The 576,716-nt window shown below is 46.2% G+C and overlaps 1 protein-coding gene and 3 long non-coding RNA genes across 8 annotated transcripts; 2 read left to right on the top strand and 2 right to left on the bottom strand.

Annotated features, from left to right (window-relative positions):
* Positions 1 to 212,138: 212,138 nt before the first annotated feature.
* On the top strand, positions 212,139 to 263,332 carry LY86 (lymphocyte antigen 86). Of its 2 annotated transcripts, XM_004281056.4 has the most exons (5): positions 212,151 to 212,321; positions 238,493 to 238,579; positions 239,833 to 239,961; positions 259,293 to 259,345; positions 262,939 to 263,332. In XM_004281056.4, exons 1-5 carry the CDS (start codon positions 212,195 to 212,197, stop codon positions 263,020 to 263,022), a joined length of 480 nt encoding a protein of 159 aa, XP_004281104.1. In that variant the 5' UTR covers positions 212,151 to 212,194; the 3' UTR covers positions 263,023 to 263,332. The 2 variants fall into 2 exon arrangements, with proteins under 2 accessions (XP_033263921.1, XP_004281104.1); XM_033408030.2 differs by lacking the exons at positions 259,293 to 259,345; positions 262,939 to 263,332 and adding an exon at positions 242,775 to 243,044 and having other exon boundaries at positions 212,139 to 212,321.
* Positions 263,333 to 265,428: 2,096 nt separating this feature from the next.
* LOC117197077 (uncharacterized) lies at positions 265,429 to 442,860 on the bottom strand. Of its 3 annotated transcripts, XR_007479563.1 has the most exons (5): positions 442,168 to 442,860; positions 371,344 to 371,666; positions 364,255 to 364,331; positions 281,986 to 282,103; positions 265,429 to 265,790 (listed from the first exon to the last, which is right to left on the bottom strand). It is a non-coding gene; the product is annotated as an uncharacterized LOC117197077 (long non-coding RNA). The 3 variants fall into 3 exon arrangements; XR_004477561.2 differs by lacking the exon at positions 265,429 to 265,790 and having other exon boundaries at positions 279,987 to 282,103; XR_007479564.1 differs by lacking the exons at positions 265,429 to 265,790; positions 442,168 to 442,860 and adding an exon at positions 372,007 to 373,051 and having other exon boundaries at positions 279,987 to 282,103; positions 371,344 to 371,661.
* LOC117197076 (uncharacterized) lies at positions 296,366 to 301,702 on the top strand. Its single transcript, XR_004477560.2, has 3 exons — positions 296,366 to 297,266; positions 299,320 to 299,458; positions 300,161 to 301,702. It is a non-coding gene; the product is annotated as an uncharacterized LOC117197076 (long non-coding RNA).
* A 59,936-nt stretch (positions 442,861 to 502,796) lies between the features above and the next one.
* On the bottom strand, positions 502,797 to 508,541 carry LOC117197125 (uncharacterized). Of its 2 annotated transcripts, none has more exons than XR_004477640.2 (3): positions 506,592 to 508,541; positions 505,864 to 505,916; positions 502,797 to 505,464 (listed from the first exon to the last, which is right to left on the bottom strand). It is a non-coding gene; the product is annotated as an uncharacterized LOC117197125 (long non-coding RNA). The 2 variants fall into 2 exon arrangements; XR_007479672.1 differs by lacking the exon at positions 506,592 to 508,541 and adding an exon at positions 506,026 to 506,572.
* Between the last annotated feature and the right edge of the window lie 68,175 nt (positions 508,542 to 576,716).

Here is a 576,716-nt window from a genome sequence, read left to right as displayed (position 1 = left end):
AACCACGAAATTCTATGCCATGGCTTCAGACTGCACCTGTGCCTTTTCCAGCCATCTCACAAATACAGGGAGGACTGAGCATAAGATTCAGGAACTTTATAGCAAACCTTTCACCCCTAATGGGAGAAAAAAGTAAAGGTATGTCTTAATTTATGTGGGTCAGTAAAGGAAGATGGAAGATTTGAGTTTCATTTGGAGATGGCTAAAGGAAGAGAGCATATGACTTAAAACAAAATAAAGCTTGGGAGATACTAAATGTCAATTTGGAATTTAGCGAATTTAGCTCCTCCTGTTATGAGCCACTTTGGGGTTCTGCACAAGAAAAGTTTTTTTTTTTTTTACAAACTGAAAGAAATCTCTTTTAATTTTTCAGTGATGATGGAAACCATGTCATCTCTGTTCTTCCTTCAACCTTTAGTTTGCTTCTCCTTTGGAAACTAGGTCACTTGTGAAAGTACAGTAGTACAGACCCTCATCTTTACTTTGTGAACAAATAAGGAAATTAGCTTGTTCTACATTCAACCATACTTTTCAAGAGAGAAAGAGGACAATATATAACAAATCTTAACTGAATTAAAAAACACATATTATTTTTGTAGAGGTAAGTTTAGATATTTATCAGTTAAGGATTTTTATATTCATTTGTAAAGTCTTGTATCTTAAGAGAGACTTTTGCAAATAAGTACACGGGGTTAAACATCAATTGTTTAATAAATTAAGCACGAAACAGTTAAAACCATCTTCCTTCTTCACTGTGAGTCTTAGTTACCAAGAGCTTTACTAGGTCACTGAATGTCTCTCCATGGCCACCCCTGACATTTTCTGACATGCTTCCCAGAACTCAGGACCAAGGAACATCTGGTGCCACATTTATGATTTATCATTACATAAACCCAAGATGCTGAGAGTGCCCACATGAAAGAAGCACATTGCAAACACATTTAGTTTCAATAGTGATCACTATTTCATTTCTGCTGTTAACTTTTCAAAGAACTTCCACAAATGAATAACATGAAATCACATTTAACTAGCACTCTTTCATCTACAGAACCCCTTTTACATGCATTATTTCATTTTTCTTTGACAAGAATTCTGTAAGATAGATAGGACAGGTATTCATACCCACATTTTTTCAGATGAGAAAATCTAGGCTAAGAAAGGTAAAGGGTTCTGACTGGGTAACACAGAGAGTAAGGGGTGACACTAAAAGTTTTTTAGTTCTCTTTTCACCATACCTCAATGTAACTTCTATTTAATATCTCCTGTTGATCTTAGAACCATCTCTTCAGATAATTACATGAGATATGATGAATAACATTATTAGATCAATATTGTGATTAGAATGTAGTCTCCGGTTGGGTAGTAATTTCTTCAAGAAGCCACTTCTGCATTCTAAAACATGGAAATGGTGTCTGATTTGAGTTCTCTGGATACAGTACTTTTCCAGACCCCAAGGCCAAAGAAATAAAGGAAGCTTTTAAGAGTGGGGAATGTGGAGAGGAAGAACACTGAATGGTAGAGTCCAAGACCAGGTGGGAGTGGACCCACACCTAAATGGCTATGTGGCCCTTGTCAAATCACTAGGAATAGGTGCTAACTTTGTAGACTATTGGGCCAAATACTGTGGTAGTTGCCATAATTTCTCCTACAGTGCTCTTGAAAACCTGTTTTCTAAATAAGAGGAGATTAACCAACTTGCCCAAGGCTATGTAACTTGGAAGTAGAATTGGAGTATTTGGCTCCAAAACCCTCACTGGCGTCAACATCCTCATTGGCTTTTTGACTGCAATGACCTTTGGAAGTCCCTTTCTTCTCTTGAGTTCTGAATCTACTTTGGTATTATAGAACCAGACTGTCTCCATTGACCTCATTCCCTCATAGTGTGGTCTTCTGAGGACCATTTGAAATTTACGCTAGTAGGTTGTGATGTAGCCTTAAGAGCATTATGATTCAATAGTACTAGTTTCTTGTGATTGTTGTTACTGCTTCGGGTTTTAGGTTTTTCTAATTGTTTACTAACGTCTGGTTTAAATTTTATTTGTTGCTCCAAATCACATATTTTGAAAGCCTACTCATACCTTGCTTTTTTTTTTTCTGCTGCACAAATACAACACCATCTGGCAATAAGAATAACTCTCTCTTTTTCAAAGAGCCTAGCTTGACACACACAGTTCTCCTTGTTCTTTTCTTTTAAAATTATTGTAACTATTCTTGCCCATTTACTCTCCCAGATGATTTTCGAATCAGCTCACCACTTTCCATGAAATATCCTAGTATTATGTTAATTGAAATTGTATTGTTTATACATTGATTTTAAAACAATAGCTGTCTTTAAACACTGAGCCTTCCCTTAAATAAATAGGATCAATTTCTTTGATTTACTCAGATTTTCTTTTTATGTACCTCATTAAAATTTATACTTTTTTATCTGAATATTTATTATTAAGTTTATTGAGGGTTTTATAATTTTTATTCTCACCATAAATTATTCTTTCTCTTTATATGGTCAGTTGATTATTATTTATAAACAAAATACTGATTTTTGGACGTTGTTCTTGTAAGTGCTCACTTAGCTAATTCTTTCAGTAGTTCAAAACATTTTTCAGTTGATTTTCTTATATTTTGAAAACATACTGCCTTACCATCTGCAAAAAACCCTCAAAGTTCTCTTTTTTCCAAAATTTAAAACCCATATTACTTCTTGTTTTATTGCATTTTTCAGAACCTCCAGAATAATGTTGAATAGTAACCATAAATGTTGAAAATTTGTTAATTTTATTCTAGTCTTTTCTTATTAGACTAGAGTTCAAGTAGCAGAAACAGCATCAATAGATATGAAAATTATAGAGACTATTGTTTCATATTACTAACCTGTCATTTAAAGGCGTTTGTAGCAAATCTTACTTTGACCAGCAGCGTACGAGAGGATCTGTCTAGTTAATCTTTAGGCTGCATTTTGTATCCAGTAATTATAAGAAATGAATATAATAAGTTTTAAATGGTTCTGATGTTGAAAAGACTGTAAAGAGATGAACTACACAATGGGCAACTTAGCATATCTTTTCATATTTACTGATCAAAATCTATATTGATTTTGCAAGATTATTCCAGGGAAATACATTTTGGATGGTGATAGATAAATACATTCTCAAAATGGCTCAAAATTTACCTCATTCTAACACAAAGTGTACTTAAACAATCACTGCTCTTGTCTGGTTATTGCTGTACTTGGAATACACAATTCTATGTTTCTGACAATGTATTCCTTGCATTTGCATCAGTTAGGTTTATGAAATTTGTGAATTTCATATTTACTGAACTTTTAACTTCTCATCTTCAAATGACTGGCTTGGCTAAAAATTGCTGCAGACTATTAAACGTTCTGTGCAGTGCAATGCTGCGGAGGTCTGCTAAATAGACTTTCCAGATACATTTCATCATTTCACCTCCTGCTCTACCACAGTATTATAAATGGAGTAGTAATATTTCTCACTTGCTTCTATGTCTACCCTGACTTACAAGAAGACTGTAAAAACAAGAATACCTTCTGGGCATTGCTTTCTGTATGAGCTCTGCCAATCGTAATCACAACAGTTACCCATTTTTTAGGAATCTAGAGCTGGATTAATATGGGTTCTTTCACTCTCACAAGGTTTGCATCTTTAAAGGATCAGAGGTGACAGGGGCAGAATTTAAAAAGCATAATTTATTACTGGACATAGTATTAATCCTTAAGTGTCTCTACACCCACTTGTACTCCAGAAAAACTCCCATCTGGTACCTCCTTGATGGTTGAAAGATGGTTAAAAAGCTAAGGAAGTGAGTACAGTCCATATTAGCAATTTTGACCTTTTGAATTATTGGAGCATCTGTTCATAATTGTTTCTCTTCTATTTCTGCATATGTATGTGATACAGAATAGGACCATGTGAGGCTCCTAGGCACAAAAGCCTTTCTGTGTCCCCCATTTCTTGATTACAGGAAATGGGCTTCATTCAGCCTCCAGCACCTTCCCTGAGTTCCAAGGAGAAGGTTCAAACAGATACTAATTAGGGAAGGGAGGGGATGTGGAAACAAGGGAGGAGCAGTCAAAAGAAAAAGTAGTGCAGCCTTGGGGCAGGGTCCTGGTTCCGCCTCAAGGGATACACATCACAATATCTTTGAGCTGTTTTGCAGATACTGAAATCCCCACCAGGGGGGAGAAGTTAACTGTGTGCTGCCCACAAGCATGTAGACCCCAGACTGGTTGGAACCAGAAGGTTGATGATGCCGACTCCCACTTACCTCCCCACCAACCAATCAGAAGAATGTCCATGAGCTGATCACGCCCCCTTTGCACCATTACTATAAAACTCCTCACTACCTGCTCCAGGTTGGGACACACAGTTCTGAGGGCATTCGCCCGCTGTAGCACCCTTTGCCTGGCAAAGCAATAAAGCTATTCTTTTCTACTTCACCCAAAACTCTGTCTCTGAGAATTAACTTGGTGTTAGGGTACAGAGGCCAGATTCAACTTCAAATGCTGCATTCACTAAATATACAGTTAGCCGAGAGTAGTTTTTTGGGGGGTTTTTTGAATTTTTTTTTATTTTGAGAGTAGTTTTTGTAAAAGTAAAGAGCTGCTTAGTGAGGGGTCTCTTGGCCCTTTGCTTGTTTCATTACTGCCAGCACAGCATTAAAATGGACTATTTTATAAAGCAGTCAAGGACTTAAATGATTTAAGGATTTAAATAATTGCTCAACCAGCTAATTGAAATGATCTAACAGAGCCTCACAGAGCAAACTATCCTTGCATGATCCTTTCTTTATTACCTGTTGGTCCTCTAACAAGGAACAGCTGCACAGACAAGCCCCCAGTAGCAGCAGCTCTAAAATGATAAAAGTGGAGAAATAGTAACTTTCCAGTGGAGAATCTGGTGGGCACCCCCTTCATCAAGGGATCAAAGTAAGTGCAGTAATGGAACAAATCAACATCCTATGCCCCCTAATATGATGCACTGAGAACACATCACTTTTGAGGTCTTACTGCCAAAAATGCACAACCTGCATCTCATTGTGAGGCAATATCAAACAAACTCAAATTGAAGGACATTCTACAAAATATCTGGCCCTCTCTTCAAAACTGTCAAGGTCATGTTTCCCATACCTACTGGCCCCACATATGATTCCAAATGGCATTCCCAATCCCCAAGACCATATTCTATGGCAGATCCAGCTTTTACCTTCCACTGCCCTTTCACATCTCAGTTCACACCTGACTGGTCCCACTGTAACAGGGAAGAAAATAATCTGACTCTATGTTGGATCTGTTTCTTTCACTTTGACCTTTGCTTTCCATTGCTTTTGTTCTGTCTATAGCTATAGGCATACATAATGGTCTGCCTCTGGGAACCCTGCCCCTCTGCCTGAATATTAAACTAAAGTGCCTTTGTTCAGCTCACAGGGGAACACCCTGACCCTGCCCACATGTGAATGGCTGCAGAAAAGAAGCAATTAACACATTCCCTCCCCAAGGCTGGCCAAAACCAGGAGATATTTTGCAAGACTTATGACCTTTGACTTTACTTCCTCACCTCCTCCCCAGCTCTGTTCTATAAAAGAAACTAGCGTCCAGACCCGATAAGATGGTACTCTAGGACACCAGTCCACCATCTCCTCGGATGCCCAACTCTCCTAATAATGTCGCTATTCCTTGCCTCAACACTTGTCTCCCAATTTATTGTCCTGTTGTGTGGCAAGCAGAGTGAGCTTGGACTCGGTAACACCACTCACACTTTTGTGAAAGGACTTAAGTTGACCACGATATGCACAGCAGTGCTTGAGGACAGTTGTCCTATTCATATGTGGCTTGAGAGGGAAGAGGTGATCACCTGGTCTCCCGGACCCTCAAATAGGGTTACATCCTGAGATTCTCCTGGAATAATAAATATGATTAGCAAGGACCATCGTCTCTAATATAGTACTTCAGACAGGCTGCAAACTGGACAATACTTCAGAATACTTTTCACTTGGAAGAAAATGCCAAAATGGAGGAGTGGCCTGTTCATTTCCAGGAAGTTAAAAAACTGCTAGGATTCATCTTGGAAACAGCAAACCAAGTAGCCAAAGTGGAAGTGTGCAGTAAAGATGATGAAACAAAATTACTCCCTATAAAAAGCCATTACTGTCCTTTCTGCAAAGCCCTTTCCCCAAGAGCATATGTATAGAAGTGGGTGGGGCATAGGAGGGGCAACAGGCTGCTAGTCCAGGCAATTTCCAGGGAAATTAAAAGAGAACTGAAACCTGTGAGGTTCCCCCTCCCTAGCAAGCTTTCTGCCTTTCTTTGAATCTTTTTTCTAGACTCAGAAGGTCTTGGTAAATCTGGCAGCTGTCACAAAATACCATCTGTCCTAAGAAAATGGGGGCAGAGGTGGCTGTAACCCAGGGGATTTTTCCAAGTGCTGTCAGCATGCATTTCCACTGGTAAAGGAGCACGATCAAGTCCCTGACAGGAAAGTGAAAACCTTACACAGCAAATCTCTGAAGTTGCACTTACATGGGAACAGGTGAAGTTTCGGGTGTACGACTGGGGTGGTGGCTACCTGCCTGTGAGAGAAGGGAGGGTCTACAAAGTCCACACATGCAAGAGAGAGAAGGAGGGAGAGGGTTATATAAAGTGGGCCAAGAGTTGGCCATGTGAGAATCCACCTGTATCTGGTTACCTGTGAGGACTGGTCAGTATTGGTTAACTGGTCTACCAGCTGAGAGCAGCTCCCGACCTGGACCGTGTTGACATTTAAATGCTGTAAGCACTCAGTCTAGTTCAGTGACGGATTCAAAACTGTCCTTATAAGCCCCCTTTAAAGAAGTCAGTCAAGAATTTGAGAGGAAATCCTTTTAGCCTCGTTCTGCCATCATCAATAAGAGGTTTTTCTCCAAGTTGCAAAGAAAGCCATCTACCTAACATTTAGGATAAACTCGGGCTGCTGATTCTTCCGGGTGTGTAAGCAGGACTTGGTTTTGGAGCAAGAGTTTTTTGCAAGAGTTTTTATAGAGTTTTCTTGCAAAAGACTCGATTTTGCAAGAGTCAGAGCACTGATTGCTTATATTCCTCCTGCAAAACTGTGTCTATGAGGCATGTTTGCTTGAGATCACCCCTAGTGTTTCTTTAGCCAAGGCCCTGGCCGTTGTTCAGAGCCAGTATTAGGACGACAGCAGACTTGCTGATGAATAATTCAAAGCCTGATACCCATGCAGTTGAGGTGTCCCAAAGTGCAGCAAGAGCTCCCCTGCCCCCGATTCCAGCAGATGTTTCAGAGGAACTGGGGAGATGCCTCTGAAAACTAAAACCTCAGCTAGGCAAGGCCAACTGTCCACAGATGAGAAAAGCACAGAAATAAGTGCAAAGGAAACACAAACACACACACCACGCATCCACCACACACACACACCACACACCCCAGACCACAGCCACATACATCCCACACAACACTTCACATATATCCACACACACCACACACATATACACACCACACACATACACACACACTCCAGACACCCACACGGCACACACACTTTTCAATTCCGCAGGATACTCATGAGTACTTCTTTCTCACACGTAAGAGACGGCATGAATTACACGCCTGGAAAGGTGTCTGAGCCACGGCTGATGAAAGCTCTTGCAGGCCCATAGGTGTCAGAGTCACAGGGCTTCTCAGCACCGAAGGGGCTGCTGTGATCTCTGGGTTTGGGAGCAGATCCCTTTTCAGAAGCTGCAGAACCTGTTCATCTGTCTGGAAAGAGCTTCAGCCCGACGCTCACTTTGAGGTGCACGCTGAGACTTACCAGGCACGTGCCGAGCTGTGGGGGGGATGGCAGTGCCCTGCTTGTGGGAAATGCATACGTTCTACCAGAGTCTGAAGCATTTAGGCTACATGTCTAGGCAGGCGCTTTGCCCTTCTGGTTATTTTCTCTTAGCTCTGGCTATGTCTACCAGATGATCAACGAGCCAAAATGCCATGGGGATGCAGGAATCTCCCTTGTTACACTGGGCTTCATTTAGAAATAAAGTATATATATATATATATATATATATATATATATATATATATATATATAAAAAAGTGTATATATATGGGCTTCCCTGGTGGCGCAGTGGTTGAGAGTCCGCCTGCCGATGCAGGGGAAACGGGTTCCTGCCCTGGTCCAGGAAGATCCCACGGGCCGCCGAGCGGCTGGGCCCGTGAGCCATGGCCACTGAGCCTGCATATATATATATATATATAAAAATGTATATATAAAAGTGTATATATAAATATATATAAAAGTGTATATATATATATACATATATATAGACACACACATATGTACTGTATATATGTATATATATAAACTTATACATATAAATTTATATGTATATAAACATACTATACATACATATACACATACTATATATTATATATACATAAATCTATGTATACATACTATATACGCATACTATATATTATATACACATAATCTATGTATACATAATATATATACACACTGTATATTATATACACATACATCTATGTATACATAGTATATATACACACTATATATTATTTTGTTTTTGTTTTTTTGTTTGTTTTTTTTTTTTGCGGTACGCGGGCCTCTCACTGTTGTGGCCTCTCCCGTTGCGGAGCACAGGCTCCGGACGCACAGGCTCAGCGGCCATGGCTCACGGGCCTAGCCGCTCCGCGGCATGTGGGATCTTCCCGGACCGGGGCACGAACCCGCGTCCCCTGCATCGGCAGGCGGACTCTCAACCACTGCGCCACCAGGGAAGCCCCACACTATATATACATACATCTATGTATATATCTTTTATTTAATTAACAAACAATTAAATACCAGTTCCTATGTACACATACATACCAGCTACTATTTGTAAGACACTCTTTTAAGTCCATCACAAAAGATAATTTGTTTAATCTTCAAAACAACCCCAATGCTACAATTGCTTCTCTTCTCCGACTTTACAGATGGGGAAACTGAAGCTTGGGCAGGTGAGGCAACACACTCAAGGTTGCAGAAGCAGTATGTGATGAAACCTGGATCCAAACAGAGCCTCAGACTCCATAATCTTGGCATTTGTGGTATATTCCCACAACCTGCTTGCTTTTCTGCTGAGTAGGGACCTGGGAGGGAGAATTCAACCACATTTAGTTTGGTAGTATTAGGATAGTTACATGGGCATTTTTCCTACAAACTCTCTAAGATGGTTTGGGGGTACATGCATCTATACCTTCTGAACATTCACATTCAGCTTGGCAAAGCCTTAGGCTTTGTGTAAAGAGAGTTATAGAAGATGAATTTGTTAACACTGCAAACAAATGTTACTTGTGATGCAATTCATAGTAAAGAGTGTGAAAAGTCAGAGGGAATCTACTTTCACCAGATTTCATTTAAGCTATTCATTTATTTACCTCAGGTAAAAATAGAAATGTTCTAAATCATTTTTTTTTAATGCTACCAAATGGTGCCAAAGACAAAAAAATATAAGTGTAAATGTCTTCTTATTACCTATGGGAAAATTCTAGGCCTTCCTCTTGTTTACTGGCTATTACTGATGGTCACTGACATTTTCTGCTATTTTTATCTGCTTTTATTTTATTCTCATTCTTAGGGAATTTTACTCAGGTGTTAAGTTATACATTGAAACTACTTCTTATGTAACATTGTTTGAATGTAGTCATTGTGTGAGTGTAGGGTGTAACCAAAGATATTCAGGGGTTAAGGTCTTTTTTCACAGCAATAGCTGTTGCTGTGGACTGTGGAGTGTCTGAAGGACATTCTGAGATAAGAATAAGATTTGAAACTGGAGATGGGAGTTCAGACCCAGGGCCCTCATCACCTTCCTTCCCCGAGGAGGGAGTCTCAGGAAGCAAAAATGCCAATGTGGGAAGCAGGTGGCCCACAGAGCTGAGAAAGCTTTTAAAGATTGTAATTCCCCTCGTCCACACAGGGCCTGTGACAGACGCCAGGAGAGACCGTGTCCTCTGATGCTCCCCATTTCCCTGAGAGCTGTGATGAGAACAGACACATCCAAAGTAGCCTAGGGGCAGGCAGGGCCCAGACCCCCGCAGAAGAGAATCGCCCAGTTCAGGAAAGAAAAACATAGAAAGGCCAGTTAAATTCAAATTTCAGGTAAACAGCAATTGTTTAGCGTAAGTATATCATGGAACATGATATGCTTAGCACGGAGCATATTTATACTTTATCTATATTCCGTTTGGTAACCCTGCTGGGAGGCAGTGAAGGAACAGATGCATGGAAGCCACTCGACCCTGCTGACAGACAAGTCCAATAGTCTCTGCATCTGCTTTGCCCAGATGAGAACTGAAACCGAGTCCCCCTACAACTGAGTTCCCCCGCTGAGTTTATGATTAATCTCTCTATCCAAAACTTTATTCCCTTTCTTATCCTGCCCCTGTCCCCCTCAGGATCGAGAAGCATCAAAGAAAAGGGAGAAATTGAAACCAAGCAGGACCCTGCGGGACCTTTCTGGGTACAAGAGCCCCACAATGTCCCCCATGTCTTGTTTGTAGGAAAAAGTACTTTCCAAGGCCTCCCCTGAGGTCCACAGAGCAGGCTCAAGCAACTAATGCTTAGAAAAAGAGAGTCACTCCTAGTTCCTTCTGAAGGAATATACGTAACAGTGACACATATCTTTGAGCTGTTCTTTAGAAACTAAGAGTTCCTAAATCTTTATTAATCATGTACGGTTGGGCTTCCCTGGTGGCGCAGTGGTTGAGAGTCCGCTTGCCGATGCAGGGCACACGGGTTCGTGCCCCGGTCCGGGAGGATCCCACATGCCGCGGAGTAGCTGGACCCGTGAGCCATGGCCGCTGAGCCTGCGCGTCCGGAGCCTGTGCTCCGCAACGGGAGAGGCCACAGCAGTGAGAGGCCCGCGTACCGCAAAAACAAACAAACAAAAAAAACAAAAAACTTCAGCTTTCTAGAGAAGCACAGTCCTCCTGAGTAGCTTCATCTTTGCATCATGAGTCTTGTTTTAAAAGAAAATCAAAGTGGTACAATTTGTTTACACTAGGATACTTTCTAAATAAACTCTTTAAAAAAAAAACAAAAGTCTGGTCTTTCCTTAAATGTTACAGCAAAACAGGTATAAAATAGAGAATAAATTATAGTTTATATTTACAAAAGAGCTATAAGTGCAGTATAGATCATAAATGTATTATTTAATCAGTTTAGTACAAAATTGGTTTCCTAGTACATGATCGTGTAAAAGACATTTTAAAAATATTCTCGGGCTTCCCTGGTGGCGCAGTGGTTGAGAGTCCGCCTGCCGGTGCAGGGGACATGGGTTCGTGCCCCGGTCCGGGAGGATCCCACATGCCACAGAGCGGCTGGGCCCGTGAGCCATGGCCGCTGAGCCTGCGCGTCCAGAGCCTGTGCTCCGCAACAGGAGAGGCCACAGCAGTGAGAGGCCCGTGTACTGCAGAAAAAAAAAAAATTCTCAGATTTAATCTGAGTCTTACTTTCTAAAAGAGGAAACCGTGATGCTGACCACAAGCACCTAGACTCCAGACTGGTTGGAACCAGAAGGCTGACGATGTTAACTCCTGATTACCTCACCACCAGCCAATCAGAAGAAGGTCCACAAGCTGATCAGGCATCCTATGACTCTCTCCCCTAACACTGTCTTTAAAAGACTTTGCCTAAAAGCCATTGGGGAGTTTGTGTCTTCTGAGCATGAGTTGCCCATTCTCCTTGATTTGCGCCCTGCAATAAATGCTACACTTTCCTTCATCACAACCCAGTGTCAGTAGATTGGCTTTGCTGCATGTTGGGAGAGCTGACCCAAGTTCTGTTTGGTAATAGCATTATAAATGAATGTTTTTATGCTATCGGGGTATGAGTATATGTTGGGAAGTCTCTGCTCAGCTGTGAATGAGAAGAGAGTGTTAGTACAAAATGGTGAGACTGGAACTCAGAATCCAAGCCACTCCTGACACTGTGTGTGCTCTTGGACAGGTCAGGTAACATGTAAGGAAGGAAGAAGGGACTAAGATTTTTGTCACGTGCAAGCCATGGTTCAGCTTAATCCTTAAATTGGGATAATATCTACCTACTGATTATGGGATTTGTGAGGCTTAAATATCACCAACCATAAAAGCCCTTTTTGCACACAAAAACTACACAAAAATATCACACAAATACAAGATATCATGATCACATTCACCAACTAACTATACAATTTGGGGAGGGGAAAGGGAGGAGGGGGAGCAGGGGGCTCTTCCTCTGGTCTATGTCTCCTTGATATTCAGCATCTGAAGTGTCTTTCATATATTAAGGAAAGTAATATCACTATGACCATCTCAACTATTATTAATTAATTCAATTCAAGCTATGGGTAAGTGAATGACTCAGCAAAATTTGATGGTTTGCTAACAAACTTTTCAACTTAGAGCAGCTGGGCTACTTCACAACTAACCAAATATATGTCAAAGAAAGTTAAGCCTTTACATATAGGACAGGTTTCTTTACAAAATAAAGTTGTAGGGTCAATATTCACTGAAGCAAAAGGCTGAAATACATAAATGGCCTTCCAGTATGAAGCATGATTACCATGGTGAATGTTCTTGTCTTCAGAAGACCTGGATGTGAGGACAAGTTCTGCTACATACTGCGTGGTCTGGAGTCTATCTTTCAACCTCTCTGAGCCTCAATTTTGTTAGTTATACAATAAACTAATAAGCTTCTACCTGTTGTGAGGATTAAATGAGGTTTACAGACATATATAGCACTTTGGGGAATATAATATACAATGTAAATAAAGTTGCATTTGTGATATCCTAACTGAAATAAAAACACCCAAAGTGTCAAAATCATGGCATTTTTTTTTTGTCATCTAGTTCCTAAAGAGATTTTTTTGACTGTATAACCTCTCTGAAATAAAATTACCCCTGCTTTCTTTCAGCTAAAATTCAAAGTATTGGGGAGATTTTTATGCAATTTAGTTTAGCAGTTTGGAAGGATGTTGAATATTTAAAATGTGTCTTTTTTTTCTGAGGCTGTGAGAGCCTCCAGATGATTTTGGTGTGTGCAGATTCACCCTCTGACAATTCCACATCAGCTTTGGGAAGCTCTCCATCTTTCACATGCAGACAAATTTGTTAATAGTGCCGACAAATGAGAATTACAGTGCAGTTCAGACCAAGAGGTGTCATAAGTCAGAGAAAATCTGCTTTGGCAAGAATCATCTAGTGGATGCGATCAAGACAGCTCTGAGCTGCAAGTGTCACTCCCTACCCTGTGGAGGTCTCCGCTGAGCAGGTAGGGGTCCTCCTTACCTTGAACCGCTGAGCAATTGGGAGCCTGACTAATATTTATAATTCATGAGAAATGGAGCCAGTGCACCTCAGACATTTGCAGAGCATTGCAGTCATTAACGAAGTGGGGGAAGTGATCTGTTCCCTGGTGCCCCCCACCGTGTTCATTTGAATGTGTGATCATTAGACAACACCAGACTCTCTGGGGCTCCGTGCCCAGAGTGCATTATACCCTGGAGAACGTGAAAACACTTTAATTAACAACAGGAGTGGGCAGGCCTGCTGGGTGCCTTCTGTTACCATCTTCAGGGCCTGGAAAGTCAGCACTCAGTCATGACCCTCACCATTTTTATTACCAACATACAAGAAAATACTAGGAAACAATTTCATTTACAATTGATTTGGAAAGACCACTAAATGTAAGGTATTTCTTCCCATTTCTTCCTCTGGCACAACTCTATTAGTAATCAACATCACAGCAACACATACACAGATCCACTAGCGTGCTTACACACACACACACACACACACACACACACACACATGCATGAGAAATGAACTTGATATTCCTCTATATTCCACATGCTCTGCAAACAGTACAGTACTCTGGGGTGTATAGATGGATAACACGCCAAACTGGCTTGGAATATGCATTCATTTGAATGTGCAAATTTATATTAGTCAATTAGTCAGATAAAAGATTTGGTTCATTAATTCAAATAAAATGCTGGCAAATTCCTAGCATATACCATCCAGCTGAGAGATGACGCGCTTTCGCTACTTGTTTGCTGGTCTTTAAATGAATGAGTGATTTCTGCCTGAACTGGGTATATTTAAGATGATGTCATACTCAACCAAATTTTGCTGCCATATCCCCTGTTAAAAGACAAGCTTGTTGAATTGTTGAATCTTCCACTTCTGTATCCAGAACTGATCTGCTGCCTTGTGTGAACGTGAATGTGAGCAGGGCTGGCTGCGTGCACGTGTGCAGGCTGACCCTGGGTGTTGCCCCCATGACTTGGTCTCTAGGGCAGCTTCTTGGAAAACAGTTATTCTATAACAGGAACTCTGGTATGACCAGAATTCACTTAATGAAGACTAAATGATCATATCACTCCATCAATTAGTAAGCATTTATTGAGCATCTGCTGGTGTCCCACGGGCAGCCACATGGGCTCCAAAAACAGTGAGCAACCCAGACAGAGAGAGAAGACAAGTATCTGAGAGACAACTGGAGAAAATCAAATGTTGATGTGTGGGGCTGGGATTGTAACCTTCTTGAAAGCATACTGTTCTTCCAGGCATATTGGGGAAGTTTTATTTTTGCTTCTAAGGGTAGCTAGTAGGAGTGAAATGGATGGCAATCTAAGGAGCCTTTAAAAAAATAATAAACTTAATATTTTAGAACTTGAGATTTATAGAAAAAGTGTGAAAGTACAGAGAATTCCCATATACCTCATATCTAGTTTAGTCTATTATCAACATCTTACATTAGTATAGTACACGTGTTACAATGAATGAATCCATATTGATACATTATTGTTAATTAAAATCTATACTTTATGTGAATTTCCTTAGTTTTTGCCTCGGGTCCTTTTTCTGTGCCAGGATTCACATTACATTTAGTCCTTATGCCTCCTTAGGCTCCTCTGGGCTGTGACAATTTCTCAGACTTTGCTTCTTTTTGATGACCTTGACAGTTTGAGGAATACTGTCAGGTATTTGGTACAATTAAATTGGGGTTTGTCTGATGACTTTCTCGTGATTAGACAGGGGTTATGGGTTTTGGGGAGGAAGACTACAGAGGTCATGTCACTTTCACTATATGATGTCAACAGTGCATACCATCAACACGACTTGTCACATAGACACTGTTTTCCTCCCCAGTAGAATATTGCCTAAAAATACTTGAGACTCTGCCAGCAAAAGTAAATCTACAAGGGATCTATCCCTTCTACAGGCTCCCCTATCCACCTCCTGGACCATGACTGGCCTCTTCTTTCACTTCAGTGGTTTATGATACTAATATTTATCTTGAAGCATGGTCTTTCCCTAGTAAACATCATTTTCATTATAAATGTTAAATATTTAAGATGCACAGAGGTCATTAACTATCATATAGAGAATACAGTTTCAACCCCTTTCTAGAGAATCAAATAAATCTTCATATACTTGATACCTAGCAGGACTCTGCGGGGCTCCTGGGCACAAGAGGCTTTCTGTGTCCCCCATTTCTTGATGACAGGAAATGGGCTTCATTCAGCCTCCAGGACCTTCCCTGAGTTCCAAGGAGCAGGTTCAAACAGATACTAATTAGGGAAGGGAGGGGATGCAGAGACAAGGGAGGAGCAGTCAGGAGACAATAGTGCAGCCTTGGGGCAGAGTCCTGGTCTCCCTCAAGGGATACACACAACAACATCTTTGAGCTATTTTGCAGATACTGAAACCCCCACCAGGTGGGAGAGGTTAACTGCATGCTGCCCACAAGCAGGTAGACCCCAAACCAGGTGGAACCAGAAGGTTGACGATGCCGACTCCCACTTACCTCCCCACCAACCAATCAGAAGAATGTCCATGAGCTGATCACGCCCCCTTTGCGCCATTACTATAAAACTCCTCACTACCTGCTCCAGTTTGGGACACGCAGTTTTGAGGGCATTAGCTCGCTGTGAACCCCTTTGCCTGGCAAAGCAATAAAGCTATTCTTTTCTACTTCACCCAAAGCGCTGTCTCTGAGAATTAATTTGGTGTCGTGGTCCAAGAGGCCAGATTCGGCTTCATACTTGTGTGTGAGGAGTCTTGGCATTTGAGTGTTTTAAGAAAAAGCTGAACATTTACATTTGACTTGTTCATGATCTTACACTTCAAATGCTTCTGTCACAGCTTAGTAGTTACAGGTACATTTTTTTTTAAACAAAACTCCTGGGACTGGGTGGAAACACAAATATTACTGAGCATCTCCTCTGCACATTGTACTTAATTTAATAATCACAGTAGTCCTATAAGTCAGGTACCATTATGTGCATTTTACAGATGAGGGAGTGGTTCTGGGACACCAGGTGACAAGACTGATGAATGATGAGCCAGAATGTGTGAATGACCCACATTATTTCTGTGATATGACCCACTCCTGCTGGGGTTGAGAAGGGAGTGTAATTGGCGGAAATGCTCCCCTTAGAGGTGCAAGACTTTTGGCCTAAGAGAATTTCCAGGCTTCAAGAATCTTCTAGAAGAATGTAAGTTTTTATTCTCGCAGACATTGTCACAACCTTTGCATGCTTGATTAAAAAAAAAAAATTTACACTTCTTCACTTAATCTATATTTAGACAATGGTTCTTGCTCCCTTTTTGATAATAATGTTAAAATAAATGTCTTTATTATAATTTCTCACAAAAATTTACAGGACTTTCCCAGAAAGCCAAGTGAGGGCGCCTTTGATAATAAAGTGGAATAGAAATATACTTCACGGTAACCAATAATTGATCAATATGAAAATAGTTACAGCAATGTGACAAAGTAGAGTTTATAATACATAAAGAGCTCAAAAAGTTAATGAGAAAAAGAGCAATCCAATGGAATCATGAGCAAAGCTCACGAGTAGGCAGTTTTCAAATGGAGAAGTAAAAATATATTTTTACTAGTAAATATATGAAAAGATATTCAGCCTCTTTACTAATCAAATAAATGCAAATTTAAACAACAGTATGGTTTTGACACATCAAATTGGCAAAGATTTAATATGCAAATACCCAGAGTTGGCAAGAATGTGGAAAGGAATGACTTTTTAGCAATACCTATTATAGCTTTAATGTATGTTTCCTTTGAGCCAAAAATTCCACTTATAGGAATTTATCCTATAGAAATATTTGTCTACGTATGCAAAGATATATTTCCCAGGATGTTAAATGTCATTGTTTACAAGTTACAAAAAAGAGGAAACAACTAAAATGTCAATTAATAGGGGCTTGTTGAAATAAATTACAGCACACACATACAGTGGAGAGCTATGCAATCATTAAAAAATATGAAGTGGAGTTCTGTACGTCCACATTATGTTTGGAGTGAAAAACAATCAGGTTGCTGAAGAGTCTGTATTTTTTTTATCCGATTTACGTCAACATATATGGCTTAACCTAGATATTTTCACACCTCTTTTGAATGTAGCAGTGATGGGGCTTCGTAAGAAAGAGAATCCCAAACTCAGGATGCTGTCAACTGAAAAAAAGAAAAAAAACCCTCACAATCTAAAAGTTGAGAGTTATATTTTATTTGGCAGAAGTGTTTAGGACTTCAAGCCGAGGAGGCAGCATTCAAGCAACCCTGAGAATACTACCCTGAGGAGGGGAAGGGGGAGACAGGATATACAGGAGTTTTGTAACAAAGGGCAGGTAGTCTGAACGTCAAAAGATTATTGTTAATTAAAGAAAACTAGGAATCTCAAATTAAGGAATTTAGTGCTTTTCCAAGTATGGGAAAATGCAAGAATGTGGCTCACTGAAATCATTCCTTTGATATGCACCTCAGCTATCTCAGGCCAGGATCCTGTTTTCACATTCTGAGTTTCCTCTGGGCTCACCTTAGGGACTGGCTGCAGTCTGATGGCTGCTAGACAGCAGGTATTCTTTGTTCCCTTCCTGAGTTCCCTCAGGGCTCACCAGCTCACCTTTGGAGGTGGCTGCAATCACTGATGGCTGGGACATCCTTCGTTTACTGATACGGCAGGCAACATTCCATTTCTCAACGCTCTTAGTTCTTTGGATAGGATTGTGTATTCATCCGCAAACAGACCAGAGATTTAAGAAAATATTTGTAAGCAGAGTGAGGATGTTACAAGCAGAAAGTTCAGAAATTCATTGAAAACACATTGGATTGAAGTCATTTTGTATTAACTGTCTGTGGTGACTCCAGGAAAGCAGAGAAGTTACATAAAATGATTCTCTAAACACACAGATTGCATTCATTGAATGGTTTCTAATTTCTTTAATATTTTCTCTGATTTCTTTATCACATACTGAATATTATAGAATAGAAAAACACACAAATATTATATAAAAGGTTCCTATACTATTCAACTTTAAATAATTGCTCTTCAACTCTAATTAACCCATTTGAAAAAAATGTTAGTCTGAAATGTCTCCTGAAGCTTTGTCCCCGCTTAGTCAAGGCTCATTTAAAGAGGGGCTTATCACAGCCATCCTCAAATAATTTGATCCTCTAGAAATATTTTAGTTACATCACATCAATGAAGGTAAAGAGCTGAATGCAAAGAGCTGAATGCGGGCTTCCCTGGTGGCGCAGTGGTTGGGAGTCCGCCTGCTGATGCAGGGGACACGGGTTTGTGCCCCGGTCCGGGAGGATCCCACATGCCGCGGAGCGGCTGGGCCCGTGAGCCATGGCCGCTAGGCCTGTGTGTCCGGAGCCTGTGCTCCACAACGGGAGAGGCCACAACAGTGAGAGGCCTGCGTACCGCAAAAAAAAAAAAAAAAAGAGCTGAAGGAAAAAACTACACTCAGCCTAAGGGGTAAAACGTTATCTGGAAAAGCACTAGCTGACAAAAGGTGGGTTTTCACCTGCCATGTATGGAGCAGACCTGTTGTGGGTCCCAGGCTTTCAGCGGAAAAGGAAGCCTCTGGGGGCCAGGGTGGAGGCTACCCTCTCCACGTCTACGAAGCTTGGGCATCCTTGCCTCTGACTCATAGAGCAGTAATACCCCCTGTATTTTCTTGCATAAATCTAGGGTTTTACATATATCGCATATCTTACTGATGCTCAGTCTAATTTTGGTTTAGAAAATAGTGACTGTGTAACAGGGAAGAGCCAACTCGGACTCCATGTTGGATCTGTTTCTTTTACTTTAATCTTTGCTTTCTGCTGTTTTTGTTCACTAAAAGGATACTGTCTATACATAATGGCCTGCCTCGGGGAACACTGCTCCTCTGCCTGAATGTTAAACCAAAGTGCCTTTGTTCAGGGAAACATCTGGACCCTGTTCCACCTGGGGATGGCTGCAAGAAAGAAGAAATTAACACATCCCCTCCCGGAGGCTGGCCATTCCAGGGGCTATTTGCAAAACTATGGCCTTTTTACTTTACTTTCTCATCTCCTCCCCCTCTCTGTGCTATAAAAGAAACTGGCATCCAAACCCCCGATAAGATGGTTATTTTGAGACTTTAGTCTGCCATCATCTCGGTTTGCTTTCCGAACAAAGTCCTATTCCCTGCCTCAACACCTCGTCTCCGATTTATTGGCCTGTCGTGAGGCGGGCAGAGCGAGCTTGGACTGGTAACAACTCCAGTCACTTCTAACATGAAATGGTAAAAACTGGCTCACAATTACACAGATCTGGAAAGCTGTCAACAGGATACCTGATCGCCATCACGAGTATTGGAATTTTGAGTAGAAAATGTGGGCACAAAAAATACTTTAATGGGGATGCACAGAAATGCCACCTCAAACAACAGCCAGTAGGGAGAAAAGAACAAAACATGAAGCACCTGTAGGAAATAAATCAGGAAAGTATGGCAGCCTGGTTGCACCCAAGGAGCGCCTTGAAAACAACCAGCTCTGGAAATAGTAGCAGAATTTAGCCCAGTCATACATACAGTCTGGCCTGTGGGCTGCTGTTCATTCAGTGTGGTCTTTCTGGTAACCTCTACTCACAAAGATGGAGCTCGGCCACTTTTAGTACATCTTTCAATCTGGTGTTCACTTTCAACTTGTTGCATAATTACATGGAATAAGCCATACTAAGTTTTCTTTTTTTTATTTTTATTTTTGGCTTACCAAGTTTTCAATGGTAACGTGCAAACCTCAAAGTCACCAAGACTTGGATAGGCCTTCAAAAGTCCAGTTGAATGAATCATAATCTCTTTGATCTAACATCTAAATGGCAACCTCTTCAAGGGTCTTATTCCCTATATATGCATTTCTCTTTCTCACGTCACAAGATCTAGCCTTAGACACACAAGCCAAAACCAGGGGAAAATTTCTGAGCCTAAACTGACAATTTGTATTTTTTTTTCCAAGCACTGTGCATGACTCAGCATTTTGTTTTTATTTAGCAAAAGAAATTTTTTTAAACAAATTAGATCTCTTTTATCACTAGCATCCCAATGTATCACGTACTGCTTGGGACATTGTTGACAATAAATAGTTAAGAAATAAGGGAAAGAGGGGAAGGAGTTTATTTGAGAGATTTGGGACTTAGCTATTTGCTCATATCCTCCATTCTCAGATTTCCTGCAGCGTGAGTCAATTACTTGCCCAGGGAACACCAGAAATTTCGCAGTGTTTAAAGAAAGGTAGTGGGGCAGTCCTATTTCAACCGCCAGCAAAACCCAGGGATAGCCACAGCACAAAAAGGAATAGAACGCAATTTCAAGGCTAAGAGTAACCAGTGTAATGAGCTAGAGCCCCTAGCCTCTGAGTTGTGAAGACAAACCCAGGTCTGGAATTTTACAGCTCATGGGTCCACAAGGAGAGAGATTTTTTTTTTTACGAATTTATTTGTTTATTTTTGGCTGCATTGGGTCTTCGTTGTTGCACGCGGGCTTCTCATTGCGGTGGCTTCTCTTGTTGCGGAGCAGGGGCTCTAGGTGCTCAGGCTTCAGTAGTTGTGGCTTGCGGGCTCTAGAGCACAGGCTCAGTAGTTGTGGCGCATGGGCTTAGTTGCTTCACAGCATGTGGCATCTTCCTGGACTAGGGCTCGAACCCCTGTCTCCTGCATTGGCAGGCAGATTCTTAACCACTGTGCCACCAGGGAAGCCCAACAAGGCGAGAGATTTTAAATAGAAAGGACTTTTTATAATTATCTTCCTAGTGTCCCTGTATGTCCCTGAACAAATAAGATGTAAACAACCTTTTGTAATATTGTAAACAATATTCCTGGGTCTCCACCCCTCCATTCTCAAATAGACTTCTGGCTACACTCAAACTCTTCATGAAAAGCTATTGATTAATTCAACAAGTATCATTGAGACAATAATATGTACCAGTTGTGGTGTGGAGATAACAGCTGTGAGCAGGATAGTCATGAACCCTGCCCTAAGGAGCTGACAACCTAGTGCAAGAGTCTGGCTTCTCCTAGGGCTTGTCTCACTTGCCTGAGTGCTAGTGCTGTTGACTCCCAGGGACATCCACTGTTCTCCTCTCCCTGTGCCATTTGCTTGGAGATGAGTGCTACGATTAGCCATACCCAACCAGCTCTGCTGTCAGTGCCCAGAAGATGGTGCTCTGATGGTGCTCATAGAACTGCTCCAAGGCTGGTGGTACACCTGTCAAAGTTGTGAAGGACCACGTCCAGGCTTCCATCAGCTGAGGACGCTGAAGCTACCGGCGCCATTTCCCAACGTGGCAGAAGTTCCCTCCACCAATGTTGCCAACATCTTACAACTCCGTCAGGTGACTGCGACCATTGTTAAGAGGAAAAACAAAGGAAGGTAAACAGACAGAGAGTAATGGTAGGGATAGTCCTTTATATACAGTCGTCAGCAAGGACGACTATGACAAGGTGATCTTTGAATGGAGACAGAATAAAGTGAAGGAGGTGGCATATGAACATCTGGGGGAAAAGCATCCCAAACAGAGGGACCAACAAGTGCAAAGACCCTGGGTTGGACTGCACCTGACATCTTCAGGCAACCCCAAGGAAGCCAGTGTAGCTGGAGGAGAGTGAATGAGGAGGAAATGAGGTCAAAGATTAGGCAGTTCTCCTAGGCAGATCACATAGAGTCTTGCAGGCCTTGGGAGAGACTTTATATTTTCTTCTGAGTTAGATTAGGAGCCATTGTGGGAGGTTAAGCAGATGAGTGGCATGATTTGACTTAGGTCTTAGAATTGTCACACTCTGGCTGGAGCGCAGCAAACAGACTGAGAAGAACCAAGAGGGGAAGTATGGAGACCACTTGGGGGCTATTGAAATAATACAGGTGAAAGATGATGGTAACTTGGATCAGGGTAGCAGCAGTGGGGTTGGAGGACATGGTTGGACTCAGAATTTGCTGCCATATTGGATGTTAGGTGGAAGGGAAAAGAATTAAAGTTTTTAGCCTGAGTAACTTGAAAAATAGAATTAGATGTCTTTGGGATTGGAAGGTCTGACAGAGAAGCAGGCTGGTGGGATAAGATCAAAACTCTGATTACGGATGTGTTGATTTCAAGATGCCTATTAAGCATCCAGTAGAGATTTTGATTAGGCAGCTGAAAATACAAGATTAGAATATAGGAAGAGATGTGAACTGATGATTTAAAATTGGGCATCTTCATCATACAAATCAATGGGACTGAGTGAGATCAAATAGGTACTAAGCATTCATAAATAAGAGAAAGTGTCTGAGAACCTCTTCTGAAGGATTCTGGAGGCCCCCAAACTTCCAGAACTATGGAACGAATGAGGGTGCAGCAGAAGAGCCTGCGCAGGAGCAGCCAGTGAGAGCGGTACCCCGAAGACTCACTGAAGAAAGCAGATCAAAGGGTAGGGAGTGACCAACTGTATCAAATACTATTGACACATTGAGTAAAATGAGTCTGAGAACTGACTGAGAATTGAAGACTAAGATTGTCAACATGGAAGTCATTAGTAGGATGAACATTTATTTCCCAAACTGGGACACCTTTGAGAATGAAAGAGGATGTGTATTAGTAATCTATAGCTGTGTAACAAATTATCCCCAGAACTTAATGGCTTAAGATAATAACAAACGTTTATTATCTTGTACAGTGTATGTGGGTCTAGAATTCGGAAGTGGCTTTGCTGGACAGTTCTGTCTCAGGACCTCTCATGAGATGGGATTCAGATATCAGCCAGGGCTACAGTCATCTGAAGGCTTGGCTGGGGCTGTAAGATCTGCTTCCAAGGTGGCTCACTCACATGGTAAGTTAGTGCTCATCGTTGGCCGAAGCCTCTGTACTTCATCACATGGGCCTCCCCACAGGCAGCTTGAGTGTCCTGACAACAGGGAATCTGACTTCCTCCAGAGCAGGTGATCCAAGAGAGCAAGGCTGAAATGGTCACACAGGTCAGCACTACTCAGTCTGGGAGGGGACCACAGAAGAGTGTGAACAACTGGGATAATTGGGAGCCATCCTAGGGAATGGCTACAAGAGGACGTTATTAATATTTACGCCCAGACAACAAATATAAACAAGGGCCATCTCAGGCAAATAGAGGTGCACATTCATCCTAGTCTGGTGACTGAGCAGAACAGTTTCAAGAGAGTAGATTGATAGAGATGAGAACTATACCAGTGAAATTCAAAGCCAAAACTTTTGCTCAAATACTGGATGAAAAATGAGCTCTTTTCCCCTCTCTTTCCACTAGGCTTGAAGCTGATAGAATTGCAAATATGAGTGGTAAATACTTTGCCATTAACTTGGGGTCAAGAAATAAAACCAACAGAGAGCCCTCCATCAAGAGGTGGAAATTCCTGATGGTAACATTGTTGGAGCACTTGGATCCAGTCAAGCCCAAAGCTTACATTAACTGGAACCATGATCACATTCTCGTTTCACCCCCTTTAAAATACTTAAGTTAGATTTCTCAAATTTATAATCCCCAAATAATCCAGATCAATGCCTCCATTATTTAAGTAGATCCTTGTGGACCACAATCCACTAATCTCCTAGACACACCCAGACATGTCTTTGTGCAGGGTAAAGGTAGATTAAGCTCAGTCTGATCTCCCTGCCACACAGGAAGGCTGTTCAGGTCAACTTCTTTAAGAACACTTGCTTATACTAGCATTTTAGCTGGTGACTAGGATCATGTAGTGGATTTTATACGTAAGAGTATATATTGACAATGAGTTGGTATTGGTATTTGAGCAACCCATAAAGGTCGATTTTCAGGACAGGCAATGCCACAGGTACTTTTTTAGAAACAGCTTTACTCTATGAAACATGGTGGGGGTGGGGGTAATTCTTGAAATCACTCCTACAACAAAAGCCTTGCCTGCTGGACCATCCATCCTGGACCAAACTGAAGTCCATCTCTACAAAGGAAAAGAAAATGTTTTCAAATTCCACGCTAGTTGCTTTCTCTTCTCTTTTTTTCTAACCTCCCTTCAAGATCTTGTTTCCTTCAGTCATCAGGCAAGACTAGAACTGGATTTTCACAGCCTCTCAGGAGGCCTCTTATTACTCAAAATAAGTAAACTTATTTTGCATTTGAAAAAACAGAACTCTGTAGGTAGAAGGATTCAGAAGAGAGACTAGAGGTGAATAGAAAAAGATGGCAGTGGCTGAAACCAGCCTTTGGGCTCTTTCTTGCAGAAGGGCACCCCAAACTGAGATTCCCTATACTGCTACCTCTTTGGAATGCACATCCGGAGGCAGAAACAGAACTGAGCTGTGCATGCAGAAAATTGAATGTGTCCATTGATCCAGCAAGTCTGAATAAATTCTCATTCTTGTTAACATAGCAATTAGTCCTCATGGCCACTGGAACTTTGAAACAAGGCTGTTTTGGTGCCACTTGTCTTACTCTCCCATGTTACCCAAACATGAAACACATCCAAATTGAGACAGAACAAACTCCCTTAACTTTCAATGACCACCTGCTTCAATTCAGGAAACAGGCTGAGGAGAGGGAGAAGCGTGGAGGTGACATTTAATTTCAAGATCTCCCCACTGCTGCCACTCAGCGTCAGCATGCTCCCTCCAAAGAGCACAAACATTTCCTGAGCATCTACTTATACATGAGGTGATTTCTGATACATGATCTCATTGAAACCTCACAAGTAGGATTTGCAGAAGCTTATCTTGAAGAGGCACAGCTTATATGGAACGCGTACCTATGGTAGAAACCCTGGCAATGGACAACATGTGCTAATGGGTTACACCTGGAGCCAAGAAGCAGCGGAGCCAATTCATGATCCCAAGTCCGCCACTGCCCTTGAGATGTGGCCTCAGCAATACCATCTATACTTCAGTTTCCCTTAAAGTGCAATGTACAACGCTAAGCTAAGCAGAGGAGTGGTGTTACCTCACTAGATGTAGCACTCTGAGCTTCTTTAAAGAGAGGTGTTTTGAAATGCTCAGCCTGATAACTATTGAGTAAATAGGCATTTCACACTCAGACTTACCCAGTGGGTGTGCAGAGGAGAATGTAAATTGATCCCACTGCTCTCTCTTTGTAGTTCCATGTTTCCAGATGGTACATTCAATTAGAGTTTATCTCAGCATCTTCAATGAAATCTATTGAGAAAAAATAGTTCATTTTAATAGTGTACACTCTACATGGTGGGGGGGGAGCATCTCGGCATGCTATTCCTAACATGCTACGTTACTTCTCCGTAGAGCATGGCATGGGACCTGCCATAACTTCCCCCAGCCAGACTTGTACAGAGAAAAAGCTAGTGTCATTTCCTCTATTGAGTTTCTCCCCCTTGAGCAGGGTTTCTCCACCTTGGCCTGTTGACACTTGGAGTGGGGGCTGTCCTCCTCACTGAAGGCTTTTATTAGCATCCCTGACCTCTACCCACTAGATTCCATAGCAACCCTTTAACCGCCAAAAACATCTCCAGACCTTGCCAACTGTTCCCTGGGAGTAAAGTCACCCCTAGTTGAGAATCATTGCCTTAGAAGACAGATAGTAACTGAACTACAGAATGTTTGAGTTATAAGGTCTAGAGGGCTGAGTGATCATTCATGCAGTCATCCGTTTCATAGATGAAGAAACTGATGCTAGAGAAAGTTGGTGACTTGCTTCAGGTAACACAGAGGTAAGCGGCACAGCTAGTATTAAGGATCAGGTATTGTGACTACTCCCCGGTTACCTTATCTAGCTCTTGGGAGTGGTGAAAGAATTATATTCTTATCTACTTGGTCATATTAGGAAAGAGAAAATGAATTTCCTTTAAAGGGAGCCCATTAAACCTAGAAGGACACGTTCCAGATCTACAGGCATTAGTTTAGGCCATTACATTATTATAACTCTAATCCAAGTTCCTCTGAGGTCATGCTGATTTAGGCAAAACGACCCTTGGTCAATTTCGCTCCCCTCTCCCATCCTTCTGTTCCCTTCTGTGCCTGGAGAGATAGCATTATTCCCAGGACATATAGTCATAGAGCGTCCTACAAAGTTAGATACACTCCAGCTTTCTAACACCACCCCATTAGGCAACCCAAACACACGGTTGTAGGGTGATGAATGAAGTCAGTCAGTCTCCACCACTACGGCTTCCTTCCTCAGCTCACTGGAACTTTCTTTCTCCAGCCTTAGAATAGCCTATCCCCTCCCAGTCACCAAAGTCTCACCCACCTTCAACCAAAAAACCCTAAAGTGGCCCTAATGTGAGAAGATCCATGACTTCCAAATCTGAAGTGATCTTAAACACTTTAACTGAAAATTAGTTTCTTCTTTAACTACATCCACCAAGTTTTTGGCCTTGCCCAAGCATCAACAGGTAATGTTCTGACAGAGACAGAGAGCAAGAAGGATGTTTGCGGGACTTCCCTGATGGTCCAGTGGTTAAGGCTCTGTGCTTCCACTGCAAGAGGGTACGGGTTAGATCCCTGGTCGGGGAAGTTCTTCATGCCGCATGGTACAGCCAAAAAAAAAAAAAAGATGTTTGAAGTAATATGCAAATGTAATGCAATGGATTTTCACTTATGACTCATAGAACCAGCTCTCATTACTCTGCGGTAACTAAAGATTTCAAATACTGTCCCTTGGGCTTGAAATTCCCTTCCCACTTTTATTCATCAAGCTCTACCCCCTTCTCCTCTAAAATGCAGTGTAGGTTATCTCCAGGAATCTTCTCCAACCCTCTACCCGCCCAGTTGGAGTTAGATGGCCTCAATCTAGGGCCCTATGGCATCATGGGGACACATCTATTGCCCTTACCATAGTTTTTCTGAGTTGCACATAGACGAATATGCTCCAGGAGCAAATAAGAATTATGGACGTGTATAGGGTATCCTGCTTTTACAACAACATAAAACAAAATCTGCTGAGCTATATGATTATTGCAATACTGCATAGAATTTCAGAATGGTCAGTTCTCATAAATCTATGGCTTTAATTGTATTGTCAAATAAATAGCTAATTTTTTTCTTCTGATTTAGCTAATTCTATAGTCAGCGTTAGCGCTGATGACTTTCAGATACGGTCTACAAATGCTCACCAAATCTGGCGTGGCACACAGGTGCTCACACACAATTTGCATAATATATATCCAGTTTCCCTTGCCCCCTTCCACACCACCTGCTGAGGTTTCCTGGGCCGCCCCCTATGCACACATCCTACTGCTTCGTCCACAGCCACCCACCCACACTTCTATGCTGAGAGGTCTCGGCGGCTGCAGCAGAAGGGCTAGACTCCTGGGAAACAGGACTCCCAGTATAGTGAGGACCAAAGGCAGGTGAACAAGTGAATAAGACATGGTAATGAGTGTGCAGAACCCACAGGGCAGGCTGTTTAATCCTATCGTGGGAAATGGGCTCCAAGAAACCCCCCTAAAGAAAATGGCATCTAATTAAAATTTAACCACGCATGATGCAGGCAGAGAGATGATGGGAAAGGGTTGCGAGTAGAAGTCTGAGTAACGGAGGATGTTAGAAAGCTCGGGAAGGGAGACGATCCCTTTCTGACTTAGCACTTTCTGAATATCAGTGACAGGTTAAAACGAGTTTGCCCTCAGACAAAGCTTCATGACGACATAGTTTCAGGACAAGGAGAGAGTCCCCTGAAGTCCCCAAATATCTCCCCATGTGTTCTGTAGTACCTACAATTAACTGGGAGAATGAATGTTTCATTCCATAATTAGAAATAAAGCACCTCGGGAGAAGTAATGTGTTAATGTTTATAAATTTTGGGCCAAAGAATACAGTGATGTCAGATCTTTTCTAATTTCCTAACGGCAATGATTCCTAAAAATCCAAGAGCATAAGAATTACCTGGGCAGCCCATTTAAAAAGCAGGTTCAGATATTTATATGCACATATACGGCAGCATTATTCACCATAGCCAAAAGGTGGAAGCAACCCAGGTGTCCATTGACAGATGAACTGCTAAACCAAATGTGTTACATACACACAATGGAGACTTATTCAGCCTTAAAAAGGAAATTCTGACACATGCTACAACATGAATGAATCTTGAGGACGTTATGCTACGGAAATAAGCTAGTCACACACACACACACACACACACACACACACACACACAAAAGTATCATATGATTCCATTTATATGAGGTCCCTAGAGCAGTCAAATTCATAGAGACAGAAAGTAGAAGGGTGGTTGCCAGGGGCTACAGGAGGGAGGAAGGGGATTTCGTGTTGAATGGGGACAGAGTTTCATTTGGGGAAGATGAAAAAGTTCCAGAAATGGATGGTGGTAATGGCTGCACAACAATATGAAGATACTTAACGCCACCAAGCTATACACTTAAAAATGATTAAAGTGTTCGATTTTATGTTGGGTGTATTTTACCACAATTAAAAATAAAAAGGAAACAAAACAACAGATTCCTGCTGTCAGAAAGTCTGATTTCATAGGCATGTCTGCTACAGTTTCATCAGGAGACAGAATTCAACCCGGATGGCTCAGGTGAAGGGACTAAGATGAGGGACTGCTTACTTAGCTGTGGACAGAGGTGTTGAGGCACCCAGAGGCAAGTGACAGAAGGATATGACTGCTCCAAGGGCTGAAAAGGCAGAGGACGGAGACTGTGTTACCCTAGCCTGGTATGAGCTGGAGCCAGGATGAGGCCCAGTTGAAGACGAGGGCTGTCCGCCAGGAACAGCCCAGGAAGATGCTGGTACTGCAGAGATGCGAGGATGGGGCAGGAAGGGAATTGAGGGAGCAGATCCATCCCGCCCCCCTCCTGTCTCTCATCTCCCACTGGGACCTCCCATCTACTGAACCCAGCTAGGAGCCAGATAGCAGACTAGGAGCCAGGGACACAGTTAGCAAGGGTCAGCCTGGCAGGGCACAGAGCAAGCAGAGAAGGCGAGGGATAGGTCTGGGAGAGGCAAACAGAACAACCAGCACTATAAGTCTGGGTTGGGCTCTGGAATCTACTTTTTTAAAAAACACCTTCAAAACTCTTTCCGCAGCCCTTCCAACTCTCCCCCTGCACCACTCCGTCCCAAACACATCTTAAGGACATTGTCTTAGGGGAAGGGGCCAGGAAGCAAGAAAGCACTGAGCAGCAAGAATTGTTGAGAAAGGTGGAAGTGGGGTAGATTGAGTCGACAGAAGGGGTGCAAGACACGCGTCACAACTGTGATCCACAGACCGGTACAACTGTCCCCCTTCAGTTCCCAAACCGAATCTGTATATGGGGACACCTTCACGTACTACACCACCTCAGCAGGCTCTGGATCTGCAATGCATACAGCCGTGGTTTCTATGAACAAGTAGGCACCTGAACTAGATTTATCTCTCTGAGAAAGCAAACCAGTTCTCCTTTGCAGCCCCAAATATATAAAGCATATCGAAACTATCAGCATAATTTTTCTGAAGACTGCATCCACTTTCAAATAAACTCTCAGATGAAGTAACAAACCAATATATTTCTAAGAAAGCCAGATGAAACCTTGTAACACGTGTATAAATACAAATAATTTGCTACATGTGGGCAAGTAAGAAGTAGCTATTTCAAGAAATCCTAAATTCTGTAGAAGTTAAGTTTGAGGCTCCTAATATGCAATACACATCAATCGCGGGCTTCTTTCTCATTTATTTACTTATTTATTTAACATTTACTGAATCCCTATGGTGTGCCAGGAGCTGATCTAGATCCCAGGGCTATGTGCTAGATAAAACAGGTACGACCCGGACCCCTATGCAATTTAAGTAACTGAAGATGTGGCAAACTGGTTTTTACACTCTGGATTTCAGAGACGTAAGTGAAGGTGCTAATATTCTCCTAAGACCAGTGAAATTCTAGGCTGAGTCCCATAAATTCTGTCCCCAAAGCTTGGCAGACCAGTTTTTTTTCTTTTTTTCCTTGCTCTTTTTTTGGGGGGTGGGGTTTCCCAACCATACCTAAACTGTTAGATTCGTTGTGTTTTAAAAATGAGTACTTCAACGTGCAGTCCCATCCAAATGGTTCTGGAATACAACTTTAAAGAAAACCCCCAAACTCAAGGGTCTTTGAAATGGAAGTCGAAAACCACCTGGGATTGTTCCGTTAATAGCCTCTTTTGTGTTCCTACAGACAAATAGAAACAGTACTCCCCTAAGGCACTACTGTCACATGGCTGCTTGATCATACTTTATTTGTCACTGACATACCAGCCCCAGCCAGGCCAATCAACTCATCCCAGTTTTAGCACTGAGAGGTCTCAGGTCCCTGGAAATTCCTCAGTCCTTGGGAAACAGAAACAGTTGGTCACCTTTCCTCTAACACAATACTACCTACCAGCTTTTTTTCTTTTTAAGTATCACTGATTTACAATATTGTGTTAGTTTCAGGTGTATAGCATAGTGATTTTTTTTTGCAATTATATTCCATTATAGGTTATTATAAGATATTGGGTATAATTCCCTATGCTCTACAGTAAATCCTTGTTGCTTATCTACTTCATGTATAGTAGTTTGTATCTGTTAATCCCATACTCCAATTTGTCCCCCACTTCCCTCTGGTAACCATAAGTTTGTCTTCTATATCTGTGAGTCTGTTTCTATTTTGTATATTTTGTATATTCATTTGTATATGTTTTAGATTCCACATATAAGTGATATCCTGTAGTAGTTGTCTCTCTGTCTAACTTATTTCCCTAAGCATAATATTCTCTAGGTTTGTCCATGTTGCTGCAAATGACAATATTTCGTTCCTTTTTATGGCTGCGTAATAATCCAGTGTGTGTGTGTGCGCACGTGCGTGCGTGCATCACATCTTATTAAGCCAGTCCTCTGCTGACAGGCACTTGGGTTGTTTCCATGTCTTGACTATTGTAAATAGTGCTGCTCTTAATACACTTTTCTGTGTGAATGAATGAAGAAATGACTTAATTAAGAAATATGCAATATCACCCTCTCACTCTCCCAATTTAGTTCTAAGACATTTTCTCATGTAAAATCAGAAAAATGAGACTTTCACACACAAGGCTATTTCCATTTATAATCATTAAAAATGAGATATTTTGGGTTTGAATCTTAAAATATTGAAAATCCACATGTAAACTCAGTCAGTATGCAATATGTGTTTTAGGATTCTTAGAGAAAAATGTCACAGTATTTATTTTTGTTATACTCGGTTACTTTCATTCAGTCAAATATAAGTGGTGTGAAAAAATGGATTTTGGAAAACGGATTTTGAAAAATCTGACTCTTTTTTTTTTTTTGGTACACGGGCCTCTCACTGCTGTGGCCCCTCCTGTTGCGGAGCACAGGCTCTGGACGCGCAGGCTCAGCGGCCATGGCTCACGGGCCCAGCCGCTCCGCGGCATATGGGATCCTCCCGGACCGGGGCACGAACCCATGTCCCCTGCATCGGCAGGCGGACTCTCAACCACTGCGCCACCAGTGAAGCCCAAAAATCTGACTTTTAAGAAACAATCTGATGGCTTTGGGGCAGTCATAAATCTGAGATTATGGCTTTCTTCAAGGCAGAAGCAGGGAGGCATGTGTAAATGTTGTTGGTCTCACTTCCCCCTTCCCCAAATGGCCAAAAAGAGCCACATTATATATGTAACGTCCTCTTCACATGAGCCATAGGACCCAGACAAGTTCACTTGTGTTTCATCATTGAAGTTAACCCATGTCTCATGACCTCATGCTTAGTGAGCCGTCACAGGAACCGTGACATTCCATGGCACTCGGGTATTTCCCAGCCCAGTGCATCGGGAGAGGGCAGGCTGCTGATTTAGTCTCTCCCACTCCAGAGCCTTATTAGCCATTATCCTTCGTGGCTTCAAGGTGAGATCTTGGCATGCAGTAAAAACTGCTCATTTCCCACTGTTTCTCACATAACAGGCAAATTTATTTCCCTTAGAAAACAGGAATTGCAGGTGTAAACGCCATCCACACAGCTATTTCACTGCAGGGACCACCCCTTGAAAATGGAGTATGTTTTCTGTGGTTTAAACCAAGTTCAGAAAGGAACAGCCACAAATTTATTTTCCTCTTTCTTCCTTCCTTCATTCACTTTTTATTCCGGTTGTTAACTCTTTTTATATTTAAGTTGGCTGTTATGATGTGCAATGTCGATTCCTTTTTTCAGCTTTATTGAGTTATAATGCACAAATAAAATTGTAATATATTTAAAGTGTACAATTTGATGATGTGATATATGTATACACTATGTAAGGATTCTCACCATTGAGTTAATTGACACATAAATCACCTCACATATATAACTTTTTGTGTGTGTCTGAAAACACTTAAGTTCCACTCTCTTAGCACATTTCAATTATACAATACAGTATTATCAGCTATAGTCTCCATTTATACATTGGATCCTCAGAACTTATTCATCCTGTAAAGGAAAGTTGGTGTCCTTTCAGCAACCGCTCCTTATTGTCCCACCCCCTACCTCCTGGCACCACCATCCTGCTCTGTCACTTTCTATTAATATTAAACTTTGTATTAGATTCCCCATATAAGTGCTATCAGACAGTATTTGTCTTTCTCTGGCTTATTTCATTTAGCACAATACTTTCCGGGTTCACCCATGTTGCTGCCAATAACAGAATTCCCTTCCATTTCTTTTTTTTTTAATTTAAAGGCTTTTTTTTTTTTAATTTATTTTTGGCTGCGTTGGGTCTTTGTTGCTGCATGCGGGCTTTCTCTAGTTGCGGCGAGCAGGGGCTACTCTTCATTGCGGTGCGTGGGCTTGTCATTGCGGTGGCTTCCCTTGTGGAACATGGACTCTAGGCACGAGGGCTCAGCAGTTGTGTGGCATGGGCTTCGTTGCTCCGTGGCATGTGGGATCTTCCCAGACCAGGGCTCGAACCCGTGTCCCCTGCATTGGCAGGCAGATTCTTAACCACTGTGCTACCAGGGAAGCCCCCCAGAGTTATTATTTTTCAGCAAGCTAGCCCTCTGTTGACATTGTGTAGGGTGAATCGGCAGCAGGGAAACCCAAAGGTGAATGTTGCTTTAGTGAAGGCAAGAAGCGATGACGATCTGCATTAGGACAGTAGCAATAGCTATGCAAACAGGAGAAAATGGAGGAGGGGATAAACTCAGGAGACACTATGGGGGTAGAGTAACCAGGATTTGGTGACTGATGTGATGTAGGGGTGAGGATGAGGGAGGAGTTGAGGGCAATCCTGAGGTTTCTGAGGCCGGACGATGGAGTGGGTAGGGGGAGCATTTGCTGAGATGGGAATAGAGAAGGGGGAGCAGATGGGGTGATGTGGAGGCGAGTCAGTTCCACTACAGGACATTCAGTGATGTTGAAATGCGTGTGTGACATCAGAATGGAGTTGATAAAAGAGCAGCTGAGGGCTTCCCTGGTGGCGCAGTGGTTGAGAGTCCGCCTGCCGATGCAGGGGACACGGGTTCGTGCCCCGGTCCGGGAAGATCCCACATGCCGCGGAGCGGCTGGTCCCGTGAGCCGTGGCCGCTGAGCCTGCGTGTCTGGAGCCTGTGCTCTGCAGCGGGAGAGGCCACAGCAGTGAGAGGCCCGCGTACCGCCAAAAAAAAAAAAAAAAAAAGAGCAGCTGAAACATCAGTCCAGACCTTGGGCATCAGCAAAGGTCCTATTTAAACAGCAGGGCTGACGAAGGGCAAACTTTTGGACAGGAAAGTTTGTCCCTGGGGCCTTCCACCTCCTGCCAGGTCATTTCTCTAACCCCCAGGTCCTGGGCCCACATATTCCCAAACTGCCTCTCCTCTTCCTCCCAGACTCAGGCACCCATACACTCAGTTGGCTCTGTGGGTTCTGAGTCACGTTGAAGGAAGACATTGCTAGTCATCTCCCAAGGGAATGCTAGTCTGTCCTAAGATTTCACACCTGGTAGCGTTTCAGGCAGTATCAAGGTGAAGAGAGGAATTGCAGTGGGAAGGAATTTTTTTTTTTTTTTTTTTTTTGTGGTATGCGGGCCTCTCACTGTTGTGGCCTCTCCCGTTGCGGAGCACAGGCTCCGGACTCGCAGGCTCAGCGGCCATGGCTCACGGGCCCAGCCGCTCCGCGGCATGTGGGATCTTCCCGGACCGGGGCACGAACCCGCGTCCCCTGCATCGGCAGGCGGACTCTCAACCACTGCGCCACCAGGGAAGCCCTAGGAAGGATTTTGACTAAAGATGCAGGCTCAATGCTCCCAAAATCACACAATCCGTCTCGGGTGTCTCAAAGGGCTCTGAGCACAGAAATCATGCTTTGACCACCTACTTTTGGCTGCTTCTGACAAAATGCCTTAAGCCCTAAAATTTGTATTTGAAAATCGAGAGTCGCACATCTTGGATCTGCATCTGCGAAATGGGTTTGTACAATGCTTGGAAAGTTCACTTTCCTGAAGTTGTAGACGCCAAATGGGCCTTAGTCTTGGAGAAGATCATTGATGCTACCATCCCTCCAGCATCGTTTAACGTCTGAATTATCTTTCCGTTTGCCACTGAAGAATTCTCTAGGATTCTCGTTAGGATCAGCTGTGGGCCAATGTCTGTCAAATTTTCGGTTGCCCTAAACCACCATGAAGAAACATGCCCTTGCATTTCAGGCCTGCCAAGTCCTGTACTCTGCTGAAGAAATGGATACCTTCCACCCCAATGCTGATTCTCTCTCTCCCAGGCCCTTCTCTGGGCCTCTATGTCCTGTGAGTAGCAAGTGTCACACAGACCAGCCCCAGGGCTGCCCACCCAACTCCTGGATCTGCCATTGAAGCAGTGACAGCGCCCTTCAGCCTCCTCAGTTCTCTCTTTATCGGCGCCCTGCCTTGTGCAGCGGTTTTGACACACGGAAGACACAGTCAACTCTACTGCCCTGCTGGGTCCCCCAAGAAATGAGCTTGCCTGAGATCCGCCTTGTCCGGGACATGGCTCGGAGCCTGGCCAGAGAGAAGCACTTCTATTCCTTAGACAGAGAGAGCAAAGAGGAGACACGTGAGACCAGAGCTAGAGGAGACGGCCTCACAGGTAATTCTAAGTGGCCTCCCAGCCCCAGCCGCCTTCAGCCCCAGGAGGACAAGACAGTGTGTACGTACTTCCCAGGTGCACAGGGCAACCCAGACTCAACCACCAAGGATTATTAAGGAGGAGACGTCGTAGCATGAAGGCTCCCTCTGTTTTCCTCTTGCAAACTACATTTCTGACAGTCTTCACCCCAAAGCCAGTGGGAGTGACAGCTTCTTTTCTCATTCTACAGTCTGACCTGCTGGGGAAGATCTGAATTTGCAAGTTCACTTCTTTTCAAGCTGCGGATCCTTTGCGGTGAAATGATACCAACACCCGCTGAATTCCAGGCGGTTGTCTCCACTTGGCTCCCAGGACCCGCTCCCTAACAAGCCAGCTCAGGATATTAATTCCCCCCTTTTCAGATTTCAGATGATGTTTGAATAGCTTGCAATTGTTGCTTTACCCCTTTCCACTCAGGTCTGAGTTGAGCAGTCATGGACAGACAGCCCTACCTCTTCCAGCCAGAATGAGAAAATCCCAAGGCTATCAAGGCTCAGATCTGGTGCTCAATTAATTCACCACGTTTGTATTTGTTGTTGTTGTTAAATGGACAACATAATTCTGGAAAACGATAATTGCATCCTCAGTCTCTGCACAGCCCAATACAATAGCAATTAGCCTCATGTGATCATTTAAATTCAAATTAATTAAAATTGGTAAAATGAAAATTCAGTTCCTCAGTCACACAAGCCACATTTCAGCCACATGTGGTTAGTGGTTACCACGTTGAACAAGCACACACAGAACGTTTCCAACTTCATAGAAAATTCTACCAAATTAGTTCTTAAATAATCACTGTTTCAACTATTCCATCTCTGCCCTTTGATTGTGAAACGTAACTACTTCTTTTCCCGTGGCCCTCCTGCCACACACATAGGATTGGTCTAATAATGAAAAATCACTGGTTACAGGGTATGTTTCATTTGTATTAGTGTCTTAGTTGCTGTTAGCATGTTGATTCGCAGAATAATGTACCTGCTGGGCTTTTGACTGATTTCTTTATTATTTCACCAATATAATTTGCTTGTGTGGTTAATAGAACTTATTTCTAAGCTTTATTCTATTTCCAGCTGCTTCCCTGTTCTTGACATTCATCCATTTATTCTTCATTCATTCACCAGATACTTACAGAGGGTGTATTCTCCATGCTCAGAGAGTGTGATGTGTGAATTTCAGACAAAAGAACGTGATGATGAAGATCTGGGGCTCCAGTGTCCTCTGTCTGGCTCTGTCACTTTCCATCTCTATCTCTCATTTCCTCATTTGTAAAATAATAATAATAATATGGAACTCATGGGATTATGAAAATTAAATGAGCTAAACCATGTGCAGTTCTTAACACAGAGGTTATCGTACCCTAAGTAGTCATCAGTGTTATTTTAGTAATCAACCTATTTACTTTCATTATCGTTATTAAGGGGTGGTATTTAGGGCCCCCAAATAGGAAAGAATCCTGCATGCCTTTATTCTCAGTGTTGTCTTGTCTTTTCTGGCCAATGGTTCTACAAAGGAAATGGAGAGGCAAGACTAGGGTTGTGGGTTGTGTGAATATGCAGTTTCTTGCTTGGACAACCATTTTGACAGTTCTGCCAAGTGGTGAAATTTCCTGTTCTTTGTTTCACTGCTTTTCTTCCATGAGTAAGCTGAAGAGTGACAAAAGCAAGCAAATAAGAAATTAGATTCTGAAAATGCTTGCTGATCTTCTACAGAAGAACAGAGCCTGTTTTAGAGCACCCATCCGGGATAAAAGGAATTGAGTTTGCCTTGCTCCCTCTCTGTCTCATTCCCTTCTTTTTAAAATGGCTTTCCTTTAACAAGAATAAAATTGGTGATGAAAAATACACCACCTTTATTATCTAGAAGTGCTTTGGATTTAGTAGAAACTCTTTCAAAGAATTCCAAGCACTTGAAGCACTAGCTTCTTTCTAAAGCCTCTCCTCATGTGTGGACAGATTTAAGGAACTCTAGTGCATTCAGGTGACCTGCACTACTTCTCCACCTGTTCTGGGCTTTACCCCCTGCAGTGGGGCTTCTAGCTCCACCCATGTTGATGAAATTACTCTTTGAACCTTCCCAGGAATATTACAGTTTGACTTCTCTGCTTCCTTTGCCATTGCTAACCGACTTTAAAAATGTATCTTCGGGGCTTCCCTGGTGGCGCAGTGGTTGAGAGTCTGCCTGCCGATGCAGGGGACACAGGTTCGTGCCCCGGTCCGAGAAGATCCCACATGCCGCGGAGCGGCTGGGCCCGTGAGCCGTGGCCGCTGAGCCTGCGTGTCCAGAGCCTGTGCTCCGCAACGGGAGAGGCCACAACAGTGAGAGGCCCGCGTACCGCAAAAAAAAAAAAAAAAAAAAAAAAAAAATTTATCTTCGACATTCACAGCATTGTTTCTGCTCCTGGCCTTTAAAACTCTCTAGATTGGGTTACACAGGGATGCTCTTGTATTAAAATTTAATATTATCTCAGATATAGTATGTTGATAGTATGCTATTCACATTTTTGTATGCTGTAGAGCTAAGAAAGTTACCTAAAGTGATGGATTACACAATAAAGACAATGAGAAATCAACAGATGGGAACAATGAACCAGTTGCAAAATCTTCATCTTCCATGCCTCCAAAACAACGTTCAGATTGAGGACGGGAAGAAGAGAAGTGGGTAAAATGTAAGATGGTTGGAAGTTTAATAAGGAAAATTATGTAAGTGAATTTGGGGGCATGCTAAGAGAAGTTTGGGATACAGAACAAAAGAGTCTAATTTTTCTCGTTGATTGACATAATGATTGACTTAGCGGCTGTAAAGCACCCAGGGGAGTGCGTGCCTGACGCATACACTCGATGCCAGGCGCTCATTTCCCTTTCCTCTCTGGCCAGACCAGGGCCAGAGCTTTGTGAACCCTTCCTGGGCGTGTGCACTTTACGATGGACATTGACATGAGGAGCTCTCAGAGGGAAACAGCCAGAGAGTGAGGATATGGAAACCCATAGCCTGTAACTCAGGGGGCGAGCTGTCTGTCCTCATATCTCCAAGGCTTTCAAAGGACTTTCTGATTTAGTGCGTCCCCAGAATGAGAAGGACTGCTGGAGGGGTCAGGCTGGAGCTGTGCTACCCCTGAGCTGGCAGATCAAGGTTGAAATGAGCTGCCTTTGGACTGTCTTCTACCCCTGCCATTTCCTGATCTGTGATGTTTTCAATGAGTGTAGACCGTAAGTTCCATGAGAGCAGAGGCTGTAACTGTCTTTTATACCCCTGAACCCCACATCTAACAGCACCTGGCATATAGTAAGCACTCATTTAACGGTGTGTTGAGTTGAATTGAAGGTTATTTCTCCCCATAAATGTGTGTGTTCCTGTGGTTAAGCCCTGGTCCATTTAAGCTTCTCTCTCACTGTTCTCTCCTCCTGATACCTCATTCGCTCGTGTGGTTTCAGCCTTCAGTTCTCTACGGGGAAGGTCCCTCCAGGCCTGACGCTTCATGCCAGGTCCATATTCCCAATTCCACGCTGGGTATTTCTAACTGGAAATTTCAGTGTCTCTTCAATTGCAAAATTGCTAAGCCCAAGCCCCTCATCTTACCCCCCAGATCAGCCTTCCATCCAATGTCCCTGTTTCAGTGCTGCCACAACCATTCCTTCAGTTGCCCGTCTTCTCGATGACAATGCGTAAGCTGGCACCTGGCGTTCTGAACGTGAGATGTACAGTGTAGATTGTGATCAGCCCAAATGCAGGCAATCCCAGCTGGTCAGGGAGGCTTATAGGGACTCAAAACATGGCCTGGTGTGTGTGCCACCCAGGTGAGGGAGAAGCTAGTTCGGGTCAAATGCAGATTTCTATGTCCACGTAATGACTGAATTCATGACTATCACCGTCTCATCAATAACAAAGAAACGAGATGAAGGAATGCCAGCTGTCTCCATTCAATGTGGGTTTTTACTCCCTGCCCCCAACCATTTAAGACATCCTTCAATCCCAGCTTAGCCATTGTTGTTGAAGACCTTAGTCTGGCGCCTAAATGGAGTAGATGCTTAATAAATACACGTTGAATAAACGGAAATAAATTTATTTTCAGGGAGAGTGAAATAACATTAATTGTCATCTAGTCCCACTTTTCTTCTGGTATAGGGCTGTGGCTATTAAGTGCTTGAAATACGGCTAGTCTGAACTGAGATGTGCTCTAAGTATAAAAGACTCACTGGATTTTACAGTCATAGAACGCAACACATTTCATTAATGGTTTTTATATTGAATACAGATTACATGTTGAAATGATACTATTTTGGATGTATTGAATTAATCACATACATTGTTAAAAATATCACCTGTTTCTTTTATTTTTAATGTGGCTTCCAGAAATTTTTAAATTATATACATAGCTCACACTATGTTTCTCTTGGACAATGCTGCTGTGGACCTTCAGTATTAGGGTTCTCCAGAGAAACAGAACCAATTGGGGTACGTATAGATATAGACATAGACATAGACACAGACATAGACATAGACATAGACATAGACATAGATATAGGTATAGGTAGAGATTAAGGAATTGGCTTATGTTATTATGGAGGCTGGGAAGTCCCAGTATCTGTAACCAGTGAACTGGAAACCTAGAAAAGTCAATGGTTAGTTGCAGTCTGAGTCCAAATGCCTGAGGACCAAGAGAGCAGATGGCATGAGCTCCAGTTCCAGGGCAGGAAGAGACCAATGTCTCAGCTTGAAGGCAGTCAGGCAGGAGGAACTCGCTCTTACTCAGGGAAGGTCGATCTTTTTGTTATATTCAGGCCTTCAACAGATTGGATGAGGCCCACCCACATTGGGGAGGGCAATCTGCTCTACTCAGTCCACTGAATCAAATGTTAATCTCATCCAGAGACACCCTCACAGACACACCCAGGATAGTGTTTGACCAAATACCTGGGCACCATGGCCCAGTCAAGTTGACACATAAATGAACCGTCACGCCTTCTGTGGGTGGCATTTAGCCCCTGTCCACATTTCGGTGATGAAGAGGAATTCTTTGTCCCATGGGGTACACATTTCATTGGAGGGTAGCAGCCTACTGAAAAAGGATACTAAGCCTAAATTAGTTTGTCTATCATTTTCAACCATCACTCTTAGGCAAGGCCTCCACCCCAGTAACTTCATCGGTCCAGTGAGGCAGTTGGACGAGATGCTCCTTAGCCCCTCTCCTTATCTAAAAGTCTAGGAATCCTCAATTCCTTCCCTGTTCCCCCTTCTACACGACAGACCTCCAAATCCCTGCAGGCAGCCCTTGGATCTCCCCTTAGTTTCTCTACCAGCTTTTTTCAGCTCCTTGGCACTTCTGAGAGTTTTGTAAAACATTCCCTTCCCAGCAAAGTCATAAAATATCTAGTTGGAGCCAGTCTGAGGGGGAGGCAGCTCACGAGGCTCCAGGGGAGGCAGATGCTGTACCCTGCTTTGGGACACGTCTATACCACCTCCTGCACAAGGGAGTCCCCAGGAGGGGCTCCTGGGACGGCAACTCCCACTTCACTGCAGAGAGAATGCGCTGTTAGTCAAAGCAAAGAGATGCACCCATGGCTTCAAAGAGGGGAAATAAGCATGTTTTTACAACATTTTCCTTGGAGGGGGTCCCTGGCAGCATTACCTGAGCAGCCTCTTTGGCAGAATGACTTCAAAGGATAATGACTTCAAAGGATATTCCCCACCTAAAATGTCAAATACACAGCCTAGAATTACACGGCCATGGTTTCATTCTTCGGCTCCTAAAGATTTTATTTTCTTCAATTTTTTGAAGGATCTTTTAAAAAAATATCCCTTAAAGGGATCAGACTGTACACCAGTATCAGTCAGTGAACTCCTTCATTATTAGCGTGTCTTTTTTTTTTTTTTTTTTTTGCAGTACGCGGGCCTCTCACTGCTGTGGCCTCTCCCGTTGCGGAGCACAGGCTCCAGATGTGCAGGCTCAGCGGCCATGGCTCACGGGCCCAGCCGCTCCGCGGCATGTGGGATCCTCCCAGACCAGGGCACGAACCCGCGTCCCCTGCATCGGCAGGCGGACTCTCAACCACTGCGCCACCAGGGAAGCCCAGTGTGTCTCTTTCTTATGAGTTATAGCTGGTGCTCAGCTTGGCAGTACTGCATTTGTGTTGGGCTGCACATCGAGGACAGTTATCTACTCCTGCTGTGTTCTGTTTCCATCAAAGATCGTATTTCCTTATTTTCCAATCACTTAAGGAAAATTGCAACTCCCAACGACCAGTTGTTTGTAAACCTGTTCAACTGGTACAGATGATCTAATCCAGACGATCTAATCAGATGCTCTGTGAAGTCAGGGACCATGTGCCTACTTCTCTGCGTCCTCAACACCAAGGATCTGCTGATACATGTTTGCTAAATTAAGCAGAATCAATATATGAATCCAGGCTTCCCTGTTCCTATGTTAGCCAGGGGTAGAATTCAGCATGGCCTGTGTGTCTTTTAGTAATTAATTTAATATTTACTTGCCCACAACATGCCAACCGTTGGCATTGGAGAGCTTGAGGAGTGAAGACAAGTAACAGGCAATCATAAACCCGCGTGTTGCGTGTCATGTTGGGGTGGTGTGTGCAAAAGGCAGCCAGCACCTCGGCACCATCAAAGCTAGCCTGGTCCTTTAGAGCTGAGGTTCCTTCTGATTGGCCAGAAGAGACTCAGCCTAGCTGGTGGGGAGCGGGCAGTTGACCTGTGAGCCAACAGGAGCAATGAACCCACACTTTGAGCATTGGATTTAAAGCTACACAACCATGCCCTACCGCCTTTTGGTTGACCCTCCGACCTCTCAGACACTGGCTCCATCCCTGCCTTCCTTCTCCGGCCACTGCTGGCCTCCTCACCAGGCCCTCCTGGCTTGTCCTCCACCATCTGTCCCAGCTCCCTCCGCCCAGGAGGCACGCAATCCCGGTTTAGCATCTTTTTCCCTCTGGGTGCGTTTCAGAAGCCTGGAGCTTCTTGGCGAGCTCACACTCCAGTTGGAGGGAGGCCGCGTGGTACAGAGAAAGGGCCCTAGAGTCGGGGAATGAGAGTTGAATCATGGGCCCACCTATCAGAGCTGGGGGAACTCGGGCAACTCATACATCATCTTCACCTAGAAAATGAGGACAATAATGTCTGTCTCAAAAGGGACAAAATGAGATGATTGTGTGAAAACGTTCTGTAAGCAGGAATAATCTTACCCAGAGGTAAGGGTCCCACCGTGGCCCTTAGGAGGACCTGAGTGGACAGAAGCTCCAACCTGTGCAGTGGTCCTGTTTCAATTCTGTTCATCAAATGACTGAGAGATTTCAAAACTGGAAAATCCCTCTTGCCTATTAAACATCTCAAACGGGACGTCCCACAGATACCCCTTGAATCTTTCTGGCTTACTCCTGTTTGTTCCTTAAGACTCCACTGAAGCTCTAACCTATTGGAAGCACTGCCTGCTATTTCCCTCCCCCTTTTCCAAGATTCGAGGCTGAATTCCGTGCTCCTCATGGCACCCAAAGCACAGCCCCTGTTAAAGCCCCCATGTGACCCTGACTTTCCAGTCTCTTCCCCTCTACGAATCCCTTGATGGTGGAGGCCACATCTTTCAGTTCTAGATCTTCAGTACACAGTAGGTCCTCAGTAAATATTTCTTGAACAAAGGGAATTGTGGACTCACCTCTAACATGCACATTTTCTGCTTTCTCTGAACAACCTGTCAACACAATGTGACCATAATAGTTCTGTTCCCCCAATGGAATTGCGCACTTTGATGCTAGGTGTTGGCCTGATGATGGTGTGGTACGATAAGAGGCAGAGAAGGAATCCCAGGCATCAGTGGTTTCCCTCACGTCCTCCTTTACTGCAATATTCCTGCATTACAACACTGCTTATTACAATAATGCCTATTTCCCTTTGTCTTGAGATTCGGCAGCTGCATTACTAAAAAAGGAAATGCCTTTATTACACGCTTGGAGTCTGTGTTCAGAGATGCAGGAAAATGGACTGCGTAAACAAAAGTCACAAATAAATAGGTGTCACGTTACCCTAAAGAGCCCATTCTGGAATGGCTGGAGTGTCACGACCTCACCGGATGTAATATAATGTAATGATTAAATGCCTCGACTTTGGTGTCCAATAGACCTGGGCTAAAATCTCAGCCCTGTTTCTCATTAACGATGTGATTCTAAGTGATTTTCTGAAACTTCCTGGGCCTCATTTTCCTCACCTTTATAAGCTTTTGCTCCTCACATATTTGTTCTGAGGGTTAAAGGAGGTAATGCACATACAGCGATTAGCACAGTCCTGGGCACCTAGGCAACGCCCCCCGCCTGCCAGTCCTTGCGTTGCTGTTGTTGTTATACTTATCACTAGGAAGTCACCCCTTCTTCCTCTTGTTGGCATTCCCCGCCCATCTCTCCCAGTTCTAAAGATCTTTTTTTTTTTTCCCACATTCTTATTGGAGTATAAATGCTTTACAATGTTGTGTTAGTTTCTGCTGCACAACAAAGTGAATCAGCTATATGCATATGTATATCCCCATATCCCCTCCCTCTTGCGTCTCCCTCCCACCCTCCCTGTCCCACCCCTCTAGGTGGATACAAAGCACCGAGCTGATCTCCCTGTGCTATGCGGCTGCTTCCCACTAGCTATCTATTTTACATTTGGTAGTGTATATATGTCCATGCCACTCTCTCACTTCATCCCATCTTCCCCTTCCCCGCCCCCCATGCCCTCAAGTCTGTTCCCTATGTCTGCGTCTTTACTACTGCCCTGCTACTAGGTTCATCAGTACCACTTTTTAAAATTCTCTATATATGCGTTAGCATACAGTATTTGTTTTTCTCTTTCTGACTTACTTCACTCTGTCTAAAGATCTCAAAGACAGCGTGCTCCACAAGAATTTCAGTTCCTCTGACAGAGTTATGGATTTGTGTCTGTTTGTAGATGGAGAGAGTTGCAAAAAATATCAAAATTCTTCACCCCTCATCAAACCAAGTGTTTCTACAAATATTCAATCACATCTCAGTGTCTTAAGAACAAAACGATTCCAAACGTTTATTCTTTTCCTCTCCCTGGTGTCCAGCCACCTGACTGGTGCCCCTTGACCTCCACAGCAACATGTACCCTGCAGGAGAACCATATTCCACCATCTAGGTAGTTGCTATGCATATCTCTTGCTTTTCTGATCAGGTTGGTTTCCATGGAAACAGGAGAATTTACTCCCTTTTCCTGACTTCCTACTACTGCAGGATGTGTGGGTCAGGGAAAGAAATGCCTATTTCACTTTGTCTTGAGATTCGGCCGCTGCACTACCAAAGCTGTAGAGCCAACTCTATACCCTGGAGGTGCTCAGGAACGTACGGCTCGTTAATGAAAGAGTGCATGAATAAACAACTAAGAAAGCCAGCTGAGTGAATTGTATTAACCATGAGTTGCACTAGTGCTAGACGTCAGGGAAGAAACCCTCAGGCTTTTCTGGAAAAACACTCTTTTGTTCTCTATTATAACATGAAGAAGGAGGATGAGGAAGAGGAAAAAGAAGGACTTAGACACTTAACGGGCTTCCCTGGTGGCACAGTGGTTGAGAGTCCGCCTGCCCATGCAGGGGACACGGGTTCGTGCCCCGGTCCGGGAAGATCCCACGTGCCGTGGAGCGGCTGGGCCCGTGAGCCATGGCCACTGAGCCTGCGCGTCAGGAGCCTGTGCTCCATAACGGGAGAGGCCACAACAGTGAGAGGCCCATGTACCGCAAAAAAAAGAAACAAAAAAACAAAACAAAACAAAACAAAAAAAAAAAAGAAGGACTTAGACCCTTAAAAATTTTATGCAATTCCATTTATGTGTATATTGTTTTACAAATTGCAAGTTATCGTCTTGTTCATTTAATACTCAATATATTTTTATTAAACAACTACATGATGTGGCTACAGGTTGAATAGAAACAGTTCCTGCCCTCACTTCATAATAATCCTGAAAAGTATAAAGGGTATATAACTGGATTATCCCCCATGTAATGATGAGCAAACTGAAACTTGCTCAGAGTGGACAATTACTTGTCCAGGAGCACACAGCTGGTCAGTGTGGGATCTGGGACTTGAATCCAAGGTTGTGCTCTCTGCCTATACCAAGCTACCGCCTTTATGCTTTGATGAGGTCAAGCAGCGTTGAAGCTACTTGTGAGCCATAATAAATGTCCTAAAATATGTATACTAGGCCAAAAGACTTTATGCATATTCAGGAACTCAAAGTATGTGAACTTTGTTTTCCTAATACAGTTTATGCCCAGAATCTGAAAAGGGAAGATTAGATCACATTTATAATACACATCTAGACAGTCAAGAATTAACAACATTAATCTCCAGGATGCAATTATCGCTATACCAAGCTTTTTAGCTATCACATAAATAAGCAAACCAATTTCAATACCAATATGTAGATTTGAACTATGAACCCTGAATCAGATTAAAAAGCAACACTTTGCTGAGTCTTGAACTGATAGCAAATACTGTTTACTGCACCAGAATCAGAAGCTAAATTCCAAGGAACCACCAGTGAACCATTTCAAACATGAATTAAATTAGAAAATCCTGGACCTGAAAATCATAACGATGTCTAGAACTAAATGTCAACCATTCCAACATTCTTTTCATTTTAGCCCCTAGAATTAACTGACCAGGCATTCGATAGAAGAAGGACGGGGCTGCTGCTCTCACGCTAAGGACCGGCCAACATGGCAGCCAAGTTCACCCAAGCCAACACAATTGACCTTGTCATTTGGAAACCAATACGGATTGAAAACAACAAAAGTGTAGAAAGCAAAACCTCTCATTATTCACTGGGAGCCATTTTTGCAAAGAACAGCTGCAAAAGCAAACTTCACGTTTCACTCTGTTGCAGTCCCAAGTGACTGAGAGTGCGGCTCTTCCCCGTTTATTTTTGTAACATCACACGCCCACAGAGAGTTCACAGGCAAGCTAGCTGGAGGAAAGGCTGCTTCTCCCTTTTGTACCACTACCCTCAAGAGACAGGCACTCCAACTGCTGCTAAGGAAATCTAATAAACATGGTAACCAGGAAAAAGAACCAGAGGCAATCAATTGATTGATCGACCAGATTACTGAATTCATTTTCGATTATGTCAGAGTTTGAACAGTTTGTTGAGCTCACGGTGGGGAGAGTCAGGAATTGGAACAAGAAACAGGTGCAATTAGAGATGGAAGGCAATACTGGATGGGGTTAATGGAGTGACCTGCTGTAGTACGTGGCAAAACCCCTCTGGTCATTTCCTTTCTCCCACTTCAGACAGGCTTCTGGCGCCACCACCCCACTGAAATTGCTTTTGCCAAGATCCCAACTTGAAAAGTTAAATTGCCTGCTTACAAGAAGCCGTTGACCCTGCAGGGTGCATATAAATTTGATTCACCATCAGTCAGGCATCCAGGGTGGCCCTCCTAACTTAGGCAGGGACCAAGCCTCATAGAATTGAACCTGCTACAGAAGACCTTTCCTATCCCATGGAAAAGACATTATGAAGCTCTTTTCATTCATTCACTCATTCAACAAATATTTATTCCCTCCTCGGTGTCTGGCCTAGCTCTAAGCACTGGGAATGTGCTTAAGCATTTGAGTAAGACAGACCTGATTCTCGCTCTTGTGGGGCTTATAGTGAGCCAATAAATAACAAGCAAATAAATGAACGCAACCTAGGACAGCGTAATGTGAAGGGGAGCTACCTGACCCTGCATATCGGGGAAGGCCTCTTTAAGGAGGTGATGCTTGAATGACATGAAGAACTTCTGTGTGCCCTACCCAAAGCTGCCCCCGTCCCCAGTGACAACACTCTCACAGTTGTTCATTCTCGCTCATGTAGCATCATATTTTCCATCTATACTGAATCATTCCCGTCTGCAGACCACTGGCCTGCAATATACCTCCCAATAAAAAAAAAAACCCTTTCTCAGCCTTATCACTCCCTCCAGCTTCTACCCCATTTCATTGCTCTGCTATCCTTCCCTGTGGGAGTTACCTCCCCATCTCCTCCCCTTCTCTACTGGACCTGCTTCAAATCCACTGAAACTGCTCTTGTCAAGATCCCCGCTGACCATCAGACGGCCCAATCCTATGGTCACTTCCCCAGTCTCACTTCCCCATCGGTGCCCGGCACTGTCCATTCCCTTATACACAGAGCTCTCTCCTGTAACTACCTGGCCACCTGGAGGAAGCTAGAAGTCCTTGGGGTGTCAATGCTTCCAGGAGCAGCCATCAGCCAGTGACAGATGGGGCAAGTGTACAGATGCCTCCAATGGGGTGACTCTGACCAGGTCTGTACAGCTTCCCAGAAGCCTCCAGTGGGATCAAACTCCGTTTCCCAAAGTGAGAACCTTCTTGTGAGTATACCCTGCAGAGGCTTTTCTGCCTTCCCTGTCTCACTCCCCTAATCCTTTCCTGGTGCCCCTTAGAGTCACCTCTCAAATGAATTGCTTACAGTTCATTTCTTGTCCCAAGATCTGCTTCTGGGGATGGGGTGGGGGGATCCAACTCTGGTAGATTGGTGGCAAAAATAGCTTCAATTTACCCCTTAGCTTCAAGATACCCCTCATCCTATCTCCTTTACAATGTGACTCTGCAGCTTCTCCCATCAAAACATGAAGACTATTTCCTCACTCCCTGAAAGTGGGCTGACCTGGTGAGCTGTTTTACCCAATGGCATGCAACAGAAGTGACAGGGGGCCAGTTCCAAGCGTAGGCCTAATCGACCACTACGTGCTTCTGCTTGCTCTCTTGGGATCCCACTGCTGCTATGTTAAAAAGCCCAGGCTAGCCTGCAGAATAATGAGTTCACATGTGAGCCAGAGCAAGTCATTTAAGCTCCCATATGTGAGACAGCTTAGCCAAGATCAGCAAAGCAATCTGCAATTAACCACGGACGCATAAAGTAGCCCAGGCCTCAAGCATAAGAACCACCCAGCTATGCCCAGCCTAAACCGCCCTCCTACATAATCATACGCTAAAGAATTGTTAGCTTTTTAGGCCACTGAGTTTTGGGGTTACTTATAACGCAGCAGAAGCTAGCTGTTACACCTGCCTAAAACAGCTGGTATCAGAAGTGGTCTTAGGAGGAATCCCAGGGTGAGATTCTGGAATTGGCTCACTTGCTAACCAGAGGACTGCAAGTACCCCACCTCTGGTGGTAAATGTGGAGGTGATAACCCCTGGCATGCGGCTTCCCAAGTACTAAAACCCTCACCTTTGTTGCACTGGGATGGGGTAGAGGTGAAAAGAAATACACTCTAGCACTTGATATTTCTGTAGGCAATGGTAATGAGGATTGCAGAATCGCTTGCCTGTTGGTAATGATCACAGAAGCCCCGAAAGAAGAAAATGACAGCTATCAACTCCGAGGTCTGGTATGAAAGCCAGACGTCTATATGGCAATGTTTGAAGGGATGCTCATCTCCTGTAGCCTGAAGACAGACTGTGTTGAATAATCAGGCACAATATTTGATTGTAACTGTGGTGGAGATAGAAGCCACCTACACAAAAGTCAGGGTTCTGTTCCAGAACAAGTGGCACATTGGGATGGGGAACTTTGGGTAGATACACTTGAGAACCTTAAATCTCTCAGATTAACTTGAATAATCGCATGGGTCTACTTCCCCCTTGTTAGAAGAGAGCGGTCTCATTATCTGGAGACCATACAAATGCCTCACTTGAGGTGAAAGTCTTGCAAGATGACCTTTATCCTTCTCAAGATCTGGTCCCACCTCCCCTCATCGCCTCTAGACCAATAACCAGGGTCGTTTCTGTAAGGCACAAGTGGGAAGTATTGACCATTTTCTGGGAAGAAAGATATTATTCACCACAAGAACTGTAGGTTCTGGCAAATATGTAACAGCAGAAGCCAGAAGACTGTGAACCCGGGAGTACATATGGAGGGTGCTAGACCAGGGCCCACTGACTGAAGGGGGGTCTCCCTGAGGAAAGGCCTTGCAACGTAACAGCAAGAATCACAGTAACTGTTGTTCTAATCCTTCCCAAAGGCTGCTTAGCAGAACAAATAAAAGTTGGGGAAAGAGGAATGCCCAGATCTTCTGACAGCTGCTGGAGAGGGTCTGAGCTGACATAGGTGCCATGAAACCGCAGACACCACCAGGGCACCTTGTTAAAGTTGAGATTCGTGGGCGTCAAGAGATAAATGGGGTCCTGGCCAAAGTTCATCTTACAGTGAGTCCAGTTGATCTATGGACCCAGCTGAGGTCATTTCCTTGGCCCCTGATTGCATAATAAAGATGGATATACATAGCATCTGGCAGAACCTTCATATTGGTTTCCTAACCTGTAGAGTAAGAGCCATGAGTAGGCAAGGCAAAGTGGGAATCCCTGAAAATGTTCCCCTTTCATCAACTAAGATAATAAAGCAGAAGTGACACTGCATCCCAAGGAGAACGTCTGAGATTAGTGCCACCCTCAAAGATTCAAAGCATGCCAAGGTGGTGGGTCCCACTATATCCCTATTTAATTCAACTACATGACCCTTGCCAAAACCAGATGGCTCATGGTAGCGGATGGGTGATATCACAAACTTAATCAGGTGATATAGTCCCAATTACAGTTGCGCTGGATGTGATAGTTCTACTAGATGTAGAGCTAGATCAACACAGCCTCTTGCATTTTATATGTGGATACTGATTTGGCAAATGCATTCTTTTCTCTGTCTATCAAGAAAAGGATCAAAGCCAGTTCACGATAACCTGGGACAGATAACTCTACACATTTACTATCTTCACCTGTTCTGATCATTGTTCCATTTAGTCTAGAAGGGCTTTGATCATCTGGACACTGCATGAAAAATCGTGCTGGTCCACGACATTGATAAGATCATATTAATCGACTTGGGAAGCTGGAAATGGCAAATGTTCCTTATCCTCTGGTAAGACATGTGCACACCAAAAGGCAGGAAAAAAACCCTGCAGAGATTTAGTCAAGTTTCTAGGAGCTGTGATATCTGGAGCACGCCAGGACTCCCCCTCAAGATAAAGGATGACCTATTACACTTTGCCCTTCCTACCACCGAGAAAGAGACACCATGTTTGGTAGGCATCTTTGAAATTTGGAAATATCATATATTACCTTGGGAAATCCGGCTCTAACCCATTATTGGATAAGACAGCTGCAAGTGGGTCCAGAGCAAGAAATAGCTCTGCAGCAGGTTCAAGCTGCAGTATGAGCAACTCTGCTACTTGGGTCATAAGATCCAGCAGATCTAATGGTGCTAGAAATACCTATAGTAGAAAAGGACATTGTGTGGAATCTCAGGTAAACCTCGGTATTGGAGACACAGTGAAGAGCCCAAGGGTTCTGGAACGAGGGAATGCCATCCGCATCAGAGAACTATTCGCTATTCAAAAAGCAGCTCCTGGCCTGCTGCTGGGCCATCGTGGAGACTGAGTGTCTGACTGTGGAACATCGAGGGGTTATGTGACTAGAGCTGCCATCAGGAATAGGGATTCATCACAGCCAGTAAATTATAGGACTGGTCAGGCTCGGCAGCAATCCGTCATTCAGTGAAAACTGTACTTGTGGGATTGGGCCCAAGCAGGTCTGGAAAGCACAGGTAGGTTACACGAACAGGAAATCCAGACACCACTGCTACATACATCCACTGCACGAATGCCTTTCCCTCAGTTCACAGCTATGTGAGCTGAAGAGTAGATTACTTACCAACCACAGCCCTACTCAGGGAGAGGAGAACCCTGTGACGGCACCACGGTTCTCCTCTCCCTGATACAGAGTGAAGAGGAGAAATTCTCCCTGTGGACACAGCCGCATGCAGTACACCTGGCATCACATTTGTATGGAAAGAGAAGCGGTACCTAGGTAAGGCTATACCTGGCTCCTTGGACATCGGTTAATGGCTTGTCTAGGTCAGCGGTCTAGGTGCACGAGTTAGAAAGATCAGAGACAAGGAGGTCTGGAGGAGAACATATTCGAAGGACCTGTGGGAATGGGCACAATATGTATGAGTCTTTGGGTCAATGCCAGCAGCAAAGCAGGTGTGATGATGGGCACATCACTGTAGGATCCAATGTTTCTACCTTATGTCGCATCACCCAGAAACTACCAGGCTGATAGAGTGTTGGATGGCCTCTTAAAGGCACAGCAGAGGCAGGAGCTTGGCTCAGCAGAGACACTCCACAGAATCAGCATGGAGCATGTCATTTGGGATATAGCATATTCTTGGAACCATTATATGGCCATTATAGGATACATTATCTGTGAGAACTTGACTAATGAGTCCAGGAACCAAGGGTTACAGGAAGGAGGGGCTTCTTCCATAACCCCTTTCAGTGACTGACTTGGGGAAGTCTGTGTTTCCTAACCCTATAATTTTAGATTCTTCTTGGTTATAAGTTCTGATTTCCAGGGAAGGGAACCCAGACTTAACCGTAGGTGCTCCATTAAACCCTGTAAATACAAAGGAGCCCCTGGTCATCTGGGGCTCCTAGTGTCCATGCATATGCAAAAGCAAAGAAAGGGATCGTCACACTGGTGGACGAAACCAACCTCGATTATCCTCAGGATCTCTGACTGCTGCTATAGATAAAGGGGGTCGGAGGAGGGTATCAAGCACGCAGGCATGGCTTTTTGTGCTTCTGTGTCCAGTGCTAACCACGGATGGGGAAGTCACAGCAACCACAGTGCGGTAACCAGTGACTCAGAACTCTCAGGGGTGAATGTCTGGGTTATGGATTATTCTAGCAAACTAAGCTAGCAGACGTGTTGAGCAAGGTTAAAGGAGAATCCAGAGTGGGTCGTAGAGGACATATCTATTATGCCTTTAGGATAAACTGCAGCGGCAGAGACTGGGACTTGTCCCGTTAATCTTCCCCTAAGATGGGATAGAAGTTGATCACAGCAGTGCCAGTGTTGACGCTTCACCCAAGGAATCCTCTGGACATTCACTGTTCCCTTATACAGAGGCGGCCTTGTGCTGTGAGCTCCTGTGACCCTCTTCCTGGGGGCAATCCCTAACCACAGAAGCATGTTTGATTTATGTGCAGGACTGGCCTGGAGTGCCAGGAAGTTAATTTCCTCAAAAGGAGACCTTGACTAATGTCAGTTGAGAGTTAGTGGATAAATAACAAACCCCCCTCACCCTCAGGTAGGCCAACTCTGAAGCAGATTACACAGAATTTCCCAGAGACCCTCCAGCGGGGCCGAGCTCTTCATGCTGACTCATGTACCCCATACTGCGTCCCTTCCCTTCTTTGTCTCACTACTTCAGCCCCAGCGGTTCCTTCTGTTACTACAGAAATCCTAATATCTCCTCACTGAGCAAATCGAGGCAAAGCCATTTCCTTAGTAATAAAAGAAAAAAAAAAGCATGTTAATACATTTTTAAATAGCATCCCCCCAAAACGTTTATAAGTAAGGATATTGCATTAAGCTTTACGCTTTTAGAGTAAAATAATGACTTCTTTGTGGAAAATTCGTCGATGGGAGGCTGATTGTAAATTATTGCAGTAATCCAGGAATGATGGTGGCCTGGGTCAGGGATTTAGCAGGGGTGATGCATTTAGTTTGAGTTTATTATTGTTCTTCTTCTAGTTTCCTAGACTGATGCCCAACTCATTGTTTATGTCTTTCTTTTACCTTATATATTCATCTTGAGGATATAAGTTTTCCTCTAATCATGCCTTAACTGCAACCCATGAGTGTAAACATGTATTTTCATAATAATTTAGTTTAAAATATTTTCAAATCTCCATTATGATTTCTTCTTTAATTTGGTTAAAGAAAAGCTGGTTATGTAGAAAAGTATTTATTTCAAAACATTTAGAGATTTTCTAGCCGTCCTTTCTTTAAAACTGGTTTCTAGCCTGAGTGCTAGAATAGACTCCCTGGAGTTGTAAAGTGTGTCGGGACCTTGCTTTATGGTCCAATACATACGAACAAATTTTGTAAATGTTCCACGCATGGCTGTGTACACACGCATGGCTGAAAAGAGTCTGTATCCTTCAGTTCTCGGGTGCATTGTTTTAGAGTCTAAATTTATCACCCCAAAGTCTATAATTTCTAATTTTTCTATTGTTTGTATCAGCTATGCCATTTTTAAAAGTTTCCTTTGATGCTTATATATTTTAAGTTCCTCTTTTACTTCTTCAAACATATTAAGCATAGTCATTCTACGATCTGTCTGATAATTCTAATATCTAAAGCCACTGTGGACTCTTTACGTTTTCTGTTGTTTCTGCTTACAATTAACCATGATCCCTCGATGTCTGCAGACTAGACACCATGCATGCTCAAGTCCTATATATACATAGGTGTGGAACAATGAATAGAGGTGGCCCTCTGTATTGGCGGGTTTCCCATCGCGGATTCTACCAAACACAGATAGAAATTTCGTTGAATCCGTGGATGGGAAACCCGCAGAGAGAACGTTTATCCTTTCCTACAGCTGTTTGTGTGTGTGTGTGTGTGTGTGTGTGTGTGTGTGTGTGTGTGCGCGCGCGCGCGCAGCAGAGGGTGGCGAGTAGGGGTGCAAGCCCACCTCAGTTCAAGTTCAAGTCTTGAGGTTCTCCAGACTAGACAGAGGAAGAGAACATGGGCTGGGAGTCAGCATGAATGCCGGTTTACATCTGGTTCATTCTCACCCTGAGGCTGCAGGTCTTTGGGGTCCTACCTTTAAATACAGGTGGGGATGCCTCAGACTTTGGATGGGCTCCAGATTTTGCCTTTTGTTCACCTTGCCCTGGGATTCTGCTAAAACCTCAGTTTAGTTTTTTCACCTGCTTTCTCTGTAGCAGGGATGCTCTCACAGCAAATGTTTTAAAGATTTTTTCCCTCTATTTCATCTGTTTTACTTGTTTTCAGCAGGAGTGTTTGTTCAAGTTGTCTTACCATTACTGGAAGCAGGAGATCCCAAGTGAAAAATGTGTCAGGTCCCAAATTTCTGTATTTATCTCATCAGTAAAATGGTAACAACCACAACAATAATATCAACCTACTCTTTTCTTGAAATATTAAGCAGAATAAAGATTAACTACACATTTCTCTGTAAAAGATACGTTCTTGTCATTTCTTTCACCATAGTAGCATTTAAGCTGTTTTGCAGAAACAGACCCTCAGCTGAAAGCACTATGAAGCCTCCAACAAAACCCACAAATAACATGTGCAAGTTCTCCTTTTCTGTTTACTTAAGGATTTGCTGTTTCACACTTCTCAAATCATGAAAAATGCTTTCTTAACAAAAGAGCTCAATTTTACTACCATAATAAATGAAAGGCCCTCCAGGTGATAACGGAAATATACACTCGCTACATGAAAGGAGTAATTTTTCATTCTGTTATGAGGTGGCCTAAACTTCATTTAATTTGATTTTAACTTCCTTAAAAATAAAAACAAGTCCAGCAGAATTCCAGAGCAGCAGAGATATCCTAAAATCTTTAAATTACTCCAAAAGCCAGCAGGTCCGTGAAAATAAGCTCAGCTCTAAAAACTCTGAAAATCTTTCCGTTTATCCCTAAAGTCTGTCTAGGAAGGATCTGTTTAATTTCAACTAAAAAAAAATGCCCAGTTTTTTTGAGTTTATTACACACTAAGGCTGCAGATTGGGGGAGACAAAATAAACAAAAAGACAAATCATGCTTTGGGCCGACCCCAAAGTAGACGGAACTTCTCCAAATTTATCAGCTACCCCACAGGGGACGTTAACCTGAGACCGATGGGGACTTTCCCCATGCTAAAATATTATGGTGATTTTTTATCTAAGTGATTTCCAAGAAATATATAGCATGGTCCCTAACCTAGCATCTTTCACCTGTATCAAAACACCTGTTTTTATACATGTAGGTTGGTGGTTTTGGATTCATTCTGATTTCTCAGGATACTGTTTTCACTCTGTTGCTCAAATGTTCTTTCATCATTTGTTGTGAACAGTTAGAGACCAAGAGACCTCCAAGCAAAACTCTTTCCAAACCCAGAGGAGCTTCTAAGAGATCTTAACTCATCTGCAATGTCAAAAAAAAAAAAAAGAGAATGATGACAAAACCAAAGTTCTCCATCATTTTCAAGTGAATAATTATTTTAGAGTTCTTTTCATTGGCAGAGTAAAGTATTTCATTGTAGTCTCATTTCTGTTTAACATCTTCCAAATCTGTTCCCTGACTCTCATTCGGGTATTTTCCATCACTCTCCTTCATCAAATCCCAAGCCTTTGGCAGCAATATAGGACTGTGTCGGGCACACTTGCATTGCAAAATGGGAAGGTTTTACATGTAAAGTCACGTGAAAATATGTGCAAAGAGCTAGCAGTGGGCACTCAGGCAAGCTTGCTTAATGATACTAATCCTCTTATAATACTTTTTCTTTTGCAAAATAAGAGAAGACACTCATCATGTAGAGAGCAGAGAAGGAGAGAAACACATAGTCAATCAGGTAGTCTCCATGTAACCTTGGATGGTCACTTGACCAGCCTACGAGTAGTTAGCCTTGGTCATCCTCTGGTATTCCCTTGGGGGTTTTCTTCCTTCAGCCGCTGCCTGTCCCCACTTGCTACCTTCTCTAACCAGGTTCCTGGTACTGTTTCCAATGTTGCATTTTATTATTGGGAAGCTCAAATTCCAAATTTTTTCCCTCCTTCCCACCTAAATTGTCCTGTGTTTCATTTCCTCAGAGCCTTGCTCTGTTCTGCTCCACTCCCTCCAAAATGAAAGACTCTTTCTGATTCATGTGTAAATACAAGAAGTCCTCACTTTGCACAGTTCCACTGTATATGAATTTCAGTTACTGTGGTGTGTTCAGTGTAACTAATTGCATCAAGTACAAACTCTGCTACTTACTCTTCAGTCCAAAGATCACTACGTAAATAACAGATGTACATCCTGATAGAAACCAATCGTGTCACTTCTTCTAGAAGTTGTGTGTGACTGGTCATGCTGCATCTGTTATCAGTTCGTGCACAGACAGCAAAGTGTGTGGCCGTGGGGCCTCCTTGTCTCCCAGTGATAAATAATTTACATGACATTTTACAAAAGTGGAGAATCAAAACAAGCCACCAAACATGAAAGTGTAGCAAAGAAACAAAAAGTCTGACAGTGAAATTCACAATGAAAGTAAACGGAATTACTGAAGAAATAGCTGACTGTGGAAACGTGGACACTGCCTCCAGTGGAGAGACTCTAGCCATGCAGCCAGGGGAACTTAAGGAAGGTGAACTCACACACAAAAATTCGGAAAATGGTTATGATGCAAATGGTGAAGATGTCCCAGAGGAAATGACAGCAACAGCAAAAAAAAAAAAAATCGTATTAAAGGAACTCTCAGAGATTTTTCAAGACAAAGGATAAAATACTGGAAGCTGACCCAAACTTAGTAGGGAGTAGGACAATCTCACAAGGCCTAGGGAGGATGCTGCCTCCACGGAGTAAGTCATATGACAACAAGAAGAAGACAACCGCTGTTCACACCACTCATGATAAGGTTTTTATAAAATACAAAATTCTTTAGTTCTCGATGTTTCTAATGTTTTAAATTACAGTGTACTTAATAAACATTAGTTTCGCTATTTAAAAAAAAAATTTTCCTATATATTTATAACCAGTAGGGAGAGAGTTCTTGATATTTGGGTGGGCTAATGCCTAACCCCAACCATGGTGGAAGCGTTGTATGTTAACAGCCCTTTGTTGGTACCATTACCTAAGAATTAGTTTCGGTCGCCCTAAAGTAGTGACTACAAAAATTAGAAGTTCAGGATCGTGCCTTTCAAAGTATACTGTGACAACAGCCATCATACTGTTTTAATTAAGCTGAAAGACATATACTCTGATATCTTTTCTAACCCTCAGCTTCCTCTCTCTGCCACCCTCTCTCCTTTTCTCTTTTCTCACAGGTTCGCTGGTCTTTCTTTTTTAAAAACTAATATTAAATATTTTAGATGTACAATACATATATAGTGTTATAACGAACTCATGTACTCACTGCCCACCTTTAAACAAAAAGCAGTACTGTATTATAGTTGAAGCCCCCAGTGGCCTCCTCCTACATTGCATCTCCCTCCCTCATTCCTGGCACACCAGCCATAACCTCAATCCCAGATTTTACGTTTATGATTCCCATTATTTTGTTACTCCTATTCTTTCACAGCTAGCCTTTTCTTGGGTCCCTGAACATTTTATGGTCTCCCTCCACCACCAGGGACTTGGAATGTGCTGTTTGCTTTAGCACAAACTCTCTTCTCTGCCTAGCTGCCCCTCCTCCAGGTACCCCTGATTCCTTTCAGGTCTGAACGACATCATCACTTTCTTTAGGAAGCCTCCTTTGTCCGTTTTCACTTGGTCAGGTCCTACGTTATAAGTTCTCAGGGCTCCTAGCACTTTTCCTTTGCTCTGGGTACTTCAGGTGTGATTCTATACTTATTTGTGTGATTCTCCTATTAATAGGTGTCTCCACTACAATCCTGACGGCGGGAACCATGTTTGTTTTCACTCAGTACTCTATCCCTGGCAACAAGCTTTGTGCCTCATGTATAGAGGACCCTAAATCTCGATGAAATAAACAGGGACCAGTCTTCCGGAATGTCAGGCACTTTGGGAATGTCTTATAAGTATTGAAGAGATCAGAGTCCTCTGGCCACAAATTGAAGAATCCAAAACAATTAAAATCTCTGTAAAATCAAGTACCAGCCATGACCAATGAAAAACACGAATCCCCAGAGGTGATGGGGTTTGTCCCACAGTGCTAAAGACAGCTGGGGGAAATTGAAGCAGCTTCTAAAACGAATTCTCTTGCTTCTGAGGCCTAAGTTATAGATTGGGAAGTTTGTTTCTATTAAAAGGATGGCGCAGGTAGCCCCCATGGCCCAGGGTTGAGGATGATTTCAGCAGAACTGAAAAGACGTGGAAGGGGCGCTCAGTAGAGAAAAGGACAGTGACCTAATAGGCTCGTCAGAGGCCCCTGGGTTAGGAATCTTTCGGGAGGGAGCACAAAATGAGGCCATGGAACGGTTTCCTGCTCAACAACATGCATTTTTAATGAGACTACTTTATACTTTCTAGCCCTTCTCACCGAAGGACCTCATCTCCCAGCCCCACACAAATTTCTCTCCCTGTCTTTTCCCACTCCTGTCACTTCTGTGTACATCAGCTCATTAATCAGCAGAAACCCTTGTGGAAGAAGCAGCTCCAAAATACTGTTACCCCAGTTCATGTTAATTACTTGGACGTTTCCACAGAATCCCAAGGGAGGTCGGAGTCCTCTGAGCATGCAAGTGCCTCTTCAGAGTCTAATGTCAGGATTTTTTAGAAAAAAGAAAAACTCTTTGAGATCTGACATGCTTGGTCTGAATAAATCTTGTAAAGAATGTTTTCACGTCCAGGGCAACTGCATTTCTTATACAACATTCTCTTGGGATCCACCGGTTTAGATTTAGGACCTTTCAGGTATAGAGAAAAGAGTTACTGGAGAGTCACTTTAAAGTAGATGTTCTTGGGCTTCCCTGGTGGCGCAGTGGTTGAGGGTCCGCCTGCCTTTGCAGGGGATGCGGGTTCGTGCCCCGATCCGGGAGGATCCCAGATGCCGCAGAGCGGCTGGGCCCGTGAGCCATGGCCGCTGAGCCTGCGCGTCCAGAGCCTGTGCTCCGCAACGGGAGGGGCCACAGCAGTGAGAGGCCCGCAAAAGTACATGTTCTTAATTTAGGGTTTAAGAATGAACTAGAATGGGAGAGGAGAGGATGCGTGATCTCCAGGAAGCTGGGGGCATCCTTTTCAGAGCTGGTACATTTCTGTAGCAAGGACGACAGCATCCATTCGATCCTTAAAGCTGGTAATGGCTCTAAAAAGAACCTTATTATTGGGCTAATGACTTAACCACGGAGCTAATCTCTAAGCAGGATTGGCCAAAATGCTTTAGACGTTGCCACCTGCCGACAGTGAGACAGATTCCTCGTGGCAGAGGAGCAAGGTTGGAATTCTGAGGAGGAGACAGGCATTACTCCTGCCTTTATAGTCCCTGTCGGTACTGTAATACTTTTCTTCTGACGACCATAAATGTTTTATATTACAAGTAGAGCGTATTATTTACAGAAATTCCAAGGTAACCTGGGCTTTACCCTTTTCCCCAGAGATCCAGTTATGAAACATTTACCAACACACCGCGGATCATGAGGGTGGGTGGGGACTGGCTGTCCGGGGGCCACGCCCGTGGACTAGATGGAGACCTTTAGGGATCCTGCGTATGGAAAATATTACAAAGTTTCTTTTCATAAATAATTACAAAATTAAAACTGTGCTAAATTATAAAACAAAAATAAATACACATACACCAAATTGAAAGGCTTTAAAAAATACCTTTGAGTGCAAAATTCTGAATAGGTTTATGGAAATGGAACTCTTCGCAATTATTTGCTGCCCCTGCACTGACGGTTCCCTAAGCTTGTGCAGCGTCTGTGTACTGAATGTCCAGCACAGCTGTGGACACAGACGGAATTTTATTTTGCTTTCTCAAACAAGCAGCATATTCTTTCCTGGACCAATAACCACAGTCTTACATTTTTCAAGGTTTCCCAAACAAGGTGGGTTTTTCCGTTGTTGTTTTTCATTTTTTTGCTACTTTCAGAAGCTCCTGACCGCTTAGGTTACCGAACAGTAACCAACTGGCTTGGCTAATAAAACCTGGACAGGCACCTTCGCTGAACTCCTGAAGGGCTGAACTCCCAGTCTAGAAGCAGCTATGTGCTAATATCTCCTTCTGTGATTTCAGCTGCCCTTCATAGAACATAGAGGGGGGAAAACCCAGTGAGAAGAAACCAAATCTCACTCTGCTCGACTTCACCAGCTCACCCGGTGCTCTGAGCTTCCAGGGCAGCCCAGAGGCTAGCCGACGTGCAGGGGAATGAAACACACGAACCTCCAAACGCACACAGGTTATACCAGTAAATACAGCTTGGATCTGTAACCAAACATCTCCTTGGTTACTGGTTATGTTAATTTGTGTCCACTGAGAAGCAAATGCCAGGATAGGATTTGAGGTCCAAGAGATTTATTGAGCGAGGCCTCCAGAGGAGTCAGGCAGCATCTTCAGACCATGCTGCAGGTCTGGCAAACGTGGGAGGAGAGAAGGGAGGGAGGAGACTTGGGCAGGAGGAGTGCTGGACTGTGGTACAGCCCCAGGTCAGGGTCAGCCAGGCTGAGGGTGAGGCCTCTAGTCCATTCACCCTGGGAAGCTGTGTCTCACCAGAGAGGACCTGCATGGCAGCCTCACAGTGTTCAGTCTGGCAGACGGCAGCCCATGGGGAGCATGGCCTCAAGTGAGCGTGACAGATCCAGAGGGCCGCGGCTGGGCTGTGGGTCACATGCACTCCCGCCGCTGATCTGACTGGTGCATTTTTCTGGCCACCACACTGGTCACTGTCATTCTCACATGGATGGGTTGTCACTGAATTTGCTGCTCCTTTTTTTTTTAAAGCACATTCTCTGCATTCAAAGACATTATTCTTTTATTATTATTATTATTAATTTATTTATTTATTTTTGCTGTGTTGGGTCTTCATTTCTGTGCGAGGGCTTTCTCTAGTTGCGGCGAGCGGGGGCCACTCTTCATCGCGGTATGCGGGCCTCTCACTATCGCGGCCTCTCTTGCTGCAGAGTACAGGCTCCAGACGCGCAGGCTCAGTAGTTGTGGCTCACGGGCCTAGTTGCTCCACAGCATGTGGGATCCTCCCAGACAAGGGCTCGAACCCGTGTCCCCTGCATTAGCAGGCAGATTCTCAACGACTGCGCCACCAGGGAAGCCCGCTTCTTCTTTTTAATAGAAGGGGCTGTGAGGGAGATACGGTCGCTGCATGTAGAAGTGTGAGAAACATGAGATGATTCATTCGTTGTGAATATCATCACGGACCTGCCAGTCACCTGGGGAAGGGCCCACACCTCGGACCAGAAATAAGAACTAAGTATGGGGTCTTCTAAGGCTGTCTCTTTATTGACTTTGGCTTGGACTGAAAATGTACAAAGTGTCTGAGACATGACCTTCAGGAACGGGAAACTGAGGAAGCGTGAGGGGCTGGGAGGCCGGGAGCTTGGGCACAATGTTGATCCATCCTTGAGAGTAAGACTATATTCCTCTCTGCTCCCCCTGGAGGAGAATGGGTAGGAGCTGATGACAGCTTTGCCCGTCAGAAGCCTGTGCTCTCTATTTTACATTTTCCTTCTCTACTCGCTCTTTATCCTCTAAGACATTAAGCAAAGTCCTTTCAAAAATTCCAGTCCTGAAACTAACACAACATGGTAAAGCAATTATACTCCAATTAAAAAAAAACCATATATATATTATTAAAAGAATGCATGAACTTAAAAAAAGTGATTTTTGTTTACTCCTGGGACAGAGTTTTAGAAAAGAAGCCAACGCAATGGTGGCCACAGTAATTAAAGAGCGTAATTCTCTACACCCTATGGGGTAGATAAAATTTAAGAAAAATAGCGGTAGATGCACTTGGCCCAAATACCTTGTCTTACTTGGACAGGAGGACTAGAATTCTGCAGAGTGTACATTTTGTTTTAATAAGGGAGTTCAATTCCCTTAGATAGATTATAAAAGCATGTGCCTATGAGTGAACCAAAAGTTCATTATGCAACACTTTCTATACAGCACTCCATAACCACTCTCATAGATTCAGGAACTCAACAAACCATTAGCCCTTCCAACCAACCTTGAGAAGGGCTAACAAACCGTTAGCCCTTCCAAACATCACATTACCTGTGATGTCTCCAGCAGCCCAGCCCCCACAGTCCCTCAAAGGCAGCAACTAGGGTCTGAGATCAGAGTTTATGTAACCCAGACAGCTCCTAGGTACATGGTTTCTCCCACGTTGCTCTGCAATAGGAACTGAAGAGGAGGTTCTCTTGGTTTGAGTCTCAGAAGAATCAGAAGTTCAGGAGAATAGTCCCTCTCTCTCTCTGTCTCTCTGTCTCTCTCATCTACCAGGAAATTAAGGTTGAATGAATGAACAAGCAGAGATGAGAATATGGACCAATCTCAACCTTGCCTTCTAATATTCCATATACCCCATCAGACAAAAAACTAAATTTTTATCTCTGGCAGTGGACTGTCCAGCAGAGATGGCTCAAGGCCTCTCCCAAGCCTGTTCCAGGTAATAGGAGACGTAACAGGAGGACGTGATTTCTTCCACTCATTTGGGACTAATCTAACAGGTGACTGAGACTTCCTTATGTTTGTTTAGTGTTTCATAGTTTTCAAAGCAACTCTACAAATGTTATCTTAATAAGACTCATAACAGACTTGTAAAACAGGAGCTACACATATTATCTTCATTCTCCCAAAGGGGAAACTGAAGCACAGGGACGTTTACTAACTTGTTCAAAGTCAAGCAGGCAGAGAGTGGTCCAGCTAGAATAATGATAAAGCAACACAATTGCAACCACCTGTTGAGTGTTTGTTTTGCACTAAATTCTAAGCCCTTTACATAGATTACCCTTAATTATTGAAAGAATCCTCTAAGACATTAAAGTCCTTTCAAAAATTCCAGTCCTGAAACTAACAGAACACAATTAAGGAAGGTATTCGTGTGTTCATTTTGTATCCTCCAAAGGAAGTGGCGAGGTGCTTTTTGTGTATAGACCGTCAAGGAACATTACCGGATTGATTTATTGGAAAGAGATAATAGATAATCTGCTGGCTGAGTCCAAATCCATTAAAGTTTTAGGAAATGATTCTGAATTTTAAAGAATTGTACTTGAGCAGAAAACAGAAAACGGAGGGAATAGTAATCTAATTCAGCAACATCAGTGTTCCAGTTTCCTGAGCTATTATATTGAAGTATAAATGTTTACCTTAATTTTCACTTTTGATTAAATCTGTCTCCATCAAAGTTGGCCTAATCTTTAGGTGGAATCAGATATGCCATAGTTTGTATTCTGCAGGATCCCCAAAGGCTTAAAAATCCTTCCCAACCAATCATCCTATAATTGATAATTCCACGATTTAGCTACCATGTTCCTGAGTATTATCTAATTAAAAGAGAAAAGAATTTAAAAATGATTCTCATTTGACCTGCCACCTATTATTTACACCTTAGTGTGAATAAATATTTTGAGCACAGGTTTTTTTTTTAACATCTTTATTGGAGTATAATTGCTTTACAATGGTGTGTTAGTTTCTGCTTTATAACAAAGTGAATCAGGGAAAATAAGGGAAAAAAATATACTGACTGGAAAGATGTTTTATCACTAAAAAGGTTTACTAAGTCCCTGATGATGTTCCTCTTCTTGGAAGGCTTAACAGTCAACTAAATACTTGAGTGGTTTAGGGAGAGATATAAGCATTGGGAGAAGGCTCAAGGTCAAAGGCCACTTGAGATGCTCTTCTGTCCCCAAAGCCAAAATGGCTACAAGTATAAGCGAAAGTCAGCCAGGTGTGTGAGTGCACCTGTACCGTGAACTGAAGGTGTGGCTCTGTCCTTTAGAACGTGACCCCAGGAGCCCTTTCCCATTCTTCTTCAAATCTCACCCTTCAAAACAGAGTTCAGTGACTTGCTCTCCAGAAGCCTTCCTGGGTCTCGCAAACTAGATCCCTGCCTTCTCAGAAACCCCAGTGCTCGTTTGACTCGTAGCCTCAACAGAATGGTGGCAGCAAGACACAACTAGTGAGTGCACTGCTCCAGTGAGCACTTGGTGATGTTGTTCTGTTTCCTAGAGCCCAGGTGGCAAGACCAGGTAGGCTTAACTACATTTTGTTTTGTTTTGGTTGGGTTTTGAATTTTTATTTTATTGTATTTATTTTTTATTGAGGTTGAGTTGATTTCCAATATTACATTACTCAAAATGATTCAAAATGATTATAGATTATACTCAGTTTAAGCTGTACACCTGAAATTAACACATTGTAAATTAACTATAGTCCAATATAAAGTACAAAATTTAAACATAAATCAATAAAGTTATCATAAAATACGGCTACATTTTGGGAAACTCTTGGCCCCGTCGCTGGGGAGCTGATCCAGGTGCTGAAGGCAGCCTCCTCTGAAGCCTTACACCTAGCAGAGCTGAGTGCAGCCCATTGTCTCAGCACACGAAGACACGTAAGGAAACGCAGCCTCAATGATAAAGGGCCCAGGGAACTGGGACCTGTGGGTGTTGTCAGGGTCCCTGTTAATTTATCTGCCTCCTCCCACAACCAAAAGGGATTCAGCCATGAAACCAAACAGATGCTTTGGAAACTCCTGGACGCTGGGGAACACAGTTGATCAGACTCTTGACACATCTTATTTAGGAAATTGAGCCAGCTACCGAGGCTGGGGTGGGTGCAGCTTTGGGCCACCCACCTGAGTGGAGGTCAGTAAGCTACAGACAGAGTCACCAACCGTCTTGGTTTACCTGGGATTGAAGGGGTTCCTGGGATACGGGGTTTTCAGTCTTAAAACCAAGGTAGTCTCTGTCAAACCAGGTAAGTCGCCAGCCAAAGAAGACCAGGGCAGAGTAAAGCCCCATAGGAATGAGGACTGATCCTTGGTGGGTGGACAGAAGGCACCCAAGAAGACAAATGATACAGCGTGGTGTCAGGGCAAGGGTGAGAGGGCGGAGAGACACCTGAGTTGTGCAAGTGTCCTCCAAAAGAACGAGGTCCCTGGACTAGACGCTTCCTCCAGCTGCTTCAGAAGGATTCTGCAGCTTCAGCTCATGACCATGGAACACTTTCTGCAGACAATTCCCAATCAGGAAATGGACGAGAAAGTAACAGGAAGAGGGCCCAAGTCCCTGGATCAGAGGTACCTAAAAACCACCATTGGCGACTCAGCAGAGAACCTTGTTACTGTGTTACACCCCGGGCTCCCAGCCAGCTGACAATACCGCTGCTTCAGAAGGGAAATGCCTACACAGTAGGGCTCAGGGGGGTATGGACAGCCCCTGCTACGGACTGAATGCGTGACCTCCCAAAACTCAAACGCTGAAATCGTAATCTCCGGGGTGACGGGGGCCTTTGGGGATGATTAGGTCATAAGGGTGGGGCCCTTCTGAATGAGACCCCAGACACCTTCCTCGCCACTTCCGCCGCGTGAGGACACGGTGAGAAGACGGCCATCAGTGAGCCAGGAAGCAGCATCTCACTAGAACTCAGCCATGCTGGTACCTTGACGTTGGACAAGCCTCCAGAACTGTGAGAAGTGTGTCGTCGTTTACCAGCCACCTCATCTAAGTTATTTTTATAGCTGTCTGAATAGACTAAGACTGTCCCTAATGAGCACCTTTCACCCTGGGGGACCCTGCTGATCACATGATCACATGCTATGGCTGGACTTCTTTCTTTTTTTTGGCGGTACGCGGGCCTCTCACTGCTGTGGCCCCTCCCGTTGCAGAGCACAGGCTCCGGACGCGCAGGCTCAGCAGCCATGGCTCACGGGCCCAGCCGCTCCGCGGCATGTGGGATCTTCCCGGACCGGGGCACGAACCCGTGTCCCCTGCATCGGCAGGCGGACTCTCAACCACTGCGCCACCAGGGAAGCCCTGGATTTCTTTCTTAATAAGACTTCATTTTAGGCCATAGGATCATCATTTCTGCCAATGGGGACAGTGAGATATCCTAGGGAGAGATGTTCTAGGGCTTCATCCCCTTTCAAGTGTGACAGCTCCAATTGGCAACTAAAGGCCCTTGAGCTATGAGCAGCTATAGCGCATGCCTTTCACTCCCAAGTTAGAACCCCCAAAGGCCCAGGGCTATGAAATCAGCTCACAAAGACTCCCAGACCTAATATGTAGCAATGTGTCACCTTGCTCTTCCCCCAAAATGAAAAAAAGCCTGGTCACAGGATAATCAGACTGTAAACCTCCTACATTTAGGAATCTTTCGGAAAGCGAGGAGGGGACCAGTCTTACAACCTCCTTGCAGCGATGGCTCAGCTGAGACCCCAAACTGAATGTGAGAGGCACGGCTCTAAAATGTTCTTTCCCAATCTTCCCCGTGCTGGGAAGCTTGGCCACTTGCCAGAGGCAGGGCCCAACTGCCTCAAGCTTCAGTAGCCAACAGGACAGGATAATTATCAGAAGCTCTGCATGCTGGTGTCCAGCTGACGGATGCTGCAAGCAACGTGCTTCTTAAAAATTCTGGACTTTCTCACACACACCCTGAAGCAAAGAATCTTTTTGGATTTTCCCTTCAAGTCGGTGACATCTTTGATGGTGCTGGGTAATTGGAAAAGGGATTTAAATAGGTCTGGAGTCTTCCCAACACTGTGGAATTTGCAAACACTGTACAGAGTCCACAAGCAAATAGAATTCACAAAGAAAGTCTCCCCTCTGGAATTATTCAGGAATCCAATTTGAAGAGATTTTAGTTTATCTTAAGGTAATGCCAGGAGGCCGTGAAAATAAGAACAAAGCAGACTGGAGGGGGCGTGGAGGGAAAGTCGCTTTCTGGTAGAGAAAAAAACAAAACTAGTGTGATCACGCATCTGTGATGGTGAATGTGCGTGGGGTGCAGAGCCCTCTGGTGAGGCAGTTGAAAAGAAAAGCTCTAGAGACACAGGGATGTGTCTTGGTCCTTCTGGGCACCTCGTCCCAGGATTTCTGGACTCATCTTCAAGAAACTCTGACTCCAGGGCAGCGGGACATCTGTCCCAAGTCATTTCTGCTAGTGTGTGTTTGTGTGCCCGTGTGTGCACTGCATAGATTCTCCTTTACTTTGTGAGGCAGGAAAATACTCCGGCTTTAATTCAACTGCCCATTCCGCTGCGTAGCAGCCGTTACTAGCCACACAGAGCCCAGTGCACCTGTGTACACACGGGGAGAAGCACATGCCTCCCTCTGGAGGTTTACATCCTTAAAAGTGTTGAGTAAAGGCAACCTTTTTTTAAAAAAAAAAAAAAAGATTTATTTTTTCTTTCTTTATTTTTGGCTGCGTCGGGTCTTAGTTGTGGCACGCGGGCTCTTTGTTGAGGCATGCGGGCTCTTCGTTGCAGTGCACAGGCTTCTCTCTAGTTGCGGTGTGCAGGTTCTCCCTCTAGTTGTGAATCACAGGCTCCAGATCACGTGGGCTCTGTAGTTTGCGGCATGCAGGCTCTCTAGTTGAGGTGCACGAGCTCAGTATTTGCGGCGCACGGGCTTAGTTGCCCCGCGGCCTGTGGGATCTTAATTCCCCCACCAGGGATCGAACCGGCGTCCTCTGCATTGCAAGGCAGATTCTTTACCACTGGACCACCAGGGAAGTCCCAAGCAAAGGCAACCTTCATTCTCAGCCCCTTTCTTTTTTTTTTAGGTTTTTTTTTAAATTTTTATTTTATGTTGGAGTGTAGTTGATTAACAATATTGTCTTAGTTTCAGGTGTACAGCAAAGTGATTCAGTTATACACATACATGTATCTATTCTTTTTCAAGTTCTTTTCCCATTTACTTTATTACAGAATATTGAGCTGAGTTCCCTGTGCTGTACAGTAGCTCCTTGTTGGTTATCTATTTTAAATATAGCAGTGTGTATGTCAATCCCAAACTCCCAATCTATCCCTTTCTTTTACAACCACTTAACTGCCTGGAGATGCCCCAGGGAACTCCTGACACCACCTCTACCCACCCAGGATGCTACACTTCACTCAAAACTCTCAGTGAAGGCTCCAGGGGGATTTTTAAATAAAGCATTTTATTTTAGAATAGTTTTAGATTTACAAAAAATTGCAAAGATAGTACAGTGTTCCCCTACCCACCCCCTACATGCCCAGTTTCCCTCTATTACCAACATCTTCCATTAATATGATATACTTGTCACAATTAACAAACCAATGTTGATAGATTATTATTAACTAAAATCCATACTCTACTGTGGTTCCCTCAGTTTTCACCTAATGTCTTTTTTCTGTCCCAGGATTCCATCTAGGAGATCACATGACATTTAGTCATCATGTCTTTTTAGGCTTCTCTTGGTTGTGACTATTTCTCTGACATTCCTTGTTTTTGATGATCTTGGCATTTTCAAGGAGTACTCGTCAGGTATTTTGTGTAATGTCCTTCAGCTGAGGCTCACTGGTTGTTCATCTCATGATGAGACTGGGATTGCAGGGCTGGGGAGGAAGACCACAGAGACAAAGTGCTATTGTCATCACATCTTATCCAGGGCAAATTCTGTCAATATGACATCAGCATTGATGTTGGCCCTGGTCACCTGGCTGAAGTCACGTCTGTCAGGTTTCTCCACTGAAAAGTGACTCTCTTTCCCCAACCACACTGTGCCCCTTGGGAGGAAATTTCTCTCTGCATCCCACACTTCAAGAGTGGGAGGTTCTGCTCCACCTCCCGGAGGGCAGAATATCTGCTTAAATTACAATACTTGGAATTACTCTGCATGGAAGATGGATCTATTCTCCTCCATTTATTAATTTATTCAATCATTTATTTATACCAGTATGGATCCTTTGATATTTGTTTTACATTTTGGGTGTCAAAGGTTAGAGGAAAAAAGGCTTTGAGTAATTTTCTATATAAATACAAAAAGCGCTGCAGCTTCGACTAGCACAGGGGCCAGGGAGATACATAGGGCAAAATCCAACTGCGCTGCCCCCGCTTACGGCTGAGACAACGGCTACCTGCGGCCCTTAAAGCCTGAAGACAAGAGACCCGAGCTAGGCAGCTGGTTGAATGTGCTGAGGTCATTTCAAGGGGGAAGACGCACAAGGAGAATTCCAACTGTTAAAAGTTTCAAGCATGGAGAAACTAAAATTTCTCTTCAAGACTGAGAACAAATAAGCATTCCCTATTACCACCAGTGTTTCCATATAGTATTGCTTAATTTTATTGGGAAAGGAGAGGAAATAGTTTTAAAGATTGGAAAGAAAGAGAAAACTGCCCTTGTTTACAAATAATATTGCCGTCTATCTAGAAAAAGAAATCAAATCAACAAACTTCTAATAGAAAATGATTAAAATTAAAAAGAGAATTCTGCAAGTTATATGGATAGAAGATCAATCCAAAAAAATCAATAGTATTTCTCCATTCCAGTAGAGATGGACTCAGAATAAAATTAAAAATGATATTTTTCAAAATAACAAATATTATAAAAGATCTAGGAATTAACTAAATCAGGAATGCATGAGAATTCTGTGGGGAAAAATTTAAAACTTTAATAAAGAGCATAAAAAAGTTTATTTGAATAAATGAAGACACGCCATGCTGTTAAATGAGCTGGCTTGATATTATAAAAGTATTGATTGTCCCTATATTGATCTAAAATTCAATGAAACTCAATCAAAATAGTAGTCAGATATTTATAAGAAATTCATTAAATTTAATCTGGAATTTATAAAGCAGAACAAATGTGTGTAAAGAGACAAATCAACTTTATATATATAAAAAAAAGAACAAAGAGAGAGAACTTGGAGAACTTGCCCCATCAGATATTAAGACATACTGTTAAGTGCAACCATATGAAATTACCTTTTTTGTAAATCAAAATGATAAATATTAGCAATTTTATATCATTTAAAGTACAAAAATCATTATGATTAAAAAATACTGTGTCCTTGGTGAAGAAACAAACAGGTAAATAGAGCATTGAAATGGGATGGAAAGTGCAGAAACAGACCTGTGTATATCCAGGAACAAAATATTTGATGAGGAGGGCATTGCAAATTGATGGAGAAAAGACAACTTGATTCGAGATAGTGTAGGGAAATATATGTGAAGAAAATATATGGGAAAAAAAATCTCATTATATGGAGAAAAACCAAACAATCTCTTCCTAATAACACTACATAGAAAGGTAGATGAAAACTTAAATAGGAAAGGTAAAACAATGAAGTTCATAGAATAAAACGTAGAAGTATCTTTGTGAACTAAGGGCAGGGAAAGACTAATTAGAATAAAATAATGTAATGCATAGGTTAAATTGTTGAATTCGAGTATATAAAAATTAAGAATTTCTATTTAATGAAACATACTTTGGACAAATTAATAAATACATGACAGAGTAGAAGAATAAACAATGTCTAAAAACACAGTGACTAATTCCAGAATATCAAAGCTAATTTTCCAGTCAAAAAACAAAAAACAAAACAATAACAAACAAACAATAACAAATACAAAAACGTACAGCAACTCAAAATTTTAAATGAGTCAAAAGTATGAACAAGGAAGTTTTAATATAGAAAGCTCAAAAAATTAATAATCATAGGAAGAAATGCTCAAAATAATTAGAAGTTAGACAAATACAAATTAAGTTCAGGCATATAAGACTGAAACGATAGGAAGTTTGTATAATGCTAAGTTTGGGTAAAAGATTGTTGAGCTATAGAATCCTCATACATTGTTGGTAGGAATATAAACCAGTGTAGCCATTACAGAGAGCAGTCTGGTTTTACTTAGACTCCTTAGTCATATTAAGAATACACAAATCCTGGGCTTCCCTAGTGGCGCAGTGGTTGAGAGTCCGCCTGCCGGTACAGGGGACATGGGTTCGTGCCCCGGTCCCGGAAGATCCCACATGCCGCAGAGCGGCTGGGCCCTTGAGCCATGGCCGCTGAGCCTGCATGTCCGGAGCCTGTGCTCCGCAATGGGAGAGGCCACAACACTGAGAGGCCCGCGTACCACAAAAAAAAAAAAAAAAAAAAAAAAAAGAATACACAAATCTTAATACATTGAGATCCAGCAATTCCATTCCTGGGCATATATGCCCAAACTGGTTTTACACAGATTCACAAATGGACACGAGCAAATATGTTACTACAGCTTTATTGAGACAGTGAGGAGATGCACACAACCTGGGTGTCTACCCTGGGAGAGAATATTAAATGATGTGTAGCCACATTAGTGGAGTATAATGTGGCTGTTGGAAGAAAGATGTATGGCTCTGGAAAACGTCACACCTATTACAGTGGCTACTATTAAAAAAAAAAAAAAAGACCTGAAAATAGCAAGCATTAGTGAGGATGTGGAGAAACTGGAATTCCTTACAGTTGGCAGCAATGTAAAACGATACAGCTGCTGTGGAAAACAGTGTGGTGATTGCTCAAAAATTAAACAGAATTACCATATGATCTGGCAATTCTACTTCCCGGTATATACTCAAAAGAATTGAAAGCAGGGACTTTAAACAGATATTTTTACATCCCTGTTCATAGTAGCATTATTCACAACAGCCAAAAGCAACCCAAATGTCCATCAGTGGATGAATGGATAAACAATATGTGATCTATTCATACAATGAAATACTATTCAGCCTTCAAAGAGGGAAATTCTGACTCATGGATGTACCTGGAGGCTATTATGCTAAGTGAAATGAGTCAGTCACAACGGGATAAACAGTAGGTCCACTTAATGAGGTCCCTAGAGCAGTCAAATTCACAGAGACAAAAAAGTAGAATGGTTGTTTCCAGGGTCTGTGGGGGAGGGTGGATGGGGAGTTGTTACTTAGTGGGTACAGAGTTTCAGTTTTTTCAAGATGAAGAGAGTTCTGGGAATGGACGGTGATGATATTAGTTCGACAGGGTGAATATACTTAATGCCATTGAATTGTACGCTTAAAAATGATTAAGATGGTAAATTTCATGTTGTGTGTATTTCACTACAATTTAAGAAAATGACTGATGAAAAGTAAGAAATGAAAATTTAGATAGATAAATAGATAGACACCATTTACATGAATTTCAAAATACATTCATACAAGTGACATGAAGCAAAATGGTAGGAAGATCTAGGAGTTTCTCCCTCTAACAAAGCAGCCATTGAACTGGAAAAACCATTTGGAATCAACTATTTCAGAACTCTGGAACTGACTGGAACTTATAACAACTAGGGTAGTTCTGGATGAAGGCTGCCATTCCTAGGTAAGAGAGTGCAAGGCATGAACTGGCCACCAGTCCCCATCTGTCAGCCCCACCGTGGCTGTGGGGATAGCTGTCCTGTTCTTGAGGAAGTATTTACTACTGTATATTTAATATTTGGAGATCTATACAAATATCACCAAGCGGAGAGCTTTTTCTTAAATTCTCCATTAAAAGTCATTAACTCCTTGTCAAAGAAGCTGAGAACAGAGACATTTGAAGCTAGTATGTCAGTATCACTGCCAACTAAATATCAATCAGGGAGGAGAAGAACAAATCTCAAAAATATTATGTCAGTGAAAGAATATGTTTTAATTTACTAAAAGGATATTCAGCTATACAAGCACATATTTTTTCAGAAAAGGTACACCATCCTTCACCACAATCTCTCTCACTTTCAGGGGCTGGAGAAAGGAGGTGATGATGTAGTCAATGCTTAAGTCACAAAGTGGTGAAGCAGCTGAGTGCCTGCCAATATTCACCAGTGAGCAGCCCACAGCCTCAAGTCTGGCTGTGTGCGTCCATCTAACTCTGCTGCCACCACGTCTCTGGAGCTTCTGCACTTACCCCTTCCCTCCCTTGGAGAACCCTACCTCCTGGCACCGTCCTCAGGAATACAATCTCAGTTCTTCCCTCTGCCAGGATGATTTGGCCCGTCTACAGCACATTGATTGGAACTCAAGTGGAAACTTCTGAGTCATTTTTTTTAAAGAAAGAAAAACACCAGACACAACTGAAAAAAAACTCTTAAATGCTGTTCAGTTATCTGGGCTTGTGCCACACTGGAGGGAACAACTTGCAAATTCTTCTTCAAAAGCTGTCAGAATATTTGCCTTAAGTTTGCTCTGACTCAGCTCTCTGCAAGAAAGACATGTTGCTACAGCTGAGTCATCAATAACTGCTTCTTGCTCCAGAGCAGTCATGGGTCACCTCTGAGTCCACCTGACCCAGTTCAAGAAGGGGATGCTTGGGGTCAGAACGGAATAGCACTTAACTCCCACCACTTAACTGCCCAGAGTGTGGCACCTGGACTTATCTTCTTCACTCCTGGGTTCTTCCCAAAGGCTTTGTACAGAAACAAGTGTTTGGAGGAAAAGGCACAATTTAGAAAATGTCAAATCACCAGGTGCTCCTTTTGCCATAATGAATCAACGGAAGTTTTTTTAAAAAGATGTCATCAGTACCAATCCAAAACATCTACTATGAGAAGTGAAAACATAAAAGTACCCTCAATTATTAAAAAGAGCTTATAGTATTTTATAAATTGTTTTCCTGTACCCTACAGCATTGTCTAAAACATTAACAGTCACCTTTTATCCCTAGTGCTGGAAGAACTGGTAGTAACCTATATAAATTTAACCATGTCTGTATCAATACACTCAACTGTGTGTATCACACACACTGGATGGAGATAATGTTCAGTAGCAACCTACTCTCTGTCAAAAACTCCAGGCTTCTTCTTGCATTTGAATTCGAATCTCTCAGTTCACGTTTTATTTAATGCAGTATGGGAGGAAAAAATTTGATCCCAAGATCTGTGGTTTTCCTTATTCCCAGAAGAGCTTATATAAATTTTGTAGTGATTAACACAATACTGGTACATTCACTTACAAACTTAATGAACAAAGTCCGTATCTTACAACCAATATAATATATTGACAAAATAAAGACTAGAATGTTTTACATGCTTCTCAGTTGGAGGTTATGCATCAGGAAAATTAAATGAGAATTTTGTGCTTACTATTGATCCAAGAAGTAGATGAATTTTCTAGTCCTATTGAAGAGCTTGGGTAATTATCAGGACTGGTATAAATAAAACTAATATTTTCCCCCTTTTGTCTATATGTTCTTTCTTCTTTGAGCTACTCTCTGAGTTCTGTATTATAAACATTCTTATTTTACAGGAAGAATACTTTAAAATTCAAAATACTTGAGAACCAATCTGATTCTTTCTTAAAGCTTATTATATACCACTGTGACTTAGTCTATTTTAATTTTAACCAGAATTGAATCATTTGTTTCTCTGATTTTAGTTTCATAATTTCTATTTCTAATCAGTGAAGATATGCAAATATTAATAAATCAGTGAGATTTTTGTGGAGGGGGTAGCATTTATATCAGCATGAGACTGATGTGAGATTTTTGTGGAGGGGGTAGCATTTATATCAGCATGAGACTGATGTAAACCTGTGTCGCCATAAATGCAACAAAACAAGGGTGAAAATCATCAAAATCAGTTTTTCAAGAACTCAAAATTACTGAAAGTCTTGCAATGATTGAGGGGCATTTATTTAAGAAAAACAGTTGAACCTCAGCAAGAACCAGGGTTTTGTGACCTCTTAACTTGTCCTACTGCCACTGTCCTCTCCCAAGTTCCATAAGAGCCTTGAAAACCAGCAGCTTTGCAGCCACTAGAGGGGACAGACTTGATTTTGAACGTCCCCAAAACTCCCATCTCCAGATCAATGTCACTATCTGACCTGACTCGCAGCTTCCTGGAAAAGCCATGTTTACAGTCATTATTTGACCTGACTTGGAGATCGCTCTGCCAGAAAAGCCCTATTCCGAGGGCATTTGTTGAAAACAATCAATGGCAACTGTTTAGCATCATAGTAGCCTGAGGCTGCCATACCAACTGGGCGAAGTAAGAGCGTGCCAAAAACTTAAAAGGAAGATCTACAGAATGAGATGCTCACCAGGGGCTTTGAAAAGCTGGGACATATTCTTAGGGATAAAGAAGGCCATGCACAGGTGCAGGGCTGTGTGCATTCCCAAAAACATCTGAAAGGACCCCAGTCTCCCATCTCCGACTGACTTTTAGGTCCTGTACAAGAGTACGTGAAAGCTAACATAGAGTTGTAAGTTACCTGAGCATTGAAAGCACTTCCCAACACACACAGACCCCCTTCGGCAAAGTGCGGAAAAAATCATTGGCTGAAGACATGTAAGGAAACCTCTGACCAATCATTAGATGACCACTAAGCTAACTAAACAAAAACTTCGGTGACTTAACAATACAGGGAATGCAGACTTTACAGAATTAGTTAAGAAAAGTTGATAAACAAAAAAGCAGCAGGAACAACAAAAGAACAAGAGTAACAAACTGGGGAGTGGAGTGAAATCTGATATTCAGAGTTGCCACATTATATTATCTAAAATGCCCAATTTGGTATAAAAAAATAAAGAGATACGCAGAGAAACAGAAAGGTAAAAACCATACAAAGGAATAAAAGCGGTAGAAAGAAGTTCCTAAGGGGGCCCAAATGTTGAATTTCCTAAAGAACTATTTTAAATCAACTATTATAAATATATTCTAAGAACCAAAGAAAATTATGCCTAAAAGAATTAAAGTTGGTTTAACAACTGAAAGCTAATCAAAGTAATATACTATATTAATAGAATAAAGAATAAAAACTACATGGTTATCTCAACAGACACAGAAAAGACATTTGACAAAACATAACACGTCTTCTTGATAAAAAAAAAAAAATCAACAAACTAGGGATAAAAGAAAACTTCCTTAACATGATAAAAAGGATCCATTAAAAAAAAAATCTACAGCTGCTGTCATAGTTAATGGTGAAAGACAGAATGTTTTCCCCCTAAGATCAGAAACAACAATATCCGCTCTTGCTACATCTATTCAATATTGTACCAGACATTCTAACCATAGCAATTATGCAAGAAAAATAAATAAAAGGCCTACAGATTGGAAAAGAAGTAAAAAATTTCTAATTGCAGATGACATTATATTTAATATAGAAAATCCTAAGGAATCCACTAAAAAAATTTTAGAATCAGCAAATGAGTTCAGAAAGGTAACAGGATAAAAGATTAATAAAAAATCAGTTGTATCCGTATATACTTGCAAAGAACTATCCAAAAGTAAAATTAAGAAAAAAATTCCATTTACAATAGCATAAAAAGAATAAAATACTTAGGTGTAAATTTAACAAAAGAAATGTGACATTTGTATATTGAAAACTACAAAACACCTTTGAAGGAAATTAAAGAATATCTAAATACATGGAACAACATCCCAGGTTCATGGATCCAAAGACTTAATATTGTAAAAATGGCAACGTTCCCTACATCAATCTACAGATTCATCACAATCTCTATCAGATTCCAGCTGGCTTTTGGGAAGAAATTGACAAGATGGTCCTAAAATTTTATAAGAGTTCAAGGAACCTAGAATAGCCAATAAAATTTGAAAAAGAAAAAGTTGTAGGACTCACACTTCCCAGAGATATCCATGTCCTCGTCCCTGAAACCTGAAACTTTGCACCTGTGATTAAACTAAGTGTCTTGAGACGGGGAGACTGTCCTAGATGATCTGTGTATCCAATACAATCACAAGGGTCCTTAAAAGACAAAGGCAGGATGGTCAGAGTCAGAGAAAGCTATGTGACAATGAAAGCAGAGTGAGTTAGAGATGTGACAATGGAAGGAAGAGAAAAGGAGACAAGATGATGGAAACAGAAGTGGGAATGATGCCATGGCTGGAGGGAGCCACAGAATGCAGGTGACCTCTGGAAGCTGGAAAAGGCTCCCCAAGAGCCTTCAGAAGGATAACAGCCCTGCCAACACCTTCATTTTAGCCAGTGAAACTGATTTAGAATTAAGACTGCCAGACCTGTAAGATAATAAATGCATGTTGTTTTCAGGCACTTAGTGTGTGATAATTTGTTACAGTCGCTATAGGAAACTAATACAAATTAATACAAGAGAAATTAAAAAAAATAATTTGTATTCAGAAATTAATACAAGAGAAATAAAGACATATGTCCACACAAGCGCTCATGTAGAAATGTTCTCACAGCATTACTCACAATAACCAAAAAGTGAAAACCCAAATGTCCATCAATGGATGAGTTGGATAAACAAAATGTGGTGTTTCCAAACAATGGAATGATATTTGCAACAAAACAGAAGAAAGTACTGATACAAGCTACAATGTGAATAACCTTCCAAAACATTATGCTTAGGGGAAGAAGTCAGTTATTTATATAAAGTATACAGAATGAGCAAATCTATAGGACCACAAGTAAATTACTAGGAGGATGGGAAGTGACCACTAACATGTTTGGGGGTTCATTTGGGGATGATTAAATCGTTCTAAATTATATCGTGGTGATGGTTGCACAACTCTTGTGAATATACTAAAATCTGCTGAATTATATACTTTAAATGGAATAATTTTGTTAGTGGGCTACATATTAATAAAGGTATTAATAATCTGAAACAAACTACAGATGCTCACCTCACTCTACTTAACAGCAAAGTATTTCAAACATACAGCAAAAAATAAAGTGTTGATTTTTATCTCTGAATTAGGTTTTTAGTTTTATTCTACATATTAGCTAACCAGACAGCGAATACTAAGTTAATTACTTTGCTTATTTACTCAACAAATGAATGCCTACTTTGTGCCATATCTTGGTTGGGCTCTGGACCATAAGTACCAATGGAATAGACTAATGAGTTCACCGATTTTTTAAATCTTACCCATACAAGGGTAATGGGTTTGCCAACCAATCATATATCTTGAATATGCCAAATTTCATTACTTCTACATTCCTTGTGTAGTAAGGCAACTCTACACTGTTGATACAGATTAGTTCAAACTTGCTCACTTTATAAGATTACTGTCCAGCTCTAAAAGGTAGGTTTTAGGTTTTAGGTTTAACCTGTTTACACACACATGCCTCACTATTCATGCTGGGCTCTTCTGAATACTGTATAACAATATTAATCAAATGCTTATGTAAATATGTAACTGCATTAAAAATGCTGTGAATGAAATATTTAAGGAGTTAAGAGTAATTATTGCCTTGTTTCTTAGGTCAAAGAAGTTCTTTCCAAGGAAACAGGCAGGAAAGTATTTCAGAAAGGCAGCAACATGTGCAAAGATCCAGAGATAGGAGGACGCTTGCTCACTGAAGGGGGACACCCAGTGTGGGTGGAGTTTATGAGCAAGGAGACATGGCAGGGCAGAATCTTGCAGGACCTTCAAGAGTGTCATGGTAGAGACTGGTAGTGGCTCCCCAACACTTATTTCCAAAACCTTTATTGTGAATACTCAATTATTAATATCCACTTGTTAACTGCATATTGTCCACTTGGATAAAAAACTATATCCTACCTCCTTTACAGATAGATGTGGCTGTGTGATAAACCTGTGGACAACACAAGGTAAGCTGATGGGCTCTGACAGGAGAAAGTGAATTTTTCTTCATCGCGTCCTCCTTCCAGTTACCTGGAAGGTAGATATTATGACTGGAGATTAGGCGGCTAACTTGACCATGAGTGAAAGCTGAGTATTGCAAATGCCAGAACAAGACAGAAGGTGTGTCTTGGATGCTATGTTAAATCAAAACAGCCCTAATCTGCCTACCTTTTATTTTTCTTACATGATAGAGAAGAAATTTCTATCCTGTTAATCCACCGTTATTTTACGTTTTCTGTCCTTCATGGTCAAACACAATCTAAATTAGTATATTGTTAAGGATGTGTTAGTGTCTCCTACAAGCACAGGGAAGATCATAAAAGGTTATGACATAATTGCCTTGTGCTTTGAAAGTTCACTTTGGCTGTTGTATGAAGAATTTCAGTGGGAAAATTTGGGGATATAAGGAGACCGAGTGGGAAACCCTTACAATAATTTAGGTTAAAGATGTTGGTGAATTTAGACTAAGACAGTGTCAGACAAAAAGAAAAAAATGAATTTGAGATATATTTAGGATAGAGAATCAAGAGGACTTGGTGACTGATCGCTGTAGGGAGTGAAGGAAAGGGAGGTGTTAAAAATGACTCCAGTCTTTCTAAGATGAGCAATGGGTGGGTTGAGGCGTTATTTCCTGAAATGGGAAACACTGGAGGAAGAATACTCTTAAGGGAAAGATCAAGAGTTTAATTTTGGACTGAGAAAATCTGAAATGGCTGAGGCTATGATAAGTTTGCAATTGGAAATGAAGAAAGGGAGATCAGAAGAGAGGTTTAGGTTGGGCTCGAAATATTGTGTTACGGAATATGGTTGATGAAAACGTAAGTTGTAGGGATTTGGGCTATTGCTTTTCTTTCTCTAATCTAGTGTTATGCTTCGTTAACTGACGATTATGATCCCTTATTGGTTCACAAAATCAATTTTTTTTTACCTCATTGGCTTTACTTTTAAAATGAGATACAATTTTTAAATCTTGAGAGGATAATTCAAATAAAACTTGTGTTCCCATTTTTACGGATGCATATGTAAACATGTTTACATACATACGTATGTACATTTACATTAGTGTAGGTGGATACATAGACATGTGGGTGGATAGATAAACATGTAATCTTCTTGAGAAGACATTTTTGTCTGTGTTGCCCGCTGGTGTATATCCATTGCCTAGAATGGTATACGGTGGGCACTTAGTAAACATTAATTGAATGAATAAATATGTGGACATGTATGTAAGTGTACATTCACTGGGTTGTGATGTAAATTTTATTTTTATTATATTTATCTTGACGTAATTTCAGATTTAAAGAAAATTTGCAGGAAAATCCAAAGTTAACACTTTGCTGCATTAGTTTTCTCCCCTCACCCCACTTGCTCTCTCTTTCTGTATAATATTTTTTTCTGAACCATTCAAAAATTACAGCTATAATTCTCCTTTACCCTTAAATCAGTATCTGTAAAAAGAGGAATTATCAACATTGTTAATCAGCTATACTCGAATATAAAATAAAAATTTTTTAAAATAATTTTAAAAATCAGGGTAAATAACTGATTTTTTTTAATATAGAGGACTTACTTTTCAAAACACACATGAACCTTCATGAATGTATACTATATATAGCTTCTTTTATTTTATTATAGTTTTTTCAGCTTCATTGAGGTATGACTGACAAATAAAAAGTATATATATTTAGATTGAAAATAATAAAAAAATAAAAAGAGGAATTATCTTATATAACCACAGTGTAATGGTCAAACCCAGGCAATTAACACTGAAATGGTATTATTATATATATATATCTATATCTATATTATAATAATATAGTATATATCTATATTATTATAGACCATGTTGAGATTTTTCCTAATTGTCCCAATAATGCTATCAAGGGGAGGGTGGATCCTCACAGGAAAATTACTTAGATGTCCGCTGATCTGGAAGGTAGAGGTCTTAAACACCCAGCTCTAATTCAGGTTGTGAAATAGAAAGGTGAGTTTGAATTTGCACAGTGAATTTTTGGAACAAGTCCTGCCTGTTACAGATTATATTTCAGGTATAGGAAGTGGAAGAAATATTTTGGGGAGAGAGAAAAGAATGCAAGGAGAGCCCAGGGCCGAGCCTGCGGAATCCCATGGTTTTAAAGTCAGGCAGAGAAGTAGTCATTAAAGGACACAGAAAAGGAGCAGCTGCAGGACAGGAAGGAAAACCAGAGTGTGGGGGGCACAGAAGCCAAAGGAATAGGGGTTTTAAGAAGGCAGAAATGCTAACACATTGTTGAACTTTATCTGGGAGTGTACACTTCTATAAAGAAGAAACAAATATTACACACTTACTATTGTGCCCAGGATTTTCTGTATCCAGTGCTGTTGTTAAGCCGTGGAGGTACGTGGCAACACACAGCAGCGAAGGAGTCCCATCAGGACTCATGGCCATCAGTCATGGAAACCACCTGCTGCTATCTGAGGATACCGGGGAAAGAACAGGCCTGGAAAATGGGCAGAACCCCTGGGGCACTGCAGTGGGCTGGGCAGCTGTAACACAGTCAAGGTCCTGTAGCAGGAGCACTGAACATGCCCCTTACTGCAACCAACCTGTGCGCTCTATCATTCACTGACATTCAAGATGCCAGAAACGGGACACCTTCCTGGCCAAGCTTAACTTGTATGCCTACTCTTGGAGTGTGCACTTAGGTGGGTTGAACAGCATCGGGGCTTCTCAATCTCTTTTATTTATTTAAAATCTGAATCTCTTCTGTGATTTAAGGCTCCCACCCACCCCCCCCCAAGAACTGGTGGGGAGGAGAGCAGTACCCTAGAGCTAATTGGATATCACTATAGTCTTGTGTGTGTCCGTGTGGCCAGGTGCTGGGACTGCAGGTTGCCTCCCAGGTAAGGGGCTCACTCCTGAACACTGGGCTACATCTTTCGACTAACTCAGAAGCTTTGCCTCCCCCCGTCCCACCTCCCTACTTCCCTCCCACTTCCCCCCACGTAATAACAGTCCTGGCAAGATTGCAGCCCCTGTGCAATCTCTCTGGGGACGCCTCTTGGTCTGCAGGCACCATGCCTCCTGGCAACTGGAACATTTGCAGGAAAAGGGAAGGGCTGGCCACACCACCCGGCAATGCCACGCTGTGCCATCTCTCCTCAGTTCTGTTATTTTCCCCCATTCTAGTCACTAGAGGCAGAGCAGAAAGTTGGCTGGCTAAGTAGGTAGGCTTGGGAAGGGGGGAGGCTGCAGAGTTGAAGGGTGCTTTGGGGAACCTTTCCTTCCCTCCCAAGTGGATGGTGATTAGAAGAAATAACGCTCCCTCCCAAGCACTGCGCTTTCCAAACAGTGCTTTTCTCCTCTCCCCAGACTCCCCTTCCATCAGGGAGGATGCGGTGGGGGAAGAGGAGGGGGGAATGGGAATGTTTCTCCGAACTGGTTCCCCCCAATAAGCTCGGAAAGGTAGAGGCTGACCCCAAACACCAGAGGTCCAGAGTGGGGCAAGGGGCACAGTTTGCCCTGGTGCCAGTGATGGTTAGAATCTAGATTTGAGGGAGGCGCATGGGGATAATAAAAAGGAGACCAACTTTCAGGTGGTTTCATTATTATTTTTAGACTCTCTGCAGACAGTGCACTTCCTTATAGCCTGCAGCATGGACTGGACTGCTCCCACCTCCCCACCTTTGAGGCACTACTGGATGGTTATCTGACCTTAAAATGAGGACTACTGATTTTTAATAAGTTTCCAAGACATCAAGAAAAATCCACCTTGAAATCCTGTATTAAATATTCCCTGAGTGGAAGGGAGGGAATTATTGATAGATGATGAGCAATCAGGGTAAAAAAGAACACATTTCCACTACAATGAATTTATAATTATTAGAGAGAAGATATTTGTGTGTGTGTGTGTGTGTGTACAAATACTTTTCATATATACTTACAATCCCCACATATATGCACACTGGAGACCAAGGTTGCATACACAGACAGGTGAAGAAGACAAGCCCTTACTAGGGTGATTATTTGAAGGATGTCAGATTTCTCTCTACTGCCAGTTTTCCTAGGGCATGAATATCCAACTTTAGAGAGTCATTCCTTTGCCAGCATCAATTTCAGGCCATTTTTTCTTAGGTTTCCTCTTCAGAAAGCCCAGCTAAAATATCCTCTCCTTCTCTGAATTTCCAAATGCTTGGTCTAAATTATGACTTCCTACTTTCCATCTGCTTGAGGGCAGGAATCTCACTAAGTCATCCCACAGCACCAAATACAGTGCCTGGCGTATCCCTAAAGGGACAGCATCAAAATGGTAACATCAGAACATCTTACACCTGTTCCTGCTTCATTAGATACCTCAGGCTAGTCATTAGTTTCTCTGATCTCAGTTCCGTCCTCTATAAATTACCAAGGTTGGGTTAAGCATCCTCTATGTTCCTTTCTCCCATGATTCTCCTCCCTGCTATATGGGTCTGGGGAGGAGTTGAGGGGGACCTTTGTTATTTACGTGCCATCATGTCATATCTCTATACGCATCACTTTGATATTATCCCTCCACTCCTTAATACCCTATAATGATTCCCTATTGCCTATAGGATCAAGTGCAGCTCCTTCAGTTAATATCCGAGAACCACCCTAATCTATATACCTTGCCTAATTTTCAGCCTATTTCTCATCAGTTGCCTATTTTAAACTTCCCTTTGTAGCCAAAATTGGTCTATTTTTTTTATCCCCCAAATAGTCCTTTAAATTTTTTGACTTTGCACTTTTACTGAAATCATCTGTCCACATAGAATTCCCAAATCCTCCTGTTTCACCTTAAATCCTCCCATTCTTCAAAGCCAAGCTCAAATACAACTTCTCCCAACACGTTTTCTATAGCAGAAGTGATGGCTCTTCCTTTGAATTCTTATTGAACCTCTCATTTATATCAACCCTATAGCTCTTTCATAATGATTTTTATTTTAAATATTTGCGTACTTGCATTACTGATATCTCTGAAATTGCATGCTCTTTGAGGATGGGAATCATTACCCAGAAGTCTTTATATCTTATAGAACCCTGTCATAGTGACTTGCAGCAAAATGGTGGAAGAGAACCAGCACTTATTCATGTCACTATTGTACCAAGAACTTATCTCATTTACTGCTTAGAACAACCCTATGGTGGTACATATAGGTACTCTCATTTTACAGGTGTGAAAAGTAAAAGAGAGCTATGAACTCACTGATTATTAATACCTAAGCGGTTAGGATTCATGAACAATGCGCCTGACCCTAAAGTTTGTGATTTTCCCACTAAAAAGCATCTGATTTATATAGTACTTACTCAGTGAATACTGACGAACATATGGTAAATGACCATGGCAGAGACAGTCAGCGCTCACCAAATATCTATGCACTCTTCTGCATTTTTAGTCCCCCTCTTGCAGTGAGTTTGGGGCCACGTGACTGGGTTCTGGCCAAAGGGATCTTGCCTCACCCTCTTTCCCTCCCAAGGGGAAGAAGGACGTGTTTCAGATGGCTACATCAGAATCAAGGTAATGTGACAGGAAATAAACCTTCATTGGTTAAGTTACTGAGATGTTAAGATTTGTCTGTTGTCAGTTACTCTGCATAATACAGTGACGGAGCTGATGAGCACCATTAAGAGAATGATATGCAATTCCAAGAGGAATTATTTAGGTGTGCATTTTGCTTGTTCCTTGTAATGTTATTGCTATTCTTGGAAGGATCAGTCAAGGCCACCGCTGTTCTCAGAGTAGATCCGCATGAATCCTTAATCCTTGAGTTTGTGTACTGACAACTGTGACTTCAAGACACACGAACAAAGGCTTTCGTAGATGCATTTACCATTACCGTCCTGGTAAATAAATGAGCACGGCTCTTGAGCTGTACTCCATTTTTTTTTTTTTTTTTTTTTTTTTTTGCGGTACGCGGGCCTTTCACTGTTGCGGCCTCTCCCGTTGCGGAGCACAGGCTCCGGACGCGCAGGCTCAGCGGCCATGGCTCACGGGCCCAGCTGCTCCGCGGCATGTGGGATCTTCCTGGACCGGAGCACGAACCCGCGTCCCCTGCGTCGGCAGGCGGACTCTCAACCACTGCGCCACCAGGGAAGCCCTGTACTCCATTTTTGATGTTTATTTAGTGGGGTTAGTTTTTCTTCCTTTGACCCTGGATACAAACTTAGGCATGGCATGACCTTTCTGGTTACTTTTACAAAATAAAAATTCCTACAGTCATTTGCAGTCCCAGAAAAGAGTCTCGCCTTAGTAATAATGTACTATTCATCTAATAATCAACACTCCAAACTTGACTTAAGTGTGACATTTCTCCCTTTCCACCAGCTCAGGTCTGCTGCAGCTAGGGAGTCATCACCGGAAGGGAGTTTGTCCACCTCCTTCCTCCATTCCTTACTGCTAGACCCACCAAGGTTAGAGCCCAGGAGGGGGGGCAAAAGCAAGGGAGAGCTAGAAGATTCTCACTTGATGGCCACTGAAGTGAGCGGATGCAGTGTTCCCTCGTCCTTCACCTTCCCTGGAGAGATTCCATCTACGCTTCCACTAATCCCAGCAGACGTGTCTCTCTTCCTGCACAGAATCTGAGCTCTTCCCTCAGCCTCTAGAGTCTGGACGTACACCTCTGATCTCATTCTGCTGAGCTGGAACCTTTAACTGGACTGGAGTTGACCCCAAATTGGTTTCCTCTCTCACATGGCCTATACCCAGTCCATGGGAAACACTCACCTATCGTCGCCCCTGCAAAGCCGGAAAAATAGACCTTTCCCAGCCAGCAACCATCTCTCCTTCTCTTAGCGCTTCGGGCCAACCAATCGCCCACCTTCTAGATTTTTCTGGCTGGAATTAGATACTGGCCCAGCAAACCCCCATACTTCATGGGTACATAAAGCTCTAAGTAGTGTCCTTAAAACCCCCATATGTGTGTAAAGAAAGGGGAAAGCTCCTCTGCTTGGAGAGGGAACTTACAATATTCCAACAGCACTCTTAAAAATCTCCCCAGATCTCCTTATTTACCTCCCAAACAACCTAACCCTTTATATAATGTGAGTAAGATGTGCTATGAGTTGTATAACTGTTATCTGGCCATCGCCTTTGGACAGGCTCTCCCCTCCCTTTCGAATCTCCTATCTCTGCCTCAAATAACACTTCCATTTTAATGTTCAAGTAAATACACAGATTGTTGCTGAGGTGAAAGCCAGGAAGTGGCGTTTGAGGAATGGGGGTTAATTTTTACTTTTGTACCGTTAGATTTCTTAACAAGCTTCATGGTTTCTGGAATAATTATCATTTAATAAAAATTACCCTTAGGAAAAATATGTAATTGTTACATGTTCCAATTAGAATCCCTGTCAGGAATGTTTACTTTCATTAATTTATTGCCAAAATAATTAAATTTCAGTAGTTTTAAGGCTAACTTTCCTACAAGAAGCTGTCAAGAAATAAGAGGTATTGAAAACACACAACGAGCAACGGCTCCCATAAAATCAGGATTCACTGCAATTTTTCTGTCACCAGGATGCGGAGGAAGCAGCTGACCACTGACTCGGGGTCTCCAGCGTAATCAGACAGCCTACTTCACGTGTGCAGCGATTTAAATAAAATCTCTCGTTTTCATCAGAGGGAGATGTCTCATGTCACTATTATTTGCAATAAAATCTCTATATCAAAAATGTCAAAATCAATATATTTTTACAACGTAACATAATATTTTTGCAATATAATTCCTGAACGGCAAAAAAGTCATGCTAACTTAGCCCCTGTCCCTACATGACTGGCATACAGTAGGTGCTCAACACAAATTCACTACAGAGTTTTCCAAAGAGGAGACTGGCACCATCTCTGTCACATGTCCCCAAATTGGCCCTGGTGAGATCCGTCACAGAAACATCTGGATTTCTACTCTGTCTGCTCCCTGGGCCCATCAGCAGAGAGCTTTTCCCAGCCTGGATTCACAGGGAATGATCCTACTAAAGGCAAGTAGTCATCACCACTTTTAATTCTCTAACTTTGAAAAGGGGAGCTATTTCCTGTCCCGTTTTTATATAAATGGGAGAAGAAATGCGTAGACTCAGACACATTTTTCATCGTATTTGAGAACAAGAAAAAAAACCTCCCCAAATTAGAATCCTAAGAACTGATTCACTGAGTATGGTGAGCCTGGGTGACTTCATAGCAGTTATAGGATCCCAGGGACCAGGAAACACAGCCCTAGCTGCCTCCTACAAAATTCTAACAACCCAGGTGCTATGTTACTACACACCCCCTGCTCTAGTTCTAACACCCATCTTGGGTGGGCTGGTAAATGTCTATTAAAACCACAAGGCTGTGAGTGACGATGTATGCCTTCTGCTCCTTGTGGCTTCCGACCCACCCAAGCAACGGTGACACCGGCAGACGGCGGAAGGGATGGTTGTTAAAACTGAAGCGACTCCCAGACACACGCAGCAACAACTCCCAGCTCTGCAGAAAAAACGCCTGACAGGCTTCTAGATAGAGCTGAGTTCCAGGAACCACGGCAGAGTCTGGGAGGAGGAGGGAGGCTGTGAAAGAGGAGTCTCCAAGCATGGGGTGCATCTGTGTCAGGACAGATGGCCACATGTTTAAGAAGAAGCCAAGTGCTTGGAGAGATAAATGTGGGCAGGGGGAGACTGTACCTTAGGAGAATGTTCTCTTTAACTGTAAGTGTAGATGCCCATGGAGAGTACATCCTCCATATGCTGGGTCACCCCTGAGGATCAAACAGGGAAACATCTCTCCTCAGTGGTCTCTGGAATAATCTAGACTTTCAGGTAATTGGGTGCTGTCTTAGGTCAAGATCCCAGAAACAGACCCCAAGATGAAGTTTCATAAGGTTTATTAGGAAGTGTCTTTAGGACACTCAGTAGAGGCACAGGGAAGTGGAAAAATGGAAAGTGAGGAAGACATCCCACAGAGGATAAATTGGCTCAGTCCTGCAGGGGGAGCTGTAGAGACAATGCAACCACTGCAGACTGCAAGGGCAAGAGAGCTGGGGTATTGATACTGCTGCATCCTTCAGTCACCCATTCAGGCTGCCCTGGGGGTTGAGGGAGGGGTGTCGGTTCCCAGGCTCTTCCAGCTTTCAGAGTGTGCAGATGAAGCAAACTTAAAGGTGTCCTCACACCCAAGTTGGATGTCACAAGTGAAAGCATATGGGGGCCACTGTGCAAGAAAATGGCAAGGGAACCAAAGGGGTACATATGGTGCACCAGCAGCTTCTGCTACAGAGGAGCCATTGTCTGCAGAATCTGCCTAGTGGCTGCTGTGGAAGGAGGTCTGCCCTCTTCACAAAAACATAGGCCATCTGTGCTCCTATTTCTAACAAAGAGCCCCTGGGCTACTCATCAGAGCCAGCTTTGGTGTAACTGCCCTGCTCCTGCAGGCTTAGAGAAATTTCCCTAGACCAGCCTTTCTCTCCTGTCCTTCCCTCCTGTTAGTGTCCCTTCTTACCAACCCCTGACCTTCTCTCTCTTTCCTCCCTCCTTCCCTTTCCATTTTTCTCCTCCTCTCTTTCTTCCCCTCCTGCTCTCTCAAAAATTCCAATACCATTTCCTCACCTTGGGCTGCTGTTGAATCTATATAAAGACAATGGTTCAGATACCAAAACCTAGTTGATGCAAAAAAGACAATCAAAACAAGTTTGGAAAATTTTTTCAGCTAAATCAAACTTATTCAAGGTGGGGGGGAAACATCCCTGGGTAACTGATAGAGTAATATTTGATTCCAAAATGTCGCTTAAACTCCTTAAGCTTTAAAAGGTGGTTGTTTCACTATAGCTATAACATTCATTTGAAAAAAAAATGCTGGTTAAGTGCTTTGTGGTCTACTTCTATTTCTAGAGTAAGTGTTTATTTAGCGGTGGCTTTCTGCTTCAGTTAGAGGTATTGCCATGTGAAAACGTTTGATGAGCCTGTCTTCCTAATCAGCATAAAAACCTGACCGTGTCAAACATACTTTGAAAGGCTAATGGGCACTAGATGAAGATCAGAGATATTTCCCCCCCATCTGCACTCATATAAACTTGAGAAGAGATAGTCATAACTATAACTATTTTCTGTTCTCATTAATATCTGTCCCTACTTTAAATCTGTCCCTAATAAAAATGCAGTAGGAAGAGTGAGTGTATTTGGAAGCCCTTATCTTTTTTTGTCATTAATAGTCATCAATAGTAATACTTTTTATTTATTTATTTATTATACAATTTTTAAAGGTTACTTTCTATTTACAGTTACTACAAAATATTGGCTCTGTTCCCCACGTTGTACAGTACATCCTTGAGCCCATCCTACACCCAATAATTTGTACCTCTCACCCCTCACCCCTATATTGCCCCCCACACACACTGGTGACCACTAGTTTGTTCTCTGTATATGTAAGGCTGCTTCTTTTTTGCTATATTTACCGGTTTGTGGTGGTGTTTAGAGTCCGCACGTAAGTGACGTCACACAGCACTTGTCCTCCTCTGCCTGACTTATTTCACTTAGCGTCACGCCCTCCAAGTCCATCCATGTTGCTGCAAATGGCAACATTTCATTCTTTTTATGGCTGAGTAGTGTTCCATTGTATATATGTATCACATCTTCTTTATCCATTCCTCTGTCGATGGGCACTTAGCTAGCTTCCATATCTTGGCTATTGTAAATAGTGCTGCAATGAACATTGGGGTGCATGTATCTTTTCAAATTAGTGTTTTGGGGCTTTGGGGGAGTGGAATTGCTGGGGCATATAGTAGTTTTATTTTTAGTTTTTTGAGAAATCTCCATACTGTTTTCCACAGGGAGTGCACCGATTTACATTCCCACCAACAGTGTATGAGGGTTCCCTCTTCTCCACATCCTGGCCAACATTTGTTATTTGTGTTCTTTTTGATGATATGGCAGTCCTTATCTTAATCGTTACAGAGGAGACAATAGCAGCTCCTCCAAATTAGAACCCAAAGAACTGATTTATGAAACAATGAGACTCAGGTACAGAGACATTAACCAAAAAATCGGGACTTTGCTGTGTCTCTACAGATACTAAGAGGTATTGCCATGTGAAAACAAAATAACTAATACCTTATATTTATACTTTTAACAAAATTATTGGGTTGGCCAAAAAGTTGTAAGATCTTACAGAAAAATCCAAATGAACTTTGTGGCCAAACCAATAGCTTTGGGAATCAATGGGTAAAAAGAAACACAGTTCTCGGCTTACTTATTTTTTTCACCATGGTCTAAACTTTCAGTTTGGACATATCCAAAGAAGATCTTTTTATCCTAACTATAAAAAGGACCATTAAAAAGAAATAATCAGTATTACATATCTACTCTTGAGAGATGCAAAATACACAAGACATGAATCTTGGCCTCAGAATGCTTACACTAAGGAAATCAAACATACACTCAAGACATAATTTGAGAGTAATGAAAATCTACAAGTGAAAAATAATATTGGCAATAATCCAGAGTGGGAAAACAAGACAAATCCATCGCAAAGTATTAAGAAGCAGGAAACCTTGCCTGCTAACGAGGCACAGTCACAGGTTTAAATAGTGTTTCTTTTTTTTTTTTTTTTTTTGCGATATGCGGGCCTCTCACCGCGGTGGCCTCTCCCGTTGCAGAGCACAGGCTCCGGACGCGCAGGCTCAGCGGCCATGGCTCACGGTCCCAGCCGCTCTGCGGCATGCAGGATCCTCCCGGACCGGGGCACGAACCCGCCGCGTCCCCTGCATCGGCAGGCAGATTCCCAACCACTACGCCACCAGGGAAGCCCTAAATAGTGTTTCTTAAGTGCCAACCCTGCATTTATTTAAGCTGGAAAGTAGGACTGGAATAGTTTCACATTCTTTACCTGAATTTACCACTTTTCTATGATTGTCCGAAAACCATTTTCAACCCTATGGTAACAGGAGCCATAGAATTGAACACAGAACACTGGGGAATTTAAATGGCTTCTTACTGCGAGTTCACATAGATACTTTTTAAAATTCACTCTGACTTTCCCTGTTTTTATTTTTAACTTTTTTGATGTGAACCATTTTTTTAAAGTCTTTACTGAATTTGTTACAATACTGCTTCTGTTTTATGTTTTGATTTTTGGGCCCTAAGATATGTGGGATCTTAGCTCCCCAACCGGGGATTGAACTTGCACCCCCTGCATTGGAAGGTGAAGTCTTAACCACTGGACCACCAGGGAAGTCCCTCATTCTGACTTTCATTGTACAAATTCTATCTAGTGAGAAATGGTGCAGGGGTGAGTAAAGGCAAATACACCAGGATATGTGAACAAGCTTTACTGGGTAAGGTGGATGCCAAGATGAGTAAGAAGAGGCAGTAGCTCCCATTCTCTCTCCATCCCAGGAAGAGCTGAGCTAGGGTACAGCGATGCTGCCCACATCCCACAGCTGTGCTCTAGGGAAGGGCCACTGCTCTCCTACCTGCTTATAGGGAGGGAGAACCAAGAACGGCCTTGGGTGTGAGGAATAATCAGGCAGGACATTGGCACCAAGCCATCTGCCTAAAAGTTCCAGCTGGATATGCTGAGCACATCAGCTGATGCACTTGGAGAAGACCTTGTGAGATGCTGGATTCAGGCTGCCGCTTAAGTAGGGAGAGGGCACAGTCCTATGAGAATCTGAGTTTGGGCACAGGTCTGCCATTGGAGAATGGGGAGCCCTTGATCCTGGTAAGCCCGTTGACATGAAATTGAGCTTCCAGACATTCACTGGACAATCCTCCTTGCTTTGTACGTTTATTTAAAAGAAATAATTAGGAGATACTTCATAGCAGCAGAACCGAGGGCAGGAAAACACACTGTTCATTTTTTAACTCCCAACAGCCAGCCCATTGCTGAGCATGACACACACATTCTGACAAACCTTTCCTGAATGTTAAACAGACCCAGCATGAGGGGCACTGTGGAGTATTTTGCTTCCTCTGCCACATCAGATGGGCCAGTATCACAACAGAGACGCAGCTGTTTCTAAAGCAACCACATGTGACCCCACACCAGACGGGGTGTTCTCTGTTGGTCTCTGTATTAGACAATTCAGCAACTGAACTCGACATTATTGGCTTTTTGTCACATCTCTTTGCATTTTTCCCTTGGGGAAAGACTTCTGCTGCTGTGCTGCGCATTGTATATTGAAGTAATAATGATAAGAACAGCATTAGACACACACCGCGTATTCACTGTGCTGCGAGCACTATGCTGAATGCACCATCTACGTTATCTTACTCGACTTTTTCAAGAAGCCAATAGGTTGGTTATTATCATATCATATTTTACTCTAAAGAAAATGGAATGGAAAAGTAGGGATTCCGACCTATACTTGTTATAACTCTGCTATTTAGTGTTGACTTTATTGGATAGAGAAGGCATTGGATACCAAAGTTAGCCACAAGCATTTAAGCCATAAGGGTCGCTGACCCTTACCTTTTACATCTCCAGAACCAAAGCTCAATGAGGGTAGAGATTTCGCCTGCTTTGCTTCCCAATCCAACCTCAGAGATGAGATCATGGTTTGGCATGAAGTAGATGCTCAATAAAATCATGCGATAAATGAGCCCTGCAAAAGCTACCTCTTCCAGGATGACAGAGGTATGTATGTACCCAACCCATGGTGCAATGGTTGGCAGGAGACAAAAATGCTTTTAGGTCCACCCTAGCTCCAGGCCTCGTGAGCTCTGCTTCCCAACACCTGCTTTCTCTGTATCGTTCAGATGAACCCAAAAAGGCAAACATCAGCTCTGACAATATATTATGGTCAACCTATGATAGTATTGCATCTCTCATCCATTAATAACGATTTGACATCACCTGTGCACCTAACACGTCAGCCAGTCTTCACTTCTGTAGGTGCTTCATGTAGGTACCTGGAGTCAAGAGACACTGTGCAGTAGTGGGAAATTCAGCCCATTCAACAGAAATTACTTTTAACTTGTTCCCACCATCAGCCTGTCCTACACATAACACTCTGAAAAAGATGATGTCAAAGGAACAGAAGTTCCTCAAGCCCTGTAAATGATCTCGAAGTACCAAAAGACCCACTGGGAATTGAGGAGAAAGAAAGAATGGGTTTCCTTATTTTTCACTTCTCCTCTCATCAAACAGAAAAGCTGCTGCTTCTCTTGGGGGGACTGGAACAAATCTCACTGCACACCCAAGAGAGCTCCGGCGGATGAATATTTAACACACAGGTCAGCTGTAAATAGCTGTAACTCCCTGGGAAATCACTCACTTCAGACACCCAAGCAATCTCGTCATCGAGGTCCTGCCCATGGGTCTCGGGGCTTGTCTCCCTCGCCTTCGAACACTATGCTGCTTGCTCACAGCCTCCTTAATATTAAGACTCTTTTAGTGGGGAGACCTTCAAGATGGCGGAAGAGTAAGACGCGGAGATCACCTTCCTCCCCACAGATACACCAGAAACACATCTACACGTGGAACAACTCCTACAGAACACCTACTGAACGCTGGCAGAAGACCTCAGACCTCCCAAAAGGATAGGGACGGGACCGGCACCAGTGGGAGGGAGCTGTGAAGGAGGAAAGGTGTCCACACGCTAGGAGCCCCTTCGCAGGCGGAGACGGCGGGTGGTGGAGGGGGAAGCTTCGGAGCCGCGGAGGAGAGCGCAGCCACAGGGGTGCGGAGGGCAAAGCGGAGAGATTCCCGCACAGAATATCAGGGCCGACCGGCACTCACCAGCCCGACAGGCTTGTCTGCTCACCCGCCGGGGCGGGCGGGGCTGCGAGCTGAGGCTCGGGCTTCGGTCGGAGCGCAGGGAGAGGACTGGCGGCGTGAACACAGCCTGCAGGGGATTAGTGCACCACGGCTAGCCGGGAGGGAGTCGGGGGAAAGTCTGGACCTGCCGAAGAGGCAAGAGACTTTTTCTTACCTCTTTGTTTCCTTGTGCACGAGGAGAGGGGATTGAGAGCGCTGCTTAAAGGAGCTCCAGAGACGGGCGCGAGCCGCGGCTAACAGCGCGGACCCCAGAGACGGGCAGGAGACGCTAAGGCTGCTGCCGCCACCAAGACGCCTGTGTGCGAGCACAGGTCACTCTCCACCCTCCCTTCCGGGGAGCCTGTGCACCCCGCCACCGGCAGGGCCCCGGGATCCAGGGACAACTTCCCCGGGAGAACGCACGGCGCGCCTCAGGCTGGTGCAACGTCACGCCGGCGCGACGTCACACCGCCCTCTGCCGCCGCAGGCCCGCCCCGCCTCCGAGCCCCTCCCTCCCCTGGCCTGAGTGAGCCAGAGCCTCCGAATCAGCGGCTCCTTTAACCCCGTCCTGTCTGAGCGAAGAACAGACGCCCTCCGGCGACCTACACGCACAGGTGGGGCCAAATCCAAAGCTGAGCCCCTGGGAGCTGTGCGAACAAACAAGAGAAAGGGAAATCTCTCCCAGCAGCCTCAGGAGCAGCGGATTAAAGCTCCACAATCAACTTGATGTACCTGCATCTGTGGAATACATGAATAGACAACCAATCATCCCAAATTGAAGAGGTGGACTTTGAGACCAACTGTAGCCTTGGGGTTTGCTTTCTGCATCTAATTTGTTCCTGGCTTTATGTTTATCTTAGTTTACTATTTAGAGTTTATTATCATTGGTAGATTTGTTTATAGATTTCAGTGCTCTCTTCCTCCTTTTTTTTGATATATATATTTTTTTTCCTTTTTCTCTTTTTGTGAATGTGTAAGTGTATGCTTCTTTGTGTGATTTTGTCTGTATAGCTTTGCTTTTACCATTTGTCCTAGGGTTCTGTCCATTTGTTTTTTCTTTTTTTTCTTTTTTGTATAGTTTTTAGCACTTGTTATCATTGGTCATTGATGGATTTGTTTTTTGGTTTGGTTGGCCCTTTCTTTTTCTTTCTTTTTTCTTATTCCTTTAAAAAAAATTTATTTTTAATAATTTTTTAATTGTAATAACCTTATTTTATTTTATTCTTTCTCTCTTTCTTTCTTTCTCCCTTTTCTTCTGAGTTGTGTGGCTGACAGGGTCTTGGTGCTCTGGCCGGGTGTCAGGCCTGTGCCTCTGAGGTGGGAGAGCTGAGTTCAGGACATTGGGCCACCAGAGACCTCCTGCACCCACGTAGTATCAATCAGCGAGATTTCTCCCGGAGATCTCCATCTCAAAGCTAAGACCCAGCTCCACCGAACAACCAGCAAGATACAGTGCTGGACAACCTATGTCAAACAACTACCAAGAAAGGAGCACAAGCCCACCCATTAGCAGAGAGGCTGCCTAAAATCATAATAAGGTCACAGACACCCCAAAACACACCACCAGACGCAGTCCTGCCCACCAGAAAGACAAGATCCAGCCTCATCCACCAGAACACAGGCACTAGTCCCCTCCACCAGGAAGCCTACACAACCCACTGAACCAAACTTAGCCACTGGGGGCAGACACCAAAAACAACAGGAACTACAAACCTGCAGCCTGCGAAAAGGAGACCCCAAACACAGTAAGATAAGCAAAATGAGAAGACAGAGAAACACACAGCAGATGAAGTAAAAGGTAAAATCCCACCAGACCAAACAAATGAAGAGGAAATAGACAGTCTACCTGAAAAAGAATTCAGAGTAATGATAGTAAAGATGATCCAAAATCTTGGAAATAGAATGGAGAAACTACAAGAAACGTTTAACAAGGACTTAGAAGAACTAAATAGCAAACAAACAATGATGAACAAGACAGTAAATTAAATTAAAAATTCTCTAGAAAGAATCAATAGCAGAAAAATTGAGACAGACAAACGGATAAGTGACCTGGAAGATAAAATAGTGGAAATAACTATCACAGAGCAGAATAAAGAAAAAAGAATGAAAAGAATTGAGGACAGTCTCAGAGGCCTCTGGGACAACATTAAACACACCAACATTTGAATTATAGGGGTCCCAGAAAAAGAAGAGAAAAAGAAAGGAACTGAGAAAATATTTGAAGAGATTATAGTTGAAAACTTCCCTAATATGGGAAAGGAAATAGTTAATCAAGTCCAGGAAGCACAGAGAGTCCCATACAGGATAAATCCAAGGAGAAATACACCAAGACACATATTAATCAAACTGTCAAAAATTAAATACAAAGAAAGCATATTAAAAGCAGCAAGGGAAAAACAACAAAAAACACACAAGGGAATCCCCATAAGGTTAACAGCTGATCTCTCAGCAGAAACTCTGCAAGCCAGAAGGGAGTGGCAGGACATATTTAAAGTGATGAAAGGGAAAAACCTGCAACCAAGATTACCCAGCAAGGATCTTATTCAGATTTGACAGAGAAATTAAAACCTTTACAGACAAGCAAAAGCTAAGAGAATTCAGCACCACCAAACCAGCCTTACAACAAATGCTTAAGGAACTTCTCTAGGCAGGAAACACAAGAGAAGGAAAAGACCTACAATAACAAACCCAAAACAATTAAGAAAGTGGTAATAGGAACATACATATCGATAACAACCTTAAATGTAAATGGATTAAATGCTCCAACCAAAAGACATAGACTGGCTGAATGGATACAAAAATAAGACCTGTATATATTCTGTCTACAAGAGACCCACTTCAGACCTAGGGACACATACAGACTGAAAATGAGGGGATGGAAAAAGATATTCCATGGAAATGGAAATCAAAAGAAAGCTGGAGTTGCAATACACATATCAGACAAAATAGACTTTAAAATAAAGAGTATTATGGGCTTCCCTGGTGGCGCAGTGGTTGAGAGTCCACCTGCCGATGCAGGGTATGCGAGTTCGTGCCCTGGTCTGGGAGGATCCCATGTGCCGCGGAGCAGCTGGGCCCGTGAGCCATGGCCGTGGGCCTGCACGTCCGGAGCCTGTGCTCCACAGCGGGAGAAGCCACAACAGTGAGAGGCCTGCGTACTGCAAAAAATAAAAAATAAAAAAATAAAATAAAATAAAGATTATTACAGGAGACAAAGAAGGACACTACATAATGATCAAGGGATCAATCCAAGAAGAAGATATAACAATTGTAAATATTTATGCACCCAACATAGGAGCACCTCAGTACATAAAGCAAATGCTAACAGCCATAAAAGGGGAAATTGACAGTAACACAATCATAGTAGGGGACTTTAACACCCCACTTTCACCAATGGACAGATCATCCAAAATGAAAATAAATAAAGAAACACAAGCTTTAAATGATACATTAAACAAGATGGACTTAATTGATATTTATAGGACATTCCATCCAAAAATAAAAAATAGAATACACTTTCTTCTCAAGTGCTCATGGAACACTTGGTAAATTTAAGCCTTGGTAAATTTAAGAAAATTGAAATTGTATCAAATATCTTTTCTGAGCATAACGCTATGAGACTAGATATCAATTAAAGAAAAAAATCTGTAAAAAATACAAAAACATGGAGGCTAAACAATACACTACTAAATAACCAAGAGATCACTGAAGAAATCAAAGGGGAAATCAAAAAATACCTAGAAACAAATGACAATGAAAACATGACAAACCAAAACCTATGGGATGCAGCAACAGCAGTTCTAAGAGGGAAGTTTATAGCAATACAATCCTACCTCCAGAAACAAGAAGCATCTCAAATAAACAACCTAACATTACACCTAAAGCAATTAGAGAAAGAAAAATAAAAAAAACCCCGAAGTTAGCAGAAGGAAAGAAATCATAAAGATCAGATCAGGAATAAATGAAAAAGAAATGAAGGAAACAAGAGCAAAGATCAAGAAAACTAAAAGGTAGATCTTTGAGATGATAAACAAAATTGATAAACCATTAGCCAGACTCATCAAGAAAAAAAGGGAGAAGACTCAAATCAGTAGAATTAGAAATGAAAAAGGAGAAGTAACAACTGACACTACAGAAATAAAAAGGATCATGTGGAAAAAAAAAAAAAGGATCATGTGAGATTACTACAAGCAACTATATGCTAGTAAAATGGACTCTTGGAAGAAATGGACAAATTCCTAGAAAAGCACAAGTTTCCAAGACTGAACCAGGAAGAAATAGAAGATATAAACAGACCAATCACAAGCACTAAAATTGAGAGTGTGATTAAAAATCTTCCAACAAACAAAAGCCCAGGACCAGATGGCTTCACAGGCGAATTCTATCAAACATTTTGAGAAGAGCTAACACCTATCCTTCTCAAACTCTTCCAAAATATAGCAGAGGGAGGAACACTCCCAAACTCATTCTACAAGGCCACCATCACCCTGATACCAAAACCAGACAAAGATGTCACAAAGAAAGGAAACTACAGGCCGATATCACTGATGAACATAGATGCAAAAATCCTCAACAAAATACTAGCAGACAGAATCCAACAGCACATTAAAAGGATCATATACCATGATCAAGTGGGGTTTATCCCAGGAATGCAAGAATTTTTCTATATATGTAAATCACTCAATGTGATACACCATATTAAAAAATTGAAGGAGATGAACCATATGATCATATCAATAGATGCAGAAAAAGCTTTCGACAAAATTCAACACCCATTTATGATAAAAACCCTGCAGAAAGTAGGCATAGAGGGAACTTAGCTCAACATAATAAAGGCCATATAAGACAAACCCACAGCCAACATCGTTCTCAATGGTGAAAAACTGAAACCATTTCCTCTAAGATCAGGAACAAGAAAAGGTTGTCCACTCTCACAACTATTATTCAACATAGTTTTGGAAGTTTTAGCCACAGCAGTCAGAGAAGAAAAAGAAATAAAAGGAATCCAAATAAAAAAGGAAGAAGTGGGCTTCCCTGGTGGTGCAGTGGTTGAGAGTCTGCCTGCTGACGCAGGGGACACGGGTTCGTGCCCTGGTCCGGGAAGATCCCACATGCTGCAGAGTGGCTGGGCCAGTGAGCAATGGCCACTGAGCCTGCGCATCCGGAGCCTGTGCTCCATAACAGGAGAGGCCACAACAGTGAGAGGCCCGCGTACTGAAAAAAAAAAAAAAAGGAAGAAGTAAAGCTGTCACTGTTTGCAGATGACATTATACTATACATAGAGAATCCTAAAGATGCTACCAGAAAACTACTAGAGCTAATCAATGAATTTGTTAAAGTAGCAGGATACAAAAGTAATGCACAGAAATCTCTTGCATCCGTATACACTAACGATGAAAAATCTGAAGAGAAATTAGGAAACACTCCCGTTTACTATTGCCACAAAAAGGATAAAATACCTAGGAATAAACCTACCTAAGGAGACAAAAGACCTATACGAGGAAAACTATAAGACACTGATGAAAGAAATTAAAGATGATACCAACAGATGCAGAGATATACCATGTTCTTGGATTGGAAGAATCAACATTGTGAAAATGACCATACTACCCAAAGCAATCTACAGATTCAATGCAATCCCTATCAAACTACCACTGGCATTTTTCACAGAACTAGAACAAAATATTTCACAATTTGTATGCAAACACAAAAGACCCTGAATAGCCAAAGCAATCTTGAGAAAGAAAAATGGAGCTGGAGGACAGGCTCCTGGACTTCAGACTATACTACAAAGCTACAGTAACCAAGACAGTATGGTACTGGCACAAAAACAGAAGTATAAATCAATGGAACAGGATAGGAAGTCCAGAGATAAACCCGTGCACCTACAGTCACCTTATCTTTGATAAAGGAGGCAAGAATATACAATGGAGAAAAGACAGCCTCTTCAATAAGTGGTGCTGGGAAAACTGGACAGCTACATGTAAAAGAATAAAATTAGAACACTCCCTAACACCATACACAAAAATAAACTCAAAATGGATTAAAGACTTAAATGTAAGGCCTTAGAGGAAAACATAGGCAGAACACTCTATGATATAAATCACAGCAAGATCCTTTTTGACCCACCTCCTAGAGAAATGGAAATAAAAATAAACAAATGGGACCTAATGAAACTTAAAAGCTTTTGCACAGCAAAGGAAACCATAAACAAAATGAAAAGACAACCCTCAGAATGGGAGAAAATATTTGCAAATGAAGCAACTGACAAAGGATTAATCTCCAAAATTTACAAGCAGCTCATGCAGCTCAATATCAAAAAAAAAAAACCCAATCCCAAAATGGGCAGAAGATCTAAATAGACATTTCTCCAAAGAAGATATACAGATTGCCAACAAACACATGAAAGGATGCTCAACATCACTAATCATTAGAGAAATGCAAATCAGAACTACAATGAGGTATCACCTCATACCAGTCAGAATGGCCATCATCAAAAAATCTACAAACAATAAATGCTGGAGAGGGTGTGGAGAAAAGGAAACCCTCTTGCACTGTTGGTGGGAATGTAAATTGATACAGCCACTATGGAGAACAGTATGGAGGTTCCTTAAAAAACTAAAAATAGAACTACTATACGACCCAGCAATCCCACTACTGGGCATATACCCTGAGAAAACCATAATTCAAAAAGAGTCGTGTACCACAATGTTCACTGCAGCTCTATTTGCAATAGCCAGAACGTGGAAGCAACCTAAGTGTCCATTGACAGATGAATGGATAAAGAAGATGTGGCACATATATACAATGGAATATTACTCAGCCATAAAAAGAAACGAAATTGAGTTATTTGTAGTGAGGTGGATGGACCTAGAGTCTGTCATACAGAGTGAAGTAAGCCAGAAAGAGAAAAACAAATACTGTATGCTAACACATATATATGGAATCCAAAAAAAAAAAAAAAAAAAGGCAGGACAGAAATAAAGATGCAGACGTAGAGAATGGACTTGAGGACACTGGGAGGGGGAAGGGTAAGCTGGGACGAAGTGAGAGAGTGGCATGGACATAAATACACTACCAAATGTGAAATAGATAGCTAGTGGGAAGCAGCCGCACAGCACAGGGAGATCAGCTCGGTGCTTTGTGACCACCTAGAGGGGTGGGATAGGGAGGGTGGGAAGGAGATGCAGGAGGGAAGAGAGATGGGGATATATGTATATGTATAGCTGATTCGTTTTTTTGTAAGGCAGAAACTAACACACCATTGTAAAGCATTTATACTCCAATAAAGATGTAAAAAAAAAAAAGACTGTTTTACCCACACAACTCGGAGGGTGATAGATGGCATTTGATTGCATTTGCCTCTATTGATCTGATTCATCCCCAGCCTCATAGTCCTTCATTCAGCTGTAATCTCATGCTTGACACTTACTTGCTCCTCATTCACTGTGGAGATCATCACTGTTTTCTAGTTTTCTAGCTGGTCTGTGTGACCCTCCCCCAGCTCTATCAAGCATGGACCCCAGTTTGTCTCATAAATAAGAAAATTGTACTATATTTCCTGCTTGTGTCAGATTTTGCTTCCAGCCCTGGTAACTCGGGGCACCTTGGTCAGACCTCCCTCAAGTCTATGGCCTCACATAACATTGCTCCCCACAGGGCTGGCTAATGAATGACATTTTGGCAAAGTGGTGTGTGAGCAGCAAAATCACATAGAAGATGAGCTGCATCAGGACGGAGGCCACATGTAGTAGACAACTCCAGAGAAATGCACGTGCATTTTTTCAAGGCTATGGCTACATACCCACCTCGCCCCTGCCACCCCCCCCGCAAATAAAGAGCTTACAAAGACCATATATAATACCGTGATTGAAATAACTTGTTGCCTGGCATTCAAAAACTAGGGAAACCCTCAAGATTAAAACTAAGAATGATTACAGAAGACATGAAACACAATAGTCTAAAAATCTCGGGGATGCACAAAAACATGTTGGGATTCAGTTTAAAGGACTGGGAAAGAAACCCAGGAGGCCAGCTAATCCCATCTTGACCCTTTACTCCAGAGGTGTTATCTCATTTTAAAGACCCCCTCCTCCCCCGTGGAAGGAAGTTCACAGTTCCTTGCACAGTAGCTGCACAAGTAACTTTTGTGCTAAACAACCTAATATTGACAAGCTATACTGGTTCTCATAGTCTATCTATTCTCTCCTCCTAAGAACTAATCCAGTTTTACTTAAGAAAAATCACTCAGCTAGACTTCCTTTAGATCGAACCTTAATAGCATGTGTTGCAGCTTTACTCTCCTCTTATTTTCCCCAAAAGAGATGGGGCCCACTAATTTTGTCATCACTAATGTCACTTCTTATACCAGAAATCCTAACATTGGTCTCTCCCCAGTCCTTTCTTCTTTTAGTTTAGCTGCTCAAATCCTTGTCGTTTTCATCACAAGCCTTTGTCTCAAACCTCATTCCCACCTTCATTTCATGGATTCTGTACAATCTCTCTGACACTGTTATGCAACGACCAGAGGACAACAGAACATTCTGGTAAATTCTGGTTCATTTGGAAATAACGAGTCTCTCTTGGGTTGCTAAATTCTTTACTCCTATTAATCCTTCCTCGGACGCTCCTTGGTTTTTCTAAAAGTTGCACGACGCTGCTGATTCATACTCAGTTCAGTGTGTAAATATCAGAGCATATCACATTTCTACCGGCTGCACATAAGAAATGTGAGCTTCTTTGCAGAACATCGATGGGGCGAGGCTTTACTTCCAGTCTCTGCTGCTACACGCCAACTGCCCTCTTCTCCACTGACAAAACTGACTCTCAAGAAAAGACTCAAAACTCATTCACAAATTCATAGCTCACTCCTGGAGTAGGTCCCATTTCAATAGGGTTCAATGCTTTTAGCGAAATCAATATGCCCCCCACAATGGAAGTGTTTCCTCTAAGATCATGCCAACGTTGTCCCCACATTATGCCACTTCTATCCAGGTGTTCACTTGGTTCCAGTCCATTTAAGTGAACCAGGTCCAGGTCCACAAGACTGTGCTGGACCTTGTACGGGGCCACTGTGAGGGGCAATATTCTCTCTGTTCTATATCTGCTCTTCTCAGCTCTTCTGTTCTCAGGATTTCATACGGGTCTTTCTGAATGTCCTACTCCTAGGATCATCGTCTCTAACTGCCTAGAAATCACCCAAGCCAAAACCTAGGAGTAACCCAAGGCCCCTTCCCTCATTCCTTTAAGACCAAGCCCTTCTGTTCTATCCCCTTATCACCTCTTCCAGACAGCCATGTCCTCTCTCTCCTCACTCCCAGGAGGGCTCCAGCCACCAGCATTCAGTACCCACACGGCAAGCGCTCAATAAATATTTGCTGAGTGACTCTCAGGGATGACTTTCATCAACTTACAATCTCTCTCTGTAAGTAATCAAATCATCAAAACGAAACTTGTGAAATATAATTGTTTTATACCTCCCCTTGCATTCTCTCATATTAACAGCTTTGGTAAAATCATCTTTTATTGGCACTGGGCGTTTTTTTTTTTAAATAGTGGGTTGCATGAAGAAAAGTATGCAGGTTTCATTAATTTTTGCTACAAATAATGAGTTGAGTAGATTTCAGTTTGGTGTGAGTATTATACAGAAACCAAACGTAAGGCAAATGCACAATCTTTCTATCCATAACCCTGTCTAATGCTCTAGTTTCACAAACTTTTCATGTTTACCTTAAACACCTCAAAAGCATGTCATTAATGACATTTGGCTTCACATACATTACCTGCCCCAACCCCTGCCCTGGTCACAACCTCATACATACATGACAATGGTGGCAGAAGGTACACATTGGAGAGAAGAAATTGTAGGTGAGTGGACAGCACCCTGGATGTAAAACACTGCCTCTCCTGACCCTTCATACCCTCCCAAATGGATCTGTAACAAGCAGGGCAGCTGGAGGAGGTCGTCCAGATGTTGGAGGTTAAGTAGCATCCACTCCTCCCTCCCCTGCTCGGTGCTCGCTGACTGCTATAATCAGGCCTTTGCCTTGGAAGCAGATGACAGGAGTGCAGCCCTTGTTGGGAAACAAGCGCTGATTATCCCTAGCTGGCTCCGTGGGATGTGTTTAAATCCTGACGTGCATGATTTTGTTACACTAAACATCTGAGTAATCTTGGCACTCAGGAAGCAATGACTGGAGGGCAGTGTCTGAGCAAACGGGTAGCAAGATGAAGACGTGGCAATGGCTGAGGCTCGGGGAGGGGGGGCTCCAGGCCCTCGCCCTTGGGGCTTTCAAGACCTGCTGTCCTTCATCCACCCACACTCAGGGGTGAGGACTCTTCCTCCCAAACCTGACTATTTCACGGTGCTGCACAAATTACTCAATACTCTCACATATATTTTTTTTCAGTAATCCTCACGACAATATTGCAACTTGAATATAATTATTATTTTTCCCATTTTATGAATGAAGATAAGACTAAGATAAGGTAGTAGATTGTCCAATATTACGTGATAATAGTAAGAATGGTTACTATCAATTGGCCACTTTCTATCTCATATTCATTTTCTTTGGGCCTGATAAAAATCTTGCTAAGTAGGCTGCACTGATATCATTTTACGGATCAGGAAAGAGACCCAGGGCGGTCAAGGTCAAGTGACTTGTCCAAGGTCAAATAGCTAAGGAGTGTCAGAGCTGGGATCTGTACTCAAAGCCTGTGTTGGTTTGATTTTAGCTCACTTCCTCTAAGTTTATTCAGCCTAACCTCCTTTGTAGCCCTTGGGAACCTGAGAATTTAGAGAAGGGTCTGGAGTCAGAGTTTTGTTCCCTTGACCCATATACAGCCATTCTCTCGAGACCTGGCAGCTGATCTTGTCTGCAGTTGGCCATTACATTAGGTAAATCCTAATTTTCTGACAGCAGTGTGACATGTCAAGATATTCTCCATAGGGCTGCCCTGGTGGCGCAGTGGTTGAGAGTCCGCCTGCCGATGCAGAGGACACGGGTTCGTGCCCCGGTACGGGAAGATCCCACATGCCGCGGAGCGGCTGGGCCCGTGAGCCATGGCCGCTGAGCCTGCGCGTCCGGAGCCTGTGCTCCGCAACGGGAGAGGCCACAACAGTGAGAGGCCCACGTACAGCAAAAAAAAAAAAAAAAAAAAAGATATTCTCCATAGCAAGAGACTGACATCATCAAAATGCCATATCTGGACCTTTTCACCATCAACGTACTCGCACCGAGAACAACTTTCTTTTGGGTTTTCCATTGAATTTACCTACACGCTTGCAGACGGAAGGGTCTTACTATCTCCACCCCACACCCATAGCCACTTATTTGGAAAATAAAAATTCTTAGCCTTTCCCTAGAAGATTCTCAGCCATGGCCGCTGAGCCTGTGCGTCCCGAGCCTGTACTCCGCAACGGGAGAGGCCACAACAGTGAGAGGCCCGCGTACAGCAAAAAAACAAAAAACAAAAAACAAGGATATCTAAAAAAATTTTTTAATAAATAATTTAAAAACCAACAACAACAAGGATATCAAAAAATCTTTGGAGGACATCCATGTCTCTGAAAAAGGAACAGTTTAGCAGACCAACGAATAAGATCTAAGCGTCGCCCAGCTACAGAAAGTACAAGATGCTGATGATTCCTAAGCTCTATTTGTGATTTTTAAAGATGCAATAAAAAGCCCTCTATTGATTTGGGGGGGAAACTGTATATATAATATGATCTCAGTTTTGTCCAAGATAAAAAATTTATACATCTACATTAAAACATTGTAAATAAATAAAACATGCTAACCTGTTATCTCTTTGTGAAAGAATTATGGCTAATTTTTCTACTTTTTCTAATTTTCATCAATGAGCTTACAACATTATTATAAAATAGAAACAGTAACTGTATTATTTTCAAGGAAAACTATTCCTACTATTATTTCAAGCAGAGGTCAAGGCGGCCCCATACAAAAGGCTGCTGGGGACACTCCTCTTTTTGCTACTCCCCAACTCAGGGAGCAAGAGAGGCAGTGTTAGAGAAAATAAAGAGCTAGCTGTGTGACTTTGGACAAGTCACATTACCTCTTTGGGCCTCAGTAGGCTTTTCTGCAAGATGAGCAGGCCGGACCGGTGAGCTCTGCCCCAGGTCTGAGCCCACAGCCTCCCTCAGTGGCCTCCAGATAGAACTGTCTTTCAACGTGAAATGAGATCTGGCCTTCCCCCATGACTGGAGTGGAAAATATTTATGAATTACTCTCTAGTTTAGAAATGGATCTGTCTGGGAACAAAGAATCATAAACCCCACTGGCAAATTAGAGTCCATTATCAGACACTGTAGCAGCAAGCTCAGCCTGGTGGGAATTGTATCTGCAATAAGAAGGCTGTGAGGGCCACTTTAGGCCATTTGCTACGTGAATCAATCATCATTATGGTCTAACAGCAGAGTGGATGTGGAAATGAGCCCATGTTATCAATGGCTGATGAGAGCAAAAATCCTTCAAGAAGCTCATGGGGCTGGGGTGGGGGAGGACACCACGAGTGGCCTGGGCTTCTCTGTCAGCTCACTGATGTCATATGTCACCCAGGGAGATCAACCTGAGACTCTGCATCCTGTTCTGTTTAGGGTCCCTAGTAGGCTGAGTGGCCTTAAATAATGCCAGTTCTGCTTGGCTAGGGCATGCCAATTTCATGTAAATAACTGAGCACACTCCCTAACAGACGATAGGACATGTGAGTTCGCCCTGTGCATTAGTGTCCTAGGGCTGCCATAACAAATTTTAGGGCCTTGAATCAACAGAAATTTATTCTTTTACAGTTCTAGAGGACAGATGTCTGAAACCAAGGTATCAGCAGGGCCACTTCCCCTCTGAAGTCTCTAGAAAGAATCCTTCCTTGACTTTTTCTGCATCTGATGATCCCGGGGGTCCCGTGGGTTGCAGAAGCATAGCTCCAGTCTCTGCTTCCAACGGCAGAGCCTTCTCCTCTGTGTCTTTTCTTATAAGGACAGCTGTCATTGCATTAGGGGTCCACCCTAACCCAGTATGGCCGCACCTTAACTTGCTTACATCTGCAAAGACTCTGTGTTCAGAAAGGTTACATTCTGAGGTTCCCAGCGGACATGAAGTTTTGGGAGACACTATTAAAGCCACCACACTCTGATATCAGGCACCGTTTGATTTTCACTGTTTTCATTGTTTCACCTCAGTCTTACCTGTGATAGTAGATAGGTTAATACCTAAAATTAAAACAACACTTGCTCTGTGCTGGACATATTCTAATCTCTTTACATACATTAACTCATGTAATTATCACTATGAGTAAGTACTATTTTTAATCTACCTTCTCTAAATGTAGAATAGAGGCACAGAGAGGTTAAGTAACATGTCTAAGATCACACAGTAAGAGGCAGAGCCAGCATCTGAACCAAGGCAATGTGGTTCCAGAGCCTGTGTTCTTAACCATGCATCTTACTGCTTAAGAACTTACTGAATTCTTTTACGTATATACCCAGAAACTGGATTGCTGGATCATATGGTAATTCTGGTTTTAGTTTTTTTGAGGAACCTTCATACTCTTCTCCATAGTGGCTGCACCATTTTACATTCCCACCAACAGTGCACAAGGGTTCCAATATCTCCACAGTCTCACCAATACCTATTGTCTTCTTTTTTTTTTTTTACTAAAAGCCATCCTGACAGGTATAAGACAGTACCTAATTGTGGTTTTGATTTGCATTTCCCTGATGAGTAGTAATGTTGAACATCTTTTCATATAACACTTGTTGGCCATTTGTATGTCTTCTTTAGAAAAATAATGTCTACTCAAATTTTTAGCCCATTTTAAAAGTCAGATTATTAGTGTTTTTGCTATCAAGTTCTTTGAGTTCTTATACATTTTGGAAATCAACCCCTTATCTATTACATGGTTTGCAAATATTTCTCCCATTTCATAGGTTGCCTTTTCACTCTGTTGATTGTTTCCTTTGCTGTACAGAAGCTTTTTAGTTTGATGTAGTCCTGCTTGTCTATTTTTTTCTTTTTTTAAAATTTTTTAAAAATTTTATTTTATTTATTTTTATACAGCAGGTTCTTATTAGTTATCTACCTGTTTGTCTATTTTTGCTTTTGTTACCTGTGTTTTTGATCTCATACCCATGAAATAATTGCCAAAATGTTATGAAGCTTTTCCTCTGTTTTCTTCTAGTATTTTTATGTTTCATGTCCCACATTAAATTTTTAATCCATTTTGAGTTGATTTTTATATATGGTGTAAAATAATGGTCCAGTTCTTTTGTATTTGGACATCCAATTTCCCATACCATTTGTCCTTTTCCCATTGTGTACACTTGGCACCCTTGTTGAAAATCAATTGACCATATATGCATGAGTTTATTTCTGGAGTCTCTATTCTCTTCCATTGGTTTATACATCTATTTTTTTTTTTTTTTAATTTTGGCTGCATTGGGTCTTCGTTGCTGCACGCAGCTTTCTCTATTTGCAGTGAGCGGGGGGCCACTCCCCGTTGCAGTGAATGGGCTTCTCACTGCGGTGGCTTCTCCTGCTGTGGAGCACGAGCTCTAGGTGTACGAGCTTCAGTAGTTGTGGCACACGGGCTCAGCAGTTGTGGCTCATGGGCTCCAGAGCGCAGGCTCAGCAGTTGTGGCACATGGGCTTAGTTGCTCCGCAGCATGTGGGATCTTCCCGGACCAGGGCTCGAACCCATGTCCCCTGCACTGGAAGGTGGACTCCCAACCACTGCACCACCAGGGAAGCCCTATACATCTATTTTTATGCCAGTACCATACTGTTCTGATTAGTGTAGTTTTGTAATATATTTTTAAATTAGGAAGTATGATGCCTCCAACTTTGTTCTTCTTTCTCAAGATTATTTTGGCCATTTGAGGTTTGTTTGTTTGTTTGTTTCCATATAAACTTTAGAATTTTTTTTCCTCTTTCTGTAAAAAATGCCTTTAGGATTTTGATAGGGACTGCATTGAATCTGTAGATTGTCCTGGGCTGTATAGACATTTTCATGGTATTAATTCTTCCAATCAAACATGGGATATCTTTTGTTTACATCTTCTTTAATTTTTTTCATCAATGTTTTCTAGCTTTCAGTACACAAGTCTTTCACCTCCTTTGTTAAGCTTATTTCTAAGTATGTTTTTCTTTTCGATGCTATTGTAAATGGGAATGTTTTCTTAATTTCCTTTTCTAATAGTTCCTCTTTAGTGTATAGAAATGAAAGTGATTTTTTATGTTAATGTCATATCCTGCAACTTTACTAAATTAATTAATTAATTCCAAAAGTCTTTTGTGGAGTCTTTAGTGTTTCCTACATATAAGATCATGTCATTTGCAAACAGAGGCAATTTTACTTCTTTCCTTCTGATTTGGATGCTTTTTTTTTTTCTTGCGGTACACAGGCTTCTCACTGTTGTGGCCTCTCCCGTTGTGGAGCACAGGCTCCGGACGCGCAGGCTCAGCGGTCATGGCTCACGGGCCTAGCTGCTCCACGGCATGTGGGATCTTCCCGGACCGGGGCACGAACCCGTGTCCCCTGCATCAGCAGGCGGACTCTCAACCACTGCGCTACCAGGGAAGCCCTGGATGCATTTTTTTGCCTAAATGCTCTGCCTAGGACTTTCAGTGCTAGTTGAATAGAAGTGGTGAATGTGGGCATCCTTTCCTTATTCCTGGTCTTAGAGGAAAAGCATTCAGTGTTTCATCATTGAGTATGATGCTAGCTGTGGGTTTGCCATATGCAGTCTTCATTATTGAGGTATGTTCCTACCTGGTTTGTTGTGTGTTTTTATCATGAAACTGTATTGAACTATACAGAGCCCCCATTCACAATATGTTTAAGACAGCATTGTTCATAATAGCAAGGAAACTTTAGACCAAAAGGAGATTACTTGAATAAATAATATAACTGTGTAATAAAGTAGTATGTCTCCATTAAAATAATGTTAATAGTTTGTAATAACAAGAGGAAATGCTTGTGCTATTTTTTTAATTATTATCCCCATTTTTCATGGTTCTTTCTCTTTATTTTTTATTGAAGTATATTTGACTCAAAATACTATATTAGTTTCAGGTGTACAACATAGTGATTTGATATTTTTGTAGAATAGACTCCATATGAAGTTATTATAAAATATTGACTGTATTTCTTGTGCTGTACATTACATCCTTGTAACTTATTTATTTTATACATAGTAGTTTGTACCTCTATTAAGAGGATTGCCTGTTCACCTATTTTGTCCCTCATCCCACCCCCTCCCCTCTGATAAGTGAAAGTTAAAATATAAAGTGGCCTATATAACATACGCTTGACTAGATTTGGAAACAACAGAAAAGAGAAAAACTACATCAAATGTTCACAGCAACTCTTTTAGAAGAACTGAGTGTTTTTCCTTGCTCTTTTTTTCTACCTTTTTGGATATTGCAATTTCTATAATAAGCATAAGTTACTTTTGTAATTGGAACAAAGGTAATATGAAAATCTAAAATGCAAACTAGTATTAATAAAAATGCAAGCAGTATTCTTATGGAAGGACTGATGGGGAAAAAAGAAGGAAGATAAGTATCAGCCCTGGCGCTCACATCACAGATTTCCTAAAATCCAAAACAGGGCATGTGATGGGTTTATCTTGTCTTCTAATCTACTGAATTCATGTTTGACATTGGTATGCACTAGACAAATGTCTCTTAAATGAATGAACAGACATCTGAGCTAAATAAACACAGGGCATAAACAAATGGAGAAGTCAATGTATAGAGAAATTAAATAAATGGTTTGAACAGAAAATGTCTTTCTCAGGAAACAGTTTGAAGCCCCTTCTTTGTTTCCTAGAAATCCCACTGGGAACCTGGAGACTTAATATCATTGACTCCACTTTGCAAGGCTGTGGGTTACACTTTACCTTTCAGCTATAGATGATGGAATCTCAAATGAAAAAAGAAAAAAATCATTAGGCTGAAGCTCAAACCAACAGAAATTAGACTGACCTAAATCGATGTCCAAAGAAATAGCTTTCCCTCTGGACAAATGCTGAAATAAGAACCTAGTTGATTTAAAGGACAAACTATCCTTCAGTTCAGAGAATCAGGAAAGTTTTCATCTATCTCCAGAACTTTACAATATAACCCCCTTCCTCCCACTTCCTTAAGTAGAAATACTTCTTTTGTGTTTATGACTACACAGCATCAATGGCCAGCCAGGATGGTTTTGTGGCTCTGAGTTAGGGCACAGAGATCAAAATTTAGGACTCATTGAGCTAGTCAGGTTGCCTCAGCCATGGGTACCTTGAAATTCATTAGTATAAAACAAACATTCCCATCTTTTGACTTGCAGGACTGGCTACTGAAAGGTGTATATCCCTCAGTCATATACTTACTCGCCATCTTAGTGACCCAGAGAACAGAGGACTGCTTGGTCCCCACAGCAGGATAGGTGAAGATGCAACTCTGCCTATGGCCTGATAGTGCAAAGTCAGACACTGGTGACCAGGAGCAGACTGGTCGGCCCCTAGGATCCCCAGCTAAAGCTGTTTCTCAAGTGGACCCTCAGCTGATTCTGCTCAAGGTATTACATGAGTGCTCCAGGGTACCTTGGAGAACAGACCTGGGCCAGCCTTCATGAACAAGCATTGTGTGTGTCCCACTGCAAGGAAGGGGCTCATCCCATCAGGTGAAATGCTGATGAGAGCCTCACCTCCCTGACATGGCCATCTGATATGCTTACATTTGCTCATTCAACAAAACTTTGGCAGGGGCTTTATGTACGAGGCACTGAATCAGATGTTAAAGACACCAAGATCACAGTGTAAACAGAGAGACATAAACTGACAATTACAATATGCACACACTGGATGGGGGGAGGTACCTACACCAAATTGGAAAGAGGCTGGAAAAACATCTCAGAGGAGAAGATGGGTAACCTGTGTTCTGAAACTCAATGCTCTTCTGGAGGAGAAATCTGGGAGCCCCAGACATGGAGAGAAGTAAAGCAAGTTGCCAGTGTAAGTGTAGAGTAGAAACTACATATTTTCCCAGGACCCTTTGGGTCTCTAGAACCATAGGACACAGGGGCTGCAGACAATAAGGTTCACGGCACAGAATCAGATCATTGCCTTGGTGTCCACTAAAAGGTAGGACAAATACTTATAATGCCAGACCTCTTGACAGCGTGTGTAGGAACTGCAGCTCATTACTAGGGAAATAATATAATCAAGCCTTGTAAGCTGCGGAAGCTGCAGTTGAACCTGGCGATTTGGGCTAAATGTTTTATTGCTCACCCAGTTAGCAGTGCCACTGGTCCTATGCCTCAGTTTGTACTTTCCACTTACTGAATAAAAAGAATTTAGAGTCTTAATTGGCTTAAGGGGATCCTTTGGCTTGGCGGATCACTAGAGTTTTGGATGGAGGAGGGACCATCAAATTTTAGAGCTTGCATCAGAGTGTATGTTCAAGTCTAAGAAAAGCGCTTCATTTGTCTGGTTCAACAAGCTATACCAGTTGCATCTGTTATATAATTGCACTAAAACAGGCCCAAATTGGCAAGATGTGGGCATTCATTGAAGAAGAAACTAAATATTTTCACATTATAAAGGTGGGTAAAAGCAAAGATCTGAGTTGGGTTAGAGGGGTTATAAATTGAGGATTCTATGGGAGGTGGTGAAGAAATGAATTCTGCAGCCAAAGAAATTAATTCTTCAGCTAAAGGTCTTCCAAACACGCTCTCTTATAAAGCCAAGGATGACAGCATATCTTGAAGGATTATAAAGAGAGGGCATTCTAGAAGGAAATGTTCCATGGGGGACCACGGGGACCATCTGACTTTGAAAAATGATAGGTTTATGACTTAGGTCTAGAAAGGGGCCAGAGTCCTCTGAAAGGGCTGAACAGAAGAACCAAGAGGCTCTCTGGACATTTTTTTCCTTTATTTATTTTTCTTTCTTCTCGAGCTAGCTTAGCAGTACCCCATAGTTAATTTTAGAGTCCACTCCAAATTCACAGACTTGGAGCCCCAAACCGGACTGCACTGCCATCTGCCACTAATTTAAATATTTTTCTTAAAATTTTCTTTTTTAAAAGTGTTCTTGAACAATGATTCTTACAAAATATGATACTTAGAAAGTAGCACCGTTATGGCTTTGGTTCTGATGAAGCAGAAGCCCAAGGATTATGTTTCCCTTCAAAATAAAGAGGAGGCAAAAATTAACTGGGAGAAAGAAATGTGTGTTTTATTCAAATGCGACTCTAAGAATCCAGGATGCCTGGGTTAGCTTGTCCCCAACGTGGATCCTGCAGAGGAGACAGATGGAAAAGGCTCCTGGGTTTCAGGGACATCCAGTTTAAGGGGATTTTGCAAAATCCTACAGTCCAAATCTGCTGACATGCCAAACATCATCTCAGAAGGGAGATTCAGAACCAACAGCAGCCAACAAAACTGGGATATTTCCTGGGACCTGGTCATGACTCTCAGCGTCTGTGATAAAGTATACTGACGGGGAATCCCACTTTCACACAGTGGAAAACAAAATAAAGGATTCTATCTTTAAAACACTAGTTTCCGTATTTTTTTTTTTTTAAAGAAGATGTTGGGGGTAGGAGTTTATTAATTAATTTATTTATTTTTGCTATGTTGGGTCTTTGTTTCTGTGCGAGGGCTTTCTCTAGGTGTGGCAAGCGGGGGTCACTCTTCATCACGGTGCACGGGCCTTTCACTATCGCGGCCTCTCTTGTGGCAGAGCACAGGCTCCAGACGCGCGCAGGCTCAGTAGTTGTGGCTCACAGGCCTAGTTGCTCCGCGGCATGTGGGATCCTCCCAGACCAGGGCTCGAAACCGTGTTCCCTGCATTAGCAGGCAGATTCTCAACCACTGCGCCACCAGGGAAGCCCTAGTTTCCGTATTTTTTAATGTCAAAGGAAGAAAATATCAATTATCCAAGGAAATGAACTGGAAGCAGCAGCTTCATTGCTTCCAGGAGGCCAAGTCGTCTCCAAAAGACAAGTCCCTTTTTTTCTCTCCAGCAAAGCCATTACTGTCCTTCCCTTGGTGTCGGTGCTCTTGTCACACCTGACACACCACTTTGATTTCCCAGAGAACGAGCAGAACCGTGAACCCTGACCACAGGGGCTTCCTGAGGTCGCCGGCACCAGGGGCTCTGGGTAAGCACTCCAGGTGGGCATTAGGAAATTAGTCCTTTAAACAAAACTGCTTCATCACGGCCCCACTCCTACAAACGAGAAAGAAAAAAGGGAGAAGACTCTGAGGCCTATTTCCTCATAAATGTGCTGAAGAAAGATATTCAACTAAAAAGGATTTTTCTGCGGTTCCTGTTTACAGGTGACTTCCGGGGCCAGCGACCTGGAAGAACAGCTTTGGGAATGTGGATACGGGGATGTCAGGAACTGGTTTTGTTTGGTGCTTTTTGACACATCTTTTCTGCCCGGGCTGAGTGTAACCTGCCGCCACCTTGGAGACAGAATTATACATGAGCCCAGGAAGCCATCTGACAGGACAGTGGGGAGAAGTAAAAGACGACCGGAGGGAACCCATTTTAGGAAAGATTCAAAGGTCACTGCAATCACCTTTCTGGTCTGAAATATTTCCCTTAGAATATGGCCCGGAGTGGCAAACGCAAACATCTCCTCGTCTGGTTGGGAAGGGAAACACTTTCCGAGTCGCTTGGCAAGGAAGACCCAGAATCCCAAAGAATGAGGTGGAGCCCCTGTAAGGGACCCTCCTCAAAGAGTGCCGGCCACTGAAAGTCTGACAGCGCCCCCCTCCCCCGGCCGCTCGCTGTGATGGTAAGAAGGGAAAGTACCTTCCAGATTCAAGGGCAGCAGAACAGTGCTGGAGGTGGCGGGTGGCTTGGGGGCGTGTCTCTGTCAAAAGAAGCAGCAATGGTCACAGTAGAATTGAAACACCGCAAGGGAAGAGTGGACACCACTGGGCCCCCCCGGGAGAGAGGGTACCTGCTCCTGCAGTGGGTCTGGCTACAGGCAGCTTAGTCACGTGTTGAAAAGAAGGGGGTTGGGCTCCATATTTTAATCTTGTCATCTAGGTCTTGATGCTAGTTTAAAGGAAAGGGGAATTTAAACTGAAATACTATACGCTGTTCACCTTTATGAGAAGGAGAGAATTGCCCTTCCTTCCTCTTAAAACAGCCTAAAAAAAGGACGAAAGCAGCCCCAGGAACAGGGATGGGGCTGAAAAGGGGTCAGTGAGGCTGGGACTGCATGTGAGAAGGATTTAAATAAGTCAGACTCTGTCAAAGTAAAGAACTTCAGAAGACATCACTGTGAAGGACTGCAAAGGGAAGTCCGAGGCCGGGAGAAGATCTGTGCAATAGATAAATCCAACTAAGGACTTCAAAACAAGAGTATATTTCAAAACTCCTTCAAATCAGTGAGGAAAGATCATTAGGTTTTAAAAGATGAACAAGAGACTCGAAACAGCACTTTACACAACAAGGTCTCCAAATGACCAGGAAGCACATGAAGAGTTACTGAACATCGTTACTCATGACAGAAATACAAAGGAAACCACGACCGAGACACTAACAGATACCCACTCACACATGCGTGCACACACACACGCATGTGTGCGTACAGACACACCAATGACCAAGATGAAACAGCCCTGCTGGGACTGGAAAATGGTCCAACCACTTTGGAAAACTGTCGGCAGTTTTATCTAAAGACAAATATATGCGTCACTCTGATCCAGAAATTTCACTTGTAGGTGTAAACCCAGTAGACGTGAGTGTGTATGTTCACCAACACACATGCACAGGAGCGTCTGTAGCAGCTCTACCTGTATAGCTATGGAAACAGCCCAAATGACCATCCGCGGTAGAATGAACCAACTGTAGTATCATCATCGGAGTACTATGGGGTGTTGAAGAAAGAACTACTGCAAAACGGAAAAAAATGAACAAAATCTTACAGCATAACGCTGAATGAAGTCAGACAGAAGAAGTACATCACGTGTGTGATTCAATTTACAAAAAGCTAAAAGGATCCAAAACGAATCTATGATAACAGAGGTCAGGTTATCATAGAGGTCAGGTAACAGAAGTAATGGTTACATTTTGGCACTGAGGGGGCACTAAGGACCCTCTGAGACACTGAAAATGTTCTAGATCTTGATGTCTGCGATGGTTATGATGGGCGTATACATTGTGAAAATTCATTAGGCTGCACACTTAAGACATATACACTTCTCTTTAGGTACCCTGTTAGGTTGTACCCTGATAAGAAGGTAGATAAGTAATGCAAAACCGATTTAAAGTTCTTAAAAAATTATATTTTGTTTATTTTACTGGGGGATGGGGTGGGGCGGGAAGCTGTCCCGGCAGTAATTATTGCTATGCTTGTTGTCAATGCTTCTAGGTTCCGTGGATAGAGCAAAGAAATACGCATTTTTAAAAAATACATCGTGAATTCAAATTCAAGTTTAGGTTATGGAGTTTTTACATAACTTTGGGATTTTGCGTTTGTATCTCTTGTTACCTTGAAAAATCTTAGTGCCTAACAATTTGGCCAAGTTACTTATTTTGCTTCATCCACACAAAGACACAGGTAAAAATGTCCAGTTTTTTTTTGTTTTTTTTTTTTGCGGTACGGGGGCCTCTCACTGCTGCGGCCTCTCCCGTTGCGGAGCACAGGCTCCGGACGCGCAGGCTCAGCGGCCATGGCTCACGGGCCCAGCCGCTCCGCGGCATGTGGGATCTTCCCGGACCGGGGCACGAACCCGCATCCCCTGCATCGGCAGGCGGACTCTCAACCACTGCGCCACCAGGGAAGCCCAAAAAAGTCCAGTTTTGTTACTGACTATGTGATGTCTCATAATAGTTTAGAGGTTCCTTACAATTCTTTATGTTCTTGGAGATGTATGCATCCTAGGAATGTACAGTGAACTACTGGATTTTTTGGTTTTGTTTTTTACACTGCAGGACTTATTTACTTTATTCTTATTTATTTTATTTCTCTTACAACTGGAAGTTTGTACCTTTTCACTATCTTCACCCTTGCCTCTGGTAACCACCAATCTCTTCCCTGTGTCTAGGAGTTCAGTGGGTTTTCTTGGTTTTGTTTGTTTGTTTGGTTTCCACATTTAAATGAACCAGGAAGAAGCAATGCTGCTACTTGTTCTTCACATTCTCTTTGCAGGAGTCCAGCTTTGCGTTTACCACCTTATGCAGGAATTATTCGCCTCCCTGTGATCTGTAAGTTCCTTGCAGATGGGCCCCTGGTCTTATTCTGTATTTCTCTGCTGCCCAGCACAGCTCTTGCTATTAAAAAAAAAAAAAAAAAAAACTACTCAATAAATGTGTTAAACTAGCCCCAAATCACTCAAATCCATTGTCATTTAGACTTTCCACCATGCATACTCTTCACCTCCTACCTTGTACGTGGGACGTGAAGGTAAAGAATGGGGACAAACCTGGACGATCTTTTCCTCTTCTCAGGTTTCAGCTGATTAAATATGTCAAGTTCTCCACTTGTGGCAGCCAGTCTAAACCAGATGGTCCCAAGATTGAAGAGCACGGTACTCAAGTGCAAAGCTTCTTAAATATGCAGATTCCCCGGCCCTGGCCCCAAAGACTCCAGTTCACTCAGTGGGGAAGGAGCTCGGGTCTGAACTCTTGCGAAGAACTCCAGAAAGTTCTGATGGTCCACACGGCGAAAAACACAGGCTTAGACACACGCTTCTGGCCTTGGAGCGATTATAGGACACTGAATGCTGAATATTTACAGGCAAGCTGATGTGACACACCCTCACTAAGGGGAGACATCACAGTTTCAGATGGTACCCCCCGAAGTATGGGGTCTCTGGTGAGTCTTTCAAGAGAGGGCTATCCTGAAAACACCTGGATTAAGTGGTCCCCTAGGATCCATGAGATTCCACCTTTCTTTGGAAACCAAGAGGCATATAAGATCCTTAATTCATCTGAGAAAACAGCCATTATGGTAGAGAGTTCACTTCTGAGGTCATGTGCTACTGAGCACGGGGAAAATAAGGAAGCTCTGTGAGGTTCAAGAAAAGATTCTCTCCTTTTTTTCTTTTCTTTTCTTTTCTTTTTTTAAAGTTTTTGGGTTTTTTATAATTATTTTTTATTGACATATAGCTGATTTACAATGTGTTAATTTCTGCTGTACAGCAAAGTAACTCAGTTATACATATATATCCATTCTTTTTTTATATTCATTTCCATTATGGTTTATCTCAGGATGTTGAATATGCAAACTATTACATATAGAATGGATAAACAACGAGGTCCTACTGTATAGCACAGGGAACTATATCCAATATCCTGAGAGATTTTCTTTTAAAAAAAATGATATTCAGGGAAATGTTTGCCAATTTCTCTCTAGATAGAGGTCTTAAGGTCATGACACAGACTGACAAGAAGCTGGAAACTCCAAATCAAAACTGGCGCCTTCTCCCCAATTTACATCAGTAAGTTGAGAATGAGTTGTCAGATTCAACTTTCTCATTGTGTTCAATTATTTTATCAGGTAAATGGTGTTCTTTGGGGAAAATATATAAAAACAAGGGACATCGATCAGTTTACAACTTAAGTTTCTTTTAAGCAGTGACATAAATACATATGTAATATATATTATATATATTTATATATTTTATATATATATATAATATATATTTTATATATAGAGAGAGAGACTGAAACACAAGAGACAGAGAGCCAGGGACAGAGAGAGGAAGAGCATTATCAAGTGCTATGAACAGCGGGCTATGATTATACCATAAATACAACTCCCTGAAGAAACCATTCAGAGTCTAGGCACTCCTGTAATGTACCTGACCTGGGTTGCAGTGTAAAACCAACAAACCAAAAACAGATACATAAATAAATACATAATAAACAAACCACCTGCAAACACAGCAGATGTATGTCACATACAAATACGTGGCCGTCCAGGAAATTTTAGTTTAGCTCCTCTGACTGGAATGTAACACATGGCTTTTTAGTTTTGCTTTGTCATCTGTTTCTTCCGAATGCAGACAAGAAAAATATTCTTGAAAACAGCTGTTAATGGATAGTGACAAGTGGTTTCCTGTGGTCTAAGAGAAAGCCATTAGTTACTGACTTTTATGTTCTTTTAAATTCCAGAGGCAAAGGAAGTTCAATAATGCTGTATTGGCTTCATGGTTATTGAGTGAAGAAGAGGAATCATAAGGCAAAACTATTTTTTTCCTTTTTGAATGAAGTTATAAATAATTTTTACACGAACACTATGAAATTTCAGGGAATCTCTGAGCTTAAACTTGGCTCCCTCTATCCCTTTGGACAAAACAGAATGACAGAAATGACAGAACTAGGATCAAGTGAGGATTTTCCCAGGACAAGGTCAGTAATCTCGCTCCTCGGAGACCCTGGGCCAGGCGCTTGGCCTCCTTACCCACCCCAGCTCCATCCCTCCACTGGGGACCTTCTGAAAATGTTTTCTGGCTTCCAGACTCTGGTTTCCTGCAGATGGGACAGAACCCAGGAGCTACAATGAGCATCTTGGGGAGAAAGATCTGGAATTTTAGAAGGTGAAATTTAGAGGTGGATGTTTAGCTTTACAGCCTCAGCCTTTCAAATTCTTTCCTCTTCTCTCCTCCCATCACCACTCCATCCACCGTCATCCCCCAGGACCTCGGGCACAGCCTCCAACCTCCATCTGTACCTGCCTCTGGGTCATTTCATTCCCCAAAGGTATAAATAAATTGTAACAGCTTCAAACACGGCCCCTAGCAGAGAATTTTAATCGCGACAGGGGAAGGCAAAGGAATGTTCTATCTTTGGAATTTAAGGAAAGGTGAGAGGGCCAGGGGGAGAAGAGAGAAGGCTTGAGGGAGAAAGTGAAGAGCTGAAGGGAAGCCACAGAAGGCGGAGGAGCGTGAACGAGCGTCCACGTGCAGTTACAGCCGCTCTTGCTCTGGAACAAGCCATAGCTCTTCATCCAGGGATGTGCTCTCAGGCACCTCCTAGAGGAGTGCCTGCCCAGGTGGTCACAGCCTTCACTCTCTACCCTGAGAACTCCACTGTCTTATCCGTGGCATTTATCACTGCCTGAAATTATGTCTTATATTTATTTCCTTGTTTATTATCTGTCTCCCTCACTATCTATGAGGTAGCGTCTTTGTCTGGTTTACTGCTGACTCCCCAGTTGCTGAACCCGTTCCTGAGACACAGTAGGTGCTCAATAAATACTCATTGAGTTCAAGAGTAAATGATGGAGAAGATGGACGGGTGGAGTCTGGTTTCTGCAAGCCACCATGCCTCTGTACTGGCACCCAGGCAGTATCAACCCAGACTCAGAGCTGTACCCAGGCAGCACCTACAAGACTCAGAGCCTAGAGCTAGGATAAGCAATGGATCTGGTTTACCCAGGACTGTGGGTGTTCTTGGGATATGAGACTTTCAGTGCTGAAGCTGAGAAAGTCCTGAGCAAACTGGGATAAGTCGGCCACTCTACCTAGAGACTCCTAAAAGTCACAGCTTACATGAAAGGAGAGTGAAGTCAAGGTATTTTGTTATCCTTCCAAGGTCACCTCAGGCTGGCTTGCCCCTGACTGAAGGTCACTGCTCCTTTCAAGGTGGTCTCTGGTACCCGCCTCTTCCCTTGCAGTTTTCAGTCATCACATCTACTCTTCATTGGTGGGGGTCCTCGGGATGCTAGCAACTCTGATACTGCTAATCCTGGATATCTACCATCCCTTGTGGTTTTTCCCCACTCCCTCGCACTTTAATTGTGCTTTTATAATTTAACCCTCCTTGAATTATCTGAAGTTGAGGGAGCCACTATTTCCCACTGAGACTCTGACAAGAGGGGGAAAGGAAAGTGTAGACATACGCATTATGAGAAATCACTAATATGCAGAGGTAATTAACCTTTATAATCCTCAGTTCCCCGTCCATGAACCTATGGCCACCTCTCAAGGCTATTATAAGAAGAGATTAAGGAAATCTGCTTCATGTCGTTTGTTAGCATATCAAAAGCACTCAGAAAATTTTAGCCACTGTTCTTTTAGCCACTCTTCTTCATAACAAGACCAACCAGGAGGAGGGATCCGGCTTGTCATCCATCTGAGAAGGACTCCAGAGTTTCACCTTTCCAAGTGGCATGAGGTAATGGGTAGAAATACCCTAGATTTAAAAATTCAACCATGCACCAGTTACTGTTTTCTTACTATTGTACTTTAGGGCTTTGACTTATGCCCTAAATGATCTATATGTTTTGAGATTTAGTGGTTAAGTCTGATGTCTGTTTTGGGGGAGGTTAAGAATGCGGGCATTGGTAGTTACTTTGCAGATTTGCAGGAAACCCCCTACCTGAGGGATACACTCCGCCTCCTGTCCGGGCTACGCTGCTGAAATATACAAAAATCAATCGGCCACTAAATGGAAATAATTTTGAACTCCAGAAAAATGTTCTCCTTTTTCCCATTTAATGGTGTAGTGACCTCTCTGCAGACCCTGGATGGAAATGGGACATTGAGAATGTCTCCGGGGATTGCATAATCAAGGAGCCTGAACACTCAGAGCAAGAAAGACTTCTTTTCTTATTAAAAGGGAAAAAGGTACATTTGGATTTATAGTACCAAGTAAAGTGCTAGCAAGGAGGTGAAAAGTCCATGATGAAATAAGGCAATTTAGGAAGGACAGGGGGGTGCGCAGAGCACGCAGCTTACTACAAAGCACGTGAAAAACACACGTGCCCACATCAGAAAATGCTTTGCACGTAACTTTCTAAGAAAATTGGGAACAAAGAAGGAACATTTGGGGAAATAATGAACACTAAAGTGCCTAAGAGCAGGGCCAAAATTAAATCACGTTGTAGTGTATTAAATAGTATTCCCCCAAAATTCATGTCCACTCAGAACCCCAGAATGTGTCCTCATTTGGAAATAGGGTCTTTGCAGATGTAATCTGTTAAGGGTCTCAAGACGAAATCTTCCTGGTTTTAGGTATCCATGCAAGAGAAAGCAGAGGGAGATTTGGACACAGGGAGACGCATTGACACATGGCCATAGGAAGGTGGAGGCAAAGATTAGAGCGGCTTCCAGAAGACAAGGAATATCAAGAGGTTCAGGAAACTGGAGGAGAAGAAGAAACCTCGCCTAGAACCGCTGGAGGGAGTGTGGTCCTGCTGCCAAAGGCACATTGATCTCAGATTTCTAGCCTCCAAAATTGTGACAAAAAAATTCCATTGTTTTAAGCCACCCAGTTTGTAGTAATTAGTTATAGCAGCTCTAGGAAACTAAGACACACGTTAAAGTTCTTTACCTAGTTTATACAGCAGGAGCTCAACAAACCGTCTAGATGAATCTGCTGCACTCTAAAACTATGGCAGTACCACAGTACTCACACTGCGGTCTTGTCTCAAAGTGAAGAGCCAGCACTTCACGTTTCCTGTTTTAAATTTTGCAGCCGGTGCATTTCATGTAGAATGAGCCTGGAATTCAGAAGATGGAACAATGTGACTGAGATTGACATGTCTGCTAATCAAACCTGGCACTCTATTTCCAAACTGCTCCTTCTAGCAGAAGTCGCTGAGTAACTATACCCAACAGGAGACTGGTACCCAACACTGCAGGGATGTGTATATTACCCTCACCTGTCTCAAGCAGGGCCCTGTTAGGACATGCTATGACTCATCTTTGCCGTGTGGGTCATCCATCGATCTGGGGTAGAATTCCAGCTTAGGACCCCTTAGCTGTTACTGGTCACAGTGAGGGAGGGCTGCCTGCATAAGGGAGGTGGGGGTCTATTGAGAATGAGGCATCTCCGCTTCCTGAGGGGCTGGAGGAGGGCAAGGAAGAAGCAGAAATAGAGAAAGCATGTGTCTTCTAATACCCGGGGCAAACTATAACCTGGAAGTTATCCGTTACCCTTGCTCTGCTGTGCAGTACCCTGCCCAGGAATGACTGGGACTATTTAATCCCAGTGTATTGAGTGAGGGCACAGTGATGTTCTCTTCTCCGTTTCATGGCTGGCGAAGCCGTGGACTTGATGTCCAGTTTGCTCTTCCTTCTTACGTTCCTAAATCATGGTATTTGCTTCATTGCTCGACTGTGCTGATTTGATTCCAGGTTGGCCACACTCGTAGCTGGCTACTGTGCTATTATTCTCCACTTTCCCCTCCCCATTGCTCTCTGCCCTCTTCCTGGGCTCCAGGACATCCACCCCCACGGGCTGCATCAGCCATGCCCTCATTGCTCTGGTTGTGGTTAAGTAGGAGAGGTACAGCCAGGAGACAGGAGGGTGGGAGGAGGGAGAGGGCAGATCAAGGTATTTATCCCCCTCCCCGAGCCCTCCCTGCCAGGCCTCTGTTGGGCCGTGTCTCCGTATCTCTACAGCCACAGCTCTTGCTAGAGCACCTCTCACAAGGCTAGAGCTCTGCGGGTCCTTCAGGCCTGGGGCTGGAAACTGCTTTCCACTGGGGCGAGTTCCAGCTCACTAGCCAATACTTTGCGGCTTCCTCAGCTGTGCGCCCACACCTAGAAAAAGTGCTTCCCTTAAACCCCTTTTCATTTAAACCCCTGATCCAGTTACCAATATTAATCATGATTTACATATTTAGTACTTTGCCCAGCTACATGCATTAAACACACACACACACACACACACACACACACACAGCCCCTCTATGTTATATGAAGAGTACGGCTTCAGAATCAGAGACCCCCAAGTAAGCCGTCGTGCCATTGGATTGCTCTGTTCACTGGGGTTATTTAGTCTCTATGTGTCTCAGTTAATTCATCTGTGAAATGAGATCATAATATATACCTCATAGGGTTATGATGGAGCAGAAATGAACTAACACAGCACATCTCTGTGTGCCTTTCCCCATCCCTTCATTTGACGTCACACACATATTCCAGACCCTGCCTGGCCGTCACCTCTGCACGGTCTGACCTCTGTGCTGTCTGACCTCTGAGCTGACACCATCTGGTTGTCTGACCGGTATCCAGGAGCTGTGATGGCTGTGGTCTTCACGAACCAGTCTGTTTTTGAGGCCGGTATTGGAGGGTGCTGGGGCCCTCCTGCCCACGTGTCAAAGCTCTTTCCCATAAGAATTCACTCAAGCCTCACCACCTCCATATCAAGTGGGATGGACATGCAATCTCTGGCGGCGGGGGCAGGGGGGCGGTCTCTGAGGCAGAAGGATGGGGGAAGTGACCTGTCCACATTCACCCAAAATCCCAGTGGCAGGTGTCTCGTCTCCTGGGCGGGGGCTCTGTCTCCACCCTGCTGCCTCCATTCTCTCGGAGGAGAACCCACCCACCATGTGGCTTCTGGTTTGCTTGACCGGGTGTGAGATCTGCCTGAGAAGATGATGACAATGACAGCTCTTTTGTCACCAACACTGGCCAGGGTGAGGAGGTTGGAAAAGAAACTTTGGAGGAAGTCAGTGTGGGCCCAGCCCCAGCCCCCAATGCCCCACCCCACCCCCGCCTTGCCTGCAGAGACCTGGACGGAAACACATTTACTTCTCAAATTGATGAATTGGCAGCCGGACACCCAGCTGCTGGGTGTTTCCATCCTGATTGAAAACCCCGCGTGACATGTCCGTGAGCGATAAACTGCAGAAATCAGTGCTAAGACTTTGTTTGTCCCTCGGCCCTCAAGAATCGTGCCTCGGTGGACACAACCGTGCGCGAGAAGATATAATCAGAGTGAGGGAGGTCTAGAACAAGTGCTAAGCTCTTTCCGAAGCAAGGGGGAAAGTTGCACGCATCCCCAAAATTTCTGAGAAAGAGAGAAATTAATTCAGAAAATGCGAACCAAGGCAAAATAGAAGGGGAAAACTTCTTACTGAGACTTGCCACTGGAGACTTCACTTTTACGATTCATTTCAGCAAAACAGGAAGGAAGAGAAACATTAATATCTCCTTCATGAACTATATAAATGTAGACGCATAAAAGGAGGTGAAAGAAAGAATCCAAGCCACGTTCTTACCAAAGAATCTGTAAGAACAAGATATGTGGCTGTTCACAATCCCAAAATATTCAATAAAAGGTTTAGAAAGAGTTGCTACAATTACTTTGTTTAGAATTTAGTTTTCAGATTGAATCTATTTAATTTTTTTAAAAACCTGAATTTACAGAACCCCCTCAGATCATGACTGCTGTGCCCATTTCATGGCTAATCCTCACGGTGGGGGTCGTTTGTGTTTATGTCATCATCTAGACTGACAATTAAGATAGTGAAAATGAACAGATCCCCCGTGCCCACTCATCAGACAAATGTGAGGCTCTACCTCATCGATAAAATCTGCCCTTACTTTCTTCTCAATTTTAAAAGCAAACAAGCCCACTGCCAAAACCTGAGAAAACAAGGACAATCACAAAGAAAATTAAAATAGTCAATAATTTCACATTCCAGAGATACTCGTTGTTAAAACTGGGGAAATGCCTTTGCATGTTTTTCTAGTTCTTACATCAATAAAATAAAGAAATAAGATTTAGGTATTAATTATATGTGAATATAAATTTAAAAATATAAATAAGTATAAAACTCTACAATTTGAGTGCATTTTAGTTCATGATATGACAACCATAGTTTATCAGTCTTCTGTTATTAGTCTTGTTAATCTTTTCAAAATTTTCAGTTATAAATCAAAGTCCTCTTTTTCATGTTTAAAATATATTTAGTCTCCTGACCTTAACCGAAAAGAAAACCCAAAACGTTAAACAACTAAATCCCATGCCACGCTTTTACAAATTTCCAGGCTCCAGGACCTTTGCATGTGCCATGCTCTCCATCTGAAAGGCTCCCTCCTTGCTGTTCATCTGCCTACAAACCCCTGGCTTCTGGTGGAAGGTGCTTAATTGTTCAGTCCTGTCAGGAAGAGAGGACTTACACTTCATGCCCAGGAGGGAATAACGTGGGAAGCATAATTCCGAGACTCTCTCCCTCCTTGCTCTGTGCTCCCCAGAGGTGTCATGCGAGAGTACGGCACGAAAATTGCAAGAATATTAGGGAGCCCATCTTTCCCGAGTGGATGGAGTTAATGTTAAAGCCTCACGCTTTCCTGTGACTTCCCTCTTCTGGACTCTTGCTTCCCTTGTACGTGATATGGGGGGAGGGTGGCCATGGTCACTTCGGGCCAGGTGAATATTTACTATTCAAACTCAGCCTCCCTCTGGCTGTAGTTCACAGTCTTCATATGAAGAGAACTGGAAAGTCCAGGGGGTCAAATTTTCATTCTTCAAACTAGCTTAATTAGTTCTAAAGTCAGAAGTGGACATTGCGATACCTGTCTGATTTCTACATGTAGAAATCGAAGTATGCCTCAGTGTTCTGACCTAGTTCAGGACACAAAAGCTTTCCTTGGACCACATCTACATTACCACATCTACATTACTACATTACCACATTACAACAAAAGTAATCATTTATACACACATTTTATAGCACTCAACACACTGAATCACAATTATCTATTTCTCTGTGCATATCCCTTTGAGTCTAAGACATCCTTGGGGCAGAAATTATATCTTCTTTATCTTTTTTATTTCCAGCACCTAACACAGTATGTAGCACACAGGAGCCACTTAATAAAACTTTGTTAAATAAGTCAGCAGCAAATTCTTAGCAGTGTCACATATTCTTAATCAATCAGACCAATTTTTAGACAAATAGATTCCCTAAAAATATTAGATTATAATGATAAGAAGCCCTAGAACAGTAATTCTCACACTTTAGCATGTTTCACCATCATCAAGAGCATAAAACAATTACTGGACCACCTCCAGAGCGTCTGATTAGTAGGCTGGGACCCCAGCATTTATATTTCTAACAAGCTCCCAGGGGATAGGGATGCTGCCGTTCTGGGGAGAGCACTTTGAGAACTACTGTCCTAGAACAATGTCTTCCAAACTATCATCAATATCCCCTCTGGTGTTTGCTATATTTCCAAATACCACTACGATATTCTTACCAGAAAAGGTGGTCACAGAAATCAGATATTTCACACATGATTCTATTGTAGCAAATCCATCCACAGACAATTGGAATCATTGGACTTGAGCCACACTCACAAGCAAACTTTGGAATGAGATGTGAAAACTAATTTCCTGGCCATTTCTTCTGTGACCCAGCTGAATTATTGAGTAGCTAAAACAATTTTCTGGAAAAATCTATCCCGAGATACCTGAGTTGCTCCCTCTATAATTTTAGCTAAACTTCACTATTTAATTCCTGACTTTATCACACACTCTAGGACCCTCTTCTTCTGAACATTGTAATCTGGATACAGGAAGTCTCAGAATAGCAATCTCTCAATCAATAGATATTAATTAGGTACCCACTAAGTGAAAACCAACCTGGAGGTCCCAATAGAGAGAAAAAGAAATAAACTATTTAGTTGTCGTCTACAAGGATCTTATCAGCTGGCTGGGAAGACAAGAAGTAGATACAGTTTTTTTTAAACGATAGCCCAAAATTCCAAATAACAAATGATAATTGTCAAAGAATGTAGACAAGGGATGCTAAAGTAACTTGGAGGGAGAGGAGGATGGCTATCCAAAGCTAGAAGAAGTAAAGAGAAATCATATTTAAGAGAGGGCACTGCAAAGCAGCAACTGAAGATAGAACTTAGGGGGCAAGGTTATGCCCAGAATAAAGTTCCAACATTATTGAGATCTTGAGACCCAACCCAATTGTAAAAGGAAGTAGTAGAAGTAGGACACCTTGACTTCTATAAAAACAGCAAGGGTATCTTTGTCAATTAGCTATTGGCTCTCTTCTGTGGATGACATTGGTCTGGAATAGTACGAATGTGATTCCTCATTGCCATCTGGCATTTTCTGGCTCAGAACAGCTCTTGTGCTGAAGTGCAAGAATGGCAGCAGTTAAAATAGCACAGAGAAAATGGTGGCCTGTGTTTACTGATGTGTCTTAGCATATAGAAGTAGGAGGCAATAGCTACTAGACTTTATAGAAACTGCATTCGTTTTGGAGACCTGAGGCTTTGGAATGCCTTTCTCCACTAGGCGATAAAATTGTTTGGTAACTTACCGTTGGAAAAAGAAGTTACAGTAGAAATGAAACAAGCCCATGACAAATAAAAGCCCTTGATTTATTTTTGGATCAGGCATGTGGCCACCTACCCCTTCATTTGTTGGAGCAAACACCAGCAACAGTGATACCATCAAGGGGTTCCTTAGTTATTGAAAACCTTGTAGAACTCCCTAAAATAATTCTGAAAGATAATCTTCTGTTCATTGGTGAATATGCAACCACATATGGAATCAGAAATAGAAAATATTGAATATTTCTAAGTCAAAGGCAGGAGGCACTGAGGTAAGTTATAATTGCTTTAGTATCTACACTAACAACATCTGGATTCGCACAGAGCACTGAAGAGGCTAGTTACTGCCTTGTTGCTGTCATGCTCTTATAATTTCCCCACATCTCTGGCTTTGGATAAGGGACATGACCAGACTACTGTGTTTTTACCAACAATCTCATCCTCCAGGAAGCAGCTCTATGGGCAGTAGTGGACAAGACTCCACCTTGGTCAATCAGATTCTCTCTCGTAGGAAGTGGATTCTGCACGCTGAGAGACCGGGTCAGTGACTACCAGGAACCAAGACACCAAGACAAAGTCATGGAGGCTCGAGGCTGGTGGCCACATTGAGCCATAAGCAAGCAGAGGATCCAGTGTGTGAGGGAAGAAGGCTGAAGGATGCTGGCCGTGCAGCCCCACAGGAAAGCCAACAAGTGGCTTTCCAGGTCTTAGGGAACCCAGCCAACTGCTAACACTGTGTTTCTCATCAATACTTAAAGGGGGAGCTGAAGATCCTGAACCAGGGTATAGAAACCTTTATCCATACAGTTCAGCTTATGTAGCCCAACAGGTCCATGTGCTTGGTTTCAGAACCTGCTCGATGAAACGTTCATAATCCTCATCAATGATCTTTCCCTTGAGCAAAACGAATCTTTACAGTTTTTAAGTGAACAGACACCAATTGCTGGATACAAATGGGACCCCACTGGCCCCCTCTTAAAATGTAGAGCCCCTTGGGTTACTGAGAGAAATCAGCTGTCCTGCGGCAATGGCATCGATGCCCCAATTGTTTTGTAATCATGAACTTTTCAAGGAATGTTTGCCCTTCCCCTATAACGATTAGAGACATTTCCACATAACGTGACCATTCTACACGCTCGTAGCCTCCAGGAACATCAGTGGTGGGCTCAGGAATCCTCGTGAATGTCGTGTAACACAACTTTGACAAAGCCCTCTGTGAAAGGGGGCATGGTGAATGACCAGTCCCTTACAACTGGGGGCTATTTTCTTCTTGTACTCCAGTGATTCAAGAGGTCTGTCGTAGTTTCTGTGGAATGGCCTTCAGAAAAACCCCCCTGTTTGTCTCCCATCCCCGCCCTGCCCTAACCCTCCAAACCTATTCCGGGCTGGAAGCCATCTTGAATTCCCCCACATAACCCACTGGGTATACGTTTACGTTTGAACATACACACTATGGCATGATGGTATTTTTGAAACATTAACTGATTTTTTTCCTTCTGATATTTTCCCCCTCTACCCCCTGTATCTCCTGTTCCAGCCCACTCCCTTACCTCTCTGCAAGCAGACAGTCTTCTGGATTCATTGTCTCAAGAAAGGGCAGAGAGTGTTTTAGGGAGAGATGAAAGGTCTATAGATCTCTCAAGAAAGGGAGACCCCACACAACTCCAAGACACCAAAGAGATAACTACACCTCAGAGGGAAACGGTACCTAAAGTACTGAATTTCCCGTCTGGACAAAAACTCACGCAAAGATCTTTGAAAATGTCGGCATCCGTGTAATGGACAGACTGGCTCCTCCTCATATTCTGGGCTCCACGATTCTGTTGCAGCCTAGAAAGGAAGAAAGCCACAGTAGCGGGTGAGGTTCAATTTTCTGCATCATAGAGTTTTAGGGTCAGAATTAAGTTCGTGGAAAGGAAGTAAGTAAAGTAGAAGGTACACTTTTTAAAACTGAACCTTACACTTGCAATCTCAGTGTTCTCTAGTCCTGTCATCAAGTAGGGCCTTGATATAACCCTGAACAGCTTGGGTGGATTGGTTTATCTGTGTTCTCCTACAGACACTCTGGAGTATCTGTTTTCTGTGTACTAGAGGTCTTGTTGGCAAGAACACTTGTCCCATGTATGAAGGACTAAGTTTTTCTTGAAAGTTGCTTATTTAATAATATTTGTAGCACACTGTAAGGTGGTCAGTGAGACCAACGTCTTTCAATGAGATTAATAATGTAGGTTATTTTCAACTGCTTATCAAAAATGTTTAAGAGACCGTGTGTACTGCTGGGTTTTGTCTAAATTTCTTTCATTTCCTTGTTTCCTTTTAATTCTTTCTTTTTCCTTCCTTCCCTCCTTGCTTCCTTCCTTTCTTGCTTTCTTCCTTCCTTTTTCTTTCTAACCAAGATTCTATTCTTGTCTCCAGAAATATCATGTTAAGCAGAGGAATATAGATAAGAGATGAATAGACTTTGACCAATGACATTCATTTTCAAAAACACCATCCCAGGGTGAGGACGTGTCTGGTGCAAGACGATTGATTGAGCATATGAGAATGTTACCCTCCTTGCCAGAGATTCCACTAAAATGACAGTGTTGGAGCGAAGAAAGAAAGAAATCTGTAGCAGTGAAGAAACTGGGAAGGAAGGTCTTTTGTAGACGAAAGACTTCAACACATTTCTTGAATATGAAAGCAGATGGAAACATGTAAGTGGATGAAACAGAGCAGAGGAAGCCAAAACCCAAATGTGAGTGTGAGGACTTCATGGGAGCAGCTGCCAGTCACCCTCCCAGAATGCCCTGAGCATCTTGGGGTGGAGTGAGTTGTCCCCCTTCCATGTAGGCTTTTACCTTAAGAGGGAGGAAAAATAACCGGAAACTCTTCTCTAAAAGAAATGAATGAACCAGCTGAAGAGGGATCTGTTTTAGTGTGAGTGTTGGTCTCCTTGTCCTGCATTTTTGGCAGGAGATGAAGCAGAATGTCCAACCCCAGGCTAGTTCCCTCACGTACACCCTAAAACACAACCTGACGGTTAGTTAGTCCTGTGTATTTGCGTGGAGTTCCTTGTCTGCCTTCCCATGCAGGAGAAAAGCCTATCCCACAGGATATCAACTCAAATTCAGAAAAAACCCACACTGACAGTTATCATTATGAAATTAACCTTCACTCTTTTTTTAAAAAAATTATTTATTTTTGCTGTGTTGGGTCTTCGTTTCTGTGCGAGGGCTTTTCTCTAGTTGTGGCAAGCGAGGGCCACTCTTCATCGCGGTGCGTGGGCCTCTCACTATCGCGGCCTCTCTTTTTGCAGAGCACAGGCTCAAGACGCGCAGGCTCAGTAGTTGTGGCACACGGGCCCAGTTGCTCCAGGTCATGTGGGATCTTCCCAGACCAGGGCTCGAACCTGTGTCCACTGCATTGGCAGGCAGATTTTCAACCACTGCACCACCAGGGAAGCCTAATCTTCACTCTTAAACATGAATGTACCAACACGATCACCAGACATTTGAGGACAACCACTAGAAGGAAATTAAAAGGTCAAAACATATAAAGTCTCGGGGCTTCCCTGGTGGTGCAGCGGTTGGGAATCTGCCTGCTAATGCAGGGGACACGGGTTCGAGCCCTGGTCTGGGAAGATCCCACATGCCGCGGAGCAACTAGGCCCATGAGCCACAACTACTGAGCCTGCGCATCTGGAGCCTGTGCTCTGCAACAAGAGAGGCCGCGACAGTGAGAGGCCCGCACACCGCGATGAAGAGTGGCCCTCGCTTGCCACAACTAGAGAAAGCCCTTGCACAGAAACAAAGACCCAACACAGCCAATAATAAATAAATTAATTAAAGAGAAAAAAAAACATATAAAGTCTCATAGGAACAGAAATAATTCAAGAACTAGAAGACTTTTTAAATATTTAATGAATATCTTCAAAGATATTTGAGACAATATCGTATTCATAAAACAAGATTAGTATGATTGAAAAGGGACAAGTAGAGAACAGGAAAAATTCTTATAAATTAAAAATGTAATACGTAAAATATGAAATTCAAAAGAAGGGATGAAATAAAAAGCCAAAAAACTCCCTTAATGTTTAAAGCAAATGGCAAAGAAATAGCAAATTTGAGGGATAAGATTTATGGAAGATTAATGCAGGAGTTGCAGAAATCCACCAGTTGGCTAAGCGAAATTGCAGAAAACGGGAACAGAGAACATGGATGGGAGATTTTTTTTAAAAGAAATAATAGGACATTTCTTCAAACTGAAAGAGGCAAATCCTCATATTTCAAAGTCTATTGAGTACTGACCAGGATGAATGAAAATAGCTATACAGCTAGCAGCACATCTCTTGCAATTTCAGAATACCAGTGATAGAAAAAAATTATAAAACCTTCCAAAGGAAAATGCAAGGAACCACCCAACTTTTCCTTAGTCACATTAGATTCAGAAGATAATGAATCAATGTTTTCAAAATTCTAAGAGAAAAAAAATTCTGAACTCAATAATTCTATACCCAGGCAAACTAGCAATGCAGTGTGAGAGTAAAATAAAAATAATTTCAGACGTACAAAGACCCAATTTATATACTGTCTGAGGAAGTCTTCTGAATATATACTGCTGTAAAACCAGCAAGACCAAAACGATGACATGGAATCCAGGACTGGTCCTTAATCCAGGAGGTCACTGAACAGAGGTCCAAGGATGATGAATGTGCACAGGTCTGGCAAACAACAGGTCCAGATTAGAGCATTCTGGGAGGGACCTTACTGTGGAGGGTAGAGGGGGGATAAAGGGATTTTACACAGTAGTAATTACTGAAAGGCTGAGTATGTATGAAGTTATAGTAGAGACCTAAGATTCTTTTTAAGTAAGAAAAAAGAATTCCAATTAGAAGCACCTGGTAAATATAAGGAAAAAAAAGTCAAGGTCCAAAACTGAGGGCAGGAAAGATATGACTTGATTTTGAATGACTGATAAAGTGTAAGAACAGAAAAATCCATAAGACCTTGAAGCTAGGAACATTCTGTTTCAAGTACACTGGGAAGCATGACATTAGACCTATAGGGCAGGAAATGTAACCATTAGCTCTTCTCTCGTCTCTGAAGTCAACATTTATAGAGTCTTAATAATGTCAACGCTGCTTATTAGTTTTCTAGTTTTAGAATCCACCGAGAGATAAAGCACAGCAGATTTAATTATGATTATAGAATAGAATTTAAATGTTATCAACTTTGACAAAGTAAAAACACAGCTACAGCTGGCAGAAGATGGGAAGTGAAAGGGTGATAGCAGATGGAGGGAAGGGTAGGGGAGCAGCATCCTGTAAGTGCTGAATCAGGAGATAACGTTTGTGCGAGAGGAGGGTGGTGGTTACTAGTGGCTGGGGTGGGGGAGACGTTGATCAAAGGGTACAAACTTTCAGTTATAAGATGAGTAAGTTCTCGGGATCTAACGTACAGCATGGTTATTATAGTTAGTAATACTATATTATATATTTGAAAGTTGCTAAAAGAGCAGATCTTAAATGTTCTCACTACAAAAAAAATGGTAATTATGTGATGTGATGAAGGCGTTAGCTAGTGCAATACTGTCGTAGTTATTATTTTGCAACATGTAAGTGTATCAAATCAGTATGTTGTAGACCTCAAACTTACACAGTGTTATATGTCAATTATCTCTCAATAAATCAGGGCAGAAAAGATAAAGTTTATGGAATATTAATAAACTTATTACTCGTATTTAATGTTACAAAGGCAACCAGCAGAAGAATTAAAAATTAAAATATAATCACCAAAGATTGAAAGGAGAGGAGGTCAGGTGTGTATAACAATAAGATAGATCCTCATCCCCAATGGCAGTGGTCAATATCTTGATCAAAACGACCAGTAGTCCTTTTTTTGCAAACAGCAGAACACAGGATGACAAGTTTAAACAGGAAATCAATTCCTTAGAGGGTCCTGGGCAGCTCAGAGAATCTCCTAGAAGCTCACAGAACTGGCTGAAGTTTCACACAATTCTGAGCCCTGCTCCACTGCAGAAGTGGCACAGGAGTCCTGGCATTAAACTCATAGGGAAGGCAAAGCAAATGTGAGCTCCTTCAATGGCTCTGCAGTGACTGGTTACATACAGGCTGCTCTTAGGGAACCCCCCAATCCCACCCCCGTGGTTGGCACAGGCTCTGCAGCCCCTCCCAACGACCCTCAGTCCTGGATGGAAGAAGTTATGTCTCTGCTGCCCCCAGGAGCTGGAAGACTTCTGCCACACTCAGCAGAGAAAGTGGTTTCCCTATAATACTAACTCCTTCACTCCTCTCCCTTCTGGGTTGCAGCCCAGTACCCTGCAGGTGTATCTAGTTAGCAAGCCTGTGCCGCAAGCTTGCTCCTTTCTGCCAAGGGAGGCTGGAGAATGAGTTTGGGCTTCTGCCTGGATGAGGTGGGACCCATCACATGGAAAATCTCCAACTAGAAAAAGGTATTCAAAGGACATCGAACGTCAGAAACCTGCTCATCACACGCAGTGTGATCAATCAAGAAATCAAGTAATAAGTGTATTTAGAAACACAGCAACAATAAGGATCACGTTTGGAAATACGGCCTTTGTTGGCCAGAAAAACTAACAGGAGAGCCAGGTAAGAGTGTTTACCTCTGCAGAGTAGATTGCGGTGAGGACAGGAGTGGCAGGAGATGAGGGCTTTTCCTTATAAATCCTGCATTCAATTTTATTTTCCACGTGCATGTGTTACTTGGATGAAGTTCTTAATTTATAATGTTAAAACTCACCCTTGACGTAAATTCAAAAGTACCAAAAACCCTACCAGCGTTACTTGCCATACACAAATTCCTACTTTAAAAAGCATGTAGTTTCCTTATATTTAAACATTAGCCAAATGCAAGTTGTTTTGAACTCATTGGAAACCTTTTCTTTTCCCATAAATGCTGATTTTCTTTTTAGCCCGTTGTCCTGAAGGAAACACAGGGGACAGTACAGCATCCTGTCAAATGGTGGTGAAGCTGGGTTCTTTTGTGACCCAGCAGTTTATTAGAGTGAGACCCTGAACTGCCAAGAGCAGGGCCCCAAGCCCAGCAAGTTCTGCTCCACGGAAAACTGCCTCTCTGTTTCAAAAGCAGCGCGCACTCCACTTCCTGCTTCCTGGATCTTCCCTGAGATGTTTCCTAATAGTCCATCTAGAGAACAAGCTGATACTACTTGACTTTTCTTCCTGTTTTTCTGCCTTGTTGTGCATAAGAGCTGTAAAAAATAGCTAGTTTCATAGCTAGTTTTTTCTATGAGCCGTCATTACTCGGGTACCTTTTCATTGTTTCTTTAATTCATTTATTTACTAAGTTACTGAGCACCTGCTGTGTTCCAGACAGTACGCTAAGCCCTGGGAATAGAGCAAAGAGCAATACAGATTGACCCCCTATGAGCACTGCAGTTGTGTAAGACAGACCAGTGGTTAAGCCTAAGAGCTTAGGACGCAGACACATAAGGGTTCAAGTCCCATGTCACCATTAACTAGGTGACTGACTTTTAAAACACTTACCTCACTTCTTGTTCCTTGGTGTTCTTGTTCTGAAATGGAAATATTATTTATCTCAAGGGATTGTTGTGAGGATTAAACAACATAGATGTAAACAGCTGACGCATATTATTTCAGTGAGGGGCAGGAACAGGCAATTATGACAGAGTTATACAGCAATAAGCCCTAGAACAGGTTGTAAAAGGAATCCACAGAGGCCACCTGTTCTTGCCTGGGTGAGTCAAAGAAGGCTTCCCAGAGGAAGTAAGATCTAAGATACAGATAAATAAATGAGTAGGATTATTAGGTGAGAAATGAGAGAAGTGTTCCAGCTGTAGAGAACAAGGCCAAGAGATTTTTTAAAAGTATGAATCTTACAATTACATTCAGTGTGGTTGAACATGGGACATGAGTCAAAGACTAACCAGAAAGGGAAGCAGGGACCAAATCAGAGATCTGTAGACATTTTAAAGGTTTATCTTTCTTCTAAGAGCAATGGGGAACCATTAAAGGGCTTTCAACAGGGGAGTATTTTGATCAGATCTGCTTGTAGAGATGTCACTCAGGCTGCAATGTAAAGCATGGATAGGAAAGAGGAGAGGCTTGACACGAGGAGACCCACGAGAAGGCTTATACTGATCTAGAAAAGAAATAAATAATTGTGGCGGGTACAAAGAATAGTAGTGGGGACACAGGGAGGGAGAAACCACAGATCTGGGCAAAAGATTTAGTGTGAGGGCAAAGGAAGACAAGGGGGTCAGGGATGATTCAATTGGATGGACATGGAAACATTCACTGAGATAGACAACACAGTAAGAGGAGCCTGTTTGGGAGTGAAAGCAATGATTTTAATTTTGCACCTATGGTGTCTGGGATGCCAGTGAGATATCCAAGTAAAGTAGGCAGAAAAAGATGTGTCCAAAGCCCAAGAGAGAACTTGGCTGGAGGCAAGGTAGAGATACCCTAACAGCATCTCTTTCCAGAGGTTTTTCTTTTCCTTGTTGAGAAAAGTTGCCAGTAACTTCAATGTCCTGGAACAAAGAGAAAATCATCTTAATGCAGATCTTTCCTATTTGGTGAAGAATATTTTGGTTGGTTCCCCCTTTAGTTAGGTAAGTGTGGACCTCACTGTCTTATTAGAGGGGTATAATAAGGCCTTTGTGTTTTAAATGTCTTTTAAAAACTGCCTATACTATTCAAGAGAGTATGTGCCTGAGTGGGAAAGAGTATTAGTCAGGATAAGCTAGGTTCTGCTGTGGTAACAAATAATGGGAACAATGTTAGTGGCTCATGACAGCAAAGTTTCTATGTTTCACTCTTGCTATATGTTTATGATGGGTCAGCAGAGGGCTCTGCTCGTGGTATATTCTCAAGTACCTATAACGACAGAGCGAGCACATTACTAACCTTGTCGCTACCTACCATGGGGAAGAGAGAGTTCTGGAGGACCCAGGACCCTAGCTCCCACCCCTAGAAGTAACCCACGTGACTTCTTACAAGCCATTGGTCAAGACTAGTCACATGGCCCCACTCAACCCGAAGAGGGCCCGAAAGTGCAATAACGTCTTATGCCTTGGGGTGGAGAGATGGAAATGTCTGGTAAACGGCATTAATGACTACCACACAGGGGACTACGAAGCTGCAGTCTCTCCCAACCCAGGTATCACGTGACCAGGCTAGAAAGTGGCCACGTGGGTGAACCAATCCCTGACACCTTCAGCACGTAAGGATCGGGAGAGAAGGATCATATTCTCCCTTTTCAGAACATGAACACGTGGGGCTGGCTTCACTCCAAGGTCTGCTGGAAGAGGGCTCACATCAGCACTCATGGCAGCACCACTGACATCATGATCTGGACCCACCTGCCAGGTCAGCTTCCCCAGCACAGCCAACACTCCCCTCCATGTGGCCCCCTCTTCCATGGAAGGCTCTGTTGCCTCCACACTCCTGAATGGCCTCCTCTCCTCTCCAAGGAAGACTCCAATGCTTCTGTGTATGTGTGTGGCCTCATGTCATCAGAGATGCTTCCGTATCCAGCTGTTCTGGGCATGGGAAGTAATCTTATGGTATTACGTGACCAATGCCAGATCTTCTCCTGCTGCTCTGACCCTGGTGCCCTGAGGAAGTACCCTGGGGAGCAAATGGAGTGATTTTTAATCCTGCAGGCTTTGCTCAATTTGTATGGGAGTCCCCTTCCTTGATAGGAACCCTAGGAAGTGAGAAACCCACTCTCAAAATGTCACTACCGTCAGGACAAGACTTTACCCCATCGCTAGGGGTCACTGTGAAGATGGGGGTTTTGTCCACTGTCCACACTTTACATACAACTCACCAAATTCAGCCTCTGCTCAGCAGGCAGTATTCACCAAGCCAGCAGAACCCAAGATAGGGCCAGGCTGGACCAGACTCCTCCCCCGCCGGAGGCCTGCTGGCTCTCTGAGACACCCATACAGGAGAAGGGAGCTGAGGCTGGGCTAGGGAAGTGGGGGGTGGTGATGGATACGACCTCTGCATTTTCTGCACCAATATGTGGTACCCAAGCAATACCATCTGGAGACGGGCTGGGATATGTGTTTGAACCTAAATTGTGTAGTGATCATCCCAATATATAGATGATAATTGATGTCATGGATATGAATGGGACAGTATAGCAAGGGTGTATAGAAGGAGCAGAGGATGTATAGAAGAAGCAGAGGATCCAAGGCAGAAACTGAGTCCCATCAACTTTCAACTTGCAAATAGTGAGACTGAGAAGAAGTGTCCACAGAGGGAGAATGAAACTGTCAGTGTTCTTGGAAGCCACGTGAAAAAATGCTTCAAGATAGTGGAATTGGTCAGTGTTCCTGAGAAGCTACCTAGGACAGAGCCAGTGATCTCGTAACAGAGATGGCACTGTGACCTGGGCAGAGCAATTTCCATGGAGGGATAGGAGTGGGAACCACATAACAGGACATGGAAGGTAACAGAGAGATGAGAAAGGATAGGTGGAAAGGTAATCAGCATCTTATGTATAACCTCAGCCATCGTAGCAATACTGTAAGCCAGGTATTGTTTCCTACGCTTCAAAACATAAGAAACAGAGAGTAAACCAAGGTGCCCCAGCTGGGAGAGAGCAGAGCTGAAATTTAAACACATTACTGCCTTCCCAAGCATGCTTGCCATCTGTGTGTCCCTAATCACACCAGCACCTCCCATGGCAAATATTGGAAAGGGCTCTTCATACCTCTGATATAAACACATGCTAAGAAATGAGATGGAGATACCAGGCACACGTTTGTCTATTCAGCAAAAATAGAGTTAGCTGAAAACTGGAAAAGGCAGCAACAACTCCCATCGCGCCTTCGTGGCGAAGTGTGTGTTTGTTTTCACAGGCCCTGTTCACGAGCTTCTGCAGCACATCTCAGAATTCATTGGACTCAGATACCCTTTGCTGTGGTGCAAAGACGCTGAACTGCCAAAAGCATGTTCCAGGCTGTGTCTCTTTGTAGAACCGGCTTGAACTGATTGTTCTTCAGCTTTTCACATAAATTACAGAACATGAGGCCCGCAGCTTTGCCCAAAGTTGTCAACAGGTTTTAATTGTCTCTGCTTTTCCGTACACACAGATGGCTTCGTTAAGCTGCTCTGCAGACCTCTGCTGTCTCCACTAAGGAAAATCAGACACAACAAATGGAAATTCATTTAAAAAGAAAAGTTATGATAAAACAAAGTCCAAAGCAACCGTTGTTGTTTTTCTTCCCAGAAGGTAAATGCTACATAACGGAAAAGAGTAGAAGTGACAGGACAGAGACAGAGGCAGAGTAAGAAAGACTATAACGAAAATGTGGACATTTGAACACAGATACAGAAGCTACTAAGAAAAGTAAGGAGAAGTATTTGAAAAGAGCAGGAAGTCCTTTTTTTAATGGCATCTACAGCGGGACCTTGAGTTCAAGTTTCTTTCTCCAAGTTAATTCAGAGAAGCTACAAGTGATTCAGCAATTCCACTTATAAGAATCAGTCCTTCAGAAATAATAGGACAAGTGTGTATAGTTATGTTAAAATGTTACATTATAGGGCTTCCCTGGTGGCACAGTGGCTGAGAGTCTGTCTGCCAATGCTGGGGACATGGGTTCGTGCCCCAGTCCAGGAAGATCCCACATGCCACGGAGCGGCTGGGCCCGTGAGCCATGGCCGCTGAGCCTGCGTGTCCGGAGCCTGTGCTCCGCAACTGGAGAGGCCACAACAGTGAGAGGCCAGAGTACCACAAGGAAAAAAAGGTTACGTTATAGCATTGTTCACAGTAGCAAAACTTTGGGAGCAAGTTAATTAAACGTAGTTTACCTACATGACAAAACACCCTATATTTATTAAAGTTAATGATTTGATAACATAATTGACTGTGATTTATTAAGTGAGAAAAGTAAAATATCCAAAAATGCTTCAGTCTGTATACACAAGACCTACCTACATCTTCTCTACCCATAGCAGGAAGTCTGATAGTACACTGTCAAAATGTTAAAAGTATTCAGGTCTTAGCAGTGGGCTTTTGGATTATTTTCATTTTCTCCACTTTACCACTCTCTATTGCCTGACTTTCTTACTCTTTAAGAAAACATATTATCTTTAGAATTCAAAAAAAAAAAACCTAATGAAGTAATTTTCATTTTGAAAAAGCAAAAACAATTCATGAGGTGACCAGGAAGTATGGGATGCCACCTGCCCCACAGAAACACATGTGCAGCGTCAACCACGGTCCAGGCAGCAGTCCAGGGCAGAGAAGGGAGGCGACTGGACATGTGTCGGCAGCTGACAGCACCCATGTGTGTTTGTCCTCTGGTGACTAGAACAACTGGCATAACCCAGCTCTGTGCACAGAACCTGGCTCAAGAAGAGGTGCTCAATCGGTAGATACTGAACACAGTATTTCACCCGGGAGACAGGTACGCGGACATACCACCAGGTGCTCATTTGAAAAGAGTCATACGTGACAGCTGTAGAAAAGGAAAAAGGCACAACATTAAGCAAACTGGGGTTCAAATCCCTGCTCTAGATTCGTACTACATGAACTTGCACAATTTATTTAACTCTCAGGCTCTGGTTCTTAGGACGCAGATTATTAATGTAATAGGTAACATCTGAGGCTCAGATTCCTCATTTGAAAAATGAAAGATGATAAATATACAAAACAGATAAAGAAGATAAAACATAAAACAAATGATAAAACAGGTAGAATGATAAAGTAATAAGGGCAACACGGAAGATTTGTGTCCTAATGCTGGTCTCAGTGAGACTCTGGGCTCCCGGCACCCCGGGCTATGTCTGGATCGTATCTCATGTTATCTTAACACTGCACTGAGACCAAAACAGGATGTATGTGAGGATGTGCTTTGCATAAATGCAAGGACTCTTCCTGAAATACTTATGGCTGTCCTTTAAAACAGGAACCAAGACAAAAACAACTATGTACTCATTTCTAGTGGAGTCTTTCCTACTCTTTGGCAAAGGAGATCATGAGTTCTGGGGAAGCCATCTTGAGATCAGGTCATCTTAGAAGTTCTCCAAAATGATCATTGATCAGAGCCATTTAAAAAAAACCACACACATTAAAAAAAGGTAAGTAATACATTCTCATGACAACATTAGAAAGAGATCCAAAAGAACACCATCAAAGTCAGAGTACCTCCCTCTGGTCTCCTCCAGGCTCCCAGTTTACCTTCCATGAGGCAATCACTGTAACTAACTTCTTGTGTATCTTCCAGAGACACTTTATATGTTAACATGTAAATGCTTGCACACATATACTCTGTACATGTATATACACATGCACACACATGCATGTACACACACACGTGCACACATACATTTTGTTTACCCAAACTGTAACATGCTCTGCTCATTGTTCTGTACCTTTTTTAAAACTGACAACATATTTCCTGTATCAATACATTAAGAGCTGCCCCATTCTTTTCAATTACTGTGTAGTTTTCCCTAATATGGACGCAACATAACTTTCTTTACAGTCTTGACAGAATTGTAAGTTGTTTCCAACACACAGTGCTCTGGTAGATACACTTGTATAGAAGTCATTTCATACATGTGTGTATATTTGAGATAAATACAGAGAAAGTCAAAGGGTAGGAGCATTTTACATTTTGAAAGGCATTGCTAAACTGCACTCCATAGAGACTGCACTCAAATTACATTCCCATTGGCAATGTATTAGAGAGTCTGTTTCTCCACTTTCTACCCAATGCAGTATATATTATTAATGTAATAGGTAACAACAAAAAAATGATGTGTCATTATAGTTTTAATTACTATTTCCCTTATTATAAATAAAGTTGAATGCCATTTTGTTTGTTTGAGAACTGTTTCTATTTCCCTATGAATTCTCCTTTTTTTTTTTTTTTTTTTTTTTTGCGGTACACGGGCCTCTCACTGTCGTGGCTTCTCCCGCTGCGGAGCACAGGCTCCGGACGTGCAGGCTCAGCGGCCATGGCTCACGGGCCCAGCCGCTCCGCGGCATGCGGGATCCTCCCGGACCGGGGCACGAACCTGTGTCCCCTGCATCGGCAGGCAGACTCTCAACCACTGCGACACCGGGGAAGCCCTATGAATTCTCCTTTTACATCTTTTGTCCTTTTTCCTGTTGGGTTGTTAGTTTTCTTATTGATTCGAATTTATCAGTCCTTCCCTTATGGCATTATTCATTCTTAGGGAGGATTTCCCTATTTAAATTTTTAAATTTTATGTATATTTTCTAATACTGTTAATTCCCATTTTTAACTTCTAAATTTTAATCAATCTGTAGGTTGCTATGTTTATAATATGTAGGATGGAAATCCACTTTTTTCCCAGATAATTATCAAGGTAATCCAAAACCCATTTACCTGTACTCCATATTTTCTCCTCCTATGTCCTGTACAAATTTGTACTGTAAGTATGTATGTGTAATAGGACTTCCTATTCTGTTTTATTTATCTGTTTTTATAGCCATGTGCCAATATCACAGTGTTTTAATTTTTGTAGCTTTAGAATATGTTTTGATATCTGATAGAGATAGTCTCCCTTCTCTTTTTTAATTCCTGGCCACTCTTACTTTATTTTTTTTCACGTGACACTTACAATCAATTTATCTGGTTAAGAGATTGTTAGAATGGCATTACATTTATGGATTAACTTGAGGAGAACTTTATGAAATTGAGTTATTCTGCCCATGAAAAGACCATGGTCTTCTCTAGTAGAGTTTTTTATCAAATAAAGGTAAACAAAAATCAATCTCTATGACTTAATCCTAATACAAAGTTTTATTCAGGCCCATTTATTTGATTGACACAAAACCTTGCTTTGCCTTAGATGCTCTCTTTCCATTTTTGTAGAAAAAGATACTCAATAACTCAAAGAAAGTGTCTCCAAACATCACATTTGCACACCAAAGGCAGAACCAAGACTAAATGAGTCACCCACACGTGGAATGCATCTATTTAATAATGCAGCAGTCTCCAAATGCTCTAAAATGAGATATGACTGCCTGACCCAAAACACAGCTTAGTTCCATTCCCTCATCCCTAATACTGCATGATGCATCATTCAACAAGAAAACGTCTAAAATTACCTCATTTGGAGCCACTTAAGAAAATAAGCATTATCGATTAGCATTTGACAATTAACTTTGAAAGATAAAAAATTTCTTTGAAAACTGGTGGTCTCAGAAATTTTCATTTTTGAATATTCACATTATCTGACAATTTAATAGTGTCATTTATAACAACTGCCATTGACTACCTAGATGAAGAAGGAGATCTCCCACTGTTTATTAACTGATCTTTCTAAAGTCACACTGAGAGTCTACCAATGAGCTGAGAGTAAAAGAAGGAACATACTACATTATCACAAGAGTGAACGAACTCACCCAGTGCTGTTCCAATAAAATATTGTTCCTGAAACACCGTCTGTTCGTTCTGGGTTCATCTTTAAACAGCTGCTCGTTCATTAGCTGATTATCTCCCTGATACAGTTGGCCCTCCGTATCCATGGGTTCCGCATCTGCAGATTCAACCAACTGCAGATTGAGCAGTTTTGATCCGTGGAGCCTGGATTATCACATGCAGAACCCTCAGATACTGAGGGCCAACTGTAAGGGACTTGAGCACCATGGACATTGGTATAAGCCGGGGGGTTGGGGGGGATCCCTCAAACCAATCTCCCGTGGATACCAAGGGACAACTGTACATAGGTCTAAGGTGGGCCTGAAACTAATTAATTTAAGCCCAACAGTTGTTTTCCTATTCTCACTACCTATCCACAGTTTGATATGGCAGGTGGAAAAAGGATGGACATGGTTAGAGACAAGAGTCCGTTCAATCTGAAACCTGCCCCTGAACTCTTTAACCTTGAACAAGTTATTGAAATATGTGTTTCTGACAATGTGGCCCATGGACCACATGCAACAGAATCTCCTGGGTGTTTGTTTAAAATGTGCATTCCTGGACCTCATCCCTAAGCACTGAATTAGAAACTGTGGGCTGGTCAAATCATCTTCATAACTAGCAAGCTCCCCAGGAGATCCTTATGCATGCAAATTGCCTCAATCTTATTTGCTCATCTATAAAATGACAGACAGCCAACCTTCTTCACAGGGTAGTTTTGAGGGTTTCAGATAATTATATATGCAAATCACCTGGCACATAGAAGAAGCTCAATGACATTAGTTGCCTTCCTCTCCTCTTATACCAAATAATAAGGAAAAATGGAGACACGTATAGCATGCTACTTTAAAGTTTATCTTGTCTTTGCTAGGAAAGGATGGAGCTGCTCTTCTCTTCTTAGAGCTAATTAAATCTTAGTTACCGAAAACTCGAGCTCAAAATTTTTCATGAAAAGCATTTAATTGACGTTATAGATCTAAACTTATCAGATGGCCACCTAATTTTGAAATACTGATAGGCAGCAATCCTCCACAATATGTATGCCAATTATCAATTTATTGCCTCTTAACTCTAAATTCATACTTCATTACCTGCTTTGGGAAAATGGATATATGGGCCCCTTAAATATTTCTCTACCAGATAGCATGATGTTAAGCTTTGTCAGTAGAGGGCATTGGAGAGACATTACAAGAGGAGAAGATTTTGCTTCCTGGTTCTGGAGTGCTTGCTGGCCAGGCTCTGCAGTGGGAAGTTCCCCTAGCACCCAACTCTGGTAGCATGGGTGACTTCCCAAGTGCCCAGCTCCTGCAGTGCATTGAAGCCAGCAGCTTCCCCCAACACGCCCTTCAGGGCAGGATGCAAACTTCTGCTTCTGCACAGTGGATTAACAGGAACCTGATTTACCCTTCTACCTAAACAAATGAAAAACTGGGCAAATACATGAAACCTTGGAAGCAGCCAAGAGGCAGTCCCCTTCTGGGGGCAGCTGCACTACTAAGGTATGTGGATTAGGAGGACATCTTCTTGAGTGACTTGGGCAACTTGATCAGTGGCTGCAATTAGTTTCCATAGTGCATGGCCCCAAAGAGGGGTGTCTCTAATCTGACAGTCTTTTGTTTTCCAAGTAGCAGGCCAGATGCCCAGGCCACTGGCAATAGCCCATGAGTCAGTCAAATATAACAAAGTTCATCAAAGAATGCATTGGCCTGAGCTATGAGAATGGCCTGTGCAATGAGGAAGTGCAGGATTAACCTCCAGGGAGCTCACCTTGGACAAGCAGGATACTGGAGCAGGTAGACAATTTAATGCATGGTGACTAGTAGTATTAGAGAAAGTTATTATGTTGCAATTTTTGTGATAAGCTACTTTGGGGAGGAATGGCAATTTAAAAGCAAAAGCTAATTGAAAACATTCCAGTTTTCTCTTCGTTAACATTTGCATTGCTGAGCTGTAAGGCACTATCACCCACTTTTGTGGTCCACACCTCCTAATTGTACGCGAGGTAGGCAGGAGGAATTGAACTACCTCCCGAGTGCTGGGCTGGCAAATCTAAACCTATAAAGCAACGACAAGTGTCACATTTTGTAACAGCAGGACGATAACTGAATTTAAAACAAACAAAAGAAAACTGACTGAAAATCTTTTTTTTCACATTGAATCAAACCTATAATTCATTAGCACACCATTTCCCACTTTGCATCTGGGAACCAGAAGTATTGATGATATATATATATCACGTAGCGGCATCCAACAAAATCGTTTAGGAACCATAAATTTGAATGTGTGCAGAAAATTTGTATTTTGTGGTTTTTTCTACAAGAGGGGTTCTTTCCCCTTTTGGAGGAGTTACGACTTAGATCAATTTTGCTGGCACTGACTCTGAGCTCAACACCTTTTGGGTGTTTTAGAATTTATGTCCCACCTCACATTTTTCAGTTCCACTATTTTTTTAAAAAAACATCTTTTGGAGTATAATTGCTTTACAGTGGTGTGTTAGTTTCTGCTGTATAACAAAGCAGCCCCACAATTTCTTCGTAAGGTATCCAGTGGGAAGTAACCAAAAAAAAAAAAAAAAAAAAAAAAATTTCTATTTTTTTTCCTCCCCAAGAATCTTAACAGTCACATAAGAAAAATGCAAAGCCCAACAATGACTCCCAACTGTAATCTGAGAAACAGGGAAGATTCATGAGGGCTTCTTCATGCATGAGTTTTTCTCTTTATATTCACAACCCACTTCAGTGTCAGAACCCACAGTGTGGAGGGTACAGGAGCCTGAGCTCTGCTTATGCTTCTAAAGAGACAGCGAACGGGATCAGGCATCTGCCCACAGCTCAGTGGAACACACTATCCAATTCTTCCTGCTTCAAGCCGCACAAAAGATTTGCCACACCCCAGCCAATTGACTTAACAGCCCTGAAACAGGATCCACGTCAACACTGGTTGAATGTCAAGGACGGCAGAATATATTCCATCGCTGTTTCCCTGGGTGACGTTCTACACAAAAGACGCGTCCAGCAAGGTAAGTGATCAGCTCAAGCACGCCTTGCTGCTGAGCGCACTCTGTGGACTTCCTGGTCAATTAACATTCACTCTGCCTTGATTGAGCCGGCTGTTGTCTGAATGTTTGTTTCCCCTGCCCAAATTCTTATGTTGAAACCCTAACCTCCCATGCGATGTAATTAGGAGGTGGGCCCTCTGGGAGGTGATTAGGTCATGAAGAAGGCCTCATGAACGGGATTGGTACTCTTACAGAAAAGGCTCCAGAGAGATCCATGCCCTGCTTCCATGTGACGACACAAAGAGAAGCCTGTGACCCAGCAGAGAGCCCTCATCCAACCACACAGTTCCTCTGATCTCAGACTTTCAGCCTCCAGAACTGTAAGCGATAAATCTCTGTTGTTTACAAGCTACCCACTCTGTGGTATTTTCTTACAGCAGCCTGAGCAAACTAAGACAGAGCCTATAATAGGCAGGGCAGAAGAAAGAGAAACACTTGGATCATGGAGCATTTATAATCCAGGGCAGCAAACTGCAAAACAAATCATACTTGCACTCTTGTAACAATATCAGTTCTTTACTGAAGACCATGGGAGCAGAGAAAAAGAGAGAGGGAAGCCAAGAAGGAAGATGCTGCAGCTAGGGAGAGAGCTGTACAGGCAAGTGGGATGCTGCAAATTAATCACACTGGCCCAGGGGCCAAGGGCTGGGAAACAGGACTAAAAATTTACTTTTAAGAAGAAAAATAATTTCCATACAGTTCAACCTTTTGTTTAAGCAGGATATAGAAACAAACAAAAAAACACATCTAAGACATTGCCTCATCATGAAAAGCTGCTGATGGAACGGACTGGGAAAGGAGAACAATGTCAATGCATCTCCACGTTCAGGGCTTGGAATTAGATTATACACACAGGCGTGAGATTTTCGCATTTAGCTCAAGTTACCTCTTCTCTTTTCCCTTACTGGATCTTAATCTGAAAGTTCTACTGGCCTTTCATGAAAAGAAAAAGCAGCAACAAAAGCCATGTGATAGAGGGCTGGCTATTTTCAGTGCTATTGTTAGGACAACTCTGACTTCCTAAAGAATTATTAAGGAAAAAAAAAAAAAAGACCATCTCGGGCTTCCCTGGTGGCGCAGTGGTTGAGAGTCCGCCTGCCATGCAGGGGACACGGGATCGTGCCCCGGTCCGGGAAGATCCCACATGCCGTGGAGCGGCTGGGCCCGTGAGCCATGGCCGCTGAGCCTGCGTGTCCGGAGCCTGTGCTCCGCAACGGGAGAGGCCACAGCAGTGAGAGGCCTGCGTACCGCAAAAAAAAAAAAAAAGGCCATCTCTTTGAAATCTACATCAAGTTGTTAAGGCAACAAGATGGAGATTAAATCTAGAAATGTTCGATCTGCCGCCCCCTTCCTCCACCCTATTAACTATCCCACATGTTCTTGTTGGTCTTGCCAACTAACTGAAATCATCGCTCTGTCTCTGCCACCTCATCCTAGCAATCAGATGGAAGTGTGGATTTGAAGAATGAGATGTTGTATGCATTTATGTGCAGGTTATATTAGTATGTCTGTGGGTTCGTGTGCAATTCTGGAAAGAGTTCATCAAATTTCCCCTTAAATTCTGTTTGTCAGATTTAGCCAAAGAGGTAGCAATCCTTTCTCCAGGCCAAGAAAGGACACCAGGGAAACTCCGGTGGCACTTGTCGGATTTCAGGAAGCAAAGACTGGAGGAAGGGCAGTCCAGAAAAAGAGACAGCGCTTACAAAAGCCCAGAGGTAGGGAATTATGAGATGTAATTATGAGATATGTTATCGATACATAGATGAGTATGTACAGGGGCGGGGGGATACGGCTTGAGAAATAGTGTGGACATTTGAAATCTTTAAGGGCTAAGCTGTGAACAGGGAAATGAGGACCACGTGGGTTGGAGCTTTGCTGGGGAGGAGGCGGCATCCTTGAGAAGGGATGGGACCTGCTGGGGCAGTGACAGTCAGCGGTCGTGTTAGTAGTCGAGAGAAAAGCGTGACGGAGGAGAGAGCTAGGATTCTGACCGTGAGGATGGTGCTAACAGGGCAGAGGGGGCACGTTGCCACGGCAGGAGGATTTGCCCTGGTCTGTGAATGATATTCATGGAAGAGGCGCTGGAGAGGAAGGGGGCCGGGAAGGAAGCGCAGCGGGGAAAGGCAGTTGAGAGCAAAGAGCAGTCTGGGGTGGCAGGTGACGTGCTCTAATCTGAGACGTGGCCAGCAGGCAGTGAGAAATTCACATGGTGGGTGGTGCTCTCGGAAGAGATAAGGGCCAGGAGACTCAGCCTACATCACAACCCGGTAAGAGATGAGTCCCTGACCGCGTGATCAGGGGAGGAAAGACAGGGAGCCTTAGAAGACCATGGGAGCAGAGAAACTGTTTTAGCAGTTTAGCCATACATCCCCTCTCTAACCAGTGCCTTTGTTAGTCTGGGGGCAGCAGGACCTCACCCCAGCGAGCCAGCCAGAAGGGAGACAGCTTATCCAAGACAGAGTGTGGTCTCCTGAAGGCTAATGAGCTCCACAGAACCGCAGCAGCCAATGGGTGGGTTTTAGCTATTTCCCCTCCCTGCACGTCTGAGCCAAGAGGTGCTGGGAAGAGGCTCTAATTTCTCACATCTTGTGACCCAGTTTCTATCTGGCTGCCAGAATCCCTTCCCCCCTCAGATGACAGGTCTGGATGCAGCTTAGTAGAACGGATGGTGAGTTATACGAACACACTCTCACATTAACTGAATTCCCCTCTGTCGGGCTTCTGCAAAATGAACTTTTTTTTTTCTAAAGTGCTACATTTTATTTCACTAATAGGGACTCAGCTGGGTGGAGGAAGACGGCTGATTCTGGGAGGATTTTCTGCAGCATTTCCCTAGAGGGGTGGGGCTGGTCTTAGAGGAGGCATTTGGAAAGGATCCAAGGGGCTCCTGTGTGGGAAGTTAATGCTTTGCCAGATCTCTCTGCCTTACCGAGGCCACTGGCTCCCTAATCTGGGCAAATCCCCTTGAGAAACTCTTTTTTTTTTTTTTTTTTTTTTTTTTGCAGTACGCAGGCCTCTCACGGCTGTGGCCTCTCCCGTTGCAGAGCACAGGCTCCGGACGCACAGGCTCAGTGGCCATGGCTCACGGGCCCAGCCGCCCCGCGGCACATGGGATCTTCCCGGACCGGGGCACGAACCCGCGTCCCCTGCATCGGCAGGCGGACTCTCAACCACTGCGCCACCAGGGAAGCCCGAGGAACTCTTTACATAAACACATTCCTTAGTCCAGCCTGACCAACTCAATTAGAACGTCAGGAAAGGGCGCCCAGGAATCTGATTTTCAGCAATCTCACCAGGCATCTCTGGGACAGCCTATTCAAAGACTCTTTCTTCAGGAATCACTGCCTTAAGGCATTCCATCCATGCTCTGGAAGAAATATGCAGGGATTTTCAACAGTTACACAAGAAAGAAATTTGCTTGGCAAGGCCCAAGAGAATGGGTGTGAGGGCTTGCTGACTGAAAAAAAAAAAGTTCTAAAATCGTCCTTTGTTTTCACTGTGATATTTATTTGTAATAGCAAATCACATAAAAGCTTCGCCTAAGACTGGTGTCTTTAGCAGAAGAATTTTGGATCAAACGTGGCTGAGAAACTTCACAGCCTGAGATAGCGCTGCAGTTCAGCTTGTGAATCGATCTTATCAGTTTTAGCAGGGCTGCACCTCTCTGAACCTGAGTTATTTCCTGGTTAATCTCTGGATAAACCTAAACTCTGGTGCTATGTGCTCTCCCTGGAAGGACGGTGTGGTCCCCACATTAGTTAAGGAGAACATACAGCATCTCTACCAGAGCCATAGATTCCCCAGTGACGCTCCCCTTCACACCCTCTCCAAATCCCAGGGTGTGCATTTCCCAGGGAATAGAAGAGTGTCTACGTCTCGGGGAGACCAACACAGGAAACAATTCTCTTCTCTTCCCTCCAGTGGGGAAACAAGACATCAAAACCCACAAAGAGCCAACTTTCAGGTGCACTCCTAAATGGATTTCTCAGCTTTTCTAACTCACAGCCCTTTTTCTTTTTTCCTCACCATGCCACGTGGCTTGTGGGATCTCAGTTCCCCGACCAGGGATCCAGGGATTCAACCCGGGCCACAGAAGTGGAAGTGCAGAATCCTAACCACTGGACCACCAGGGAACTCCCAAGCTCACTCCTCTTTTAAAAACCTTAGGAGACACAGCGAACAATTTGGGCAGCGAGTGGGAAGATCTAGTCTCAGCCTTTCATCTCCTCTGAGTCTGTTCCCTCCTCTCTAAATGGGAACGGGGGGTCCTGCCCACTTCACAGAAGGGGTCTGGCAGATCAGAAGGCTTGAGCAAGTCAAAGCAAAAGGGGCAGGAGCCTGCGAGCATCTCTGCCTGTAGCGGGGCTTCACAGGGTCAGCCCACCACCCCTGCTCTGATTTTGCTCTTCCCCGTACCTTGTCGGATATCACTAGAGCTGTTTGCAGCCTTTGACCCCTGGAGACATGAGAAATTTCACCAGCCCAGCTCATCAGCAAAAGACAGTTGAGCCCACGCCTCCTTCCCCAGTCTAGCTTTTTGTTTTACAGATTTGGGTATGTGGCTGCGGCTTCCAACCTTCTGTCTCAGGGAATAAAGCACAGATTCAACCTTGGAGTGTTGTGGGCAAATGCTTCAGGATTCCAGGCAGGGGCACCTTCCCAGGGAGCCCCTAGCCCAGTGCCACCTCTGCTCAGGTCTGCACTATGTGACCCCCCCCCCAATGTCTCAGAGTCCCTGACCCTGCCTGCTGGTCTGGTCCCTGATGGCCATGGGCTACAACCACTGGTCCCTGCACTGCAGCCAGCTCTGCCTGCGCCCAACCAGAAATGTCTCTTTCTGCCACACGCGGGATGCAGTGGGGAAAGGTCCTTCAGGCAAGCATCCGCCCTTCCATTGACCTTTCTCTACTTCTTTTCCAAAAGACTCAGCTCTTGGCCTTCAAAACTGGCTTCTTTGGGGTCCACAGTGTTTTCTGCCTCGTGCCCAGTTTCCAGGAGCTGCCACGGCACTCTTCACCTGTCCAAGGTTGGGTCCCAAATGCCTCCTGGGTCCGGAGGCTCTCCCCTTGCCTCAGCATGCATTGCCATCTTCTGTGGAATTCCCGCAAGTAGAAGATCAGCCCGTTCCTTCATTTGCATCTCCCTTTTTAAAATTTAACAAACACTTACGGAACAGCCTCTGTGCTAGAGATTGATGATGATTTCTCTGCTGTGTTGCACACCTGGTGTTGACTGTGCTCATTCAACTGAGAACCTACAATGTGTCAGACACCAAGGATATAATGATGGACAAGACGGTTGGAGCTCCTGCTTCACCTTCTATTCAGGAAAGGAGGCAGTAAAAATAGAAACAAAAAGAATCCATAAAATGATTGCAAGATTTAAAAGGGCTGTGAAAGAGACAAAATGATAGAGGTAGAAAGTTATCAGGTGGGAGGAATACCTACTGTAGATATGGTAGTCAGGGAAACCGCTTTGAAAAGGTGACATGACAGCTGAGACCCAGTGATGAGAAGGAGCCAGCCAGACTGGGCTGGACGCATTCAAGGCAGAGGGAACAGCACATGCCAAGGGCCTGCAGTAGGAAAGACCTTGGCCGATTCATGGAACTGAAAAATGACCAACCTGGTTAAATGTTAACAAGAAGGTGAACTGCTGAAATACGGTGAAAGATGAAGATAAACATTGCATACGGAGATGTGTTATGCAGAATCTTGTAGGCACAGGAGAGCATTTGAGTTTATTCCACTAATAAAATGTGGTTAGTCCTGGGCCTTCTAGGATGCTTCTTCTTTTTTTTTTTTAATCTTCGTTAGATTTAATTGCTTTACCATGTTGTGTTAGTTTCTGCTGTACAACAAAGTGAATCAGCTATATGCATACTTATATCCCCTCCCTCGTGGGCCTCCCTCCCCCTCCCATCCCGCCCCTCTAGGTCATCACAAAACATTGAGCTGAGCTCCCTATGCTCTACAGCAGGTTCCCACTAGCTATCTATTTTACACATGGTAGTGTATATATGTCAATGCTACTCTCTCAATTCATCCCACCATCTCCTTCCCGCCCTGTGTCCACAAGTCTGTTCTCTATGTCTGTGTCTCTACTCCATCGACAGAAGAATGGATAAAGAAGATGTGGTACGTATATACGGTGGAATATTACTCAGCCATAAAAAGGAACGAAATTGAGTCATTTCTAGTATCATTCTTGAAAATGGACCTTTGGCGGTTTCTCCTGGCATTCCAGAGTTTCTGTTGTAGTAGGATGCATTCCTGCACTCATATTTTGAGAGCTACTGTATGCCAGACACTCAGGAATCACCTTAGGTTCCTACCCCGAGCACTACCAAACACACCAATCCACACACATATATGCTTTTTTTTCTTTGTTGTTCTGAAATAGAATCATATTTCATACAGTATAACTTACATTATCTCACTTAGCAATATATCGTGGACATCTCTACCAGAGAGTAGACAGGATTTGTTCTTAATGCAACCTTTTTTTTTCCTTTTTGTTCAGCCTTCAGTAGTGCACATGCCTCAGGCATACTTTGCCATCAGCCTCAGCCTCTCCCTCCCCCAAATAGACATGGGGAGAAACCTGGACGTGAGGTGATAAGTGTACCTTTAGAAAGGTATAGTGTAGACCTGTTCACTAAACTTTTTTTTCCTCGGGGTAACAAGCACACACCTTAGTAGATCAGTGGTCTCTGTGAGGTCATTTCACTCCTGGGTTTATTTTCACACACCTTCCTCAAAGCAATTTCCTTCATGCCATAAAATGTGATGGTGTGATGGGAGGAGAGGGAGGGGGAGGGAGGAGAAGATTTAAGATGGGAAGGATTCCCAGCCACACACTCAGTGAATCTTCTGAGGAGGCTGTACACATGGTAGAAAGAGCACAGGTTTGGGGATCCAGCCTTACCTGGATTCAAATTCTGGTTACTTTGCTGGCTGACCTCAGGGAGGTATCTGAAACTCACTGTCTGTTTCCTCATTTATAAAAAGAGGATAGTAACACACAGTGCAATATGATTCAGCCTTAAAAAGACAGGGTCCTCATCCACCAGAGGGCAGACAGCAGAAGCAAGAAGAACTAAAATCCTGCAGCCTGTGGAACAAAAAACACATTCACAGAAAGATAGACAAGATGAAAGGGCAGAGGGCTATGTACCAGATGAAGGAACAAGATAAAACCCCAGAAAAACAAGTAAATGAAGTGGAGATAGGCAACCTTCCAGAAAAAGAAATCAGAATAATGATAGTGAAGATGATCCAGGGCCTCAGAATGGAGGCAAAGAATGGAGGCAAAGATTGAGAAGATGCAAGAAATGTTTAACAAAGACCTAGAAGAATTAAAGAACAAACAAACAGATGAACAATACAATCACTGAAATGAAAAATACACTAGAAGGAATCAATAGCAGAATAACTGAGGCAGAAGAATGGATAAGTGACCTGGAAGACAGAATGATGGAATTCACTGTCACGGAACAGAATAAAGAAAAAAGAATGAAAAGAAATGAAGACAGCCTAAGAGACATCTGGGACAACATTAAATGCAACAACATTCGCATCATAGGGGTCCCAGAAGGAGAAGAGAGAGAGAAAGGACCAGAGAAAATATTTGAAGAGATTATAGTCAAAAACTTCCCTAACATGGGAAAGGAAATAGCCACCCAAGTCCAGGAAGCACAGAGAGTCCCATACAGGATAAACCCAAGGAGAAATGTGCCGAGACACATAGTAATGAAATTGGCAAAAATTAAAGACAAAGAAAAATTATTGAAAGAAACAAGGGAAAAATGACAAATAACATACCAGGGAACTCCCATAAGGTTAACAGCTGATTTCTCAGCAGAAACTCTACAAGCCAGAAGGGAGTGGCATGATATACTTAAAGTGATGAAAGGGAAGAAGGTACAACCAAGATTACTCTACCCGGCAAGGATCTCATTCAGATTTGATGGAGAAATCAAAAGCTTTACAGACAAGCAAAAGTTAAGAGAATTCAGCACAACCAAACCAGCTTTACAACAAATGCTAAAGGAAATTCTCTAAGTGGGAAACACAAGAGAAGAAAAGGACCTACAAAAACAAACCCAAAACAATTAAGAAAATGGTCATAGGAACATACATATCGATAATTACCTTAAACGTGAATGGATTAAATGCTCCAACCAAAAGACACAGGCTTGCTGAATGGATACAAAAACAAGACCCAAGAGACCCACTTCAGACCTAGGGACACATACAGACTGAAAGTGAGGGGATGGAAAAAGATATTCCATGCAAATGGAAATCAAAAGAAAGCTGGAGTAGCTATAGTTATGTCAGATAAAATAGACTTTAAAATAAAGAATGTTACAAGAGACAAGGAAGGACACTACATAATGATCAAGGGATCAAGCCAAGAAGAATATATAACAGTTATAAATATATATGCACCCAACACAGGAGCACATCAATACATAAAGCAACTGCTAACAGCTATAAAAGAGGAAATCGACAGTAACACAATAATAGTGGGGGACTTTAACACCTCACTTACACCAATGGACAGATCATCCAAAATGAAAATAAGTAAGGAAACAGAAGCTTTAAGTGACACAATAGACCAGATAGATTTAGTTGATATTTATAGGACATTCCATCCAAAGACAGCAGATTACACTTTCTTCTCAAGTGCGCATGGAACATTCTCCAGGATAGATCACATCTTGGGTCACAAATCAAGCCACAATAAATTTAAGAAAATTGGCTTCATATCAAGCATCTTTTCTGACCACATGTTATGAGATTAGAAATGAATTACAGGGAAAAAAACGTAAAAAACACAAACACATGGAGGCTAAACAATACGTTACTAAATAACCAAGAGATCACTGAAGAAATCAAAGAGGAAATCAAAAAATACCTAGAGACAAATGACAATGAAAACACGATGATCCAAAACCTATGGGATGCAGCAAAAGCAGTTCTAAGAGGGAAGTTTATAGCTATACAAGCCTACCTCAAGAAACAAGAAAAATCTCAAATAAACAATCTAACCTGACACCTAAAGGAACTAGAGAAAGAAGAACAAACAAAACACAAAGTTAACAGACTGGGAGAAATCATAAAGATCAGAGTAGATATAAATGAAATATAAACAAAGAAAACAATAGCAAAGATCAATAAAACTAAAAGCTAGTTCTTTAAGAAGATAAACAAAATTGATAAACCATTAGCCAGACTCATCAAGAAAAAGAGGGAGAGGACTCAAATCAATAAAATTAGAAATGAAAAAGGAGAAGTTACAACAGACACCGCAGAAATACAAAGCATCCTAAGAGACTACTACAAGCAACTCTATGCCAATAAAATGGACAACCTGGAAGAAATGGATAAATTCTTAGAAAGGTATAACCTTCCAAGACTGAACCAGGAAGAAATAGAAAATATGAACAGACCAAACACAAGTAATGAAATTGAAACTGTGATTAAAAATCTTCCAACAAACAAAAGTCCAGGACCAGATGGCTTCACAGGTGAATTCTATCAAACATTTAGAGAAGAGCTAACACCCATCGTTCTCAAACTCTTCCAAAAAATTGTGGAGGAAGGAACACTCCCAACCTCATTCTATGAGGCCACCATCACCCTGATACCAAAACCAGACAAAGATAGTACAGAAAAAGAAAATTACAGACCAATATCACTGATGAATATAGATGCAAAAATCCTCAACAACATACTAGCAAACAGAATCCAACAACACATTAAAAGGATCATACACCATGATCAAGTGGGATTTATCCCAGGGATGCAAGGATTCTTCAATATACGCAAATCAAGCAATGTGATACACCATATTAACAAACTGAAGAATAAAAACCATATGATGATCTCAATAGATGCAGAAAAATCTTTTGACAAAACTCAAAACCCATTTATGATTAAAAAAAAACTCTCCAGAAAGTGGGCATAGAGGGAACCTACCTCAACATAATAAAGGCCACATATGACAAACCCACAGCAAACATCATTCTCAATGGTGAAAAACTGAAAGCATTTCCTCTAATATCAGGAACAAGACAAGGATGTTCACTCTCACCACTATTATTCAACATAGTTTTGGAAGTCCTAGCCTCGGCAATCAGAGAAGAAAAAGAAATAAAAGGAATATAAATTGGAAAAGAAGAAGTAAGACTGTCACTGTTTGCAGATGACATGATACTATACATAGAGAATCCTAAAGATGCCACCAGAAAACTACTAGAGCTAATCAATGCATTTGGTAAAGTTGCAGGATACAAAATTAATGCACAGAAATCTCTTGCATTCCTACACACTAATGATGAAAAATCTGATAGAGAAATTATGGAAACCCTCCCATTTACCACTGCAACAAAAAGAATAAAATACCTAGGAATAAACCTACCTAGGGATACAAAAGACCTGTATGCAGAAAACTGTAAGACACTGATGAAAGAAATTAAAGATGATACCAACAGATGGAGAGATATACCATGTTCTTGGATTGGAAGAATCAATATTGTGAAAATGACTATACTACCCAAAGCAGTCTACAGATTCAATGCAATTCCTATCAAATTACCAATGGCATTTTTTACAGAACTAGAAAAAACATCTTATAATCAGTATGGAGACACAAAAGACCCCAGAGAGACAAAGCAGTCTTGAGAGAAAAAAACGGAGCTAGAGAAATCAGACTCCCTGACTTCAGACTGCACTACAAAGCTACAGTAATTCAAGACAATACTGTACTGGCACAAAAACAGAAACATAGATCAATGGAACAAGATAGAAAGTCCAGAGATAAACCCACATACCTATGGTCAACTAATCTATGACAAAGGAGGCAAGGACATACAATGGAGAAAAGACAGTCTCTTCAATAAGTGGTGCTGGGAAAACTGGAGAGCTACATGTAAAAGAATGAAATTAGAACACTCCCTAACACCATACACAAAAATAAACTCAAAATGGATTAGAGACCTACATGTAAGACCGGACACTATAAAACTCTTAGAGGAAAACATAGGAAGAACACTCTTTGACATAAATCACAGCAAGATCTTTTTTGATCCACCTCTTAGAGTAATGGAAATAAAAACAATAATAAACAAATGGGACCTAATGAATCTTAAAAGCTTTTGCACAGCAAAGAAAACCATAAACAAGCCAAAAAGACGACCCTCAGAATGGGAGAAAATATTTGCAAATGAATCAACAGACAAAGGATTGATCTCCAAAATATAAAAACAGCTCATGTAGCTCAATATTAAAAAAACAAACAACCCAATCCAAAAATGGGCAGAAGACCTAAATAGACATTTCTCCAGAGAAGACATACAGATGGCCAAGAAGCACATGAAAAGCTGCTAAACATCACTACTTATTAGAGAAATGCAAATCAAAACTACAGTGAGGTATCACCTCACACCAGTCAGAATGGCCATCATCAAAAGACGTACAAACAGTAAATTCTGGAGAGGGTGTGGAGAAAAGGGAACCGTCTCACACTGTTGGTGCGAATGTAAATTGATACAGCCACTATGGAGAACAGTATGGAGGTTCCTTAAAAAACTAAAAATAGAATTACCATATGATCCAGCAATCCCACTACTGGGCACATACCCAGAGAAAACCATAATTTAAAAAGACACATGCGCTCCAATGTTCATTGCAGCACTATTTACAATAGCCAGGTCATGGAAGCAACCTAAATGCCCGTCCACAAACGAATGGATAAAGAAGGTGTGGTACATATATACAATGGAATATTACTCAGCCATAAAAAGGAACAAAATTCGGTCATTTGTAGAGACGTGGATGGATCTAGAGACTGTCATACAGAGTGATGTAAGTCAGAAAGAGAAAAACAAATATCGTACATTAACGCATATATGTGGAACCTAGAAAAATGGTACAGATGAACCGTTTGCAGGGCAGAAATTGAGATACAGATATAGAGAAACGTATGGACACCAAGCAGGGAAAGTAGCGGGGGTTGGGGTGGTGGTGTGATAAATTGGGAGATTGGGATTGACACGTATACACTGATGTGTATAAAATGGATGACTAATAAGAAACTGCTGTATAAAAAAATAAATAAAATTAAAAAAAGAGAGAGAGAGAGGAAAATTCTGTCACATCTACAACATGGATGAACCCTGATGACATTACATTCAGTGAAATAAGCCACACACACAAGGACAGATACTGTATGATTCTAGTCACATGAGGTCCCTAGAGGGTCAGACTCAGAGACAGAAGTAGAATGGTGGTTTTCAGGGGCTGTGGCGAGGAGGGGGGTGGGAAGTGAGTGTTCAAGGGGTACGTATAGAATTTCAGCTTGGGAAGATGAAAAGAGTTCTGGAGATGAATGGTGGTGATGGTTGTAGAACAGTGTGAATACATTGAATGCCACTGAGATGTACACTTAAAATGATTAACATGGTAAGTGTTATGTCATGTGTTTTTATCACAATTTTAAAAATAATGAAGAAAGGGGATAGCACTATCTACCTCATAGGGTTGGTAGGAAGAGAAGAATAAAAGCACATAAAACACTTAGCGCAGTGTGATTCCTCCCCCACACACGCTCACTCACACTCACACACTCCTGCCCATGCTCATCTGTGCCCTCAGCCTCTTTTGCCAGGTTTCCTTGTAGCAAAGGCACCAACAGTAAGAACAAGTCACATTCAACGACTTCTGTCCCAAGGAGTCCCTTCAGTCTACATTCTGGACGATTCTCCCATCTCCTATATTTCCTCCCATGAACTCTCATTCCAAAGCATTTTAAGACACTCTTAGAATAATGGTTCTTAACTTGGGAACATCTGCTCTTCAGTTTCTGGAAACAGTTTATTCCTCTAGCCAGACCCAGGGTTTTGAGAGTCCAAACGGACAAAACATTCATGTATGCAACCAATATCTACAGGAGCCTCTCTGCAGGTGAGATCAGGGGATCCCTTGCCTTTTCCCTACCCTACGCAAGCGGGGGGTTCCTAAATTGTTCACGGAGTATGAAAAAGCATTGCCTCATACCCAGGTCAATTGCTGAATGCCCTTTGGAACCACCCTGATTCCTTCGCAGCCCTACCCCACTCTTCTCTTCCTGCGTGAATGTAGCCTTTCATGTAGTGATTTGACTTGCTTTCCTCTTCTTTCCTCATTTGCCAAACTTCTGCAATCTAAATCAATAATTAACACACCTCTCCTTCGATGACAAAGTACACTTAAATGGCTGTACTGGCATATGCTCGTACGTAAGTTTAGACTTAGGAGGAAAATCAGTAGTTTTCCAAGTAAGAGATAGATAAAAGTGAGTTCTTTTTAAAGGTGCAATTTGATCCATTACTTGCATAATCCTAAAAGTTAGACATGGTTGGGGGCTGTTGAGTCTGAGCTCTGCATAATAACACATAAGAATGCCTTCTATTTCTACCATACATACCTTAGATTTTGTAGAGTGTTTGCAGATACATTAACACATTTAATTGTTAAAATAAATGAAAGAAGTATGAGTCTCCCCTCTTTCATGAGGAAAAGCAGCCTCAAAGAGTTTGAGGTGTGTTCAAAGCCACTCAGCTAGTACAGGTCAGAGGTGAGTCTCCGAAACAACCGTCTTTTGGCTTCAAGTCTTTTCTGCTATTTTCACCTCGTCCTTGGGAAAGGGAAAGCTGGATCAGGCAAGAGCTATCTAAGGACTCAGAAAACTCAGGGTATGCCTCCTGGGCCAGGCATAGAATTAGACTTGAACTATAGCAAAAAGAACCCAATCTTCCCCAAAGGCATGAACAGGAGGAACACAGGTAACAGGACACGTGAACCTTCCAGAGCCTCGCAAAGGCAACCAAGACTTCTTGAGACCAACAACCAGACAGTGTGCAGCTGCGGTGGGCTCAGTCCTGATGGAAGGCTGTCGGAGCTAACGGGAAGGCTGTGTCCCCAAGTTCAGCAGCAGAGGACCGTCCCAAAGTCCTCCGGGAAAGCACCAAAGGTAGGGCTGCCTTGTTTCATCAACCTGGAGTTTTACCTTCCTCAGCATCTTCGAAGTAAAAAAGTCAAAGAAATCAGAGATCCTACACAACAGTAGAGAGCAATGGAAAGGTTACAGAGAGATGAGAAGCCCTAATCTGTTCGAACTCCGAAACATAAAATTTCACTACAGTCTCTCAGCTTCCACAGAAGGGAGTGTGGTCCTCCTCTCTGGGGCTGCTGTTGTGGCTGCCACGGGGGGTCAGTCTTGAAAGAGAGTATCTGTTCTTGCATCATCTCACCTCACTGCTAGGATCTGTGGTCACCAGTATCTGGTCATATACTGTCACCAGAACCAGGGCAGGACCTGACCCTGGCCATCGAGAAAACGCTGCTAGCACCGCGGCTCCCCAATTTGGGGGGAAGAGAACGAACTCTTTCTCTTTCTCTCTCTTTCTCTCTCCCCCTCTCTCTCCTCTCCATGCCTTGCTGACTTAGGCTCACAGTGTCAGAGTTCCGTTACTACACACAGACACAAACACACACACTTTCCCCAAGACCTGCTTCCCTGTCCCCCCATCTCCAAGTCCCCAGGCTTTCAGGAGCTGAGAACTTCTCTCTTAATATTTAGTTCTAACCACTTATTGCCAGGATAAGTCACATTTCTCTTAGGAACAACTTCACATTCTAATAGCTTTCATCCTGCTTTCCTTTCCTGAACAATTCAGTTGAGAACCATATGGTACCTGGCCTTTTCCTGGAATGATGGAGTGGGAGGTTAGACGAAACCCTCCAGTGTCTCCAGGTAAGCGGAAAGGCATCTAAAGATGATGATTCAGTTTTCTTTCTTTTTTCAAGTTCTAAAACTCACACCTTCTGTAATTTGGCTTGAATATATCAACCTAAATCTCATTTTAAGTTGAAGTCTCCTGGAACTTCAGGAGAAGTTCCAGGAGAAGTCTGTCCCATGAAACAGGAGAGTCCTAGGAGACAGGAGAGAGGAGAGTCCTAGGAGAGAGGAGAATCCTAGTTGGGCTCCCCAGAAACAGACCCTGAGATGAGGATTCGCTACAGATGACTTTTTGAGAAAGGGCTTCTAGGGGAGGCCAGTACGGGAATGGGGAGCAGGAAGTGAAGGGAAGAGGCCAAGCCAGAAGGCAGATGCGAGCAGAGTCCTGCGGGGGCTCAGGAGTAAGGCTCCTTCGGCAAGACGAGGGAGCTGAGGCTTTCATACCTCTGTACCCACTGGCCCCTGAATAAGGGGTGTAAATTCCCCCAGCACTTCCTGCTTTCAGACTGTGCAGGCCAGGAAGCACTCCGGAACCAATAGGCACACCAAAGAAAGTAGAGGTGCTCTGAGCAAAGGCTTAACATCATCTGCTACAAGGAGCAAAGGCTCTAGTTAGACAGACTCAGTACCCTATACACAAAAGGGCCCTGCACCCCTGATTCCTTGTCTGTAAAATGGGGAATGTAATCATACCTGTTTTACTGGGCTATCGTAAGGATGAAATAGACAATTCAGGAAGAGCACATATGGAGCATTGAGAAGTAACAGCTATTACAATTATTTATGAGCAAGTATAACAGTAATTTCACCTGAGCACGTGGCTCTGGTTATGTTTTGCCCAAAAAAAAAAAACATGACCACACGTGTAACCAAAACCTAAAACTCTCAGCAATGTCTGCCATCTCTCAGCAGTTTGGTAATGCATTCTGAGTTACCTGGAAATTATAGGTCTCCATAAGGCAAGAGGAATGTGGACAATGTCTATGAGGAATTTTAAAAGCACCTTAAAAAGCAGAAACTCACTTGTTTGGATTGTCCACAAAGCATCTCTTTAGCTAAAACTCAACCTCGGGTCTGTACAGTGTTTTCTGCCCTATTCATCTCTCAAACACAATTACGAGGACACACGTACAAACACAGTTTTAATGCAGTTGGTGTGGAGCATCCACCTACTACTAGGCTAACCCACAGTGAGCTAGGTTAGGAGCCACGTGGGAGCTAATTTTGTGACATCCGAGTCGCACAAAATGGGATTTTTCTCTGGAGAAGAATTTTCAGAATTAGAGAGAATTAGTCATATTTCCAATGGGGATTTTAACAGTTGTGAAATTATGAAGAAGACCTGACTCAACAATTCCAATATTGCAATATGTCACCTAGCTGTCTTGTTACTTAAAATTACATGATTAAAAGACAGTGACTTTAAAAAGAACCCAACTGAGGTTGGAAAGATAAGGGAGATATATGGAAAAGCAAGGGAAAAGTATAAAATCACTGTACATTTATAGAGCTAAGTTTAACAATTCTGGGCTCATTTAAAACATTTCTTTCTTAAATAGCACATTGAATAAGAATATTTATCCTCTCAGTGAGTTATATGTTAGAAATGCACTCATTAAATAATTTTTTTTTTAAAGCTACAGTACTGAATCTGAACTGGATTTAGTATGTTGCTAAATATTCAAATGGTTCACTCTTTTGACTCCCTTTAGAGGGTTACAGAAAATGAATAGACTTTTACTGGACAAAGACGAGTAAACCAATTTACGACCACCGTTGTGCTGTATTTTTCTAGCCTCTTCATTTTTTTACCTCTCATTAACTACCCTAAATGAGCTTCAGATAATGATTAGGTCCTGTCCTTAATATAGGAAAATTAGGCCATTAGTGAGCTTGTGACTCTTGAGATGTTTTCCAGGAGTGGTGAAGCGTCTGAACTCTTTCAAGCACACTCTCTAGGTTTCCCTGGTCCTCAGAACACACATTTGCAAGATGGCTGGCCAAGGTTAGGGGGAAGTGAAAAGACTCTGAACGAGATGGTTCTAATGAGCTTGGTCTCATCAACATGGCATGGTAATTAGGTAACCTAGCCAAGCACGTGCAACACTGGGCAAGTTTGAAGAGATATAAATAGCTCCACGAAATGTTAACTACAAAGCTAGACGTGGTATTATCCCTTGAAGAACTAAACAAATCACTGAATAGCATAGGCACTAGAGCTTATACTCAGAGATGGTAAAGAGAGTGAGAGTTCTGGCGAAGGAATTATTGCCACCTACAACCAATGAACAATTCCAAAATACATACATGGCTTCTTGTGTGCTTTGCTCCTATCGTGATAATTGAAGTCAAGTCTGTTGAGAGATCCCAGGCTTATTCCAGACAGTTAGGAAGGAGTATCTAATTCAACCCAAGAAGTTTGTTCCAACATGTTGATTTCCGAAACTACTCACTCTTCATACATTTTCAACAGAGTTTTTTCTTTGCCGCTTCTTTCAAAGAGTTCGTTTCAATAAAACAGTTCTCCCCAAATTGATCTATAAATTAAGTGCAGTTCCAATCAAAATTCCAGTAGGATTTTGGATGACCTTGACAAATTCATTTGAAAAGTTATCTGAAATAACAAAGCAAGAAAACTTTCCCAACCAAATATTATTATTATACCTCAAAGATGAAGTAGTTAGAAAGAAAAAGGTGATATTGGCATCAGAAAAGACAAAGAGGGAGGGTGGGAGGGAGGGAGACGCAAGAGGGAAGAGATATGGGAACATATGTATATGTATAACTGATTCACGTTGTTATAAAGCAGAAACTAACACACCATTGTAAAGCAATTATACCCCACTGAAGATGTTAAAAAAAAAAAAAAGAAAAAGAAAAGACAAAGAGATCAATGAAATAGAATAGGAAGCTCAAACAAACCCAAATAAGTGTGGGAATTCATTCTACGTTAGAGATAGCATTATAAATCTGTAGGGAAGGATGGAATTTTTAGTAGCTGATGTTAAGAAAACTCACTCGCAGCATGAAGAAATATGTCTACCTAATGAAATACAAAAATACAAATCTAAATTGATTGAAAACCTAGATATGAAAATTAAAACAGTAAAGCAATATTTTAAAAAATATTGTGACATTGGGACACGTGGGAGGAGTTCTAACACACCAAAGACATAAGGTGAAAAAGATGGTGAAGACAAGAAAACTGAAGATTTCTAATCAATGTAGAATACCACAAAGTATATTTGTAGTTGGAAGAATGGGAAAAGAGATATGCAACATCTAAAATGAATTGGGGGTAATAGAAGGAACTCCTACAAATTAACAAGAAAAATATAGGAAACATATAGGAAACAATTCTAAACTGTCCAATGGATATAAATAGGTAACTCAGAGGAGGAAACTTAAACAACTAATAAGAATATTAAGAAATACTCAACTTCATTCACCAAAAACCAGAGATATATACATCAAAACAAATTTATGCCCATTCTGTTGGCAAAAATGTGGACATTGGTAAATACCAAGTGTTAGTGATGATGTTGGCATATAAGAAACTCGTGCATTACTGGTGTGAGAGAATGTTGATTATAGTATGTTAGATTATTGTTCAGATATATTCACTACCTCTCCACCACTTCCATAGGAGAGATATATTTCTTCTCCCCATTGGACTTGGTCGTGTGACTCAGTGTGGTCTCACAGTGGGCTTCCTGTGCACTTCCCTGCTCCTGGACTTTAATCTTGGCCGTAGGACTTGGTTTGGCCAATAGTATGGTAACAAAAGTGACTTGGGCAGAGGCTTGAAATGTGCTTGCTTGGCTAGACCTGATCCCTGTGCTTCTGGCATTGCCATGAGAACATGCCCTAGCTATTCCCACCAGTTAGGAGAATGAGAGACAGATGAAACAGACCTAAGCCCAGCCTGAGACCTATAGCCATCCTAGCTGAACTCCCAGCTGACCCACAGATGTATGACTGATAATAAATTAGTGTTATTTTAAGCCACTGAGTTTTGGGACTGTTTGTTTCACAGCATTATTTGGCAACACCTGACTGATATACCGATGAAGCATTTTGTCAGTATTTAGTGAATGTAAGTAGCATACAATAGGGCCTCTGTATCCATGGGTTCTGCAGCCATGGATTCAACAAACTGCAGAAGGAAAATATTTGAAAAAAAATTCCAGAAAATTTCAAAAATCAAAACTTGAATTTGTTACACACCGGCAATTATGTACATTCTAGTCAATTATTTACAAAGCATTTATATTGTATTAGGTATTATAAGTAATCTAGAGATGATTTAAAGTATATGAAAAGATGTGCGTAGGTTATGTGCAAATACTATGCCATTTTATTATATGAGGGACTGGAGCATAGCAGATTGTGGTGTTTGCAGGGGATCCTGGACCCAATCTCCGCTGGATTCAGAAGGACATCTACATACTCTGTGAAGGAGAAACTGCCACAGCCTCCTCCACTCTTTCCTTGTTGGTAGAGGCTCCCTCTTGTATTAGTCAGGGTACCCCCGAGAAACAGAATCCATAGGATATATACAGAGAAAGAGAGAGAAAGAGATTATAATGCCTCGTGTGACTGTGGAAGCTGAGAAATCCCATGATCTGCTGTCTTCAAGCTGGATACCCAGGGGACGCAGTGGTGCAGTTCCAGTCTGAGTCCGAAGGCCTGAGAATGGGATTGCTGACTGTGTTTTTTCCGGCCTGGATGCAGGAGAAACCATTGTCCCCACTCAAAAACAGGCAGAGAGAGCAACTGCTCCCTTATCCAGCCTTTTGTTCTAGTTAGGACTCCAAAGGGTGGGATGAGGCCCACACACATTGGAGAAGCTTTACTCAGTCTACCGATCAAATGTTAACCTTGTCCAGAAACACGCTCACAGACATACCCAACATAATGTTTAACCCAATATCTGAGCACCCCTGTGGCCAAGGCAAGTTAACACATAAAATTAACCATCGCGCCTCCCACTTTGGGGGCCAGAAAGTCCAGACACTGGCTTTCCAGTCTCTATTGCAACATATATAAATGCTAGTCCATGGAACCCATGGGATCATCTACTAGAAGACCTGTGATAGGGCTTCCCTGGTGGCACAGTGGTTGAGGGTCCGCCTGCCGATGCAGGGGACACAGGTTCGTGTCCCAGTCCGGGAGGATCCCACATGGGGCAGAGCGGCTGGGCCCGTGAGCCATGGCCGCTGAGCCTGCGCGTCCGGAGCCTGTGCTCCGCAACGGGAGAGGCCACAACAGTGAGAGGCCCGCGTACCGCAAAAAAAAAAAAAAAAAAGACCTGTGATAGAAGTCTTCCTCTATAATAAAAGATGCATGGGATGGTACAGACCTTTTCTTTTCCACAGCTGTGATCATGTCTGCAGGTGATGCCCAGAGCTGCTGTAACCACCTGTGACATTGGGGAAAATAACACTGATGAATGGAGGATGGTAGAGCAGAGAAACGGACCATGCCTGGGTCCTTGATTACATTACTGGGCTGCCAGTGCATCCTCTGGAACTCCTGTTATATGACACAATTTAGGTTCTTACTTGTTAAGCCATTTTAAAGTAGGAATGCTAAAAGCATCCCTGATTATCCATGAATTGACCCACTAACCTCAACTCCTATTGAATAGGCATGTGCATAACAGGACAGGTGTGGTGATGCTCACGACAATATTGTTTTGTGGTAACAAGTTCTTGGAGGCCTCCTAGGTGTCCACCACTAGGAAATATGTGAGTAAAATGCCTACAATAAAATATTTTGGAATAATCAGAATTTGTCAACTGTATTCACATAATAAATTTGAATAGATCTCAAAAACGTAGAGTGAAGAAATAAAAGTAGAAACTGGAATGAGATATATAACAATGCCGTTCATGTAGACATGCAGACACATCAAAGAATTATCAATATTCTAATAGCTCACATATAATCAAGGGAAAATGCTGACAGCATCACTGCACACGCTTACATGGGGGTGATCTACTTTCGAGCTTATTCACGTCGTTACCAGCAGGATCGATTCCCTGTGGGATGTTGGACTGAGGGTCTCAGTTCTTCATTGGCTGTTGGCCACCAGCCCCGCTCAGCTCCTTGCCACCTGGGGCTCTCTTTGGGCAGCTCACAGCACGGCAGCTTGATCCCCTCGGAGTGAGTGGGAGAGAGGGTTTCCACCGTCCCACTTTTGCCACATACTCTTTGCTAGGGACTAGTCACTAGGTCCAGCCCACATTCCAGGCAAGGGTGTTACACAAGGGCATGAGGACCAGAAGGTGAGTGGGGACCACTGGGGCCATCTTAGTGGTCGTCGTCAATACCATGACCAGGGATGCTCACTCACCACCAGGTGAAGGGTATGATGAATTCAACCTTGTGTAGCTGAGATCCAAAACACGAAAGTAAAACCAAGTGGCAAAAAGTACCCATGTGGCTTTGACTTTTATATATTTGTAGGTCAAGTGGTGGCTAACTGACAGTAAATAATGCTGACAGAATGAGTAGTTATTTAGGCCAAACTTTTCTCTTTAATTATGTCAATATTAAGAAACAGAAAAAAATCATGGCTTTTTCACGTAGGATCAGTGTAAAGAGGCAGAAAGAAAAAAGGTGAATCTTAATACAGCTTCTATTGAAAATAGCAGTTTCAGTCCAGATTTAAAGTAAAAAATACTATCCTATATGCTAAACTTCTTTAATGTAGATTTGAGTCATTTTATAATAGGAGAAAACTTTGAACATTTCGTCATTTAACAGGTGGATAATCAGAGGTCCAGATGGCCAGTGACTTAGCTCGGGCCGTGGCAGGCACCTCTGTCTGGTCAAGCAACTCTATCCAGCAGACTCTCCTGCCAGAGCAGTAATGTGACCGTTACAGTCTCCAAGTAGCTTCTGGTCTGACTCTAACCGGTCTAGACTTGGTACAACTTTCCTTCCTTTCCCAGGAAATTCTCACCAAAGAGTTAATCGCATTAAAATGTCGCGTATTTAACTTCCGTCTCTACTAACAAGCAAACTTTCAACAACAGTCTCCGTGTTCTTTCTTGGACCAGAGCAAGGCTTCTTTTATTTTGTTTCAACACTGTTTTCCTAAAGCTCTCTCATCCTTTTCAAGCTCCTCTTCACAGTGTCAGTCCATGAAAAATTAACACCCCTGTTCAGCAGGGAAGCTATCTCCTTTTAAAAGAATGTTCTGGCAAACCCAATGCCAAGACATGCATCTCCAAGCAGATCTGCCTTCGAAAGGTACAATGCGTTACGGAAGTTTCTCCCTGGAGAGTGTGGGTCTCCAGGGCTGTGGCAACGATGTTAGATTTCCTCTACTGTCCTTTATTTAGTTCTTTCATATGATAGCACATTTTGTATCTATGAACTTGCAAAATGAAGGTAAATCACTGTAACAGTGGAGAAGCCATTATACCTTTTTGAACTCCATAGCCAGTGAGGGAGAGCTGAGGTCTCAAAGTCCAAATTCTACCAACAAAAATGGCATTTGCAGTTGCTAAATAAAACAATTGAGTTTTATGGATAAGACGTTTTGTTCATACCAAAAAGTTTAAAATATTAGCATCAGCTAGAAAACATTCAGTGGAACAAGCAGGTCCAAGAGCTCATCAATGTCATGACAGTTCTCGCCAAAGAACATGGTTACTGTAGCATTTAATGAAAATTAAAATTGTATTTCGTAAAAGCTAAAATTATTTTTTTAAAGTTTAGTTCAAAGTACCAGTGTGTTTTTATTCACAGTCACAAATAACCATTGGGATTAAGAATTTTTGCTGAGGAACTCTTTGGAGCTTTCGATGCATAAAGTCATAATTATATCATATTATGAAATCATTCCTATGTATGTAATATGTAAGAGTAACCCCACCAGACTTCACTTTGTGATTTTGGTCTTATGGCTAAATTTGATCACAATTCTCCATTACTATGCCCATCCCCCTCCCCTCCCCCATCCTAGACTTTCTGACTTAGCTCATTCCAGATTTGTACCTGTTAGATAGCAATCATCTCATAAAAATCACAAAACCATCAGGCGGCTCACCAGCTTTAAGATAGAAGAGGTGTGGTCCTGGGAGACTGACACTAGTTGACCACCAACAGAAAACCTCATCCAAGTGAATTTGTTTTTCAGTACCTCATGTGTCTCTCATCCTTCAATCCTAGAGCCCACTGAGCCCAGCAAGCTTTCTGTCTCCTCCATTTGTCCTCCTTCTCTGAGACTCAACAGTCCAGATAGCTCTTAAAAATCTAAGTTTTCAGAATCAAGTTAGATACCCAATTTAGTAAACAGCCTTTAACTCTGCTTACAACCCCTATCTTCCCACCACCACCACCCATGGCTGAGAGTCCGTATGTCTCATCACCCAGCTCCAAAAACAGCACCTGAATTTACCAGTCAGTTCTTGGTTCTGACAGATGAGCTCATTCCCTAAAGTGTCCTGAAAGGTCATAATAGCCTCCAGACCTTACAGTGAATGGAATAAAACATGGAATTTGTAAACCACCTTCACACATAAACGTGCAATGTTACCTTCTCTCAAAATATTTCGCTGGTCCACCACCTTCCTCCTTAATCAAGTGAATGAGCATAGGACATTAATTTCCACAGGATGTATGCGTTTTGAAAGGCCTCTTTGATAAACCAGAAGAAACTCCAGAACGTCCTCTCTCCCCGTTTCCAGGGTTGTTCGTTGGCTGAACCAAATCTCTCAGAATCAGATCCAGCTACCTCCATCTGTCTTATGTGTGCCTCGATCCTTCTACATAGAAAGAATCCATTAACTGTTAGCGCTACAGATGACGCAAAACGTAAGAAGAATGCTAAAATAGCCAACACGACCCAGGGCTACCCTAACGGAGGTATCGAATCCAGAGCCTTAAAGGGAACAGTTACACCATGTGGTCTTAGAGCAGCATAAAATAGGAGAGAAAAAAGTCATTTAAAACACAATTTAAAAAAATAAGCCTTTAGTCTAAAACTACAGTTGTCTAAATTCACTCTGAGTCGCCTCAAGATTCAATAGAAACTCAGAGGGAACGGCACAGTAATGGATTCTCAAAAGAAAAACACATTATAATTGAACCGTCTTATTCCTTGGCACACGTCACAGCTGGTCTGACCACGCATGGAGGACTATGCTTCATTCTGGCGTCATCTTTTAAGAGAGACAATGACAAACTGGAATACACTCAGAATAGGGCCACCTATGCTGGGAACTATTTCATATAATAAATGGTTGAAAGAACTGGTGGTCTATATCCACCGGGGAGGGAAAAGGTAGCTGCCTGAAATAATAGGGGTGGCTAGCAGGTGGGACTAGAATTAGGGAAGAGTGGGTTAGGACATTAATCAAGCGAAGAGCCCTAATCAAATAAATGCTAATATAAACAACAGTGAAATACTATTTCCGCATTCCCGCACCTCAGCAAATTGGGATATACACACACAGATATTTATTTTTCAGTGGAAATGACCAGTGTGTCATGGTAGGAGGGGTGGGAAAAGCTTTGCTCGTAGTCAGTTTGGAAATAAGGATCAAAAGCCTTATTAAAATTGCACATACCTTTTTACCAAATGTTTTCACATCTGAGAAGTTACCTGGAAGAAATAACCAGGAATGTTTTCAAAGCCTTTTGTAAATGAATGTTCATCAGAACGTTAATTATGCTTACAGAAAAATGAGGGCAATACCTAAATCCCCAATAAAAATTTGGGGGTTGTCTACACTAATAATTATGGTATTTACAATGTACCAGTCACTGCTAGGTATTTTTCTTGTAACATCTGTAATCCCCTCAACAGCCCTAGGAAGGGGATATTATTATCCACATTTTGTAAATGAGGAAATTGAAGTTGAACACCTTAAAGTAAAGATGTTGCATTACTTAGGATCTGACAGACAACACATGGTAGAGCTGGAATTCCAAAATAATCATCCCGGCCCCGGCTCTGCACTCATAACCACCACATTATGTTGGTAAAATCACTATGGACAACAGTATGGAGGTTGCTTAAAAAACTAAAAAATAGAACTACCATATGATCCTGCAATCACTCCTGGGCATACATCCAGAGAAAACCATAATCCGAAAAGACACATGCACCCCAATCTTCATAGCAGCACTATTTACAATAGCCTAGACATGGAAACAACCTAAATGTCCATTGACAGAGGAATGGGTAAAGAAGATGTGGTGGGCTTCCCTGGTGGCGCAGTGGTTGAGAGTCCGCCTGCCGATGCAGGGGACACGGGTTCGTGCCCTGGTCCGGGAAGATACCACATGCCGCAGAGCGGCTGGGCCCGTGAGCCATGGCCGCTGAGCCTGTGCGTCCGGAGCCTGTGCTCTGCAATGGGAGAGGCCACAACAGTGAGAGGCCCGCGTACCGCAAAACAAAAAAAAAAGATGTGGTAATCAGCCATAAAAAGAATGAAGTAATGCCATTTACAGCAACATGGATGGACTTAGAGATTATCATACAAAGTGAAGTAAGTCAGACAGAGAAAGACAAATATATGATATTGCTTATATGTGGAATCTAAAAGAATATGGTACAAATGAACTTATTCACAAATAGAGTCACAGATGTAGAAAACAAACTTATGGTTACGGGGGGGAGGGATAACTTGGGAGACTGGGATTGACATATACATACTACTATATATAAAAGAGATAACTAATAAGGACCTACTGTATAGCACAGGAAACTCTACTCAGTACTCTGTAATGGCCTATATGGGAAAAGAATCTAAAAAAGAGTGGATATATGTATAACTGATTCACTTTGCTGTACACCTAAAACTAACACAACATTGTACATCAACTCGACTCCAATAAAATTTTTTTTAAAGTCATGGCGTGTCAAAATATGGAATAACACGTTTCAAAATGAAATGAAAAGGGAATGTGATGAGCTCACTGGTAAGGGTTAGAAATCTATCTCAACCCCCTTTTGGAGAACTTTGAAGACCACCTTTGCCCATCTTCAGTCTTTTGACCCCTCCTTACCCCGAGGCCCTTCCAGCTCCTGGCGATGGAATTCTCTCAGCCCAGAGGTTCGGCCACCAAAGCAGCTAAGAGCTTGCTCTCAGCTGGTCACTTTTCACTCTCCTCTTTCAACCCCTATTGCTCCTCAGAATCAGTGGAGAGAAGTCACTAGCGGAAGCATTTTTGTTTTTACATTCCTCACCAAAAGAAATTTTCAGACAAATTCAAAAGTAAAAAGTTAATAATGAGTTATTTTGTTTCCTTTTCACTTTAGAGTAATTAGGGAAAAATTGGATGGCGGGTGTAATTACTAAGAGGACATTTTAAAACAACTTAGGTCACCCTCAAGCACCTTTCAAAGGAGGTCAAAGTTTTTGCATCTTTCCCCCTTGATGTTGGATAGTTCTTTGTTTGCTGGACAGAAAAACAAGAAACGCCTTGGGTAACGAACACCACAAACACAATTGTTGCTTCTTCTGTATTGGAAAATACCTTGTTTTAACGTTTGACTCACTTGTAAATACAAGCACATGTTTTAAACTCAGGCTATTTTTCTCCACAAATTCCCGTTAAGAGCTAGATAAAAACACAAATGACCACGTGAAGGGTTTTATAAACCTCTTTATTAACACCCATCAGAAGTAGAGAAAAATATATACGTAGAATTGCTTCGAATAATGCAAAGAAGTTCTTTCATAGCAAAATAAATATTATATAAAGAACTCTTCTACTTACTGAGTAGTCCTCCAAAATCTACAAGTTCAATGAATAGAGAGGCTGTGAGAGCTAGCAAGAGCTGGGGGTCACCCTGATCTTTTAATTCCTTTGGCTTGAACAGTATCACGATTTGTGGACAGTGATGTCCTGCCAAAGAAGGGGAGCCTTATATTCCCATGGTTACTCTTGGCCGTGAGCCTCTCATTCCTACTGAATTAGCTGTAAATGTGAATCACATCACAGTGCCTCACATGCTGCTTCTGTTCTGTCCCAAATTAATCCAGATATGGAAACGGTGCTTTCCTTCATTTTCACAAAAACGAAACTCACCAAGCAAGCAATAAAGTAAAACCCATGCTCACACCAATACTCAACATGGCAGGCTCTACCCAACGTTGGGGAAGATCAAAGAAATTTATATGGCAGCAATGCAAACAACAGCAACTGAACTGAGCGTAACCCTGCTCCCAGACCACTTGTGGCCACCTGGTTGTGGATTGCTCACTAGTTACACCAACACAAATAAAGCTCTACCCCTCAGCATCCTGCCAACTTCCCTCCCTCTTCCTTCTCTCCTCCCAGCCCCTCTCTCACAGCAACATCAGTACCAAAACCGGTTTATTTCTAGCACAGAACATTTAGTCCTCTCTCTCCTTTTCTCCTGCTAACCCCATGTGACTTACGATGTTATTCTTTAAAGCAAAGGCATTTGCTGTTGCTGTTAAAAAATGCAACTTTCTATGCAACTTCCATTGTAATCATAGAAACTTAGGAATCAGTTGGGCCAAGACCCTTGTCTTAAAAGGTGAGAAGTCCCTAAAAATAAAGACTAAATGACTTTACCCCAAGGTCTTATATCTTGATAGTGGCAGGGCTGGCAGGAGAACCCTGCTTTTCTGATTCTGTCTGATGTTTTCTGTTACTAAATACAAACACTAAAACATCTCAGTACTTGCTGATATCAACCAGTAGGGAAAGCCTAAAATTCTCTTTCATACATTATAAGAAAGCAGAATGTCTGTTTAATACGAAAGCAGCCCCGGAAACTTTTCATCATCAAATGTTTTCGAGCTCACATTTGTGCTAAACGTCAGTGTAGATATGAAGGATTCGAAGCTGAGTAAAATGCCTTTGCCTGGCATCTAGATCCTCTGTGTTGTGACCCCAAAACTACCTTTCCTAACCTATGGCTATAAATGCCATCTATATGCTGATGACTCTCCGACTTTAGGTCTCTCCACTGCTGACCTCAGCAGCGAAAAGCTCCGTGTTCGTGTGCCTAAATGCCTTCGTTACCGAGCTGTCTGGTTGACTAACAGGCAAAATGGAGCTCTTGAATCTTTTCTCAGCCACTCCTTAAATAGTTCTTTCCTGGGGCTCTCCCTTTCAGTAAATAGCGTCACAGCTGCCCAGTTGCTCAGGCCCCCAATCCTCAGAATTATCTTTTATTTGGCTCGTTCAATTACGCCTACTCTCAGCTCCTCTCCCCCAGTACTTTCTGAATCCTTTATCTCCACCATAACCACTCCATCCAAGATCTCCTGACAAGACTGCTCTAATAATCTCCTTACTAGCTTCCCCCCTACACTCCTACCCCCTAGGGTCTATTATCCACAAAGCAGGCAAAGGGATTTTTTTTTACTATAAGTCATAGAGTAATAATCTCCCACTCAAAACCCTTCAACGTCTTTCCATGAGTCTCAGTAGAACCACCAACATTCCTTCTAGAGCCTACGATGGTCTGCTTGATCTGGGCCCCTCTAGTATCTTTGTGGTTAAATATATCAGCCTGTTCTTTTACGGTTTTTATTTTATTTTAGGTATTCCCTTACAGCCTTGATTAAGAAATTCTTCCTGTTGCAAGTACATTAGGACATTCTCTTGAATTTTTTCAAATCCACCTGGAATCTAATACTAGAGAGGTAGTTTGAAATCTACTACCACAGAGGAATTGTTTATTTCCTCTTCTTGAACTTGCGTGAATTTTTGCTTTCTATATCCACTTTGTTAGTGCATTTAAATTTAGAATTGTTATGCAATACTGGTGAGTTGAATCTTTTAACACTTCATAGTTAATCTCTAAAGCCTGAATAATTTATTTTGTCTTTTGTTTGACATGAATACACGAGTGTTTTGTGTTGTTGTTTATGGGGTTTGGGGGGTTTTTGTTTTGTTTTTTGGCCTAGTTTAACTGCTTATTATTTTTTTTTTTTTTTGCGGTACGCGGGCCTCTCACTGCTGTGGCCTCTCCCGTTGCAGAGCACAGGCTCCAGACACGCAGGCTCAGCGGCCATGGCTCACGGGCCCAGCCGCCCCGCGGCATGTGGGATCTTCCCGGACCGGAGCACGAACCCGCGTCCCCTGCGTCGGCAGGCGGACTCCCAACCACTGCGCCACCAGGGAAGCCCTATCTGCTTGCTTTTAACCTTCCTATGTCCTTGTGAGCCCATGTGCTGGGTGTCCTGTGAGGGTTGCCCTCTTGCTGTCTGCCCTGATTCCTGTGGCTTCATCTTTGGGGTCTCAACTGACAACACGAGTTGTGTACAAGGCCCCTCCTCCTCGACAGCCTGGACTGAGAGCTGTGTCTACACAGGACAGTGAGGCATGAGCGTCTCATGAGCATCCCCTGTGCTGGGGGCACGGCCACCTGGTAAGTATCCCAGCAGCACGAGCGTACCAGCATCCTTGCTCAGTTTTCAAGTCTCTGAGCAGGTGCTTTTGTTTAGTCTCTTGGCCTTTCAGCCTTTACCTGCACAGCTTAGAAATCAGGAAATGTCTTGAAGAGAAATTGCATGCAGACTCAATTCCTTTGGTTCTGTTTTCTCTATGTTAATGGCCAATCAAATCCTAGCAACTTTGTATCCTGAACTCCAATTCTTTTGACTGTAGCAAGCTTTGAGCTGCCACTTGCTCTCTGGTTTCCACACCCCATGACAGGGCCTGAATCAGCAAATGCTCCACGGAGAGAACAGCAGCTGGAAAGAAAGGACTCACTTCAGTGCCTTTCTCCCCTGTCTAACATCTTGGCCCTTCGAATCCTGGCCACCCTGATTGCTCTCTGATGCTCTCAGACTACTTTGCATTTTATTTTATTCAGCTTCACAGTTCTTCTGCACGAGGTTATTCTGATATAAACTACTTCTTCACAGCCAGAAATGGAAACCTTCTTCAAGGTATTTTTCCCCCCGCAAGAAACGTACCAGGTGGCATATTTTCTGACTTGATGGAAGTGTCCTTCTGTTGGCTTTAAATGTGAAAAATATTCAGACGCAGAACACAATACTTGGTTCACAAACACTTTCTCCTAAAAATTCTGTAGATGTTGCTCCCTATTCTTTTTGTGTTTAATGTGTCAGAGGAAAACTCTTATGTGAGCCTGATTTTCGTTCCTTTGTAACAGGTGTTAAAATTAATTAAATTAACGTTTGGGGCAAGACACCAAAAAAGAATGATATCAGCTACAAAGCAGTGTCTGCATAGATTTTCTGAATAGGTGGTTAATAAGGAATTTCAAAACTGGAGCCCTCTCACAGGCAACACAAGGGATGGGAAGCTGGGATGATTTGTAAGGAGGAGTTTGGGTGGGCGCCTTTGCAGTGCGGTGAGCCCTGGCTGGCTCTCTCACCTCAAGCGTTTGGGGGCGTGGATTGGGGTAGCTCAATGGAGCCCCCAGAACCCCTGAGATGCTATCCACCTTGAGATTAGGCAACCCTTTTCCCATCACCTTCTATTAATGTTTGTATATTGACCATGTCTAAAAGTTCATATCATATGGTCTCGACTAAATTAAACACGCACAGAAAAAATATTTTAAGGAAACACACCAGAAGGATTATAATGAGCTTGGAATCCGGGGGATTTTATTTTTGTCTTCATTTACTCCCTTGTTTGCCAAACAGGTAGGTACAAAGAGGTTTACAACTATTTATAATTAGAAATCGTGTTTGTAAATATCTAAATGTAAAAACTTTACTATACACTATGTATGTTATGTATGTATGTATTTCTAACATACACTTATGGAAAAAAATTTTACTTGGCCAAAAAAAAACACAAAACCCATAGACGCCCATCCCCCCCACCCCCACCCCCACCCCCACCCCCACCCCCCAAACCGTGTTTTTCTCTGGATACTGATTTCCCCCCATATATCTGTATTTTTATTTAACAGGGGGCGGGGGAGGGCCTAAGAAAATACTGGTTCCAGACCTACGGTGGGTGGGTCTACCTGCGCGTTGGCTGATCCGAGGAGCACCTGCCAGGTCCCCCCGCGCCCGCTCCAGGTGAGTCCCGCCTCATCCGGCCTCCTTCCCTCCCTTCACGCCCTCCTCCCGCGCACCCCACCTCCCCTCCCCTGGACCCCTCGGCCGCTCACAGCCCTCCTAGCTGGCCCTTGGTACGTATCCTCGCGCATCTTCGCGTTCGACTGCTGGGCCCCGGCCTTGCGATGCGGTCCCCTCAGCAGCCGGCAGCTCCTCCAGGGCGGGGATGTGACCCCAGGCCGGGCTCAGAGGCGGCTTTGCGCAAACGCGATTCCGCGGACAGGCGCCCCGCTTGCCCCACGCCCGGCCCCCAGCTTCCGAGGAAGCGCCGGCCCCCAGCTTTGCTCCCGAAATCAAAACAGGGAAAGGGACGAGGAAACGCGCTGATGTGAGAAACAGCCCCTCTCCCGGGTCAGCCAGGGCGCGGTCGGTCGGGGGAGGGGCTGCCCCTGGCGCAGTCGGGTCCCTGAGGGCCCTGCCCCGGAGGCCGCCTTCTGAGCCGCAGCAAGTGAGCTGTGATGAAAAATTCATCGGCCTCCGCTCGTCCACGGCCCAGATCCACGCGGAGCACAGGCCGCGGCAGGAGCAAACCAGGGCTTTAACGCGGCCGCGCCGCCCGGGATGCGCGGGAGGGTTTGGGGGGAGTAGGGGTGGGCTTCGGCCCGCCCGAGAGCCGGGCTTATTCTCCAAAATACCAGTGGGAAGCACGCCCTGGGCCCCAGGACCCTCGAGTGGGTAAATATGGCCCCCGGCCAGGGCCTATTCCCCGGCCACCGGTCCCCGCAGCCACTGCTCAGCCAGAGCGCACGGCCCGCCGGCTGCGGGGTGGCCAGAGCCCCCAGGTGCTGCAGCCCCCGAGCCGGGGTGGCGAGGGAGGGCGGGGGCCAGAGTCGGAGAAATGCACCAGAGCCGCAGGTTTCCGGAGGCCTCTGCAGCCCCTGCCATCTGGGTACTGCGCAGACAGACGCTGCGTGGGCCCCCGGAGCTCGCCACCTCCGCGCGCGCCGCCAGCCCCGCCGCGGCGGCTGCGGGAAGGCTCCACGTCGGGGCTGCGGGGAGGGGCACCGGCCGGGCTCGCCTGCTCCCCAGACGCTTCATTTCCAAGTCATTTTCATTTTCCTAAAATCCAACTTGAAAGAGCCACTGATGATTTGCTATGGGCCACGCAGTACCGTAAGATGCTACACTCTGACCTCGCTGGGATGCGCAGCGTTCTTCTGCTGTTTTGCCGTTGAATCAAATGCGGTGAAGGGGGAAGTTTTAGATTCAGGTCAGGCTTTCCCAGGACCTCCAGGCCCCGAAGGCGTCGGCTCTTAGGCCAACAGCGCCATCTGGTGGTCGTGGTCAGCACGTGCGGGCCTGCGCGGGGAGACCAGGCAGAGTGATGTAATGGTCCACGTTTGCTTCCAGGAGTGGGCTCCGCTGCAAGGCCCGCGTTGCCTGGAGTTGTGTACCCGTTTTTCTTGTCAATGAGTCATCGTGCAAGGGGTTTCTCCATGGGACCCAGGTTACATATTACAACTGAAATTTCCCTCTTTGATTGCAATCTATTCTAGGGCTACTGGATTTGAAGCTGAAAGGGACGAAGAGATAAAAAACTAACCTCCTTGATTCACAGCTTTGAAGAGGGCTGGTTACGTGACCTTTCTCAGGTCCAGCCATGCCCGGAAGGGAATCGTGACTCCTGATTCCCAACTGAGGAATCGTTTTACATCCCTGTGATCTCTTGACCCCAACCAGCTCTTTCATTCCGCCAAGGACTGCAGAGCAGACGCCTCACTGCCTGAAAAGCTGGGGGCAGGGTCTCCCTGGGCACGTTCCGACGCCTCCGCTGCCCCTCTCCTCTTTGCCCCTTAACCCAACCCCGATTAACATCCTCAGCTGCTTCCTTGTCTGGCATCTCATCGGGCCAAGACTCACTGAGAAAGGTTACCGCGCTGGGGACTAACTGAGTCAGAGGCAGATTTAGGTGATTGGACTTCGGATGCGCCCTCCCTGAAACTCTGCTTTCAACATCTGTTGATTCCTGCATTGCAGATACTCCAAATGTTTCCCTCCGATCTTCAGCTCTTGCCCTTACAATACCTCACCGTCTGAAAAACAAATCCTCCCGCTTTCCAGAGATGAAGTTCTCCTCATGGGAGCTCCCTCCATGTTGCCTCTTTTGCCCTTAAAATATTTGTATCATCTCCTATCTTCTCTTTCTCTCTTACCTCAAGGGGGAAAAAAATCCTTTGTCTTTTCCAAACCAAATGCATGTACGTTTACCTCTAACATAAAATATTGAGCCCAAACAAAACAGGAAGGAAAAAAACTCAAAAGAGAAAAATTGAAGAAGCTGAAGGAAACTTTAAGAAACTGTCAATAATGTTCTCAGGTGCATAAAAAAGAAGGTATCGCATACCTGAGAAAAGAATGCCACAAGAAAAGGAATATTCAGAGGACAGAAAAACAAACCTTGGAAATTAAAAAGTATAATCACAACAATGAAAGATTCAAAGGAAGAGTTCAAATAAAAATTTAGGGAAGCCCCAGAAAGTCGAACAAAAAGGCAAAATGATAGACAATTAAAAATTTAGAAATAAAACAACAGGTTTAGTCAAAGAGGCAGAATCAGCGACATGATTTGAAAGGCTCTGTGCAAAATGATAATGTGAAGTCCCTTGTTTAAGAATCATGAAGATTTTCAAAAGCATTAAATCAGGCGTAGGGCTGGTGCAGTGCATACAGCTCTCTGGCCCCTCCCTCATTCCGTGCAGTTCAGGGATCTCAGCAACACAGGACATGAGGAGTCCTCCTGACCAGAGTTTTGAACCACAAGATCACTGCCTTTTAGACTATTTGGGGGTTGGTGGAAGGCGAGAGGACCACATCAGCCCTAGGGGCTTAAAGCTGAGCTGTCCAATACAGTAGCCTTAAAGACTATGAGACCCCGACCCAGAAACATGGATAATGAGACTCAGATGTGACCATCTGATGGAGATGTGTGGTGAGTATAAAACATACAGCAGGCTTTAAAGATTTAGTATGAAAACAAGAACGTCAAATATCTCATTAACAATTGTGTCATAATGACTACGTGTCGAAGTGATCATGTTCTGGATATGTTGAGTTAAACGTATTATCAAAATCAATTACACCTGTTTCTTTTTACGTTTGTAAAATGTGGCTGCTAGAAGAAAATGTAAATGTGGTTCATATTGTATTTTTATTGGACGACACTGATCTAAAGAGCTTTGTTACTGAGCCACAGTCACTAACCTAGACACTTCTGTGTTTCGTTTCTTACTTTCTTATCACAAGGTTTCGGGGCAGCAGGCTTGGCCCAGGCTGTATCCATCAGTTTCCAAAGTAGGAAACAGAAATTACTCTAAGTATTTCCAAAAGATGGAGATTTGACATGGGGAATTTGGTTACCAGATTGTTATAAAGACTGAAAGAGCCAAACAGGAAGGTGGTGTTTCCTGAAATGCAGAATTGCAGAAAGCTACTCCCACCCTCCTCAGGAGCAAGTGCTCACGTGAGCCCACTGCACTCACCCTGCACTGTTGCTCAGCAATGTGTTCTGAGAGCTCACGGTCAATTGCAGGCTACACAGCGCAGAGCCTGCTCACCTGCAGATGCTGGTGATGTTGGTTGGAGCTGTTGGCACTACAGCAGCCGACGGTCACCCTCTGCTATCACTGAGCTGAAGTGTGTGGCGTTGTTGCTGAGACACGGCCTGCCAGAAACATAATGGCTTCTATCTTCTTACTCTTTCTAGTTTCTGTGAATGCCCCCAGTCGGCAGACTTTAAAACCATTTTTTTTAATTTTTATTTTATATTAGACTTATAGTTGATTTACAGTGTTGTGTTACTTTCAGGTGTACAGCAAAGTGATTCAGTTATATATATATATAAACTTATATATATATATAAACATATATATATATACATATAACTTTTAAATATATATATTCTTTTTCAGATTTTTTTTTTTCCCATTTAGGTTATTACAGAATATTGAGTAGAGTTCCCTGTGCTATACGGTATGTCCTTGATGATAATCTATTCCAATTAGCGGACTTAAGTAGAATTCAGCTGGTAATGGAGTCTGAAAAATGTAGTTTGCAAGCTTCCTTCCAGTCCTGGAAATGAGAAGGAAAGGAAGGTAGAATAAGGCACAGAGATTTTCTATAGAATCTCTTCTAGAAGATGAAACTGGCAAATGTAATTGAATGAACTGGGAAGAAAGTCTTTGGCTGAATGGGAATGAATTATTGATAGTGACACAGAAAACTAAGAGAGCAATAAAAATTTAAAAATAAGTCAACTATAAACTCCAGGAAAAGCAAAAAGTTGTACAATAAAAGAAATATAATTACAGTGCACTACTGGCTGTAATTATTCGGCTGTGAATAATGTTTCTGTGGTCATAATAATATAAATTCTTAATAGTAATTTAGCAAAAGTAACATAATTTTATTGGGATGATAGGGCATGTGAAATAGGTAGGTGAATTTGAACTCTAAATCTTCAACCCCTTGGTAATAATTCAACACGTAAATTCAAATCTGGGAGAGAAAACCAAGAAACAGCAGTATAAGATGGTCATTTCTATGTTTGAAGGTGTATCCTCAAAGAAACAACTGAATAGTTAAAACAAGGAGTGGAAATCTGGAATGAGGAGTGGGGCAATGACACTGCTGTTTGGGGTGATAAGCTCTTGGGAATTACATAATTTGTTTCGAGGATATACATGTATTCTTTTGAAAGATATAAAATTTAATGTTTTTAGTTTTATACATAAGGAAACCTTCCCCCCCCAAACCCTTCACCTCTCATAGAGCATTCATTGTACACACATATCTATGATAATGGTGAAAAGAAAATGCAATTACTGTCAGAGTAAAGCAATGCTTGGCAGCACTGAGTGGCGTGATTTACTTACGGAAGGAAGGTTGACTGGGCAGTAACTAATTATTATCTTTAGCCAGTGTTCTTTACCTTAAATCCATATAAATCTAGTTACACTTTGGATGAGCAATTGAGGTTATAAATACTGCTTTGGAAGTCTGTATGCAGCATGCTGTTTCAGACTACCAGCCGTAACAAGACTGTCCGTTAGGTAACTTTGAAATCTATGTTAATTCTTTGGAGCTAAATTGTATCTGGACGAAGAGATTCACTTCTTACCAAATACCCACCTCTTATAGTTAGGTAGGACCACGTGACATTCTAGCCAACAGGCTCTGTGGAAGTGATTCAAGTCCCTTAGGAACCAAAGCATTTAGGAGCCAGGGGTCAGCCTGTCCGCCCTCTCTCCCCAACCTTGGTGACTGTTGAGAAGAGCCTTCCAAGATGGCCACAGCATCCTGGGTTGCGGAGTCACCACGTGGAAGATGGCTACCCTGAGAGTCGCCCCTCATTCACTGGACCCTAAGCGGCTGAGAAAGAAACTTTTATTGTTTTAACCTCTTGAGATTTGGGCAGGTATGTGTTACTGAAACATAACCCAACCTATCTGACACAATGTTATTTTGTATCATTTCACTTACTGTATGATTTTAATATATGCTCTTTATAGAAGTCCCTTCCTAACCCACCATCATAAATCCACCACCAAGTGTACTTAAGCCATGATTCTCACGGGAGCAATCGGTTTAGGCTGAGTCCCCCACACTCCCTTGCCCGAGGCTCCTAGGATGACTTTCCTTAAGGTGGTTATCAGGGCGGAGGGGGACAGCAGGTGGCCACATGATGGGTCTTTTCTCTGTGTGATGTGAACCCACCACTGAGGCAACTGGACGAGCGGCCATCACGTTCTAGCGGACCACCCACCAAGGAAGCAGAGTGAAAGGGGTTAGACTGTTTAGACGGAGTCAAACATTTCAGGAAATCAATCAATAACATTAATGCAAAGCCCGCTGAGTTCAGTGTGTTGAGCTGAGCCCAACACGAGACTGAAAACGAATGGGAGATAGTTTCCCCGAATACGGGGAAGAAGAACCACCGTGGGAAAGGAAGCCTCAACATTTCTGTAAAACCGCGTCCCAGCAAATATTCAACAGTCTACTTCCAATTTCATGCTGTCTTGAAGGAGGAATAAAGGAGACTGAAGAAGTCGCTCAGTGGAGGATTCGTGGGGATGGTGTCCCAGCTGGGCTTTGTAGGGGGCAAAGACAAGGAGCAGTCGAAAGGCGAAAAGGATATGGACCAGATGAAAATATTGGCGCAGGAGAGAGCAGGCAATGTACGGAAGACAAGAAGATCTGCATGGGTGGAGTGAGGGTGCCTACAGGGGAATAAAAAGATGACATGGGGTAGAGGGAAATTAGTGAGGGACCTTGAAGGTCAGTGATACAAACCATTTAAGGAGAATTGCTTGGAGAGTTTTATATAAAATGATATGGAAAGGAGAGAGACCACGCAGGCGGGGAAAGAAGACCAAATAGGACGTAGTGCGATGACTTAACTGTGAAATTATGAATGGGGGTAGTGGTTTGGGGTGTGGAAGGGAAGGGGGAATCCAAAAGAATAACTCAGAAGGATGTGAAGATGTATTTCACGTGAGGGTAAAAATAAAGAGAGGCAGTGTGAGTGATCCCACATTTTCAAGCTTGAGGAAATGGAAGGTGTCTATCTGGGGGTAAATGAGGAGCTTCCAAATCCAGCACTAGTATTTTTCTTTAATTCCAGGAAAAAGAACAAATTAGACTGAAGGAAGAAACCAGGCAGAGCAGGTGGGAAGGGTAATGATTCTAATCAGTTAGCTTTTGAGGCCAATAATCACATGTTCGGTTATTTTAGCATCCTCTTCATGCATCTAACACAAGGAATAGCAGCTCAAACCAACCAAGGAATAGTCATTAAGTGAGAGAATAGATGGATTCAAACTGGTGTAGCTTTCCTGTAGACCAGACATGTCAGTGTGATCAGGAACTTTCCACTACACAGTGCAGGGGCTGAGGTCTCCATTCAGGAATCCCCAAAGGATTTCTCAGAAGAAACTCACTCTAAATGGGGAAGGAGCCCGGTTTACCAAGATTGAGCACATAGTAAAACCTTAGGCAGCAGAGGGAGGTTGTGATTCGGGATAAATGGCTAAATCATCTCCTGTACAATTAACTGGACACAGGTCTGAGTCCTGAGCGTGGGGCCCTAAGACTAGAAGGGCTGCTTCCCTTCCACCACAGTAGAGCCTAAGTGCTGTAGCACCCATGTGACTTCAGTGACTTGAGTCTTGGGTTGGCCATCGTGGGAGCATGAAAGGCTACCTAAAAGAGCGAAGATGGTGAAGAAATGCTGGCCACTTGGAAGAACAGCATGAACGCTACAGCCGTGTCGTGGAGCTGTAGAGACCACTGGAGTATATTTATTCATAAGTTGATTTGAAAATTCTCCCACCACCTCCCAGAAGTACCCGAAGAGGTGGGAGATATTGCAGGGAGCTAAGGTCTGAATATCAATAAACCGAGGTCACATCAGACTCGGGGTCTAATCAGAGCTTTGCCCAAAGTCCATGATACTGTGAAGCCCAACGCCAGAGATGGTGTCCACTGCAAACATTTGAAGGCACATTCCAGACCAGAGGGGCCACTGCTGACCTGGGAAAGTGGAAGGCTGTGTCAGTAGCCGTCCAAAGATGCTGATCCGTAAGAGGATCCCCAGCCGCCGTGGACAAATTTCTTGCCATAATATAAAGAAATGTGCAAGGAATTGGTAAGCAGTTAACGGTACCACACAGAAACTATTACACAGACTTCAAATCTTAGCCTCCCAGCATGCCTTGCACTTTCCTACCTGTGCTGACCTGCCATCGGTCTCTGCATCTTCCTTGACAAGAGTGCCTCTGCTTTGTTCTGTGTGGTAATGTGCACAGCTAGTGCTTCCAGACCGGCGCAGGGTCGGGGGTGGGGGAGGCACGTACCCCATCTCTAGGAGGATACGGAAGTCTCTGGGTGATGCTTTTTGGGGGGCTTCCTAAAGGGGGTGGACTCCAGTGACAAGAGTCTCTGTCGTTCCCTTTCTTGCATGGAATGTAGGCCCCCAGCCGAGCTGGAGTGACCAGCTACCTGATGAACACAAGGCGGAAACCGTGGAGACTAGAGCCACGTGCCCAGGAGGGCTGAGCAGAAGGAGAAGGAGATCAGGACCCAACAGCACCGGGGAGCCACCAAACCAACCCTGCCTTGTCTACCTCGACGGCCCTGCTTCTTTCCATCTCTCTGCAAACCCACCACCCTCCCCAGCCTTCCTATAGGAAGGACCCCTCCCTCAACTCACTCAGCAGTGTTAACAGATGTGCCATGTGGGAGCCTTTCCTCGCCCGTGTATTTCTAGCTAACTTTTCTTCATGCTTCTTCTCAAGTACATGGTAACGGTCTGATAGTAGAGCCCACGGCTATCAGATAAACCTGCTATTGGACAAACTTGCTGCCAAATAAACCTGTTGTTTATTGGATTTTTTTTAACTTCTACTGGATCCGTGGCAGAACCTGGTTCTACCGAGTGCTTGCTTCCCTTGTGGAATGCTGGGTTACAAAGGCAATTTCATCCGTGTGTAAGCGCGTGGAGCGTGAGGGCAGGAGTGGGAAGCTTGTGACAAAGCGAGAGAGAGGCATGGACATATATACACTACCAAACGTAAACTAGATAGCTAGTGGGAAGCAGCCGCATAGCACAGGGAGATCAGCTCGGTGCTTTGTGACCACCTAGAGGGGTGGGATAGGGAGGGTGGGAGGGAGACGCAAGAGGGAAGAGATATGGGGATATATGTATATGTATAACTGATTCACTTTGTTATAAAGCAGAAACTAACACACCATTGTAAAGCAATTATACTCCGATAAAGATGTAAAAAAAAAATTTTTTTTAAATGTAGCTCCAGGAGACGGGGTGTGGGTGAAATGGGTGAAGGGAGTCCCAAGGTACAAATTTCCAGTGATAAAATAAATGTCATGGGGATGTAATGTACTGCATGGTGAGTAAGAAAAAATAAAGTCATTCCAGAGTTTTGCATTAAAGTTCACGGACTATTTGGTCTCAACTTCAAATTTACAGTACACTAATTATGATTCATTCAGCATCATAACAGCAGACTCTGGTCCACACACACAGCACCAGACAGAGCCAGCTACACCCCAAGCTGTTAGAAAAACACCAGCTCGGCGGGGTGGGGGTGGGGGTGTTCCTTTATGCGAACACTCCTGACTATTCCTGAGGAAATGCTGAGTGACTCATCAGCTCCCCTCCAACACCTCCCTCTCTCCATCCTGTGCTGGGTCCATCTGGCTTCCCAGGGCCAAAATAGCATCCTGGGATGACTGTCCCAGAATGTCCCAGAATGGATAGACAGAATGAAGTCTCCCCAGAGGCACTCGGGTGATTTTCTAGAACAGAAAACACCAGCAGTTCTTTTCTGCACCGGAATCCTTTGTTTGACCCTGGGTACCAAAGATCATCCGCTCACCCCATCTCCCCCTGCCAGGCCCTTCCCAACGCATCATTTTCCAGTAACAGTAAACTCTGCCATATGTCCAACAGATGTAGTATCGCTCAGGAACTTCAGCCTGTCTTCTCGGGCGCCCCTCTCCAAGGCGGAATGGATTGCCACAGCGCAGCGTGGTGATGAGATACCTCCACGCGACCCCGTAACGGCATAATTGCATTTGTTCTAATTTCCACGCTAGTCCCCCGACGGAGGAAGATTATACCCCGCGGCCCCAGGGTCTGTAAGTGCCCAGCCAGCCCAGACAGGTGTGCAGCAGCCCACACAGACCAGGTGCAGAGCAGAGCAGGCTCCAGCCTCACGATGCCTGCCGTGCGCAAACGGAGTCCCCGAAACCTGCCTCTTCATTTAGGGTTGGTCGAATTCCAGGAGCCCTGTGAGAAGCTGCAGAGCAGCCAGGGAGCCACTAGGGGGCTCCCTACTAGCGTCTGCCATTGCCAGAGGGCTCAGTCCCTGAAGATTTCTGGTCCATTCCGCAGGATTCATCAAACTGTTTATTTTCTCCTTCCGTAAAGATTTAGATGCCAAGTGAGGAGGAATATGCGTTGTTTTACTTTCATTTGCTTTTGGAAAGAAACTGAATTAAACATGGGCCAGCAGTATGGAACTGAGGTGGAGGTGGGTGGCAGCAAGTCACCCCATGGCAAACCTTCTCGAGAAAGGCAGCAGGATGGCCCTCTAATCCCAGAACTGTAGGGCCCAGGGCACTCCCTGTCCTAGAAGAAGCAGGAACCGTGTTAGCGCTACCCAAACACAGTATTTCTGCCAGGAAGACTAGGTCTTCTCCTCCTTCACCTCCCCTTCCCCCTCCCCTTCCTCCTGCTTCTTTTTCTTCTTCTGAAATTGTTACTGAGATAACTGCAGATTCACATGCAGCTGTGAGAAATAATGCTGAGATTTCATATTTGCTTTACTCAGTTTCCCCAATGGAAACATTTTTCTAAACTGTAGTATAACAACCAGGATACGGACATTGATACAGCCTACTGATTCTATTTAGATTTCCCCAATTTTACTGCTACTCGTGTGTGTGTGTGTGTGTGTGTGTGTGTGTGTGTCTGTGTCTGTGTCTGTGTCTGTGTGTGTCTGTGTGTGTGTGTGTGTCTGTGTGTGTGTTTCTCTGTGTGTGTCTCTGTGTGTGTGTGTGGTGTGTGTCTGTGTGTGTCTGTGTGTGTGTTTGTGTGTGTGTGTGTCTGTGTGTGTGTGTCTGTGTGTGTGTAGCTCTATGCAATATTATCACCTGTAGATTCAGACACCCACCACCACAGTCAAGACACTGAACGTCTCCACCACCACAAGGATCCCTCATGTTGCCCTTTTATAACCACACCCAACCCTCTCCCAAGCCTCTGGCAGCCACTCATCTGTCTTCCATTTCTAAAATTTTGTCTTTTCAAAAATATTATATGAATGGAATAATACAGTATGTGTCTTTTCAGGACTGGGTTTTTTTACTTAGCATAATTCCCTGGAGATTCATCCACATCACAGTTTGCATGCACTAGTTTGCTTAACCATTCACCTGCTGAGGAACACCTGGGCTGATTCAAGATTTGGCTATTAAATGAACTTGCTGTGAATATTCATAGTGTTGTTAGTATTGCTGGCTAATGACGTTGAACATTTTCGTGTGCTTACTGTCTAACTGTAAATCCTCTTCGGGAAGTAACTCTTCATGTCTTATGCCCATTTTCTAATTGGTTTGTTCGTTTCTTGACTGTTGGGTTTTGAGTGTTCTTTATATATTCTGGATCCTAATCATTTGTCAGATATTTGGTTTGCAAATATTTTCTCTCCATCTTAGCTTATCTTTTCATCTTCTTCACGTGGACTTCCACAGAGAAAAAGGTTTTAATTGTGATGAGGTCCAGCGTATAAATTTTTCCTTTCAGCAAGTGTGCTTTTGACGTCAAGCCAAAAGTTATTTGCCTAACCCTAGGTCCTGAAAATTTTATCCAACTTTTTCTAAAGGTTTTATAGTTTTATACTTACTTTTAAGTCCATGATCAATTTTGGTTAATGCTTATGTTATGGGGTTTAGGGCAAAGTCTTCTTTCTTTTTTTTTTTAATTTTTTTTATTTTTGCCCATTGAAGTCCAATTGTTCTAACACCACTCGTTGAAAAGTTATCAGTCCTCCATCAAATTGCTCCTGTATCTTTTTCAAAAACCACTTGGGCATATTCATGTGGGTCTATTTCCAGGTTCCTTTTTCTATTCCACTGATCTATACGTCTGTCTTTCCACATCATCTTGATTACCGTAGCTATATAGCAAGACTTCCTATCAGAAAGTCTGATTCCCCTCTGTACTCTTCTTTGTCAAGAATGTTTTACCCAGTTTTCTAGGACCTGTGCCTTTCCATATACATTTTTGAATAAGCTTGTTTCTCTCTATAACAAATTACCTTGCTGATTTTGATAGGGATTTCCTTAAAACTATAGATCAGTTTAGGTGAATTAACGTCTTTATTATTCTGAGTATTCCAATCCATGAACTTCTTTGCTTTCTTCCATCAGCATTTTCTAATTTCAGCCTAAAGGTCCTGTACATAATAACACTTATCCCTAAGCATTAGAAATGATTATAAATGATATTGTTCTTTTTTTTTTTTTTTTTGCGGTATGCGGGCCTCTCACTGTTGTGGCCTCTCCCGTTGTGGAGCACAGGCTCCAGACGCTCAGGCTCAGCGGCCATGGCTCACGGGCCCAGCTGCTCCACATCATGTGGGATCTTCCCAGACTGGGGCACGAACCCATGTCCCCTGCATTGACAGGTGGACTCTCAACCACTGTGCCACCAGGGAAGCCCAGTGATATTGTTCTTTAACTTCATTTTACATATGTTCATTGTTAGTATATGGAAACGTCGTTGATTTTTGTGTGTTAATCTTATATTCAATGACCTTACAGAGCTCATTTGTTTTAGGAGTTTATTCTTTGTAGATTCTCTGGAATTTTCTACATAGACAATTATGTCATCTGCATATAGACAGTTTCTTCTTTTCAATATTTACTCCTTTCTCTTCTTTTTCTTGTCTTATTCCAGTGGCTAGAACTCCCAGTAGTATGTTGAATGACAGTGGTGAGAGATATCTTTGCCTTATTTCTGATCTTACAGGGAAAGTGTTCAGTGTTTTACCATGAAGTATGATGTGGGTCATAGATTTTTTATAGATGATCTTTATCAAGTTGTGACAATTCACCTCCATTCTTAACTTGCTAAGAATTTTTGTCATGAAAAGAGGTTGGATTTTGTCAAATGCTTTTTCTACAGCAATTGATATGATCTTATGATTTTTTATTATGATATGATAGATTACACTGATAGATTTTCAAACATTGAAACAGCCTTGCATAACTGGAATAAATACTACTTGGTCACAGTATATAGTTCTTGTTATACATTGCTGGATTCAGTTTGCTAATCTTTTATTGAGGATTTTTGCATCTAATTCATGAAAGATATTGATCTGTGGTTTTCTTTCCTTTGTACTGTCTCTCTGGTTTTGTTATGAGGATAATACTGGCCTCAAAAAAAAATGAGTTAGGAAGTGTTCTCTTCTCTCATGATTTTCTAGAAGAGATTGTGTGAAATTGGTTTTCACTCATATTTAGTTGTTTTAGAAAATTCTCTGGTGTGCAGGAAAGAGTTAACATTGCAGACCTGATATTGTGATCCTTACAAAGACCTGCTTGCAAGGTTGGCCCTTGGCTGGTGTCTGGAAACTTGGGTTGTAAATAGTTCCCGATGGTGATATACAACTTTCCCTAAATACTAAGAGTGGCTCTCTGTACCTACACTGTTAGTGGAATGTGATAGTGCTGAACTGATGCTTTCCTTCTGGGAATCTGGAATTTCAATGACTGTCATCAGTCATGTGCCTATATGAGCAACTCTGATAAAAAAGAAAAAATTTTTTAATTTTAAAAATTAAGAAAGACCTGTACTCCTAGGGTCAGGCGAGCTTCCTGGGTAGATACCACATCACATGTGTTGTCACAACTCTTTGCTGGAGGAATTAAGAACTGTTTCACTCCACAGGGAAATTACTCTTGTAAGCTTGCATCTGATTTCTTCAGGACTTTGCCTCATGCGCCTGTCCCTTTGCTGATTTTACCCTGTAGTTTTCTCTATTTGGCTTATTTTGTCGTAATAAATCTTGACCACGTGAACAATACGCTGCACTGAAACCATCTGGGCCTAAAGATTTCTTTTTCAGAATAGTTTTTAGGGCAAATTCAATTTCTTTAATGGTTTTAAATATATTAAGATTATTTTTTTTCTTGCTTGAGTTTTGGTGGTATGTTGTTTACAAGGAAATTGTGCCTTTCTTCCCAGTTTTCAAATTTATGAGCACAAAACTGCTCATAGCATTCCCTTGCTATCATTTCAATGGCTGATGGATATGTAGCAATATCCTCTATTTTATTCCTGATGTTGGTGCTGGGTGTCTTCACTCTTTTTATTTTTGTCAATCTTGCTAGAGGTTTTTCAACTCCATTGCTTTTTTTTTCAAAGAACCAGCTTTTTGTTTCATAGATTTCCTCTATTATTGTCCTATTTTCCATCTCATTGATTTCTGTTCTTTATTATTTCCTTCATTATGTTTGGGTTTATCTTTCTATTCTTTTTCTAGTTTCTTGAGGTAGGTATGTAGATTATTGATTTGAGGCCTTTCCTCATTTCTAATGTGAACATTTCATGCTACAATTTCCCTCTCAGCACTGCTTTAGCTGCACCTTGCATTTTTTGGTTTCTTGCATTTCATTTTCATTGTGGTTTTCTTTAATTTCCTTTGAGACATCCTCTTTGAAAATGGATTATTTAAAAGTGTGTTGTTTCATCTCCACGCGTTTAGAGATCTCCCTGTGGTCACTCTGTTATTGATTTCTAGTTTGATTCCATTATGGTCAGAGAACACACTCTACATAATTTCAATTCTTTTAAATTTGCTGAGGTTTGTTTCATGGCCCAAGGTATGACATATCTTGGTGAATATTCTATGAGAGTTTAAAAATCTGTATGTAATCTCCAGGCATTGGATAGAGTATATTCCATATATGTCATTTAGGGCCTGTTGATTGATAATGTTGTCCAGATGTTCTATTTCCCTGCTGATTTTCTGTCTACTAATTCTATCAGTTGCTGAGAAGGTGAAGCTGAAGTCTTTAACTGTAATTGTGGATTTGTCTGTTTCTCCTTTCAGCTCTGTCAGTTTTGATTCATGTATTCTGCAGTTCTATTTTTGGTGAAAACCCATTTGGGATCATTATGTGTCTCTGGCAGATTGATCATTTTATCATTTTGCAATGCACTCTTTTTCTCTAGCAATCTTTTTTTCTCTGAAGTCTATTTTATCAGAAAGTAATGTAGCTATTCAAGATTTCTTTACTAATGTTTTCATGATATATGTTTTCCTATCAGCTTACCTTCACCCTATGTCATCAAATTTGAAGTGAGTTTTTTGGAAGCAACATATAGATTGGAGATACATATGTATATAACTTAATCTGCTCTACCAACCTCTGACTTACAGATTCGTATATTTAGACCATTTACAGTTAAGGTAATTACTAATACGTTAGTGTTTAAGTTTGCCACTTAATTATTTATTTTCTGTCTGTTTCCGGTTCTCGTTTCTGGGCTAATTTTTTCTTCCTGTGGGTTATATGGATACCTTTAGGGTTCCATCTGGATTTATTTCTGGTGCTTTTGAGTGTGTCTCTTTATCTAGTTTCCACAGTGGTTGCTCTGAGTATTACAATGCACATATGTCGTTTATTACAGTCTACTTTTATCAGCATAAACACTTCAAGTAAGACGTGGAAACTTCACTGCCGTTTAGGTCCCTTTGCCGTCCTCATTTTTAGATACTATTGTCTTGAGTCTAAGATGGCATCATTTTTGTGTCAATCCTCGAATATGATTTATGCAGCGATGAGGAGTCCCCAACTTCTGACACCAACTGCAGGTTTGGGGGTCTCCAAGGCCACACTCATGTATTACACCAGCTGCAAGTTCAGGGGTCTCCAAGGCCACAGGGGTCTTGGTAATCCATGAGAAGAGCTCACAGGTCTCACTGAAGAGTATTATACTCACTGTTATTGAAGCAAAAGGATACAGATCAAAAGCAGCCACAGGAATAGGTTCAAGGGGGGGCGGAGTCCAGGAGAGGTTGATGTGTAGAGTGTCCGGTTGTCCTTTCCCAGTAGAGCTGTGGACAGAGCTACCATCTCCTAGCAACGATGTGTGACAACGGTCACAGAGTATGGCCAAGCAGGGAGGCTCACCTGAGTCTTAGCGTCCAGAGTTTTTACTGGGACCTGGTTTTGTAGGCTGATGGCTGACCTTAGTCTCCAGCCCTCTAGAAGCTGAGCTGATAGCAGGTGGCCCAGAGCCCCCACCATAAACCACTGTTAGCATAGACTATCTGATGTGACCCAAGGGCCCCAGGCAAACAAAGCTACTCTTGTCAGAGAAGACATTCCAAGCTCTTAGAGTTTGCCTCCCAGGAGCCAAGGGCGAAGGCCAGACCTCTCTTTAGGGAAGCTTAATTCTTTACTACTCAATTTGAAAACTTCATGAGGAAAAGGATAGTCTATGGATATGTACCTATATTCTACTCTTTCCATTATTCCCTCTTCCTTCCTGTTGATCTTTGATTCTTCTTTTGATCATTTTTGCTTAAAGAGTTTCCTTTAGCCAGTCTTTAAGGGTGGGTCAGTAGCAACACACTCCTTCGTCTCAGAATGTCTTTATTTCCTCTTCAGTCCTGACGGATACTTTCACCAGATACAGAATTTTACTGACAGTTCTTTTCATTCAGCACTTGAAAAATACTATGCCGTTTCCTCCTGGTGTCTGAGGTTTCCGAGAAGAAATCCACTCTCATTTGAATCGGTGTTCCCCTGTAGACAATGTGTTGCTCATCTCTGGCTGTTTCCGAGATTTTTTCTTTCGCTTTAGTTTTCAGAGTTTAATTATGATATGTCTTGGTATGGATTTCTTTAGGCTTATCCTATTTGTGATTTTCTTACCTTCATGCATCTGTTATTTGTGTGTCTTTTGCCAAATTTGGGAAGTTTTCCGGCATTATTTCTTCAAATCCTCTTTCAGCCCAGTCTCTCTCTCTTCTTCTCAGACTCTGATGATACAGACGTTGAATCTTTTCTATTGCCCCATAGTCCCTGAAGCTCTGTTCATTTACTTTCTGTCTGTTTTTCTCTCTGTTGTTTCTACTGGGTGAATTATAACTGTCCTGTCCTCAAGCTCACTGATCCTATCCTCTGTCAGGGAAGAGTGTTTCCCTTTCTGCTTATTGGTGGGACTCCCACTGGCCAGTGGTGTTGGGCACAGTGACTGTAGCCACAGGGACTCCCATTCAATGTGGGGGAGGAGTTGGCCTCCCCGGGCTGCCATCATTGCTGGGTTTGTTATAACTGGCAGGTAGCTAGGTACCAGCAGAGAAAGGGGGGGCAAGGTCCAGGTGGCAGGAAATTGCACATCTTGTAAACAGCGGGGGTCTACGGGCAAACAAAGAAAAGCAGGAACCCCCAGACTGACAGGAAACCACACATTTTGGGGTAATAAGTGGAGACAGACAAAGAAAGGTGAGGAAAGGAGGGAATCTCCTGCCTCTGAATGCAACCTGTTGCTCATTATGCTTCATTACAATAAAATTAGCCTTGCAGATAAGAAGTTCCCATCATGCACGGATGCCATGACACTTCTGATCTAAACTAAATAAGGACAAAAATCCCTCCCCGCATCGGGAAGGTGGAGCTGGGATGAAAATCAGAGAATACGACCCCCAAACTCCTCCTTCCCAGTGAATATTCCGCCCCTTCATTTGCATATCCCTCATCACCAGCTGGCCAATGAAACCCAGGGCAGCAGCTCCTCCCCTCTCCACCCGCTCTCCCTCTGAGCGCATATTCTTGCCTAAATGAATTCTCACTTCACTTTCTTAACCTCCCTGCTTCATCTCTGAATTCTTTCTGAGGTGAAGCAAGAACCTTAAATTCACCGGGAACAGGTAGGGGGTGGGAAAAGCCAGGTCTGGGTGGCCTTCTTGTGTTGGATGAGTTGAGATGCTCTGCCTCTGGTACTCCTCCAGTCCCAGGACCCCTAACAAATGTGTCTTCGTCTTCCTTTCAGAGTTTTCCTTTAGTTTTCTGTTGCATTATTTCCAGGGTTTGTGCTTCAGTTGTGCTTCAGTGAGCAGTGTCGAACTAGTCCGACACTCCCCGCACCGGGCAGTTCTGGAAGCCTACAGAGGGCTAAGCAGGTATGCCCAGGGGCCAGGTCAGGGGTCTCCACTATCCTTGTGCAGATGCAGGGGGCTGTGCCCACGCTTGGAAGAAATATGGTTGGATAGAGAGAGGAACTAGAAGTGACCCAATGGCCAAATAGCACAACGTGGCCTACGGACTATTGTGATGAATGTGTGGATCTTGAGAGCATCAGGGAAATACAGTTGAATGGAAGAGAAGGGACCTCACACTTACAGAGTTACGAACTGCAGTGGCCATTATTATACTACTTCACCATTTACAAATAGGGAAACTGATGCTCAGGGAGGTCAGAGCTGGACTTTGGAGACAGGTTTGCCTGTCCCTGGAACGCAGGTCTCTTCCACTGCCCGCCCCCCTCCCCCTCCTACGAGTGGGTCCAGACCTCTGCCTTTTTGGTCAGGAGGACACACTTCCTAGCAATGGAGTTAAATTGGCCTTGGTTCTCAATTTCAGGATTCTCTCCCTCGTTCAGACTTGGCAACATTGAAGTGTCTGGGCTAAAACCAGGGAAGGTGTTGACCAAAAACTCTAAGCCTGAGAAAACTCTAAACATTCTTTGAAAGAGCAGCCTACCTGAGCAGAATTGGCCAGGGCCCCTCTTCTCAGCCTGCCCATGGCGGACTTGTCTCCTTAGAGACACACACGGGGCTCAGCCTGGGCAGAGCATGGGATCCTCCTGACTGCCCACCTGCCGGCCTTCCCCTCCATCATGGAGGGTTTCTCACCTTGGTGCAAACAAATACAGGTAAGTAAATGTGGTTGGAGTTGGAAGAAAACTGGATGGTTTGGGGTGAAGAACGCACTAGACAGACGTGCTGCAGCCTGGACGGGAAGAAGGAGGAGGATGACCCCAAAAGATCCTTTGTTTCATTCCTTATTGTTAAACACTGAAAAATGCTGAAATGCAAGGAGACAAATCCTCCTCCATTCTCTTCTCCACTAAGCCCATATTGAGACATTTATTAGAACTGAATTTAAAATTTTTAAAAATCTTTTTCATCCTAGAGGGAAAAAACCCTGTGTAGCTGATGTGCCCTATAATAATCACTGTAATTAATCTGCTGAAGGTCTGTGCAATTCAAAATGCAGTAGATGGAGCGATGGCTGCCCCTTGACTTAGCAGCCTGTGGCTTCGGAACAAAGACTGCAGGATAGAGAGGTGATGATACAGCAGGAAGCCCAAGGGCCACCTTCTGTCAGCTCCTCTGTGACACCTCATCTACAATAGCCCGTGGATGTCAACTTTGGGGGGAAATGTTACAGTTTCAAAATCAGCGTTCCCAAGTTTGGCTATAAATCTCATATGAAAATTAAAGATGAAAAACTCATTTCTTCTTCATTGGTCTCATTTGTCTAATAAATGCCTCAGGGACTCACAGCTCAATCAATGCTTTCAGTCTCCTGAAATTAAATTATCTTCTTTTCATGAGCTAGATAAAAATGATTTAATTAGGTGGAATAATTTGCCTCTTATCTTAGTATTATTGACTGAATGTCATTACCATCGGCGTTTTTCCCCTCCTATGTTATTTATTTCAAGAATAACCTGAGGAGTGGGATAGGGAGGGTGGGAGGGAGGGAGACATAAGAGGGAAGAGATATGGGAACATATGTATATGTATAATTGATTCACTATGTTATAAAGCAGAAACTAACAAAAAATAATAATAATAATATCATGATAACCAATCAAATAGAAAAAAATAAGCAAAATTCTTAGGGAGTCATTTTTGTGAACAGAAAGTCTGAATAGCCAACAATCTTCTGGTGTAATACTAAGAACGTCAGCAATGTGGAACATGGAAATTAAAAATCGATAAATTGCATGGTACAGTAGAGCAAAATATTTAAGTTCTGATAACTTCAGAGATTGAAGCAATTGTAGATTGAAGAGCTAACTTCAAGGACTGAAGCAGTGGGAATCTCATATATTGCTAGAGAATATGTAAATTTTATAAACCCATTGGAAAATAATTTATCATTTTATATTGAAAAAATGATTAAAATATTTTGTAAATCTAAAAAAAACAATAACCTGAGATTGCTGAATATATATATATACACATATACATGTATATTATTTCACTAAAGAGTAAGTTTCCAAAGTAGTCATCATACTCAGTAGATAGAAGGTGACCCCGTTTACCCCTTGAAGTAAAAGTGTAAACTTGAGGCCAGTGGCCTTCCTTAAATGAAAGTGGATTTGATCTCCCCCGGTTCAGATCATTCATAATAACTATAGAGCATTCTTACACAAGACAAGATAAACACACTAATTAGAATTACAGAAGAAACATAGAAAAACACCTCCCTCCTTCGATAAGAAGAGTTTATCTTGGTATATTTTAATTCTTTGTTTATTATACAAACATTTATTTAACAATCACTATGTTCTAGACTCAAGCCCAGGTTCTGTGATTAGAAAGATGAATATCACAGAGACCTGAAATCCCACACTTTATAGATGGAGAAGTACACCTAGAAATAAATACTGTTGCTAGCATGTGTAAATGCTCTAGTTGGGCTACATAACTGGGCCCTAAGTGGGAGGGATGGGGGAAAACTTGAAGGCTATATATTCTAAGGCAGCACTATTCAACAGGAGTTTCTGTGATGATGAAAATGTCCAGTTTCTGTTTTGTCTAATGTGATAGCCACCAGCCCCATGTGGTTATTAAGCACCAGAAAATTTTAGTTTTATTTAGTTTTCATTAATTTTAATAACTACATGCAGCTAGTGTCTACCATATTGGATAGCATAATCCTACAGCAATCATTCTCAAGCCTTTAGTCTGCCTCAGAACCACCTAAAGGTCCTCTCAGGTCTAATTCAGTAGGTCTGAGGTAGGGCCCCAGAATGTGCACCCTTACAAGCCCAGGTGACTCTGATGCAGCTGGTCCATGGATCTCACTCTGAGAAGCTCTGTTCTAAAGGGCTCAAGTCCTTGGAGGTCAGCATACAGCTAACATCTGCCCTTTGCCTGGTAGACTTACTGTGAAGCAAATGAAACCAGCTCCATGGCCCTCATTAGAAGGGCTTCAGCAATGTCTCCATGCGGGGTCATAATTTGTAAAACTTGTAAAACCCAAGTTGGTTAAGACCATCATCTTCCACTCTGACAAACGCTCCATTACATTTCCCTTTCTGTCGGGTGATGTGGAGGAACCAATGGCATTTTGGGGATGGTATGAAGGGGAGATTGAATTGGGCATCCATTTGGTTGGCTAAGTGGGGTATATTTTTGTGGTTTCCAGCCACTTGCATGAACAGAGTTACTGCAGGTGGTTCTAGCGTAGGAATTTGCACCCCTTCTGCTGCCCTTCCAGTACTAAGTAGATCAGAGCCTTACAGACATTCCATAGCACCAAGCACAGAAGTATGTAGGTCATGGGGGAGAAAGGAGGATTGAAATGGAATCTGTGAGAAATATTTCCAGTCATCAGATATTTATAAGTGTAAGTGGAGGGTTCCCTTATTAAAGGTACCTGGTCAAAATGGAAGCTGTTGCCTGTAGAGATCTATATGGTGATTCAGCTAATACAATTATAAACAAACCATCCTCTTTTCTTTTTCTTTTTGTAAAGAGAAAGATGTTTTGATAAAGCTTGAAGACATTGTTTTACCTGAATTTGGCAAGAGGTTTTGAAATATATCAATTAAACAAGTGAAGAGTTACAGGGTCCAAATTTGGATATAGAAAAGAGGTATTTCTTTTGGTCATCATTAAATTTATTTATTAAAAAGCTAAAAGAAAAATCCAGCTAAAAATTAATGGAATATAAAACAAAAGCCATTAGTTGAACAATGTAGTGATCAGTAGGAATTATGCTGACATTTAGAAGTAAGTTGTAGCAATTGTGTTTCTTTTTATTAAACCAAAAGTAGTAATTCATTAAAAGAAAGTAATACATTTTGAGTGGAAATAAAGAATAGACTCTCTGAGTTGTTCAATTATCTGATTAATGAAGAGGAGTCCATTCTACGAACAAAATGGAAAATATTTAACTCCCACTGATTTGGTACAAACCACAGATAGTGGAATCAACAACAACAACGCAAAACTCATAAGAAATCTTGGTGACAAAATGAGTGTTACCAACACGAAGATTTTTTAGAGATTAATTCATGTACAAAAAAAGTTGAAAAGTCCTTGAAAACCTACTGTAGAGCACAGGTAACTATATTCAATATCTTATAATAACCTATAAGGGAAAAGAATCTGAAAAAGAATATATATATATATATATATATATATGTATAACTGAAACACTTTGCTGTACACCTTAAACATAGTAAATCAACTATACTTCAATTTAAAAAAGTCTCACCTCTGAAACCTTTCTTCAAAAAAAAAAAGTCCCTGAAAGTCCTTTATTGCATGAACAAAACTCAATAGATATTTTCCCAAATTTGACAATAATCCTAGAACTTAACCAATAACAAATTGAGCAACTACATAAAAATTTTTTTAAACTAGCAATAGTTTAAAAAATTTGGTCAATATCAATCAACAATGCTGGAAGAAAGACTGAATTATCTTTCTAGTCTCTTTATAGAGAAATATGACAAAATTGCCATCTGAAGAGAGTGAAAGCCACAAAAATCTAGGAGAAACAAGCACTTATAGAGGACAATCAGATAGTTAATTAAAATGTTATTTTTACAAATTTTGCAGTGTTTGTGCTATTTGTTGGCATTTTAAATATAATGATTCTAAATTTAATGATATATTATTTCTTCTATCATTTGAAATATTCGATTTAAATATTCATTTGTATTTGCAATTTTTTTTCTTTAAGAAGACCTATAAATTGCTAGTTTTAGGCTCCACAAAACCGGAATTTACCCCCATCCTTCTCCCAGTACTTATAAAGTGAAATGAGAGAAACTTCTGTAAGCAAATGGACCTAGGAAATGCTTTCTTTACTCTTGCACCCCCAGCGCCTAGCACCTAGTAGGTGCTTAATAAAAACTTGTTAAAGAGTCAATGAAGAGTGAAGCCATGAGCAAATAATGACGAGCAATTATCCAAGACAGAGCTAGCTATAGCATCAGGAGGGGTGACAGAACCCACATAGGGCAGAGCACACCCTTTGATGAGTGCCACTGCGGTGAGGAGGTCGTACGATGGACGTCAGAGGAGAGAGACCACCCAGGGTCGGGGTAGTTGGGACAAAGTCATGGAATAGTCGCTCCAAAGCAGAAGAAAGGAGAGGAAGTTGGGATTGGGTGGAGCCAGGGATGGAGGTGGGAACCCATGTGGTCTCCTTGAGAAGGGACAGAAGGCAAACCACTCGGGATGAGTAGGAAGGTTAGACAGGAAAGTCTGAAGGGAGAGGTTGGAGCTGCTTTGGGATAATCAATCATGAAAGCCAAGAATACTCGACCAAGGAGCTTGGCCCCATCCTAAGGGGAGAAAAGACCATGCAAAGGGTCTGTGTATGGGGAGACGTATTTGTGTAGGGTTCAGAATGCCTTGTCCGCAGGGCACGGAGGAGGGCTTGGAAAGAGAGACCCCAGGCAGGGAGACCAGACCAGAGGCGATTCCACCAGCTCAGGAGCAGGTACACACAGGCCAGGGCTGGGGAGGCGGGGTGAAAACAGAGAAGGGGGTATGGGGCTGAGACACAGTGGAAGAAAGAAGGGCTTGGAGGTTTGTGTGTTTGTTTTTAACGTTTATTGAACACCTAGTGTACAGCAGATGCTTTTTCATGGACCACTTCATTTAATCCTCAAACTCCCCTGAGATAACGGAGGCCATCATCCCCATGACACATGTAAGGAAAGGGGGGCTCAGGAAGTGATGCCCCTCACTACCAGGCAGGCGGGATTCAGGCCTGGCAGTCTGAGGGCATTTCCTTTTCAGGTTCATGCTCATTGCAGACCCCACGCCACCGCAGGGCAAAGGGAGAGGTCGAGTCAAGAACAGCTTCTGGGGCTTCCCTGGTGGCGCAGTGGTTGAGAATCCACCTGCTAATGCAGGGGACACGGGTTCGAGCCCTGGTCTGGGAGGATCCCACATGCCGCGGAGCAACTGGGCCCGTGAGCCACAGCTACTGAGCCTGCGCGTCTGGAGCCTGTGCTCCGCAACAAGAGAGGCCGCGATAGTGAGAGGCCCGCGCACTGCGATGAAGAGGGGCCCCCGCTTGCCACAACTAGAGAAAGCCCTCGCACAGAAACGAAGACCCAACACAGCAAAAATAAATAAATAAACTCCTACCCCCAACAACTTAAAAAAAAAAAAAAAAAAGAACAGCTTCTGACTTTGCCCCTTGGAGACCGTAGGCCGTCTGCCAACGAGCCGGGGGGAGGGAAGGAGAGGATCCCCAGTTTAAGGAGAATCTTCTAGAAGCGTATTTCTATTTGAACAGCTGGAGGACAGCTTCTTTGTCCTTGTTCTCCCAGCCTGACAAGTATTTTGAGCCCTGGGACTTTGAGAGAACCACTCCGCCGCTGTCCCTGACATTTTAAAATCTGTTCCCAGTTTGAAGTAAGTGGAGTCTTCAGTCTTGGATGTGAGAGTTATTGCAAAAATAAAGGTTGTAGAAAGCAGTTTATTCCAGCTTTTCTTCCTTGTGGCAACTGACCTTCTAAATAAAAATATGCGATACAGACACGCTTCCCTGTCTCCAGCGAGGGAAATTCTAGGCGATCAGATCCAACAGCATCCACGGCTGGGTGGTCCCGGATCTGCCTCCCAGAAAGGGGTTTGCTCTGCCTTGTTCCCCATTGCTGGGCCACAGTCACCCTGGAGGGTAAGCTAATAAAATGCGAGTACTTCTTCCACGTGTGTGTTTTCCACTTTCTCTAACTGTCTGAAGCTCCATCCTTGGGGAAAATTCAAACACTGAGGTATTCTCCGGAGAGATGTACTTCTCCTGTTCAGCACAGGAGGAACTATTTAAGTATTTACATACATAGACATGTAACAAAGCATGTTGATTTATTTAAATATTTCCTGACAGGCCCCTTTTAACATCTTATATTAATCCGCCAAAGACAACTCATTACAGCTGAAAAAAAAAAAAATCCCCCCTTACAAAAATCAAAAAAGCTGATCACTTTAAAAGTTCCTCTTGCTGTGGAAAGTGTGAAAATTAAAGAAACACAAAAATGGTGATACTATAACAGGAAGCTGACTAAAGGCCCTGCAGACATTCTTGATGCTTTAAGGAAATGCTATCAAAAATGAAAGTAACAATCTCTACTGGCACCAACTAGTTGAATATTATCTCTAAACTTTCTTTTTCAGTTGTACAAGTGTTATGTGGTCATTGTTAAAGACCCAGATGTTCTAGAAATACACTTCTAGAACATCCCTTCCTTCACCGGAAGGAAATCCACAGATTATTGGACTGTTGTGATAATTACATATAAACTTTTCAGCATAAAATTTATAGTATATATTCCAGGGATACAATGGTCACTGCTTGCTCAGAAAGTGCAAGGCTCTTGACCACGCTTCCTTAGCTACATCACAGACCTCCTGCATGTGGAGCATCCGTCTGGGCCCATCACATTGCCCACGTGGGACTTGGGGGCAAGAGGAATCAATGCAGATATGCTGATGCTTATCTGCTCATCATACTATGAGTAATAATATCCTTTGTTTCATGTCTTGTACCAGCATCCATGAACCAATAACAGGTTAGCTTCCTAGCTTTTGCAAATAAGGTAAATTCTCTGAATCGTCACAGTTCTTAACAATTGTTTAAGAAAAAATAACATCAAGGTATTATGAAATTTATAACATAAATAGAAGTTAAATGTGTGTGATAGAACAAAGAATGTAAGAGATTAAACGGAAAGGTGTTACTGCAAGTTTCTCACGGTCGCATACTATAACCTCTAGAGCAGCGTGGTCTAATGGTAACATAGCATAAACCAGAAATGCAAGCTGCATATGTAATTTTAAATTCCCTACCAGCCAGTTCAGAAATATAAAAAAGAGGACGTTAATTTTAGTATTTTTTTAACTCAGTATCTTGAAAACACTATCATTTCAACATGTAATCAACATAAGAAATTATTTGTGAGATGTTTTACATTCTTTTCTTATACTAATTCTTCAAAAATGAGTGTATATTTAAACTATCAGCATATCTCAGTTCATTTTAGCCCCGTTCCAAGTGCTAGTGTAGCTAAAGCCGAGCCTATTGGACCCCCCAGCTCTAAAGCCACCACTAACAACATAAAACAAGGAGGGACAGTTAAAAGGCAGGCAGGGGAGATAAAATGGAACACTAAAGAAACACTATATTAATCCAGAAGAAATCAGGAAAGAAAAAACAAGCACAAGAATCGATGGAACAAATAACACATCTAGGCATGGAGGATTAATCCATTCCTTCCAGCTGCAGGGAAGGTGAGGAGATGGCTCAAGTAATGCAAATGAAGAGTTTTAGTCCCAAATCTACCGTTAATAATTTTTGGGAATTTAGACAGGAGACCTCATCCTTCTCATTCTGTACTTATTCCTTTATCATATAGTACATCTGTTTATCGAGGCAATAGAGTGTCATAGTTCAGAAAATGGATTTGGTTTTTAGCCCCAGAGTTGTCTCGACTCTGCCCCTATGTGACCTTGGACAAATTGCTTAATTGCTCTAAAGTTCAGTTTCTTCATCTTTACAATGGGTATTATTTAAAGTCCACCTTAAATCCACATAAAACACAGTGCCTGTCATCTCAGAAGCCCTCAAGAATATTCGTTGTTTTTTATTATCATTATTATTATCCTTAAGCCAACTAGCTCTAAGGACCATGAACTATGGGTTAGACACCATTCAAGGCAGCAATGATTCACGTGTGAATGGCAAAGCCCCTTTCTTCCATAGAGGAGGCAGACACGTATCTGACTGCCCACTTAAATAGCTGTTATGAGGCTAAAGTAAGAAAACAGAGAGAGGTATTAGGGTAAAAATATGCTGCTATGTCAGCGTTCATATTGTGATGTGCAATCTTTTTCCTTGACAAAGCACAGTAACCAGGGAGCCTGGAAAAATCATGAATAAAGTTCTGTTCTAGTCATTCTTTCCAAAAATTAGGAGGTTTTATTCTACAAGTGAATGGGAAGTAAATTATTCTCCTTTACCTTAAAAGAGCAGTTTCTACTTGTTCGCCAGGAAGCTCGAATCTTCTGAATCTCACTGTTGGGGGCTAGTATTCTACTGATATTTTTTGTCACCAGTATCCTTTTACAAAAGTCTTGTGGTCATTCCCATCTATGACCTAGCCCCTAATTTACAGAGTAAGAGTCATTCCACAACGAGGATTACCAGGTTTTTAGCGCCAAATACATAACAAGCACTTTCCATATATACTCCACCTAGTTTTGTTTTCAAACCTGAAACATGGGTTTAGCAAGCTTCCCTTCAGAGATGAGAGTCTGGGACTTGCCAAGGTCACACAGTGGTCAGTCGTGGGGCCGAATGAGGATGAAGGTCAGCCTGGCTCCACCCACCCCTTACAAAGCTTCCTCTCCTGGTGCTGCTTAGGAGAGGTTGAGCAGCAATCCTGTCAATAGTAAAAGTCATGCCGTGGAAAAACGGTAAGTGACCAGTGTAGAGAGTGCAGTATGTTACAGTATGGGCAATGTGTACAGTGTGATTGTGTGTGTGCGCGTGTGTGCGTGTGCGTGTGTGTACCAAAAGGATATTTCACAGAATGTCAGTAGTGCTTATCTCTGGGTATTGAGATTATGGGTGATTAGTTTTCCTCTCTCTCCAACTTCCCTGCCCCATCTCCCTGCGGGGGAGGGTTAGCCTGTGTATCTCCAAAGTCCTTCATTAGAATATATTACTTTAAGAATGAGAAGCAAAAAGAGAGAAAGAGAAACTGCGATGTACTTTTGGAAAAAGATGACATCACACTTTGTGAACTTCCTGGGGATCCCAGACCCTCAGGCGAGGGAGAGCTCTTGCTTTGCCTTACCCGTGAGATGACTCACTAGGTCGAGAAGTCCCGTTGCCAAGGCCACAAAGACAAGCTTGTTGGGCTATACCCTTCCTCTATACTTCATCTATTCAGTCTAAAGTATTTTACCAAGTACCTGCTCTGTGCTAGGCATCGGGCATACAATAGGCAGGAGGAAAAGAGAGAAAGAGAAAGGAGGAAGGATGAGAAGGAGGGAGGGAAGAAGAAAGATTTCTTATATATCATGAGGGACTCTGATGTTAACCAGAGCAGTGCTGTGAAGAGGTGACATCCCCCCAGGTGCACAAGCCTGTTTTAGGGGGAGTTGCCAGTGGTGGCAGTCGTGGCTCTGAAGGAAGTTCAGGCATTAAAGCAAGGAAGAGGTGTGAGCATTCCAGGGCGAGGTAACAGCATGTGCTGGAGATGCTGGGTCAGGAGGGAGCAGGGTTGCTATAGAAACAGAGAGAGGGCTGGGGGCAGCAGGGGCTTGGAACGGGAGAGATGAAATCAGGGGCAAGGCCTTATGGACGCATTCAGGGCCCCCCGAAGGGCTTTGGATCTGAGAGCGGGTAGGGAGGATCCTGGGAGACCCTGAGGCTTCCCGTCCCGGGTGGCAGCGGACGGACATGGGTGGGATGAGCGATCCTCACACAGTCACGTGGAAAGCGCTTGGTAATGGACAGACTATTTTTAAGGGACTTCATCTCTGACTCCCTGCTGGGGAGTCTACAATCTTAAGTTTCAAAAGCTCAAAAAAAGGAAAGACCAGCTTTCTGAGCAGGAAGTGATAACGCAGGGCTGTGGCTTTTTAACACAATTAAATTCTACGTGAGTAGAGGCCACGGCCGTGGAAAGCACTGTTTTGCCTGAAAAGTACAAAGTGATTTTTCCCGCTTTATTCAACAATAACCTTACAATTGGAGCTGACACATTCAAGCTTCAAAGCAAAAGCAAAGAGCTAAGTTTGTGAGTATTAAGTGACTTGCTGCGAAACGGTCTGACCTTTGTTTCAGTGGCATCCGGTGGACACAGGAAAGGGGATGCTCGTTAGACCCCTTCAGGGGCTGGTCATCTCACAGGCCACCTTCTGTGGCCTCTCTCTTCTGAGCTTTCAAGGTCCTGTTTTCCATCGTGACTTCACATTTCTAGTGGGAAGATATTTCTTCTAATGAGAAGGTGTTTACGTCCCAGGAAGGTCCAGCCCTTTAGTCACTTGCCAGGGGGTGTAGGGCCTGAATTTGGCTGAAGTGAAAAGTCTGCAAACTAGATTACTGAGAAACTCTTGAGCCTGGCACTCAGGGCATCTCCCCGTATATGGTTTCTTCTAAAAATGAAAGTATTAATTTAAAAAAGTTTACCATTTATTAATTATTATTGACTTTTTCAAAGGTAAAGAAACTTACATTCAGAGAGGTTATGTGACTTGCCAATGCCACACAGCAGAGGCAAGATTTCAGTCCAGGCCTATCTGACTACAAAACCTGCTCCCCCTGCACGACTCCAACTTGCCCTCCTCCCCCATAGCTGCAATTCTTCTCTGAGGGAAGCCAAGGTCCAGCCCACTCCTGGAAGCTTCGCAGGTCATGTCTCATCAACTTCCAAGCAGTGGGGATAAGTTGCTTCAATATCACTTATAGGGGAAGATTAGCAAGCATAAAGGCACAGGGGAGAAAAGATAATTTTCTCAGGGGTCAAGAACTTGGGTTCTGGGATCCAACCATCTGACTTTCAACTTGACACTAATACATGTGTGATCTTGGACTCGTTACTAACTATGCCTCTTTTTTCTCATCCAGAGAACAAGGATTAACATAACACAAGCCCAGAATCCCTTAACTAAAATCTTTGGGAACAGATGTATTTTAAAGTTTAGAATTTCTTGATTTTAGAAAGGCAAGAGGATTTATACTTCATAACACCCCCAGTGGGGTCGGGTGCAGGACCCATCACCCACTAAACAGTCACTTCAATATTTCTGCAGTGAAACAAATTAATATTCATATAGTGAGATAAATTAAGACTGTAAATTAAACCTATTAAACTGATGACATTGTATAGTCTCATCAATTTAGATCAGATTTTCTACCAAAAGGGTTCCAAAAACATATATATTCTTCCCTTTTTCAAGACCTGGGCATTTCAGAGTTGTGGATGGGAGAACCACGAGGCTGCACCTACCTTGAAAGGCTGTTGTGAGGATTAAAGCAGTGAGGAAATATGCATATTAAAGTGTTTAGAAGAGTGCCCTGCATATAACGGGTCCAACACACTTGGTTGCTCTTACGTATTCCGGAGGAGAAAACACACAGGCCACTTCAAAGATTATTATTTGTATGTCAAAATTACTGCTGGATAATAGGGAATAAAAAGGGAACAGAAAGCTCTCCGTTGTACCTCTTTGGAAGAATCGTAGGTGGATCCAGCAGCCACCGCAGGAGAGAGAAATGAAGAAAATCTCCAGGGGTCTGATGCAGAGAACAGGTAAGTTCATCTATTCCAGCTACCACCTGCCAATCCAGCAAAATGTGCTCTCGGATAATGTGGCTTTTCTGTGACAAGTACCAATGCCCCCATGACTGGAAGTTTTGGAACCAACCGGAATTGGTGGCGATATTGAAGCCCAGGCCTAGGGCGCCAGCTGCCACAATGAATCAGGAATCTTCTTTATACCACGGAAGAGAGATCCGTCCATTTGTTACCACACTCCTGGTTTCCTCCCGAATGCTTTTCCTTCAGCTTATTAAAATCACTTCGATCTTATCCGAATGAAATCTTGAGAGCACTCTCAACTTGAGCAGAGGTTTAGCTACAAGTTGCTGGTTTGTCCCATGCTGTAGAGGATTTTTAGGCAACGGGTATCAGTCCTTTCAGACTAGACCTTCCCTCCTCAAATCTCGGAGCAGTTTCTTCTGCCCTAATCAGATACTGCAGTTTGCTCTTTTCATCATTGGGAAATTGATCAGATGGACCTACAGAGCCCACCTCCTCCTTGGTCCAGCACAGGTGTTCCTCAAACAGCAAAATTCATTTCTGTTTGTAGTTTGTCATAGGACTTATAGATCCATTTAGAAACCAAGTACTTTGTATGTAGTGTCTCCAGGATAATTAAACATGAATAAATGTTACTTAAACATTAGTAATGATAATAAACGGGGCAATAATAAGGAACTTGGGGAGCGATATTTCAGATAGGCCTGCTACAGTTTGTCTGTTGGAGCAATTATCAGAGAGCCCTGGTGAGCTTCCAAGCTGGGGTATTTTTTTTTTAATTTAGTGCATATATGCAATAAGTTGAAAATGTTTTGGAAAGCTCGGTCCAATTTTCTATGGAAAACCCAAGCAATCTTTCAAGAAGCAAAGTCTCTTTAATAAACAATGATACTAAATAAATCTGTTGACTGTTGTCTCCCCCCACTAGGAAGCGCCCTCTATGATAACCAAGACTTTGTTTTCTGTTTTCCTGGCACTCGCGATCGTAGCTGCCATGCTGCAGTGCTTCATAAATATTTGCTGAACAAACGAGCGATGAATCTGAAGCAAGTAGATGAATAGATGCATTTTCCCCTGTTTTCTGTAGAAAGCAGACTATTTCTATGCTTTTCTATCAGATACAGACATATACTCCATGATATCAAGACTCCAAGGGGTTTTAGCAGAATCTCACACTTTCCTTGGGATGAATGTCCCGGAAGCCTGGGAGACCGTGGAAAGACTCTACTGAAAAGCCTAGCTGGCCGGTACCAACCCTACAAGATGCTCGTGTAGTTCACATAACAAACAGTAGGTGTGAAAATAAAAAGCAAAACCTCAGCTGTTAGCCCTGGAGGGGGTTGGGGGGTGGCGCTAAATGGTGTTACACAGGATGTAGCACAGCTTCCTGACTTCTACACACGAGGGGAACGGTTTTTCGGTGGCACTCAATCTGGAAGACAAAAGTGAGAAGAGATCACACCTGTCTCTTCTCTCTGCAACGTGGCAGAAACCCAGGGATAGGCCACAGAGAAAGGGAGCAAAGCGGCAGGGCTATATGAAGGGAAAATGTCACCTAATATCATAAATATTGGAAGGGCATTAAAGGAGAGCCACCGTTGAACGCAAAAGACGGTGAAGACACATTTGCCTCTATTAGCGAGAGTCCTCTATCAGCAGGGTTGTATAGTCAGGGCTGTCGGCCAGCCGCTGGCACGCGAAAGGTGGATAGAATTGGCCTGAAGCCCCTGTCGTGCACTGCGAAAGTGCGGGGCCCACCCCGGGACTGAACCACTTTCCAAAGGGAGCTGTACATCCTGGGGAAACACAAGCTGAGGCCAACGTGAAACCCTGTCCTTTTCTCAGTACACACACATGCACACACGCACACGCATGCACATGCACGCACATGCACACAGGTGTGTACACGCGCATTCCTGGAGTGTGTAAGTCTCCACTGAACCTGTGAGAGTCACAGGATGGAGAGGGCATCACACAGCATCCCCACAGCAAGCAATTTAGAATCTGTCTGTCCTTAGATGACCTTGGGCTCTCCCAGCTGCTTCCTCCTACCCGGCAGCGGACTTTCAGCGGCTCACGTCTCCCTCCTTCCCTCCACTCCTTTGTCTCTCCTTTCCCTCGCTCTCTGCAGGATAATCCAGTAACCTGGTGTAATATATATTTTTTTTGCATAGTTCTTTTTTTTAACATCTTTATTGGAGTATAATTGCTTTACAATGGTGTGTTAGTTTCTGCTTTATAACAAAGTGAATCAGTTATACATATACATATGTTCCCATATCTCTTCCCTCCTGCATCTCCCTCCCTCCCACCCTCCCTATCCCACCCCTCTAGGTGGTCACAAAGCACGGAGCTGATCTCCCTGTGCTGTGCAGCTGCTTCCCACTAGCTATCTATTTTACGTTTGGTAGTGTATATATGTCCATGTCACTCTCTCACTTTGTCACAGCTTACCCTTCCCCCTCCCCATATCCTCAAGTCCATGCTCTAGTAGGTCTGTGTCTTTATTCCCGTCTTACCCCTAGGTTCTTCATGACCTTTTTTTTTTTCTTTCTTAGATTCCATATATACGTGTAATCTTATCTTCTCCTGTGGAGGAGCTTCACCCTCACTTCCTCATGTCGCTGGACTCTTACCCTCAGCCTCCCTTTTATTCTTAAAGCCTCTCCTTAAACATCAGAGTTTTCTTAAGAACACTGTCAGTGACAGCCAGCCTGACAAGAACGTTTCCACCTGGCAAGAAAAGAAAGGCGGCATCCCCAAGCGAACCTCTGTGGAAAGAAAGCAGCTTGAGACACAGAGGAAGAGGATTATTTAAAAGAGTAGAAGAGAAATCTGAACGAGACAGAACAGCACAGCTTCTTCAGCAGGACATGCTCAGGGGCTGGAAGTCAACACCAGAGAGCCTGATGGTATATTCAGTTCCATTTACACAGATGTAACCATATTTTAAATAACCATCATAAACTGATCCTAGTTTTATTTTAGAGTTAGGGAACAAGACCTCAGCTAACTCTTTTACTGTCTTCATGAAGCTCCTAATTAAAGAACTCCTCGAGACACTATGTGCTGATTGAGCTAGGCGAGCCATAGCTGATGATTTCAGGTCAATCGCGGTTCTCAGTAGCAGAACTCCTTAGAGAAAGTGGCTTATTCCTATTCCTATACAGATGTGCTACACGTTCTACAAAATGTTGCCTGTCGTTTAGCAGAAGAACATTTTATTAAGAACTTAGATGAGGGGCCTATTCCGGGGCTTCCCTGGTGGCGCAGTGGTTGAGAGTCCGCCTGCCGATGCAGGGGACATGGGTTCGTGCTCCGGTCCGGGAAGATTCCACATGCCGCGGAGCGGCTGGGCCCATGAGCCATGGCCGCTGAGCCTGCGCGTCCGGAGCCTGTGCTCCGCAGCGGGAGAGGCCCGCGAACCGCAAAAAAAAAAAAAAAAAAAAGAACTTAGATGATTTTTTAAAAATTGTACACTCTGCAGCAGACCAAATCCCATCATCTAGAGCAGAGGTTCTCGAACCTGGGCCCCCAGCCCAGCAGCAGTGGCCTCACCTGGGAACTTGTTAGAAATCAGGTTCTCAGGCCAGACCCCAGACTCCTTAGACTGTGTAATCTGTGTGAATGAGCCTTCCAGGCGATGGTGATGCCCTTTCAAGTCTGAGAACCACTCCTCCAGAGCCACCGCGTCACCAGAGTCCGTATTTCTAGACGTCAGTGCAACCCCTGAATTATGATTCTTCTCATGGCTAGGTCCTTTGATTTACAAAAATCTGTCGCCCGGCCCTAAAAGGAGCATCTTGTTTCCCTCTTGGGGCCGCTCGTGGTCTCTGCCTGGGTTTCTGCTCCCTGCCCCGCGCTCCGGGGTCCTTCAACTGGTGGGCGGAGCTGCTCTGCGGGGTCGAGGGGCGTGGCCTCAACTGCCCCCCTGGCTGACTGTTCACAGCTGTCTCAACAAGGCTCTCTCAGAAGTCCCTAGGGAAAGCCAGGCTCCACCTGGCTGTCCTGGAATCAGCGGCGCTCTCAGGCTTCCTCTGGAGCCCACGGCCCTCCCCATAAGTTCTCACCCCCTGAGCTCCTGTTCTCAGCCCATCCGCCCTCCCACCCACACAGACTAGATGGGGCTACCTTGTCTCTTCTTACAGCAACTTACCCACCTCTCGGGCGGGGCTCTAATTTCCCCTTGAGTCTCACAAAAGCCAGGGGTCCTTCAGCTGGAGCATGTGTCAGACCCACGTGATGGGCTCATTAAAGCACATCTGCAGCTCCACCCCAGAGTTCGTGCTCCAGTGGGTCTTGAGTGGAGCCCAAGAACTTGCATTTCTAACAAACTCTTGGTGGAATTGATACTTGTGGTCCAGGAACCGCACTTTGAGAATCGCTATTAAAAGCCAATGTCACTGAACTTAAAAAAATCAATCCCCAGGTGACTATGCCCTGCTCTCTCCCTAGAAATCCAAAGTGTCCATCAAGCAAGTCAACTTATTTGTTTGTCTTCATGGATAATTAAATTCCGCTTATTACAAAAACAAGTTTGGAAAGGCCTTTAATTCTTATTTAAGCCATGGGCAGAAATCGTGAACTTACCCAGGGCGCTCAGAGAAACGCTTTTCCTCCCAAGGGAAATAGTGTTTTCTGTTGCTTCTAAAATCTGCCGGCCCTGGTCCTGACTCTGGTTCTCTTAAACTACGGTGGAGCTGGGGCTGGGGGTGGGGAATCAGGGTTGAGAAACTTTGCCGTCACGATGCAGGACCGCAGAGGAAGGGGGATAGAGAGACAGATTCTTGGCTTTGAAAAGGAAGTGGGACATGACATTAATAATCCTGCCACTGACCAAAACAGGTCTTCAAAGGGAGGCCCTCACTTCCCCGTCCTTCCCCACCCTTCCCACCAAGCTGAGCCCAGAAATAGAACCCAGCTCGCTTCTCAGGGCTCTTCTCTCCACCTCGTCTCCAGAGAGCACAGCTACTGCCCCCAGAGCACTGCCCTGTCCTCCCGGCTGCACAGTCGCTTCTGAAATCTTAATCCTGGAGCTGAAGCCAGAGAAAAGCACCAACAAGGCAAAAGCCTAATTCCAGATCCCACATGTCCTTCTGCAGCCCCCCAAATGCCAAACGCTGTTGGCCGGCCCCAGCCAGGCCCCTGGGCCACAGCCCACATCAGAGGCCCCTGGGAACAGGGGACCCAGTGATGGAAAGCCTGTGGAGGCCTGTGGTTTCGCTTTCCTGAGTTCTCTGCCCCACCCGGGTGGGGCAGGAAAGAGGGCTCTTTGGGGGCCCAGTTGTAAGGTCCTGCATCACTTGCTAGCCCCTCTCTTTGAAAGCAGAAAGTCAAACATTAGCCACCCCGGACCCAGACGAGCCTGACCTGTTGATTCAAGCGCCAAAGGTTCTGGGGAACAGCATTCAGAGGCCTCAGCTAACTGCCTTTTGCTTCTCAGAGTGGTTCCCCAAGGAGCATAAAATTTGAGAAGTGAAACTGAACATGTCACCCCTTTATGAGAGGAGGGGGAGCACCCTGAGGGCTCTTTCTCTTGGGCCAGTTATTCTTCTGTTGGTCACACACAGGACCTCGCCATGCAGGTGCTCATGGCCGCCTTTCTTGTCTGCACTCTGCTGTCTCCCCAGGGCCGTGGCGGGGAAGCCTGGCCCACACACACGGCCTGCAGGGATGAGAGCTTGCAAGTCCTCTACCAGAGCTGCGGTAAGCGCTTTCTGAATGTCCATTTCTGTTCATGGGGAAATTAAGGCCCACAGATGTGAGCTGCTGGAGTGTTTTGTTGGGGTGGGGGAAGGGTGAGGGGGACAGTGGCCAAACAGGTCTGCGAGGACCCCTGGGAGCCCTGGGCAGAAGCAGCGATCGGCCGGGAGAGAGCCTAAGAGTATGGCAAGAGGAACAGAAAAAGACAGTGAGAGTCTAGATACAGCGATTCACTAACATCACAGAGCCCGAAAAAGGACGGACTGACCGGGGAGTCCACCAAATCGTGAAACGTCGCCAGTTCAAGATCAGGAAGAGATGCTTCTGTCGCCTCCCTCGATTGTACACCCGAGACACCTTGCCAAGTTATTTCATTTGCAAGTTGAGTGAAAAGGTCATTTACGCCAAAGGAGAACACTCCTGTCCTTCTGATGACACTCCCAGAGCCTCTATCAGAGCAGCAACATCATTCATTCATTCAACAAACACTTATCTGGCAGCTGCCGATGCCAGGATTTTCTCTAGGGCTGGACATAACAAAAGGGAATGAGCTACGTTACCCTATGGGGCAAACGTAGATACCAACCAAAATTGCAATCTAATGAATAGAATGCTGGGAACTGCCGTAATCAGTGTCGGAACCGAGGCTTTGGAGTGTATATTCATCTACTGGAGCTGTTAGAACACCACAGACTGGGAGGCTTAAACAGCAGAAGTGTGTTGTCTCACAGTTCTGGAAGCTGCAAGTCCAAGATCAAGTGTCGGAAGGGTTGGTTTCTCCTTAGGCCTCTCTCCTTGGCTTGCAGACGGCCGTCTTCTTCTCCTGTCTTTGCTTGGTCTTTGCTCTGTGCCCACATGTTCCTAGTATGTCTGTGTCTCTTCTTATAAGGACATCAGTCATATTGGATCAGGGCCCACAAGTATGACCTCGTTTAACCTTAATCACCCTTTGAAGACCCTTACTCCATATACTGCCATATTTTAAGGTAGCGGGGGGTAGGACTTCCACAGATGGATGGGGTTGGGGAATTCAGTCCATAAAGGGGGCCTGAGTGGCCAGAAAGCAGCCCAGTCTCAGGATCACAGCTTGAATGAAGATTAGGGGGACTGGCTCATGACATTGTGAAATAGGCCACTTTGGAGGTAGACAGGAGTCAGAATGCTGTTGCACTGTAGGAGGTGGAACGGAGATGCTCTTTAAGCACCCAAGTCGGCTGCATGATAAGCTGAGGAGTAGGGTAGATGTTACACTGAGCAGAAGCTGATCCCTACGGCTGCCACCCAGGGAGCTGCCTCACAGAGGTCCACACTTTACTCTTTTAAAAAGAAGGAACATCGAACATTGAAATGCACACACACATTTTTTTAGCGTGAAAGAGAAGGAATGGCTGGATGCTGGAAGTGTGGATCCCCGGACTCCTGCTCTGCCTGCGAGGATGGGATGCTTTCTGTCTGTTCATTTCAGATGCAGGACCCGAAGCAAGACTCGAGATGAATGCCCTGCTCAGGATTTGTTTTTCCAATTCGCCCTCCCGTGAAGGGTTGCCATGGCTGGTCGATCCCTCAGACCAGCCTGACGCCTGCAGCATTCGTCCAAGCCTGGCAAGCCCCTGCCATGAGAGACGAGAGGAGCAGATGTATAAGGGAAAGAGTGAGAGCTTCTCACCCACCTGCCCAGGGAAGACTCCTCCCTCTGAAGGGGTGGTGGCGCCGTGGGGTCAATGAATGCTGAGCACAAACGCTGCTCCGGGCACTCAGCAAAAGGAATGGCGGAGACGCAGTCCTAGTCCAAGAGTGGTGGGAGGATGAGACAGGCACCAGGGTACAGGCTGTGTGTGAAGGGCTGCAACAGAGGCACAGGTCCGGCACCAGGGGACATGATGGTCGGAGAGGGTGAGATTGGGACCTAAATCCATTGGGGAAAGGTCATCAAGCTTGAGTTCAACCTTAAAGGATGATACAAACAGTAATTATAGCATCTCATGTTCATAGAACGCTTACAGGTGCCGGGCACCGCGCTAAGGGCTTTCTAAGAGTTATTCTCATTTACAGATGTGTAAACTGAGGATTAGAGACGTCAGGTAACTTTTCCGAGGCCACAAAGGTAATAGTAGCAGAATCGCATCCCCAGTGGCATAGAAGAGGCGTTAGGTAAATATTTGTGGAATTAAAATAAATGGATCCCAGGCCTGTCTGACTCCAGAGCCTACTCTGAATCACCTGCCGTCTAGAATTTTGTCAGAAGGCAAATGGAGTGGAGGTGGGCAGCGGGAAGGAGCATTGCGGGAGAGAACAGCGTGTGTGACGTTCGGGAAACGTGCCCAGGATTAGAGTTCACGGAGCTGCAGTAGGGCTGGGACGTGGGGGAGGGGGAGAGATGAGGTGGGAGATGTGGGCAGAGCCCGGGTGTGATGGGTAATTTTAGTGTCCGTGTGACTGGGCCACGGGATGCCCAGATAGCTGCTTAAACTTCATGTCTGCGTGTGTCTGTGAGGGTGTTTCCTGACGAGGTTAACACTGGAATCAGGGGACTGAGTAAAGCACATGGTCCGGCGATGTGAGGGGGCCTCAGCCAACCTGCGAGGGCCTGAGTAGAACACAAAGGCAGAGGAAGGTTGAGTTCACTCTCTGCCCAGCTGCAGACCTGGGGCCCTGATCTCCCACTTGCAGCCCTCCTGGTTGTCAGGCTTCAAACGACACCACCAGCCTTCCTGCCCCATCTGCGGGGGGCAGATCGTGAGACTTCTCAGCCTCCATCCTCATGTGAGCCGGCACCTTGTAATAACTCTCTTTCTAGAATAGAGGCCTATATGTAATTCCATTGGTTCTGTTTCTCTGGAGAGCCCTGACTAATACACCAAGAGACCCAGACAAGGTTGGGCTGTGTCCTTTTGGCAATGAGGAAAGGATTGCATTTTGGCAAGATTCCTCGGGTAAGGGTAGGAGCGTGGATATGAGACTGAAAACTGTTTGAGGCTTCAGGCAGGATTTGTAGCCTAGAGAATCAATCATCCAGGAAAGAAATCATGGGAGATAAATAGCAGAATTTCAACAGGCTTCATGTCAGAAGGAATCTTTGGTGTACATTGAGATCAGCAGAGAGGAAAGCAGTGTCCTGGGAGCTCCTCTAGGGATGGGCCTCCCTCCTCTCTTGAGAGCCTTTGAGCTAGCGGGGACTGAATGGCTGCATACCCCTCCGCAGATGGAGGTGCCGCCTCCGCAGCTGGATTCACAGCGGGGCAGCCCCTCGAGGCCTTCGCACTGATGACACAGACATAGCATGTCCTTCAGTTATGATGCTTCATCCAGGCCTGGGGTTTAGACATCCCTGGGCACATCAGGGGTCCCGACGTGTGCACAGATGTGGGAGGATCAGCTGACAAAGATAAAGGATCTACTGTCTTCTGGGTTTAGCGCAGAAAATCCTTCATTTTTCCTTTCTCTTTTTGTTTTATCATTTTAGTGGGAGGGGGGATTTTCAGCTAGAAACTGTTCTGAATAAGACAACAATCCTCGAGGTGAATGAAAGAATTTCATAAACAGTTATGGGGCTCTGAACACAGACCCAGGAAGTGAGCAAAAGTGTCTGAAAAAGCAGAAGTTCTGCTCTGTCCAACCGTTAGTGCTGCAGCAAAGAAGAGAGGGACAGTCTTCATAAAAGCCAAAGGCGGAACAAACGCAGTCAGGGGCCTTTCTTTTGTTAAATCATAAGACAATTTCCAGGGCTAGAAAGAGCCCAGGGGCCCCACCCCACATACATGCCCCAAATGTCCACCAATGTGTTTACTGAGGTGCTGCTTCTATCACACAAAGATGTGACGTGGATCACAGCAGTGCACGTGGTCGGAAGATGAACTAGACGGTAGGGGAAGCGGTGGGGTGGGGAGGGGGAGGGGAATAATAAAGCCGGGGGGGGGGTTGGGGAGGTCAGGACAGTTACAACAGAGGGGGCAGCGGCCTGAGGGATAGGAGCTTGGGGTCTGGAATCATTCCAACCCCTAGGCAATACTCTCTGTTTCCTGTCTTTGATTGTAAAGTGGGTTTCCTTGGTGTTTGGTGGCTTTAAAGGAAGTGCATTGATTCTTTTAGAGTTTTGGAGGCCAGGAGTCCAAAGTCAGTTTCACTTGGTCAAAGGGCACCCTCACTTGGACTCTCCAGGGGAGGATCCTCTCCTTGCTTTGTCCAGCTTCTGCAGCTGCTTCCCTGCATCCTTTGGCCCACAGCCCCCTCCTGCATCTTCAAAGCCGGTAGCATTGCACCTGGCCTCAGCCATCACATTCCTTCCTTCTTCTGTGTCAAGTCTCCTTCAGCCTCCCTCCTGTGAGGACACTTGTGATTAGGATAATCTCACGACCTCAGGATCCTTATAGCTTAATCACTTCTGCAAAGTCCCTTTTGCCACTTAAGGTAACATTCACAGGTTCTGGGGATCGGGGCATGGATATCTTTGGGAACAATTATCCAGCACACTACAATAGGGCTAATCATTTTATCGGCATCTCAGGGCTGTGTGAGGATTGAGTGAAAAGGACTGTGTGAACAGTGCTGAGCACATACTATATGCTCAGTAAATCTTTGCTGCTGCTGACTTGTAAGATATTTCACCGTCACAAGAGGTATATTTGACTCTGAGCTTCCCTGAAGCCAGATCAACCAAGGAAATTACACAGTTTACAAAGTCAAACCAGTTTTCAAGGAGATGTCCAGCTTTTCCTGACCCTGGAATAAGCTGTGAGAAGCATTTCTCCCTGGAGCAAGTGGCATCTGGAGAACATCTCTACAAGAGATGCCACAGTGACTCACATCCACGGCTTTTTGTGGTGCCCCTCAGTGGAGACCACGGGCTCATTACCTAAACAAAACTCAGGATCGATTTTGCAAAAGGCCACAGTAGAACCGTCCTTGAATGTAGCACTTGCAGGTCTGGGTTGCTCAAGGGGAATTTGGACACCCATAGGAATGGGTGAGCCGCAGGTGCTCCAGGACCCATCCGTAAATACCATTCTTGTGGCCATTGCTGCTGTTATGGGGTTTTTGATAAGGGTTGGAGAGCAGAGATCTAAGTTGTGTTTTCTGGCAAGAGCCTTGAGTGTACACCTCAGTGTTGTCAGTTAACCTGCCTTGACGTCAACCAGGCAGAGAGGAGAGTCATAAAAAGTAAAGGACCTGGGCTTCCCTGGTGGCGCAGTGGTTGAGAGTCCGCCTGCCGATGCAGGGGACACGGGTTCGTGCCCCGGTCCGGGAAGATCCCACGTGCCGTGGAGCGGCTGGGCCCGTGAGCCATGGCCGCTGGGCCTGCGTGTCCGGAGCCTGTGCTCCGCAAGGGGAGGGGCCACAACAGTGAGAGACCCGCGTACCACAAAAAAAAAAAAAAAAAAAAAATAGTACAGGACCTGTGACACATGCCCAAATCACTTCATGTCCCCCTTTTGGCTTCTCTGATGCTCACAGTCAACCTGGCCGTTCACTTGGCTCCTGGGGGTCGTCTGGGGCAAAGGTCAGCAAAGGAAGCCCACAGGCCAAATCCCACCTGCTGCCTGTTTTTGAACAGCCCACGAGCTAAGAATGGTTTTTACATTTTTAAATGGCTAAAAAAAAAAAAAATCAAAAGAATAATATTTGTGACATGTGAAAATTATATGAAATTCACATTTCTGTGTCCACAAATAAAGTGTTTTGGAACTGTGCCACAATGGCACAGTGAGGAGTGTGACAGTGACTGTGGGCCCACACAGCCGAAAATATTAAGTATTTGGCCCTTCATCGAAAAAGTTTGCTGCTCCCTAGTCAAGGTCAGAAAGAACCTCTCAAGCTCTTCACCAGATCAGAGCCTCAAGTCCTGGGTCTTCTGGATGATTCTAGCCATAAAGAAACTCCATGGCCAAGTGAACTTGGCAGCAAAACCACCACGACTGCAAAGGACTTGTAGGATCCCGTTGAGAGAATCGTCGTTGCCATAACAACCTCCTGCTTCTGAATAACGTTTTACAATTTATAAAGTTCTTCCACTTGTAAGGTCTCATTCAGTCCTCATGAATAGCCCTAGGCGGTATGAAGGGTGCGTATTTCCATTTTCCAGATATAAAAACAGAAGCACATATATATTAAATATCTTAACAAAGTAACATACCTGAGCCCTTGATACAAACCAACCTAAGTGACTCCATGCCCGGTGACCTAAAGCTGTTATCGCGGAACTCTAATATGGAGTAAAAGCCATGCCAGCTGACCCCAGAAACATAGCGTGGGGACAGGGAGAAGGCACAGCTGAAAAATGAAGTCTTTGGGTGAAGAGGTGAAAACCCTAAGTACTAGCAAAAGGAGGAGGAAAAAGAGGAGGGGGGAGAGGGAGAGGGAAGGAAGACACAGGGAGAAAGGGGGCTGGGCAGGAGAGAGAGTTGTCTTCTGAGTCAAGGGTTGTTTCCCCCTCCCACCCCTCCCCACCAGTCTCCCCTCTCCGCACAAGTTCCGAGCTGGGCCAGTATGGCTCTTCCCAAGTGTCCACCAGGACCTGTAGCAGCCACAGAAGACGAGGAAACACACCCAGGAAGGACCCACCAAGGAAACCCAATCTATGTTTATCAGCCTTGGGTACCAAGTCCTCTTTTGCGGCAAGGTGTCTGGAAATGACACCCCCCAAATTAAAAGAAGCAAATGAAAGGCCATTCTCCTATGGGTGAGAACAACGTATTTTACGGCAGAGCCCTCCTGCGCAGATGTCATGCTCACCTCATAGGGAAACCCTATTTCCCTCACACCCGAGAGCAGCTTCCTCTGTGAAGAAGCTGGGGGAAGCCCCATCTCCGGCAGTCAGTTGAGGGCTGTGGGTGGTACCTGTGGGACAGACCAGCCACCTGGGATGTCCTAGGGTCAGGGGACCATGGCATCTGATCGCTGTGATTCAAACTTGCAGCCAACACCGGCTCTCGCCCCTTGAAGGGATCAGCTTGGTCCACTTCTGCCCAAATCAGTTTCACTTTATCTGACCTCCCAAAAGTCCTTAATGACAAAGTCAAAATCAGGTCACATGCGCCTGAATAAGCCATAAGGAGAGTCACACAGGACAATGCATCAGACCCTAAGAATGCGAAGCGACGCTGGCCACATTTCCTTCCGAGCAGAGGGTGAACCGCAATGGCCTGGCTGCAGAGCGGAAGGACTTTGATAAAATATCCTAGGAAAAAAATTGTTTTAAACAGCCTGGAAGGAAAGGGAGGGGGAAAACCTCCTTTCCTCAAAACCTAATAATTCTTCAGTAAACGGAGCATAAAACAAACAAAAGAAGCAATGACATCAAAAAATAATAATATGAATGGAAAACATCACACGCCACGTAGTCATTTAAAAATACTTTAAAAAATTACACGCAGAAAGCAATTTCTCTGTTTATTTTCCTAGATTAATAGGGATATAAATACTGGGCAATTAAAGAAAAGTAAACAGCCAGAGAAACAAAGATGCAACTTCAAAGGGAAAACTTAGGGCCTGCAGGATTCAACAGCTAGTGGCCTTGAGCAGAGTGGGGCCTTTTTGCCAAACTTAAAGACAGGAAGTTGATTAAAAAAAAAAAAGAATGTCAACATTGAGATGCAGATTTAAAAAAATGGGAACAGGAAAAAGTCAAAACTGGACAGGAGCTGGAGGGGAAACAGCCCAGCCCACAGATGCGCTTCTGCCAGAGACCCTGTGTTCCTCCCTGTTTCCCTCTGGTTGTTACCATTTATGGCCAAGTCTCCAAGGTGGTGTTACTTCTCCTAAGAGCTTTTTAAGAGATGCTGAGTAACTTACTGAATAGGGACCTATGGAGACAAAAGACCCAAGAGTCTGTGAGTGTAAGAGGCTCTTTCCATCCTCAGGCAAAATCGGAGGGGCAGCTTAGCTCGAGTTTGGGGAGGAGCCTCTTTGGAGAGTTAGCGATGCGGGGGGGGACCATCCTCCAGCTCTGCAGCTATTTTGGTAAAGACTACAACGCAGAGGACACACTGCAAAAGCAGCCGCCAGTGTGAGGTCCTGGGCCGGGCTGCAGACTCAGGCCGGCAGAAGGGGCAGCGCGGGTCCAAAGCAGCTTTTTTCTTAGAGGCCGAGGAAAGCGAAGGAGAGAGCCCCCTTCCCAGCTCCAGCTTTTCTCGCTGGAGCACCTGGCAGAGCCCGGCAGGTACCAGGCTCCCGTCACCCAGGAGCCCCAGGCTGGCAGCGCCCTCAGCATCACTAGTGAGAGCAGTCGGAAGGCACAAAGCAGGGGCGTGCTGGTCAAGCATACAGGTGGGGAGTGGCGGCGGGGGCACCCTCCAAACCTCAACCCTATACAACAGTTCAGGGAAAAGGATAATTGAAAGAAAAGGGCCACCCACCCAGGAACTCTGTGCCATCTGGCTTAGCGTGCGTTCCTTCTCTGGGATGCCTTGTGAAGTGACAGCCCAGGCTCCTGATCTAGTATTTCATTCTGGGGTCCTAGAGTAGCCAGGTGGGCATCCCTGGAAGTACTCTGGGGTCTCCCGGGAAACAAGCGCTATAGAATTCGCGCATGCGTCTGGGTGCGGCCGGGGTGATTCCTGCGCAGTGGGCAATGGGCAAGCCTGTGTCTGCTGGCCTCCTTGTGAGGGATCCAAGAAGGCCGAGTTGTGCCTCCGTGCCTTTTTGAAATCCTGCGCCCGTTTCCCCTGCGGTGCCTCTCCGCTTCCGGAACAGAAGGAAGTAGTAACCAGGCCAGGAGGTAATGGCCAGGAGGAAAATGAAAAAGACCCTTAGCCCAGAAAGCGCTGCTTCCAAGCACAACTTAACAGTGGGAGATTCACACAGGCTGTCTGGGGACCTAGAGTGAGGTCCGTGGGCTCCCTTATTTGAAGCCTGGCATCTCCCCTCTGGCCAGGTGGGAACTGCGCCAGCCCCGGGGACAAATCCAGACGAGAATGATCAGGGTTCCCTCTGCCTGTTCACCGTTAGAATCCTTTCCCGTAGCTGGGAACTTTCTTATTCCGAGGGCTTCTCTGTACGTTTCAGTGCTCAATTTCATGCTTCCCGTACTGAATTAAAAATAGCCCTTTAAACAATTAAACTCTACTTGCATAATTAATAAATCAAAACTTTGTAAATTTAACAAATTACTTTTCTTGCAGGCATATATCCATGGGTCAGAAATTTTTTAATAGAATTCTCTTAAACATGGAAACAAATACAGCGGATTTCCTTAAATGCTTTAAAATCTTTAAAGGCAGAGGCAAGGCAAGCAGAAATTATCGTGGTGATTGTTCCATTTACTATGACCCTTTCCTTAAACTAGTCTCAAAATATCGGTACTATGCGCTTAACTTTATTTCTTTATCATCTTTACATTGATGTTTATTCTTCCCTGTATTCTTATTTTTCTTGGAGTTATAAAAATACTTAGTGCAGTATTTTCCTAGCTGTCTAGTATGTTCCAGACCAAAGATGAATACTATCACTCAGACCAGCCAGGACGCAGGTTCTGAGTTACCAATCAGTTGATCCTAGGCCTGGCGGCACCGGGTCAGCAAGTTGAGGTCTCTGTACTTAAACTTGACCTATTACATCCTGAAGACCTTTTCAGCCCCTTGCCTTCACAGGGTTCCCTGTATCCTGCTGCTCTTTCATCAGTTGATGAGTGTTTTGCTGGGTCATTGTGATGCCATCCTGGCATTATTATGCATTAACCCAGCCTGTCAGCATTGCTGGAAACGTACACCTACCACCCTAATGTCAGAAATACAGTGAGAGGGGTCATTTAGAGGAGATGAAGAAAATTGCCAATGGCTCTCGGTTTGCTTGAAGCAGTGGTTGAACAGCAAGTATCAAGTGTCCAATTGTGTCTGAGGTTTTAGAGCTGGGAGCCAAAATAATGAGCTAGGAGTGTGTAAACACTGCCTGCTCTCGGAGTCTCAGCGGTGCTGGCTTCCTGGGGGAGCGGACCTTCAGAATTCTGGAAAGCAGTGACAGAGAGATGACCATGGTTCCCTTCCTGCAAAACTCATCATTTCCTTACATCTCACCCATTCCAGAAGCTATAGAGCTCGGCTCAAATACACTCATGGAAAAGGCAAATTATGAAGGAAGTGGGTCAGTTGTAATTTACAATAGGAAGTTACAGGGACTATAGCTCTCCTCTCATCTCGAGGAGGAAACTACTATTCAGCTCCATCCGATTGCTGTGTGGGATTGTGGGACCTGGGACATCCAACCTTCTGTTATACTTTTTCAGAAGAAAAGTTCCTAATCTAGAAGGACAACCTCCTAATTTATGAATACGGCAATTAGCCTAAGTGGTTTTTTTTTTTAACATCTTTATTGGAGTATAATTGCTTTACAATGGTGTGTTAGTTTCTGCTATATAACAAAATGAATCAGCTATACATATACATACATCCCTATATCTCCTCCCTCTTGTATCTCCCTCCCACCCTCCCTATCCCACCCCTCTAGGTGGACACAAAGCACCGAGTTGATCTCCCTGTGCTATGCGGCTGCTTCCCACTAGCTATCTATTTTACATTTGGTAGTGTATATATGTCCACGCTACTCTCTCACTTCGTCCCAGCTTACCCTGCCCCCTCCCCGTGTCCTCAGGTCCACTCTCTATGTCTGCGTCTATATTCCTGTCCTGTCCCTAGGTTCTTCAGAACCGTTTTTTTTCTGGTTTTGTTTTAGATTCCATATATATGTGTTAGCATACAGTATTTGTTTTTCTCTTTCTGACTTACTTCACTCTGTATGACAGACTCTAGGTCCATCCACCTCACTACAAATAACTCAATTTCGTTTCTTTTTATGGCTGAGTAATATTCCATTGTATATATGTGCCACATCTTCTTTATCCATTCATCTGTCGATGGACACTTATAGCCTAAGTGTTTTTAAACATTGTGCAGGCCAAAAAACACATCTGAAAGCTAGGAGCAAATCAAGCTCTAGCCATTTATGGCCTCTGCTGTAGAGAGGGGAGACTTTAGTCTGGTTATGCCTTTTTTTTTTTGCTACCTAGACCTCAATGGCTTCCCTTCCTGGACTCAGAGTATCTCTAGAAAACCATCTTACAGTTCAGTTTTAACAGCACTATCCTCTGTATCAAAGTGACGTCACCATATGCATCCCCAAGAATGCCAAATATGTAAAAGTTAGGTAACCAGTTACTCAATTTGGAATATTCTTGCTGGCCTAAGAATCAAGTATTCAAGTATGTCCAGTCCGTGCTATTTCCATCATCATCCAAACACCTGGAACTGCTAGTTAGATTTTGACACAGATCTGTTGAAATGCTTCTTGCCACCTACAAACTTCACTAAAATGTGTATTTCTAAAAAAACGCTAGAAAGCAGGAGGCCTAGAATATAAACTACTCTAAAGATGAAACTATTTCTTTGCATTTGTCTTTGAAACCACAACAATTAGTACCATATACATAGTCAATATTCATTATAAAGTAGAGGAATAAGTTTAAGTGTTAAGTTTAGAGTTTCCTGAGAAATGACCAGTGACACAGGAATTGAGTGCAAATTTATTTAAGAAATGATTCTGGGAAGAACCAGAAGAGAGTGAAAAAGTGAGGCAGGGAAGAAAAGGAAGCCAATCCAGGTAACCACTGTGGGCAACTGAAGCCTGGTCCTTCTGGGGACCCCTGGGAGACCCGTGAAACATGCCTTATGGTGGTCAGGTCTGAAGGGAGAAGAAATTGGGGCATTGGTCTAGCAACTTCTATCTGTCATGGTTGTTCCTGGGTACATTGACTCCCCAGCACTACTGGCTTGACAGTGTATAGAACAAGCTCACTCCCACATCCAGAGAAAGCCCTCAGGCAGTCATAGGTATCTGCAGGAAGGCTTTGGAGAGAATAAATCCCCTTTGTACATTGGAACTTCTCATATACACAAAAGCATTCATGAAGAGGACGCTGACAAAAGAGAGACAAAGACAACCCACAAAAAGTGGCCATTGCAGATGGAATGGGCAAGCTTCTGGTCTCCACATCATGAAAAACTGTCTTGCTATAAAACATCTGGGTACAATGTGACACAAATCTTTTTAAATGCATAGGTAAGCTCGCATGAAAGAACGGGAGGTTTCCAAGAGCCAGAGCTAAAAGAAAGCACAAAAGCAGAGTGGAAAGCCAGCACCGAAGCTATGTCTGTCCTCAGAACAGGTGTTTGACTCCGTGGGCCAGAATGTGGCTTCAATGGCTCTGTGAGAGCCTGGCAACCATGCCCTGTGCTGTGCAAGATGGAAATCAATCCCATCATGAAACAAGGACTGTCAAAGAGTTATAGCCACAATTAAAAGTGGACAAAAAAAAAAAAAAACACACATTCTTCAGCAAAATGGAAGACAAAGAAACTTATCTGACTCTGCTTGGCCTCTGGAGAAAGTAACTCTTCCCTGAGAAGCAGTAACTCCAGACCTGATATCACCACTGGTTTGGGGCTCAAACCTCTATATACAAAAATGTATATTCCCTTCATGATCCAAGCCTAGAAATGAAATTAAAGTGGGTCTTGATTGGGAATACCTGGGACATACTGACAGAAGAAAATGCAAACTTTCTCTGGAGGAATACATACTCTCAATTCAGGTTTCACATGATTTCTGAAGATTGAGCTCAAGATCCAAAATTTAAAAGCACAAGGAAATAAGCCACCATGAGGGAAAGTCAGCAGAAAAACAAAAAGCAAAATTATAGCCCTATATGTATTAGATTTGGAAAATATAAGATACAGAATATAAAACTGAGAACATGTCATTTGTTTAAAGAAATAAAAGAGGGAATCTAAAACATGAGCCAGGAAAAATACAATGTAAAAAAACACATCTGAAAGATTTGAAAAAGAATCAGAGAAGCCCTTAAAATAAAATATTTAATTGTTGAAATAAAAAAGTCATGGCTAGGTTAAAACACAGATTTTAAAATAGCTTAGAGAGAACTAATGAACTGGATGAAAGGTCTGGAGGTATTACTCAAAATGCGTCATGGAGAAATCGAGAGATATGAGCTACAGCTATAAAACAAAACAGAGATAATAGGGAAAAGGCAATTTCTGAAGAAAAGTACTGGGATTTCCTGGAATTAATGAAAGACATGAATCTTCAAATTCAGTAAACACAACAATTCCCATGTGGGATTCATAAAAAGAATTCCACAACTAGACCCATCGGAGTAAAACCACAAATTAACAAAGGAAAAAAAATAACTGGTATAAATATATAGCAAGAGAAATCATGTAGCAAAAAATTATATTTAGACTGATAGCAGATTTTATTATAGCAACAGCAATATACTCAGAGAAAAGAGAAAACAGCAATTGACTTCAACTTCTCTATTTAACTAATTACCACTCAAAAATAAGAGGGAATTAAAGACTTTTTCTGACAAACAAAATCTAGAGTTTGCCACCAAAATACTCACAGTAATGGAACTTTCTAAGGCAGGGGTCCCCAAGCCCCCAGGCCGTGGACCACTACTGGTCCATAGCCTTTTAGGAACCAGCCCACAAAGCAGGAGGTGAGTGGCGGGTGAGCAAGCGAAGCTTCATCTGCTGCTCCCCATCACGAGCATTACCGCCTGAACCATCACCCCCCCACCCCCACTCCCCCCACCCCCGCACCCCGTCTGTGGAAAAATTGTCTTCCACAAAACCGGTCCCTGGTGCCAAAAAGGTTGGGGGCCACTGTTCTAAGGGATACTTCAGAAAGAAATAAAATGTTCCCAGAAATAAGTTCTGAAATGCAAGATGGAATGGGAGAAAAGAATTAATACATTAAAAGAAACAATGAATGATAATAATATCTAATTTGAAACAGGAATGTATTTGTTTCCTATTGTTGCATAATGAATTACCCTAAAACTTAGCAGTTTAAAACAACAATCATTACTATCCCACAGTTTTTAATGGCTGAATAACTTACATATATATAACTATAATAAAATGTTTATCCATTCATCCATCAATGGACATTTAGGTTGTTTCCGTGTCTTGACTATTGTAAATAATACTGCTGTGAACATGGGGGGTGCAGATATCTTTCCGAGTTAATGTTTGTGTTTCCTTTGGATCTATTCCCAGAAGTGGAATTGCTAAATCATATGGTAGTTCTATTTTTAATTTTTTGAGGATCTACCAGATTGAATTTTAAAAATAAGCTCTCTGCTCTTTAAAGAAATGTACCTAAAATACAAATCTACAGTGAACATCACACTTAATGGTGAAACATTGGAAACATTCCCTTTAAAACCAAGAACCAGAAAAGAGCACCCACCATGACCAGTTATATTGAGCATGACACTGAAGGCCCTCACCAGCACAGTAAATAAAATGTTTAAGGATTTGAAAAGAGGATACAAAATATTATTATATGCATACAATATGACTGTCAACATAGAAAAACCTAATTAAAATTTATTGGAATTAATGGGAGTTGAACTAACAATTTATTTTGAAATCAGTGTATTATATTATTCCAAAAGATAGCTAGCATACGTAGCTTTGGTTAATTCACTTTCACAGATGTAGAATATATCATTATTTGCATAGACTAAAATTATATACATTCTCCTTTTTTTAAATCTTTTTTTTAAACTTATTTATTTTAGTTATTTATTTTTGGATCTGTTGGGTCTTCGTTGCTGAGCATGGGCTTTCTCTAGCTGAGGTGAGCAGGGGCTACTCTTTGTTGTGGTGCACGGGCTCCTCATTGCGGTGGCTTCTCTTGTTGTGGAGCATGGGCTCTAGGTGCATGGGCTTCAGTAGCTGCAGCACGCAGGCTCAGCAGTTGTGGCTCGTGGGCTCTAGAGCCAGGCTCGGTAGTTGTGGCGCACAGGCTTAATTGCTCTGCGGCATTTCGGATCTTCCCGGAGCAGGGATTGAACCCGTGCCCCCTGCATTAGCAGGCAGATTCTTAACCACTGCACCACCAGGGAAGCCCCTATACATTCTCCTTTTAATAAATATTTAGGTTGCCTCCAATTTTTCACAATTACAAACGGTTGTGAGCATCTATTATTTATGTCTCCTTATGTCAGAAAATGCTTCCCAACCCAGGACTTTTCTTTCCATTTCTCTGAGGCTTAATTAAGCCTAGGCAAAGGTATGTAGAAGAATTTCTCTAGTTTAACCAGTTTTGTCTAGTAATGTTTCCATACAATAACAGTTTTTAAATGCTATGTTCTGAAAACACATGAAAAGATGGCCAAAAAAAAAAAAAAAGGCTGAACGATATCCAAATGGTTCCAATGATGGTGTGAAGGAGATGGGTGAGGTGTCAAGTCAGGTCTGCTTGAAACTTTGCAGTGATCAGCTCACATGCTGCACTGAACTTGTGTGCAGGTCATTGGGGCAGGTAGTCTGTGGTTATTCAGTAAGTGCGTGACTCATTTATTAATCTGAAGTCAGGTTTCCATCTTATTTTTCATGTCAGTTTGCAATCTTCCAACAGAATTATTTTTATATTTTTAGCAAAAGTATTTTTAATCCTCTAAACAGGAGGAAACTAATAGGATTGTGTTGATTCAGGAAGCAGAGAAATGAGTCCTTTTCTTAATTAGTAATTTATTTTGCTGGCAGAGGATCCAAACTAAAGGCAGCTGGTTCTTTTCTCCTCCAGTATCGACCAGTGAGTGCTTGTAGACCTATGTCATTCCTGTCACGGGATTCTGTTCCTGGGTGGTCCATGCCACACAATGAGAAACATCCTTCTCCTTCCCATCAGGGAGAGCTCTACTGCAAAGCTGGGACATCCAGCAGATTCATTCTGGTTCCATCTCCTAATGTGAGACATGCAAGAATAAGTGGTGAACCAGTTCTGGGAATTCGGAATCCTGCTTCCTGGATTTCAGTACAAGACATCCTGGTGGAAACTCTCATTGGGTACCGACTCCACCTTCTCAGTAAATCTCCAGGGTGTTTTTAGGAAGAGTCGATTAAATGCTCTGGAGATACTGTGCCTCTTATTCTCTCATGAAGGATGCATCTGTGATCCCCCTTGAACACTTCCTCTCCCTTTCAGTGCCTTCTGTTGGGCACTCATGCTCATTCCATATCAGGGTGGTCAATTCAGAAACAGTATCACTCTCTGGACCCTTTCCTGACTGCTAACAGTGAAGAAGACGGTCTTTACATGTGTTATGGACTGTATTGTCTCCCCAAAAGTCATGTGCTGAAGCTCTAAACCTCAATGTGATGGTATTTGGAGGAGGGGTGTTTGGGAGGTAATTAGGGTTAGATGAGGTCATGAGGGTGGGGCCCTGTGATGGAATTAGTGACCTTCTAAGAGGAAGAGACCAGAGAGGTCTCTCTGTCTCTGCCATATGAGGACACATGGAGAAGTCAGCAAACCAGGAAGAGGGCTCCTACCAGGAGCCAAATCAGCCAGAATCCTGATCTTGGACTCCCCAGTTTCCAGAACTGTGAGAAATTAAGCCACCCAGTCTGTGGTGTTTTGTTGTGACAGCCTGACAAACTAAGACAAACCATCAGCTCCGTCAGTAGTCTTGCCTCCTAGGAAAAGTGTACATTGATGTTTCCTCCTGTGACTCTGATGGAGGGTTGGAGGCAGCAGTGGACACTTTGTTACCCAGTGTGGGGAAAGCAGGACTCAAGGAGGAAGAAGTATATAGTAAGTTGCTCTCACTCTAGAAAGCACTGGGGAAACAAGTCATAAGAATTAGCACTTGTTCTGCAGGCCTCCATGTGACGGCATGACAAGAACTTCCTCAGGGGTCCTGAACACAGCGCTGGGAAGGATGGGGGGCTATGGAAGGAAACCCCCATCACGGCTGGTCATCCAAGCCGCCCTCCCCCAGATGGACATTAACAACAATTAGCCACTGCTGCGTGTGCATCTCACAGCTTCTAGGATTTGATCGTTCCTGAGAACTTCCACCTCATGTCATGGAGGGAGTTTTGCCTGAACCTTGAAGGCTGAGTGGGCAAAGAAGTTGTCAACCCCCTGTAGTTGTTGACTACAGCCCCTTTCCCGATTCCTCCCAGGGAACAAGCTTCTTGGGCAAGTGTTTCTCTTAAGAGGGCATGCCTACCAGGCTGGAGGGAATGTAACATGCACGGCCACTCTGGAAAATTGGCTGTTTCTTATAAAACCAAACATACGCTTACCATATAACCCAGCAACCTCAGTCCTGGGTATTTATCCCAGAGAAATGAAGACCATGTTCATACAAAAACTTGTATGTGAAAGCTCTATTTCTAATAGTCCCAAACTGGCCAGATGTCCTTCAACAGGTGAGTAGTTAAACAAGCTGTGAAACGTCCACACTACGGGAAAACAACTCAGCCACAAAAACGAATGAGACACACATCCACCTGGATGGGTCTCCAGGACACCATGGAGAATGAAAAAAAATCCAATCTCAAAAGGTTGCATATGAGGTGATCATTTTGTAATGTATAAAAATATTGAATCACTATGCTGTATACCTGAAACTAATATAATATTGTAAGTCCACTATACTTCAATTTTAAATATATATATATATATGACAAGTTAAGAAGCAAGTGTACATATTGTATGGTTCCATTTGGATAACATTCTCAAGATGACAAAATTATACTGCTGGAGCAGTGATTCATGGTTTCTGGGGTGTAGGGAAGGGGAGGTGGTGAAGGGAGTGCCTGTCAAAGGACAGCATGAGGAGCGTTCTCTGTGTCTGTATCTTGACTGCGGTGGTAGTAGCTGAAGGAGTGAATAACAACACCGTTACTAAGATTGTGTTTAACCTGCAAAGGGGCCAGGCCAGGTAGTGTGGAGTGAGAGCATGGGAGATACGCCTTGCATGCAGAAGACAGTTTGACTCTATGTTGACTATAAAATGAGAGATTTAGAGTGTACATGTATCTTTTATTGAGTTTGTGTTTGGGCCACGTAGTATCGTAATTAGGTGATGGAAGTGTTATGCTCCAGGTGAAAGCAGCAGCCTCTTCTGGTTTGTCTTTGTATCCCCAAGGCCTAGTGTTCTTCCTGCCATGTGTCGGGTGCTCAGTAAAATGAATGAGAGGCTAAGTTGCAGTTCCCATTCTCCAGCCACTAAGATGCACTGTCATCTGTAAGACAGGTTCAAGTTTGCTCGTACGCTCATGTTAAGATGTTTTGTGGCACCGTGACACCCCCTTGGTAACACACAATAAAACTGTGCATTTAGTGTTTATTGTCAATCTACACTTGAGATGCAAAAGATGAATCTTAATAGCTTCAAATGGGTCGTTATTTTCCTTGAGACATTTGGCGAGGTGTTTTGGATGAACCCTCATCCTCATTGCCATGTCTCTCTTTTTGGTCTCTAATGCGTATAATATCGCACAAAAACCATCTCCCCCTAAGCTCGTGGAAGCCAAACACAGGTTACTCCTGGGGAGTGGAATTCAGAGGCCAGAAGAGGATGCAGGTTCACACCCCTTCTCCATCAATACTGAGTTCCAACGAATCCGATTTCCTTTGCAGTTAAAAGCAGACAAGGTGAGGGATCCAGAATTTTGAACTTGGCCGCCCAAACCTACCTTCACACGCAAAAATGCATTCACCAGGCTTACCAGGCAGCCTGCGGGCTGTAGGAATTCTTGCCCTCTGTACAGCTACAAACAGGAGCTGTTCCACTGTGATGGTGTTCATGCATTTTGGTCGTGTTTGGTATCAGGGACCATGTTCAAGCATTTTCAAACACCCACTCTACACGTTCAAGCTGAAGAAACAGAAAGCCAGATTGTATACCCAACTTTGGCCAGGTGAGTCAGTTCCCAATGAAATGCCGACCAAAGAGACTGGAATGGGGGCAGAGCTACTATTATTTGAAATATAATAGCCCATCGGGGAGCTTTGCGGTGCTATTCTATAGTAATAAGATTTGACAGGTGGAGAAAAAAGGAGAGATCAGGAAATAACAGAACAACTAGCTAGAATACATTTACCACCTTGTTAGTCATTTCTTTCTCTTCAGTGGCAGGGAAGGAGGATGAGGGAATGGGGGAAGAAACACACCACAACACATCAAGGACAAAAAAGAGGATATTAATTTTCTGTTGCCATGGTAATGGATTTCCAGCAATGGCTTCTCACCGAAGACTTCCCCCCCATCCATATTTTTTAGGGATCCATAATGACCCTTGAATGTTATCCTAGGAATCACACAAGAAAATTAAAACCCCCCCATGAAAATACTGCCATGTAAGAAAGGAAACTTTCAGATCCATGCACAACCAGGCCTGTACTGTAAACAGTACAAGCTTGCAGAGCTGGTAATCACCCAACCTAAAAGAAGAAGTCAAAAGCAAGACTGTTTGTTTTGTTTTATTTGCAAAAGAATTCTGAAAGATAGTAGAGGTACATCTGCTAATATTTGGCCTGGGACTAGATTTTCAACCACACTCAGAAACTCCATCCTAAGTGCCAAGGCAAATACCCTGGTTATTATGATGATGAATTAATATGTACTAACACCTTTCCAAAGAGCCTTCCAAGTGTGGGGAAAATCAATCACTGGCTTCAAAACTCAGGCTTCCCAAGTGATCCCTGGCACCCATCACAGATGGACGTGAGAGCCCAGCTTCCCTCCTGGTGTCATCAAACTGCCCAACCTTCTCTCCTTTTCATCTATTTGTCCAACCAGTTGAGATTCATGGGCGTGTCCAGTACTAGATGCTGGTTATCTAAGGATGGATAAATAAGACCGAATTCCTAACCTCCACAGCTCATACCCTAGTGTCATCGACCTATGCGAGATACAAACCAGCAAGAGTTCCCGCACTTCACGATGATAAAGGTATGATGAAGACGTACAGAGCGAGCCATGCACGAGAGACCTCAGGAAGGACAGGTCAGGAAACTCCAGGGCATCCTGGGGAGGAGAGTGGTTGAGCCGGATTGTGAAGATACAAAAGGCAGGAGAGAGACGAACAAGGTTTTCCTCTAGGAGATCCAGCCCTCTCTCGTTTACTGGAAATTGTCCAAATTTTCATGCTGCAGATAGAGGTAAAGAGTTTCAAAAGGTAGAGAATAAAGCGAGAGCCATTTATGCTGCAGCTCTGAGTTAGCACCTGCGCTGGAGAGACATGAGGTCAGGCGCAGTGAGAAGGGGAGAGTATCAAAAATAGAAGAGGATATGACAGAATGATATATAAGGGAAAAGTCCCACCCTCTTGGGCCTGACCTTGGTTGAGGAGGCAGGACAGTATCATATAAGATAGCATGTATGTAGTATGAATACTAGGTAGTCTACGCTAAGTAACTGGCATAGATCTAAGTGCGTAGGGACAGAGAGAAAGAAGCTGGGGGAACAAGGCAACATTTCCCAGAGAGGCCAGGATTTGGACAGAAAGGAGAGAACTGATCGCAGGCAACGAAAGCACAGGTCAGATCCTGTCACGCCCTTCCTCTAGAACCATCGATGGCTCCCCAGGCACCGTTTCTGGCTCACTCTCTATGCTTCCCTGGGACGAGGACAGCCCTATCTATAATACTTCTAAAAACTAAGTTGGCTTTTTCTCACCCTCAGCCCCTCTTATATGAGCCAGTTTCTTAAGATAAATCTCTCGATAGACAGATATTATATATATTATATTTCTATTATTACATGATAACTATCCTCTATGTGTTATATCTGTGTCCATGTCTAGCTAGCTAGCTAGATATCATCTCTATATATCCTACTGCTTCTGCTTCTCTGAAAAACTGTAATATATCGGGTTTTATTAAAGAGCAAGAAGCTATCCAGTGCTATTTTATTAACCAACCAGAAGCAGACCAGCTTTCCTCACATTCAGTTTGCCCAAGATTTTCTTCTCTCCATAAACCATTAGAGTCGATTTCACCAGTGCATCCGAGCGATGTGCTGACAGTAAGCCCCTCCCCTGTCTCTGTTGTCCTTCTCTACCCTCCCCAAGCCATGCCTCTATTGGAAACGTGCCATAAAACATGCCGTGGAATATCGAACTCCCCTGGAGCAGCCTGTTTTCTGCCAACAGCACACGGAGGAAGCGATATCAGCTCCTAAAGTCATGGGTTAAGGGATGGGTGGGTTAAGGGATGTTAGAAGAAAATCAGTGCTCTGGATCTCAGGATGTAGCCCACCTAAGTGCTGGAGGGGAGCACAGAGAAAGAGGGAAGGAGTGGGAGGGAGAAAGAGAGAAAGAAGGAGAAAGAGAGAGAGGCTACCTTCACGCAGCAGGAAGGTCGTGGACAGCCTTGGATGGACTTGGACGTGAACGTGGGGAAGGCTAGTGGAGGGGAGGCCGGAGGGGTGTCAGCTCTTTTTCAGGGTGACACTGCTGTCGGAATTCCACCCTCCCCACCATGGGAGCAGGAAAGCCAATTCTTCACCCACTTTGCAACAATATTTAAAACCTAAACAATAGAACTCCAAGCACACGTGCGCACACGTGAACAAGTGTGAGTAAAACTAGTCAAATCTGAAAGAGCCCTGTGGGTTGTACCAACATTGGTCTCTTTGTTTTGATACTGTACTATGCGTAAGATGTCACCGTGGCGGGGAAGCTGGGTGAAGGGTACCTGAAACTTCTATCTTTTTGCAACTTCCTGTGAGAATACAATGATTTCAAAATACAAAAATTTTGTAAAAGCCTCAAGCCGAGCTATGAAATTGGAAAATGAGACTCGCAGCATGAGAGACAGCCCCCCGTCCTCTGTCCTTCAAACCATGAAACCAGCAGCACAGAGGATGGACACAGGGCACAGAGCAACAACCACGGACTCGAGGACCTAGGGATGCGTGGCCCGCCCGAGACACACCGGCTCCTGGCCCCACCAGGCCCTCGGCCCCGCCATCCTCGGGGAGGAACTGCACTTCCAGAGGCTGAGTTTTGTCTTCTTCTCCCTGATTCCAGTTGAGAGCCCAACGCTGGCCAGAAACACCCCAGGCCAGCTCATCCTCTCCTGGACAACTGCCCAGGGCCAGCCCTGCCAGGGAGAGCACAGGCAACGAACAGAACTCAAGGCCCAAGAATGGCTCTGAAGCTGAGATGTGTAAAGAACCTGCACATGCTAAACCTTACCCGTTTATCCAAGTCTATGCTACTCCATGAAGGCGCATGAAACAGTTCCAGGACGCATTTGACTGCCCTTAGCAGGAATGCAGATGCCGCTGGCTGCTTCCCCAGCCTCTCTCCCCACCCACCGAGGGATTTCCTGTCAGCCGTTTGGAGGAGTCTGCCTTCCAGGCACACCTGTCCCCGGTGTGTGTGGACAGCAGGGCAGGTCGCGGCGCGTCGGCCTCGCCCACTGTAACTGCGGGCCTCTCTTAGGCAGAAGTCACACATGAGGACAGAACAGACAGAAAGGGGGTATAGCTTAGAGGCAAAGGAAAACATATTTTCCATGAACAGGTCATATATTTTCCTATGAAGCTTTGCCTCTTTCCTCAGTCCATTCACTGCTATACGTTGAAGTGTCTGGAAGAAACATGTATCTCTGCCCCCGAAGCCCAGGAACGCCAGCTCTCATTAACTTTCCCATTTTATTCATTCAGAGGATCCACATTCGGATAATCCAATGTATATGTGGTCAAAATTACCTGAGGCAAGTGTCCAAGGAAAAGTCCCCCCACCCTTGCCCCCAATCAATTCTTACACTGTATAAGGAGAACTCCTTTAAAAATGCAACCCACTGTCTTGAATTTTGGTAGGTGATTCTGAGGCATTTGTCTGGCAATTGAGAAAGCAATTCTTTAAAGCAATGGTTCTCCACCAGGCGAGTTTGTCCCCCAGGGGATATTTGGCAATGTCTGCAACCTATTTGGGCTCGAATTGGGGCTGGGATGTTACTGGTTTCTACTGGGTAGAGGTGTTGCTGCACGGGACAGCCACCCCCCAAAAAAGATTTCTGACCCAAAATGTCAATAGTGACAAGGTTGAGAAATCTGGCTTTAAAGTTCTGCACAAGTTGATTACAGATAACCTCTATTATTCATTCAACAAACCACTACTTGGAACCTAGTATAACCTTAAGATATTATGCTGGGCCCTGAAGCAGGGGAGCCTGCCTTGAAGCATCTAGTAGAGGTTTACAGGAAAATATAATGTCGTGTAAAGCAGCGGTCCCCAGTGTTTTTGGCACCAGGGACTGGTTTCGTGGAAGACGGTTTTTCCACAGACAGGGGGTGGGGGGTTTGGGGGTGTAGGGGTGGTGCACGCGGTAATGGGAGCCATGGGGAGCACCAGATGAAGCTTCGCTTACTTGCCCGCCGCTCACCTCATGCCGCGTGGCCCCGGTTCTTAACAGACCTTGGACGCTATCGGTCCAGAGCCCATGGGTTGGGGACCCCTGGTATAGAGCATGCCAAGCGCCAGAGTGAAAATACAAGTCAAAAGAGGAAAGGCTATAAGTGTGCGAGGCTGGGATTGGGGGGATGGGAGGAATGGATGTCATTTTCCCCAAGACAACTGCAAAGTGCATACTCACTCCCAAATATAAAATTCACTCTTAAATATAAAATTTGCTCTCAAATATAAAATTGAAATAACTGCTAGAAAAGAGCACCAAAGCCCTAAGCACTTTTTAAGCAATCTATCCTTCTGTTTTTATACTCACATCCTCAGAGAGGAGCAATCTGCTGCTTCCTTTTTAACTTTGTTTCTTATTAAGATTATTTTCCTAACAAGAATATTTTTCCAGTGCCAGGGAGATGTTTTATTTCCTTCTCCTGCCCTTAGTTTATTCTCTCCATCTATACATTTAAAATATTGATAAGCACAGTGTAATTTTGCACCTGCTAATTAGCTAAGCGACACACGGTTAGCCTCTTTTACCTTTCCGCAGATCGCAACTTCAATTCGCTCACAATTTTGAGGATGCACATTCCCAAACGTCTGTTAGTTGGTCTCTTTTTCGATCCCGAGGGCCAAATGTGTAGCAGAAACAATTGTCTCCTTACCCCCTGGTCCCATTTTCCAAGACGAAAGAAACGTCGTCTTGGATGACACGAAGATGCCAGTGAAGAAGTAAACTCAGCATAAGAGAAAATGGCTTTTATCCCCCCAGAAAATTAGTGACCAGATCATAGGGGGGTTCATCAAACGAAAGTGCACCTAGATTGATTCGCAAGGCTGAATAGCCTAGTGCTCATTTCCACGGCAGATATCACAGACAGTTATATGCCCTCCAGGTCAGCGATGTGGGTGATTAAACGGTCTGGAACGCTCCCATCGACAATGTGAGCTCATAGCTAAGCCGAAATTGAAGCCAGTTATGAAACAGAACTGCCAGATGCCATATGTCTGCATGCAAATGCCATATGTCTGCATGCAAATGTTCCAGGCGATCTTACTAATCAGAAACTTAGCATACGTCTTCAAGGCTCTACTTGTGAGTGCCTCTGTGCAGTACTGGGTGGCAACTTCTTATTTATTTGTTTTTAAGTCTGGGTTTGAACCTTGACTCTGCCACTTTCTAGTTCTTGAACCTAGGTAAGTCAGCACCACCTCTCTGAGTCTTTATTTTCCCACCTGTGAAATAAGGACAGTCACGCCTATCTCTCAAGATTGTCATTCATTCTATCAGTCTAGGTCCGGTCAGGAATTCAGAGACCCTGTCAGTCATCTCCACGGAGAAAATTTAATACAGAGTGTTGGTTAAGCAGTTGTTAGAGAACCAGAAAAGCAGAAGGAAGCAGTGAGGAAGCAGCTGCTCCCAGAGGGCTATGAGCAGAGGACAGAGGTTAGGGTTGTTAGAACCTGGAAGCTTGAAAGAAGGGCCTGAGGTGCTGAGACGCTGCCAGCTGGGGAAGGGGTGATGGCCTCCGAGGTACCGTCATCACAGAAGCTTGGAGCCAGTAGAGCTGAGCCTCAGCTGATGCCAAGAAGGTGCAAAACTCCAATAATAAAAAAATAAGGCAAAATAAATAAAGTGTAGTATAAAGTAAAAAAAAAAAAAAAAGAGAGAGAGAGGGAGGGAGAGCTGGACACTGGAACCAACAGCCACTGCCAGGGTGACAGGCCATCGCCGGGCGACACGCTCAAGCATCAGCAAGCAGGTAAGAAGAAGCAAGTCCTTCGCCCGCTCAGCCCCAGTCTGACCTCCGGCACATCTCTGGCAGGTGGCAAAGGAGAAACGTGGTTGAAGAGCGCCCCCAGCTTCACACAGCAGAGCCCTGGAGGGTGGATTTGAAGCTGAGGTAGCTTCATACGTAGCCCATTCGTCCACTCACGTGTGCATTTATGGAGTGCTCACTACGTGTCCGACTGCAGGGCTCTGTGCTAGGCACGGGGGAGTCTGAAGAATTAAGTCGAAAGCTCGTAAAGTGCACAGTTCAGTGACTCACATAACACAGACTCTCAGTTAAAATCAGTCGTCCTCTCTGGGGCCCAGTGGGAAACATGAAGGAAAAGGACATGGAAAGCAAAACAATACAAACAAAACAAACACTGGCTCTTGCCTCTAGGAGCTCTGTGTTTAGGTTAATTATTGTGGGACAAGTCAAAGAGCAAAGTACAAAGTCATACGTGCTTGTATACTTTAAAAAGTATTTCGAAAAAAAAAAAAAAATTGGGGCTTCCCTGGTGGCGCAGTGGTTGAGAGTCCGCCTGCCGATGCAGGGGACACGGGTTCGTGCCCCGGTCCAGGAAGATCCCACATGCCGCAGAGCAGCTGGGCCCGTGAGCCATGGCCGCTGAGCCTGCGCGTCCGGAGCCTGTGCTCCGCAACGGGAGAGGCCACAGCAGTGAGAGGCCCGCGTACAGCAAAAAAAAAAAAAAAAAAAAAAGTATTTCGGATACAGGAAGGAAGGAAGGGAGGAAGGAAGGAATAAAACAGGTATTGAGGACATGGGGAGGGGGAAGGGGAAGCTGGGACGAAGTGAGAGAGTGGCATGGACGTATCTATACTACCAAACGTAAAATAGATAGCTAGTGGGAAGCAGCCGCATAGCACAGGGAGATCAGCTCGGTGCTCTGTGACCACCTAGAGGGGTGGGATAGGGAGGGTGGGAGGGAGACGCAAGAGGGAGGGGATATGGGGATGTATGTATACGTATAGCTGATTCTCTTTGTTATAAAGCAGAAACTAACACACCATTGTAAAGCAATTATACTCCAATAAAGATGTTAAAATAAATAATAATAATTAAAAAAAGAAAAAAGAATTGCTGTACACTTTGAATACGAGCTTGCAGCATGTGCAGTGTCCTCACACCTAATCCGCTGTCTTCTTCTTGGCAGACGCATTACAAGATTTTGGCTTGTCTGTTGACCAGTGTCTCAAACAAGTAAAACCAAATATCAACATCAGATTTGGAATCATTCTGAGTAAGTAAAAATTATTGACATGATATAAAACATTACACAACCTCTTCGCGGCCCAGACGCCCAGTTGCCCGTGTTTACTGTGGCGGCTGTGGCGACACCACTGCTCCCATCTCTCTCTGGAATTAACTCTAGTACCATTTTCGTTTTCGTTTCTCTCTCTGGGTAATATCCAGATAGAGCCGAACTCTCACTTAATGCTGTGCTTTTGTACCAAAAAGACCCCAGGCACTCATTTGGGTATTACAAGCACCTGGAATCAGTATATGCAGCAAAATAAAGAAAATATTTTGAGCCTAAATATTGGTGTCTGCTTGAGACCTTTTTTGCTTAGTTATCTCAGCCCCAAACAAGCCACAACCAGCAGCATGGTTTATCTTTGCATTATTTCATTCCCCAAATAGCTCTTATAAGTTCTTAAACCTTGACACAGGCAAAGACATGGAATATCTTCTCCCTGCACCCCAATCCATGAGCCAGAATGCTTTCTGATTGTTTATTTTTACGTGGTCGTGTCATTACCGTTGCTCATTACATTGCTATAGCTGCTAGTGTATCTCCTCTCTAACACAGATTCATCAAAATCAGGGCAGAAGGAGTTAATAAACTGAGCATGTGGGATCACTCCAGAGAAACGGAGGGAACATTCCGGAGGCCAAGAACTCTCATGCATCTTCATATTTCCAGACCCTGCACAGCCTCTGGGCTCTATACCAGCAGCTCCATGGATGCTTTAGGGAGAGACAGAGAGGAAAGAGGAATAGAAGGAGGAGCGAGTGAAACATAAAAGGGAGGGATGGAGAAAAAGGCAGAAAGTCGGGAGCCAGCTCTGCAGAGCAGCTGGAAGCTTCCCGTGTGACAACGGGACAATGTCTGCCTGCCATCAGCGGTGAGGGTAGGCAGGCTGGACCACAGCCCACCGCTCTCAGGGGAGGCACCTGGGACTACGTAGCTGAGAAGCTGTGGAAGCCAGGCCCCCGGCCGCCACATTCAGGGGCCATGGCATCAGGCCAGGGGAGCAGGTCAGCTACCTGCTCCAAGCAGATGAAGTTCGTGAAAGGGCCGCATTTCATCCCCAGGGCTGTCCCAGTAGCGTTGCCCCAATGCTGTTTTACCAAAAAAGAAAACTGTTCCCCATACAGTGCAGATTTCTGGAAAAGAAAGGTCCTTTGGCTCATGCTTTTATGAGTTTTGAACACTGTGATGGACAGCAAACCCCACACTAACAGGAAAGCTGGTCTTCCCTTTCCCTTCAGGGGAGGACATCAAGGAGCTGTTTCTGGACATTGCTCTCTTCAGTAAAGGCCTGTCCATTCTGAACTTCTCCTACCCCATCTGTGAAGTGGATCAACCCAAGTTTTCTTTCTGCGGAAGAAGGAAAGGAGGTAGGTGTCTGGCTGGCTGATGGCTGGCTGAGGCCCAGAGGGAGGTGGACAGGAGCTCACGGTGGAGGTCAGGACACCCAGGCCGGCGTCTGGGTCTCCCCCCTCACCTGTGGACGAGCTTAACCTCACGTATCATCACGTGTTGTGTAAAAACGACCACACGGCCCATCCCACAGGGCCTGCCTTACGGGGGAGTGTGAACAGCAAATGAAACGTGCCTATCGGGTGTTTACAAAGAGAAACTTGTTACTGTCAGTGGTGGCACCTTGTGAAAAATGACTAGCGACAGAAAGAACCAGTAGCTTCCCCAAATCCACTGAGATTCAGTGTTTCCAGGCTTCTCGTCAGCGATCCCTTTAGTGGCAGGGTCTCCTCGATATACGCTGGCGGGATAAAATGAAGCTTTCCAAATGTCACTGTTGAACTGTGGTCATTCCCTTTGAGCCAATGTCCAATAGGGACATTAGGTATCTTGATTCAAAATATACTGAATAGAAGTGTGAAACCCGCTGTATTATCTCCTCTTTCTCCAATTCACCAACCCCCAACCCTCTGCTAGTCTTACCCTACTCTGGCCTGTCCCCCGCCACATCCTCCTTTGTCCTCACCACCGTCTTCACTGAGGCCCTGAGATGCCTCTGTGTATTTAACTAAAACTTGGGTCTGACCTGTGACTGACCTTCCCCGGAAGCTGCTCTCGTCCCCCTTCCCAGGGCCTCCTTCCCGTCCCCGTCGGCCAAGGGGGAGCAGCCCCTTAATCCCACAGCCCACAAACACCTGCTTCTCTATTTCCACATTCACGCAAACTAGAGAGAAATCAGCCAGTTATGCTTTCTGAACAAACAATCGAGAAGAATTGGGGTCCCCTTCCCATCCTAAGGGATGCAGACAAGGGAGGTTTGTGCAGGAAAATGGGGGAATTTAGGGCGTGCAGGCTGGAAGGAGCAGGCTGGACTTGGCTGTGACGTGCAGGCGACAAGCCTCAGCTCAGTCCTCCCTCGCGACCCTCCTCTCTGCTCCCCGAAGTGTGGGACTCATAACTCAGTTCTAGCACCTGCCATGTTGGCCTCCAATCGCTCACTCTCATTTGTCATCGCCCATAGACTTCCTGTGGATGGGGTGCTACCATCTCCACCTTCTTATTCCCAGGATATTGAATGCACTGATACATAGGGAGTGCTAAGAACAGCACATAGACAGTGAAATAGCTAATGCAATAGTAAGCACTGGTAGCACACACTGTTCTAAGAGCTTTTCATCCAGTGAGTCATTTGCTTCCTACCCCACCCTCAAGAGTTAGTATTATTAATACTCTACAGATGCAGAAAACAAGGCACAGAGTTTTAGGACCTTGTGCCGTCACAGAGCTGGTGAGGGACCCATGGCTTCAACCTGGACAGGCTGGCTCCAGAGCCGTAATCTTGGCTTCTAAGGAATGAATGAGCAAAAGAACAAACAATGAAATGTATGAATGTGCTTTTGACCAGGAGTTTATTTAAAATTTATTATTTAAGAACTCTTTCTGGCCAGTGATCTGACTTTGTTTCGAATCAGGACATTTTAAAATTCTTAACTAACCTACCAAAGAATGATTAGTCAGTTTTCCTTTTTCAACTTACTGGAAATATTTCTGATTAATCGGGTGCATTGATGTATTTCCCCAGCACGGTGAACTCTTCATGAGTTGGCCCCTATTTAACTTTTTCTACCTGCCCTCGGCCATGCCTGTACCAAACTCCTCACCCTACAGTCAGTCTCCTTCCCATTTCCTTCCTTCCTTCCTTCCTCCCTCCCTCCCTCCCTCCCTTCCTTCCTTCCTTCCTTCCACACTAAGTCCCTACTCCATGCCAAGCACTTTGGGGAGCCTGAAGATGAACCAAAAATAGTTTCTGCCTTCAAAGCCATTCATGACGGTCTGAAGGGATTGGAGAGTCACAAGACAACTCTTCCAAGTTGCATTAAAGAGGTATAAAATGCCAAGGAAACTGGATGGGTAGAGGTCGTTCCCAATGGATTCAACCTGTTGGAGCAGGGCAATCTGGGAAATGTAATACAGAATTACTTTCCTGATTGCCTTAGGTTCTTTGAAAGCCAGTTAGAGGCTATATTAATATAGCATAAAATGCTGATGTTCTGCAAGCATTCCTGATTTTACAGAATGTTTTGGAGGATCTCAAAGCATCTTGAACTGATAACTAAATAATAAGACCCCTGAGAAAGACTGACGTCTTCATAAGCTGATACCTCTAGCCAGCGTCTACTGTCCTATCTCCCGTCTTTGGCTTATCTTTCCAGTGTTCTTCCCAAATAAGTATTCTTGAACCCAAATGTATGGTATGCATTCTTCCAAGCATACTGGCATAGTGGTATGCTTGGAAGTACCGCCAGCTTAGTAAGAAAGGACACACACTGGGCTGTCCTTCACTCCTCCTTCCTTCTACTCCCTGGATAAAGTCTCCCCATCTCCCTCTGGATGACAGAAATGGCTTCTAATTGGTTTCCCCCCCTCCCTACTGCCACCAGCATGGTTTTCTCAAATACTGATCTGATCACGTCTCCCCTCTTCCCAAAAGACTCCAAGAGTCCCCATCTCTACAGAACAAAGTCTAAGTTCTTTAGTGACCAAAGTTCATCACACATTTGGCTCTAGCCTGTTTCTAGACACATGCTGCCCCACGAGGATGCACCCTTAGCGCCAGCTTTATCATAAGTCATTTGCCACTGTCCGACCACACCCTGTGTTTTCACTCACATGACGTCGCTCCGATGGTCCCCTTGGCCTCGAATATCCGTTCCCCCTGTCTTCTGCCCAGACCTAACTCAAGGATCACCTCCTCTGGGAAACCTTCCTCCAGCCCCCAGCCTGGTGAAATGCTCCCTCTGGATCCTCCTGGAGTATCACATTCTTACTTATCTCAGTTGAAGTTATACTATATAGTGTGTGTGCGTGTGAGTCCTCCTTGAAGGAAGACACTTCAAACTGTGATCTCCCTGAAGGAAGGGGGAATCTTTCTTGCTCCTTTCTATCTCTGCAGACCTGACAAAGAGAGCCTGGCACCAAATAATAAATAATTGAATTTGCATATGATGGACTAAATGCAAGTTTACCAGCCCACTTCAGAAGTGACCATCTGATGATGTTTATGCATGCCACAGGCAAAAAGCACGTCAAACCCTAGTAAATATCTTGGTCCTCCAAGTTTAAAAACACTGAACTAGTTTTTCCTCCGTGAATGGTTTTAATAAGTTTAATAAAACGGAAGAGATATTATTCCCCCAAACTGAGGTCGTCCAATTCAGTTCAGCAGCTTGAAAGGCTGGTGTTTATCTTATCTGAACACTGGGCAGCCCTGCAGCCATTTATTGGCTTTCTTGCTGTGGGGTTAATAATTGCACCGGGGGGCTGAGAAGCCAAACTTGCGGAATCGCCAGGAAATTTGATCAGAAAAGCGATACACAAATGCGGCATAAACAAATGCTTATGTAAATTACATAAGCCAAGAAAGAGTAAAATCTTACATTCAGAGGCTTCTTGGGTTATTAAATTTTTTTAACCCACCCACAAGCCTACTGCAGGAACGATTCTATTGAAAAGAAGTGATTAGAAAAGGGGACAAAACGGCACCAATGAGCAGTGAGGTCAATTCCAGCTCAAACACCAGTGGTGGCTGCTGATGTATTAAGGAGAAAGCTGAGTGCCTCCGGGGTTGCAGGTCCTTCTCAGCAGAGCGGTGACAAGACTTGTCCCCACCACAGGCCACCCAGTACGTACGGTATCAGCCGCAGCTGAGTGATGTTTCCACGGCATTACGATGCATTCCTCTGCACCCAGCCGGCTGCTCCCCAAGCCAGATAACACTGCAGAATGGGTCAGGCTTAACAAGACTGTGTGAATAAAATGTTGCCTTTTCTTCTGCATCCTCCTCAGCTAGCTCTAAGGCAAAAGCACATGGGATTCGAAGAGCCAATGATGCTCTTTTGACCTTCCCATTTAGGATGTGATGGATAATTTGGGGGACACAGCCTATAGGTCCAATTATAGGGAATTGGCGGAATTCAGCCAATTTTTCAGCCAAACAAAGGTACAATCTGCTGTGCTTTTAAATGATGCTGTAGGAGATGATGAAGGTACATAAAAAGATTCTCATAAAAATATTGTTAAGTGACAGAGAAGCTGCCATAAAAGAGTCCCCACTATTGGATTTTGTTTTTATTAAAATGTATGTAAGTGTATACACCAAAACACTCTGGAACAGTATACACTTAGGTGTTAATCATGATTACCTCTAAACGGTGGCACCGCAGAACCTTATTTTCATCTTTTTGGAAATCTCTTTCGTTAGTATAATAAATTTACAAGGTTGCTCTTTTAAATATTAGTTGATCTTTGTAGGAAAGACTAGACAGGATGAATTCTCTCCCCTCCGGATAGTAAATAAGAGTTTTCAAAAAAGAATCATAATCTACTTAACACTCAATGATATTTGGAGTTACACAGAATCTGAATCAAAGTGTTGGATCATCTCGTGTCCATTCTGTACTCTTTCCCTGTGTTCCCACAGCCCCCTTTACTGGCTGTGGGTTCATTTAGCAGGAACCAAACTCGGCCCGTTTTACTTCCTACTCTACTTCCTGCTCCTTTCTCTCCTCCTGGCATCAGGTCATATAGATCCATTTGCTTTGCTTGGTCTTGATGCTTTCAAACTGGCTCCATTAACGTTTATGACTGAATTGGGATTAAATTGAATGTCCCTAGAGACCCCACCTAATTACTAACCCTGAGGAGGGAAGCTGCAGTAAACTTCTTTTTTTTTTTTAACATCTTTATTGGACTATAATTGCCTTACAATGGTGTGTTAGTTTCTGCTTTATAACAAAGTGAATCAGCTATACATATACATATGTTCCCATATCTCTTCCTTCTTGCATCTCCCTCCCTCCCACCCTCCCTATCCCACCCCTCTAGGTGGTCACAAAGCACGGAGCTGATCTCCCTGTGCTATGCGGCTGCTTCCCACTACATTTGGTAGTGTATATATGTCCACGCCACTCTCTCACTTCGTCCCAGCTTACCCTTCCCCCTCCCCGTATCCTCAAGTCTGTTCTCTAGTAGGTCTGTGTCTCAAGTTATAAGACTAACGCCGGTAGAATCTCCACGTGGTTAGATAGCGTGTGCCTGCGTGTGTGCACATGTGCATGTGTGTGCACACGTACGCACAGGATATATAAGATCATAAACTAGGAGCCCTTCAGGGTAAGGGCTCTTCTTTGACACTTGACGGCTGTGATTGACATGGAGGAAACATGATGAGAGGACTTGACGTCATACATGTGTCAGAATCGCAGAGAAGACAGCAGTCCCGTGAGAACTGCTGACGCAGGTGCACCCATCCCTGACCATGTGCAACAACCGCTTTCCAGAAGGAGCAAAAATCTATTATGAGATACACACAGCAGATATCGACGTACCTCACTTCGTGCAATATATAGGCTACAGGCAAACATCAGCTGCGGACTTAATTTTAAATGCATCGGGAAAGCTTGGAATTAAAGTAAGTATGATAGTGACACGTTTTGCACGCTGATGAGTAAGAAATAATTGCTCCCTAGTTTATCTTTTGTGTAAATCCAAGCTTACCTACGTTCAGTGTTTGTCCAAAGTGGGGAATACATCATAATTAGATGAATTTCAATATACGGCAGAGAAGATCCCGAGAACAGTTTTTCAGGTCTGACATGACATTGCCCGCAAGGCAGATACTATTCCTGACGGCAGCTAAGGGAGGCTCCTGCACATCTCACTGATTTCACGCCTATGAATAGATGAAGGTGAAATCTTAGTGGGCGCTCATGCCAGCCACCTGTCTTCTCTCCCTCTTGAAAAACCTGGGCATTTCTTGTCTGTCCTGGTTCACACTGAGTACGTGAGCCCGGACATCGCCCGAGACCATCAATTGCAGAGGCTTCTCATTCTGACAGTAACTATAGAGTTCAGTCCTAACAGCTCTGTCTAGATCAGCAATTCGCGTTTCATCAGCTAGAGTTCCATTGCCCTTGCTGTCTCTGTTTCTAAGTGCTCTTTTTCTCGGGTCTAAGAAATGGAAGAAACTTGGAAATTGCCTCGATTTGGAAAAATTCCCACAAATGCCTTCTGCAGAATGCCTCATACCTTGCACCTATAGGAGAAAACAGGACAAAACTCCTTCCAGGCAAGTGCTACCTTGAAGAAGCTCCACCGTTTATCCATGCCAGTGGCCCCAAAGCCTCTATCAAGCACACCGCAGCCTTACCCCGGGTCTCAATTTTCAAATGTTCTGCATTCCCGGCACACGTTATTAATAAATGCAGGCCCCAGGAACTCAGTCACTGATTTCTGCTCTAAAAGAAGGGGAACAAGTGGCTTCACCTGAGGCCTCAGTTTAAGAATACATCTTCTCTGGGGTAGCATCGCCTGCCTGTTTGCTCGTCTTCGACTTCTGAGCTGTTGTAGACCTCTTGCTTCTCCAAGTTGCTTTGCTTCAGGCTTTCTGCTCTGCTGGTCCTTGGGATTTTTCCTCAGTCTCTCCCCATCCCAGCTTCTGGGCCTGTCCTTCACCCACCACTGGTCAGAGCCCAGATGACAGTGTGGCCTACGTGGGAACTCGTGTGTCTTGGTTCCGTTTCCTCTGGATGAGTCAACAGACCCCCGGAGGGGGTGACGCTTCTCTGCCACCTGGGAATCACACAGGTTCTCAGCCGTCATCATCCTCACTGTCATGTTAGAGCTGCAGGCAGCATGCCGCCAAAGCCAGTATTACTTTGTAAGCATTTTCTGCTGCCTGCCTCACCCCTGGAGAGCGGGCAGCTTAGCCCGGTCCAGTGGTTCTCAAACTCGAACCTGCCTCAGCATCACTTGGAGGATTTCTTCAACCCCAACTTGCTGGACCCACCCCCAGTGTCCCCTTCAGCACCTCCAGGGAGGAGCCTGAGAATTTTCCAAGTCCCCAGATGAGGTTGATGATGCTGGTCTAGGGACCACACCTTGGGAACCACTAGCCTGGTTACGAATAAGCACAGGGTTGGAAGCCACACTTACATAGTGACGAACCGTTACTGTCCCTTATGGTTACATGACTTCAGGCAAAATTACCCTGAGCCTTGGTTTCTGCATCTGACAACAAGGAGGTACAAGTGGCTTCACGGGATTGTTGTAAGGATAAAATCGGACAATATAGACAAAGCCCTTAGAACAGAGTCTGGCGTACAGGACGCCCTCAGCGAGTGATGAATGGCAGCAACGTGCTGCAGCTGATGCGGGATTTCTCAAGCAAGGGCTCTGAGCCCCTGAAGTCGTCATTCTCAGAGTGGAAGTCTGCATTTGAACAAGGCCTGGAGAGGCAGCAGAGCCTTGGAGGCTTAGAAGTTTAGGACCTTCTTCCTCAGAGGTAGCAGGAGCCTGACTTTGGTCCAAGCTGTGTATTCTCTGGTGGCTGACGAAGCAGAGCCTACGCAGCCCCCTTTCGACTGAGGAGAGAGTCCTGTCTGCATTTCTCATGGAATTGGAAATTTGAAGCACCAGCAGTTTAGCCTTCAGCCTTTCTTCTCTTCATGTTTTATTCTTTGTCTGCATACTTCAGGTAGCTGTGGATTTCCTGCTTGTGATAACCAGGCAGCAGCTGCTGCTGCACGTTCATGGAGAATCAGCAAAAACGGTGGTTTATTATTGCATTGGCAGAAAATGCCCACCTTGAACTGCCCAAAACAAAACAAACAATAGAAACAATGGTCACCCTAGAGAGGGTGCCCGCAATGACCAAGCAAAAAAAAAAAAAAAATGACTTTTTTTACTGAGAGAAGAAAGAAAGAAAGAAGGAAGGAAGAGAGAGAGAAAGAAAGAAAGAAAGAAAGAAAGAAAGAAAGAAAGGAAGAAAGAAAGAAAGAAAGAGAAAGAAAGAAAGAGAAAGAAAAAGAAAGAAAGAAAGAAAGAGAGAGAGAGAGAGAAAGAAAGAAAACATATTGCCTGTTAAGCATATGGCCTGTTAAGGAATCCTGTAGCCCTGGGAGCTTTCCCTCCATCTTCAAATTCATGCCTTTTTGTAAATGAGCCAAGAACGTGTCGAACTTGTCCTTTGAAATCCATCAATTCTTTATTTTTGTTGAGCCCAGAATATTGAGGCTAACGATGACCTAGGACCAAAGAATTTTTAATTCTCCAAGACAACATGGGATTCTTTACAAATTCTCGGCCTGTTGTGGAATTTCATAAATCTGATTCAGTGACTTACACTTCCGTGTAATAATCATTTAAGAAGCTAGTTGAGAAGGCCAACTCCCAGCTCCCCTGTATCACTCCAAAACTTGGACCCCATGGGTTGCTGGTAACAAAGAGCCTGGGAGCTCTGAGACCCCCAGTCTGAGGAAGGCCACACTCCGTGATGCCTATTTCATCATTTCCAGTCACACTGCTGTTTCCTGTGGCCGCCACAGGTGCCTGAAGATCAACTCAACTTCTTCTCTTCTCTTTCCTCCCACCACCATCTTCTTCATTTCCATCTCTGGGCATCTAATCAGCCCACCGACGCACAATTTGTACTTTGAGAGTCACAGTAAATGCTTATCCACAGAGATCCAAAACTAGCTTGGTAGAGAAAAAAGTTTAAATCCTCCTTCCCTTCTTACTGCCAGATGTTATGGGTCTCACAGAGGAAACCTGGGCAGCAAAGACAAAAAATCCTCGTAGGAGAAATGAAGTGGGGGAAAATCATTTCACCTCCTGGGCCACCGTGACGTAATCATTAGCCCTGTCCAGTACAGTAGCCATTAGTCTCATGTGGCTTTTTTTTTTTTTTTTTTTTTGTGGTACGCGGGCCTCTCGCTGTTGTGGCCTCTCCCATTACGGAGCACAGGCTCCGGACGCGCAGGCTCAGCGGCCATGGCTCACGGGCCCAGCCGCTCTGCGGCATGTGGGATCTTCCCGGACCAGGGCACGAACCCGCGTCCCCTGCATCGAAAGGCAGACTCTCAACCACTACGCCACCAGGGAAGCCCTGAGTGGCTACTGAGCATCAGAAATGTGGCCCGTCCAAAGTGAGATGTGCTCTAAGTGTAGAGTATACACCACATTTTGAAGACTTTGTACAAAAAAGTAGTATGAAAAAAGGATTTAAAATATCTCATCAATACTTTTATATTGGTTGTATATTGAATTATAATATTTTTAATATTCAGGTCAATATACATGCATTATTAAATTAATTTCACTTGTTTCTGTTTCCTGTGTTCAAATACGAATTACAAATGCGGCTCACATTATATTTCTATTAGACAGTGCTGACCTAAAACTGCACTGTCCAATATGGTAGCCACTAGTCACAGATGGCTATTTAAATCATCTACATTTAAATGAAGTTAAAAATTTAGCCATGCTAGCCACATTTCAAGCTCTTAATGGCCATATGTGGGTAGCGGCTGCCACATTTAATGCTGCAGATATAGAACAGTCGCATCTTTGCAGAATGCTATATTGAACATCACTGACCTGGTAGTTTCTATATGGCTCTAAATTTTTTTAACCATCTGTCCTGAGTTCAGCTGTATGAATTTATGCTAGAAATTTCACTCTCTGGTCCAGCCATAGGCCCGGGTACCTTCTCTTTTGCTGAAATCCTAGATTATGCTGGTGTCCTGGTTCCAAAGGGCCCTTTGCTGGGACCCCAAATCCAAACAAGCCACCACCCTTGGCCCCTCTCTGAGTCCAAGATCAGTGTGTTAGTTTCCTACTGCTGCTGTGACAAATCATTGCGACCTCAGTAACTTGCAACACAAACGTATTCTTTTACGGTTCTGGACATCAGAAGTCTGAAGTCAGGGTCAGCAGAACTGTGTTCCTTCTGACGGCTTCGGGGGCAAATCCATTTCCTCGACGTTTTTAGTTTCTAGTGGCAGCTGGCATTCCTTGGCTTGTAGCCTCATCACTCCTCTCTGCTTCATCCTCACATCACCTTCTCCCTCTGAGCTCCTCCCTCTTATGAGGCCCCTTATGGTTGCACTGGACTCACTCAGATCATCCAGGATAATCTCCCAACTCAAAATCCTTGACATAATTGCATCTGCAAAGTCCCTTTTGCCTTGTAAGGTAGTATTTACAGGTGCTGGGAATTAGCATGTGGACATCTTTGGTGGGGCGGGGGGAGGGCATCAGTAGCCTGTACAATCTCCAAATGGAAAACCAGTACAGCTGGTCCGACCTCTGCATACCATGACCATGTGAAGAGGCCAAATCATTGTCCATAATCCAAGGAAAACTCATACTCTGTATGTTTTCAATGAAAAATGCCCTCCTAGAAGTCACAGTTCTGAGAACTTCACAGATCATATAGCTGCTCGTGTAGCTGGGGCAAGATACGGGTTTCTTGGTTAGGGGATCCTATCATTGCTCAGAAAAGGTTTGCCTTATTGGGCTGTTCTTGTCGCCCTTTCCCAGACCCCATAAAGCTCCCACCTGCCATGTCACCTGCCCAGAGAAAAAACTATTTGGCTAGAAGTCAGTGACAAGACTCATGTGTGAGAACATTTCTCTAAAGGGAGTAAGATGGACAACAAGCCCTGATAGGAGTTTGTCATTGAGAAGAGGTAGCGTGATATTAGGGTAAAAAGGGCGGGGTGACAAGCTGGAGAGGTGGAATGGCAGGACCATGAATGAGTAAGCCCTGGAAGGATGCTCATTTTATAGTTTTATACATGATCCATTGCAAGTACACAGTGAATGTCTCCAAGTATAAATAACAGTAGGTTTCTCTAGTAGTAAAAGGTCATACAGGGCTTCCCTGGTGGCGCAGTGGTTGAGAGTCCGCCTGCCGACGCAGGGGACACGGGTTCGTGCCCCGGGCCGGGAGGATCCCACATGCCGCGGAGCGGCTGGGCCCGTGAGCCATGGCCGCTGAGCCTGCGTGTCCGGAGCCTGTGCTCCGCAATGGGAGAGGCCACAGCAGTGAGAGGCCCGTGTACCGCAAAAAAAAAAAAAAAAAAAAAAAAAAAAAAAAGGTCATACAGAAGATCTCACAAGCCTGTTTGAATGGACAGGGAAAGAAATCAAAGTAGTCAGCATGGGCAAAACTAAGGTAGCTTGTGTAGGAGCCCAAACTCTGATTAGATAGTCACGAGCTCCAAAGTACCACTGTGATTCTGACAAGGACAAGCTACGATTCCTGGAACAGGCTGACCCTCCATGCAGCCAAAGGGGCCAACAACTGGCTGGACATCTCGTGATACGCTGGGGATGAAACTGGTCATGTTCTAACCGCTGAGCAGAAATGATCCTCCCAACGAAAGGGTCATCTGACATGCCAAGGAATCCCAAAGCTCTCAACTCCAGGTTTTTCAAGTTTACTTTATATATTACAGGCTACACCACTGGGCGGACTACTCAGTGACAGTGCAACTCCATCCAGCTGAATGAAGGGGAAAAAGCCCGCGAGGCTGGCCACGCGCCTCTCCCCTCCTTTCTCTGCTCCCTCTTCCCTCAGACTTGCCGGCGCCCTCCCAGCCGCACCCACATCCAGCTCACCCTCTTCCGGGCACAGCTGCGGTCCTCACCTCTCTCTTCGCCGTATCCTCTCTGGAAGGGTGATGCTGGAGCCGTCACGGGGACCACCCAGGGCATCCACCCTCCTTCCTGTTCTTTGGGGCTAAAGTCAGAGAACAGGTTCCAGGGGCTTCAGATTTACATTCTAGGCTGCGTGGCTCCATCACCAGAAACAGGTCCAAATATACTGGCAGCCAGCTTTCCAGGACCACCTCTAGCTCCTACATGGCCTTCATACAAACTGGGAAAAGTGTACCTTCTGCCAGGAAGCGTCTCAGTTTGGGGTCCCTCCCCGCCCACAGCAAAGCCAGAGACAAGGACTCGGGGGGTAGTTTATTGGATAGTGATGTCAGGAAGCAGGGTGAGAGAGGAGTGAGACGGACTCGGGGCAGGAGGAAAAGCCAGGAAGCGATGTGTCAGGGACCTGATTGCCAGCGTGGAGTAGGGTCGGCCCACTGGACCCTTGGGGAACCGAGATGTGTGTCTCAGAATCATCCCTCTGAAGGTCAGAAGGCTGCGGGCATTTATCCCTGGATTCCAATCCTCCCTGGTTGAGGGCGTCCTCCGGGGGACACGGTCCTGCACCACCCGGTCGCCCTCCGTGGGCTGCTGAGCAGCAGGAAAGTGGGAAGCCCTTGACCTGGGAGGATGTCGGAGAGCGTGGTGGCTGCCAGCTGGGCTGCCGTGATTCCACGGCGGGCTAAGGGACGTGGCCCGGGACACTGGGAGTCTCCGCTCCCACTCACATCCCCTGTGGCCCCGTCTGCCCTACTGCACCGGTGTAGCTGCAGGATCGCTCTTGAGATGATGCAGGCATGCTCACAGCACGGAAGTCCTCCTCTGACCTCCCCTCAGGCGGGACCTGCCGAGGCTCTAGAGGGTAACAGGCTGCATGGCCCAGGAGACAGAGAAGCTGACCAATCAGGACACACCAAAAATATATAATTAAAAAAATCAGATCTGGGCCTGGCTTAGCCTGGGGCTACCTGCCCACCCCTGCCCGGAATCCACTGAAACCTTGATAGAACCTCAAGGCTTTGGGGCCGCACAGGGGTTCAATCTATAGCCACATCCACCCCAGAGGCAGTGAACACTCCTCTGTGTCCCCACCCCAGGCAGGTTCTTTATTAATTTAAATGAGGGCCCTACCCAGCAACTAGCTCAGCACTGCCCTGTGGGACCAGAGATGCTGACACACCCTCTGGGGTCGGAGACTGAAGGAAGCAGGGCCGGTCAGGGCTCGGGAGCTGAGGACGTGGTTCACAAGTGGCTGCATCTGGTGCCTTTAAGGAAATGCCCGAAGGCAGAGAGGAGCGACAAGTGTAGAGTTTACTCCGAGTAAAGCGCTCACTCCCTCTCACTCCAGAGACGAGGCTCTTGGTCTGCCTGGAACCTCCCTCTTCACCCTGGGACCACTGCCCACAGCAGCCCTTGTTCACGCTTCCTGGACCCCATGACGCCGCCCACTCACGGGACGGCAGGACGTGGGCTGTGTCCTCCTAGTTCAACGCTGCCCCCCAGTCCCTGGGGGTCAAACGGGAGTAAATGAATAAAGGATCCACGTAAAAAAGTCTTTGCTCTGAATGTACAATCAGCCTATTTTTGATAAATTGTAACTCGAAGTATTTTTACACCGTCAAGAACCTTAATGATGCTTAAATATTGATGACATTTTGTCATAAGTTTGAAAGACCGCAGGGAATTCCCGTAAGATACTAGCAAGGGCTGGGAAATGGTGAGACTCCATCTAACGAAATCCACACAATCAACAAGCACTTCCCTCCGGGCCAGGATCCACCCCGGTTGCTGAGCAGCTCCCGGCCTCATATCAGTCTGATCCACACTCTTTGGGACCTTTAATTTCCACATTTTAAAATCCATTTCCTCTCTAAAAAGACACTGTGTGCCAATCACACAAAGACCTGGGTCCCCGGAAAAGCTGACCGGCAGAAATGACTTCAAGTATTCAGAGGCAGAAGGGTGAAGTTCTTTAACTCACTGCAATTAAAAACTGATCAAGGGCTTCCCTGGTGGCGCAGTGGTTGAGAGTCCGCCTGCCGATGCAGGGGACACGGGTTCATGCCCCGGTCCGGGAAGATCCCACATGCCGCTGAGCGGCTGGGCCCGTGAGCCATGGCCGCTGAGCCTGCACGCCCGGAGCCTGTGCTCCGCAACGGGAGAGGCCACAGCAGTGAGAGGCCCGTGTATCACAAAAAAAAGAAAAAAAAAAAACTGATCAAGAATCCAAAAGAAGGAAAGGAAGAAGTGGATACAGACATACTGAGGCTCTTTTTATCGTATTGGAGTGTGAGGATGTTAATTAAAGGAATCTCCGAATCAGAGATGATCTGAAAAAGGAAGGTGTTGTTTCATCCGGTTAAAAAAAAAAGATAGTTTCATGAGTTACTTGCAGCAACTCTTAGGAACTTCGTGGGTCCCCAGAAAAGCTCCAGTTGAAACTGTAAAGTGAAGAGGATCTAGTTCATGACACTCTTTCATCCCAGTAAAGGACCTTAATAGTGAAGCACAAATGAGCAAATCTTAGAGCATTAAATGAGCAAAACAAAATGCTAGATATCACTCGCCTGGTGTTCTTCCAAGAACAGCACTCATACATTTTTTAAAACAGAAGTTAAAAGAAAAACAAAAAAGATACCAGTGGAACTTAGCAGTTCTGCACATAGGCTCAGGAAGAAGGTTCCCAAACCCAGCCTTGGTGCGTTTCTCAGCATCCCCTACGCAAGCCGTCACACCTCACTCTCCTTCACATCCAGTGAATAACTGTACAACGAACAACTGCTGTCTCCACCCTTCCTGGGGACCCCAATCTTCTCCGTGAGCTGACACACAAGTTCCGAGTCCTCTCAATGCCTTGCAGGTGAGGTGTTCCTATTTCTATTTTGCAAGCGCAGAAGCTGAGTCGCAGGATAGTTGAAAGCAAATCACCCATCGACACTTAGTGAGTAGGAAAGCTGGGCCCTGAGCCCGTCTCTCAGCCTCCAGGGTCAAGCAGTTTGCACTGTGTCACCTCAGAACACTAGATAGAAGTATGAAGTGGGTACGAGACGTGTCCGAGGGAATCCAACCAGACCTGACATGGATGGACACACTCACTCCCGTCCTCACACCCTGCTCCTGAGTCGGCTGTGTCCCATTCTCCAAGGGCCAGCATGAGGGATTTTAACTGGTTCCTGCCCCTAGCGACCATGGTCCCTGAGCTGCGGGCAGCAAAAACCTAGTCCAGCCAACAAAAGCAAAGGGATTTTCTTGGAAGGCTACCTAGGAGTCCCAGAATCAGCGACAAGGCTGCAAGTGGACAGCTCTAGGCTGAAATGAAGCAAAGCATCTCTTGCCAGAGTAGATGGGTCCCCAGTCTCTTCGACCCTCTGCTCAGATCGTCCTGACTCGGGTCAGAGTGTACACTAGGGAAGAGATAATAGATCACGTCCTAAAAAGAAACCACGTACTGGCAGCCGGGCCCCTGTGCCGCACAACCCCAGGGGCAGCATGGATCCTAACGGGAACGGTATGCCCTGGGGCCGTAGACCCTCCAGCCCTACGGATGAAACCCGGCAGCCCCGCTGAGCTCTCTGCTCTCTTAGGTCCACCGCCCACACCCTCTGCTCACCCCTCACACAGTTAACTCTGTAGCTAGTCATTGACTCTTCCCCAGTCACACTGGAAGATTCCTGAGGATATGATTCAGGACCTCAACATTTCTATTTCTAATACCACATCGTACAGAGCAGCAGTTTCCAATAAGCCTCTTGCTTATATCCACAAACAAATATGTTTCCTTTTAACAACGAATGGAGCAGTACATTTCGAGCAATGAAATAGGGATGTCCTCCCCCCCACCAGGTTTGCGTGTCATCCCTGCAAGGTACCAGGAAGTGACCGTGGGAAGGAAGGGTAGGACATGGGCATTGAACAGAAGCCAAAGGCTATGCTAGGCACAGGTCTTGTGGTAGAAGTTCAGGTCTCAGGTTACCCTCATGCCCCTGACATGGTTCCATGTGGGCAGCTGCTCTGGCACCAGCCACGCCGCCACTGCCCCTGCCCCTTAATTGGGGAGAGCTTGGTCTGTCTCCAAATACTAACTGAGCAGCTGTTAAGCAGCAGGTGCTGGGCGAGGTAGGAAATCACCGTGCCATTAAGGAGCCCGGCACCCAACGCCATCAATAAACCGATAAGCGTTTGTTCTCCTGCCTCCTCCCCCACCATCCCTCCACCGTCATCACCGCATTGGCTGCTCTGAGTGGCTCCTTCCCTAATCCTGTCTTCTCTGTCAGCACGTGCCAGGCCTGGACCCTTCCAGCAGAAGGAGGATTACAATAGCGTGAGCAAGAATGAAGTTGGTTGGCAAACCGCACCCTGGCTCTGGGTCTGCTCATTTGATGGCCTCATTCATTAACCATATATTGCACCCCAGCCGTGTGTTGAGCTCTGCGCAGTGTACAGGGAGCTGTGTAAACCAGGAGACACAGAGGTCCTGACCGGAGAAGGAGACAGCCCTGTAAACAATTGGGTAGAGTTCTGGGTGCTCAGTGATTCAGCTGGTTCACATAACATTCTTGTCTACTGTGGCATCAGCACCTAGCATAGCGCCTGGCCTCTTTTAAATGGACGCCAGTAGTGTGGGTTGGCGGACGAACTAGGCAAGTCCTAGTTGAGTGTTTACCATGCGCCCGTCCCTCTTCGAACTCTGTTACAAGAGTCTTACGTGTACTCAACGTGCACAACACATGGGGTGGATGTTATTATCACCCCATTTCCTGATAAGGAAACTGAGGCACAGAGATGTTACATAATCCGTTTACTTGGCAAGAAAAAGAGTCAAGATTCAAGCCCAGCCCGGATAGTCTGGCCCCAGAGTCTGTGCCACCCTGCTCGTCGTATGCTAAGTGCACGGTGCTGGGGGATCACAGAGGAGACGGCCACCGTCTGAGGTTTCAGTATTCAACACTGACACGAACCCACCCAGCACCACGATGTCTCAGCCCCTGGACCCCCTCACCTCCAACACCCAAGCCCCCCTTTCCGCCTCAGCACTGTCTCCCACGTGAGCCCTGCACGTGGTCACTGCAGCAAGGGCGCCATTTCTGAAATCTCGCCGTCAAGCCGTCCTCCCTGTGGCTTCACCACATCCTTCAGCTCAGGTACTCTAGGTCGTGGATCGCAGTGACGGAAACTCCATTCAGCCGACTCCACCGCAGATTTTACTATCGATCAACCCCTCCCGCCTTCATCGTCTCCCGTACCCTCCTCAGATTCCGTGGTCTGTTATCATCAACTTCCCTGCATCTCTTCCCGTCGTCATCTCCCGTACCCTCTTCAGATTCCATGGTCTGTTATCATCAACTTCCCTGCATCTCCTCCCAACAGCCTTGCCTTCCTCTCCTTACATTTGTCCAGCAAGACCCCAACTCAGCCATCTACCCCCTCTACCCTTGATCAGAGCTACTGAATGTTGCTGAGAAAATACGCATCTGGGCTGACTGCAGTCTCTTGAAATTTATGCCACAAATCTCAAAACAAAACCCGAAAAACAACAAACAAACAAACAAATGCAACACTGCCTAGCAATCCTGTCGTTTTTCAAGTAACTTTCTTCCGCACCGTCCACATTCCTCCACCTCTTTGCCCATGACCTTCACTAAGAAACAGAAGTAATCAGACAGGAGCCTGCCATTGGTCCACTGGCCAATCTACAGATCTGCCTACGTCTGAACCTGTTCTGCTCCGTTTTCTCTCCTATAAACATGGGAACAACCCTTGTGCTCCTCTCAGGGGCAAATCCCTCCCCTCCCGCCTTCTGAAACACTCATCCTTTCCATTATTTCCTCTCTTTTGCGTCTTCAATCTCTCTCAAGATCATTAACTTCAAATGACAAATATGGTACAGTGTCTCCATCTTAGAGAAACAACCTTCTTAACCCACACCCTCCTCCAGTTTTCATTCATTTTTTCTGCTTCTCTCACCTCCGTATTGGTCTTCAACTCACCCCATTTGGGCCTTTGTTCTCACTTCTCCAGTGTTTCTGTCAAGGTCACCAAATGACCTCCATGTTGCCAAGTCCACCGCACATTTCTGTCCTTATCTTACATAAACTCTCAGCTGCATTCAACATGGTTGACTGTTCCCTCCTTTTTGAAAACCATCCACCTCCTGGCTTCTCTGCCCCCTCCACTCCCTGGTTACCCTCCACTCCATGGCCATTCCTTCTTAGTCGCCTTGGCTGTCCTCCCCTCTTCTCCCTAACTCCTGAATGTTGGAGGGACCCAGGAGTGGTCCTGGCCCTTCCCCCTTCTCTGCCTGTTAAGTCTGTCTTCTTAGGGGAGGTCTCATCCTCATCCTGACTCCAGTAGGTCCTGGCTCTATCCCTGACCTCTTCCCCCATATTCCAAAGTCATGTGACCAACTGCTTTCAAGGACCCTTAATAACCACCTCCCAGAAATAGGGCTCTTTAGTTAACACACACACACACACACACACACACACACACACACACTCCTTCTTCTCGAGCCTCCCCCATCTCAGTGAATGGTACCCCATCTACCCAGATGCTCAGTCCCAAACCCTCCCGATACCATCCTGATTCCATTAGTTTTTCTCCGTCTCCCCCCTACCACCATGCTTCACCAACCCATCGCTCTCCTTGGCCACTAAACAGCCTCCACTCTAGGCCTCTCCACACAGCGGAACGATCTCTTCAAAGCATAGATTAGGTATCTTCACTTGACTTTTTGCCACCTGCCTCCTCACTGCGCCCTCAAGGTCCTGGAACATCTGCCTCCCCTCAGTCTTTCCAATCTCTTCCCAGCATGGACCCCTGCGTTCACTCTGCTTTGGTAACTCCATCTGCCTTCCATCCTTCCACATTCTCAAATTCTTTTCCACATCAGGGCCTTTGTCCCTATTCCGCGGCGCTGCAGTGCTCTTCATCCAGCTCTTTAAATAACTGCTGTATTTAAAACAGATAGCCACCAACAAGGAGCTACTGTACAGAACAGGGAACTCAGCTCGATATTCTGTAATAACCTAAACGGAAAAGAATTTGAAAAAGAAGAGACACGTGTATATGTGTAACTGAATCCCTTTGCTGTACACCTGAAGCTGACACACAACGTTGTTACTCAACTGTACTCCAATATCAAATAAAAGTTTTCAATAATAATAATAATAATTGCCTCACTCTCCTCCCTCAGGGAGATCGTATCATGCAACGTCATCTCCTTAGCGATGCCTTCCCGGACCAGCCCGCCTTCTCAAAACATGGCATCTCCCAGTTTGTAACTTTAGTAAATATTTATTGAGGGCTTTCCAGACATTGTTATCAGGACTTTATGTTGATTAACTCTCCTCATTCCTCTCAGCTCTGTTATTGTCATTATTATACCCATCTTAAAAACGAGGAAACTGAGCCCAAAGAGATCAGAACTGTCTAAGGTCAATCAGTTGTCAGAAGTTGTCTTAGGATGTAACCTTGAGCATCCCAGGGCCAGCCTGGCCTCCTAACCGTCCCTCCACCTGCCTCCCTCCCATGACCTGCGTGTCTCCTTCTCGCGCTTTTTACAGTCTGGATGCTATCTCATTTAGGGATTTAGGTTCCGTCAGTCTCCTCATTAGCATATAAACAACGTTTGCACAGAGACATTTGTCTTCATCAATGGATCCCCAGAGCACAGCAATCACAGATAATAGAGCAAATCGTTCTTGTTTTCAATGATTGAATGACCTTATGTGTGTTTTGTCTGTTTCTCCAGAGCAGATTTCTTATGCCGGCCCTGTCTACAATCCTGGATTTGAAATTCCTGAGGTAAGGTTTTGGTTTTCTGTTTTGTTTTGTTCCTTCATGACTGTATCTAGCAGTTTCTTAAAGAAGGAGACGCAGAGGAGGTGGAGGAGCGAATTAAACTAAAAACGTAAAGCTTTTGTTGGCCAGTCACGAGGAAAGCCCTTTCTCAGTGAAGCGGCTACCTCTTCGTGGGCACTTACTTACTAACGCTTGACGCACAGGTTTCGGCATTTTGGTATTTAACACTTTTGTCCTGTGGGGCAGCCCCTGTGTAGGCAGCTCCCGTGGGGAGGGATCCTGGGGCCCTGTCCTGCAGGTTGGCCTTGTCTGGGGAACCTCCACACTGCTAGAGCTGTTGAGGTAAGGGCGGCAGCCACAGATGGGCAGTTCGTTCAGAGAAAGTAAGAAACACACAGCCCGGAAAGCGTAAAGCTCCCCGGTTACTGTTCTCGCACAGGATTCACGAGCTACCCAGCAAATAAAATGACCACGTCCTGCACATTCACTACTGAGGTTCACAGCTACGAGTAGATTTTTCCTCTAATTCCTTTTCATTCAATATACTGTGACTTTATGAAACAGCTGCACTCCAGCAGCTCTGACATGGCGATCCATTCGCCACACACCACTCCTGAGAGCATCCTTCAGAAATACATCCAAAGAGTCACAAAAATGTAATCATTTTCATTTTCTGGTCTTCAACTTCATCCTTTGCATCTTCCGAAACCTGATACGACTCTAGAAAAGAATCTCCTTCTCCATAAAGAATCTCTTGAACTCGTTTCATTTCCCTGTATGTCTCCTTTCTGTCCCAGCCTCTGGGTTCCTCAGTCTCAAGCCATCAAGTCTCCAGACTATGTTGGACTTTCACTAGTACTCCTCTGGCAGTTGGGAAGTGTCCAGCCTTCCAGAGTTTTCTCCTCAGGCCTTTCAGCATAATATGAGAGTTGTGCAAACTCTCTTCCCGTCTAGGAGGTGAGACAATTTCTCTCACGTAGTTTTTTGCCTTAAATCTTTGCATTTGAATTCTTTTTCTTCCTCCATTTTCCTTTGGACCCTCCCCACACCTCCACTGGAGATTGACTTAAAATTTGCAAACAATTAACTTTAGTCTTGCATTATTAACTTTTAAAAAAAACAGTTACTCTTAGCAATTGCTATGAAATAGAGGCGAGAGAACTTAAAGTCACAGGATCACTTTGAAAGAAAAGGTAGCAGAGATGTAAAAAGCTTTATTGCAACCACCTGGGATGCGTGAGTGAGCGCATTACCTGCGTCCCTCAACAACAAACGTACTCCTCGGGGGCATTGACTGACGTGAGACTGAGACAAGGCCAGGTCACCTGGCCCCTGGCCTCCTTGTTCAAGCATCTGCAGATGCCCTCTGCCCAGCCCTCCTACCTCTTCCCCTTCTGGGGCCTGGGCCTGGGGAGCAGAAACCCGGCCAGCCCTGACCCCGCCCCAGCCAGGCCTGACAGGGGACAGAAGCAGAGTGGACACATGTGATCTGTCACGTATGCAGCAGAGGCAGCTGGAGGCCTTAATCCCCAACTTGAGCTCCCACGCTGGCCCAAGACCAGCCCGGTGCCCCTGGCTGACAGCCAGCCTGCAAGGCTCAGAGACTTTGCTTCCTAATATGGGACAGAAATGGTGTGAAGACGTTTGGTTTTAAAAGACCTGCCCCAGATCCCGCCTCTTCCCGCCAAATCCCCCCGAGATGGGCTTTGTGCTAATTCTACTCCTGCTTGGCCGAAAAATTTTCCACTCAGCAGTCAGTCTTCAGTGTCTTGGTGTTATTTTCTTTTTAACACAACCAGCCCCTCGGCCCCGACTGAAGTGCTGCCTGCAGCGGGCATCTGGCTGCCGCTTTCTGACTTAGAATTTAGAGGCCCTTTGGGCTTCCAACTTGGACGCCAACTGGCAGGTACGGCCTGAACTGTGTAAGTGCAAAGGGTGCAACTACAGACTCCTACCTGACAAATCCAGCGCTCTTCAAACGGCAGAAAGACCCCTGCTCTCAGGGCATCATCCTGTCCTCCTGCCCACAGGTGGGCCCTGTTGCCTAAATACTCTCGCCCCTTAAAGCAGAGTATGTGTGTCTTGTAATCCGTAATCTGGAACGCCTTCATTCACATTCTACTTCTTTCACTAGGCTTAGAAAGCGATGGGGGAAATTCAGTTGGTTTTCAACAACTTTGTGTGGCGTGTACTTAAGGGCACAGGGACAGTTAAACGTAGCTGATGGTGATACAATGACGGCGATGATGAAACACCATCAGACGCAAACGTGAGCTGGTCTCTACTCAGAACTAATTCTCTGTTACACTCTGATGTAAACTCCTAACACTGCTTCTGAAATCACAGCTGCTGATATCTGAGCAGACTCAGGGAGCCCAGGCCGTCAGAGAATCTTCAAGGTGAAGGGTGCCGGAAGACACCCTCGGCAGCCCTCATGCCCGAGACACCATCAGTGCTGGGGAACTCACTCACTCCTGGGCCTCTGCTAATTGCTAGAAAGCGCCTCTCTCGTAGCCCGAGACCTTTCATGCAACATCTATCCAGTGGTCTGATCTGTTCCTTCCCTCCGGCTTATATAGATTAAATGTCTTCCCTTCCTCGGGTGACAGAGAGTCTGCAGGTTGGCCCTACCACGTGGCTTGTGGGGCCGGGTGGTTCAGCCACGAGCACGGCACACGTGGCTCAGGCCTGGGTTCCTTCTGCAGCTCCACACTGCCTGGCTGGCATTCCCTGACCACAGAGGAGGTCCTCTGCGGTGCGCTGTCGCCAGAAAGGAACCCTAAAGGGCAGAAATACTTTCTCTAGCGGAGCGTTTGGGTTTCATGCCGTTGGATTTGGCCCCCCAGCTGCCTCCCCCTTCTCAGGAAACAACACTTTATCCCTCCTGTTGCTCAGGCCAGAGTCCTCGGGGTCACCCCTGACCCCTCTCTTTCCCACCCACGTGGGTTTCCTCAGCCAATCCTATCGGCTCTTCTTTCCGAATCCATCCAGAATCCCGCCCCTCTCCCCATCTCCACCACCTGCTCCAAACCTTCGCCACCTGCTACCCGGTCTTACTGCTTCCTACCCGCATCCCCGGCTTTTCTCCCCACGGCAGCCGGAGGGATCCCGGGGACAGGCACACCAGGACAGGCCACGCCTCAGGTGGAAGCCATCGCCAGCCTCTTCCCCTCTCCTCCTGTGGGCCTCTCCCCCCGAGCCCATCGGGCCCTCACTTTCCGCAGCCGGCATGGCGTGCTTCAGTACCACCTTCAGGTCCTCACCCCAACATCACCTCCTCAGGGGACCTGCCTCGACCACCACCCTCCCTAAAGCTGCACACCGGCACACGCCAGCCCAGCACCCCCTGGTCAGCCCAGCACCCCCGGGGGAGCTCCGTCGGGAACACGAGAGCCCTCCGTCTTAGCCGTTCATCATGGCACCACCTGCCTCTCCCAGCCAGCCCGGGAGCCACAGCGGGTGGGGATGGTCTGTGCGGTTCGACTTTATCCCCGGTGCGTAGCGCAGAGGCTGCACGTAGAAGGGCTCCGCAACCGCTTGCTGAAAGTTGATGGCTCTGGGCTCACACGCCTCCTGCTTTCCCCGTATCCCTTCAGGGAGAGTACCAAGTTCTGCTGCAGCTGTACACCCAGGACCGCTCCACCGTGGCCTGCGCCAACGCCACCATCCTTTGTTCCTGAGCGCGGCGAGCTGTCCCGCAGGGACCGCAGCTTCCCACACTCGCCCTGCCGTGAGGAAGGACCAGTGACGACAGAGCAAGCCTCTGGGGACGCGCAGGTGCTGGTTTCAGCCCCAGGACCACAGGTCCCCAGGCTCCGCGGATGTAATGAGGCCCCCCGAAACATCTGCTTCTCAGGAGCTCCTGGGGGTCATCCAGCAGTCTTGAGGGGCCGTCCCTCTTCCCTAAGTGCTCACCTGACATCACTCCCCTTTTTTCAGCTCCTGGGGGCCCTTCCTTGGTCGCCCAAAATAAAGGAACCGGCACCACAATTGTGCCTCCTGGTCTGTTACAGAATCTTGGTACAGTCCTGTAGCTCTAACGTAAGTTCCTCTGCACACAGAGCCAGGGGCCGCCACGGCATCGGTGATGCTGAGAGACTCAGGACAGTGGCGGCCCAGTGGCAATGACAGCACTGGGGAGTGAGCCGTTCCTTCTCCTGAGGAAGCCCAGAAGCCGACGAAACTGCACAAGCAGTACATCACAGTCTCCCCTGAACACACCTCATTATCCTGAATCGTGGCTGTCCTGGCCCCGGCGCACCGTGGCCCTCGTGAATGTGTTCGTTAATTCACTCAGCAAGTCATGGCCGGTCACTCACATGCTGGGCCCTGTGCTCAGCACTTAGGCTACTCCAGGGAGTAAGACAGACACTGTCCCTGCCCTCATGGAGCCTGCAATCCCCTGGAATATTAAAAAGCCACGTGTCCACCAGGGGCCACATCACGCATGTACAGAGCCACCTCCTCTGATGCCCCCTGTAAATGACGAGGTGGCCTGTATGTTGCCAGAGCCGTTTGGTGTCCCTGGTGTCTCCTGTCCCCGGATGTGCAGCATCCCTGGGGGGCTCCACCTCCCCTTCCACACCCTGTGCTCCCCCCACCTCTCTCCTTCCAGCATCCCTGGGGGGCTCCACCTCCCCTTCGACACCCTATGCTCCCCCCACCTCTCTCCTTCCAGCATCCCTGGGGAGCTCCACCTCCCCTTCGACACCCTGTGCTCCCCCCACCTCTCTCCTTCCAGTATCCCTGGGCTCTACATCTGGCCCCCTTGCTCCTGTAGAGGGGCCGAAGTCGGGAGACTGGGTTGACCTTCTCAGTTGATAAAAGTGCCACTGTGTTAGAGATTAAAAGAGAAAAGAAATGCATAGTTTAAAAATGTTCGTTGCTATTAATTACTGTCTGTACACAGTTGAACTACCCGGAATAGCAGGCCATAAATGCCTGGTGAATCAAAACCTTAAAAGCAGCATCTGAGGTTTTCTGGGTTGTGGAGAGAGAAAATTACAGCAGTGTCCTCACCTACGCCCAAAATGCTCCAGAGAAGAGCCCTGCTGTGGCCATGCCAGTCTTGGGGGCAAGGCTCTGAGCACACACAGCGGACACTGTTGTGTACCCAGACGGCAAACTGGATTGCCGGTCCTTCCCCATCCCCTCTGGTGAGACATTTCCTGCTCCCTTTCCAGAAACATCCCTACATCCAGTTAAGGGCCCTGGGTGGCTCCCGAGTGCTCGCATGTTCCGACGGCTCAGGACGGCTGTCACAGCCTTGCATAGACGGGGGCAGGGAACGGGGAACAAGCAGACCGAGCTGTGCCCTTTCCTGTCCTTCACTCTCTTCTTAAAATTCATTGAGAGTGTGTGTGTGTGTGTGTGTGTGTGTGTGTGTGTGAGAGAGAGAGAGAGACAGACAGACAGACAGACAGACAGAGTGAGACAGAGAGAGTGAGAGAGAAAGAGAGGAGAGAGGGAGAGACGAAGGGAGAAAGAGGTTTAGTTCAACAGAGATTTCCGCACGTGCACAGGCTGACCCTAGCCTCGACTGAGCACACGGGAGCACACGGCCGCTGCACTAAGGGTGTAACTTGAGGGGGGAAAAGAGTGTTTCTCTGCCTCCAAAATCTGTCTGTCCTTAGCGTGGGCCTTACATTTCACTGAGTTTCACTCCTGCAAGTTGAGAACGCTTTTCACTGTTTATAACTCTCCTATTAAAAAATACAAACAGTCCTGGTAGGAGAAACGCCAGAATCATTATCAAAACTCCAGTAGAACAGAATAACGAAGATGAAGTTTGGAAGTGTCATCCCAGGAAGAGGGAGGTGCTGAGGGGCAGTGGGCAGCCCAGGGCAAAAGCCCTCTTAGCTGGTCACCCACGTGTGCCTGGGTCGGGGTAGGGGGGAGGGCGACCTGCCAAAGAACTTCATTACTTCTCATCTTCTCATAAATGATTTGCCACTGTTTCAACATCAACATCAAGTATTCTAAAAACTTCTCCTGAATAAACTTCCCTGAAAAACAAAATCGCTTTTATTCAAGATTATGCTATGCCTCCAAACCGAAGAACTCTCGTGGAAATCAGCCAGCTCCAGTCATTTTGGTGTCCGTAGGCCCTTCCTTATATTTTAAGGGAATGTGTGTGTGTGTGTGTGTGTTTTAAGGGAATGCCAATGCCCAAGGAAAGCTTTGCCAAGCAAGGTCCAGGCAGACAGCTGAAGATCCGTTTGGCCACTGTGATCGCCCCACTCGGAACGTTCGGCTGTAAAGAACGGAGACCAGCTCTGTCTGGTTACACACGCAGCTCAGCTCTGACTGCTAAGTCCCAGGTGGTTCAAGAATCAGCCGTGGTTTGCTACACAGTTGCACACTGTCATCAGCACTTTGCCTCTACTTCTCCGAAGTTCCTTCACCTCTGGCCTCCATGAATATTGGCTTCACCCTCAGACAGTCTTTCCTGCAATGGCAAATAGTTTCACACTTGTCCAAAGTACCAAGGAGAGAGACCTTTCTCCCGGAGCCCTGCATTCGCCCTGATTTCACTGGCTTGGGTCACATGACCACTCCTGGCCAATCACTTTGGCCTCGTGCTGATTGGCTTGCCTAGATCACATGACTCACCCCCAGAGCTGGATTGGCATTAGTGCCACTGGAACCACACCATTCCTTAAGTGGACACTAGGGAGGTTGGAAAGGGTAAAGGGAGGAAAGGGGGAGACGTTAGTAGTGGAGGGTGCGTCTAGAATTAGACAGGCCGGCTTTTCAGCTGTTAACTGGGCGAGTGCCTCAGATTCTCTAAGCCTCTGTTTCCTCATCCGTACGTGTCAACAATAATAACACCTGCCTTACAGAAATACCCTGAGAATTAAATGAGAGAACAGTGCCAGGCACGTAACTCCATGAATGTGAGTTACTACTCTGTTCGGAATGCTATAATAAAAATACATAAGCTGGGTGGCTTACAAGCAACCGACATTTATTTCTCACATTTTTCTCAGTTATTTCTGGATGCTGGAAAGACCAAGTTGCCAGCAAGTTCAGTGTCTGGTGAGGGGCTGCTTCCTGGATCACAGACAGCTGTCTTCCTGCTGTGTCTTCACGCGGTGGGAGGGGTGAGGAAAAGCTCTCCGCGGTCCCTTTTATAAAGACACTAATCACCTAATCACCTCCCAAAGACCCACCACCAATACCATCACACTGGGAGTAAGAATTTCAACATATGAATTGGGTCGGGGGGGACACAAACATTCAGTCTATAGCAGGTGGGTATTCACCTTGGAGCTGAAGCCCTGTTTCCTAATTTCCCTCTCCAATCCCTCCGACATCATCCCGGCCAAACTGTCTTTGAGCCTTGACCTCACCCATAAGCCCACATTCCTTTTTAAGTCCTGAAATGGTTCCTTGGCAGCTTGATTTCTTCAAAGCGTAGCTGGTCTAAGTAGACCTGGGATGTTCACTGAGCTACATGAACTCTGAAAAGAATTCAAGGGAAACATTAAGGTACAAGTTTCCCCTGAAACAGAAACTTTATAACCAGGCCAAAAAAAAAAAAAGCCCTAGGAAAGAAAATGTGTGTAATTTTAATTAAACTTGTTTCCTGTTTAAAAAAAAAAAAAAAGATACACATTCAGGATGTGAAAAACTAAATGTAACAACTGCAAATTACATCTGCCTTCTGAAAAAAATCACCCAAAATAGCCAGGAAGAGAACGGAAAAGGCCACATCCTGATTTTGACCCGGACTTGTTAGGGAGGGAAAGTTGATCACGCCAGCAGTTCAATTTCAGATTGGAATCAGCTACAATTTTCTCAGTCAACTTTCTCAGACACGTTCTTCTGTCTAGTTTCTGGATCATTTTATCTGGCAAGCAGGGGTTCCAGAGGAATTGGGAAAGAGCTACTTTACATCTAGTGTGTAAATAACTTCAGTCGTTCCATTGGAGCTGAAGCCTTCAGCTGCCTTCAAATGCACGAGCCTGAATTTTCTTTCTCCTCTAACCCAGCTTGCCTTTAAAATGCGTGACAAAACCAAATTCCTTCCTGCAGTATCTTGGTCTCCTCACTCCTGAGGAAAAGCGTATAAGCATCGATGTTATTTCTTCCTCCAGCTGATATTTTTATGGACTCCCTGAAACCCAAGCCAGGATGGAAAGAAAGAAAACATCCAGGCCATGCAAGCCTGTATCATTTTATTTGGTTTTCCCTCCTTTTCTTCTACTCAGAAATAGTGGAAGAAAACTGGAGAAGGGGCCAGAGAATGTTATGGAAATGGTCAAAGGGATACAGTGAGGTTTCCACACAGAGGTAGACTAAAAAGGTTAAAATGTGTGAGTATAGAAAAATAACATCTGAGAAGGCAGAGTAATAATAACAACTGTTTAAAAGCGAACAGTTAGTTGAGCATTTACTATGTCCCAGCATTGAGCTGGGTATTTTACCGTATCTCAGTTCTTAATCTCAATAACAGCCCTTGGGGAAAATCCAAGGACCCACCTAATAGAAGAGGAAGCCGTGGTTAGGTTAGTAAAGTGAGGAGACAGACAGACCCCTGCTTCTTCAGGCTCGTGAGCCCAGGGAGCTGGGATTCAAATCTGTCCGACCCCATCCTAGCTCTCACCAGCTGACGCTACCTTAGCTGTTTGGCTGGAGGCTATATAAGAAGCAGCACTGTGTGTTATAGCCTTGCAGTTTCTTTCAAGTCAAGCAGCAGACAGGCTGAGAACAAAAGGTAGAGACTAAAAAAGTGTTAGATTAATTCACTGATGGGAGCACAGAAAAGAAAGAGCAGGCTCGGCCTAGCTGTCAACCCTGGTGGTTCACTCCCGGGGACTGGGACACATTATATCTCTGCTATAATTGGGCAAGGAACTCGGTGTCAGACAAAATAAAGTATATAAGGAAAGATGCGTTCGCCCAAGCCCTGGCTTTTCTCTCAATACTTAGTTGTGATCCCTGAAACTCAACCACTCAGCAGGTATTTACTGGGGCCAACTGTGCACCCAGATCTCACCCTAGCCCGTGCCCCTGCTGGAGTCCCCCGTCACCCTCCTGAGCAGCTGGTCAGCATCCCTCGCTGGAGAGAGGTTATTCTCTTCACCAAGCGTGGCCTCTCCACCCCTTTTCACATGTGACTCATGTTGCCTGAGTCCCCTTCAGTGGCAGCAGGTGTGGGGCTGACCTGGTGGATGAGGGCTCTGTGCAGGGTTCCATGGGGATGGGATGGATGAAGGAAGGAGGGGGAGGGGAGGGGAGGGGAGGGGATGCCAGCTTGAGAAGGGCATCCGGACAAGGAGGCAGCATTGAAACCACAGGCTGGCGGCGGGAGCAGAGGCTGGAGGGGCAGGGAGCAGCCGTTCTGAGGGTGGAAGGAGATCGGGGCACACACGGGGCCACAGCAGCCTCTATATGGACCAGAAGCCGGAGTTCGCGACGGGGCAGCCGAGAGCCGCCGGGCACTCAGTGGCCATCGGCTTCTTCCCAGGTTTACTTCTCCCAGCCAGACACACTAACACTCGAGTCATGACTTTCCCCATGGCAGGATCACGTGTTTGTGATCTCTCGTCCTGTCTTAGTCCGTTCTGCTGCTGTGACAAAGACATCACGGAGCAGGGAGTTGAGGAACCACAGAAACTCACCTCTCACAGTTCCGGAGGCTGCAAGTCCTAGGTGTGGGCAGATTCCGAGTCTGGTGAGGGTCCCTTCCTGGTCCCTGGTTCATAGACAGATGGCCAGACAGACGGTCTTCCCACTGTGCCCTCAGTGGCCGAAGGGGTGGGAGCTCTCTGGGGCCTCTTCGGTAAGCACCATAACCCCACCCGTGGGGAATCCACCCTCATGACCTAACCACCTCCCAAAGCCCCCAGGAGGCAACACCATCACCGCAGAGGGTCAGTTTCAACATCAGAATTTTGGAGGGACGCAAACATTCAGACCTCACAGCTCCCTTACGTTTTTCCTTTCCCCACTTCATTTTTGGTAATGAAACAGAAGAAATTGAAAGCTTAACATAGAAACTCCTCTATGAAAATGATCCCAACCACCAAAGAGAAAGAATAGTTATGTGATGTGATAGAAGTGCTACATATCACTTGGAAAGCGATCGGATTACAATATATAAACGTATCCATGTAATGCCTCGTACATCTTAAACATACACGATGTTATATGTCGATATATTTGACTTTTTTAAAAAAAGAACGGAAGGAATAAACTCCTGTATTGGTTACCTGTCCACGTCTGCCGCTGTTAGTAATGACCCCCCTTGCCAACCTGGGAGACAAACGTCATGTCTGGAGTCATTTAGAAGAGAAAGGTGCTTTTCACCCCTGTCTCGCTCCCTGGCCACCATTTTTCCTAATCGTATCGGATTTTCCCTTTGTTGCCTCCCAAGGTACCAGACTATTCGTTTGTCTGAGTTGAGTTTTTTCCCTTCACTTTCACACCCTGAGGCCTATCTGTCTACAGTTGTTCGGTTTTTGTTCAATATTTTAATCGGATCTCATTGTTCACTATTTTATGTGTTCTGACTTCAATATTTCACGGCCACATTCAGGCTTCCAGAACCTTGGGCTCAGGAACAAGCCACTGAGGTCCATCCCTGAGAGCCGAGTGGCGCTTGTTCCACTCAGAGAGTTCGTTCCCAGACCCTGGAGAAACATCCCTGAAAGTTAGAAATTTAAATTGAGCACAACTGTGGTAGGAAACCAATCCTCCCTGTAGCAGAAGACACGGTTTCATCTCTTCTGGATGTTTCGGGCTGGAAGTGGTGATGTTGGCTCTGCCTTGTGGGCGAGCTTCTGGGGGCAGAGGCGGACAGGAAGGGGGGCCTGGTGTCCCAGCCCCGCAGACGTGCGTCGGAGCTTCAAGGAGAGAGAATCGACAGCAGGAATCTGGGCCAGTAGCTGACTCACCAGGGGTTCAGAGCCACCAGGGTACCCGTGGTACTTTGTGCCACCCCCATGGCACTGGGGTACAGGGGCAGGAAGGGAGAACACAGCACGGCTTGTTCCACGAACCTGGGAGAGCCAGCCCAAAGCAGGGAGGGGAGAGCCAGGCCTGAGCGCAGGTGCCACGCTGCCCCCGGAACACACAATGGCTCTGCCTTCCTGCAGCTTTGAGAGCTTGGATGAGAACCCGGGGGAGACAAGAATGAGAGAGGAAAGAACTGCTATTCTGCTGACAGAGGCCCCAGAAATAACCAGCGTGGTATGTGACGAGAGTCTGCAGAGATTCCCTGATACACAAGTGGGGGGACCAGTCAGTGACATTTCATTCCTTTCTCCTCGTTAGCATGTCTTCACAAGAACCCACAGACTGACACCTAAGACGTTCCAGCGTTTCTGGTGGGCAGGATTTCCCTCCTCCAGAGCCACGCCAGGATGGGAATCCACTTCCTTACCACGTGCTTCCACCCCAGCCCCTTCTGTTCCTCACTGGCATCTGGGGGTCGACTTGGACCTCCTCGTAACCTCTGCGCCATCCCCGTGTTACTGCTTTTCTGTCCACCTGAGGACAGGCGGGACGCGCTGCTCCTGCTGGGAAAAGGGCCCCTTCCTCCCCACCCTCCTGATGACAAGTGTTAGAATCTCTGTCTGTCTGTGTCCTGGATGAGCACACCCCAAATCCCCACAGCCTATCCTTTACCGTATGCCCAAAGCAAATGTGTGGCAGGGTTTATAACAGAGGAAACTCCAAACTCAGGGTAATTTACAAAGAATGAGACCTTCACGTATATGACCGGAATGCAGTGCGCAGGGAACATCGTCCTAGCTACGCAGGCAATATTTCTAAGTAACAGTTAATGGCCAACTGCTTGGAGCTCTATCATGTCCCTTCTTCTTTAGGCTCCACAAAAACCAGATATAATCTCATCCTCAGGGTCCTGAGCCAAACGCCATACAGCAAAGGTTCAGACTAGCAAACGAACCAGGAGGAGGTAAATTAACCAATGAGAGGAGTATACAGTTAGAGTTTCAGCTCAATCCGCTGTCTAACTGTATGACCAGGACTCCTGGGGCAGCTTTCCAACATGCAGAATAGACTTTATTTCAAAGAAACAAATGCCTTGTCATGCAGCCAGACCAAATGCCATGATGGAAACTACCACTAGGATAGACGGCACCTTTGGGTACCCCCTCCCAGGGGAACCAGAATCAGTTGCGTATGACTTGACAAGAAGATGACACCCTTGTGCAAAGCAAAGGGGTGCCCATCCTCTGGGCAGACAGGGGCCCATGCTCAGACACATGGCTTGGTAAGTGGACACATGCCAGATTTCAGTCCCCAGTCTCCCCTTGTGCAGTCCACAACCTATACAACCTTACCCAGAGACCCAGGCCAAGCTTTGGAATCTTCTCCCACCACATGGCACAGGTTGAGGAAAGAGAGCTAAACAAAGGGAATCTTCTGCCTCAAGAAGCCACCAGTCTCTGCCTGTTGATTGATGGTCCCTGATCTCACCTCCAACCCACCCTATCCAGTCCCCACTCACCTCTACCAACCAACCAAAGTTAATAAGGTGACACCCTAGCTAAGATTTATTCTGGAGGCAAAACTGCTAAGTGGAACAAACACACTGACTTCTCTCTAATCTTGCTTGTTCACGCCATTCCGCATATTGACTCGGAACTCACTTTGTTCCATTATAACAACAGTCATTCACAACCTTGCTCCATGACCTGAAAGTTTTGGAACGTCGCTCCCTCCAAGAAGCCGTCTGTCTCTGGTGCCCAGGCTGGGTGAAAGGTCCCTCCTGGGGCTCCCCAGCATCTCCCCTTGACCATGGTGTGACTATAATCGCTTATTTGCTTTTTGTCTCTTCTACTAGGACATAAGCAACCTGAGAGATAAGCCGGGTCTTGTTCACCTCTGCACAAATTCCAGCACTGGGCTTAAAATATTTGTTGCATAAATGGTCTAAGATAGAAAAATCATGCTGGTGGTGTACTGCACTAGTTTGCTAGGGCTGCTGTAGCAAAGACCACAGACTGAGTGCCTTAAAACAACACAAGTTTCTGTTTAATCCATTTTCCCCGGCACCGGAACCCCACAGGGTCATCAGAGAGATCTTTCTGAAGCACAAATCTGGTTATGTCACTCGTCTGCATAAAGTTCTTAAAAGCCCCCTGCCTCGTGCCCGCAACACCCTCCGTCTGTGGTACCGTGCCCTCTGTAACCTGGGTCCTCCGCCCCTCGCCAGCATTCCCACCGTTCACTTTACAGTGAAGCAACACGGGGCCGCTCGCATCTCCTGGAGCACAAAGTTCCCCTAAGCTTCCAGCTTTGCACAGGCTGCTCCCGTACCTAGAGCATGCTTCTCCCTTACCTGGCTGCTCTCCCAAGGTCTCTGTTGAGATTCTGCTCTCTCTGGGGAGCTGTTCCTTATTCACCGTGGATTAGCTTCCCCTCCAACAAGCTCCGTTGCATCCTATCACAGGGCTACTCACTGGGCTACCATCACCTGTTTATCTCTCTGTCTTCCCCACTCGACTGGGAGCACCTTGCAGGCAGGTACTGCGTTTTCTCCAGTTTCTAATAGAGGGCCTGGCACTTAGTAAACTCTGATCGATTCCTGTGGAGTTGAATTGTGTCAGAACCAACAGGGCCCCCAGAAGTGGATTTCCTACCGCTCCTCTGCCACCCCTTTTGTCGACGTCCCTGATTACTACCCACTGTTTGGTCTCTTGTCAACAATATGCTCCACCCCGGGTCCTAGACTCCACCCTGGATCCCGGTGTGCCCTCTCCAGACCTCCTTGTCTGAGCTCCCAGATTTGCAGCCTGTCTTTAGACTCACGTGGCTGAGTGCTGAGTGAGGACCACCCTTTGACCCCAGTCATCCTCTGTGGAATTGAACCGTATCAGAATCCACAGTGCCCTGGGAAGTAGATTCCCTTCTCTGAACCTCTGTCTCCTTTGTCTGAGCCCCTACTGAACACCAATACTGACCAAGTGGACCACAGTTTCCTGGTTCACTTTTCCACCCTGCCACACCCGTCTGCCTACACCCAAGCCATCCAGGAGAAATCTGATGTGCAGGCCATCCATGTCATTTAAAATTTTCTAGAAGCCACATTTTAAAAAAGGAAAAAGAAACAGGCAAAATTAATTTTTAAAGCAATAATTCCACCAACAGCAGCTTTATTGCTTATGGATTTTTTTTTTTTCTCCGTACGGCTTGGTATAAGTGATCTGAGTTCCACCACCAGCGATCGAACCTGCACCCCCTGCAGTGGAAGCATGGAGTCTTAACCACTGGGCCACCAGGGAAGTCCCAGGTGAAATTAATTTTAATAATATATTTTATTTAACACAATATGTCCAAACTGTTATCATTTCAATATGTAATCAATAGTTTAAAAATTATCAGAAAAATATTTGACATTCTTGTGTTCATACCAAGACTTCACAATCTAGTCTGTATTTTTTACTTGCAGCACACCTCGATTTGGACTACTCTCATCTCAGTGCCTAATGGCTACAGGTGACCAGCGACTGCCATACTGGACAGGAGATGGCGTGTTAGTACTAATGGTAATAGCTAGTGGATACTGTGTCCTTACCACTTGCCCAGGGCTCTACTGAGCCTCTAAGACTTTTCATGCATTATCAAACTTACCTCTCACAGCAATCCCATAATCTAGGGACTTATGGTGCCAATGAGGAAACAGTCTCAGAGATTAAGAGACTTACTTACCACTGGTCTACACTGTCTCCTGACCAATGGAACACTTAGTAAACACGGGATTTGCTAACACTGAGAAGTCACATATCGAAAGTGCATGTGAAGGCTAAAAAATGCTCTGGATAACATAGCTAAAAAGTTTTGATGAGCAAATTCACATTTTGAAAGTCATCAGAGAGAACAGCCATATCCTTCCAGAAAATACCCCTCTGTGCCATGGCCAAAAAGTGGATGAAAAGTCCGACAAAGGGTAACATTTATTATGTTCTCAGGCTTTGAAAACTTCGAAAAGAATTAGTTTAGAGAAAGTTCATTTTCAACAGGTTAGACAGACAAAATCAAGCCGGTTTCCTTCTTTGGTCCCTTCATCCAGCAAACTCTGTCAGCCTCTGAGGCCAGTGCTCTTAGCCTGACATTCAGTGGCAGGGACGTTAGCTGCTTTCTCAAGTGCTGTTTTCCAAGACTTCTCTGTGATGGGGATCAGTGGCTTCCTACTCTTGTCCTTGTGAACTGAGAGGGATGCCCTCCTAGCAACTGGAGGGGGAGACCTGTCACCATCCTCAACATATGGAATAAAGATCATCTTCCAGCAATAGTCTTAGGTAATTAAACTTTTCTTTGTGCCATGATTTATCCTCTGGGAAATATTTACCCCTTTAACCTTTAGACTTTACATATAAAATGTAGCTTCTTTGCAATTAGGATTAAGTTCTGTTTCAAGGGACAGGAAATCAAGCAGTGACTTACACAAGTTAGAAGATGAGCTCTCTCTCCCATGAACCTAGGCAGCCCATGATCAGTGGGGCTTGAGTTTGTCTTATTTTGTGGCTTTAATCACCCTCCACAAATGGCTTCTGCCTCACGGTCCAAAATGGCTGTCCAGATCCAGTCATCTCATCATATTCCAGCCAGCAAGAGAGGCAAAAGGGCAGGGAGGGAATAACCCCTCTTTTAAGGACTCTTCCTGAAAGCCGTATATACCATATTGACCAGAACGTAACACAAGGCCATCTAAGCTTCAAGGGAGGATGAGAAATGTAATCTTCTCCCTGGGTGTCTTCAGCAGCATGTGAACGTGCCTCTCAGACATCCGACCGCAGGGAGTGCAGTCGTGCGAGGGCCCAGCTGCTGTGCTCTGAAACCCATCACTGCATTTGCAGTGAGATCAAGCTTGCAAAAGGCTGCTCCCAGCCTGAGGGCATCAGTAATTCTAAGGCAGCTCTTTGCTAGGCGTCGTATGACTTCTGTGATGGGCAACATCGGCTAGAGGACTGTATGAATTATCTGCGGCTGCGTAACAAATGACACCACATTTTAGTGGCTAAAAACAACACACATTTATTATCTCTCAGTTTCTGTGGGTCAGGAATTCAGTGCTGTTTCGCTGGATCCTCTGCCTCAGCATCTCCCTCAGAGCTGAAGTCAAAGTGTGAGCCAGAGCTGAGGTCTCATCTGAGGTCTGACTGGGGAAGGACCTGCTTCCAAGCACCCCGGTGGTGGTTGTCAGGATGTGTCTCCTCACAGGTTGCTGCACTGGGAGCCTCAGCTCTTTCCTAGGTCATGGCTGGAGGCCACTTTCAGTCCCAACCTGGCAGCTTGCTCCATCAGAATCAGCACAAGAGAGAGAGAGAGAGTCCAGGAAGATGGGGGTCACAGGCTTTTGTAACAGCATCGGGGAATGGACATCCCATCACTTTGCCATCTTCTATTCATTAGGCGCTAGTCACTAGGTCCAGTTCATTCTCAAAGTGAAGGGATTATACAAAGTCACGGGTACCTGGAGGTAGGGGTCATTGGGGCTCATCTCTGAAATCTGCCTGTCACAAAGGTCCAAAACTTGCCAAACTTTCTTTAGAACTGCACTGTAGTGTAAGATGTTCCCATCCAGCTCCTTCCTTCCTCCCTACTTCCCTCCTTTCCAACTTCCCTCCCTCTCTTCCTTCCCTCCCTCCCTCCCTTCCTTCTTTCCTTCCTTTCCTCCCTCCCTCCCTCCCTTCCTTCCTTCCCTCCTTTTCTCCTGCACTTGAGGTCAGACCTGCTCTGTGTTCTGGTGGCCCCTCCAGCCTTCCTCTAGCTGCCTTTCCATCTTTCCTAGCAGACATTGTCCCTAACAAACTCCTTGCACGTTTAATCCCTTCTTAGCACCTACTTCTCAGAACACCAGGACTAACACAGTGGCCATGGGCAGCTAAAATTGTGCAGTTTCTGTTGCTGAGGAATAAGAGAAGAAAGGATTCTGAGAAGTCTTGCCAATATCCCTAATATAATTCTGAAATCACCCACCTGTGGGTCTCAGCACATTCGACATTAAAGGTAAAATACAACTTTTCCCCCAAGAAATTTAAATAGCTGGAAAGACATATTTCTACCTTGGTCCATATATGTGTATTGTATGTGTTACAGTAATCCTTAACCTGACTTAGAATTTAAATTTCTAGAGAGTAAGAGTCTAAGAATAAAATCAATATGAAAAAATGATGATTCCAAATCTTATTTTTTATTGCATAATTTTAAAGACAGACCTTAGGCCCCCAAATATTTTTAAGTTGCAATTTTCACCTAAGTCCTTAATTCTGTACTGATTTTCCAAAAGTGGTTAGTAGATTCATCTAAATTTGCTAAGAACTCAGCTTTAGAGAGTGGGCAGGTCTTAGAAACTCAGATAAGGGCTGAACACTTAATTTGGAAAAGGTAACACTGAGTCAAAAGGTATAATAAATTGCTCTGACACATTCTTTGCCTCACATGAGAACAGTCCACTATGTTTTTATTCATCGTCGCTGTGTCTGCTTTATCATTGTTGCTAACATGAAATATGCAAAGAAATACTCTATCTACAGAAAATTCCTCTCATTTCCCTTTTGCACCACTCAGAGCTGATAAAAATCTGGAGAAGGGGGTTAGTAATCTTTCTTAATACTGTTTCCCTAGGAAGTCCAGATTGTGTAGTTCACAAGCTCAGCCAGGAGGTGGCAGTCATAACCAATGAGAAAATCCTGACCCTCTGCCTCTAGCAGTTTTGCATCGCCCAGCGGATGCTTCCTGGACCTAATCTCATTCTTATGAACGCGATTTCCTTCTTACAAAAACACCAGGCCCAAACAGAAACTAACCTCATCCTGCAGATAAAGAATGTTTGTGCCTTACATGTTGTCAGACTCTCTTAGCTATAGCCAGACCTTCAGTATTTTCCCAGCAGCAAGACAAGAGGCAGCTGCACATCACGGGAAGCAGAGTGGGCACACGCCCCGTGCTGAAGCCCCACATCTTATCACATGGGCCTTCGTGGTGGGCGGAAGGTGTATGAAGGGGGAGGACTCAGCTGGGCTGCTAGACCGAGTCCAGCTCCGGGAAGGCGGAACAGCTGGAGGATTCTGCAGGAAATAACAAAGAAGCGGGGTCGCTGTTCTGTTGAGGTCACAGTGCTGTCCCCAAGCCCTGAGTCACTCAGACCAAGTGCTTTCCCACCAGCAATGCCCACGTGTCTTCCTCATGCCAACACGGGTCTGGCGAGCTTTCCTGAGAGGCGGTTCGTTGAGATGGAATTATTGCCACCTCTTAAGCTACAGAACTAGGATGGCTGCTCAGAGAGTAAAGGCTTCTGGAGGGTTGGGGAAGCCACTTAAAGAGTCCAGACCTGACCCCAAGGGCAGTGGGTGCCAGTCAAAGATTTTAAGCAGGGCAGTGAGAGGGTGGACGGAACAGAACGCAGAGGGGGCAAAGGAAAGGAGACAGAGGACGTTCTCTTCCTGTCCCTGAGTCTCAGCATCCAGCCACTTTCATCGTACTTCTCATAACATGTTGTGAAGAGTGACAACGTTCCTTAGGCTCCTTCCTCTACTGCCTCTTCGCCAGGGCAATAGCCCCCCCATTTCCATCGAGTCCCGGGTGAGACAAATGATGGCAGAGCAGCTCGTGGGCTGTGGCGTCGGAGGGAACCAGCTTCAGGATTTCGAGCAGTAACATAAGCTCTCAAACCTTATTTCCTTGTGCGTTAAGTAGGGGTGAAAGTACAGCAGCTCAGGGGCTGCGGTGAGGGTGGAGTGAGGCCAGACAGGGAAGTCCTTAGGACAGCGCTTGAACTAGAGAAAACGCTCAATAAACTGGTTACCATAGACGGAAACTATACCTGGGAAGTGCTCATGAAGCCGGGCAAATCCACCAGCAGATGCTGAGCGAGCCCTGGGGCTCATCACACTCACGATTCTATAAAGACCCTGCACACACACACACATACACACACACACACACACACACACACACACACACACACACGGGCATAAAGGGCTTCTCCCCCGTCCTACACACACCCGCTGGGTATGCTTAGAGCCACCCACTTCTTTGCTTCTGCCAAGGTGCCCTGGAGGTGTTCCCTTTTCCATCTGCATGAAAATGCACCCAGAGGGCCCACCTGGGGTTCAGCCCTCTGGGATTCTGTACCCCTGGGATGGCCCTGACTCTGGCCCACCATCCAGGGCTTACCGGAGCCAGAGAAAGGTCACCTGCTGCTTTTGATAAGTAACTAGAAATGTCGGCCTCTACAGCATCAGACACCTTGAGACGACACCAAGGCTCTGCACGTGTTTGAACCGCAGGGAAGGGCAGGTGTCCTGTGAGGTTAGAAAGATGGTGGGAAATCACAGGAGTCACGTGAGGAAAAGCCACGCCTAGAAACACCATGTTCACACCTGTCGGCCCCTGAGCCGGAGCCTGCGCCTGGGGAGCGAACCCAGCGCGCTGCCTACCCTGCCGCAGGGCCTGGCGGCTCCTCTCGCCCAGCATCCAGTGAGAACCTGCACTGCTTACCAGCTCAGCCTTCACCCAGATCGACTCCAAATGCCTTCCCATGCCAAACGGGCGGGCAGCGAATGGGTCAGCCTTCCATGTCCAAGCTTCCAAAGCTCTGAAAAGGGGTCCCCCAGGAGGCAGGGGCAGCTGCTAGGACCAGACTCTTCTAATGTAACTGAAGTTGTGTAGCAAAACCTGTGAGGCCCAGCTTACAGCTTCCTATGCCCCAAATGTGGTTTTGAAAGTTGGTTTGGTATGTTTTCCCATCCAAACAAGGAGGCTTGGATAGTGCATTTGTAGAACTCCCTAAAGGCAGTCAAACCCACTCCAGGCCTCATGCAGAGACTGGGAAGTCAGGGAAAGCCTGACAAGTTTTGGGGGACTGGATCAAGGTCAGAGTTGGAGGAGAATTGACAAGAAGCGACCCGGGGGAAGGTACACAGACACCCAGGGAGATGATGAAGGATTTTGGAAGCCACTTAGGACTTTGGATTTACCTTGAGGCCAATGGGGCACCATCTAAAGGTTTTATACAGGGGAGACGCCGGACCACAAAGTGTGGAACCCTTCTCCCCTCAGGGGTTGGGACGGTGGGTGTGAACTCAGCAGGGAAGAGCATGCGCTTGTGAGGAAGGACCTGGCCTCTCCCCCTACGGTGGGCAGGGAAGGGGACCCTGAGGATCTCGGCTTTAGTATTGGGAGACAGAGCGGGGACGAGGGGGTGTTTGTTCAAAAGGCCAACAGGCCACCAAATCGGAGATCAGAGGGCTAGTTTTAGGCGGGGTGCAGGTGTGCATAAACGTGGGGGTGTCTACACTCTGCTTTCTTGGAAATGCCACCTCCTCCCAGCCTGGAGGCTTCCATCAATCCAGACACAACCACTGCGTGGCAGTGCCAGGACTGAAAGAGTGGTGCAAAACGGAAAGAAGTTTCTATTGTTTGTGAGGCATTTGTTCTCTCTAAATGTGGGACAAAACCAAAGTCCACTGCCCTTCACGATGGAACAGACTGATTTCTCTTCGTGCACAGGGACTGCACGGAACTTGAGGCTTGTGGGAAGTCCTTTAAAGTTGGACTATTTTTATGATATCATAGTGTTTTTCTAAAAGGAAAGATAGTATAAATAAATACACAACCCGCAGCACCAATGATAAGGTTACATTTTTTCTTTAAATTAATTAATTAATTTATTTTTCACTGCGTTGGGTCTTCGTTGCTGTGCACGGGCTTTCTCTAGTTGAGGAGAGCGGGGGCTACTCTTCATTATGGTGCGTGGGCTTTTCATTGCGGTGGCTTCTTTTATGGCAGAGCACAAGCTCTAGGCGCGCAGACTTCAGTAGTTGTGGCGCACGGGCTTAGTCGCTCTGCGGCATGAGGGATCTTCCTGGACCAGGGCTTGAACCCGTGTCCCCGGTATTGGCAGGCGGATTCTTAACCACTGCGCCACCGGGGAAGTCCCAAGGTTACATTTTTTTCTATTTAAATATATTAATAAATAAATCCAAGGGCACTCAAGGACACACATCCCTAACCACGGGTCAGTTAGTGCAGGAGCAGACTGGCCAGGCTTTTGAACTGAAACATCTTTATCAAAGCCACACCGACGTTGCACAAACGACCACTCGTTCTCCAAATTGCACGTTTTGTAATGCAAGCATTTTAATTTTGCTTGATATGTATTTCCTTTACTTATAAATTTCACCTATTTATATATTTTTCATTTGTTTGTTTGTTTGTTTTAGACAAAAGCCAGGGTTAACAAAAGCTAACCAAAAATACACCCAGAAACATAGGCTTATAGTGCCGGAAACTCCCCTCTCGAAAGCAAGCAAGTTTCTTAGCTAATTTGTGAAACCTTGGTAGGCTTCCATGAGATTTCGAAAATAGTTTCATGGCAAGATGGCTCACATATTTCTCCATGAATAGATTAGAAACAGACTGATGATTATTGAAACAGAAAACAAATACTACTGTATTTCATGTAATCTGAGGCTCCTTCGGTGTTATTTAATGAAACACCAAGCAAGGGAAATTGTTGCCATCTCACTGTATGTGTCACAGTGCTTTCTTAGCACTTAGAATTTTTATTTTAAACGTGTTAAAAGAACTCTTTTAGACCTGTTCGTATTGTATTATATCATGTATCACTCTTCTGCATACACAGAAAGGAAATAGAGGCTAAATAAATTGGTTAAGTATGCCTAAAACTTTTCCCCATGCAGAATCTACCTCTTTGGAATCACATTTGAGGCAGGACCTCTGGAATCCATGTTTTCCATCCACCACTGTCCTATGAGCCATCGAGGGCTTTCAGGAGAATTTTGGTAAGGCCGTATTTCTTCTAAAAGTGCTCCACAGTTGTCTTCAGGATTTTCCTCCAAACCTCTGACACCCGTTCTCTAAGCTTTGATGCCCATACAGTACCAGCAACACTATGACACACAGCTGCCTACTTCACAGCTAGAATAAGAGATCTCAGAATGGCTAGAGCACGAGAAAGTGTTCCTCCTAAAATCAGTGAAATGGGTGCAATGGACTGAATGTCCCCCTAAAATTCATATGTAGAAATGCTAATCTCCAATGTGACGGTATTCAGAGGTGGAGCCTTTGGGGGGGTGATTGGGTCATGAGGGTGGAGCCCTCAGGATGGGATTAGTGCCCTCGTAAAAGGGACCCCAGGGAGCTGCCTCCTCTTTCTGCCCTGTAAGGACAAAATGAGAAGTTGTGACCTGGAAGAGGGCCCTCACCCAACCCTGCTGGCACCTTGACTGCCATGTTTCAGTCTCCAGAATTGTGAGCAATAAATGTCTGATGTTTATAAGTCACGAAGCCTGTGGCACACTGTTATAGCAACGGGAACTAAGACACACGATCACTTGAATTTAACATGCGCTTTTGCTGTCTCCCATCTCCACATCCCCCCACTCAGATACAGGGGTGTGTGTGTGTGTGCGTGAGTGTGCACACATGTGCATATATAAAGATAACTTTGGGAGAAGGAGGAAAATCTGGCATCCGTGATAAAAAGTAGGAAAGACCACATTTGAAAAATGCACGACAAAACCATGGTTTCGGACGATCACAGCTGTCAACCATCCAGTATACCCGAGGCTAGTCCACAGCGTGACTCAGACCTATGGGAAGCTAGACCTCGCGCATTAGGAAGCCGGGGGGATACTCACCAGACAGAACAGCACAGGCTTGGGGGGCAGCCCCTGCAGGGAGCGGATGGTAGTTTTCTCCTTTAACTTGCCCAGTGACGCTCCCATGACCATGCTCCCTGAGTTCCAGGTTACTCAGCTGCAAAAAAGGACAATTATGGTGCATGTCTCACAGGGGGTGGTAAAGAATAAATAAAGCCACCTATGGAAATGCCATGAATAAAGGCCAAATCCTTTTTGGTTGCCCCCGCCCCATTTATCCCGCCCTCAATACAGAGCCCCAAGCTTTACCCCAGAGACTGAAAATAAATCAGAACTGAAAACAGAAAAACCAGAAAAAAACCAGAGAAACAAAATTAAAGCGTGTTTTTGTCTGTATTTTATGAATTCCTGAGAGGAGACAATTTCTCCTGAAAACATACTTTTGTGCAACAACATATAAACATAACAGCTAAAGACTGGGGGCATTTTTCTGGCATTCTACTACAGGGTTTTTTTAATACAATATTTAAAGCTTACACTCAATTTCCAGTTACTACAAAATATTGGCTCTATTCCCCATGTTGTACAGTACATCTTTGCGGCCTGTCTTACACCCAATTGTTTGTACCTCCCAGCCCCCACCCCTATATTTCCCCTCCCCCCGCCACTGCTAACCTCTAGTTTGTTCTTGTATCTGTGAGGCTGCTTCTTTTTTGTTCTATTCACTATCTTTTTAAGAATAGTATGTTTGCGTGACTCAGGTCTGTAGAGAGATGAGTTCTGCTCTGTCCTTGGTATCCATGAATGGAGTCAAGACTCTTCCCAGGCAGTGGCAAGTTCAGCCATGGGCAGACGGTCAGCGATGACGCAGCAGATCCCAAGCCTGGCTGCTCAGAATGGCTCACCCCTCCCTTTCCTAGGTATACCTCCTGCAGCATCCTCCCGGGCCATACCAGGTGAAAGGCCCCAGCACAGGACAAGCAAATATAAACCTCTGCCTTCCAGGAAGCCCACAAACCTCCTTCCCTGGGGTTGGTTCCAGTCAAAGGTTGGGCTTGGTTCCAGTCAAAGGTTGGGCTTGGCTGCAGTGGGCAGGAAGCCCAAAACGGAACCCAAAACTCAACAACGACTTTCTTTTATGGCTCTGGGAGATCAATGAATCACTTTGCCTGGTTTCCCATCTCTATAATGAGAAGAATAGCCTCGTCTCCTCTGTAAGTGTGTTCGGAGGACTAAGAATTTGTGAAACGTGACTGCTTTGTACCCTCTAACGAGTGGAACACAGAGGTATTGCTAAATACGACTAAGGCATGATTATGGCTGGACTTCCAGCCTGACCATTCAGTAAACCATATTCCATATTCCCCTATGTATACATACTGAGAGAGAAAGAAAGAGAGAGAGAATAACCCTCTCTCTCATTCACTCCTTCCTGTTCTTGGTGTGTGCCGTTTATTTCCCCTCTGCTTCTAGAAACAGCACTCCTTTTCATTGGGCATCTGCACTCTCCCCACCATAACCACAGCACCCCATCCCGTCTCATTCCCATTTGAGAGCCCCAGGCAAAGACCCAGGCCTCAGGTCTGGCTAGTTCATTAGCCCTGGTTTCCCTGAAAGCAGAGTGCCTCACGTAGCAGTTTATTTGGGAAGAAGGTCCAGGGAGCAGGAGTGAGGCAAGGAGGAAAAGTCACCGCAAAGATGTGCTACTGGCCACCAAGGCAGCTGCCTGGAGAGAGATCTTGCGAGGCTCTTGGAGAAACCCATACGGGGCATCTCAAAACCATCCGCCTGATGGACGAAGGACAGGACCGTTTCTCCGGTGGTCCCTGCCCCAGCCTCACTGGCCCTTATTTACAGGTTGATCCTGTGAGAGTGCTGGGAGGGGCCCTGCAGGCGTCCCTCACCAGGGCTTAGGGGAACCACGGTGGGAGCTGGAAGCATCCCAAGCTGAGATGGGACACGTGAGCCCCGAAGAATCCTGACGGACGGAGTGTGGACGCAGCGCCTAAACAGCCCTGCAGAGCAGGGAACATCGTGACAGGAGGGATCACCTTGCTGGACAGGACCACCTTGCAACTCACAACAGTCAAGCAGGAGCCCCTTGAACTTGTCGTGTACTTGGAGACCAAGCGCTTAAGCCTCTGATGACTGTGGTGAATTTTCTATGAACATAGTTAGACAACCAGGAAATCGCAACAAAATCTTATTTTAGTAGATACAGAACTTATAACAGATATCATCTATCTATCTATCTACCTATATTGATCTATATCTATCATCTATATTTACCTCTATCTATCTCTATCTCTATCTCTATTTTATCTGTATATCTATCTCTCTATGATCTATATTTACCTCTATCTATCTCTATCTCTATGTATCTATTTTATCTCTCTATCTATCATCTATCCTACAGAGGGAACTGTCAGGAGGGAGCTTAGTGATCTAAATTTTCTAATGAATCACAATCCTCAGGGTCTCATCTCCTTTCACAGTCTCAACTGTCACCTCTAAGCATGCGATGCTCGCTCCACATCTTTGGGGCAAACCCCTGTCCTGAAGGTCCCTCCTGCACTTGCGGTGGCATTCTGGTTGCTCCTGCGGGTACTTTCAGCTCTCCACGTCTAAAACAAATCTCCACGACCACACGAAACCTCTTCTTCCTCCCCACCTCCCTGCCACCTTCCAGAACCCCCCGCCTGGCCTCCAGAGCAGCTGTCCCCCGCTTCCCTGTCTCCTGATCCAATCAGCAGCAGAAGTGACCTCTGTCTGTCTGCTCTGTTGCCTTCCTGCTGCCTGCACCACCGTCCAGGCCTCGCTTCCTTTGCGGGAGAGGCTCCAACAGCCGCCCCTGCACCCTCCACCCCTGGGCTCCCCTGCCCTAGTCCCGCCGGCACACAGCACCCCTGGCCACTCGGCTCCCGTGGCTCTCCCTGTCCGCTAAACGCAGATTTCCCGTCCTGCGACGTAGAGTTCTCTCTAATTCATGTAGCCAAGCAGCCACCCCTGCCGTTTCCACCAAAGCACCGCTTTAAGAAATCCTTCCCAGGTGGCTTCATCAGTAACACTGACAGAAATGGCTGGCCCAGCAGGAATGGAGCTGTGTTTCTTCCCTGGCATTTGCTTTCCTCTCCTCTCCTTCCTTCCTTTCCCCTCCCAACACACACAGAAAACAATTACACCTTTAAATACAAAAGGACACTTCTCTGAAATAGTCAGCAAACATCAAGGATGTGCATATGTCACACCAAGAGCAAGGGGGGGGAAGAAGCATAAGGAAAATATAGAAATCCCAAATTTTAACCAATAGTCACCATGACCTCTTACAGCCTTCACTAAGAGACGCATTTGTGACCCAGATCCTTCCAGAAGGATGAATCAAGGCTAGAACCAGAGACTTCCCGGAGGCTGTCCAAAGGCAAAAGAGCCTCTTTCAAGGCCTGGAGACAGAAGTCTATATGCCTGAAAATCATGAGAATCCTTTTTCCTTGACACCAAGGAGTTAAATAGGAAACTGTACATGCAAACAGCTATGAGGGGAAGGAGGAAGGGAAGAGAATGTGGCCCATTTCCTCACTCGGGCAAAAAGAAAATATGTTTAAATAGAACAATGAGAAGATGGTGTCATGAGGAGATACTGCGTAGTGTGTCAGCTGGTGAGCTGTTCATACACAGCCTGGCCTGGAGCTTGGCCGACCACGGAGACACTTCCTGCCTCCTTGCAATGACCCCTGTAGGAAACTGCTGAAAACACTGTGTGTATGTGTGCGTGTTTGTGTGAGTGTGTATGTGTGCATGTGTGTACGCAAGTGTGTGCGTGCCTGTGTGTGAGCATGTGAGTGCTTGAGCGTACATGTTTGTGTACTTTGCACGTCTGCATGTGTAATTGTGAGTTTGTGTACATGTGAGTCATGTGTGTGTTTTTGCACATGTGCGCGTGTGTGTTTGCACATGTGTGCATGTGTGTGCATGTGTTTTGCACACGTGTGCATGTGTGGTGTGTCTGCATGTGTGTGTGAGTGCATAGTGTGCCCATGAGTGTCTCAGCAGAGGCCAGCACAGGCTGCTTTGAGGAACATCCATTCCCATTCCACCCAGAGCTGCCCAAGGCCAGTCTGATTAGCGGGGAGAGCGAAAGAGAAAAGAGCAGACAGATGAAAAATTGTTCCTCTCCCCTCATGTTCACTGTACTCCTAAATGCAGGAGCCTTTGGGGTGGAAGACAATAACCCGGTACGTCTTAACCTGTATTCGGTGGACATGGACCTGTGACCCTCCCTGTGGGACCCTCAGAGAAGCACACACCTTCCCCCTCCCCCTCCCCCAGCAGAGAAATAGACCCTTCCGGGCCCCCCCCCCCCCCCCGACTTCTGCGTGCACCCAAGCTCCTCCCTCCTCTCTTCACCACGGTAGCCCCCGCCCCCAACTTCCTTAAATCAAAAATTGACAAATAACCCAAGGAAATGAGTACCCTCCCAATGAACTGAAGTTTTGCTCTGTGCTGTTTGGATAATACCATCCTAACAGAATACCTGGAAGTTACAGAACAGACTCATTAAACACAGCTACCAGTTCATAAGCCCTTGAAATGCCTTGGGAGTCCCAACGAAGACTCTTCCAGGGACAGAGGGCCGGGTGGTGCCTAGGTCCGGCTTAGGAATTAGATTTCATTTCAGAGACCGCTCGCTACACTGTACTGAGACTGTTTCAGCGGCTGAATCAGGCCGCCCTGGGGAAAAAAATAATTTTTGTGTGAATTTGTGCCACTTGCCTTGGGCGTGGGAAAGGGAGTGGCACCGGCTTGCTATCCTCAATGGGCTACGTGCTCGGGCTTTGTCTTATCTGATCCACACAGCTCCTTGTACAATGAGTACCACCCTCATTCCATAAACAAGGCATCGGAGGGTTTCGCACTCAGAAGGGAGGGATCCTTGTGTCCGGGAGACGCGGTTTGGCCTTAGGACTCCCCATAGGCCTGGCTGAAACTTTCTTAGACCTGCACCAGTGCCCTTCTCCTTCCACAGGGCTACACCTGCATCTCAACCCAGGGTTCTCCCAGCCTCTGTCACAGGAACCTGGGGCCCCTCGGGAGCACCCCACCCCTTCTCTCTGCTCCTAGGTGATACAGGCTGTCGGGTCCAGCATAACCTGTTGGGGATGTGCTGTGCTGATGAAGAAGGAAAGAAACGACACACCAAAGCTGCTGCGAGAATTAGCCGAGTTTATTGGCAGGAGCTAGGTGAGCCCTTCTGGGACTGGATTTTTACGGGACTCGATCAAGGAGGCCAGAATGTCAGACTGCAGAAATCAGGAATTCATAGATTCAAGGGCAATTTCTCTAGAGTCAGGATTTAACATCCTTGCAGGGACCCCAGGGGATGGACGAATTCTCTGTTGGGGAAACTGATGGGCAGTGCTGGGTGAAGCAAAAAAGCCCAAGCCTTCCTGGCAGGTGGCCAAGGAAGGGTGGAGAAGCATGAGGCATGGTGGGATGGGAATGAATATTAGGGAGGCAGAAGACCCACCGGAGGATGGTGCCCCGCAGGAAGCCCAGAAGACGCAGCTTCCCCCAGAAGGGGGACGTGCTGGGGAGCGGGACCCAGCGTCTCGAGATGTTCAGGAGGGCTCTGCTCTACAGATCGCAGGAGGGCTGGGCTCATGAACAACCATGGTTAGGATGAGGGAGAGCCCAGAAGCTCTAGCAGGAGCCTGCATTTAACCACCAGAAGCTACAGGGCTGCTACCACCCTCCTGACTGGCGAGGCCACAGAGGCAGCCAGAGAGGCGTGACCACCAAGGAATCACAGACACGGTTAACAGAGCATGGTGTTCCCAAGGGAAAAAATAAACAGGCAGCCAAGAAGGGTGCTACTCAATATCTGCAAAAACAGAGGCAAGAATAGAGGACCAGGAGACGGCGGGGCTGCGCCCCCAGTAAAATATTATGGCTTCTTACGCAGTTTCTAGATTCAAGCCAGCTTTCAGATTTGGAGCCCACTGACCAGAGAGGGAGAACCCTGCAACACCGCTGCAAGCTGTACTGTGACGATAGCTGCATCAGTTTCCTAAAGTACCCCAAGTAGGCGGCTGACAAGAGAAATGTATTCTCTTACAGTTCTGGAGATCAGAAGTCTGAAATCAAGGTGTCAGGAGGGTCACACTCCCTCTGAAACGTGGAGGTGATCCCTCCTCGCTGCTAGCTAGCTGCTAGTGGTTTTCCAACAATCTCTGGCATCCCGTGGCTGACAGACGCATCCCCCCAGTCCTCCCTCTTCACATGGATTTCTCCTTTTGTCTTCACACCGTCTTTCCTCTGTGCATGTCTGTCCCTGTGTTCCAATTGTCCCTTTTTATAATGACTCCAGTTACACTGGATTAGGGTCCACCCTAATGAACTGAACTCATCCTCATGTGGTTAAATCTGCAAAAATCCTATTTCCAAATAAGGTCACATTCACAGGTATGGGGGTTAGGACTTTAACATATCTTCTTTTGGGGAGAAGAAAACTCAACTCTAACAATAGTATCACTGAAAAGGTCATTTCCTAGGTGAGTAATCACTGGGAAAAGGTGAAAACTCAGACAATGTAAGAACTATTGGGTCTGAATTGACATTGACCCCTGGAGACCCAAAGCGTCATCATGACCCCCTGTTAGAGTGGGGACCTACGAGGCCGGGCAATACATGGAGTCCAAGTTACTGTCCAGCTCACAGTGGTGCTGCGGTTCCACTGACATGCCTATGGCCATTTCCTTACTAAGTGCACAACTGTATTAGCTCTACTTGGTGGTTGGATTAGCTTCAACTTTGGAACTCTGGTCCTTAGGTTAAGTCCTATCATAGGGGAGAACAACAAATAGAAACTTCTGAAAATAGCCCTACCTGTCAGGGTAGCAAATCAAAAACAATATTGCATTCTGAGGGGGGGTGGCAGAAATTTGTACCACCGTTAAAGACCTCTGGGGTGCACAGTGGTTGTAACCATCCTATCTGCATTTAATTTACCAATTTGGTCCCTGCAGAAACTGAATAGATCTGAGGGAATGATTAAAACCTACAACAAATTAAACAAATAGTAGCCCTGCTCACGGGTGCTGTGTTGGATTTAGTCCGTGGCAAACAATCATTAAAGAGAATTAGAAACTGTTTGCGTTTACGTGGGATGGAAAACAATATTCAATTAGCTCTTTGCCTCGTGGCTGTATGAACTCTCCTGCCTTCTTCATAAAATGGTCTGAAGATATGTGGACCACCCGAACATCCTACAGAACATAATGACATCATGGAGATTGGACAGAAGAAATAATATGAGGTCTGTATTTCTTCCCTGGTATTTGCTTTCCTCTCCTCTCCTTCCTTCCTTTCCCCTCCCAACACACACAGAAAACAATTACACCTTTAAATACAAAAGGACACTTCTCTGAAATAGTCAGCAAACATCAAGGATGTGCAGATGTCACACCAAGAGCAATAATATAAGGTCTCACTGGAGACCTTAGTAAAGTACATGCACCAGAGAGGATGGCAGATAAACCCTGTGAAGATTCAGGGGCTCACATTTCAATGAAGTCTTTAGGAGTCCAGCGGCTAGAGAATTCCTGAATGCCCCCTCCAAGGTAAAATACAAATTTCTGCATCTTGCCTCCCCCACCACAAGGAAAGCAGCACCATGCCTGTTGTGCCTCATTTGATTCTGAAGGCAGAACATTCTACACCTGGAAGTACTGTTCCAGCCCATACACTGTGTGGCACAGAAGAATATTAATTCTGAGTGGCACCTGCAGGGGGTCCAAACTGCAGTGCAAGCACGCCCACCACTGGAGCCATATGATCTGGTGGCCCATGAGGTTGGAGGTGTCAGTGGTGGGATAAGATTACAAGTTAATCACCAAAGGGGATGCTGCCTATAAGCTTAAACTATGCATCATGGCCCATCTCTGGGAGCCCTGCCTCCCAGGTCATGAGCATTAAGCTAAAATACCTTTGTTTAGCTCACAGGAAACATCCTGACTAGGCCCACCTGTGAAGAACTGCAGGGAGGAAGAAATTAGCACATCCCCTCTGGAGGATGACCAGAGCCAAGAAATGTTTGACTTTACTCCATCCCCTTTTAGTATAAAAAAGCCTGAGCTCTAACTCGGGCAAGATTGCTCTTTGGGACATGAGTCCACCATCTTCTTGGTCTTCTGGCTTCTGAACAAAGTCACTATTCCTGGCCCCAACAACTCGTCTCTCAATTTATTGGCCTGTCATGCAGGAAGCAGTATGGGCTTGGACTCGGTAACAATCATAGTTGAAACTAAAAGTAGAACTACCATAGGACCCAGCAATCCCACTACTGGGCATATACCCTGAGAAAACCATAATTCAAAAGGACACACATACCCCAATGTTCATTGCAGCACAATTTACAGTAGCCAGGTCATGGAAGCAATCTAAATGTCCAACAACAGACGAATGGATAAAGAAGATGCAGTACATGTATACAATGGAATATTACTCGGCCATAAAAAGAAACAAAATTGGGTCATTTGTAGAGATGTGCATGGACCTGGAGACTGTCATACAGAGTGAAGTAAGCCAGATAGAGGAAAATGAATATCGTATGTCAATGCATATATGTGGAATCTAGAAAAATGGTACAGATGAAACTATGTGCGGGGCAGAAAAAGAGACATAGACGTAGAGAACAGACATGTGGACACGGGGCGGGGGGAAGAGGAGGGTGGGATGAATTGGGAGATTAGGATTGACATATATGCACCACCATTCGTAAAATAGCTAGCTAGCGGGAACCTGCTACAAAGCACAGAAGCCCGGCTCGGTGCTGGGATGACCCAGATGGGGGGCATGGCAGTGGTGGGGTGGGGGGAGGGAGGTCCAAGAGGGAGGGGATATAGGTATACATATAGTTGGTTCACTTCATTGTACAGCAGAAACTAACACAACATGGTAAAGCAACTATACTCCAATAAAATTTTTTTTAAAAAAGTACTGCCTAGACATGGAGATCTTTCAGGAGGAGACAGAAAGGCACTGGGTTCTCCCAGGCTTTTCTTTGGTTGCTGATCAGAGTCAGCTGCCAGTCTCCAGTGACATGGGATTTCCAGCCCATGTGTCACCCTTGGTCTTGCAAGTCCCACAGGATCTTCATCATCAGGCAAAATGTGTGGCGTCCTGAGCTGCAGGGCTGTGTGAGGAAACGGAGGACCGATGAGAGCCTATTTTTACTTTAAGAATTGCCTCTCATTCCATTCACATGAGACACTTAGAGCAGAAAAACCATAGAGACATATAGGGCAGGGGCTGCCAGGGGCAGGGGGTGGGGGGGTGGGACTGTTCGATGGGGACAGAGGTTCAGCTGAGGAAGATGAAAAGGGTTCTGGACACGATGGTGGTGATGGTGGTACAACCGTGAATGTATTTAATACCACTGAACTGTTCCCATAAAAATAGTTCCGATGGTAAATTTTATGTTATGTGTGTTTGACCACAATGGAAAATTTTGAAAGAAAAAAAAAGGGATGAAGCATGTACTGATACATACTCTGCCGTGGATGAACCTTGAAAACATGATGCTAAAGGGAAAAAAAAAAGCAGTAGCAAAGGTCACATACTGTCTGATTCCATTTATAGGAAACTTCCAGAACAGATAAATCCACAGGGACAGAAAGCAGATTGGTGGTTGCCAGGGCTGGGGAGGGGGATGGGGGGAAACTGCTTCTGGGGTGATGAAAACATTTTGGAACTAGATAGGGGTGGTGTTTGCACGACATTGTGAATGCGCTACATGCCACTGAATTGTTACTTTAAAATGGTTAAGTTTACGTTATATGAGTTTCACCTCAATAATTCATTTTTTAAGTCCAACAAAAATCACCGATCCGGCTGGTGGGTGTGAGTGGGAGTGAAAATGCTCAGGGCTGCGTACCGCCCTTCTGCAGGCGGCACTGGGCCCAGATGCTCACTGGCTCCCGAGGGTCTTCTCCGGGGGTCTCCTCCAGGGACCACCACCACAGTCTGTGCACAGAAGCCCCCCCTCAGGCCTCAGGAGCCTTCCATCCTCAGAAGCATGTGGCAGTGATTTTTCCCCTTTTTTGTGGGTTCTCTGTGGTTATCCATACGAGACAGGCCCTGTGTGTTTGCAGGGAGTCACCAGGGGCAGAGGCTCGGATCAGAGCAGCTGGGCAGGGAAACGGAACCCTGGGCGCTGCTGGGTCCACAGGGGGCAGGCGGCCTCCACTCTCTCAGCACGACCTCCCCTGCCTGGCTCAACCAGGGGCTTGCAAAGCCCTTGCCAAGCACCAGGCAGGCGCCCCGTGGGACCAGACAGGGACAGGGGAGAGGGCCGGGGTGGGGGAAGATGAGACCCTGCATGACAGAGCGAGGCTGGGTCTGCACTGGGGGCTGGAGGGAGAAGCCGAGTTACTGAAGGATGCAGGGAGCAGAAGAAGAACAGCCCAACTCAACAAACAAAACAAAACGATGCTTTGGTGACGGAAACGCTGAAGGTGCAGGAAAGGGTGTGATGAAGGGCCACGTGCCAGAGCAGGTGGGCAGTGAGGGCACCCTGATGGGGGAGAGAAGGTAAGGGGGGGCGTGTGGAGGTCGTTCGAGGGTGGAGGGTGGGAACTTCAGGGAGCGCAGAGCAGATGGCCTCGATATTCTAACTGGGAAAGGCGGCCATGCAGAATCTGGCCAAGGAGACGGTGGGGCAGGACTGGGCAGTAGGCAGACAATTCCCCAGCGGCCAAGGGGTCCAGGACAGGGCGTGCTGTGTGAACAAAGGTGCTTCCCAAGATGCTTCCTGAGGAGAATCCCCAGGAGGGATGTCAAAATGCAGATTCCCAAACTGCTCCCCAGAACTGGGATGGGACCAAAAACCTGCATTGTCAGGACAGCCGGAGTACACGCTTCACACCAGGCAAGCTCGAAGAAAGAGTGGTTAAAAAGTGCTGAGCGTGGAGAGCCCGGGACGGGCTGGATAATGTGAAACTGCGGGGAAGCCTTTAGCATCCTTTGGCCTCGTATAAAACACCGCTGCCCAAAAGCCCGTGAGGAGAAAACTGACGATTGGGGAAGGCCCGGTGAGGGGCGTCTACCCAGGAGGGTGGGGTCCACCCAGGAGGGTGGGGTCCACCCAGGAGCCTGGGGTCTACTCAGGAGCCTGGGGTTTACTCAGGAGGGTGGGGTCTACCCAGGAGGGTGGGGCCTACCCAGGAGGCTGAGGTCTACCCAGGAGGCTGGGGTCTACCCAGGAGGGTGGGGTCTACCCAGGAGGGTGGGGTCTACTCAGGAGGGTGGGGTCTACTCTGGAGGGTGGGGTTTACCCAGGAGGGTGTGGTGGGAAGGCTTGGGGGGGTGACTGTGAGCACAGTTGCAACGCTTGACCTTGGACCCACACTTAGCAGAGACTGAGAGTGAAGGCAGGAGAGAGCTGAAAGACGGTGAGAGAGGAAAAGTGGAGGGGAAAGGTCAAGATTGGAAGTGAGTGAGGGTGAGGAAAACAGGAGCGTCTGAGCAGGAGGTGGGGTTTCAGGGTCGGACAGGGGAGCTGGAGTCCAGGCAGCACTGCTTGGGGCCAAGAGCCATGTTCCCAGGTCACCCATCAGTCCCAGGACATCTTCCTGAGGCAGCCACTTTACACAGATACTTGGGGAGGAAGTTATTTTTCTATTGTAACAAACACTTTCCATTAACTCACATGAAATAGTAAGATTTTTTAAAAAAGACTTCCAAGGCCTTTCTCCTGGCTGCTTCCGGCTCCGCACCCGGGGTCCGCGCCCCTCTGTGGTTTGGTGACGTGCAAGCGCTGCTGAGGAATCTACACAATAACGACAGACATTGGAGCATTAAAAATGCCAGTGAAGATCAACTGCATCCTAATTTCCAGGCACTGATTTTTAAAAATTTCCTGGGTTTGAGAATGACTGCAGCAGATAAACAATTTCAGATGCTGCAATGCCAGGGCTGGGACAAAAGAAGACGTGGGGCCGGCAGCTCGGAATTCAGATGGGTGACCTGCAGCGGGAAGGTGGACGGGGTGGGTGGCGGGTGAGCCAGGGGATCTAGACCTCAAGGAGAGTTGGGGTCATCTTGCAGGTGAGGAGATAAGACTGACAAAAATAAATGACTTTTCACAATTGCCGACCGTAGCCAAATGACACATGCAAGAGTTAGGAAGAAAGGCAGGAAGGAATGGATATATATATGTGTGTGTAACTGAATCCCTTTGCTGTACACCTGAAACTAACACAACATTGTAAATCAACTCTACTCTAATACAAAATAAAATAAAAATTAAATTATAAAAAAGGACGAAAGGCAGGAAAGAATGGATGCATGTAGATGTATAACTGAATCCCTTTGTTGTACACCTAAAACTAACACAGCATTGTAAATCAACTAGACTCTAGTATAAAATAAGATAAAAATTAAATTTTAAAAAAAGGAAGGAAAGGAGTGAAGGAAAGAGGGAGAGAAGGGTGGGCGGAGGAGGGAGGGCAGAAAAAGAAACCTGTCCATTTGTAAAGCTTGTCCTCGACTCCGGCTGATGGCTTCAAGGAAATGGAGGGAGAAAAATGAAGACGACATAACCAATAAAAGTGCCTCGTAACCTTTTACTCCTCAGTCCACAGACACACGGAAATTCAGAACTGGAGAGACTCTGACCATCTCACCACCCCGATTTTATGGGTGCGGAAACCGAGGCACAGAGAGGTCACGTGATGGGTCGTGGCGTTGCTGGGATTGGAACTCACAGCTTTGCACGGGGCCCAGAGCTCCAGCGGCAGGCTTCCCACACACCACCCATCTCTCCCCGTGGGGTGGGTTCCGTGCCTTCTCCTGCCCAGCGGCGTGAGGATGAGACTTACGGGAAAATCGGTGGGGGGAAATACCACGCACTCTCTTATCGTGGTCCTGGGAGAGCATCGTCCACGTAAATATTTCGATAAGGGTCAGCCCACAGTAGGTTGGTGGCGCACAGCCAGTACTGCGGCTGCTAATTTACTGTTTGATGGAGCCAACGGGTCGATTATAGCCTGGGCGTCTAACAAGCTCCCCACTGAACTGCACCTGCTTCTTGGAGCCTGTGATGGACTCACGCAGGGCTTCATCCACAGCAGGAAGGCGGCTCCACCCTCTAGGCGAGCCCACCTTCCCCTCTCCACCCTGCACCTCCCCTGCCTGACCGCATCTTATCCGCTGTTCTCAATCCCAGGGACCTGGTCGCTCTGTCCCGTTGCTATGGCCACCAGCCTCACCCCAGGCACCCCAGCGCTGCGGTGCTCACGGGCTCTGGCTGCCACCCAGGCAGATGCTGAGCCGTTGGGGAAGATATCGTTCTTCTCCGAAAGTTGTTCCAAGGCTGTTCCACGGGACCCTCTAGGCTGTTGGCTGAGTGTTTCAAAGCTGTCCATTTGGCGGCCGTCCACAACCGAGCAGGGATAGTTCATTTCTCTCCTGCACGAGCTTCCAGGCGCCTCTAATCCCAACCTTAAAGAGCTAAAGAAAGCTGTGCCCAGAGCTCAGGACCCTGACTGGTTACTAAACCCTGAAAACTTCACTGGTTGCCACCGATTCTCCAAGCCCCTAAGAGGGTGGTGAGGAATATTGTCCCAAGAGGTCCAGCCTGACCCCTTCCCCAGCTCCTGAGTGTCCTGTGACCCCGGAGAGAAGGAAATCAGTGAGGGGTGGGGGGAGGCAAAGAAGCACATAGTTGAGACTAGAGACGTCCCCTCTTCAAAAACAAAGGCAAACCTCCCGTGTGTGACACAGACTCAGGGCGCGGTCCTGGTGGTTTGCTGACCCAGTGCTTGTGTTCACCGCCATCACAAGCAGCGAGGGGCTCCGAGGGGCTCCCTGAAAACCCGCGCTACCAAGTAACACCTGTCCCTTGGGGTGGACAGCGTGCCTCTCCTCATCAGGACTCCATCCCGAATCCCACACTGGGCACAGGCAGGCAGGGCGCCCTCCAGGTCAGAAAGCAGCGTGGCAGCAGAGAGCGTTGTTTTCACTATGCTGCTCCCACAACTCCACGCAGCTCCCAAAGCCCGGAAGACGGGAGCCCCGCGCCCCAGGGATGTACCCCGTTGTTGCAGAGCCCAGCCCGGGGGTGGGGGCAGCAGGGATGCACTGCCAGGTGTTCACCCACGTGAGAAGGGCTCAGGGTGGGGCAGGCAGCGGCCACTTCTGCTGACCCAACCGCAGCCATTCCAGCCACCGAGGGGCCAGGGCCACCAAGGCCCTCCCCAGGCCTCATCCTTGGCATCGATCTGCCCAGAGATACTTTGCTGAGAATTGCCCTGTCCTTTGCTTAGTTTGCAAATAACTAAATGGAATATTCAAATTGAGCTGCCTCAGAGATGCGGGTTCTTTAGGAGTAATGTCAAAAAGTATCTCTTTCCAGTGAGAGAGAATATGATCGTAAGTTAATAACTAGTTAAAAATTAATGAGAAAGATGCCAAAGGAGGCTGTGGCTTGAATTTCTTCATACATTTTTGTGCTCACTTGGAATAATTCATTCAGTTTACCATTTCAGTTTGAATGTCTTCATAAAGATTTATGGTTTAATTTTTAAATTGAGGGACAGCGTGTTTTCCTCTAGAGCTGGCAAAGCAAACCTCGAGTTCAAGCCTTGATATTCAGACCCCACCGCCAGGCCCATCACTACCACCGACTTTTAACCACATCCCCTAAAAGCGGGGAACAAAGACGACGAGTATGAGCGCTGAAAAGGCCAGTGTTCAGAGGGCTGACAGCGTCACACGTCCCAGGAGGGTTAGCACAGACCCCCGTGCTTTCCTTCCCATTCTTCTCCCCATCACCTCTCCCCTCCCGGCACGCACATCAGTCCCACTTATTCAAAATGACCCCCAGTCTCTGCAGAGAACATTTAGATGATCAAGAGGCTGGACAGGGTCCAGCAGGAAGAAGCCTCAAACTGGGCAAACGAACTGGGCTGAAATGTCTCCCAGAGCTGCTGGCAGGCTGTTGAGACCCACCATTTACTGAAAGACACTTGGAAACTTCTTGCACCACGGAGGTCTGGCGCCTCATGCACACTTCGTGACCTGCACGGCACACGACTGTGATCGCCCCGTCACTCGTTCACAGGCCCCGCGGGTCCCCGAGGCGGCGGCTGCTCCCAGACCCGCCCAAAGCTTAGGCGGGATGAGCAATGTTTTCCAGCCGGGCTGGGCTGCATGTGGTGACTCACGGAAGACTCTGGATAGGGAGGCAGCTCAGGACTCCACTTTATGATGGCGGTGTCCCCGCGAGAACGGGCATGGAGGGAGGCCTGCCACTCTCTAGATGGGTAAGGGGAAATTCAAGTTATTCTATTCTATTCTATTCTATTTTATTCTCTTCTATTCTGTTCTATTCTGTCCTATTTTATTCTATTCTATTCTATTTTATTCTATTCTATTCTGTTCTATTTTATTCTATTCTATTCTATTCCATTTTTTATTCTATTTTACTTTATTTTATTCTATTTTATTTTATTCTATTCTATTCTATTTTACTTTATTTTATTCTATTCTTTTTATTCTATTCTATTCTATTATGTTACTGAGTTTCAAGTCGTTGGAAGGCTCATGTGCTACTGGCAGCTGCTGGCTTCCTGAGGCTTTAAACAAAATAAGAATTGTCTTGGGATATGGTATAGCCCAGCACAGCACGCTGGGGACCAGGAGATGGCTTGGACCTGGCCCTGCCCCTTACCAGCTGCATTGCCCTGAGTCACCTACCTTCTCAGGGCCTGCACCTCGGAGACAGGCTGCAGCTTCTCCTGCTGCTGCCCTGAGGCTCAGAGAAAAGGCAGGCAGGGCAGTGTCTGTCCCAAGGGGCTGCCACAGGAGAGGTGCTGGGGGCATCTGCTCAGAGCCAGGGCATGGATAGGTTTTCAGTGTCTGTCACCCAGTAGTCATCGGTCCGTGTTGATTTTGTGCCCCTCCTTTCCCAGATAAGCAGCCACCACAGAGCTGGTTCCAGCAGCTGCACCTTCAGCCAAGCCACACACACGGCTTAGAGGCGCTGAGTCCTCTCCACGAGGTGACTCCTGAGGGCAAGTCTTCAGACCAGCTGTCCAGCCCTGCTCTGTCACTAGTGGGTGGTGCACCTGTGCATGGAGAGATCACAGTTCCTCTACCCTCCTGCCAAGCCTCCACTTCCCCATATTTAGTTAGAAACTGAGCTCTCTCTCCCATGAACCTAGGCAGCCCATGACCAGTGGGGCTTGAGTTTGTCTTATTTTGTGGCTTCATCACCCTCCACAGATGGCTTCTGTCTCATGATCCAAAACGGCTGTCCAGATCCAGTCATCTCATCTTATTCCAGATGGACCGGATCCATTGTGATAAGCCATTTTGTAGCACCGAAACCTTTCTTCTTGAGAAATCTTCCCCAGTTGAATAAAATGACTCAGGGGAGGGGAAGAAGGTCTGCTCAGCTCCGCACCCCACCTGCTCACAGAAGGCACCCCTTAAGGAACCCCCTGGGGTTCCCTGGAGCATAGTTAGAGAACTGCAAGACTACATTCTAAATTCAACATTCTGCTATTCGAAGTATTCACAGAGTCACTTGGGCACATTTCTGAGCCTGACAAAATTAGCTCAAGGATGATGTGAAACACATAGCAGAAAGAATACAGACAAGATTCCCCTCGGACCCAGCTCTGCAGATCTGCCACCTGGGCAGAACCCACTTGGCAGGAAGTTCCTGGTTAACTGATCTCAGCTGTACACTCAGCAGCTTTGGGGGAGGAGGGAGAAGAGGGGGAAGTCATAGGGAAAAAAGTGTAATCTTATACTGAAGAGAATGTAGGCTGTAGAGACAGGACCTGTAATAAATTAGCATGAGCGGTAAGGGAGTGGAGGGGGCGGGGAGGAGATCAAAACACCTCATCCCAGGTAGGCATCAACTGCTGACCTTGAGCAGATCACACCTGTGTCTCAGTTACCTCCACGGGGGGGCTGGATCATCAGGTAGGGCTTAAACTCTGTGGGACTTTTCCAACCATAAACTTCCGTGATTGTAAGGATTGCAGGCACTTGAGAATGCTGATAACAAGATTGCCCAACTGTCCCTGTTAGCGGTCTCCAGCGACTTGTGTTCATTACAAGGGAGATGGCTTTGAGTCTGTGAGACCAGAGTCTGTACAATTACCAGAGGCAATTTTGGGCACTTCTCAAGTCCAGGAAGGATGTGGAAACATTTGCAGGCCGGTAGAATTGTCTACGTATCGACAAGGATTTTCTATAGCTCTGCTGCTTAGCTAATGTTTTCTGGGGTCACTTCCTGGGGGTCTCAGGTTTACTAATTTTTTACTATTATTTTTTTTTAAACTCCTAAATTGAATGGCCCTGAAGTTGGAAGCCTGAGGAACGAACACAGAGAGGCAGCGAGACTCCCTGAGTTGATTTAACCCTGGGTGTGACTGGACCAGGCTTGTTCAGGTCACAGGTGACTCTTACAAGGTCATCCATTGGCCTGAAGAGGGCAGTGCAGGTAAATACAGCATCTTCAGGATGGCAGGTGTCTTGGCTGGGGACGGTGTGGGACGGCATTCCATCCAAAATCTGACAGCAGGGCCTGGTTGCCAGCTGGGTCGCTTCAGTCTTCTAAGTTCCAAAGTCTTATCTGGATGGACTAGGTGGCCCCTAGTTTTATGTGTCCACCTTTGTCAGCAGCAGGGAGCAGAGACACACAGCCAGGGAGGAAAAAGGAAGCAAAACAGGATGGCGCTTACCCACTAAGGACAGAATGTCCCACTACATACGTTAGAACGCTTTTGACTGCAAGAAACAGAACACTCAGCTCCAACCAGCTTTAAAAACAAGGCTGTTTTTATCTCAGGTGATAAGAAGTCCAGTAAGTTCCCAGGGGATTAAAACCAGTGGTTCAATGATGTCATCAGGAACCCAAGTTCCTTCCAGCTCTTGGCTCTCCCATCCTCAGGGCACTGGGGTTGGCCCTAGGCATCTTGTCTCTTGGTCTCCAGAGCCCTTAGAAGTCCTGGTTTCACATCTAGACCAGCAGGGCGACTTCACAGGTCGTCCATCTGTGCAGGTTCACAGGGCCCTGTGCTCACAAGGGTCCCAAGCTTCGTTTAATGCTTTGCCGTTGCCAGCTTGAAATTTCTAATAATTTTATCTTTGAACTTGTGTTTTTCATTGCTCCTTAGGAGCAATGAAACATGCACGTGAGCAGAGGAGGTGTATGCAACGTGGTGCCCACCCTTCCCTGCTGCCCCATTCATACGATCCTGATGCCAGGAGCACAGAACCCCAGGGTACCCACACGCCCGGGAATCCAGTGAGATTCAAGCGTGATACACCGGCACTGAGTAACTGGGGGCACCAATGGCCCCTAAAGGCCACGCTAAACACAGAAAGAAGACAACAGAGTTCTAAGAAAACACAGAAGATGAAGAAACCCTATCCTATTCTTTCTAACTTGTGTTACTTCCCTGTATTAGCCAAGCACTTACTCTGAAAATGATGACATAGAAGGAAAAACAGAAGTGGTTGGCTAATACACTAGTGCGGACTGTTCTGGAAGAAAACCAGTAGAACTCCAGCCTGTAACTCCGAAAGCCTCAGTTTCTTGCTTTGTTCCTATCCCTTGACTTTTTCTCCTTTTCCTCTATCAACAGAGCAGCAGGGCAACCACCTAAGCTGTGTGCAGTGGTCTATCTCGCTGTGGATGTCTGTCCAGAACTGAGTGTCATCTTCCTGGACTCTGGCCCCTCCGGCCTCCTTTCCTAAGATGTCACAAGAAAGAGCCCCCTCAGTTTGATGTTCTCTCCTCTAAAGCAGCAATTCTCCAACTTCTTCAGTTCCCCCGGGACCATTTTGAGACGAAAACAAGGAACATCTACCCCGGAGCTGGGAAGAAGACTTATTTTTCACTGTATACCCTTTTTCATATTTAAATGTCTTACCATGTGTATAGATGACCTATAAAATGTGTCCACTAGGTATATTTTTAGAATCACCTATTCTCAGTTGTTTCAACAAACAAAACAAACAAGTCAAACCTCTTGCATGAATAGCAAAGAAAAAAAATCAGCTTCTGGAGTTGAGACTAATAAGAACTACGGAAAGTGAGCGATAATTCGTCCCAGAATAGAGTATAATGTCTTCTCAAAGAGTGGCATCAAAATGTCAGGGCCAGTCATCATTTCTTTCTTGAGAATAACTGGCATGTCACAGCTCCCTGGACCCCAGTGTGGAAGCAAGTCTCACAGAGGTCCCTCTGCCCCGAGTTGGGACAGTGCCCTGGCCAGCCTTTGGGGACCTCCCCCTGGCCAGCCTTCCTGCCTCTCCACCCCCTCCTTTCTCAACAGCTGCTTCTCAAGCCCGTGTAGGGACAGGAAGCCGGGCACGCGGGGAGCACAGTTGGGTGTGGAAGGGCAGAGCACCACGGGCTTCTTCTTCCTTCTTCCTGTTGTGCTTTAGCAACTCTCCACACTGACTCATGCATGGACTGGTTAGAGAATAAAAACTGTTGGAGCCAGAAAAGAGCTGAAGACACTTATTTCCACCCCGAGGAGAGCAGAACTCCCAAAGACACATGGCAGTGCTACAGAGCAAGGACCCCGGGCACCGTGCTCCTGGCCAAGTTCTCTCCCAACAGCATGTATTTGTCCAAGACCAACTTTTGTCCAGAAACAAGAAGACTGTTCTGTTGTTTCTATTTCCATACTACAGCTCGTAATATTTAAAGACAGAACACTTCTATAAGCATCAGCTTCCATCACTAAAGCAGACTGGGTGATTTCTTTTTATTTCTTGAATCAGATTGGAGAGTATCATAGAAGCAGTGCTGTCTGCATCAGGGCCTCCCAGCCTGGGCAGTGCCGACACTTCCCGCAGGATAACCCTTTGCCGTGGGGCTGTCCTATCTTGGTAGGTGTGTAGCAGTGTCCCTGGCCTCTGCCTGCTAGGCGCCGGTGGCACCTCTGCCCCTCAGGTTGCGACAACCAAAAGTACCTCCAGAACTGCCAGATGTCCCCTGAGGGGCAGAGTTGCCCCCAGTTAAGAGCCACTGATCAAGAGGAAACTAGATTATTTGGTTGTCCCTAGAGAACACTTACCAACAACAAAAAAAAAATTGCTCACAATTATCTTGGCTTTGTAGCCAAATTATACGGGACACTGGGAGAGTCCGAGGCATTCCTCCACATGCTTTGTGTTTCCACATAAGCGTGCGAGGAGCACCCCTGCCCCTTCTGCCTGGCGTCCTGCTCCTGGAGTTGATGGGCAGGCAACCGCGGTCCTTCATGGCGGAGCCCCACGCCTAGCGGCTCTTAGCTTCCAGCTTTGGAGTCGGAACTGGGATCAGACTCATGGGAACTGGGACATGAGTTTTTCTGCGTGTGTTTCTTTTTTCACCTTTTTTAAAAAACCAGTATACAAACAATACATGCATACTGATTATAAAAGCCAAACGATACAGAAGGAACATATACTAACTGTAAGAGGAAAGTCCCCCTCCATCTCACTCCTTTCCCCTTGGGTGACATCCGGTTATCACTTCGCTGCATTTTTTTTCTGGATCCTTCACCATGCATTTACATAGATGGGGATGTAGTTAAAATTGTATTATTTTTAATGTAATTCTAGGCTTATTTTTCTGTGACCTATTTTTAAGGTATTCCATGTCAGTACATGTGACTCTTTCTTTTTCGTTTCTAAATTTTTATGACCTGTATAATTTGCATGCAATAAAATATTCCTATGTGACAAATGTACACCTGTGTAGCTACCATCACGGTCAAGGTAAAAGCATTTCAATCACTCAGAAGCGCTCCCGTGAGGCCCCTTCCCAGACCATCCTCTTCGTGCTCAGCCCCAGGCAACGACGGACCTGCTTTCTGTCACTTGTCTTTTCAAGAGTTTGATATAAACAAAATCACGTCATACGCTGTTTGTACTCGTTTTGTGTGTGGCTACGTTCTCTCAGCATAATGCGTTATTCAATCCAGCCGTGGTGAGCGCACATCTTAGTAGTTGGGGTCTTTTAATTGCAAAGTAGTGACTCATTGTACGGATACCCCAACGTGTTTATCCATTCACCTATGGATGGATAGCTGGGCTGTGCCCATTTGGGGGCTGCTGTGAGTAATACTGCTGTGAAGACTAGTGGTTAAGTCTCTACGTGGACATGTTTTCATTTCTTTTGAAGAGAATGAATGACTCAGAGAGCAAATGCTAGGTCTTATGGTAAGTGTATGTTTAACTTGGTAAAAAATGCCAAACTGTTTTCAGAGACGGTGGTGCCCATCCGTATTCCCACCAGCCACGCATGAATGAGCATTCCAGTTGCTCTGTATCCTGCAAGTTCCTTTCTGAGCTTCAGTTTCCTCATCGGTAATACAGAGGTGGTTATGATACCCGCCTCACGGGGTTTGGGGAAGGACCAGATAAGGTTATGCTTAGCCCAGTATTTCTAGGCATTAGGGAAGCCACAGTTACATGCATTTTCAGGCACTTGCTTGACCCTGCCTGCTGGCCCCTCAATTATTTTCATATTTTTCTCTATTCCTTTACTATCACACTTCCTGAAAAAGTAGTCTATGCCTTTTTGCCTTTTCTCACTAACGCATCAATCCTCCTGCTGCTCTGAAAGGCTCTCTCAACATCCCTCATTGCTTCCATGCACATGGTTCCTAAGTCTGCATCTTGGTCCCAAAAAGCTCTCCTGAGTCCAGAGCCCAATTCTAATCGAAGGACACAGAGCCTGTTCTTAACCTGTAACATCCTTCCTCATCTCTACTCAACAAAGCCTTTTCCAGCCTCCAGTACACCCCTCTAATGCCACCTTCTCATAAGCTTTCCCCAACCTCTTAATTCCTGGCCTTCCAGAGCACTTTCCATCTCTATTATTAGTATAGCAAGAACGAATGTATTAATGGTTAACGTGGGAGACTTCATAGCCATAGCACAGAATATAGAGAAAGAACCCTGCCTGTGAAATCCCAAATCTGCCGTGTCCTCTCATGGGACGTGAGAAGTTACTCTGCTTTTCCTCTTCAAAAAAATAGGGGGAAACATGCACAGCTCCTAGGATTACTGTGAGGATTAAATGAAATACTATATGTATAGTCCTTAGAATGGTGCCTTACCCATAGCAAATGCTCAATTAATAACAGTTTCTACTGTGAAAAAATGAAAAACAAAGAGGTAAAGGCATTGACTGCACTCAGGCTATTGCAGTCGGGAGAGAATCCCAGCTCTGAAGACCAGGGTGTCTCCGCTATGGGTGTGTCTAGACTTTCAGAGGGAGGAGAGGACAAGTCACAGCTGGGTGATTTCACAGTTGGGATGTTTTTTATAATCAAGGGAGTCTGTCAGCTGAACAAGAGATGTCTCTCCCTGTGTCTAGCTAGTTTTGAGGGGCAAATAGTTCAGCTAATCACTTATGAAACAAAGATGGGAATTTGGAGGGTCTGTGTCAGGCCTTGTCACAGGTGAACACGGGGTCTCATGGGGTCACAAGAATGAGTGGGTGTATCAGTCAGCAGAGGTTGCTGTAACAAATAGCATGGACTAGGGAGCTTAAACCACAGAAATTTATATTCTCACAGTTCTACAGGCTAGAAGTACTGGCAGGGCTGGTTTCTTCCGAGGCCTCTCTCCTTGCCTTGTGGATGCCACTTCCTCCCTGTGTCTTCAGGTGGTCTCCCTTTTGTGTGTGTCTGTGTCCTGACATCTTCTCCTTACAAGGTCACCAATCATTGGCTTAGGCCCCACCCCCCATGACCACATTTTAACTTAATCACCTCTTTAAAGGCCCATCTCCGAATACAGTCACATTCTGAGGTGCTGGGCATTAGGACTTAACACATGAATTTGTGGGGGACGCATTCAACCCATAGCAGTGGGTCTTATCTAAGTCTGGAGGGAGAGAGTGGTCTCCGCAGTAAGTCATTCCCCAGAACACACAAGGTGGGAGAGCTCAGTCACAGAGCTTGGGAGGATTAAGCTTTGCTGTTATCCAGGAGCTTGGAGCCCAGGTAGAACTCAGCACTGTCACCAAGGACCCTCCCCCTTGCTTGCTGTGCCCCCCTGAAGCCTCCCCTGGCTGATGGGGGACGTGGTAGGAAAGAACCTGTGAAGAGGCTGAGAGGGGCCAACAGAGCCACTGAAAAGAGCCCATTGAAGGGAGCGACGCAGTGAAGCAGGGAAAGTAAGTGAGGAAGGGGATTATGGGGGAGGGGACGGAGGGGGGAGGGGGGATGTGGTGTGAGGTGGCCAAGGGGAGAGAGGAATGAGACAGCCAAGCAGCAGGACACAGGACAATAAGAGAGGAGAGATTTCATCCATCTCAGGAGGCCAGGAGCCAGAGAGGCAGATGGGTCAGGGGGTGCCTTTTTCCAGAAGTTTCCACCGTGTTGGTCTGTGTAATGCCCAATCCCTCACCTCTTCACAGCCCCCTGAATTGTTTAGCAAACATATTCATTACTCTCCAAGACCAATGGCGTCTAATCTGTGGTCCTTTGTGTCCATCTGGGCTGAGAAAGGCCTGGAAGCAGGGAGAGCAGGAAGGCTTGTCTCATGGGGGCGGGAGGAGGTCTCTCACCTGCCAGCCACCTGGTTGCACATCTCGTTTCCCTCCCAGACTGGAAGCTCTTTGAACGCAAGGAGCCCGTCTGCTTCACGTGTCCCCTGCCCCAGAGCAGAGGCTTACATACGAGTACTTCCTGGGTCCCTTGGAAAAGCCCATAAACCGGTCACTTATGAATCCACTCTAAACCTTGCTGTGAACCCCATTATTTCTTCACCTTGTACCGCCTCTCGCGGACACCGAAGTCCTAGTTCTTCCATACGCCCCGCGCGTCCTGACCTGGCAGGAGCTGCGTGACCGTCTGGGCTCTCCAGGATTGTGAGCAACGTGGTCAGAGTGTCGAAGCAGAAGGACGGCCAGGCATTCTGCTTTCCCAGGGCTCGCAGATCAGGGGGCGGGAGAGGCACAGAGCCAGGCAAGGGGCCACCCTGAGGGCCCAGCAGAGTCAGGCGCGGGTCTGGGGCCCCAGCCTGATTAGCATGTGCCCTGAATGCTCTTTGATGATCTGAATTTAGTTCTATTTTGGAAATCTGTTGGGAAATGAGCTAAGTGCCAAGAAGAGAGATCTGGGGGTGAGGGCAGCAGGGATGACAGAGGAAAGGCCGGCCAGTTCTTCCCACCCCAGCCTCCTTGGGGAGCACACGGGTGAGGGGTGGCCCGCTCCTCTAACCCGGCTGCTCTACTCAGCAGTAGGGGCGGGTGGGGCAGGAGGACGGCAAAGCAGAGGCCTGGAAACGACTCGGTGATGTCTGAGGGTGTTTTCTTTCTGGGAGGCGTGCAAAGTGAATGGTAATGACTTGCCAGGGTTGGACCAGCACCCTTCCAAGGGGGCTGCAGCATCTCGGAGTTATCACCCCGCACAGAGGAGCTTTTATAGCTCGGTTTGGCCTCCAACCCAGACTAGCCCGGGGGGCGGATGGTTTTAGGACCCATTTGTGTACCATGAAAGCAAACTGCCGACCTTCCTAAGGAGATCCGAATTTCCAACTGTTTGAGCCACAGCAGAGAAAAGCCTAGACAAACAAATGCCGTTAGAACATAAGGTTTTCCTTGTGCCAATATCCCCACTTCCTCCCCCCGAAAATGACTCTCTCAGGCACTCACCCTCCAGCAAAACACTGTGCTGTCTCTTCAAGTAAAAATAAAGCCAGCAGGGCTTCCCTGGTGGCGCAGCGGTAGAGAGTCCGCCTGCCGATGCAAGGGACACGGGTTCGTACCCCGGTCCGGGAAGATCCCACATGCCGCGGAGCGGCTGGGCCCGTGAGCCATGGCCGCTGGGCCTGAGCGTCCGGAGCCTGTGCTCCGCAACGGGAGAGGCCACAACAGTGAGAGGCCCGCGTACTGCAATAAATAAATAAAGCCATCGGAGGGAGGAGATGCAGCAGGAAGAGTGAGACGTGACCTTCCTTGACGTTAACTCCCTCGAGGCCACTTTGAGGAGTAAGTGGCCATTCTGCACCCCCAGAGGAAGCCCTGTGCCCCATCGAGGACCAGGGTCAATGATATGCTGAAATCAGTTTAATAAAAGCACCCGTGACACGCATCCCCATCCAAAAATGTTTTCATTAAGATGCAGCTAACGGGGCTTCCCTGTTGGCACAGTGGTTAAGAATCCGCCTGCTAATGCAGGGGACATGGGTTCGAGCCCTGGTCTGGGAAGATCCCACATGCCGCGTAGCAGCAAAGCCCGTGCGCCGCAACTACTGAAGCCCGTGTGCCTAGAGTCTGTCCTCTGCAACAAGAGAAGCCACCACAATGAGAAGTCTGGGCACCGCAAAGAAGAGTAGCCCGCTCGCCGCAACTAGAGAAAACCCACGCACAGCAACAAAGACGCAACTCAGCCAAAAATTAATTAATTAATTAATTAATTTTAAAAAAAAAGATGCAGCTAACGTGATATGCTGGGTCAGCAAGCACGACTGCAAAACCACGACCCGGGTGCAAAGGGAATGCTTTCTCCCATTACTTTTAGTGTTTGCATTAGGGAGTATGCACCAGTCCTGGCATCTGTCTGCAGTACAGGCAATGCTGCAGAATTGCATGCAACCGGGTCCAGCTGCAGGAGCCACTGGCCTGGGGAGGCGGTTTGCAAACAGCTGCACGGCAGCAGGGAAGCCTCGGTCTACCCCTACCCAGCTGCCCCAGACTTGCCGAGGCAAAGAGCAGCTACCCCTCACAGGCAGGCCTTGTGTTCATCTCAGGAGAGCCGAAGGCTGTCAAGATGATGCTAAGCTCTCGGGAGTGATCTCGGAAAAGCCACTGTGCTGAGAATAGATCCCTAGATTCTAGGTTTCATCTTCTTTAAGAAAGACGTTGTGCATATTGTTTAAAGTAAATAACATAATGAGGAGATGAGGAAGAAGAAAGGAAAATCGTTTGCAAAAGACATCCTTTAATTCCCTGAGGAGAGCAGCTCTTGGTGTCTAGAAAGGGCTTCACCTACACTTGGTCAGTGGACGGAGCAATCCCCTCGCTGGGACAATGCCCCTCTCCATGGACGAGCTCACCACGTGAGCAGAGTGGGCAGCTGCATGGAGCCCAGAGCTGGTGCCCTGGCAATGCCCATGGAGCTGCTTTGTGGGACCAGGAGTTTGTCCCCACCACTGGCAGTCACCAAGGAGGTTGACCCATCTCCAAGTAGTTTGCTCTTCCTCTTTTCCGAGACAAGCCTCCAGTTCTCAGCTTAAGGCATCATATTTTCCATGTCCCAGGGCTGGGACTGTTGTCCTGGAGCCTCTATGACCCGACACCCAGCACACCCAGTGGAGTTAGGGATTCTCAGTCTCCTGCTGACGCCTGAGAAAAATAGGGACCATGGAGGAGAAAGGCCAGGACGAAGCCAGGGGTCAGACCTCTGGGAATTCCCAAGGATCCCTCAGCCTCTTGACAGCTCTGCATCTTTGGGGCCAGCCCCTCATTAAACAGACAGGGCTGGGGAAGGAGCCACGTGTGAGAGCCACACGGCTTCTCCAGTCTCACTTTTAAACAGCTCTGAGCGTCTCTCTAACTCTGCCCTTAACACGAGCTAACGACACCGTGGCCAGAGCTGGTTTGAGCCCCGCTCACACATCATCTACTGAGCTGACGGGCTGCAAAACGCACAACGTGGCAGAGAAACAAGCAGCAGTCTCAAAGCACCAGCTGAGTGGACGAAAGGCTGTCTAGAGTTTGTCAACCAGCAAGTGTATGGCAGGTAGAAAGCGCGCCTCCCTGCAGGGCTCCTGGTCGGCAGGACCACACAGAAAGGGCGCCGTCTCTGTGGAGGCTGGATGGGCACAAGAAGTGCTCAGAAGTCACTGATGCAGGAAGCGAGGTCTGACCATCTCCAGGAATGTGGGACCCGGGAAAGGACATTTTTTATAAGACCCCCGGGGCCTGGCCCGTGGCTGGAGGAGGGCGCCCAGGGAGCTCTCACAGCTTCAGCCCCTGCAGGGGAATCAGGTCACCCACACAAACGCAGGAACGCAGTCGGCGCTGGACGCCCAGGTAGGGAGGCCAGAGCAGCAACGCCAGCAAAGGAGGCCGAGGGTCCAGAAAGAATAGAAAAGAACCAGTTTACTTAACATTGAAACAAACAGGGAGGGAGGCTAGTTTCTATCTGAAGCTCTTCCACGCAGTTCATTCACTCTTTCGCTCACTCATTCTCCTATCAGCTTCTACAGACATTTCTAAAAGTTCCGTATCTGCAAACTTCTGCGGGGGAAGGACCCCCGAGGAGACCCGGGGAGGGGAAGCACACTCGGTCACTGGAATTTGAAGCTGTAGCTTCCAGCTTTTCACTGACTGATGAGAACAAACATTTAAATGGATGTTCAGAAAATGGTTCCTGGTCGCCTCTAATTGGAAGATGCTTTCCCGACACCCTGTGCTCTGCAACCCCCGTCCAGAACTGGCCCAGCTTCAGCGACAGGCTCCTTGCTGACCTCAGCATTTCCTTTGTCTCTCGGGCTGGTCCTCAAGTGTATGAATTTTCCCTAAATTTTCATGAAGCACAAAAGTTTCTTTTGTGATGTGGAACTCTGGAGGGGTTTGGTTTCTTACCCGTGGCCTGTGTGCTGTCACTTATACTCATCTACTGAGCTGTGCTGGAAAAAGGGCTGGAAACACCTACTACCATCACCGCCTGAAGGAGGCCACGGGAGACTTAGGGAAATGCCCTGGGGCCAAACTCAGGAGACCTGTGTGTCAGCACCTGTCCTGCCACCAACTGGCTCATTCTCACTGCTGCTGCGGGGGGGTGGGAAAAAAGGGGAGAGGGAATTGGTCTAAACTAGAATTCCTCAACCTCGGCATTACTGACATCCTGGGACAGATGATTCTTTGTTGGGGGGCGGTGGCGGATGGGAGACTGTCCTGTGCATTGTGGGATATTTAGTGGCATCCCTGGTCTCTACCCACTAGATGCCAGTAGCATCCCCTCCAGTTGTGACAACCCCAAATATCTGCAAACATTGATAAACGCCCCCTGATGAGAGGGACGACTTCCCCCAGGAAAATCACTGGTACAAACCAGCACCGTCTAATACAGAAGCCAGATGGGGCCACTGAGCACGTGACGTGTGGCCAGTCCAAACTGAGATGTGCTGTGAGTATAAACTCTACCCTGGATTTCAAACATTTAAATGCAAAACAAAAAATGTAAAATATTTCATGAATATTTTTATATTATTATATTTTTTCTTGATTACACTGATAGCATTTTTAAATACATTGGATTACCTAAAACAAATTGTAAGAATTAATTTCACCTCTCTTTTTTTTTAACTTTTAATAATGTGGTTACTTAAGAAATTGAAATAACATATGCGGCTCAGCTGGTGGGGCATTAGGTCTCCACTGGTCAGCACAGGTTCAGACGCTGCCCCCTAAGGTCCTCCCCACTCAGGTCCAGATTCCCTGGGAGGGACTCGCTACCACACAGGCTAAGCAAGCGCTTGTCAGCACTACCTGCCGTCGGGATGGACCCGACAGCTGAGGCATCACGGACTGGACACAGGATCTATCAGAAAATCTCCGACGCCTGCTCCCAGGTATTTGAGAGTCTCTCTCTCCTCAGTGACACAGTCAGCAAAAAGTCAGCGTTTAGAGGCGACGCCCGGCTCCATCCCACAAAGGAAGCAGCCCCAGCTGTCAACAGCCTGCTCCTGTCTGAGGGATGCAACAAACCCTGGACACGCCATGCAGGAGCCCGGGAAAGTCTACCTCCCCGAGGTGACTTTCCACTCCCACCGGCCTGTAAGAGAGCCTGGGGCCGAAGCTTCCTCTGTAGCCAGGAGAGCCAGGGTCTAATAAGAGCTGGTGAGGTGCTTCATGATTTGCTAAGTGCTTCCCACCTCCATCAACTCCCTTAATTCCCAAAATAGTCGTGTTATAGAGAACAGACTTGCGGTTGCCAAGGGGGAGGGAGGGGGAGGGAGGGCTGGACTGGGAGTTTGGGGTAAGCAGATGTGAGCTTTCATATATAGAATGGATAAACTACAAGGTCTTACTGTAGAGCACAGGGAACTATATCCAATATCCTGGGATAAACCATAATGGAAAAGAATGTAAAAAGGAATATATATATATGTATGTATAACTGAATCGTTTTAGTGTACTTTTTTTAAAAATTAAAAAAAGAATAGTCATGTTAGCTGGACACTAGGATGTCTCCGTTTTATTTATGTGGCCAATAGGCACTTTGCTCTATAAACTCAGGTCATAAGAAATGTTGATTTCTTCATTTTTATTAAATCAAAGTAATTCAGTCTTAGCCCTTTTTTTCCACTATCACTTCTCACCCCAGTTCCTTCAGTTGTTCGAAAGGTAAAGGTCCCAGAGTTGTAAGCAAAGAACATTCAAGGTAGCCCCTCTGGTTTTCTGTACCCCTGGTTATCCCTGACGGGCCATTGCTTTGGCCCACTTGGTACCTGGAAGGGGTCTGTATGCTGCTTATAGGAAGGACCAACCAAGGTTTGGCCACTTTCCCGAGAACTGGGACGGTGACAGCACAGGACTCAAATTCTTGGGCTCCCCACCGACTGCAATCCCCAACCCACCGACTCTCTCCTGGATGCAGGAAAGCTCTCTCTCTGCTCTGCAGCTTTCCCTCTGACTGAAAAAAACAAACCCAAACCAAACCAAAACAAAAAGCACCGGCCTCAATCCCCCCACCGCTTCCCCCATGCACACACCCCATTCTCCCAGCAGCGCTAGCATTATCTCCTGAATGACTTCAAGCTTTCAAAATAAAATCCAGGACACTGGGTTTCGATTCAGGCAAACCCTTCTCTCCGTCCTGCACCACGAAGCTCCAGTGAGATAACACGCTCCAAAGCCTGAACTTCTGGCAGCAGAGACGCCAAAAAAAGACAACAGGCAATTTAAGATCTCTATAAATTATGCTCTTTCCACAAGTGGACAAAGCAAGAGTCCGTGCGGGTGAAGACAATCGCTCAGAATCACGTTTCTGGTAAATGTCAGATGAAGAACTCAAACCCAGGACCCCTGACTCCACCTAACGAGATCACGCCGCCACCACACCCCGTCCCCAGATTCCCAGAGAGCCTGGAAGGAGTGCTGATGACCTAGGGAGGGGACCTCAGCTCTATTCCTGGAGTGCCTTCCTCTTGGGAAACTCTTACTGTTATACGGCTGCCAGCCTCCAAACAACCAAGTTAGGACATGCTTCCGTATTCCCTTAGCATCCCTGGAACCCGCTGGAACATTTAAACAGGACCTTGTTCGAAGCTGAGGTTCACACCTCTGATTTACGAGATACTTTTCACACTCAGCTCTCTACAGAAATGGTTAACGAAAGGAAAGTCTTCCATGAAATCCATAGGTGCTTCGGGAGTTCTATAAATACGGGATTCCAACAGCAGTTTTTTTATTGGGTGGATGTGGATGGAAGGGTTCATGAAGAAATCTGGTTGAGAAGCGGCGTGGAAGCCTGAACTATTGTATCACATGTAGCCAGTTATCACCAGGGGAATTGAGCAGCCGATCAAAGTTCTCCATCGTAAAATTATAGAATCGACATTCACATTGCACATTTGACATCAGAGTAGGCCTGGCTCATGGACTGGGCAGGAGTCTTCACTTGGATGTCTGCCTCTCCAGGCTGTGAACTCTGTGAGAGCGGCACAAGCAGAGAAGCAGCTAATGTCCCCACGGGGGACCTGAATCATAGAACCTACCATAACTCCTCCACCTGTGTCCAGCAGAGGCTTCTGTAGAGAGTGAAAGAGGAAGTGTACCACTCCACCCAAACCCCTTACAAAATGCTACACAGTTAATCGTAGAACTGGAAGGATCTACCTAAGAAAACATAGCTTAAGAAGATATGGGATAGAGCACAGGGAACTATAGTCAACATTCTGTGCTTAAACCATAATGGAAAAGAATATTAAAAAAAAGAACATTTGGGCTTCCCTGGTGGTGCAAGTGGTTGAGAGTCCGCCTGCCGATGCAGGGGACACGGGTTCGTGCCCCGGTCCGGGAAGATCCCACATGCCGCGGAGCGGCTGGGCCCGTGAGCCATGGCCGCTGAGCCTGCGCGTCCGGAGCCTGTGCTCCGCAACAGGAAAGGCCACAACAGTGAGAGGCCCGCGTACCGCAAAAAAAAAAAAAAAGAATGTATGTCTGGGTATGTACGTATAACTGAATCACGTCGCTGTACAGCAGAAATTAACACAGCGTTGTAAATCAACTATATTTCAATTAAAAAGATATGGGAAGATATGAAACACAAATAAAAATCAAGTACATTATAACTTCTTTCAAAACCTGGATGCCTGTTAAACATGTACCAACAAAGACTGAGTTACACAAAGTTGAGGGAAAAAAGCCAGACAAAACAGTGTGTACTGAACAGTTCCTGCATAGAAAGTTCAAAACGGGCAAAACTAGCTGTGGAAAAGTGTGGAGGTTCCTCAAAAACTCGCAAGTAGAATTACCACATGACCTAGCAACCGCACTTCTGGGTATTTAGCCAAAAGAATTGAAAGCAGGGTCTCTAAGAGATATTTGCACACCCACGTTCATAGCTGCATTATTCACAATTGCCAAGAGGTGGAAGCCACCAAGTGTCCCTCAATGGATGACTCTGGATAAACAAAAGTGATATTAACAGGGTGGAACAGTAGTCAGCCTGCAAAAGGGAGGAAATTGACACAGGCTGCAGTGTGGATGAACCTTGAGGACATTACTCTCAGTGAAATAAACCAGTCACAAAAGGACCAACACTGTTTGATACTTACTTATATGAGGTCCTTAGAGCAGGCAAGTTCATAGACACAGAATGGCGAGGGCCAGAGGCTGGGGAGTTTTAGTGATTAACGGGGACAGTTTCCATTTTGCAAGAAGAAAAGAGGTCTGTGGATTGAGGGTGGCGATGCTGGCCCAAAATGAATTTATTTCATGAAACTGAGCTGGACACTTAGAAATGGTTAAGATGATAAATTTTATGTTTTGCATCTTTCACCACAGTTAAAAAGTCATTTTTTAATAAAGGGGAAAAAGAAACAGGCAGCACTAAACTGTGGTGCGAGGTGAGCGCTGGTTCTGGAGAGGGGACCTCCTGGCTGTTGGTCAAGTCCTGTTCCTTAGTCTAAGTGCTGGTTGTATGAGTGTGTTTTCAAGTTGTGAACTGTTAGCAAATTACACATTTAGGCTTTTGGCACTTTTCTGAATGCATTTTTTAAATTTTTTAAATATTGTAAAGTAACTGGCTTCATCCGATTCTTCCTCCCCACTCCCCATATTACACTTAAAGGTTAAAGGAAATTATATGAACAAAAATAAAAATCCAATTCTACAGGAAAGGCCACAAGGATGAAAGATAATCTAAAGTCTGTGATCACATCCGACTGACTTCCCTTTTGCCCATGTTTTGCTCCCTAAGAACATCTGGGGCTCTCGAGTTTATGAAGCAACTCCTCTTTCTGTTTTCTTTGCCACTTCTGTTAATGGGCAAGAGCAAACACCCCCAAAATGCCAGGTTTTTTTAAAACTTTGTCCCAGGGGTCCCTTCCCCCAAGGGCTGCTCAGCACAACGCGGGCTTAGTCAAGCAGGCCGAGTGGAAAAGGCCTGGGCGTGTGGAGAGCAGCCCAGGGGCGAGCTCGGTGGGGATTAGGGGAACACCAGGTGCACCCTGACCTGGACAGCCCGCAGCTTACTCATTAATCAGGCACTTAACAGGCTGGCGCTCCAAGGCCCCTCTCAGCCTGGCAGACGGGTAACTTTGGCTTGGTTCCCAGTTTGCACCCCACCCCAGGGCCCCTTATCTATTCCCAGGCAAAACCTCTCTCCGCAGGTATCCAGACCCTAAGCCCGGGGCTCTGTCAGGTTCTCTCCGCGGCTGGATCGCCTCGCAGAGCTGAACCCTGCTCCATCATCCACTTTCCCCAGTGTCTGCTCCCCACACCTCCATGGGCTCAGGTTGCGATGGAACTAGCCTCTCCAGGAGGAGGGGTCTTAGTTCTCCCCTCTCTGTTTCTTCATCTTCCTCCCAAAGCTTTTGTTTCTACTTTTACCCCAGTTCCTTCCCTCACCTGACCACAAGCCGGATGAGGCACAAGGCTGGCTGAGGCACAAGGCTCGAAGAAGCCAATTCTACATCTCGTTTCCTTTGGGTACTTTTAATCCAGACTTTAAAAAAATCATCATATTGCTATCTTATAAATGCTAAGCACTGGACTTCTAAAATAATGCTCACAACATCTCCACCCCCCAAGGGGGACCCTGAGGCTGGGAGAAGTAAAGTGCGTCTGATGCCACCAAGAAGCAAAGCCCAGAAGATGCACGTCCCGCCTGGACGGTGCGGCCCTAGGACCTCAGGTGCGCTGGAGCCTCAGTTACACTCTGACAGTCGTGGTCCTGCTGTTGGGCATTTCAGGCCCTTCCCCAGGCCAGCTTCCCCTAACCACAGTGAGAACACTCACAGGGAAACATGGAATGCCGGGAATTTCAAGAACTCTTAGAGGTATTCTTTTTTTTTTTTTTGCGGTACGCGGGCCTCTCACTGTTGTGGCCTCTCCAGTTGCGGAGCACAGGCTCCGGACGCGCAGGCTCAGCGGCCATCGGCTCACAGGCGCAGCCGCTCCGCGGCATGTGGGATCCTCCCGGACCAGGGCACGAACCCGCGTCCCCCAAATCGGCAGGCGGACTCTCAACCACTGCGCCACCACGGAAGCCCCAGAGGTATCCTTTAAATAATCACACTCTTTTGTTTTAAACATCACGTATAAGGCCAGGGCCCTCTGTTTACCTCTGATTTTACCCACATAAAACCAGGGAGCAGTGTGTGCAGCTCAGCAGGAGCCCAGCTTTGGGGAAACACTTCTCTCTTCAGAGCTGGAACTGGCCTTGCATGAAGTATTATGGAGGAAGAAGGGCTTCCTGCTGAACGGGACAGAACATCTCCCAAAGCCTCGGTGCCATCCTTACGCTGGAGGGGCGGGGGGAGGCGTGGCTATCAAACAAACCAAATCTTGGAGTGGACAATACACGAGTTATTTCAGAGCCGGCTCTGTTCCCCGGAAGAGCCAGCACTCAGAGCTTCACCCTCTGCCTGCCGGGCCCTTAGAATCCGCAGCGGGAACCGCTGTTTCTGCCCGGCCTGGATGGGAGGCACACAGCACCTTTAGGAAGATGCTGCACACCTCTGAGGCTGCATCAGCACCACCAGGCGTCCAAAGGCAAGCAAGGCCCAGGTTCCAAGTGAGGGCTGTCAAAAGACAGGCACCTTTTTTTTAATTTTAAGTTTTTTCAGAATCTGCTCAAGATTTTCAGAAAGGAGAGAAAAAGCCCGCTTTTTAAAGTTGAGTGGGGAAAGATGTGTTTCTGAATGATGACTTTCTGCAGCTGGAGACCCAAATAAAATAAAAAATAAATTTTAAAAAATGCCTCTTTTCCATTGCTACAAAGAGCGACCATATCAGAAGTGATGAGTCGCTTAAACCCCACATGAAAACCAGGCTTATAATTCAAATTTCAGTGCAATCTGCCCCACTTTCTGGTCTCTGTGCCCGTTCCCCTGGGCTGAAGAGAGCCGTGTTTGCTCCCACCAAACAGTGGTTTCAATTCCCTGCGAATTAGCGCAGCAACCTCTGTGACCACCATCCCCGATTTAAGCAAAGCTGAAGGCGGCCAGCTCCAAGCTCCGTTTCACAGTGAGTCGTTTTTCCCCAAGGAGCTTCACTCTATAAAACACTCTAAACTCGTGAAAACGCACTTTCACGTCATTTCCGGCCGAGCGGCAGAGCTCCCCCACGATGCTTTACTTTTGCCAGATTTGGGCTTAATTGGAGGAAAACACGAGTCCTTTCCTCTTTTAGCTTCTTTCCATCACTTCTGGAGATAAGCTTTCCAGCTACCAGAACAAAATGTTTCCCAGTTTCTCCTCCCACACCCGTGAACTTTGTTCCTTAACTAGGTCCCAGATTCCCCTCAAAACAGAACTGGACTATGTCCAACCAATTTCTCCAGGTTCTTCAAACATTAACTCAAGGGATGTTGTTTCAAGAGGTTTGTGTGTCCTCCCTCCCTCGCCTTTTAGCATTTGCGCTGGTTTTCGAGGCTGAACAGGGAAGGCTGAGGGGTGCGTCACACCCATCCCTCACCTTGCCCCGCGGCCCTCTGACCAGAAGGGTGGGAGAAGGAAGCCACTTTGGGTGCACGGAGGACAGGCCCTGAACTTCCCTCTCTAGGCCCGGCAAGGAACTGCGAACGAGCAGGTGGACATCACAGCCATGGGATAGACTGGTCCAAGCCCCTGAGCTCAAAGAATCCAGTTATTTCATGTCTGGCAGGGAAACGCTGGACCATTTTCCTCACAGCAAGACACACCAAAGCTGCCTGACTTTTGACATTCCCCCCGACCCCCTCCCACGAGCAAGGGCTGGTTCTTTGCACTGAGCGAAGGGAGAGAGCCAGCTTACTTGGAAGGAGTCTTGCTTTGGACCTCCAAGAAGGCCCAGGGCAGCTGTTGCCAGTGGCGCTGGGAAACTAGAAGACGCGGCCGTTAGAGGGCAGCGTGTGTTAACCTATAACTCAGCGCTGGCTCCTTTTCCAACTACAGGCAGGGCGTCTCAAAGAGCAAAGGCACTAGGGTTCCACTGTCAGCAGAAAAACAAGTTGGAAAGACACGAGGGAGGGCTGGCTTGGAAGACAGAGAAACATCCCTCCAAGCCAGAGCTGTGCCCGTGAGACACTGCTCTTGGAAGAGCCAGGCTACATGTCCCAGCACATGCCAGGAATACAAACCCGGGAAGACACAGGCCCCAGAGAGAAGCCGACACCTCCTGCCCCGTGAGCCTGCATCTGATGGTCTGGGCCAATCAGCCAGCTTGGTGCCCAGACCTCGAACAGAGAGAGGTGTGGGGAGACTCGAGGTACCATGTGTCCCTTCGCTCTTCAGCCTTCTGGAAAGAGAGGACAAAGGAGTGCCCTGAGGCTGGCAGACGGGGGTGTCGGGGGGCAGGGGGGGCAAGGCCTGGGTTTGACGAGGAAGGACGAAATCCGACCCCACCAGTCGGGATCTGTCATCTTTGCTGGTCTATCAGGTGGGCCAGTTCTGAGGGCAGAGCCTGGCTCTGAGCAGTGGGCATCACCCTCCCAGCTCGCAGCCCCGGGCCTTGCCAGAGAGGTATCCTTCCACGGTACAGACGCGAGCTGGCGCTGGGGCATGCCCTGCAAGAGCAGCTCTGCGTCGCAAAGGGCTCCCGGCAACGAGGATCGGCCTCTGTCCCTCTCCCTGCAGCACCTCTCATTGTGATTCCCGGGCTGCCCTGCGGAGGGGAGAGCTCGGCACACTGACAAGCAGAATCTGGAGCGTGGCCGGGCCTCACCTCCGTCCAGCTCACCAGGGGAAGGAGTAAGGGCGTTTGTGCAACCCAGGTATTCATTTCTTCCCACAAGCCCTTGGGGGCAGCGCCAACCACGATGCCACGGGCCTGTGAGACTCGAATGACAGGCTCTGCCCTAACAGGCTTGGGAGTGTCAAATTGAAGGTGACAGGTGACCAAAGTCCCAGCACTGAGGTCTCAGCAGGCGCGCAGGCCCAGGCTCTCACTCCCTTCTCCACCCCTGCTTTCATTTCATCTCCTCCCCAAGATCCAGCCTGGCCTCGAACCAGCAGGCGAGTCCTCAGCTAGTGCCCCCGCTGATGGCGCTGTGGTTCAGCCTGTCGCTAGGCCTGCGTGTCTTTATGGAGCGATTACTTTTTCTCGAGCACCATTCACATGTTTTGTTTTCAAATCCTGCCCACTGAAAGCCAAGCGCAGGTCCTGGGCAGGCAGCGCAGCAAGACGGACCGTGCCAGGACCCCCGAGCATCCCCAGTTCTGCCCACATGGCCATCGGGTCGGCCTCTGGGCCCTCCCCCTCCCTCCTTCTTCAATCCAATGGTCCAAGGGAAAGAGACTGCTGGGCCTCTAAACTGGGGACGTGCTAATTATAGAAGTAACACTCACCATCTAGAATAGGACGCGCTTGGAACTGAATGGGAATCTCACGCTGTCGGGAGGGTTTCCAACTTCCAACAGCTCCAGGCACGGTATTCAGACTGTTTTCCACTGACAGCAATTTAAAAGCTGGACAATGCGTAAAAGAACTCCAGGTCTTTCTGTTTTAATTTTTAAACACAGAGAAGTAAAGAATATTGGCTCTTGATGCAGGGACTAAGGAAGGACTGGAATTCATTCCTCTCCGATCCTCTCCGATCACTTAGGCATCAGAAACAAAGTTATATAGTAAGTGTTCAGCCTTAAGGAAGGAGACGCCACCATTTGTGACCACACGGATGGTGCTGGAGGACTCTGTGCTCTGTGAAGTAAGCTGGACAGAGAAATACTATATGATTCCACTTGTAGCTGGAATCTACAATAGTCAAATGCACAGAAGCAGAGAGTAGAACGGTGGCTGCTGGGGAAGAAGGGGAAGAGAAGTGGAACGGTGTTGGTCAAAGGGTTTCAGTTATGCAAGATGAGTAAGTTCTAGAGAGAAATCTAGAGAGTTGTTGTACAGCATGGTGACTGTAGTGAGTACTTGGAAGTTGCAAAGAGGATAGAGCTAAAAGGAAATCATCTCACCACAAACACACACACACACACACACACACACACACACTCGGTGGTAACTACAGAAAGGTGAGGGACGTGTTAATTAGCTTGGTTGTGGGGATCTTTTCACACTGTTTGCGTGTATCAAAACATCAGATTGTACACTTTAAATAGATATAATTTTCCTGTGTCAAAGATATTTCTAGGGCTTCCCTGGTGGCGCAGTGGTTGAGAGTCCGCCTGCCGATGCAGGGGACACGGGTTCGTGCCCCGGTCCGGGAAGATCCCACATGCCGCGGAGCGGCTGGGCCCGTGAGCCATGGCCGCTGAGCCTGTGCGTCTGGAGCCTGTGCTCCGCAACGGCAGAGGCCACAACAGTGAGAGGCCCACATACAGCAAAAAAAAAAAAAGATATTTCTAAAAAAAAGAACTTGAAAACTGGGAAGCAGAAAACATAGTGTAAGAATGATAAGGGGACACAGGAAGGGCAGCAGTAGAGGTGGACCACCACCTTGACGGGGCCAGACTGCGGAGGCCTCCAGGCCAGGCCCACAGCCCTGGGACGGGAACCAGGTACCAGGTTTTCATGCTGATGGTGACCTTGCCCGGACAGAAGGATGTTTTCACTTCCTAAAAATCTTTAGGCATAGGAAATACACCCATCAGTCTTTGCTGAATACAACTGCCCAGAAAGGGCAAGACTGAGTGAAAATCGGCCTTGAAAGCAAACCATGATCCTAGTACGTTATGTAACTCAGCAGAAGCCTAGCATCTCTTCTGGTCGGAGGCTCTCCAAACATTTGGGGAATGCGGCCTTTTGACAGATGTTTGCTGAGGTTACCCTGGACACTCAGCGCCTGCTGTGACCCAGCCCTGACCACAGGGGTGTGTGTGGGGGGGGGGGGTGAGGGGAGCAGAACTTAGCCAAGCTCCACGTTCAGTGTCCAGAATCATGCGTCTCAGGCCCACCAGCCTGCTGCCTGGCTTGCTTGGGCATTAAGCGTATTTCCGGAGCGCTGTTTCTTCCTTGGGAACACAGAAATGAATAACACGATAACAGTAACACATTCACTTCGTGGGGTTTTGAGTTGCTCTGTGGGAGTGAACAGTTCTTATACGTATACCACGCAGTAGCTCATGCCCATCGGAGTTGGGTGGGCTTGCTATGTCCTCTTAGCGTCACCTACCTGTAAAACCAACCCGAAAAAGACAGTATTGCTCAGAAGAGACGTCTTTCAAGTAATGCTTCCCAGATAATTTTGGGTGCAGCTTCTAACGAGAAACACGTTTTACATCTCTAGCCAGGACACACAACCTAGGCCTACTCAACTGAAACAATATTTAATCTTACTCTGTGCGATACATACAATCTGGTATTTTCTACTCTGTTTCATCTGTTAAAATACTGGACACAGCTCACTCACAGGCTACAGCTCACAGTACGAGGAACACTGGCTGCAGGCTTCCAAACAAGGAGAGAGACTGAACACACATTTTTCACCCCTCCCTTCAGGGATCCGGAACAAAATGAACAAAAGGAACAAAACGGCACAAACCCACAAGGGCAAAGGACACAGGAGGGGACAACAGCACATAGGAGACACATAGAAGAGAGATCACCAGGTCTCCATCACAGTAAATGACAGAAGAACCCACAGCCGCTGCAGCAGACAATCTGGTTGCCCACCAATAACGCTTGCCTTATTTTTCCTTGTAATAAGATTCAGATTCTATTTAAAGCCCTCACGTTCCACTGCAAAGTCATGGTGTCAGGAAAGACCAACCCCACCTTCAGCTCCAGGGATTAAATCTTGATTAGTCGAAGACAATCAAATTAGTTTGATTTCCTTTGTCTAGTGATTCATTTAAGGAGGGACATAACACCTAATTTTGGACATGTGGTCTCCATAGAAAGTCTGCCAGTGACGGGATTCATTCTGGGAAGTACTCTACAGTTTTAAAGAGTCAGAGAAAGAGGTAGATCCAATTTCTGCCTCTGGAATAGAAGCCACTGTCATATTTTGTCCATGAAAGGGAGCTACGCAAAGCATTCTGGCAGAGCAAATAGATTTTTTAAAACCTGGGTTCCCGAGGATGTAATTCAGCCACTAAGTCAATCAACCTCAGAGCCACCTTATCCCAGGACTTTTTCATTTTGTGCAAGAAAAAAAACCCACTTGTCCTGTGAGCCATTTTAGTTGGGCTTTCTTCACTTCCAGCATCCTAATGGAAACAACAAGGTGCACCATCATGAAACTCCACCACACCAGGGACAAATTGAAGGCCCTCGAACTTCCAAGGAGGGAAAAGCAAGGGAAGACACAGAGGAACAAGAACGAAAATGGTACAAGTACAGCATTGGATGCTAGAAGGACAATAAATGACTTCAAAATTCTAAGAGAAAACGACACTCTACCTCGAATTCAGTAATCAACCCAGCTATTGATCAAGAAAGAAAGCAGGTAAAAACATTTTTAGACATACAAGGATTAAAAAATTATCTCCCATACACTTTTTTCCTAAGAGCTAGTTGTTGATGGGTTTCAGGGAAAGAAAAGAATAAAAAGGAAGAAAGGAAGCCTAATCACCTCACAACAGTCAGAATAGCCATCATTTAAAAGTCGACAAATAATACATGCTGGAGAGGGTGTGGAGAAAAAGGAGCCCTCCTATATGTTAGTGAGAATGTAAACTGGTGCAGTCACTATGGAGAACGGTATGGAGGTTCCTCAAAAAACTAAAAACAGAGTTACCATATGATCCTGCAATCCCACTCCTGGGCATATATCCGGAGAAAACTCTAATTCAAAAAGATACACGCACCCCAATGTTCAGAGCAGCACTACTTACGACAGCCAAGACATGGAAACAACCTAAGTGTCCATCGACAGATGAATGGATAAGATAAAGAAGATGTGGTATATACACACAATGGAATATTACTCCGCCATAAAAAGGAATGCAATAATGCCATTTGCAGCAACATGGATGGACCTAGAGATTATCACATTAAGCGAAGTAAGTCAGACAGAGAAAGATAAATATCATATGATATCGCTTATATGTGGAATCTAAAAAAATGATACAAATGAACTTACTTACAAAACAAAAGGAGACTCACAGACACAGAAAACAAACTTACAGTTATCAAAGGGTATAGCAGGGGGTGGGGGGTGGAGAGAAAAATTAGGAGTTTAGGATTAACCTATACACACTACCATATATAAAATAGGTGAACAATGAGGTGTACTATATAGCACAGGGAACTCTACTCCATATCTTATAATAATCTATAAGGGAAATGAATCTGAAAAAGAATATATATATATATACACAACTGAATCACTTTGCTGTACACTTGAAACTAATACAGCATTGTAAATGAACTAGACTTCAATAAAAGAATAAAAAATTTAAAAATAAATTTGAAATAATTTTTTTAAAAAAAGGAAAAGGAAGCCTAAGAAAGGCTAAGAGATCCCGGAACCAGTGCACCCAGTCAGCAGGGTGGGGAAGGTGACCACTGTGCTGCAGGTCTCGAGAATAGCCAGTCCAGTGGCAGTGGGAAGGTGGAGAGACCCAGGAAAACGGCATTAGACTTGACAGAGTAGATTATGTGGCAAGTCTGGCGACAAAGTGATGATGAGAGTGCAATCAAAGGTATTATATTCATTACCTATTGCTGCGTAACCAATCATCCCAAGACTCACAGACTTAAAACAATAAACACCTATTATCTCACAGTGTCTGAGGGTCAGGCATCTGGGAGCAGCCTGGCTGGGGGATCCTGGCTCAGAGCCTCTCGTGAGGCTGCAGTCAAGATGTCAGATGAACCCCATCAGCTGAAAGCTCCGCGGCGTCTATCGGCTCGGCTCCCAGCCTGCCTCACTCGTGGAGCTGTTGGCTGGAGGCCTCAGCTTCTTTCCACAGGCGTCCGGCAATAGGGCTGATTCAGTGGCCTCACAACATGGCAACTCTTTTCCCCAGAGCAAGATCCCCATGAGAAAGATCAAAGAGGAAGCTGTGTTGCCTTTTATGACCTGGTCTCGGAAGCCACACAGCCTCCTCCTGCCATTTCCTACCTGTTAGAAACAACTCACTAAGTGCAGCCCACTTACAAGGCAAGTGAAATAGGGCTTTACATTTTGAAGGGAAGGGTATCAAAGAAATGGTGGACAAATTTTTAAACTGCCACAATTACGTATATGAAAATAGCATATAAGTAATAAATTAGGCAAACGTAATTTAAGGGAAAACAAAGGGCTGCAAAAATATAATCATAATATACTAAGATGTGCTACAGACAATATCAACATGGTTTTGGTATCATAAACAGAATGTTGATTTAATTTAAAACAGAGATATGAGGAGAATGGGGAGAGATGAATTCAAGAGTATAAGAGAGATAACTTCTCATTAATCCTAATAGGGAGTCAATAGCTATGACTTATAATTGATAAATCAAAAATAGCACTATAATCAAGACAGCGTGGCACTGGCAAAAGAATAAACAACTAGATCAATGGAACAGAATAGAGACCCCAAAAATACACTCACAGAAATAAAGTCAACTAATTTTTGACACGAGAAAGAAATGGTGCAGGGAAAACTGGACATCCACATGCAGAGAAATTAATCAAGACCCAGCTCTTACATCCTTCACAAAAAATTAATTCAAAATAGATCATAGATCTAAATGTAAAATATAAAACTACAAAAGTCTTAGAAGGTAACATAGAAAAGAATCTAGATGGCCTTGGGTTTGGGAATGACCTTTTAGATACAACACCAAAGGCACACCCATTCAAAGAAAGCTTTAGTAAGCTGGACTTCATTAAAAGTAAAAACTTCTGCTCTGCAAAAGACACTATCAAGAGAATGTGAAAACAAGGCTGGGAGAAAATATTTGCAAAAGACACGTCTGATAAAGGACTCTTCTCAAAGATATACAAAAGAGTTTCGAAATCCAACAAGAGGAAAACAACCCAATTTTAAAATGGGCCAAAGATCTGCATAAGCATCTCACCAAAAAAGATATACAAATGTCAACTGAGCTTATAAAAGATACTCGACGTCCTGTGTCATCAGGGAAATGCAAATTAAAACAACAAAGAGACACCACTACGCACCTATTAGAATGCCTAAAATCCAAAACACAGACAACACCAAATGCTGGTGAGGGTGTGGAGCAACAGGAACGCCCATCCACTGTTGGTGGGAACATAGAATGGTTACAGCCACCTTGGAAGACAGCCTGGCAATTTCTTACAAGACTAAATATACTCCTTCCATATTATCCAGCAATTGCACTCCTTAGTATTTACTCAAATGAGTTAAAAACTTATGTCTACACAAAACCCTGCACACAGATATTTACAGCAGCTTTATTCATAATTGCCAAAACTTAGATGCAGCCCAGATGTCCCTCCATAGGCGAATGGATAAACTATGGTACATGCAGACAATAGTATATTATTCAGCACTAAAAAGAAATGAGCAATCAAGCCACAAAAGGACATGGAGGAACCTTAAATGTCTATTATTAAGTAAAAGAAGCCAATCTGAAAAGACTACTTATTATATGATTCCAACTATATAAAATACCGGAAAAGGCAAACTAAGGAGACAGTAAAAAGATCAGTGGTTGACAGGGGCTGGGGGAGGGAGGGATGAATAGACAGAACACAGGGTTTTTAGGAGAGGGCAAACGCTCTGTATGATACTGTAATGGCGGGTACATTTGTCCATATGCATAGAACGTACAACAACAACAGTGAACCTTAATGTAAACTATGGACCTCGGGTAATTATTATGTGTTAATGTAGGCTCATTCATTATAACAAATATACCACAGGGAAGGGGATGTCGATGGTAAGGGAAGTGTGTGGGGCTGGGGGGGCTGGGATCTGGGAAATCTCTGTATTTTCTACTCAATTATGCCATGAACATAAAACTGCCCTTAAAAATAAAGCCAGCTAAGAAAATTAGCCCCGTTGTGCTCTCTGGTCTATGAGCAAGCTCTGCTGTGCCCACTCCCAGCCCCCAAGCAGCCTGCCCCCCTCCCTTCCCGGCCCTTCCTCACGGTAGCGTCTTGATCCCATGTGCCCCCTGACCCCATACTCACAGCCTCCCCGCCATCAACATCCTGCACCAGATGGTGCATTTTTACCACTGATGAAACTACACTGACATGTCACCACTGCCCCAGGTCCACCGTTCCAGTGCATGGGTGACCCCGAAGGCCTCCCTCTGGATAAAACACAGGGAGTGAAATGAACCTGGTTTTCAATGAAGAGGCTCGAGGCAGGTGGGAAAGGAGGACAAGAATCGCGGGGCTCGGGCCAGAGCCCTTTGCTCCCTTGGCCCCTGGCCCTGTGTCTCGTCTGCCCTCCGGTCTTGAGCTCCTCCTCCGATCCCCACACACCCCCTTCCTTCCCACACCCTCACAGCACTGATGGAGGAAACTCCAGACCATCGGTGCCAGAGTCACCTTGAATACACCATCGACCTCAGCTAGGCAAGCAGCAACGTGGAGACCACCTCCTGGTCCCTGCCCGCCCCCTCTCAGCCCCCACAACTGCCGAACCTCAGATTTTCTCATCACGCCCCATCACATCCTTGTCTTCCCCTCCACGGTTGATCTTGCCGCCTGCCTGTTGAGCAGGGAAAGTTGGGCATGGGTCCCCTGAACTTCCTGCCCAGGCGCACACCTGTCCCTGCCTCCTAGGCCCTCCAGCTCCCCCACCCTGGCCTTTCACCTGCCTGCCGACCCCATCCGGTCTTCCCTCCTCCAGAATCCCCTCCCTGACTCTCATCCTCTCCCTCTCCCTCTCCCCTTGTCCCCTTTGTCTCAGCACCAAGATTCTCTCCAGTTAAAACCAAAACAATAACAAAGAACAAAAATGTCTCCCAGCAATAGTAGGAATCGCACAAAACAGTTTCACCAATGAGGTGGAGCTGACCTTCACTGGAAGAGGTGAGCCTGCAGGTGTGGAGGTGAAGGCAGGGGTGGGCCAATCTCGAAAAGCGGGGTGGTGGGGACTGGATTTGGAAAGTGGGCACTCTCTGGGTCCATTACTACCTGGGCCTTTCCCCGGCACTGCTAACCTTCCTCCAGACACATGGAGCGACAGCAAGACTCTGACAGGACAAACCGGCAGGTCTCCATCACACTGAGTCCCAAAACAAACAAACAAACAAACAAACAAACACCGCAATAGCAGACAGGCTGGGCTGTCAGCCGATAGCACCTGTTTTCTTCTTCTTTGTAACTGGAGATGAAAGTACAGTGACGCCCTCCCCAAGCTCCGCACGAAGCCAGGCAAACAGAGCCCCTCCCTCCACCCAGTGTGCTCTTCTGCTTCTGCCCTCTCTTCTTCTCCAAATTCCCTACAAGTAGCTTCACTTGCTGCCTCTGTTGCCTCACTTTCCAGCCTCCTGTAGGCTGGTTTCCGGCCCCACCCCTTTCCTCTAACCAGCTCTGCGGAAGGCACCAGTTAGCGCTGAATTTCTAAATCTAATGGACACTGTAGCGATGTCTTAATAACCGCCTGCAGTGTGTTGACTCATCAACAAGTGTCCCTTCTTGAAATCTGCTTCTTCCAGACTTCCACGACTCCCCACCGCAGTTCTCACCATCCGCGCACCCACCCCCAGCCGCCTTGCCTCCCCGGCTGCCCTACGAGCTCCCTTCCTGCTGTCTGGTCCATCCCAGAGCTCCGAGCTCCATGCTGGTTCCCTCTGCGTCTCCCTGTACACACCTCCCGTGAGCAATCTGGCCTTCACCCACCCCTCATGTTGTCGACGCCGCAGTTTGCACTTTATCCCAGTTATCTGCAGCAAGGATCCCCAAAGGGGAGGAAATCCGCAGCTCCAGTCCTAGGAGTAATCCAGGTACCAGCAAAAACCAAGCAACGCAGGAGAGTAAGAAGGGCTGCAGGAGAGAGAGGGAGAGAGAGACCCAGACTGGTGCTAGTGTTCCAGCCTCCCCTGGATGGTGAATCAGCTCTCCCTGGCCCTTCCTCGCCTGGCCCATGGGCTCCACACTAGACCACAAGAAAGCCCCTCAGCAGTTCCTGCACATATGTCCCAGCTTCAGTCACTCAAGTGCAGTTTCTAACTCTATGGTACAAGCGGCATCTGTTTCCAGCCTTACTTGAGGGCAGGGGAAGGCAGGAGGTTGTTAGAGTCGTTTTATTTTTATTCTTTAAATTTTATTTATTGTATTTATGTATTTTGGTTGCACCAGGTCTTAGTTGTGGCTGGCGGGCTCCTTAGTTGCAGCTCACCGGCTCCTTTAGTTGTGGCACATGTGCTCCTTAGTTGCGGCCGGTGGGCTCCTTATTTGAGGGTCATGGGTTCCTTCGTTGCGGCATGCATGTGGGATCTAGTTCCCTGACCAGGGATCGAACCTGCATCCCCTGCATTGGGAGGTGGATTCTTAACCACTGCGCCACCAGGGAAGTCCCTATGGTCATTTTATATGAAGAATCCATTGAACTGAACACTGTTCCTATTGGATTAGAACAAATAAAAGCCATAGATAGCTGCCATGCAAAGTAGAAATCGCACAGGACGCAATAAGCGTGAACGGCAGGGTCGACTGCCACCTGCATCCCTGTAAGTGGGCATCTCTGTCCAAGTCTAAGCAGCTGATGGCCTCCTGACCATCAGCTGCTTAGACACAGACCTAGAAGTGTTGTTTCAAGTAGGCTATCAGAACCTGGTCACTTAGAATGTGCTAGAAACTAATGTAACACTTTTAGCAACATGGATCAAATGAAAAATTAAATCCTTCCTGTTTAGTGACTAATAATGAAATAATAAGGTTATACCCACTGTAAAAGTGTCAACAAGCTGGGAAAGTGTTAAGAGAGTAGAAGATTTGCGCTAGGCGATGCAAAAAGACAGAAATGGAGAACTCGGGGAGACTGCTGCTGGTCGGGGGTCAGGATGGCAAGATTTCCTGCCGCGTGGGAACCGCCATCAAGAGCGGGCAGCTACCTGGGAGCCCCGCGGGGAAACCGCGGCGCCGCTTGTGGGCTCAGCTGGAAAGATGAAGGACAAACGTCCGCCACAGGCAGGAGGAAGAACGTGACCTGCGTATTTGCAGCCATGACCCAGGGCGCCCTGGCACTGGCCAGTGTCTACGCAGAGATCAGAAGGTGACCACACAGAAACCTCCTGCAGTCCTATACACTAACAACAAAAGATCAGACAGAGAAATTAAGAAGGTGACCACAACCGTAGTGGCAAGAGTAGAGGGCAACTGGGGCCTGACCATACCTATCTTTTTAATTATCACCCATGACTCCCAAATTTAGATCCCAGCCCTGACCTCTCTTCACATCTCCAGACCCACATCTCCAACTGTCTCTTTATTTTATTTTTGCGGTACCCGGGCCTCTCACTGCTGTGGCCTCTCCCGTTGCGGAACACAGGCTCCGTACGTGCTCACGGGCCCAGCCGCGTGGGATCTTCCCGGACCGGGGCACGAACCCGTGTCCCCTGCATTGGCAGGCGGACTCTCAACCACTGCGCCACCAGGGAAGCCCAAGAAACACTTTTTTAGGGTTTTTTTTTTGTTGGTTTTCTTTTCTTTCTTTTAGTCTATTTTTTTTTTTTTTTTTTTGCAGTACGCGGGCCTCTCACTGCTGTGGCCTCTCCCGTTGCAGAGCACAGGCTCCGGACGCGCAGGCTCAGCGGCCATGGCTCACGGGCCCAGCCGCTCCGCGGCATGTGGGATCTTCCCGGACCGGGGCACGAACCCGCGTCCCCTGCATCGGCAGGCGGACTCTCCACCACTGCGCCACCAGGGAAGCCCTCCAACTGTCTCTTTAAAACATCCACGTAGGTGTCTATGAGCATTTCTAACCCAACGGGTCCAAAACCGAAGTCTGAATTCCCTCCGGAGACTTGATCCTCCTCCAGGCCCCGTCGCAGTGGCTTCATCATTTTCCACTCGGCTGCTCACACCAGAAGCTGGGACGCCTCCTCGATTCTTCCCCGAGTCTGGCCAGCAGACCTTGAGCCCATTTGCCGTTCTCCGCGTCCATGGCTTCCACCTGGTGCACGGCAGCGTCATCACCCGACGCCTGTGAGAGTCTCCTGGGCTGCCTCCTTGCTTCCTTCTTGCACCACCCCCATAGTTCAGCCTCCACACAGCAGACAGAACCACTACTTTCAAGCCCAAGTCCGATGGCGCCCCACGCACTGAGGGTCCATCCCAGCTTCTGGAGGATGGCCCCCTCGGGCAGTGGCATCTCGCCCCTGCCCGCCTCTCCTTTCTCCTGCAGACACTTCCACCTGCCGTGAAAACTCTGCCTCTGTGATTTCCATTCCCACCGAGTTCTCTTGCATCTGCTAGTACTTTCCAAAGAGAAAGCAAGTTTTCTTTCAGGCTAAAATGCAAGATAGAGTTTGGCTTATTTCCCGAGAAGGCCAAAATCCAAGCCAATCTTGTAACATCTTTTCAAATTCTTGAAAAGCAACCGCTGGTCCCCAGTCAAGCTCCCCGCCCCCGTGCTCCCCACCCATGTCCCTTCTGCACTGTCCGCAGCCTCCGGTCACTGCTGCAGCTGGGCTCTGCCCCTTCAGAAGCCAATGCTCCAGCGAGGGCAGTGGATTTATGGTGCAAGGTTACACAGAGCGTAAATCTGGGCCTCAGGAATCAAGGGCTGTGACATTTTTACAGCCTCCTCCTCCAAGCCCCTGCATGGATATGAAGCAACGGGAGGGAAGAACATCTGGTTTCACTTTTTTTATTCACTACCACAGCTCCCATCTGACAAAACCCTCGATCCTGCCAGGGTTCTGGTGGCTGGCGGGATGAATGAGCAGTGGGGCAGCTCTCGGCTAGAGATCTTGCTTTTCCTGTCTCATCGTGGGGCAAAGAAACCGCCAGGAATGAAGGGATCACCACTGCCGCATTGAAACAAAGCATGTGGCTGAGTCAAGGCCGGGGTGGCAGCCTGCCAGCTTGCCAAAGATACGGAGGGGCATTTCTGAGGGACGGAGCGAGGGCCCTGGCCTCGCCGTTAACAGGGGGCGTGGCCGGGACTCTTGTGATGGATGCTGGGACTTGTAGTCTCTGCGGGCAAGATGGCCGTCGGTGAGAGGCTCTGGGACAGGACTTACCAAAGGAAGGCTTCCCGTGGTGGCTAAAGGTAGCACTGGAGGAAGGCACACCGAAGATAAGAAGCCGTTCAGATGACTTATCTCGTGTTCAGCGTGGCTCGCCCAGAGCCCCACCTCATGACAGAGGCTTACTTCTCATCTGATGGAGACAGCCCTGCTGGAGCCAGGTAGAAAAACGTGTCCCTCCTCACCCGTGCAATCAGTAGCCAGTCCTGGTAATAGGCCAGCAGGCATGATCAGAACAATCAGAACAGGTTCCCCTGAAGGATACCCCCTGCAGTGAACGGACCCGACCCAGACCACTGGCTCTCCCTGTGCCATGTACAGCTATGTACAGCTCGGTCAAACCCGGTGATCGGGGTCGTAATCCTTCATCACTTGCTCCCCACACTGTGCACTGGCCAGAATATGCCAGGAAAGATAGAAAGCAAAAAACGTCCAAGCAGAGCACTGCACTGGGGCCCTGGGAGGACAGCCCAAGTGGCCAGATCTGCCCTCGGATCTCCAGTCCACTATCTCCAGGATTCCAAAAGCACACACCCCAGACTGAAATACCACGGCGGTCCTCACAGCCTATTAAACAAGCTCCTCTCATGTGGAGGAAAGGGAACCCTCATACACTGCGGGTGGGAATGTGAATGGGTTCAGCCACTATGGAGAACAGTGTGGCAGATTCTCAAAAAACTAAAAATAGAACCACCATAGGACCCAGCAATTCCACACCTGGGTGTGTATCAGAAAAAAAACAAAAACACTAATTTGAAAAGATACATATGCCCAAGTGTTCATAGCAGCATTATTTATAATGGCCACGATATGGAAGCAATGTAAGTGTCCAGCAACAGATGAATGGATAAAGAAGAGGTGATATATAATGGAATATTACTCAGCCATAAAAAAGAATGAAATGTTGCCATTTGCAGCAACATGGATGGACTTGGAGGGCGTGACGCTAAGTGAAATAAGTCAGGCAGAGGAGGACAAGTGCTGTGTGACGTCACTTACGTGCGGACTCTAAAAGATACAACAAGCTAGTATAACAAAAAGGAAACAGACTCACAGATATAGAGAACAAACCAGTGGTCACCAGCGGGAAGAGGGAAGGGGAGAGGGGCAAGATAAGGGGAGGGGAGTAAGAGGTACAAACTATTATGTGTAAAATAAGCTACAAGGATATATTGTACCACACAAGGAACATAACCAATATTTTATAGTCACTATAAAAGGACTATAACCTTTAAAATTGTGAACCACTATGTTGTACACCTGTTACTTATATAATATTGTACATCAACTATATCTCAATTAAAAAAAGGGCAAAAAAAAGCTCCTCTCTACAAACATGATTCTATAGCTCTATCTCACTACCCTTCCACTCACATCCTAAATTCTAGCCAAGAAGGTTATTTGCTAATGTGAATGGTGACCTTTTATGCTGTACCATGAGCTGTGCTAGGCATTAATGCCCTTTATCTCCTTCAATCCTACATCAATTCTAGAAGGTAGGTACCATTGTGTCCATTGTTCAGATGATGAAATGGAGGCACAGAAGTTAAGGTCTCTACCACCTACTGTCATCAAAGCTGAAACTGAGCAGGTCCTTCTGCTGGAGGTACCCAAGTAGCCAAGCAGACAGTCACCAGGGGAAAGGGACCGTCAGCTACCTCAGTAGAGCCTCACGTTGCCTGCAGCCCTGGTGAGTGGCCTCTGCTCCCACGGTTTAATCCCACGACCACTCACCACCACCCCATCTCCTCCTCGGTCACCTCCAGCAGTGACCCTCCTCCCCCCAGGCTGCACTCTGGTCTCCTGGGGGGAACTTTAAAAAGTCCTGATGGCTGGATTCCAACCCAGAGATTGTAATGTAATGAGTCTGAGAGGTGAGCCCAGCGTAAGGGAGGTTGAAATGCTCCCCCAGGGGATTCTAATATGTGACCAAAGTTGAGCGTCACTAACATAGACTTGAACTTCATCAGAAAACAGAAGGCACCCGGGGGAAACCCCCAACCTACAGATGCCCATCACAGGCACCCAAGCCTGCATCTTCCTTTCTGTTAGAAAGAAGGACGCACCCGGCAAAGAGCAAAGGCAGGCGACTTCTCCAGGACTTCACTCCTAACCAAGCGTTCTTACTCTTGTCTCTCCTCTCCCCACCCCTCCCTCTCCACTGCAGCCCTCCCTCAAGCATTAAAACATTTTTAACTTCCTTTACTGCCCTCTTTTATTATAGCCAACCTTCCTGAAAGAGCTGTCAGCCCAGTTTCTATCCACTTTCTCTCCTTCCAAATATTCACTCCTCGACCCAATCCAATCTGACTTCCCCTCAGTCCACTGATACTCAAGGTCACAGACGGCCTCCACATCACCAAATCCAGCCATGTTCCCAGCCCCGTGCAGCACAGGAACCCACTCTCTCCTCCTGGCTCCCTGAAGGCCACAGTTTCTGGATTTTCTGTCCCCTCTCTGGTTGCCCCATTCTTGGTCTTCTTTGCTAGACTGTCTTCCTCTACACAAACCCCAAACAAAGGAGTTCCTCTGAGCTCTACCTGGGCCCTTTGCTCCCCTTAGTTTATGCCCTTTGCTGGGTGATCTCACCTGCACCCACAGTTTTTATGCTTACAACCCCCAGATTAACACCACGTCTGTGGTGCACACCTGCCAATTTGAAATATCCATTTCACGTCCCAAAGGCCTCTCACATCTGACATGTCCTGACTCTACTCTTCCTCCACCACATCACATCCTTTCTGGTTGTCTCAGCTCAGTCTAATTGCAGTTTCCAAATCACACTGACTCTATGAGCTTCAGTCTCCAGATCTGTGCCCCATTTATTCTATCTGCAGTAGGGCCAGATTACGACCCCTTTCCTTTCTCACCTGGGTCACAGAATAACCTTATTTTAAGAACATCACAAAGGGATATCGAGATTATGTTCACAAGTTCTTTGATGTGCCTTCCTTCCAAATGTGGGGGTCTAATTCCTTTGCCCTTGAAAGTAGCCTGGACTTAGCGACTTTCTAGCAAACAATGTGGCTGCAGGGATGGTACAAGGTCATGTCACGGAAGGCATTAGCACTGTCCCCATCAGCTCAGGCTGCCATAACCGGATACCACGGACCGGGTGGCTAAACAGCAGACATTTCTCTCACGGTTCTGGAGGCTGGCACGTCCAAGATCAAGGTGCCCGCAGATTCGGTGTTTAGTGAGAGCTTGCTTCCTGGCTTGTAGAAGCAGCCTTCACCCTGTGTCCTCACATGGCAGAGAGAGCAAGGGCTCTGGTGGCTTCCTCATCTCAGAAAGGCACCAACCCTTTCAGGTTAGGGCCCCACCTCATGACCTCATTTACCCTTAATTACCTTCCAGAGTACGAATACAGCATGCAAATCTGGGAGGAGGGGACAAAAATATGCATTCGTAACAGACACTTTGGCCTCACTCTCCTGGATCACCCATTCTGGGGTAACCCGGCAGCTACGTCACGTGGCCTGTGGCGAGGTTGACAGGGAGAGGAACTGACCGTCTGTCTGCCGCTGACAAGCACCAACTTGGCAGCCGTGAAACTTAGCCACCTCGGCCTTCCGATACTGTAGCCTCAGCCAGCATCTTCACAGCAACCTCATGGGAGACCCCAAGCCGGAACCCCTCAGCTGAGCAGCTCCAGAAATCCTGACCCAAAGAAAGACGCGCTCTTATTCTGAGCCACTGTGTTTTGAAGTGATTCATGGTGCAGCAAAGATAACTAAACCCTTCTTCCCTATCCCCTGATTACAGCCAGAGCCCTATTTTCAGAATGTAAGTAGGTTATGTCATTCCCTTACTTAAAATTATTTTATGGCTTTCAAAACCTCCCAACGAACAGTGAAACTGATGAAAACAGCATTCCAAGCTCCTCCAGGACCCGGCCTCTTGGCCTCATCACTCGGGAGCTCCAGCAGGCCAGAGCGATTGCATATCTGATGCCCCTCCGCCAGAAATCCTCCGCCAAGTGGTAGACAACAGTCCTAAGAGTTGCACATACCTTTATCAACATGCTGATGAACACCTGCCAGTCCGTCGCCCATTCGGGCCCAGGGAAGATTGTCTTTTACATCTACCTCCACAGCACGAGGCAGTACTGAGCCCACGGGAGACACCCACCAAGTAATTTTGATGGAATAGAATAAAATGTGCAGGAAAAAAATGATCTTAACTACCTGATTTCAAGAGCAACCAGCAACTGAATCAAAGAGCGCAATTCCATTAGACCTTCCTCTGTCAACTCCTCTGGGTAAACCAATGTTTGCTGGGGTCTCCAGGTCCATTCCTGGAGGCTGGAAGCTTTGGTAACAAATTCTGACCGTTTGCGTTTCCCTTCGGCCAGCAGGGAGAAGAGCCCCTGTCATGCTTCTTGCTCCCCCTGTCCCCAGCCATGGCCCTGATACCCTAGGTTTCCCTTCAGGTGGCCCTGACACCTGACTGCCATTTGAAACTGTCCGGGAACCTGGAACACGGAGATTTCAGGTCGAACGTGGGTTTCAGGGGCATGTCTGTGAGAGGCAAGGACGGGCGGGTCTGAAGGAAGCATTTACTGGGACCACCGTGATTTGCTGGGATGTTACGAGGTGCACAGACCCAGAGATCATTTAGATGTGTAAGCAATTAGAGGGGGAGGGAAAGTGAGTGGTGTTTGGTACTGTTCATCTGAGTGATCCATTCTTCATGTATGTTAGGAAATACCTGTTTTAGTCACTCTTATGGAAAAAATATCTGTGAGCCAGCATGACTGGAGGTCTCCCGGGAGGTCATTTAGATTGGTGATTGCTTCACCAAGGTGGAGGGCCCGAGGGTTTTACACTTAGAAAAAAATCTGAATTCCTCACCCTGGCTGACGCGGGTCCACAGAGCTGCCTGGAGCCCAGACCAACGGCTCTGGCGTCCTCTTACTCAGCCCGGGGCCCCATCCCACCACCTGTGGCTGTCACCTGGGCCTTCCTTCCATTCCTCCTAGGTGCTGGGCATCCTTAGGTCTCCTCCTCCTCTGAAGTTTTGCACGGCCGGTTCCTCCCAGCTGTTCAGTCCTCTGTCAGCATCACCTCCTCAGAAGCTTACCCCTAGCACCGTCTTTCCCAGGGAGCCCTTCCCTCTGAGTAAGTAAGTCAGGTGGCAGCCAGGAATTTGAATTAGGTAAAGGAATGCTGACAATAACAGCTAAGAAAGCGTAAGGAACTCCCACTTCTTCATACCAAAACTTGGCGTCCACTGGGCAGTGGCAGTGGAGGTGGGAGGGGTGAAGAGTTCTTCTTGCTTTCAGCTCTTTGTCTGCAATGAGTGCCTGCAGGGTTTGCTCCACCAAGGAAACTGAAGGGGAAACGATCCAAAATGTCTGGTTTCACTATAATGTTAATGGTTTATTTTATCCTCAAGTATGGGCCTGGTTGCCTTGAATTAGAAAAAACCTGAAAGAAGCTAATGGCTTAAACACCAGCAGCTATACTCTTCCACAGCGGCCTCACCTTGAGGCCAGGGGGTGGCTTTGTGCCCTGGTGAGAAAGGGAAGAGGGTGACCAGAAGGGCAAACCTCTGGGGACGGTTGAGGGAGTGAGTTCTTAGCTGCCCACTCACGGCATCAGGGGACGGAGGCACCTTCTGGAAAGAGACTTGCAGCCAAGTCAGGTGCACCCCGGTCACCTCCTACAGCTCCTGGATGTGGATCTCCTATCGCCAAGAGCCTTCACCTTCCTGCGGACTGTTTCATACTCTAATTGTACCCTCTCTGTGCGCCCCATTACGAATACCTGTTCTTGATAAAATTCACAACTAAATAAGAAAGTGAAACATCAGCCATGACACCTCCCAGGCTGCCCCATCCAGAGGTGGCGTCAGTGGTGCGCTGGGTGACCGGCTCTACAAGGCCAGGGAATGAGGTTGCGTTTGCCTATCTCTCCGATGAAAAGACTCCTTCCGTGGCCGAGCAGCTAGCAAATGTCTGAATATCTAAAAATCTCTCCTAGGAATCCACATGGCATACCACTGCCACACGCCTCCCCTTGCGCCCATCTTAGGCACGGGCTCCCACCACCGCCCCTAAGAAAATAAAGATCAGAGCTGTTTTCTGGAAGAAATCTGAAACAGTACATCAAAATCCAGATTAGAGTGAAGTCATGAAAAAATCACCCACAGTCACCGTGAACAAACCAGTCCATGATATGAAAAGTGCTTTGCATGGCGAGTCCTGCTTCTCAGCACGTTGCTGAGTGGGAGGGAAGTTTTCAGAGGGCAGGGACCTTGCCTCCTAAGGTTCTTTGCCCTGCAGGTAGTAAGAAAGTGCTCAATTCACAGGGAAGCTCCATTATCCTAACAGATGGAGAGAAGCCCTTAGCGAGGGAATTAACCAGGCTAAAAGCCACGCTTTTGCAGGAGAGTTAGATCAAAGCCAGAGGCGAACCGGACCCAGATAAAGCACCAGGACTGAATCCCATGCATTTGGTAGATGCAAACAGCCTCATCTAGCCTGAGCCGGAAGGCAAAGGCCTGTGGAGACTTACCTGGCCCCAGCTCGAGCCTCAGCCACAAACTTGGACCTGCCCCCAGGGGAACTGGAAATTTCAAGGCTAAGCCAGGTATGAGGCTGTGCAGAAAGAGCGGTCAGATGCGGATGCCCCACCTCGCCCGGCGCCAGCAAAGCTAACCACCTCCCATCCCAGCCAGAGGGGCAGAAGAAGACAAAACCATCTCATCTAAATGAAAAGGTCAGCAAACCGCTCAGGACCAGATGCCTCAGCCCTGCTAAGGAGCGGCTCTGTGCTCTAACTCCTCCTTGTCATGGGAAAAAGGAAAAAATACGCAAAAATAGATGTTCTGAGCCTATATGTCACATAGATGAAAATGATGAATCTGTTGGATCATGGATTTATTGCATGAGCATTTCGTGAGCCCTTATTATGTGCAAGTAACTGTGCAAAGTGCTGAGGATACAAAATTCAAGAGCAGAGTCTGAGTTCTCCTTCAGAACTCCTCTCCCCGGCTAGCAGGCCGGCCTGGTCCCTGCTCCACTGGGTACCCATGGGCATAAGGGTCCCCAGACTGCAGAGCACACAGCCAGGACACAGCAGAAGATGGAGCCTGGAAGCAAAGGCAGGATTCAGCTGTACAGACAGCCCCATGGAGTGGAAGGGAAACCCAGGCAGGACACGGACACCATGGGGGATGCTGGGGGACAAAAGAACTGAAGCCACAGCTGCCAAGACAGAGTCAGGTGGGTTTGGTGTCAAGTAAAAGAGCACCTGGAAGATTCCAGAAGTAATAGGAGAGGAGCCTTTTTTATAGGATTCCTGGGTCCTCTCGGTTGCTGGGAAGGGAGCTGTTAAGACCACTGTCACGGGTTCAGGATCGCTCAAGGCCCACATGCAATATTCCAGCAAGTCTAAAATACAGTCATTAGTATCATTAGTTGGGGGGCCACTAAGAAAGAAAGAAACCTTAGCCAATTGTGACTCACCACCAATTTTAAATGTATTCCAATATCAGACGTGTGAAAATAAGAAACAATGTGTATCACAGAAGCAGTGAAATATGGTAACTGGACCCAGATACTTGGATGAAACAGACAAGGGGGAAATGGACACCAAGAGTGAATTCCCAGGATAGACTGGATAAGGGCTCCCTGTTTGGGATGCACTCTCATAACACTGGGAATCCTGGTAACCATGGAGACAGGAGGGCACAGCAAAAAGAAGGGAACGGTGTGGTGGCACCAGCTTAGCAGTCTCTAAAGACAAGACAGTAAGTCCATCAGGCGTCCCAATCAGCGAGTCTGTATTGCTCCATTGTTCCAGGAGCGTCTTTTCTCTCAAATCATACCCATCCTCATGGGAACACTTCACTATGAGCTCCTGGATGTAGCTGAGCCAGGCATTAGCTATATTAGCTGTTCGGAGAGCAGACAATCAACAAACGTTTGTTGAATAATGATTTAATTCACTTAATGAGGGATTAAATGACTGGATGGCTTGGGCAGTGAAATAGATGCATCTGCCTTTGAGTACAGGGTCTAAGATTTGACCGTGGTGCAGCAGAAGCTTCACTACAAGCGTTTAAGAGTGTAAAATTCTTGGGATGCAGATGGAAAACTCCCTTCAAGGAAGGAAGTAGAATGCTCAGCAACAATGCCTCAGCCCTCTTCAGCTGTGAATGATTGATTACAGATGGGAATTAAAGGTTAGGTAATTTAGGAAATAAAAAGGAAAACACCCTGTGCATTTTTATTAGATATCCTTGTTTACCTGAAGATACATGTGTGTGTGTATATATATAAATATACGTGTGTATATATATATATATATATACACAATATACTATATAGCATATACTACATATATACCATGAACTATATATATACCATAAACTATATATAGATCATATACTGTAATATACATACATACATACAGTTGACCCTTGAACAACACAGGGTTAGGGACACCAACCCTCTGCGCTGATGAAAATCCTTGTATAACTTACATGCGGCCCTCTGCATATGCAATCCCTCCAATTCCATGGTTCTGCCTCTGAGGATTCAAATAACCTCAGATCATATAATATTGTCATATTTACTATTGAAAAAAATCTATGTATAAGTGGACCCACGCCATTCAAACCCATGTTGTTCAAGGGTCAGCTGTATACCATATATGACATATAATATATATATACACACTATGTACTCTATATACCATATGCTGTGTATATACCATATACTATGTACTATATACAAACTTTATATGTTTATATAGTAATACATATATAATGGCAGTGCATGCACTGGCTATTTCCAGATGACAAGTATACTGATTAAAAGTGATTTTAAATCCTGCAAATCAGTATCCTGACATAACCACTTGGATTCTGGAAGAACTTCCCAGAAATATGATGAAAAACACTGAAATTCCCAGTGTCTGATAGGCCCCTCATGTCAGCTTACCCCTAAATGCCTACAGTGAGTCCATTTAGCAGCAAACCAGACTTCCCTTCATTTCATCTGATGGAGTGAGCCAGGGCGGGAGCCTCTCTCTGCCAGCGGGAGCCGGGCCGGGAGGGAGAGAAGGGCGAGCCCGGGGGGGTGGGCGGGGAGCAGGGACCAAAGTGTGGGACCCGGAGACCCCCACTCACCCTCACTGCTCTGCTTCCTCCCCACCCCGCCCCGCAGTTTCCCAGTATTCCTCTCACTGAATCGATGTCTTCATTTAAGAATAAACTGTCTTGCATAGAGTGTGCAGGTTTTTGTTGTTTTGGGGTTTTTTTCTATATAATTATTTTGTTATTTTATTTATTTATTGTTTCTGGCTGCGTTGGGTCTTTGTTGCTGCGCGCAGGCTTTCTCTAGTTGCGGCGAGCGGGGGCTACTCTTCATTGCGGTGCGCGGGCTTCTCATTGCGGTGGCTTCTCTTGTTGCGGAGCATGGGCTCTGGGCACGCGGGCTTCAGTAGTTGTGGCTCGCAGGCTCAGTAGTTGTGGCTCGCGGGCTCTAGAGCGCAGGCTCAGTAGTTGTGGCTTAGTTGCTCCACAGCCTGTGGGATCTTCCCGGACCAGGGATCGAACCCATGTCCCCTGCATTGACAGGCGGATTCTCAACCACTGCGAGTGTGCAGTTTTTATAACTGATCTTTAAAAGAATCAAAACTATCAGGTACCGTCCTAGAAAAAATTAGTTGAAATCTACTTTTAAAGCAGAGTCTCTTTTATCTCTCTCTTACCTCTCTCTGTCTGTGTGTCTGTCTCTCTCCTTCTGTAACACACACACACACACACACACACACACACACCTTCTCCCCCAAGAATGTTCTTTGCTGACCCAGGCCTCCAGGAACACTGCACCCCGCATGGAGCCTGACAGGACAGTCCTTCCGGCCCCCAGTGTCCCGCAGCCCCTGACTGGGGGGCCAGGATGCGGGACGGCAGGCACCAACGCACACTCGGGGACACAGGGCTGCGGCAGCCACGGGCACACATGCGCCACCAGGGCGCGGACGCCAGCAGTGCTGGCTCCACGTGGAGTGCGCCCTGCCAAGCCTCCTCTCTCCTCTCAAGGTCAAAATAATAGATTATGAAAGAGTGGAAAAGCAATGCCCAGAAAATGGGCCGCGGGGACTTTCCTCTGGGTGAGGAAGGAGGAAACTAGGCAGCGAGGTCCCGCTGAGTGGGACGGAGACTTGGAGCGTGCCTCCCACCAAATGAAAAAAACATGACGCGGAGACAACAGGAGAGATGGGATGGTCGGGAGAGTTATTTCTAAGGCGTTTCTATGTGGAAGAGATTCTATCACAAACATTCACGTGTTTCTCAAGAAGCAAATACTTTTCTATCATATTTCATGGCGGCTATGGTTTTTTTATCCCTTGCAAATTAAGGTGGGACAAATGTTCTCATAAAATAAACATCTCCCTGTCTTTCAAAACCACTGATAAATAGTTCAGGTAAATGAATCCTTGTCTCTCCTCAAAAATGTGGGAGGGCTGTTATTCTGGAGCAGCAAATAGAATCAGCTCCTCAAGTGCCCTGACGGAACACAGGACCCAACTGTTCAAAGTCCTTACACCTAAATGATGACCTTGGTCTCCCAGGATCTGAAACAGCCGTACTCAAAGGAAACACTTTGTGTACGAGGCAGTAGTAACCGTACTTCAAGTCTTGACTTAAAAAATAAATAACCACAAAAATAAAAGCACTCTATAAAAGGAACACTTTTTTTAAAAATCCAAGCCACACTCACCAGCTTGAAAAATATTTGAGGGTCTTAACTTTTTCCAAGACTATAGCAAGTGGTTTAGAGTAACATCAGATCCATCGGAATTCTCGGAGGGGATCCTGAGCGCTTGGATTTTATTTCCAACACAATTCCCAGACGGGTCAGTGGAAAGGTCACCACATAACAGGAGCAACTCCAGGATGTAAAATGTCCAGGGGAGACAGACAGCCAGAAAGAGTCAGAGATTCCAGAAGCTTCCCTAGACGCCTATAGATTGGTAGCCTTCCGTCCACCCGGAATGCTTCTCCTGACCTAACTGTCCTCCTGGCATCTCCTGGTGGTTCCAGCCTTGGAAACCAGTCCTACCAGTTCCTGAGCGTCCAGCCACCTTCTCTGAATGTCTGAACTATGGGCTGCTTTCCTCGGAGCTGGCCCGCGGGAAACTGGCCAGGGTGTGTGAAGTGGTCAGAGGTAGACCCCATGGCCCTGAGAAACCACTGACCGGTCCCGGCTGCACTGAGGCCCCTGCGGTCACACAGGCCCGTGTCTGCGAGAATCCAGCCCTTCCCGGAATTGCTCACAGCTCACCAGCCAGCTGAAGGCCTTAAATCTCAGCTGGAGCTTTTCAGCTCTGGTTTTTCCTCCCGGTTATTTATCTTCCCTCCGGCTTCAGGCAGGTCACACCCTGCGGTGCTGCTGTCCCCCCCTCGCTGTGAAACGGGGCGATTACTACTGACTTCCCGAGGAGGATGGATGACTCATCCTGGATGTTTCCAGCCGAGGGACAGCGGCGGGAAACCGAGGCCGCGTGGGCCCTCCCTCCCCCGCACACCTTGGGACCAGCGGAGCCGTGAGGATGGGGGGCCAGGATTTCCTGCTGCGCCAACCCCGGACGGTGTGCGGCTGCCCTGCCCCGAGGTGCGCCCGCCCCCGCCCCCAGCACGGCAGTCAGTGACTGCAGCCCTCCTGGCCCCGCCTGGAATCTGAACAAAGGAGGCGCCGAGGGAGCGTCCACGACATCCCCAAACAGCTTCCACCGGATGAAATAAAGCGTATCCAGTGCCTTCTGTTTAAATACACTTTACTGAATTATGAAATAATTAAAAGATGTAGAAAAGTACAGAAACAAGGTACCCGCCAATTACTTTAACATTTTACCGTATTTGCTTCAGATCTGTTCCTTTAAAAAAGAAAAAAAAAAAAAAGAAGGTGATCACTCAACTGACCACAGGGCAGCTCCCTGGAGGGGCTTAAGGGCCACCAGCGCTAGAGGAAATTAATGCAGCCTCAGCAGCAGGCGAGCTGGGCTGGCCCCAGAGGATGCGGCTCGGTGAACGGGGCTGTGGGGTTTCCTACGCCCTGTGCTGAGCGGCTCGGGATCTCCTTCAGGCTCAGCTGTCGTGGCAGGAGTCCCCGGCTAGCTCTCACGTCCCGCTGACCGTGGCCGCCGACTCGCCCCTTCGCGAATCCTGGAGCCAGCGGCCCCACCCGCGAGCCCACTTCCCCCTCGCCTTCCCTCTCCTCTTGAGCCCCACCCATCCCTCCACGTCCCCTGTCCCTGGCTGTCCACAGGCACCCTTTGGCTCCAATTCCACATCCTAAGCGTTTCTATGAATATAGGCTTTGTGGACTGTTTATTCATGTGACATTAATCCCAAAGGGGAATCAAAGCAGCGTCAAGGCCGTTATCCTTGTTTGCCTTGGATGGTCTGCCTTAAACAATCACAGGCAGCCTGGGTGTTGAGAAGGGGGGCGGGGCGGGGGGGGGGCTGTTTGTTTCCCTGGGATCCACGGGGATCCAAGGAAGGGGGAGGCCTGGCAGCGATGTCACTGATTCCACATCTCAGCCGAGCACCCGGACGTCACCCAAAACCAGGTCCCCAGAGCGAGGGCCTTGCTCTGCACGGAGCAGAGCCCCGTGTTTCTCAGGCCACTTTCCTGATGCACCAGGTCACTGATTAGCCCTAGCTTTGGTGTCAAAACACCCCAGGGTTGTCAGTGGAGCCCTTGCTGCCCAGCAAACCTATGCTTCTGAAAATAAAAATGACACCAGTCAGCACTCCTCCTTCTGCACGGCTGAGAGCTGGAGCCCACGGCCTCTTGGGCAGGACGCCGCCTGCGATTCCCAGGAGGTCGGGCAGAAGCCGCGGTAGAGGAGGGGCAGGCCCAGGGGCAGGCAGCCACGCCCCCTCCCCTCCTAGCAACTGCTCCGTCTCAGGCCTGAGAAGTACCAGCCCTGCCTCAGGCTCACCAGCACCACTCCGAGGCCACAGGGCCGTGCCTGACGGTGACAGCTGTTCCCTTGACTTTCCTGAGGAGGAAATTGACTCTGAGATCATAAAACAGTGGTAGGACCTGAAACTGCACCGCCTCTCCCTCTGGCTCACACCCTGTTCTTGACAAGCATGCGCACACACACGCTCCGGGGCCGGACACAGGCCTGCCCATCCCCTGCTAAGGTCATCTGTGTTGCATACGTGTTGCTCATCCAGCGTTTGTCTGGCTGGTGAGCGGGGTTGTGTTTGAGGAAAGGTGCTTTTTCATCAAATCCAGCGCTTTGCCATCCTGAGCTGACAGCCACACGTAACAGGAGCCTCCGCAACCCCTAACCCCCCACGGGCAGCACTTCATGTTGTCTCCTCTGGGCGGCTGGCCAGATGGAGTCCCTGGCAGGTGAGAACCGTTTCTGGAAGCCCAGGAATTCGCAGGGTGGCGCGGACCCTCCACACCCGCAGCAGAGCGCCTGAAGGTCAGGGAGGAGGCCTAGCATTCCCAGTAAGCACTCTTCCAGAAACCTGCCAGCTTCCCACAGCGACGGGAGATTGCGGGGCGAACGGCTGCAGCCTCTGCTTCCCTGGGCCTGGAGGACTGGCCACCAGGTCCCTGCCCACCCAGCCCCCAGAGCAGAGAGAAGGTGCTGGGGGACTGGAGGGGGACCGCTCTTATAAGACCTCAAGAGGGACCGTGACGTTACAGAGGGGCCCAGGAGAAGTACACTTAAAGAGGGAGGGAGGGAAGATGGAAAGAAGGAAGGGAGGGAGGGAGGGAAGGAAAGTAGGAAACGGACTCATTAATAAGCTATCCAAGAAGGATTACGGTAAGGCTTTTATTTTTTAGCAGTGATGAGGATGCCACATTGCCTGAGACTTTTCCCTTCAAGCCCTATCACTGCCAGATCAATTTCTTGTCTTCTGTATTGCCAGTTCTTAAGGACTTCATTTGTTTGCTTAGACATCAGTAAACCTTCCTTAAGAACCTTACCTTAATTCCTAAACCATACCTGAGGGCGACTGCTCAGGGGCCAGCTCTGTTCAGGCTGGACACCTGACTGTCACCAATGCCTGGTTAAGACCTCTGTTTCTCTTACCCTGTGGAGGGTAAAGACGCCCAGTGTGTGACAGTCATCAAGGTCCCAGCCTAGGGCTTAAGGGGCCCTGGGGGGCCCAGGAGCAATTGCAAGGGGTCCTTGAAGCCACATTCCCACCAAATATTGTCTAAAGCAATATATCTAATATGGTAGCCACTAGCCACATGTGGCTCTCGAGCCCTGAACACGTGGCCATTGTGGTAGGCTGAAATAGTAAGATACACAACAGAGTTTGAAGGTTTAGTATGAAAAAGGAATGTAAACTGTCTCATTAATAGTTTTTTAGTATTGATTACCTGTTGAACTGACAATATTCTAATTCTGTTGGGTTAAATGTGATACGTTATTAAAATTATTCTTGCCTGTTCTTTTATTTATTGTGGTAAAACACACACAACATAAAATGTACCATCTTAACCATGTTTAAGTGTACAGTTCAGTAGTGTTAAGTACTTTCACATTGTTGTGAAACCATCACCAACATCCATCTCCAGCACTTCTTTATCAACCCAAACCGAAACTCTCTACCCGCTGAACAGTATCTCCCCATCCTCCGTCCCCCAGCCCCTGGTGACCCCCATTCTACTTTCTGTCTCTACGAATCTGCCTATTCTCGGGACTTCAGATGAGTGAGCACATCCAGGCTTTATCCTTTGTGTCCGGCTTGCTTCACTCAGCACAGTGTCCATAAAGTCCATCCACGTTGTACCATTTTTCAGAATTTTCTTCGTTTTTAAGCCCAAATCATTCTCCCTTGTACGTAGCTACCAGCTTTTGTTTGTCCATTCATCTGTCGTTGGACACTTGGATTGCTTCTACCTCTTGGTAACTGTGAATAACACTGCTATGAACGTGGATGTGCAAATAGTCTTCAAGACCCTGCTTTCAATTCCCAGAAGTGGAATTGCTGGGCCATATGGTAACTATTTTTAATTTTTCAAAAACCACCACACTCTTTTCCACAGCAGCTGCACCATTTTACATCCCCACCAGCAACGCATAAGGGTTCCAATTTCTCCACATCCTCACTGACACTTGTTATTTTCTTTGTTTTTAATTGCTGTCATCCTAAGAGTTGGGAGGTGGTACCTCATTGTGGTTTTGATTTGCATTGCCCTAGTGATTACTGATGCTGAGCATCTTTTCATGTGCTTTTTGGCCATTTCTATATCTCCTATGGAGAATCATCCGTTTAGTTTTACTTTTTTAATGTGGCTACTATGAAATTTACAGTTACACATGTGGCTCACATTTTATTTCTACTGGATAGTTCTAGTCTAGAAGGAATAAAGGCACAACCACTATCACACAGGAATTTTTTGACAATGAAAGGAACCCTGATATTTAAAATGTGGGAAATCTAGTTCCAATGAATGATTTCTAAGTGTCCTTCCAGCAATGACATTTTATGCTCTCTTTCTCTCTCTGCTCAAAGAACTTAAACTAGAGCTTTCATTTCAAAGATGTCAGGAGTCATTCCCCCTATAAGGAGGAGGCCCCCTACATACAACCTGGAAGATTCAAAGATCCGGGGGCCCTCTCCCCTCTGTAGAGTGGGCAGGCTCTGTGATGGGGGGGTGGGGGTGGGTCTTGGTTCCAGAGCTTGCTGATGTCCCAAACTGAGGGGAGAAGTCATCTGTGTCTGAAAATTTGATTGGTAAAATCCTGCACCATCTGAGGGAAGGATGCCTAGGGCTGGGGATTGAAAAGTTGGTCTCCAGGGAAACCTCAACACTTCCGCCAACTTCTTTTTTTTTTTTTTGCTTTATGATCCTTTTATTTATTTATTTTTACATCTTTATTGGAGTATAATTGCTTTACAATGGTGTGTTAGTTTCTGCTTTATAACAAAGTGAATCAGTTATCCATACACATATGTTCCCATATCTCTTCCCTCTTGCATCTCCCTCCCTCCCACCCCGAATAGCCAAAGCAATCTTGAGAACGAAAAACGGAACTGGAGGAATCAGGCTCCCTGACTTCAGACTATACTACAAAGCTACAGTAATCAAGACAGTATGGTACTGGCACAAACACAGAAAGATAGATCAATGGAACAGGATAGAAAGCCCAGAGATAAACCCACGCACATATGGTCACCTTATCTTTGATAAAGGAAGCAGGAATGTACAGTGGAGAAAGGACAGCCTCTTCAATAAGCCATAACTTCTGATGACAGAGACTAATCCTACCCTAAGGGAGAGACTGGATGCCATCAGAATCTAGCCCCTTGGTCTTAGGGGTGGAGACTGCAAGTTTGTAGCACTGAAATGAATGCATTGCTTGATTGCACAAGCCATCCTACTCACAGAGGCTGCTACCAACCCATCCCTGGGTGTCATAAATTGTATCTAGAAGAAGACAGCCCTCTCTTCCCACCATTGAACATTAATAAGAAAAGAATCGGTTCCAAAATACTGCTACTTTTCATAAATGTCCCTATTTTCCCTGAGGAAATAGCATTGCTAGTCCAGATTTCCTTCCCTTTATCTTACTAAAAATCTCACAAAGCCATGGCCCACCGACCAGGAAGGGGTTGAGCCCACAAATGCCATGGCCTGTGACTTAATTTAAAGGGAAGAAAAAAAAAAAAAGAAGAAGAAATTTTGTGGAAAAAGCAAGAACTGTGGTGAGGTCTCTTATTTGTTCTTTCTAACTAAGGGGAATAAGCTTCAAGCATGTCTGTCTTGGACCATAGTTGTTAATATGGTTTTAAAGGAAAATGAAAGCAGTCTTTTGATGCCAGATAACAAAATGGAGAGCTGGCAGGAATTAAGAATCAGATTAAAACAACAGAACCTGACCACCTACTGTGAAAAGATAATGTAAAGAATACTACTAAATAGAAGATATTTGAACATATGGGAGGAAAATGCTGTGTAAATATAAGGCTTTATATTGTAGCTTATATAAAATGTAGCTAATATAAATTTTCTTTACTACCTAGAGTCGTGTAAATACTGGGAAGTTTGGTATCTTGGTAATAATGGCAACTCAGATCTTTTATAATTTCTTTTAGATCCAAAGTTTTAAACCCTAATATCCCTGCGATACAGTCATCTAATCTCTCTTATGTCAGTTTCCTCAACTGAAGAATGCATTAGAGGTACAGTTTTCCCTATACGATTTTGGGGGTTGTTGTAGGATCTAATGAAATAATATATGTGTGAGGATAACATAGAATGATTAGTATAAAAGTAAATGCAGTTCATTATACTAGACTTCCTCTTAGGGGGGCTGAGAAATACTGATTTTCATAGAAAGAAATGAACACCTACACTGGCTGTGTAAAAGGCATAAAAACATGGGATTTCCCACCCAATCCACCAATGTGGATTATCTTTTTAGGAGGCCTGTAGGGAACCTGTGGTGTAATATGCATCATACAGTTCGTATTTAATGTACAAAACCTTTAGAGTAAACTGGATGAGGGTGGGAGAGAGTTAACCAAGGAAAACTGAAATTAATACTGTAACCTCTGCTATTATGGGCAGAAAATTTCCTGCCAGTAGTAGCCAAGTTCCTGGAGGGAAAAAAAAGTGTGTGTGTGTATGTGTGTATATATGTGTGTATATGTATATGTGTATGTTATGTATGTGTGTATAATGTTTGTGTGTATATGTGCGCATGTATGTGTATATGTGTATGTGTGCGTGTGTATGTGTGCATGTGCGTATGTGTGTACATGTGTGTATGTGTATGTTGTGTGTATGTGCGTGTGTGTGTTTAGCTTCATAATCATAGTGCTCTTAGGTACCACATACCTTCACCATCCTTCTTTCCAAAAAGGAAAAAGCATCAACGCAGGCAGCGCAGAAACTTTCAGGCTTCTGTCTCAGGTTCCGCCTGAGTCATTACACCAAAGCACGGCTGAGGGCATAAAACCCCTTTGCCCAGCACCCATGGCAGCTCAGGCCTGAAGCAGGTGTGGCAGCGACACAGGTGGTTTGTTTTTCAGGGTCAGATTGGCACATTTCTTGCCTAGGGCTCTGGGTGAATGTTTAGATTCCATCTTCCGGTCACATGGTGTTCAGCCCCTCGGCGTCCAAGGCAGGCCCCTGCACGCTGCCCGCCTACAGCCTGTCTCCTCTCCTGGCCCGCTGGGAAGGCAGGAGGTGAGGGCAGAGGGGAGGAGGGGAGGGGAGGAGGGAGCAAGGGCCGGAGCTTTTGCAGCATTTCCAACTCTCCCCAAGAGCCACTTTTCAGGCACATCAAATCCCTCCCCATCCCTCTCCTGGGCTGCCCTGCCCCAGCGCTGGGAATCAGCCTTGTTTACACTGCTCATTAGGCTCTCTTAGCAGTTGCTATAGCAACCACCAGGGGTCAGTTTATAGAAGGAGAGGAAGTTCACTTTTGGGGAGTTAGCTTTCCAGCTCCTGTGCAGAGCACAGCTGAAAACAAAAGACCCAGACACCCAAGGAGGAAACACACTGAAAAATTTCCTATGAGTAGAAGCATCACTTAGAGCCTAAAACTTCACTCAGCGATGGATGCCATGTTCCTTCTTTGCTGAAAGAGCTGTTCTAGAACTGCTGATAGGAGCGTAGAGGTCTTATCGTTGCATCTTCCCGATTTTCCTCTCCCCCTCCGTTCACCCCTCTGCCTTGTCCTCACGGCCTTAGTTAAGAGAACAAGGGCAGGTGCCAGGGTTCATTTAAAGTGATAACTTCATTAATATAATGTATTCACTGAGGATCAGAAAGATCTTCACAAACTGTTATTATTCCATCTTTCTCATGGGGAGGGAGGCAGCAGCCCCTGGAACTGTGTGCCCATCTGGAGGTCCAAGCCGAACAAAATGGAGCCCCTCCGCCTACAGGGAGTATGCCGGGAATCTCCCAGGGTGCCAGGATGCCGTCCAGTGAAGACTTTCCAGCTCTAACCTGACTAGCTAACCTGATTTAGCAAATTTAAAAGTAGAGGATGGGCTTCCCTGGTGGCGCAGTGGTTGGGAGTCCGCCTGCCGATGCAGGGGACACGGGTTCGTGCCCCTGTCCGGGAGGATCCCACATGCCGCGGAGCGGCTGGGCCCGTGAGCCATGGCCGCTGAGCCTGCGCGTCCGGAGCGTGTGCTCCGCAGCGGGAGGGGCCACAGCAGTGAGAGGCCCGCGTACCGCAAAAAAAAAAAAAAAAAAAAAAGTACAGGATGCCCAATTAAGTTTGATTTTCAGATAAACAACGAATGGATTTTTATAAGCCTATCCCACTCAATCTTTGGGACATCCACAGAGTAAGTCAAGCTTAACCCAACCTATTCTAACCCACCTCTTCTCTATTGCCAGCTCCAAAAAAAAAGCACAACAGAGTTCTCTCTCTACAACAAATCACGTGCCAGATCAGTTGAGGAGGATCTGACCCTTGGACTATCTTGCTGATCGTGAAAAAATGAAAGGGGATGATTTACATGTGTGCAAGCAAGTCAGCTCACCAACAGGAAGGTGAGGCCCCTGCTGGTCCCTCAGATCCGAACACCTGCAGAAGGGGCTGGACGGCTAAAGAATCCGGCGCTGGGCTTTATGGGATATCACTTGGACTTTTTCATGAAGAGTAAAAGTCAGCTTTCTAAAGAATAATGATTTTTATTTCTGTGACAGGAAAAATATACATATATATATATATTTTTTTTTTTTTTTTTTTTTTTTTTTTTTTTTTTTTTGCGGTACACGCCACTGTTGTGGCCTCTCCCGTTGCGGAGCACAGGCTCCGGACGCACAGGCTCAGCGGCCATGGCTCACGGGCCCAGCCGCTCCGCGGCATGTGGGATCTTCCCGGACCGGGGCACGCACCCACGTCCCCTGCATCGGCAGGCGGACTCTCAACCACTGCGCCACCAGGGAAGCCCAGGAAAAATATTTTTAATGCACCTTTTTTCAGGAATAAATGACATTGGTTTCCAAGTGTTATGCTGCGAAAGTTTGAGTGGGAAGATGCCCAGGGAGCCGGTATGCTGTCTCTGTCCGTTTGCTCCTCTGTGGTTTTGGTGCCTGGGTACCCGTGTCCACGGGGAGAAAATGACATTGACTTTATGAAAGTCACCCTCTGCCCAGCATGCCCTCTGCTAAGATTTTGCCACTTTGTCACCAAGGGAAGGCTGGCCCGATGAAAGTTGTGCTGCCTTCTGTAGAACTTGTGGAAAACCTAGACCACTAGTTGTAATTCTGTACCTGTGGAAGTTTTGCATCTGTTTTGACCCTAAATCCTACGAACCTGAAACTTAAGGCAAATAAGTCAAGAAGCATAAACGGACATGAAAACAAAGCAAATAGTCGCAATGATACCTTCCGTGAGGTCCCTGCCACGTCAGACAGCAAGGTTCCCACAGCGCAAATCCAAAATGAGTAATTAGAGGGAAACTGTCAAGATAAACATCACGGACAATAAAAGTATCCTCACCTGTTACGGACCCTAAAGAATCTCAATACGATTTTCACCAAGACTAAAACAGCTGATGCTTCAAGTGAGTTCCAATTCTGTCTCTTCTTCTGAAATGTGGCCCCACGAACGTCTGTGGACAGCCTATGACTGAGCTTCCCCACGGGCAAAATGCAGATCCTGGGTCAGTACTAAGTGGTCCTTGTCTAACTGAAGGGGTATCGTGAGACCATCTGCAAATCATTCTGAGCTCCTCAGACAAAAGGCAGGAAGTATGAAATGTGATTATTTGTGCTATTTACTTTTTTAAAAAACATTCACAAATATTTTAATAATTTTGAATATGTATTTCTTATATTGAAATATCTGGAAAAGTGAAAGAAGAATTATGGGTTTGCATATATATTCCAGAAAATTACCTCAGTTCTTTTCTCATTTTGTATTTAGGAGAACCATCTTAGAATTACCATGTAAATGGGCTATATAGGGTATGATTAAATTTAGTGATAGTAATAGTGATATAAACTAAAGTTACATTTTTATTTTTGTTGTTTGGGCTGTTCACTTTTTAAACAAGCCACTTGATTTAGGAGTTGATGGATTTAGTTTTGTTTAAAGCACATTGAAAGGTCCTAACTTTTGAAAGCCTATTTTCATTTATATTTTTTAAAACCCAATAGTTTACTTTTTTTTCTGAACGACTTGTTATTTAACCCAATATTTGAAGCTGAAGCTGTCAGACAGTGTCTCTTTAACGCTGTTCAACAGCTGTTAAATGGGATAATCACCTGTTTATCCTCATGTCACTAATTCAAATGCTAATTGCACTCTAGACACTGGCTTATTCTCCCCATCAAGCCAGACCAGGTGCACAGCCCTCTGAAAGATGCTGCAGTGATCACAGGCCTCCATCTATGCACTCGTGGAGGCACAGAGGAAACAGGGCAACATACACACACACACGAATGAACGTGCTGCTTATAACTGTGAAAAATCAGGAATTACTTAAATGTCAAATGACAGTGAAATAAGCCAAAGTAAACAACCACAGAATATAGTATTATACAGTCGTTAAAGGGATGCTTACGAATACGGTTAAATAACGTGTTAAAAAAAATCTACCTATTGATGTTGAGTGAAAATAGTATGCAGAACTATTGTACGATAACAAATATGAGGGGGAAATTTGCACAGAAAAAGGGAAAGGATACGTGATAGTCTTGGAACTATAATCAACCACTATCTACAGAACTACCCAAGGATAATTCTAGGGTCTGGGAATACATGAATTCCTGTTTTCACAGAGCTTACATTTCACGGAGCTTACATTTGGAGCTTACATTTTGGAGAAGAAAGATAGACAAAATCCAGGTAAAGAAACCAATAAACAAGATACATGCAAAGAGTGATGTCCTAAGAAAATGTACAGAGTTGTGGGGTAGAGGGACCAGAAGGTCTGCTCTCACGTGGGTCGTGAAGGCGGAGACCTCAGAGGAAACCCAAACAATGAGGAGCCCCAGTGTTAAGTCCCAAGAGTGACCCTGCTTGGCAGGGTCACGGCCCAGGAATGCACAGCAGGTCGGAGCAAGGGAGAGGGAGGTAGAAGGTGAGTTTGGAGAGTTGGCAGGAGCCCGGTCATGCTGAAAGGACAAGGGTTCCCACCAGCGAACCTGTTCCACCTGTTCCAACCAGGTGGAAGTTCCTGCAGGGGCCCAGGTGCGAGAGGCAGGCATGGGCTGGAGTGGCAACCGTGGAGATGGGAGGGATGGATGGACTCAGGAAATACGCTGAAGGGGGAGCGGCATCAACTGAACTGAACCTGATTCAGGGTGAGGGAGGGTGCGGACAGAGATACTGAGTCAAAAGAGAAGAATCTCACACGATTCCGAGATTTTTGGCCTCAACAACTTCGGGACCACTTACTGAGCTGAGAAAGTGGGCGGAACAGGCTTGTGCTGGAAAATCGAGAGTTGTGTTTCTGTCATCTTACAGTTGAAATGCCTATTTGATATCCCCAAGAAGACATCAGTGACACAGTCAAGTTGCTCAGGGGGCGTCACGGGGAAGATAGTCATTTGGGAGTTACTTGAACGTGATGGTGTAGAAAGCAACGGGCCTGGATGGGGTGATGTACAAAGAGCACATGGAGAGGAAAGACAGCCCAGGACTGAGAGCTGGATACTGGACTCAGGGGGAGGAGCAAGGAGAGAGGTAAGTGAGGAGGAAGTCTAGGCAGGCATCGTGTGCCGGCACCAAGGGAAGAATCTTGTTGGAAGGAAGAAGGGATTCTCGACTATAGCTAATGCTGCTGAAAGTGAGAATTAGTAAAGAGATGTCACCTCTGCTTTGGCAACATGGTGGCCCTTACAAGCTCAGGTTCAGGGGAGGGGTGAGAACAGGAAGGACGGAAAGGGAGGTGGTGGTCACAGTGGGACCCCTGACACACCTGAGGTTCCCTGGGGAGGGGCGTAGAGCAAAGAGGCAGAGGAGGATCAGGGGCAGGCTGTTCTAGGGAACGATTTTAGAGCTTGTTTGAGTGCTGATAAGCATGACCTAGTCAAAAGAGATAAAAGAGATGGTGGAGGAAAGAGAAAGATAACAGAGAGAGGTTACTGAAAAACAGGACGGGTGGCTTCTAGAGGAGGCAGGGTTTGACCTTTGATGGGAGCAAGGAAACGTCATCCCTAGTAGCGGACAGAAGGCAGGAAGCACCAGCAGAAATGCCCATAGAACAGGAGACTTGGAGGGGAGGGTGGAAGGGGTTCCTTTCTGTGTTTCCACTTTCCTGATGCATCCCAGAACCAGATCATCAGAGGAGGGCGCTCAGCTCTGCCGCTGCAGAGTGAAAGCAGCCAGAGACGATACATACAAGGACAAGGGCGGCTGTGTTCCGGCAACACCTTATGATGGACACGGACTTCGAATTTGACCTAGGTTTTATGTTTATGAAATATTCTTCTTCCTTTGGCTTTTCCAACCATTTAAAAATGGAAAAACCATTTTTGCTTCATCGGCCATTCAAAAGCAGGGGTGAGCCAGATTTGGCCAACGGGCAATGACCCTCGTGTTAGAGCAAAGCGTGCTGTTGACTGAAGTGACACACAGGGAAACCTCTTCGGGGCACTGCTCTTGGTTTGAGGCAGTGGGGCCGCTGGGGGCACGCGTGAGGGACCCTCTGAGCCTCCTTTAGTCTCCTGTTAGCTGACATGGATTTCTTCCTCTTTCAACTTGTATTTTCCAACTTTTCTTTTCAAAGCACGTGCTAATTCTAGCATTAAAAAGTCCCATGTGTCGTGAAGGGGAGAGAAATAATTACCCCCCCCTTGTTGTACTGTGGTCCCTTCTCATCTTCCTACTGACCCAGGTGCTTAGTACAACTGCAGCCCCACGGAACTTCTGAGCACCTGCTCTGCGACCTTAGATCTCTTAGGGTTCTGAAGCCATTCCAGTCCTATGCTGAAATTTCAAGATGGTTACTTTATAGTTATTTTGGATTAAGCAAAATTAATTGAATTGATCGAATTCTTTGGAATATTTTAATTTACCCTTCGATGTTTTTTTAAAAAACTACTTAAATTATTTTCTAAATTTTGTGTCTCTTCGTATGTGAGAAAAAATATGGAAACAGATTTAAATAATTGGATGGAACCTAGAACTAGAGATTTATTCTAGAGATTTCTAGAAGTAGAAATTTCTCCATGAGAAAATCATGGAGAACGTCATTTCCTTCCAGAATAAAGGAGTTGATAATGACAGTATATTTAATTATAGGACCAAAATGAATTTAACATAATGTCCATCTACAAGCCATTGGAAGAATTTTAAAAGAATGTTTTAAAGATTTAAAAGAATGTTTTAAAGATTTAAAATGTTTAAACATTTTAAAAGAATGTTTAAAATAGTGATTTGATTTTCTTAACCACTGTAAACTCTCGTTTTTTCTCAAGATAGAATATTGTTTGTATTTTTTCAGACTCATTTCCATGTTTAGTTTCTTTCTAGCCGCTAACCGTTTAAAAAATTCAATATTTCAAGGCTGTCTTAATCATCAGAATGGCACAGTAATTTTTTTTAATTTACTTTAAAATTGATGCATCTGGATTATATTTCTGGCAGGAAGTTAGACATCTGCCTACAGGATACATATTTCCATTAAGTATCCCCTGCATGCCTACCTGTTTTCATGGCTTTGCCAAGGGCTTAAGGTCCTTACTGGGATAGGAATTAAGAGAAGGAAGAGTTTATGCTTCTGTGTGAGGCAATTAGAAGTAGTTATCCCACATTAGGAGTTGGTATTAACAGATACACGCTACTGTATATAAAATAAATAAACAACAAGGACCTACTTCATAGTACAGGGAACTATATTCAATATCTACTAATAATGTATAATGGAAAAGAATCTGAAAAAATATATATATATATATGTATAACTGAATCACTTTGCTGTACACCTGAAACTAACACAACTTTGTAAGCCACGTATACTTCAATTTAAAAATATAGCGTTAAACGCACAAGCTTTGCGAAAGACCATCTCAGGTGTAATTCCTGGTCACTACATTTACTAGCTATGTGACGTGGGCAAGCTACTTACCTTTCTGAGCCTTGGCTTAATCCCTACAACAGGGAAATTATAATACCTAACACCTGGGGAATTGAATGAGATGATATATGAAAAGCTCCTAGACAGTGCCTGGGAGATTGGAAAATTCTCACCAGATGTTGGGACGCTTGTCTTATCTCTCAGCCACACGTGGTCCAGGCTCTAATACCCTCTGTCCATTGATGGGAGAGACAAAGCAGAGTGCTTGGCACGTAGACAGCACTCAATAAACATCTGGAGGCTGATGAGTTAATTAACTGGGTACTTAATTAATATAACCGAGGACTTTCCATTAAAGAAGAGCAAAATCACAATGCTTCATTTCTGCAGAGGTCTTACAGCCTCTCCCGTGAATGAGGCATGTCTAGAAGACCACGTATTGTACAAAGAAGAATGGAGGCTAAACGCGTCCGGGGTCACGAGCTGTGGGAAAGGATGTTTCCCTCTTCATTTCGACCAGTTTGTTCTTTCATCCAACCTGCTTCCAACCAGCGCTCTCGATTGTCTTATGGGCTGCCCACTGCAATCTCTTAAAAAGGGCAGCCCCGTAAACCACAGGATTCCCGCCGCCAGCCTCCCACTTTCCTACTTCACTCTCCACCCACCACCCAGGGTACTGGATGCCTTGCACTGGGCAACGCGTTCAAAAGCTTGCCAATCAGAGCCTCCCTCAAAATTGTGAACTGAGAGATGCAGACACAACTGACAGATGAGGATGAAGCCGGTGGCTGATAGAAATAAGCAATGCTGGAAAGTCAAGGTTGGCGGCATTACTGAGCCACGTTCACGATGCCTACACAAGGGAAGCAGGGTGTAAGAAAAATGAGAGCAGATGTGTTAGGAAGAGCAGAGATGAGAGGCCCTGCGGCTCCTGAGAGAGAGGTGAAAGGCCAGCCCACCCGTGGTCGGTCAGTCCATGTGGAGGTAGGGGTTCCCAGTGCCCTAAGCACTCCCAGCTGCTGGGTGTCCTCTCCTTCCAGTGACATTCATCTGTGACACCGCTGCTTGGGTCAACAGGGCCCTCTCTACTGTGCAGTGGAACGTTCTCTTGACATCACCTGGCACAGGTGAAACCCTGACGTGAACCATCTGAGATGCATGACGATGCAACAGGATGGGAGCGCACAGCTAGAGTGAACCCTTCAGATGCTTACTGTCAACTCATTCATACTGTGTCATCATGTGTTAAAAGTCTGAGCCTCGAGTAACTCAAGAAAATGCAGCTGGAATTCCAGGCTTTCCTGGCTTCGAAACAGTCCCTCACTTGGGTGTGTTTTCTCACACTCACAGCTGAATAGGAGCTTATCCTTACTGGATTTCTTGGTGTCCATCTGAACAGCTCCAACCTGAATCGGGATGGCCAGGCCACCCTTTTCTTCCTGACTTATTCTCTTAACATGCATTCATTTCTCACATCCATTCAAGCCTTAAAAATAAGTTATTTATTCATAGCAGCATTATTCACAATAGCCTGATGGTGGAAGTAACCCAAGTGTCCATTGATGGATGAGTGGATAAACATATGTGCTATACACATGCGGTGGAATATTATCCTGCCTTTAAAAGGAAGGGAATTCTAACATAAAAGGACAAACGCTTTACAAGTCCACTTCTATGAGGTCCCTAGACTGGTGGGGTTCACAGAGACAGAAAGTAGAAGGGTGGCTGCCAGGGGCTGGGGGCTAGGGGATGGGGAGTTAAGGTTTAATGGGGACAGAGTTTCAGTTTGAGATGATCAAAAAAGTTCTAGAGATGGAGGGTAGTGATGGTTCTACAATAATGTGAAAGTACTTAATGCCACTGCACTATAACTTAAAAGATGGTTAAAACAGTAAATTTTATGTTGTGTATATTTTAATAGACACACAAAAACACTAGAAGGTAAAAGCGTTAGGGGAGGGTGTCCTATACATGTCTTTATGTAAGAGATTTTTTTTAAGTTTACTTTTCGCGAATGGGACTCAGAGAAGAAGAGACCATTTGGGGAAGGTACAGGACCTCCTGTTTTCTTCTCTGGGCATAGAATACCAGCCAAGGAAAGCCATGGTCGAGTCAGAATCCAAACAGGGTCAGTTCATTTTGTTCCTTAAACTCAATATCCCTCTTCCTCAAAGTCCTCTCGGTTCCCAGGTCTGCACGGGGTCTCCAGATCTCCACCCCAGGGCTTTGGCAGGACTCAGGAGGGAGCTTCCTCCTCCAATGGAGGGCATTGCCCAACGCCCACGTGCAATAAAAGGAGTTTTGTGTGAGACGTTTAGAGTAAAATCTGACTTACATGCACTAGAACTTTCATTAATGAAGAGCTTTCATGTCTGTCTAGTGGGTCAATGGTTTATTTTCATTTAGCAAATGTGGGGAAAGGATTATAAACGTGCGGGTTTGCTCTGCTATCTTAACCCTGAATTTCCAGTCATGTATTTCTAAAGCCCAGAAACAGTTACAAGGTGCACAGGGTGAGCATTGCAAAGGCCGAACAAGGGCAGAAGAGCTGAATCACTCACATGAGGTGATTACACACTCTCACAACAAAGAATGAAAAAGAAAAAGAGCCAGACACCCACGTCTCATGACATAACGCATTGGACTGGTGGGCTTTCCCCTTACTCTGCGTGCTCTCTCTGCACAGATGACTGGTCCCCTTGGCCTGTTTCACAAGATTCCTCAGGCTTTGCCCAGCTGCCTGAAGGTCAGCTTGCCTGGGGTGGGTGGGCAATCAGGTTGGCAGGGTTCTGTCTCCGATACCCTGGAGTTGCCAGTTTTGTGTTTGTTACTTCATTCTTGGAACCAAACGATACTTCTGCAATCCTGAAAGACCTACAGTGGGCTCCTGGGTCAACTAGGTTACCTGGACCCCGGGGTCCACACATACTCGGTCCTAAGCTCAAATCACAGTCCTGCTAGGATAGTCTTGGGCATCCAGGCCTGTAGACAAGGACAAGATGGTTCACGGACCCTAATTACAGGATGGAGCAGTCAGCACTAAACACTGAAACCAGAAAGTCCTTCCCTCAACAAACATTTACTTTGAATACGAAGACCCTTTGATATAAAGCAGCACATGGGTGGTAAATGGATCCCCTCAACCACTGTCACCATCATCACCAAACGTACACACCCACAATTGTCGATGACGCTCTCAGTGCCTCTTGTCCTGTAGACAGAAAATCCCCTCAGGTAGGTTTCATAAAAACTCAAATGCCTCTGAAAGCACTTTCAGAATGAGGAGGAAGAGGTGACAGGGAAGAAGGAGAATGATGGGTGAAGGACTGTGGCTCCCACAAGTCGGGTGAAGAAAATGGTTTGGACTAAGCCAGAAACGAAAAGGATCTTGGGAGCATGTGAAGGTAAAAGCTAAGAGGTACGGAGTTCACCCAGCTGGGAAGAGAAGAGAAGCAAGGAGGAGGCTAGTCAGATGCCCCATGGCTAGTTCAGGAAGGCCACTCTGAGGGAAGAAAACAGAATGGAAACTGCCCTAAACAACAGACAGAAAAAGGACCATTAACTGAGGAAGCAGAAAGCAGCCAATTAGGGAAGCCCCTTCCCCCCTCCCCCACTCCAGGTTCTAAGAGTAATGAACCCAATTCTTTTTTCAGAGCTGCCTTTCATTGACACAGGTTAAAAAAAAAAAAAAAAAAACTCCTCCCCCAGACTCACCAAGGAGCCCACCGTTTCACTTTTACTTCCCCTTTAAAAAACTTTAAACAACTATACAAGTTAGAAGGATGGCTCAGTGAACACTCAACAAGCCACCTGGACTCAAGGACTATCAGTATTCTGCTACATCACAGGCTCCCCTGGAACAATTTGGATGGAGGGTTCAGGCACCGTGACCTTGCGTCCCTAAATGCTTCAACGAGCATCGCCCAGGAATACAGACGTTCTAAAAAGCCCCAAGGTAAACATCTCGGCTAGGAAAATTAACACTAATTCCCTACTCTCATCTAATACCCAGTCCACATTCAGATTCCCCCAAATGGCTCTTAGTGTTTTTTTCTGTTCTTCATCATCAAATTCTTCTTTGTTTTTGTTGTCACTTTGAACCAGGATCTGATAAGGTAAGCACACCACATTTGATCGTTATGTCTCTCTAGACTCTTTCAAATCCTCTAGTCTAGAACAGCAACCACCCCCTTTTTTTATTCATGATATTGATTTTTTCAAGAGTCCTGGACAGTTTTGTAAAATTTCCCATATTCTGGTTTGGCTGATCGTTTTGTCCTACTGTTGTCTACCTTGTCTCTAGTCTCTGCCCTGTATTGCCTACCTTGTCTCTAGTCTCTGCCCTGTATTTCCTGTCAACTGAAGGCTAGGTCTAGAGACTGGATTAGATTCAGGTTAAACGTTTCTGGCAAGAACACTCCACAGGTGATGCTGTGTGGTTCATGGCGCATCCTGTCAGGAGACTGCCTCGCTACAAGTGTTCCACCAAATCCGATCCCTCGAGTAAAGCGGTGACCCTCAGGTCTCTCCGTCGGGAAGGTTCCTTGCCTCCGCACAGCTAGTCGGTAACCCTGGAGCGATTTTTGGCATGTGTCCTGTCCCCGACAAACTTCCATCCGATGGTTTAGCATCTATTGATGATCCTTGCTGATAACAGTTATTTCACAAACAGCCCATCAATTTTGAAATGTCTAAAGGGTGATTGGGAAGAAGAGAAAGGAGTGTTGAGGGAAGAAACAGAGAACAAGGTAAACAGGCACTAGAAAGCTGGAAAAGTAGCAGATAATTCCAAAAGCTTTGCCAAGACCTTCCCAATTTACATTCAGCTGTTTCCAGAGTCATAAGCCCTTTAAGGAAATGCTGGCACAGAGAGCCCTGAGCAAAGTGCTGTCACGCGGTAAGAAGTGAACACATTTCAGTGCATCGAGGCATCTGCAATGTTTTTGAACTTCATCCCCAACCTTAGCCGAGAGAGAGCTATTAAATCAAGAGGAAGTATGCAGCTGTGTCCCAGATCAGGCGTTTGGGCCGTGGATTTCCATTTGACCAGGAAGAGGTAGTGCCAGCTGAGGGCATCCTGGGCCTCTTCATCCAGGGCTGGTTTACAAGACACACTCAAGAGCCATTTACCCAGAACTCTCAGTTCCAAGTCTTTACTTCTGTCCAAACAGTACTTGCTGCACGGTCCAAAAACGGGTTTCTTTGAAAGAAACAAGTGGTCCCTTTGCCGACCTGTTGAAAAACTGCATTGTCTTAGGTAAATGACTCTTTCAGACTTTCAGAAATTACGTTTTTCTCTATGAAGAGTTCTGGTGAATGCTTGCATCAAGAATATTCCACATCTACTCAGATATTTAAATCACTGAAGGGTATCTCCCAACACCCATCTTTTTTAAGACATCCAGTATTGAAAACTTTGTTCTGATTCTGGGGCATTCTGACTCTGGTTATGACAAGCAAGGACCCTAACCCCCCAAAACAGGAATTAAAGTTTACTTCAGTAAACACAAGGTGCAAGCATAGACCCTTTGGCAAAGAGTCTGACATCTAATAGGAGAGGTAAGTCATACAGACATTCGGTCATCGACGGTAGAGCTGGAGATGCAGTTGGAAATATAAAAGGGCTGCCAGGGAGGTAGCACAGAGCACTTCTCTGACTTGAGGAATCAGAGAAGGTGTCTCCCAAGGGACTCCCCCAGGAACAGAAAATTATTCCCCATGGTGGGAACCAACTCCTGGGAAATCAACCCGTGCTGATTCACCAAGTAATTATGAAAGTCTAAACGTACACTTCTCTAGACAAGGTATGGTTTCCCGGCTCCCTGGAGAGGACTGTAATTATTTCAAGGGGAAAAGTTGTTTAAACCTTATAGTTTTAAAATACGTATTTTAAATTCACTTTAGCTTTATTTTAACATATGCATGATTTTTTAAGACGAGGGAGAGAAAGGAATTATATTATCAAGCAAACAGCGACAGGTGTCCCAGCACGTAATGGGTTGGGGATTTGGAATCCTTGTGACGGCAGATGCTAGGTAAATGATGAATAGACAAATTCTTCAGATGCTTTTTTTCAAGAAGGAATATAGTGTCTCTTGTCAGTACTTTCACCCCACCTGGCCATCTAGCCTCCCGGGTCCCTACCATCTCTTGGGTCATGTCTCATATACCACCCATTACCAACAAATTAACTTCATACAAGCTCTACATTTCCCTCCCTCAGAAGTTACTGCACATTTGCCAGAGACTAACTTTACAATGGCTCAGAAAACCCAACTAAACCAAGCATTGTAACTATTCAGAAGAGAGCTGGCAAGAAACTCATCACGTAGAACGTTATTGCCAATTACACAATCTCACTACCTGCATCAACAGTGGAGCACTGTGGGTGCTGGAAGCAAATTCTGACTTTAAAACTTCAGAGGAAAAACGTCAGCCCGATGATTCTGATACATTTTATAATTGTGTAATTTTTTCTAACAGGCACAACTCATAATACTATTTCTGATAATAAAATAAAATGGCGTTCTTCTCCCTTTAAAAAAGTTTAGGTCTAGAAAAACTTCCCTTATGTGAGGGATGGAAAATTGTATTCCTGTCCCTTCAACCACCTTCATCTTTGCTCTTCCTTTTCATCATTAAACAAAAAACCAACCCGAGTCATCTCTTGTTATATATCACGTGTAAAACTAATGAGCAATGGGACATGGATGTCCTATCCTGGCTGCTGAAACAGAACTGCTTAAATAAATGTGCCCCTTCATCCTGGTGAAGTTCCTCGTCCATGACACCAAGCGCAATGGGACAAATGGATCTCCTTCCAGCTCGCCTTGAAACACTCTTGCCAGAAAGAAGGTCATTTCCGTTCCTCTTTGCCTCTGAACGCAACAGGGGATGGCCATCTGAAGAGCAGTCACACTAGTACCTTGGACCACCAAACACAAGAGCATCTAATGGAGATCTGCCCATTAAAGTTATAGTAAAAACAGGAAGAGACCAGTGCGAAGAGGGGCCAAGGCAGCGAGGCTGGCCGGCGGTCGGTGGCTGTCAGTTAGTTGCATCCTTCCCCGCTAGGAGAAGCGTGGACGCATGAGGGTATGCAGGTCAGCCCAGCGAGATATTCTGACACAAGAAAGAGGGCAAATGTGCCCACCATGTAACCACTACAAGAATTATAAATGTTAATAAATGCTGGAGAGGGTGTGGAGAAAAGGGAATGCTCCTACACTGTGGGTGGGAATACAAATTGATACAGCCACTATGGAGAACAGTATGGAGGTTCCTTAAAAAACTACAAATAGAGCTACCATACGACCCAGCAATCCCACTACTGGGCATATACCCTGAGAAAACCATAATTCAAAAAGAGTCATGTACCACAAGGTTCACTGCAGTTCTATTTACAATAGCCAGGACATGGAAGCAACCTAAGTGTCCATCGACATATGAATGGATATAGAAGATGTGGCATATATATGCAATGGAATATTACTCAGCCATAAAAAGAAATGAAATTGAGTTATTTGTAGTGAGGTGGATGGACCTAGAGTCTGTCATACAGAGTGAAGTCAGTCAGAAAGAGAAAAACAAATACCGTACGCTAATGCATATATACGGAATTTTTAAAAAAATGGTTCTGAAGAACCTAGGGGCAGGCAGGAATAGGGACGCAGACGTAGAGAATGGACTTGAGGACACGGGGAGGGGGAAGGGTAAGCTGGGACAAAGTGAGAGAGTGATATGGACACATATACACTACCAAATGTAAAATAGCTAGTGGGAAGCAGCCGCATAGCACAGGGAGATCAGGTCGGTGCTTTGTGACCACCTAGAGGGGTGGGATAGGGAGGGTGGGAGGGAGACGCAAGAGGGAGGGGATATGGGGATACATGTATGCATATAGCTGATTCACTTTGTTATAAAGCAGAAACTAACACACCATTGTGGGGCAACTGTACTCCAATAAAGATGTTAAAAAAAAAAGAATTAGAAATGTTAGCATAAAAAGGAGAGAAATTGCAAGCCATTTAGAGCAAGATTTAAAGAAATACAAAATTTCACGGACTATGTAGTACCCTTCTAAACTTGAGCTATTGAACAATTACTGCTTCATCTAAATCTTTTTCTTTTCCCCCTCTTGTTTCTGCTTCTACTTTTTCTGCTTACTTTGAAGGTTTAAAAAAAAAAAGACTATCTGCATCTTCCTTTGTTTATACCTTTGGCATAAAGGGGCCTGAGTACCAGTTTACAACTGATTGGTAAGAACTTCCAGGAGGGGGCAATATTGCAGAGTTGGTCACAGCCAAGACCCCAGGTTGGGCTGCCCAGGTTCCGTGCTGGTGCTGACCTAGATGTGTGGTTTAACCTCACTCCATCTCAGTTTCTGTAAAATGGGGACAATTAAAACACCTGTCTCACCTGTTTTTGTGTGGATCAAATTAAACATTCCAGGTAAAGGGTTTGACACTGTGCCTGAGACCAAATGATAACTGTTTGCTATCATTATTGCTATATGACCATCACCACACACCCAAGAGATCCCAGCTAACCTCTTAGCCGTTAGATCTTCCACGCTTCTCCTGGATAGCTCCGGAGAAAAGGAATCGCCTCTTTCAGGAAGCTTTGGCTGCAAAACAAATACTGAATAATAAATAATTAAATAACAGTTTTAAAAGAATATAGACATTTACACAAAGGGTAACCAAATGCAAAACCTCGTTCTTCTAATTCATAAAAGATTCCCCCGCCACTTAGCTGTTTAGAGGCATTTATTTTCCAACCATTTTAACCAAACAGAATTCAAAAATAGTGTTATTCTGTGGTTTCCCTAGAATCCAAATTTAATTCAGTTGAAGGAAAGGAAAGAAGGAAAGGCCTGAGGCACTTGATGGCTAGTTACAAAGCAGAGAGCATTCTTATATTAAAAATAAGTCCACTGGGGCTTCCCTGGTGGCGCAGTGGTTGAGAGTCCGCCTGCCGATGCAAGGGACATGGGTTCGTGCCCCGGTCCGGGAAGATCCCACATGCCGCGGAGCGGCTGGGCCCGTGGGCCATGGCCGCTGGGCCTGCGCGTCCAGAGCCTGTGCTCCGCAACGGGAGAGGCCACAACAGTGAGAGGCCTGCGTCCCGCAAAAAAAAAAATAATAATAATAAGTCCACTGGTCCAATCTTTATTTAAATTTGTCTGTTCCATGTACTGGAATTTGTTTGTTCAGGTTTTTTTTTCTTTTTAAAGTAAAGTATTTTAGGTTATAGTTGCAGGCTTTATATGCTTTTCTGCCACAGATGAAGCAAGTGGGCTTCATCTGATATTTTATCTACATAAACTCACCAAATGACTAGTTGGCTTAGCCAAAAGGACAAGGTTAAAACAAATCCCAGGAAAATAAACTCTCTTATTCATTAGCGAAATCAACCACTTTCAACTGTTGGTAGAGAACCAAGCTCACTGTGTATCCTCATTTCCTCACCCATCATAAAGCCCTGTCTCAGGGGTCCCAAAAGGTCCCCTGGGGTTGATAAGGTTCCAGCTAAGGCCCACCTGAGCTCAGGTTTACCCCCTCCCAGTGCCCCAAAGTAGTCAAAGCTTGGCTTCTCCCCCTACACAAAACAAAACTGTGAAGGCTCTGGGGCGTGGACCAGTTTAAATCACAGCCACCAAAAGCCCTGAAGACATGCCAACCACAGAGCCTCCAAGGGCCTTTTGAATTCTTCTTCTTCTTCTCTAGAATCACCTACAGAATCAGTTTTCCATATACTGTGCTTTCCAGGCATTAAATCTTGCCACTAATTTTACGGCACAATTCCTTCCTCCCACCGGGAGGTAATAAAAAGGTGAATCACGTTCTCCTTCCTTTGGGTCCCAAGAGCTAATGACTTGACACGTAAATTATTCACAAAGGCTTAGTTTTACCCCAAACAGAAATGTGTGGGTGGGTTTCAGTTGCTGCTTTTGATCTGTTTAATTCCTGATACACCCTTACCTACTCATCAAATTCTGAAACAAAGTTCTTATGTATCCTGGCTTCCTTAAGCAAGACAAAATCAAGGAAATGCTTTAAGCAAAAGAGAATGCTGAGGGGAGGGGGATAAATTGGGAGATTGGGATTGACATACACACACTACTATATATAAAATAGATAACCAACAAGGACCTACTGTATAGCACAGGGAACTCTAGTCAATACTGTGTAATGGAAAAAGAATCTAAAAAAGAGTGGATACATGTATATGTATAACTGATTCACTTTGCTGTAGAGCAGAAACTAACACAACGTTATAAATCAACTACACGCCAATAAAATCTTTTAAAAATAAAATAAATAAAATTGGGAGATGGTATATAGGAAAAAAAAAAGAGAGAATGCTGAAAAGGTTATGGTATAATACAAACTGAGAAATCAATGTCTTAGGACTCAGTGGCTGAGAACTTACCTAACCAAATCCATCTTCTCTAAAATAGATACGGCGGTGTCAGTCTGACTAGTAGAGCATTCTTAGGAAAACAAATCAAAGGATCCAAATCTACTTCCTAGACCAGTGGTTTTCAGATTTTACCGGTTTCCATGGCAAGAAATATATTTACACCTTGACCCGGTACCCAGACACATAAACGGAAACAAAGGTTTCATGAGTCAACACTTGCCCCACCTACAGGCAAGGCACAATGGTGTTTTCTAACCTACTTGAGTTCATGTTTTAAATGTTGGCTGTGACTAAGCAAATGGTTGCAGCTCACAGTCTGAAAAAACATGACCTAGAAAAGCACCTTCTGTACTACGCAGGTCACACAAAGCATTCTTGAGGCAAAGGCCAGCTTTCTCAAACCAGCTTCAGCCACTGGTTGAACACTGGTTCCCAATGGCCAGTGTCAAAAAAAAAACTTATTCTGGCACTTGTTAAAATGGTAAAGAAGACTTTATTCAAGACTATTGTAATAGGAGTAACACAATAGAGGAGAAAAATGGAGCTCAACTCCAAATACAACAAGGACGAGTGGGGATTTATAGCCAACGAGCAGAGTGAGGGAGTCAGTGGATGGAAAATCACTAAGAGGAGCATGAGGGGTGAGGGGATTCTTGCTAATCTGACCTAACAGGATTCTTGCCGAAGGCCAAGGACCTATACATCAAGGGTGGGGGATGAGCGATTTGATCAGACATCAAAGTGGTGGGGGTGGGGGTGGGGCGGGGAGTGGATTCTCACTAAAGGGATTTAGCAGAATTCTTGCTAAGACTGGGCTGGGCAGGCCACGGACAGGACAGAGGCCAAGGTCAAGGCCTCATTAAGAAGAGGAGCCTGACTACAGTTTGGTCACCAGCTGTGGTCCACAGAAGGATGGAGATCATTTTGTTATTACAAGTGCAGGAGAAACCCTCAAAGCAGATACTGATGTTACCTCCCGGGAGGCAGGACCACCTTATGGTTCAAGGTGTGGCTTGTGGGACTCCTAACTAAACCCCTGACCTCCAGAGACCCCACTAAAATGACAAGGAAGGAACTAAAAGAGAGCAGGAGACTTCAGCAAAGGAAAGACTTTAATGGTGTCTTGGAAGACGAAATGCAGATAGAAAAATGGTAAAGATTTAGCAGTAAGCTGCATGCAAGGGGGTAAAAGGGTAAAAAGATTAAAAACTGGGGCCAGTCCTCATCCAGAGCCCACAGAGCTTTCAGCTTTTAAGGCATCAGACACCCAGAAAGACAGCTGTGAGTCTCGGGCCTGAAACAGGAGAGCCAACTAAAGTCTGCATGTGGGCTGGTTGGACCTCCATGTGCCCTTTCCTACCCGTTTCTGCCAGCAAGTCTCCCCAGCCCCACACACACTACTGCACTCTCACCCCCACCCCATCAGGGATGGGAGACTGTGTTCTGGAGAAAATTAACCTGGGATTCTCCAGACCTGGGGACACCAGACACGGTGTAAGGTAGGGAGAAATGAAAATGAGGGGTTGGGGTAAGTCACACAAGGAAGACTGAGCCATGCCAGGCATCCCCACTCAGCCAGCCCACCACTGCATGCACGTCTCCTGCAGGTAAAGATATGGACATTTATTTTCTGGATAAACCAAAACAAAGAACCTTTAGATATTGAAATATGGGAGTCCCCAAGAAAAATGTCCAGCTCACCACTCACTGGACTTTGAATGCCCACCAGTTAAAAAGCCCAACGTGAAAAACATAGAGGCTCCAGTCAGCTAAGGGTTCAAGGCATTTGAAGTCAGTCTCCAAGGTACAAGAAACTGAAACAGACACACCAAAAATAGGAACCCTGAAAAAACAGACAATACAGGAAACAGAAGAAAAATTTTTAAATAATTAAAAAAAAATTTTTTTAACTGATCATCTCCTTAGAAAAAGAGAGAGGATGTTAAGTATGTAAAACCAAAACAAAGTGCTTTTAAGATGAAACAACCAGAAAACAAGAAATATGATCATTAAAATTGTATTAAACAATTAGAAGATAAAGTCAAAGAAATCTCCGAGAAAACAGAAGGAGAGACAGAGGAAAGAGATAAAAGACGTAAGGAGAATCCACAAGTTTCAAATAAAACAGTAGGAATTCCTGAGGCAAAATGTAAATTGGAAGGAAAGTAACGTACATATATATGTATGTATATACAAGGCTCTACAAGACTTTAACTATGAAAGAAAAGTTCCCATATCTGAAAGCTAAGATTCTCCAAACTGAAGAAGACCACTGAATGCCCAGCACAATAAATTTAAAATGACCCAAAACAAAGTCATATGTCATAAAATTTCAGAATACCAAGTTAAAAAGAAAATTCTGAAGGGGAACACATCACAAACCAAACAATGGGGATCAAATGGCTTCAGACTTCTCTCCAGCAACACTGGATGCTAGAAGCGTGTGAGCAATGCTTTCACATTTTTGAGGGAAAATAATTTGTGACACAAGATTTTATACTTGTCCAACTACCAATAAAGTAAAAAGTAGGATAAATACATTTTTAGACATGTAAGAACACAAGAAAATTTACCTTCTATGTATTCTTTCTTACGAAGCTGCTAAAGGATATGCTCCAGCAAAACAAGGGAGTAAATCAAGAAACAGCTAGGAAACAGGAAATCCAACACAGATGGGGAAAAGGGAAGTACCAGATGATGCTGAAAGAAAGTCCCAGCACGTAGCTAGAGGGCTCCAGGGAAGGGTCTCTAGGAAAAAGTTGTCAAGGATAAAACCACAGTTTCAGAATTTCAAAATAGAGATCTTAGGTTTCTAAGAACTACATTGCAAGAAGAATGGGTTAATCAGTCAGAGATTGGGGCCTGTTACACACCAATTCTTGAACACACAAAATCTCCTGACTTTCTTTTACAGAAAAGTACATCTAAAAATTGCCTTGTGGGTTAGCTAGACCTTGAGATGATTGGGAAATGAAGATGAAAACCTTGGTCCTCAGCGAGAAAGGAGAAAGCAGACCCTACTGCTAAAAGTCAGTAAACTTAAAATATGCTGTTTGAAAGGGGTGAGCATAAGACACATCTGAAAGAGATCATGGTATTTAGTAACACCCTTAGGATCTGTACGTGGCCACCATATTTGCCAAGGAGAGTAAAATCTTCACCACCAGTGAAGTCATTAAGGGTCATTAAGCCCCTGTTTTCCTCGCTTTGTTAGTTTGTTAGTTATGGTTCTAATTTCAGAGTGCATGGCACCAAGTTCTGTTCATTACGGAGACTGATTTATTATGCAGACTGATATCTTGGAGATCCCACCCTCCAAGGAAAAGATACAGAGAACTGAAACTGTCTGAGCCTTTGGAAGACAACATCTAAAGGCATTTAACAGATCTGATGAAGCATGTGAAAAGAATTAAAGGCAGATATACAGAAAACAAAGGCATTTTTTTAAAGTAGACAGTTAAACATAGTGAAAAACAAAAATCTGTTCAGGAAAGAAAACGTAATCATAATTCACTACTTAGCTATACAGTCAGCAATATTTAAATAGTTTAAAAATGCAAGCATTGTGCTCACTCACAACAAAAGCAATATATTATATGGGGGTGGGGTAGGGGTAAATGGTATTAAAATACAACACAGGAACAAAAGTGTGAACAGGGTTTAGGAAAACAGACAGTGAAGTAGCAGAGCTAACAATAGCAGGGAGTCATTGCCACCTCCAGACCTGATAGTTCAAGGGCAAGGGGAGAAGCAATTATCAGACCTCAGAGAGCAGCTGATAGGGAAGCATGCCAGAAGAGGAGGAGGGGTCTCATTCCGGAGAATAAATACCCCATCCCCCCATCCCCTCTCCAATCCAGTCTCCTGCTGATGCCTCCACTAACCAGACCCAACACGAAGCCAGAGGATAAGGGAGCCTGTCCACTTCATCCACGAAGGTCGGCCTCCCCAGGAACACCCAGGGTTAAGAAGAATACATCTGGAAGAGGCAGACAGACAGCGTCCAACAGAGAGAGCTAAAACATCATGACTGGAAGACATAAATAATGTCTAAAATTAGCACATCAAAAAATAGCACCACTAGTCTATTTTTTAGAACTGAGGTAGCCAACATTTGAAAGCCATTGGCTCTGGAAAGCAGGAAGAGATGGCAGAAGGTATACCAGACAACACTGTTTTCATGACCCAGCTTAGAAGCGTTACCTTTCTCTTAATTAATTTTTATTGGACTATAGTTGCTTTACAATGTTGTGTTAGTTTCTGCTGTATAGCAAAGTGAATCAGCTATACGTGTACATATACCCCTCTCTTTTGGATTTTCTTCCCAGTTAGGTCACCACAGAGCATAGAGTTCCCTGTGCTATACAGTAGGTTCTCGTGAGTTATCTATTCTATACATAGTAGCGTATATATGTCAATCCCAATCTCCCAATTCATCCCAACGTCCCTTCCCACCTTGGTATCCATACGTTTGTTCTCTAGGAAGCATTAGACTTTTAAAATACTTGTTTATATTACTTGATTAGAAACAAAAATGAATACAATGTTTAAAACATCAAAAAAAAAAAAATAAGTAGGCATAAGGGAGAAGAAAAATGCACCAGCTTTGTCATTTGAATCTAGCTATGGGACCCGATTTAAGTCCTGTCACCTCTTTGGGTTTCAGTTGTCCCAGCTGTAAAACAAGATAATCGTCCCACTTCGGAGGGAGGTTGGAGAGAGTTGAACGAGACGACGGACATGAAGCACTGGGCACAGGATGAGCCCCTCGGCTCAGGAGAAAGGGACACACAGAGATGTAAAGAGACGGGGAGAATCTTAAAGTGCCTAAAAGGCAATGAGTATCTTTATAAAGGTCTGTATTTTGTAGCTTCTCCTGAACCCTCAGCATCTAACAGAGTCTGGCTAATGGCAAAAGCTCCGTAAGAGTTCGTTGGACGAGAGTGGTGTGCCTTCTGCCTCTCTCCTCGTTTGATGGAAGAGGACAAATTCAAGGGCCCGTGATTCGCTTCTCAAGGTTTCATCTTGACCTCGACCTTGCAGTCAGACTCACTGCTCAGATCTTTCCAGCTCCCTCCGTGCAGCCCTCACCTCTCCATCCCTGCAGCCACTCCTACGCCATCATAATCCTGTCTTGCATGTGGAGCTTCTGGGACCCATCTTCCATCCCTGAAGCCTCACCCCAGCCTAAATACCAAGTTCTCTGTGCTCACCGCTTTGAGCCTCTTTTGTGATGGTCGTGAACCAAGCAGGACTAGACCTTCAGGAAGGAAGGTCCATTGGAAAGGCTCTTTTGAGGATGCTCTACCAACAGCTTCACAGCAGGAAACGAGGCCCAGCGGTGCTTTTCTGATGGCCTTGGCAGGACTGAAGGCCCGGGTGACGTGGAGAAGCATCTCGTGTGGCCCTGGCACAGATTCAGGTAGCCGTGACTCAGCCTGCTCCCACCTCCAGAAAGGCTCCAAGGGAAGGTTCTGGTTTCGCCCTCAGGCTGCTCTCTGGCTACACAGGCTCCTCCAGTGGATGTCGTGCTGCACTGGAGAAAACAAAGCCCTCTGAAATGGGTATTCGTTAATGCTCGTTCCCCACGTGGGACCCATTCTGCAATGCCCATCCATGCCAGCCCCCACGGTGGCCACCAGGGCCCTGGTGTATGGTGGTGGTGCTCCTTGTCTGTGGGTGTCTCCCCTGTGCAGTCGGGGTCCAGGGCTCTACCTGTGACCAGGGCCCGCCTCCAAGAAAGGTCTCTTTCCCTGATGAGGAGGTGCAGGAGGAGGAGGCCCTTTGCCAAGGCTCCCCTCGCCCGCTGCTTGGGACCCCGTGGTATGAGAGGCTCCTCCAGCACCTCAAACTCAGCTCACGGAAACACGACTCACCTCTCACCAGCAACTCCCCTGCGTGTTCCTGTTCTCTGTTTCTGACACGCCTCCTCTCCCCAGATCAAGACCCCGGAGTGATCCGTGATGTCCCTCTCACGCCCACGTTCGATCCCTCACCAGATTTTACTCACTGCTCCTTTTCTGCTTCTCTCTACCTGTGTCCCTTTCATTTACATCAATGATCACTGTTTTTGTCTTGACTTCAGTACTAGCCAAGGCTCTTTGGTTGCCAGAAAGAAATGAGCAGTCAACCTGAGGAGGTTCTTCAGAGGCACGAGGGCGTGTCACTGACACAGACACGGAAACGCAGCCGGGCCTCGTGGGAAACGAGGTTAGACCTGAAAAGGCTTTGGGGATACGGTTCCAGCTCACTTTTCCTCCTCTGGGGCCACCTGGCCTTTTCCCTTTGTCCTGTTCTCCTGCGTTTCTCTACCTCGATTGTTTATGTTTCAAAGTGATTATCCCACCCCCTAATGTGCTCTGCAATCTAAACACAGCCTCTCATTCTGTTCAAGTTCTGGAGAGAGAGGCTTGATGGCCCACTGGCCAGCTGGTAGGTTGGCCCAGCCCCGCCAGCAGGCCAGCTCTGATGCCAGCATCTGGACTAGTCCAGGTGGAGTCGTGGGTGTTAACGGCGATCCCTGGGTGTGCTCCTTCATTCCCAGACCGCAGGGCTGCTAGGGAGGCACCTCACAATATTCTGTGACAGCCGCTCCTAGAAGTCGGCGGGAAGCACTAGTGACACCTCCAAAACCGAGTTTTTACATTTCTGTTATGAAACGAGGAAAATAACAGGTAGGTGTGTGTGTGCGTGTATGTGTGTGTGTGTGTGCGCGCGCGTGTGTGTGTGTGTGTGTGTGTGTGTTGGGAGGAGGGATCATATGTTGATAGGAGGTTCCTGATGTCGTTTTGGGGAAAGACTGTCATGTATACAGAGATAATGTCTTCTCTGTTTATGGAGGATGACATGTCTTTTCACTTATGAAACAATAGTGGCTGAGATGGTTGTTGTTGTTTGTGCCATTACCTAGCAAAATAAAATGTTGGGACACCGACGTCAGTCCCTTAGATCTGGGGGGAAACTTGGCTGGTTCATAAAATCCAAATGTCTTGGAAACATTATACCATGTCTTGGCTATTTTAATAGCTTCCTAAATGGTCTACCTACTCTCAAGATCTCTTCCCCATCTATCTTGGACATCGCTGTCAAGTTAATCTCTCTAGAACGTATTTTAATATATTATTTCCTTGTTGAAATCTTCAAGGGCTTTGCAATGAATATGAAATACAATAGACAGTCTTTGACCTCTAAACACCAGCTTCAACTGCATTCCCAGCCCTTTCCCACTAACCCTGCCCAACCTGCCATGTGTCCCACACGAGGCCCCTCGCCCTTCTTAACCCGCCCCTTCCCATGCTGCGCCCACACTTTCCATCCCACCTCCGTGAAGCCCTCTGATGCTCTCAGCTAAAACGAATCTCTCCTGACTCTGAATTCTTTTATTAAAACATTTATACCTTCCCAGGACACTCATTACATTCTGTTATCATCATGTGGTATTTTGTGCATTTCCTATATGCCCCACTAATTACAAACCCTTGGGGGTGACCACCTTGCCTATGGAGCAAGTAGGTAAAGATGGAGTCACACAACACAGGATTCAAGCATGGCTCTGTTCTGTGTGATTTTAGGGAACCTCCATTCCCTCGTCTCTAAACTGGAGAGCATAGTACCAGCTGCTCGGGCCGTGGTGAGGTGAGCGAGACCACCATGCAAAGTCCCTGGGCTGTGGTCATTGAATAACAAAAGCGGTCATTTCCTTCCTCGTTGGCACACCGTAGACACTCACAAAACGCCTGTCCAACCCAGAACCTCATTGAATAAGTCAAAAGTCACGCCTATTGAGGCCCAATATGGGACCTCGCTTTAAAATTAACATTTGTATGTGACTCGTAATGTTACCAATCGGTAGAAATTGATAAGAGGCCAGCCGAGAAATTCAGGCAAGGCTTTATTGGGACTCCACGCTGCAGCAGAAGGGAACAAAAACAAGTAACAGGTTCCGTTGCTCGCACCCGAGGGGCGCTGGTCGCTTAAATGGGGTGTGGCTGGGGGCGGCAGTGGGTGGGGCTGGGGGCGTGGCTTAGGTGGCCTACCCGCCCCCTTGGTGGTGACGTGTGCGGGATTATGCGCAGGCCCCTGCTTTTCCCCCTGGCACCTGAGAAGCGGCAGTTGGGTCTTGGCCTTTCTGTATTTTGTTGTTCATAACTTGGCCCAACTGTTCATGCATGCAGTTGTTTTTAGTCCTTCATAGTTTCTTTGTATTCTGCTGCTGGAGGAGACGTGTGTCCAGATGCAAGCACTACAGCAAATGGTCCCAGGTCCCAGGTCCCAGCCTGTCTCAATAACTTACCTCTGAGGAAGATTCCAGTAGAAGAGTTTGAAAACATTTGAGCAACACAGCACATTGGAAGGAGAACCCTGCTTCCCAAGGTGACCACCTCAAAGGACAACGCTCACGTGGAAACCTATGCCCTGAACTGTTTCGTTTTTAAAATGTGGTTCCTCTCTCTTGTGGCCACACCTCATAAATGTACCTATTTGGTTTTGACCATCTCTCTGTTCTCTGCTCAACCTTGGCCAACTGGCTCACCTTCGTGGCTCAAGATCAAGCAGAAAGTCTGGGAGATACAGAAACATCTGGATGGACATCTACCACTGAACTTACTGTTAAACAAAAATAGACATTCTTATGAGAGAAGCCACTTTTTATTATTTGCAGCTGAAAACAGCCTAACAGACACAAACACAAGAAGCGACCTTACCCGGTTGTTTTATAACCGGAAATTGGGCTGAGACCACACAGCGTGTTTCAGGGTATCCATGGGGAAGGTGAGATGGACGAGTCACAGGACGTCAGTGGTGCTCACTAGCGTGTGTGCAGCAGGCACTATTCTAGACTCTGGATGAGCTCAACCTCTCATGGTCCTCACAGCATCTTATGGGACAGGAGGTCTTACTGAGCCTTTTACAGGAGAGGAAACTAAAGTGCTGAGAAGTGAGATCAATTCCCAAGGTCACACAGCCGGCAGGAGGAATGGCAGGATTTGCTCCCAGGAGGGCAGACCCTAGGACCCACCCTAGGATCACTACTCCATCAGGCCTCCCTAGCAACAGAAGGTCCTCCCAGAGGCCATCATTTGGGGGCTGATCTGGCCTGAAAGTGTCCACAAGTCTTCCCTTTTGGTCTCATTTCTACACGGGAAAAAAATGAAGACTAAGTGTGAAACGCGCAGGGTGCCTCTTCGGTGCCTCACGCGCACGTTTGCTCTAGTTAATTTCACCCCTTCCTCTCCATCTCCCGGCTGCCCCTCCCTGCTCAGCTCAGCCCTGCCAGGCTCACTGCCTCCCCATCTCTGCCCCCTTTTTGCCCCCAGCTTCTCTGCTTTCCTCACCATATGCAGGCCCGGATCCCCACACTGCTCTTCTAGATGTTTCCTTCGAGTCCAGGTATTCCACCCTAGACAGCCTACAGAGATGACACGGGAGGTTGGGAGGAAAAATCAAAGCAACTGAGAATAGTTACAAAAACTAGTATGCAAATTCCCTTATCCCTACTCAATAAACAGCCACTAAAATCACGGTGACTATACCTAATTTTTAAAAATGTGCTCAGGGCTTCCCTGGTGGCTCAGTGGTTAAGAATCCTCCTGCCAATGCAGGGAACATGGGTTCAAGCCCTGGTCCGGGAAGATCCCACATGCCACGGCGCAACTAAGCCCATGCGCCACAACTACTGAGCCTGTGCTGTAAAGCCCGTGAGCCACAACTACTGAGCCCACGTGCCACAACTACTGAAGCCCGCGTGCCTGGAGCCCGTGCTTCGCAACAAGAGAAGCCACCGCCATGAGAAGCCTGTGCACCGCAATGAAGAGTAGCCCCCGCTCGCCGCAACTAGAGAAAGCCCACACGCAGCAACAAAGACCTGACGCAGCCAAAAATAAATAAATTTTAAAAAAATAAAATAAAATAAAAATGCGTTCAGTTCTATGCATTTAAGGCTTACTAACACTCAAACACTATAGTTAAGATGCATTTAATGCATATTAATTTAGAAAAATAAAAGCTCGCAGACACAGTAGTAATAGATTTAGAGCATCCGTTCTGAGCAGAACACGTGTTCCTTTCCAGCTAAGAAAGTGTAGCAGCCGGAGCTCTGCTTGGTCCAGAGAGGCGGAGCAATCAGCAGCTACACTCTAGGACCTGGGGCTTCTGCTCCTTAGCTGTATTGAATGTCCTTCTTGCCTGTCACTGGGGGTGAAGTATTGACCCTCCACACCAGGCACAAAGAACGCCTCCTCAAGTCCCCAGGACACAGGACTTTCTCACCACATCTCAGAACAGCCTGGGTCGTCCTATAATCTTTCCTTTGCAACTTTGAAAGGAAGAGAATTCACTTTGTTCCTCCTTGGAATCCTCACCCTCTCCCCACCCTGTCCTTCAAAACTCACAGCACTGAGCCTGGTCAAAGAGACCCTGGAAGCTGGATGAACAGATAAGAGCTGCAGGGATGCAGAGTTCACCATTGGTGAAAACGTTTGTCCACTCAAGGACGTGGCTTTGCTCACAGCCGTTCCATGGTCTCATCCTTACCCATCCCCTCTACATTCCAATTATAAAGGGACATGGAGATGGAAAGAGTCTCAGCAATAATACAACATCCTTCCTCAGACATTCCTCTTCTCCCATTCAGAAAACTGGCTTCTTGGCTTTTATGTGACAGGAGAAGTTTGCAAGAATCAACTGTGATTCTAAGAAAAGATTTTGCTCAGCAAAGTGAAAGCCCTCCCATCGCTGCCTGCAGACTGCTGACAAGGTGCCCTGTGCCGCCCCAAGAGAGGAGGAGGAGCCCCAGCCCAGCACCAGGGCGCTGACCTGCTGTGTATCTTGCCCCACCCAGGAAAAAACGGGTGGTAGCGTGAAGAGGGCCAGGGCTGGAGCCCCAGGGCTTGGAGAGGGAGAGAGCGGCCAGCAGCCAACCTCTGCAGCTGCTGTTTCCTCTGCCCAGATGCCTCCCTAGTCCCTTTACCCACACGTATGCAGCTCACCCTTAAGAGAAAACTCACATGCCGATGCCACCTCCTCCGGGAAGTCTTCCATGGACCCTTCCAGCAAGAATTAACCACCCTTTCCATTATTCTCCCCAGGACCCTTTGTTTGTAGCCCCAGTCTACTCTGTATTTTTGTTATATTTGTCGGCGTGTTAGGCCCTCCTGCTGGTGATCAAACCCTTCAGGTCAGTGCCTGTGTCCGAACCATTTTGTTGCTTCTTCCCCATCCACACACCTTCTCCCTCTCCAGCCTCTCTCTCTGTCCCTCTCTCTGCCTCTCCATTTCTCTCTGTCTCTCCGTCTCTGTCTCTCTCTCACAGATACACACGGCAGTGCTTGTTCCCAGACTTTTTGAAGGACGCTTTGAGTAGCACAGAGGATCTGTCCTCCACTTCCACAAGGAAGTGCGACTAATTCCCTCCAGTGCTTAAAGGGGGAAGCGAGTTTCCAATTCGACCTGAAATATAAATATGAGTTTAAACCACACCAGCCCCGATCCCTTTTATGGCACAAGAAAATACTCCTCCCCTTTGGGACAACTGCATTTTCCAAATCACCTTCAAAAATAAAACGCATTAAAAAAAATCAGAATAGTTGCCCCTTTTTTTGGTAATTGACTTTACAACCATATTACTTGCTCACAGTAATGTTTCTGGAACTCAGCATCATCATGTTGAAAACCAGAGAAGCCTTGGAGAAACATCCTCCACCCCGACTAATTTACAAGTGTGGAAACCAAGGCCGTGAAAGATGCGGTGACCTGACCGTGTCCACTCAGCCTGTTGGTGGCCAGGCGGGGACTTGGGCCCAGGCCCCTGGCTCTGCTCTCTTATTGGCTGGGAGTTCGCTGGACAATGGTTTCTGTTGGGTTTTCCATTTTAAAAGCAGAAGTGAACATTTCAAGTTTTCCGGTCCTGTCCAGCCTCAAGATTCAACTAGTAAAACAGGAAAAAGAGATTGGAACAGGGGAACATCACTTCCCCTCTGCCGCCTGTGAGCTCCGAGACCCTGGGCGTTGGCGGGATGGGGCGGAGGGGGGCTTGCTGTGGCCTGTCCTCCACCCCCAGGCCTGCTGCCTTCAATCCCGTCCTCGGTTTAGACAGCTGGGCTGTGCTCAGTCACGACACGTGGGAGACCCCTGCTCTCCGGGGCAGAGAGAGGGAAAGAGGCCATTTGATGCCCCCGGTCTCGCAAGATAAACGGCACAAAGGCACCAGTGTGTGGCTGCGGCCGGGGCGGCGCAGCAAGGATGTGGTAGGGCCTGGAGGGGCTGGAGCACGATGGGGGAGGCCAGGAAGGGTCAGAAGAGGAACTCAGAAAACATCAGCGCACGGCTGCCGCCAGGAACCAGCCAACCACAGGGCCGGATGTGAACGAATGAATGGACAAGCAGGGGGAGTTACAGCCCCACCTTCCTCCCCCCTCGGCCTCGGGCGGCTCCTGCCTCAGTTTATCCACCTGAACACTGTGGGATGAGGCGTGTCACGCAGGCGGGTGGCGACGGGAGTGCGCGCCGAGGCCGGCCATGGCTCAGGCTGCGGCCGCGCACGCACCACACAGACGCGACCAGCCAGGTCTGGGCGGCCGGGACTCGACCGCAGAGCCCCTCCCCGCGTCTCGCAGCCCTTCGGGCCCGTCCGCTCCTCGTCCAGCATGCTGACTCAGCCGCAGCCTCCTGCCCCAGCCCCGACCCACCTGGCACGGCGTGACCTCACTGTCTCGTCACCCCAGTCGCCCCTCTGTAAACCCTTCACCCGGCCCTCCCTGCAGGGCACCGCCCAGCTCCCCGGCCCCCTCCCCGCCCCGCGCCCAAGGCCACTGCTTCACGCACACCCCTGGCTGCCGCCTCCTGGAATGAATCACGGAGCCACCCCAGGAGGCCGTGCGAGGTCCTCAGGGTCACCAGCAAGCTGGCGACAGAGCCATCGTCACTACCTGCAGCCTCAGGATGCCCCTTCCACGGGCCATGAACTCCTTCTCTGCTGCGGGAAACGGTCGAGAGATATTATTCTTTAGGAAAAATTTAAAGGGGAAAGATTTGAGGGGATGCCCAGGAAGGGGGTGGGTGGGGATCGGGGCGTGGCGGAGCTGTGACTAAGGCGTCCTGCTGAGATGGGGGTGGGTTCAGCGCAGCCCTTTCCGTCCACTGCGGAACCTGGCAGCCTAAGGGCTGCGGGCCGCCTTCCGGGCACCAGCCGGGGGTCCCCCACCATCTGTAGAGGAGCTGCAGCTCCCGGAGGTGACGGGGGGCCGACGGTGAGGACAGCTGCACCAGGCCCCTCCTCGTGTCCAGCACGCACGCCCGCTGGGGCTTGTCGTCCACGTGGACAAACAGAAGGACACTGGCAGCCGCCGGCCCCGCTGAGCACCTGGAAGGCCTGCGGTCCTGCCCGCCGGCCGCGCTCGCGGGCCGGGGCTCCAGGGAAGCACGTGCCCGGCGTTGCTGGGTTCCGTCCGCATTCGATGGCGGAACCTGCAAGCTGCCTGCATGGAATCGGGCCGAGGGGCCGTAAGGAAGCAGACGTTACTCAGGACGAGCCAGGGCCTCCCCTCCAACACAGTCAGGTCTACGTCATCCTCCTTTTACAGACGTGGAAACCGAGGCTCAGAGAGGCTGTTGCCCACGGAGGCTGCACAGTAGCCGCGGGAGCCTGTCCGAACCCCTTCTCATCACACTGCCCGCCCCGCCCTCCGGGAGCTGAGCTGGCGGGCGGCCCCGCGATGATTCCACGATTTGATATCTAAAGTCACTTCCTGCTCACAGGTCTCCAAGCCCCTCCCTGATTCCCACTGCCTCAGGCGGGGAACCCAGAAAGTGCAGAAAACTTTCCTGGTGCCGGACACACCCCACGACGCAGGCCCGGGGCTGAGTGGATGCTTCTATTGCGAGAGCGTCCTGCGGGGCTCCTCCTGGGGCTGAAGGAGGGTGCAGCGAGACCAGCAGAGGCTGCGCTGGCTGGGAAACGGGGCGGTTTCTGTTCAGGCAGGTCTGGGGAAGTTTCAGGTCAGTAACTGCCAGGTGGGCAGGGGGCTTCTCTTCACAGGCTGCTCGGTCGTGATGCACGTGGGGGAGGCCAAAGCCGGCCCCCCAGATGGAACCGTGTCTCTGAAGGTCCTGCTCCCCTAGGAGACCTAATGGCCCGAGACGGGTGGGGATTCTTAGTTCGGCCTTAATTTCCAGCAGATCGATACTCCTTTGGTCTTTCTCCCCAGAAGCCTCTTAGACACAGGAAGGGCCATTTCGGGGTGCAGTGAGGGGGCACAGAGGATCCCGAGTTGACGCCAGGCTGATGGGGTAAATCCCCACCAGGCAACCCTGGGAGGAATCTGCCTGACTTCTTAGTCTGAGAGTGTGTGAGGGCAGTGAGGCAGAAGGTAGGTGTGGGTGGGTATCTGCCTGGCTGGGTTTCAGGGCAGGGGTTGCTGGGCTGATGAGGTCAAGGTCAGTGTGAGGTGTGTGCAGCCCTGGCCAGAAAGAACCCACCCTCACACTCATTTTCCTCTCTTGCCATCAGAAAGTCTGTGGTTTCCATGGAAACTGAGAGCCCAGGCTGGGAGTTGGGGGGAGCCTCTTGCCCCTCTTTCTGTATCTGCATTCACCCCCTTTCTCACTTCCCCACTCCTCCCTTGTCCTTCCTGCACATCTGCCTTCCCCCGGGTGCCCCCCATTCATGCACCCCAGTCTCCTCCCCTCCCCCATCCCTCTTGTACCCCTCTGCAATAAGGACACACAGTGGGGACACTGCTGTGCCAGCTCAGAGCCCCTCAACCTTGGCTGCTGTGGCACAAAGTGCCGGTCGGTCCCAGTGTTATGTTCTACCCACATCTGCCAGTTTTCAACTGGGCAGAAGACCACCCAGGATGACGATGATGCTTCATATCTCAGTGTGGTGCTAGGACTAAGTTATGGCCAAAGGGAGGCCAGCAAGGAGGTCGTGTACAAACTTTCTTCTTCATTTTCCTTGGTAGGAGGTATGCAGACGTGATGGCTGGGGCCCATGCAGCCATTCTGGCCTATGAAACACGTCAGTCTGTACACCTCTCAAGATTTGCTCAGCCATGGTTTCTCTGCTCTTTGCCACTAACGATCCTCTGAGAGGGTCACCTGACACCCACCGCACTCTTGCACACCACAGAGGGTTTCGATTTTTTTAAGAGAGGTTCATTGAGTTCCATCCCACCTTGTGGGCGAGGTCATAGTGCACGACATTTCCGCTGCTTGGCGGGGTCAGGCCCATTGTAGCAGGCGTTCCTGGTTCTACACGCTGCTCCAGACCTCGTCAGAGGCCCCTCACCTGCCCTACGGCTTCCCCCTTGCTGCTGATGAGCAGACACCAGGGGACCTGCTCGCCGGGTCCACTGACTCACCTGGCCGGGCCGTTGGGCTGCAGATGGAGACGTGTGAGTCGACAGCCCGGCTGGCCGCTGCTCACTCACCAGCCGCCCCCTGTGCCCTGGTTCAGCTGTGGAAGCTTCTGCTGCTGTCCTGGGCTCTGACCTTCCCGAGCAGGAGAGGCAGACAGTGCCCCCCTGGAAGGTGGGGTCCTGATGCCCTGTGAAGCCCACGTGGACCAATGGGGCTGGGCAGACAGATTCTTCTCCCCTCCTCCTCTGGTCCAAGCCCCAAGGGGCCTTTCTGGAGACCACCCCCCACCCCCCCACACACACAGGGAACGAAACCACTGGCCGCATCTGCGACCACCGGCTCTTCGTGTCTCCCTCCCTCCTCCTTGGCCTCACTTCCCCCTCGCTTCCTGGGGTCACACTGCCACTGAAGTGCTGATGCGTTTGCGCTTTGGCCTCAAGCTCTGGTTTCCGGAGCACTTGGGCTGAAACAGGGAGACGCTTGGAGAATGGCAAGGAAGCAAGGTGGGGGGAGCCAGAACACCGAGAATCTGGAGAATCTGGGAGTGGTTGCACCCACCCTGGACCACGTGCCCCTCAGCTTTGTATCTGAGAAACCAATGTCCAGACTATGTAAGCCACAGCTATTTTGGACTTTCTGCGACCTGCAACCTTACCCTAAGACACACAACTGCCCTTGCCCTAAGACACACACCCTTACTCTAAGACACACACCCTTACCCTAAGACACACACCCTTGCCCTAAGACACACACCCTTACCCTAAGACACACACCCTTACCCTAAGAAACACAACTGCCCTTGCCCTAAGACATACACCCTTACCCTAAGACACACAACTGCCCTTGCCCTAAGACACACACCCTTACCCTAAGACACACACCCTTACCCTAAGACACACAACTGCCCTTGCCCTAAGACACACACCCTTACCCTAAGACACACACCCGTACCCTAAGACACACACCCTTACCCTAAGACACACACCCGTACCCTAAGACATACACCCTTACCCTAAGACACACACCCGTACCCTAAGACACACACCCTTGCCCTAAGACACACACCCTCACCCTAAGACACACACGAGGACCACCTCCGGGCTGCAGTTCCCTGGGGGCTTCTTTCTCCGGCACAACATTAAAATACTTCTAATCCCTTTCCTTCCCATCTCACTTTCACTGGCGATGCCTCATTTTCATGCACACAGCATTCCTACTTGGGAGGTCGAACAGGTGTGATTATTCCTCTCCCTTCTCCATCCCTTCCTACCCATTTCCTGCTTAAAGGATAAGGAGATGAGATCTCTTCGAACTTACATGATTTGCCTACAAGCAAGAGCTAACGAGAGAAAATCACTGTCCTGCAGGCTTCCAGGCCATGAGGCCAGGCCACATCATCACTACATCCCCACCCTTCAGAGGTCACAGGGTTTGGGAGTCACCGAATTTCCAGCTCTCCTTACGCCGTGGACCGCCTCTCCTGCCCCTTTAGAGTTACAAGTGGCCTGGGGTCTGGCCGAGATCACAGCAGTGCACACGGAGGTGATATGTGTCCTGACAGGAGCTCTAGAAAGCAGTGGTGACTCACCAGTCACCTCTTTACATCTGGCCTGGGGACCAGCAGACCTGGGGATGGTACTTGGTCTGGCTGCCCCACTCCTGGGCTGAGGCTGGCGCGGAGAAGGGCCCCGACCCACTCACTACTCCATGTGTACTGAGAAAGAGAAGGAAACCTTTTGGGAGACTTGGGGAGGGAGGGGTGTTGCTGACCGCAGTAACCCAGCCCATCCTGACTAACACACGCATTCAATGGGCAAGTCAAGGGCAGAGATTTGGGCTTATTCTGATTTGTTTGCAAAGGAGACAAACGGAAGGCAGTTTTATTAAATATCAAAGATCTTCTCAATTTCTGACAAGCCTGAGACCCTGGGGAAGGGCGTGTCCGCTTGGCTGACGCCTTCACAGCGAGGGTTCTGACAAGGCTTCGCGATTAAAACCAAGGATGCGCTTCATTTCTGGGCTCGCAGTCCCACGCCAAGTAGAGTTTCCAGGTTTCGGCCATCACACGGCCCTTTCCAGGGCCCCATGTGACAGTCAGTTAGACATTCGGACCGATCAAAGTGCGTTTAAAAATTTGTTTTCTAAGCTGCAAGGAATTCATGGTTTTATACTTAGGAAGAGACAAGTGACCCAATAACGGCAATAACTACATCTCATGCTGTCCTCCAACTCCATAAGGAAATCCCACTCCACACGCTGCTGCCCCTTGAGTGGAGAGAGCTGGGAAAAGGGGAAATAAATCCATTCCTCCTTAAAATCCCTCAGCCTAAAAAAAAAAAAAAAAAAAAAAATCCCTCAGCCTGTCTGGAAGCAGCACAGCTCCTGGGAAAAGGATGGGCTGATCCCCTTTTTAGTGGCTCCGGATGCACATAAGGATGGGAAGAGGGGCTCTTCCTCCTTGTGGGACAGGGTAACCCCACACAAGCCTCCCTTTCTCTGTGAAACCATGCCAAGACCAGGGCTGCATTTCCTGTCCAAACGCTGGGCCCAGGAGAATTAAACACTTCAAGAAGGACACAGATTCATCACTCAAAATAGTAAGCTCTTTGCTTAAGAAGAGGGACTTGGGGCTCCACTGAGCTTGCAGTCGTTGTGAATCTCTGTGCACTGCAGCTCTATTTGGAGTGAACGCTGGCGTGGTCCAGGGCCCGCAGGACGGTCCCCTCACGCCCAGCCCTGTGTGGCCTCTGCCTGCCCAGCTGTCTTCTCTCTCTTTGCAGCCCTTCCAACTACTCCAAGCCCACCTCCTCCAAGCAACTCCGAGCTACTCATCTCTCTGCTGGCCATAAAGCAGTACTTTATTTCAAGCCAGTAACAGTATCCCTAACACTTAACTACATAATTAATAGTCCCATGTGTGTCATTTCATTATCCAACTTCATTACAAATTGCGCAGGGCAGGAATCAGGCCTCATTTACTTTTATTTTCATCCTGTACTCCCCACAAGGATTTATTTCTGGGGGCAAGATAGTCATTCAACAAACACGCTGCTTCATTTCACATGGTATTTGAGCCCAAGGCTGTTTCCTATTCTTAACTTTTTAGAATAGGTTTTGAGAGTCAAAGCACCGACAACTCACTCTTCAGAGATATTTTATCTGCGTACAGCTGGCTGCCAGGCACCAGTTTTCTAAAAATTGTAAACCCACTTCTTTTGGGGGAGTGAAATGACCCACACGTGTCTGATTCTTTTATACTGAAAAAAGTGAGTGTCCGAGGAAAATTAAAAGACCTTTCCAAGACTGAAAGCATCAAAACTAAATTTAGAAAAACTCTGAAACTCCTGCACACAGATTCCAGTGCCTCCATCCTAAGCTACCATCACCTGTCATCCCAACTGAATTACTGTGAGAGGGTCCTAATTCACCTGCTGCCCTGTAGGGTAATTCCCCTACTGGGGAGGGCTGACCACTGGGATGTCTTTCTCTCTAAAATACAAGCCTAGTTGAACAAGACCCCTCCTTAAAATCTCTCGATGCTCCTCTCCAAGTGCCTTAGTGTGTCCCATAGACCCTGCTTACTTCCTCCAAACTTACCCTCCCCTCCCCAGGGACCAAGACTTATTACAGAGCTTTGGCAAGTGCCCTGGGCTCTCGCCTGGAGTCCTGTATACAGTCAGCCCTCCTGCCCGCAGGGAATTCATTCCAAGACCGCAGCAGATACCAAAATCTTGTGGATGCTCGAGTCCCTTTCATAAAACGGCACCGTACAGTTGGCCCTCTGTATCTGCAGTTGGTTGAAAACTTGGATACAGAGGGCTCACAGTATTTTCAAAAGGCCTTTGCCTGGGAGGCCTTCCTCACGCCCTCTCTTCTTACCTCGGCCAGCTCCTACACTCTCTGCTGCAATTCAGAAATCAGCCACCTCCCTTAAGCCTCCAAGACGGAGTCCAGAGGCCCCAGCCCCGCACAGGTTAGCACAATGGACGAGGACAGGCTGCTTCCTTGTCAACATCCCTCCCTGGACAGAAGGATTGGACACAGCAGAGGGACAGCTCTTACCCACGACTGAGCTGGCATGCAGGCCGAATCACCTGCACCCCGCACTACTTCATCCTTGTCTCTCTCTTCTTGTGGGAGGATGAGTATTGGGAGGTAGGGAGCAGCTGGGTCACAGGTAAAGTTAATTTTAAATAAGTTAAAAATGCACGTGGTGAGACCCCACGATACAAGAAATCATAAGAAAAGGAAAACAAATAACAACAAATATAGTCAGCGGACTTGTGTCCATGCACATTTGAGTTACCCAGCAGGGCTTGGCCAAAAGAGTGTTTTAAAGAGAGATATAAACAATTTAAAAATAGCACCAGCAATTCCGGGCACTAGAGGAAAATGGGACAGGAGAGCCGCTGCCTCTCCAGCCCGGGTCCCTTCCAGGCTGGTCATTGCCTGAGTGAAAGGCAGCATCCTTGGGGACAACTTAAGGGGAGCTCTAAGATTTCTCCTTTACTCGCCAACTTCAGAAGCTAGCACTGAATGACCTAACCCCCTTTCCGGGAAAATGCAGATTTTTTTCCAGCACACGTGGCATTCGGAGCCTGAGACGCTGGGCTCTGAACGGAAGAGGAGAGAAGATTCTGGAAGAGCCACCACAGGGACTGCAGACACCTTGAGGGCAGACTTAGGCCACACATAGGGGTCTCCTTCCCGAGGCAGCGATGCTGTAGAGAATGGATCACAGAGCAAGTGTGTTTGGGGCAGGAGGGTGAGCTCCTGATCTGTGGACCTCCGTGGCCGCCAGAAGGCTGCTGAGAGCTTCCTTCTCCTGGGTTGCCCGTTAGTCCCAGACTCTCATACCCTTCTGAAAAACTATTGTGTCCAGATTTTATTTATTTATTTTCATTTTAACTACGTCCATCATTTACTGAATCACGTTCTACATCAGGCCAGGCCAGTGCTTCCTTTTACCAGGTATAGGTATCATGGGGACCCACACACATATAACTGGGGGAATATCGAGAGTGTGATTTTTACCGAAAGGGTAAGAGAGGGTCCATTGTGGCTCTGGTTGCAGCAGTTCTCTCTCCACATAGAAACTGCTGAGCTACTAGCCCGTCGGCCCCACTAAATGGGAGGCCCGCATCCGTATGGTCCCCTGTAACTCCAGATTCTAGTACAGTGCCTGAGAGAGTAGGTACTCGGTGAAAAACAACTTTTGTTTTGGTTGAATGGATGGCTAAATATGAAAGAGTGAGCAAACCAATGAAAGAGCAAAGTTCAGGAGAGATAAAGTATTGAACCCCAAAGTATAAACCAGAGGAAGGACTCAAAAGGAAATACAGTGATGGCGGCCCTGTTAGTATCATGAGAGGTGACCAACTCTGCTGTGAGACTGGCAGGAAAGACAAACTTGGGAGACAACAGAAACAAAAGTGTTGAATTGCATCGAATGTCTTAAGGACAGAAAATACTGGAAACAGATGCCGTAGACCACCTCTGTGTGTCCGTGAAGTTCTGTTTCAAAACGAAGCACAGGAACGGGCCATTTCTTTTCCTGTCTTGGCTTCTATAACCACAGACTCTTTGGCAATCGCCAAGGTGTCAGACAAGAAACCCCCCTGGATTTCCCAACTATTCTTCAAAATCTGCGGAATCAGAGACCACCCTACGTGTTTCAAACCAAAGGGATTTAATACAGGGAGTAGATCACAAATCATTGGAAGGGCTGGGAAAAGGGGGGCAGGAAGATTATCCAGAGGTTAAATAATGATAGGAATCTGCCGTCACACTGGAACTGCCTCCACCCCGTCCCCCGGGGCTGCCCCCAGGCTGCTGGTACCAGCGTTACTCTGCAGGAGGCCAGGCCCTCCACTCTCCTGCGGCTGCCGCAGACCCTCTGCTGCCACGGTGTGGAAACCAGGCCACCTGAGCAGGGACCACGAGGCCAAACTTTGCTACCATTGCTGCCGCTGCCACTTCCAGAGGAAACAGGGCCACTCCTGTCTCCTGCCAATCCCCTGACAGTGCCTGCCACTGGCTGACACAGAAATGACAAGGGACTCTGGGCAATGTAGTTTACAAACTTGCCTGTCCTGGCTCTACAGAAGACAGCATGAAAACGTGGGAACAGAGAGAGGCGGGCAGATACTGAGCACATCCAGAGTGTGGGGATGTCGTGTTCTAAGTCACAGGTGTGCACGCGTGGGTGTGTGTGCAGGTATAAGTAAAGGTAGACACACACACACACACACACACACACACACGCACACCCCCCTATGTCTGAGAGGCAAGGGGTTATTATTAAATTAGAATGCCCCCCATTCCATCTTGACACGTCTCAAAACAACTGCTTCAGTGATGCCTCTGGGCTGGACCACAGAACCTTAACAGCCGGGAGGCTGTGGCCTCTGTCTAGTGATCACTGCTCATTAACACGAGTCCCGGGGATGGGCGGGGGGCCTGATCCTTCCTGGGCCCCCCAGAAGCTCGTGGCAGGTCAAGCATGAGGGCTCGGTGCGCTCACAGGATGTGAACAGGCGATCTGTCACTCCCGGTTCCGAGGGGGTTTTTAATAGTAAAAACAACCTGAATGACAGTATATTTGAGGTAATAAGATTCCCAATACTCTCTTGATTCTGAGAATATTCAAGAGAAACTTTTCCTCCAGAGAGTTTAAATAAGAGACGTTTTTAAATGACAAGAACTTTTAAGTAATACAAATAAGAACTATATTAAAGGTTCCTCTCTGGAAATCTTTCTAGTGACAAAGAGGCGGCACTAGGTGACCTGCTGAGAAGGCGCTTTGCTTTCTTGGTTTGGTTTGGACTGGGGTGCGAGGGAGGGGCTCGTTGATTTCCTTTTTGTTTTTAATAATTCCGCATATTTACAGAAAATATGCAAGAACAGTACAAAGAACTTCCATATCTCCTACACCCAGATTCCCAATTTTGCCCCATTTGCTTTCTCTCTCTCTCTCCTTCTCTCTTTCATCCCCATTACTTCTTTTCTGAACTATTTGAGAGCAAGTTGTAACCCTGATGCCCCATCACTCCTATATACTCCAGGTATATTTTCCAGGGTGTAGTTCTCAAAAACAAAGGCACTCTTCCACATAATCACAATACCATCGTCCACATCAGGAAATCGGCTCTGATTCAACACTACCGTCCAAACCAGAATCCCCATTCAGATCCCACCAACAGTCCCATCAATGTCACCTGTTTCTTTCTGGTCCAAAACCCAATCCAGGATCACGCCTTGCATTTAGTCTCCTTCAATATGAAAGTTACAAAGGCGTTCTTTGTCTCCTGTGTCCTGGACAAGCGTAAGAGCACAACCGTTCATTCTGTAGCTGACCCTCAGCTGGGCAGCCCAATCTTGCCTCAGGACCAGTCTCAGGCCACGCCCTCAGACCGGGCACCTCAGGGATGACTTCAGGCCCAGAGCACCACCACTGGGGCACACTGGGCCGATATGTCTCACCTGTGGGACTTTTACCCTTGGTCACCTGACCAGGTGACCAGCCAGCCTTCTCCACCTTAAAGTCAGACCACACCCTCCATTGCTAACACAGCTTTAGGGGAGATGCTCCCGGGAGATGCTTTGTGTCCTAATCACGAGACAGCAGTGCCTTTTCTTCGGGTTTAACTGGCATCTCCTGCAGATTCCCTCTCGACCCTTCTAGCCCGGTTTGACTTGCTGTACACTTTGACGAAATGCTTTTTCTTCTGCTGAGAGAATGGAAATCCAGGATTACAGGTTCCTGGATTCCAGTCCTGTCTTAATCTCTCTGAGCCTCAGCTCCCAAATCCACGGAATGGGGCCTAAGTGGGTCCTACATGAGTTCCAAGCTTTCTCCGGCTTTGGCATCGCACAATTTAGGTTCTAGTTTTGCCTGGAGGTCCCTGTGTCCACACTGTAATTGGCTTCTTGGCAACAGTCCTTCACTTTAGTAATGCGGTGGGTAGTTTGGGGAAAGAAATGTCTCCTGAGTCCCCCAGCACAGGGGCAGAGAAAGGAAGCACGACCCTTAGCCTTCTGTGACCTCTGACCTCTCGGTGGTCGCAAACTGGAGCCTCCCCCAACCCCATCTCACTGGGCCGACCCTTTGGGGACGATCCCTGTACTACTGGCCGTTCATGAGCATAGTTTTCACTGCAAGAGAAGAAGTTTTTATTTAATTCCCCATCTGCTTGGTAAATAAAAACAGAGACAGAAAGTAGATTAGTGATTGCTTATGGCTGGTCGGGAGGGAGACGAGGGGACAGAAGGGTGGTAGCTCAAGGGAAAGTGAAGAGGTTTCTTGGTGAAGTAACAAAAACAGCCTAAAGTTGACTGTAGCGGTAGTCACACAACTCTGTGAACACCCTAAAAACCATCGATTTGTAAACTGTGAGTGGGTGAATTGTGTGATGTGCAAGTTACCTCAGTAAAGCTATTTCACACACACACACACACACACACACACACACACACAGACAAGGAAGCCCCATCTTAAAACTCCAAATCTCTCTGTGATGATGGACACACATCACCCACACGTGTCCCCAGTGAGGTCAGCTGGGAGAGGCGCTGGGAGCAGGGAGAGCCTGCAGGTGGGGGAAGAGCTGGTGCGGGAGCCACGTGCGGGAGGAGGGCCAGAGCTCAGCAGGGCACACGGGGCTCTATTCATAGGTCCTGAGGTCTTAACTGGTAGATGGGCAACCAGGCAACTTCACCCCAGTTAAGGTGCGCAGGGATTTCTGGCAGGAGAGGACCTGGGGTCAGGCTGTCCAGCACTCAGTGCCCAGCTCAGGGACGTCACTGCCCAACACCCTCTCCCCTGCCAGCAAGAGAGGTGACCGTTCTATCGTCTGTCCTCGCCGCCAGGTGATCTCATGGCTTCAGGAGAGAGAAGCCACAAAATTAAGTACATAGATGACAGATACGTAGGTAGATGGATGATAGATAGATAGACAGACAGACAGATGATAGGCGGGCCTTGGTTGACTCCAAGGACAGTATAATGAGGTGACCATAAGGGGGTCCAGGAAAAATCACGGCTATGGCACTGACCAGGGCAAAGCAAGCGTTCCGCGCTGAGCCTGTGCTGCTCCAGGACAGCCCTGTGGGCTAATGCGATACTAGAAAAGCCGAGAGATTTGCCTAAGCCCCCATGATGGATGAGAAGCAAGGTGGGGACCCAGGCCCCAACCCTGGTCTCCTGGCTCCCAGCCCAGCGTTCTGTCTTCTGAACCACACGCCCCTGGCCTGTGTGCCACGGCCCGTCGGGGAGAAGGAAACGTGCGAGGTGTGGGGAGGAAGGTCCAGGAGGAAAGTGGACCCTTCTACAATTAGGGAAGGAAAATGTTGGTTGGGCTGAGTGTCCCTTGGGTTTGCATTGTTTTTAAAGGATCAAGTGATTCAAACATTAGTAGCATGCTAGCGCACAGTCCAAAGGTGGGAGCACCCCACTACTCGAAGACACAGGTTTGCTGGGGCATAAAGAATTGAAAAACGGAAAACTAGTGAACCATGCTTGCTGTACTAACCAAGTTCCAAAAGTCTGATGAATGAGATGATTCGCTCACCCACACAAGAAGGGGAAGGGACACATCTCAGGAAATTTGGAATATTGAAAAACAGTATGTGAAGAAAAGAGTTCGACACATCTCCTGGGCTCCAGACAAGACAAGGGTGATAGTCTGTGACCCGCTGGCTCAGAAGATGGACCCCTCCCTTCCTCCAACCTCCTTCCTTCCGACGGTCGTTAATTGGTGTTTCAGGCACTCAGCAAGCACTGCGCAACTCCACTTACCCCCGTGGGGCTCAGTACATACGGAGACAGAAGAGGCCCCTCCCTTCACGGCACCATCATTCTTACCTCCTAGTCATATTTTTGTTGGGTGCTCACTACACAGTGATCACTGAAAAAAATAAAGTCATTTCTTGGGTTTCCCTGGTGGCGCAGTGGTTGAGAGTCCACCTGCCAATGCAGGGGACACGGGTTCGTGCCCCGGTCTGGGAAGATCCCACATGCCGCGGAGCGGCTGGGCCCGTGAGCCATGGCCGCTGAGCCTGCGCGTCTGGAGCCTGTGCTCCGCAGCGGGAGAGGCCACAACAGTGAGAGGCCCGCGTACCGCAAAAAAAAAAAAAAAAAAGTCATTTCTTAATACCTACAATTTTTCTCTCCAGGAGTGCTCCCAATTTCACAGGCATTTCTTCATAATATTTACAAATTCCCATTTTCCTCTGGTAAAACTGAGGTGCAACTAAATCAAATAGAAATTAAGTGATACAATTCCTGTCAATGGTAGAAATAATAATTATAATAACAGCTGCAACCATAAACACAGAAAAAAGAACCCAAGTCCAATTCAGAAATTGAACTCAAATCATTATTGAAGGAAGCAAATACTAAAGAATCTGTCTATCCCCATCCTACCTCAAGACTGTATCTTATGTCAAGTAAAACACTGTCCCATGAGTTAGTCATAAAGTGGTATTGAATCTCCATAGGTAAATCATTGTAACTATAGAAAAGTGTATTTAACTACTACACCGGACCGTGTTTGTTGGCGAGACCTTAACGCAACTGTAAGACCAGTCATGAAAATGGGACTCCTCTTATCCACCACATATTCTTGGATCGGGAGAAATCTTGGTTCTCAAAATGCTAACAGGTCAGGGGCAGTAATGTTCTCTGCTGTGCCTGGCATAATGCCATGGAAGGCAAGCTGTCTAGGGAACACAAGAAATTCAAAGAGATGCGGTTGGAAATTGCTCGCAAGGGGCTATTATTTTTCCAGGTTAGATGGGCCCAGAAAGAGCATTCTCTGTGCTCCCGTGGCCCCACCTGCACTTGCACGTACCTTCAGAGCAGTGGGAAGAGGCAAGAGCCTGCAGCCCTGGACAACTCAGAGACTGAGCTGGGTGGAAACGTTTCCCATTGCCTTATGGGTCATTCCGCTATGCCACCTTCTACGTAATGCACTCCTAGAGCCTCCATAGAATACGAAACTGATCTGAGCAAGCAGAGACCCAGAGGTCCTCGGGCCTTCCTTGGGCAATGCTACTGCTCTCTTCTGGAGGTCAGTCATGCATATTCTGTTATTAAGGACTCAGAAATATGCTATAGTGAAGAAACCTGTTGGACTCTGCTTAATGCATCATTTTCAAGACTTACTTGATCGTGAAAATCTTTTTCCTCTAAAATCTATTAACATCTCTTGGAGTCTATAAAACACTGTCTGGGAAAATCCCGATTGAGTCCGAACTCCACACTCTCCCTCTCATTCTGTACGAGGATCTCCGTGAGACATACTTAGATCACAAAAGGCACACGGTAAGCGGTAACTGAGGAAATGAAAGGTTGACAAATTAACGGGTGAATGACTCAGTGGATTTACCATAAGGTCTTACACACCCGATGGAAGCCTGGGCGGCGATGGGCCTAGAGCTTGCGGTCCTGCCTGCCTCGCCTGCGTGGAGAAGGCGCAGGAGGGTCAGTGCCGCGGTCACCTCTGTGTCCAGCCAGCCTGAAGGCCGCGCTGCTTGGATGCCGGGCAGGGCAGAGAAAGCACTGGAGTCCGGGGTTTAATGTGGGATCATGTCGCCTTAGACTTTGTCAGGGACGGGACTAAGGGCTTGACAGCCTGGGCCATCTGGTTGGGTCCCCTCACCTACCAAAAAAGGCATCGGATGTTTGCGCAGCAGGAAAATAAAAAGGCTGTGTTTTAGGTCCACAATCCCTTATCCAGAATCCTGGAGGCAGCTGTGTTACAGAATTCCAAGATTTTCAGATTTTTAGAAAGATAATGCAGTACATCTAGCATAACTTATGTGACACCACTCGCAGGGCACCCGGGGCACTGCCCCATGTTCAATGTTAATATTTCTGCAATGAAATATGAAGGAAGGTTCATGGTAGGTGAGATAAATAAGCCCTAAGTCTTAAGTCAGTTCAGGTCAGATTTTACTGCCAAGTGGCATCAGATACACAAAACCTCTGTTGGTTTTCCCACCTTTCTGGATGTTAGGATTGTAGATGAGAGAGGGGGAGTCTTCAGTGTGCCCCTCACAGAAGGATGCCCCTCACAGAAGGATGCTTGCTACTAAGAGAAGAGGGTGGGCAGTGACTCCATGCAATAAATCTAAGGACTTCTCTTTATGGAAAAATCCCATCTCCAGTGCACCACAGTGTTCTTACTTGTAAACAAAAATTTTCCAGTGTTTCTTTTAGGATCAACTTACTTTGGACTTTGCTTTAATGTTGTTTGCTTTGATCTGGATTCCACAAAAGGGGACTCTATCCGTTTTTGTCCTTGAAGGACTCACAAGAACTTTGGACTATTTTAACTATAACGAGGGGGGGCCTGAGAAAGTGTGGCTTTCCAAGACAAAGGGTCGAAGAACAAAGGTTTAATGACTTATCAGTAAACTTCTAAAGTCAGCAAAGCATCTACCGTTTTGGGTGAATGTAATCGCATAGCTGTGTCCAGTGACAAGGACACAGTGACGGTTTCTCTCCTGATACGAGCTTCTCTGAAGCAAATCTGGCTTTATGGCCTCGGGTTCTAACTTAGAAAGAATGGTTAAATGCAAACTATCTCCTGTCGCACTGTTCAAGGGGCCTCCAGGTTTCTTAGTCCAACAAAATCCCAACAACACAATTCTTATTTGCCTTAATAAATAAAATATGACGTACTTGGCCACAACGCTAACCAAACAGTGACAGGCGTTCCAACTTCAAAACGGTTGTAAATATTCGATCTTTAAACCGTTGGAATATCATACCAGAGGATTCTGCCTATAGACTGGCTGTAGCATATCCACTGGTGGTCAGGCAAAGTTGAAACACCAAGACTGTATCTTCTCCGCATTAGGCCATAGCTCCACTGACAGAGTAGAGATTTCACAAAACCGAAGTGCAACACAGGCTCTAAAATAACCTTTAGCTGATGCCTTTACTTCAGGTAACACTGCACCTAATTGGTCAGACACATCGTGTTCACTTCTGTTTTCAGAGCCCTCCAGACATGAGAATTCAATAGTGCCTGTAACCCATCCCTGGGTTTTAAGTCCCTGTTCACCAGTTTGTGCCAATTCAGTCCCAAATCCCAGATACTGGGCCAATTACATTCTGTCCCTGGCATCCTAGCCTCACCTGGCCACTGAGCCTTAATAACCCCGAGAAGGGAATTTGCTACACTCATATGCAGCTGGGGATTTAGGACAATGAGTTCCTCTCCATTAATCTTTAATTCCTGCAAATGACGAGGGTGCCAGCAGTGTTTGCGAGGGTTTCTCTCTATCTTCAGAAGTGAGAACCTGAGGCAGCCAGGTGGCTACAGGAAGTAATGCCAATGCTGAAGGCCACCTGCATCCAGCTCCCAGGTGGCGTTTGGTCCTAGCAGCTGGGGGGTGGCAGCAAGGGCAATCCAAGAGCCACACGCAGCCCCTTGGGCAGCCAGAGCTGCCTCGTGCCCAGGGGAGGGGGATCTGACTGAAACACTCAGTGGCCAGGGGTCCCATGGTTCCCACATACTCCAGGAGGAGCGAGAGACACCCCTGCTCTCGGGATGATGGTGACCCAATGAGAAGCTCGTATGCAAAGGACTTAAAGAGCGTGTGCTGGGCGAGGGTGGGGACGAACCCCAAGGCGGAGTCTGCCTCTCGAGGCGCTGTACGGCAGGAAGCCCACTTAAAGCCTGAGCACAGGGCCTGGCACACAGTAAGTGCTCAGTAAGTACAAGTGCTCCCCTGTTTCCTGGCCTGTCCCTCCAGGCACCATATTCTGGCTCCCTATCAGCTGGGTTTCCCTAGTTCAAGCACCTCTCCTGAGGAATACTTGGGTAGAAATCCTTAACTCAGAACTCTGTAGTGAAAGAATTAGTTAAAAAATGATTGGCAATTTTAAAAAAGATTAAATCCCCATTTATATAACATTCTTGAAATGAAATTATAGAGCCAGAGGACAGATTAGTGGTTACCAGAGGTTAAGGATGGAGAGGATATAGTAGGTGGGAGATGTCCTTGGGGATGGAACAGTTCTGTATCTTCATTGTGGAGATGGTTACAAGAATCTACAGCCAGTTTATCATGATAAAAGTTTATCATGCATTGAAGCACACACACACACATACACAGATGACTGCATGTGAAACCAGTGAAATCTGAATAGGCTCTATGGGTTGTACCAATGTCAATTTCCTGGTTTTGATATTATATCTAGTTCTGCAAGATGTTATCATTGAGCAAAACCGGATAATGTGTACACGGGACCTTCTTGTACATTGTTTTGCAACTTCCTATAAACCTATAATTATTTCATAACATAAATTTCTTGAATGACTGAATCCACATGAGTGAATTATATATGCAATGTGCTGAACATAAGTTAAGGGAAGCATAAACAGATGCATAGACAAACTCCAAATAATACGCACTGCTTTGTTCTCATACTAACTTTTCACATACCCCTAACTAAAGGATTGGGAAAACGCTTATCCAGGTCTACTGCTTTACAACACACTACATATTGTGGTGGCTAGGAAGAGTGCCTTCCAGAGTTGTGCAGTACACAACCTGTGCAACCCTGCCTTTAGCTAAGAACTGCAAAGAGATGTATCGCAGTCACAGGTTCTTTTCTTCCATCATCCTGGTTTCATGATCTTTTTCTGATCTCAAACTGCTCCACCTTCCAAGCCAGATTGGATTGGAATAATCACATTTTTGTACCGGCATTGATGTTCTGATTACAGAGGATTCTCAGTCTACACTTGCTCAAATGTCAGGCCTAAAAATAGAGTCTGTATTCACGTATTCGATAAATTTTCTGTTGAGGTAGAAAGACTGATTTCAGTCTGGCTGTTACTCCAGCCGTGGTGAACCGTAATTCATACAGATACTCCCGCAATGCTGTAGTTTAAGGCACTTCCTGCTGCTCTACTTGTTACTCTGCAAAATGCTTTCTACCTAGAAAAGGCTTCTCTGTAGCTCTGGTATATCTAATTCCCTAACTTGCCGGCAAAAAGAGGGCTTCCAGTGCGAAAGCTACATGAACCAAGACTCCCCACTATACAGATGTGGATGCTGTATTTCTTTACAGGTTGGACCATCTGCCGTGACTGGTGTCGGGCTTGTATTGTTCATTCATTTCAATGTATTGACATGCAGGCCAGTCACAATTATGTGGTTCCCAGCAGGGCTGGTCCCCAGATGAGCCCCACACAGACTCGGTGATGGGAACAGATGGAGACAGGTGAGTAATGGCCAGGGGTGAGGAACTGGTGGCAAGGGTGGTGCTGGGAAGAGAGCCAAACTGGTGAGGCGGTGCCTGCGCCAGTGACTCACGGGCTCCCCTTTGTCAGGAGGGGCGGGGCAGAGGTAGAGCTTGCCCAGGGCATGGAACCCACACCCAGCACAGCTTCTTTCCTGATCTGCTCCCCCCGCCCCCGATTTCCCATCAGACACAGGTGCAAGGGATGCACAGAGGCTGCTTCCTGAGCAGTGAGTTGGGGCAAAGCCAACAGGTGATCTCAGGGTTTGGTGCTCTCCCCGGGCTCCTGAAAGGAGACTAGCCATGAAGGAGGCGTGAACTAGCAGGGGCGAGGCGGGGTGGTCTGCAAGCTCCAGGATCCAGATGTTTTCCTGGAGCAACGCCTATCTGCACTCACACACTATCTCACACTCACACACCCGGATTACCAATCACCGGCTCCCTCCACTGTCAGCCCTACTCCTTGATGGGGCCTGGGGCAGAAAAGTTTACGGGGGGGGGGGCTAAAATATTCACCTTTCCCAGCCTTTAGGGAAGAAAATAAAATAGGAAGGGTGAGAAGCTGGCTGAAAAAGAAGACTCTGCTTGGACTCCACCGACCTGGCCTTGTGGGCAGAGAAAAGGCAGCATAATTTTAAAAAAAGAAGGAGGAAAGGAAGGAGGGAAAGAGGGAGGGAGGAAGGGAGGAAGGGAGGAAAAGAAAGGAAGGGAAAGCTCCTCTCCTCCTTAACCATCAGACAAATTTGAATCCCAGCTACATCACTTAGTAGCTGTGTGACCTTGTGTAAGTTTCGTTACTCCTCTGTGCCTTTACTCTCCTCATTTGTAAAATGGAGACGATGATGGTGATGATGATACTGACCTCCTAGGATTCGGAGCGCAGGAATGGGTTAAATGTGGGAAAGCAAAGAGAAACGCCTGGCACATAGGAAGGCCTGGTACACTGAGACAGCTCTTACAGCCTCTGGTCAGAAACCTCTTCCACTCCCAGCCCCGCAGAGGTTGTTTCTCTGCCTCTTGCTGCGTCCAGCCCCGTTGTCAAAGCATCATCCTGGCGTCTCCTTCCCGCTAGACAGCCCCGCCTCACGACTGGACTTTGGAGGATGATGGGCTTGGAGGAAAGCCTCACTCCCCACATCCTGGCTTGGCCGGTGCACTGACCTCCCTCTGCCTGTCTTCCTCACCTGCGCCCAGGTGTGCCCCGCAGCTCAGTCCCAGCGTCCAGGACACGGGTGAAGGGTGGAAATGCCGCCCGGCAGGAACTCAGCTCTTGGGTGCTCCCTCTGCTGCACTGGAGTCCCCAGCTCTGCTGTCCCTTCCCCTTCTTCTGCCCCCCACGTCGTGTTAGGGGGACAATGAGAGTGGTCACTGAATGGGCGTTCGTTGGCTTCCCAGCTCTGGGCTAAGAATGTCTCTCCCTGTCATCCTCAAATAACCCCAGGATGTGGGGTCTGCTCTCTACCCCCGGGGCCCCTCTCTGTCTTTCCCAAGTTACTGTGAAGATCAAAAGCAATAGATGTGCCTATATGGGGAAAGAATCTAAAAAAAAAAAAAAGAGTGGATATATGTAGATGTATAACTGAGTCACTTTGCTGTACACCTGAAACTAACACAACTTTGTAAATCAACTCGACCCCAATAAAAATTTAAAAAATAAAAAGCAATAGCTGTGCCATAGGAGGGAGAGACGGACGAGCATTTGATGGGGTGCCCAACCCCCCAGGTGTGCCAGAGACTAAGGGCTTTCCCAGGACACTTTCATTACTAAGCCTGCGAGAGTCCCTGGCAAACTGGGACAGCTGGTCACTCCAACAGTCCAGTCATCCATATCGTCCAGGACCCCAGAAGACACCTGTTTCCACTGTAGCAGTGGCTCTGAAACTAAAGGGACCGGTTTTGAAAGGTACTTAACTTCTCTGAGCCTCAGTTTCCTCATTGGTAAAATGGGGAAACACCTCCTCACGAGACCATCGTCAAGAAGAAAAGGTATCAAACACATTAAGCCCCTTGAACAGTGCCTGTTGCACCGTGAGCCTCTCACAGGTGTCAGCATCAAGCCCTGGAGAGGCTCCAGGCGCCTCACATCAGCCTGGGATGCAGCCCTGGCCACCACTAGCACTGACCCCGGCCACTCGCTGACTGCCCCAACTCCAGCTGCCTCGCCTGTCCACTCGCTTCCGTGGGGAGGTAAATAAGTGACATGACCTTGCCTTCCAGGGCCAGGCCCTCAGGAGACACAGGTCCCCTCCCCTCTCCACATGTACCTTTCCCCAGTCTTAGGGAAGAAGGAAAAGAGGAAGGAGTGGGCTGGATCAAAAAGAAGATTTTGCCCGGACTCTGCCGACCAGGCCTCGTGGATAAAGGTGGCATCATTGTTTTTTTTAAAGGAAGAGATCAGAACGTAAGACTCATGCTGGCTGGAAAACCCCAGTCCCTCCTGTCCTTCACCACCAGACAAGGAAGTCTTGGCGGAACAATGGTGGAAGGGACTTTGCTGGGTCAGGCAAAGAAGAGAGGTGACAGAAGTGCCCAGCCTCAGCCCGGTGTCCGAAACGCTGGGTGCCCAGGCCACCTGACCCCACCAGCGCTGTCTGCAGGGCTGGGGCGAGGTGAGGCAGGCTCTGCCCTTGGTTTGCAGAGGGCCAGCAGCCCGGCGCCTCCGTAGGGCACCCCGTCCCACTTAGCACGACCTCTGAGCCTGGCTGGGTCCGGGGCAAACTCCACGCCACGCCCGGACGCCGGCGTCCCCACCCCTGAGCTGAGGGTGTATTTCTCTCTCCCCCTTCCAGGCCTTGGCTGTCTGGCTCCACCAAGGGGGAACCGCTCTGGCTGTGGTCTCCAAGGCCTTTATGTGAAGGTCAGTGGTTCAGATGTTGCTATTTTTTAACAAGTATTAAATGCCAATGGCATCTGAGCCCATGGGGAAAGCAGAGGTGGACAGAGTGGGCGGGCACGACTCTGTGCAGATAAACAAATGCGTGGCATTCCAGAGCTCTGAGGGAAGGCGCCCCTCCAAGCCCTCGGCCGGGAGTGGCCTCGTCCACATTCTCACCTTCAGGGACGTTCTCAGAAATTTCCACTCCAGCGCGCAGCGACAGGGCAAGCCAGAGCCTGAGGACTCCTTGGCTGTCTCTGCGGTTCAGCCACCAACCCCAGCGCTGCTGGCCACGCCCCAGATGACTTGCTTGGCTGCCCAAGCTCTCCTGGCTCCTTCGGTGCATGTGCTCAATAATAAAAGAACATGCAAATCAAAACTACAATGAGATACGACCTCACACCGGTCAGAATGGCCATCATCAAAAAATCTAGAAGCAATAAATGCTGGAGAGGGTGTGGAGAAAAGGGAACCCTCTCGCACTGTTGGTGGGAATGTAAATTGATACAGCCACTATGGAGAACAGTATGGAGGTTCCTTAAAAAACTACAAATAGAACTACCACAGGACCCAGCAATCCCATTACTGGGCATATACCCTGAGAAAACCATAATTCAAAAAGAGTCATGTACCACAATGCTCACTGCAGCTCTATGTACAATAGCCAGGACATGGAAGCAACCTAAGTGTCCATCGACAGATGAATGGATAAAGAAGATGTGGCACATATATACAATGGAATATTACTCAGCCATAAAAAGAAACGAAATTGAGTTATTTGTAGTGAGGTGGATGGACCTAGAGTCTGTCATACAGAGTGAAGTAAGTCAGAAAGAGAAAAACAAATACCGTATGCTAACACGTATATATGGAATCTAAAAAAAAAAAAATGGTTCTGAAGAACCTAGGGGCAGGACGGGAATAAAGATGCAGACATAGAGAATGGACTTGAGGACACGGGGAGGAGGCAGGGTAAGCTGGGACGAAGTGAGAGAGTGGCATGGACACATATACACTACCAAACGTAAAATAGATAGCTGGTGGGAAGCAGCCACATAGCACAGGGAGATCAGCTCCGTGCTTTGTGTCCACCTAGAGGGGTGGGATAGGGAGGGTGGGAGGGAGACTCAAGAGGGAAGAGATATGGGGACATATGTATATGTATAGCTGATTCACTTTGTTATAAAGCAGACACTAACACACCATTGTAAAGCAATTATACTCCAATAAAGATGTTAAAAAAAAAAAAAAAAGAACAGCTGGAGGCAGGGAACGGCCAAGGGTGCTCTTCCCAGGCGCCCCAGGCTGGTGCTCCACCCGTCCCTCCCCCAGGGTGATGGGGGTGGAAGATTTAGTTTGAGCCAGAAGGGAAAGCCATCACTTTTAGAAGGGGTCCGGGGCTACAGCGGGCGGGGCCGGCAGCAGAGCTAGGGGTGCAGGGACCAGGCTCAGGGATAGAGTCCATGAATCTTACAGCTCACCTCCTTGGGTGCAAGGGAAACACGTGAGGCCAGGGCAGGTGTCGGAGCTGAGAGCCCCTGAGCTTCCCAGTGTGTGGACTCTATAGCTCTGAGTTCAAGCCCTGCTCTATCCCAACTTGGGACAATTCATTTCCCCTCTGGACTTCCGTTTCTTCATCTGGAAAATACAGGGCTGGGGTGGGATAGCTTGCAAAGGTCCTTCGAGCTCCCCGATTCAGCAGTGTGAGCGGAGTCTAGCCACGCATGCCCCCCGAAGGAGCAGTGGGCCCCCTTTCTGGCGGGGGACCAATGCGGAGGATGACATGTGATGAGAGGCTGTGTGCGGGATCCTCCCGTGAGAAATGCTCATCCACATCTCCCGTCTCATTACTCACTCGCATGGCCTTGCCAGATCTTCTGGGCTTGGCACCGGCGGCCTCCACCCACCAGCACACATCCTCATTCAGTTTCCAGTGACTCACAGCCCTGGGGACAGGGTGCCCCGGAGCACAGCTGCAAGTCAGTGCCTATCGCCCCTTCCCCAGGAGCCATGGCTGGGAGCTGCCTGCCGGGATGTCAGCTGTTCCTGAGCCCAAGATGCTCCTTGAGTTACAAAACGGAGAGGACATGGAAATTGAAACAGGAGGAGCAGCGAGCAGGGCCAGAGGGCTCCCGGGGCAGCTATGGAGAGACAGCCCAGCCAGAGGGAGCACATTATTTACTGGTTCTCTCGGGGAGACATATACGGTTAGGAAAAGAACATCTTCACATCACAAGACACAGCAGCCCTGCTTTTTCGTGGCTCACCAAGGCACCACCAAACTTGCTCAAGGCGGTTGCCATGCTTGCATGTCAGCAACACGGTTCTTTCTCCCAAGCGCTTCACAGGATGTGGGGTGCAGAGACAAGGCATTCCATGTGGCCCCAGGGAGGCAGGTGCCCCAGGGAACGGGAGGGTCTTCCCCAGGGCCACTCAGCCCGGCCACTCAGCGAGCACGTGGCATTCCCAGAGCCTCTGCCCAGGGAAGAGATTAGAGCAGCCAGGGCCCAAGGATATTTTCAGAAACAAAGGGAATTAGTGCCCCTTCCCCAGCCTCACCACCAAAAGCCCAAAGCATTCCCACTACTTCGCAAACTATCAGCCTGGACCTCGGGGAGGAGAAGGGCTGGGGGGCGAGGCTGCATGGGGGAGGTGGGGGATGGCTGGCCGATCGGAAGTGATGCCACGTGGCCACAGCTAAGACACCCCTCTGCTGTGGAGTCCTGGGGCATAAATGCCGTGTCAGTGGCCAGGCTGGGGAGTGGGTTTCGCCAGGTTGGATGGAGTGGCTGCTTTCCTGGAAACCAGGCTTCTGGTTGCTAGGGCTGATAAGGCAGGCGGGGAAATGCTGCCCCTGGCGTTCACGGGAAAACGTTGTGACACTGAAGAAGAGTTAACATGTTAACTCTTAACACAGAGCCATCCTGGCTTAGTGGCTGCAGCTATCAAGCCCTGCAGAGACTCGGATTACCCACTCGGGGTGCCGTGGGCCAAGGAATCCCAAGGGGCATGCTCCAGAGACTGCAGGACGGAAATCCCCAAGAGGACCCACCACCTAATGTGGCACCAGTGCACCCTGTCTTGCCCCAGGGTCTCCAAGGATCCGGCCTCCACTCTGCATGGCTGTGGCCCTTGCACCACATGGCAGCCAGCTGCCCTGGGACATGACTCCAAGCCCCGTCAGCCGGGCACCGGGTATGTGCTGATGTAGCAGCACCCAAGGCTGCTGCTAATGAGGGAAGGGTAGCCCAGGGCAATTGGGGGCGATCTGCAGCCGGGCTCAGGAAGACCCTAACTGGGACACGGTCTGCACCGGCCAATGTGACCAGAAGGGCAGCGGCCTTGGAACCTCACTGTTTGCAATTCTCTGCTGGGGGTTGGGGTCACGGGGCATCCTGCAAAAGGAAATGGTTTTGGTGACTCAGGAAGTAAAGTCCTTTGGCCGAGAGCCAGGGCCAGCCTGACTTATACTGGCTTCTGCCCTATAACAAGCAGCATTGTAAGTAGGTGCCTTTACATTTCTTCCAATCCACTTGAGTACGACTCCCCGGGGATGTGCAGAGCTCGGGCCCTCGATTGGGAGACCCGAATGCCCACCATCTTCTGCCTGTTCCAGGACAGCTCTGCACCCTCCCACACAACTAATGATTTTAGTTTTTCTCTGATACCACCTGTAGGTATGAGCAAGCTCTCAGCAGAGGATGCGAGCGAGCCCTGAGTGCAGGGCTCATCCTAAGGGGCTCATTCTGGATGGCGAGATCCAGAAGCCACTGTGGGTGGAGTCACCCCCGCCCCATGCCACCCCCCGACCAACAGTCCTGCCCCGTAAGTTGTCCTGGGAACCCTGATGCGCAGTTCATTTCCCCTCTGCAGCATCTACTTCTGCTCCGACCATGGAAGTGAAAGCCAGTGGCCCCCGCTACTTCTCTGTGATTCTCCAATCACCACCGACGGTCCCCAGAGAACTGATCACGCTGCAGAGGAGCGTGGGAATATCGATGAGGTGAGAGAGAAAAGGAGGGTCTGAAGAGAAGGGACAGAAAGTGGGGACGGAGAGGGGAGGCAGAGGGGCGGCCACTGGACAGGAGCCCATCGGGACGCATGTAGGGAACGATGGAAAAGACAAAGTCGGATAAATCTCAATTTTAAAAAAAGATTTAGAAAAAAGTGGGAAAAGATTGAAAAGTTGAAGGGGAAAAATTTTGGTCAGTTGGAAACAAGGTAAAACAGACAGTCCTCAACCTAGGATGGCTCATTACCGATTTTTCGACTTGGTGTAAAATCAGTATGAATTCAATAGAAACTGTACTCTGATTTTTGATCTTGTCTCCAATCCTAAATGGTCACAATTCCTTCTCTGCTGCCTAGGGCCATTTTTTTAATCCTATCTACTTCCTAGGCAAAGGTTTTATTGAAATTTGCCTCGTAAGCATCGATTTTTCCTAATGTGGATTGGCTGTTATTAGAAATCAATCAGAAGTTATTGCACTTTAGGGACTTCCCCGGCAGCCCAGTGCTTAAGACTCCACGCTTCCACCGCAGGGGTTGCGGGTTCGATGCCTGTTCCAGGAACTAAGATCCCCCAAGCCACATGCCGCTCACAGCGCGGCCAAAAAAAAAGTTATTGCACTTTATCCTTTTAACAAATGGCTTCAAAACCCATTGAGATTTCTCATTGGAGAAAAAAAAGGGGCAAAATAAAAATTCTTTTTCCATACTTTTAAAGAATGCAGGGATGAGGTTTTATATTTAACACACGTCATTTCCAGCTGAAAGAAAAAAGGAAGGAGGGAGAGAGAGAAAGGGAAAAGAGAAGAAAATGGCAAGCACTGGAAATAGTCTCAAAGACCTGTTTTTAACATGCTTTCTCCACAACATTTGAAAATCAATTATTCTTTCACTCATTGTTAAAGTGTCCCTTTTACTTTTAAAGTACATATTAGAATGTTCTTAATTTCTCAAGATTATTTTCTACACAGCTTATGACTGAGAGCCACTCAACCAGACACAAAAAGTCAGAAATTCTGGAACCTGTGTCTTTAGGATCGACAGCCAGCTCTTTGCCTTGAGCAAACCTCTTTGGAATAAATACCTTGCATCCACTTCTCATTTCATTAAAAGTGTCATAAAGACACTGCTTCCTAGAAGCCAGTCTTACAAGCACGTAGCCGCGTGGATGTTTGGCAGCGAACGTGAGTGCAAATGTCACCGCCAGCCTCTCGAGTTGTGGCACTCAGCACTCCCCACAGGTGCCTGGGGTCCCGTGCACAGCCATGACAGCTCACAGACCCAGTGAGGCTACCCGTGTTAATCCATGTATTTCATATCAATCGATCCTAATGTATTCCATCATTTGGGTTTAAAATACATACAAATAGAAGTTCTAAAGTTGTTCACCCATGACACCCTCAGGGGACCGTGCCCACCCTTTGGAAACCACATGCACAGGGGAGCAGCACAGGGAAGTAGGGGCAAGTGGGCTCCAGAGAGCCTCCTGACCATCCCCCCCAGGCCCCTCTCTCTGTCTCCCTCCCCCTTCCCTCTCCCTCTCCCACTCCCATGGGAGGATACAGCAAGAAAGTGGCTGCCCACACACCAGGTAAGAGGGTCATGACCAGACCACGGATCAGCAGTACCTTGATCTTGGACTTCCAGCCTCAGAACTGCGAGAAATGACTGTCTGTTGCTGAAGCCCCCCGTCTATGGTATGTGTGTTACAGATGTCCAAATAAGACCGCCCACTTGCCAAGGTCGGTTAGAAAGGCCAGGGTTCGACAATATTCACACCCTACCACCCTGTAGCACATGGTAATCCCAGGGGTCACCTGCTTCAGAAAAACGGGAAAGAACCTTTTCTTCAAAGCTGAATGTCACAATTCCGTCTCTGCTGCCCAGGGCCACTGCCAGGGGCGGATGCTCCGTCTCTGGGCAGGCTGCAAAGATGCCCCTCACAGCTTTCTCCTCCTTTGCCAGTGTTCCCAGCGCCACAGGGCCTGGTGGCCAAACGCACTGTCACGTCCACCCCAGGTCCTCACGAGTGTGGTGAAGGAACGGAACACACTGGCCCAGGACCCATGAATCCTGGCCGTTCTCTGCCCGGTGTATCTACGGCCTCCGGCATACAGCCCGCACCTCTCCAGGGGATCCAGACTCTTGCCCCTGCACGATCTCGGGACGTGAGAGGGGATTTGCCTTCAGGCACCAAAAGAGCAGAGAACACAGCTCCGCAAGAGAGGGCTGCTGGGTTTTCCCTGCGGAAAAGAAGAAACCACCCTTCCCTTGCCACCGTGTCCCCTGAGGAGGGAGAGAAAGTAATGTAAAATGAAACACCGCCATTCCACAGCTGAGACGGCAACAGCCCTGTAAACACAATCCGTGTTTCAGAAGAATTACTTGGGACGTACAGTGTGCATTTGCTGATGTTCTGGCTTCAAGAAAAAGAAAGCAACTCATCCTAGCTTCAACACAAAGTGGGCGTTTTTCTTAAGAAAACGGGTACCTTGTCAAATATATAGAGCCAGCCTTCTGCAAAGACTGGGACCAGATCTGGGAGGCCGCCAAAGCCACGGCGGGAATCCTGTGTCCCACACCGACGCTCTGCACTGCACACCTGCTTCATCTGCTCTCTGCAGACGAACTGAGCTGCCTCTGCTCCCCAGGATACACGGCAGAAGGGGTCGGAGCTTCCAAGTGCGTGCTTCAGCCCCCACCTGGGGAAAGGTCAGTCTCTCGGTCTCTCTCCTCTCTCTTCTCCACTCCCCTCCCCCAACCCATCCATCCCAACCAGGGGAAGGGATTCTGGCGGGCCCAGCTGGTCTCTCTCCCTGGTCCATCAGGTGGCCAGGAGGACAGGACAGGCTTATACGGCACAGACATGGTACCAATAGCCCAAACTTAGAGCTTAAAAGGGCGGTGAGGAGGGGTGGGGGGAAGCTGAGGATGGCATCTCGCTGGGGTCCCCCAGAAGCTGTGCTGAGATAAGGATTACAGTGCAAGGAGGCTACCTGGGAGGCGGAAGCAGCGCCCGGAGCACAGCCAAGTGTCTGAGGTCCAAAGGGCGAGGCTGGGCCCTGGCAACCTCTGCTACAGCCGTGGTTGTGCAGGGGGGGACGTCATGGGGACCAACCCAACTCGCCTTGGCTACCATGGCTTTGCTGCGTCCTAACACGTTTGTCTTTGTCATCAGAAGGAAGAAAACGGGGCCTCTGAGGAGCCACCAAAGGGCGCCCCAGGGCTGTGCCGCATGGGGACACGGGGAACAAGAGGTGGCATCAGAACAGGAGAGGCACTGAAGGCCTTCACACGACGGCGTGAAGTTATTAAACAAAAGGGAAAGCCTCCACACTAACTCCACTGAACCGCAGTCATTCAACGGGACAAAACCTCAACACACACGTCAGTGCTCTGTGAGGCTCGTGCACGTGCGCATACACGTAGGGTGCGTGTGTGTGTGTGTGTGCGTGCGTGTGCGTGCGTGTGTGTGTCTTATAGTTAATGCAGCTTTTTGTTTTCTGACTGCCTTACGTTGTAGAGGATTTCACATGGGGTTCCAAAGTTCTGGTTCTCCATGGAAATATATCAATGATTCCACAAAAACAAGTATCTTCTGACAATCAGTGATGATTTAACCCACCTGGGCATCTTTCATTGCAGGGCTTTTGTCCATTTTACATTTTTGCGCTCAGTGTAAAGTTTCCACTGAAGCAGGTGACAGAGTGGATTTGTTCCAGCTGCCAATTTTAAGGGGAACAGGGGGAGGAGAAATCAAGTAGCCCCAGGAAGGTTTATGGTTCAACTGCTCTTTTCATTTTCCTGGAGGAGGCATTTCGGGACTGTATCACTTTTCTCAGGTGGTGAGAAAACCAGCAGTATTGGCTTTTTTTTTTTTTGTCACACCGCACAGCATGCAGGATCTTAGTTCCCCAACCAGGGATGGAACCCACGCCCCCTGCAGTGGAAGCACGGGGTCTTAACCCCTGGATTGCCAGGGAAGTCCCAGTATGGCCATGAAGATAATGATAGCAGGAAAACAACTTGACGTTTTTTCATTTAGTTGCATCAAATATTAACAATATAGTAATGGTTAAATAATGATTAAATACTCTACACGTGTGTAGTGAGTAAGTACTCTGGGTGTGATCTAAAGAATCTACCTGGCACAGAGAGCCCAAGGTAACACAGATAAAACATGCTGATGGAGCCTTGACCTGAACACAGAGAAGGCCCGGCCCCAGAGGCTGTGGCCTTAACCACTGCACTGCACTGCTTGCAACTGCCATACCTCCCGAGGCTTTCCTACAGCTTCATCGTTGGTAGATATCAGACGCACAACGTTTACTGCTTCAAAATCGGAAACTCTAAAAGCATGGTCTTCTCGAATCATAGAATTTCAGAGTCCACAGAAATACCAAACTGAGCTCACTCGATATAACTGCCACTGGTGAGAAAACCGTGGTCTGGATGTGTGCGCGACAGCGCCTCCGGAGGTCAGCTTTCCGTGAACGGAAGCGGGGTCGGGCAGAGCAAAGCTTACCCACCAAACGGGGGCTGGAGGGGTTGGTAGACTTCCGGCATTGGACTGATGGGAAGCGTCAGCTCCTCAGAGAGCTCTCCAACTGCAGTACAAGCACAGTGGGTTGGTTAGAGGCTCTCCTAATTAGCTGCACAAACCTTCCCTAACTTCCCCTAAAAGGCAAATGTCTAGACTGTGGGATCATCTCGGCATCACCTCCTTTCCCCTCCCCCTGCGACCCCATCAGTCTTAGTCAGTCAATCAAGACGTGCTGCCCTGGCTGAGGGAGGCCACGTGGGCCAGGCCAGGCCCGAGGACCCTCTCTCCTGTGAACACTGAGCACAGCAGCAGGGGCCTGGGGACTGACCGAAGCCGGAAATGAGGGCTCAGCGATATGGCCGCTCTCTTCCTGCCTGGAGCTCAGCCCTGGAGATGCCACAGGGTTGGGAGGTCTGAGAAACTGACATGAAATCGGTGAGAAGCCCTTGGTCAGGTTCTAAAGAAGGAGAGACAGGTGTGTGCACAGCACCACAGGCAGAAGGTGGCTGGGCGCACAGATGGGTGAGTAAGTGTTCTTATTTACACTTCCTTCCATCCCTCCCCTGCCCCTACGTGTACCACTGCTCACATGGGGAGAAAAAACCCAGCTAACCCAGGCCTGGCTGCAGACAACAGGGTTCCAGACACTACATCAAAAATGACAGCAGAGGGGCTTCCCTGGTGGTGCAGTGGTTGAGAATCTGCCTGCCGATGCAGGGGACACGGGTTCGAGCCCTGGTCTGGGAGGATCCCACATGCCGTGGAGCAACTAGGCCCGTGAGCCACAACTACTGAGCCTGCGCGTCTGGAGCCTGTGCTCCACAACAAGAGAGGCCGCGATAGTGAGAGGCCCGCGCACCGCGATGAAGAGTGGCCCCCGCTCGCCGCAACTAGAGAAAAGCCCTCGCACAGAAACAAAAGCCCAACACAGCAAAAATAAATAGATTAATAAATAAAAACTCCTACCCCCAACATCTTCAAAAAAAAAAAAAGGCAAGCATCAGTATACTATCTGCCATGTAAAGCCAATTACATAAATTTTAAATACGCACAGACACATATTCCAAAGACTCTGTGTATGTTATATACACGTATATACCCATGAGTCCAGACACAAATCGAGCACGTTTACGGTAGTTGTCTGTGGGGAGGAGAGTGGGACTCACAGATCAAATAAGGAAAATGTGTTAAAAAGCAAGACAGGCCTTGCCCAGACCGGTGGGGTCCGGTGCCTCAAGACAGACTAGGCTCGAGTCTAATCTCTGCATCTACCTGAGCTTACCAAAAAAACCCCAAATTTCTTACTTTCATAGCCAAGTTGATTCATTCCTGCAGCAGCATTCAGACAAGACATTACTCCCTTCTACCCAGACTGCCTAACCCTGCCTGGGTTTCTGTCCCTCAAAAGGTGTGGCTAGGGCTTCCCTGGTGGCGCAGTGGTTGGGAGTCCGCCTGTCGATGCGGGGGACACAGGTTCGTGCCCCGGTCCGGGAAGATCCCACATGCCGCGGAGCGGCTGGGCCCGTGAGCCATGGCCGCTGGGCCTGCGCGTCTGGAGCCTGTGCTCTGCAACAGGAGAGGCTGCAGCAGTGAGAGGCCCTTGTACCGCCAAAAAAAAAAAAAAAAAAAAGGTGTGGCTATCCCTATATCCATCAATTCTGGGAGCTCCCCATATCTTTCCAATAATACCTATTTTTCTCCATTAAGGCGGCAGAATCAGCTTCTGTTCCCTGCCACCAAAGACCCCAATACGTCCTCAATGAGCGTGTCCTTGGGGGAGGGCGGAGAACCCACTCGGTGAACAGACTTCTAGGCTGAGAGATTCAGTGGCCACTCACTTCTGCGTCCTGTGTCTAAGCTACTCTGCCCCCAGGGCCATGGCCTATGAGGGAGAGGCAAGAACATATAGGTCATGTTTCAGGGGACGTTCACATCCTCCACACCTAGCAGGGTGCCTGCACACGGTAAGGTTGATAAATGCCTTGTGAATTGATGACTTCATGGATAAAAAGCAAATAAGCAAGTTTACAGTGGCTGCTGTTGTCAACTGGCTGTTTTACAGAGTCTCATTTCCACCCCGCAGCTGTTGTTGTGTTAGGAACCTTGGCATAACTGCAGGCCTTTGGTGAATATCTTTGCTGGACCAGATCACTGTGTACTGGCTACCTTCAGGGTCAGCTTCGTGGGCGACTGTCCTGTGCAGTCACGCAGGTCCCACACACTCAGAGGTCTCTGCACTTATTAACACTCCGCCTTCACCATCTGGAAATTCCTTTCTAACTTTTCAACGAAGGGGCCCACATTTTCATTGTGCACTGGATCCTGGCCAGCGCCAGCCTCAATCATGCAGCACACACCTGCAAATGGGAAATGCAAAGAAACTGAAATCTCACCACTGAACTACAGAGCGGCCCAACATTCATAATGATAACTTTCAGTGGCCAAGGAATTACTCTTCCAAGGACAGTGCCCGTCAGATCACGGCCTTTCCTTTTCACTTCTCCTGCACCTCCACCGAGTCCTCGGCTAGGAGCACGTAACCAGCCGTGCAGAGAGCAGACTTTACGGAAATTTGGGGCACAGACTGCATGCACGAAGATAACTTGAGCGCAGTCTCCCTACACAGCGTAGCTGGAACTGTCACTGGGTTTCCGCAGATATTTTCCATTCCGTTTTCTGGAAGAGAGCTGGTGTAATGTTTTGGAAAGAACATGGGTTTGGGAGTTAGGGGAAGCTCAATTTGAATCTTCCTTTTTCATTTAGTTATATAAATTTGGGCATGCTACTTGATTTCTTGGAACGTTAAAATTTCATCTTTGAAGTAGGAACAATGATCAAAGTGTTGGGAGAAGTAGTTTGAGATTTTTTTTTTAAGAAAGGAAAGGAGGGAGGGAGGGAGGGAAGGAGGGAGGGAGGGAGGGAAGGAGGGAGGGAGGGAGGGAGGGAAGGAGGGAGGGAGGGAGGGAGGGAAGGAGGGAGGGAGGGAGGGAGGGAAGGAGGGAGGGAGGGAGGGAGGGAAGGAGGGAGGGAGGGAGGGAGGGAAGGAGGGAGGGAGGGAGGGAGGGAAGGAGGGAGGGAGGGAGGGAGGGAAGGAGGGAGGGAGGGAGGGAGGGAAGGAGGGAGGGAGGGAAAGAAAGGAAGCAGCGCCTTCCTCCTGAGCACCTAGCATAGTGTCTGAGGTGTTGTTAGAAATGGGAACTTGCTTCCTCTGTCTCCTTTTACTCGCATTTCAAAAGGCAGCTCTCTGGGGCCCTCTGGATTTAACATCATTTTTCTCTAGTCCCCAGACACCTTGAGTCCATTCTTGGACAACCCCTGAAACTATGCAGGACAGAGGATATGCTCGTTTGATCAGAATCCGCCTTTCCTGGCCCATATTCTAATCCCACACAAACATTCAAGAGAAGTTTTCTGACTTCTTTAATGACTGCCCGCATCCTGAACTCATTTTTCTCAATGTTCCCAATTATTCTTACGCATCTAATACCCTCCCCCAATAATCCCATCCTACCACCCACAGCTCCCCAAGCCACACCTCCCTTAATTGTCTCCTGGGTGGCAAGAACACATTCTCATTTACTGACCTCCCTGACGCCTGGGGACAAACAGTAGCATGGAAAAGCACAGGGACGTTTTGATAAGCACAGCTCTAGTCTGATAGCAGCTCCCCATTCACCTGCATTCAGGGGAGGTAGAAAATACTGCACTGTATAGAGTAACCACGTCTCGGTTTTGAATTCCTATGTGCCATTGACCTGGATCCTATCACCTTGTCATACATCCTTTGCTCTAAAGAGAAAAGTCACAACATTCACCCACCCCCCGGGGGCCTCAGAGAACAACCAGTAAATTGTTAGGAGTGAATGGTGCTCTTTTTATTATGTATTCGCTCTTCCAGGAAAAACCAGTTATTCTATCGTGAGCTACCCCCTTACAAGCAATTTAAAAAGGACGGAGTACAGGGAAAGCGAGATATGGAGAAATTTCTAGACTAGAAAGAAATAAATGATTAAGTTTGTCCCCAGTTTAAAATTTCATGTACCCTTGAGCAAAACGAAATTCAACCCATTCCCAAAGATATGCGAATCCTTTGAAATAACATGGTCTACAAGGAAGGAGCCGACAATGGTTTTTCAGTTAATAAAACGTCAAAGCCTGCTTTCGCTGAAGTATGAAACTGACTCTGGAGTATTATTTCAGCTTCCAAATGTTGGTAATGAGGGTCCCCGGGAACCTGCTGTCTGAGGGAGGACACCCTTCAATCTGGAAATAGACTGTTATTACGAGCAAGGTGCTCAGTGTATCTATTAAAAGTTGTCTTACGTATCACTCAGCTTCTTTTCTCCCCAGCTAAACGCCAGCAGCTGTGTCTGCTGACTAAGCACGCCTTCAATCAGAAAGTCAGACTGGGCCTTGGAGAGATCAAACACCAAGGCCGCTTTTCCTCTTTTTCTCTTTCACACACTAATCTCTATTTTCTGTCCCCACTGGTTTGATTGTCGAGCCTCCACGAGTGTGGGGGCGGATCTTGAATCCACTTGCCTGGGCAGACAGGTGGTGTCTGAATGCGACAGACAGCAGCGAAGCGCTGAGGTTGGGTAGATACGAAACGTGGGTTCAGGAGAGGCAAGTGAGTTATTCGTAATTTTGCTTTGTACTTTAGAAGTTACAAAGCACACAAATCACTTCATGTCATTGATTCTTTATTCTGTGGTTTTTAAACCTGTCGGACCTCGATATATCATGACCTAGCATATATATCACACACACACGCACACACATACACATGCACGTATGCACACACATGCACACATGCATGCACACACATGCATGCATACACACAAGCACGTACACATGCATGCACACACGAACACATGCATACACACACGCACATACACACGCCTGTGTGTGCGTACATGCACATACGCACACATGCACACGCATGCATACATACACACGTACACATGCATGCATACATGCACACACACATGCACACTCAAATGTTACTCTACACAATGCACTATTTTCCGTTTTGGTTTTTTTGTGTGTGTGTGTGGTACGCGGGCCTCTCAGTGTTCTGGCCTCTCCCGTTGCGGAGCACAGGCTCCGGACGCACAGCCTCAGCGGCCATGGCTCACGGGCCCAGCCGCTCCGCGGCATGTGGGATCTTCCCGGACCGGGGCATGAGCCCGTGTCCCATGCATCGGCAGGCGGACTCTCAACCACTGCGCCACCAGGGAAGCCCTATTTTCCGTGTTATCCATTTGATTTTTTTAATGCTGAGCACAGCCTTCTAAATTGAGTTCACAACCCACTAATGGTTGCCACCCACAGCTTCCAATGGCCCTTTTAGTCAGAGCTGAATATGGCCTGTCAGCACCTGTACTCCTCTCCACACGTTTTTCTAGGCTCTTTTCTGAATTCTCAGGGCTAGAAGACTAGAAACTGTGCTTTCTTAAGTGCCTGGCTGACAGAGTTCCAGTCTAATTTCCACCAATGTCACGTCCATGAGCAATACTTGGATGGCACAAGAGTGACGGAAGGCATCCTTCCTTAGCAGTAGCAGTGCTCACTCAGGGGCTTCGGTACACGTGCGCCTCTACTGGGCCCGAGGACTCTGCACGCCGGTCAGCACCAGCCCGTCCCTGGGTGGAAGTGGCCACTTCCTGACCCTCACAGCTGTACCAGCAAACTGGAGAGCTAGTGCAAGGCCTCCCAACTTCTGTTTTCCTAATCTCTCCTATGGTCTTTAAAGCACCTAATTCAAATGGCTTCAAATACTGCTTTCTGCTTCCTGACTAAAGTTCAGCTGATACAGACAGATACCGGAAATCCCCATTTTATGTTTGCAGAAACCAAGACTTAAGAAGCTCAAATGACTGGTACAGATCACATCATCGTAAGTGGCAAATCCACAACAAGCTTTCTTTTTTTTTTTTTTTTTTTTTTTGCGGTATGCGGGCCTCTCACTGCTGTGGCCTCTCCCGTTGCGGAGCACAGGCTCCGGACACGCAGGCTCAGCGGCCATGGCTCATGGGCCCAGCCGCTCCGCGGCATGTGGGATCTTCCCGGACCGGGGCACGAACCCGCGTCCCCTGCATCGGCAGGCGGACTCTCAACCACTGCGCCACCAGGGAAGCCCTCTTTTTTTTTTTTTTAACTTAATTTATTTATTTATTATTTTTGGCTGTATTGGGTCTTCATTTCTGTGCGAGGGCTTTCTCTAGTTGCGGCGAGTGGGGGCTCCTCTTCATCGCGGTACGCGGGTCTCTCACTGTTGTGGCCTCTCTTGTTGTGGAGCACAAGCTCCAGATGCACAGGCTCCAGACGCGCAGGCTCAGTAGTTGTGGCTCACGGGTCCAGTTGCTCCGCGGCATGTGGGATCTTCCCAGACCAGGGCTCGAACCCGTGTCCCCTGCATTGGCAGGCAGATTCTCAACCACTGCGCCACGAGGGGAGCCCCACAACAAGCCTTCTGATGACAAACTCAGTTCTCTTTTTCACCATCTCAGAGTTGTGTTATATAAAGTTGTAGGGGTTTTTGTTTATGCAAAGTTATACTAACTTTAATATCTAAAACTCTTAAATTTTCTCAATTTTTTCCTCCTCTTTATCAAATTTCATTCTTTTGTGCGTACATCAACCTACTCTGACCTTTCCTTTCTGTGAACTGCTGCATTTAGAATCATTGGAATCTGTTAAAGGATATAATTATTCTCCTACTGTTTATATGTACATCTTTTTCTCCAAACTAGGTTGTAAGGGCCTTGAAGACAGGAATCCTATGTTATCAATAGTTTCCCTGTGGTCTCCTTATTATGGTTCTTAGATTTCTTTCCTATTACGAGCAAGTAAGAGATATTTAACAAATACGGTGGCACAATTAATACACGTTGCACAATTGCTATTTTGCCAAAGTTCACAGGTTATAAAAAAAGATAAATACCAATCTGCTCATGCCTCCTAAATTGTCTGAGTAAGAAGACATTCTCTGCAAGGCATTTTGGGAAAAGAAGAATTGGATTCAAGGGATAAAATTCAAAGGTCCTCTTCCCAAAATGAAATCAGGACATGGTCAACCGGGAAAAGAAAGGGACGTGCAGGTAACAAAGAGGGAAAATTATCCTCATTGGATGTCAACTACTTTCACTAAACTCCTATCTTTTCCCTTCGTTTGACTTCCTCAACTGTTTATCATGTTTATATTTTTCTATTTTATAAGGCAACCTCAAGTCCTTTCTGAAATGAAGCAGGTTGAACCATTTAAGTACTTCCATTTACACCCACCCTGCACTCGTGTCTGGGGCTGGAAAGCGTTTCCTGACACCTGGGGTTGAGTTCTGACCAGCCACGTCTAAAGCTGACGCCTTTTAAACCACCAGTTCTCCAAGTGTGGTCGCCAGGCCGGCAGCATTAGCACCAGCTGGGAACTTGTGAGAAATGCACACTCTCAGGCCCTGCCCCAGACCTGAACTGGAAAGCTGGGAGTGGGGAACGTCTGACCTGAACCAGAAGCCCTCCCCACACCCAGCCTTCATGGCCACTTTCCCCACTCTCCTAAAGGCTGCACCGAGCAAGGGGAACTTCAGAACGGGACAGAGTTGGGTTTAACTCCACACTCCAACATTTAGGGCGACCTTGTGCAAGACTGGTGTCTGGGCCTGGATCTCCCAACCTGTAAACCAGAAACCATTAGGCTGCTCAGCTGGACTGTTACAGAGATTAACAGTTCCCGATCGACGGTGGTACTCATTACTTTTGTGTTCTGACACCACTACCTCTTTGTAGCCATACGAAGGCAGGCTCTGGTTTTCAATAACACAGCTTGTACTTTCTCTCCCTGAGAATTGCGATCCATTTCAGCTGACAAAGGAGTCAGAAACCAAGGTTGTGATAAACCTGGAAAAGCACGAAGAGCACAGGGAAGAAAGAGAGGTGGAAAAGAAGGGATGAGAGGAACACAAAACGTGGGAAAGCAAAGGGGGAAAAGGAAAAGAAATTGGGGACAAATAAAGAAGGGAAAACATGAATAGGAAGTAGATGGAGAAAAAAATTTAAAAAGTAGGAAAAGAGAAAGAAGAAAAGGACGAGAAGCAAGAAGGAGGCAGAAGAAGGGCAGGAGATTAAAGCCTTCAGGTTCCGTAGGGCACTGGGCTCTTTGCCCCTCCCTGCAGGAGACTATCTAGTTACCCTGTTTCCTGCAAGCTGCCTCTCCGGCTGGAAAGTGGTCTTATGTCTGGAAAAAGCCTTAAGCATCTTACGTGTATATGTCCTTCCTAATCCCAACGGCGCGGGGGGGAGCACAGGCTCTGCCAGCTGCCCTGTGCAGGGTGCTCACAGCCTCCTGGCCTTCTACTGGGCTGCCCGTGAGCCAGGGGGCGAGGGGCACTGCCATCCACTCAGACCCCAGCCAGGAGCAGGGAAACGGCTTCTTCCTCTCCCGATTTAAGGGCGGGAAATCAAAGTGTGTCTGGATTCTTGCTATTTCCACTCCTCACGTTGCTTCCTCCCTGAGGTCTTCCTCCCTAAAGCAGCTTTGTCTGGATGGGCAAACATCTAAGTCTTTAAATGGAAAGAGGAGAGAGAGGGAGAGAGAAAAGGGGAGGCCAGGAGAGGGGAGGAGAGGAGGGGAGAGGAAGAGGAAGGGGAGAGGAAGAGGAAGGGGAGAGGAAGAGAAAGGGGAGAGGAAGAGGAAGGGGAGAGGAAGAGGAAGGGGAGAGGAAGAGGAGGGGGAGAGGAAGAGGAAGGGGAGAGGAAGGGGAGAGGAAGAGGAAGGGGAAAGGAAGAGGAAGGGGACAGGAAGAGGAAGGGGACAGGAAGAGGAAGGGGAGTGGAAGAGGAGGGGGAAAGGAAGAGGAAGGGGACAGGAAGAGGAAGGGGACAGGAAGAGGAAGGGAGAGGAAGAGGAAGGGGAGAGGAAGGGGAGAGGAAGCGGAAGGGGAGAGGAAGAGGAAGGGGACAGGAAGAGGAAGGGGACAGGAAGAGGAGGGGAAGAGGAAGGGGAGAGGAAGAGGAAGGGAAGAGGAAGGGGAGAGGAAGAGGAGGGGGACAGGAAGAGGAGGGGGACAGGAAGAGGAGGGGGACAGGAAGAGGAGGGGAAGAGGAAGGGGAGAGGAAGAGGAAGGGGAGAGGAAGAGGAAGGGGAGAGGAAGAGGAAGGGGAGAGGAAGAGGAAGGGGACAGGAAGAGGAAGGGGAGAGGAAGAGGAAGGGGAGAGGAAGAGGAGGGGGACAGGAAGAGGAGGGGGACAGGAAGAGGAGGGGGACAGGAAGAGGAAGGGGAGAGGAAGAGGGGAGAACCTGTCCTTGCTTCCTCTCGGACTGAAAACAACTCCATGTGGGAACAAAGCATCAGAGACACACAAGTTTCATTTTCCCTCTTCCTTCTTTCCTTCTTTCCTTCCTTCCTTCCTTCTTCCTTTCTTCCTCTCTCTCTTTCTTTCTTTCACTCTTTTTGAAAGTAAGAGTTCATTCAATCCAACAGTCTCTTGAGGAAAAACAACTCAGCTGCCAGGAGAAGGACCATCTTGTGTGGGAAATACACGAGGAATCGGGAGAAACCACAACCTTGCCTAATTCACAGTGTAACGTAAACCATGTCCACACTTGGGAAAAGACAGGTGAGAGAGAAAGAAACGCCTTAGCAACCAACCCATTCACTCCGGTTGCCCACTGGGGTCTGCCTTCCCACCCACCCAGCCGACCCGCCCTCTCCAACTAGAGGATTCTCCAGCACACTCCCGGCCACCGCCGCCTGCCGGACCCCCGGGAGAGAACGCTTTCTTTGTAGTTCACCTCGGTTAAGCAGGGCCCCTCTGGGAATTTCACTTTGGCGCCTCCTTCACGGCCAGTGCAATGATTTGGGGTAACACCTCGAATGAGACTGAAAATCAGGGCCGCTTTTGCTTTGCCCCCGAAGCAGAATTCAACCACTAGAGCAATGTGCCGGGGGAAACAGCCCTTCCACGCTTCCTGTTTAAATCTCTCCAAGGGAAGATATTTACAAATACACCGGACTGCTATGAATCACTCAAAATGCAGCATTTTCAGTTCCTTTTGAGAGACAAACAAGTACAGTCCTCTGACACTGCGAAGGGGCGGAACATCTGCCCCTCAGCCACCAGTGGGTTCTACCCTCCATTTATCTGGCCGTATATGCAAGGAATAATTCTCTTGGAAGAGGGAGAATCCCAGCACGTCTGCACACCAGGCCAGCTTGCCCACACAGCCCTCCCTCCACCTAACCCTCAGGACGGCCAGGCCAGCATCCCATGCCCCTTACCTCCAACCAAGAGACGCAGTGAATATTTTTTTTTCCTTTAAGAAACAAAAAGCCCCTTTGCTACTCCCTTTCCTTAGAGCAGAAAATCCAGAGTTATTAGATAACCCGAAGCTGCACAATGTAAATTATAGACAGTTTCCCCTGGAAGATAGAAAATAAAATTACCCAAAGCCAATGGAATTCTTTTGTTCAAAAACCGGCTCTAAAATAACGAACTCGGGATGGAACTTTACGCGTCCCCTGGTAACTGGCTACGCTCAGACACAGGGCAGCCAGTGCCCGGCTAGTAAATAACCGCCTCTAGAAGCCACGGGTGAGCCTTCGCTCGCTGGGAAACTCGCAGTTTCTTGGAAGCAAAGAAGCTTTGTTAGGGAAGGTTGGGGGTCTAAGGAGAGGATCCCAGGGCTATTCTGAGGTTGCTGGTGCCCTGGGATCCCCAGCTTATTCCACGGTCTCCCAAAGCCACAGAAGGACCCGGAGGTCTGAGGGCTCAGAAAGAGGCCCAGGCATCCACTTCCAAACGGTGACAACATCGTTCTCGTAGCTGTATTTCCCTTGGACAAAACTACGGTTTAAAAGTCACGACTGTACTTCCTTTTTTGGCCACACCATGCAGCATGAGGGATCTTTAGTTCCCCCGACCAGGGATTGAACCGGGGCCCCCTGCAGGGGAAGCACGTAGTCCTCACCACTGGACCGCTTAGGAAGTATCTCATGACTGTACTTTCACAGATAGATACATAGATAGATAGATAGATAGATAGATAGATAGATAGATAGATAGATAGATAGATAGACTATGACTGATTTTTAGAACAGTTTTAGGTTTACAAAAAATCGAGGAAGATAGTACAGAGACTTCCCATATACCCAGCACCCAGTTCTCCTATTACTGACATCTTACATGAGTATGGTACGTTTGTTATGCTTAATGAACTAATATTGATACACGATTATAAATGAAAGTTTGAACTTGATTCAGATTTCCTAAGTCTTCCCCATAGTTTCTCATAGTTGTGTTTTTCTTCCTGGACTTGAGACCACAGTTAGTGATCCAGTCTGCTTAGCTGCTTCTTGGCCGTGGTGGTTCACTCCCTTGTTTTTGATGACCTGGACCGTTCTGAGAAGCACGGGTCAGGTACCTTGCAGAATGTCCCTCTATTGGGTTGTCTGATGTTTTTCTCATGGTTAGACTGGGAATACGGATTTGGAGGAAGGAGACCAGGGGTCAGGGCCATTGTCGTCACATCATATCAAGAGCACACGCTCTCAGCATGACTTATCACTGTTGATGCTGACCTTGGTCATCTGGCTGAGGTTGTCTTTGTCAGGTTGCTCCATTGTAAGATGACTCTTTTCCCCCCTTTGCCCATACCTTCTTCTGGAAGGAGGTGGGTCTGGGGCATGACCTGGAAGGGAGAGCTGGCCTGAGAATGCCGGCTGCCCTAGGATTCTGCCACCCCTCTGTCCCCAGCCAGCCACCAGCCTCTGCTCCTGCCTCGGGGGAGCGTGGCTCCCTCCAAACCACCCTCCCACTCTGTGCACAAACACCACGGTCCCTGTCAGGGCCTTGTACAGCACCCTATTAGACAGGGCGTGCTGGCCCTGCCACGTCCCGGGCACACATGTATCGAGGACTGACAGGTCCGAGGTTGGTGGGACTCCACCCTGACACCGGAGAGGAAGGCTCCCCAGGTCCTCCTAGCCTTTGGAAGGAGGTTGGTCCCTAAGTGGGCAGTTCTATTCCAGCTCCTCGAGGGTGAGATGTGTCTCTCCTCCCCCATTTATTTATTTATTCCATCATTATTTACATCACTCTGGACTGACGGATATTCATTTTACACTTTGGGTTACAAAATGGACCTTATTTTGTTGCTCAGATTGTCCCCGCTTTAGCCACTGGAGGCTCCGTTATTTGTCCCCTGCGCCCTGTGACGAAGTCCACCAGTGAGCACTCCCTTACTTTCTGGCACCACAAGATGCCCAGGCTCATCTGATATGTTTCCTGTCCCGGTCCTATTTCTCCAAGGACCTCTGGCTCCTTTTACTGGAGGGTGGTGGTTAGAACTCAAGATCTGGCATGAGGTGGGCTCATTGGTACCAAGGTTATCTTTTTCTTTTTCCTTTTCTTTTTCTTCTTAAAAGGTCCTGTTGACTGACTGAGCGAAGAAATACTTGTGGGTCCGTCAACCCATATATATACAAATATCTAGAAGTACTGAATGTGGGGAATTCCCCAGTGGTTCAGTGGTTAGGACTCTGCGCTCTCACTGCCAAGGGCCTGGGTTCGATCCCTGCTCGGGGAACTAAAATCCCACAAGCCACGCAGTGCAGCCAAAAAAAAAAAAAGAAATACTGAATGTGAGTATGTGCTCCACCTGGCCATCCCTCCTCCCTCCCCACTGCGACCACTGATCTTTTTACCGTCTCTGTAGTTTTGCCTTTTACAGAAAGTCATACTACTGGAACCGGACAGTGTGTCGTCTTCTCAGACTGACTGCTTTCACTTAGCAATATGTGTGCATCCATTCCCTCCATGTCTTTTCATGTCTGGTTTGTTGTTCAGTCGATTCCAGGGGAGAAAAGTGAGCTGTGTGAATCCGTCACACCACCTAATTTTCTTCCCAACCGGAGCCTGACTCGCTCACTTTCTACAGAGCTGGGTTCATGTCTCAACCAGGTCAGACCTCCGTGACCACACCACGTAACACGGCAGCCCCTCGTCTTCACTCTTTCCTGGCTTCATTTTATTTTATTTTATCTAACATGCCTTTACTCTTATATATTTATCTTATTTAGTGTGTGTGTCTATGAGGGCAGGGATTTTTGCTGTTTCATTATTTAGCACCAGAAATAGTAACTACACACAGGAGCCCTCAGTAACTATCTGATGGGTGGATAAACCAAATGGACATCCCCTCCCAAAAATGTGTACCTGACTCCGTGCCTTTATGCCCCTTGGCTTTACAGCAAATCGACAGATTGGGATGGCGAGATGGAGCCCGGAGGTGTAAGGAAGTGGTACCTGCTCTCAGCTCTCTCTCCAACCACAAGCTCACCTGGCATTTCTCATTTAGAGATTAATTTTGCTGGTGTCTTTTTTCCCCATTAGAGTTTTGGTTTTCAATTTAAAATGTTTAAGGGGATACTTTTTAAATGTTTTTTCTTCCTTTTTGCTTCTTTTTTATTGAAGTATAGTTGATTTACAATGTTGTGTTAGTTTCAGGGGTACAGTGATTGCTATATATCTCTATATAAAGAATATATATATTCTTTTTCAGATTCTTTTCCATTAAGGTCATTACAAGTAACATGTTTTTAAATTCCTGGATGCTTATTGTAATGAGTCGGGTAATTTAGAGATATGTACGGAAGAGTATTAATCATCTTCTCCAGCCCCTGTACCTGGGCCACTGGAGCCCCTGCCCTGAGCACTCTGCTCTAGAAGGCTGAGCCTTACCACTGTCCCAAGGAGTCTCCAGGGCCAACAATACGTGCCCACCTGGAGTCTACGACTCTCCTTCAAGACCACACTCCAAGTACCGAGGATGCTAGAATTCCTTACCCAAGTGGCCCCAAGCCCTCTTCCAGGGCCAGCACGGGCCTCCTCTGGGGCTTGTCCTCCCCAGCAAAGCACACTCCTAGACCCCAGGAGCGCTTGTGGGGAGTGAGCAGGCCTCCTCAGGTGCACCAGGAGCTGGGGTGAAGAGCAGGGAGCCGACAAGGCCAAGCACCCATTTGTCCCCTCTCAGGCCACCACCTCTCAATGGTAAGGGCAGGCCTGCCTACCCTGGGGTGATCCCATCCCCCCGTTAACAATGTTAACCGTGTGGCTTGTAACCCTCACACCTTCCTCCATGGGTTCACAAACACACAGAAATATAAACACACGTGGAGGAGGTTTTCTTCCTCTTTCTCAGTAACTTTTCAATAAAAGTGGTATTCCAATATATAATATAATATATATCACGGTCATTCCCCCCTCCACTTATAGATCTAACTCATTTTTTTAATTAGTTTCAGGAGATGCCATAGAACAAATGTGTATTCCTTTATGACGGGACAGGCAGTGTTTCCTTTGCCTTCACCCCACCTCAAACGAAGCTGACATAATCTTGATACCTGCAGTCTTACATCCTGGTGCTTTCACTTTGAAAGCTATGGTTTGGATTCCCAGAAACAGGATTAGTGTTTCAATCAAAGGCTGTACACGTCACTTATCTTATAGCTCCTTCCAAACAGCTTTGGGAAATATGGACAGCAATTCATACCCACACTGGCAACGGATAAGATGCCCGTTTCGCCAATACTCCCAGCTCTTTGGGAAATATGGACAGCAATTCACACCCACACTGGCAACGGATAAGATGCCCGTTTCGCCAATACTCCCAGCTCTTTGGGAAATATGGATTGTCTCAAATTTTGCCAATTGGGTGGATAAAAACTGACATCTGGTTCACTTCACTTCTGTTTCCCTGACTGCGGTGAGACGCAGCTTCTTTTCAGACACTCTGGCCACTTGTATTTCCTCTTCTGTAAGTCGCATATTTATATCCTTTGCCCATTTTTATATTGGGATGTTTGCTTTCTCATATCAGATTTCAAACATTTATCAAATAGTAAACTTCTGTGGTTACAGGAATTATCAATGGTTTCTCCTGTCATCTATCAACTTTGATTAAGGTACATTTTCCCGTGCAGATATTTCCTCTCTTTTTTCATCTTTTTTCATCTTTTTAGATGCTATCTGGGTTTCCTATCTTATTTAAAAAGCAGTCTCTACCTGTCCTCCTAAATTTTATTCTCCTGTTTTTATTGTCATGTCCTTCTGTGCTCACTTCTAATAGAGCTACTGCAGGAAACAAGGAGCTCTGAGCAAGCATGGAGTCCCTGATTTCTGGACCTGAGGTCTTTTCTTCTGCTTCGGTTCAACATTCCCACTTAAAATTTCTTGTCTTCCAACAACTTCCTCTTAAAATGTCAGCAACCCTGCAGAAGTAACACTTCAAGGCCTTTTCAGCAAGTCAGGCTAGAGTTCATCAGAGCTTCCCAAGGACTGACATCTTGGGAAAGATAAAATGCCAGAAACAGAGAGAAGGAGGAAGAAAGGGGAGGCGTGATTGTTTCATTCACTTGGACTTCGATTCAAACAGCAGAAACAGATTGCGTGCTTCCTATGCATAAGACATAGTAGCAGAGCCTAGGAAGACTCAAGCCTCAAGGGACACAGCATGAGCCCCGTCCCCAAGGGTTTATCATGGTGAACAGGAAAGTGAAGCCCACACAGAAACACTACAGGGCAAGGCAGAATATCCACGGTCTGGACACAGGGCAGAGAAGGAAGGAGATCACTTCTCCTGGGGGATCAGAGAAAACTTCCAAGAGGGGGTGAATTTAAGTCGACTTTTTAATAATGGTTACAATTTTATCAGGTAGAAGATGAGGACTTTTGGAAGAAAATGACATAAGTGAGGACAGGAAAGTGGGAAAGGAATAGAGCATTTTTAGGTAAGGGACTAATCCTGTCTGACAGATAAAAAGTAAATATAGAGGAACAGCAAGAGATGAACCGGAAAGGCCGCACGAGTCCCGACCTCAGGAGGCTGGGAGGTTCGGCTGGACCCTGTGGGCACCCGAGGCACAGGTGCAGACACAGACAGACTGGCCTACTTCACCCCCCTGCTGGAGCTGGCCCTGCCAAGCACAAGGGAGCCTAAAGGATGCCCAATGCCATCTGATCTTCCAAATCCCCTGGGATCATCTTTAACGATGACCAAATTTATCGTATTTATCACACGCACTGGGTCTCGCTCCAAACCTCTAGAGTCTAAATCCCCCAGGGATTTTAATGATGTGACAGTTGGAAAACTTCTAGGTCTGGCTAAATCTGCTCCCAAAGAAAGTATAATCACATTTGTAGGATTCCCTGGAAATTATTTATGTTCCACCATCTCCTCTAGTCTGTCTTGTCTGCGAAAACGCAGCTCGTGAGTAGCAGAGACCTGCATCCTTGGCTGTCCAGCTTCTCTTTTCTCCTGGTAACCATCCCCAGATCCCCTAGAGATCCCCAGCACCCCATTCTCAGCAGCCACGCCTCCTCCCCAGAGCAGCTGGCAACCACCTTGCAGAGGAAGAGCCCACCGTGTAGGCAGCTGACTCGGGAAAGAAGTGACAGCAGGACTCAGGTTATATCATCTGAGGCTTGAATGAAGTCCCACCTGAAGCTGCCCCTCATGTAGTCTAGACTGCTTGCTTACACCAGCCAGCATATTCTCTGTCTTGCTTAAGCCTGTTTAGATCAGGTTTCTCGCCACTTGCAGCTGAAAGAATTATCGCTGATAGGAGGTACGAAGTCCTCCTAGTACAAAGAAAGCAGTCATCTTGTAAGGAAGATGTCCTCCTGAGACAGATGCAGACCACTGGCAACTTGGGTTCATCTGGAAAATTCTTTCAGGAGCTTCTAGAAACAGCAAAGAAAATGGCTTCTTTGTTAGGCCAAAGAACCACTCTCCTGATGAGGTAATAATTCCATCTCCCTGCTTGCTTGGATGCAGAGGTGACTTGAGAGTGCGTTAAAATGACACATTGTAAAAATTTTCCTTATATTATCTCAGCATAAAGAGTTTTGCAAAAGCAGGAAGAACTGTTGGGCTGGGAACTGGAAAGTCAGTTCCTCTACAGCCCCTCCGAAGGGACTGTCCCGTGGGTCTGTCAGTGTGTCTGTTTATGTGAACATCTGTCAGGCAAAGAATCTGCTAACTGGATAGAAGTCTGTTTACTTTTCCCTTTGAGACCTTGAGAAGCAACAAGCCTAGAAGAAACTTTTTAAATTTCCACGTCACAGGTGAGGAAAAGAGGACGGAAGAAAGAGAAAAATGAGGGAGAGACAGGACTCAGACGTGAGCGCCTGGAGAATCACTTTCTTTGTTCAAGCTTCAGAGAGACCCCCTTCCTCTCTCTGCAGACCACCCTCAAGGAGAGTTCACGTGATACACAGGTACAGATAAACATTCTACTCGATGAAAAATTCCTACATCAAAACGACTTTCATATTTGTGTTTTAATTTTAGGATTAAGAAGGTTGATGTATTATTATCCTAAAAAATTCACCTGTCCCGACTTGGTGCTTTCTGACCAACAATGTAAGACAAACCCATGATATATTACTGTCTGGACTCTACAGAATATTTCGAAATCCCTTAAAGTAGTATTTGTACTGTAAGAAAATTACCAGTGAATGTTTATTATTCCCAGGCTAATGTTCAATAGTGAACTTCACTTAAAGCTATTTGTAATGATGCAATACTATTTCTTGACATCCTGCAGGATCTCTATGAAGGCCAGCAAGTATCACCAGGGTTCAATCAATGACACCCTAACAAACCTTCAGGACTGAGAATCCCAAAGCCTGCTGAACATTTCAAAAGCCTCTACGTCTTCCAAGGGACCAGGGGAGAAAAGAATTGACACCAGGACCAGAATCTCATACGAGAGTCTACAAACTCCAAATCCAATCATTTGTCCATCAATTCATTCATTCAACAAATACCCGGCTCTTCCTGGGTGCCAGCCACAGTCTAGGCACTGGAGACAGAACAGCAAACAGGTCAATTAAGTTTCTGCCTCCAAGGAACTTCCAAATCCTAGAGAAACAAGTGAATGGAGAGATGGATAGAAACAAGTGAAAAATGGGTATGTAGTGTAAGAGTAATAGTGTATCATTTTAGGCAATGGTAAATGCTACTAAGATAGATAAACAACAAGGACCTACTACCTAGCATAGGAAACTATACTCAATATTTTGTGGGAATTCCCTGGTGGTCCAGTGGTTAGGACTCCACGCTGCTACTGCAAGGGGCACAGGTTCGATCCCTGGTTGGGGAACTAAGACTCCACATGCCACACAGCGTTGCCCCCCCAAAATTCTAATAACCTATATGGGAAAAGAATCTGAAAACATATATATATGTTTCTGAGAGGACACCTCAGTGTCCTCTCTCCAGCAGCCCTCTCCCAGAGACCCCCTCAGCTCTCTCCCACACCTGCAGTGGGCACGCACCCAGGAAGGAGGCAGGGTAGGGACGGGGCAGCTGAGTGTCGGGGTGCAGATCACACTCGATGGTCCAAGGTGGGGCTCGGGGCTGCCATTTGTCACAGGTTCCCAGGGACGCAGGAGGCTTCCCAGGTCCCCCTCTGAGGCGCTCTGCTCTGTGGGAAGCCAGGATGAGGTTGGCAGGGGAAAGATAATAAATATAGCCACGACTTACCGAGTGCCAGGCTCTGGGCTGAGGGCGGTATGCGAATAATCTCTTTTAATCCTCACCCAGCGCTGTTATTCTGCCTGTTTAACAGATGAGGCTTAGAAAGAGTGGGTAACTCGCCCAAGGCCTCACAGGTTACGAGCGAGCTTTGCACTCGACTGGCTCCAGTGCCCAAACTATTAAAAGAAATCTCAAGGGAATAATGTTCATAGGCTGATATAACCTGTTAGGAGCTGACAACTAGAGAAAAGGTCAAGAAATACAAAATACACCCAGGCTTCCCAACGTTTCACCACAAAGGGAAGAGTATATATGCAGCTGTAACCGGTTCCAACAGAATAATCTCGGGAATGCCACAAATTCTGAACCAAGCAAGATTAAAAATAGCTGTGACGAAAGAAAACAAGAAAGTTGACAGACACTTCGCTCTCGGCTTTGCATTTATTTACATGTTTATATTAAGATTAAAAATCCCCCAGATTAAAAAATTTCTCTTTTATTTCTAGTATGTTCGCACCCCAGGCTCTCAGTGGTGTCCTCAAAATATACACTAATTTGTCTAAACCCTTTGTCTTTTTTATGGATGGAGTGTCACAGACAAGCAGCTAAGATGGTTCACTCAGAGCACTACACAACTGCACACGCCACACGGGAGATGCTGAGATGAGACTGCGCAGTGTGGGATGACCTGGTATGATCAGCAGGAAAAAACGGTGAACAGAATTCTCCTCGCTGGGGCAGTATGCACACTGAAAATGAAATTATTTTATGGAATGAAATGAAAATGAAAATACTTTTATAACCAGTGCCACTCAAGGGAAAGCAACAATCTGGCTTAAATCCTTCATGAAAGGAAGTCAGCACTGGAGGAGATGTTAACCCAAACTCTTTCTTTTCCAGGGGGAGAGTCCCTTGAATGTGGCTGTACAGGGGTAAAGGCTCAGCCTGCATTCTCATCCCCGGCGCTGACATGCTCATTTCTACAGATTTCAAATCAGACCCCGAAGATCATCTAATGCGGTTAAATAATCTGGTGCCTGGACTCACGACTCCGAAATGAGAACGGGGGGAGAACTTATTCTTCCCCCTCGGTTGCCCTACCTCTCAGCTTAGCAATCCTCCAGACACCCATAAACATAATCCCGTGCGCTTCTGCTAATCACACCTTGCACAAGCGCTCTGCGGTGCTAACCCAGCCCTGTCCAACAGAAATATAACACAGGTCGGTGTGTGGTTTGAAAGTCTCTAGGGACCACGTTCAAAGAAAAGAAAAAGAAACAGATGAAATTCATTTTAGGAATATATTCAGCCCAATGTAAACAAAATACTACCATTTGAACACATACTCGATACCTCAAATTATTAATGAGACATCTTGCATTCTTTTCCCATGCTGAATCTCCAGGCCCCCGGTATGTCTGTTACGATGGCAGCACATCTGACCTTGGACTTGGCACACGTCAGGTACTTGGGAACCACATGTGGCCAGTGGCTGCCATACTGGACAGAGCAGGTCTAATCAGAGCTGGAGGATCTCTGGGCTGTCCTGTTATTTGTCTGCTCTTTCAGGGTTTTCTTCCTTGAAGGCAGACCGCGGGCTTTATATCTCTCTGTATACCCCACCTAATAGGCGCTCAATACAATGAATGAATGAATTTCTAATTTACCCTTTCATGCCCCTTAAATCATCCCTTCTAAAAATATCACTTAAAGATTAAAGCCTGCCAAGGGTAACATGTAATTTTTTTGAAATCTGAAAATAAGGGCCTTTTTTTTACATGCTAAAGAAGGCATACGGGTTTAATTTGGCAGAAATTCCCAGATAACCTTGGTGCCGAAGGAGGGCCCTGAAAGGCAGCACTGTAAATTCCTACTTTGACTTTGAAAAGTGAATGTGCCCCTGAGCAGCACACCGCCCAAAGCCGAGTTGCTCAGTTATGTTCAGACGGAAGCCATACGGCACCAGGCGCCAAACCAGCCCCATTCCTTCCAGCGGGACAGGATGGGGCGAGAAGCGGTGGGGAGGGACTCCTTCCCAGCCCCCGCCCCATACTCACACCCACAGCTGGAGTCCGTGGGCTCCTTTAGGGCGCCCGCCTGAACTGAGAGGAGGGGCCGGCCCTGCTCAGTGCTGGCCTCTGTCTCCATCAACGTCCCCTGCAGCTGGGGCTTCCGCTTGTCCTGCAAGGAACCTCTGAGGCCACGAGTCTGAGCAGGGCTCCTGAGGATGGACCGGCTCCCCTCCCTGCCAGCTTTGCCTCAGCTCGCACCTCCCAACGTCCAGGAATATTTCCCCAGCTCAAGGACCTGCCGTTTAAATCATCAGCTGAAGTATTGATTCTCTGGGCGGTGCTGTGCTGATGAGGGCTTCTCAGGATTCTCAGGATTCTCCTTCCCTGCCTCCCTCCCTCCCTTCCTCCTTCCTTCCTTCCTCTCTCCCTCCCTCCCTCCCTTCCTTCCTTCCTCTCTCCATCCCTCCCTCCTTCCTTCCTTCCTTCCCTCCCTCCCCCTCCCTCCTTCCTCCTCCCTCCCTCCCTTCCTTCCTCCCTCCATCCCTCCCTCCTTCCTCCCTCCCTCCTCCCTCCTTCTTCCCTCCCTTCCTTCCTCCCTCCCTTCCTCCCTCCCTCCCTCCCTCCCTTCCTCCCTCCCTCCATCCTTCCTCCCTCCCTCCTTCCTCCCTCCATCCCTCCCTCCCTCCTCCCTCCCTTCTTCCTTCCTCCCTTCCTTCCTCCCTCCATCCCTCCCTCCTTCCTCCCTCCCTCCCTCCCTCCTTCTTCCCTCCCTTCCTTCCTTCCTCCCTCCCTCCATCCCTCCCTCCCTTCCTCCCTCCCTCCTTCCTCCCTCCCTCCCTCCATCCCTCCCTCCTCCCTCCCTCCTTCCCTCCCTCCCTCCCTCCTTCCTTTCTCCCTCCCTCCCTTTCTCCCTTCCTCTCTCCCTCCCTTTCATGTAATGACATCCAGATCCCGTCCTAACAGATGAGCTGGGTGTTGCCCCACTGAACACTTTCCTCCCTTGGTTCTGACTCACACTCACTACCTTGTACTTTGAACTCAGCCTAGATTATCTGCCGCCTCAATCACTAAAAACAATCCAAATTCATTCCAATCTGGACAGCACTACCACCTCTCTAAAATCAGCTCTTAGGAGTACAGGCTTTCATAGTCCCGCCAACCACCCAAACACAACATAGGATGAACGCGGAAGCCCGGTCCACTCACTCTTCATTCTAAGGCCCTCGCGGAGCTTCCACTGCAGAAAAGGTTATGGAGAAGATCACAAGCACTGAAAGAGGCAGCAAGATAGACGCCAAGTTGGGAGAAATCTTCACTGACCTCCGCTGTCCAACTCTGAAAGCAGGGAGGACAGTAAAGTTTGAGGTCGTTCACTCGATCATTCCGCAGTGATGTGCCCGACAACCAACTGTGGGGTTGACGTAAAGTAGAGAGAAGAAAACAGACACAGGAGGCTTAGCTGTGAGATTATCAACTGGGCAGATTTTTTTAATGGAGCAAGAAGTAACCAGAAGTACTAGGGTGACTATTACAAAAGGCCATCATGACAAGTGTTGGCCAGGATGCGGAGAAACGGCAACCCTTGTGCGCTGCTGGTGGGAAAGTAAAGTGGTGCAGATGCTTCAGAAATTAGTCTGGCCGCCCCTCAAACCACGTAGGGTTCAACAATGCCACTACCAGGTACACCCGAGATAAACGAAAACGCACGTCCACACAAAAACGTGCATGCCAATATTCATAGAAGCTCCATTCATAATGGCCAAAAAATGGAAACAATCAATGTTCATCCACTGATGAATGGATAAATAAAATATGCTGTATTCACATAACAGACTAGTTGGCAAAACAGAAAAAAGAAAAAGGAATGAAGTAGTGATACTTAGTACAACATGTCTGAACCTTGAAAACATTGTTAAATGAAAGAAACCAGTCACGTGTTGTACGATTCCATCTGTAGGAAATGGCCAGAAAGGCGAATCTATAGAAACAGAAAGTAAACGGTGGCTGCTGGGGGCGTCGTTGGCGCGAATGGGAGTGACTGCTAATAGGGATGGCGTTTCTTTCTAGGGGGATGGGAATGTTCTAAAGTTAATCGTGGTGATGGCTGCGCAGCTGGGTGAATACACTGAAAACCATTGAACTGTACACTTTAAATGACCGAATTGTGTGGTATGCGAATTATATCTAAATTAATCTGCCCGGGCCTGTCCCCAGCATCCTTAGCAAATGGCAGAGCCGTCATCCAGGGACACACAGGGATTCCCGCTGAGGGGGGAGCCAAAGCAACGTTAACTGGGACGTAAATGTCAGAGTGTGACCTGTGGGGACAACCAGCTGGGGCCACCAGGCAGCTGCCACTAGGGACACATGTGAAATGTGAAGCGTTCAGCCCAGGGTCTGACACTCAGGAAGGACTCGATAAATATTAACTCTTGTTAAATGTCTTCTTAGTATCCTATTCTATGTCATCCTTAATTGTACTCCTCCCAACTTTCTAGCTCGCTTTGACCATAACACATGCACGCAGAGGCCCACACTATGGAAATCATGAATAGCCTTTTGAGCTCTATTTATGGTACGAAAAAAATTGTATTTTGTTAAAGGAGTTTTGAAACCACCAGGAAACACCTCATTTGGTGAGTGGGAGGATGGGCATGGTGTCTTCTCTTTCCCCAGAAGAAATGACAATAACCCTAAAGCAGGGTTCGATGTTTGGGGCTGGACAATTCTTTGCTGGAAGGGCCGTCCTGTGCCTCGAAGGATGTCTGGCAACGTCCCTGGTCTCTACCCATTAGATGCTAGTAGCAACCTGTCCCTGATTGTGACAATCAAAAATGTCTCCAGACATTGCCAAATGTCCCCTGAGGGGTCAGCCTGACCTCTTTTTCTGTCTCTGTCTCTCTGTCTCTGTCTCTCTCACACACACACATCTGTCAATAACCAGAGCCCCATAGGAAGGGATATGTGATAGTGAACTTTTTTTTTTTTTTTTTTTTTTTTGCAGTACGCGGGCCTCTCACTGTTGTGGCCTCTCCCGTTGCGGAGCACAGGCTCCGGACGCTCAGGCCCAGCGGCCATGGCTCACGGGCCCAGCCGCTCCACGGCACGTGGGATCTTCCCAGACCGCGGCACGAACCCGTGTCCCCTGCATCGGCAGGCGGACTCTCAAGCACTGCGCCACCAGGGGAGCCCTGAACTTTGAACTTTAACATCAGAAGGAGGTAGAAGGCAGGTCTCGGGCTTAACAGAGGCCCCCTCTCTGCCCTGCTGTCACATGTCTCCACGCCCTGCTCCTAGACCCTCCTCTGGACCAACTCCCCCAAACAAGCCTACAGTCTTTAGCTTTGATAATTAGATCTTTGCTCATCCATCCCAATTGTTACACGCCTGAGACCTTTACAAGGTTGGGATCTGTTTTGCTCGGGGAACGGAGGAGAGATCACACATGAAAGGAGCCTGGTAGGTGGGCGTGTGTGGGCAGAAGCGAGGAAGGGGAAGAGGAGTGAGCTGCCATCTATCTGAGTAGCTATTTCATCTATCAATCTCATGTTCCCAGTTTCTTATTCATTATTTCCTTGAATTTCCACAATAATCTTGCATAATAGGTAGCATTCCCTTTTTTACACGTGGAGAAATTGAGATTCAGGGAGGTATTTTAGAAGGTTACCTGAAAATACGGCCACCAAAAATTCCTCTCACTCCTGACGTGCACACTACAGCTACACAAACACAGCTACTGTGGACAACTGTGACCGGTCTTATTCCAAGCTCTTTGTGGTACTATTTAGTTTTCTGGCCACAGTTCTCAAGGTGCAATGGTACCTGAGAAAATTTCAAGTGAATACAGATGGGCATCTTTAAAATTATTTGAGAGTCTGTATTTATTTTAAGGTGAAAAAAAAGAGTACATCAAATCTGTCATTTCATAGGTATTTTTACTTAGGAGCAGGGTAAGATAGATAATGCCAGTTTAAGTTTAAAAGTTATTAAATTCCAGAAAACTATGAAGTAAATGATAGTGTCGGTGATACGAGCATAAGGTGAGCCTCAGTGCCCAAGGTCTGGGAAACACTGAGATCCCTGTCACCATCCACACTTTCCAGAGGGAGAAACTGAGGCTCAAGGGAAGCGACAGAACTTGCCCAAGTTCACACATAATTATGTTGGCAGGTTTGATGACCTTGTTCTTGAACCATGACTAATATCCCTAACTTTACATTTGAGAATAACTGTGATACGGTTTCTAGTACTTTTGGTAAAATCATTTTCTTTACACCTATAATTTTTAATTATAGATCCTTTTTTATATAGATATAAACATAATGTTATAATTTACATAAATACAATTAAAGGCCCAATTTCCTAACTAATACTTTTGGAGGAGCTTTGTGTGGTGTCTCTAGGGAACCCAGTGTCTTCTCCTCAGACAATACCTAACAAATAGTTCACAAAGGCCTCTTGACGTCTCTCAGGGCTGGTTTCACAACAATGGCGACAGTTAGGAAGAATTTCTTCAAAATTAGAACAAATTCTGGGAAACAGAGGACAAACTAGGGGAACTAGTTTGTAATACAGCTGATGTAATACAACATGGGTCTAAGGGGGGAATATAAATTATAGTAGAATAAATAAGGTGTTCTCTACTTTATTTGGAAGTAGAGACTTATGAACATAATATGCAAATTTGTGCCACATACATGCAAATTTATGCCCCAATACTGCACATCTGTCTTCTAAGCCAAGTCCTCTGGAAACAAATACACATATATGTCTATGCATAGTTTCTGCTTTAACTAGGCTGCATTTCTGTCATACGTCCAGGTTTTCCCATATGTGGCCTCGCCAGCTCGTCCTTCACAGAGAGCTAAAGGCAATGCAAGCACCTGTGATGGGGTCTGAGTGACCAGAAGACCACACACGGCTGGAGGTCTAGAAACGCTGGACAGTCCCTGGCAGTGAGGCTCTAAACTCAGAGATGGATGACAAAGCAAGGTCACAGAGCCAGCCCTGTCCGTGGAGCTTCTTTGGGAGTAGATAGATGCCTTCTGTCTGTCCAGACTTGTTTGTGTACTATTCTGTTTGGAGGAGAGAGAGGGAGGAGATAAGGGTTCAAGGTCCCTTGGCCTCTAAGAGTGGCTGAAGCCTCCAGATTAATCTGTTTTCCACGGGTGGGTTAATGAACCCAGGACTGATGTACACCCTCCTGGGTATGGGGGGTGGAGCAGGGCAACTCAGGAGGGTGGGGGGAACATTTCTGTTTCCAGTTCTTTGTGTCTACTGTATCATTATAGAAAAGAAATGCAAACTTACAACAGCCTAAAGTAATTATGAGTGGGGAATATGTAAGAGGATAGGACGTCACTTGTCCTCTGGGCAGTGCCCTGCTGTATTTCTACATGTGACGTGCTATAAATAAAGCCCAAACCAAACCATAAAACTTGAAGGAAAAATGGGGAGGAGAAAGCTGTTGTTCATCTCTAGAACCACCCTGGTGCACATGCAAAACAGATGAGCTGAGAGACACCCAACTCAAAATCATCTCTTCATAATGGAAATCTAAGAACGGTTTCCAGATGGAATCTGAGATACACAGCTTATCATTATTTCAAGGAGCAGGCCTGCTTCTGACCACATCCAAATGAACCACTGATCCACAAGTCTATGCATGGGCAAGTTTGGCTTTTTCAGTTTGCCTGGGACGTTCCTGGACCTGCCACTGTGGTTCCTGGGCTCTCCCCGAGCTAGTCACTGAGATTACGCTGATCGACTTGGAAGCAGGCAATGTTTCAGGTGCATGACCATTCCTAACCCTTTTCTGCCTCATCTTATTCTCCCCAGGCTTGCCAGGTGGAATAGGAAATTATATCAAAACGTCATGATGGCATCTTTACAGGGTTAGTTTCCCTCTTCCTCTGTGATCCTGAAAGTACAGAAAACCCTAAGCAGTGTAATTTAAACCGGTAAGTAGGGCTGGAAATTTCGAAGAGGTTGAGCACGGAGAGAATGTGAAGATTTGGCTGCAAGGAACGGAAAGTTCAAAATGACAGTGGCTCAAACAAATAGGAGTTTAGAGCTCTCTCCTATTAAACCACGATGGAGGTAGATGGTCTACAACTCAGAGAGCGTGCGGGGGCTCAGGCTCTTTCCATCTCGCCCCTCCAACGTTCCCAGCAAGTGGTCTCCATAGCTTGTCCAGGATAACTGCTTGGATTCTAGACATCACAACCACATTCCAGACAACAAACATGATAGATGGTTCTTAATAATGGGCCCCAGTGAATCGGGCCTCCTGTGCCTGCACACTTTTGCAATATCAAGGTCACTGCCTCTTCTTCTATCAAGACATGGGTTCTATTTCTCCACCCCTGAATCCAGGTTGACCGATACAATTTGGCGGAAGTGACGTGTGCATTCCAGAGCCCAGCCCTTAAGGGGTCTTGAAGCTTCCTCTGTCTCCCTCTGGAAACCTTGATACCCATGTTGTGATAAAGTCCATCCAGCCTCTGGGAGAGCAAGACACCTCGCAGAGAAGAACCAAGGAACCTCAGTGGCCAGATACGACCACGAGGCCATCTCAGGTCCCACGGCCCAGCTGGGATGTCAGCGGAGACCAGCATGAGAAACCTCCCAGATTGCCAACCCCCAGAGTCATAAAAAATAATAAACTGTAGTGGTTTTAGTCGCTAATTTTCCGAGTGGATTGGTTCACAGCAATGGATAACGGAAAGAACAGTAAGCAGAAGAAGCAGAGATAAAAAGCATGTGCAGGGCTTCCCTGGTGGCGCAGTGGTTGGGAGTCCGCCTGCCGATGCAGGGGACGCAGGTTCGTGCCCCGGTCTGGGAGGATCCCACATGCCGCAGAGCGGCTGGGCCCGTGAGCCATGGCTGCTGAGCCTGCGTGTCCGGAGCCTGTGCTCCGCAACGGGACAGGCCGCGGCAGTGAGAGGCCCGCGTACCGGGGGGGGGGGGGGGAGAAAAAAAAAAAGCATGTGCAGTGTCATCTTTGATGGAACTTTCCATAAGCTTCCAGGCAACACTGCTGTCTGTCTTTTTGGCCACAATCAGCTGCAAGGGAGGTCGGGGAGCGTGGTCTTTATGTGGACAGCCTGGGGCCCAGCTATCAGCAGGTGGATCAGTGACTAAGGAAGAACTGCTATCAGGGTAAACTCTGAGACGGAGGCAAGATCAGGAAACCAAATGCACAGCACTTCTGACGACTACCACAGGTTTTTAAAAGTTAGAAAGGTAACCTGCACATTCTTCTTCCTTTTAAACTTAAAATTCTCGCCAGCTCAAAATAAGAGAAGGGAAATGAGAACACCTTGCGAAAACATGCTACACCTCCGAGACAGAAAAGTCCATCTGCTGTGTGTTTGTGCAGGTTTACCGTCTGCCCAACTTATCTGGGCCCTCTGGGGGAATAGTAATAAAGGATACACATCTGCCCTCAGAACGCTTATGGTCTACTTAGAAAAGCAATTTCTGTGGCATCTCAGAACAAAACCCCAAAGAACGTCCTCAGAGTTGCCGGGAGTTGTCCCCAGTTCTCCTGTACATGATGGGGGAGGTTCTCTCTTTATAAGTAACGTCTGCACAGGCCCTGTTTACTACGACAACTGGAAGATCCCCTAACTTACTAGGCACCCCCTAACTTTGGGAAATGTGAAAACTTTCCAGGGGGTACCTCTTGGATAGTCTTAAGAGAATCATGTTCTAGATTTTCGTTCTCCACATGTGCACTCTCCTAAAGTGGTTGCGGTGAGAAGGTGCTGGAGTTTGCAAAAGCCTTTCTCCCATTTTATAAAAGAAAGGCTCACCCCTCAGCCCTCCTACATCTTCCCGTGGCTCATTATCCTGTGACGGGAAAACTCCAGGGCAGCCAACCAAAGGAGAGCCTCCTTTGATGAATAATAATGGCCCTGCTGACTCATAGGGCTTTTGGGTTTTCCCTGGTTTGCACCTTTGCTTATTTGCTTGTTAAGGGAAAGCCTGTTAGTCAAACCAGGTACTTGGCCTGTGTTGGGATGTCTGAATTCAGTTAGATGGTCAGGGGTGGGGAACTAGAATAAAAACAACTTTTCATCAACAAAGTCACCTCTTCCACTCTCTCACCTCTGTCAAAGAAAGGGAGAAGGAGGAAGTGGGGGGAGGGAGAAAGAGAAAATTCACCATTCTTAGGTTAGTCCTATAGGCGCAAATCAAGGAGAACATCTGTAAGAATTTTTAATGCTAAAAAATACTTTTCTTCCTCACATTTTTAAATATAAGAAATTCTTTGCCGCTATTCCTAAAATTCATCCCTAGGAGGTGTCATTAGCTGAGAAGAAAAGCACATTCAAATAGCTAAACCATGCAGCTATTGGAGTTTTATAATTTTAGTCATATGCTGGTCATTTTAACTGTAACAGGAATGTTTTAAACAATTTCTAAAATTTTCAAGACACCTTAGCAAAAGCCCTGGGATGGAAGTTTCCTGTGATTTCTTTCAGATTTGGTGTGTTGTTTAATAACATAGTTTAAAACCTATTTTTATCAATTTTATCATTAAAATCTTATTCCAGGAGAGGAAATATTTTCTAACTCATTCTAATAGGTCAGCATTACCCTAATACCAAAACCAGAAAAGGCGTTACAAGCAAACTACAGACCAATATCTCATATAAATATAGATACAAAAATCCTCAACAAAATATTAGCAAATTGAATCTAACAATGCATAAAAAGAATTATACACCCAACCAAATGGGATTCATCCCAAGGATGCAAGGTTGGTTCAACATTCAAAAATCACTTAATGCAATCATCAACAGAATAAAAAAGAAAAAACATCACACAATCACATCAATAGATACAGAAAATCATTTGATAAAATCCAACACCCATTCATAATAAGAAAAACTCAGTAAACTGAGAGTAGAAGGGAACATCCTCAACTTGATAAAGAATATCTACAGAAAGCCTACAGCTAACATCATAATTAATGATGAGAAACTAGCAGCTTTCCCACTAGAATCAGGAACAAGGCAAGGATGTCCCTCTCACCACTCCTCTTCAACACTGTACTGAAAGTTCTAGCTAATGCAATAAGATAAGAAAAGGAAATAAAAGGTACCCAGATTGGGAAAGAAGCCATAAAACTGTGTTTGTTCCCAGATAACATGGTCATCTATGTAGAAAATCTGACAGAACTGACAAAAGAAAAAACCTCCTGGAACTAATAAGTGATTATATAACAAGGTTGTAGGATAAAAAGTTAATATATAAAAGCCAATTCCTTTTCTATATATCAGCAATAAACAAGTGGAATTTGACATTAAAAACACAACACCATTTATATTAGTACCCCAAAATGAAAAACTTAGTATAAATCTATCAAAATATTGCCCTTGTGATGTGACTGTGTGAGTCTGTCTCTTTCCCCATCCCTGAGCCTGGACTGGCCTTAGAACTTGCTCTGGCCAGTGGAATGTGGCAGAAGTGAGAATGAGTCAGTTCTGAAGTTGGACACAAGAAGCTTTGTTTGGTCACACCCACACTCTTGGAACCCTGCCCGACTGCCCCATGAAGAAGCCCAGGCTAGCCCACTGGAGACTGAGAAAGCACAGGCAGCAGACACCAGACATCCCAGCTGACCAGCTGGCTGCTGGTTTGTGCACCAGCCCAGACAGATCAGCCACCAGCCCTTCTAGACCTGAAGAACCACTCAGTCGACCACCCACAGACTCCCGAGCTAAAAGAATGCTCACTGGGGGGCTCTGATAGCTTGTAATTCTTGAGGCAAGAGTAAGCTGATACACCTTATTTTGACAAATTCTCTACTATCTATTTTGGTGCTAATTCAATCCACAAAGAAAATAAAACACTTTTTTTTTTTTTTTTTTTTTTTTTTTTTTACCATTTAGCAACTTGTCACGGGAAATAAAATACAGGTGCAATTTACATACATAGATTTGATTGAGATAATTATGAGACCAATAAAAGACTTTCAAGCATAAAAATGTATTACATTAGGATAAAAATGTGTGCAGAATAGAAATAGGACTGCAAGGTGAAAAAAGGAAGATGAAAAATGTCTGAATGTTAACAAGAAGTGTTAACATAGTGTAAAATGTGACAATTATCAAATCGTTACAGCACTTAAATTCCATTTGGTCTATTTTTTTTTTTTTCTTTTTTTTTTTTTGCAGTACGCGGGCCTCTCACTGTTGTGGCCTCTCCCATTGTGGAGCACAGGCTCCAGACGCGCAGGCTCAGCGGCCATGGCTCACGGGCCCAGCCGCTCCGCAGCATGTGGGATCTTCCCCAACCGGGGCACGAACCCGCGTCCCCTGCATCGGCAGGCAGACTCTCAACCACTGCGCCACCAGGGAAGCCCTGTTTGGCCTATATTTTAAAGTCTTGTCATAGTTTTACTTTAAAGAGCCAACCTTTTACAATACGCCAAAACTTACATCCTTGACAACTATTTAAACTTACGATAAAAAAAATTTTAGATGTTGAGTTGTAAATGTTGTGGACGGTTTTTGCAAAATTCCTTCAGGAGGTGTACAAGTTAAAATTCTTGAAAACCACTATTCCAGAAAAACCACTCAAGTAGTTTCTATTTAACAGGTGAAATGGGCTGTATCTATTGTGTATTTCGCGTAGTTCCCTGTGCATATGTGTAAGAATAAGTTTATATACATTCTTACGTGTGCATGCATATAGATTTACATTCACGTGCAACTTTATTCAAAGAGGTGGTTTTCTGCTTAAATGTATAATTTCTCTGTGACCAGTCAGCCATAGCTTTTTGTTTTCTTGAAGAGAGATGGAATGACTCCTGGTCCAGGAAAAGGAAGCACATAGGTCCCCTGCTGAGAAGCAGAACAAGATATGGAAAGAGAAGTAGGTTTTCCTTCAGAAGATGCTGGGACCCATGGGAGAGAGCGCAAGATCTCAGACAGTCAGTTCACAATATCAGGCAACCAGTGTTAATTTGTGTGTGGTGGTGAACAAGACTGATAAAGTCCCCTACTTTTAAGGAACTTAGATTCCAGTAGGTGTCCAGAAATCACAAACAGAGACATGCCAACAGTTCTGGAAGCCCGGCCGGAGGGACACCAGATGCAAGTTAGGGGGACTTTGTTGTCTTGTTTTTGCAGCTTCATGCCTCCAGGCCCCTGCACATGCTGTTCTCTCTGCCCAGAACGTTCTTCCCTTTTCTTATTACATTTCATCTTACCTACTGGCGGAGATAACATATTTACATAGTTCAAAAATCAAAATAATAAAGAATGATTAGGAAGAGTGGCTCCCACCCTGGCCTGGTCCTCTGCCTTCCTACTGGTGGGGGGGCGGGGGGGTGTCATTTCTATTAGTTCCTTGTTTATGTTGCCAGTCTTTCTGCAAATACAAGGAAATATGGATGTATATGCCCCCAACTTTCCTTACACAAAACATAACCCACTATATATGCTCACTGCTTTTTGCTTTTTTTTTTTTGCTTAACAGTATATTCCGGAAGCCTTGTTCTATCAGAGCACTGATGACAACCCTTTCTTTTTCCAGCTGTATACTATTTTACTGCAGGGATGTCAGTAGATTACCCAGCCCTCTATAGATGGACATATGGGTTCCAGACTTCCGCTATTACAAACGATGCTGCCGTGAATAACCGTGTTCGCACATCCTCCCATACATGTGCAGACGCCTCTGGGGGATAAATTCCCAGAAGTGCTGCCCCACCTTTTCTTCCTGGCAAATTCTTACTCATCTTCTGACACCCACAGCCCAGGGAGACAGACATAAGAAGAGGCATGTCCAGAGAGCTGCAGGAAGCATATCTGCCTTCTCCACAAAGCTGAGAGCATCTTAGGGCATGCATCCCTCATTTGCCTTTAAATTCCCATGAATAAATAAATGAACGGATGATGTTCAGACTTCGGTTTCTTAAGAAACTCGGGAAGACAACGCCTACCAGAGAAGTGTACTCTTTCTCTACGTACAAATTCCTGCTCATCATTATGAAATTTATATCTATATACAGTCTAAACATTAATAACCAGAGCAGTGAAGGGACTCAGAACACACAGCAAATTCCAACGACCCACTCTTCTAGAAACGATTAATTCCTCAATCCAAACCTTAAGGGAGATTGTCTTAAGAAAAAATCTTGAATATGCATGCATAAATTGCATTTTGACTGTTCTTATATTGTTTCTTTTTGTCTTTCTGGAGCATTACTGGAAGTTATCAAATGAGCAAGTAAATGAGGGAAAGCACACCTAGCACAGCTCTGTACTTGCCTCAGTGTATGGAGATGCAAAGTATGAGCAAAAAATGTGTAGACTCTGTCTACCGACGACAATGGACAGCATGCGTCAAACATTTACCGTGTGTCAATCTCCTGTGCTTTCAGGTGTGTCCTCTCAGTTAAACCCCTTCAAAAACAAAAACCGCACAGTTGTTACTATTATTATTCCCAGTTTATAAATTTAGAAACTGAGGCACAGAGAGGTTAAGAAACTTAAGGGCACGTAGTTAGCAACTAGTGGAGCTGGAATTTGAAGCCAGGCAATCCAACTGGGGAGTCCACGTCATTCATTTCAGTGCTGTTCCTTCGTGTGTCCTTTACATAAATAAAGAATAAAGGTGGACTTCCCTGGTGGTCCAGTGGGTAAGACTCTGTGCTCCCAATGCAGGGGGCTCAGGTTCGATCCCTGGTCAGATCCCGCATGCATGCCGAAACTAAGAGCTCTCATGCTGCAACTAAGAAGCCCACATGCCACAACTAAGAGTCCACATGCTGCAACTAAGAAGTCCACATGCCACAACTAAAAGATCCCACATGCCGCAACTAAAGATCCCACGTGCCACAACGACGATCCCACGTGCCTCAACTAAGACCCAATGCAGCCAAAAATAAAGAAAGAAAGAAAGAAGAATAAAGGTAACAATATGGGGTTGCAGTAATGGTCATAGCCATCAGGAATGCAGGCTCCTTATCAATACAGAGCTTCTACCTCATGTCCCAAAATGGCTACTGAGCTCCAGCCACCACATCCACATTCCAGCCTACATAAAGGAGGAAGGGGAAATAAGAGTATACCCCTCCTCTCTTTACTACTGCTTCCCAGAATTTGAACGTGATACTTCCGCTTTTACTCCATTGGTCACAATCCACAACTGCACTCCCTGGCCATACCTAGTTCCAAGGAAGGTTGGGGAAAGTAGCCCTTGTTCTGGAAAGGCATGCTAAAAATGTTGGGGTTCACTGTTAAGGGAGAAGTGAAAATGGATATCAAGGAGGAACTGGCAGATTCTACCTCACACAGTAATAGAGAAGCATAAATGCATGGAATCCCACTGTGAAAGGGGTTTTTTAATTATCAAGTAAAAGTGCTTATCTGATGCTTAAGCTTCCCTGCCCATTGGTTGTCCCCACTCCCACCCCCACTCACCTCATAAAAAGAGGTCTGGGCCAACCCATCTGATGTCTGGACAACATTTTCATCTGTTTAGCTGACATCCAGTGGTCCTTAAGGTCATTCCGAATAACTCTCAAACCTGAGCCCTCTTGCCTTAATAATTCCGATCTTTGAAGAGAGCCGCCAAGTCCCCACAGCCAGACTCCTCTCCTCCCAGCACCCACTGCTCTACACCACCTCCCAGTGTGCTACCCATGGCGGGACTTGAAGTCCTAGGAGTGGCCTTACACAGTCAGAGGAGGATATAACCACTCTGAGAAAATACGCATCTATTAATATACTTCCAGAACAGCTTCTCCGCTTGCTTTAGGATTTCTGCCAATTGCTTCACACTTTTAATTCAGACAGTGCTCACCACATCCTGAAGCTACATATCCCCAATCCCATTTGTTACAGTTGATTTTTTGGCTTTGCCGTAGAACCTTCCATGTCTGCCTATTTTTACCTTCTCCTATGGGTCGGGCCTCTTGGCTTGAACCTACAAAGATAGTTTTAAATCCTGAGTCTGTCGATCAACAAATCATCCATCCCTCCCACCTGCATCTGCAGCTGGTAGTAACTCTGGGGCTCCATCAGTGACACTGAGCAGAGCGTTGCACAGGGCAGGGCCCAGGCCAAGGCTGTGAGATACGCCCTGAAATCCTCCCTCTGGGTGACACGGATCCATGAAGCAGCCCTTTCTGTGGCAACAAGGAAAACTGGTTTGGATGTGTGTTGCTGCCATAGCGACGCCCAAGCAGGCAGCTAAGAGCCCCGGGGGACTGGGCCGCTGGCAGCACCTGCTACCAGAACTTTCCTTCAGCAGTGAGGAGACTTCCAGAGCCCTCCGGAGCCAGGAGCCAGTGGTTGGGAGATAGCATTCACTCATGCATTCATTCGTTCCTCATTCATTTGTAAAACATACTGAGGTCTTCTACAAGCCAGAGGCTCTCTGAGAATAAAGGTCAACAAGATCCTATGAGCTGTCTGTCTAGTGGGGAGTAACATCACAGCCGGGACGACTCTATGAAACTGCGTCAGGTCACGCCATCCTCTGCTCAGCACTCCGAGGGGCTCCCACGGCCCTTCCCCTGGCCCCCAGAGCCCTGTCCAGCCCACATTTCCCCCACACCCATTCTCTCCCCTCCAGCCACCCTGGCCTCCTTTTCTAACAGCCCACATGGGTGTGCTCCTGCCCTCCCACCTTTGCATTTCTCTTTCCTTTGTCTAAAATGCTCTTCCCCAAATTTCTACGTGGCTCCCTCCCTCCCTCCCCTCCTTCAAACCTTTACTCAAACATCACCTTCTCGGGCTCCCCTGGTGGCGCAGTGCTTGAGAGTCCGCCTGCTGATGCAGGGGACACGGGTTCGTGCCCCGGTCCGGGAAGATCCCACATGCCGCGGAGCGGCTGGGCCCGTGAGCCGTGGCCGCGGGGCCTGCGCGTCTGGAGCCTGTGCTCCACAACGGGAGAGGCCACAACAGTGAGAGGCCCGTGTACCGAAAAAAAAAAAAAAAAAAATCACCTTCTCAGTGAGGCCTTCTCTGGCCACCATGTCTCAGTGTTAGCACTCCCAGTGTATTTCATTCCTCCTTCCCGATTTATTTTTTCTCCTTAACCTCTTCTCCAACATTCACTACCCTAATTTTTTTTTTTTTTTGGACGGAGACCCGGCGCCTTGGGAACAGGCGCAGTGGATGTGGCACCATGGGACCACGGGAGGAGCAGAGCTGGAGGCACGTGGAGAGGCCGCAAACCCCGAGAAGGGGCTGAGAAGCCAGCCAGCCAGCCCCAGGAGCCAGTGAAGCGAATGGCGAAGTAGCATCACCCAATTCCTACTCTAGAAAGGCCAGAGGGCGTGGCCCCTCGGCCTCTTGGCTAAATCAAGGGTAGAAAGGCCAGAGTGTGGAGCACGGACGGGAGGGGAGCCAGACAGGAGACAGGACAGCAGTGGGAACGATGGTTCACTCATCCCTGAAAGAGGATCGCGGTGAATTAGGGCAGGGGTAGCCGACGTGCTCTGTGAAACACCAGACGGTAAACACTGGGGGCATATTCAACTCAGCCGGTGTAGCAAGAAGGCAGCCAGAGAGCACGCAGATGAAGGGACGTGGATGCTTTCCAATAAAACTCTATTTACAAAATAGTCGGCCGCCAGATCTGGCCTGTGGGCCATAGTTTACGACTCCAGAACCGGGGGTCCTGGAGAGAGACGGCAGAGCCAGCAGAGTGGGTGGTGGGCAGGCTTCGGTGGCAGACAGGCCGGCCTCGCTGTGAGCGCTCGAGCACCAGGGAGCTGAAACCATCGGGGCCCACGGCCCTGAGTCGAGGGTGACCCAGGAGAATCTCTGCAACTACCTGATTCCAGTTGGAAATATCCCAAGAGAGAGTGAGAAGCCGTGCAGGGCAGGGCAGCCAAAACCGGACCGAGGGAGGCAGGGTGTCCCCGAGAGTGTCTGGGGCCTGGACGTAGGGATCCCTCCCACCTGCCTTAGAGCAACTGCAAGGCACCCTGACCTTTCCTCCTCAGAACGTCTCCCTCTGCGACCCCACGGGGCCCCCTCCACCCTCCTCTGCCGGGTTCCCCTCCACGACGCCGGTGTCTTCCCTTCCGTGGGATCTTCCCCAAGTGGATAAAGCTCAGCGAGCCCCACTGAGAACAAGAGAATGCCAGGGTGCATGTGTGTGATGGGCGGCCGCCAAAACACAGGCCCCGGGGGGTGAGAGAGTGTGACGAGGAGCAGGGCGCGGATCTGGGGTCCTCACGGAGTCGGACAGGTGCTGAACCCCCCAACAGCTGCGCGCAAGACAACTGCGGGAAGAAGAAGAATAAGACGCAGCAAAAGCAGATGCGGAGGGACTGAGCCCGTCGGGCTCCTCTCCAACGCCTCCCGCCGGCGGGCAGCAGGGACGGGCGCTCCTCCCCAGCACATGCCCCACAAGCGGCTCCTGTTCCCGCAAGTTTTAAAGGTCACATGCTGACGTGACAGTCGCTAAGACCGCGATGCAAACGCTCACAGGAGGCTTTGTGCCGGGGGCACGGCCCACCCACGGGCTCCGCACACAGAGGGCGGCCTTTCATGTCACCCAGAGCCTGGCCAGGAACCGGCCCCAGCGGGTGGGGTGCTGGCAGCCGGGCGGGTCCTCGAGTGGGTACCACGACGCTCTCGCCCCAGGCTTGTGGCCTGTGACCTTCCACTGCCCACACTCGGCGAGTCTGCAAGTGGTTCAAAGGCAAGTGTGCACGGCAGAGTTTGCAGCCTATCAGCTGAAGGAGTAAAACCGGCCTCTGCTTGTCTTGGGCCCACTTGCTGCTGTACAGAGTTCTCGAGGACCCCAGATTCTCAACGAAGAGGCCGGGCCGCGCCCCGCCCTCGGGGCGACAGACTGGGGCCCACTGTAAACCCATCCCACCCACCAGCCCTGTTCTCCCGGGGCCTGGCCCGCCTCCCCCTCCTCTCTCACCCGCCCAGCGAGCCCAGGGCTGCCGGCCAGAGGCCTCCTGCACCACCCAGCCTGGGGGGGCTCCCGGGAAGGCTGGGAGCAGATCCGGGAAGATGGGGCTTCTTCCCAGCACCTCAGGAAACTGCCCACCCAACACACACACACACACACACACGCACGCAGACTAGGCCCCTCTACTTCTAGCTCACGCCGCCAGCTCTGGCTGCTCTGGGGTGATGGATGAAGGCTCCAAAAGCACACCCTCCAAAAGCTCGACTGCAGCCCGTCTCCAGGGACCCTGGGCACCTTCAGGCAGTGGTCTTGCAGGATGCAGTGCCCTAGTCTGGGTTTTGTTTGTTCTGCTTGTTCAAACTTTCATGCTTCCCATTGTTTGTCAGCTCACAGGAGCTCAGGTAACAAGCAGAGAACTGTGCCCGGATGGAGACCCTGGACGGCTGCCACCCCCCTTTCCCTCCCCCACCCCCATGATGCACTTCCCGTTCACGCAGGGGAAGCTTCCGGAACGGGCAGTGTTCGCGCTGTTGACCGCGGCTGAGGGCCTCTGAGAAGCTGCAGCAGCGTCAGGCGGGTGTCAGGACCCGCTCTGGCACCGTGTGGGGCCGCAGTGGCTTCAGGACCACCAGGCCCAGCTAGGACTCCAGGCCGACCTCGGAGCAAATGCCAGCCCCCCCTCATGAGACCACACAAGACTGGGCCCCTGCAGGGTGGGGACGGGTGCCCCCCTGCTGGGTGAGCCCAACGGGGTGGGAGAGAAGAGTAGACCTCAGAGGGTGGGAGACAGAACCCGGCAGCTGTCTGAAGACAGAGGGATGAGACGGGGGGCCTGGGCTGTAAGCCTGGGAGGGTCCTAAGCAAAGCCCCCAGAAGACCAGCCCCCCTCTACATGAATCAGCTGTGTGACCACGTGCACCTCAGCAACCTCTCTGGGCCTCCATTTCCACAGCATTAGAGCAGGATGGTGAACATCCCATCCTTGACGTTTGCTGCAGGCAGAGGCCAGTGCCTGCCCCACGGGAGAGCCGGGTCAGCGTCAGTCATGATACAACGAGGACTGACTCTCCTGGTCCGAAACCAGCAAAGGCCTCACGGACCCAAATTCAACACCTTCCTTCCTGCCTCCTTTGAAAGGAACACACCTCCTTTGAAAGGAACACACCTTCACCTAAAAAGTGGGAGAGAGAAACTCAAGACTTTCTTCTTTCCATTTAGATGCCCAGTTAGGGTCTCAAACCTAGAATTTAGTTTGCCCGTAATTTCTCTGAGCCAATGCTTCTCTTAAGGCAGAAAAACAGGGAAGAGGGGTGATCCGCGTTCCCTTTCTAGCCTGTTACTGCAAAGTGGTCCCCCACCCTTCTCACACACTCACACCTACCTCACTCACTCTCACATCCACACACACTCACACACACCTCTGGGTGAAGGGTGATGCAGCTGCTGAACTTACGGGACGCAGTACGTAACATCTGCTTTTTAATTAAGTGCAACGAGTCAATTATTAATCGACACCAAAACCTAAAGTGTAGGTGTGGCTGAGATCACTAATGCCACAAGAGATCATCCCACGGATGCCCGGGGCAGCTACAAGCCCTAAAATATGTCTAGCCTGCCCGTTAATACTGACTGAGCAGTCAAACACACGGTCACATCGTGTGAGACCCAAAAGACCACAGGGGTAACCTCAGTCTCCAAACATCAACATGAAACCCAACCAGAGGGAACAGCTGAGAAACGAAGGAAATCCTGACACAAGCCACACCCTGGAGGAAACTTGAGGACATTATGCTGAGTGCCATAAGTGACATAAGGATAAATACTGCGAGATTCCACTGATATGAGGGCCCTAGAGTGGTCAAATCCATAGAGAAGGAAAGTAGGGGGGTGGGTGCTCGGGGCTGCGGGGGGAATGGGGAGTTTGTGTTTCATGGGGACAGAGGTTCAGTTTGGGACAACGAAAAAGTTCTGGAGATGGACAGTGGTTGCACAACAACATGAATGTACTGAAGGCCAGTGACTTGTATACTTAAAAATGGTTAAAATGGTAAATTTTATGTTATGTGTATTTTATCACAATTTTTAAAAATAGAACAAACAATCCCATGAAATTAAGAGGTAAGCAGTGCAGCCTGGACCATGAGACCCTCTGAGGTCATGGAATTCAGGGAAGACTTCCTGGAAGAGGCATCTGTGCCCCCCATCCATCCCCCCACCCACCCCGAGCACCCCCTCTGAATAAGCCGTGAGGGGCTGGCTGAACGGAGCAAAGGGTAGGGGTCGTCTTACACTCCAACGACATCTATGGGAACTGAAGGCCAGGTCTCAACTGCTGAGAAGGCCCAGTCACCAAGGCACAGTGTGGCGTGGTTGACGTGACCACATGATATAAATTCCAAAGACCCAGTTATCTTGAGGGTAAAGGGGCACTGCTGATAATTACCCCAGACAAATGGCACAGGGTCACCTGGGGCACAGCAGGAAGAGCCCAGGCTCAGGAACCAGGCAGACCTGGGTCAAGTCCTAGCTCAGGCACTCACTTGGGCAAATTACTTTCAGTCTCTGAGCCTCAGTTTCCCTACCTGTAAAATTTCTATCTCATGAGGTTACTGGGACTATCAAAAATAAGATGAGAGGACTTCCCTGGAGGTCCAGTGGTTAGGACTCTGCGCTTCCGCTCAGGGGTCATGGGTTCAATCCCCGGGCGGGGAACTAAGATCCTACATGCCGCGTGGTGCAGCCGAACAAAAATTTTAAAAAATAAAATGAGAAAAGCTCAGTCCAGGATGTTGCATCTCTAAATATTAAAGTCTGTAATTTCTTATCTGCAATTCTGAGATCCAAAATGCTGTGAAAACTGAAAGCTTTCTAAACTCCTTTGGTGGCAAAATTTAACAGTGACCAATGCCCGGCAATTTAGAAGCTTTACGTCACTTGGTGTAATTCATTCCTGTTTCTCTGCAGAAGCAGTAATGTCTTTGATGACAGAGGGCTGCTCCAGTCCCCGCTGGGCATGCATGATCCTTCCTAAGTGCAAACCTTCTGTATGAGGCTGGAAGGGTGAGGACTCTAATTATAGTTTCAGTGTCTTATACAGATTTAAATCTCTTGTCACCTATAGATACAGTTATGGGAAGTTATATTAAGTGGAAAACGGCATGTTTTTTTTGTTGTTTTGTTTTGTTTTTTTTTGTTGTTTTGTTTTGTTTTGTTTTGTTTTTTTGGCCGCTCAGCATGCGGGATCTTATTTCCCAGACCAGGGATCGAACCTGCACCCCCTGCAGTGGAAGCTCCGAGTCTTAACCACTGGACCGCCAGGGAAGTCCCCAAAAATGGCATGTTTAGTTTTAAAAAAAGCAACATGTAAAATAATGTGCATTCTCTGCTCTTCTTTATTTTAAAAAGACGTCTGCACCCATGAGCTTATCTAAGCATAGACCATCTTGAGAAGCATTCTTGAGGATGGAAACACGGGTGGCCTCTGGAAACGGGGAACTGGGGTCTGGGCAGAGGAAGATTGATACTGCACTGCGCTCCCTCTTATGTATATTAAAATGTTTATTCCACATACCGAATACATTTTAAAACATTAAATTAAGACATGAAAAGGCACTTTACATCCATTAGAATGACTTTTATTTAAAAAAAAAAACAGAAAACAACTGTTGGCAAGGATGTGGAGAAAAGGGAACCCTCGTGCTCTACTGGTGGGAATGTAAAATGATGTGGCTATGGGAAACTATATAGCAGTTCCTCAAAAAATTAATAATAGAACATAGGATCCAGCAATTCCGCTTCTGGGCACCTACCCAAAGGAATTGAAAGCAGGGTCTCAAACAAATATTTGTACCCCCATGTTCACAGCAGTGTTATTCAAAAGGTGGGAACAACCCAAGTGTCCATCAGTGGATGAATGGGTCAACAAAATGTGGCATATACATATGATGGAGTGTTATTCAGCCTTAAAAAGGAAGGAAATTCTGACACACGAATGAACCTTGAAGACATTATGCTCAGTGAAATAAGCCAGTCATCAAGGACAAACACTGCATGCTTCCACCTAGATGAGGGCCCTAGAATAGTCAAATTCAGAGAGACAGAAAGCAGAATGGTCGTTACCAGGCGCTGAGGGAGGGGGAGGGGGAGTATGTAATGGGGACAGAGGTTCAGTTTGGGAAGATGAAAAAGTTCTTGAGATGAACTATGGTGATAGTTGCACCACAATGTGAATGTACTTAATGCCAGTGAACTGTACACTTTAAATGGTTAAGATGGGACTTCCCTGGTGGCGCAGTGGTTAAGAACCCGCCTGCCAATGCAGGGGACACGGGTTCGAGCCCTGGTCCGGGAAGATCCCACATGCCACAGAGCAACTAAGCCCGTGCGCCACAACTGCTGAGCCTGTGCTCTAGAGCCCGCGAGCCACAACTACTGAGCCCATGCACCACAACTACTGAGCCCTCGCACCTAGAGCCCGTGCTCCGCAACAAGAGAAGCCACCGCAATGAGAAGCCCGCACACCGCAATGAAGAGTAGCCCCGGCTCGCCGCAACTAGAGAAAGCCTGCGCACAGCAGCGAAGACCCGACGCTGCCAAAAATAAATAAATAAAATTTTTAAAAATGGTTAAGATGGTAAATTTTATATTATGTGTCTTTTACTACAATTAAAAATAAAGTTAGAAGAAAAATTTCTCGCATCACACTTCCCTTTGGATGCTGGGCTGCTGGAGCTGAACCTTCCTGTGACCTGTTCAGGAGACAGGCAGCGCTGGTTCAGGGCCGTCTGAATAATGCATGAGTCAAAGGGCTGTGGTCAGGGAGGGTCCTCCCACCCCGCAGGGCTCCGCTTGCCCAGCTGACCGCGGAGTGCCCTTTGGGAGGGCTGGGTTGGGCGGCGGTGGAGCAGGTGCTGGGCTCGAGCCTGACATGGACCAGGCTGGGGCCATCATGATATAAATGCGGGCTGCCCAGAGCCAGGGCCTGCTGTGACACACCCCACGGAGCCACGGCAAGACGCTAAGCCATGCGTGTCCCCCGGCAGCATCCAGTCCTCACAGAGAACGGATGAGGGGCTCCGGTTTCCCTTCGAAGTGAGTCAGTTCCTCTGCCCAGGGTTCCTCCTCAAAGTCTAAGAAGGCAAACAGAAAGGGGAATAAGAATATCCACCTCTTTCCTTAATACTTGACACCCAAGTTTCTCTTTTCATCTTTCCAGTCTTTTTTTTTTTTTTCTTTTTTAAGTTAAAGGAAGGGCCTTTCTGGCAGATTAGAGTATTTGGATCATTTCTATGCACCAACTGGCAATTTCAGCTTCATTTCTGGGTTTCTTCTTACCACACATGGCCCCGTGTGAGGCTCGAACCACAGGTGCCCTGCACAGGGATGCTCGCCCACAGGTGTCCCCGTGGCATCCCTGGGTCACAGGCGCCTCAAAAGCTCTGTCCATTTACCAGTTAGGAAAACAGTGCCCTGCCAGGGAGTTTCATGGAGAAAATGTTACATGGGGAAGGGGTTACAGAGATGCTGGAAGAGCTGAAAAGCCAAACCCAGACGGGAGTCCCAGCTGGACGTCCCCATACGCCCAGGCTCACCCAAACTCTGGGCAGCTTGGAGAGACCAGGGAGGGGACCGTCCCACGGGAGGACCGCTGTCAGGGCCCCAGACGGCTCAGAGCCAGGCGGAGGGGACACCTGGCTTTGCCCTCCCTCCAGCCCTCCCATATCTCCTCGTTGGCTGCTCTTGGTTGAACCCAGCTGGACGCCAGGCAGCGGCAAGGGAGCCCGGGAGATGTGGTTTGCAGAAGACAGGACACAGCTGTCCAGGGCAAGGCAGGCTGGCGACTCCAGCCACGGCTGTTGCAGCTGTCCCGACCTCCGGGGGGATATATCCACCTTTCTTTTTTCAGTTGTTGTTCTGTCCTAACATTTCTCTTTTAGATGCCCCATATGCAAAGGAATTGAATTAAATTTGGACAGAATGGATACTTTTTAATTAGATGGATACAATTAATCGCCAGGCCAGCCCACCACTTCTGAAGCCCCACAGTGGACATGTGTCCCCTGGCTCTTCCCTTGCCCGACCAAGCGTCCCCCAGACGAGTCCCTCTGCCCCGTGCCCTCTGTCAACAAGGAGCAGGCTGTGCCAGGCCAGTGTGAGGCGTGGACCAGACACAGACGTTGCTGGACTCAAGCCGGGCGCTGGGGGAAGAGGCAGCATAACAGGCTTCCAGGGCACCTGGAGAAGTAGGGGCGTTGCTTCCTGCACCAGGGCTGGGCTTCCAGGTACAGAGAGCAGAGGTCACTGTGGTCCAACGGGCTGAGCATAGATTAGGAGCTCAATTGCTCTTTGTCTAGATTCAGCGGAGGCACCCAACCTTGTGTGACCTTGAGCCAAACATGGTTAAGCTACAACCGGCTTTCCAAGACAAGGGAGACGTGACCAAGAACGTCAGCAAGAGGCCCCGACAGGTGCGTGCACCAGGATGGCAATGCTCAGCGCCCACACCCTGCCCTTCCTCAGAGGCGTGTTCTTATATTCGATCTCATCTGTCCTTGAGACCATCCTTGTGAAGGAGGGGGAGGGGTTTTTAGCCCATCTTACGGAGAGGGCACTGAAATATACAGGCACTGAAAATACGCGAGCACCAGCACAGTGGGTGAAGCTGGTATCGGATTCAAGGCCACGTGAGTGTCAGCCCCGGGCCTGTTTCTACTGAATCAAGGAGGACCAGTTACCTCCTCAGCCCAGGGCCATGGTACAGTTAAGGAACAACTTTGCATTCAGCCTAGGAAGGGGAGAAGTTACACGGGGGAAGAGGACGAGGGAGAAAAGGAAAAAGGAAGGAGAGAGAAAGCGGAGATGAAGAAAGGGCCACGATGGGCAAGCTGGGTGGGAACACACAGATGAGGGAATCATTCTGCCCCCTCTCTTCATCACGGCCCGTGACAGAATCGGTTTGCAAGACTGGGATGCCTCCCACCATCCCTCCAGGGCACTGGAAGCTCCCCCCACCCCCCCCCCCACCCCTGTTACTTATTCCGAAGAATAAAGAGCCACTCCCCTCCGTTTCTAATCTGGGGTGGTCCTCCCATCTGCAGAGATTTTCCCTCCCCCCGGGGGCCCAGTTTCCCACACTGGGAGTCTAGTTCCCTTGCTGTAAGGTGCCGGCCATCGTGTAAGGTGGGAGAACAAATACTCAGGTGGCTGTGCTGCGGCTGCAACACGTTTAAATGCACCTGAACAGTGAAACACTTTCACCTGGGTGGACAGGGGGACCACAAGGTCAAGGTGCCAAGGGTCCTCTCCTTCCCACTCACAGCAGCGTTATCTAGGCTGTTGTCAAAGACAAGCCCTTGCAGAGGCTGGGCGGGTGTCGTTCACAGGCCCAACCAGGGTGGGAAGGATGTAACCAAGGACTTGCTCTCTCAGAGCGCGTTACCCTGAGCCCTGGTAGTCACACTGCCGGCCACACTAGAGCCCAGGACTCTGGCTGAGTCCTCTGCTAAAAAGAGAACGATCATCTTCTCTAGTTTAGACACCCAAACTCATACCACCAGATCCAGAAACACACCCAAATTCCACTTTTGCTAATTTTCAACCCAAGGGATTTTCCAGAAAGTAGCGCTTTATAACAGAAAAGCTTCCTGGACAGCAGGCGGGGCTGTTCTAGCGAGTCCAGGCCATCGTTCTGATTGTACCCTGTAAGCCAGGAAAACCCACTGCTCAGTCTGCGCAGCTCCCTGTTTGCCGTCGGGGAAACCTACTCAAGGTGCTCGAGGGAACAACTGCTGTGCTGTGTTCAGGGCATGTAGGAAAGTGACATTTATTCCTGGGTTAACGTTTTTCTCTCTCTGCCCCCAGGGTCAGTCAACAAACAAGGTGTCCTTGGAACAGAGGCCTCCCTTTAGGCATCTCCCGGTTTCTGAGCACAGCTCAGCAAAGACGCCACAGCCCTCCATCCGGCTGTGTGCAGACGGGCATCCTCTGAGTCCTGCTGCAGCATTTCGGGGTTGCCAAGTTACGGATGGGAACAGGTGCTCCTAATTCAGCGTAACCCACCCAGCCTTAATTCACTTTCCCTGGAAACCTCTTGATTTCGGAGTGAAAACTCCTGGCTCCTCTCGGGCTAGCCTGGATTTGCCGAGGTGCGTTGCTAAATTTAATTGCCAGTTTCCATGCCATGTGATGGCGTGTGACAGGCCAACTCACCCTGTTAAGTTAGCCAAGGGGTTTTAAATAAATGCTTTCTGACAGAAAGGATGATAAAGATCCCTATTATTCAGCAGCGTGCTTGGAGAGTGGGCCGGTCCAAGTCTCACAACGAAGCAGGAACAGCCGCGGTGTTAATCGCACGAGTTCCCTCAGCGCTGCCCAGCGGTTACCAAGAAAGGCTAACAGGGCCTGCGGAAAGAGTCCCCTCCCAGATCAGGAGGCCTCACCGGCCCAGCCTGTCCCAGGTCTCTGTGACCTCGGGACACAAACAGCTCTGTGGGCCAGCCTCAGCTTCTCCATCTGAAAAGAGGAACTGTTTACAAAAAATCAGGAGTAGCAGCAAATGCTTGGAACTTTCGGGGAGCGTGCTATAGATCTCCAGATGCAGGACTGTGGGTGAAATCACCCACAGAGCCCCGTCAACAAGCCCTTCAAAGGAAGCAGCGTTACTCTTCCTCATAGCCTGTAATATACCAATAGGAATCAAATGCTGATGACGTTTGTATTCTCCCTGATTATTTCCTTAAGAAGCCCTCCCCATCTTCCGTCTAACGTTGCACAGCGTGGTCTGAGAAACGGCAGCATCGGCTGCACCTGGGAGCTCGTGAGAAATGCAGAGTCTCAGACCCCACTCCGTTCCTGGGGAATCAGATGTGATTCTGATTAACAAGCGCCCCAGGGGATGCATGTGTATTTTTAAAATAAATTTATTTACTTCATTTATTCATTTTTGGCTGTGTTGGGTCTTCATTGCTGCACATGGGCTTTCTCTAGTTGCAGCGAGCGGGAGCTATTCTTCATTGCAGTGCGCGGGCTTCTCATTGCGGTGGCTTCTCTTGTTGCGGAGCACGGGCTCTAGGTGCACAGGCTCAGGAGTTGTGGCTCGCGGGCTCTAGAGCGCAGGATCAGTAGTTGTGGCACACAGGCTTAGTTGCTCCGCGGCATGTGGGATCTTCCCGGACCAGGGCTCGAACCCATGTCCCCTGCATTGGCAGGCAGATTCTTAACCACTGCGTCACCAGGGAAGCCCCTGCATATGTATTTTAAATGTCAAGAAGCACTGGTCTGAAACAGTGGTTGTCAAACTTTAGTGCACGTCAGAATTCTCCGGAAAGCACATTTAAACGTTGCCCTCCACGCCCCACCTCCAGAGTTTCTGATTCAGTAGGTCTGGGATGGGGTTCAATAAGTTTCATTTCTACCAGGTTCCCTAGTGATGACAGTGCTGCTGGTCCGAGGACCACACTTTGAGAACCACGAGTAAGTATTCCTTGTGGCAGCTGTTCTGTGATACCTCACTTCCCAAGTCACTGAGGGTCCATGATATCTCTTCTTTATGTACTCTGGCCCCTGAAATCCCTGGAATCACTGCATTCTTCTCTTAATATGTCTTAATTCCTAACTCTTTCATCATTTTTGATATCTTGAGTTCAGCCCACGTCTCTTTTAGGAAGTTCTACACTAGGCATGGAAAATCAGAGAGTTGGTGCCGCACAAAAATGAGAGGATTTCATGAAAAGCCTACTTTTTACCCCCATATGGTTGTTCTAAAATTCCACTTGTTTTATTTTTCAACTAGAGTTATGCTGCTGGTCTATAGGGAGTTTGTTATGAGTACCACAAGATGACCATGTTGATTTACTACAGTACAATTTTTATTAAATTTTTTAAATCACATGAGCAATATAGTAACATGTGTAATTAAAACAATCAAGACTGAAGAATAATAAATTAAAAGCAAAAGTCAATTTTTATGTCCCCACCATCCCCATCCCCTATTCCATTCTCCTCCCAGAGATAACGCACGTTGGCAACTATGTGTGTATTCTTCTGGGCCTTTATATGTGCATATATACATAAAGAGAGAGAGAGAGCTCTGTTTATATGCACATAATAATGCCATAAATACAGTTCTGCAACTTCCTTTTATTAACAATATTTCTTAGAGAGTTTTTCAAATCAATAAATAGACTCTAGCTCATTCTTTTTATTTTTTTAACATCTTTATTGGAGTAGAATTGCTTTACAATGTTGTGTTAGTTCCTGCTGTATAACGAAGAGAATCAGCTATACGTATACATATATCCTCATATCCCCTCCCTCTTGCGTCTCCCCGCCACCCTCCCTATCCCACCCCTCTAGGTGGTCACAAAGCACCCAAATGATCTCCCTGTGCGATGCAGCTGCTTCCCACTAGCTATCTGTTTTACATCTGGTAGCGTATATCTCCAAAATGTACAAGCAGCTCATGCAGATCAATATCAAAAAAACAAACAACCCAATCCAAAAATGGGCAGAAGACGTAAATAGACATTTCTCCAAAGAAGACATACAGATTGCCAACAAACACATGAAAGGATGCTCAACATCACTAATCATTAGAGAAATGAAAATTAAAACTACAATGAGGTTCACCTCACACCGGTCAGAATGGCCATCATCAAAAAATCTACAAACAATAAATGCTGGAGAGGGTATGGAGGAAAAGGGAACCCTCTTGCACTATTGGTGGGAATGTAAATTGATACAGCCACTATAGAGAACAGTATGGACGTTCCTAAAAAATCTAAAAATAGAACTACCACATGACCCAGCAATCCCACTACTGGGCATATATCCCGGGAAAAACGTAATTCAAAAAGACTCATGTACCACAATGTTCATTGCAGCACTATTTACAATAGCCAGGACATGGAAGCAACCTAAGTGTCCATCGACAGATGAATGGATAAAGACAGGACAGGAATAAAGACACAGATGTAGAGAATGGACTTGAGGACATGGGGAGGGGGAAGGGTAAGCTGGGACGAAGTGAGAGAGTAGCATTGACATATATACACTACCAAATGTAAAATAGCTCATTCTTTTTAAATCTGCATGGCTATATTCCACAAAAGAAATATATCATAGTTTATTTACTATTCTGTTGATGGTTTTGCTATTACCAGTAATACTGGGTTAGCATTCTCATGAGCAGCGACCTCCAAAAAGGTGCTATCAATTTACATTACATTTACATTACATTACAAAGTGCGCCACTTTGAAAGTGCTTATTTCTAACCTTCTCATCAATGTTGGCTATTATCAGTATTTTATATTTTTACCAATATATGGGGATATCTCATTATCTAAATTTGCACTTACCTGATTACCATGTTTAAGAGGTTAAACATCTTTACTTAAGTTTACTGACCACTTTATTTCCTTTTCTGCAAATTATTCAGATTTTCTCTCCTTTTTTCTATTGGGTTTGAGGTTTGTTTGTTTGTTTTGGGGTGGGGTGGGGGGAGAGTAGGAGCAATAGTCTGTATATTGATCTTTGTTCTACTAAAAATGTTGCAATGGTCACAGTAAAGCAAACCATAAACAAAATGAAAAGACAACCTACAGAATAGGAGAAAATATTTGCAAACAATGCAACCAGCAAAGGATTAGTTTCCAAAATATACAAACAGCTCATACAACCCAATATCAAAAAAACAAACAACCCAATCAAAAAATGGGCAGAAGATCTAAATAGACATTTCTCCAAAGAAGACATACAGATGGTGAACAGGCAGATGAAAAAAAGTTCAACATCGCTAATTATTATAGAAATGCAAATCAAAACTACAATGAAGTATCACCTCACTCCAATCAGAATGACCCTCATCAAAAGCCTACAAATTATAAATGCTGGAGAGGGTGTGGAGAAAAGGAGACCTTCCTACACAGTTGGTGGGAATGTAAATTGGTGCAGCCACCATGGAGAACAGTGTGGAGGTTCCTTAAAAAACTAAAATTAGTGTGACTATATGATCCTACAATCCCACTCCTGGGCATATATCCAGAGAAATCTATAATTCAAAAAGTTACATGCACACCAATGTTCACTGCAGTACTATTTACAATAGCCAAGACATGGAAGCAGCCTAAATGTCCACCGACAGGTGAATGGATAAAGATGTGGTACACACACACACACACACACACACACACACACACACACACACAATGGAATATTACTCAGCCATAAAAAAGAATGTAATAATGCCATTTGCAGCAACATGAATGGACTTAGAGATTATCATACTAAGTGAAGACACAGAACAACAAATATTATATGATAACACTTATATGTGGAATCTAAAAAAAAAAAGGTACACGTGAACTTATTTACACAACAGAAAGAGACTCACAGACATAGCAAACAAACTTATGGTTACCAAAGGGGAAACAGAGGGGAGGGATAATTTAGGAGTTTAGGATTAACAGATACACACTACTATATATAAAATAGATAAACAAGGGCCTACTGTATAGCACAGGGAACTATATTCGATATTTTGTAATAACCCATAAGGGAAGAGAATCTGAAAAAGAATACCTATATATTCTTTTCACCTGTACACCTGAAACTAACAAGACATTGTAAATGAACTATACTTCAGTTTAAAAAAAAAAGTTGCAATGTTTCATCCAAGTCTCTCCCTTGACTTTTCATAACTTTATCTTTTGTCATATAGAAGTCGTAGTTGCTGTATACTCTATAATACCTTTTCCACTGAATCCATGCCTTGCTAGAAATCAGATTCCTCTAATCTGCATTCTTCTGAGGGGAATAGTCCAAATTTTTGGACATGAATGAAAGGAAGTTGGGAAAGGAAGTTGTAAACAAAACTTAGCAGGAAAATAAAGGGATCCTGCACCTCCCACCTTCCTCTGTCTTCCCCGTGTATCTTTCGGCCTGAAGTTTTGGTTTGACGAGAGGTTTAGGAAAATAAGCACACTGGTTTAGGTAGTTTGGAGATTTGTGTGCAAGAGCTGAAGCCAAAGGAAGCTGCTATCAGGCGATTCTTCATGGTCTGTCCTGTTTCTGCACGTGTTCCTGGCAGAGGCGGTGACTGTTTTTGCTCCACCTTATCTTTTCAAGGCTGTTTGCACAGCAAAGAGCCCTGGAGACAGAGGCGGTATCACCCTCTGGAGCACAAGGCTGGTTTGTTTGCTGTCCAGCATAATAAAGTTCCCCCCAGGCAAATGCTGCAGGTTTGCATACAGCCCGTTATAAAAGCTTGGGGTCTCCTAAGCTCAGCTCCTCTCCTGTGACACGCCCCACTGAGTGTGGAGGTGTCATCTGGCCCTGTCTGGCCACCCAGTGGGAACTGGGGCTTAGGGGACCAGCACAAGAAAATGGTGATTCTCTGGCTACTGCTATTGCTACGAGTATTAAACTGTCCTTTGTCTCTAATCCAGGCATCTCATATCTCTTGCTGGTGTCCAAACCTTCACAGCTCTTGACAGTTACCACATAATGAATGATTAAAACACCTCATAAACTCAATTCTTATTCCAGTCAGACCGATCTGCCTACAATGCACACGTCACCCAACCCAGTTTTTTCCTCAAATTGAAGAGTCCTTGAATGGTTAGAGAGAGAAATGTGTTGTAAAAAAGTTTACAGGGCTTCCCTGGTGGCGCAGTGGTTGAGAGTCCGCCTGCCGATGCAGGGGACACGGGTTCGTGCCCCGGTCCGGGAGGATCCCACATGCCGCGGAGCGGCTGGGCCCATGAGCCATGGCTGCTGAGCCTGCGTGTCCGGAGCCTGTGCTCCGCAACGGGAGAGGCCGCAGCAGTGAGAGGCCGGCTTACCGCAAAAACAAAAACAAAAACAAAAACAAAAACAAAAACAAAAACAAAGCAGGGAGCCAATGCCTTAATCTTAAAGTGAAAGACAAACTTTTCCAATGATTCCAGTCCAGGGTACAGAGCACCCTAGCTCTCCCCAGCGGCTAGGTTCTAATGAAACAGAATCAATAGTCAGCGGTTTGGTCCCCCAAACCCAGCAAAAGAGAGCGAATGGCCCTGGACCTCGCTTCATCTGAGGGGATGCGTTAGAGCATCACATCACACTGAGGAGATATCTCCTCCCCAATGAAGGATACACTTTGTAGTGACCAGAATGTTCTCGCTCACTAAACGCAATGTCTCTTCCTTCGACAGAGCTGGAAATACTCAACAGTTCGTAACTTCGTCTCCCTTTCTAGACCCCAAGATGCTCATCACCCTATTGCCTATGCTGTATAACAAGTTTGTGCATTGTAACAAGTTTACAGAGTACTTGTTGTTAATCCCCTTTTAAAGTGGCTGCTTTCTAAAGATACCTAAGGAAATATCTTAATGTCATCAGTAGTAAAAGTGTGTGATGCACCTGTAGGTTTAGTTTTTCAGTCCTGTCTCTGCCATCTACTAGCTGGGTGTCTTGTACAGGATCACTTAACTTCTAGAAGCCTCAGTTTCCTCATTTGTAAAAGACGACAATATGGTTATGCTTTAAAATCAACAAATACGTAAATACTTTATGAGAGCTAAATACCTAAGAAACTGTAAAGTCATCATCGTAACAGCCATAGATGGTAACAGCATACAGGTCACGTCACAACGGGTGGCTTTCCTGCATCCAGCTCATCCTACCCACGGTGTGAGGGTCTTACCAGCTTCAATTTCAGTGGGTACGAGTGTCTTATTAGCCTTTAGCTTTCAATCTCAATTAGCACTTTTTTATCTTGCCCTACAATCTGGTTCCCGTCTTACTTTTGAGACTTATAGCTACCTCCATAATGGTCCGTGTTGAGAGATTTCTTTTTCCTGCACAGCAAAAGGTGAGTGTATGAAAACTTGTGCTCAGATGGTTGTCCTCAACAGAAGTGCTGCAGTGGGAGGGGCCTCGTGCAGTGAGCAGTTTCAGTGAGTTCATCCAGGACCTTTCACTGTGAACAGGATGTCTTGCCCAAGATGGGCAATGAGCACGGTGAGGAGACAACGGGACCCGTCAGCCGGAGCACAGCCCTGTGGGCAGCAGAGTCGGCGGCCAGGAAGCAAAGGCACCGTTTAGCACCACAGACAAGAGGCTGGCAAGGTCAGCCTTGCAGATCCCAGACGAGGACACGCCCAGCTGCTCCGGGAAAGCCACTCACCTCACTGCCCGGCCTTCGGCACTTTCTCCTTTGATCCCGGTGTCCTGGCTGGAACCAGGACACTCAGAAAGCAGGTCAGAGGAGAGAAAGGACCCAATTCTTCTAAAACGAAAAGACTTTAGCCCAAGGGAAGATAAAGGGCATGACTTTTAACTTTCCAAAGTTAGCTCATTTATTTTCAATGCTGAAAATTAGCACCAGCCTTACACAGAAATCCACTGACTGAGGCTGAAACCCGAGGTGTCAAAAGCTCTGCATTGACAAAGGTTTGCCTCAGCTGCTGCCGCTGAACAACATGCAAAAACATGTCGTTTAATTTTAGCTTTATAATAAGTTCTTTCCCGAACCCACTCAGGAGCACAGGCTGTCACCAGGCCTCCAGGTGTGCTCTGAAATCAGACCCTACCAAGAGATCCCATCCTGCTAAAACATGCAACTAAGCCATCCATCATCTGCTATGTTCCTGCGAACTGTCTTAACAAGTGCGAGTGTTCCAACAAAACCTCTTCCTCAGGTTCTGCTGTGCTACATAAAGTCGGCATGTGTGTGTATGCGTGGGGGGCACGTGTGCATGTGTGTATTCTACAGTAAACTCTTCATTTAAAGGTGTCAGGAAAAGAGTGATAAATAAAGCTCAGAGATGAGGCAGCAGAGACTGTAGTTCAAAGAGCTTGGGAGCAATGAGACGGTTTTAGCTCCTTCATTCAACCAACCCATTTTACTGTGCTCCTCCCGTGTACCAGGCGCTGTGCTGGGTCCCAGGGGAGACACAGAGGTGGGGTAGGCACGATGCCACTCTCAAGAAGTTCTCAGTCTACTTCACACACACACAGTGGTGATGCCGAGCAGGAGAGCCGTAACGCAGGGCAGCTGAAGCACTTTGGCGTCTCTCTGGATGACCGTTATGGACACGTGCCATCTTCCAGGGGTCCCAGAACCCCCTGAGAAGGGGCTTGTTCAATGAGTCTTTCTTTCCAGGGCAAAGGCTGATAAGTCTCTGGTAGCAAAGGAATATGAAGCACGTAGAGAAAAAAGAAGGATGCATTTATGAAATGTAAGGAGAGGGGAAATATTACATCTATATAAGAAACAGACAAAGATTTCTAGTTTTTAGCTGTGAGATTTATAATGCAAACGTAAACACTGTCCTTGTGCATAAGAACAACACATAAGGCACGCATGGGCCCCGATGTTTCTTTTCTCCACTGACGTACATTCTGCCATCCTAAGTGGGGACTCTCTTGGAAATACCATTTCACCTAAGTCCCTCCTTCCTGGCAACCTCCATCACAACCTCATCATGATGTTTGGAGGTGAACTGGGCAATCGAAGTGTCCACAAACCAGGTATTGGACTCTCGGTTGAGAAAACGAACCTGAATCAGATTCATCCCTGTGGTTCCGGGGTCCCTCTGTGCAGAGCATGGCTGGTGGTCAGGGTGCAATGAGGCCCCCTCCGGGCTCACACTGAGACACCTGCCCTCTTGGCCCCGGACCCCCATGCAGCTGGATGTTCAGAGCTCCCCCAGCCTCTTCTCTGATGGCTGAGTTTCTTGTCCGAGTCCCCTGCTAATCTGTGAAGTCCTTGGGCAGGGGCAATGGCTTTGATTTTGGATTCCCCAAGCTTGGCACCTTCTAACGAGAAGAGAAGCAGCTCACCTTACAGATATTTCTTCTTATTTATTCTAGCGTTTTATTTTACGTGCTTGCACGCATACACACATCAAGATTGGCTCATTGCACAATGTTTTCTTCATGCATTCCTTTATTTTTTATTTCTATTTGAGTTAATATTATTTTTTACGCATGAATGTGTTTAAACCTCCCCATTCACCTTAGTATTTGCGAAGACAATTTTAAATGCAAATATAAGGGCGTTCAACTTCTAGCAGAATCGCTGAAATTATACAAATCGTATTTTGTAGCTCATAGATGCATACGTATTCTTATCTAAATCGTGGAAACTCTAAATAAAACTAAGCAACCTGTGTTTTACCTCTTGACTTGCGCACGTCTGACCAGCGCTTTCTATCTTCAGCTTTACTGATAGGTAAGGAAGGACCCAAGGAAAACGACCTGTGGGTTACCCTATCGTCTCCTTTTCTTCTACGTCATCATTTTCAGTGTAAATGGTCGGCTAATTCAGGAAAATAACACGAGTGAGAAAGGATATGATGGGGCCCCTTGGCAATTGGTGTCTGTTACAACACCACTGCCTTTCTGCATTTGAAGCCTGTTCTGATTCTACTGGGAAGCGTGGCCCCCTCCCCACTTCCCTTACTTACCCCCTCCTTCCCTGGTTCGCTCAGTCGTGAATGTAACACACCTGCTTGTGCTCACTTTGCGCCTCCCTGGGCTCCTGTGGGATTCTGCGCTCACGAGCATCGTGAATGGAGCAGCAGGGAAGGGTGGACACCAGCCAACTCCTCTGCTCCTGTGCATGCTCCACTGTCCCTTTCACTTCGCTCCCAAAACCCAACTTCAAAGATAAATATTAAGAATTTCCGGATGGCAACAGCCAAGCATTAAACCAAGCTGTAATGCTTTATAAACTCTGAACACAGAGCCCTGGGCAACTTCAAGGTTGCATGCCCATGAAGCCGGCCCTGGTCACAATGCTCAATGGTCACAACCAACTGCACTTCATTTCGAGCAACAACTGGATCGACAACAGCTAAAGGAGAAAGTCTCAACACTTCAAGACCATAGCAGTACAGAACACCACTGTTCTAAGTCAGATGCACTGAGAATATTACAGCGTGACTTTAAAAGCCGTCAGACAGGACTCTGACATTCTGTGAAATTCAACAGACATTTACTGTGCCCAGCACTGTCCCAAAACCCTCCAGGATGGGGTGCAGGGGGTGTGGGGAGTGCTCCTCAAATGAACAGACACTGTCCCTGACCTCAAGAACACTAGTCCAGCTGGGGAGACAGAGAGCTGCAGAACCACACTGCCAGACACAGGTGGCCACTGCTGTGATGGCAAAAGGGAGCACTGTGGAAGCCCAAGTGAGAGAGTAATTGAATCTAACTGGGAGACAGAGGTTTATGAGCTACAGGTGACATTCGAACTGGTCCTCAGAGGTGAGTAAAATATTGATAAAGGATGGGGGAATGACACTGACTTAGTTCGGATTCCTCCAAGAAGTAGAGCCTAAGACAAGGGTCTGTGTGCAGGGAGTTGATTTTGGAAAGTAATCCCAGGAAACAAAAATGAAGAGATTGGGAAGAGGAAAAGCCAACCCAAAGGTGTATTACTGAGCTGATAAGTGCTCTGGACGGATGGGGCTCAGTCCCAGCCGAACCCACTGCGGAGCCACGTAGAAGGCACCTCCACCCCAAGACCGTGGGAGAGTGACTGATCCCCACCTCCACTGGTCCAGGGCTGCCCCAGGACTCTTCAAGAACTCCTCAGCATCTCCAGGTTTGCACATGCCCAGAGAGAGCCGGGCAGCCTCCCCCAGTCATCCCACACTGAGGTGGAAGAGAAGCCCAGCGGCAGGGGAGATACACGTGGTGCAGCTGACATGGGGTGCGGTCAGGCTACACCTGTGCCCTGCTGGTTGCCACAGCAACGTCTGGAACAAAAAGGTGTGGTGCGAGGAGAGTATCAGGGATGTTCTGCACATCACCCAGCCCTGTGCTTCTCAGACCTGAGCCTGTGTCAGACTCCCCAGAGGGCTTGTTAATGCAGATCGATGGACTCCACCCCAGAGTTTCTGGTTCAGTAGATGGAGAGGAGGGGCTGGGAGTTAACATTTCTAGCCTGGCCTCTGTACGGGCATTAAGTCTTTTAAAGACAGTTGTCCATTCTGTACAGGGACACAAGACTGACCAAGCAGGAGAAAGAGCAGTTGCTAAAACGAAAAAATAAATGTGTGTGTGTGTGTGTGTGTGTGTGTGTGTGTGTGTGTGTGTATACACACACACCCGTATCTCCAGGGAGAGCAGAAACTGATTTCATCATAAGAATAAAATTGGCATATGCATTCTCTGTCGATCTACAGAGAATTGCTCATCTGTTGATAATCTAAGGAGAATTTCAATAGCCAAATGTGAAGGAGAGGTTGGTGTTAGTCTGTTTGTGTCTTATCCCCACCTCAATCCAGATCTATTCTCTGCCCCTCGCTGTGCCTGGGAAGCTAATCTCTCTTGACTGGATCACCCAGATTGAGTCAGGCTGGAACCTGGGACCCTTTGCTGCAATGCTGCAAATGCAATGCTTGCACGTGGACACACCTCTCCTTCAGCTACAAAATACAAAGAAACTATATGGGACTAAAAAAAACTGGGGATCCGGAGAAAAGCAGGTTACTGCGCATGCCCCCCTGCACGTAACACCGCCAAGGGGTGGGCAAACTAATTAAGCCACCCCTCCGGCCCCAGCCCTAGCCACATCCCTACCCTCACCCCATATAAGGAACGAGCTCCTCCCCCTTGGGGAGCGAGCGAGGGAACCTGTTACTTGTTGTCGCTCCCCCCTGCACCCGGCACAGGAACACCAACAAAGCCTTGCCTGAATTTCTCGTGTGGCCTCTAGTCAGTTTCTATTGATTGGGGAAGGCCAAGAACCGTGGTGGGTATCAAGATTGGCCCATCAAAGGCACCGTTAAGAAACCAAAAAGATGAGAGAAGAGAGGATGTTTAGCTCCGTGCTTCTCCAGGGCTGCTGTGTTCCCATGCGGCCACCCTCCTCCTGGGGCCTCCTCTTGTACATTTCTCACCAGGCTCACTGCCCCTCGGGCCTCGGGGTGGTCATGGTTCCTCACTGTTCCTGGTCCTGGAGCCTCAGCATCCCCGGCTGCTCCCTTAACTCTGCCCAAAGTGCTTCATTAATATTCTTTTCAGCTCAGCCATCTTCTTTCTACCAGCATCCTGACTAACAACGGTGTCTTGGGGAAAAAATACAAATTAGAGCCAGGTAAGGCTTCATAAATAGACCAGTATTTCTGAGGCTTCTGCCACGAAGAATAACCCTAATAACACTCAGGGGATGCTGACACTTTAAGACTTAAGGGCAGGATACAATGAAATACAAAATGAAAAAAAATTAGATGAGCCACACATAAAGAGAAACCACGGCCTTGAAACGACTGCCACGATTAAAGACACACCAAAAAGGCAAGGAGAACTTGACAGAGACAGAGTTTTCTTTCAAACCCTAAGGAATTTGCTAAAGGCAAGGGAGAGGCCCAAAAGTGCTCTGTAAAACTTGTCCCCATCTACATGCGCGCTGGGAACATGGACCCCTGGCAGGAGAAAAGAAAGTGTGATTTAGTCTGTGGACATGAAAGCCTTCCAAAGCATCTTGGGAAATATGAGATAAGATCAGACCAGAAATTAACTAACCTGAGAACACACTGATAACGCGACGTGTTGCAATCAATTTAAAGTTCACGTCTTGCTTGATTTATGTACCCATAATAAAATCAATCAAAAGCTGGTGCTTCTTCGGTGTATTTTAACTCTGTCCCTTGGCATGCCCAGCCCCAGGCTCTGACTGGAGCTCTTGGTTCAGCATCTCAGAGGCCACGGGGTATTTCTACTTCTGTCTTCAGCGACCCTGTGCGTGTTGGGGGCGCCTGGAGGAGTCGCCATGCACCCCGGCAAGGATGGCCAATTACTTCAGATCTCAAAGGGACATTCTAAGTGAGGTGCTTAAGTGAGACAGGGGGTGTTGCACAGCGAGGAGGGATCTGGTTCGAGCCTTACAGCTCTTCTCAATGGCCCTCTGTTCTGTTTTTACTCTGTTTACACTGTGCCCTGTTGTTCTCCAGATTTCCAAGGTTAAATCCGGCACCCCCCCCCCCATTAAGGCTATTTGAGTCCTTCAGAATTTCTAGAGCTTCTCTGCTAATCCGATGTGTGTAGCGCTTTTCTTCTGGCTGGGTGTGAATACAGGGCGAAGCATGGCTTTTGTGCACTACTGCAGAATTTTTCCCCATGTGACCATCTAAGATGAGGTCTGTGCCTTTAAACTTCTTATCAGGGAGTCGTTCCCCGTTTATTGGTTACAGTATTTTATCTCAGGTGAGAGGTTGTCGTTATCATCACAAACGTAGTTAATATTTATTGAACACTTACTATGTGCTGGATGACGTATACTTAAGCACTTAATCTTACAGTAATCTTGTGAGGTATCCGCATTTTTACAGATGAAGAAATTGAGCTCAAGGGAGATGAGGAGACTTAACTCCAAGATCGTGGGGCTAGCAGGTGGCAGATCTGGGCTGTGAATCCAGCTAGCCCATTCTTTAGTCTAACCCAGTTGTTCTTGGCCCAGAGTGACGTTACCCTCTGCCCCCAAGGGACATGTGGCGATGTCTGGAGGCACTTTTGGTTGTCACAGCCAAGGCAGCGCTCCTGGCATCTAGTTAGCAGCGCCCAAGGCTGCTTCTATACACCCTACAATGCACAGGAGAGCTCCCGACAAAAAATTATCCAGCCCCAGGTGTCAGCAGTGCCGACCTTGAGAGACCGTGCTCTAACCTCTGCACCATACTATATTCTAATCCTTTTCTGTTTTTATGTCTCTGTATTTGGCAGGATGTCTTTGTTGCAATAGGTCCTAATAGGGTCTCTTTCAGATGTATTCTTGATAAATTAGGGTAAGAAAGCTCGCTTATCCCCGCCCATTTTCCTTCGTCTGTCTTCTCTCCCCTGAGTTGGGACAAAGGTCCGATTAACTGCTTAGCAGAGCGTTCATTCTGCGGGAACAGTGTGCTGAAGTCGGATGTTCTGAGACAGGCTATCTGGTTCCGGGGTTGACTTGGTATGATACACCCAGGCAGCTTTGCAGATAATTTTTTTTTTTAATTGTCGTAGGAAGTTGCAAGTAGATAAGAATTCTCGTAGCACCTCCCTGCCTTTTCCTATACTTTGAAATATCATACCAATTCTACAGTGGCTTGGAAAAGTGCGGGGCAGAGCTAAAAAGTTATGCTTTCAATTTTTATTTTTTTTTTAAAAAAGTCTCTGATGCCCAGAGGATCATTTATCTGGGACAATGCAATGTTTCGCTCATATGCATTTGCCTTTGGGTACGAGCCAGTGAAAAGCGGCACCCAGGTCTCAGGATGTGGCTTCTCCTTCTTCCCAGAGCCACGGTCTTGTTTCTTCGAGGTTAATACATCCTGGAAAAGGAGAAAGGCTTCCTTCTCGTGCTGTTTATGAACTGAAGGGATGCTGGTAGATTAAGTAATTGTTTGAAAAGACACCCCCCAAAAAATGAGACCCAGAAACAAGTTTGGAAACTTCTAGAAGGGAAGAGCAGAGGAAGGTTTGGAGGATAAAGGGCACAACGGGGCTGTTGATGTGATGCAGGAGAAAGCCTGGTAGGACAGAGAACTGTGGGAACAGCTCATAGCTTCCAACGGGGCCTTAGGCTGGACGCGAAAATCTGATAGTGACCATTTTTAAGCACTTGATGGGCAGAAACATCTTGAAACATGTCTGTGTCCCAGCTGCAAAGCACAAATATCCTGACTGGGAGAAGCCCTTGGAGACAGACACTGACGAGCAGTCCCGACATTCCAGGGACAACAGCCCCTGAGCGAGCGTTTCACCAGCACAAGCTTCAGCCCCAAAGCCCCGAAGCCCTTCCTGTTGAACTCAACTTTCCAGCAACAGAATGAGGGAGGCGACGGCGTTTGAACGGCAAACACCCTGAGCCTAAAGATGCAGTGTGGTCCACACCTTGACGGTCTCCAGCTTTACTGTGCAAACCAGTCACCTGGGGACCTTGTCGAAAGGCTCATCTCGGTGGGTCTGGGGTGGAGCCTGAGACTCTGCGTTCCTGACAGGCTCCCAGGCCAGGCCACAGCCCTGCTGCTCCCCAGATTCACCTTGAGAACCAAAGAGGTAATGGGAAGTGAGAAGGACCCCGAGGCGCTGTGAAGCCGGACAAGTCTTCTGAGACCCACAACCTGAGCCCATCTCACTCCCTCTCCTCGCGGTCAGAGTGAGCTTCACACACCCAGCCTGGCAGTTCAGGGCTGCGGGCAGCCTGGCGCCGGCCGGCCAGCACAGCTCTGGCTACACTCAGCTTCCCCCAGAACAGAGCCGTGTGCCGTTCACACCTCCACCTGCCACGTCCCAACCTAACCCTAACCCTAACCCTAACCCCAACCCAAACCCCAACCCCAACCCTAACCCTAATCCCAACCCTAACCCCAACCCCAACCCTAACCCTAACCCCAACTCCAACCCCAACCCTAATCCCAAACCTAACCCCAACCCCAATCCTAACCCCAACCCCAACCCTAACCCCAACCCCAACCCTAACCCCAACCCAAACCCTAACCCCAACCCCAACCCTAACCCTAACCCCAACCTTAACCCTAACCCCAACCCTAACCCCAACCCTAACCCCAACCCCAACCCTAACCCCAACCCCAACCCTAACCCTAATCCCAACCCTAACCCCAACCCCAACACTAACCCCAACCCCAACCCTAACCCTAACCCCAACCCCAACCCCAACCCCAACCCTAATCCCAACCCTAACCCCAACCCCAATCCTAACCCCAACCCCAACCCTAACCCTAATCCCAACCCTAACCCCAACCCTAACCCCAACCCCAACCCTAACCCCAACCCCAACCCTAACCCCAACCCTAACCCCAACCCCAACCCTAACCCCAACCTTAACCCTAACCCCAACCCCAACCCCAACCCTAACCCCAACCCTAACCCTAACCCAGCCTGCTGAATTCCTCCCTCTCTGAAGCCTTCCCCGCGGGCAGTCGCTTCCCCTGGCCGCCTTTAAATACCCCTAATGTAGTACGTGGGGCCTCGTATTGGGTTAGTTTACTGAAGTTTGTAAGTCCCCCACTAAGCTGTGAGCTCTCAGAGCAGAAACTGTATCTCCTTTATTTAGGTAACGCTGCTTCTTCACATGGTTACCCGGCACCTGGTGTATGTTTTTGTTTTGTTTTGCTTTGTTTTAATTTTTATTCGTATAGTTGCTTTACAATGTTGTGTTCGTTTCTGCTGTACAGCAAAGTGAATCAGCTATACGTGTACACAGATCCCCTCTTTTTTGGATTTCCTTCCCATTTAGGTCACCACAGAGCACTGAGTGGAGTTCCCTGTGCTAAACAGTAGTTCTCATTAGTTATCTGTTTTATACATAGTAGTGTATATATGTCAATCCCAATCTCCCAATTCATCCCATTCCCCTTTCCCCCCTTGGTATTCTCTACATCTGTCTCTATTTCTGCTTTGCAAATAAGTTCATCTGTATCGTTTTTCTAGGCGCCACATATAAGCGATATTATACGATATTTGCTTTTCTCTTCCTGACTTACTTCACTCTGTATGACAGTCTCTAGGTCCATCCATGTCTCTGCAAAGAGCACAATTTGTGAATTTGTTTAAAAATATTAGTTAAACAAGTGAAGGAATTAAGTGTCACACCCATGCCCATCATTCTCTTTTCTTCCCCTTCTTCAAAGGTCTCAAGGGCCTTAAATGTTTGAGGTTATACATTTTAGGTGGTTTTAGAATAAGAATAAGATCTAACTTTCACAGAGCACTCACTATATGTTAGACATTGTTCTAAGCACTTCTGTCTCGTTTAATCTTCCTAACAATCTCCATGACCCTTTGAAGTTATCACTGTCATTATTGTTCCCATTTTAAACATGAGGAAACTGCAGCACAGAGAAGTTAAGGAACTTGACCAAAGTCACACAGCTAGGAAGTGCTTGCACCAGGATTTAAACCCAGGCAGTGTGGTGTTCAAAACAAGTAGGAGTCTTTAGAGGACCCCAACATAGGACAAACAAACCACGACTCTGCCTGCTCTCCGGGCCGCTCTTGGGCCGTATCCAACTTACAAAACACACACCCTCGGCCATGTTTTGTCTCTATCGTGGACTCACACTGGAGCTGGGATACATCCAGTGTCTCCGTGCAGGGCTCACAGCCCTCCAGAGGGGTCATGGGCAAAGCCAAGTACAAAGCCTGTCAAACGGTCAACAGAGGGAGGAAGGGGGAGGGGGCGTCCACCCTGGGGGTGCAGTCAACAGCTACAGCACATCTAGCCGTAAACTGGCTTGTGGATTTCACAAGGTGGATCTCTTGGCCACAGCTGGGTCTTGGTTTAGGTGTAGCACCGTGTTCACCATCACCAAGGGGTCAATAAGAGCCAGCCCTTCACTGGACGCCACCCGCCCCCTCACCAGGGCCTTCTGGGAACCCTGAGCAGATGGGAGAGCTGAGGGCTGGAGGGGCCGACTTCCCAACGTGCTAGTCTACGGCCCACCCTTCCAGCGACGCTCAAAGCTGCAAGGTGGACGAGCCTTCGCGCTGGGGTGGCGGAAGTTTTGTGGGCTTTGTGCTGCTATTCAGCTTCTCACTCTGCCCATTCCTTCCTCCTCCCCCTTCACCGGCCCTGATCTCTGATAAACATCTTGTTTCCAAAGGCCAACTCAGCATCTGGAGAACCCAGCCTGCCACACACTGGCCTCGGAATAGGATGTGTCCTTCCATTTTCTCCTCTCTAGTTATCCCTACACCTTAGGACCCTTCAACCTCAAACAACTACTGTCGGTGCCTAGAAAAGACCCTGCATTTCTACATGTCCCTGCTCTGGCTCATCGCCATCCTCTCTGCATAAAACGGTCCTTCCCTCCTCCCCCCACATCATCCACCTGGCCACCGTCTAACCATCCCTTCCGGCTCAGCTCAAATGGCACGCCTCCCTCGGGCTCTCCTACACAGCCACTCTCCCAGGCAAAAACGTTTTGTCCCCTCCATCTTTCACCCCACGTGCCTTCTGCATACACTATTATGATGCTAATTATACACTCATAGTCTCACTGAGCTGTGAGACACTTGAGAGTAGATTCTGTTTTGTGTTCATTTTTTTAGCTCTAGCACTTGGGACACAGTAGGAGCACAATAAATGTTTACTCAGTTGAATACACTTGAATGTGTGATGCTTGTCTGATGGAATTTCTTACAAGAATGACTGGTTCATTTAAAGCCCTCGTGACCCCCACTCCCACGACAAGGGGTCCACAATGGCACAGATGTGACCCACACGCAGACAGTGAGCTCAGCCTCTAGAGAGAGCTCCAGTCTTCACACACACACACACACACACTCACAAAGTACAAGAGGGTGTCCCCACACCCCAAGACCATGCTTGTGTCAGGGATCAGAGGATCAGCCTCTGTGTGCCTGTGGCATCCCCTGTTCCTCGTCCACTTGTGATGGTGACCAGAGGCCACCCTTTCTCCCCTGTCTCAGATCACTTTCTTTTCCACATCATGGCTTGGCCAGGGGCTACTGCCACATACCTATCTTCCTCTGGAACTTTCTGGAGGGTTAGTACACTGGCTGGGCCACAGAGAATGTACATATGCCTTGACCCCTGACCTAATATCATCATGAGCCCTCCAAGTTCATGGCCACCCCTGTCAAGTCATGAGGAAACAAGGTCAGAAAGCATCAGGACAGACTTGGGAAACCCTAGGAGAGAGGACTTCTAAAGACAGGTGGAGCTGCTTCTGGAATGTGGATGTAGGGGTGGGTATAGGGGAGGGGGAAGGGCAGGAGAAGGTCAAAAGAAAGTTATAACAACTGGCTCATTCCCTGAAAAGAAGATTTAGAGGACTTTGCAACTAAATGTATCCATCTGGAGATTCCTGAGGTACATTCCCGCAACCAGGATGGTGGTGATTCCTTCAACAGATACTTCTTAAGTGCCTTACACTCAATAATACAAGTGCCTTATCGTGCCAGGCACTGTTCTAGGCACAGCTGACAAACCAGGAGCTGGAGGCCCCATCTCGGTCCAGTGTAGCTTTCAATTAAACACTAGCTCAACAGCCACAACTTTATTTCCTTCGTTACTGTTGATTCTCATAGAAACACCAAAGGGCGAGTGTCCATTGATCACACACAACACAATTAAATCCCCTGCCCGCCTCCCTGCTCAGCACTCTCACACAGAGTGACCGCCCCAGTCTTCCCGCCGCACTCCGAGCTCCCAACTCCCTCACAAGCAGCTCTCGCCTCCTTTAATGCAGAAGAAAGAGGCTGAGATGAGAGGTTAAGGAAAGAAAGAAAGAAATCATTACCCAAAGTTGTGCCCAAGTCAGGAAGGGAGCCACTAGAATAAAGCCAGGGTCCAAAAACAGGGGCCCCGCCAGTTACCGTGTTTTTCTTAACTCAAAAAAAAAGGGGGGGAGGGCTTCCCTGGTGGCGCAGTGGTGGAGAGTCCGCCTGCCGATGCAGGGCACACGGGTTCGTGCCCCGGGCCGGGAAGATCCCACATGCCACGGAGCGGCTGGGCCCGTGAGCTATGGCTGCTGAGCCTGCGCGTCCGGAGCCTGTGCTCCGCAACGGGAGAGGCCACAGCAGTGAGAGGCCTGCGTACCGCAAAAGAAAAAAAAAAAATCACTCATCAAGTGCCAAAGAAGTGCCTCCGCCTAAGGCATTCTGCAAAGACTTAAAGCTGACAATAAATTCAACCATTATCCCTCACAGACCCATGAGCTGGACCGTCTACACTTGCCAACTGACCCAAGTCTGGCAGGAAATGGAAGGACCTTTGCTCGAACCCTCACCACCAAGAAGTGCTTGCTTTGTATCCACCTCACCACCCGTGATAATAAGGACAAATAATGTTTACTGAAAGACAACTACACACGAGGCACCATGTGTTAGCTCTTTTCCATGGATCTTCTCCGTCAGTATTCACAGATCCCTGAAGTAAGGTCTACAGTCATCCGCCTTTGGAGGTGCGGAAGTCGAGGGTCAGAGGGATTCAGGGGCTTGCCCAAGGCCCCACTGTTGATACCAGGAGCTGCCACAACACCAGCCCTAGAGTTGGTGCCCTCACGTCCTGGGAGCTCATGGTCCAGATCATTCTGCACCTCAGGAAAGGGAGAGGGGCATCCCCGCTTTCTGCGTGAAGCTCGTTCACAGCTAAACAAGGCCGCGTCCACACAGCGAACTCTGCTGGTTCAGCCAAACTGCTGGTCGCTTTCACAGGGAAAGAGTCTCACCAGTAATATACCAAAGGCACAAACTGACTGAGTTGATCTGGAAGCTTCCCAGACAGTGCCCATTAGAAACAGGATTCAAAACCCAAGATCTGCTATTTCTAGGTTATTCGTTGGCACGCCGCCGCTCAGAACCTCTCGTGAAAAGTTCAATCCTTGTGTATTTTACCAAACCCGAAAATGGTTCAACCCCATTTCAAATGTTCATTCCTCATTTTTCTCCCCAACTTTCTGAATAAGTTAAATTTTAAACAAGTAGAATTTAGCTTTCTTGTTGAACACTTAAGTAAAAGGTGAACTGCCTAATGGATGAGAGGTTATCCTGATATTATTGTGACAAAACCCATAAATCATGGCCATTATAATTTTTCTAAAATTGTATTTTGTTTCCAATATGTAACTCTTTCTGTCTTTCAATTATTTGGGACAGTTTTGCCAAGACAGCTTCATGTGGAAAATTCAGACAACTAGGTCTCATCCATGACAGGTCAACATTCACTTTGGAAATACAAAACCTTTTTATTTTTTTTTCAAAAATAATCTTACAAAGGTCTTTTTTTTTAATATATATTTATTTATTTGGCTGCACTGGGCCTTAGTTGCAGCATGCGGGATCTACTTCCCTGATCAGGGACTGAACCTGGGCCCCCTGTATTCGGAGAGTGGAGTCTTACGCACTGGACTGCCAGGGAAGGCCCAAAAAACCTTTTTAAAACACTGAAATCAGGTTGGGTGGGTACTTCTTCTCTTATCTATTTTAAAATAGTTCAAATAATTGAGGCATTAAAAACTCATCCAGAATCACACCAAGCTAGCGAGTAAGTTCTTATTTTCCCCTCCAGATACACACAGAATCTCACACATATGCAAACCTATCCTGTACGCTTTCAACCCCGCTCATTAGAAACAGAATTGCCTTTGTACAAACTATCAACCAGGGTCTGTCCCTTCTCCATCCACCCACCCTCAGAGCTGGGTTTTTACTCGATATCCTTTCTCAGCATTAATTGAATTATGAATATTTACGTATGTCTTTTACTTCCTCAAAATGACTTTCCATCCGTTATCTCTTTTCATCCTTATAGTAACTCCGCGAGGCATTACTGTTTCCCTAAATGCAGGAAATAGACTACATGTTGTGCTGTGGCAAACAGCTATGAATACAGCAAGCTGTGTCTGTAAAGGGCCGGACAGGAGGCGTTTAAGGTCTTGTGGGCAGGCGGTCTCTGTTGCAGCTTCTCAGCTCTGCCCCTGCAGTGCAAAGGCGGCCTGCATGTGAATGAGTATTGTTCACGTTCCCACGAGACTGTATTTACAGACTCTGATTGGAAGCCCTGTCATTTTCATAGCTCACAAAACATTATTCTTCTTTTGACTCAACCATTAAAAATGTAAAAACCACTCTTAGCTTGTGGACATACAGGTGGTGGGCCAGAATGACCCACCTGTGGGCCACAGCTGGCCAATCTTGTCCAGAGCAGAGGCGCTTGGAATTAGGAAGGACCTTTAGAGAGCTATGAGCTCATTGCCCCTTCACTCATGGGTGAAGGATCGGATGTGTCTCCAGGCGGTAGCCCATGTGACCTGCCAAGATGAGACCCCAGACATTCTAGCTCTAGTTCAGTGCACTGTCCACCAAAAGGCACTGCTTCAAATATAAGCAGATGAGGCCAATTAAAGAGATAACTGTAAAAACTGTTCAGCAGCACTCCCGAAGCCGAGACCGCCCAGTGCCGGCTGCGTGGCCTGCCGCTACCTCTGCAGACAGCGCCTGGCACGCTTTCAGAGGGCTTGAGAAACATAACTGGTTGAGCAGAAATCGTCCCAAGAAATAGCACAGTGACTTTTGCTCTGCCGCTGCCGTACCCTGCTACAGTTTAACTCCTCTTCTGCCTGAGTTGTGAAATCTGTAAAGTAAGGAAATCGACACTTGCCATTTTAACTTTTACGACAGCTTCACTTTTTATACCAACTTAACCAGTCCCCAGATAGAATGCCACCACCAGGCAAGGCAGACTTTTCTCCAGGTAATCTCTAACAGAGGGCTCGGTTGCATAACAGCCAGGACAAAGCAGTTTCGCTCTCTCCCTTCTTCTGTTTGCTTGAAATCCATGTTTCGTCACCTCTATTCATTTGTTTTCTACTGTTTCAATAAGAACAAAACCTCACTAGCTGGGGTGGCAGGGCAAGTGCCCCAGAAGCAGCAGGTTGAGATCGGAGTCCGCCATTCCAAAAGCTAGAGCAGAGACCATCGTGCGTGTGCGTGCGTGTGTTTGTGTGTTTGCATGTACAGAAACTAGAGACAGGTTTAAACTCTTCAGGGAAGGGGAGCAGAAAGGGCTGGGAATAAGGGAACAGAAAGCTACCTGAGCCCACGTGGGAAGAGCAAAGGACATTCTGCTTATTTGCTCGTCTCTGAAGCACTTCCTCCATCCGTCTCCTCCTGCTTCCTCCTCTCCCTCTGGCTTGGCTGCTCTGAATCATCCAGTCTGGACAAAGGGCCCTGGGGGCCAAGCCCTGCCGGCCCCAGCCCCCCACTCTGTGGCTCCCTGCACTTTGCCCACTGATCGCCGCAAGCAATGGTCAAGTGTGAGCAAGTGCGTGACGGTCTGCCATCCCCACTGCCCCCCACTGCTGGTCTGGGAGCCCCTGACACCAGGGCTATGGTCACTTCATCCATCACTGAATGCCAGCACCCAGCAGAAGGCCTGACACACAGCAGCAGAAACTCCGTTCAGTGTTGCTAAGTGAGTGAATAGCCCCGGTTCCAAAAATGAAAAAAATCCACAAAAGTGTGAACCAATGCTTTTATTTATTTATTTATTTATTTTTGGCTGCGTTGGGTCTTCGTTGCTGTGCGCGGGCTTTCTCTATTTGTGGTGGGCGGGGGCTACTCTTTGTTGTGTTGCACGGGCTTCTCATTGCGGTGGTTTCTCTTGTTGCGGAGCACGGGCTCTAGGCACACGGGCTTTAACCGTTGTGGCTTGTGGGCTCTAGAGCGCAGGCTCAGTAGTTGTGGTGCACGGGCTTAGTTGCTCTATGGCATGTAGGACCTTCCCGGTCCAGGGCTTGAACCCGTGTCCCCTGCCTTGGCAGACGGATTCTTAACCACTGCGCCACCAGGGAAGTCCTGAACCAATGCTTTTAAATGAAGATTTAATGTTGGTCACATAAACACCTATTGCCCTAATGGGAAAGCTGGACTGAACCCAGACTCCACTTTGATCTCCAGTAGGACAGAAACAGCAGGAGCTGTGGACCCAAAAGAGCCCCTGACCTTCTAGGGGGAGGGCGTGTGGGAGGTGCTGGGGGTTATTTACATAGCGATGTGCTCAGCTGGCCAGAGCCCTTGGCTTTCCCAGGGTCCTAAGACTTCTCGAAGAAGGGTCAGCAGGGAATGCTGCGATGTGCGTCCAGTTCTCCAGCATCACCTTCGGTGAGGCTTTCAGAAGTGTCCAAAGAGGCAAAGAAGTAGTACAATTAGAAAGTCAAAGAGTTGCCCCACAGGATACCCTCTCTGTTCTGCAGCTTCTTCATCCAAAAAATGGGCAACGTTACCATCTTTCTCCTACCTTACCCCAACTTGAAACGTTACCCGGCAATTTTTGCACGTTGCTTTATGCAGCCTTCTTTTTAGTACATATTACACTTTCAACATTTATTTAGCATCTACTACGTGGCAGGCACTGAGCTGAGTTCAGTGGAGAAAGCAGAGGAAGACCAGAATGACACTTCTGAGAAGCTTGTGGTCAACTGGAGGAAATGGAGGAGGTTAAATGAATTAATTATGCCCATAATTCAGTGGAAAAGGTCAGCAAAGATGTAAATCACTGTCACGTATTATAAGTGGTACAGCAGGTTGGAACAAATGTGTATTAGGCACAAAAGCTTCGCTTTGGGTGGAGGTCAGAGAAGCTGACCTTTTTATTATGTTTTTAATTGGACCTTGAAGAATGAATAGAAATCCATGGCAGCAGTGTGGGGAAGAGGGGCAAGCAGGTGGAGGTGGGAACTTATGGACCAAGTGTACAGGTTAGGTAAGGACCAGGCCCAAAACACTATGATTTAGAGAACAGCAAGTATGCATGCAGTTAGAGGGAAGCCAGCAGAAAACAGAAGGGGATGTCATGCTAAAAATAAAACTGGTGATGTGCCCCCTGAGCAATGGTGAACCGTGGAAGCCAAGGGTCCAAGGAAGGGAACCCACACTTGCGTTTAAAAAAGACGACTAGTGACTGAAAGAAGGAGCATGAAAGGACAGGACCGAGGGAAACCCGAGCTGACAGTCCAATACCATTGCTTTGACTCCCATTCAAGTGTGCTTCCCATCCACACGACCAGCGAGACGATGCCCCAGAGGAGGTCACTGCAGGGTGGTGGGACCTCCCGAGGATGGAGAAGCCAGTTTTCATGATGTAGGAACAGAGCGGAGGCGAGACTGTGAGCACAGCAAGGCAGTAAGTGATGCATGTCCCAGACAGTACCTTCTCATGGGAGGAAATAGGTCTTATTGACCCTCTTTTCACCAGGGTCTTGCAGAGGAGGTAGGTGAGCTCGTGGGAAGGATCATACCGGAAGCTTTCAGAAGATGAGCCAACACAGGCTTGAGGAAGAACACGTGCAGTGGGTGTGGGTGGAGATATCGCCCGCGGCACTGGTCCTCTCCGTGCGGTAGCCAAGATCTCCTCCCACAGAGCAACGCTTTGCAATTTTCAAAGCACTGTCTCACTCACACAGCTGGCTTCTGGAACAGATGCTGATGTAGATGTCCCGCTGAAATGACTAATGGTCCGAGAGTGTGCTGGAAAGAGGAGCCGCGCTAGAATAAGGCAAAGTAATGTCACAGCAGCTCAAGAAAGAAAGGGCCATTCAGGGCTGGCAGGTGTGTGACATTTGCAACTCAGAGGTTTATTAACAACCACTTAGCCCCAAAGCATTCCCACTTGCCCGTCAAATAAAAACCAAAAACAAATGAATTCCACAAGCCTTATCAGAGCCACACACATACACACAGATCGTGGTTATTAAGATAATCAGGATTATAATTTACATTTAGTCCTATTTCTAAATTGAGAAAGACTTCCATAGTACTGTTACACACACTATAGGCTCTACTGTTTTTCAAAACTGCTGTACAGGTTGCGAGTGTTAAAATAATAAAATGCAATAATGCAAATGCCAGGTCAGCAGACATTCATCCAGAAGCCAAGCACCAGTGAAGCACTTTGGTCAAAAGATTATAATGTAACTGAAGCCCTGGAATATATTACACTGAATATAAATTATTAATGTAATTTAATTTTAAGTGTCAGCCAAATGCTTACCGGAGTATTTTAAAAGCAAAACAATCTAATGGCATAAACCTGAGACGTGCAAAAGCAAGTTGGTAAACTATTGTAAAATATGGTAGGGAATAATTTGATCTTAGCTCTGGGCACACTAAGACTTAATTGAAAATTGGTCTTCTGGGGTTTTGTCAGTTGTTTTATTCAAAACCAAAACAATAAAAACCCCACAATTCTGCTACGTGTTCAGGAACATTTTCTAGATTATTCATTTCTACTTCTCTTAATACCTCACTGTTTCTACAACCAATATTTTCCCTTCCATAAATACACTGCTGCTTCATTGCAAATACCCTCCTGTAATGGAGAATTCAGTATCATGAATTGGACTTAATCCAAGATTTAGCCATACAATTATAATCAGAATCTTACTGGGTCAACTCATATGAACACTTTTACAATTTTTGATACACACTGACAAGCGACTTTTTCTAAAGGTTATACCCACTTGCCCCCCACCACGCTGCACTCATGCCGGCATGCAATGTTATCAGTTTGGAATCTTCGCTCATTTTAAATGGCGGATGAGTACAGTGTTCACGCGCATCTTTCCGATTCCGGGTGATGCTGAACATTTTCTAGGCATCTGTCCCTCTTCTGTGATTTTTCTGTAGATGTCTCTTGTCCAATTTCTTTGGGAAGGCGGGAGGGGATGGCAGTCACTAAGTTCTCTTAACAATACATTTGAACTCCACCAGTGATTCAATCATTCTGGGAGTATTTACTGAACGCCAGTATGTGCTAGAAACTGGGAAGAATAGCAGGAAGAGTCCTCCCTCCTGTGGAGCTGACGTTCTAGTGGTACTGGAGATATCTATTAAGTTAAGCTATCAAAATTTGGCTATCTGTTTTTTAGTAGCGTTCCTTTCACCGTGCAATGTGTCCCGAGCACAGAGCTTAGCTGCACTACAGGGCTCAGCACTGGTCCACGTGGGGCACAGCCCCACAATACACACACACTTACTTTCATTTTTTAACCAGCTACCAGTCAGGACCACCCCACCAGTGCCGCATGACTCAGGTACTGACCCGCACCTACACTCTGCAGATTTTCCACACAGCTCCCACTCTGCTGAAGCAAACCACCAAGCAGGATCAGCCCTCACAAGGCGAAGCCTCAGAATCAGAACAGCAGAGCCTACGCTTTAGTGATTCGGCAGAAACAAACAAGAAGAAAACCAGAAGCTGCTTCTACTCCAAGGCAGCTGGGGTGCAGAGCTTGACCATAAGAGGCCTTACGAGTCCAGTCACACCTGAGCACCCCGAAGAATTCCAGGCCTTCTTTTTCAGACTTGCCAGGACGTGGGCTCCCTGATAAGGGCTCACCCTGGCACAAGAACTAGGAATCCTCTCGTTCCACAAGCCCTGAGTGCGCCTCGGACAAAACAAGGGGCATGTGTGCAGCGTGTGGGTGTGGAGGTGTGTGATGTGTGTGGGATGCTTGTGTATGTGGTCCGGGATGTGTGTGGTGTGTGTGTGCGTGTGTGTGTGATGTCTGTGTGTGTGCATGTATGGTTTGTGGTGTGTGTGGTGTGTGTGTGCTGTGTGTGTGCATGTATGGTCTGTGGTGTGTGTGTGTGGTGTGTGTGGTATCTGTGTGTATGTATGATGTGTGTGTGCATGTATGGTGTGTGGTGTGCATGTGTGTGTGGTGTGTGTGCTGTCTGTGTGCATGTATGATGTGTGTGGTGTGTGATGTCTGTGTGTACATGTATGTGTGTGGTGTGTGTGTCTCTGTGTGTACATATATGATGTGTGTGTGTGGTGTATGTGTGCTGTGTGTGTGTGTGCGTGTGTGGTATGTGTGTGTGTGTCTCTAACTCTGCTTCCTCCATCAGTGACCAGCTCCTGCTAGCGCCAAGTTCACTCTTCCTGTCTCTAATGGGACTGTGTCCTACCTCCACCCAAGGCTCCTGTGACACCACTCACCTGTGTCCTGTGTAGGGGCGGGGGCGCTTGATCTCCTGCCCCTGCTGCCTGCTCCCAACCCGAACAATCGGCCTACCCCTGTCCACTTCACTGGCGCCCGTGTTCCCGCTGCCTCCTGTTACCTGGGCCAGTGCACCGTGGGCCGTGTCTCTGTGATGCAGACCTCTCCTCTCCCACCTCTTTCTGCCTGGAGAACACCCTCCTCCTCCTGCCTTTTCTCACTCCCTATGATTCACTGCAATGGTGGGTGTGGCTGGCCTTCTCTTTAAATCCCAGCACTGCTTCGAGGCCAGTAAGTGACCCTCTCCCCCATGTCACCTGTGTTTGCTCAGGCGGCCATCACAAAGGACCCGAGACTGGGGGACTTAAACAACAGAAACGTATCCCCTCACAGTTCTGGAGGCTGGAAGTCCAAGATCAAGGTGTCGGCAGAGCTGGTTTCTCCTGAGGCCTCTCTCCTTGGCTGGGAGATGCCACCTTCTCCCTGTACCTTCACATGGTCGTCCTTCTGTGTGTATCTGTGTCCTGAACTCTTCTTATAAGGACACAGGTCCTATTTGATTAGGGCCCACCTTGTTTAACTTAATTACCTCTTTAAAGACCCCACCTTCAAATACAGATACATTCTGAGGTACTGGGGAGTGGGGCTTCAACATACGAATTTCAGCCCATAACACCATCCATGAATATAACACTTATCAAGTTGTCTCTACATCACACCATATGGCCACAACCCAGACCTCGCCCAAGTCTAACCCAGCACCCACGCGTCACCTCCAGTCCCAGGCTCACTGAGGGCCGGCTCCCTCCAGACTCCGGATCTGCATTCTCCCCAGGACTTTCAACCACTCACCTCGTTTATACCTCTGGCAGCCCTTCAACCCCCCCTGCCTGCACTGCCTCCCCGCCCTCTGTAGAATCCACCGCCAGTTATGTGTTCTGCCCCATTCAGAGCCCGTGTTCCCCGTCCCAGCATCAGTGGACCCAGGCACACTACTGTTCACGGCCAGCATCCACACCAACCCATTTGGATTTGTCAGTGCCGGAGACAAGCTTTCATTCTGCAAATGCCTGTCACTTCCTCCACCTACTATTTCTTCCCCCAGTTCTACCTCTTTCTCGGAGAACCTTCCCTCACCCACTCAGCCAGAGAGGAGAAGCCACCCTCTGACCTCCGGCCACAGGTGACTGGACCAATGGCAGGTACTGCCTTAAGAATTCCTCGTAGAGTCAGACCTGTTGCCGAGTGCTGGGTACCTGAGCCGTAGGACTACACTGGGTCAGAGCCCTCCTAGGCACCACGGCAACCCCAGTCCACATCAGGCCCATGCGATGGGAGACAGGCCTTGCAAACACTCAGTCAACAAGGAAAGGAGTGAAGCGGACATGCCCCAGAGATGAGAGGGCGGAGGCCAGAGCCGCGGATGACCCCTCAGCTCCCATGACGTCAGCCTCCACTTCCACCGCCGGCTTCCGTGAGAGCGCCCCGACGCCATCAAACAAATCCCTTTACTCAAGCTGAGTAGCTTTTGGTTTCCTGCCACCAAACCATCCTTGACTAAGACACCTTTCAACACAGCTGGCGGATCGTCCCCACTGCCCACTTTTTCATGCTTCTTCCTCTCCCGGAATCTGTTTGCCCGTTTCTATTGAAACAGTCACACCACACACAGAGCCTGATTTTTCACTTGAACAAATGCTGCCTGGCCTGGTCCCAAGAGAACAAGCGGCAACCCCATGACTTAATCGCACAACAGGTGAGCCGGGCCGTGCCAGCATTGACACCAACTTGCCTCTGACCTGCCGGAGTTATTTGCCTGCTAGAGTTTCCTGACCACAATCCCGACTGCTTGGGTTACTTTGCGGAATATCCAGACGTTTGCAGCATCTGCGGCCCCACAGCAGCGGGAAGCGTTCAGCAGCAAGGGCAGAGCTGCGTGTAGGAACAGGGGTTGGGGGTAAAATGTGTTCAAGTGAACATTCTTCATCTCAAACCACTTAGCACTTCAGCAATGAGATTAATGGTTGCCATGGCAACTGATAAACCCAGGCGCCTAGGGAAGACGGCAGCCTTCTCGAAACTCCTCAGAACGAGGGGACTCTCTAAAATGCCAAGATCTGCCACAGGCCAAAGTCCTCCCTTCAGCTTTGGCCAAAAATAAACTTTCTCTTGCACATTTTATGATTTTTGGTAAAACCTTCTCTCCTGAGGAAAATCCACTTTTTTCTCTTGGTGTTTTTTTGATCCTACACTATTCTGCTGTTCCTAAAGACAGGAAGTTCCTGCAACATTTCTGGCGTTTTTCTGTCAAATGTTACAGTTTGGGGGGTATGGATCTGTTTCATTTACTTCTGTTCCTTCGGTCTTTCTCTCCTTCTTGGCCCTCACTCTCCTTCAGCCCTCACTCTCTTCCAGATAACACACTAGGCATCACATGGTTTGCAGATTTGAATGCACCCTTCTGGGAGCGCCTCCAAATGAAAGCGATGCGCTCTGGCAAGCATTCAGCTCTGACAAATGGCAGGTCCTTTTCCCCTGTAGACAACACACAGCTCTGAGAACCACGGGTCATGAGACGAGGTGAAGCCACGGCATGTCCTTCCCCACAGCCTGTTCTCCAAGAGACCCCTTTGAAATAAAGACTGGTCGCCCACATGAGAAAGGGTACCAACGTGTTCTTTTTGTTCATTAGCTTCTTTTGCTTTGTTTTCCGGTTGATTCAGAGAAGTGGTAGTGACTGTACGTACAGACATAAACTTCTACAGCACTCGTTCCATTAACGTGAATAAGAAATAAAGTGATAATTATGGGAACATGCTAGAATTACACCTGTCGTGCTTGATTTCAACTTGATCACAACAGGCACTGGCACCAAAGAAGGAAGAGAAAAAGCTGAGTGGGGCGTCACAGGCACACTTGGCGTAAGGGGCCCACTGCCTGGGCACCACCTTACTCCCCTCCTTGCCATTGGTGGCCTCGGGCTGGGCTGTGATTCATATTCCTGATATATAAATACATGGATTTTATGTTCCATCTTGTATGCTCTAGAGGCTTTCCTCTATGATATTTAGAATTGATTTTGTCAGTTTTGATTACACAGTTCATAGTTTTAAGTTTTCAATAACAAAATATGTGTGAAATCCCTTTATTATTGAAAATTCTGCAAGAAAAATAATTTAATTATGGTGAGTGTGAAAGTTTCTGGCTTTTGTTTTAACCATCAAAGCACTTCATTTTTCATTTAGTTTTTGATAACCTGAGGTTTCTTAGAAATGCAACTATGTTCTTATTAGAAAATAGAGTGTACCATGAAATCTTAGTCAACCAGAATGCCATTTTCTGGTAGAGCAAGCATTAGATGTACCATAAGCACAGAGGACTGGGCTGTGGGTCAGGATACCTGACAGTCAGTCAGGGCACCACTGCCTGATGGAAATATTCCTTGCAGAGACTCTGGTCCTGTTGTTCTAACTCTCTGTACATCAAGTCACCACCTAGCTTCTATTTGCTGCAGCACCACGATCAGCCCACCAGGAGGAAGGGCGTTGAGCAAATGACTGGTTTGGATGTTCAAACCATGTTACTTCAGTGAGCAATCATTAATAATTTCACCAACAGAGAAAGATGTTCCCCATATATTGTTAACTAAAATATCAGTTTGGGGAATTCTCTGGCGGTCCAGTGGTTAGGATTCGGCGCTCTCACTGCTGAGGCCCTGGTTTTGATCCCTGGTCGGAGAACTAAGATCCCGCAGACCACACGGCGCAGCCAAAAAAAAACAACTGTTTGAAATTATCAGTTTGGAAAACAGTAAAAACACAGTTTTGTAAAGTGTACACCCCAGGATTGGGTTAGGGAAGAGGGTTGGGTGACAAAGGTAGACGTAAGGAGAAAGTACAAGGAGACAGTTGCAATGATCCAGAGATGAAAGTGGCTTGGTCCAGCACACTGAAGAGAGCGGTAAGTACACAAATTAGTTGACTTTTGATTCGTTGGATTACAGGTCACTGATATTTTAATATAGATTACATTAAAAACTTTATTTGGGCTCAAGTACAGCTCTCATTCACGTGCTTAGAACTGGATTTTAACCACTGTTAAATAGGAGGGACTGGCCAATCTGTTGTATCAGTCAGGAGAGGCTGGGTTATATACGTAACAAACAACCCTGTCACCCCTTTTGATTAAATAGGAAGCTTATTTCCCTCTCACTCTACTGCCCAACACAGATCGGCTCAGCATAGTCTCTTGAATCCAGGCTGACGGAGGCTCCATGCAACACACGCTTCCACAGTCACTACCATGGCAAGGAGGAAACCTGGTGAATTTTATCACTTCTGCTCACATGTAATTGGCAAAGCAATACTTGTTTCATTAATCAGTTTGGTCAGCAGGAGTCATTCCCCTAGATAACATTTAACTGATACAATCCATTTTCAGAACCTAAGAATTTGATGACTCCATTAAGAGAATGCCCACAGAAAGGTGCAGACAGCAGATCTGTTCCTTTATTTATTCCACATATGTAGATGATAGATAGATAGATGGATGGATGGATATGTATGTATACATACGCATAGGTGTACCTGTAAAAAGCATAGACAACTGAGTTAAATTTTCATGGATCCTGGATGGACACTGAAGGAGTGTTTTCTGAGTAAATACTTCACAGAGCCAGAGCTGAGCAAAAAGAAGCATAGCTTTGAAACCAGATTGTCTTGCCTGTTACTTTCTCTAGAGACTTGCCAAGATGAGTGCTCACCCTCTCGGCCACAGGGTCCTCATATGTGAAGTGGATACAAAAGCTACCATGTGGCTCTTGCAAAATAAAGTACCTAAGAACATACTAGGTAGTCAGCAAATGGCAGCTGCTTCATCTTGTCTGCTAGAGAAAAGTTTGTGATTATTTGCCTTCTATAAAAGGGCATAGATAAACATCCCTACTGAGACTTCCCTGGTGGTCCAGTGGTTAAGACTTCACTTTCCAATGCAGGGGGTGCAGGTTCGATCCCTGTTCAGTGAGCTAAGAACCCACATGCCTTGGGGCCAGAAAACCAAAATGTAAAACAGAACCAATATTGTAACAAATTCAATAAAGACTTTAAAAATGGTCCACATCAAAAAAATCTTTTAAAAAAAGCCCTACTAATCGACATTTCTGATTAAATAGTGATTAATAAACATTTTGTTTAAAATGTATGTTTGCATTCAAGACACCTCTGATTTTCTTATACTAGGACAACTCTGGCTATGTTCTCCCAGAAAAACTGATTCTGTTGAAATGTTGGAGATAGCAGTTCTACTTTCATCAACAAAGCCTTGCAATCACGAACGAATTTTGACTTCAAGAACTATTTATTTATACACTGAAATGTTTCACTTTGGAAACTAGTGTTGAATCTTAAGATCAGTCAGCAATGTGCTGATATCCTACTTTAAACTGTCTAAGGTGTTAAAAGATTTTGCAGCACGTTATACCTGCAACTAATATTTTTATTCCATTTCGGTTAGTACTTTTGTACGTGTTAACACCTATTCCTTCTTTCGTGCAAGCTGAGCCTTCCATCCCTTATCACCCCTCCCCCACAATTCGGTAAGCAACGTGGTTCAATTGCTCGTTGCAGTTTCAACCAGTCCTCTGCCTTGTGGCTGGTCAGTACTGATACATGATATCCACCTGTAGTAAAACGGATCCCTTGATTCTCCCTTGATGATACACAAGGAGCAGGTCCAAATGAAAATACTTTCTGCTCTAAGTCTCTTATAGCGTTAGAGGTGTTTGCTTCAGATCCTGGAAATGCAAATCTAAATCTAGAATGAGCATCTATCTATCTCAGTCAAGACCCATGGGTATCCGACTGGAGCCATGGATAATAGGCCACTACAATCCCCCTGCCAGCTACAGGCCACCGTAAGCAGTCCATGGCTGATTTTCGTCTCTGATGTTTCTGTTGACAAGCAGAACAAGCTTGTCACATTTTTAGTTTATGAGAGAGATAGCAGAAAACATCTCTTTTCTGCCCTCAAGTAGTAGAATGATGACTACGTTTTTATTTCTATCCAAAACTTCTTACTACATTAAACAGGAAATGTAACATAGTCATTGAAACAAATTGGAAATTTCTATGGCCATAACATTTGTGAGTTCAAATTTCATCAGAGCACACAGAAATAGCGAAAGTACACTGGCAACATCTAAATGACACCTAATAAAGTGGCCAGAGAGAGAAAGGGAACATAAGATGACTTACTTATCCTACCTAATTCACTGTTTTATTTCAATCCCTAACTATTCCCAGTCAGCCAAATGCAGCCATTCTGTTCACCCTGAGTTTCTGATACTGGCAGCCAGTGTCATCTGGTTGTTAGTAAAGTCTTCTTTGGCCGGTCAGAAGTTTAGCAGGTGTGAAACAGAGTCCTGTTCCCTTTGCATTCTTGTCGGTCATCTGGGCGGAGCTAAGAACAATTCGAAAGATAAAAAGCACTTGCACTCACTTAGCTGAGTAGTGCCCCGTGTCTATACCCCAGATTAAATCTGTGGGCTTGTCAGGGATGGGAGAAGGGTGCTTGGGTCAGCTGCTCTCTTAAAGAATGAAAGAAATGCCCTGGCTCACTGTGGTGTGGGAGGATCCCCTCTAGCAAGGGTGAGGCTCATGACCTCCTCGACAGGCCCTCGGCTTCTCTGTCCCCAAGCTGCATCCACGGGAACCTGGGCTCATCACTGTTTTCTTTCTCTAAAACTAAATGTTGAAACCTCTGTGCTGGCACATACATCAAAGGGTCCCACTAATTACCCCCTTACTACACAGACATCATATAATGAAAAAGAGTGAACTCTCTGGGGGACCAGTGGCACTCTGTAGGGTTCTATCATGAAAAGAGATCTGAGCCTTTAATTCATCATCTCTAAACCGGGGTGAGTAATACCCACCCTGCCCACCACATACAGGTGATGTAAGGATCCAGTCTAATGAGAACACAGCAAATATGAACACGTTTGGGAAACTGTCAGACCTCGCCCAGATGTTAGCCAGGATTACTTAGGCCTGAGACACGCAGTAAGCTTCAGATGACTTTTTAGCCAAATTTACTACAAACAGGAAATCTACTTGGGGGTGTGATAATGCTTTTTTTTTTAAAGATTTTTTTTGATGTGGACCATTTTTAAAGTTTTTATTGAATTTGTTACAATATTGCTTCTGGGTTTTTTTTATGTTTTGGTTTCTTGGCCAAAAGGGATGTGGGATCCTAACTCCCCAACCAGGAATCGAACCCGCAGCCCCTGCATTAGAAGGCGAACTCTTAACCTCTGGACCGCCAGGGAAGTCCCTGTGATAATGCCTTGATAAAGCAAAGGAGCAGGATTACGGGATGGGGGCCTCAAGTTTCCTCCACTCGGGATCAGCCCGTCCGAAGCTGTGAAAGCTCACGGGGCAGTGCAGCGGGGGCCCCGCCCACTCTTCCCTTCCCCCCCCACCGCACTCCGCCCCCTCGCAACACGCAGAGGGATGCCATCAGGACCACAGCCTCTCCCCATCCTCTGCTTGGTCTGTAACCTCTTTCAACACTGAGACCTAAGTGGGGAGCCTGGGTCTCATCACACAGGCCTCTGACAGGTGGTCCACAATTGAAGGGGACAGCCAGTAGAGAGAAGAAAGGGACTCGTAAGCTCCCCCAAGATCACCAAGGCCGAGCTGGGGAAGATTCCCTGTATCTCCTTCCAGCCACAGTCCCCAGATGGCCCTATGGGGACATCCCTGTCCCTAGAACAGTCTAGATTCCTCATGAACCGTCCACCCACGAGTCAAGCATGTCTGATACACGGGCAGGTGCAGGGAGCACACGGCATGGACAGCGTCCTCTCTCGCCCGTCCTGTGTTTAACCTCCAGCACGCAGAAGAAACCAAAGCCACAGCCTCTGGGCCATGAGGAAGACCAACTGCTTTCGGCCCCACTGCTCCTCAGCCCAGCGGGGGACCAACTCTCGTTAACACAGACGTTCTCTCCTCCACCGCATTTTGCTGTCTTGGGGCGTGTAAGATAGCATTCAGAACCCCTTGCCCCACTGTAAAGTGCAAATGACTAGCCACTAGCCAAGAACTGGTGTTAATTACCGTTGATCCCGGATGAAGTTACAGACCCAAACTTCTGAAACCTCGGCCCTAAGGAGGAATGAAGCTTTACCCAGAGAAGATGACATATAAAATGGGTCCCTGCCCAGAAGAGCATACATACACACTAACATGTATACAGGCAGGAGCAAAACATGTTTTTCCCATATGGCATGTTGTTGAGAGCTTGCTCTTAATGGCATAAATCTTTGTAAATCCTCCAGATTGAAAGATGAATTGAGGGAAGCGAGCGTGTATAGCAGGAGGCATTTCAGGCTGCCCGTGGATAATGTGACGAGCCCGGAGCCTCAGACGGGAGTGACCGTGTGGAGGGTCCCCCCAGGAGAGGCAGGTGCTGCTGCTGCTGAAGAAGGTCTGTCCCCTCTGAGAGCCACCAGGCGGCCTGGCCCGCGGTTCACCTCCTGGCGTCTCCCCTTCCCAAGAAGAGCATGCTGGTGCCAAGCAGCACTGTGGCGAGGCCGGGCCTGAGTCAGCATTGTGTCCCCAGCACCTAATGCCAACCCAGGCACACGCATTGCATGAACAGGTAAATTAAGTAATGCACCTGCAGAAAACAGCCCTCCCCGAGGAGCTTCCGTTCCAGGACAAACATGAGATGCATCCTCGGTCACTTTTATAAATGAGTGTCTTAATTGTGTCACGCTCCCAAAACGTGATCACTGAGTTACAGTTTGTTCAAGCTGAAAAGAATCTTAGAGATTGACTAGTGTGACCATTTCCTCTTCCCCATGAGAAATCTGATCGATTCCACCAAGTGGGGAATATCTCAATTACTTGCCAAAATAAAACCTCAGTAACCCAAAGGCAAGTAACTTGCCCAGGGTAGCATAAGGACAACAAAAATCTGGCTAGACCTCGGGATGGTCTTCATTAAGAGGTTTTCTCCAGGTGTTTACATTGTAAATTCTACAAGGTCAGGGAGTATATCCATTGGTGAGAAAAAGATCAGCTTAGTTTGGGTTTTTGTGTTTGTTGGTTGGTTGGTTGGTTCTTTTATTTTTTAGGTTATAAAGATATATACCTAGCACCAAGCAATTCTTTTAAATTCTTTTAAACTTAACATTTACTGAATAGCTGTTACCTGTAAGGTGCTCCAATAGGTGCCCTAGAGGGATTCAAAGGTGACTTCAGTATCCCTGCCCCCAGAGGCTCTTGATTTCATGAGAGGTCAGACAAATACGTGCAAATGATCCTGATACAGTCCGATGCAGGGTAGACCCTGGCACCCACTATAGTGGAGGAACAAGGTTCAGAGAGAAAAGGAACTGGAGGGACTGGGCCCAGCAGGTGGAGAGGAAGGAGGTGACCAGGCCTTGAATGGTGGATGGAGATTCAACAGGCAGATGGAAGACAGCAGGCGTATTTCTCATGAAGGAATCAGCGTGGGCTAAAGCAAGGGATAGAAGGAAATACTTTTTATTTTGCACCAACGGTGTGCTGGGCACTTTAAAAGTAGAATCATTTGGAACTCACAGCAACCTAATGAATTAGGTGCTTCCGTTTTCCAGAGAAGGAAACCGAACCTTGGAAGGATTAATAATGTGGCGAGTGAGAGTCAAGATTATATAACACACGTGGGGCAAAGCCAGGCTATAAGCCCCGAGGGGCGACGCCAGCGTCATGCTTTAGCCACCGCAGGAGGCTGCCTCTCTGGGGGAGGGCACATTTCAGGGACAGCGTGGCTGGTTCACGGGACCGGGGAGGAAAGTGGAACCAGGCTGGAGAATGAGGAAGATGAGAGAGGAAGCAGGGGGAGAGGAGGAAGACCGAGTAAGGGCTCTGTTTCTGCTTGTTTTTTAAGGTGGGGGAAATCAGAGTGAGGCTCAGGGCTCAGGGGAAGGGGGGTGGAAGGCGAGGAGCAACAACAACAGAGCCAAATCACAGGGCGGGGCAGACGGCGGGGCCTTGGGAAGAAAAGGAACACCTCCTGCCCAAAACAGGATGAAAGGAGAGGAGGATGAGAAAAAGAAGGAAGGAAGGAAGGGTGGAAGGAAGGAAGGAAGGAAGGAGGGAAGGACGGAAGGACGGAAGGAAGGAAGGGTGGAAGGAAGGAAGGAAGGAAGGGTGGAAGGAAGAAAGGAAGGAAGGAGGGAAGGACGGAAGGACGGAAGGAAGGAAGGGTGGAAGGGTGGAAGGAAGGAAGGGTGGAAGGAAGGAAGGGTGGAAGGAAGGAAGGAAGGAGGGAAGGACGGAAGGACGGAAGGACAGAAGGAAGGAAGGAAAGACAGAAGGACGAAAGGAAGGAAGGGTGGAAGGAAGGAAGGGTGGAAGGAAGGGTGGAAGAGAGGGAGGGAGGAAAGGCGGGAGGCTGGAAGGGTCTCAGCAGTGCCGAGGGCTGGGTTTCTCAACCAGTCTAGTGAAGAGGTCTATTCCGGGACAGGAGGCGAGCAGGGTCAGCTAGGGCTTGGGCAGAGTGGAAAAGATGTAGAGCAGCTGTCGTGGGAATCTGATAGGAGCTAAAAATGGAGTTCAAGGAAGATGGCCATGGGCGTGGGGAGAGTCCGACGGCAGGAACGGGCAGTGGGTCCGATTACTTTGGGAGCCCCGAGTCTCTTCAACAGAACTCAGCAGAGTGGGATCAGGAGAAGATGAGAGGGTCGTCCGGGAAGACACAGAGGAAGGTCAAGAGGGAAAGGGAATCGGACACTCTTGAGAACTTTGCCAAAACGGCTTTACCAAGGGGCCCAAACACAGCAGGGAGGGAGGGAACAGATACAACCAGGATGGGTCCAAGATGCCCTAAAATAGGGAGGGCTCCAGGGGCCACAATGAAGGCAAAGAAGAGGTTTCGTGGGAATGCGTGAACGGGACAATGTAAGGACATGGGGCCGGGGCTGTAGAGGCCAATTCAGAGATGAAGATCTCAAAGGTGGCGCCCCCTGAGGGGCGATAAGGTCCAGGGTGTGGCCCAGGAGAGAGATGCAGGAGGTGAAGGAGAAGCGACGGAGGACGATGGGAGGGGAGGAGGGTGGGGGTGGGGCAGGAGGAGCCACTTGCTGACGTCATCCGCCAAACGCACAGCAAGGAGAGAGGCTGAGCACAGGCTGGACGGAGACGAGAAAGCAAAGGAGGAGCTGGCTTATTAACAGGGACATTCAGCTGCATTTCTAGTGAAATAGCATCACGACCAGCGCTGTTCCCCACCCACCCCACCCCTAGAAAGAAAAAGCAAGTGAAACAGGCTTCGGAGAGTTCTCCCCGAGAAGCTGAGATCCAGGAAAGTGCGCGGTGAGAAGGGAAGGAGGCTGACGAAGGGTATAAAGCATCGTGGGTGGCAAACTGCCGAGGCTGAGAGCCTCAGGTTTAGAAAGTGTCTACTTCTTTGACCTTCTGCCTTAAACAAAGCCAACCACCCATGTATCCTGTGTCCAGAGTGCAAGAAAAGGGGCCTGGGGCATCCCACCCCTACTCACAGCAGGAGCTCCAGACCCACCCCCACGGCTGGCTTCCTCACCAACTGCTCCAGGCCTTCAGGGCCACTCCCCCCAGCCCAAGTTCAGCCTTTTGACCTGGAAACAGGTTTGACTCCACCTGGTTTGACCTTGGTCCTCTCTTGAACACAACTCGAGACTCACTGTGGCAAGCACCTGCAGCCCTGCCATCCTCGCCTGCTTCAAGAGAACATTTAGTAAAGGCTAACGTTTGCCGGCGCTTAGTTCCTGCATGGCATGGGCTGGAGAAGCCCGTGGAAGTCATTCCATTCCGCTGTGATTCCTCTTATAACATTTCCACCCAAAAATGCCCCACTGCTGCGTCAACACCCCAGAGCCTGGAAACTTGCTCTGCGTGACACAGGCCGCCTCGCTGAACGGTTCTACTGGAACCTGCCGTTCCCAAATCTTTCTTTCCTTCACAGCCATTAAAACAAGCCACATTCTTTTCCCATCGGATAGGAATCTGAAGACAGCCATCACATCTCAACGGAGCCTCTTCCTTCCGGGAGAAATAGCACCAAGTCTTCACACTTCTTCTCATAAGACACCAGCTCAGCTCCCTTCACCACCCTGCCTGTTCCACCTGCCTGTGTGCTCCCCACATAACCAGCGGCAATGCTGCGAGACGTCTGACGGTGGGCCAGCCAGTTCCCAAGCCCTTGCTGCACGTTAACTCGCTGAATCCTCACTTCAGTGCTGTGTGCTATTGTTGGCACCGTTGTTATTCCCGTTGTACACCTGAGAAAACTGAGGCAGGGAGCAGTAAACAACGTGCCCAGTGCCATGACCAACAGCAGAGCCAGGAGTCAAGTCCAGGCAACTGGATGTGCTCATACCCCCGTGCCAGTGGCTCTCAAACCTGGCAGCCGTTGGAATCACCCTGGGAAGTTCTAAAAACTACCAAGCCCACGATCAACCCCAGAGACTGATTTACTGGGCTGTGGTGATCTGGGCATCCCAACGTCTCAAAGGTGCCTGGTGATGGCAGCATACAGGCAAGACTGACGCCAACTCTGCCGTGAGACGACGGCACCCCCGGCAGCCTGGCCGGTGCCGGCTGGGCTGGATTAGAGGGGAGCGATGGAAATTTCCAAGCTTCCCTGGTGGAGGATAACTCAGGGACAGTCCCAGACGTGGGTGATGAGAGCCAGCCTTGCAGGAAGGCTAAGTAAACAGTCACTCAGCTGCTGTGAGTTTAGACACACCGGGAGGCCCTCATTCTCAAAAAAAAAAAAAAAGATAAGAGCAAGAAGACACAAAGCCTCTCTGGACCGGACACTGGCCTCAAGGGCTTCCTCTGGGAAGGACTCATATGGATGACAAAGCCCACCTTGGGCCCAGAGCCACCGTCTCCTCAAAGGAGCAGCTTCCTCTGCAGTTGCCAACTTCCTGACCTCCCCTCGAAGCCAGAGATGGACGGAGCATTTACCCTCTCTTCACTGACTTGTGAATTCACTCGAGGAAGCACTGGGGCTGCTGGCTCCAGAGGCCAAGAAAAGCCTGGATACGTTCTCCAGCCCCGCCTCCAAAGGGCCCTCAGGACACTTCCCATCCATCAGACGTCCGCAGTGGGCTCTCCCACTGTGCCCCTCTTTCCCTCCCCTGGTGTTGTCTGTGGCCCCTAAACTCCGGTTATTTCTTTTTGGGGGGGGGGGCACACCACACTGCTTGCAGGATCTCAGTTCCCCGACCAGGGATCGAACCCGCACCCTCGGCAGTGAAAGCACAGAGTCCTAACCACTGGACTGCCAGGAAATTCCCAGGTTATTTCTTTCTAAAGCATGAGCGTGTTTCATCAGTTAAAGATTGGCCGTTGGATGTTCCCTGGTTGTTAATGGAAACTTCCACATCCCTCAGTTCCTTGAACTTGCTCCTCCCGGACTGCACCACAGTGCCAGGGCATAGGACAGCCGACCCTGAGCTGCCCGCCGGGAAGTGGTGGCCCTTTTCCTCCACCTTGCCTCCCCCTCCTCCCTGCACACCCCAGACGGGTAGGGCGACCTGAGGGGGAATAAGAGAGCGACTCCCCTCACCCCCAAGCCCATTCATATTTAATGCAAACATCTGAATGCAAATTAACTCCACTTTTGTTTTACTCCCTTTCCTCCCTGTCCCTCTCTAATGTAAACCGCCTTTCATCCAAGACAGGTGCTTCCCTCAGCTAGAAACATGGAGAGAGGCACAAGGATGGCGCCGCATGCAATTGGAGCAGATCCTATAGCTCCAAACTCCGTATTTTTAGGATATTTCCAAATGGGAATGTGTCTCGGGGGAATTTATTCTCTGTGGAGGTCACAGTGACTCGTGGGAGTCTCAACCTGGGAGAGGAATTTTGCAAACAGGCATAGAATACTAGTGGCCTGGAAGCCCCTAAAAATAATCTGTTCCCAAACCTGTAAATCCTCTTTTTCTACAGCTGAGAAAAAGTGGAGGTTTGGTAGACAGCTCTGTTCCCATCCCTCCACAGTCTATGACCCTGTGGCTGTTTCCTGGTCCGTTGTCGCCAAGACTGAGATGCTTTGGGTTTAAAGAAACGGAGGAGTGGGGAAAAAGGAGAGCAAGAAAGGCAAATATTGATATAAATATATCTATTTGTTTGGGATGGCAAAAGAATAGGTAGTTGCTTGAGGAGTAAGAAAATTGGACAGCTGTGGGATATTTATTAATGAGCTATTTACGTTTCTGATAAGAACGTAAGGCTAGTGTAGAGTTCATTCACTGTAAGGGGTATAGCCAATAGAGATACTGGCTAGGGCCATATTTTTGCAGAAAAGAGAGTAATGGCAAAGAAGCAGTCCGGCAAGTGTCTGTTTACTGTTGATTGCATTTCATTTTTTGCCTCTCTGTGTGTGTGTGTGTACATGCACGCACACACAAATTCAAGAGCTGTGAGCATTCTCTTGTGTGAATGGTGTGTTTGTGCATAAACAATGTCAGGAACTGGGGCCAGAGAACAAATCTGTTGACATAGTTCTTCCCAAATCCTCACAAAACATCTGAGAGGACAAAGACACCGTAATTCTTTAAGAAGTGCTTTTGAAACCAAAACACTAATTCAAAAAGATACATGCACCCTTATGTTTGCTGCAGCACTTACAACAGCCAAGATATGGAAACAACCTAAGTGCCCATCAACAGCTGAATGGATAAAGAAGACGTGGCATACATCTACAGTGGAATACGACCCAGCCATTAAAAAGATGAAATCTTGCCATTTGCAGCAACATGGATGGACCTTCAGAGTATTATGCTGAGTGAGACAAGTCAGATGGAGAAAGACAAACACTGTGTGATGTCACTATATGTGGGATCTAAACAACTAACAAACAAACAAACAAAAACAAGTGAAGAAAACAAACAAATAGACACATAAAACAGAGTAGTGGTTACAGGAGGAGGGGGGGAGGGCAAAATGGGTAAAGCGGATCAACTGTATGGTAATTTTTGGTGGTGAGCGTGCTGTAGTATAGACAGAAGTAGAAATACAAAGTTGTACACATGAAACTTACATACTGTTGTAAATCAACATTACCTCAATTTTTAAAAATGCCTGCTAGATTTACGAGGGATAAATATCTTCCAGAACAAAGAGATAAAAACACCCAAACCAGCTAACTGGTACAGCCAAGGTCACACAACAAGTCAGGGGTGCAGCCATGGAGAGAAACCCTTCACTGCCGACTCCTCACCCCAGCGTGTATACTCGGTGTGTTCACCCATTCAGAGGAGGGGTGATGACCCACTGAGGTGAGTCTGGGATCACAGTCGGGGACGTTACTCTCCAGCTGTCCGTCGGGACATTTCAACAGCAGCATGAGGCAAGGAGAAGAAAACGGTGCAAAGAGGGATAAGGGAAAACGGAGCAAAAAAGGGCAGAATGACACGGGTTGTTCTCATTGTTGGATCCAGAGTTAATTTTTAAACTCCCAGCTGGAAAGTAGAATCAGTAACAAAGGCGACTTATGCAAATAGAAACTTAATTTGCACTCTTGACACTTTTTAATGGGAAGTGAGGGAGAGAGAATAAAACCCGAAACACCTTGATCTATAACCACAATAGAAATGTTTTCTTTGCAGACATGTGCAAAATAAGGGTGTTTCAGTGGAAATGAAATGATGCCTGAAAGAAAGTTAAGTAATGGCATCAACGAGCATGGATGATACTTCCTTCCACCGGAGGTTCACTCTACAGCAAGACTTGGCTAAAGTGGTACCCGAATCAGGCTTTGGGAGTCATGGAAACAAAGAGCAAATACTAACCTTTTATAAGGGCCTTTTTTTGCTATGGTTTAGTGGAATCAACTAGGTCACTATGTTATTTGGAATCTAAATGAGCAAAGGCTTGTATCACCTCCATAAGGTCATTGTGAAGAATTCATGAAGTTGTAAGGACTCATGGAGAATTTTAAGTCTCTCACACGAAGATAATGTGAGAAATACAGGATGATAATCATAAAAATAACTGTGGCTAGGCAGAGAAAGGGTGGCAATTGTACGCAGTGTGAAAAATCCTCAACCTAATCATATTTACGTCAGGAACACTAAATATCATTTTGGGGATATTTACTCTAAAAAGTAAAATTCAGCCAGTTCTTTTTGGCTGGTGGAGAGGTCCAGCGCATACTGGGATTCTCAACTGGAGGGCACACACTCTATCAGAGGCCTATCTGAATCTGGAGATGGGGTGACAAAGGATGTGTAATTTGTATATTTATCAACAGAAAATACACATTTTAGAAGGTTAAAAAGCAAACAAGTGAACAATCCCGCCGGCTTAAAGCCTTGCTACCCAGCAGCGGTCAGGAACAGCGGCAGCAGCGTTTCCTGGGACCTTGTTTGAAATGGGAAATCTCAGTTCCCACCCAGACCGAAAGAATCCGAATCTGCAGTTTTCAAGATCCTCAGGAGATTCACATGCACATGAAAGTCTGAGAAAGTTTGAAGTCTAAAAAGTTTGCTGTGTGTCAGCCAACAAACTCACCGCACACCCACCACGGGGTATTAGAAAAGGAGCTTCAGTGCCAACAAGAATATTGGGGGCTGGATGGACAGTTGACAAAAGCCAAGTGGCTTTTCCATCTAGCCTCCTAAAACGAGCTGTCAGCCCCATTTCTTATTTTGTGCATGGTCCTAACTCTTCTTGCTCTTTGCACTAACTTTGGGATACATTCTATCACAAGTTGGCTATTTTCTCTTAAGTTACAGGATAGGACATTTGGCCAGTGTTTCTTAACTATTATGAACATATGTGCCTCTAAGCTCTTCCTATATAGGACACATCTACACTTTTTGAGAACATTATACTAGGCAGGCTTTGCTTTTGCCATTTGTTATCTGTGCCCCATTGGCGTGTGTTAACAGAGGCACTGACAATCCTTTCAGAGCTGGGTAACCACACATCCCAGCTGGATGTACTCCTTCCCTATTTGGGGCTTTTTTAATCCTCACTACTATCAACAGGTGTTGTGGATATTTCTGTGCACAGGACTAACTTTCCCCTTTTGGGTTATTTCCTGGGGTTATACTCCCCCAAAATGATAAGGCACAGCTCCCGACTTTGAGGGTCTTTATGAGTTGTGCCGTGCAAGGGTGGCAACATCGAGGGTCCGAAAGGTGGGCAGGTGCCGGGCAGAGGTACCCCAACGTGCTGGATCAGACTCCAGGTACCCCGTCCCCTCCTCTCCGCCCTGCTCTCAGCGCGGTTGCTGGTCCTCATGAACTGTATCCAAGGTTCCCTCGCCTCCTGGCTTCCTAGAGGGCTGACCAGTGCAGGGCTCCAGGAGGAGGTGGGGGAATGGGAGGGGAGGAGGGGGACTCCGTCCCTGGCAGGCCACAGGCTGTCAGTTTATGTGCTCCCCAGCCAAAGCTCCCCTCAGGGGTCCTCTCTGGGCTCCGGGAACCCCTTCTTTGTCTTGGCCCTGCAGGCTTGCAGCTGGCCATGGTTTCCGACGCTAGCCCACATGCTCCAACTTCTCGTGTTGGTTTTCCGTAACCCTGCCTACACCTCTGTAAACAGTATGCCATTAAGTTCTCCTCAATGACCTATTTAGACTACACCTTCTGTTTCCTGCCAGGAGCCTGAGTGATGTGCCAGAGGCTGGGGGACAAGAGCCAGGGGACCCTAACCAATGGGGGACGGGGCACGGGAGTCTTGCCAGAAGGTGTCTGCTAGGCTGCAACCCATTAGGCAAGGACACGTTAGCCAGGCATAGGGGGCAGGGGAAGGAGGAAACATCAGGTACAAAACAGAGAGTGCAGAGACTAGAGCATTCAAGAACCTCCTAGAGGGCTTCCCTGGTGGCGCGGTGATTGAGAGTCCGCCTGCCGATGCAGGGGACACGGGTTCGTGCCCCGGTCCGGGAAAATCCCACATGCCGCGGAACGTCTATGCCCGTGAGCCATGGCCGCTGAGCCTGCGCATCCGGAGCAAACATTCACATAAAAATAAACAAAGAATTCTTACAACTCAACAATAAGAAAACAAACAACCTGATTTTAACAGGGGCCACCTCACCAAGGGAAATATACAGATAAGCATATGAAAAAAGCACATGAGAAAGTGCTCCACATAAAGCCATCAGGGAAATACAAACTAAAACACTGAGATACCGCTACACACCTACTGGAATAGCCAAACTCCAGAACACTGACACCACCAAATGCTAATGAGGACGTGGGGCCACAGGAACTCTCCTGCAGGCTGGCGGGAATGCAAAACGGGACAGTGACTTTGCAGGGCAGTTCAGCAGTTTCTTACAAACGTAAACATACTCTTACCATACGATCCAGCAATCACACTCCTTGGTGTTACCCAAAGGAGATGAAAACTTATGTGCACACAAAAGGCTATACAAGGATGTTTCCATCACCTTTATTCATAACTGCCAAAACTTGGAAGCAACCAAGATGTCCTTTGGTGTGTGAATGGATAAACTGTGACACATTCACACAACGGAATATTATTCAGCACTAAAAAGAAATGAGCTATCAAGCCATGAAAAGATATTGAGGCAACTTAAATGCATATTGCTAAGTGAAAGAAAATCTGAAAAGGCTACGTACTGCATGCTTCTAACTATACGACATTCTGGAAAAGGAAGAACTATGGAGACAATAAAAAGCTTAGTAGTTGCCGAATAAGCGGAGCAAAGATTTTCAGGGCAGTGAGAATACTCTCTGATACCGTAACGACTGACACCTGGCATTATGTCACCAGCAAAGCCCACTAACAATTCCCAGGAAATAAAAACAGACTCTGGGTAATAAAATAAAGTCTAACCTTTTCTTTTCCTTTGTGCTCAGTGTAGCTTCACTTGCTCACAGGGGGCCGTGTGCAGAGCTCTCACACCCGGCTCTTCAGACGACCAGAGTTCCTGACGCACTACGGCGGTACCAGCACCTCAGCTCGGGCTGCACAGGACACCGCCATTCAAGACAGCAGCCGTGGGCTGTCTGCACAGACGCTGCACACAACACGCAACCCAAGATGGCGGCCGCACTGGGATCTGGAGCCTGAGCAGCGGTAGCAGTTGCGCCTGCGCCTGCGCCTACGCCTGCGCCTACGCCTACGCCTACGCCTACCCGGCAAAACCCGCGGCCCCGCCCCCTGACGGCTCCACGTAAAGCAGCCCCGCCCATGGCTTGGCGGGGGAGTGTGTGCTGTAGAGCCGGAGCTCACACCTCCCCGTCCTCTAATAAGAGGCTAACGCTATGCTCTGCTCTGAAGCAAACTCGCTCTTGTCCTGTTGGCGAGAGCACGGTACCAGGCAGGAGGACCCTTGTTGGGGCCCAATTGGAAGGGTAACAGTCGTAAATTTGTCTAAACCCATAGAACGTACAACACCAGGCACAGTGCACCCTAACGTAAAGAATGGGCTTTGGGTGAGTGTGATGTGTCAGTGTTTTATTCATTGACTGTTAAGAAATGTACCACTCGGTTGCGGGGTGTTGACAGTGGAGGACGTCATGCGTGTGTGGGGCAGGGAACATCCGGTAAATGTCTGTACCTTCCACTGACCTTTGCTGTGAACCTAGAACTGCCCTAAAAATATTGTCTTAACAAAAGAAGGAAAAATAGTCTTATTCATAATGGAGGAGAAAACAAAGTATCTTTGAATATCTTTGAATAAATAGATACAAGAAACATAAAACTTTAAGTAAGGTATAGAATTTTATTAAATGACATAAAACAAAATGATCCTAGATGGGAAAACAATGAAATACTATGTATCCTCCAAAGATAATATAATGATTTATTAAGAGTTCCAATTAGGGGCTTCCCTGGTGGCACAGTGGTTGGGAGTCCGCCTGCCAATGCAGGGAACAGGGGCTCGTGCCCCGGTCCGGGAAGATCCCACATGCCGCGGGGCGGCTGGGCCTGTGAGCAATGGCCGCTGAGCCTGCGCGTCCGGAGCCTGTGCTCCGCAACGGGAGAGGCTACAACAGTGAGAGGCCCGCGTACCGCAAAAAAAAAAAAAAAAAACTAGACACAATTGGAAAGTCTATCCATAGGACTGAATAAATTATAGCAAAGTTTTGTGTATAATATTATGCAACTGAAATGATTTAGGCCTCGATATATTGATCTGGGAAGATAGCCGTGCTATATTGCTAAGTGAAAAACATTGCAAAATAATGGGTATGATATGACTCCACTTCTTTAATATAAAACAATATGACATATGATTTGCATTTCTGTACAATAGGAAATCAAAAAAATCACATCCAATTCTGCAAAGATGGAGGAGAAACTGGAAGAAAGGAGGGGAGAGGATTAAATGGGTTTTTTTATGCCATTCTGTACTGTTTAAAATTGTTTCAATCGGACTTCCCTGGTGGCGCAGTGGTTGAGAGTCCGCCTGCCGATGCAGGGCCCACGGGTTCGTGCCCCGGTCCGGGAAGATCCCACATGCCGCGGAGCGGCTGGGCCCGTGAGCCATGGCCGCTGAGCCTGCGCGTCCGGAGCCTGTGCTCCGCAGCGGGAGAGGCCACAACAGTGAGAGGCCCGCGTACCGCAAAAACAAAAACAAAAACAAAACGAAACAAAAAAAATTGTTTCAATCAACATGTGGTACTTTTATAATAAAAAAAAATCATAAAAGGCCAAGAGACTTGTGTACCAGGTAGAAAAAGTTCTGCCTGTTTTTTTATATCCACGATGAAAGAAGCAGCGCCAGGCAGAGGGAAGCTCCAGCCCCAGCTGCCCAGGTGGGGAGGGGGAAATGAAGGCCTGTGGCCTCCTTCCAGGCTTGCAATTTAGAGGATGTCCATCCAAGCTGGCCGTCCTGCAAAGTATCAGAGTCAGTGTCCTATGGCGTCCCATAGCACCAGGCCACCAGTCCTAACACACCAGGGCAGAGACCTGTGACCAGCACGCAAATCCTGTTCTTCAACCAAGGTCACTGTCTTCACTCACAAGGTCACACTGTGGTCACCATGCCTTTGGCCTCCAGGTCTACCTTCACCGGGAGAAAAGAAAAATTAAATCTTCAGCTCTTATAAACGACTCCAATAAACTCAAACTCGTGTTATGAAATTCCTTTTAAGAAATAAATAATTGAAACGTTGACACTTGGTGACATTTGCTTACTTAAATCTGCGTGTTGGTGAATGGCCTTGACTTCCGTTTCTGTGGAATCGCAGGTCACCCTGCTACAAACGTGGCTCCTCGTAAACTAAGAAGGGAGGTCAGAACTCACAACTGCGCTGGCTTTTTTAAAAACTTTTTTTTGGGGGGGGTATTGCTATTTACCTCATCCATGTGATTATTCATTTGTTGAATTTAAGTGGAAGGGAAATTTGAGACTCACGCAAAGAGAGGAACCTTTTATGGAGACTTCCATCTGGGGAACAGATTTATGAGGCTTTTTGGGACCCAGAATAACTTTACTGTGATGAAGCACGAGGCAGGGCCACCCCTCCCCCCGCCCCAGCCCCCCAAACTGAGCGCGTGGGGCTCGGAAAACCGAACGCAGAAAGATACCCAGATGGAAGGGTTCAGGGGCCATTCTGGTTGAGACCTGAATAAAGCCAACCTTTTTAGAGAGAGTTAAATAGAACTGAGCTATCCTTTAAGTGCTGAGCTTTTTTTTTTTTTTTTTTTTAATGACCTCAACCATGCGGCTGCTCTGGGCTTTAGAAGCTCAGTTTGAAATCCAGGGAAGGAAGTGACAGAGCGATGTGGCAGGGCAGCTGCCAGTCTCAAGCGAACATGTGCAGGATGTCACAAAAAGGCACGGGAGCTCCAGGAGCCCAGCATCGTGCCCAAGCGGATCCTTCCCCTCCAAATCACGCAGTGGCGAGCAAACAGAAACTCAACGGCGTGACGTGGGCTGAAATTGAATTAAAAGTGGGCGATTTCATAGCAAGATTCGAAGTAGGAAGTAAGGTAGCTTTGCCACAAGTTTATTGTCAGAAACATCTTTCCAATCATTTTTTGTTTGGCTTCACAATACAATATTGAAAAGGGGACCCCAAAGTGCTCTGCTGGGAGACTGGAAAGCATTCGAACCCTCGGTGCTAAAGATGACGCAGCATGGGAAAGCAAGCAGACAAAACTGAAAGCAGGGGCTCGAACAGAAACAACAGGAGCCTAGGAGTTCCCTGGTGGTCCAGTGGTTAGGGCTCCTCGTTCTCACTGCCGAGGGCCTGGGTTGGGGAACGAGAATCCCAGAGGCCGCGTGGTGCATCCAAAAAACAAAACAAACAAACAAAAAAAGAAAAACAAAGAACTGGCAGGGGCCTGAGCCATAAGCTGGAAGTGATGATAGCCAAACTATTCGCAGAAAGCGGAAACAACCTGAGTGTCCATCCACTGATGAATCAATAGACCAAATGGGATGTATTCATACAGTGGAATATGATTCAGCCTGAAAAAAGGAAGGAAGTTCTGACACACACTACACCATGGATGAACCTTAAGGACATTATGCTCAGTGAAATAAGCCATCACAAAAGGACAAATACTACACTATCCCACCGATATGAGGTCCCTAGAGGTCATCAAATCCATAGAGACAGAAAGTAGAAGGGTGGCTGCCAGGGGCTGGGAGGACAGAGGAATGGGGAGGTAGTGTTTAATGGGGACAGAGGTTCAGTTTGGGAAGACGAAAAGTTTTAGAGACGGATGATTGCACAACAAAGTGAATGTACTTAGTACCACTGAACTGTATACTTAAAAATGGTTAAAATGATCAATTTTATGTTATATATATTTTAGCAGAATAGAAAATTAAGCAGGCAAGGCTACATTTTTCATCAATTCAACAAGCACTCTTTGTATATCTATTCCACGCTAAGGACGCGTGCGAACAAAGCCACACATTGAGAATACAGGATTAATAATCCAATTCGGGTTTGGCTCACGTACTGCCAAACGTCTCACTGAAATTGAAAGTAAGTCCACTCAATTCTTTAAATATTTCCACCCCAAAGTTCAGACTCCTAAAAATTACATGTTCCCAAAATCTGACTTGCTTCTGTGCCAGTTTAATTTCCCAACTCTCCCCCTGTTTGCTTGTGGCCAGAAATATGTTTGCAAACTATCGATTCACATGTTTTCAGGGTAGCGAGCTGACTCTGTGTCAGATATAACCTTGATCCCAAGCTCCTCCCAAAGACCCCGAACTATGGCTCCTTTGAAGCTCCCACTTCAGTCTGAGGGACTGGCCTGGTGAAGACAGCCTTCCTTTGGGTGGGAGACAGGGGACATAAAGACTCCTCAAGAGTGACGCACTAGGCAACAGTAAGTTAAAAATAAATCCAGTTCTCTTTAAGTTTCAGTTCATTAAACAGTATACGGCAGTGAGTGCTGGTGGGGAAATCTAGACAGGCGTGCATTTCAATGCTGACTCTGCCGTGAAATTCATTATGTGATCTTGGGCAACGCAAGTTTCTGAACCTTGTACCCTCAGACTGCCAGTGGGGGAAAGAATTGTAATTTCAGAGGGCAGAGTTCTCAACAGGAGGGGCCTGGAGAGGGAGAGAGAGTCCTGCTGCAGGTGGAAGGACAGATCACAGTTGATACCATGACCAGTAATTAAAACACACTCTGTATTCAAAGAGGGTCATTATAATCACAGCTTTGGGAGGATTTAATAAGGACAGATGCTGAAGGCATCGGGAAGAATACCTAATAAGTAGCCAATATTATTAATATCAGCCCCCTTCAGGCCTCTAAGCAAAATGCTTTTGCAAAAGTCCCTTCTGGTCAGGGTCTGCAATTCTTTTTTGCTTCCCTTCAAATCTTCCCTTCAAAGCGACATACAATGTACATAAAATACGGGGCTTAGCCTTCATCACGCAGGTTTTCACCCGTAGGTGGCATTTCTTGAGCATCTTCTGGGCGCAGGGGACCTGGGTCTGGCTGAGGCAGCGGAAACCACACCGGGAACAGACGACTTGCTTCACAGGAGGTGGGTAGCCCCAGGCGTGCAGATGCAGCCCAGGCAGTGGAAGTCTGCTTACTCGCTAAGGGCAGAAATGACCACAGATCTCGGGGCAAGAAGGCCTTGGGAGCTTGTCCGCTGACTCTCTTGTAGCCATAACTCATATTTCCTTTGCAGTCTCGCGTGGCTCACGAGCAAAGCAGAGTGGCAAAGTTAGCCCAAGTCACTAGGGCAGATCCTAAACATCATTCTTGCCTCCTTTTAAATCCAGAACTCAGCTCAGGCCCTAAGGAGAGGCAATTTAGCATAATGGCAACAAGCACAATCATTAATGTTAGCGAGACGTGGATTTAAGTATTGGCCGTGTCACTTAACACTGGGGTGACCTCAGTTAAGAACTTAACCTCTCTGGGGCTCCATTTCCTCATCTATAAAATAGAAAGGAAAAAAATATTTACAGTTCGTGAAGACTAACTAGGTCAGAGCACATAACACAAGGCTTAGCACATAGTAACTGCTCAATAAATAATCATGAATTAGGTCACACAGGAGCAAGACCCAAGACCCAACATTCATTAGCTTTTGCTATGTGACAGGTACTGTACTAAAAGCCTTACATACAGAACTACTATCTCAAGCTCCACCATAATTTTATGAGGTAAATATTATCTTTTCATAGATGAAAAAAACAAGGCTTGGAAAAATAAAACACCCTGAGTAAGACCACAGAGCCAGGATTCAAAGCTCAACTATAGTACTCGAAAACTCTCTTGCATCTCACCTCCCCTCACCAACCAAATGGGTGTGTCATGATAATGTCCACTCACCTCCCTCGAAAAGTATGAGGGTCCACTGGTACCACGGATCTGGAAGACACAATCTGTGTGAAGAGATAGACAATGCAAAGTGAAGCCATTATGAAAAGGCATGGATCCTGCTAAGAGAGCCATAGTCTAACAGGAAAAACAGGCAGGACACACAGAACTAACCCAGTGCAGGAAAATCAGAGCAGGGCCAATGCAGGACAAAAGGACTTTGTTTTTCTTTTTCCTTTCCTTTTCTTTTCTCTGGGGGTGGATTAGGTGTTCATACCCCAGACAGAGGGCCACATCGGTCATCACCCTGAAAGGGACTTTAAAAGAATACACTTGCTCTGACTTTATATTTTTTAATGTGCCATTTCTTTTTTAAAAATATTTATATATTTATTTATTAATTATATGTATTTTGGCTGCACCGGGTCTTAGTTGTGGCACGCGGGATCTTCGTTGCGGCATGCAGGATCTTTAGTTGCAGCATGCAGACTCTTAGTTGCAGCATGTGGGATCTAATTCCCCGACCAGAGATCGAACCTGGCCCCCTGCACTGGGAGCATGGAGTCTTACCCGCTGGACCACCAGGGAAGTCCCACATTTGCTCTGACTTTAGTTCACTTTGGCTCGAGAAGCTTTATGAGAAATAGCTATAACATACACATATACCCTATTCACTTTGTATTTGCTTCAAATTATGTTTCACTCGGACAGTTGTGCATCCTGAATGAGTTGCCATTTACCTGTGGGGCAGCAGGGAAGTCAACAGGACTGGCTTTGAGGGGCCCTCCTGCTCCTGGAAGGAGGAGATGGGGTGGTCCTTTGCACGGCAGACCTGGCAAAGACAGAACCCAGGGCCTCGAAGCCAAATGGCATCAGAGTGAGGAGGGTCCCCAAAGCCCATGGGTCCAACCCCTACCTCCACCCCAAGCCAATGCTTGCAGCCCCTGAGCAGGAGAGGTTCAGTGACCCTTTAGCCTCTGTGGAACGTTCTCAGGGGACTCACCACCCACTGCCGCCCCCTCCTAAGACCACTATCCTGTGCCTCTGACCATGACACCTAGTTTAACCCCTTGGGTAGGAATCTGCTTAGAAATATGTTCACAATATTACTCAGCCATCAAAAAGAATGAAATAATGCCATTTGCAGCAACATGGATGGACCTAGAGATGGTCATGCTAAGCTAAGTCAAAAGGAGAAGACAAATACCATATGATATCGCTTATATGTAGAATCTAAAATATGATACAAATCAACATATCTACGAACCAAAAAGAGACTCACAGACATAGAGAACAGACTTGTGGTTGCCAATGGGGGAGGGTGTTGGGGGAGGGATGGAGTGGGAGTTTGGGATGAGCAGGTGTAAACTATTATACATAGAATGGATAGACAACAAGGTCCTAGTGTGTAGCACGGGGAACTATATTCAATATCCTGTGATAAACCATAATAGGAAAGAATGTATACATATATATATATGTATAACTGAATCACTTTGCTGTACAGAAGAAATTAACACAACACTGTAAATCAACTACATTTCAATAAAATTTTTTAAAAATAAAAAATAAATGAAATTTAAAAAATATGTTGGGAATTCCCTGGCGATCCAGTGGTTAGAACTCAGTGCTTTCACTGCTGGGGGTCCAGGTGCGAACCCTGGTCAGGGAACTAAGATCCTGCAAGCCTCGTGGTTTGGCCAAAAAAAAGGAAAAAAAATGTTCACAGATTAGGTGCTTTTGCTAGCACTTAGGAGTTTACCAATGAGAACAGAATTCTCTTCATTTGAGAACAGGTCCCAACAGTGTGTGTTATGTAAAGTCTCCCCTTTTCCACGTAGACACGGCGTTTTCGTGGTTTCCTGCATGTGGGCCCATCTGCGCTTGTCCACTGTGGCCTTGGTAAGTCCATCACTGACCCAAGCCCTCCTATTCCCACTGCCGAAGCTCGTGAGCCCAGTCCGGCTTTAGTGTCCAGAATCAGGACCGACCCCAGGCAGGAGGGGTTTATGGACCGTTAACCCAACCCTCTGGTACTTATCATCATCTTCCTTGACCTCATCCAACTCTGTCCACTATTTCACCCACCTGTGGTCTCGGGGGTTTTTCCAGACACCACACCCCTGCCCAATATTTCAGTTCGAGAAAATGAAATCTTCTCTCATTCCCCTCGTCTGGAAATCCTGGAATTTCTGAAAATCTGCCTAGTGTCCGAGTTCTTCTCAAATCCCCCTGGAACAGGGCTCTGCTTTGCTTTTGCAAGGTATGGGGTGTGCTGCTCTGAGGGCCTGCCCCGCCCACGGGCAGCTCCGGCATCTGCTCTGCGTCATCTCGCCCTGCCACCTTGGCCTCGGCTTACCGGACCAGGTGTCAGGCCTTACCCCAAAGTAGCCACCTAGAGACCAGCCTGAGAAGGCACTGGGACCCCATCCCCAGGCCCATCCTCAAACTCGGTCTTTATTGTTAAGGATTTCTGAATATAACACACATCGAGAGGATCAACAGGGAGTAGATGGTAACAGGAAATAGAGAGGCTGCAGAAAGCAGGAGTCACGAGACAGCAGAGAGAAGAGAGTTTGAAGCAGCAGGAGAGCAGCAGGGAGAGAGCGGAAGTACCACAATGGGGGGAAGTCACCATTTCTGAGGGGAGAACAGCTGGTCGCTAGGGTAACACTCAACCTTGAACAACCTTCCCGTTCCCCAAGAGGCCTAAGGAAGCGTCTCCCACCTCCCCCAAAACCCCGTCTCTGGATGTCCCTCCACCAAACCCCCATCACCTGCAGCAACTGGCCGCAGTCTCCACTCTCCACCACCTGAAATAACCAAACTAACTCAGCAAGCATCCCTCCCAGGGACCAGGGTCCATCCCTGAGCCACGACTGGGCCTCGCTTCCCGCTGTGTCCACTGAGTCACGCCCAGGCCTGTGCTCAGAATACAGCAGCCTGTGGCCCTCACCAGCTCCCAGGACCACCACAGGCCCCAGAACAGGAAGACCTGAGTTCTTGCTGTCTTAGCCTCTTCCGGCAAGTGACAGAAACTTCCCTGTGGTTATTTCCTCATCTATGAGCTGAGAGTGACCATACCTGCTCCACACACTGGCAGGGATGCCAGGAGCGTCCAGTGAGGTTGGAAGACCAGCCACACCTGCCAGAGGAGGTAGCATCACCTGGGCGATGAATGACCATCCCCCCGTCAGCGCCCCTGGTCCACCCCCCAGGCCCAGCTTCTGGGGCTCCCATCCATCCTGCCCCTCAGACCCACAAGGCACGCCATCTGCTGCTCCCTTTGACGGTAACACCACTCCATCAGGGCAAACGCCCAAACCTTGTTTCTCAATGCATCCCTCCTTTTCTTCACCTTTGCAGAAGCCGAACTTTCCTCTGAAAAGTCTGACGTCCCCCGGGTCACCACCATTACTCGGAGAGCCAGCAACTTTCTCCATGCCCAATGGACGCCACAGGAGGGCGTGAGGACATGGCATGAAACTTGGCCAATTTATACCACGTTGAGTGGTATAAATCCAGCAAACCGTCAGCTCTGCCCTCTTTTAAGCTTTCCCAGCCTGGACCTCATCACTAAAAGGCACTTGGATCGACAGCCCACTCTGGCTCTAACTGCCGCATTGTCCTTCAGGGCGTCTGTGGCCAGTGGCTCTCAAAGTGGGGTCCCCAGACCAGCAGCATCAGCATCACCTGGGGACTGGTTATAGATGCATATTCTCAGGCCCTCCCAGGCCTCCCGAGTCAGAAATTCCCTGGGTGGGGCCCAGCTCTGTGTTTAACAAGCCCTCCAGGTGATTCTGATACAGGTTCAAGTTTAATGACAACTGTCCTAGATTATAAGCCTTCTCATCACCCGGACTGCACGAGTCCACCCATGTGCTTTCTTGGTTTCCATTCAGGACACGGATGGAGACACCCCCTGCTGACTCATAAAGGCCAACAAGTTTGCTCTGACCCCTGCTCAGCCTCTCTGCACTGTCCAATTCCCAACACAGCATCTTCATTTTGGGGGGTGCCGCACCGTGCAGCTTGCGGGACCTTAGTCCCTGACCAGGGATCGAACCCACGCCCTCGGCAGCGAAAGTGCAGAATCCTAACCACTGGACCGCCAGGGAAGTCCCTTGATTCCCACAGCAGTATCTCCAGAGGTTCTTCTTTCTCCCTAAGCTCCCATCCCTACTCACTCTCCCTTTCAATAACAATGTCCTCTCGTGTCCTGGTGAAGGCTGCTGGGGTGCAGAAAAAGGGGCTCCACACCTGTAGTCAGAAGACCTCAGCTCCCCCCTTCCTGTGTGTGAGCTGAGGAGATGGGTTAAGTGGGCAGCGGATGTAAGGTATCTGCTCACCAGACATTGCTGCCCGGGGCCACCCTCTGCTTCTCTTCCTGCCCTTCTCTGATCTCCTTTCCTCACCTGTATAATCAGGATGGTAAGACCTATGTCTTACAGGCCATAGTGTAATTCATACGTAAAACAAGAGGATCAATGCAAAACCCTCTGTCAGTTTCAAGCCTTGCTAACCAAAGTGGGGTCCAGCAGCAGTGGTACCCCAAGGGAGTGTGTGGGAAGTGCAGAGTCTCAGGACCCACCCAGCCCTACCGAATCAGAATCTGCATTTCAGCAACACCCGCAGGGGATTCGTCTGCACTTAGAGACTGAGAAGTGTGATTGAAAGAACTAGGAAAGTCTATGATAAGCATATTATTATCCTCAAGCCCCCATCGGCCTTCTTCTCCTCCCCACATCCAGGAGAAGGACCACCCCCTTTCCAAAGTCTAAAGCAGTCATTCCTAACCAGCTGGCACATTAGAATCATCTGGGCCAAAACCCCAGGCCAATTACATTAGACTCTTTTGGAGAAGAGCCCGAATCAGTATATTTTAATTTCCCCAGGTGAGTCTAATGGGGGCCCAGGGGAGGCACACCCTACCCGCCAATCAGACTGAGACTCCGTAACATGGATTCTATCATCTCACGGGGAAATTTGCTGTCACACCATGAGCCCTATCTCTCTCTCCAGAGCTGTGCCTCGTGCCTCTCTGCTTACTCCCTGCCCTCACTTTTATCCACTGAGCCCCCCTTCATGTCCCCACCCCCTAGCTTGCTTTTCCCTTGGGATCCTATCATTGTGCCCTGTGGCTCTCCCTTGACCAGAGTCCAGTAAACATTCACGGATGTGGATTTTTAGCTTTGCCCATGCACAACGCCGTCTTCTGGATGCGAAATCTCCCCTTGATCTGTCCTCCTTCCAACTATCACCCTGCCCTGCTTTCCTCCCGAGCCAGTCACGAACCAGTGGTCCCCACCGCCAGCCTCTGCATCCTCAGCAGGGGGACACCTGCCCACACGAAGCCAGGTAACCTCTCCCACCTCCTCTGCGGCTGTCACCACAGCCTTCAGACCCTCGGCTCAACGCCGGAGGACTCTGGAAAATGTGGTTTGTTGTTAAGGGTTCATTGCTAGTAGGTAAACAAGGGAGGATTCTTCAAGGGACCTCCAATTTCCACGAAACAATAGATCAAAGAGGAGCCAAAGAAAGAAGAAAGGTTTGCTTAGGTCCCACCTGGGAAACGCCTGCCCTGGACCGAGGCTCTAAAGGGCTCTTTTCCCTTCTGCGGCAAATGAGCTGCAAGGGAGTTCCACCTGGACCCAAAGCAGAAGCCAGCCAGGACCAGAAGAGCACACACGCCGGCAGACCTCGGAGATACCACGGGCTGGGTTCCACACCACGTAACAAAGCGAGGATCCCAGCAAAGCAAGTCACACGAGTGTTTTGGTTTCCCAGTGCATGTAAGTTATGTCTGCGCTCTACTGTAGTCTACTAAGTGCCCAATAGCATTAGGTCTAGAAAAACAATGTACATACCTTAATTTAATATACTTTTTGCCTTAAAAAAAAAAAAGCTGGGGCTTCCCTGGTGGCGCAGTGGTTGAGAGTCCGCCTGCCGATGCAGGGGACATGGGTTCGTGCCCCGGTCCGGGAAGATCCCACATGCCGTGGAGCGGCTGGGCCCGTGAGCCATGGCCGCTGAGCCTGCGCATCCAGAGCCTGTGCTCCGCAACGGGAGAGGCCACAACAGTGAGAGGCCCGCATACCGCAAAAAAAAAAAAAAAAAAAAAGCTAACCAACATCTGACAACACAGGGTTGCCACAAACCTTCAGTTTGTTTAAAACGCAATAGATGTAAAGCGCTGTAAAACTCAGTATGCCTGTACTTCTTAAGGAAACGTGGAGAAAAGCCCTGTGGGCTACACCCTGTAGATGAACAAAGGAACCAGAAACTTGTTGTTCTAGGAGTCATTAGGACACTGGTAAAGCTGTGTGACAATCGCCTCCCTGCCCTGTACACTCACACACACACACACACACACACCTGTCGCCTGCAGGTGCTGCTAAGTTCCGGAAGCCAGTCTTGAAGATAAACCATTGCTCACGACTTAACCTTCAGTCACTCACTCACCAAGTACGTGATCTACGCCTTCTCCGTGCGAGGTGAGAGGGACACACAAGGTCATTAGAGGGACACACAAGGTCATTAGAGAAACACACAAAGTCATGACACAGCCCCTGACCCAAGGACTCCAAAGTCTAGAGGGGAAGAACAAAACATAAACAGATCACAAGGTGACGCCAGTGGTTACAAAAAAAGTAAGTATATGGGACACCTATGGGACACCGGGTAGAGACCCATCCCAGGGGGCCAGGAGATAAGATGAGGTTTATGGTCCTGAGGCGACCAGAGCTCCAAGGATGAAAGCAGGGACTCACAGGGACTCCCGCTGACCCCTTTCATCTTTTTTTTCCACTCCCCCTACGTTAATTTACTGAAATGAGGAAATCAAAGACCACTGTTTTTAAGGTTTTTTGTCAGAACTCTGAAATTGTTGCACTGTTCCCACCAGAGACTGTAAGAACATCTATTTCCACAAACGCCAAAATACCTCGGGTACTCTCATGGAGACACCGAGAACGCCACGCTGATGGGTGAAAACGGAATCTGCTGGCTTTGTTGATCTCTTCCATTACTCGTATAATTAAACACATTTCCAAGTTCAATGGCAGGAATCCATCTTTAACTTGCTTCTTCCTTCTTCACCCCCTCCCCCAGCCATGTTGTTTTTCCTTTGATGGTGTCTCTTTGTTTTGTCCCTGTCTCTGCATCTCTGATGTCCCTAGGCCCACGTCACCACTCCCCTATTTCCCTGGCCCCAGTCTTCCCCTCCTCCAGCCCACCCCCTGCATCACGTTCATCTTGCTAAAGCATCACTCTCATCAGATTACACCCCCCATAAGAAGCTCAGAGATTCCCAGTTGCACAACACTTGAGTCCTCTGCTCACTTTCCAGGCTCTCCACGGGGCCCCTGCCTGCCCTCCTCATGTCCATCCACCCCTGGTCTCAGCACGGCCCTCTTCCCACCCCTGCTGCCCCAGCCAACACCGCACTCCTCGAAGGCATCACACTTCTGACCCCTCCATGAACTTTTCCTGGATGCTGGACAGGAAATCGACAACCTGTCTTTCTAAGTTGCAATGTAGTTCACCATCTGTGACTAAGAATCCAGTTTCCTAGAGAAACACGTGACATGTTGATAGCCTGCCTCACCAAAACAACCGAAACCCAGAACAGAGCTGCACCACAGTGCCGACGGTCCTGCCCCGAATTCAGGGCTCTGGGAGGCGTGCGGTACTTCTAGAAACGGCGCATCCCATCAGAGAGACCGCAGCTCTGTAAAATCCCTCCTCTACCAGCACGGCTCTGTGACCTTGGGAAGGTTAGCTCACTCTCTGAGCTTTGGTTTCCTTGGTGTCACAAGTTGGGGTTTCCAGGATGTAGATGCTGAGATGGAGTTTGGTTTGCAGGGTATTTATTAAGAATGGACACCTGCAGAGAGGGAAATGGAGAAGTCAAGTTTGGGCAGAGAGAGATGCTGAACTTCAACAAAGCCTCAGCCCGCCCCGTGGGGACATCGGGAGCATATGTGGTCCATCAGAGCCGTCCCTTGGTGGCCAGACTTTTGTACTCCTGCTGGGATCCATTATTGCTGTGGACGGCCCAGGGTACCCATGACATTGAACTAGAAGCTGACGACTGGAGGCTCTCTGCTGACTGCACTCCCCACTGCTGGAGCTACCAGCCTTTCCTTGGAGGACCTGGGCAGCACACCTTCATGCCCACTGCACTTGGTTGTAGAAGGAGGATGATAATGATAGGACCTACCTTATGTTGTTGTGACATTGAAATAAGCTTTGCATTCAGCACACAGCATACCTGGTACCGAGTGGGCCCTCAGTACACGTTTGCTGTGATTACCATTGGCATCGTGGGTAGAGGAAGACTGGAGGAAGAGTTGTCCCCTTTCTTTAATTCATCTGATGCATACATATGGACCACACCACGTGTCAGGCACTGTTCTCTGACCGGAAGTGCTGGTCTGAGGATACGTGCGGTCAATCGGTGGCCAGGGCAGTGCTCATCAAGAAGAGGACGTTTGAGCCAAGACTCGAAGGAGGCGAGAAGCAGGTGGTGCGGCCATGCCACAGCCCTGTGGAGGGAGAGTGCCTAGAATGTTCAGGCCAAGGGTGGGGGCAGAACAGAATGATCAAGGGGAGAGGGGTAGGTGAGGTCAGAGAGGGAACGAGACCGCTTCCCAGGTGGGGTTTTGTGCCAAAACAAATCACGCTCGGATGTGGTCAGACCTCATCGCCAACCAGAGGTTCAGAAATGTAGATGACATAGCAAAATGTTAAAAAACACCCTCAGCATTAGTCAGCAGAATGAAGACTGTGGGAAACTCCACAGGAAAAATGACCTGGTTTCTTCAAAAACAAGCAAAAATTGAAAAGTGGCAAGGAAAAAAAGGTACAGGGAAACCTATAGATTAAAAAAGACAAGCGCGCTTCCCTGGTGGCGCAGTGGTTGGGAGTCCGCCTGCCGATGCAGGGGACACGGGTTCGTGTCTCGGTCTGGAAGGATCCCACATGCCGCGGAGCGGCTGGGCCCGTGAGCCACGGCCGCTCAGCCTGCGCGTCCGGAGCCTGTGCTCCGCAACAGGAGAGGCCACAACAGTGAGAGGCCCGCATACCGCAAAAAAAAAAAAAAAAAAAAAAAAAAGATAAGCATATCGGGACTTCTCTGGCGGCCCAGCGGTTAAGACCACACGTTTCCACTGCAGAGGGTGAAGGTTTGATCCCTGGTCGGGGAGCTAAGATCCCGCATGCCCCACGGCGCGGCCGAAAAGAAAAAGACAAACATGTCCACCGACCCCACAATATAAACCTTGTCTGGATACCGATTCAATCAAGCAAGCTGTCTTAGCAGCAGCAGCATCCCTATGTTACAACTGAAACAACATAAGCGCTGAGTAGCAATTTACTGATGATAAGGAATTACTCAGGACTGGCTCAAGTGGCCACATGATTTAGGAAAGGGACATGATGCGTCTGGAATCTGCTGCGAATTCAGGGCGACCCCCAATCCCAGAGCTGCAGACGAGTATTCAGATAATAACTGTTTCACGTTCCCAAATTCCTGTCCAATACGAGCAGGGAAGAGTGGCCCCAGGCCATCCCGGTCAAGACAGCCAACAGGCCCGGGAACGTTCCTGATCTTGGCCATCTCACCTCCCTTCCTTGTAATGCTGTGTGAGGACAAGAAAACTCATCCACCTCAAATTCCAGCCATGTGCAGGGCATGACGTGTTGCCATCAGTCCCTGCCTTTCCCCCCCCAACTCTGAGGAAACTCTGTCATCCTGCCCATATCCTGAACTGGGAAGTCCCAGCTTCGGCCTCTAACTTGACTTGAAGGCTGACTCTTTTTCTTTCCTTAAAAGAAGATTCACACTCCGTCTCTCCTGCAAGCCAAATATACTGCATGTCAGAAAGCGCACCCCTAGATCACATGCAGTATTTTCTTAAATGTGGTAGGAAGGCGGTTTCTGAATTAGATGATTTCTACTGACACTTTACCGTGGATTCTGGAAGGATTGGAAAACGAAAATGCACAGCCACTGGAAACTTCACATATATAACTTCACAATAGCGGGTCTATTAGCACCCCTCCCCCTTTTTAAAAATGAGAATACATTTTCATCATCAACATACAACGCCCCTTTTTCCCACAAAACCTACTCATTTCATCCACTTGAAATATCTAAGAAACTGTGCTTTCGTTTTATGCCTGGAAACAGGGATCTTGCGGGCCATTCCCATGTGATTAATAAAGCTTACACTCCCCGCCAACAGACAGATTTGCATGTGCTTCCTGTTAAATTAATGAAGATTTGCTTAGAAGACACGATACCCAGAAAAGAATAACCCATGACAGTCTTCATAAACACTGCTTCATGAAGAGAGAGCAAACAGGAAAAAAAGATACTTGAACGAGAAACAATTTTCAGACTTGCCACTATCCAGCTATGAGACATCTTTTGCCTCTTGAGATACTAATTTTCTCATCTGTAAAATAAGGCATTTGGACAACATAATCTCCACCACCCCTTTCTGCTCCAAAATGCTGTGATCTCTCTAATTGACTACATTCTTTCTCACTCACTTCTCATCATTTATTTCCAGGGCAGTTAACAGGAATTGAGTGTATGTTGAAAACAAAAACATGTAATAAATGATTACAAAGCAATACATAGTAAAGATTAAACTAGTCAATTTTAAAAATACGAAAGATAGGACTTCCCTGATGGCGCAGTGGTTAAGAATCCTCCTGCCAATGCAGAGGACACGGGTTTGATCCCTGGTCCAGGAAGATCCCACATGCCGTGGAGGAACTAAGCCCTTGCACCATAACTACTGAACCCACGTGCCACAGCTACTGAACCCACGCACCTAGAGCCAGTGCTCTGCAACAAGAGAAGCCACCGCAATGAGAAGCCCGTGCACGACAACGAAGAGTAGTCCCGGCTCACCACAACTAGAGAAAGCCCGCACACAGCAATGAAGACCCAAGGCAGCCAAAAATTAATTAATTAATTTTAAAATAAATAAATAATACAAAGGATAAATATATGCATTTCAGAAAAGAAACACAAATAGCTGATAAATACATGAAAATATGCTCCACCTCACTAGTAATCAGGAACGTTAAAATTGCAATGAGATGCCATTTTTCCTCCATCAAGCTGGTAAAAATATAAAAGATCGATAATAAGTGTTGGCAGGGAGGTAGAGAAATGGCAGTATAATTCAGCATAAACTTTTTGGTGACAATTTCACATTACCTATGAAAATGTGGACGTTGAGTATGCTTTACCTGGATTTATCAATGCATACTTCCGATATTCACACACGTTACATCATTGTGTGTAATAAAAAAAAAATAGGGGGCTTCCCTGGTGGCGCAGTGGTTGAGAGTCCGCCCGCCGATGCAGGGGACGCGGGTTCGTGCCCCGGTCTGGGAAGATCCCACGTGCCGCGGAGCGGCTGGGCCCGTGAGCCATGGCCGCTCAGCCTCCGCGTCCGGAGCCTGTGCTCCGCAACGGGAGAGGCCACAGCAGTGAGAGGCCCGCGTACCGCAAAAAAAAATTGGATGCAAACCAAGTGTCTTTTACAGGGAAATGGCTAAGTATAGTACAGCCATGCTCTGGAATACCATGCAGCCACTAGAAAAAAAGAGGCAGATTTATATAAACTGATAGTAACTTATATTCAAGATACATTGTCAAGGGAAAAAAGCAAGTGACCGAGCAGCACGTAAAATACGGTGCCGTTTCTTTCTTTCTCCTCTCTCTCTCTCTCTCTATGAGTTGTGTGTCTGCGTGTAAATATGTTTATATGTGCACATGTACATACATGTATGTGAGTAGGTGGCTAGATAAAGGCCTGGCCACCTCGGAAGAGGGGAGTGAGCTGCAGGAGGCCTGCAGAGACAAGGTGGCCACACATGGTTGCATGGACCGAGCACGGGGACATTCATACAGCAGATGTCATGGATTTGTATATTTATTGTTATACAATTTTCTGAGCCAGCAGGAGTGCCTTTTTCTTTCTTTCTTTCTTTCTTTTTTTTTAAAGAAATGTCTTTTATTCTCATCTACAGTACTTTTTCCCCCCTGAGAGACAACCCTATTGCCTCCTTTAACTTTTATTTATTTATTTATTTATTGCCACTTCGCACTGCTTGCAGGATCTTAGTTCCCCAACCAGGGATCGAACCTGGGCCCCGGCAGTGAAGGCACCGAGTCCTAACCACTGGACCATCAGGGAATTCCCAGGAGTGCCTTTTTCTAAATTCACACAAGTGTACCACCTAGGCTAGTAGCAGTCCTGTGAGGGGGCACTCTCATCTTTCTTCTGTATAGCTGTGCGTTATTTTTACCACAAGCATGCATCACTCTTACAATTAAAATAATTGGAAAATCTGAACATTGACCTTGACTTCAACTGGCTAACAATCTAATAGAAAAGTGAAAAAGAAAGGGACCAAAATCAAACTCTAGTCTTCTAACCTGATCACTCTCAGATATCTTTTGCTTTCTGAAAATCCTCTCTTCTAATTCTGGCAAAATGTGCGATTTTTAAAATCACAAAAATCTAACAGCTCCATCTTGAAACATCACATATTCCCACAGTTTTCCAAAATCTCCCAACATCTCCAGACACCCTTTTCATCATGCCTCAAACTCTGCCACTACCCTCCCCACCCACTCTCTCCACTGAGGGGTCTCCCACCCACAGTCACCCATCTTCCTTGAAAGGACACTGGTCCAGGAACACACAGGGTCAGGCACCAGCCAACCTGAATAAGTACTCTTCTTAAAGCTTTGGCGGTCCCACCTGAGGGCCCCCCATTCTAATGAGATGCTTTCATATTTCATTCATGAATTCTCCCTCAGCCCATTCCATTCATTGCCTTATTGATTCGACACAAATAGCGACCACCTGCTCTGAGCCATACCCTCAGCTGGCTGACTCACTCACATCCTCACCCTCAAATCTCCCACAAGGCAGTGATGCTGCAGTTCAGCCCCGGGGCTGCAGAAGCCCAGAGGAGTGACATCCTGTTTGGAAGATGCTTCCAAGAGGAAAGGCCACTACGACCGAATGCTGAAGGATACAGAGGAAGGCAGGAGAGGGGACTCTTGGCAGGCGTGGTAAAGGTACACCGCAGCCAGAGCGATAGAGACTGGGGAAGAGAGTTGGAAACTGACCGCACGTGAAGGAGTCTGGAAAGGATGCAACAGGGGAGCCATCAAGCCACTGAAGGAGATTAAGAGGAAAAATCACAATCAGCTCCGGTTTTTGGAAATATAGTCACGGTAGTGGTTTGAAGGCTGCCCCAGAGGAAGCAGGATGAACGTCGAGAAGTCCAGCTAGGAGGCTGGTGCTCTAGTCTGGGCCCTTGGCCTTTCAATATTGGCTCAGACAGGAAATGATGCTTCAAGATGAGCCAACCTCATATACTCTGAAATAAACTGCATTGTATTGAACTTGCAATGCTCTTCCATTTGAAGCCAAGTTTGGATTTTAAGAGAATACAGAAATGTACCAAATGTTACTTTCTACTTGAATTTTGTAACTTACATTTTTCCGTTTTAAATTCATTTCATTTTACTTTATGTTTTTTAAGCCTAAATTCAAACTGAATGAAAAGTATATCCAATAATGTGGATGTTCACTATTATTCCTGGAGTTTACCTTCAGTGAAGTCTTTCTGTCTCAGAAGATGTTGGAATATCACTCTGCTTTCTTTTTTTTTTAAGACCAGATTCTTTTTTATAATTTTTTTAAATTAACTTATTTATTTTGGGCTGCATTGGGTCTTTGTTGCTGCGCACAGGCTTTCTTTAGTTACAGTGAGCGAGGGGGGGCTACTCTTCGTTGCCGTGCGTGGGCTTCTCTTTGCGGTGGCTTCTCTTGTGGCAGAGCACGGGCTCTAGGCACACGGACTTCAGTAGTTGTGGAGCGCGGGCTCAGTGGGCTCAGTAGTGGTGGCACATGGGCTCTAGAGCGCAGGCACAGTAGTTGTTGTGCACGGGCTTAGTTGCTCCGCGGCATGTGGGATCTTCCTGGACCAGGGCTCGAACCCATGTCCCCTGCATTGGCAGGTGGATTCTTAACCACTGCGCCACCAGGGAAGCCCTCTTTACATTTTAAGGTAATTAAACTGTAACTATACTTACATTCAACCTAGGTTATACCTACCCTTGCTCTCCTGTTGCACAGGTATCACAAATGACTGGTGGCAATTGATTACGTGAAATACAGATGGTCAAAACTGCGAAGTGCTGTAACTGTGAAATACACACTGGGTCTCTAACATTTCGCATGAAAAAAGAATATAAATTATCTCGTTAATAATTTTATACTTATTACATGTTAAAATGATCATGTTTTATATATACAGTTAGTTTAAAAAATGTCATTAAAAAGCAAAAAAACACACCATAGATAACCTATATTGAATAAACTCTAATTTTCATCCATGGGGGGAAAAAAAAAGAGAATACAGAAATTTAACTCTGGTTCCAATTACACTTCCTTGAGACATCTACAGAAAACAGGAATTGGCGTGAATATGTTTCCTCCGAAGATTGATTAAAGGCACTTAGCTTCCCTTTAGGAATCTGCAGTTTGGACTTCAGGGTTTTTAAAAGAAGAAGAAAAAAAAAAGTGAGTTTATTTTTCAGCCACAAACTCTAATTTGCATTTGGCATCAGCCTCTTAGAATTAGTAATTTCCCTCTTTCCTGCACCAAGCACATAGCTCACACTTTAACGTGGAAGTTCTTTTCTCCACCTTCCATACCATTCTTCAAAATGGTAGAGAGAAATGGGAAGGAAATCAGGCATGAAAAAAAGAGAAACCCCATGAAAAGGATCTCTCATGTCCGGAGTTGAGAGTTTCTTTCATGTCTGCTAAACAAACCTGGGAGCCAGCCTGAGAAATAGAAAATCCTGAACAGCTAGAAAATTCTGCGTGCGACCCCTCCAGGTAACACCAGGCTGATCCTCAGTATTTCTTAGGGTCAAAAGAGCCCAAATGAAAGGGAGAAAATCCAGGTCAGCTGCATCAGGAGGAAGCCTGGCCAGAAAACAAGTCCATCAGGACAGAGCGAGTTATTCAATCTTCAAGACCCGAGTTCTTCAAAGGGGGCGCAGCCTGGTGCAGAGAGCGGTGGGGTGCGCCGGGGAATCTCAATCACTACAAGAAGGAGCACTTCTAAAAGGAAAATAAGGGATTCAGAGAGTTTCTGAGACGGTACACATTTCTCACACAAAACACAAACTTTTACCTAAAAATCTGCTGCTTTTCCAAGTACATTGATAATTAACCGGAAAAGTTGTGTTTGGCCCATTCTCTTTCTACTGGGGATGTTTTAATAACCTAAAGTTTCTGAACATACTATTCTCTCTATAAATAAAAAAGAAGGAAGTCTATATAAAAGCAAGTAGAAAGTATTTTTATAGAAATAAACTAGATACAGATTCTGGGCTGAAGAGTTAACCATTAAGTACACACACAAACACACACACAGAGCATATACAGTGACCATTGCCATACCAACTAAACGTCTTTAACAATCCACGTCCTGGACGTTTGAACTTTTCCTCCAGAAGCCCAGTGTTTTCGTAAACACCATCCCATTTCTATACACAGCATCCCCCGGCTTTCACAGAGGCTGAGACTATCCCCGTTTTGTAACTATAAAGAAGTCAGGTGCAAAAAGACTAACTGACCTGCCCAGGTCACAGAGTCATTAGCCGGGACCTACGTGCCCGGCAGGCAGACAGACAGAGCTCACAGGAAACCAGCTATGCCTCTCCAGGCACTAAAACTATACTTTAATATTTCAACAACCATTTTGGACACGATCTTTCCCCCAAAACCACACTGTAATAGAGTTGTCACTTGTGTCCCAAGAAGGCTCTTTGATGGTGCAGAGTTCAACAAACCTCTTCCTTCGCCCAAACTGGTTTGCCCAGCCCTCCCTACTCAACAGGTGAGAGGAGATGAAACCTGGGAACCCGGACCTGCAAACAGAGCCAACTCAAAGCAGAGTCCAGTCACCACCGCTGCAAGTTTCCCCAACCTGGGTATTTGACTAATTCCCATTCAGAACATAAGTCAGAGCCTTTACACCTAGGGTAAACAGCAACCAGCCGGGTAGGGCAACCAGCCCTAAGACACTTTCTCAATGTGCCCTAACGCTGACCACTCCCTATAATGCCCTTCAAGGTCGAGTCTCAGTTCTTGACCCCAACTGTCCTGAACTGATGCCAGTCAGGGAATGTGCCTCCTACCTCTGGGCCTACGCAGATGCACACTCCTGCTCTCCACCCCACTCACCCCCATGCTATCTGCCACTTCTTCCAGGAAGCCTTCCTGATCTCCCTAGGCCATATGTTTCCATTGTACCCTGTCCCACTCCTAGCATAGAATTTCAGGCAGCACCCCACAGGGTAACAACCTGTCCATCTGTCCTCATCCCCGACCTACACCATAAACTCCATGAGAGCAAGGGCTCGTCTGACTTTGCCTTTTACACCCCAGCAAACAGCAGAGTGTCTAGTTGTGAATAAATAACTGAATGAAGGTTTGCAGTCGACAAGCAGGCATGGCTTACCGTTAGGGCAGGCATGCTGCTAGACCCTGAGGATAGAAAGGTGAAGTTCTATCTTCTGCCCTCAGGTCAATTCTGATCTATTAATCTATGATGCTTCCTATCTTTATTTTACAAAAACACAACTACACAATGGGTAACTGGTAGGAAGGGGCCCAGGGAGCCCTAGAGCTGGTTACAAGCAGAACAAGGATCTCCTTCCCTCTGGTATCAGTGATGTTCCTGAAATGTTGAGACTCAGATCTGCTTTCAATTGCTGCCTCGTGAGAACTAACAAAGAGATGAAAATATTCTAGGCCGCAAGGTAGCATCGTGCCTTGAGGCCAGCTGGATGGCCAGCTCCCCAGAACAATGAGATTCCAAATGCTCATCTGAACAGGGACAAAAGTAGAGGGAGATATGAGAGAGACACTCTGTTTTCCTTTCCTTGCGGCTGTCCATTCCAAAAAGAGCTGCAAATAACATACAGCCTCCACCCCTACCCCCTACCCCCTACCCCCTCTACCCACCCACCCCACCCCCGGCCAACTGCAAGGGAACAATCCTGACATCCTTGACCCTTCCTGAGCTGTTTCTAAACTAGCCCCCGCTCCACCGCTTTATACGGAGACCCTGGTCAGTGGTTCTCAAAGTGTGCTCCAGGGACGAGCAACGTCTGCATCACCTGAGAACTCGTTAGAAAGGCAGATTATCCGGCCCCTCCCTGGACACACTGAGGCAGAAGCAGTGGGGTAGGGCCGGGCCACACGTGAGCCTGGTGCACGCGCAAATGTGAGAACCACGGCCTGCCTAGTTCTCTATCTTCAGGGCGCTGACGGCTTGCAGAGTTCCCTTGTTTATTTACTTGCGCGCCTCATTTATTTATTGTCCTCTCTCCCTGGAATGAACGCTGCCTGACAACTGGGAACTTGCCCGTCTTGCTCAGGGCTCTGCATCTTCTGTGGTTTAGAACAGGCTGTCACATCGTGGCGCTCGGTAAATATTTGTCGAGCAAACAAACAAATCTTCCTCTTTTTGCTTGTTTTCCCCCAATTTCCCTGGAGCTGGCCATGAACAATCCCGAAAGGAGTTAAGCCACCCTCGTGAGTCATCTGGCCAAGCCTGGTTATCTGTCGGTGGGTGATAAGCCTGCAAGGACAGGAGCTGTGACACGACACGGCCGCACTTCATCAACCCTTTTGCCCAAATCCCCAGGACTGCAGTACTCGCTCACAACTGGCAGCATTCACTTTTCCAAATGTCAGAGGCCTGATGATTCTCCATAATCTAGACATCTCAGGCCCACCAGTGTGTGCGGGATCGGTTAGGAAAGCCCCTGCACAGGAGAATCAACGCTTTGCCGCTCCTGCAGCACTTGCGGTGAGTGGGTGCAGCCCAGCACAGCACCCCCTGCGTGGTGCTCCCACCTCTGTATGCACAGCCACCCTCCCCTCTCACACCACCCAGGGAAGGGAAACCAGCCACCCATTACCGTGCTTAAAATCCCATCTACAAGATTCATGGCAGAATTGTTGAGAAGTTCCCCTATTAGGTCAGAGTGGCAGGAAAGCCACATCTTGGGGGAAGAGGCAAGGGAAACAGTCATTCATGAAAAGAAAGATGATAGCTGCTACATAACCTGTGCTGTACATACTGTGAAGTTGGTTCTCCTCATCGGAGGCTCAGAAAAGAGCCCTCCCAAGGCCTCAGAGCCATCAACCATGGACCTTGACCTCTAACCCAGCTCTGACCCCAAAGCCCTTCTTAACCTCTGAAAAATCACAAACACACTGTGACCCTCGGGTCCCTCCCTAACATGGGCCAAGCCAGAGGCAGTGTTTCACTTAAATACCTGGGCAGCAGGGAAAGAGAAAATGAATTTCAGGAGGGATGGGCTGGACCATTTGAAGGGCCCTGGTTAAGAGCCCTCCGGGATCCCGGATCTTCCCATCAGCCCACCCTGGGATGCCACGCCCCCTCCCTGGGTTTGCGTTGGGCCTGCCTGGACGGTTAATATTAACCCCAGGGGATGAGCACCCTTGTGGGTTCGCGGGGCCTCCAGGGGAGGGCGGATGCTGACTCACTGCCTCTGGGGCAGCCACGTGTCTCCACAGCTCCCAGCAGGCCGGCGGGCTCCTGCGCTGAGCACAGGCGGCCCCTTCACCGGGGCGAGGAAGGGGAAACGCAGCTGGTTTTGTGTCTCCATCAGAGGGTGAAGGGAGCAAGAAGGAAGTTCCCAGAAGCTTAGCCCAAAGCGTCCCTTGATCGGCTCCCTACGGCCGGCCCCCTCTGTCTTCTGCCTCTCCAAAGGTTTATCCACTTTCCCCCAATCGTGCCAGCTCCCACACAAGGGAGGGTGGGGCTGTGGAAGGACGATTTGGAAAAAGCTCGCTGGCACAAACAAGAAAGGGTTAAAGGCCCCTTAGCCCCTCCGCGTGGCTCCTGCGGGCTCCAGAAGCCAAGATCCAGTCTCCTCTTCTCTGCCCTGCCCCCATCCTCAGTCCAGGTCCGCCCTGCCCCGAAGACAGGAGCCCGAGGCTGGCTTCACCCCAAGCGCCTCAGCAAATCTCTGAGCCAGGATGGAGAAGCTGGGCATGGGGCACCTTTCTTTCTGTCCACGTGTGCCTCCCACCAAAAATCGAATTAAGTAAAAGGAAAAAGCTACGTGCACTTGAGGTTATGGAGACTGACAGCTTTATAAACTTGGCACACACATGGAAATAACAGGAGAGTGCGTAGGACCTACCGATTTTAAATTACAGTATTCTGAATGGAAGCGCTCACGCCCAGAGGAAGTTTGCCCTCCTGCTTCTCCAGATGCCTTTAAACCCCAAAATATCATGGCCGGGTTGAGACAGCTTTGGGGATGCTGGGAAGAATACACCCACCCTCTCTGCTCTGATGCCTCTACCCCAAGGAGGTTTGAGACCTCAGTATGTTCCAAGAAAACCACTCTCCCCCCGGGCTGCTGGTAGTGCGGAGTGGCATGTGGCAGAGGTAAGGGGAGGGAGGCGGGGCCGGCACACAGAGCTAACCCAGCCCCAGTGCAGCCCTGAAACAGAGGCCTGGGCTCGGGAGGCTGGAACTCCCGCTCTTTCTGCTGCGCGCTGAAACACGCCTGGGTGCTGCATGCTTGCGGGGGCTGCGTGCTTGTGGGTGCAGGCTGATCCCGCCTTCTGAGCAGAGAAGCCCCCTTCATCGGTGCGAAGAAGGGGAGACGTGGCTGGCTTTGTGTCTCCATCAGAGGGTGAATGGAGCAAGAAGGAAGTTATTAAACTGGCGACTTGGACAAGAAGCAAAATCAGCCAGGGCCCAGCACTCCGGGAAACACTGAAGAGTGCAGACTCAGAACACACGGACAGACTGGATGGGTAGGTAAAAGGTATGACCAGCCTAGGCAATGCTGCAGCTCCCTCCGGAGCCCAGGAAAGCCTTGACGGAGGCCTCGCTCCCTCTGGACCACATTCCCCTCTCCAGGGAGTCCCCGCTTCCCAATGCATCTCACCCAGCCCGCGGGGGGCTGACACCCCTCACCAGCCTGCAGGTCAGAGCACGGGGCTGACACCGGTTCCACAGTCGGGTGAGCCGCACGGGGGCCTGGGTCCTGTCCCTCCTGCCGTGACCCCAGTTGCAACAGTGGGTTAAAGTTCAGAAGCAGCCCGGTGGACACATCCACGGTGATAAGCTGCACCTTTGCTGGCAGATAAGCCCAGCAGGAGAGGAAACACTGGACAGCACCTCCGAGCTGTCCCTCCAGCTGGCCTCACTAAGGAAGGCCTCGGACCAGACTTTCTGGTGCTGACAACCAACTACAGCAGGATTAACGGAGTTTTAATATTTTTTCCAAAATAAACAATGAGTTCAGCGCTTTATTTTTCAACACGCTGCTTAAACATCCAGCTTGGCTTTTTTCATTGACGTATAGTTGATTTAGAATGTTTTGTTAATTACTGCTGAACAGCAAAGTGATTCTGTTATACGTATATATACATTCTTTTTTCTTATGTTCTTTTCCATTATGGTTTATCACAGGATATTGAATATAGTTCTCAGTGCTAGACAGTAGGACCTTATTGTTTATCCATTTCCAGCTTATTTTTATTTGTTTGGTTTTTATTCAATTTATTTAAACAACAACCCCCCGAAAAAGTGTTCACCCATTCCTTATTTTTAGTAAAATAGACCACAAGTCCGCCAAGCGGTGTTTTCAGAGATAAGGCCACGGAGGTTCTCCTTTCAGGCTGCTCATGGCATCAGGGTTAGGGGTCACCACACAGACCCAAGGAATGTTGGTTCAGTGAGTCAGCCCCGAGCCCCAGGTGCTGACAGGAAGGACATGGGTGTCAGGCTTTTCTGAGGGGACCTGAACTTTGTCCTCTAGTCAAAATGTTCACCTGGGCCCAGAATCTTCAACTCAGCATCCCACAGCCCTCAGAGGGGGAGTTGTTACTGGGTTTAACTGATTTAGAGAAAGTGGGGAGAGATACGAAAATGGAGTCCCAGCCTTAACGAGCTTACAGAGGAGTTACACAGGAAAGTTAACAGAAGTACAGAGTGGCCCGACCCAGAAGGTCTGCAGAATTGTCATTGTTTAGGTGGAACACGAGTGGGTTAGACTTTAAAAGAAGGGAATAGTTAGGAGAAAATCCCAGTGGCCTGTGGGTTTGGAAAGGGAGCATGGGAGACAGGACTTGATAGCAGGATTCCATAGTAATGGAAAACAGCTGCTGTTCTCTGATCCATCCACCCCCCCCCCCACTCTTTCTCTTTCCACCCACCCCCCTGGGCAATCTCACCCTCAGCTTCCACTACCGGCACTCACAAATCTTTATCTTCAACCCCGTCCTTTTCCCTCAACCCCGGATTCCAGGCATCTGGGAGGTGATCTCCCCGCTGTCCTGACTAGTGACTCTCTCTCACCATCTTTGTCTTCCCTTCGCACCTGCTCTGGCTCTCCTCCGCCTCCCAGCTCTGTGCACCTGCCCAGGGAGACGTCCAAACCAGACAAACTAGGCTCAGCTGCGACTGTGCCTTCCCCTCCCCGGCCGCCATCCCAGCCTGGCCGATTACACCTTCCGATGGGCCCACAAGCCAGCCCCGCCTCCCCTCCCCAGGGACGTCGTGTATTGTTTCAGGCCCTCATTATTTCTGTTGCCTTCTACCTGGTCTCCCAGACTCTAGTCTTCATGCCTCTGATGTTTCCTAGCGGGTGGTCTTCCACTGGACCCTCCTGGCCGGCTCCCGTGAGGCCACGTGAAGCCCTCTCGAGAGAGCATGGCCAGAAACAAAGAGCCCTGGGCTTTCCCGAAGCACCTAACTTTTCTGTGCAGCTTTTTGAAGTGATGATTTTTAAAGCTTAGCGCGTACTTAGCGAGACTAACTCGTGACAATGGGAAGCTGCCCTGCGGCGCACATTGCTAATGGCGCCCATCAGTAGGCCACACCCAGGACAGCGTAGTTGGTTGTGTGGCTCTGTTCCCCGTTGCCTACCCTGCACCTCGGTGGTTAGTTTGCACCCTTCATGTGGGACGGTCAAGACCTGGCCCATTTACCTTCCAGTCTCCAGATGTACTGAGCTCCACCCAGTTTTGAACCACCTGAGGGTGTCCTACTGGGCGGGGCCCTCTCCCCACCCCACCCCAAGCTTGGGCATGGAAGGCCCTCTTCCTCTCTGATTTCCCTGGGGACTCAGTGATTCTCAACCAGGGACAATTTTGTCCCCCAGCAGACATTTGTCTACATCTGGAAGCATCTTTATTACTATAACCTGGAGAGAAGTGTTGCTACCCTGTCATCGAGTCCAGCGGTCCCCAACCTTTTTGGCACCAGGGACCGGTTTCGTGGAAGACAATTTTTCTACGGACTAGGGGTGAGGGGCGTGGTTCAGGCAGTAAGTAATTCGAGCAATGGGGAGCGGCTCACTTGCCCACCGCTCACCTCCTGCTGTGCGGCCCGGTTCCTAACAGGCCACGGACCAGTACTGGTCCATGGCCCAGGGTCTGGGGACCCCTGATCTAGTGGGCAGAGGCCAAGGATCTGCTCCACATCCTACAAAGCACAGCACAGTCCCCACGACGAAGAATGATCTGGTCCAAAATGCCAACAGTTCCAAGAATGAGAAACCCTGTCTAGCTCCAGCCCAACCCTCACTCACTCTGCTCCCTCAAAGCCCTCCTTTTCTCTATGAAACAGAGAGAAGCAGCCTTTCCACATCAGGTCCAAACATCTACAGTAGCAATTATCACTGTTTACCCCTCCGTGTCTTCCCCAAGCTTCTTGAGGGCAAGGAATTTTTCGTCTTCTTCTCCTTATGCCACTGGAACCAGGTACATAGTAAGGTCTCAGGGACTGACATGCAAAGAGAAAAGAGGAAGTGAGTCTGATCCTAGCCAGAAAGCATTATTGCATTGACCATAGTGTCGCCACTCCACCACCTGCCAAGACTCACATCATCTCTTATTTATGCTGCCGTTGGTGGCATTTCACATATAAAGAGCACAATGTGCTCAGTATTGCAGAGAACATAGATTTTTACATGGACTGTTTTTTGCTTCAGCTTACACAATAAAAATTGCTGCTGAGCCAGCACATCAAGGTCAAAAGAGTATTTCAAATACCAACAATTGCTCTTAACCAATCACACACACACACACACACACACACACACACACACACACACACCCCTACCCACTCTCAGAACATGTTCTGCCTTTTGCGAAAAGTGAGGAAATAGAGGAAGGAACGAACATCAGCCGTAAGAGCGAATTCTTGGAGAAATTGTAAAAAAGAAAAGAGCCCTCAGAACCCCGGACGTTATTACCCTCCCTCCTGGCCACAAAAGCAGTGAAAACTTAAGTATAAAACGCGTGGAAAGAAAAAGGTAAACCCCCCCCAAAAGCAAAGCTTCCTCCACGCAGCTAACTTACTCACCCAGATTCCAGAAGGCTAAGGAAAGCCAGTGGTAGAAAAGCAAATATGTGAAAAAGTGAGGACAACAGTTTTCATCTCTGCTTTGGTCCCACCCAGCTCAACCAAGTGGCTCCCTGACACCTCCCAAAAGATGCTCAAGATGCAGGTACCCGGACACCCTCACGACAGACCTGTCCTGCCGGAACACTCTTTATCCAGGAGCCTGACAACCACCCAGCCATCCAGAGAAATAAGACCCACAACGAGGAAGAAGAGACGTTAAGACCAAAAGAAGAAGTCCATGTAGGAAAAAGAGAAACAGATTCAACGCCATAGAAACTAGTACAGATCATGAACCTTCCCCTTTGCCACTCGTGGATTTCCGTTTTTCTGTCTGCAAAGGGGTCAGGAGGTCCATGCCAAAGGCATGTGTGTTAAGAACCTCAAGGTCACAGCTGACCCCCAGCAGCCCACACAGGAGCCACATAGAAGGGCCACAAGTGGGACCACCTGCTCTCCCCCTCAACACCCCCCCCAGGAATGCAGCTCTATCGCAGGACTCTGCCCAGGTGCTAAGGCCACAAGTATGTCCCTTGAGTTTATTTATTAGAAGAGAAGGTCACCTTCAGTAGAGCATGAGGCGTTTGGTTTGTCCTTGATCAAATATTTCTATGTGTTAAACCTCCCAACCGAAGGCTATTGCCCTTTCCATCTGATTGGATGGGAAAACATGAAGGAAATACACCTTTACATAGCACATTACGGCCCATGTGCCATTGTGCTTTGCAGAATGTGTTTCTGTCATTTATTTATAGCTTTAATTGATCATCGGAAGGTGCCCCGTAAATCACTACACCCGTGACAAACATGCCCGCCATTGCGGGTAAGAGTGTAAAATGCTGCAGCCACTGTGGAAAACAGATTGGCAGTTCCTCAAAAAGTTAAACACAGAATTACCATACGCTCCAGCAATTCCACTTTTGGGTATGTGCCCAAGGCAGTCAGCTGTCAATGAGAGCTGTGGGTTTAAAGGTCTGGGCGCGGAGGGTCAGGGCCCTTAAGGGTCTGCTGGGTTGGTCTCGATGGGAGGAACACCCTCAGGCAGGCACCACCTTTCCTTTCTTATTTTTCTTATTTTGGCAAAATATACATATTTGGCAAATATACATATTTGTCAAATATATACATATACATGTATGTATATGTATATACAAAATATACATATTTGGCAAAATATACATTTACCATTTTAACCATTTTTAAGCATCTGTTCCAGTGGCTTTAGATACATTCACATTGTTGTGCTACCATCACCACCATTTGTCCCCAGAGCTTTCGCATCTTCCCCAGCTGACCCATTAAATATTAACTCTCCGTCCCCTTCCCCTTACTTCCTGGCACCCACCATGCTACTTTCCATCGCTACGAATCTGACTATTCTAGCTACTTCACAGGAGTGCACAAAGGGCAGTGTTTGTCCTTTTGTGATGGCTTATTTCACTGAGCATAATGTCTTTAAGGTTCATCCATGGTGTAGCGTGTGTCAGAACTTCCTTCCTTTTTCAGGCCAAATGATTTTCCATTGAATGTATAGACCACATTTTGTGTATCCATTCATCTGCGGATGGACACTTGGGTTGTTTCCACCTTTTGGCTACTGTGAATAATGCTGCTGTGAATGTTGGTGTACAAATATCTATTAGAATATATTTCATAAAGGAAAGAGAAAAGACCAGAAGAGGCCTTTTTTTTTTTTTTCGGTACGCGGGCCTCTCACTGTTGTGGGCTCTCCCGTTGCGGAGCACAGGCTCCGGACGCGCAGGCTCGGCGGCCATGGCTCACGGGCCCAGCCGCTCCGCGGCATGTGGGATCTTCCCGGACCGGGGCACGAACCCGCGTCCCCTGCATCGGCAGGTGGACTCTCAACCACCGCGCCACCAGGGAAGCCCAGAGGCCTTATTTTTCATCAATGAGTTAGTAACCCCAAGAGTGTCAATATAAGCCAAAGTGCGTGAGTAGCTGGCACACGTTACTGATGGGATGAAGGTGATGCTTTCCTTCTGCACTCCAAGGCTCTCCTGGGTGAAGGTAGGAGATAGTCCCTCTGATCTCCAAATGTCTACAGTTCTTACTATAATTAAGAGGGAGACGCAGGTGTCGGTGTTGGGTGGGAGAGGATAGGAGTTAGTAGGGAGCAAAGAGGCAGGGAGGAAAGGCAGATAAACCCACATACACCACTGGGAACAGCAAACCAGAGTGTAGCAATTGTGTCCGTGACTTACCAGTCCAAGACGTGACGGTTTCAGGCAGGAAGGAGGGAATTCGTGTCTCTGAAAATTCTTTCCACCAAACTGTAGACTCTTATCTTAAACCAGCATTGCACACCATTTATCACAGCTGCAAAAAAAAAAAAAAATTATATCAGTCCCAGAAACTCTAATAACATGCAGGAGGATGGAGAAGGGGGGATTTAGGGTAAAAAGCTTAAGGAGTTTCTTCTAAAGAATAGCAATTGTTCTGCACTTTTAGCTGCTCTGTTTATGGTCAGACATTTCCACCAGCTTCATAGGGGGCAAAGCACCAGGAAGACAAGACGCAAACTCACTCTTAACACTTCATGATGCAAAAAATGTAGGCACTTAAATAAAACAGATTTCTACACGCTACTTGAGAGTATTTTATTACCCTTTCAACAAAAAATAAAATTAAAAAGATATACAGGAAAACATTCTGTAAGATTTAAATGGCTGCGTAAGCACTGGTTTTCTTCTGTGCCAGTCAGCTTGGACTCTGCCATTACAAAGGACCACAGACTGGGGGCCTTAAACAACAGATGTTTATATCCTCACAGTTCCGGAAGGCCAAGTCAGGGTGCCAGCAGGGTTAGTTTCTAGTGAGGCCTCTCTTCCGGGCTTGCAGACTGCCACCTTCTCGCTCTGTCCTCACATTCCCCTTCTGTGCTCACGCAGAGGGGAAGAGAGAGCTCTGGAGTCTCTTCCTCTTCTTACAAGGACAGTAGTCCTATCATATTAGGGTCCCACCTTTACAACCTCATTTAACCTTAGTTACTTCCTTAAACGCCCCATCTCCAAATACAGCCCTATTGGGGGTTCGGGCTTCAATATACGAATGGGGGGCGGGGAACACAATTCAGACCATACTGATTTGCTACCCTGTTTGCATAGAAGTCTACAGTTTTCAAAGCACTTTCACGTACATTCTCATTTTTAATCCTTCCAAAAAATCTGGAGATAGACAAGGTAGGCGTTACACCATTGTACAGAGGAGGAACCTGAGGATTGGGCATTTCATAACTCACCCGGGGACACGAAACTGGCAAGTGGCAGAGCTAAGATTCAAATCCAGGTCTGTGGGACTCTGGGGTCCTTAACAAAAATAAATAATTTCACTAGTTCAATTAAAAGAATATATATATTTAGTGATTGCTATGACAGTTCATGGGGGAAGTCCAAAAAACGAGAAGCCCCGCATAGGGTAAAAAGCATGTGACCTTGGGAGTCAGATACATGCCTGTGTGTGCACATGTGTCTAGGGCATGTCTCACTTCCCGGGCACTCATCTTCATCCCTTCTGGACCTGGTTTAGGTAACCCCTTGTCCCCCAGAGCCTTGTAGCCCACAAAGAACTTGCCCTCCTCTGGGATGTTGGTTTTCATCACTCTTTGGAAAACAAATCCCTTTATACCTGGAAAGTAATTCCACACCCTGTTTCCCCAGCCTGAGCCACTCCCACCTGTATACCAGTCCAATTTAGCCCTGCAGCTAACCCTACTACAGCAGTTTCAGATTTGTTTTTTAAAGTTTTCCCTGAAACTCAGTTATCTGCTGAGAAAGAATTATTTCACTGATAATATCTTACGTCTCAGTGACATTTCAATGTCCTTCTCCCAAGGATGAAAAAACAAGAAACAAAATGCTATGAATCTCCTCGTCCGTGAGTCGGATGCCACATTCTCCATCATCCAGGGTGCACATGTCTGCAGGAGAAGTGCTAAGAGAGTTCCTTGTCTTGGTTTTTGATTTCTTCTAAGAGATTTTCCAGAATAGAGAGTTCCTGCTAGCTGGTACTTCCTGAGTATGGGGAGATGGAGAAAATGTCCCTCCTATAGTGCAGTAGTTTGTGGTATACATTCTAGAAACAAAGGGCTGAAGCCTTAGTTATCTGACAATGTGTTAAATTCCAGATGTGAACCCATGAACACCTGGGCTCTCCAGGGAGGTAAGCCCTGTGTGTTTGGCCTCAATCCAGACTATATCAAATCCTGAAGCATTGAAAAAACAGACACGCAGCTAGCTAATACCAGAGATGGGCATGCTCTATAAAGGCTGGACTCTAAAAGTTATTCTCCTTTGGGTTGATAAACACACACTGAGATTTACAATATCATTGCTTCATCAGGTAAACTAAATACAAGAGTCACTTCTGATTAAAACAAATTGTGTTTTCAAAGTTGTTTTTCAGTTTTAGGTGAACCATCTACCCTGGTGTGCCTGCAGCCATGGGGTCTCCCAGGATGCAGGACTTTCTGTGTTTAAACTGAGACCGTCCTGGGCAAACCACATAATCGATCACCCTATGAGGTTTCGTGGAATGGGAACTCACTGTGGACAGCATGCCCTTTGGGGTGAGAGCTTTCTTTCTGCTTGTTTCATTTTTCTGTACTCGTTCCTGCATTTGTCCTACGTAGGGACACTCTGACTAGCTTCACAGTTCTGTTGTAGGAGGGAAAGTATTCAGCGTTTATGCGCGTGTGCAGCGTCAATACTTGGCTGTGTTACGAGTGGTAGCCCGCAGGTGTGATGAACAAGGATGCTGTTGGCTGCCCCCTTGTTCATGCCCGGCACCTATGTAGTTTCACCTTGAAAGATGTCTACGCTGAGAGGGGTGTCATATGATGAGTCATGAGGGCAAAGCTGAGGTCAGGGTCTGGGACACAAAGTTGGGCTCAGAGACACACAGATAAGTTTCAACACTGCCGTAGGAGATTGGGGTCGGTGTTGAGAATCCTGAGCAAGACGGTCCTAAGCAGTGCATGGGCTGGGGGGAGGGGGGGCATACGGATGGGGCCATAGACAGAGATGCAAGCCAGGCGGCAGTGGGCACAGAACCCCTGCAGTCAGAGTAGAGAGGAATGCGGAGCTCAGAGACCTGAACTGCACCAGAGGGTACAATCCAGGAGCGATTCCAACCACCCGGAACATCGCTGAGAAACTAGAAACGTGAAGGAAAAAGACCTCAGAGGAGCCCAAATCAACGTCACAGTCCCTCATGAAAGAGCCAGTTGCGAGACCATCCTCAGAGCATGATTCTAAGATGTTTGGTTATCTGAGTTCCACTGCAACACAGAAGCCAAAATCCAGCAAGAGGCACCATGTGAGAGGGCAGAAGAACTGGTGAAATTGGACATAGGACAATTGGGTGGCTCAGGGATAAATTTCAGTGCAGAAGGAGTAACTCAGTGTCTGCTTTTATGGGGGCAGCGGGGAGAGAGAGAGAACGGGGAGTGTTGGGGAGAAGGAGGTCGTATAAACCACGTTCGGTATTAGCAGAGTCACTGTCGTAGCAAAGGTGCCGTGCTCAGGAAGAGAAGTACCAGCTCTCCCTTGTGAGTTCAGAGAAGCCGGCAGAGTCGGGAAGACCTTATGCGGCAGCTCCTTCCGCCTCCCCCTCCCACCCGGAGACACTCTGACTCTGGAAGCAAGAAACACCCCTGGTCACATGGCAGAGCTGCCCAGCCTCCCTCTTGAGGTCTAGGAAGCTGGCCGTCCTAGAAAGGGACATGGACCTTCCATGCGTGCAAGTATTTGTGCTGGAGGACAAGGTCAGCTGCATAGTTTCTAGGATCCACAAAATGAAAAGGCAGGGCCTCCTGTTTAAAAAAAACATTAAGAATTTCAAGACGGTCGTAATAGAGCATCAGACCAAGCACAGGGCTGTTCTCAGCTTGGGGACCAGCACAAAGGCACAGATTGCACGCCCATGAGTCAGGACCGTTTCGTCTCTCTGAATTGTAAAACTCTCCTCTGTAAAGTGAAGATGATGGTACTTACTTTGTGATGTTCCTGGGAGGATGAAATGATAAACATGTGAGTGATGAGCCTGACTCACAGAGGAGCTTGGGGTCTGCTAGGGATTTTCCTGTCATTGTTCACCTCCTTTTGCTCTCAGAATTCACAATGGTCACCACACAGCAAGCTCTACCTCAGTCAACCAACCCGTTCTTAGAAAAAGCCAGGGGTAGGGACTTCCCTGGTGGCCCAGCGGTTAAGAATCCACCTGCCAGGGCTTCCCTGGCAGCGCAGTGGTTGAGAGTCCGCCTGCCGATGCAGGAGACACGGGTTCGTGCCCCGGTCCGGGAAGATCCCACATGCCGCGGAGCGGCTGGGCCCATGAGCCATGGCCGCTGAGCCTGCGCGTCCAGAGCCTGTGCTCCGCAACAGGAGAGGCCACAACAGTGAGAGGCCCGCGTACCGCAAAAAAGAAAAAAAAGAATCCACCTGCCAGTGCAGGGGACACGGGTTCCAGCCCTGGGCCGGGAACATCCCACATGCTGCGAAGCAACTAAGCCCGTGCGCCACACTACTGAGCCTGCGCTCTAGAGCCCATGTGCCACAACTACTGAAGCCCACACGCCTAGAGCCCGTGCTCTGCAACGAGAAGCCACCGCAATGAGAATTCTGCACACGGCAAAGAAGAGTAGCCCCCGCTCTCCGCAACTAGAGAAAGCCTGCGAGCAGCAACGATGACCCAACGCAGCCAAAAATAAATAAATAAATAAAAAGTCAGGGATAGTCCTGGTTTGTCTGGGAAAAAAAAGGTTTCAGACTAGGCACTCATTAAATGACATGCTTCAGACACTCTTCGCAAATATAGCAGCAAAAACAGGAAACAAGGCAATGTTAAAGGAAGCTTCCCTCCCCTAGAAGTCAACTTCCATGTGTCATGTTTGCCCACACTCTATTGCTAGCACTCATATGTCGTGCTATAAATAACGTATTCTACCAGGAACCCTTGGCTGGTACAGAAATGAAGAGTCTGAAAAGATTAGACAGATGTTGTATGTCGCAAATTTGTCGACTTTGTCTGCTGCGTGCTTATTTAATCCTTATGCAGCTAGGGCCATTGTGATGAAAGAATTAAAGAAACCTGTGTGCTTTTTTCCCCTTTCTTTAAAAACAAAAAACTGTTTACCACGTAGAAGCTTTACATTTTCTTTTTAACATTTGGGATAACGGGAAGCAATTTTTGCATGTGATGAAGCAGGGGTCTAAATTACTTATTTTCCATAACGATACCCTGCAGACCCAGCACCATTTTTTAAAAAGACAGTCCTTTTCCCCTGCACTGCAGGAGTCCTATTTTTTTAAATTTGAGTATCATTTGAATCGTGGTTTTGATGTGCTAATTACTTTTCTCTTATATTATCTTCTAGGAGCTTTACAGTTTTTTCTTTCACATTTAGATCTATGATCCATTTTGAGTTAATTTGGGGGAAAGGTTAGGATCTGTGTCTAGATTCTCTTTTTTTTTTCTTTTTTTGGTGTATGGGTGTCCAGTTGTTTCAGCACCCTTTGTTGAAACTAATTTATTTTTTAATATGTGTTACCATTTTTGTAATATATTTTTGTAATATATTATGAAAATAAGAAATGCTTAATCTGCATCAAACCACCTAAAATCATCTTATATATATTCCATGCTTTAGGAAACCCCACAGTGGGATGTTGAGCTCACAGCAGTGGATAAAGGAGGGTTACCTGTAGAAGTTTTCTCAAAAGTCTTTAAGAATTTATTATGTAAGAAGTTTGTACTTGTTTCAGAAACAATAGAAAATACAGATAAGTATAAAGAAGTAAATAAAAGTCATCTGTAATCCTCCTACCGACAGGTAAGCACTACCACCATGTTGGTGTGTTGTTTTCCAGCCGCTTGCCCCATACACACATATATATTGCATCTTATAAAAGGGAGGTAATGAAATAATACTGTTTTGTGTTCTTACATTTTACTTCATATGTTCTTAACAGGGACTTCCCTGATGGTCCAGTGGTTAAGAATCCACCTTCCAATGCAAGGGACGCAGAAGGAAGGAAAAAGGAAGGAAGGAAGAAAGAGAGAAGGAGGGAGGAAGGAAAGAAGAAAAGAAAAAGATAAAGCAAAACCAAATTACCATGGACAACATCGACAACAAAACTAGATGACATTTTCCCCACAAACCCCAAAATACAAGGTCACCAACTGTCACACAGTCTGCACGGTCTCAGCATCTATGTAGGAGAAAGCACAGAGAAGCAAAAGGGTGTCTCCTGGACCTGAAAACAGAAGTCCCAGTCAGCCAGGAGGAGAACTCTGTGGGACCATTTGAGAACAGCAGCTAAAACTACCACGGCTTTGCCCAACCTAATAGTGGTTGAGAGCAGAGGGAGCTTTAACGAAGGACTAATGGGTCTAGAGAAGTCAAGCTCCCGGGAATTCTTGAAACTGTTAAGGCAGGTTCCACAATGAGGAGAAACTGCTGAGAGTGAAGTCGGACTTGAGGTGGATAGAGACAAAGGATAGGGATGCTCCAGCTAAAAGTGAAAGGGAAGGACAGAGGCAGGAAAGTTACAGGAAAACAACAGAAGATAAAAGTTAGAAAGATAAAAATAAAACAGAAGATAAAAATTAGAAAGACTCTCTCAACTGTGCCACCCTCTAAAAGTTTAGGAGAATTAATTTTTTAAATGAGCAACATAAAAATATCAAGATCAAATCCTATATGAAATTATCATAAGAAAAGACAGATTAAGAAGCTGAAAAACATCTCTGTAGATCATGAAAACCCACCAGAAAGACAAGTCTAAAAAACATATCAAAACTGTAACCTCCTATTAAAAATTTTTAAAAACTAAAATAAATTTTAAAGGATACAAGACATAAAAGAACAGCATAAATCAGAACTAAGAAAAACTCAGAAATGAGATGACAGAACTCAGGAAAAATTGTATTTAGAAGAAGATATCATTTCAAAAATGAAGAGAAAATTAGAATGAAGAAACACAATAGATAATGCCTTAAGACAAACAGGAAAAATATGTAAGGAAATTTTAAAATAAAAAAGAAACAAAGAAAAATTAAAAAGATCTGAAAAAAAGTAATCAATGTTGACAACAGGCAGAGAAGACTTAACACACAAGATAACAGGAGACACTGAAGAAGAAAACCAAAGCAAGGGAGCAGAATAAGAAAAAAACTAATTGAAACTACATAGTGAAAGAGCACACAGGGTAGCTGAAAATACCAACCCAGAATGACTAACACCAAAATATATTCTAGAAAAAATTACTGGAGATTAAAAAACCCTTTGGGGCATCTAGGCAAAAACAGGTAGTGACATTTAAGACAAGAAAATTAAATTTTCATCAAACTTTTGACAGCAAGCCTTGATGCCAGAAGAAAATAAAATAATGTATTAAGATTCTCAAGGGAAAGAAATGTGATCCAAGTGTTTTGTATCCAGAAAAACTGACTTTAAAGTATAAAAGGCGTAAACTGTTAGCATGCAAGAAACCAGGGAATATTGTTGCCATTCATAAGCGCTTTCTGAAAAATCTACCAGTGAACAAGCTTCAGACAACCAAAATGGCCAGAGAGACATTGACATAATAAGGACTGGTGATGAGCATTAAACGTACAGTTATTTGTGGTACTAACACTAAGTGAGGTTTAAAGAAGAGAGAGTACAGTACGCAATGACTCTAGTAAATGAGATACAGCACAACAATTTAAAAATGGGGAAAATAAGATATGAAAAAGGTATTGAACCGTTCACAGTGATTCCATTTGAGGTGGTAGCAGTATTGTTATTCTGAGACTATTGTGTGTCCAATATGAGATAAAATAAATGAGTCATTGTACGATATTCTAATTATAGCATCTCTTGTATTTTTTAAGATCAGGGTTTTCGGTATGAAAGAAAGGATATATCGATTTAACATGGAAAAGTTTAAGTTGAAAAATACTCATCATCATAGTCATAAATATGAATTAGAAGTACCAGTTATAAACTCATGAAGTAGTTTATCTCATCTTTTATTTTACCTTAAAAATGTATATAATATTGCATATTTTATATATATATATATATATATATATATATATATATATATATATATATCCTAGTTCTGTCCACTGAAGAGACCTAGAAGCAATGGCCAACCCAGTAGCAACAAACATTATTAATGGTCAGATCGTGGTCTTGAAATGCCATTTCTCACTAAAAGAAACCAGGGCTTCTTGGAGAAATGACTGATTCTGGTCTGAGGCACAAAATGTAGAAAATTGAAAACATTTTGTCAAACTAGTGAGGAGACAAAGACCACAAGGGTCCTGTCAAAAGGGCTCAGGAGGCAAATTGAAGAGTCTTCCACCAGCAAAAGATAAAGGAACTGGAGCTTCAAAAATGATAACCGGGGCTTCCCTGGTGGCACAGTGGTTGAGAATGTGTCTGCCAATGCAGGGGACACGGGTTTGAGCCCTGGTCCGGGAAGATCCCACATGCCACGGAGCAACTAAGCCCATGCGCCACAACTACTGAGCCTGTGCTGTAGAGCCTGGGAGCCACAACTACTGAACCCGCATGCCACAACTACTGAAGCCCGCGCAGCTAGAGCCCATGCTCCGCAGCAAGAGAAGCCCGCACACCGCAACAAAGAGTAGCCCCCGCTCCACGCAAAAGCCCATGCGCAGCAACGGAGACCCAACACAGCCAAAACTAAATAAATAAATAAATAAATTTTTAAAAAAATGATAACTACAATTGATTGAAACTCATCCAATACGTTTTAGTTTATGGAGTCATGATGAACTATACATATTTTTAAACTAATTGGTCATCTTCAGAGAAGGATAGGGTGAAAAGGACCCAACTCATGATCTTGAAAACTAATAAATATAGGGGAGACATCAAAAATCAAACATTTATCCTGCCTTTTTATTATGAGCTGAACAACTGGGTAACCCAAAAGTACTAAGGGGAAGAGTATCCCTATTAAATTTTTCCAACTAAATATTTTTTAAGGAATAGTAAAATTAGAATATCACCGTCTCGCAACCCCCAATGAATTAACGCATTTAGGCAACAATTACCAATAGCTGAAAACATCACATACATAGACAGATACTCCGTGCATCCTGATAATAGAGCATTTCACAGGTGATGTTGTGTGTGTCACAATGCATCTCGTAGGAGACCTGCTATCCCAGCTTTTCTCACGACTGGGCTGCAAAGTCTGATCCCTTGGTTAAGGTGGTGAACACATGAGATTTTGATTTGGAAAAGATTGTTGTAAAAAGTTAAAGTTGAAGAAAGAGGAGGAAGCCTCCCAGAATCCCTTCTGGCAAAGTGGCAGAGTGCAGAGAAAGGAGGCACCCAGCTTTCAGGGGCAGTTTGACAGAGGTTCCAGGCACAGTGCCTCAGGCCCGAGAGTGGAGTAGTTAATTCTCCCCGGAACAGTCAGGCAGTGCAATCAGCATAACTCAGCCATTGTTTCTAAGGGCCAGGCTCTCCTGGAAATTTTCTGAGCTACCTAATTGCCATTACTCGATTTCCCCTCAAGAATGGATTCTGTTGTTTGTAACTAAAGGACCCTGAGGGATACAGGATCCAAAGAGTTGACCATAGTGTGTGTGTGTGTGTGTGTATGCGTGCGCGCGCGTGCTTAAATTAATGAGTCTCCAAAATGCCATTAATTTCTCCAAATTTATTTTAAAAGCCCAGATTGGCTGACAAAAAAGAGCTATTTGCTTTGATCAGTGTTTGCCCCTGAAAGCCTTCAAGAAGGTAAACAGAAGCTTGGCTTGCATAGAACTCTGGGTATTTGAGAACTGTTGGGAGTGTATGTACAGTAATCTCTGGTTTTATATAAACCTGACAAGAGAGTGACAATGACAAGCCTTTCTCAGAAAATTCTTAAAGAAGCAATTAAGCCTGAAAGCACACTCCACATTCATGTTTATTCAGCGCTTACATGTCTTTTCTGAACCACGCTCTCTCGTGCTTCCTAAGGTTGTTTTGCAGATATATTGTGCTAAACTGTAATAGCATTCAAAAACATTCCCTGCCTCTGCCTAGAGGAGCATTCCGTGTCTCTTCCCAATCGCATTGGGCTTGGCCACGTGACTCGATTTGGCCAGCTGAAGGTGAGAGGTAAAGTATGTCACATTCAGCGCTAAGAGTCAGTCAGGGTTTTGCCACGCTCTTTTCCCTCTGCCCTGGTGTAACCATGGAAGCTTCACCATCAGCCTGAGTCCGAAAGAAAGAAGGCTTGGATCAGAGCCACAGCTCACCCACAATGGACATGGAGCATGCGTATGTGGGAAGAAAGGGCTAAGCCGCTGGGATCTGGACCCCTTTTGACCACAGCGTAGCCTTGTTTGTCTATTGCATGTTATTGATCACAGACACTGTCTTCTAAGCACTGTTTATAAGCCAGGCACTTACATCCTTACATCATCGGGAACTGGATACTCATCTCTCCACCTGACAGATGAGGAGACAGACCTGTAGAGGGTAAGGAACCTGACACCTGCTCGAGCCAGCGCTGAGACCTGGACTGAGTCAGTCGTTTCTTTTTTTTTTTTTTTTCAGTATGCTGGCCTCTCACTGTTGTAGCCTCTCCCGTTGCGGAGCACAGGCTCCGGAAGCAGCCATGGCTCACGGGCCCAGCCGCTCCGCGGCATGTGGGATCTTCCCGGACCGGGGCACGAACCTGCGTCCCCTGCATCGGCAGGCAGACTCCCAACCACTGCGCCACCAGGGAAGTCCAGTCTTTTCTTTTTAATTGAGGCATAGTTGATTTACAATGTTGTGTTAGTTTCAAGTGTACAGCAAAGTGATTCAGTTATTCTTGTAGGTTAGTAAAGATATTGAATATAGTTAGTTCCCTGTATTATACAGTAGGTCCTTGTTGGCTATCTATGTTATATATATATTATAGTGTGTACCTGTTAATCCCTACTATACAGTAGGTCCTTGTTGGTTATCTGTTTTATATATATTGTAATGTGTATCTGTTAATCCCAAACTCCTAATTACTCCCTCCCGCCCCCACTTTGCCCTTTGGTAACCCTAAGTTTGTTTTCTATGTCTTTGAGTCTATTTCTGAAATAAGTTCATTTGTATCTTTTTTTAGATTCCACATGTAAGTGATATCATATGATATTTGTCTTTTTCTGGCTTACTTCACTTAGTATGATAATCTCTAGGTCCATCCATGTTGCTGCAAATGACATTATTTCATTCTTTTTTATGGCTGAGTAATATTCTGTGGTATATATGTACCGCATCTTCTTTATCCATCCCTCTGTCGATGGACATTTAGGTTGCTTCCATGTCTTGGCTATGGTAAACAGTGCTGCTATGAACACTGGGGGGCATGGATCTTTTTGAATTAGAGTTTTCTCCGGATATATGCCTAGGAGTGGATTGCAAGATCATATGGTAACTCTATTTTTAGTTTTCTAAGGAACCTCCATACTGTTCTCCGTAGTGGCTGTACCAATTTACATTCCCACCAACAGTGCAGGAGTGTTCCCTTTTCTCCACACCCTCTCCAGCATCTGTTGTTTGTAGACTTTCTGATGATGGCCATTCTGGCTGGTGTGAGGTGATACCTCATTGTAATTTTGATTTGTTTCTCTAATAATTAGCTATGTTGAGCATCTTTTCATGTGTCTGTTGGCCATCTGTATGTCTTTTTAAGAGAAATTAGACCAAGTCAGTTTAATGCCAGAGGCTCCTGCTCTTAAAACTACATTCTGGGGCTTCCCTGGTGGCGCAGTGGTTGAGAGTCCGCCTGCCGATGCAGGGGACACGGGTTTGTGCCCCGGTCCGGGAAGATCCCACGTGCCGCAGAGCGGCTGGGCCCGTGAGCCATGGCCGTTGGGCCTGCACGTCCGGAGCCTGTGCTTTGCAACGGGAGAGACCACAACAGTGAGAGGCTCACGTACTGCAAAAAAGAGAAAAACTACATTCTGCAAAACTGAGAAAGTCCCAGCATATACGGCATTTCTGCTACCACCCCTGCAGTCACAGAAGCACTCAGCAAATGCTTACTGACTGGAGAACAACGCCTAAATGACCCTTCCTGAATGTCTGAATAAATATTTATTGGATGCCAATTGACAAATCACATTGTAATAAGTTGTTTAGGGTCTAACAGAACACGCACTCACAAAAAGATGTAGACTGCAACTTCCAAAACTATGTCCAAGGAGCAGAATGGACCACATACAAGCTTTAGAAGCAGTGTTGGATATAGGCTGTGTAGCAGCCAGAGCCCCAGACCCAGAGGCCAAGGGCCTGCATCCTGGCCTCTCCCACCGCTGTGTGACGCCAGCCATCATTTTAACCTCTCTGAGCCTGTTTCCTCACATAAAAAATTACTAATAAAATTGGTCTTGGGTGTCAGGTGAAATAATCCATGTAAATCATTTTAATTTCTCTGAGTTGATATGTCCAAGCATGGGCAGAGAAGTGACTCAGTCCAGAAGAGTTCTGGAAAGATTCCTCATCCACGGGCAGTAACCCCTGGGCTTCTGTGGCAGGACACTTGAAGATAATGGGATTTTTGATTTACTGAAATGTCTCTTTTACAGAATGTATAAAACACATAGATTTTTAAAAATTTATTGAAACTTTCTGATTTAAAAAAAACACTATAAAGTGCTATAAAATATTAAGGAATTGCTAAATGGAGACATTTCACAATCTAAAATTCAGAACCTCTTTGTAGATGGACACAGTGAGAGGTCATTTTCCCCCTGTTGTCATGGAGACACATGGACCCCGTATGTAGACATAAGAGCTCTGTGCACCCTCATGTACATTTGCAATGAGGGCAAAGGGTGAGCTGAAGGCAGCCTAGAAGGCTTCGGCACAGAACTGGGCTTTGTGCTCTGGGCTGCTGGATTCCAGTTTTGGAAAGATCTTGAAGGGAAAGAAAGGAACTAACACATACTGAGTGTCCTCTGCATGTCGGAAACTTTACATCAGTTATCCCTAATTCTCATAGCAACTCTGCAAGGTCTGAAGTTTCAGAAGATGGTATAACCTGTCTGGGTCACACAGCAAATGACAAAAGCACCTCAAATCCTTACCTGTCTGACCCCAAGGTTCAGTCTCTTTCCACTAGAACAAAGGTTGGCAAACTATACTGTCTGTGGGCCACATCTGGCCAACCACCTTTATTTTTGTACTACCTGTGAGTCAAGAATAACTTTTTAACAGTTATAAATAAATAAATAAATAAAAAGAGAATATTTTGTGACATGTAAAAACAATGTGAAATTCACATTTCAGTGTCCACAAATAAAATTTTACTGGAACACAGCCATACCTATTTACTTATATATTGTCTATGGTTACTTTTATGCTACAAGGGCCGAGTTGAATAGCTGTGCCAGAAATCGTATAGCCCCCAAAGTCTAAAATATCTGTTACCTGTTCGTTTACAGAAAAAAATTCTCCCACCCCTGCTCTAGACCAGATAGCTTTTGTAGATGATCCGGGCCTCTCCTTTCACAGAGGAGGAAACACGAGTCTGTAAAGATTGAATAAATGTGCCCCAAATTAATAATATTAGGGGAGACACGGGTCTAGCAAATGAGAGGCATTATGTGGCTGGCACGGCAGGTTGAGAAGGGGATCAGCCTGGTCAGTCCACTCGTCTGGCCGTGGTGGAGAGGATGGGCAGCTGGGCCGGGGGCTGGGAGGCAGGCAAGCTTGCCGCTCAGAGAGTCCTGGAGTTTCCACCTGAAATGTAGACCCACCTGGGGAAAACGGAAGGACAAGGTGGCCGAGGATTCAGAGAACCGGAGGCTGGGCTCAAGGAGAGGGTTAAAGGTGGAGGGACTTGCCAAGGAGGGCCGAGGAAGTCAGTCTCAGAACCTTGTCTTTCACTCAGTGAAACAAGGTACATGAAGGCGTGGTACAGATGAAGAGCGATGTTTATAACATATTGGTGAGAAAAAAATGTTTACCAAGTGTGATTTTTTAAAAGAAGCTACATTAAAAAAAAAAAAAAAAAAAAAAAAGGGCTTCCCTGGTGGCGCAGTGGTTGAGAGTCCGCCTGCCAATGCAGGGGACGCGGGTTCGTGCCCCAGTCCGGGAGAATCCCACATGCCGCAGAGCGGCTGGGCCCGTGAGCCATGGCCGCTGAGCCTGCGCGTCCGGAGCCTGTGCTCCGCAACGGGAGAGGCCACAACAGTGAGAGGCCCACGTACCGCAAAAAAAAAAAAAAGCTACATAGGTATATGGGTTTATATAAATCTGATGTAAATAGATAGATAGAGAGATATAGATATAAATAGACAGAGGTATAGCTATAGATCCATACAAGAAACATAAAGAGAGATTCACACCAAACTTGTAACCATAGCTACTTCTATTGCGTGAGAGAGAAAAGAGGAAGCTTTCACACGTACACACTTACACACATTATATCGCTTGAATTTTTATTTTGAAAATGTAATATTTGCAAAAACATAAGAATAAAAGCCCTATCATCTCTAAAATACACAGAGTCTAGAAGATTCCTCAGTGTGTCACCATGGAAGTAACTAGGAATAGCCCCCAGAAGCTATTAGGTGGGTGAAATCCAAGTATGGCCTGACACTAGTTGATGGGTGGTACCAGTATCAATTTCCTGGTTTTGACAGTGAACCACGTTATGTAAGATGCCGCCAGTGCGGGAAGCTGGGTGATGGACACATGGCCTCTATTTCTGTAATGTCTTGCTCATCTACAATTAAATTAAAATTAAAAGTTTTTAAATCTTTTAGGTTGACTTCTATGAACATGTCCATTCTTGGCTGCTTTTGACCCACAAAACTGGCAATTTCATATAGCTAACTATATAATTAACCTAAAGGAAAAAGTTAACCTAATCAATTGTATTTAAAACCGTCTGAAGCGCTACCCGTCTGAACAGATGTAGGTTTGTCTGCACAGAGTATGAGGACTCAATGGCTCTCTGGGGCAGGAGTGGTCCTGAGGTGTCCTCGGGGTACCAGCCCACTTTGTTCTGACCAATCCTCACAAGGCAGCACCTGTACTAGGAACAGGGGTATCCCGGTGCCCAGGAAGATACGTACCTCTTGATGTGCCGGCTTACGTATGGTTCCCCTGACAGCTTCCATCCCCTGAAGCCGTCGGAACAGTTCTGGGTGAGTGGACAAATTAACTTACAAAGCCCAAGTGGCCCTTGAGCATGTGATGGTCACATGCCAGTCCAGCCTTGTGAGAACCTGACTGCAGGGCGGGCAGCGCTACTCCCCCTGAGACATGGCTTCTGAGTGGTCAGCTCAGGCCAAAGGCATAGCCAGGAGAGTGGACCTCAGAGGGACCCACCATGAGAAGAGGGAACTTAGAGCAACTCCTCCACAGAACAAAGGACCCCGGGGCTCTGGTAGCCCTTCTGACATGGCTCAGAAGTGTGGGCCCTGTCGAGGCCAAAGAAAAGGAGCATATGCTCTGGTAGGTAGGTTGACACAAATCAAGCAGGCAGATAAACTCTGGGACTGGAGTGAGGGATAAATGACCCTAGGTTAGTAGCCTGAACAGTATAACGCCAATAACATCCCTGAGAAAAACTGTCAAATAAATTGCTTGAGATGGCGTTTTTCCATTTTGTGTTTAAAAAACAAAACAAAACAAAAGCCTAACTAAAAAGTCTTACAATTAAATGGGGTACTTTTCCTTAGCTACCAAGCTCTTTTCAGTACTAAAATAAATATCTGAGATCATTAAGCACGTGGGTGAGGAGAGCCCTGAGTAAGGGGAATGCATTTGTGTGCTAGGGCTGCATAACAAAACGCCACACACTGGGTGGCTTAAACAACCATCTAAAAGTTCTGGTGGCCAGAGTCCAACACTGAGGTATTGGCAGGGTAGCTTCCTTCTGGGGACCAGGAGGGAAAATCGGTTCCAGGCCGCTCTCCTAGCTTCCCGTGGTTTACTGGCAGCCTTCGGTGTGTAGAAATATCACCCTGACCTCCGCCGTCACCTTCACGTGACATGCTCCCTGCGTGTGTGTGTCTGTGTCCCAATTTCTCTTTTTATAAGGCCACAGTCATCCTGGATTAGGGGCCCATCCTCCTCCAGTATGACTTCATCTTAACTAATCACATCTGCAGTGACCTTTTTTCCAAATAAGGTCACATTCTGAGGTGCTGGGGGTTAAGACTTCAACATATGAAATTGGGGGGGGACACGATTCCATCTATAACAAGGGGCAAAGGTCAATATCCACACTGAACCCTCTCAAACGCCTGCTCTGGTATTCCCTCTTTTTGTGGCTGTCCCTAGCTATACCTCTTTCATTAAATATGAAATGTATTAAGACTAGAATATCGGAAGCACCAAGAAAACTGCCACGAGAGTCGAGAAAACTTGACAAAGCATCACTGAAATTAGATGATTTTGAGTGATAGAAGGCATCCTGGCCTGGACGTCAAAATACGTGGTCTGTACTCCTGGTCTCCTGGACTCCAATCAGCTGGAGAAATGTGGGCTGTCGCTTGCTGAGCTGCAGTTTTGTGCTCTGGGAGGTGGAGGGGCCCCCCAGGATGGACAGAGGGCCCACCCACCGGCTGTATCAGAACCAGGACTACAGCCCCCATCTCTCTTTGCCTGGAGCTCTCTCCACTCTGCCTGTATCTCTCTGAGCTTCTAGGCTCCGTCACTAGAACTCTGAGATTTCAAACCCAGTCTTTTCCGCGCTAACGACATGCTCGGAAATCTAACCTTCCCTCAAAACCCCTGACCCCACTAAAGATCAGTGAGTTGCCCCATAATCTTTTCCGAAAGCCTGGTGGCCGAGCAGCCTATAACCTCCTTGACTCGCATCACTGGCCTCACAGAGCACGGAACTGTTCTCGGCGGCACAATTGCTGGTATTTAGCAGACTCTGGACTTGCTCGTCTCAGCAGATGGTTTTCTATGGCCGCAGTCCACCGAGGGCTGTCTGGACATCTCATGCTGAAACGAAGTTTGGGCAGTAATCCAGGTTTGCAAAAACTCAGAACCAAAGTTTCGTTACTCCACCCCAAAACCCAGCAAGGATCTCCACGGGGGCACCACGCAGCTGAAAATGGAAGAAGCACGCAAACCTTAACCATTCACCGCTCCCCCGACTGGCTCCCCTGTTCCACTCACAAAGAGCAAAAGAAACCCTTTTCTTGCCTCCCCATGAGGACAGTCTGAAAACTGTTAACACAGATGGCTAGTGAGCGCTAACCACAGTGAGGGAAAATGTCAGATATTCATGTCGCTTTTTTTATATGTCAGTGTGAACATTGGAGGATAATAATAAACTCTTATTTACAGGGTCAAACGCCACAATATGTACATATCACTAAAGTGTGTTTGCAAACTGGGTAATAATGGCTCTAAATAGACTGTCTTGGAATGACTAATAAGCAATTAGTGTCTTGCCTTCAAAATTAACAGCAGAGAAGAAGCGTACTATTTGGGGCACTGCAGTAAGAGGTAGCTTTCACCAGAGGCGTGGGGCTGCAGCAGGAGGGCCCCAGACTCGGTTCTTGTCCTCGTGTTACTTTGGACGCAATGGGAAGCAGGGTCATGTGAAGTGGTGACGAGAGCAAAGCTGCCTGAAGAGGTGACGTCGGAGAACCTCAGCATCTAGATCTGGAACGAACCTTCGTGTTTCTTGAACTCCAGCCTGCCTGGTCTTACATTTGCAGTCATTGGCCCAGGTTCACACCTGGTAAAGCGGGAAGTACCCACGGAATCATCCTATCTAAGGACATTCAGATTCTGGGGAGGGGTTGGAGTGGATGTGCCTGCCTTGAATGGAAGAGTCCGGCAATTCAGCCCCTCTTCTCTGTGACCAGGGATGACACTAGACCTCACGGGACAGCACGTGCCTGTCTTAGACATGGTAGCACCTCTTCACGGTGTCGCCTCAGGGATTAAATGAGATAAGTAACACACCTGGGTGAATGTCAAATGATACCCCATGAAATGCATGAAGCGATAATGTGAGCAAGAAAGGCTATATTCTTTTCGAAGTGATACCATTACGATGCTAATAAATCTTCAAGAAACAGTTACTTTCGAAGTTAATAAACACTGCCACCTTTGCAGCACTGAATAGTTGCCCCTGGACTGATGTCAACACCAGATATTTATTTAGACCTCGTCTGGTTTCCAAGTCCTTTTAATACAGCTGTCTGAATCGATGCTCACTGAGGAAACCAATGGGGAAACCGAAACTCCAAGAAGCCAGAAACTTCCCCAAGGTCCCAGAGTTAATGGATGCTAAGGCTGGACTTCCAGTGCTACATGGGGTGGGTGCTCTGTTGACAAAACCATGGTGCCTCTGGAAAGAAACCAGCTCGTCTGGGCAGCCCAGTATTGCTAAGTGATTGCCCACTGTGGAGAAAGATTCATCAGGACGAGGACCGTTGCTGGGCTTGCTTGTAACATCACTCAAAGAGTTCCCGAGGATGAGCGCTGAGTGCCCAGGCTTCCCCCCACGCAGCACAGACCTCACACCAATCATTCGAGCGGGAGACGTTCCATCTCAGCTTAACTCTCAGGGCAGCAGGAAGTGAGGCGGGACACAGCTCGCGTGATGTCCCAGAGCTCATGTCCTCCCTCTGGCTGTCATCACCTCATGTAAATCAGTACAAATCCCCCAGCCCTTTCCAGTTTCTGATCCCAGATCCCATGCAGACTGGCGCATAGCTGCAATAATTCCACCCCTGCATGAAGAGAAATGTTCAAGGCACAAAATCTCTGGTAGACTCTAGGGGGAAAGAAATCAATCAAGTATCCAGATATTTTATTTGTGTGGTACCAACAGTAGGCACATGAGAAATTGCTCAGTTGAATGTGTAAATTTGGTTTTTAATCAGAATATTTATTCACTGTAAAGAGAGCCACAGAGACACAAAGGAAGCCTTTCTGCTCCTGTTTCCTCGTGTTAAAATTACAAAGTTATTTCTGGAAGGCATTTTGGCATTATCCATCAAACTGTCTAAAAATGTTTACACCCATTGGCCAAGTGGGCCTTTTTAAAAAATTTATTAATTTTTTTTTTAATTAATGTATTAATTTATTAATTTTTGGCTGCGTTGGGTCTTTGTTGCTGCACGCGGGCTTTCTCTAGTTGCAGCGAGCGGGGGCTACTCTTCGTTGCAGTGCGTGAGCTTCTCATTGCAGTGGCTTCTCTTGTTGTGGAGCACGGGCTCTAGGCGCGCAGGCTTCGGTAGTTGCAGCATGTGGGCTCAGTAGTTGTGGCACTCAGGCTCAGTAGTTGTGGCTCACGGGCTCTAGAGCGCAGGCTTAGTAGTTGTGGCGCAGGGGCTTAGTTGCTCCATGGCATCTGGGATCTTCCCAGACCAGGGCTCAAACCCGTGTCCCCTGCATTGGGAGGCGGATTCTTAACCACTGAGCCACCAGGCAAGTCCCAGTGATTCCCTTTCTAAGAAACGTTACCAGAAATTCAGACAAAGAGACGTGTATGAAGATACCATCCCTTACGACTGGGAAGAGTTAGCCGTAAATGTCACTGTTCACCACTAAAAGGAAACGTGCCAAAGTGTTAGCAATGATTGCTTCTGGGCAACTGGATTATGATAGAACTTTTTTTTTTCTTTTTATTTGTCTCTATATTTTCCAAAATTCTCTACAATGAGAAACAACCCAAATATCCATTGACACATGAATGGATAAACAAAATGCGGTCTATACATACAGCAAAATATGATTCAGCCTTAAAAACAAAGGAAATTCTGACACAGGCTACAAGGATGAACCTTAGAGATATTAGGCTAAGTGAACTAAGCCAGTCACGAAAGGACAAATACTGTGTGAGTCCACTTGCACGAGGTCCCTTGAGTAATCAAGTTCAAAGAGACAGAAAGTAGAGCAGTGGGTGCCGCAGGTTTGGGGGAGGGGATGGGGAGTTAATGTTTAATTTGCACAGAGTTTCAGTTTGGGGAGATGAAAAAGTTCTGGGGCTGCATGGTGGTGATGGTTACACAACAGTGTGAATGTACTTAATGCCACTGGACTGTACACTTAAAAATGGTTAAAATGGTACATTCGTGTTATATATATTCTACCAGACTAAAATATTTTAAAGAAAAAAAAATCTGGGACTTCCCTGGAAGTCCAGTGGTTAGGACTCAGCACTTTCACTGCCGAGGGCCCGGGTTTGATCCCTAGTCGGGGAACTAAGTTCCCACAAGCCTCGCGGTGTGGCGAATAAAAAAAAAAAAAGAAAACAATCTATACTAAGTATCTGTTTTACTCTGATACTAAAGGGAAAAAAAATAACTAGAAAATTAGATCTGGTTTTGGCTAGATGGTCTGCTTTCCAGCTATAGCCTTTCACGTCTTAATACCACGTTCAACATTCAACTTCAGCACGAACATGATGAGTGCTCCAAGGTGACCTGAAGAGAGAGCTCCAGACTCAGAACTCAGGCGCAGGGAGAGGCTGTTATTTAGGCAAATTTTTTATTGTGGTGACATACAGACAACATGAAAGTTACCTTTTTTTTTTGCGGTACGAGGGCCTCTCACTGTTGTGGCCTCTCCCGTTGCGGAGCACAGGCTCCAGACGCACAGGCTCAGCAGCCATGGCTCACGGGCCAGGCCGCTCCGCGGCATGTGGGATCTTCCCGGATCGGGGCATGAACCCGTGTCCCCTGCATCGGCAGGGGGACTCTCAACCACTGCGCCACCAGGGAAGCCCGAAAGTTACCTTTTTAACCATGTTTAAGTGTACGGTTCAGTGGCATTAAGTACCTTCATATTGTTGTGCGACCATCACTGCCATCCTTCCCCAGAACTTTCTCATCTTCCCCGTTAGACACTAACTCCTGGGACTTCCCTGGCGGTCCAGTGGTTAAAACTCCGCAATCCCAATGCAGGGGGCATGAGTTCGATCCCTGGTAGGGGAACTAAGATCTCGAATGCCATCTGGCATGGCCAAAAAACAAAAAGCACTAACTCCCCATTCCTCCCACACCCTGCTCCGTCTCTACGAATTTCACTCACCTGGAAACCTCATATCAGTAGAATCTCACAGTATTTGTCCATTTATGACTGGCTTATTTACTAAGCATGATGTCCTCAAGGTCATCCATGTGGTAGAGCCTGTGTGAGAATTTCCTTCCTTTTTAAGGCTGAATCATATTCTATTGCATGTATGTACCACTTTTTTTTATCCATTTATCCACTGATGGATACTTGGATCACTTCCACCTCTTGGCTATTGTGAATAATGCTGCTGTGAACATGGGTGTACAAACGTTCAATGCAAGTTTTAAGAATTGCTGCGCCGTATGTGTTCAGGAAAATTAAATAAGTGACCTCTGTCTCGCTGGTACCAGGAAATCACTCATTTCATGGAATCAGAAAATGGTAGAGCAGGAAACTCTTATAAAATTATCATCGATATTTATCTATAGATGAGGAAAGGGACATGAAGTGACTAAACTAGGATGATTTGGAAAACGTTCCTACATTTAGGGAGGAGGGGAACCCCTCTCCCAGGCAAAAATATTCACCCAACTTGTCATGCCACATACCTCAAATTCCCGACACCAGAGATTTATTTACTTAGATGAGGGCACTGGTCCTTTTACCAGGAATCTCCTAGTAAAATAAAAATAGCTCTGAGGGAAAGTCATTCTTGAGCCATAACCCTTGTCTTGAAAGACTGGTTTTCCACAGAACAGTAGGCTTAGATTGGGATTCTCGGGGAAGAGAGTCCATACAGGAGAATTCCATACAGAGGGCAGAGTCATGAGGAACGTTAGGCATAGACACTGCACAAGGAGACAGACACCTCCTGAGGAGCTCCAGCCACCCACAAGTAGCCAGCACCAGTGCTGAGAGTCTGAAGACCCAGCAGAGGGAGGTGAGAAAAGACCAGCTCAGGCCAACATGACAGTTTTCTCTCTGGCTAACTTGTTGCTATATATTATGCTTCAAACCAAAGTACAAGTCTTCTGTAGATGACTTGGGGGCCATGATTAAGTTCTGGTTGTCAACAAAATATCTTGCTAGGTTTCCTCAGCTATATAAACATCTTTTTTTTTTTTTTTTTTTTGCTTTTAGGAAGAATGGAAAATACCCACGTGGATCACCGACCGAGGAAGTCATTATTCTTCAACAGGTTTCAGTATCTCCAGCGGCCGGATGTGTTTCATGATGGAGCTGAGGTAGCTGTGTCAGTAAAAGGAGGTGTTTGAAGACCAGGAGAACCCCAGCATAACACAGCCTATGAGAATAAGCATCTGAACAACACTCCTCAAGTCAGAAGATGCTTTCCATAAACACAGTAACCGTATTGGTTCCATAATAACCAGGTTGAGTCTTAAGGGGAGTGTTATCTCTACATCCAGTTCCAAAGCTGTGCGATGGTTCCACGGGGCCTGTGGAAGAACAAGGGGTTAAAAAAGAGGACTATGGGATCCCAAGGAAAGGTAACACCTACCGATGTACTTGACAAGAGACACAAATGAGGTATAGAGCCTTTTGCAATCCTCACGTCAAGGCCAAGGACACCAGAAACGCTTCTGTTTGTGAGACTGACAAAAACAACTAATTGGGCAATAGGACATGAGATGTACAGCTTTACCTGCAGATAATTCGAGAAATTGAACATCAAAACAGAGCCAGACACTAGTAATTAGTGACATGTATACATATTAGGCATAGAGTTTATGAAACTAGGCATTTATCGTGCTCCAGGGAAAGTCCAGAAAATAGCATTTTCAGGTTCCTGCCATGGTGACGTGTCTAGCATCTGGTAAGTAAAGTCCACACGAACAAAACAAGTTCACACCAAGTTAGCCTAAACAATAAAAATAAAATAGTAACATTAATCTATTTCCCATGGTGGTGATGTTTGGTTTGCTTCATTGGCAAGTTAATTGAGTCCACATCTGTTTTGCTCCCTCCCATTTCCCAGTAGGCCAAGCTCACACTACATCTTAAAATTCTTCCCAGAGGTCTCCTTGTCCTCCATGTCATACAGCCTGAGAGGCACACTGGGCAGTTTTCAGCTAACCCCACACTGACAGAGCCAGCGAACAATTCTCCCTGCGGGTCCTATCGCGGCATCGATAGCCACCAAGAACCAGGGTAGGATTGCCAGAGATTCCGGTGTAAGCAAAGGTAAGCTGGGCTTTATTTTTCCATTAAAAAATGGTATACATAAAGCACTCTTCTATGTGCTTTCTTGTTATAAAAGACTATATAAAAGGGAGCACAGAATACTTCTTTTATCAATTTAGTATAGATTCTTCTAGCACCTTTTCTAAGCATTTATACACATCTCATGCACTGTTCTACAACAAATGTGTTTTGTTTAACAAATATGGCTTAGGGAATTCCCCAGTGGGCCAGTGGTTAAGACCCTGCGCTTCCGCTGCCGGGGGCCAGGTTCAGTTCCTGGTTGGGGAATTAAGATCCCACAAGTGGCCAAAAAAAAGAATTAAATTAAATTTGTAAATTCCCTGTAAGCTTTTGAGCAAACGCGTGACACGGTGGAGTCAGTCCCCGGTGTCCCTCCTCTCAGCCTAGCCCCGCTTATTTGAGTAAAAGTCACATCAAAGTGAAGGACCTGCTTATCTCTGCAAAACATTGTGCCCAGCCTGGAGACCAGAGGTCCAAAGAAAGGGAGCAGATGAGAGAAGGTGCATCCAGGAGGCTGGAGGGGGGGGTGCAGACCATGCTGAGGAAGAGCAAGGGCTCAGAACCAACAGGGGAGGCGGCGCGCGAGGGCGTGCTGGCCGGCCAGCCTCAGAGTTAGAGCGTCTAGGCTGGGACACACTAGAGCGAGGCCACCGGAAGCTGGGGACATGAGTGGGAAAGCAGGAAAGTGAGGAGAGAAGAGGACAGCCACGAGGGAGGATCTACTGGGCTCGCTCTGGGGGCGTGAGGGTGGCAAGGGGGCCCACGTGACCCACGATGGGCAGAAGGTGGTGCAGTTACAGAGGCGTGGGAGCCAGTGCCCAGAGATAGGCTGCGGGGCATGGATGGGACAAACATGCTGGATGGGGATGACAGCGGTCGACTTTTCCTTCCGATTCCTTTTTCCTCCCTGTCGTCATTTCCGCTAGTGCGTCCGTGAAGGAGAGGGGTATCTAGGTGAGGAAGTAAGTGACTAGCACCTCCCTAAATAGCCCTCATCCCACCTTGCTTTGGGTCATCAACCTTGTTTAACTTCTCTTAGGCCCTACTGGGCTCTGTGCTCCCTAAGGGAGGCCCATCTGGCTTCGTCACCCTGTAACACTTTACAGCGTATTCAAAGGCTACCAGGTTTGGGGAAACAGCCAGCTCCATCCTTCATCGCTAACTCAGAGCTCCAGCTGCAGCTGGGGTCATATCAGCAGAGGCTCTGTGGTCAACCCAAGCTTCCCAAGGGCCACCCGCTCAGGGAAGGCAAGTTGCAGGCTGCTGGGAGAAGCATCTAGCAATGATCAGTGGTGGGGTCTGTCCAAGATGCCCTGATAACCGCTGAGACCCAGGAAGGAGGAGGGAAAAAAAAGAGGAAAGATGGGGGCAAAGCTATGTACCCGAGACAGAAATCGGCAATTCCGGGCCATCTTCTTGGAGAGCCGATACAAAAATATAGGCGGAGCTTAGGCCTCTGGGAGGAAAGAAATGGGGAACAAAATCCCCATAACTTAGCAGCATTAGAAGCTGCATAAAAACATTTGCAGGCACCGTGACTCCTTTTTCGCTTGGGAGCAAATATGAAAGTTGATGGATTAAGTTAGGATCTCGCACGGCCTGACGCAGACTGTACTCTGGAAGAAGCTTCCAAGAGTGTCCCTGGAAGTATCTGGGCTCAGGGTCGATCAGGTGGCCCGTCTGACCAGCCGGGCTCATTTACTGGCAGAGAGCAGGGAGGACATCCATTCCAGCCAAGGTCAGGGACAACGAAAGTCCAGAGCAAAGGTGGAGCAAAAGCGTTTGTCCAGGAAAAGCAAACTCTGCCTGGGGTGGGGATTAGGGCCTCTGAGAACCCTCCTCTCACCCCAGTCTGTCCAAAAGGCAATAATAACCCAATTTCTCAAAACACAAATACACAGAATGGACGGGGAGGGGCAAAGGCGTAAGTGCTTTGCAACGTAAAAGCAACGATCATAAAGTCCCTTGTGCTGCCAGCGGCTTTTGGAAACGCCTTGAGTCCACCAGGCAAGGGCCTTCTGTGGAGTGACAGCACACGGAAACCAGGGGACAGAGTTCGGGACACCCTGTCCCTCCTGGCACTACCGCAGGAACCACGTGGGAGGGCCTTGTCGGTTTTGGGGTCTGTTTGTCTCTGGGCAGTTGTAGCCTGTATACAACACTAGATACCTAATAAACCTGTCTTATTTCATTATTTTCTCTCTCACGGCTCCAATCTGCTACCCACTTTTTTTCCTCGGCTGTTGTCACAGTGAAATTCATAACCTGAATTCCTTCCAGCTTTCTGAGGCAAGGCCTGTGGCTCACTTTGAACAAGGAAGTGTGACTTGGCATCAGTCATTTTTGGGGGAGCTGGAGCTAAGAAGTGGTGGAGGAGGGGTGAGGAGAAGGGATCAAAAAGTTCAGAAGTGAGAGGAGAAGGACGGTGGAAGGAGGAATACAAAAGGACATTCATTTAACTGGACTTCCTTTTCTTAATTTCCTGTTTCCATGTGCTCTGTTTTATTGTATTTCCTCTTAGCAATAAGGACCAAATCATCTCCCAGCTCACAGTGTTTAATTAATTTCACCAATTCAGTCTTAGCACCACACTTAATAAAAAGGTAATAGGGTAATGCCTAAGGGTGACGTTTTTCTTTAAAGCTAAATGTTGGTGATATTCATTCTGAAACAACGTTTGGCACTTAAACCCAGGCATTTGATTTTTCAAGTTTTTGTGATTACTTCACCAAAATCAGGTTGAGTGCAAGCTGCTTTTGTCTAAAATGGTTTTGCAGACAGTGATTGTTAAGCAGCTGTATTGTTACATTTTGCACCATACGATTTCACTGAAAGGCAGATTGATAAAACCAGCCAGGCCAGTTTCTGGACGTTACCCTCTCCTCTGCAGGACAGGCCTCCAGAGCCATCTGTACCTTTTGGCCCATCCCCCCAGGGCACTCTACCACCTGGCCTCCCAGGAAAATTCACTGGCATTTGTCTAGGACAGACACGTGGGGAAATGACATGCCCGGGGGAGGGGTGCACTCGGGGCCTTTGTTTTGGAAGAACAGCTGAGGAGCCATGGGGACCAGCACGATGTCCTGGAGTCACAACGAGAGAGGACTCTTCCTTCATTCGACATCTAACAAATACTGGTTGTCGGACGGACCATGCCTGGCAAGAAGTTCTGCCGCCACCAAGATGAGCCATGCTGGGCCTCCAGGTTCCCTGGGTAGGGAGACATCAAGCAGGAAGGCAGTTAGAGCCCAGTGTAGAAGGTCTGTAACCAAAAAGAAGCCCAGACACCATGTGAGCACATGGGAGCAGAGCCTACACCAGGCTGGTGTGGAGCAGGAATCAGGGAAGACTGCCTGGGGGAGGTGCACTCTAGCACCTCCATCCATTCAACTGCAATTGAGCACTTATCACGGGCCCCCACTGCTCTGAGTGCTGAGATAGAGCAGTGGACCCAACACTCAAGGTCCTCCTCACTAGAAACTCACATTCCACCAGTGGGCAGAGGATTGTGCCAGAGTTACCTTGTGGCCAGAAAGGCCTGAGGAAGTGATGTGCAAGCTGAGACCTAATGATAAGGTGGAGGGAAGAGCTTCTCAAGCGGAGGAAATGGCCCGCAGCCACAAGCATCAGGTGCTACTGGAGAAGCAGGGGAAAGCCCAGAATGCAGTGGGCAAGGGGCAGCATGAAGGGACCGGGGTCAGAGACAGAGGCCAGATCACACAAGGCTCCATAGATTACGGTCACAAGTTTGGATTTTATTGTATGCATCATGGAAAGTTAAGGGTTTTAAGCCAGCAGCTGACATGATCAGATTTGTCTTTTAAAGTGATCATCCCGGCTGCTTGGTCAGGCAAGGGCGTGGGCAGGAGAGAGTGCTTGGGAGAAGCAGCCCATGCAAAGGCCCTGGGAGAAGTGGCTACTGCCAGGGGTGGTGAGGCCTTGTGCGTGGCCAGGGGCAGAGCTCCAGACTGGGGCCACACCACCAAGGTTCTCACGTGCCACCGGAGGCCTCCAAGCTGGGCTGAAGCAACCCTGATTTACTCAACTCACTCTGGCTTTTGGATTGGTGGGTGGGATTGACGTCATGGATTCCCCAAACAGCAAGGACCCAGCGTGTGGAATAAATTCTGTCTTCAAAGACACAGAATGGGCAGGTTTTCAGAGTTACTAAAATGTATGAAGTTTGCACTTTCTTACACATGAAACAAGAATTTTCTCATTCTCAAGAGTTCAGTGGGTAAAGTAGGGGAGTAACGAGCCACTATGTGATTAACGCCATTATTTTATTGTTGCTGTTATTTATTTTATTTGCATCGCACACTGATCCCTGGCTTCCTTCTTCAGACTCCAGGGTACTCTCATTTTCCTACCTCTTCCTTGGCAGTTTACGTTGATTGTTTTCTTACCGCCTCTTCATCCTCTCGCTCTGGGTCTCCAGCTAGTACTTCTCTAAGGACAAGTCCAGAGCCCTGCTCAGTGGCTCCACCCTCCCCGCCGAGGGCCACGCCCACCTGCCTGCTCCATTTGCTGTCACATCGGCATCTTGGACCTGTGGGGTGAGACTGCTCACCATCTTCCCCAAACCATTTCCTTCTTCTGCAGTTCTCTGCAGTTCTCTATGATAGAGTGGCCCACATTCACCCAGACTAAAGCCCCCATCATTCTCGTCTCTTCCCTCTCCCTAGGCCTCCACGCCCACGTGATCAATTAAACCCCTCCTGTGTTATTTCCTCAATGCCCTTGCCCACCTGCCCTTCTCCACGACCACCACGCTAATTACAGCCCTCCCTCACAGCGGTCTCCTCGGCTGCTGTATTTCTTTATTCCCTCTTTATACTGCCCTCAAGTTCTCTAAACTGACCCCATGCTGCTCAGAGTAAAAAGCCACTCGGTTTGAATTTTCTCAACTTCCCATCCCAAAATATGAAGTCAGTGAAAATGTGGAATAGAAGAAACGGCAGCAGGCAAAACTGTAGTCTTTACTGTCATAAACCTTAGGGCAAAATCTGAATACGCACTGTCCACATGGTAGACGATTCCCACCTGACCTACTGAGCACTTGAGGTGGGACTGTTCTAAATTGAGGTATGCTACAAATGTAAAATATACCCTCAAAAGACTTTATACAAGAAAAAAGAACGTGAATGATTTTTGTACAGAGCACACACTGAAATAATACTACTCTGATATTTGGGGTTAAAGAATACATATTCTTAAACAAAACATATTACTAAAATGAATTTCATTTGTTTCCTCCTGCCTGTTTTTTTAATGTGGCAACTAGAAAATCTAAATTACATATTTAGCTTGCATTTTGACTACCACTGTATTTCAACTAAACAGTGCTGGTCTACATAATTAGAGATCTGGGGCAATAAAACTTAATGCCATTGTTAAGAAATTACTTCCAAGAAAGCGATGGAAGGCAACAATGAAATGACAAATAGCCCACCGGAAAAAAATGGGCAAAGGATTTGGACATGCATTTCTCCAAAGAAGATATACAACAGCCAACACGCAATATCGTTACTCATTGGGAAAAATGCAAATCAAAAAGTCACAGTAATGTACACCATTCATACCCACCAGGGTGGCCATAATTTTTTTTTTTTTTTTTTTTTTTTTGCGGTACGCGGGCCTCTCACCGTTGTGGCCCCTCCCGTTGCAGAGCACAGGCTCCGGACGCGCAGACTCAGCGGCCATGGCTCACAGGCCCAGCCGCTTCGCGGCATGTGGGATCTTCCCGGACCAGGGCACGAACCCGTGTCCCCTCCACTGGCAGGCGGACTCTCAACCACTGTGCCACCAGGGAAGCCCCATAATTTTTTTTTTTTTAAGGAAAATTATAAGCGCTGGGGAGGTGAAAAAATTGGAGCCCTTGTGCATTGTTGGTAGGAATGTACAGTGGTGCAACCACCCTGGGAAACAGTTTGGCCATTCCTCAGAATGTTAAACGGAGTTATCATGTGACCCAGCAATTCTCCTAGAGAGATGAAGACATATTCACACAAAAAGTTGTACAAGGTGGAATTCCCTGTTGGTCTAGTGGTTAGGACTCCGTGCTTCTGCTGCAGGGGTTCAATCCCTGGTCACGGAACTAAGATCCTGCCTGCCGCGCAGAGCAGCCAAAAAACAAAAAATTAAAAAGTTGAACAAGAATGTTCACAGCAGCATCATTCATTATAGCCAATAAGTGGAAACAACGAAATATCAATCAATTCCCATCATTGTGAAGCCCCAATGATGATATTTATAACTAACATTTATCAAGCACTTAGCACGTACCGGGCTCTTTTTATACTTTTTTTTTTTTTTTTACCACAGAAGAAAAAGACAACAGAATAAAAAGCAAAGGATAACAGTAGGCAAGGATAGATATCCAAAGAGACTCACCTTCCATAATAATGAGGGAAGTAAAAATTCAAACAAAAAGGGGAATGCCACGTTTACCCATAAGATTGGCAAAACTTAAAAAACCAATAATAGTGAGTAAGACTACGGGGAAATATTTTTATTCTCCACTAGAGGGAATGTTAAATTGGTGTGACCTTTGAGGGAACAATTTGAAAATACTTACTAAAAATGTAAATGCTGGGGCTTCTCTTCCAGCATCTCCTAAGACTGAAGGCAAGATGGGGACCCCCGTGCGTTTTCACCTGGAGGCCCAAGTTCCCTGGGGTAGTCGGCAAAATGCACTTCTTTGCAGTTGTAGGAGGGAAGGTCCTGTTCTGCTGGCTGTCACTCTCAGCAACTAGAGGTCACTCTCAGTCCCTCCAGCCCCTCACTCTTCAAATCTCTCCTTTAAGGGATCCCTGTTTACACAGGCCCGCCCAGGATAATCCAAGTCCATTAAGCCAATCGCAGGAGTTCCATCTCATTTTATGCATGGGTTATGCCCACCCTCGAGGGGAGGGGATTACACAGGTGAGAGAAGCAGGAGTGGATATCTTGGGGCAATGTTGGAATGCCACCTGCCACACCTGTGGTCAAGGATGTTCCTGCCAGTAGAGTTTGTAAAAATAAAAAATTAGAAGCAACTGAGAAATAGTTAAGTAAACTACGAATGGTTACAAAGGCTGTATGTCGACACTACAGAAAATTGGGCAGCGTTGTTAGTTGAATGAGATAGATCAATATGACAAAATAACTTTAAAAAACGCTAGTTACAGAACAATACATACAATAGGATCCCATTATGTGTAAATAAACACTGACTTCCTGCCTCTACTCTTGTTCTCTGTAATTCTCTATTCTGCTTCCAGAAGCCTTTTCAAAATTCAAATTTGATCCTGTCACCAGACCTGCACCCACCCTGCCCCCCAGCCAAAAACCCAACCTTGGATTTCCATTATTCTTAGGAAAAAGCCTAAGCAAATCCTTATACTGCTCCAGTCACAGCTCCCTGCGTGTAGGGCTCTCCCTCCACCACTGAGCCCTCACCAGCACCATCCCTCTGTCTGAAAGGCTCCCAGGGGCCCTCTTTCACCTGGCTAACTTCAGGTTCATTCTTCAAATCTCAATTCAAAATGACACTCTGCTTTCCCTAATCCGTCCCCATCCCCCAGACCAGCCAGGGCCCCTCTCACAAACTCTCCCCACTTTTCCTCACCCTTCCCACCACTTGTAAGTATCCATTTATCTTTGTGCTTATTGATCGATATTTGTTTCTCCCAAATAGACACTAAGTTCCACAAAGGCAGGACCTAATCCAGTTTTGCTTATCATTGCGTCCTCTGGTGCCGGGTCCACTGCCTGGCACAAAGTAGGGGCCGAATCAACACCTGCTTCATGAAATAACAAACAAATTCTCTTCCCCATGTCCTCCAGATTCCCCTTCTCATGGAAGCTTCACCCTTATGTATCTGTCCATCAGGCATCCCCTCATCCATGTGTACCTGTCTCCCAGCTCTCAGCGTCCTGTACCAGAGCCTTTGCCCACAGACCAAGCTTCCCTCCCAGACCGTGAGGCTTCCCCATGGCAACCGGCCTGCACTGAGCCCAGAGAAGAGCTCAGGGACTGGGCGATGGGTGAAGTAATGGACTACAAATCTGTCTCTCCTCTATCTCCATTACCTCCGCAGGTGTCCTGTTTGGGGGTGGCCTTGGGCCCATGAGGCTCACTGCAGCTTGTGGGCACTCTTCCTGCGGGGCTCTGTGAGAGCCAGACCCCTGAGAGGCAGGGAGGGAGGGAGTCCCTTTCCCTCTAGTCCCTCTAGAGGAAGAAGATGGTCAGTGGCAAGTATGGCAACAGGCAATGGTAAGTCCAGCATTGAGGAGGCCCAATGCCAAGGGCAGGGCATCTCACCTAGAGGAAACCCTGTTCTGAGTAAGAGATCAGGGAGGGGTCCCATGGGACTTGTCCCAAGACAGGACACTGCACTGCTGCCCGCCTGGATCACAGGCCATATTCCAATCCCCTCCCCACCTTGGCAAATATCGTCTCTGCAGCTAAGATGGCACTCCACACACCCAAACGGGTGACTCGAGGAAGGCGTTCTGCGGCCAAGTCCAACCGAGGAGTCTTAGTTTCCCAAGACGGTGCAGAGAGAGCGGGAGACTGAGCCAGCTGGAGGAAGGACCAAGGTCAGTGCCCACATCTGAGTGACCCGTCCCAAAGGCCGGGCTGGAACGCTGAGAGCTGAGAGCAAGAAATCAGTGGGAGCAGGTAGCTGAGAAGGAAGCGTGTGGACACAGCCCTCATGCTGGAGTGCTCCCATTACGTGAACCTGATGCTCAGAGGGGTGGCCACTTGAGGGCCTGGTGCCGTGCTGGGCTCAGTTAAGCCTTCCCCGATCCTCAGCTGGAAACATCCCCCTTCTCTTTCCAACCATCAGGTCGAACCTTGTGAAACCACTCATGTTCCGCTGTGTTTGTCCTACAAGGTTTCATATGGTTCAGTCAGATAAACCAAGAGCTTTTGATGGCAGAGACATCTGTTATTGTCATCTGTTCCTCTGCAAGCCTTACTGTGTAGTAGATGAAATACTTACAAACCAAAGAAGTTGTTGGTTTTATGAATTTAATTTCGCCTTGCCAAGTAATTCAGTAAGTCATTTCTTAGAGAGCAATTCAAAGGCCCCAAAATAAAGCTCATGGTGCATTGTTGGGGGTGGTGGTACAGGGAGGGTTAGAGGGGACACCTGCCATCCAGGTGCAATAAATACAAAGAGAAAGGGAACTGAGATCAGCTAAGAATTACTGGGGCCACTGACGACTTTTATTCACTCTTTAGTTGACTCACAATGACTATCTGGAAAGGAAGATATTGTTGGTTCCTTTTCAAAAACTAGGGAAGGTGCCTTATAGGACAATCTTAAATATAATAAACCACACTTTCCATTTTTTAAGAAATTAGGGAACTGAAGTTCCCAGATGTCAAGAAATATATTAAGCATCACACAGCTAGCAAAAATGCCAATTCTGATTCAGGTCTATATGGTTCTAAGGCCAGTGATCTTTCGATCCCGCCAGTAAGGAGATTCTCTTATAAAGCATTTCATTCATACCTAGTGAATGAACACACTCTGCACAAGATGTTTGCCCAGAGGAAAATAAACACGCAAACACAAAGCTTTCAAACAAGAAATCACTGAAAAGTAACAAAATGCCTCTTTAAAGATTCTGATAGTGTTATGTAGTTATTTTTGCTTTTGTAAAAATGGTCCATTCCGGTATAAAATGTGCACAACTCCTGTAACGCTAGGTTGGGGTGTCATTGCTCCGTATCTGTTCTGTGTGTTCCAATTCCATTTTGTGTGGTTTTCCTCCTCATTTTCTGGTACTTGGGAATTACAGGCTCGGCATGTGTTTCTGGAAAGGAGGCATCGGGAGATATACTCTAAGCTGCCATGCACATGGAGGTACTTTGAACAATATTGATGAGTTTATACACCAGGGCCTTGCTTCTGAGGCAGTCCACATTCTGGAACATATTAATGTTGAAAAACTACCCCCCTTGAAGCAAGCAGCTCTCTTAAGCTCAGTATCGCCTGTCTGTGAAGGACAAGAAGTGAAACCTTGACCCTGAATTCGGAGCCCTCTCGGCCAGTGTTTTCTGAGCAGTTTCCCCTGCCCCCTCCTGGCTCTGTATCCTCTTCCTCCTTGGCTGCAGGAATCTGAGAAATGAAGAGCTGCAGGATGGGGCAGAGTATAAAGGAAATGATCAAGTTCAGAGAGGAAAACCAAGAAATGAAAAGGTGCCCTGAGAACTGGAGAGATCGGCCCCCTCCGGTAAGGAGAGGCGGTCAGAGGCACACGGGCAGGAGTTCAGGGTCATCACTATACCCACACGATTACCGGGTGCCACGCATGCGCGTGTGAGGGCCCCCAGCCCAAATCGTGGGCCCTGGCTTGCACTCTTCCTCTCCACTGTGATGTGATGTGATGAATTCAGGTCCATCTGATGTCTGGAATCTAGACCCAGAACTTACAAAGCGAAATCAAGGCAAAAACTAGGAAAACACAACAGAAGTTATTCAGCGGAAGTCTCGACATAAAGACTCCTCCCGAACAAGTGCGTTAGAGTTTTCAAGAACGTCAGCCCTTGCGTTTGCTGCCTTTGTGGCTCAGAAGGGAGCGTGCAGCACCCACCGGAGGCATCGGCATCGCAAGCAGCAAAGGAAAAGTCACTGCCCAGTGATAAAGGGGAAGGAGAGGGGAAAAGAGCCTTTCAGCACTTTAAAAGCAGACAAATAAATCACTGTCCCCACCCTCCTTGCCACCATCTCTACATTTCCTTAGTAAAATAAAGTTGGAATTAGGGTTAAATAAAGCCATCTGAGTTCCTTCCCTTGGTCGGTCTATGGCACAAATAATCCATTTGTTGCCTGGGACCATATCTGAAGTTTCTGTCTTAAGTTATCTGCGTGGGGATAAGAGAATGGAAGGAAATTTAAGGTCTATGTGGAAGTTACTGGAGTTATGTAGGAAGCTGGACTTCATTCCTGCAAAATGAAGTAGCTGTTTTATTTTCTAATGAAAAGACAAATTCCTTTTGGAAGAATTAAAAGAAAAAAAAAAACACCAATGCTTGGGAAAACAATGAAGCATGAGAAAGAGCTTCGGGAGGGCAACGCAGCAGGTGAGTGGCTATGGGAGCGAACTTCAGTCACACCTGGTACAACACCTGGGGGAGAAGGTACCCAAGACTCCTGGCCCTCATCTGAATACATCTAATGATTTCCATCAGCATCTTTGGGACTTGTAATGTAGTTCTATCCTCGAATAAAATTTTCCTTAATTGGCTTCAATTATAGAAAAATATTGGTGGAGGTGGAGTCATTAATAAAACAGAAAACAACATGACAGCAAACTTCCCCCAAATTGGGGATTGTTGCCTTATTTTGTGACTTCTTCCTCAGGTGCTAATACCCACCAAAGAAAATTCCCTTCTGTCTTTCCTTATCCAAATAGTTCAGGAGAACATGCCCCATCCTTTCACCTTTCACTCTCCATGACTCATGCATCACATATCCAATCTCAGCCCAAGCCTAAGTTTTCACCAGGCAAAATCTAAGACTCTCTCTCTCTCTCCCTCTCTCTCTCCCTCTCTCTTTCTCTCTCTCTCTCTCAGAGAGACTCCAATCAGTTGATCTAACAGACGTAGTTCCACCAATACAGTGTCACAACCAAAAGCTGAACATAAGAAACTTTCTGCAAAATATCAAGAAAATAGAGTGCGAGCGCGCACATGCGTGCACACACACACACACACACACACCCCCCACCTCAATCAAACTGTCAGACTGCTCCTAGCAAGCTTTCTACTTCAGAGAAACAAATATATATGTATATATATGTTTTATATCTTATTATATTTATATATTATATTATTATTAAATATACATACACATATATATGTATTTAATCATTTGGGGCTGCTGATTTAGGATATACAAATGAGGAAATGTAGATCTTCAGCCAACGTGGGTAATAAGGAATCTTTTCAACTTGCCTGAAGTAAAATCTAGGCCAGGATGGGATAATAACAGCTAATATGTACTGAGCACTCGTCATGTGCCAAGCTCCCCATGGATTATCTCATTTAGGCCTCACGACAATCCCACGAGGTAGGTGCCATTATTATTCCCATTTTACAGATGACCCACTGAGACCTAAAACATCTAGGTGGGGGGCAGGGGTGGCGCTTCCCTGGTGGCGCAGTGGTTAGGAGTCCGCCTGCCAATGCAGGGGACACAGGTTCGATCCCTGGTCTGGGAAGATCCCACATGCCGCGGAGCAACTAAGCCCGTGCACCACAACTACTGAGCCTGTGCTCTAGAGCCCACATGCCACAACTGCTGAAGCCCGAGTGCCTGGAGCCTGTGCTCTGCAACAAGAGAAGCCACTGCAATGAGAAGCCCGCGCACCGCAACGAAGAGTAGCCCCCGCTCGCTGCAACTAGAGAAAGCCTGTGCGCAGCAACGAAGACCCAATGCAGCCGTAAATAAATAATTTAAAATAAAATAAAATAAAACATCTAGGCAGTAGCAGCACCGAGCTGTGCACCCAGACTGTCCTCCTGCAGAGCCCATGTCCCTAAGCTCCCAGCCTCCCTGTTCAGTAGAGGGACAGAGCCCAGGGTAGAAGTCAGGAGCCTGCCTGGCCCCAAGTCCTGTTCTGTTACCCGTCACCACCTTGTTCTAAGACACTGAGTAAGATGGAGGACGATGTGAAGATGTTTGACCAAACAATATTCTTCCACCATTTTGTAGCTCTTCCATTCTGATTTTCCAGAAACCTCTGGCTTCCCTGAGTCTTAGGGATTGCTGGCGAAGGAAACAAGGCAATCTGTGCAGAGGGACATTACAAAGTAGAAAGGGCTGTGCCAGAGGCTGGCAACCTATCAAAAGTGAAGTCAAGGTTGTGACATTTGACACGGGCCTGAGGGACAGGACCAGGGGCAGGAGGAGGGCCACAGTGGTTCTCCAACTCCCCCAGCCGTGACAGCAGCACCAGCTCCTGTGTTGTGTAAACTGAAGCGACTATTAAGTGCACAGGCTCATACATGGCACATTGACCTACAGTCTGTTAACATTTATTCAGCGCCCAATGTGTACGAGGCTCTGTGCTAAACATGATCCATCTCAGCTCTGCCTTCCAGGAGCCGATGTTCTGAGGAGATATGGGACAGATCATCGTGAAAAGGACTCCATCTTCCCTGGTGGCACAGTGGTTGAGAGTCCGCCTGCCGATGCAGGGGACGCGGGTTCATGCCCTGGTCCGGGAAGATCCCACATGCCGTGGAGCAACTGGGCCCGTGAGCCACAATTACTGAGCCTGCGCATCTGGAGCCTGTGCTCCGCAACAACAGAGGTCGCGATAGTGAGAGGCCCGCGCACCGCGATGAAGAGTGGCCCCTGCTTGCCACAACTAGAGAAAGCCCATGCACAGAAACGAAGACCCAACACAGCCATAAATAAATAAATAAATAATTTTTTTAAAAAAGAAGACGGTTTGGGGTAAAGAGGACAAGCTTGGTGTTGGGCCTTTTGAGCTGGAAGTTACTGTGAGACGCATAAACTTGGTGGGTATACGTTCCACACCTTAGAAAAAGATCCAGTCTGGAGATGAGAGGCCCGGAAGCCATTCCCGTAAGCTGGTTGCCGAGGCCCTGTTAATAAATGAGCTGTGAAAACCTCAGTGCCCTGGACCAGAGAGCATGTCTTGGGACAGCACCAACACTGAAGAGGCAAACAATCTGCCCTACGAGAGAGGAAGAGGACCAGAAAATCGAGAGAACAGACTCACTCAAAAGATGGCAGTCAGCAGCAAATTACGCTGCAGGTCAAATAAGAACCGTGTTGTGCCCTTGAATATAGTGACGAGGACAGGGTTGATGACCTTGGCAAGCACGTCAATGTCAGGGATGCTCATCTGGGGTGTATGTACCCAGTAATCTTAATAGTCTTGAGTATATTAGAAAGACTTTTTTTTTCTTTTTTTTTCTTTTTGCGGTACGCGGGCCTCTCACTGTTGTGGCCTCTCCTGTTGCGGAGCACAGACTCCGGACGCGCAGGCTCAGTGGCCATGGCTCACGGGCCCAGCCGCTCCGTGGCATGTAGGATCTTCCCAGACCGGGGCACGAACCTGTGTCCCCTGCATCGGCAGGCGGACTGTCAAACACTGTGCCACCAGGGAAACCCAGAAAGAGTTTTTTTTAAATAAATAGATAAAGGGGGAGTACTCAGCCACTGGTATCACCCCAAAAGTCCCTTGGTAAGCAGGTACCCCTTATTGGATTGGCAGAACTGCCCAAAGTTTTCCCTAAGCCCGACAAGAGCTCTCTGAGGCGTTCCTGAGTTAGCAGGGTCTCAGAGGGGCCTAGTACCGAAGGCGTCGATGTGCTTCAAAACACAGCATCTCCACCCAACATCCTCCCAGAACATGAGAAACAGGTTCTTTCCAGGGAGACACAGGGGAGACGACTTCATCTCTAGTGCTGTCCCAGGTACAGGCAGGGCCCGGACCAAAAGGGCCCCTAGCAAGCTTTACTTTCTCTGCACAGCCCAGCCTCACTGCCTAAATTTGAAATTAGCTAGCAACCCTGCACTCAGGACTTAGCCTCCCAGGTCTCTACTCCCTCATCTGGAAAATTAGGATGAGGATACAACTTAGCACGAAGGGCTGAGTGAGGATTAAATGAGATGACCTAGCACAGAGCTCGGCACATGGTAAGCGCCCAGGGAAATATTTTTGTTATAATAAATAATGCTATCATGCTATTGATATGACAGATATTATAAGTACTAATTCCCAGGCCCCTTCAGAAATCTTTCTCCTCGTGCTGTCACTTAATGAGTCTGTGGGTTCTTCTCAACCCTCCCCATCACCACCTGCACCTCCACCCCCCTGCCATGCCCCCAACCCTGCTCTCAGAGAGCCGAGCTCAGTCTTAATTCCTATCACACACCCAGCATCTAGGGCGCCTGGCACATGGTAAGTAAATAAAGCTTGGGGAATGAGTTAATAAATTCCAAGTGTATCTACCAACATGTACTTATGAGAGCAGAGAAACTATGACAAACCACAGAAAGGTTGATACATCTGAAGAGGAGAAAAACCTGAGGTTTGCACCCTGTTCTTGATGGGAGGCATGGAGACCGGCTCTTCAATGAAGTTCAGAAAAGGAGCAAAGCAGCAGAGCAGCCTGACCTCACAGCAGGAAGAAAAGATAACAGCTGTGTGGGGTTTTGTTGGTCTTTTGCCCTTGCAGGGGAACTCCCTTTATAGGCACCAGATCCAGGGGAGCAGTAACGACAAAGGCATATCTCTTGGTAAACGCTGAAGGCTGCAAATTTCTCTCCCATCATTCGTCAGGAGGGAGAATTGGCAAGGCTGCTGGGGACCGGTGACAATTTGGGAACACCAACCAACAAACAAACCCCCAACCTAATCCAGCAAAACCCAACAAATTACATGACATTTCAGACCCAGCAGGAGACAAAACACAGACCCCCAAAGAGGAAGTGATGTATTCACCCTAGCCAAACAATGAAGTCAACTGCTTTGAAAGGGGAAAAGAAAATCAAGTACAAAGGGACAACCAAAACTCCTTCAAAGAACATGGAGGGTTGTGTCTGAATGAGGTGCCCTTAGCAGCAGCCCAGCCCTTTCCTCCAAAACCTCTCTCTCGGTCTCTCATCTGTACTTATGGGCTACGAGGTTCTGGAACAAGCCAAGAGAAATGAAAGTCTCCTTCCTTTTAGAAACAACTCTTCCTGCAAATGACATAACTTGAGGTCAGTGTGGAAAACAAGGGGGAGGGGATGTCATGAAGTAGATAGGTGGATAGTCAGGAAGATGACCCCTAGGACTGAATGCCATTTATTCGGTGTATGCCTAGAGTTGACCATAAAGATGTAATCTTCCACGTAATGATGCTCTGCAGTCCTAGGACCTCTTAATCCCAGTTATCTCTAAGAAACATAAACATGAATTAGGTGTTCCCAGTGCCTCTAGGGGAATTCCACCTCCAGCCTTCATTTAACTGAGAAACTGAGGTACAGAGAAATGAAGGAAATGGCCTCAAAGATGACAGTGTGAGTCAGCAGCCGGACCAGGAAGCCAGGGCTGTGACTCCCCACTTCCTGGTTTCCTCTATAAATATTAGAGTACATTCTCACCAAGAGGCCGCTTTCCAGGAGAGCAGGCGTGGAGATTCAGGTCTTTCTGGGAAGAGGCGCGATACCTGACATCGGGCCCCTGGGGTCAGCAGACGCTGAAGTTTCTTTTGAGATGGACCTTTCCCCTTCCTGCACCAGCGTCACTCAGCCTGGAAAATCAATGCGCTGAGATGCCCTGACTTCCTGGCTCCTTAAATGAGTGTCCTGCCCCATCACTATTCTAAAGCAGCGTCTGCACAAATTAGCCACATTCTTTGTCGCTCGAGCTCAGGAACCCGATTGTGCCCCAGTGTGTGCCAACGGCTTCCTCTGTGCGCCGTGCATCGTAAAATGCTGGCACGCGCTTCGGCAAAGAACTGTGTCCTTCTTAACAGCCACCGGAAAGTTTGTTTGGCGATCTGTCCCTCTAAAGCAAAAAAGGAAAAGAAAGAAAAGCAAAGGCTGTGAACTGCTTATTATCAGCTTCCAAGGCTGAGTGGAAGTTTAACCAACTTCAAGGAAAGTACACACACACTAAGCCCCGAACTGTTTGAGGACTTTCCACTTTTTAAGGCGCTGGAGCTGGATTCTGGAGCAAAGGGCAGCAGTGATTATTCTAGGAGTTATGTCATAGATGGTGTAACGTTACCTCTGCCCACTGGGATCTTATCAGCCATGTGTGTCTGCTCTATTTTGAGACCCATCAGAGCCTGCTACCTCGGACACGGGTAGTGTTAACAAGTCAACATAAGGCCTACAAGGGTTTAACCTGCTTCCTCTGGGCAAGAGCCACAGCCAGAGCAAACTGTCTCTCAGCAGCTGAATCCATGCTTCGAAATGCTGCTTTTTCTTCAACATGAAATGTACAGGCACAGTGTAAAATGCAACTGTAAACCAACCGACAAGCGGGAAGAACACACACGCACAGACACACCTTTTGACTTGGGTCCATCTCTTTGTTATTCGGGCAACAGGACAAACAGTATTAAAAAGTTGCACTCGTTCCCAAGGCAGGGCTGAGAGCTGGAATCCCAGGCAGGTAGGCAGGCAGGCATGTCAGGCCCCAGGCATGCAGAAACCCAGTTTGCTGTCTTGGTGTCCTGTATGGGAGACCCTGGCTTCTCTCTCTGCCGCTGGCGGACGGCCAGTTCTCAGGGCCTAACCTCACGCTGGATTTTCAGCTGTTTCCATAAAGCAGGCAGCCTTTGGGCTCACTGAGGGATGTTAGCTGCTTTGAGAGGCAGGGTTCTGCTCTTGCCATTGTTCAGCCTGCCCCACCACACACTGCCCCCCCAGGACCGGCGCAGGGCTTAGCTATCTGACACCTAGCACTTGCTCTCCGCAGGGCTGCTCCCTCAGACCCAGAAACCGCTGTTTCTGGCCTTGCTGAGACACGCCCCTTCCTCCCAACTCCCAAACATTAAGTGGCTTCCTCTTATTTCTGTACCAAGGGAGTGCCGATGATGTATGCCGTGCACGGGAAACATTATAAGATGCCAGCCCGTCCTCCTGCCTACATTTGGTTTTTGTCTTCCTAGTAAGAGAAGGGGAAGAGTTTATTTCTGGTAGACAATCTTATTGGATTTAAACTAGGGGTGGTGGGACTTCCCTGGTGGTCCAGTGGCTAAGACTCCGCACTCCCAATGCAGGGGGCCTAGGTTCGATCCCTGGTCAGGGAACTAGATCCCTCATGCCGCAACTAAAGTTCCCACAGCCGCAACGAAGATCCCAAGAGTTGCAACTAAGGCGCGGCACAGCCAAATAAATATTAAAAGAAAAAAAATAAAGTAGGAGTGTTTAGAAAGGCTTCATCTCCATCTATCTCAAAATAAGAGATACACTGAAAAAGACGATCAGGGGCGTCCCTGGTGGCGCAGTGGTTGAGAGTCCGCCTGCCGATGCAGGGGACACGGGTTCGTGCCCCGGTCCAGGAAGATTCAACGTGCCGCGGAGCGGCTGGGCCTGTGAGCCATGGCCGCTGAGCCTGCGCGTCCGGAGCCTCTGCTCCGCAACGGGAGAGGCCACAACAGTGAGAGCCCCGCATACCGCAAAAAAAAAAAAAAAAAAAAAAAGACGATCAGATACAGTCCTCAGCCAATGGTAAAATGACCTGAGGTCCTGAGAAGAGTTTAGAAGGCGAGAGAGTTGAGTTCCACGTCCAGACACACAAGAGAGGCTAGGGATGAATTACAACCGAGAAGATGGCCCATTTTTTTTTAGCCACCATATGTGTCGAAAAGTGGGACCATTCAGCTTCCATAGGCCATTCCTGACTTAATAGCTTTTGTGTGCAAATCCTCTTAATTAACTTCTACTTAGACAAATAATAAATAATCTCCCCTCCTGTAGGAAATCGAGGACTCATTTGCCTCGAAAATAATTTCCCTCTCCTTTAACGTAGTGAGACCTAAATAAGTCTTTCAAAATCTCCCCCCTTTTTAATGACTATTTCTAGAAGTGAAAAGTTAGAAAGGCCAGAATAATTAGGTTAAGTCATAACTAGCCCAGGGCCATCTGTGCATAGAATGTGCAGATGATCTTGGTAACACTTAAGCCACTTACTAACCTACTATTAGGGAAGGGATGAAGGAAGAAGTGACTAATGATGGATGGTCCAAGGAAACAGCTGTCGTTATTTTGGTTCAGTTTACAGCAATTCTTGCCTTTCTAAAGATAAGAAGAGGCAGGTACTTAAGGCTTTAGACCCAAGAGCTGGTAAGGAGGCCCCACGAGAGTTTAACTCCTCTCTGAGGAAGGAAGTGAGTAGTCTGTGCTGGTTAAGGGTTTGGAGTCCTAGACCTAGGTTCAATTCTTAATTCCGTCACTAACCTCTTTAAGTGTCAATTTCCTCATCTTCAAAATGAAAGAATAAGAGTATTCGCTGGGTAGGGTTGTTGTGAAGATTAGCGTAACAGGCCAGGTGCAGGGTAAGGGCTTAGTAAGTGGCAAATAATTATGGGAGAATAAATGAAATGAGGAGGATTTGTTAATAAATAAGACTCTTCCAACTAATCCCACCTCCAATTATGATTTGGGAGCTCAGTGTATCATCCTTCACCCTGGAACCCCACTCAGCAACAATGCCATCTGCTTGCTTGCTATAATAGTCCAAGACTAAAGTCCAAGAAAGAAAGAAAGGGAGGGAAAGTGATAAAGAGCAAGTAGAGAAATGTAGAACATAAAAATTTACTCTGTATTAAGAGCCTTCCAAGACATTCTGAGCAACATTTGTGTTTCTGACAAGAACCACCCAATTTGCAGTTCCTGTTACTGTAAAAATTTCCTGCAGAGAGCTATATCCCGGGTAATTCAGGTCCGGTGGTGTGCAGATTGTGAAAACTTTTCTTGGCTTTGGACACAAAAGTGAGTTTATTAGGTAAGTATAAAAAGTGGCAAAGAAGGTATGCCTAGAACTTCCAGTTCTGATACCAAATGATAAAACAAATCGGATGAGTGCCTTGAATCATCCCGGGTGCCATTTCCTCTCTTGTGTCGTGTACTATATAATCAAACAGCAACAAAAGAGTATTATGTGTTACATAGAGAAAGGCTAGAGGGAGAATTTGCTTTACCAAACTGACAAAGAGCCTCTCGCCTAGAGAGCTTGTTCTCCTTTTTAGCCCCCTTCCAAATATAAGACAGTAGCTGTCCTTTTACTACTCATTAATTTAAAAGATACATAAGAACGAAGTGATACTGTAAATTTAGAAAAGCTTTTAAAATAAATTTGTAGTTTATTAATGACAAGCACGTACATTTGGACAGAGTACTTTTCTATGCCAATCATTTTCTTATTCAGTCTATGGAAAACACCTAACACACATAAAGCATCCCTTGCAATAATTCAGTAGCCCCGAGGGCACATTCAGCCACCAACTGGTAACCCCTGACTTAGAGCTGAGAGCAGGATGGGATGCTCAGTACCTCCTTAGAGTGTTTTTGGAGTTTAAGCAAGATGAGATGAAACTACTTTCCCCTAAGCATCTGAACACATGAAGTTTGTCTCATCCTGAAATTGGTTTCATTTCGATGTGCTTGGAAATCCCACCCATGTTAGTTTTTCAGCTCTCTACAAAACAAGAAGTATTGCCAATAAAATATTTATTGAATGATAGTGATCTGGCTTATAACCTCCATGGTGTCCACCCCCTTTAATTAACCACATGTGTTGTGTTGTCTTCGTGATATGTTGATAGTTTTCAGATACAGATATACCTTATTGAATAGAACGGGGAAAGAACCCAAAGCCACTCAAAATAGAACCAAAACTGCAGTTACCACATATGTTTTAAATATATTACCCATACAATTAAGAATAGAGTATTATAAACCAGCTCTATAAATCTTATAATAAAAACAGTAACACACTCTTAGCCACAGAGAGGCCCTTCATACTACTATAGATTCCACGGTGATGTGGTTTTGGGATTGACTTAATATTCCCTGGGAAGAACGTTAACTGGCTGAAATACATCGGAGCACATCCCCTTCTGTGTACCTAAAATGAAAAGGAAAAGAGTCTTCTTGCAAGGCAGAAGCAGCTCAGCATGTGCCTGGCTTCAGCGTTCCTGGAAATCCTTCGAATTTTTACTACCATTTACAAATGTTAAGAAAATTTCATTTTCAGACAGGGCTTCAGGCATTGTTCTGAGGAGAACAGAGTTGAGATCCTTTGCCTTTCAACTTCAGGCCTAAACTAATCATGAATGTGAGGGAAGGTCTGTGTAGATGTAAATCATTTGTAAACGACAAGGTGCTAGCCTATGCAAATGTCAGCAATTAAAATTACTGATCATGTTTCTCCCTAAACTTGACTCAATTGTTAGGAAAAATAACTGTGAAACTTACAACAAGAAGGTATTTCAACCTTAGGAGGAGATTTTTTTCTTGGGGGTGGAGGTTGGGGGAGGAAGACACTGACAAATTTTTCTTTTGTAGAGACCAAAAAATCTTTTTATTTTGGAAAATTTTGAAGATACACAAAAGTGGAGATAATAGTAATATAAACTCTCACATATATACTTCCTAGTTTCAGCATATGGATTTAGAGTTTTCATTTACTCTCCGCCCCTACCCCCCAAAAATTGGATTATTTTAATCCCAGACGTCATATAATTTCAGTGCAAATATTTCACAATATACACCTAAAACACGAGAACTCCTTTTTTGAAATAGCACAATCACAAATCCACTCATGGTTAAACCAGTGACAATAATCCCTTGAGATTCTCTAATACGTAGTCAGCCAGTGTTCAAATTTCCCCAAATGTCCCATATTTACTTTTTATCAAATACATCTTCAACTTTTAAGGATCATGGCTGTTTTTAAGGAACTCACATAGCTGAAATCCCCTTGCAGTTCCTCCGAGAAATATTTCTTTAAATAAGTGCTTAGCCATGGAGTATTTTATCACAGATTCAACAATCAGTCCCCCTGGGCCTTTATTGAGATGGGCCCACACACTGTTCAACAGTATAGACAGGCTCTACTAAGACTTGTCTTGCCACCTCTTACTGGAGAGCAGCACCTTATAGTGCAAAGACCTGGGAGTCAGAAAACCTTGCTTGTAGTCTTAATTCGGTCATTACATAACTATACAACCTTGAGCAAATCCATTTTCTTCTCTGTCTCAGTTGCTAAGTCTGTGGAATGAGTGGGTTAGCCTGCGTACTCCCTACATTTCTTTGTGGCTCTTAAGGTTGAACATATTTGATTTGATGTTTAACTCATTTCAAATACTCTAACTTCATGATGTTGTTTGCAAGGATGAGAGCATGTCTATTACAGGAGAGAGCATGAAATCATAAAACCACTCAAATCCTGACCTTAGTTTCCTTGGGTAAGTCATTAACCTGGTTTCTAAGCCTCAATGCTATACTGTATTACAGTTATTTATTTTACTTATTCATCTCTTCTACCAGACGTAAACTTCCACAGGGTGGGAATTTCTCATATTCATCTTTCTATAATCAAAGCCTAGTGTCTGGAACCTGGTAGGAACTTGATAGACACTTGTTACATGAATGAATGTTTGGGTTTGCAATCTGAGGGGAAG

This window comes from Orcinus orca, chromosome 10 (genome assembly GCF_937001465.1).
Source record: "Orcinus orca chromosome 10, mOrcOrc1.1, whole genome shotgun sequence".
Classification (NCBI taxonomy): domain Eukaryota; kingdom Metazoa; phylum Chordata; class Mammalia; order Artiodactyla; family Delphinidae; genus Orcinus; species Orcinus orca.
Note: the sequence above shows the minus strand (reverse complement) of the source record. Positions and strands in the feature narration are given on the sequence as shown.

What these genes read in the sequence shown, in the direction of transcription:
- LY86 (XM_004281056.4), top strand. Translation starts at nt 212,195, where the DNA reads ATGCAGGTGCTCATGGCCGCCTTTCTTGTCTGCACTCTGCTGTCTCCC. An exon ending in CAGATTTGGAATCATTCTGA is followed by an intron (nt 238,580 to 239,832) that starts GTAAGTAAAAAT and finishes CTTTCCCTTCAG; the next exon opens with GGGAGGACATCAAGGAGCTG. An exon ending in CTGGATTTGAAATTCCTGAG is followed by an intron (nt 259,346 to 262,938) that starts GTAAGGTTTTGG and finishes GTATCCCTTCAG; the next exon opens with GGAGAGTACCAAGTTCTGCT.